General features: G+C 38.1%; 4 long non-coding RNA genes across 6 annotated transcripts; 2 read left to right on the top strand and 2 right to left on the bottom strand.

The window, feature by feature from the left end:
* The first annotated feature begins 37,071 nt into the window (after window positions 1–37,071).
* On the top strand, window positions 37,072–53,415 carry LOC140528460 (uncharacterized). The gene is made up of 3 exons (XR_011975194.1): window positions 37,072–37,228; window positions 43,870–43,963; window positions 52,486–53,415. It is a non-coding gene; the product is annotated as an uncharacterized lncRNA (long non-coding RNA).
* Window positions 53,416–255,402: 201,987 nt separating this feature from the next.
* LOC140521449 (uncharacterized) lies at window positions 255,403–506,865 on the bottom strand. 3 transcript variants are annotated; one of them, XR_011972940.1, is made up of 8 exons: window positions 503,757–506,865; window positions 502,745–502,841; window positions 478,259–478,408; window positions 360,767–360,850; window positions 351,725–351,857; window positions 316,803–316,878; window positions 290,835–290,902; window positions 255,403–255,861 (listed from the first exon to the last, which is right to left on the bottom strand). It is a non-coding gene; the product is annotated as an uncharacterized lncRNA (long non-coding RNA). The 3 variants fall into 3 exon arrangements; XR_011972942.1 differs by lacking the exons at window positions 502,745–502,841; window positions 503,757–506,865 and adding an exon at window positions 484,095–484,599; XR_011972941.1 differs by lacking the exons at window positions 255,403–255,861; window positions 290,835–290,902 and adding an exon at window positions 313,211–313,761.
* Window positions 478,507–496,651, top strand: LOC140521450 (uncharacterized). Its single transcript, XR_011972943.1, has 3 exons — window positions 478,507–478,692; window positions 478,796–478,892; window positions 496,428–496,651. It is a non-coding gene; the product is annotated as an uncharacterized lncRNA (long non-coding RNA).
* Window positions 506,866–519,160: 12,295 nt separating the features above from the next.
* Window positions 519,161–553,645, bottom strand: LOC140528456 (uncharacterized). Its single transcript, XR_011975192.1, has 4 exons — window positions 553,343–553,645; window positions 544,071–544,276; window positions 531,608–531,713; window positions 519,161–520,726 (listed from the first exon to the last, which is right to left on the bottom strand). It is a non-coding gene; the product is annotated as an uncharacterized lncRNA (long non-coding RNA).
* Window positions 553,646–554,150: the final 505 nt, after the last annotated feature.

Genomic DNA, 554,150 nt, shown 5'->3' with positions numbered 1-554,150 from the left:
CACAGCTCTCACGAAATTTGACATCTCCCCTCCAATTTTACCTATAATGAGCTTTCTCATTTCTTCAAATTGCTTCTACTACATTTTTTCTCTTATTTACGTTTTCTTTATTTCTGTGCGGTTCCTAACCATGCTTTTTACAGAAAAAATGCTAAATCTTTGAGTTACCCATTGCCCCATTACATGTAATTTAGGGCTTGGTAGAGTGCCTGGTTATAGTAGCTGCTTAATAAATGTTTATTGATTGATGCGTTATCAATTTTTATGACTTCATTATAAGTCCTTCCTTGATCATTGTAACTGATGGTCTGTAAGAACTGGATTCTTTCCCACTTTTCCTATAGTATTCTGGGATAGTCCTATTCCTTGGAAATGAGGAGACTGTATCATAGTTTAGTTCAAGTTAATTTTTAACCTCCCTTGAGAATTCTGTTGTGTTGTTATTGTTGACTCGTTTTTTGGTTGTGTCTGACTCTTCATGACCCCACTTGGGGTTCTCTTGGCAGAGATATTGAAATGGTTTGCCATTGCCTTCTCCAGCTTATTCTACAGATGAAAAAACTGAGGCAAACAGAGTTCACTGTCTTGGCTAGGGTTACACAGTTAATAAGTAGTCATTGTTCTCGGGAAGATGAGTCTTCCTAACTCTATCCACTGTGCAACCTAGCTGCTTAATCCATTCTTTACAGTACTACTGGAGAAAAAGGTTTTTCTTAAGACACAGGTCTGATCTCATTACTCCCTTGTTCATAATGACAATGAAAAGACTAACTCCCCAGTTGAGGTCTTTAAAGCTTTACACAGACTGGTTCCAACTTTCCTTTCCCTCTATCACATTTGTAACAAATGGTCATCCAGCATCCACTTACAGACCCCTAGTGATGGGGAACCTCCACTCTTTCCCTGGCAAGCATCTCACTCCACTTTTGGATCTAAATCTGCTGCTTTGTTGCTCCCCTTGTATTGCCTCTACTTTTTTTTCTAGACAAGTAGAATAAGTTTAATTTATGTTGCATGAACAAACCTTTCAAATAATTGAACCCATCTATCATATTCCCCTGGCACCTTCTGTTTTCCAGACTTAGTCTTCTCTACTTCCTTCAACTGGTCCTCCTGACTGACATGATCTTGGTGTCCTTTACCATTAGGGTTACCTTCTCTGGAAGCTCTCCAGTTTATCAATATCAGCCCGCAAATGTGCCATGTCCAGGACTGATATAAGCTACTCCAAATGTGGTCTGATCAAGACAGAAGAAAGCTGGGCTCTCACCTAGTCATCTTCCTGTGTAGTTTAAAATCATGCTAGCTTTTTTGCACGTTGCAAGGCACACTATTTGCTCAACTCTGAGCATATAATTCATTAAACCCCCTCAAATCTCTTTCAGATGAAATGCTATCTAGTCCCTCTTCCCTAATATCATACTTAGGAAGGTGATTTTTCTTTTCTTTCTTTTTTAAAAAATAATTTTATTGATGTCTTTTGTTTTTATATTGCCTAACTTTCTCTCATATCTTTTCCCTTCTTCATAGAAAGCCATCCCACATATCCAACCTTCTGGAAATTTATGATCTAATAGAAAAATGAGATGTGCCCATACATAGCTAAAGTATGTTAGTATGGAAATAAGAAAGATAAGCATCATACAAGTTTCCGTAGATATTTAGAAGGGAGACAAGAAATACAGCATAGTAGAAAAAGCACTGTATTTGGAGAGAGAGGATCTGGGTTTGAAACAAGGCTACAAATAACCTAGATGGCTGTTAGTTTCTACATATGTAGTATGAAAGGGTTGAACTAGAAGATGTCTAAGATGACTTTAAGCTCCAACATTCTATGGGATCATTTTTGGCCTGGTGAAGAGGAAAGATTTCCTAAAGGGGGTTGGAACTTGGAGTAGGAATGAGCTTTTGATAAATGGAGATAGAAGAAGGGAAGAAGGTATACTAGGTTGAGGGATTTACATACACAAGTTTGGAGCTTGGTAAGTTCTGGCTATACCCGAGGAATGATTTTGGTTGACCCAACATATTTTTAGGGAAGTAATAAGAAGTAACAGTGTAAATGTAAACTGAGGCCAATCTTAAATGCTTGGGAAGATTAATTTGATAATTATATGCAGCATGGATGGAAAGAGGAGAGACTGGAAGTGGAGGATCCTGTTCAGAGGCTAATAGCCAAAAAGATCACAATAGAAGTGAATACAAGAAGTACGATTCTGTAACTTGGAATGATAATGGTATAATGCTATATTCAAACTTTTCAAGCAGAGCATGTAAAAATGAAATTATATTAAACCAGCTAAAGATCTGAGCTTCATTTCTGAAGAAAAATCATTATTTTCTCTAGGACCTAACCACACTGAGTGGGAGTATTACTATCGTGCTTCTGAGTAATGTATGGCTCCTGATCTTTTTGAGTTAATATATGAGCCTACAGAAAAAATCTTTTATGAGAGAACTCCTTTTGTGTGGAGTTCATTTGTATTGAATATAGCTTGAAATACAAGCTGGGCCTTATAAGTATTTTCATAAATAGGCATCCTTTGTTGTGACATTATTTGTTAGAATGGGATTTGACCTGTACTCCACCATATTGTACATGGTATGTTTTGTTTGTGACTAGCTAGGTAAGAGTGGAGGTGCAGGTTGACTTTGGTAGGGTAGTCAGATCTTCAAAGAGGCCACATATATAAAGACATGTTTGCATCTCAAGGCCTTTTCATAGTTATTCTTGAGTGAGCTTGTCCCTGGAGTGAAGGAAGACTGTGGTTGTTATGTACAGGGTCTAGTATTGTTATGTTGGAAAATTCTTTTTGATGAACAGTCATTTCCCTCCACAGCCGGAGGGTGTTGATAATGAGCAAATTACCTTTTACTCCCTCTGGTGTGGATTTGAAATTGGCTGTTAATAGAGTTGCTAATGTTACCAGGTTAGCATGTGATTGTTCTATTTTGAGCCAATTTAAGTTGTATTTGGGAAGTAGCCAATCAAAAATCTCTCTAAGATTGTGGACCGAACTGTGGCATTTAACATTGGAAAACTTATCTTACCATATATTCAGATATGAGTAGAAAGTGCTGAAATTGTCAATCGTTAACATGAAAATTTTCATAAACTCTCTTCTTTCATACTTAGGTTCAGGATTGGCCCCTTTAGCAAAATACAACTTAATTTCAATGTGTTCTTCTTTTCCTTATAAGAAAGGCTTCTATTGAGACCAAGATTAAGTAAGAATACTATCAACTAATGACTTATTTGGTCTAGAAATGATTTCCTATTGATCATTTAATTACTGATAGTCATGTGGCAAAGTCTTTCTAGAAAATGAAGTATTCAAAAATTGGATGAAAGAAACAAACACTTTAGTTGACTGTATCCTCAATCAGCCTATAGATGTACATACCTTATTGAAAGACTTTTATTCTTTGTAAACCCCTTAAGAGGGAGTGGCCATAGCTTTCTTTTGTGTTATGAATTTTCAACACTGTCCCCTTTTCCCCATAAAACTTGTCATCCCTACAACAATCATTGTGATATGAATTGACCGTAATCAGTTACTGAATAATGTTTCTTGCGTAATTGGGATACTCTTGAGCAAAGTACTGTTAAATTATGATTTTCAAATTTGTGATTTTATCATTATTCCAGGCTTTAAATGTAGAACCTATTAATTACATGAAAAGAAAGAATTAGGGAAAGAGGATGGAAAAGGAAACACAATAGAGGTGCTATACTGGTTTAGAATGATTACGTATGGTTCCAAATTGGGCAAGAAGAAAGACAACGTCATTGCTTCTTGTCACTTAATAAACTTAAGACAAGGAGACTGGTACAATGTAAATTATTGCTGGTGCACAACAATATCTCTTCCCCTAAACGATATCTTTTAGGGATAAAGAAGAGACATCATACATCCACTCTACCCAGCCAAACCTTTCCAATACCAAGAGAATCTACACAGTCATACCATCAAGATGGGACCTTCATATGTGGCCCTAATTCTTTAAGTGGGTTGTAAGACTTCTTTGTTGTCTAATACTATGATGTAGAATTGATATCCCATGATAAGTGATATAATTCCTTTTTTTCAGTCAGTTCTGATTCTGATAAAAATATCAAGATGCAGATTTTGTGCAGATGTTGATTTTAAAAGGTATCATCGGTAGCCTCCCTTTCTGTTTCCATGGTGAATCTTATCAGGCAGGGTCTGTTGCAATGCTTTTATTTTTAAGTTTAGAAAATGTAGTCATATAAAGTTAAGATATTTTATGGACCATAGCTCATTTTATATAAACTCACTGAGGTATTCACCCTGCCTGGGGACTTTCTGTTTAGAAGCATTAAATGATTTCTCATTGGGTCATCAAAAAACCTAGTCTTTGCTCTTGCCTCAGTTCTACTCTGACAGCCAAATAGTTTTTGTGTTTTTTTGCCACTCTTCTTTGTGGCAAGCAGAGCGAATTGTTTTTGAAGTATTAGGAGTGGCTAAAGATGTTAAGAAAATGGAAAATAATTTTCCTATCATACCTATGGGTGCCCATTTGGATTCATATATCTTCCAAACATTACCATGCTGTGCTTGTATTGCCAGCGAGGTTAGGTATGTACAATTATTCATAGTTTCTTTGAGAATATTTTTGAGCCAACTGTTGAGTTTATATAGATCCCATTTATTGAGGGATAGCCCTTATTTACAGTAAAATTTAGCTGGAAGTAACTTTGATCTTTGCTTATGCAAAATTATTTAGCTATATAAGTATCATTTTGCTGGAAAAACAAAAACAAAAACTTACTTTTGCCTACAGTTTATCCAGAATCATTTTGGGTTATTTTTATGATTAGTTGATCCTTTAATGAATCTATTATTTCATTGATATGGGCACTTACTTCCTCCACTGGTGCAAATTGAAACTCATTTATACTTTTTCATCCTATGTGACTCTTGCTCATGTTGTACCAAAAATCCTTACCTAACATGCTGGGAATTTTCCTCTAGATATCTTGACATTAGGTGGCTATCAATGGAACACACATGTTGTCCATCTGTTATATCTCACTGTTGCTATGTGAATAACTTCCCTCATCTTCATGTTGTGTACATTTTTGATGATAACTTTATGAAACTTTTGGTTAGTAACTCTTAGTTGGTAGTTTCCTTCAGCATCTCTCTCTCTCTCTCTCTCTCTCTCTCTCGATCTTTGAGTAACCTGCAACTTTAATTCTTTGAAAACTGGTGTTCCCTGTTGTCTTTCCCATTAGAATGGAAACTTTTTGAGGACAGGGATTGTATTTTTGCTTGTTTTTATTGTTAGTGCTCAGCACAATGCCTAGCATGTACTCAGTGCTTACTAAATGTTTGTTGATTGGCAATAGTCATATAGCATTACTGGAAAAAGATGGGTATTAACATGGCTCTTTATTTTAGAGAGAAGCTTGCAATCACAAAAAATCTCAGGCAATTCCTAATTGCTTTATGCAACTTCATTCTGCACATAGTACATCATTCATCTTCAGGATTTGTCCAAGATATACAGACTGATGATAATAGTCAGCTCTAGGGGTTGTTGATCCAGATGCATCTCACAGACTGAGTAATAGGCATCCTTCATCCCTTTGGTTTTTCCCATAAGGTTAGTTAGATGAACTCTTTTGAGTAATTATGGATCTCATTTTGGCAGGTTATCTAATGTTCCATGGCTTGAAGTGATTAGTACAATGCTATTCATTCCTAGAGCACTTAGAGCAGCACCTCATCATTCCTCTTCCAGTTGGGCTTTGCACTGGATATTATCCATAACCATGTCAAACACCTGTGGTGAGCATATGTCTCCCTATTTTATGCCTCACTTGATATTAGTCATCGGAGGGCTATCAAACAAAATTATATCTGTGGTGGTATGTTTCAAGGAATTTTATATGATTCCATCATATGCATGGGAAACATTCTGAGGTTTAAGGCAGAATTTTGTGCTATCTAACCAAATGTTTTTACGGGCAATATATAAAAACAAACAGTGGAATCCTATAATTTCTGTACTTTTCAGTCAATTGTGTGACAGTGAAGAGGTAGTCTGTTGTAGAATATCATCTGCAAAAAGCCTTCCTGTTCCTTTTCACTTGTATACATCATGGATGCCCTTTATCTATCCTTTGTGTAGACATAGAGTGTTCTTATAAGGATTTTGTAGATTTTTTCAATTTCCTTTTTTGGTGGGAATAACATGACTTTCCGCAAACATTTGGCATCCTCCCCTCTTTCAAATATCTTGAGTAGTGTTGCTGCAGCAACCCAGAGTTGGGTGGCCCCCAGCTTTTGTCTTGGTTTGCTCTTTGGGCTGCTTGGGTCCTTGCTCTCTGTTATGACCATTTCTCTGTTTTCATAGAATGTTGGGAACTGTGCTATTAAAAGTATAAATTTGGTGGCTCCACTGTCCTTGATGAAGGAAACATTTTGTAGATGGTAGATATTTGCCATTTTGTGCCTATTGTTTTCTTTCCAAATTAGTCCTCAAATGCTCTTAGAATGGTTTGACTTAACTGGGTCTGTTGTCATATTTTCCGTAAACCCATTTTCCCCTCCACCGCTTCTTATTATTTTATGAGGCTATCCACTATCCTCCTGCATTAAGATTTTATCAAGGTTTATATTCTAAATCAGTGTTACTTATATATCCCTGCTTGATGAAGCAATCACGTGTTTGTTGGCTGAGTTATTTATTTATTTATTCATCTTACCTCTTCACTTTGGTGACTGAGTTACATCAACTAAATCTTTTATTTTATTTTATTTTTTTTGAGATTGGGTTTCCATATCTTGCCCTCGGAAGGAGTATAGCAGCCACTTGCAGGCGCAATCCCTCTACTTACTGACCAGCACAGGAGGCAGTTTGCTACTACTAAAGCAAAAAAAGCCTACTGTGGACATAGAAAAAGGACAAGGAGAGTAAGAAGAAGGAATCTAAAAACTCTTTCTACAGCTTGTCAGGAAAGGATAAAAGCCACTGAGAAAAAAAATGAGTTAGCAGGACTGGAGCTCCCCAACCCTGCTCCTACTGGCTTTTGGTACCAGACAATGCAGTCACCTGGACTGCTTAGCTTTCAGTAGCTCACAACTCCTGAGCTAAACAATCCACTAGATTTAGGCTTCTTGGTAGTATGTACCATCGAGTCTAGCTTTAAACTTCTTTAAACAGAAACTGTGCCAATATTTGTTCTTTTATCCATTTCCCATTTCGTGGTTTCAGTAACTTATTTAAATAGATCACTTAACAAATGTTTTAATCTCATACCTTATCTTCTTATTTTGTTCTTCTTCTAATTTGATAATGATTTTAATCTTTGTTCTAACATATCAATGGATATACTACATTTGAATGGCTGATTCAGAAATGTTACTAGTTGTTTTCTGGCTGTTAAGAAATAGTCAATTTATTCAGAAATTTTCATATCTAATGTCTCTTCTATTCTTGAAGATAGCATCCATGGTAAATAGATATGAGGCTTCTGTATGGTTTATAGCCCTTTGGCTTTTTTCATTTCTCATGATTATTTTTCTTAGGAAATATGTGGACATGTAAAGGATTTACTCTGTGGATCTAGGAACTTTATATTTGGCTTATATATACTCACTTCAAATTCTCCAATGATTTTTTTTCTCCAGAAGTTTTCCCTGCAGAAAGCCGAGGTAGTTTTTCCCCATTCCAAATTCTCCAGAGGTCAGTTCTCTATTTGAGTAGTTAGGATGAAACCCATTACCCTGGACAGTAGCTGAATACCCTAGAGAATCTCAGTATTAGATGTTCTTAGTAGTAGGTGCTCCAGAAGTGTACGATATTGGGCTTTATTTCACTGGAGAAAAGCTACATTTATTTCTTTAGAGCAGTACTTAATAATTTGCTAGATGCAGAACAATTTACAACCTTGTTTCCGATAGGTTCAAACATACTATTTGATATTTTTATCTAAAGAATCTTTTGTTTGGGTTGCTCACCCAACTCTATTATCAATAGGACATTGTATAATATGGAAAATTCTCCAGAGAGATTGAAGAGGCAGTAGAAAATAGACAAAGCTCGCTGAGCATTGTTTTATCTATTTTCCTAAGCTTAATGTTCAGGAGATTAAAGTACTTCATTAATTTACAGAATCTTTTTTTTCTGAAAAGATGATTCCACTGTATGTATTAGGGAAGGATGTGTAGTCTTCTATATAATCAATTCTCAATTATCCACATGTGGATTATCTGTGGCAAGTTTTTAATCTGAGGCTGACATTCTTAGGGAATGCCAACAAATTTTCACAGTAGCTTAAGCAAAACATAATTAGGAAGACAAATCTCCTCTCCACCCTCCCCCCATTCCCCACCAAACAATGCAATGCTTTCCGAAGTCAAATATAAATGACCTTTCCATCACAAACTATTCTGGATTTTGGGGTGCCACAGCTCCTGTCCATTAGTGCGGGCCATTAATTGATGGTATAATAATGATGATAACAAAATATTACCACCACTTTGCATTTATAATAGTACTTTTCGTCCGAAGAACTAAAGGTGTTTTACATCCACAATCTCATTTGTCTTTATAACATCCCTTTGAGGGAGAGAATGGCAGGCCGAGTAATTATCGAAATCGCTTTTCTTTATTTTATAAAAGACTGGTCAAATATTTTCATTTTGTAATCCCTGGTCTCTCAGATTTTTCAAAAATAATGGCTAGCAGTTCAGTAAGTTCATTAACTAATTCCCTACAGGCCTGAGCAGGCGTATCATCCGGACTTGCTGATTTGCATACACGCAGTGTTTGCAAGTATTCCCTTACCTGGTCTATCTCAACATCTAAATTTAAAGGTCTTCATTACTTCCTAATTATCTGTGCTCTTTTCCTTTATTTTTCTTGTTAAAGACCAATTTTAAAAAGTCATTCAGTATCTCTGCCATTCAGAGTCATCATTAATTTCTCTCCCCTCCTCATTTATTAGTTGGGCTACTTTATTGCCAATGTTTCTTTTTCCCTAGACTATTTTTATTTCCTTTAACCTCTTTGGCCCTGCTAACTCATTTTTTTTCTCAGTGGCTTTTATCCTTTCCTGACAAGCTGTAGAAAGAGTTTTTAGATTCCTTCTTCTTACTCTCCTTGTCCTTTTTCTATGTCCACAGTAGGCTCTTTTTTTTAACCTTTAGATCTTTTCAATGTGCTTTGTCAAGCAGCTTTTTGGTCCTTGCATTTTTTTAAAAAAAAATCCAAGGCATTGTAGGCCATTGAGACTCAACTAGAGGGCTGAAAACTTTGTGCCCTTTCTCACCATGTGGTCCAGGTTTCTTAATTCCATTTGGATTAGATTTCTAAACATTTCTGTACTTGTACATAGGACGTGCAGGTTCCTTAATGTTTTTGAATTCAATGACTGGGTCATATCATCAGGGCAGCAGCATCTGATGGTCAACGGCCTCAAAGGCCATTTAGAGGTGCCAGAGAATTGGCTATTGTTCATGCTTTGGGCAGTGCATTTGACATTTTCGAGTACCATATCAGTACAGAAAAAGAATCCATAATATCATTGGTACCTCAAGCTGTTGGTATTGAGAAATGGTTTCCTAGGCAGAGATCATACCTGTCATGATAGGTAGCATGCTGTTTTGAAAGGTGAGACTGACAACTACCACCTTTGTAAAATTTGCAACAACTCCTTTCTAGCTTAGATTGTTAAAGGCATGAGAAGAAAGATTAGGTTTTAGAGTGGCAACATGATCTTGTTAATTTGCATATTAACAGATATTCTTCCATGTGCGCTTAATTTTTAATGGTTGCCTTATTATTTTCTTCTATGGTCAAGTCTTATTTTTATACAGAGATACATATATATATATACACACACGTGTACACACATATATACATATATATGCAATGCTTTTGACTATTGTGTGTATATTTACACAGATACACATATGTACATACATACACACATATACATATATATACACTACATATGTAGACACACTCTCTCTGTATATAAAGTTTTTTTATGTTATAGTCATTTGCCTTTGCAATATATCTTTGAGAGTTAAATTGACAGGTAGAATAATTATTGGGATTGCTTTTCTTCATCTTGTAAAAAAGTGATCAAATATTTTCATTTTGTAATCTCTGATCTCACAGATTTTTCAAAATGGAGATACCAGTAAACAGAAATATCTAATCCTAGGTAGGTTCTCTTCTAATACCCAGAATCCTTTTTTCCTTCATTGTTCCCCACATTCTCCAGCTCCCTAAATCACACATCCTGGTTGGTATATACTCAGGCAATACAAACTGATTTTAATATTAGCCTGAGGAAAACATAATTAGGAAGATTAATCTGCTACAGAATAATCATATTATGCATCCTCTAAACTAAATATGAAATGCTTTTAGATTATCTGCAGTTTGGGATTATTTGCATCATTGCTTTCCTTCAATAATGTGGACAATTGAGAGTTCACCGAATTTTGATAAAATGGAATGAGCCCAGGAAAGCAACTTGTAATTAAACTGAGTTATCACCAGGTGACACTACTGCGCCACAGAAATGTAGTGGCCTGAGCCCTTATCTACCAGAGAAATCCAGGGCTCTGATGGGAGGAGGTGAATCTTGCAATTTTCTTTGGTGGATGTGGTCTACAGGGTTGCAATCCACTTTAGTTTGTGGAAGAGTAACTCCAGAGCCCATGATTCCCAGTTAAGGATGAGCATTTTCTATTCCTAGTGATGGAGGATAGGAAATGCTCTTAAGAGCACTGAACTGAGTCAAGGGTTAACAGAGCATTTCTGTAACTGCTACAGATATCCGCCCTTGCAGCCTGGAGCATGCTTGTTCACTCTTTGGGTTGCACAGAGCAACAGGAAGTTGGGCTAAATTCCAGCCCAGGAGAAATTCATCTGGTACACTACTAAACTTTATTACATAAAATCCTGTAATACATATATACATTTACATGATGATCACCTTAGCTGGGATTTTGTAAACACCGAGGATATAAGATCCTGTGCTTGGTGCTGTTTAAAACAATGATAACACTGGCCTTTCTATAGTCACATTTGTGCTTTCAGATGCTGAGTCTTTTGCATTGTATCCTTATCCTCTTTAACATGTGTGAGGAACCATTTGCACGCGTAACACCTGCCTGGTAGACATGGCTGTTGAGTGGTATGCTGAAAATTGAATCCTGCAATCTGTCCCCCTTATAATCAGTTGCACATGTGATTTCTATATGTATAATATTCCTTTCTTAGAATAGCTAGGTTAGCCAGCGGGTTAACTTGTAATTCCAAGAAATAATTACTTAGTTATGTATGTGCATATACAGACATCTACATGTGTATCTCTCTGACTCTCTCCCTCCCAGTGATTATTTGGCTACATAGAAAATAGGCCCAAATAACCAAGAATGAATTCATGTCCCTATCGGGACTTCCAAGATTTGGACCATGAGTGCCAGCTTTATTTTTCTTTTAGATTCTTCAGCTTCTTTGTTACACTTCACAGAATCATTAACTGTCCAGAATTGCCCAGAAGAAGTGTTCCCTATTTCACACCCTGCCCCTCCTCCCTCTTCTGTTAACAGGGAGTGTCTAGTACAGTGTCAAACACTTGCGTGGGCAAATAAATATTTCAGGTGAGCTAGAAAACCATAATGTGTCAAGTTGGATTTCTCTATATGGTTCCCATTGGATGCCTGACTAATCTATGCCTAAAAAAATATCTTACGAATTCTAGGAGCCAGAGGGGCCCAGGGTAGTTTTTCCCTCAAGAAAAGGGTCTTCTGTACAGCATTTCTCATGTGAGAACCTAGTGACATTTGTATGCGCACCATGAGTTTTAGCCCTTTGGATCCCTGAAGGGCATGACTGTGGTGCCCTCTTTTGCATGAGCCGTGTTCAGAAAGACAGACCTTCAATCACTTTCTAAGAGCCTATAGCTTACATGAGAGAACAGTTCATTTATCTGTGTTTCAGTATCCCATCAGCCTCACTTGGAAGGGACCAATGGTCAGAACTCTAGTAATCCCCAAAGTGCTTAGTAGCCTAGCCAAGTAGTTCTACAAATTGCCTCCTGTATACCTCTCCCTCACTGCTGAGAAATATGGGATCATCTCTCCAGAGGAGGGACTTCAGGGGCTACTCTAGGACAGTCTCCATATTTTACAGACGAGGAAACTGAGGCCTGAGGAAACTAAGTGGCTCCTCCCTACCTGTCCAGGCTATTGTCACCATTCTGAGACTCATCAGACTCTTATGCGAAAAGCTGAAATGGTAAACATGTAACTCAGAGCTGAACAGAACTGAAACCATGACCTTTAGCTTCTCAGGGTCAGGTAGGACCCTGAATCCTCAGACTCCCTGCCCATTCTGCATGCTGAATTGTATCAGGCATGATACCAACTAGTCTCCTGTGTGAGCCCAAAACCTCCTTCTTTAGCCTCATGTGAAGTTTTTGTTTTGTTGCAACAGCTATGTGAAAATACAATGTTCCCTTGCCTTCTGCAGATAAATCATGATACATTTTTACCTCCTTATCCCTCCCTACTCTCTCTGAAGGTTTTCCCTCTTTCTTTCCTTCCTTCCCTCCATTCCTTCCTTCCTTCTCTCTTTCCCTCCTTCCTTCCTTCCTTCCTTCCTTCCTTCCTTCCTTCCTTCCTTCCTTCCTTCCTTCCTTCCTTCCTTCCTTCCTTCCTTCCTTCCTTCCTTCCTTCTTTCCTTCCTTCCTTCCTTTTCTCTCACTCTTTCTTCTTCATCTTTTTCTTTTCGGTTTTTCATAAGTAAATATTTTAACTGAAAATTTCCAAGCATATGACAGGCCCTAGAATGTGAACTTGACTGTACTGTAATAGAAATCATCAGTTGCCATGGCGACTTGTTCCAAGAGCAGATTGCACAGAGTCACATGAGCAGAGAGGGCTCAGTAATACTAACACATCAGAGAGCGAGCCACTTAACCTCAATCGCTTCCAGCTATTGTGCAGAATGCAATTGAATTTATTCCTAATTTCTGCCAGTGTTAAGGAACAAAATTTCCCTGCAGATTTTAATCTCACTCAGGCAGTCACAGTCGGTGCTCAGGCTCTGTGTTCAGCACCAACATTGGGCCCAAGTCACTGGTCCACTTTATAGCCCTCTTCTGTTCTTTATTGTTTTCAATCTTCATAATAACTTCTCTCTTCCCCCCACACCCTACCCCTACCCCCTTTTGTCCTGGGGTATCCTTCTTTTCCTAGAATGGCTACCCAGAAGCCTAGTTTTCATCATAACAGTGCTAATCACACAACAACAGAGGCCCCCACTTTCAACAGTATCACAGACTGAATTGTCAGGACCTTAGCATAAGCTGAGATACAGCATGAGTTCTGGGCTGGAACCTGGGATGCCTCAATGGACATTTCTGTAACAACAGCACATGACCCAGGTTAGTAATCAACTGATTAGTGAATTCTGAAATCCAAATGTGTCCTCTCCATCTTCTGATCACCCCGGAGCCTGCCAGTCTTCCAGGAGCTGGAGCCCATGATCACTGAACACTCATTGTAGGAGCTTATCAGCTCTTATGATGGCTGATAAATCAGGAACTCTCATACGAACGGTCTCAAGTCAGCAGCTTCATCGATCTCTCCTGCCCCCTTTTAAGTTATTTGTCTTGTTCAGTTCCAAAGATGATATCGGAAATGCCAAATGAGTCTTTGTTTTCTGGGTGCTTATTCTTTCTGGGCTGGGTTGTTTCAGGGAAGCAGGAGGAACTGTTTATGTGGCCTGGCCTTTTGTTTCCAATCCAAGGTCACCTCTCCTCTCCTGTTGAGGTGCTGAGAGCAATCTGCCTGTGTGTGCCCTGGGAGGCAGGATAGAGGGAGGCATAGATGCCTCTCTTGCTGACAAGTCTTTGCACAGATGATACCTATGCAGTGACCTCCCCCTTTCCCTTCCTCTCCCTCCCCACCTTGTGAATAGCAATTGCAAAACACTTAAGGTTTGCTTTAGTATCTAAATGGAGCTAAGGCAGGGTGCAGATCTCAGGGTATCCCAGTTAAGGAAAAGCAAAAGAAATCTTTAATAATAAGCCTTTGTTTACCAGACCTGATATTTCATTAGTATGGAAGCTTCCTCTACCAATCAGAGAGACTGGCGTCTTTTCTGAAATATATAGTCTCATGGAGTTGCTTGGGGGAATGGAGAGATTTAAATGACTTGACCAGGGTCACAAAACGAGTCAGAATTCGGACTTGAGCTCTGGCCTGCTGACTGAAGCCAGCTCTCCATCCACAACAAAAAGCTGCCTCTCAAATACGGAGGGTACTTGGTAGAAATCTTAGGGAATAGATTCCTTTAAGGGGACAAGAATCTGATAAAGCCACACTAATTCCCCAAAGCTAATTTGGTGTAAAACTTCACTCCAAGATACACAGTGGCTTTCAGAATGCAGGAGGTGGTTGTACTCTGCCCTGGGCGGACTACCTCTGGAGTTCAATATTTACTTCTGGGTAAGCAAGGACACTGGGTGTTATATTTTAGGAGGGATACGGACAAACGTAAGGATTGTCAGAGCAACGCAGCCAGGGTCAGTGGGGATTTTTGACCTAGAGAAGACTTATGGGGAGTAAGAAAACCGTTTGAAAATATTTGAAGGGTTGCCATATTGGAAGAGGGATTTGTCTTGTTCATCTGAAACCTAGAGAGTAGGACTAGAAGCATGGGTAGAAACTGTAGAGGTTTAGAGCCCATGTTAAAAAAAAAAACCAACCAGAATATCCTAATGCTTTTTCCTTATTTATATATTGAGGACATTGGGTGGGGTGACCTCTAAAGTCCCTTCCTCAGTCTACATCTAGGAGTGCAAGGACAAAGAGATGGAGTGATCTGCCTTGGGAAGTGGGAGTTCCCCTTCAGAGATCTTCAAGCAGGTGACGACTCATTAGGGACATTGGAGAAGAGACTTCTGGGCAAGGATGGGTTGAAAGGGAAGGCCCTATTAAGACTCAGATATTCTCTGATGTCATTTCACCCATCTCTAATTTTATATAGCTGTATCAGGTCATATAGAAAGGTAAGAGAGTGCAGGAAGGCTGAATGAAATTAGGAAGATGCAAACTGGTGATGCTGGGGTGAAGGGTGGTGGGAGCAGAGATTCATGCAAGGAACTTGGCAGTGATGGACATCCTTTCAAAGACTGTGCTATTGAAAAAAAATCACATAGGAAATGAAAAGCAAGGCAGCAGTGAATTTTCTCTCAGCAATGAGACATTTGAAAGGAGAAATAGAAAAATATACACCAATCTGCTGGGCATGTGGATCCTATTAGCCATTCTGGTTTCTCTGAGACCTTAGGAACTCCCTGCTAATCAGACTCATCGCCACATCTGCCTTTCCAGACAGGAGGAGTATATTAATATAAAGCCTATCACCCAGCCCCTTTCAGAGAAGGCTCATGATTATAAGTTTCACTCTGATTAGGATGAGAAAGGGGTTGCTCTCCAGACTGTCAAATTATATTTCCCTGGCTGGAGGTGAATATGTTTTCTAATCAAAATTGGTTTGATTTATACTAGAGTGTCATTTCCAGGCTTACTAGTCTAAAATACTTGCTGACCTTATTGCTTGAGTCAGCCAGGTAATTAGTGTCCTGGAAAGTATACAGAGAATGACTAATCTCTCTCTGGGAAATGGCTCTTTAGATGGGCAGTGGCATTTTGGAGCTGTTTTTCACCCAGGAGAACACAGCTCGGAGGCCCTGGGATGCAGGAAGAAATAGAAGGAATATAAAACAAAAAAAATTTCACTCTTTGAGGCTTATTGACTGAGAAAAAGAGGATCCTTCAGTTTCACACTAACAATGTCCACCTTAATATATTAGATTATTAAAATAATTCAGCAATAAAATTCTTACTGAATTCCTGAAATCTACCTAGGATCTCAAAGCCTTTAAAATGCTATCATATATAGCATATCACTGGAACATCTAGACAGTATCGTTAGAACAGATATTATTAGTCTCATTTTAATGGATGGGGGAATTGAAATTCAATTGTTCAATGTCAGGCAGCTAAATAGTGACCGATTTGGGACTAGAATATTCCTTAGGTCCCTTGATACCTAGGCCAGTACTTTTCCCACTAGACCAGGTGCCAAACTGCTGCATACTGATTTAGAAAGTCACAAATTCGTATTATCTATGTTGCATTGTATTTTCGATTATTTTGTTAAACACTCCCCAATTACATTTTAATCTGATTCCCTTGGTCATGAATTTGATACCTCTGTGCTAGACAATAAGATAGCATCTTCCCTTATTGTTTTTAGTTTTTTTTACTAGCTCATTATCCATATATCCCAAAGCTCTATCCTGGACCATTTCCTCTTCTTTCTCTCACTCTTGGTGATTTTCCATCAATTTTCAATCATCTCCATGCAGATATTTCCTTTTCCTATCTATTGAGCTCTCTTCTCTCTCTTGAGCTCCAATCCTGAATTCCCAACTGCTTATAAGATATAACCAACTGGATGTCCTACAGACATCTCAGACTGAACATTTCCAAAAAAGAATTCCTCATTTTTTACTTTCAGAATTCATTGGATCTTTTACTTTACGTGTGTGTTCTAAGATTGTGTTTATGTGGGACTGAACAAGTTTTGGAAGACAGTGATCATGAAGATGATCATGAAAGATGACCACTGGATTCCACCAAAATTTCTTTTGATATTTGCTTCTCTAACATAGTGTCTAATTTGGAGTGAGCCTCAATGAATCACTTGGATTTAGATTCACATATGAAACACTCTATGATTGGCCATCAATGAAGCAGGTTCCTTCTTGGCCTTTTGCTAATTCCTTCTCTAGTTCTAGGAAGATCAATAATAAAGGTAGAAAAAAGACATTTTTGGCTAAAGGATACATTGCAATTTGAAACTGATTGCTTCCATGACAGGTGTTTACATTAAGTGTGTTTACACATATTCATTCGTCAGTGTCCTACTCCAATGCCTTATTGTGGTCTACAGATGGTGGTCTACCAACCTTGGGTTGGTAAAAGCTCTGCCAATGCAGTGAAAGCTCTGGAAGGCCTTCTAAGCTGGAAAAATTTCAAGGAGAGGTCCAGTGATGGATAGGAATGATTTTAATCCAAAGACAAACCAGTCAATTGCAGGGAAATTTGTTTTCCCTAAATTTCCCTAAATTTATTAAGCAGTTGATAACATTACTGTCTGGGCTAGTAGAAGGAGTACCCACCCCAACCAAACAACCTATTCTTGAAATGTAAGATGTATTTTTAAAGGTTAGTAGGTGCTTCAGAAGATTTGGCACAATGCATTGGTTATCTTTTCTCCCTCTTCTTCTTTACAGGGTCAGTCAGTTCATAAACATTTATTTAATAACTACTATGTGCCAAGGCCTATACTAGGTACTGGGCATATAAATGCAAAAAAGAAAGACAGTCCCTGTCTTCAAGGAGCTTAATGAGGGGAAGACAACATGTAAAAGAAAGCTGAAACTGGGAAGGTATTTGGAACGAGGGCATGATGGAGAATTCCAAAGGAATGCAGCCCAGTGGGAAATGAAGAGATGGCTAGCTTGGGTACCCTCCTTAAGTGAAGGTTTTAGGAGGAGTTCTCTGCTCTGTCCTCTAATCAAAGAGGCCCCAGTGTGAGAAATGGTCACAAGTTAAACTCAAATTCCATTTCCTTTTCTTTATCTCAGTAGATGTTTTGTTTTGTCTTGTTATTACCAGAGATCATCTGGGGAGCAGAATGGTGCAGCAAGCAGAGCTTAACCAATAAACTAGAATTAGAAAGTCTTCCCTGAATATTAAAATGACAAATAAGCAGTTAATTAGCCATAGCAAGCTTTTATGTAGAATTGTAAGGTTTGCAAAGGACTTTACACATGCTATCTTGCTTATCCCTAAAACAATCCTGTGAGGCAGATGCTGTTATTATCCCTGTTTTATAAATGAGAAAACTGAGTCTGAGAAAGATGAAATGACTTGCCCAGGACTACACAGCTAGGAAGTGACTGAGGTGGAATTTAAACTCAGGTCTTCTTGACTTCAAAGCCAGCACTCTATTCATTAGGCTACCCAGCTAAGCAAAACTCTCTATGGGTTTGGTGCTAGGTATAAATTGACTAGGGGCAGGTAGGCGGCACAACGGATAGAGGGCTTGGCTTGCATCTTTGTGAGTTCAAATTTGGTCTTAGTGGCTTCCTAGTTGTGTGACCTGGGCAAGTCACTTCACCCTGTTTGCCTCAGTTTCCTCATCTGTAAAATGGCATGGAGAAGGAAATGGCAAACCCCTTCAGAATCTTTGCTACCCAAATGGAGTCATGAAGAGTTAGATATGACTGAACAGTAACAGCATAAGCTGATCTTCCTCTCAATGTTGTGATCTCCCACTGCTGACTCTTTGGGCCTCCTGGTGCCTAATAGATATCTTTCTCTTCTTGGGGACCTTGATCCAGATGTTGATCTGCGATACTGATATTGGCTTGTTGCTTGAAGCTCTGCTCTTTCTTGGCATTCCATATCCTATTTAGTGCCCACTCTGTGGTATACAGATGACCCTAGTCTCTCAAATACTATTCCAGCGGTCCTTGACTCCATTAGGGTCTTGCCCTCTAACATTTGTTGGATGAATACCTGTGGAGCCTGCTCTTCCATTCATGGGATAAATACTGTGTAGGTCACACCATTCCTCTGCTAGTTCTCCTGTAAATGTGTCCTATCCTTAATCTAGAAGGACCTCTCCAGTAGGTAAACAGATGGTTTATTAGAATTGGTTCAGACTCATTTGGTACTTGGGTTTTCTCTCTGAGAGGGTGATAGGCTGGTGGACTGATACTGTACTTGGTGCTGGCGACTGAAGTAGCATCAGGGTTTTTGGAGGTGAAAAGGTCTTTGGACTTTTGCTCTCTAACTGCGACTATGGGTATTCCATAAATAGGAAGAGAGAACAATCCCTTGTTCCAATTTGCTTTAATTGTTAGCACATCCCATATCAAAGGAGATAGTACTTGTAAAGCATTTAAGACAGTGCCTGGCACATAATAGGTACTTAATAAATACTTATTCCTTGCCCTTCCCTTATATCCACTTTTTAGTTCCGTGCATGTCATATGTGCACAATATAGACTGAATTTCTAACCTTCCTTAGTGTTGCCTCTGCATATGGGAGTTACAGATAAGCAGTTAATTTCAGAACAAATCTCCATGAACACTGGATTATTTCATGCCTACAAGGACGAGAGGACTATAAGTTTAGGCCTGGAAGGGACTGTAGGGGTCATTGAGTTTAGCCTCTTTGCTTTTCAGGTGAGGAAACTGAGGCATAAAGAGATGAATTTGCCACATAGTTACTAAGTACTTGAGGAGGGAGTGGAACACAGATCAGCCTTATTGCAAATCCACTGTTCTCTCACTATTCCATGCTGCTTGACTCAAAAGTCAGCTGCAAAATAGTAGTCAAAATGGCAGAGTGTGAAGTCCAGTGCTGGTGAGACTGCATTAAACTTCTACATTTGGCTATCCCATGAATATCCTCTTGTAAATTCATTTCTCTTCTGATCCACCTCTGTACACTGGATTGCTTACCTTGCTTTAATCTGTACTGCAATCTAAAAAGTCATTTGATGACAAAAATTTGAAATGGAAGGCATGGTCCATGAAGCTTCTTTAAAGACCGCTTCCTTTTTTCTTAAACTAAAATTTTATGGGTACTTTTTGGTTTTACATAACTTATATTTTCCAATGTGTTCCTTTCTCTACCACTTCCAAGAAAGCTGTGGTTTATAACAACAACAAAAAAGTTAAAACAAAACTAACCAATATATCAAAAGAATTCATGTCTACAGTCCTCATCTCCACAAAGATATTGGGGAAGATGCTTTCCTATATCTCTTCTTTGGGGCCAAACTTGGTCATTACATACCCTTTTATGAATATTTGATCTTCATTTTTTATATTCTAATAGTAAGATTTGTTTCTCCTTTATGGAGTATCTTATGCCTGAGGAACATAAAATATGCTGTTAGAATCATGGCATCTGTATATTCTTTGTTACTATGCAGATACACCTGCTTTATGCCTTCTCTTGGGCTCAGGTGATCTCTGTGAGTATCAATGGGTTAGTAAAGGACCAAATTAGTAACTAGGTTTAATCTTGTCCTAATTTATCTTTATCCTGCTCATTCAACCTGTAGACATCTTTCTGTCAGCTCGTTGTCCCCACCTTCAAGAGGTTTACAAATTGAAATAGGCCATGCATACTAAGTATAACAATATAAGATAGAACATGATATATACAGACAACAAATACTATAGGAAAACCGTGGGTGGGCCGACGTTGAAAGACCACAATGGAGAGATAGGGCTTGAGTTGTGCCTTGAAGGACAGCTATAGTTCTGATGCTTCTCAAAAACCAACGTGTGTATTTTAGTAATTATTCAGAATAAACAGCTTACCCTGGCCAGCATCTTTCTCCATGAAAAGCCCTCCACTTAATTTCATTTCATATTTTTCTTCAAGGATGCTAAGGATTCAGTATTCTTCATTCTCTCAAGTCCAACCACATTGACACTCGTTTGAGTCATTTACTAGCTGTGGGGTCTTTAGCAACGTCAAGGCTTTATTTGGGTAGGGAGCTGGCACTTTGTTACAGAGATCCCATTACTTCTCTGCAGGAGGCTGTCACTCCCACGGAAGTACAGCCACCTCTGGTGCCAATCTTTCTCTTACTCATTCTTCTCTAGACGGCTGGGAGCTTGCAGGCATGCTGTATGTCAACGGTTTCTCCAGCTCATGACAATCTACTTGCTTTGTTTCCAGATCCTGAGCAAATTGCTTAGTTGACAATCAAAGCCCCCTCACATCAAACAGCTGCCATAGACAGGTGTGTTCTGCAGTTACCTGCTGTTTGCTTTCAGCGGTGGGTTACTATGATGACAAACAAAGCAGGGAGCTGGGTGCCAGCTTCCCCTTGGTACTCTTCAGGTTTTCAAACTCATCCTAAGTGTAGATTCCCTCTAGCATTCCTCATCCAATGTTGACCCAAGGAGGGGGATGTAGGTTGGTGCCATCAGCTCCCTGAAAGACCTTTGTTAAAACACTTCCAAAGAGGCCATAAGAGAACAGAGCTAGGGATGCTCTGAAATGAATATGCCTCAAACTCTTAGCCTCCACCTTATTGGAACCTGATTGGGACACCAATTAAGTCTCCATTTTAGGCTATGTCTGTCCTCATCACACACTACCTTTTGTAAACATGGAGATTTGTGGAGGTTTCCAAAGACACTCATAATGGGTCATGCCATGGCAATAGCAGATGTTTCAGGTGAGCAGGCACATAGATGCAAAGAAGTTCTTCTTGTTGGTCTCAGGATAATCTGGCGAGGGTTTCACCTTTCAGAAAAGTGCAGAATTTGAGAACCTCAGCAGCCATCTACTCTAATCCATACAGCATACAGATCCCCACTAAAACATTTAACATTTGGTCATCCTTAGAGAGACCAGATGACCACAAAAGGGGAGAAAGGAGTCCAAACAATGGGAACTCACCACCTCCTGAGGCATCTCATTCCATTTTGGGGCAACTCTATGTATTAGGAAAATTTTCCCCATGTTGAGCCTCAATTGGTCTTTTTTTGCAGCTTCTACAATTGCTCCTAGTTCTGTTCTCTGGGGCCCAAAAGAATAAATCTAATTTCTCCTCCACATATGATAGTTTCTCCATCTATTTAAAGATAACTATCATGTACCATGTTCACTCCAAGCTTTCTCTTTTCCAGGTTAAATATCCCCAGTTCCTTCACCATCTTGGGTGACCTCCTCTGGACATTCTGAAGCTTATCAAGGCCCACTTTAAACTGTAGGATCAAGAACTGAATACTCAAATGAGATCTAATGAAAGCATAGTACAGAAAGACTATCACTCCTTCATTCCTGGAAACCATGTTTCTCTAAGTGCAATCCAAGATTACAGTCAATTTTGTAGGGGGAGTAGAAGGGTACTGATATCATTCTTGCTTACTCATATCACAATTCTAGTCCACTAAAACTCCTAGTTTTTATTCAGAAAAAGTATTTCTTCCTTTCTTTCTTGGATTTGAGAAGTTGATTTTTCTGTACCTAAATGTAAGATTTTTTTACCTCTTAGAGATCAGGCTCCTGAAATTTTTCTATGAGATATGTTGAATACTCCAATCCTACTGGAGGGTAGACAGGGGGGAGAGGTAGACTTTGGGGTTCCTTTAGGAGGAAGACATAGCACTAGTGTTGACAGGTCAGAAAGCTGGACAAGGGAGCAACCTTACATCATCGTGGAGTTCCTATGTTGGGTTGTGATGAACTATGGAGGTTCTTTAACTCTATCACTACAATGGATGAGAAAAAGCTAACAATCCTGGAAAAGAATGTGTACCTTAATTTGTAAGGGGGCACATACACATAGCTCCGAACACACAAACCACAGAACTGCTAGAGGGGACCAACCCAGGGCGAATTCTACACTCAGAGACCACGGAATATTGGAGCGAGGGAGATTTCTGTTCCGGAGAGACCTGCAAACCTCTCGCGGGGGGTCCTTCGCGCCGTGGACTGGGAGCCGGGACTGGGAGCAGAGGGCAGCCCTGCCACAGCCACGACACCGTGAGGAAAAGATCCGAGAGGGCTACAGGGACGGGATCTCCAGCAGTCACGCGGGACCCCCCACCCACAGAGGGACCTGCAAACCTTTCGCAAAAGGTCCGTCGCGCTGCAGACGCGGAGACCAGCCCGGACCTGCGGCGGCCGTGGCTCTGAGAGGCACAGATCTGAGAAAGCTCCAGAGACGGGATCTCCAGCGGCGGCACAAGCCCCTCCACCAACAGGTGACTGACGGGGGTAGGTGAGAGAGTCTCTTTGGCGGGTTGAGAGGGGAGTGGGGTGCCCCTATGGCTCGAGCCCCCCCAGGAGATAGAAGCTGAGAGGCGGCTACAGACAGGGGCTCCCCAAACGGGCGGGAGCATGGATCCATTGTGGAAGGTCTGTGCATAAACCCCCGGAGGGAACTGAGCCAGAGAGGCGGCCCTACCCTTGACCATCTGAACTTAATTCTCACACTGAATAGCAGCCCTGCCCCTGCCAAAAACCCTAAGGCGGGAAGCAGCATTTGAATCTCAGTCCCCAAACGCTGGCTGGGAGGACCAGGAGGCCAGGTGGGTGTGAGGAGAACATTCAGAGGTCAGGTCACTGGTTGGGAAGAATGCCAAGAAAAGGGAAAAGAAATAAAACTATTGAAGGGTACTTTCTTGGAGAACAGACATTCCCTCCCTTCCTTTCTGATGAGGAAGAACAATGCTTACCATCAGGCAAAGACACAGAAATCAAGGATTCTGTGTCCCAGCCCACCCAATGGGCTCGGGCCATGGAAGAGCTCAAGAGGAATTTTGAAAATCAAGTTAGAGAGGTGGAGGAAAGATTGGAAAGGGAAATGAGAGGGATGAGGGAGAAGCATGAAAAGCAGATCAGCTGCCTGCTAAAGGAGAACCAAAAAAATCTTGAAGAAATTGGCACCTTGAGAACTAGCCTAACTCAGCTGGCAAGGGAGGTGCAAGGGGCCAATGAGGAGAAGAATGCTTTCAAAAGCAGAATTAACCAAATGGAAAAGGAGATTCAAAAGCTCACTGAAGAAAATAGATCTTTCAAAACTGGAATGGTACAGATGGACGCTAAGGACTTTATGAGAAAGACAGATATCTCAGAATATACTGCGCAGATTCGAAAAATGGAAGATAATGTGAAATATCTTATTGGAAAAACAACTGACCTGGAAAATAGAATCAGGAGAGACAATGTAAAAATTCTGGGACTACCTGAAAACCATGATCAAAAGAAGAGCCTAGACATCATCTTCCATGAAATTATCAAGGAAAACTGCCCTGAGATTCTAGAACCAGAAGGCAAAATAAATATTCAAGGAATCCACAGAACACCGCATGAAAGAGATCCAAAAAGAGAAACTCCTAGGAGCATTGTGGCCAAACTCCAGAATTCCCAGGTGAAAGAGAAAATATTGCAAGCAGCTAGAAAGAAACAATTCAAGTATTGTGGAAATACAATCAGGATAGCACAAGATCTGGCACCCTCTACATTGAGGGATAGAAGGGAATGGAATAGGATATTCCAGAAGTCAGAGGAACTAGGACTGAAGCCAAGAATCACCTACCCAGCAAAACTGAGTATAATACTTCAGGAGAAAAAATGGTCTTTCAATGAAATAGAGGACTTTCAAATTTTCCTGATGAAAAGACCGGAGCTGGAAAGAAAATTTGACTTTCTAACACAAGAATGAAGAGAACCATGAAAAGGTGAACAGCAAAGAGAAGTCATAAGGGACTTACTAAAGTTGAACTGTTTACATTCCTACATGGAAAGACAATATTTGTAACTCTTGAAACATTTCAGTATCTGGGTACTGGGTGGGAGTACACACACACACATGCACACACGCACACATACATAGAGACAGAGTGCACAGAGTGAATTGAAGAGGATGGGATCATATCTTAAAAAAAAAAAATGAAACCAAGCAGTGAGAGAGAAATATTGGGAGGAGAAAGGGAGAAATTGAATGGGGCAAATTATCTCTCATAAAAGAGGCAAGCAAAAGACTTATTAGTGGTGGGATAAAGAGGGGAGGCAAGAGAAAAACATGAGGTCTACTCTCATCACATTCCACTAAAGGAAAGAATATAATGCACACTCATTTTGATAGGAAAACCTATTTCATAATACAGGAGAGTGGGGGACAGGGGCACAAGCAGGGTGGGGGGGAGGATGGAGGGGAGGGCATGGGGAGGAGAATGCAATACGAGGTCGACACTCATGGGGAGGGAAAGGACCATAAGAAAATAGAAGTAATGGGGGACAGGATAGGGTGGAGGGAAATATAGTCAGTCCTATACAACACAACTAGTATGGAAATCATTTGCAAAACTAAACAGATATGGCCTATATTGAATTGCCTGTCTTCCAAGGGGAAGGGGTGGAGAGGGAGGGAGCTAAAGAAGTTGGAACTCAAAGTGTTAGGACCAAATGTAATGTTCTTACCACTGGGTAACAAGAAATACAGGTTAAGGGGTCAAGAAAGCTATCTGGCCCTACAGGACAAAAGAGAAGACGGAGACAAGGGCAGGGAGGGAGGATAGAGAAGAGAGCAGATAGGTCACAGGGGCAATTAGAAAGCTTGGGTTTGGGGCGGGGAGGGGATAAAAGGGGAGAAAATTTGTAACCCAAAATTGTGTGAAAATAAATGTTAAAAGTTAAAAAAAAAAAAATTTGTAAGGGGCATCCCTCAGTTCTTCTGCAGGATCCTGAACTAAAAAGGGTTTATTAGTGTCCCAGGCACAGAGCATTAGTTTAAGATCAACAAAACCATTCTACCTGCTCTTCAAAATACTTCATTTCCTCTTTGCCTTTGCACTGTATGTCCCTCATCCTTGAAAGGCTTTCCCTTCTCATATCCACCTCTTGGAACCCCTGGTTTCCTTCAAAACTCAAGTGCTATCTTCTACGTGAAGCTTTTCCGAATGCTCCAGGTGCTAGTGTCCTCCCTCCCCAAACAACCTTGGACTTACTTTTGTGTATATTCTATATGTAGCTCTCACTCTGGACTCATTCCCCAACCTCCATTAGCACAAGCAGATTTGGTCACTAGAGGACAGTTGACTACTTCTCCCCTAACAATTCTAGGGACTGGGTTACTTTCAAGTATCATTTATCATGGGACCCCATCCAATGCGCTCCCCATTGATTGCCAGCCAGCCAGACATGGGAAAATGTATGCAAAGTATTTTGCAAACCTTTAAGCATTACATAAATGCTAACTTAGTATTTTTATGGTATAATAACAAGTAATTTGGTGATATAGTGTAATAGAATAGTAAGGAGAGAGGGTACGAAAACATTAGACTAAAAGTCTGGGACACATTCTCCCACAAGTACAGACTGAGTCTAGGGGAAATTGGGCTCAAGCTTAGGGAGCACGTGTGACCTGTGGAAGCTTGGAAGTCCTTTCCTCTCTCTGAGGAGATCGCATGAGGTATCCCTTCGTGGTGGCTCTCTGTTGGACTCCAATGTCTGTGATTATGTAGAATCCTAAAGTTTCCCTTCCTTGGAACATCTAGTTTGCCTTCATCATGCCTCTTAGCTCTCAATGGAGATATCACTATTCTTGAGATACTAATACTGAAGAGAATGAGAAATCTAAATCTTCTGACTTTTTGAAGTTCATTCATAAGGTTTTCCTCTAGTCAAAGTCTGGAGGTAGGGGAGGAGAAAGGGACTCTTTCCCTTACTTCCAGTGGTTTCTTCTCAGAGGCTTGGCTGGAGTTGCTCCACCACTGCACTGCCCTACCATTGGAGTGCTGAATTCTAAACTGGCTTGCCATTTTATCCACCTTTTTCAACCCTGCACCAGGGTATGACTAATTCTCTTCAACCAACCACAAGACATTTCTTACATGGAATCATATGCTTTCATTCATTTCATACTCAGTTTTTAACCTTTGATTGATTCATCAGAGGTACCCGTGAATTGTGTTCATGCCATTTGCTTCTTTGAATGATGGATTCTATAATTCAAAGAGGCATTTTTACCTAATAACACTATCAGGGTGTGGATCATATTCTCAGTTATGTTAATTATTGTTGAAAGTGGGGACACCTCTCTTAATTGTATATACTTATATCAAGGGATAGCAGTTGGACAGCTAGCATCCTCCACTAGTACCTGTGTGAGGTCAGGAGAAAGCAAGGAAAGCCTGCAGCACATTGGGCGGAACCCTGTGACAGACTTTTGGGAGAACACAGACAAGAATCACATGGGATGGGCAGGCATGGATAGCTGTGATCTCCACCCTGGAAGAGAACTTCAGCATTGATAGGATCCTGGAGTCATTTGGGTGTATGGATTTGTATGTGTTGTTTTCCTGTTAAAATGTAAACTCCTTGAGAATGGGAACTTTTCACTTTGGTCTTTGTATCAGCAATTTTCACAGTGCTTGGTGTATTTAATAAGGTGTCTAGTGCTTAATAAACATTAACTGGCTGATTCAGTCCTAGAACCTAGTAATTTCTGCAAAGCAGCTATCACAAGTCTATTTCTAGGTTTTACATAGAACCCAAGTGGGAGGATAATATTACCAGGTATTATTACATACTGTTCCTGGCCCATCCCTGGCTTCAGAAACTGCACTTCAAAGCAAATTGTGCACCAAAGGGGAAATTTAATACAAGATAACATATAACAAAGTTAAAAGTAGTTATTCAATTAATGGCAAATCACAGACATATCACCTGGGATGCATCTTTGCCTAATAAATACCTGTTGCATGGTGGTGTGTGTACCCACTAACAGACATGTACAATTCTTCCTGTTATATCTGGAGGGCTGATCATAGAAGCGCTGAAGAGAATTTGGAGATATTGTCATCCTTTGGCACATGGAACATACCTCATAATGGGTATTGAAACTCCTAAGTGATTTTTTGAGTATTTCTTTTCCTAATTAGTTCTCCTTAATCTTTAGGAACTAATGAGTTCTATTCTTAGTGACATTTGGAGGGGTGGAGTGTTGGTATAGAGGATATCAGTATAATGTTAGCTAGAGGGATTGTTTAGAGAGGAAGTGGTGGGTGGTGCTGTGCTGGCTTTCCATTGTGTATTCTCTATGTCCTAGTCAATGGACTCCTTTTGGACACTTGAAAATCGGTCTATCATCTGAGCATTTTTCTCCATGACATTCCCATGGCAACCACAAGTGTATGTTCAATCATGACAATGGTTGATGAGAATGCAAAGAGAACTCTTTAGTCCACGACTGCCAGGGGCATATTGACACTCATGCATCCTAATTTTGGCCAGCATTCCAGATTACTCTGCATATACAGGACAACACAATGCATGGAAAGGATGGGATCAATGATCCGAACACAAAGTACAGTGTATGAACATTTGTCCACATAGCACACCACTATTGTCTCCACTATGAATACAACCACACGGCTAGGGAGTGAGCTCCTTTTCACATGGTTGTGATGTTGAAACTCCCTTCAAGAAGAGTTTTATTCATAGTAAGTTCTTTTATTCAATGATTAGAGATTTTCAAATTGGGGAGGTAGTCCTTGCAGACATTTAGAATCTAGTCATTTTTGTAAAGAGACTGCCGGAGGAAGAGATAAGCACTAACCAAGGATTTCAAATAAAGCAAAAGTAGTTTCTCATCAGGGAAAGTCCTCCTGTTCACAAGTTTGTGTTTAATCTTTCCTCTCTCGCCTTTCTGCAAGTAATGCAGAGAAAATTCCTTGAAAAATCAGGAAATATATTTCCACAGGACTTGGTCATAACTTTGGAAATCCAGGTGCCATTTAGATATAATTGAAATTGATAACCGTGAATATGAATTGTAGAATATCAGAACTGGACAAATCTCAGAAGCTACCTGGTCTAACCCATATCTGAACAAGGACCTCCCCTTAACCCCCCCCCCCCCACAAACACCCAACAAGTCAATATACTTTACTTGAAGACATCTAGTGACAAGGAAAACACTACTTTCAACGTGTCCCATTCTGTTATCAGATAGCTTTAATTGGTTTCACCCCTTACATTAAGCCTAAATCTTTCTCATGAGACCTTCTAATGGTTGCTCCTTGTTCTGTTCTCTGGGTTTAAGCAGAACAAATCCAACTATCTTCCATAAGACAGAACATCCAAATACCTGAAGCCAGCTATTATGTCCCTTCTAAGTCCTCCTGATGAAATACACCCAGTGCTTTCAATCGGTTCTCACATAGTTTGTTCTTAAGGCTCTTTATCATTCTGATCAACTCCCCTTGAACAATCTAGCTTATTATTTTTCTAAAATATTATTATTTTCTGAAATGTAGTATGTTAAACGGAACCCAATATTGCAGATATATTATAATTAGAGGAGAACACAGCAAAATAATCACTTCCCTAGTTTGGGACATTTGCCTTTTTTTAACACAACTTAAGATTGCATTGGCCTTCGGGGCTGCCATATTATCCTTCTCATTCATATGGAGCTTGAAATCCATTAAAAATCTCAAGTATTTTTCCAGACAAACTGCTATGTAGCCACAATGCTCCAATCTTGTACTCGTGAAGTAGATTTATTTTTGAACCCAAGTTTAAAAATTGACATATAATCATATTAAATTTTATCCATCAGATTTGGTCCAACATTCTAGGCCAACGATTCTTAATAATAGGTGTGTAAACTTGTTTTTTAAAAAGACATTTTGATAACTGTATTTCAATATAATTGGTTCCTTATGTAAAACTGTATAGTTTTTTCCATGCATTAAAAAAAACATTATTCCGAGGAGTACACAGGCTCCACTAGAAAGACTGCTACAGGGGTCCATGTCACAAAAAAGGTTAAGAACCCTGTGTTATAGAATGACAAGATTTTTTGGATCCTGATTCTGATAATTTAACATATTAGTGATTTCTCTCAACTTTGTGTCATTTGCAAATTTGATAATCCTTCATGTACACTTTAAGCCATCATTGACAATAACATTAAACAGCTCAGAACACCAACCACACATGTCTGAGGGCACTCTACCATAGACCTCTTTCTAGGTGATGAGAGTTATTTGGGTCCAGCCATCCAACCAATTCTAAATACATATAATGATATTATTATCTAAGTCTCTATCTCTCCATCTCATCCACAAGAAAAGTATGAGAAATTGTTAGATGTTTTGTTAAAATATAAGTCAACTGTAGATATGGTTATTCTTCTGGCTTACCAGTCTATTAGTCCCATTAAAAAAAAAAAGAAGAAATGCAGCTGGTTTGGGCTGACCTGTTCTTTATGAAGCCATGTTGACTCTTGGATCATTGCTTCTTTTCCTAAAGATTAGTAATCACCCCTTTAATAAAGTACTCTAGAATTCTGTCAGGAGTCAATGTCAAACTCTCTGGCCTTTGGTTTGCAGATTCCATTCTCCACTTTTTTGAAAATGGGACCTTTGCCCAGCACTGTGATACCTTTCCCATTTTTCATGACATTTCAAAGTTCAACAACAATAGTGTAGCAATCCCATTGGCCAGTTCTTTCAGTGGCCTCAGATGAAGTTCATTGGCACCTGGTGTTTGTCCTCATTAAGGGCAGCTTTTTGAGTTTCCTTTATACGGCTCTACTTTATCTTGTTTTCCAACTCCTATTGACATCCAGTTTTTCTGTCCTTTTTGGCCCAATATCATCTTGATAGTGAAATCAGAAACAAAAGATGAGTTAAGCAGCTCATCCTTTTGTCCATTGCCATTTATCACCACCTGATCCATACTGAGAAGCAGGCATATCCCTTTGGAACTCTCTTTTTCTCCAATGTAGGAAAAGAAGCAATGCATCTTTTATGTTATCTTCAGCTTTCTTTACTGGTCTCAGATTATTAGAAACTTCAGCAATCCAGCTACAATTTTCCTAGGACTCTGCCACAGTCTTCTACTATGTGACTTTGCTTCCATCTATTTTAATTGCTATTTTAAATATCTAAATTGTTTGGTGGTGGTGGAGCAGATAGAACACTGGAGGACCTAGAGTCAGAAAGATCTGAGTTCAAATCTGGCCTTAGATACTTACTAGCTGTGTGACCCTGGGAAAGTCAACAAACCCTGTTGACCTCAGTTACTCATCTGTAAAGTGCTGACACATTGGAAAAAGAAATGGCAAACCATTCCAATTTGTCCATAGGGTCATGGAGAATCAAACATGACTAAACGATGAATGAAATTGGTTGGTGAGTTCTCTGTATGTCTATATGTCACAATTATTTTCCTTGGTATCTTCAGTGTTTCATTCTTGAGAGTGTCTCATCCTTCTTGGCCTGACTTTCTAGTAGACTTTTGTACCTATTCTTTTTCTGAATTCTTTGAAATCTGCTCATTCCAATTCTAGCATGCATGTTAGGATACACCTAGTTTTCATTTCCTCTATTTTTCATCTTTTCTGCTGTAATAACCAGCTCTTCCTTGTTGGTGAGAATAAGTTCCAAAATAGAAGTTCCCCTTGTTGGTGCCTTCATGTTTTGTAGGACGAAATATTATTGACAGGTCAGGAAATTATTAATTTCTCTGTCTGTGTATTAGAGAGAGAGCTATCTAAGAGACGTTCATATGTCTGAAATCTCCCATCATTACTTTATGCCTCCATGTCAGACTTGTGATATGTTTTCTTAAACTCACCTATTTCTCCTTTATCTTCAGGTTATGTACCAATCTTCAGAGTATGTACCAATGAATGACACTGTTTCTGTTAGTCTATTCACTGATCTTTATCCAAATGTTCTTCACTAGGAAATCAGCTCCCTGTATTTCCTTATAAGAATACATATTCTTCTTAATATATAATATTATTCTACCTTCTTTACCAACTCCATTTTTTAAAATAAAAAGTATTCCTTTCTGGAGTTATCTCCCAGTCATGACTCCTAACCCATCAAGTTTCAGTGATCCACTACTATCAAGGCCTATTTCACTTCCTGAATTGCGATCTCAAAGTCATCTTTCTAGGTATCCTTACTTTCTGCATTTTGCATGAATATCTGAGGGTAAGAGTTTTATTTCAGTCTCCTTTATTTGGGGTTATGAAATTCTTGGTGTTTCAAATGTCATTTTTCTTGCTACACTGTAATTAGTTACTCTCCATTTTTAGGGTTCTTAATTCAGAGTCTGTGGATAGATTTCAGGGGGTCCATGAACTTGGATGGGAAAACATTTCATCTTTATTCCAACATAATTGGCTTCCTTTGTAACACTATGTATTTTAATTATGCATTCAAAAACATCATTCTGAGAGGTGACTCATAACCTTTGCCAGAATGCCAAGGGGTTCCAGGACACAAAGAAAGTAAAAAATCCTTTATGGTATCTAGCTTGATGGACATATGTAGACAGTTTTCTCTTTCCATTTTTTCTTTTGATTCTGAAGGCTTATTTATTAGATTGCAATACACTAGGTAAATATCTTTGTATTAACTTTTGTTAGGGCATTCATGGCTCCTAATCAAGAATGCATTCCTATATTTTAATCTGTGGTCCAGAAATTCAAATTCCATTTTAGATCCATATTTTCAGCTAGTTCCTCACTTCCTCTACCTGTCTCTCTTTTCTGAAGGTCTTGTGACTGTTCAGTCATTTTCAGGTGTGTCCCACTCTTTGTGCCCCATTTGGGGTTTTCTTGGCAAAGGTATTGGAGTTGTTGGCCATTTCCTTCTTCCATGTCATTTTACAAATGAGGAAACATGTCTGAGGCTGTATTTGAACTCAGGAATATGAGTATCCTTGACTCTAGGCCTGACTTTCTATTCACTATGGAGTCACCCAGGTGCCCCTAGCTGTACAGTGACAAAAACAAAACAAATTGTGCCCCTAATATCTTCAGTTTCTTGCCCAAGACTTTAAAACCCACAGCAATGTTTCCAAGATTCCCTTTTGCAGCATTCTTTATGCTCACAAGAATCATCAGTAGGAGTCATCAGGCTTTCCGGGTTTTGGGAGGTTCTCTTCAGATCCGTGATACATCTCCTGGGAAGACAGAAGGACTCTGTGGCTACTGGGAGGTCAACATATCTGCAAGTCTTTTTTTGTTTGAATGATTTTCTGAGTGATTTTCTCTCTGATGGCATTTATGGATCCACATTACTCTTCCATGGATAACAAAATCGTTTCTTCCTCTTTGGAACCAAATCTCTATTAATTAGCTCCAAATATTCACTGGTCCTTCTTCTTTCCTTTCTGTTCTGTGACAAATTCTTTCATCTTCCAATTCCTTAACACAGATTAATATTCCCCTTTGCTAGCCTAAGGAATGCTTATGAATATTTTCCCCACTCTCCATGCTGAGTTAGTGAATAGGGTGAATAAAAGGGTGGAAGAAAGGGTGAATAAAATGCCCAGTGGGTAGAATTAAAACCCAGTTCTGGGATATAGTAGGTCACAAAACTACCAGATTAGCACTTATAATGGCATCTGTAGAGCTCCTGTACTTCCAGGACACTTAACACGTCATGTAATTTTTCCTGGTATTGGTTTACCCCTCATTATCTCTTTGGCACATTAGGAATTAAGCAGGATATACAATAAACCACCTTTGCACATCTCACTCCTTTGTCTTCCATTTCCTTTCCTCTTTGACCTCTTAAAGCTAGATAATGTAAGTTTGAAAATGTAGAGTATCCATCAACCTCGATCTTTTTTCTTGTGTCATAGGTTATGATAGTAACAATATCTCTAAAAACAGCAAGGGAGTAAGAAAATAAATGTCATGCCTTCCTTTACTTTGATCCAGTTGAAAATGTAAATATATTCTTATAGCCATCTAACTCCTGGCTCACTTGTTCTATTTCAATACTGTGAGTAAGGATTTATATTGGAGAATGAAATGGCAAACCACTCTAGTATCTTTGCCAAGAAAACTCCATGGACAGCATTGGCAGGCTATGGTTTTTGGGTCATGAAGAGTTGGATGCAACTGAATGACTGAACATCATCAACCACAAATAGGAAAGTTTAGAGAAGGAGCAGTAGGGGATTGACCATCCTAGAGGTACTAAGAGGAAAGGAAGAAGGAGGTGCTCCTTCTTATCTGGGTAGATTCATTAGCCACCATCTAATAAGTCTGGGAGGCATAAAGCACAGAAAAGCTCTAGGAGACCCATTCATCCACCATCATGATGTTGACCTATCTGGGGTACGCATGTGTGACTATTTTCAGTCATTCTTTAGCAGAGAACTAAAAACGGATTTGATTGTTCTCTCATCTGAAAATGTAACTTAGGTATAACAATTCAAACCAACAGTGATATCTAAGAAAACAAGGTAGGGTATATTCAACTTCATCAAAAAGGGCAGGATTGAAAGACAATGAACTGTAATTATACTAAAAAGATAGACTATCATGATGGGGGAAGTGAATTTTATAATGGGACAATTATTCCATATATGTTATATGATTCAAATCATAAACATATTAATAAGTATAAAATACATTATGCTTTACATAATGTCCAAGATTATAAAATCCATTAATATAGATTCAAATAATTTCTTCATATTTTCAGTGCTTAGCACTATGCCTGACACAGGGTAGGCACTAAGAAATGCTTATTGATTGCCGGCCTGAAATATTGACAAAATGTGTCAGGAAGGCAAGGACAACTTCGTTTATTTAGATCTTTGATTTATCTGTTTTTGAAGATGGAAATTGGTGCTGGGAAGGAGGTGAGGCGTCTGTTATCACAATCCATTTACAAATTTTTTTTCCTAAGTACCCAGCTTTTTAAAAAAATCTGTATTATTTCCCACTTCCCATGTACCTGGACATGAGATTTACTGAAATTTTGTATTTGAATATGAGACTTGGATGGTTATTTCTAGTGGAAATATGCATTCAGATGTTTGGGGGGAGGTGATTTCACTGTTATTATCGAATTCTTCTCTTGCTGACTATTTGGAAAACTGAATTTGTCCACTCACCCCCAAGAGAAGATCACAGCATCACAGACTGGGAGCTGAATGCACCTTAGAGGTAAACTGTTTCAACCTCTTTATTTTAAACAAACAGAAATTGATGCCCAGAGAGAGTGAGAGACTTATCTAAGGTCACAGAGAATAAGTAGAAGAGATGAATTTTGAACCCAGCTACTCTGACTTCCAAATCCAGTACCCTTCCCTCCGAGCTGCATTCCCTTCCTCATAAATCTCTTTTTGACAGTTCTTTTGGTACAGAGGACATTTTCCTTTATATTTCGAACCTTTCTTTTTTTTGGATTTTAGACAGTACGTATTGCTTTTAATCCTTTCTTCTATTGGGCCCCTAAGCTTACCGTCGTGGGATTCAGTTCAGTCTTTTTTAATTCTTCTTACATTCATTTAACTCACTCCCTTCCCTCCTTCTCCCTCTCCCTCCCTCTCTCTCTCTCTCTCTCTCTCTTTCTCTGTAGTTTCCTTCCTCCTTTACTTTTTTTCCAAAGATCCTGAAACTGAACAAATTCTCTCTCAATGCCAGAGATTCTCCTCTTATTCTATTTTTCTGGATTTTTTTTTTTTGTGTGTAGGGGGAATGGGGAGAGGCAGTTGGAGTTAAATGACTTGCCCAGTGTAATATAGCTAGCAAGTGTCTGGGGCCAGATTTGAACTCAGGTCTTCCTGATTTCAGGGACAGTGGTTTTTCCACTGGGCCACCTAGCCACCTCTATTTTTTCTAGGTCTTCAGAGAATATTCTACTCTTTGGATCTGGTTCACATTTGTGTGAACTATTAGTGTTAAAATTACCCAGTGAACAGTATCACATCATTAGTTATTTATAACATGCCTACTATGGCTGTTAGGTGGTACAGAAGATAGAGTCACAGGCCTGAAGTCAGGAAGACCTGAGTTCAAATTTGGCCATAGACACTTCCTAGCTGTGTGACCCTGGGCAAGTCACCTCACTCTGCCTCAGTTTTCTCATCTACAAAATGAGTTGGAGAAGGAAATGGCAGAGCACTCCAGTAGCTCTGCCAAAAAAACCCCAAATGGGGTCAAGAAGAGTTAGACATGACTGAAAAAATGACTGAACAACAACCAAAAAATATGTATTGCATGGTGATAAACCCAGTTTGTGTTATAAATAACACATGGTCTCTACCATCAAGAGCATTAAGATCTAGCGGGGACAAAAGACATGCACAAGGACTGTCAAAAGGTGGTACACGATGGAGTACAGAATGAATAATATCAGCAGCAAATATTATCATTTTAGAAGAGAGCGATCACTGTGGGCTGGACTAGTCAGAGAAGATTGTCAGACTAGAGAGGAGAGAGACCCATGTGATTTCTCCTTCCTTTGACTTCATGGCACTTAGGTACCTATAGCGCTTATTTGCCAAGTAATTACATATTAGCTTGTGAAATTTCTTGCATGTTGTCTTGTTTAAAATTATTTAACTTTTCATTTATTTCTACTTAATCTTTTTTTACTAAATGATGAGTATCTTAATGGAGTCCATAAAATCTGATAATACAAATTATACTTGTTATATCTCCCTTTGTATCACAGTTTCTTGAACAGAATAGATTAACAGATTATCACAATATTTATATTAAATTTGTATTGATCAAATATTTATATTTGTTCATTTGAGTGGTGATTAACCAAGTCACGTCTGATACTGCCTGGTTTCAACTCCGTGAAACAAGATGCTTCCCTCCACCTCTACTCCCAAATTAAGCTCATCACTTCTAATTGAACTGTTATTGTTTGGTCCCGCTAGACTCTTCATGACCCTGCAGACCATGCTGTCCATTGGGTTTTCTTGGCAAAGATACTGGAGTGATTGGTCATTTTCTTCTCTAGTGGATTAAGGCAAACAGAGGTTAAGTGACTTGTACAGGGGCATACAGTTAGTAAGTGTCTAAGGTCTGATTTGAACTCAGGTCTTCCTGACTCTAGCTCCCTCATTCTAACCCTATATACCACCTGGCTGCTCCCTAATCTCATTAATCAAGCTTCAATTGACACTGCATCCCTCAGCCTCCTTTCCACTCTGATTGGAAGACTGGAAGGCAGGAATGCCAAACTCCTCCCAATGCCTTCCTTTATAGAAGGCAGAAACTAGACTTTTCAGACCCTTTCCATGGCTCCTCCTCTAGCTTCCCTGTCCTCCACTGCTCCCTTCTCTTCTTTTGTTTGTTGTCTCTCACTTTACAGTTCATGTATGTACTATTTTGTAAAATCATGGAATGAATCACTATGGGGTAAAGTATCAATTTTTTTAAGGCAGGAGTTTTATTGTGCCTTCTTGTCGGTGAGTCATCACATGTACAAAATTTGAACTGGAGTTCTTTCTCTGTTTTTTTGTTTTGTTTTGTTTTAAGGTTGGATGAAGCTTTAATGAAAAGGTTTCCTCAGTATTACACAGCTTAGATATAATACGTATAGCACTTATAACTTAAAATGAATAAGCCATTTATTCATACTCAATACATTTTTTTTCAAAAGAAAAAAATGACCAGGAGACAACAACTGGACAAATCTGGATGTAGCAGAGAATTCAAGTAGGAGGAGAATGGAAGATAAATTGGAAAGTCGGTAGGGAAAGAGCATCAATGAAATATTTAAGAACACACAGAAGAGAGAAGAAAGTGCAGAAGGCAACATAGGTCAGTTGGGGAATATTGGTGCTGCAATGTTAAATTTAATATACACTTAAAACTATCAAATTTAATTTGAAATTCATAGTTCCACATACAATCCTCTTTTTTTTTGTTCTTTGTATATTGGAGTGTTCATGTTTATTGATAGTTTAAAAATTTATAATTAAAAAAATCAGCATAGGTTAGGATCAGATTGCGGAAAGCCCTGAAAACCAGCATAAGCAGTTTGTATTATATCCTTTCAACACAGGAGATTCTTGACCATGGGAAGTTAGGAAGCTATAGAGTGAGGGACCTGGAGTCAGGAAGATCTGAGTTCAAATCTGGCCTCAGATATTTACCAGCTGTATGACCCTAGATTAGTCACTTCACCCTGTTTGCCTCAATTTCCTTATATATAAATTGACCTGGAAAAGGAAATGGCAAACTATTCCATTGTGTTTGCCAAGAAAAACCCAAATGGTTTTTGACAAAGACACAAAAGGTGTCTGACAAAGAGTCAGACGTGACTGAAAACAACTGAACAACAAAAATTTTTGCACACAGGAGGCACATGTTAAAAGTGATATCTTAAGAAAATTAATCCACAAAGAATGAAGATTGGATTCTGGGAGATCATTTAGGAGGGTATTGTAATAACAGGACATATAAACATGAAACAATTAAGAGAATAAATTCAGAGGCAATGAACAAAGAGACTAATTTTAGGGTTATAGAAATTACATAAATATAATATTTAATATAAATATCACATGTAATAATGTAAACTGTTTGTATAAAGAAGTCTCAGTAATCTTACATTAAAGGGGAACTATTTAGAAGAGTCCACTGTGGAAGTGTAGTGATTGTATGTGTATATGTATGTGTCTACGACAAAAGGACAGGTAACTGAAAATAAAATTTTGAAAATGGTGCCTATAAAAATGTTAGGAAAACTAGAGTCCAGAATGGGCTGAGAATGCTAGGGACAAGAAAAACACCTTAAAAAAAAATCTAACATGGGTTAGATTTCTCTAACAAGAGGAAGATAAAAGAACGTTGTATTTCACAACTTCCACTTTTTTCCTGTTTTCTCTGCCTTGGATAATGATCTTCAGAATAGGAAATCTCTGACAAAAATTTAAATCTAAGATAAGGGAGATGGTAAGTGAGCACTCTGTTATCCTCAACTCAATTTAATTGAATATACATCTTTTAAGTACCTACTATATACTGGGAGACATACAAAGATGGAGTTCCTACCTTCGTGGAGCTAAGGGTCTAGTAACTGAATCAGTCACAAATAAATATAATACCTAATAATATATATGCGCAGTAGAGATGTGCACAGTGAAGTACCATGTGAGGTCTGAGGGGGAAGTAATGACTTAAAAGGGATGATCAGGGAAGGCTTCATGGAGGAAGTGCTCTGAATTGAGTTTTAACTCAGTGGGTTCAGAATTTAACAGGTAATGTTGAGGGAGAGAAGATACTCTAGAAATAGGAACCAGTACTTGCAAAGGCACTGAGGCAGGAATATATAGGGGCTGTTCAAGGGACAGAAAGTACAATTTGGCTGAAGCATAGATTTCATGGCAATATAAAATATAAAAGTATTCAAATATATGATATACAAATATATAATACATAAATATAGAGGATATATAAATAAATGATACATAAACATTATAAATACATATAAAATAAGTTTGGAAAGATAAAGTGGTCCCAGATTGTACTGAACTTTGAATGCCAGGTAGAGGAATTTGGACTTCTTTCAGCAGGCAAAAAGCAACTAAAGGTTACTGGGCAAGAGTGACATGATTAAATCTATGCATAAGAAAGATTAGCCCACCGGTGGTTTGAAGAGTAGGTTGGATTGGGGCAATATAGAAGTTGGAAGATCTATCAACAAATTATTGTAATTTATTCAGGCAGGTAGTGGATGACAGTGTATGCTAGAATGGCAACAGTGGGAGCAGAGAAGAAAAGAAACATGACAGTAGCTGTGGGAGTAGAATCCATAGGACTGGCTAAAGGATTGAATATGAGAAGTACAAGATAGGGAAAGTCACCATGACATCAGTGTTTCAAGTATGGGAGAACAGGTAAATGGTGGAGCCAGTTATAGGAATGGTAAGACCAAGAGGGAGAACACTTAGAGGGGAAATAAAATAAGCTCGGTTTTAGACCTGTTGAGTTTGAGGTGGCAGGGAATACCTGGGTAGAAATGCCCTCTACATGGTGGAAGACGTAGATCTGGAGCTTAGAAGAGAATTCAAAGTTTGGGTCAGAGACAGCAGGACAGCTACATTTAACATTGTACTCTAAGACTGACCAAGATCTTTGCATCTATTTTCCCACGGGATCCTCCTAATGTTGTGATGTAGGTACTACTGGTATTATTATCTTCATTTTATAGATAAGGAAATGGAAGGTCAAAGGTTTAAATGACTTTTTTATGGTAAATGTTAAGAGATGGAATTTGGGAATTACTTATATAGAGGTATTAAGTGAAATTATGGGACTACATCAGATTGACAAGGAGAAAGAGTTTAGGGGAGACCATGAGAAGTGAGGAAAGAAGACAGAGTAGTTGTAGATGGGGAGATGTGGAGGAGGGTAACCAGGAAAGTATCATTCTCTCTTAAGAAAGTTTTTAGTAGGAAGCCAAGTCAACAGGTCAAGACATCACATCTCATGGTTCTGTAAGGACTTGAAGATAGGATTTTTGAACAACGTTGTCAGTAATCACTGAAAGAGAATGGGAGAAGCACCCCAGAAACAGAGCAGGGCAAATGTCCTAATTTTCAAGAAAGAGAAAGCAGAGTCTTAAAATGACATAAGCCTGACGTTGATTGCTGTCAGAATTATAGATTGCATGATTAAAGGCATGATTTGTGAGCACTTAGAAAAGGGAAGCTGTGATCATTATGAACCAACATGAGATCTTCAAGAACATATCACAAGAGGCTAGCCTAATCTTTTTGGAAAAGGATTATTATTAGAATATTATATGAAGGGGATAACATAAACAGAGTACACCCAAATTTCAACAAGGCATTTGACAAAACCTCTTATAATCTCCTTCTGAACAAGACGTTGATAAGTAGCTTGGACAATATCCTTAGGTGGGTTTAACACTGGTTGAACAAGTCAATCCAAAGAATGACAATTAGCAAATTGGTGTTGACCTGAGTGGATGTGTCTAATGGAGCATTTAGGGCTCTGGTCTTGGCCCTGGACTGTTCAACACTTTTATTAATGGCTTGAATGGAAGCATAGATGGATCCCTTAAGAAATTTGTGATGTCATCAAGCTGGGAGGGATAGCTAGCCTCTTTGACCAGAAAATTGGAATCCAGAAAGACGTCAACAAGTTAGAACACTGTGCTAAGGCTAATAGGATACTTAACAAGGAAAACTATAATGTCCTATATTTTGTTTAAACAATAACTTCAAAAATTAACCATAATTTGTTTAAACAATAATAGTTAAACAATAAATGGGACAAGAGAGATGTGAGAAAGATTTGGGGATTTTAGTGGAATGCAAACTTGGTGTGAATCAGCAGTGTTTTACCGAAAGAACAAAGTGATTTCAGACTACATCAAATGAAGTGTAATGAATCACCTCTGTTTTACTCCGTTCTGGTTAGACCAAAGATGGAGTAGCATAGGCTTCAGTAATGGGTTCCATGTTTTAAGACATTGACAGAGTAGATCATATTCAGGAGGGAGTGCAGGATAGCCATGGAATGTAAAATGAAGCCATATAAGATTCAATGAAAGGGACTGGGGATGCTTACCTGGCAAAAAAGAAGTCCCGGCTGTACAAGAGAGTTGTGTTTAAACATCTGAAAAGCAATGATGTACAAGAGGGATAAGATTTGCTCTATGTAGTCTCAGAGTACAAAATGGGTAGCAGTGAACGGAAGTGGTGGAGGAGCACATTCTTGTTCAACCTGAGGATAGATGCCCTACCAGGTAGAATTGTTACAAGGCAGAATGGACTGCCTTGGAAGGAAATGGATTAATCATCCCTAGGAGGGGATGATGGCAGAGGTGAGATGATCACAACAGGATGTGGTGGAAGAGGTTTCTGTCCTGGCATGGGTTGGATTAGCAACCTTTGAGGTCCCTTCCAAATCTAAGACTTATTTTAAGCGTGTGATGGGGTGGCAGAGCAAAGTGCTAAAAGTGAGGGGGAGGAGAATCACTATAGGCGCTGGCCAGGAAAGGTTTCCTAGTAGAGACAAGTATCTGGAGGAGCTTGGTCAGGAGAACAACTGTTCTATTAGAATTAGTAGAGAAAGGCATTCCAAGAGCAAAGTCAGGAATAATCATACCTGGCATCTAAGGTTTTCAAAGCACTTTACCTATGTTATCTCATGTGATTGTCACAATCCTGGGAGGTAAGTGCTATTATTATTTCTGCTTTATAGATGAGGAAACTGAGGCAGGCCAAGGTAAAGTGACTTGCCCAGGGTCACATTAATAAGTGTCTGAGGCTAGATTTAAACTCAGACCCCTGGTCCAGTGCTCTATCCACTGTGTCATCTAGCTACTTCTAGTGGAAGTCTAAAAGTAGCTTATCTACATGTATGGGGAAAGTAAGTTGAGTAGCCTGGTTGGAAAGGAAGGGTATCGGGGGATAGTGAGAGATGAACCTGGACATATATGGTGGTTGGATTTAATCTCTTAGGATCAGAGCTGGAAGGGACCTTAGAGACGATCTGAAGAAAGTTAAACCCAGAGACGTTCAGCAATTTGCTCAAGATTTTACAGCTAGTAAGTGTCAGAGATGAGATCTGAACCAATATCTTCTTTCTACAAGTTCAGGATCAAATGCGATAATATTTGTAAAACATTTTGCACAGTTTCTAGCATATAGTAGGTGCTTAATAAATGTTTGTAAATCTTGTCATTGCGTTATGATATTAGTCTCATCTAATGGGAGCCACTTTGTATTTTTTTAAGCTTACGTTTAATTTTTATTTTTTCTCAATTACATGAAAATAAACATTTTTAACATTCATTTGAAAATTTCTTTTGATTTCCATATTTGTTCCCTGTCTCCCTTTCTTCTCCCTCCTTGAGAAGTGAAGCAATTTGATATAGATCATACATGTTCAGTCATGCAAAATATTTCCATACTAGCCATGTTGCAAAAGAAAATATAGACCCCCCTAAAAGAAAAATGTAAAAAGATGAAAAATATCATGCTTTGATCTGCATTCTGATTCTAGCAGGTTTTTCTCTGAAGGTAGATAACTTTTTTTTTTATCATATGACTGTTAGAATTGTTTTAAATCATTGTATCATTGAGAATAGCTGTCATTCATAGTGGATTATTACACAATATTCCTGTTACTGTGTACTCTGTTCTCCTGGTTCTGCCCACTGCACTCCAGGTTTTTCTGAAAGCATTCTGCTCATCATTTCTTACAGACAATAGTATTCCAGCACAATCATATACCACAACCTGTTTGGCTATCCCCCAAATGATGGGCATCCCCTCAATTTCCAATTCTTTGCCACCAGAAAAAAGAGCAGCTATAAATATTTTTGTACCATTTTGTCTTCATCATAGGAGTGATGTAATAAAAATAGTGTTATTGGAGGATCAAGCCGGCACAGGCAAGGGGAGGATAGCTGGAAAACTTTTCCCACCCAGGCATGAGATGACAAGGGTTTGTACTAGGATGTTATCACTGGGACCAGAGAGTAAGGTAAAACACATTTCAGGAAACAAGTTGGTGGGAGTTGATGACCAATTAGGGCTTTAAAGAATGTTTTTTTCTTGGGCAGCCTTCAGTTGTTCTGTAGACCATTTTGTATCTGTCGCAGACCTTTCCAAAGGTGGAAAAAAATCAGTCAGGTCTCCATCATCTGTGTAGAACTGACAATTTGGTGGTTATTTTTACTTGGCTTTAGAATTAACTAAATTTCTCCCTCAATCCCCTTACCTTTAAAATCGTCAAATTTATGGTAATTTTGAAATGCATTTAAATCCCTGTATGCCTTCTGATTGGCAGCAAATATAGCTGGATCTAGAACTATTCTTGATGGCAGGTGGAAGCAAGACCTACGAGACCTACAGGCCAGGTCCTCCACAAAGTCCATGGTCCACAAAAGGATGGCGTGTTGAGCTCACTGTGCGTTATCTTTCTGCTCCTGACTAAAACAGACATGTCTCTGACCGAGATCTCATTTGCTTTAGTTATCACTTGAACAAAACTATAAAGCAGCAGTTTTAGGGCACTGGTATGGTATATATCAGAAACAACAAATGAACCTGTAGCTTTATCAGCTGGAAGGGGTGAACAGTCACCTTTCTGTTACCTGACCTCAGGGCAGAGGGACAGTTCCCTGCACCATTTCCCATGTAATTGAACATCAACGAGAGGGAAGTGAGCTGCCAAAGTCTGCAACCACAGAGTAGGAATTCTACAAAACCTTGAGGGGGTTCAGCAGAGTGTGACAAAAGGCCAGATTCAGAACCCTCTAAAGGTTGTGGTCTTTTTTTCTTTATAAATCTTTGCCTCTCCTCCCCCTCCCGTTTCAACCAAATATATATTACCCTTGAAGAGACAGTTTATGGTCTATGTTTAAGCCATTTTTTCCCTTTTTTCCATTGCTTTACTATTCTTGGGTCTTTTCCCTACAGATCCATAAACAAAACCACATGAAAGACCAAAGTGGTGGGGAGGACTCCTGTAGTACCACTAAGTGGAACGCGGGAACCAAGAAAAGATGACCAGGTAATGTCTAGTTGAGGGAAGGAGAGCAAAGGCAGGCTCATTCTGTTTCTATCCATTGCCTGAGTATATGTTTATCTTTTGCCCATATTTGGTCATTTCTTTCTGTCAGATTTTTAAAATCTGTGGTCTGTGAACTTGCTTTTTAAATATTTTGATAATTATCTGTCAGTGTAATTGATTTCCTTTTTAATCTTATATATTTTATTTTATGTATTTAAAATATTTGGAGAAGGGGTCCATAGGCTTCACCAGGCTATCAAGGAGGCACTGACCCCCAAAAGGTGAAGAAGTCTTGTGGGTGAATGAGCCACTGTTCAAAGGAGGAATTAGACTATTTTCTGTTCTCATCAAAAGTAAAGATAAAAATTCACCATAGTTTGGATACATCTCTACTCTTGCTTCTGGAATGTTTAAAAAAGAAGACAATGTTGGTCCATTTTAAAAAAGAGGAAGATGGTTGGCGTTTTAGACTTATAGGTTAGAAAGTTTGACTTTAATTCCTGGCAAAGTCCTAGAACAAATCATTAAAAGGATGAGCTGAGTTAAAAAAAAAAGATTATAAGAAGATTGGAGCAAGGGCCAGTAACTGAAGACGAATTAAAGAGTGTGACAAGGTCCTATAAAAATGTCAGGACAACTAAAGCCCAGAAGGAGCTGAGGGTTCCCATGAGTGCTCCAGACAACAAAAAGGGCTTTTTTCCGCTATGTTGAGGGTAAGAGGAAGATCAAAGAAGGTAGAATCACTTCACTTAGGGGGGTGGTGGACATGATAGCCTCTTCAAGGACTTAAAGAGCTATCATGTGGAAGAGGGATTAGTCCTGGTTTCCTTTGCCTTTGAGGGCAGAACCAAGAGCAATGAGTGAAAGCTGCAGAGGCAGATTTTATCCACCAGGAGGAAGAATTTCCTTATAATTTGAACCATCCAAAAATTAAATATGGTACCTCACAAGGTAGTGAGCTCACCATCACTAGGGGTATTCAAATAGAGGCAAGACACTTAATTGTTGGAGAAGGGCTAGAAGAAGTTTTGCATTTTTTTTTGTTGTTTTTGAGTCATTTCAGTCGTGTCTGACTCGTGACCCCATTTGGGATTTTCTTGGCAAAGATGCTGGAGTGGTTCGCCATTTCCTTCTCCAGGTCATTTTACAGATGAGGAAACTGAGGCAAACAGGGGTTAAGTGACTTGCCCAGGGTCACACAGCTAGGAAGTGTCTTTGACTGGATTTGAACTCAGGTCTTCTTGACTCTAGGCCTGGCATTCTATCCACTGTGTCACCTAGTGGCCCATTGTGGCTTTTCATTCCATCTCTTGCTCTATTTCTAGCCTCACTGTGAGCACTGCTTTCTCCCATGGATCTTGTATTCCAGTGAAACTGAACTATTTGGTAATCTCCATACATGCCATGTACTTTCTTCCCTTTATGCCTCTGTTGACATTGTTCCTGGGTTCTGGAATCACCTTTTCCTTTAACTCCCTTGAAATTCTACCTATTTTTTAAACTTGGCTCAAATCCCCACCTTCTCCACAAAGCCTTCTCTGTCCTTAATGACCTGTATTTCTTTCCCACACTACAGTGTTTGCATCTCTTTACGTGCTTTCTGTTTGCATTTTGTGGTCACTCATGTGTCATGTTCTTCTACAAGACCTTCAGATCTGTGAAGCGTCTTATTTAATTTTTGTATCTTCCTCAGTGCCTGACGCTGTGATCTACAGCCAGCAGGCATTAAATAAATGTTAGATGAGCAGAATTACAGAATCACAGAATATCCTAAAACAGCAGTTCTTAACCTGGAATCCATGAACTTCCTCTAGTTGAGTCTAGCAACTTGGGAGTAGGTGAAGAAAAGGAAGATTGTTGATGAGACTCAGGCTGGGAAATGGCACATTATGGACAACAGGGGGATGAGAGGTCAGGAGGATGAAGGGTGGAAGATTGACTGGTTAACTAAGGGATAAAAATGAAGTTAGAGAAAGGCGACAGACAGGGCCAGTAGGGAGAGGTGGAAGGATTGGAGGATGTGGTAAAGAGGGAATGAAGGTAGAGGGAAAACTCGAAGGGAAGGAGACTCTGATTGGGGAGAGAATTTCAGAATTTAGGATCATGGAAACATTATAGTTGAGTCTAAGGTGTGATTACCACTCCTCTGGGCAGCTGAAGTCAAGGCATAGGTGATGGGGTTTTAGGAAGTTGATTACCTTTGATTCCAGTTTCCAAAAGTATTAATATAAATATTATTTAGTATTAAATATTAAAGAATGGCCCTGATCTTCAGGGAGTTTTCATTCTAATTGGGGAGACAACATGCATAACTATGGATATGCAAGATATAGACAATAGAATTTTGTAGTTTTTCTAACAAGGGAAGTGGGAGAAACCTAGAAAGACCTCCTAGAGAAGGTGGAATTTGAATGGAGTGTCAAAGAGAGCCAAGAGGTGGAGGTGAGAAGGAAGAGCATTCCAGGAAGGGGGACATGGGGTGAAAAGGCACTATGGACCAGGGTGGGCAAAATGTGATCCAGTACTGAGAAAGAATGAAGAGTGATCTAGAGGTAGATTAATGATAGATGATCTATAAAGCCTTCAAACAAGAGAGACTGCTGAGACACAGTGGCAGCAGAGGGGTCTAGAACTATCAAGGGGTATAAGAGAAGGAAGAGCAACCTTTGAAGAGAATGGCAAAAGGTTATTTGTTTTCTGGAAAAATCTAGAAATCCATGAAAATGGCAAGGGAAGAGGGAGAGATCTAAGAGAGAAGGAAGTCAATGATTAAGTGGAGACTCTGGGGGTGTCAGTGTCGGGGAGCATAGTGAGGATGGGTGCTAGGGAGGAAAATGACTGAGCTGGTTAGGGATGGAAGAGTGAGGAGCAGTCGGAGGACAAAGGTTGTTACCTTGACAATTGGCAATTCTGAATCAGAAGAATTAGTGGAATGGGAAGTTGGAATTTACTAACTATAGGACAGGACAATCGTCAGTTGTTGGAGTACCCAGCTGATCAGAGGAAGGGATGAGAATGGTTTTGGGTAATGGAGAATGGGTAGGTTCATATGGTAAAGGAGACCACTTATTCTTAGCATTAGAGTGAGGGGCAGTCATTTTACCATTGTATCCCTGGCCATGACAAACCTCCAGCTTTCACCTCTGTCTTTTCACTGGCTGTCTGCCATACCTAGAATGCTCTTACTTCTCCCACCTTTTGGCTTTCTTCAACAGTATTCACATTCTACCTTCTCTAGGAGGCCTTTTTAGGTTTTCCCCACTCCCCTTGCTAGAAAAATTCCATTTACCCTGTCCATATCTTGTATGTCAATAGTTATCTGCAAGTTATTTCCCCTATGTAAATTCCTTAAAAGATAGGGGACATATTTGTGTCTTTCTTTATATCCTCAGTCATTAGCACAGTTTCTGATTGGTGGTTGTCCTTTGTACTCAGAGGACCAAAATGACATCATTATGTTAGAGTCAAGTTACAATGTGTCCAACTGTGGCTGATCAGACCAATAAAGTTCTGCCACAGGTTGAGCACAAAAAGCCTATGTGAACATTTGGGGTGGATTCTTTAAATTTGTGCATTTTGTGTTTCTTTTGAGCTGTTTCCATTCTGCTTTGCTCAGAGAGCACAGCACCTTTTCTAATGTGGGCACTCCATGCTGGGTCATCCTGTGCCAGTGTCTCCCATAATTCCAAAGTTCTTAAGAGACACCTTGAGAGTATCCTTGTATCCCTTCTTCTGACCCCCATGTGAATGCTTGCCCTGTGTGAGTTCTCCACAAAATAAGCCTTGTAGGCAAGCATATGACTGGCATTTGAATAACATGGCCAGCCCATTGTAGGTGTGCTCCCTATAGTAGAGTTTGAATGCTTAGCAGTTTAGTTTGAGAAAGGACCAGTGTATGGTACCCTATCCTCACAGGTGATCCTCAGAATCTCCCTAAGACAGTTAAAAAGGAAGCGATTCAGTTTCCTAGCATGGCGCTGGAAGACTGTCCATGTTTCACAGACAGACAACAATGAGGTCAGCACAACAGCTCTGTAGACCTTCAGTTTGGTAGTCAGTCTAATATTTCTTTTCTCCCACACTTTCCTTTGGAGTCTCCCAAACACTGAGCTAGCTTTGACAATGTGTACATTAGACTCATTATCAGTGCTACAGTACTTGGCATATAGTAAGTGGTTAAGAAATGCTTGTTGAATGTGGTGAGGGGGTCAACAGCTAGCCTCATCCAAGAATAATCAGTGAGGAATAGGGATTGTGGGAGTTTCCTTAACATTTTATCCCCTCAAAAGTTTGGTTAGAAATGGTTCTTGGATAGCCTTCGACAAAAATCAACAGCGTATTTATGTCTTTTAAAGATTAGATTAATCCTTGCTCTGCCCTTAACAGTGCTGTGGGGTTCTTCTTGCTCAAATATTTGGCACTCTCTCTGCAGGGTTTATGTGTACATGGGTACGCTATTGCTCTTAAAAATTCCCTCTGATCCCTGGCATTTGTTTTGGTACCCTTGCATTGAGAAAGACATGTTTGCATATTCTCAATAAATCCCCAGTGTACCTCTGCATTCCCTCTAAGAATCTCATTGCCTGTACATTACACTTGGCTGCTTTTGCATGTTCAATATGTCGCTGACACACCTGCCCATTAACCGTCATGCCTCATTGATAGTGACATTCTGACGCTTTTATTTAAAAGTAAGATGCCTCTGGTTTTCAGCTAAGGGCTAGCATTCATTCTTGTATTTTCAAGAAGATGCCATTATACTTGATATTCCAATCAACATTTGTAATAATTTCATGCATTTAATCAAACAAATAACAAACACAGGGCATTGCATACAGTAGGCACTTAATGTCTATCGAATTGAATTGAATTGGAGGGGTGTCTACTATCTATTTAGGACTACAGGTTGGTTGACTGACTGGTTGTTGTCCTTGGTTCTTGAAGAGGACCAAAATGACATCACCATGATAAGACAAGTCATGGCCCAGCCCTCAAGAATCTTACAAGTGAGATAGTATTTTTTTATAGCATCATACTATGATCATCATGGTCATGAAAATTATTGTTATCTGATTGGGGGAGATCTATATGACTCAAATGAATGAAACAACAGGCAGTGGCCTGAGACAATATAATTTAATACACAATCATGTGGCACTACCTGTTTGCGTGGAGAGAGCTCAATGGGTATATTCAATTAAATCCAACAAACATTTATTAAGCATCTGCAATATACAGTGCACTCTTCTAGGTTCTGGCAATACAAATATAGTTATGACACATTCCCTATTTGCAAGGACAGGACAATCAGGTGGGAGAAAGACAAAGGGAGAGTACACTAAGCAGAGAGGAGAGGTCCAGACAGAGTGTTCTGAAATGTTTGAGAAGGAAGAGTCCATTTTCAGGTGGGGGAGCCATGGAGAAGACTTCATGGAGCAGGTAGCATGTGGGTTGAGCCTTGGAGAAAAGGACTTCAGTAAGCAGAGCTGGGGGATGGAGTAAAAGTACTCCATGGAGTGTGTACATGAGGATTGGATAATATTCTAGTCTGACTAGAACATGCTCACAATAATCACCTTTATTAGCTTCTCTACCCTTTCTAAGTCACATGCTTCAATGATATATATATATATATATATATGTGTGTGTGTGTGTGTGTGTGTGTGTGTGTGTGCGTGTGTGTGTATACACAAATATATTTATATATTTACATTCACAAATATACAAATACACTCACATACATATATGTGTATATATATATATGCATATATAGTAAGTTTTTTTGGCTCAGACCTGTGTTTCATAAATATGGGCAACTCCCAATGGGGAAACTCCTTCTATCAGTGCTGATCTGTGTTTGCTCTGGAATTTATGAACTGAGAGAATTAACTGGTGGTATTGAGAAGTTAAGTGACTTGCCCAGGGTCATACAGCCAGGATGCATTAGAGGTGGAATTTGAAGTTGAGTGCCAGATCTCTATCCACTGTGTCACAGTGAATTATGTGACATAAGCTTTGTTGCTCCAGTGTGGGAATCCCGAGTCAGCAGAAGTTAGGGAATATGAGCATGGTGTGGTAAGAGAGACAGTATGATGCAGGAGAATGTTCAATGAATTTGCAGCTGGAAGATTTGGGTTTAAATCTCAGTTGCAATTTTCTTAAGTCTTTTCAGTTGTGTCTGACTCTTTGTGATCCCATTTGGGGTTTTCTTGGCAAAGATACTGGAACGGTTTGCCATTTCCTTCTCATTTAGATAGATGAGGAAACAGAAGCAAACAAGGTGAAATGACTTGCCTGGGGTCACACAGCTAGTAAGTGCCTTTGGCTGGATTTGAACTCAGGTCTTCCTGACTCCAGGCTTGGTGCTCTATCCATTGTGCCACCTAGCTTCCTAGTTCTGCTAGATAATCTTAGTCAAATCATTCCATCTTTCTGAGTCTCAGTTCTTTCAGCTATAAAATGATGCTGTTGGATGAAATGATCTCTCAGACCCCTTAGGATTCCTATCTAAGCCTAGTTGGTTGCTTTAGGAAAAATGAGTTAGCTTTCCAGAGGCTATATGGGGGAGGAACATTCTAGGTAGATCATCCAGTTTAACCATGGAGAGGATCTTTGATATGCTTAAGAAGAAGACAGTTACAGGTTTGGAATAAATGGCTCTGCTTTATATAGTTCACTTGTTAGAGTTCTAAGAGTTAAAACAGATTCTCTTCACAGGTCTAGATTTCCTGTTCTATCATTTGTTAAAAAAAGGAGAGCCATATCAAAGCCCCAGACACCAGAATTCCCCAGAACCCAAACTCAGCTCTTTGCTGGGGGACAACTTAGATCTTCAATTAGGTGAAACGCTGGAGGTGAAAGAGGAACCCCGTCTTGCTTTAATTACTCCTGGCATAGTATTTCTTTCCACGCTTTGCTAATTGAAATTAAACAGCTGCCACATTTGGGCCAGGACAAAAGAGATTCTGTTTTTCATCCCTCCCTGATTTAATGAAGACTGACAGGGTGTGAGGAAACCAGCAGTATTTCAACTGCCGTGGCCACAGAGATGCACAATCACCAACTTCAGACCAAGCAAAGAGCCCAGTGGAGCCAATAAGGGCTTTTCCTCCTAGAGTGTGAGGGGTGGTAAGTATGCCAGAATTCACAGACACTGAATCCAGGTGTGACCCAAGGAGACTGTCCCAGAATGCGTATCAGTCCCATGGCCTCAAATGAAGAGACTGGCTTGCATAGCTAAAACTTTCTCATAATCAAACTTAATACTCTGAGTTTCCTACAAACCTCCCATATGCTGGATTAAAGCTGGAGGCAGCCAAAGAAGAAGGAAAAATGCTTGTCTAACTGGTACCTTGTTGGGTGTTTAGGGTCAACTCTTGTTGGCAGAGAATAGGGGTGAAAGGAAATTCCATCTCCCTGTGAAGTGATGGGCAAAAGGTACCTGAAGCAGGGAGATCTTTGGGGGAAACCGAATTTGTAGTTATGAGGTTTTGATTCTGTTTCTGATCTTTTCAGGGACTTTCCATGCCCTTAAAGGCAAAAGAAAACTTCCTAGTGCCTCAGTTTGCCTCCATGCATTGTAGGAACAATGCTTAACCTTTCCAACATGTCAGGGAAGTCATGAAATGAAGAAGATAATAAATCTGGACACTTTGAGGTCTTTGGAGAGAAGGTGCTATGTAAATTAGAGACGATAATTACTAATGTTAACAGCAACAATAAAAATTACAACGTGAGAGATGAGAAAAAGCTGATAGAAAATGGTGCAGATGTAGTCACAACAATACTAAAACACTTATCACCAAAGTGTTCTAGGCTTATACAAAGCATAATTAATTTGGGGTGCCTAGTTAGCTCTTAATTATACATTCTTGAGGTATGGAATTTGACTTAAGCTAATGACATGGGAAATCTGATTCATTCACTGATAATCAGATGGAAAGAAGGCACAGAGACAGATATTTGGATTCTCCTGGAGCTTCTTTTACACACACGTACACGGACATCTGTCCATTTTGTTAGAAGCTGTGCTTTATGAAGGAAGAACAGTGGCCAGAACAGGCCCATACAATAATCCCGAGGTCTTCAAATGGGGAAACTGAGGCCCAGAAAGGAGGAATGACATGTTTAAAGCTGAGTAGGAATTTGGGCCTCCTTCCTGGTGATTTCTGATGGTTCCTCTCTCTACAGGGCCATGGCTAAGGTTTTTACAACTGGGTGGATTGTTGGGGCAAGTGGTTTTCCTGAGGGTAGTCTCTTCTGCAGTGGGGATGTTCATGGAGAGGTTGCTGTCACGTGTTTGGGCGGGTCAGACTAAAGGGGACACCCTTCAACTGGGCAGTAATGTCCTACTGGGCTCACCTCATTGACCTGTGCTTTGTTGACAAAGGTGTCTAGGACTGGTTATGTCTTCACCAGCATTTGGGGTCTCAGAGTAGCTTTTTGGTGCTGCTAATCCTACAGCTTCTACCATGTTACCCATCTCACCTCTCCCCTTCATCTCCTCTCTTTTCCATTTATAGCCTCTTGTGGTACTCCTGTGTTTCAGTCTTTCTCCAGTCTCCTTCCTTCATCAATCGACAAACATTTATTAAGAGCTCCCCATGTGACAGGTATTGTGCTAAACCTCAGGGATACAAAGAAAAAGACAACAATGGTTCCTGCTCCCAAGAAGCTGACATTATAGTGGGAGAGACAAGTTTATATAAAATCTATAACTTGTTGTATAGAGAAGATTTTCTAAGAAGGAGTTGTGCTTTATAGAGATGGAAGTAGCAGCAAAAAAAAAATTCCATTGCAAAGTGGACTTAATCAGGAAGCACCCAATTGCGATGTTTAAAGGTCTTGTCCAACACAGCTCTCAACAAAAATCCATATGACTTAATTGGCAAGTCAGAGAATACTCAAGGAGAAACGGCATGGATAGGTCAGACACTGGCTCTTCTGCTCAAGACAATGCTATTTTAGGGCTGCACTGTTGACTCATCTTCTTAGATCTCCTACTATGGCTGGCTGGGAACCTTCACTCCAACACCTCCTCTTCCTCCTTTTATGTATTGTCTTCAATCAGAAAGCGAACTCCTTGAGGGCAAAGACCATCTTTTCACTTGTACATGTATTCTCAACTCTAGGCACATTGCCTGGCATATGATAGTGTTTAATAAATGCTTGTTGACTTGATTTGGTACAATGCTTTAAGGCAGTGTCTAGAAGACAAATTTCAATATAGTGGCTCTTAGATGATATGGAAAGAAACCAATACCTTCATTGGATTCTTTAAAAGATGGGTATGTCTTATGTTCTGCAGATGGGTCCCAGCAAAGTTATAGGGTAAATTTCCATCAAATGAATCCTGTTTCCATAATTACTTATACTGTAGAATTGGAAACTTTTTTGTCCATTGGAAAATAGGAAGTAGGAAGGAGTAAACATGATAGCCAACTCTGAAGCAATTGGGGGTATAGTAATAGAAGTATAATATATATATATGTATATATAATCTTTTTTCAGAATTCTGAAATATGCCAAAGCACTAATTATGAAATGGAAATCTCCCATCTTCCCCCTACTCTACTTGTTTTCTCCTCTATAATATCTTCCATGACTATAGATGACTTCATATTTATAATCTCTAGAATTCAACTTAATTAGCTATCCTTCTGTATGCTCTTTACAATATTTGCCAGAGCTCAGATGCTATAACACAAATCAGCAATGAGGTTGCTGTCTAATACACCATCCTCAAATCAGAGTTGAAGGAACTCAGAGAGAAAATTCCCAAATTCTAAGCTTCAGGTTGCAGAAAATGAATTTATTTTAAAAGAGTAAACTCCCAAATGGACTATGGAAACCATTTTAAGTATTGTAACTAGATGATCTTTTCATTGCAGTAACATAAGTACAATTGTAAAGATTACATACTATAAAAGCATTTTGTAAACAATGACTTTTATGAATAAATCTACACCAGTGAAATCATTACTCCTCTGCCATCATCTACTGCCTCATCTAATTCAATATCCCTGTTCCCTCATTGTATAAACTCAGAGTTTAATTGTTTTGAGTTGCCTCATATATTAGAGTTACATTCGCCATTTATTCATTTATGAAATATTTGGATCAAAAGATCTACACATAGTTTGGGGTGAGCATTAGAATTCATCAGAAAGGGACAAGAGTTTCTTTTCTCCAAAGTAAAGCTGGAAAGACATTGCTTTGGCTGTAAGACAACAAGATATCAATGTATTCTTCCAACTGCAAAGTCTTGTTCTAACCTATTATTTCTCAGAAGCTAGACTGTTAGCTTTCCTTGTGGAAGTTTTGGCAATGTTGACACTGAGACACAAGGAATCAGTGAAAAATATTTGAAGAGATTCTTTTGGAAGGAAAGTACCTTGTACCTGAGAGCGGAAGATCATCAATGATGTTAAATACAGCAGATAGTTTGAGAAGGTGAGGATCGAGAAGAAATCATTGGATTTGACCATTAAGATCTTGTTAATGATTTTGTAGAGATCAGTTTCAATGGAGGAAGTTGGAGGCCAGACCACAAAGAACTGAGGAGTACGTGAGATGGAAAGTGGAGGCAGCTTTTTCAAAGGTTTTTGTCTGAGAAAAGAATGAGATGTGGGCTGATAGCTTGTGGAGATGATGGGATTTAGTATAGGTTTCTAAAGGATGGTAGAGACTTGAGTAAGGAACTAGTTGAGATAATTTGGAGAGTGAGAGAAGGATGGTGAGAAGGAGTGAGAGAAAGAGAGAGAGAGAGACAGAGAGAGAGAGACAGAGAGAGAGAGAGAGAGAGACAGAGACAGAGAGAGAGAGAAAGAGAGAGAGAGAGAGAGAGAGAGAGAGAGAGAGAGAGAGAGAGAGAGAGAGAGAGAGAGAGAGAATGATTGAGATTGCTTCTACTGGAGGAAACAGGAGAACAGGAGGGGGTGAGTTTGAGCATACAAATAGAGGGGTTGACATTTGCAAGGAGAAGGGTCAGTTCTTTGCTGCAGACTAGGGGAGAAGATGAGAGAGTGGGGCATGGTATCAAGGGATTTTGAGATGAAGAGAAGGGGATAAAATGGAGTTCATATAAAATGGTCTCAACTTTCTCAGTAAAGTAAGAGGCATTGTCTTTAGCTGAGGGGGCGGGGTGTGGACATTTGAGAGGCTTGAGAAGGGAAAAGGATTGGAATTGCTTCTGTAGATAGTGTGATAGAGAAATAGGGACTCACTTAGGGAGGAATAAAAGGACCGCTATGCTGCAATGAGGCCCCAGTTGGAGTTAGATAACATGAATCAATATTGAATGCTCTAGCACAATACATTCAACAAGAACCTACAAGAACCTCTTGGTATAGGAATTATTTCTTTCCCATCCCCTTTTGCATGTTGTTAGCAAACATATTCCGTATCAATGCCCAGAATTTAACTGAAGTACCACTTGAAAAAAGACTTAGTGCACCTGCCCATGATGCTCAGAGCTCACAAGACTCATAAGCACTCAAAGGAGATTTCCTGGGGAATTTGCATCTTTAGTAGAGATGCTGCATTGTGCTGCATTGTTCCTTGGTGGTCAGAAATCTGAAGAGACACATTTGGTACCCAGGACTGTGGATAAATAACAAGTGGCCACAAGATAGCCCAGTAATTTCCCCTTCTACTCCAATTTTCCATCTGCAGCAAGAAGGTTAAATCATCTATACTGCCCTCAGAGTTAATCTCAGTCTATTTTATAGAACCCCAAATTTTCTGGGGATTATAGGTTCCCTTCCTCTCCTACAGCAGCGAAATGGTGGCAGACAGTACAGAAAAAGCTGATCTCAAGTGGGGGAGGGGTAGCAGAGAGCTGGCAGTTTGCTCTGAGACACACCAATAAACCCATGAAGCCTGAAAGGTTAAGCAAAGACAGAGGCATGAACAGTGGAAATTCTCCATTCAACAATAAGCAATTTTTTTCCTTCTCAAAATGAAAAGAAAGGGTTCAAGATGACATTCGGCACTTTAAAATATGCAAAATTAGGAGCTGGTGCAGACCTCATTAACACCCGCCTCCAACATCATTAAGATGTTTCCAAGAAAATTAATTGAGAGACTCATTAAAAATAAATTAAGAAGAATGTGTTGCAGAGCGCCTGCACTCAGCTCATAAATCACAGCTCAGAGCTCCGGCCCGCTGCTCCGGCAATTAACTCCAGCCTATTTGTTTTATCCTGACTGCGAAAATTAGAAAGCAGACGTGGAGATTAGATTAGGGACGTCTGTCAAGCGGAACTTGGAGTGAATATTTTAGGATACAAAATGGAAACCGGCAAAACAAAGAAAACCGAGATTTCATTTTGAGGAGCTGGTCTTTAAGAAGTGACAGACAGCTGAGGGGTGGCTGAGGTAGACAGTAGGGGAGGGAGGGAAAAAGAGAGAAAAAAGGCAGAGGTTTTGATGGGTTGACTGTGAATAGTACTGTACATTTTCAATGTATACACACAGACAGATATGAACCTTGAGATCTATCAACAGAGATGACATTGAAATATAAAATTCACATATCTCTACCAACATGCACATAATATATGTGACTATTTAGACATATAACCATTAGCCTAATCATTCAATTAGAATTATCAGACTCCAGTTATATTTTAAAGCAGAGATGTAGTCATCTTAGTATAATGTGAAATGTATAGATCCAGAGCCCTGTGACTGCTCCTTCATCAAGATTCTCATTCATAAATATGTATCATGACATTACCAAATACCCAACTGATTGAAGTTATCCCTTATTGACCCTTTGGCTTAGAAGGGAGCAAAAACTGATAACATGTCCATAGTTTGGGGTCAGGTGACCACCTTGGACATCTTTTTCTAAGGTTACCAGTTGTCCATGTCTCATGTAGTCTGCTTCTCGGAAAGTCATATCACAATGCTCTTGAATCAATAAGTAAATGAATGAAAATGTACGTATCAAATGCTTACTATGTGCCAGGCATGGTACTATGCAATGAAGATATAACTGCAAAAATAAAAATAGTCCCTCTGTTGAAGAAGCTTAAGTCTAAGAGCAGGAAACAACACACAAAGGAAAATGGTAGCAAGGGAAGGGTGAAATTGATGAGATGGTAAATGAAACCAAGGGTAATGGGTACACTTGGTGTCTGGATCTTTCAAATAAAGGGTGTGTGTGTGTGTGTGTGTGTGTGTGTGTGTGTGTTTGTATGAATTGCAACGCTAATCGCCAGAGGCATTTTGTCACAATGTATTAGGTGGGGACAGCCACATCCAGTAGAAGGTGTCATTTGCTAGCAGCTAAGATGTGGGAACATGAAAAAGGCAGGGATATGGCATGTGACAAACTCTTAAGGCTCTACTCTGCTAGAGTTTCCCTATGGCAAATGAAGAAAGCATGAAGGAGAGAGGAGAGTCAAAAGGTTCAAGGAAATTATCAGCTTGCCAAATTTTCCTGACTCCTTGCCCTCCTTGATGGGCAGCAGTGGTAGAACAGAAATCAACAGTAAGTTGGAAAACATAGTTCTGGCCCCATGGCTAGAGTGTCAAATTTTTGCTGGGCCACCTGATTTCTCTAAGGTTGGACCTTATTTCTTTCTGTTGGCTCGTATGGATTTACACAGGATTTGTTCTACTGCTAATATCCACTAGGCAAAATTGTAAAGCAGATGAACTTTGGTAAATACACATTCCAGTGATTCACCCATCCAAACCCGAAAGAAGGGACAGCCAAAGCAGAAATTGGGACTGGTGAACATTCTGTGGCAGAAGAGTTTGTAAAAAAGAAGAGAATTTTAAAAATATCACTATTGTGACAGGGCAGCTACATGGCAGGCCACACAGGCCTGGGAACCTGGACCTGCCAAAGAGGTGAGCAGTTTGGGCTTGGACAATGCATAGGGAGTTGGACTTGGAGTCAGGAGATCTGGGTACACATAAGCTGTGCAGCTGTGGCCAGGTCACTTAATCTCTTTCAGATTTAGTTTTCTCATCTGTAAAATGGAGACAATAATACCTGTACATCTACCTCGGAAGGTGGTAGTGAGGAAAATACTTAGAAAATCTTCAAGTACTACAACGATATGAATTGTTATTCCACAGAACCTGAGAAATTTAATGACTCATAGGATGTTAGGGTTACAATGGACCTTAGAGAGTAATTAATTTAGCTTCTCGTTTTCTATATGAGGAAACTTGAAATGCAGAAAAGTGAGATGACAGGTCCAGGGTCACACAGCCAGTAGTGGCAAAGCTGGGGCTTGTATTCAGACCTCTAGAGTCCTACTTCAGTTCTACTTCCACTACTCTGAAAGGAAATTAGCAGCTAGGTTGAAAAAGTAGATTTGCATTGTGTGTTTTTAAAAATAATAATGACATTAAAGGCTAGTCTTCCACACAGACAATTACCTATGTGGTGTAGGTTTTGGGGCTTCTTGGAAGACTCTCTTCCCCTTCCCTAGTCCCATTCTGGTACCAAACTAAGCCCCAGGGGTACAAAGATGAAATTGAGAGCCACTGTGTTCAAGGAGTTTACATTCAACAGCACATACATATATAACTATGTAGAAATACAGTTCTTTGCCACCACAAATCAAGCTGCTATAAATATTTTAGGGCATATAGGTTCTTTTTCTTTTTTCCTAATCATCTTTGGAAACAGACCTGGTAGAGGTATTGCTAGGTCAAAGGGCACAGGCAGTTTAATAAGTCTTTGGCCTTACTTCCAGATTGTTCTCCAAAATAGGTGGATCAGTTCACAGGTTCAGGAACAGCAGTGTTGTTTTAAGAACAACTTTGAGCAACTAAGTCATTTTGACTATTATAAATACTGAAATTAACTACAAAGGACCTATGAAGGCAGATGCTATCTGCATCCAGAGAAAGAAATGATAAATGGAAGTATATATAGATATATACTTATATATACATATATAAAATATGATATATTTTATATATACATAAAAATATATACACATATGTATATATGATACATATACATATATGTATATGTGATATACATATATGTATATGTGAATATGTATGTGTATACACACATATATATTTGTATCTAATGGTAACCAACTCTAGCAGGGGAAGGGGAGAAGAGAAGAAAAAAAGGGAAAAAAAGAAAGTTACAGGATAACTTTATTATATATTTAAAATATGTATATTTGTAATATACTTAAATAATTATATATTTAAATATATATAATTATATATATTATGTATTTAAAATAGCAAGGTGTACATAGATTTGCAGTTTTATCTACAATCTTCTTTTAAAATTCTACTGTATTATGGAAATGCTTACTTTATTTTATAGATTAAAAATAAAATTAATAAAAATTTAAAAGAGAAAATAAATACAAAATAATTTTGTTGCAGAAGGGGGTAACAGTAGTAGGGGGGATTAGGAAAAAGATCTGTATAGGAAGTGGTGTTTGAGTTGAGCTTTGAGGAAGCTGGTCTCCTAAGGGTCAAAAGTGAGGAACAAGTCTTTGCAAAGGATCAGAAGCAAGAGATACAATGCCACATGTGAGGAGCAGTGAGGAGGCTCATGTGGCAGGCCTGCAGAGCATATGATAAGCCTGAAAAGGTAAATAAGCAGAGGCAGGTTTTGAAGGGATTTAAATGGCAAATGAGGAATCTGTACTTTGCAGTAGAGGTAAGACAGAGCCTCTAGTTTCTGGATTGGGAAAGTGACATGGTCAGACTTAGGCTTGAGGAAGATCATTTTGGCAGCTGTGTGGAGGATGGAACAGAAAGGGAAGAGATTTGAGGCAGAAAGACCAATTAGGAGGCTCGTTATAACAACTTTTGATAGGCAATGAGGGCTATGTGAGTGGAGAGAAGAGAACGGATAGGAGAGGTTTGGAAGCAGAATTGGCAACTGATTGGATATGAGGGCTAAGAGACGAGCAGGAATCGGGGATGTTCTGAAGGGGTGAATCTCAGTCACTGGAAGGATGGTGGCGTTTTTGACAGAAATAGGGAAATTTGGAAGAGGGATGAGTTTGAGGGAAAAAACAATGAACTCTCAGATGCTTACAGCTCATTGAATAAGAAATGTCCAGAAGAGGGAAGAGCTCGATATAAATTATCAGCTGAATTATCTGTGAGATGATCTAACCTACTTCTTCTTTTTGGGACTGTCTTTCCAAGATGGAATATAAGGATCCTCAGGTGAATACTAAGCTTGATGCTTTGGAATCTAGTTTGCCTTGTCAACTTACTTACTGCTTGCTTAATTATCCCATTGGACAGACTCAGGCTTTTTGTATATAATGTGTGAGAATTTCTTCTGGAGATCTTTGATTTATGGAATTTTTTCCAGTTTCTGACCAGCCTTTGATAGGATGGTTACAGGGGCTGTATTGAACATATTGCAATTCAAAGTGATTTCATATGTTTGATTTCATTTATTCTGTGACCCAAAAGTGGTTCAGTTAGGAACATGCACATAGTCTGTAGCTTTAGATTATCCTATTAGATTAATAAGTAAGCAGAAAAGATGTAACTTCTCTGGTCTTACAAAAGTCTAAAGGGCTATAAAGGTGTTGAGTTCTTGGTAAAAAATTTAAAGGGTTAATTTTCATTCAAATGTTCTTGGACACTGACAAATAATTGCCTCCACCCATTAGAAATTCCAATAATGTCCTTTAATCTCTGTTTCACTAGTAGATGAGAGAGTACCTAAATGTTTCATTCTAGTCCTTGATTCGGATTCAAAATTGTCTCTTCCTGAGACTGTAAGTTCTTTGAGGGAAGCAAACATACTTTATGAAGCCTAATACAATGTTTGGGATGTGACACGCTGTTAGCAAATGATAAGAACCAAAAATAACTCCATCTATGAACTCATGACAATCATGAAAACTATGCAGTTCTTTACAGAAATTTACTTTGTTACATAAGAAACTCAGAGATAATTTCCAACCCTTTTACTTTACCGATGAAGAAAATAATGCCTAGCAAGGTGAACTAAGTTGTCTTTCTTTAAAAAGTCTTGTGGAGAGGTTTAAAAAATTCTTTAGGTTAACAAGATACTCATTAGTTTGTGAAATTTCATCAGTTGTCTGCAGTTACTGATGACAAGACAAGCAGTCAAGTTAAACTGGAGCATCTCACTTAGATACAAATTCTTAAGAAAATGCAACAAAACAGAAATAGTCTGCTAAGTTCTTTTGGGTTCAATGTCTGATTTCATGGACACGGATTATTTTAGGTCTTACACAAGTGAAGCTTTGCAAAGCTACTTTAATAAATATGTAAAAGAAGTAGGCTGTAACATATTACCAATGATAGCCTGCATATAAGAATCAATGAGGGCAGTGGAGAGACTGCTGGGCCTGGAGTCCAGAAGACTTCTCTTCCCGAGTTCAAATCCGACCTTAGATACTTACTAAGGAAGTACACACTTACTAGATATGGACATGCTTACATGTGTCCTTGGGCAAGTCACTCAACCCTGTTTGCCCATCTCAGCTATACAATGAGCTGGAGAAGAAAATAGCAAACTGCTCCAGTATCTTTGCCAAGAAAACCCCAAATGACATCATGAATAGTTGGACAGAACTGAAAAACAACTAAACACAAAAGAAGCAATGAATGAATGTCATCATTGAAGACATGAATGTCAGGAAAAGAAGGTCTACATGAGAGAGTAAGAGATACAACAGATGGACGGCCCAAGATGTGCTGGTATCTGGAAAAGGCCTCCAGCCCACTGCGCAAATCTTCTTTGAGAAAATTAAATGAGGAAATGGACAAAAACCACATAGGTTGAAAGACATGGATGAGTTGTGATCATTATCAGTGGATGCCCATAGAAATGTGATTAAGGATTCATTGAAATATCAGTAAAGTCGGTAAAAGAAGGGATTATCCCTACTATGTCTCATGTAAGCATGCTAATAATTTTCTTTGGTAAAGTTGGGAAAGGTAAAAGGTGAATCTCTTGCATGGCTTTGCATGAAGGGCCAAAAGATGTCCAATTGCATGTGACTCATGAGGTAAGGCTTGAGGTAGGTCAAGGTTTGCTTGACATCGTTAATGTGATTTAACTGGCTGATGATATTTCTTACATGTTGGAGACACCAGAGTCCCTGCCGGAAGTCTTAGAATTCCTAATGCTTCAGGAGAAATAGGTAGAGATAATGTCCTGGGTTAGTCACCATGGCCTTTTCCCCTAAAGACAAGAGAAGCAACTTTAGACTTGGGAGAAACCTCAGGCCCTGGAGTACACTTGCCCAGTAAAGGAGGGAGGTGCAGCTGAAGGGCACACTCGAGGTCTGTGCTGACCCACAAGGGATGGTTCTGGACAGAAGCTGACAGCAGGACTGGCAGCAGAAGATACAACAGGAGAGCAGCTGGAGAGGAGATATGGGAGGTTAGGAAGAAGGCAGGGAGTAACAGGGAACTGCAGGATGGAAGAAGGTCAGTAGATTTTAGGAGTGTTGATCCAGGGTGAAAACTGTATATTGGTAGTATTATAATGTGCTACTGAACACTTTAGCTAAAGGTAAATTGTTCATCATAGATGTCCATAGTAATAAATCCAGTTAATGCTGCATGATGGAAAGAGTGGTCATCCTCATAGTCTGAAGTTGGGAGAGTCAGGCAATCATCAAAGCAGGCAGTAAGGGTTGGAATACTTATTCACTAAGTCAGTAATTGGCAGCTTGGTGACACGGTGAATAGAGGGCTGGACCTGGAGTCAGGAAGACCTGAATTCAAATCCTGCCTCCGATACTTAGTAACTGTGTGACCTTGGACAAGTTACTTAAGCTCTGTTTGCCTCAGTTTCATCAATTGTAAAATGAGGATAATAATAACAATACCTTGCAGAGTTGTTGCGATGATCAAATGAGATAATATTTGTAAAGCACTTAGCACAGTTCCTGGTACATAGTAAGTGCTATAAAAATGCTAGCTATTATTAGCTCTTATTAAGTGTGCCAGTCTGGGCCATCACCAGTTGTCTTGACTTGTCTTGCCACTAGACTTTGGTGAACCTGGAGGAAAGAGTGAGGCTAATGACTTTGAGCAACTCTACCTCACTTAAATCCAAAGTCAAGACATCACCCTTATAATATCTTCATCCTCTTAGAGAATGAAGGATGAGAAACCCCCAGAAAACAGGAAGGGATACAAAGAAAGGCAAAATATTCTGTTTCAAGGAGCTCAAAGTCTAATAGGAGAGACAACATGCCAACAACTATGCACAAACAAGAAATGTACAGAACAAATGGGAGGTAATCAGCAGAGTGAAGGTCCTAGAATTGAGGAGAATTGGGAAAAGGCCTGCTGCAGAAGGTTGGATTTTAGCTGGTACTTAAGTTGGGGAAGCCAGGAGGCAGAGAGGAGGAGGGAGAGAATTCCAGACAGTGTCAATGCCCTGAGTCTGGAGATGGGAGTGTATTGGTCAAGGAGGCCACTGGATTATAGAGTTTGTGGAACAAAGTAAGAAGTCTGGAAAGGTGGGGAGAGGTTGAGTAATAAAGGGCATTGAACACCAAACAGAGGATTTTATGTTTGATCTTGGAAGTAACAGGAAAGTCACTGGATTTTTCTGAATGTGTGTGTGGGTTTGTGTATGACATGGTCAGGTTTGAACTTTAGGAAGATCCTTTTGAAAGATGAGTGGAAGATGGATCAGAGTGGGGAGAGACTTGTGGCAGGAAGGCAAACCAGTAGGCTATTGGTTGATGACCCAGGCATGAGGAGATGAGGGTCTGCATCAGGTTGGTGGCAGTGCCAGAGGAGAGAAGGAATGTCTATGAGAGCTATTACAAAGGGAGAATTGACAGGCCTTGGCCACAGCTTGGATATGGGAGGTAGGAGAGTGAAGAGTCAAGGATGGACCCAAGTTGTGAGTCTGGGAGACCATGAGAATCATGGTGCCTCTGACAGTAAGACGGAAGGTTAATGGGAGAGGAGGGTATTTGGGGAAAGATAAATTGGACACATTGAGTAAGCTAACCAGTTCAAGCTGTCTAAGATGGCAGTTGGAAACATGAGTCTGGAGGTCAGTAGAAATGTTAGGGCTGGATAAGTGGATTAAAATTAAAATAGAGATTATTAAAATAATTTAAATAGAGACATTAAATAGAGATATTTGAATCTGTGGAAGTTGATGAGATCACTAAGTGAAACAGTATAGAGGGAGAAGGAGAAGAGGGCTCATGAGAGAGGCCAACACTGCTGAGTGGTCATGACCTGGATGAGAATCCAGCAAAGGAGATAGAGAAGGAGTGATCAGATAGGTAAGAGGAAAACCAAGAGAGATGGGTGTCCTGAAAACCCAGAGAGAACAGAGTATCAAGGAGAAGAGGGTGATTGATGGTGATATAGGCTGCAGAGAAGTCACTGAGACTGAGGATTGAGCAACCAAGAGAAAAGACCATTGGATGTGACAACTAGGAGAACCTTGGTAACTTTGGAGAGAGCAAGCAGTTAAAAACAACAGTGGATGTTTAATGTTTGTGAAATGCTTTTCTACCATGATTTCCTTAGAACCTCACACTAGCCCGGCAAAGTGAGGTACTACATCTATAACTGTCCCCATTTTGCAGATGAAGGAAACAAAGATAAGTGACTGGCACATGGCTCCATAGCTGCAAAGCCTAGAAGGGAAGGTTCCAAACTAGGTTTCTCTTTCCAGTGCTTTTTCTGCTATAATACACTGCCTCCCAGACAATATATATAGTGTAACAATACAACCACATCTATATGACCATGACTTCCATGGTTCTCTGGGTTATCTGGAGTAGTAGTTCTCAAATCTTTTGGTGTCAGGATCCCTTTACATACTTAAAAATTATTAAGGATCCCAAAGAGTTTTTGTTTATGTCACTTATATCTGATCAGTATCATATTAGAAATTAAAATTGATAAAATCTTAAAATATTTAGCAATTCAATTAAGAATAACAATAATGAACCCCTTGTAGGTTAACATAAATACTATATTTTAATGAAAAATAACTATACTTATTAAAACAAAAAAATTGGTAAGAAGAGTGGCATTGTTTTGCATATTTTTGCAAATCTATTTAAAGTCTAACTTAATTGAAGAGAAGTGAGCTTTCATTCCTTCTTCTGCATTCAATTTGTTTTAATATGATGATTTGGCTGAAATATATAAAGAAAATCCAGTCTCATCCAGATACGCAGTTGGAAAATGGAGAAGTATTTTAATAAACAAATAATGTCTTACTATTGTCGTGAAAATAGTTTTTACCTTTCATACCCCTTGAGAAGGGCCACACCTTAAGAACTGCTGATCTAGACTGTTTTTGGAATGTAGGTTTAGGGCTGAAATAAGGAAACAGCAGAGATTCTGGGTTTGAAACTAACTATACACACAAGGCTAACTGAACACACGTAATATACATTCGGATCATGCTTAGGCCCAATCAAGTCTTGTTAAATGAGGTTGTACTATATTATTTGGAAGATGAAGAGATATGCCAAGTAAAATAATCTCTGCTTCTAAAGGAAAGGAAGGTATGTAGAACAATGAGGACCCATGGCACCTTTAAAGAAGGTTATGAGTCTGTACATTTTTGTGTTCACTAAAAGAAGGTACTATATAATACATTTTCTAACACGAATCCTTACCCAGATATACACATTTGCAAAGGTTTTAGGTGAATTTCACGTGAATTGGGTGGCATTACATAGTTCAACTCTTGCTAACAAAAAGTGAAACATTCCCCTTTTAATCTTATTTGCTTACATTATATTATAAGTCCTTTCCCAGAGATAATGAAAAGATAACCCCTTCAGTGCAAAATTTTAAGTGCATATGATCACAAATTATGAATTAGTAGAATATGGTAGAGTGCTACATTTAAAAGTCTTAAAGATCTGAGTTCAAATTCTGCCTTAGATATTTCTTAGGTGTGTAACCCTGGACAAGTCACTTAACCATTTCAAGACTTAGTTCCCTCATCTGTGAAATGCTGAGAGTAATAGTACTACTTCATGGAGCTTTTGTGAGGATCAAATGAGATAATATATGTGAAGGACTTTGCAGATCTTAGAATGCTATGTAAATGCTAGCTGTTATCATTACAAGACATCTTGCAAAACTAACAAGAAACTACATGGAGTTTGCTTGACAAAGGAAGGCTTGTACAGAGAGCCAATCTGGGATGAATTTGGGAAGCTGTTTCACTTGACCAGGTAATGAAGATATGTGAGGAATATGGGAAGGATCTGCTAGATAAAGGTAAATAATTAAAATTTTATATAATGGAGGACTGGCCAATAAGCTGGTCCTTGTGAGCCTGTACAGAATGTGGAGTATGATTGGTTGAAGAAAGTACCCATATAAGAGAATCTGAGGTGCTTGCTTCTGGGAGTCATGATGATTTATAATGGAAATACCTTGGAGAATCTTTGGAGCATATGTAGACGTTGTGTAACTGCTTCTGGTCTGCTACCCACATGGTGAATGCTAGCCCCTTTGATTGTCTACAGGTGTAGAACTAGTACTAGAGGCATCTTCAAAAGGGTTCAGTTGGCCTCTTCCTTGCTCTGGGTTGGACCTCTGCTCTTGATTTAACTCTGCTGAGGATCTCCATAGAGAGATGGGAGAGGCACTGGGTACTCTCATTCTGAAGCTATGTGGTCTATGAATATACAGCCTTTATTCTTTACCTGCCTCAGTGTCTGTTCTTTCATATTAGGTGAAGGAAGCTGGAGGCTATGACCTTATGAGATTCAAACGTTCAGAAGAGTGAGCCACTTGAGATCTGGGCACTGAGGCCATGTTGGGTTTTCTAGTCAGTTTCACACCAATGCCCTGAATAGTAAGCAGTGACTTTCGGAATATGGGCCAGCAGGAGCTGAGATGAGGACTCATTTAGTAACAATACTGCATTTGGCTCTGAAATTGAAAGGACCAATGCTATGTAGGAAGTATGTTGTCTGAGCACCCTCTCCCCAGAGACCAAGGTGTTATAAGGGAGAGGGTACTCTTGTGGTGAGGGGAGGAATGTTTATATTTCTGTTCTAGCTTTATCTTTGAAGCAAATATCCCTTAGCAAAAGCTAATTCATGTTAACTGATTAAACAGAAGGGGGTGGGTTTAGTCACTGGTGGTGAGTAGGACAGATGCACCCATAAAGGGAATCAAAAGGATGGTAGTAGAGACAGATACCTCAAGACATCAGGGATAGCCTTAAGAGTCCTGAAGGGGCAATGTAACTCGCCTAATTCTGGGACGAGAAGCCCAAAGAAATACTTGCTGCATTTAGAAGGACTCTTGGACACGAGCCTCGTGAACTTAGATTGGAGAAGCTCATTTATGAAGACTTGGAGCTTTCTTCTCTATAATCCCCAACCATGACCAAGAGAAGCAACAGTTTCCAGGTTGGAAATGAAAGCAACAGCATGAAGTATCTCAGAAAGACAGATCAGTTCCATAAGCATTCCACTGAGAACTTTAGAATGAGCGTTTTTGAAAGACTTCAGGCACTTTACAAATTCAAGGACTAGAGAGTTCATAGAACTCGAGAATTTTGGAGTTGGAAGAGACCCAAGGGATCGTCCATTTCAATGCTCTCATTTTACAGAGGAGAAGGGACTTGACTAAGTTAATACAGTTGGCAAATTAAAGAGAAGGTCTCTGCAGACCCTGTCTCCCTCCCAAGGTGAATTAATCCACTTAGCCACCCTCATACCATGCATATGCTCTGTCCCTCCTGCTTCCCCCCATTGCTCTGGGAAATGTAACCAAACCAATACTCCCATTGCTTTTAGAAAAAGAATGAAAACTGACTGTTGTGGCCTTGCCCAGCATTTCTATATCTCCTCAGACAAAATTTCCTTTCCTGACAGCCACTTTCCTATATGCGTTGTCTCCTTCTTATTAGACAATAATCTCCTTGACAGCAGGGACAGTTTCATTTTTGTATTATCTGCTGTGCTTAGTATAGTATATGACACATAGTAGGTGCTTAAGGAGGCAGCTGGGTGGCATAGTGGTTAGAGTACTGGATCTGTACTCAGGAAGACCTGAGTTTAAATCCTGCTTCAAACACTTATTAGTTATGTGGCCACCCTGGGCAAGTCACTAAACCTTTTCCAGCCTCGGTTTTCTCATTTGTAAAATAAGGATAACAATAGTACCTTTTTTTGCAGGGTTATTGGGAGGATCGAATGAGATAACATGTAATGTGCTTTGCAAAAGAGCTGTATAAATTTTTAAAAATGCTTTTTCATATTCATTTATTCCCTCCCTTCCCATTCATTTCATTCAACTTTCAGGATATTTTGAGAAAATTGCAATGGCCATAAATTGAATTCACAGTCGGCAAATATAAGGCCACAGTAAAAAAAAAAAGTCCAACAGTTGAGGCACAGTGATAGAATTGAGACTAAATTCTGGATGACTGGAGAAACTGGGTAAGGTCTTAAGTCAGAACATCCTCTTGGGTAGGCACCGTCAAAATGATTAATTGCTCAGGTACCTTTCAAATACTGATTGACTGATTGTCTGTTCTGTCTCTGGTCGGGGTAAGAGGACACTATATTCATTAGGAAACACTTGTCAGATGGATGAACTTCAAGTCAACCTTTAGAAAAATAATGACTGTCTGAATTGAAAAACTACTTTAGTGACTGCAGAGGCTAGCTCTATGGTTGATCAAGCGGATTACTTAAGGAATCACCTGAAGAGTGACAAATAAAAGAAACGACCAAAGAACCCCATGTCATAGAATCAAAGATTTAGAAGTGCCACTCAGAGGCTAGTGAGTCCAATGAATATGGGATCAAGAATCCTTTCAACAAGGTCTTCATGACATGGGCATCCAACACTTGCCTAGGGAGGAACAACTCATCACCAATGGGAGGGAAAAACTACCTCCTATGTCAAACCCATCTTATTTTTGAATCTTTCTAATGGAATTTTTTCTTTTGATACTATCAAACCTAAATCTGCCCCTCTGCAACTCTAATTTGGCTCAATTCAACATTCTTCTGTATGCCAGGTGAGAGGCAGGTTGGTGTAGTGGAGAGTTGGCCTCTGAGCCAGAAAGACATGGGCTCTATTCCAGCTCCTGAGTTATACTGGTTGTGTGACCCTGGGCAAGTCCCTTAACCTCTTAGTGCTTCAGGAAACTCTCCTGACTTTGGTGTCTAACATGTTAATACTCTTCCAAGCTCTTATAAGCTTCCAAGTCAACTGCAAATTTGACAAGCATGCCATTTATTCAAAACTGATAAAACACTGAAAAGAAAAGGGCCAAGGACATATCCCTGAAGGACTCTAGACCACCCAGCTGACATTGAACCTTTAATGACTTTTTGGGACTTATCATTCAGCTGGTTCCAAATCCAGTTAACGGCATTACTATCTGGCCCATATCTCTCCATTTTCTTCATGAGGTTATCAAAAGATACTTTATCAAGTGTTTTGCTAAAATTGAATTTCCCTGATCTATCAGCCTAGTTACCCTATAAAAACAGTAATGAAGTTAGTCTGGCATGACATGTTCTTGATGAAACCATGCTGGCTTTTACTAATCATTGCTTCCCTTTCTAAGTGCTCAGAAATCATCCCTTTAATGACCTGAACTCATCGTCTCTCCAACCTCCGACAATCTCTTCTTCCTAACTTTTCTATTAATGTCAAGGGTAGCACCAACCTCCCAGTCCCTTCAGGCCCACAGCCTGGTGTCATCCTTGAGTCCTTATTATTTCTCCCCTCCTTCCCCCCCATTCCAATCTGTTGCCAATGTCTGGTTATTCCATTTATGCAATATCTTTCATAATCCCTCTCCCCCCTTTTCTTTAACATTATCACCTTAATTGAGGTTCAGGCCCTTTTTACATTACCCTCAGACTATTGCCATAGCCTGCAGGTTGGTCTCTTTGCCCCAGATCTTCCTCCACTCCAGTCCAGCCTCCATTCAGTTGTGAAAGTCATCCCCCTTTTCAATAAATTCCAATGGCTCCCTATTACCTCCAGGATCAAAAATAAAATCCTCTGGTATTCAACCTTCCTTGTAACCTGCCACCACCTCCATCCCCCATCTTTCCATACTTATTACACCTTACTGAGCCTCACATGCTCCACAATCCAGTGATACTCTTTGTTCTTTGTATGTGACGTTCCATCTCCAAACTCTGAGAATTTTCTCTGGCCCTCCCCTCATGCCTAGATTTTCCTCCCTTCTCATCTTTTGCCTCCTTAATTCCTTCAGTTGTCAGAAAAATCCCATATTCTATAAGGAGCCTTTCCTGATCCCCATTAATGTCAGCTTTTTCCCTCTGCAACTTGTCATATAGAATTCTTGCTTGCACAGAGTTGTTGTCTCCCCCCATGAAATTGAACTCAAGAGCAGGAATGTCTTTAACCTTTCTTTGTATTGCCAACACTCAGCACAGTGCCTGGCACATAATGGTGCTTAATCAATGCTGGACTTGACTTAATAAGGTGTCACAAAAGTCAAGCTCACTGATCTATGATTTTCAGACTCCACCTCCTTTCCTTAAAAACAAAATTGCGAGGCATTTGTCCTTTTGTGGTCTTGTGGCATTTCAGGGCTTCATAATCTTTGAAAGGTCACCAGTAGTGGCCCAGAAATGCCATATGGAACTCTTGTGGTGCCCCAAGATGTAGTTGTTTTGAACCTGGTGACTTGAATCCATTGAAGGTGGCTGGATGCTACTTGTCTGTTCTTCACTTATCTTGGGCATCTACTCTCTTCTAACCATTTCCCTCTCTAGCAACCTTCTTAATCCAAAGATCATTTTCCTTGGAATAGAAATCTGAAGCAAAGTAAAAGTCTACTAGTTCCACCTTCTCTACATTGCCTCTTATCATCATACCATTCATACCAAGCAGACCCAGTAAAACTTAAAAAAGGAACCCAATCCCACACAATGTTTTGGTTGCTCTTAGCATTCATCGTCAGCCTCAGCATTAGTACTCCTTTTATGTGTGTGTGTGTTCGTCCTTCATTGCTGAAGACTGTGCCATCGGAGAAATAATGACGTGACTTGCACTTGACTTTGCTTTGAGTGAGGGAGGGCTGTGCAGGTCACCAATATGAACCACACAATTTGTTTTGGATTCACCTTTGATTATTAGACCTTGATTTCATCTTCTTCATGCATTTCTATTTTTAGTATAATATTTTGCTTTTGGATTGTCTTTAATTTGAATATATCTTTCCTTCCTCCTCAAACTCATGAGTTATTTCATGTAATGAAGAATAAGAAAGAGAAAATAAGTGATTAAGCAAAATCAATCAACAGATCAACCGTGTACATGATATTCTGCACCAATGGTCCCTATACCTCTTCAGAGAAGGGAGGGAGGCACATTTTCTCGGCCTTTCTCTGAGTCTAAGCTTCCTCTTATGATAATTAGAGAGTATTTGATTTGGGGATTTTATTCTTTCCATTTATATTGGGTAGTCATTGTTACCTGTGCCTTTTAAGAATCAGAGTTGTTTGATAAGTTTTTTTTGCATTGTCATTGGTCTCTTTAGGTGGCTTCCTTTCTTCTTCCCTATTAGGATTATTTCTCCTTGTATCTTCAGAATTTCATTTTTGGGGAACTTCCCAAACCCCACTTTTCATGGCCCAGTTTTCTTGTGCAAAGTGTCGTCACCTGGATCCTACTTATTCTTTTGCTAAGCCTTTTGAAATCTACTCTTGGAAAAACTGAGGGGACATGCCAGAACAGGACAGTTTTTCTGCAGTGCCATCACACATTGAGTGCCCTTTACCTTCCTGTCATTTCCATTTCACCAACCAGTTTTTAGTGGTTATAATCAGGTGGAAAACAGCAGCTCCCCTTATCATGTTTTTCTTCCTTCTAGACATAAAATTATCATTTAGGCAAGTCACCAAATTTTCTAGCTACTCTGCTTTTGGCAGGGCAAAAGCTTCAGCATTTATTTTTTTTCCTTGGCTCAATCTGAGTAGAGGCTGGCCATCTCTATGGAATGCTGTAGAAAAGTTTGCTAAATTGTGTGGGAGATTGGATGACATGACTGATAACACTCCTTCCAATTCCATGATTTGAATCAATAAACATCTTTTTAAATAATGTTATAAAGATGTGTATGTATTCAGACCTTTGCAATAACCTAAGAATCAGCATAGCTTTTGAGAGAAAATATAAGAATAGAAACTCAGTGGTCATGATCTCAAATGTCAGAGCTGCCACTAATTTGCTAGATTGCATTGAGGAAGTCACTCAGTCTTCTGTTCAGTGTCTCCATTTTTTCATAGCTAAAATGGAATGCGTCCCAAGTTTGAAATAACAAGAAGGGAATACAAATTAAAATTTACAAGTTGCAAAGCACTTTATATTGGTAAAGAATCCCCAAAATATTAGGGTACAGAAGGATAAAACTATGGTTCCAGTGTATGTCATTGAAATAATAATATCCTTATGTTGAATAACCCACATAAAGATAACCCTCTTATAAAAATGAATTAGACCTGTATCTCAAGTCAAGTCCTTATATAGGAAGCGATAACCCTGAGCTCTCAGCAGAAGAAGGTAGATATGAAGAAATGAATGAAAGAGAAGTTGATTGATTGCCACTTGGTATAAACCCTATATTTGAACCTCCAGGGGAGATAGTTTGAATTAAAATTGTAGCTCAATATCAGTATTGTGTTTAACTCAGAGATTCTTATACTCAAGAGACATCTTCAACAAGTAGGGGGCAGGTGGATGCTTGAAAGGGTGAGAATGATGCATTTGTTGAATAAATTATAATAAAAACAAATGACAACCTGGAAAAGATGGCAAAAAAGGGAAAAAATTCAATGATGGAGAAGCAGCCCAAAGCCAGGCACTCTCACACACTGTTGGTGGAGCTGTGAATTGGTCCAACCAACTCTGAAAAACAGTTTGTTATTAATTATTTTTTATTTATTATTATATATTATTTATTACTTCAGAAATGTCACTAAGTGAATGGATGTATAACCCCATGGAAATCAAAGACTGAAAGGTCCTATACTTACCAAATATAGTGGTAACATTCAGAGAGCACTTTTTGTGGTAGCAACAAGCAAGAAACAAAGTGGGTGTCCATTGATTGAGGAACAGCTAAATAAATTTTGCTATGGGAATGTAATGAAATACTTTTGTACTATAAGAAATGATGACTATTAGGCATTTAGAAATAGCAGAAGACTGAAAATGATTTATTTGTGCAGATCAAGGTAAGCAGAGTCAGAAGAACAATCCACACACATGCAAGAAGAGGTGTGAAAAGAAAATCAAAAGGTAATCAAACTCAAATTAATTGTAATGACCAATGCTGGTCTTGGAGAATAGATTCACTTCAATTTAATGATTCAATAAGAGTTTATTAAGTATCTTCTCTGTGCCAGCCAATGTACTAGATGCTGGAGATTCAAAGATAAAAATGAATGTGTCCTTGTCCTCAAGAAGCTTATTCTATTCATGAGAAGGTTGGTGATGGGTTGGAGTGAGTTGAGTAAATAATATAAGCAAAGGAAATACAAATTAATTTTTTTCTAGGGCAGAGGGAATGCAAATGACTTAGAGAACAGAAACCTTATTTTCTAGTAGAACTTGGCCTGGGAAACTGAGATTCTAAGAAGCAATGGTAAGGCAGGAGAGCATCCCTAACATGGGTACCACCCAAGCAAAAGAAGAGAGCTTAGAGATGGAATGCTGTATGTGGGGAATGTACATTAAGCCTAGAAAGATAGGGCAGAGATTGATTGTGAAATGTAGTAAATACCAAACAGGAATTTTTATTTAATTTAGAGATGATAGCGAGCAATCGAAACTTCTTGAGTAAAGGAATAATGGGGTGAGATGAAGCTTTAGGAGTATCAGTTTGGCATCTGGGTGTAAGCTTAATTGGAGAGAGAAGAGACTGGTGTAGGAAAATTAATTAGGAAGCTATTGTAATAACCTAGATAAAAGATGATGAGAGCCTGAACTATGGTGGTGGCCATGTGAATGAGAAGTAGACAGATGTGAATGAATGAAGAGAGAAGCATTTTAAAAGTACTTACTATGTGTCGACTACTGTGCTAAATGGTGGATGTGAATGGGAAAAGTGAGACAGTTCTTGCTTTTGACGAGCACTCACTCTGGGAAACACAACACAAAATAAGGTTGATTTGATAGGATTTAGAAACTGATTGGATAAGAACTGAAAATAACTCCAGGGTTGCAAACTTGGGTAGCAGGGATGTAGGTGTTTCAAGAAAGGGAGATTAAGAGGGTGGTGGGGTCCTAGACAGAAATAGAGAAGTATGGAAGAAATTTAGGGGCAAAGATGAGTTCTGCTGTACAAAAGTTTGGTTTGAGTTTTTTGTGGAACATCTCAATGGAGATGTCCAGCTGGTTGGTTGGCTGGTTGCCCTTCATGCTTGAAGAGGACCAAAATGACATTTCTATGTTGGAGTCAAGTTATAGTGTGTCCTTACTGTGGCTGATCTGATCAATACAAGCTTGCAAGGCTCTGCCACAGGTCTGCCACATGAACATCTGGAGTGGAGATATCTCTATCTTAGATATCTCTGAATTTGCACATCTTGTGTTTCTTTTGCAATTCTACTTCACTCATAGAGCACAGTGCCTTCTTTGATGTAGGCATACCATAGTGGGCAGTCCTTTGCCAGTGTCTCCCATGTCATGCAATCAATTTCAAAGTTCTTGAGAGAGAGAGAGAGAGAGAGAGAGAGAGAGAGAGAGAGAGAGAGAGAGAGAGAGAGAGAGATGCCTAATAGGCATTTGGTGACATGGAAATGGAGCTCAAGAGAAAAATAAGGGCTAGCTATATTCATTTGGAAGTCATTTTCCTGGACATGATAACCAAATCCATAGGATCTGATATGGTTACTAAGAAAAAGAAAAGAGAAAAGGACTTAGGACTGAGCCCTGGAGGTATGCCCATGAATTTTGGGGCACAATATGGATGATGATCCAGCAAAGGTGACTGAGGAGTGGTCATACCACAGAAGGAGAAATTGGAGAGTGTAATGTCAGATAAACAGAGGGGCTGGTCAACAGTGTCAAACAGAGAGGTCAAGAAGACTGAAGACTGAGCAAAGATCATTGGATATAACAAACAAGAAGTTGTTGGTCACCCTGGAGAGGTGAATGTTGGGGTCAGGAGTCAGACTGCAAGGAGTGGAGAAATGAGTGGGACATGAAGAAATGGAGATAATATGTCTATAGATAGCTTGTTTTCTGCTAGGAGTTTGGATACAAAGGGAAAGAGTGATGATGAGATATACTTTCCTCTTTGCAGAGAGGTGGGGAATTGGGGAAGCAGATCATTGCCTATGTGGTCAGCATCTTGTTTTATTCGTTGGTTGCGCTTAACCTTTTTTCTTTGTTACAAAGGAGGTTCTAATAGAGAGGGTCAATGTAGAGTAAAAATACTGGGTAGCAACACAATTTAAGGAAGAAATAAGGCAAAAAAGGAATGATAGAAACATCTTTGCCTCCATTCCTTCATTTAAAATTTAATAAGTATCATTTGAGCTTTCCCAGGCTACTACAATGGTAAGGAAAATGGGCAGCATCATGGAAATCGTGGAGAGTGTATAGTATAGTGGAAAGAATCAGAGGACCTGACTCTATCATGTACCAGCTGTGTGACTCTGGACAAGTTTCAACCACTCTGAATCTCAGTTTCCCCATAATAATTGTACTATCTACCCCATGAGATGGTTGAGATTCAAATGAGATAATGTAGGCAAAATACTTTGTACCTTTAAAGTTGGTCAGTGAATTAACAAACATTTATTAATTGCTTACTATGTGTCAGGCACCGTACCAAATGCTGGGTATATAAAGAAAGGCAGAATACGGTTCTGCTTTTCTCAAGGACAAAGCACTATTTAAATGTGAGTAATTATTGTGACAATGATGATGATGTATCTGTGAACTATAAATAAAGGTCATTTTCAAAACACGGAACAACTGAACATATTTCTAAAAGAAAAATTTGTGATTTTCTCTGCTCCTAGAAACACAACAGAAACATGACCCTTATGACGCTGCCACTCCTAATTATTTTAATTATAAAAATGAAGGTGTAAGGCAGCTTCTTTTTCACTCCCCCAATCAAGGGCATATTCTCCAGCCTCTTCTCCATAAACCTAGCAAAAAACAGATTGGGAATCAAAGACGCTATAAAATCCCATCTGACTTTATGCTTAAAGGAATCAAAATCCTATATTCCATGATGAGCTTTTTATTTCGGGCTTTCTTGTTCTTTATTTCTCTAGCTTCCATTTCTATATTTCCATGCCCTGTGTGGTTCTCAAGTTAATAAGATTCTGTTTTGGCTCTTTAGCCCCCACTTTAGACCTTATTCAGTTCCCTCTGTTAAAGCTTAGGACTCTTCCTTCTCTGTGTTGTTTCTTCCGTCATCATGAAATTAGGGTTATGCTCCTTTATTCAGTTCAAGTTCATGTCTAGCAGCATTCAGGATTTATTAAGGTATGGTCAGAGGTTTTTTCCTTCCAGAGAAGGCACAGTTGGGAGGCCTGATGAAGGACAGGAATATCAGGCCCCTGAATTGAAGGATTTTAAAAGAAAACTTGCAGGAGATATGAGACCTGGATGGCTTCAACTGAACAAGGGTCACAGCACACAACGGCATTATGGAGGGGTGGTATCTACCAGGTTATGCCTAGTCTACTCTTTTGGATACTAATGCAAGACTACATCTATTACAGTTTAGGAAAAAGATTAGGAGATATAGGTTTAAGACTCAGCTGTGCAATCGAATTACCATGTGCATTCAGGTAAATAATTTTTGTTCTTTATGTATCACCACTATAATGTGGTTGTTCAGTCATTTGAGGGGTGTCTGACTCTTCGTGAACCCCAGTTGGGGTTTTCTTGGCAAAATATTGGAATGATTTGTCATTTCTTCCTCAAGTTCATTTTATAGATGAAGAAACTGAGGCAAGCAGGGTTAAGTGACTTGCCCAAGGTCATATAGCTAATAAAGCATCTAAGGCTGGAAGATGAATCTTTTTGAATCCAGGCCCACAATGCTAATAATACTTGCTTCATTTTTGGCTCATTCTTGTTCCACAAACATTTATTAAACATTTACTGTGTAAAAAGCAGTGGGCTAGGCACTGGATTGGAGGTAATATAAAGTTTAGATAACAGATGGTCTCTATCCTCAGAGAGTTTACAGTCTTAAAAAGGAGATAGGATATAAATAGATAAAAGTATAAAGTTTTCAATCAATTAATCAATTAATAAGCATGCAAAGGAAGTAAGGATACAAAGACAAATGCTTGCTCTCAAAGAGCTTCTTTTCTATTGCAGGAAACAATATGTATGCAAATAAGACTAGATGAGATACACAGAAAATAAATACAAGGCAAATTCCTATTGAAGGGTGGTCCCTAGGAGCTGGTGGAATCAGAAAAAGCTTCTTGTAGAACAGAGGGTCATATTTAAGAATACTTTGAAGAACCAAGCCAATTTTTGTACCAAGTGATGCACCTGGTTCTTCTAGTGTTAACCTGGGGTCATTAACGCTACAACCCTCCCCCCCCCCCCCCCGCCCCATGCCATGTTGGTAACTATATTTTAATACACTTGGTTTCTTTTGTAATCCTATACATTTTAAAAAATGTATTTTAAGACATGATTCTGAGAAGGGGTCTACTGGCTTCATCAGACCTCCAAAGGAATCCATGATACAAAAAGGTTAAGAGCCCTCCTACCCCCGTCCCCAGTGGAAAGGTGGCACTTAAAAAGCAGAATATTGAAAGAAATAGGGATTCTAAGAGGCAGAGAGATAAGGGGGGAGTGCATTCCAGATATAGGGCACAGCTTATGCAAAGGTATGGAGGTAAGAGATGTTATGCTACACATGAGGAACAGTGAGAAGACCAGTTTGTGTTGGTGGTAATATAGAAAGGTAGAAAGAAGAGAAAGGGACTGACATGGTCAGATCTTTACTTTACATGGAAAGTATATTAAAGAGATGAAAACTGAAATGTTATGGAGAAGTTGTTACTGCGGTGAGGGGATCAGGGAAGGCTTCTTGTAGGAAGTGGCATCTAAGTTGTTCTTTAAATGATTAGCAGATATTAAACAGGCACAGTGGGAAAAGGGAGGGCATTCTCAGTATTGGAAGCAGAGTGATAAAAGATAGGAGCAGCAGTGGATAGAGTACTGCACACAGAATCACAAACTACCTGGGTTAAAATCCAGCCTCAGATATTTATTAGCTATGTGATCTTGGGCCAATAACTTAACCATTTTTGCCTCAGTTTCCTCAACTGTAAAATGGGAAAAATAATAGCACCCCACTCCTAGGGATTGTTGAGAGGATTAAATGAGATGATATTTGTAGAGGGTTTAGCACAATTGCCTGACACATAATGGGTGCTACAGAGATACTTGTCTCCTCCTCCTACCAATTGTACTCAGGCAGTGTACAATGAGGAGACTAGCTTGGTCAAAGTGTAGTGTGTAGAGGGGAATAATATGAGATTAGGCTGAAAAATTAAGGTGGCATTTAGAAATCCTTACAGCAAAGGAGTAGAAGGAAGGAAACAAAATATGAATGTCACGACTAGCTTTTTTATATACCGTCTCTTAGATCATTACAAATGTTTTCACCAATTTTCCCGACAGAGGGACTGTTCTGCAACCTAATAGATCTACCCATCAGAAAGATTTTTTCATCAGCCAGTCTGTTGAAAATTTGACTTAATTTCATACTCTTTCTCTTCATTTTTCTCCTTTGTGTCATATTGGGAGTTTAGAGGATTAGCATCCCTTTCTCAGATGTCGCAAACAGTGATGTGCCTTTTAACCACTGCTTAACCAGCTGCACCGTTCTAATTCTTTCCACTTACTTTTATTTATAAGCTAGCAAGAGCCATACCCTTCCTTTCCCCTCCCTCACTTCCTTGACTTTTCCCTAACACTGTTAGTGACTTTGAGGGGAAGAGGGATGGGAAGGAGGGAGCAATGGTATGGGGAGAGCGGATCTGGGGTAGACAAAAGTAAGGTCTAATAACCTACAAACACAATTACTGATTAAGAAGATATTCAGTTTTTCAAATTTCTCTGTTAAGGAAACAGGTGAACAACCATCATGGCTCCTAACTGGTACTTCTCTGAAATGCCCTTTTTCCTTCCAAAGAGTAGTTGTAACTCCTGCAAACACTGATCTGCCCCTGAAAAGCCCATGGAAATGCCTGTGTTGTTTTTATAAAATGGGACAAAGCTTTGAACCTTACACTTTAACTGGCCCGGGCATCTCCCAGCTAGTAACGAGGACGGCATTTCCCTAGTCAAAACATCCTGATTCTATTTATAGGTGTTTGGTTCTCTGAATAATAAACAGAGAAATGGCAGGCCGTTTCTTCTCATATCATTTTACTCTCAACTCTCCTATTATCTAATGAAATACACTGATGATAAAAAATAATTTCAAAGCTAAAATAGCTCTTTGAGAAAGCCGTTAGACACATTGGTGTGGATGCTGACCATCCTAGACATGCAGGATGCTAGATCTGTCTTTGTTTATCCCGGGTTCCAGCATTCTGCCTGGATAATAATACACAGTACAGTCTAGTTCAAGAAAAAGGTTCAGTCTTTTAAATGATTCCAGAAATATCCAGTCTCACTGGTTGGGAAGTGGGGCTGTTATTCATCTAATAAGTCATGTCCCTTAGCAGAAGTAGCTTTAAATAGGGACAGCTGACAATACAGCATCTGCAGAGACAGCTACAATCCACCTCCATTCTTTTTCAAATGTAAGTTTGTATTAGGTTATTTAATGGACCACAATATATTCAGTAGATACAGAATCCATAACCCCAAATGGCTGGTGCTTAATTCCATCCCTCCAGTCTGTTTTAACTAAGACATTTTCTCCTGTGCATATAATCTTCATTATCATAGAAGTTATTTTAAATTTATAATTAACATAGTCTCCTTCTCATTATGTACGCCTTGATCGACTCAGACCCTCCAGACATATCGTGCTAGGCATGGTGGTTGCTATGTGTCCTGCAGTACTCCAAATGGGCAGTAGGTGTCTATCTTAACCTTTCCTTTATTTCTCCCCTTCTTGTCCCTGACATCGTGATATAGTGCAGAATTCCAAAATGGCAGCTTTTTGAAAATTCACCTTGATTATCAGACATTAAAAGTGACTCATCCCGCAGTGACTGTCTGGCAGAAGGGATGGGATCAGACAGCAAGACAATGAGAGACTGGACGCATTAGCTCGCCAGATTACAGAGCCCATCAAAAATACCTTTGTTCTGTCAAAGATCCAATCATTTACTAGTTGTGTTCCTCTGAGGAGAAAGAATGAGGGGAAAAATCCACCAAGCAACCAAACAAACAAAACCCATCGAAAAATTGAAAACCTCCCCAGATCTCTTTATACGAGGAGGAGAGGCACATGTTTTCTTAATAATTCCTGACCAACTACCACCAGAGCTGGGAGAAGAGGCACTGGGGTGTTGTGGGACTGGGAAGCTACAGTACCACATAGGACTTGTTCGTTCTCTCTCTCTCTCTCTCTCTCTCTCTCTCTCTCTCTCTCTCTCTCTCAATTTTTTACACTATATTCTGCTCACTAGAAACTCATTAATAGGGAAATTGGCCAGCTCACCGTGCCCAGGCTTCTCCACAATTGCATTCAGTCCATGCCTAATCTTATTCAGAAAACTATGGATTTCACACTTTGACCATTAACGTTGATTTAAAAAAAAAAAAAAAAAAGCAAAAATTCAAATCACCATCCTACCACATTTCAGGGACTGCCAAGAAATACAGGATGACAGAAAGAGAAAATATTGTAAGAACTACTACTGATAAATACTTTATAAGCAGCTTAGGTAGTCCACATAAAGGCTGAGTGCCATCTTTGCATGACAGAGTATAACCTGAATTCCTGCAATGGGTGTGTATTAGATGGAGAAAAGGACAAAGAGGGGGAGGGGGAAATAGGAAAGGGGAGAGAGAGGGAGAGAGAGGAGAGAGAGAGAGAGAGAGAGAGAGAGAGAGAGAGAGAGAGAGAGAGAGAGAGAGAGAGAGAGAGAGAGAGAGAGGAGGGCATTCATATTAAGCCCAGTGTGGGTGTATAATTGGGTGAGATTTGAGCTGAATCTTTAGCACAAATGCAAGCTTGTCTGATTCTCCAAGGAGACAAAATAGCCAAGTGGGAGGTTTTGGTATTGGGTTTTCTCCACCCTCCCCTTTCTTTTTTCTTCCTTTATCATTTCCATCATTTGCCTATGAACTTGGGGGAAGCAGTTTATCAGTCATGGAAAATGCCCCAAAGGAGGATAATGCCACAGATCAAAGGCAGCCTCTGTATTGTGTACTGATGTGGATTTCTCTGCCAAATATTTTAATATGATTAAAAGACAAATTCCATAAACAATTATTTTCCATCTGCTTAGAAATAACAGGGATGTGTCATCAAGGCTTCATTCCCTTTTCGAGATTAAATCATGCTCTCTCAAATCCCATTCTGTCCAGAGTTAAGGTGGGATGTTATCATTAAGCATAGCTAGCCAAAAATGACCTAGTAACCTTGAAAATACTGAGTAGAACTCTTCTAATAAAACTGGGTGATTCTATTTCTAATAATGACCACCTCTAACTAAATAAATCAGTAACCGTGTTTGAGTTTTCATCAGTTTATAAGAAATATAGTGTTCATACCTTCTTTTCTTTTTTCATATACCCACTGCCAGTTATGAAAAGCATTCTTTTTTTTTTACACCCCCACCTCCTTAACTGCCCCAGGGACAAATAATTTTATGCTTTTTAGTGAGGACAGGAAGTAGATTCAGAAGGACTGCATGGGGTTGAGGGTGGGGAAGTAGCAGGGACAGGTTTGGAGACCCACTGGCTTTTGTTTAGATTCCCAACAATTGCCCTGAGTAGAGAGAAATAGAAATCTGCAGGCTTTAAAATCACTGCTTAAACCTGACCGAGAGATTAAAGGGGAGGGCAAAAGGGGAGGGTCTAAACCAATTTCCACACATAGCAGAGGCAACATAGGGATAGATTCATGAAAGGGAAAACAGCGCACGAGTTTTCATCAGTAGAATTTTAATGAGCCCTAAAGGTTATCCTTCGACTTCGTTAACAAACAGCTCTAGAGATAATTTCCAATTTTCACTGTTTATGGGGTAGTAGCTCCTCAGTTGTAATCAAATTCTGAGACAGTTTAGAGCACATTCTGCCTTGCCCATGTGATGCTGAAATATAAACCATCAGAAATTATTAAACGTGTGTGCTCAAATTCTAATATGGAAAAAATAAACAGGATAAAATTCTGCAAATCAAAGTGATCAAATTAACCACTTATGATGAAATCAGCCACATAACCTGCAAAATACTTAATTTTAAAAGAAACATATTCCAGCTATTCACATGGCAACCATCATCTCAATTTTAAAATGAAGGTTGAGAGAAAGGTAGGCTAATCAACAAAAGAAGAGAAAGCTACAGTATAAACAGCTTGAAGCCTGAGTCCCTGCTTCTATGTGAATGGATTTCAAAAGCTCTTAGAAAGGGAAATGGAGGAACAAGTTGTCAGGATTGTCATCGGATATAAGAATGGCTACGCAGAAAAATGGAAATAGGAAGTTTAGACACACTAGAGAGTTCTTCTCACCCATTGGGGGGTGGTGGAGGCCACCCTAAGTTCTCAAAGGCTATGTCAGAAGAGAGCAAGCTCTGATGGGTTCTTACAAGCTAGAAAGGATTTGAAAATGGCATCTGGCAAGGATGTATTTGTCACAAGAGAGCCAGTCTAGCAAAGTCCAGAGAAGTTTAATGCCAGAAGCTGGGTCACCAGATAGATGATTGTTAAGTTTTTGGTGAAAGGAATTCATGAAATTGTCTATAGAGGTATGGAGGGGCTATGCTCTGTGTTGGTTGAGGAAATACCCTCTGATGTCATCGGTCCTCTTTGCAAATGAAGAACAAACAACACCTCCACTGATCAAACCACAAATCTTCTGAAGTATTTTAGTAAGAAAAAAAAGCAAAGGATGTTTTAGACAAAGTAATATTTCCAATGGTTTGACATGTTTTCCAAGGCAAACTCAACTTTGTCCACAGGATAATGTCAGTTAGTCAGTCAGTGACTGTTTATAAAGTGTTTACTATGTGTCAGATATTGCACTGATCACTGAGGATAAAAAGAAAGGCAAAAACACTTTTCTTGTCCTCAGAAAACTCACATTCTAATGGGGTAGACAATGTGCAAAGAAATATGTAGATATGAGAAGGCAGGTAGGTGGCTCAGGAGACAGAGCACGGTCTGGGTCTGGAAAACCTGAGGCTAAATCATTAAACTTCTGTTTGTCTTAATCCACTGGAGAAGGAAATGGCAAACCACTCCAGGATCTTTGCCAAGAAAGCCCCATGGACAAGATGGTTCATGGGGTCATAAAGAAAGAGTTGGACACAACTGAACGATTCAACAACAACATGAACACGTGAAATATACAGTATAAATGGGAGGTGATCTTAGAGGGATGGCTCAAGTGGGAGGTGAGTGATAAGAAAGGTATCATGCAGAAGGTGAGATCTGAGATGAGTCTGGAAGGAAGTCAAGTAGGTCGAGGTGAGGAAGTAGACCACTCCAGGTATGAGGGAAAGTCAGTGAATATTGATGCAGTCTGGAGATGAAATGTCATATTGGCCATTCAGCAGGCCTGTAGATCTAGATCAGAGTATGTGGAGAGGGATAAAATGTAAGGAAAATAGAAATAAAGGAAGGGGTTAGATCATAAAGGATTTGAAATGCCCAAATGAAGATTTTATATGTGATATTTGAAGTAATAGAAATCTACTGAAGTTTATTGGCAGAAATGCACTTTAGGAAACTCTCATTGGTGGCTGAGAGGGTGGGTTGATGGGGGGGTCAATTATTGCAATTGTCTATATAAGAGGTGATGAGAGTCTGCACTATGGTGTTAAGTGGAGAGAAGAGGATGCACTCATGAGATGTTATGAAGACAGAACTGTTGAGACTTGACAACTAATTGGATATATGGGGTTAATTCAAATGAGGAATTGAAGATGATACCAAGGTTGTAAAACTGGAAGGGAAGGTGGTATCATCAATGGTAATGGGATAATGAGGAAGGGAGGGAAAGATAATGAGTTTTTTTTCAGACATGTTGAATTTGAGATTTTTTTTTTTGAGGGAGAAGGCAAGGCTATTGGGGTTAAGTGAAGTCACTTAACCCAAGGTTACATTGTAGTCAAGTGTCTGAGGATATGAACTCAGGTTCTCTTGACTCAGGGCTCTATTCACTGTGCCACCCAGCTGCCCCTGAATTTGAGATTCTTATGGGCCATCCTCCAAAAGGCAGTTGGTGATGTAGGACTGAGTTTCAGAAGAGGGGGTGAGGCTACATGTGTAGACCTGGGAATCATCTATATACAGATGATAACTGAACTGAGTGAGAAGGCGTAAGAGAAAAGAGATCAGGTGATAGTCTTGAGGAATACCTCCAGTTAGTAGGTATGGTCTAGGTAAAGATCCAGCAAAGGAGATTGAAAAGGAGTGGTCAGACAGACAGGAGGAGAAAACAGAGAACACCATTAACCTAGGAAGGAGACAGTATTGAGGAGAAGAGAATGATCAGTATTGCCAAAGGCTGCAGAAATGCCAAGAAAGAGGAAGATTATGAGGTTATTTGATTTGGCAATTAAGAAATTATTGGTAACTTTGGAGAGGGCAGTTTCATTTAAATGATGTCAGAAGTCAGACTACAGAGGATTTAGAACAGAAGAGGGGGAAGAGAAAGCATTAGAGATGGCGTTTTCAAGGAGTTTAGCAACAAAGAGGAGGGGAGATATAGAATAACAGTGGGAATGGTGGGAAAAAGTGAGGCTGTTGGAGTTTTTTTAAAGGATAGAGGAGATGTGGGCAAGTAGAGCATATTAAAGCCCACAGCTTGCTTATCCTGAAGATATCCTTAATAGATCATGGCACCCGTAATATCAATAATATATATGATGTGATCTGATATATGATATAATATAATATACACCTGACTTCCTATCTCATATCTCAATTGAAATGACTCGCTCACAAGTCCATCAACAATCTCTTAATTGTCAAATGTGATGGTGACTTCTCAGTCCTTATTTTTCTCAAACTATCTGTTGCATGTAATGCAACTTCCCTCTCTTCCTGGATACACTCTCTTTCCATTTTCATGACATTCCTCTTTCCTGATTTTCCTCCTACCTGTCTGACTGCTCCTTCTCCAGCTTCTCTGCTGATTTATCCTCCATATTGATAGATATCACTCCCTCTAACTGTGGTTATTCCCTAAGGTTCTGCTGGGAGCCCTCTTCTCTTATTTTTCTACATTCTCTCCTGTTGACTCCATCAACTCACATGAGTTTAACTATCATCTTTATTTACATGACTCACAAATCTATAGATTCAGCCCCAGTGTCTTTTGAGCTTCAGTCCCACATAATCAACTGCCTGTTGGACATTTCCAAGTGTATGTCCCAGAGACATCTCAAGGTAAACATCTCTGTTCAAAACAGAGCTCACTCTCTTCCCTCAAAACTCTCCCTTCATCAAACCCCACTTTTTATTTTCCCCTGGGACATTTTCCAGTGTCCCAAGTTAGTAACCTCACTGTTACCCTTGACTCCTCACTCCTCATCAACTGTAGAACCTATCAATTGCAGAATCTTTCTCCTTCCATAACGTCTCTGGAGTCTGATTCCTTCTCTCTACTTAGACAGTTGCCATTTTAGTTCAGGCCTTTATCACCTCTCACCTAGACTACTGGTCTCCTAATTGGTCTTTTTTTCTTCAAGTCTTCTCTTTCCAAAGAATCCACATAGCTATCAAAGTGATTTTCCTTAAGAACTGGTTTATTTCATTTTATTTATATCTCCAGGTTTCTTAGTGACTCCTTGTTGATTGATTGACTTTCATTAGATGTTATTCATTAATGACCTTCTCTTTGGCTTACACCTTCCCCTTCTTGATCAAAATGACAAAATTCAAGAGTTTTGGGGATCTCAGACTTCATCTAGTTAAACCAGTACTGGTACAAGAATCTACCATATGCTAGTTAAGTGGTCATGGAACCTTTGAGTGAAGATCTCTGGTGAGGGCATGTAACAGAGGATCAGAGGGGGATCCGGACATTGTAAGGTGAACATGGTACATTAATGTATTGTGTCTACTTTTCACGTAAGAGACTGCAAAGTGAGCCTGGGTGCCAGAGATGGCTTGGACAGTGGAGGTGCATTGGAAATGTCAATGTCTGTGTTTCTGCCATGACCAAGTGACTGCTAGTTATACTTAAAAAGCATACCATCTCTTTCTGGTATCATCTCTTTCTAGAATAAGAGAGTTAATGGCCAATGTTCTTTAAACAGTAGGACATCAATATGAAATCTAAGAAGAGAGAAGAAATATCTGAAATAGCAGAGGGGAATTCTAGTTGGATTGAGATTCTGAGAGTGGGAGAATGCCACATATAAAGGATCATAGAACACTCGGAGCTGAGAAAACAAAACTGAGGCTCTTTCTGAAGATGAGAGAGCTTGATGCTCTGAGAAGGAAGCAGCTGCTTGTCTGCTAAGGAATTAAGATATAGATGTACAGGTGCTCTCAGGTCATCTACTAGGGATGAAGAAACAAGAAGTGGTGGTTTGTGGCTTGCTTGTTGAGGGATACTGAGGCAGCCAAAGTAGAGAGAGTCACCAAATTCCTAGGGTGTATATACATCCAGAACAGGACAGAGAATCTCCCAAGATTTATCAAACTGGATAACTACTACCCACTTGTCTTGATCCACTTGCCACAAATGGTACATTGAGAAGGAATCAAGAAAGTACTACTAGAAACTAGGATGTCTTTAGCAAGGAGTGGGTGAGTACAGGGGCAGAAGTGGTGTTTTCAACACTGTTGTACTACATTCTTTATATTCTTTTATATAGGACTTTAGAAGAGAAACAGAGCTGGAAAATGACTAGCTGATTAAAAACATCACGAAAAAGACCATAATTTGGATTGCTGTACCACAGCTTAAAATATAGGAATCCTAGGAATCACAATCCTGGCCAGAGACAGATTGCCCCTTCTAAGAACTCTTAAGAATATATTTGCCTGTTTTGTCAATGTAACAAAGAGTATTTTAAACAGAAAAGAAGGGAGAGGGAGAAAACCAGTTGTGTACATCTGTCAAGATAGATACAGAGAGTATCTATAATGAAGAAAGAATATCAGTTGAAACACTCAGAAGTTCATGACACAAAATTTAATAACGAAATAAATAATAAAGTAATAGAACCCATAACCTCAAATGTCAACACCAAAATATACAAGGTGTAGGTAACAATCAAGAAGGAACTAGAGATATTAATGCAAGGAGGAAAATGTAACCTTATAGATATCACTCTATATTGGTGAGATATGACTGGAATGTGGCTCTTATTCAAAAGAAACAAGGTAGATTAAAGGGCGGTGGTATTAAGAGGACACACTAGCGAAGAAATCCAGAAATCAAAGAGGAAAAGTATGGAGGTAGCATCTAAGTAAAGATCAAGGGAAGCAGAATCAGAGAAGAAATTGTCACAGGTCATCTGGGCAGAAGGAGGAAGTGGAGGCAGAGTTTGGAAAACATCACAAGCTTGATATAAATGGAATCATGTGGGACTTCAATTATCTGGAAATCTGTTAACACTCCCTGCCAAAACAGAGAAACTAATAAAGTATTGACTTGATTTAAGGCAATCTTTTAAAAGTTGGAAGAGCAAATGGAGAAAGTCTGCTCTGGATAGAAATGACAGGAACCATGGAGGGAAGTGACTAACCTACCTTAGAGTTTGTGATGGAGAAGAAGAACAGGCAGAGTCCCTAGATTTGAGGAGAGCAGTTTCAGAATTAAAAAGAAGGGCTGGCAGAGGTCCAGTTATATAGGGAAAGTCAGCTAAGGAGGGATGGAAAGTTATCAAGAATGACATTCTGATGACAAAAACACATGGCATAATCCTTTCAGAAGTGGCAGAAAGATCTGAGGCTGGTAAGGCAAGCTAAGAACACAAAGGAAGCTTTTCCTATGCTGAGGAAGTAGGAGGAGCAAAGAAGAGATAGATAGGACTACAGTTTGATGATGATTACAGTTTAATGACTAATGACCTCTGAGAAGACAGAGATGGTTGTTTCATATTTGGCATGTTTTCTAAAGGGGCTGAAAAATCTTTGGGCTGGAAAAGGTTGGGAAAATATGGCTAATGGAAGCTCATGCTCAAGACAAGAAGGAAGATAATAAGAGAGTGCCTTGCTCCTTGATGATTTAACGTGGCCTGGAATGGATAAAAGAAATCCTCAGGTGGTGAAAGGACTGTTGGATGCAAATGTCATGTCATTGATTTTTGAAAGATTTGTGGAGAATGGAAATTTTGTGGAGAACTTTTGAAATATTGTAGAGAATGGAAAAGATGTTATTGGTCAGAGAAGGGAAAATGTCCTGAATTTAAAAAAATAATATCAATGCACAACTCACAAATCCATATATCCACCCCCAGTCTCTTTCCTGAGCTTTAGTAAAATCAATTGATTTGAGCTTCAGCCAAATTCCATATAATCAGCTTTTTCTTGGACATTTCAAACTGGATGTCCTAGAGATGGTTATTTTGTCCATCATTACCAAAGAAGACCATGACATCAGGGAGGTGCTTCCATAACATGCAAGTGATTTGGATTTAAGTGAGGGAGGACTGTGCAAAGTCATTAGCCTCACTTTCTCCTCTGAAGCTATCTGCGTCCAGTGGCAAGATATTGATCAGGATGATTGGAGATGGTCCTGGATGAAGTGGAAGACTTTGGCTTTTTTAAGCTAAGGTCTTTAACAGGACTTAGTTTGATTAAGGCTAAGTAAGAAATGAGGCTGAGAATGGCTTTTTTTAACTATAAAAAAAATCAATATGGGAGGGGAAGACCCTCAGAATTTCTGGCCAAGACAGAAACAGTTGCCATTTACATTCATTATAAGCCATCAGAGCCCAAACAATGACCAGGTAGGGCTTGAGCTGGGACCTATTGTTGGCCAATCATTGAGAAACAGAGTGATTTGGATGTAAGGTATGGTTCTTAAGAAAAAAATCTAGCTGATAAACCCCAAGAGATCTTGCTGAAATATCACAAACTCAATATGTTCAATGCAGAACTCAGATACAAACTATCTGAGTACACAGACTATAGACCAGTGAGTTTGACTTTTGATTCTTGGTGACTGAACTAGGAAAGTAAATGGTAATTGCAAAGAGCCTGATCTCATCATTAAAAAGTCATGGTGAACTCTTTTTTGATTTTTTGAACTTACTTCCTTTTTTTGATAGTTTCTAAACTGGTAGGTCCTGGGATTTTTGTTGATAAAATTTACCCAGATTTCATCAAAGCATGAGAAATTTTGTCTTCTTTACTAGTTGATCATTACACAAATCTATTTCTCTTCTAAAGCCCTTGTCTTCAATCATCCATTAACTATAATAAAAACACCACCTGAGTCCCTATGCACCACTATCTTTTCCTAAAGACATCCTAAACTTTAGCAGCACCTTCTAGAATATTTTTTGTGGTTATTATTAGTGCCAAATAAATCAACAAAAATGGAGAAGTCATTAGTTTGACAAGTCTTGGAAGGTCCTCTGTCCCATTCTTGATACATACCTCAGCAAGATAGTAGGTCTTTCTTATTTGGCTATCACACTGAAAAACTGCTATCTCAGTATCCCTCAATAATTGTTGGGCAGCTATGTGGCACAGTGGATAGAGTGTTGGGTCTGCAGTTAGGAAGATTCATCTTTCTAAGTTCCAATTTAGCCTCAGACAATTACTAGCTGTGTGATCCTGGGCCAGTTACTTTACCCTGTTTACCTCAGTTTCCTCATTTAAATGTCAAACTACTACAGTATCTTTTCCAAGAAATCCCAAATGGGGTCATGAAAAGTTGGACGTGACTGAAACAACTGAGCAACAACAATGGCCTCTCAACAGCATGCCAAAAACCACTGCTTGTTTCTTCTTCCTCTTCCCTACTGATTGATCTCCTGCCTCATAGGGCTTGGACCTACATCTTCATGGTAAGATACACTTTCTTGTGAGATAAGTGCCTAAGTTGACAGCATAATGAGATATATTTGGAATTGGGTAAATGGTAAAATTCCAAGACTAGTCATTAATAGCTTGGAATGAGGTCTCCAGTAGAGGGTCCCAGGAATCAGTGCTTGGTCCTGTGATATTTAACATTTTCATCAATGACTTGGGATAAAGACATAAATAGTATTGTCATCAAATTTGGAATAACACAAAGCTGAGAAGAAGAGTTAATACATGAGAAGACATAATAATAATCCAGAAAGATCTTGATAGGCTAGAGAATTGGGGTGAAAAAAAATGAGATTAAATTTAAATAGGGCTAAATACAAAGTCTTAACACAGCTTCAGTTAGTCAATAAGCATCTATCAAGTGCTTACTATGTGTCAGGCATTGTCCTAAGCACTTGGGCTTATGAAGAAAGACCAAAATGTAGCCTTTGCCCTCAAGTAGATTATATTCTAATGAAGCAGACAATTTATCAATAACTATGTATATACAAGATATATTGTGTATGTGTGTATATGTGTATACATCTATGTATATTTAAATATAGAATATATATACACTAGCCAGAGTTGGGGTCTGTATGTATTGGCCAGTGGAGCTGGATTGTAGAGTACATGGAGGGGAATGAAGTGTAAGAATGGAAATAGAAGGAATGGGCCATGTTGTGAAAAGCTTTAAGGATCAAATAGAGGATTTTATATTTGTACCTAGAGACAATAGATGATCACTAGTATTTGTTGTGGAGGAAGGTGATGTGGTCAGACCTATGGTTTACAGGAAAACTGACTGGAGAAGGGACTAGAATATGGAGAGATGAGGTAGAGAAACCAATTAGAAGGCCATTGTGATGACAGGTAGTCAATTCACAAATGCAAGATGGCAGAGGTATGACTAGAGAACAATTGATCTGAATAAGATTTGGAGTTTCAGAGGGCTTTGAACTCAACAGGAATTGAAAGTAGGTTACTACATCCAGTAAGATGAATGATCTTAGGTTGCATTAAGAGGAACATTGTATCCAGGAGTAAAGAGTAGCCGTCTATACTCTATCCTTGGCCAGACTACTCTAGGGCTGTTATGTATAGTTCTGGGTCCCACATTATATAAAGGAGACTTTAAACTAGAGAGTATCCAGAAAGACAACCAGGATGGTGAGGATCCTTTAGTTAACACCCTATGAGAGTCAATTAAAGCAAATGGGAATGATTGGCTTGAAGAACAGAAGTCTTTGTATGGACAAGATATTGTCTTCAAGTATTTGAAGGAAAGTCAGATGGAAGACTTATTAGGCTCATTTGGCCCAGTCCCAGAAAGCAAACCAGCAAGTAGAAGTTAGAGGAAGCAGGAGTTTTAGGCTTGATGTGAGGAAAAACCTCCCAACAAAAAGAGGAAAGTAGAATTTTCCAAAGTAGAATTGGCTGCCTCGGGAGGTAATAGCTTTTCCTCTAGATGACCACTTGTCTGATGCACTGCACTATTTTGGAGCAATGGGTTACACCAGATGACCATTCAGGTCTATTTAGCTGAGTTTCTGTTACTAGGAGCCAAAAGAACTAGGTAAATAGCTTGATAAGTAATATTGGGAAAGCAGCATCATCCTAGATCTCAATTTCCTCATAAATAGAGAATAATACTGACTTTATGTCCCTCAAAGAATTATTGTGAGGATCAAGTGAGATAAAATGAGATTATGGATGTGAGAAAGTACTCTCAACCACTATACACAAGAGACTGCTGTCACTGATGAGACAGGTGGTACCTGTTGTTTTATGGTACTCCTCTATACAGAGGGGCATGCTTCAGGTTTGCCCTAGTGATTTACACTGATATACAAGGAAGGTCAGTGGGAGTACTGATCCTCAGAAGCCCAAGAACACTAATCAATTCACCTTTGCCAAAATTCACCTGACCAAAGTTAGACAAAGGCTACATATGGGCAGAGATCTGCATCTAGGCTCAAACAAGGGGAGAGCAGGTGGGCTTGCCTTAAAAAAACCACACAGTTCTTTTAATGATCTCAAATTTCTCTCTAAAATAAAAAAAGAGACAGGAAGGCTCTTTTTTTACACCAAGATTCTTTTGGTGGTATTGTATGTTCGGGAGTTAAGAAGTCCAGGAAAAACTGAAGTTGAGGATCCTCCAGTGACAAAGGTCATGCATAGAGTGGGTCAGATGGGCCTTACAAACAAAAGGCATAACAACAATCAAAAAAGAAAAATTATGTAGGAAAAGGAGATTTTAAAATGTCATTATTACAAGGAATAATTAAGAAGAGATAGACTGGTCATATAGTAAGAACCGGGGATAACTAAGTGACAGTTGTTGTTTAGTTGTTTTTCAGTCATGTGTGACTCTTTTTGATGCTGTTTGGGGTCTTATTGGCAAAGGTACTGAAGTGGTTTGCCTTTACTTTCTCCAGTTCATTTTATAGATGGGGAACTGAGGCAAACAGGGTGAAGTGACTTGCCCAGGGTCACACTGGCTAGCAAGTGTCTGAGACTGGATTTGAACTCAGGAAGATGGGTCTTTCTGATTTCAGGCTCAGCAGTCTATGCACTATGGTGCCATCTAGCTTCTAGTAACTAATGGACAGCCAGCATTCAGAAGAACATGAGTATGACCTGGAGCACATGGGATGGCAGATTTATGTGAAGACATGGCTGAAAGCTCCTAGATAAGATGGTGGGCATGGATAGGTTGCAATCTACAATATTAATGAGATCACAGAACCTATGGAATGTTGAAGTGCTGCCATCGTTTAGGGGTTCTTAAAGATTTTTTTTGTGCCAAGAACCCCTTTGGCAGTCTGGTCAAGCCTATGGGACCCCTTCTCAGAATAATGTTTTTCAATGCATGAACTAAAATATATAGGATTACAAAGGAGACCAGTAACTGAAACGTAGTTATAAAAACATGAATCCCCAGGTAAGAATCCCTGCTGTAGGCAATTTATTCATCTTGGGCTTACACCATTAAGTGTAGTGACTGGAAAATCTACATTTCAATGTAGCCAGTTACAATATATTTGATTGGTTGCCATCATCTAGAGGTGTCATAGGATGAGGAGTAGAAGAAAAGTCTACTCAAGTTTTATTTCTTGCATAACTATTAAGCTCCTGGAGAAACACAGTTTTAGATAACAATGATCATTTAATAATAAGCATTCTAGTACAAAACTTAAATATCTAAGTTGTATTTATAACCATATGGTAGTGATCCAAAATCTCACATTTCAACTGATGTGGCTTATTAAATAATGATGTCCCACTACATTGGGTCCATTAAGATTTGGGAATGAGTTGTTGGGAAAAGAAAATGGTACATGTGAAAAGACAGGAATGCCCCAGGGAAAAGTTATTGCCCATCAAGTCCTGTAGGCATAAGGAATTATTCAGCATTCTTAGACGTCAGTACTACGTACCCTTAAGTAAGTATTTTGCTCAGTGATTCTTAATAGCTATGAAATTGGCTTTTTGCCCCCTTGCCTGTGAGTGTTCTTTTTTTTTCTTTCTCTTTTGCTCTTCCTGGGGCAGAAGTACATCTCTTTCTACTTCAACTACATTCTAACTTAAATTCAATTCAACAACTATTTATTAAATATGGACTGTGTGTAAGACATCATGCAACAAATGGAAATATGACAGTCCCTGCTCTCAGAGTTATAGTCTAATAGATACAAACACATATAAGTATAATAAACATACGAGAGTTATGACATGCTACATGCATTCAGAAGAGGGCAACAATGCTTTCAGCTGATGGTGATCCAAGACTGGAAATGAGACCTTATATGGCAACACCTGAAGAACTGGTAGGCTTCAAAAGGCAAGGAAGGGAGGTCCTTCTAGTCACAGAACTTAAATGTGTGAGCAAATATGGAGACAGGAAAGCTCAGGATTTGTCCTGAGGGTGGTGAAAAGCTCTTCATGTGGAAAAGGCCTCATGGTTTTGGTTCAAAATAAGGAAAAACTTCCTAAGAATTAAAGTAGTCCAAAGTGGAATGGGAGGATATGGTAGATCTAGGGAGGTCCTCATCACCACAAATCTTCCAGCAGAAGTCTGAGGACTATTTTTTGAGATAAAGTAAGGGGGATTCTAATGTAAGCAGCCTGGAATGGAATGACCTTTGGGGTCTCTTCTAATTCTATGAGTTAGTGATTTTTGGCATGGCCCAATTTGACTGGAGTGTAGAGTACATAAGGGAGAATGAATGAAACAGATTAGAAGACAGATTAAAGCTAGATTTGGGCCTTGGAAGGCAGACTGAGGATTTAGTGCTTTTTCTAGCAGTTGATGAGAAGTCTCTGAAATTACTTGAGAAATGGAATGTCAGTCAAAGTTGTGTACTAAGAAGACTGAACAGAAACAATACGTCAATGGGGAAGATATTGGAAATGGGGCTATTAGTTTTGATTCACATAAGAAGTAACGAGGTGCTAAAGCTTATAATTTTTTGAGGACTTAAATAATAGCAATAACTAATAATAATAGTTAACACTTATATAGTACTTACTATGTGACAGATACTGTGCTAAGTATTCACAATTATTATGTCATTTGATCATCACAACAGCCCTGGTTGGTAGATTCTGTTTTTATCACCTTCATTTTACAGATGAGGCAACTGAGGCAGACAGTGGTTAAGTGACATGCCTAGGATCACACAGTGAGTAAGTGTCTGAGGTTACATTTGACCTGAGGTCTTCCCGATGCCAAATCTAGTGCTCTATCCAGTGTAATCTCATTGCCTTATTAGGTTGGAATTATGAATTTCCCTACTTAATGGCAAATAATTTACTGATATTTATATGATAAAATATGCAACAGAGAGGTGGAGTCAAGATGGCAGAGTAAAGGCAGAGAATCACCTGAGCTCTCCCATAAGCCCCTCCAAATGCCTTTAAATAATGACTAAATAAATTCTAGAGTGGTAGAATCCACAAAAAGATAGGGTAAAATAGTTTTCCAGTCCAAGACAACTTAGAAGGTCATTACGAAAGGTCACTAGGGTGAGAGAGAAGCATAGTCCAATGTAGACTGGATCCCAGCAAACCAGGAGCAGGCCACAGGGAGACTGAATCACTGGCAGCAATGGTGGTTTCCAGAGCCATAGATGCTAAGGGCATCAGACAGAGGGTCAGAAGGAGATTTATAGAGGTCCCTTTGCTGGCACAAGGGGTAGGACTCTGTTGCATTGCCTATACTTGGATCTGGGTTGCAGTTCTGGATCTTAGTCCTTGGGAGAGGAGGAGCACTAACATAGCAGAATTTGCAGCCCCAGGGGAGCAGTGACCTTGGTCACAGTTTCAGGGCTGAATAGACCACTCATAGACCAGAGCACAGTACAGGAGAGTAGTAAATACATGTCCCTCTAGATCATATCACCTTGGGAGAACCAAAAACGTATAAGTCCCTAGAATCACCTCTGAAAACAGCTGCACAAAAAACCTGAAGCTTGGGATGGTATCCCCTCCTTTTGAGAAGCGGAGTCCCACTTTAGCATAGAGTTAAAAGTCAAGAAATAGGTTGGAAAATAAGCAAACAATAGAAAAAAATTCTGACTACAGAAAGTTACTATGGTGACAAGGAAAATCAAAATACATAATCAGAAGACAACAAAGTCAACATTTCTGCATCTAAAGCCTCAAAGAAAAATATAAATTGATCTCAGACCATGGAAGAATTCAAAAAGGATTTAAAAAATCAAATAAGAGAGGCAGAGGAAAAATTGGGAAGAAAAATGAGAGTAATGCAAGAAAATCATGAAAAAAGAGTAAACAGCTTAGTAAAGGAGGAGCAAAAAAATACTGAAGAAAATAACACCTTAAAAATAGAATTGATCAAAGGGTAAAAGAGGCACAAAAATCTAACGAAGAGCAGAATGCCTTGAAAAATAGAATTGGCCAAACAGAAAAATTATACAAAATTATACAAAAATTCACTGAAGAGTAGAACTTCTTAAAAAGCAGAATTGGTCAAAAAGAAGAGGAGGGACAAAAGCTCACTGAATAAAATAATTCCTTAAAAGTTAGAATTAGGCAAGTGGAAGCTAAAGACCTTGTGAGACATCAAGAAACAATTAAACAAAATCAAAAGGATGAAAAATTAGAATAAAATGTAAAATATCTCATTGGAAAAACAATTGACCTAGAAAATAGATTCAGGAGAGATAATTTAAGAATTATTGGACTAACTGAAAGTCATGACAAAAATAAAAAAGCCTAGACAACATCTTTCAAGAAATTATCAAGGTAAACTGCCCTGATATTCTAGAACCAGAGGGTAAAATGGAACTTTAAAAAATTCACCAGTTACCTCCTCAAAGAGATCCCCAAATGAAAACTCCTAAATTCCAGACCTCCCAGATCAAGGAGAAAATACTGCAAGTAGTCAAAAATAAATAATTCAAACATCATGGAGCCAGAGTCAGGATAATACAAGAATAAGCAGCTTCTACTTAATTCTGGAGGGCGAAAGAGCTAGGATTACAGCCAAGAATCGCCTACATAGAAAAACTGAGTATAATCCTTCAGGGGAAAGATTGATATTCAATGAAATAGAGGACTTTCAAGAATTTCTGATGAAAAGACCAGAGCTGAATAGAAAATGTGACTTTCAAATACAAGATGCAAAAGCAGCATTAAAAAGGTAAACAGGAAAGAGAAATCATAAGGGATTTGATAAGGTTAAATTGTTTACATTCTTATATGGGAAAATGATATTTATAACTCCTAAAACTTTCTCATTATTAGGGCAGTTAGAAGGAGTATATATAGACAGAGGGCACAGGTGTGAATTAAATATGATGGTATGATTATCTAAAAGAATAAAATTAAGGGATGAGAAAGAAGAATGCACTGGGAGAAGGAGAAAGGGAGAGTAGAATGGGATAAATTATTTGACATAAAAGAGGCCTGAAAAAGATGTTTACAGTAGAGAGGGAAATGGGGGAAGTGAGGAGGAGAGCACATGAACCTTATTCTCATAAGAATTGGCTCATAGAGGGAATAACATGCACACTCAATGAGGTGTAGAAATCTATCTTACCATACCAAGTAGGAAAGGAAGGGAACATGAGAAGGGGGAGGGAAGCTGATAGAAGGTAAGACAGTTTGAAGGAGGTAAAAGTCAGTAGCAAAATGCTTTGGAGAATTGACAGGGCAAAAGGAGAGAAAGAGAATAGGATAAACAGGGGGCAAATAGGATGGAGGGAAATACATAGTTGGTAATCATTACTTTGAAAAAATTTTTACAGTGAGTTTCTCTGATAAAGACTTCATTTCTTCAACATATAGAAAACTGAGTCAAATTTATAGAACTAAGAGACATTCCTCAACTGATAAATGGTTGAAGGATATGAACAAGCAATTTTCAGACAAAGTAATCAAAGCTATGTATAGTCAGTCATATGATAAAAATCCTCTAAATCACTATTGATGAGAGAAATACAAATGAAAACAATCTTGAGTTACTACCTTACACCTGTTAGATTGGTTAATATGACAGAAAAAGAAAATAACAAATGTTGGAGAGGATGTGGAAAAATTAAAACACTAAAGTACTACTGGTGAAGTTGAATACTGATTCAATCATTCTGGAGAGCTATGCAGAACTATGCCTAATGGGCTATAAAGCTGTGCATACCCTTTGGCTAAGCAATACCAATGCTGTATCCAAAAGAGATACAAAACAAAAAGGGAAAGGACCTATGTATACAAAAATATTTATAGTAACTCTTTTAGTGGTGGCAAAGAATTGGAAATTGAGGGAATGTCCATCAATTGGGGAATGGCTGAACAAGTTGCATGTAATTGTAATAGAATACAATTATGCTTTAAAAAATGATGAACAGGATGCTCTCAGAAAAAACATGTAAAGATTTACAAGAACTGATACAAAGTGAAATGAGTAGAACCAGGAAAACACTGTATACAGTAACAGCCATATTATATGATGATTTACTATGAATTACTATTTTTAGCAATACGATGATCTATGACAATTTTATAGGACTTATGATGAAAGGTGCTATCCTTCTCCAGAGAAAGAACTGGTTAAGGCTGAATGCAAGCCAAAGATTCTTCTTCCCTTTCTTTATTTTTCTTATTTTTTTTACTGTTTTCTTTCATAGAATGATTTACATGGAAATGTGTTTTGCACTACTACACAAGTATAACCTATGTCAAATTGTCAACCTTCTCAATGAAGGGGGGAGGGGAGAGAGGGAGAAAATACAGAACTCAAAATTAGAAAAAAAATGTTTAAATTGTTTTTACCTGTAATTAGGAAAAATAAAACATTAACACAAAATATGCAACAGAAACAAATAATATTAATTTTAAAAGTTAGCATCTATGGCTTTCTCTGCAGCTATCCAAACTTAGAAGCATAATAATCTTTTTAAAAAATAATTTAAATAATCCCCTGAGCAGAAGGACTTCAAATTTGTAACACATGATTTTCTACAATGTGTTAGAACTTCATGGCCAAGTATGTTTCTGGAAATATCCTAAAATGGCAGCAAAAATGTTGATTTTCAAAATAAAACTAGAAAGCAATAGAAACCAGTTGTAGTTCTAGAGGATTATTTGCATCTCTTCTAGCTTTTTTGCAACAAAGATGTTTTATTAAACCAATGGTCACACTATGGTAGGTCAGATTTCTAGTAGCAGAGAATATATTGTACAATTAAAATATGAAGCACCTAGAGTTTCCTTATGCCTGTACAGTCTAAAGACATAAACCTGTACATCACCCACTGAGGCTAAGGATGTCACCAGCAGCTATAACTTTTTTTTCAAGTGGTCTAGTAAGGCACATGGTACAAGGGAAAGGGGAAAGGAAGAAATATTTGTTAAGCTTCTACTATGTGCCAGGCACTAATTACTTTATGAACATTATTTCATTTAATCTACATAGTAGCCCTGAGAGATAGGTAGTATTAGTATCCTCACTTGACATTAAGGAAACTGAGGCAAACAGGGGTTAAATGACTTGCCCAAGGTCACACAATCAGTAAATGTCTGAAGCTGGACTTGAACTCAGGTCTTCCTGTCTCCAGACCCATCAATTTATCCATTTTAAATTCTAGGTACCTCTGGATTTGGAGTTGGAGGACCTGAGTTCAAAATCTGTTACTGATTTACTACATGTGTTACTTTGGGTACGTCAGTTGCTTGGTCTTTCTAGGCCTTGGTTTTCTTGGGTGTAAAATAAGGGGTTATACCAGATAATCTCAGAGGTCTTTACTGGGGAAAAAAAATAAAAAATTAAGGCCTTGAGGGTACATGATGCCACCATTACATCACTCTACCCCACCTTCTCTAAATAATAAACTACATTAACTGGCATTATTTTTGGAAGTAACAAAATTAACAGGTGAAACTGAGGAACATTAGGTCAAAGCATGATTTCTTCCAGCTATCTATCTGTATTCTGACATTTTAATTAGCTATGCATTTGTTGTGGACCAAAACATAAATATTATAAAAATTCTAACTCGTTGTTAATCACTTAAAAGTGTTCTGATCTATAAATCAACTTCTGATTCAATCTAAGTTATAGCTTTTAGCCTGTAGGTAATCCACTGACACTGAGAATTTTTGTAAAAAAAAAGATAGATAATTTGAATAGCATTTGAATTACTTTTGGTCCAATTTGTCCTAATTGTCATGCCCCACAAGACCCTACTCTACTATCTCCTCCATGTGATATATTCCCTTTGAAATGGATGGAAATGTTCCAAATGGTGATGACTCACCAGACTGCAGAAGGAAGACCGGAATTTAGGTTAATTATCTTTTGAGATTCGAGTCTTTTCAACAGGCTACTCAAGGTAGTATCTTGGGAACCAATACGTCCACTGTAAAGAAGGTTAGCATTGCTTCTTGAAATACTGATTAATGGCTAGCAATGGTAAAAACAGAAACAATGATGTGGAGAAAGGGGAAAAAGGGAAGATTTGATTCTCCTCTCTGTGAGGTGTCTTAGACAGCTGGCTACAAATGTTACCTCTTTTAGTATCTGGCTGTACTGGTCTTCTTGGTCACTGCCTCCACCTCAGCCTTGTCCAATTGAATCTTGTTTCTTCCACCTGTGAGCAGGGAAGACAAACAGGGATTTAGAGGCCATCATTTTAGTTTGTTGGTGAAAAATCATCATTAAGACAAAAAGCTAGAGACAAAAACTATGCCCAATGATTGGAAAACAGCTCAACAAACTGTGGGGTATGACTAACAAAGGACAAATGTGAATGGGTTCAACATGGGAAGACTTCTTTGTAGTGTTGCAATCAACCAAAAAACAAAAGGCCTGATAACTGCAACAAAGTACTACAGCAATGCTAATACAATTCTGGTCAAATATAACGGTTAGTATTAGTACTGGACTGTCGAAGGGGAAGGACACCTCTCCCTAGTCTGCTAATAATCGATGATCTCTTTTTAGGGAATGTTCTCTGTAGGGTACTTTTATGGGTATTTGTTGGGAAGTGTCTGTTGTGTCACAACAAATATTTTCATAACTTGGAAAAAAAGAGATAAAATACCATGAACTAGAAGGAACCAAACAAAGTTCAATGAACCAAAGCAGAAGTTCAATGAACACAGAGTTATGAGGACATTCACACGGGTCATCTGCTTTGTTTTGAGAAGACATCATCCCTATAGGATATTAATAGCTAGAAAAACACCCAATCATATTGTTTTCAAAATAATGAGTCTGAGGAGAAGGAAAGGTGTGCTGATAAGATCTTATAAAGGACTGCCTCTGATGGCATAAGGGGTGCGAGATTTGGAGTCAAAAGATGTTAGGTCAATATAGGCTTATAAAAGCATAAGTTTGGAGCTGGAAGAGAATTTGAGTCTAACTCTTCATTTTTACATATGAAGAAATCGAGGTCCAGAGACTCTAGGTTGCCAAAGGTAATACATGTAACAGAGCTGAGAGTCCAACCCAAATATTCTGACTCCAGATTCCGTGGCCTTTCCATTGGCCACACTGTCCTCTCAAGGACTCATTTCTTCTTACGATTGGAATAGATGATCTCTTAGGTTCCTCTAATTCTAAAATCCTGTGGGAGAAAGCTATACAATAAAGAAACACATTGAGAATATATGTGGTGGTGTTTATCGTGCCCACATGTTTATGAGACTGATTTTGCACTTCATGGAAAGGGTTGGGCCATAAATAATAATTCACTTTACAATAGTACCTTAACGTTTATAAAGCATTTTCCTTACAACAACCCTATATGTTTAGGAATGCAATCTCCAGGTGATATTAACTGACTAGCCAAATGTCACACACTGAAGTCAAAGGCTGTAATGAAATGGCCTGAAGTCCTCCTGGTGCCAAGTCTAAGACTCCATATATTACACACATTATCCTCTAATTAGCTCATGGTACCTTGTTTCTATGTTTATTAAATTAATATCAGAAGTTATCCAAGGGGAAAGTTAGCATAAATCTTGGTTCCCTAAATATGGACAAATCAGTCAATACTTAAATTAATTTAGGTACTATTATTTGGAAAGACAAATGTAGAAATTGAAGCTTAAGTACTTTGGCCACATAATGAGAAGATAGGACTCATTGGAAAAGACCCTGATGTTGGGAAAGATTGAAGGCAAAAGGCAAAGGGGATGACAGAGGAGGATATGGATAGATAGTATCATGGAAGCAGCAACCATGAGCTTAGGCAGACTTTGGGAGATAGTGGAGGATAGAAGGGCCTGGCATCATGGTCCAGGGAGTCACGAAGAGTTGGGTGTGACTGAATGAGTAAACAACCACAAAAATAGACAATTTTTTCAAAACAGCTGAACCTGTACTCTTGGCACTTTTGGGGTAAACTCAAACTCAACTATAGAAAACATTAATGAAGGCTCATTAGTATAGATGCACAAGCAAATCTAATTATTTCTCAATCCACTGAGCTACTATTACAAAGTTTGAAAAATAATGCAATCTGTCCTACCGGGGGACATAAGAATGTTCAAACAGTGGCAGATGAAACGATCTGCTTGTAAACTTTTAAAAATGCCAGTGCCTGTGGCATTTAAAGGGCCTCTCAGCTATCAATCTCTTCTGCTTTGACTTTTTCTTATATCATGGCTGCTGGGGTTTTTTTTCTCTCTTTTTATGGCAGCTTTAGAGTTTCATGTGAGTTCACAGAATCAGTTTCTGCTAAGGTTCCACTCAGCTACAGTTGCTGCACAAGGTCTAAAAATCAGTAGGGGAGGCAATTAGTTAGCTAGTTATCATGCCTTTAACTTAGTACATTTTCAACTGTAGCAAAAATGAAGAAAACTGAAAATATTTCTATAGAAATAAATGAGAGACTCTTTTCACTCAAAGCTCAGTGGTAGAGGATTCCAAAGCTGATGTTATTGCCTATTACCTGTTATGTGACTACAAGGATTCCTCTTTATATAGCTCTTAAAAAATCTGCTTATTAGATCTCTATCATAAACTGGGTTGGGTCAGGGAATAGATTGTTGTTATTTTACTGATGAAGAAACTGAGGCCCAGAAAAGTTAAGTGATCTGCCCAAGATCCCAGATCCTTGTGGCAATATTGGAAATCTAGGTTTTCTGACCCCAGGCCTACTGCTCTGTCCATTGATTAGTTCAGTAGGAATCACTGTGTATGAAAAATGTCAGTGGGTACCTGCTGTTTGAGATCTGGACATGAATGGATTGAACTGGACGTGGAATACTTTTGTACATGTTAGGTACTTAAAAAATGCTGCCAATGGTGAACCCAAACATCCAATAGCAACATTTCCACCACATATGTGCATTCATATGCTTATTCATTCTTTTTCATTCCTATTTAGACATATATGAACAGGCAAATGAGTTCATGGTTGAAAGGCTAGAAAGCTTAATAAAGGGAAAGTGATGGACTGGATATAAAAGTTGTGTGCATATATTGGGTCCTGATTCAGTGATGTCTAGGACAAACCAAAAAACTAAAGCAAAGAAAGTAGAAGGTAGATGGTGGTTTGGTGGGAGAGGCTCATTATCTGTTAGTGTGTGTAGAAGAGCAGGCTGTGTTAACGTAGCAAATAAGGGTACAGAGCTCTAGTAACCTGATAAAAACCTTCATATTCCAACAAATTGGTCATTTTAGCCACAACCATGTTCTGATTGGAGTCATTAAAAGATATTTAAATTTATCCACTTTGGCATGTCTGAAGTCCAAATTAGTTTTAACTAAACTTTAATATTCAGTTTTCGACAGTTTTTGTGAGTGCATCAAGACCCTATGTGAAAAATGAACAAGTAGATTACAGGTATTAAAGGCAGTCAATTATCTGACAATTTTAAATTAGAGATACAAAATGGCAGCCAGAATTCTTCCATGTGGAAACTAGAACCTGTGACAACTGGATAAAAATACAAAGTGAAAGAGGGGAGTCTGTGAACTGGTTTAGGGATTTTCCCACATCTCCCTAGAGTCCGCTGTTATGAAACAAAAATCAAGATTATAAAATGCAATTCTTTCCATGCTTTTCTCTTGCTCTGAATTAAAAATCATCTACTGAAGACTCTCTCACTTCAAAACCCAGTCAGGTACTTTCTAATATCAAGGAAAGTGCCTGAAGAATGAATTGCTCCTATCAGAAATAAAGCATTTTACTTCTGCCACAAGCGGTGAGATCTGTGTTTATAAGTCTCTCCAAAGGCAGCTCCATTTCGGCTCCTCTCCTCTCATTTCCTTTTGATGCATAAAACCTGTAGACTGCAGTGCTGTGACTGGATTCAGCTTCGGAGCAGGGTAATTGTAAATATTCATTGGAATTCAAGCTAGCTTTGCCTGGTCTCTCCTAAGGGTTCTGCGGCTATGCAAACAGCAGCGGTGGTGCATTAGTCTCTGGGCCTGGAGGCTGCCTATTTCCTCCCCCCCACCCCAGCCCTGAGGACCCCTTCTTTATTAGAGAGCACATGCAGTGAGACCACCCCTATACCCTCTTCCAAGCTATAGTTCCTCTTGCTTTTCCTGTTCTCTCCAGAATTGCCTATTTTTAGCAGTTCTGTCTGTCTTGTCCTAAACATGCATTAAAATAGAAACCCATTCTTGCTCACAAATTACTGACTATGTTCACTTATAGAATGTGTGTGTGTGTGTGTGTCTGTGTATGATACACACACATATATAGAGATGTGTGTCTGTGTGTAAATATATTATATTGTATTATATATTATAAATATATATAGAAATAAATGTATAAAATATATTATATTGCAAATATATTATACATGTATGTGTATGCACACATATGTGTAAATATATCCACACACATATGTAAGTATATGCCAGATTTATTCAGGTAACTATTTCGTTATCAAATACAGTGAGTACATATATGTACACAGCAGCTCTGACAATCCACCTTTTTCAGTGTTAAAATCTAAAGACATAAAAATGAAAATGCACATTTTGTTCTTGGGATCACCCTTTCCAATTTTTTCATTCAACGTTTGGTGATTTCAGTTAGAATTCTAATTTCAGTTTGGCTTGTTTTAAAATACAAAGTTATTTCGGTAGAAATAGAGTTAGATGGAATGTACTGATCACTGCTCACACCTTGTTGATTACAACTGGCCCATTCTCTCTTTCCCTTACCCCACTGCAATATTGCTTACCATGACTGGAGAATGTCGCACAATCATGCTGATTGGGTCCCTGGCAAATTTACGAGATCTCACTACTGCTGAGGTTAATCCTCATTTGGCTTTATGGTACCCCCTGAAGTAGTTGGTTCAAACCTTAGCTCTTCAAACCTTTCAATTTCCTGTCTTAGCAGAGGAACTTGGCTCCTACATTACTGAGACTATTGAGGCAATCCTTGCTGGGTTCCCCTTTATCCTCTGCTCTACACCTCAAAGCCTCTACATGCTCCACATTCATTCTCCTACTTTGCTCCTGCCTCTGAGGAAAAAGCCTCCCTTCTTTCCAATGCCAACTCCTCTTTACTTCCCTAGACTCTGTGCAGGGCTGTTTCCTCTAGGAGCTTGTCCCTCTTAATTCTTTCAATTTTAATTAACTAATGAATTAATCCTCCAATCTTTCCTTACCTAGTGACTTCTCTTCTGCAGTCAACACATATTCTCAAGTCTTAACCATATCAAGATGTCCTCCCCTTGGCCCAATCCAGCTATCCCCTCAAACTATCACCCTATTTCTCTGCTTCCTTGAACAAACTTAAGGAAACAGTCACTAGTTACCTCCACTTAGTTAACAAACATTTAAGTGCTTACTATTTGCTGGGCAATGTGTTCAGCTCTGGGGACACAGTGAAAGGCAAAAATTCAAAAACAGTCCCTGCTCTCAAGAAGCTTACATATGAAGAGGTGATACCAGATATATACTAAGTAGAAGGAAGTTAACCTTAGGGAGTAGGGTAAGGGGGTCTGGGAAAGGCCTCTTGTAGAAGGTAGCTTTTGAATTGAGTCTTGAAGGAAGCAAAGGATATGAAGAGGGAGGGTATTCTAGGAATGGGGGATACCCAGTGCAAATGAAAGGAATCAGGAGATGAAATGTTATATGAGAGGTATGGCTAGGTTATAGAGTAAGCAATATAATGAGAACAAATTAAAGATAAGAGTAGGAATGATAGGGGGGCAATTTCCTGCCAAAACCAGGAGGGGACAGGGTAAAGGATGAATGTAGACAAATTGACTTTATCAAGGAGAAGAGTCATTTTTTCATCTGACAAAGCAGGGAGGGAGAAGATAGTGGTAGGTAATTGATGAGTGATGTAAGATGAGGAGGAGGAGGAGAGAAGGGAGAAGCCAGATGAGGAGAAGGAGGAGAGAAGGGAGAAGCCAGATTGCAGAGGTTTTAGACAGAGTGAGAAGAGAGGCCATGGAGGTATCTGATATAGACATCACCACCTATTATCTTCTCAACCTTTGTAATCTGGCTTCTGAACCTCTCAGTTGATAAATTACTCCATCAAGGCTTAGTGATTATCTGTTAATGGGTCAACCTGATGTTTTTTTCTTAATTCTAATCCTATTTAGTTTTTCTGAAGCTTTTTGACAGTCACTCCCTCCTCCTGAATAATTTCTTCTTCCTTGGTTTCCTAGGCACTAATCTTTCCTGATTTTTCTTTTTTCAGACTGTTCCTTGGACACCTTTGTTGAATCACCTGCCATGTCTTGTTCAGGAAACATGGGAACTCCCCCAGGTTCCACCATGGGCCCTTTACTCTTTTCTTGTTACATGGTCTTAGTGATCTCTTCAGTTCCTGTGGGTTTACTGATTATCTCAACATAGATGACTTATAAGTCTGAATATCCACTCTTTACTTCTCTCCTGAATTTCAGTCCCTCATTACCAAATATCTTCTGGGTAAGTCCACCTGAGTGCCTTGTGGAATCTTAAAACTCAGCAAGCCCCATTTAGAACTCACCAGCTTGCCTGCAAACCTGCTCCTCCTCCAAACATCTCTATTTCTATTAAAACATCACTCATATCATCCACATTCAAAACTTCAGAGCTATCCCTAGTTCTCTCTTCCTCATCTGCCCCATCCCCTGCCAAAGCTGCCAAGTCTTTTTGATTCTCCCTCTGTAACACCTTTTAGATATGTACTCACTTTTTCCACTTACATGACCAAACTCTAGTCCAGGCCCTTATCACTTTGCGCATGAATTACTGTAATAGCTTTAAAAAATTAATAATTTTTCAATTACCAAGCATTTATATTTTCTTCCTCCCATTTCCACCTCCCCAACTGAAACACAGTCCTTGCAACAGATATTCAGTCAAGCAGAACACACTCCCACATTGCCCATAACCCAAACAGGGTTAAATAACTTGTCTAGGGTCACATGGCTAATAAGCATCTGAGGCTAGATTTGAACTTGGGAAGAAGAGTCTTCCTGACTCCATTGTGCCACCTAGCTGCCCCTAGCAAGGAAGATAGTAGGTGCTTAATAGCTGCTGGTTTCTTTCCTTCTTTCCTCCCCAGAGTGAAGGATAACAGATGGAGATCCCACATGCCACAGAGGCATCCCAAGAATATTAAAAGACCTACAGAAGGAACTTCATTATTCTGGGTAGATCATAAAACCATTGACTTAGAGCTGTAAGGAACTGAGGAGGTAATTGAGTCCACGTGCCTCATTTTACAAAGGATATTAAATGTTTTGCCCAAGTTAGTAAATGACTAAGGTGGAATTCGAAACTTGGTCTTTCTGAATCTTAGTCCAGCACACTTTGCATTGTATCACAGGACCTGCTAAGCCTTCTATAGCAGATTCAAGGAACAGTCTAACAAGGATGGTTCAGGTGTAGCTGGGTTTGATCATCACCAAGGAAGGAGTGCCACCAAGGCCACCTATGTGGCCATCAAATTACTGACATATGAGCTGGTCATCACTGAAGGCAAGGTTGAATTCTCATGTTATTTTCTGAGATCACTACTGAACTGATTGTACGAGCTTGCCCAGCTCAATAGATATCTGCATTGACTAACAGCGCATGAGGAGGGAATTCATAGACATAAAAATCACCAATAGAAATGGGCAGAAACAGTTTCAAATAGAGACATAATTAATACCAAGAAATATTATTACAGAAATCCATTATTAACTGAACTGTTTGGGCTGGGTCAACAGATTTAATGATCAAAATGAGAAGCAGACTCCTAAATTTCTGCTTAAGCAGCAAGCTTGCTAATTGAAAGCCAACATTCCACATCTACAATGGAGAAAAACAAAGCACAACGAAAGTAGATATGGCTATCACACAACGAGTGATGACTGTAACAGAAATCTGATAAAAGGGTATTTGTTGTCATTGAGTCATTTTTCTGTAGTGTCTGATTCTTTAGGACCTCATTAGGGGTTTTCTTGGCAAAGATGTTGGAATAGTTTGCCATTTCCTTCTCCAGCTCATTTTACATTTGAGGAAATTGTTGCAAACAGGATTCAGTGACTTAGCCAGGGCCACATAGCTAGTAAGCGTCTGAGGCTGGATTTGAACTCACAAGGAGGAGTCTTCTTAACTCCAGGCCTGGTACTCTATCCACTGTAACATGTAGGGGCTCCCAAAAGGGTGTTACATCAGCCTTTTGTCATTGATGTCAGATCCTAAATTTGTGTGGCATCAGAAGCCAAGGATGGTTTTTTTAAAAAAGTGCTGAGATCTTATAATAAATGTAACAGAGATATAATAAAAGAATATATTAGGAAGAGTTTAAGGAAAAAGAGTATAAGATATACTGCATGTCTGAAAGATGAAATTAATTTTGTAAAAAACTAAAAGGTTATAATAATGGGTTCTGAGACTCATCAATGACTGGATTGTCCTTAAACATTGAGCTTTTTGGAGCATGATTGATATAAACAAACTGTGACAGGAAAGTTAAGGGAAACCATGAAGTAGTTATTTTTTGCTACCTCATCCTGACCTCAGGACGAAATCCATTCTATTCTTTCTTTCCTAAGAATTTGGTTCCTTCTGTATTCCTAGCTCCTTACAAATGGTGTCTGTCTCCTAAGCACTTCAATGGTATCGGTTTGGATTAAAGGAACAACATGGAGAGGTTCATTCTCCAAAGAGCCGACAAGTAGAGTTCGGCACACAAATTCTTTAAGAAATAATGGAAACCAAAAACAAGTAAATCTGCAAGAAATCTGTCTTCCCATCTCTTCCTCATCTCCCCTCCTTATCTCCTTCCCCCAAGGCCTGTACTACACTATTCACTCCAAACCCTCAGGCATAATAACCACATGTCATACAGATGCGCTCTGTTCCATAGTTGGTATCTAACTGACGCCAACCCATTTAAAGTAATTTTGGCTGTTATGCGGCTGTCAGTAATGTCTTCATTTCCTGAGTTCCCCTCCCTATTGTCTTCAGAGCCCACTGGGAAACAAGGAAATTGGTACCAGCCGACATGAATCTGGTACCCCAGGAAAAATTTTTGTATTCTTGTACTTGCCAAATTAGTTCTCTTGCAAGATTTAGTGTTGTGCCTATAACTCCCATGGGTTATTTTAAAAATGTATCACTTAGACTTCTAATCCTCACTGATGACAAGTATTTGCTGCGCTATGATTCAGTTCCTATTCCAGCAATGCCATTTCAGATGCTATAACTTGCAAAAAGAATGGGGAGTGCCTAAACCAGGATTAAGGGAGTCAACTTAGCAAATGAAAAGGAGGATAATAGGCAGCGTCCAAGAGTATTTTAGTATTTTGCCAAATTACTAGTAATTTAGTTCTTCTTTTGGTCTTGATTATTCTGTGGGATTTTAATTTGTTGGACAACTGACTTTTCTTCTTAATGTGACTGTTCTTTCTCTGTCTCCTTTTCTCCCTTCTGTTCATTAACCATTTGCTTTCCCCAAGACTATTCTGGGCTCTCTGCTCTTTTTCCTTTAAATTCATTGCCTTGATAAGCTCAGCATGTCCCAATAATTCAGCTGGAAGATAGAGGACTCCCAAATCTGCACCTACAATTGCCTAAAAACTTTGCTTTTTTCTCCATACACTCATTCCTTTAGGCAACTCTTCCACCATCATGATTTCAACTATTCAGCCCTCTCCATCTTCTGCTGGGATCATTTCAGACTTCCTAGCTGGATGTTCCTTGTCCTTTAGCATATACAATTGTGTCAATCACATAATTAAGCGCCATTTTCATTCTACTGTTCTCTTGATACATATCTGCGATGTAACACAAATTATTATGGTAGATATATTCCTTCACAGAATCAAAGGATCTCAGAATTATAAGAGATTTTGGTCCAACTCATACATCCTGGGTCATCTCCAGTCATATCCTGATGAATATCTGGTCACTTGACTCAGATGGCTCTAGAAGAGAAAGTGAGGCTAGTGACCCTGCATAGCCCTCCCTCACTCAAATCAAAGTCAACTGCAAGTCATGTCATTATCTTTCTGATGTCATGGTACTCTTCGAGAATGAAGGACAAAACACAACCTGAATATGACTTCTTGCTACTGTATACCCAAGTTTCATCCAGCCTTTGTTTGAAGATGTCTAGTGAAGGACACCCCATTCCCTCCTGAAGTGACCCCTTCTACCTTGCTACAGCCTTGATCTTTAGGCAGTTTATCTTACATATCTGCTTTTCTACAACTTCCTTCTACTGCTGCTAACACTGCTCTTTGTGGTCAAGCATAACAAACCTAATTCCTTTTTTCACAGTCTTCTAACTATCAATCAAACAACAGGAATTTATTTAGCACTTACTGTGTGCCAGGAACTGTGCCTTTTGCACTAATAACACTAAGATAAAAATGAAACTTTCATCCCACCTCTGAAGGAGCAAATATAAAATGCTCTGATGTTCAAAGCTCTTTATAACCCAGTCCTCTCTTACTTTATCTGTCTTCTTACACCTCACTCTCCATCACACCCTCTTCAGTGACACTGGACTCCTGGTTGAGAATGAGATACTCCATCTCTTGGCTCCTGGAATCCTTTCCAGTTGCTCCCCAAGCCTGGAATGCTCTCGCTCCTTTTCTCTAATCCCTTACCTCCCTGGCTTCCTTTTAAGTCCTAGCTAAAATACCACCTTCTATAGGAAACCTTCTCTAATATTTCTTAATTCCAGCACTTTCCTTTTCTTAATTATTTTCTATTTATCCTGTATATAAACTTGCTTTGTACATATTTGTTTGCATGTTGTCTCCTCCATAAGATTGTAAGCTTCTGAGGACAGGGACTGTTTTTTGTCCCTTTTTGTATCTTCAGCACTTAACATAGTACCTGGCACATAGTAATAATAAATGTTTATCAAATACATAGTAATAAATCAAGAATAAAGTCATGGTAGTCTGGGGATATAAACTGGACCAATTTTTCAGATCCCCCAATTGCTATATTTTCTTCCTCAAATTATCTTGCACTTCCTTATATGTATATGTGCCCCCAGGAGAAGGCAAGGTTCCTGAAGGCAAGGACTCCTTGATGTGTATCTTTGTATCCTAGATCATAGCACAGTGCCTTGCCCATGGTAAGCACTTAATAGATAGTTCCTGTTTTGAGTTAATTCTGCTAAGCTAATGTAATTCCCAACATGTTATGCTGTACCAACAAACAGGTGATTCAAAGGGCAATTGAGAGCTCCTGGGGGATAGCTGTTGTGAGCCTCTTAAGGCTTCTGAAACAGGGTGACTTTTTCTAGAATGCCTTCCCCATTTTTTTTAGTCATATTTTTTCCTCTCCCTCTTTCAAAGACTAAAGATGAAATCAAAACTCACTTCCTTTAGGAAACTCTCTGTTTAACCTAATCCTAAGTATTCTTTCATCCAATATCACTGAAGAGGTTATGCATCCAGCAGGGGGCAAATAAATGTGCAATCCTATGTAGATTTGTAGTTATTCAAATTTTATTCTCTCATAGGAGCAGGTTGAGTATATCTAATGATATCATAAGCTACTTCAGATCTGGGACAATGTCTTCATTTATTCATTTGTTGTTGTTGTTTTTGTTTGTTTCTGGTATTCTTCAGAAAAGGGTAGCAGTATATACTGTTAACTCACAATTGTTCTGCTGGGAACAAGATCGCTGACTTGTTGCAAAGAAAGTCATAAAGGCTGCAAACTTTTTCAAACCTATAGACAAAATCAGTTTGTCATATATTCAGTGACTTCTTTCTATGGTTAATATATACTAACACTAATTTTTTTTAAAAAGGGTCTTTAGCTAATGCAATAATTCAAAGAATAAAATCATCCAATCTTTTGATACTTCAGAATATTGGAGAAACTTCCCTAGTTAAGCCGAACAATCTTTGCAGAGCCATCATATTGCAATTCTCTAATAGTTTCCTGATTGGGCTTTCTAGAAACCAAGAGTAAGATATAGTCAGACTATTTATAGATGGGGAGGTGGAGAAGAATCAACACAAAAATTACATTAAACCTCTAGGGTTTATTTCCTGGATAATACACTTATTTTCATGGTGACAACTCCTACTGGTAGAAGTACTGAAAATAAAATATTACTACACTTTGAAAGTCACAGCAATTATGGCAATTTTGGAAGTAGTGAAGGCAAAAAAACCCCAACAGCCCAAACCCCCAACCCACACCAGACTCTAAAAGGGGATCATTTATACGCATAAAAGTAGGAGCATCCATTTAGGGCTAGAAAAGACCACAGAAATCATCTATAGATCTTTCTCTCTACAGAGGAGAATGCTGAGGCCCAGAGGTTAAATGGTGGGTTTGAAGCAACATACATCTCTGACAATACAAGGGGAAATGGTGCAAAACCTTTGAACCTCGACCCAAACTCAAGTCTGGTATCTGACTGTATCAACGAGCAAATCATGAACTTGGTATCCATCTAGTCAAGAAGAAGCTAGCAGCACATTTTCTAGTCAGCCTGGAAGCGTGAGGCTTTGCCTTTGGCCTAGAGCCAGTAAAAGACCCAAGTAAGTAGGGAAAGGGTCTCTAGTGCTCACCACCATTGGAGCATGCTGAAGGTCTGCATTCATCCAGCACACTGTGGTGTTCTGCCTTTGCAGTTCATACTGGGCGTCTACTCTCTCTTCCAGTTTATGCTGGTTTGAAGCTAATTCCTTTCTTAGTTGTATTGTTTAGTCATTACAAAGATTCATAACCTTTAGATAAAGTTTCACAGGACCTGAGATTGATTGTGTTTCTTAATCTAGCGGAAAAAACCAAAATAATCCATTAATTTAACAAGAATTTGTTCATTATCTATTATATGTTTATAATAATAAAATGAGAAACAAATATTCTAAACACTTAAAGCATTTTTTATCTCCTTGGTCTTATGAAAATTCTTATTTTTGGAAACAGTTTAAAAAAAACACCTAAAATCACTCATATCTATAGGGGAAAAAATACAATGTCTTGCACATAGTAAGAACTTAATAAACACTTTTTTCATTCATTCAGTGCTGTTCATATCTATAATAAAGGCCTAAAGATATAGTGAGAACAGTTCCTAATCATGGTAAGTATCAGGTCTTTAATCTCACCTTAAAGCAATGGCAATTAATTTCTTTTTTTTTTCTGGAGGATATGAGTCTTATAGTTGAGTTTCTGAAAAACCTAAATATTCTACAAGATCATACAAGACTGTATTCATGAATTTGCAAATACTGTAATGGACTAATAAACACTTCAGTAGAGAACTTTAGATAACCAAAATGAAGAAATTTGCAAAACAAAGACAAAAGTTGAAGAAATCATTTTAGGGGGGTTATATATTCAGGAAGCTCATTCCATTCTCTTCTTTCCTTCCTTCCCTTAGAGATCCTTTAATAGAGTCTTGTAATCTTTTGCCAAAGTCATAAGAGGCATTTGTAATGTTCCTCAGGAGGAATAGACTTAAGTATTTTGCTGTGTAGAGTTTGACGATGACAATGATGAGGATAGCAAGCATTTTAAATTTACAAAGCACTTTACATATATTATCTCATTTGATTATCATAACAACCCTGTGAGGTAGATGCTACTGTTATTCCCATCTTATGGACGAGGAAATTAAGATTAAAAGAGGTTAGTTGACTTGCCCAAGGTCATAGGATTCGAATGAAGGTCTTCCTGACTCCAAGTCTGGTGCTCCATCCACTGGGCCAGCCTTGTGGAACACCTGGCTGCCACCCACAATAGACTCCCCAGTCTGTCCCAAATCAGATTAAAATGCAATTGGAAAATAAAAATAAAATAGAACACAGACAATGTTACTCATGTAGTTTTCTAAGTCACTTTGTAGAGGCTTAGAGGGCCCTATTTCTATGTGAGTTTGACAGTGATGCCCTTGTCCACCTTGAGTTGATTTTGAACACTCTTAAGTGGAGCTTTGTTTCTCAGTGGATATTGCAATCATTAGGACCCCTGCTTCCTTTTCTGTTGAAATTTAAGGGGACAGGCAGTAGTCATTCACCTGGGTAATTATAACCAATTCTCAATTATTCAGTGTTCATGTAGTTTGTGAATTTCCCAGAATTGGTTTCTTTTTTTTTCTTTCCTTCTCATGTCCTACCTCTCATCCTTTCATTGTTCATTTGATCTTCCATCAAAAGGAATGGAAATACGAAGAGATGAAACCCGTATCTGTTAATTTCACTATCTGTAATGACAGTATTGATAAGAGGAAGGGATAGGAACAAATTGAAAATCTGGATATTATCTGTGAATTTCAATTATTTGTCCTATTTCTCGTTACTATGGAAAATTGAAATTGGACTATATTTCTCTTTTGATTGGGTCATATCAAACCACCATTGTCCCATATTTTTCCCCCTGAAATTGAACAGAGGAAAATAGAATTAGATCTCAAATCTATGATGGCCTATGATTTCTCTTTTGTCAAATTCTGAGATACCTCAGAACTAAGGAATGAATTTATAATTTGGACTCTCAAATCATTCCTAACTTTAACTTAAAACTTAAACTTAAAAACTGAGTGCTCGCCTGGATTGATTGAAGAGCAAACCATCTCTCAGGCTAAATATAAGTCACTCCTCTAGGATAGAAGTAAAATCTCTTCACTGATTTCACATCTCTGTTTGTGTCACTTTGGGTGAGATATTTGGTTGGGTCTTTGCCTGCTTCACAGGTCATTGGAAGTACAAGAAGAGTTCACAGCTGTCACTGTGAACTTTGATTCATGTCTGGTGCAGCACAGGAACTAAGGGAATATAACCCTGATTCTAATGCACTTAGATGACTGGAAGAAAACGCAGTGGTCCTGTAGAAGTCATCTTGGTAATTTTAAGAATTTTAAGAGGACTCTGATCCATGGCAATTCCAAAGAACTCAAGATGGAAAATCCTGTCTACTTTTAGAGAGAATTGATGACCTCTAAGTACAAATTGAAGCAGATTTTTTCCCTGCTTTTTTCTTGTCATTCTCCCCTGCCCCTCATGGCTAATGTGGAAAGACATTTTGTATGGCTTTATATATATAATGGGTGTTGTTTTTCTTACTTTCTTGATGGGTTGAGGAGGGAGGGCGTGGAAGAAGGGTGAAAATTTGGAACTGAGAGAAAAATTTTTAAAAAATGCTTGAATAAATTTATATATTTATTTACATATAACATTATTATAATTCATATATACATTTATAAATAAAATTAAAAAATTATAAATAAATAAAAAATTTAAAAAAGGATTCTAAGAGGAAGAAATTTAGAAGTTATTTCTCTCCTTGACTAGCAAAATAGAAGGAAGTAGTTATAGGCTTCTGTAGCTTAAAATGAGGCCCAAGAGAATCAGTCTTATTACCTGATTCTCTGTGCATCTGTCAGGATATTTCACAAGAGTGAAAAGACTTCAGTTCTTTTATTTGGCCTGTGGGTCATAATTCTAACAGTAATGATAATATCAATGACAGTTAACATTGTAGGGAACTTACTACGTGCCAAGCATCGTGCTAAGCACTTAACAATTGTTATTTCATTTGATCTTTACAACAAGTCTGGGAGATAGTTGTTTATCATCATTGCTATTATCCCCATTTTACAGATGAGGAAACTGAGGCAAAATGGGGTTCAGTGACTTTCCAGGGTTACACAGCTAACACATGTCTCAGGCAAGATTCAAGCTCAGCTATTCCTGACTCTAGACCTGGTGTCCTCTCCTCCCCAGCCTCAGGACCAGTGAGGTATCATTCAGGATTTACGAATTAGAGAAGCTGGCACCACATTTGGATGTCTAGTGGTCCATCGCCACTGCGTTATGACAAGTCAGTTTACCTTGAGATCCTATGGGAATATATACAAAATCACACACATTTATACACACACATATAAGGAGAGAGACCCTGCATAAACCTTGAAATACTTACACACACACTGATATACATATATAGAGTAGACCCTACATAAACCCTGAAATACATAAACATCCACATACAATATAATTCAGAGTTTATGAAGGGTCTCTATATATGTATCTATATGTATATGTATGTATGTATGTATGTATGTATGTATTTCAGGGTTTATGCAGTCTACCCCTCTCTATGTATATAAATTTTGTGTGTGTGTGTGTGTGTGTGTGTGTGTGTGTATGTGTGTATTTCAGGGTTTATGCAATCTACCCCTCTCTCTCTTTGTATATAAAGGTGTGTGTATGTGTGTAGGAAGAAAAACTCCTGGGAAGAAGATCACCAAGCCTGGGGAAGTGAGGGAGAGAAGGATCTATTATTTAAATGACTTTGGTAAGTCATTAAATCCTCTTTTAGGACCAGCCAAACCAGAAAGGTGGGATAAGTGACATTTATTTTTCCATCCAAGGAAGCCATAAATCCCAAGTCTTCTGTGGCCCAGAGGTCTGCTCTCCCAGCTTCTGGGCTGCCCAGTCATTCATCCCCCAAAGCAATGACAATGGAGCTTTTCTCAGCTCCCGTACTGATGATTTATCCAGGTCAGAGAGGGGACACCCGGCTAACCGAGGTTAACAGCTTTCTCAGTTTCATTTCAAAAAGACATTAGCATGGCGGCTGCATTAAATGCTGATATGCCAAATACTGATTCATTCACCTGCAGAGTTCGCTAGAAGGCAGGGACCTATTTGACAGACAGGCCTGAGCTTCCAGCCTTTTCCTAAAGGGCAATCCCATAATTCATTTCCCGGCGCTAAATTACACCTGACACTTCCTTGAAGACTTCAGGTACATTCACCCAACTGCAATAAGCCTAATGTAAGTGAATGTTCGAGAATTACAGGGATATTTTTTCTCTCGATAAAGACATTTGGATCCTATGATTGTATTAGTCATATTAACATAACAGACTTGGAAGCAGAATATAGTGAGACTTTGGAGAATACTCAGCTATCGATGTCTTTGTTTGGTCAAGGTGGAGAGACCAGCCTCTCTAAAAGGAGATCACTCCTCTATTACTTTTCGTTGGGAAGACCTTATCAGACTCCATCCACAAGGGACTTGTAACCAGAGCTTCATGCCACAGCAATTTTCATTCTATGTTAACTGTCTTAGTTGTCCCAACACTTTGTATTTGTCCAGAATTAGAACTTTTGCCCCAAATGCTGAAAATTGCTTGTCTCTAGACTATTTTTTTTAATCCCATTTTCCTTCTCTGCCATGGAAGCTAAAAGACCATAAAAAACTGTGGAAGAGTTCTTGGGAAGTTTCTCTCTACCTCTTTGGATGAACTGGGGGTTAACGGTGATAGAAACATGCTTATTCTCAGCCCTTAATCAAAAGGTGTGACCCTGAAGTAGTTTGGTATAACTTTGGTCTCATAACACTTTGCATACGTCTTATGCACTCACATAAGAATATGTATTATAGTTATTTGTGTACATACCTATCACCCCTACTTGATTGTAACTCCATGAAGCAAGGTCTAGTTCTATTTATCTTTGTATCTCACCTAGCATACTACATAGATATTGCATAACTACTTGAGGGAATGAATGGATGCCTGAATAAATGAACTAACCCTAGCTGCTCAGAAAGTCATCTCCATAGAGGGAAAAGCAGAGGGAAATTGTTAAGAAGATCCATGGGCCAGCATCTCTATTCTGTTAACATAGGGTTTTCCAAAGTAACTACTCCTTCAGAGGGTTTGTGACTAAAGAGAAGAAACTTAGCAACAGCTTTTAGTACCTTAGATTTGAGGAGTACAGATTTCAAAGTTTGGAAAAAGATCGATAAAATCCTCTGGGCTAATTTTATGAAGTTGCCCCAGAAGTGGAGACAGGGTAGCTTTTAAGAGTTAAATTCTAATAATATGAATGATTCCCGGGTGGAATTAATGGAGGTACTCTTTTAATAGACTGATGGATTAATCAGGGAATTGATCAATCAACCATACTCAAGGTCAAATATCAATCTCTTAGAGTTGGAAGGGACCTCAAATCCAACCCATATCTGAATAACTATCCTCTTCTGGATATTGTTGTTCTCAATGATCTCACAGTCCATGAAAACTCCTAGATATATTTCACATGAAATCGCATCCGGACATTCCTCTCTCAATCTTGTACTTGTTAAGTTAATTTTTTGAATCCAGTTTGAAACCTTTATCACTATTAAGTTTCACCTCACTAGATGAAATTTACTATGAGAAATACAACACATCATTCTAATCTGTTGCATGATTCATCCAAAATGTTAGTCAACCACTCTAGGTTTGGATCATGCCATGAACAGATTCCTGGGGAAGTTTTCTAGAGACCTTCTTCCAAGTCCACAGGGACCCATCATTGACTATTTTTGCATCATTCAATGAATCTCAGATCCATCTAACTTCTGAGCTCTAGTGAACATATTTTGTCCTCAAAAATAGTGTGACTGTTAAATATTTGCAAAAGTCTGGCATCTTTCTACTTTTTGCAAATGGGAACAATACTGTTGGTTTCTAGTCCTTTAGTACCTCTCTTCATATAATCTTTGAAAGGTCACTGATGAAAAGTCTTTAATAGGATCCAGTTTTTCTTCTAGATGGCACAGTGGATAGAGAGCTAGGTCTGGAATCAGGAAGACTCATCTTCCTGAATTCAAATCTGGTCTCAGACATTTACTAGCTATGTAACCCTGGACAAGTCACTTAACCCTGTTTGCCACAGTTTCCTCAACTGTAAAATGAACTGGAAAAGGAAATGGCAAACAGCATCTTTGCCAAGAAAACCCCAAATGGGGGAATGAAGAGTTGGACATGATTGAGAAACAACTTAACAAGTTCTTCTAGTGCTGTCTAATGTCATAGTTATGAGACTGGCAAACTGAAGTCATTGAAGGTATGTAAATGTTCACTAACTGCCCCTTTAACTTGGATTTCAACTCATGAACATTTTTATTCTTTCCTTTCTAGTCCAAAAGAAGGATTTGCTCATCCTGGCTTGATTTTACTTTTGACCTACTTTTTTGTTTCATAGGTTAGACACATCTGTGCTATCTCTCTCAGGATCTCTAAGTCACTATACTGACCTCTCTTATCCCATTGCATGGGTACAAAGCTGTTGATTCCTGAGTCTTGAGTTTCCAGGCTCAAATACATGAAACAAATGGTATTTTGGAAATTCTGGAGATTAGAGAAGATCCACCTGCATTCTATATCTTATATGGATATAGAAACAGAGGATTTTAAGTACCTCAAGTTCCATGTAATCTTTATCATTGATCTCAGATCCTTAGAGATACACACTTGGTCCCAGAATTGGCAGTCTATCAACTATCTGGAAGGTCTTTGTACTGAGGACAAACTACCAAAGAAGAACTTAAAAGAGATTTCACTTTTCTGTCTTATAACTCTGTTGGTCTTAGATACTGGTAGGATCATAGATTACAGGATCACTGAGGGATTGAAACTACAGCATGAGAAGACCCCTTCTGTTTATGTTCTAGCATGACATCTTAGTAGATGTACCATCTTGGGTATATCATTTAATATCAAATGGATATTCTTAAATGGTATTATCTTTCTCATTTACATGCTAGCGTTACAATGAGTCTCAAAATATGATATAGATTAAAAAATTACAAAGCACTATATAAATGTAAAATATTATTCATTCAGTAAATATTTATTTGTCCCCTACTTAAGATATTTATCTGTTGTCCTAGTTTCATCTATAATGGTCCTCAAAAATGATCTGTGTTCGTTGATCTCACATTTCTGTAGATTCATTTTTTCCCCACTCTGTTATTTTGTTTTGTGAGTTGATCTTAGAAGAATTAAAATTGAATAGCTCCCCAAAAGAGCAGCAGAAGGGCAAACAGTAGGCATGAGGGTCAAACATTGTATAAATAAGGAATTAGGCTGGAGAAACAGTATTAAGTATAAATTAAAGAAATTCATGACTGAAAACGAAGATGCGTTGGTTGTGCGGTAAAAGCTAAGAATAACTCATAAACAACCTCTATCAAGCACTGGTATTTAGTGCTGTCAACATTAGGCCCTCAGAAAGCTGGGTGGATCAACTCCAGCAAAGTTATGGGAGATGAGATAGAACACTGATGAGAATGGATGAGAATAACACTGGCTAGGCAGACACTAATGGATTGTAATCTTCACCATGGATGGGAATACCAACACTGACAGGATCACAGGTTCACTGTTATTTTGGTATAATGGTGGTAGTTTTTTCCTCCTTATTATTTTGCACATGGGTTTTTACTCTAACATGATGAAGGCCTTGACTGCCATGTTTCTTGATTTAGCATGGAGATTATGAGCTTACTAGTAAATAAAGTTTTGGGGCTCTTTTGGCCTCCTCATTGTGGTCACTATTTTGAAACAGCTCTACTTCCTCAATAAATAGTGACCATATCAGTGGTTTAACTTTGGCCCATTTCCTATTTTTTTTGGAATCAATGGCTTGTTTAAAGAGGTTGGGTTGGACACACTACAGTCACATACAATGTCTTCTTTTCATCTTTATTTTTCCTTCCAGTTTGGTATTTCCTTTCATCTTTGCTCTAACCAGTTGATCTAACTACACACATACATCTGCTTCTAAACTAACTTACATCTGTTAGCAGTCATTTCTTATCTGTTAATATAGAATGAGTTTCATTTTTTGTGCTAACCACTATCCAATAGGTAGCATATCCAATGCCTTTCAGCTCTTTTCTTGAAGAAGGTCATTCTAGTTATGTTGCACAAGTGTCGTGATCTCTTCATTTCCTCTGCCTCATGGATTTCCTCTCTTTCTTCAAGATTCAGCTGAAGCTCCGCTTTCTACACGAAGCCTGTTATGATCCATTCTTGCAAATGTCCTTTCTAACGACCTCATGTTTACATACTTATATATGTTCTTGCATTTATATACTTTATAATATATATATATATATCATACATACTCTATGACTTCTGGTTTCATTTATAGTTAGAATCAGAATTAATGTAGAAGTGTGTGGCAACAACTCTCTAGGCACACATACACATACACACATACACATACACACACATAAATGTATATACACACATATGTAAATGGATATACACTCACATATGGGAGAAACATGTGGTACATACACATATATATGTATATACATACGTACCTATATATGTGTATGTATCTCCCTAATAGAATACACTTTCGAGAGTGAGGATTATTTCTGTTTTTAAAATGTGTATCTTCAGTGCCTAGCACAGATTCTGACACATACTAGGCCCTTAATAAATATTGTTGATTGGCATAAATCTTCGAAGTATTTATTATAAGCTTTTGGCCCTCTTCATATAAATTGTATATTCTAATATATTTTTTTTTGTTTTTTTCTCTCCATGGGATACCTGGGTGGTAAGAAGACTTTTCATTACCAGAGGTCCCCTCCCTCTTTTCCCGCCCTTTCAATCCTCCCAGGCCATGGGTTGTCTAGATTCCATGGGGTTGCCAGTCAGGAGGAGTGACATGACTATTCATGTTGTTGAATAAGATGGGAATGACCAACTCTAATCCTTCTGGTGAGATGGAGGACTATCAGACCTTATCATCTGACTTAATACTGCATCCTAAGGTCCTCTGAGCCTTACTATGTGCCCCACCTCTATGTCATCTATTCCTCAGATCTCTGACACAGCCAGAGATTTCTTTGGTCTGGTCATCTGCCCTGACATAGGAAACCCTTAGAACTTTCCAGGTGCTTCTGTCTGCTCTGCAGATGAACTTTCTTTTCTACATCATCCCCATGAATTAGAGGATGACTTCCTTGAGATCAGAGACTGTCTCACTTTTTCTATTTGTATCCCTACTACACATAGTAAGTGTTTAATAAATTATTTTTTCGTTCTTCCTTCCTCCCATTTTTGCACTGGGACTTTCAACAATTGAGATGCATGTTTCTTCAGTCTAGAAGACTTTGTGGAAGTTTTCATAGAATTTCTTTACTTCATCCTCCATAGTGTATGAGCTGCAAATCTCTCTATGATGACCTTTTTTGCTCAAGCTCATTATAAGCACTGTAGAGCACACTATAGGTGCTTAAACAATGGTTGTTGAACTGAATTAACTTGAAATTGCCAAATGTCCCATAAAATGATGCTCATTTTGCCTTTGTATCCACCATAAAATCAGATCTGTGAACTTTTTTGTCCACCTATGGGAGGGCAATGGGAAAATACTCTTTTTTAAAACTGAATCTTGGGAGTGAAAGCAATGACTCACCTAAGCTCCTGGACAAATTCCTCTGGATACCTCTGAAAGGAGAATCTGACCAAACTTTGGAGGTGCGGAATCCAGTGGGTGACAGACTTTGATGGATTCGGAGCCCAGGTTAGACTGGAAGGTCCACGGGAAGGATCTGTTCCACGGGGGTGAGCCCCCAGCGCACAGCGCAGCGTGGTCAGTGCAGCAGGGTGGAAGGGACCTGAGAAGCCCGAGAGTGGCGGGCGAAACCAGCGGAGCAGGAGACCAGCCAAACCGAGCTGGTGAGAGCCGCTGAGCGCCAGATATCAGTGCAGCAGCCCTTGAAACCTTCAGCCTGAAGACTAAACTTCGGTAAGTCACCTACTTGAACTTCCGGAAGCCAGGATGGCGGAGTGATCAGCAAATGCTCTCTCCTCCACCCTGATGACTGTGAAAGAACCATAAAATATTTCCCCAGAAAAATCCTGGATCAGCGGGAACAGCAGAAGGGGGCAAATAGTCTCATAACACCAGAGGCTAGGAAAATAGCAAAGGGGGATTCTTCCTCCAGCCCTCCAGGGGAAAAGGGAAGACAATAGGGAAGCTGGGATCACCATCCCCTGACCTTGCCTTTGCCTCAGGTCAGCTGAGGAGATCTCCTGTTACCAGACCACCCCTCCCACACACTTAACAAGCTAACCCCAGGGTTGATCTGGGAAACAAAAAACAAAAACCTGCTTTTTGCTTCTTCACACATCAGCTCAACACAAAGTTCCATACCTTCTGACTGAAAGAACCAGAAGCTACAACACTCAGCCAACATCATGAATCGGAAAAAGCGACAAAAAGTGAAAAAACCATAGAATCTTTCTATGGGGATAAGGACCAAAACACAAACACCAAAGAGGTCAGAGCTGAGACTATACTTCCATCTGAAACTTCAGAAGGGACTATGAATTTCTCGCAAGCACAACTAGATTACCTGGAACAGCTGAAGAAGGGAATAGAAGAAAAACTGGCCAATGATTTTAAAATTATAAAAAGAGAATTCACTGATGAGAACATCACTTTAAAAAGGAAAATTGAACAAATGGAAAAGAAAGTTCAAAAATTACCTGGAGAAAATAATTCCCTAAAAGGAAGAGTTAATCAAACTGAAAAGGAAACCCAAAACCTAATTGGGAAAATTGATCAAATGGAAAAGGAAACCCAAAACCTAACTGGGAAAATTGGTCGAATGGAAAAAGAAGTACAAAAATTAAATGGAGAAAATAGCTCCTTAAAGGAAAAAATTGGTCAGATGGAAAAGGAGATGCAAAAGTTAACCGAAGAAAACAATACAATGAAGATTAGAATTGGGCAAGTAGAAACTAATGACTCAATGAGGCAACAAGAATCAGTCAAACAAAATCTAAAGAATGAAAACATAGAAGAAAATGTAAAATATTTAATTGGAAAAACAACTGACCTGGAAAATAGATCCAGGAGAGAAAATTTAAGAATTATTGGCCTGCCAGAAACCCATGATGAAGTAAAGAGTCTGGACAATATCTTCCAGGAAATCATCAAGGAAAACTGCCCAGAAGTACTAGACTCAGAGGGCAAAATAGTCATCAAAAGAATCCACCGTTCCCCTCCCGAAAGGGATCCCAAACTCAAAACCCCAAGAAATATCGTTGCCAAATTCCAGAGCTATCAAGTGAAGGAGAAAATACTACAAGCAGCCAGAAAGAAACAATTCAAATATCAAGGACATACAGTCAGGATCACACAGGACCTTGCAGCTTCTACATTAAAAGATCGAAAGAATTGGAACCCAATATTCCGTAAGGCAAAGGAGTTGGGACTTCAACCAAGGATCAACTACCCAGCAAAGTTCAGCATAACATTTCAGGCAAGGAGAAAGTCATTCAATGAAATAAGGGATTTCCAGAGCTTCCTGACCAAAACACCAGAACTCAATAGACAATTTGATCTTCAAATGCAGGTCTCCAGAGAATCATAAAAAGGTAAACAGAGGGGAAAAAACAAAAACAAAAACTTGCTACTCAATTAGGGCAAACTGTTTACCTCCCTATAAGGGAAGATGATACCTGTTAATCTTGAGAACTGTGCAGCTATTATGATAAAAGGGATATACGTAGAGGGAACGGGTATAAAGTAAATGATGTCATGTCAAAAATATGATTTAAGTATGAGAAGGGATTGTAATAGGAGGTGTGAAAAGGAGGAAGCAGAAAATGGCAAATTACATCACAGGAAGAAGTACAAAACTACAGTAGAGGGAAGGAGGGGAGGGAGATGAGCATTGTTTGAGAGGTACTCTCATCTGATTTGTTTAAAGGAGGGAACAATAATCTTAAGTAGATAATTCTAACTAGCTATATAAGGTAGTAGGAGGGGAAGGGGGAAGAAAGGGGAGGGAGGCTAAAAGGGAGGGAAGAAGCAATAAGAGTAAAGGGGAGTAAAAGGGAGGGGGGGCTAAAAGAAGGAGGGGAAGGCTGCAGGAGGAGGGGGAGAAAAGTGAATACTATTGAGGAGGGGAAGGGAGACGGGAGAGCTAAAAGCACAAAGGTGGGAAAGAGGATGGAGGGAAATACAAAGATTGTAATCATAACTGTGAATGTGAATGGAATGAACTCTCCCATAAAACGGAGACGGATAGCAGAATGGATTAAAAGCCATCATCCAACAATGTGCTGCTTACAAGAAACACATTTGAAACGGGGGGATACACATAGGATAAAGGTCAAAGGATGGAGCAGAATATATTGTGCCTCAGCTCATGTAAGAAAGGCAGGAGTAGCAATCCTAATCTCAGACAAAGCAAAAGCAGAAATAGATCTAATCAAAAGGGATAAGGATGGAAACTACATCCTGCTAAAATGCACCATAGACAATGAAGCAATATCATTACTAAACATGTATGCTCCAAGTGGTATAGCATCCAAATTCTTAGAGGAGAGGTTGGGGGAGTTGAAGGAAGAAATTGACAGAAAAACTATACTAGTGGGGGACCTCAACCTCCCCCTCTCTGAATTCGATAAATCTAACCTCAAAATAAACAAGAAAGAGGTTAAGGAGGTAAATAAAACTCTGGATAAGGTAGATATGATAGATCTTTGGAGAAAATTAAATTGGAATAGAAAGGAATACACCTTTTTCTCAGTGGTACATGGAACATTTACAAAAATTGACAATGTACTAGGACATAAAAATCTCACAATCCAGTGCAGAAAGGTAGAGATAATCAATGCATCCTTCTCAGATCATAATGCATTAAAAATTACATGTAATAAAAGGCCATGGAAAGGTAAACCAAAAATCAATTGGAAACTAAATAATCTAATTCTAAAGAAGGGTTGGGTTAAAGAAGAAATCATAGAAACAATCAACAATTTCATTCAAGAGAATGACAATAGTGAGACAACATACCAAATCTTATGGGATACTGCAAAAGCAGTTATTAGGGGAAGTTTTATATCTTTGAATGCTCACATAAATAAAATAGAGAGAGAGGAGATCAATGACTTGGGCTTGCAGTTGAAAAAGCTAGAAAAAGAACAAATTGAAAATCCCCAAGTAAATACCAAATTAGAAATACTGAAAACCAAAGGAGAGATTAATAAAATTGAAATTAAGAAAACTATTGAATTAATAAATAAAACCAATAGTTGGTTTTATGAAAAAACTAATAAAATTGATAAACCTTTGGTCAATCTGATTTAAAAAAAGAAAGAAGAAAATCAAATTACTAATATTAAAAATGAAAGGGGGTGAACTCACCAATGAGGAGGAAATTAAAACAATAATTAGAAACTATTTTGCCCAACTTAATGCCCACAAATTCGATAATCTAAATGAGATGGATGAATATTTTAAAAAATACCAATTGCCCAGATTAACAGAAGAGGAAGTTGAATACTTAAACAACCCCATCTCAGAAAAAGAAATTGAACAAGCCATCAATGAACTCCCTAGGAAAAAATCTCCAGGGCCAGATGGATTCACAAGTGAATTCTATCAAACATTTAAAGAACAGTTAATTCCAATACTACATAGATTATTTTTGAAAATTGGGGAAGAAGGAGTCCTCTCAAATTCGTTCTATGATACAAGTATGGTTTTGATACCCAAACCAGGAAGAGACAAAACAGAGAAAGAAAATTATAGACCAATTTCCCTAATGAATATAGATGCAAAAATTTTAAATAAGATTTTAGCAAAACGAATACAGCATCTTATCATGAGATTAATACATTATGATCAGGTAGGATTCATACCAGGATTACAGGGCTGGTTCAATATTAGGAAAACTATTAGCATTATCGATCACATCAACAACAAAGCCAACAAAAACCACATGATTATCTCAATAGATGCAGAAAAAGCTTTTGACAAAATACAACACCCATTCCTACTAAAAACACTGGAGAACGTAGGAATAAAGGGAACTTTCCATAAAATAATAAGCAGTATCTATCTAAAACCTACAGCAAGCATTATATGCAATGGGGATAAGCTAGATGCATTCCCAATAAGATCAGGGGTGAAACAAGGTTGTCCATTATCACCACTATTATTCAATATGGTACTAGAAATGTTAGCTGTAGCAAGTAGACAAGATAAAGATATTGAAGGAATAAGAATAGACAAAGAAGAAACTAAGTTATCACTCTTTGCAGATGATATGATGATCTACTTAGAGAATCCTAGAGATTCAAGTAAAAAATTACTTGAAATAATAAACAACTTTGGCAAAGTTGCAGGTTACAATATAAACCCACACAAATCTTCTGCATTCCTATATATTAGCAACAAAGTCCAACAGCAAGAGATAGAAAGAGAAATCCCATTTAAAGCTAGGGTAGACAGTATAAAATACTTAGGAGTTTACCTGCCAAAACAAACCCAGGGATTATATGAACACAATTACAAGACACTTTTTGCACAAATAAAGTCAGATTTAAGTAAGTGGAAAAACATTAGTTGCTCATGGGTAGGCCATGCTAATATAATAAAAATGACAATTCTACCTAAATTAATTTACTTATTTAGTGCCATACCAATTAAACTATCAGACAATTATTTTCTAGAGCTGGATAAAATAATATCAAAATTCATTTGGAAAAACAAAAGGTCCAGAATATCAAAGGGACTAATGAAAAAAATGCTTGGGAAGGTGGCCTAGTGCTACCAGACCTCAAACTGTACTATAAAGCAGCAATTATCAAAACCACTTGGTATTGGCTAAGAAACAGAGAGGTAGACAAGTGGAATAGACTTGGCACTCAAGACGCAGTAGGCAAGGAATATAGCAACCTTCTGTTTGATAAACCCAAGGACCCCAGCTTCTGGGATAAGAACTCACTGTTTAACAAAAATTGCTTGGAAAACTGGATAACAGTGTGGCGGAAATTAGGCATAGACCCATACCTGACACCGTACACAAGAATAAAGTCCAAATGGGTACATGATTTAAGTATAAAGATTGATACCATGAATAAACTGGAGAAGCAAGGAATAGTGTATTTATCAGATCTATGGAGAAGGGAAGAATTTTTTACTAAAGGAGAGATAGAAAGCATTATGAAATGCAAAATGGATAACTTTGATTACATTAAACTGAGAAGTTTTTGCACAACCAAACCCAATGCAACCAAAATCCGGAGGGATGTAGTAAATTGGGAAAGAATTTTTACAGCTAAGCTCGGGGATAAAGGCCTCATTTCTAGAATATATAGAGAACTGACTCAAATGTATAATCATACAAGTCATTCCCCAATTGATAAATGGTCAAAGGATATGAACAGGCAATTTTCAGAGGAAGAGGTTAAGGCTATCTATAATCATATGAAAAAATGCTCTAAATCACTATTGGTTAGAGAGATGCAAATCAAAACAACTCTGAGGTACCACATCACACCTATAAGATTGGCAAACATGACAGAACAAGAAAATGATAAATGCTGGAGAGGATGTGGGAGAGTTGGAACACTAATTCATTGTTGGTGGAGCTGCGAGCGCATCCAACCATTCTGGAGAGCAATTTGGAACTATGCCCAAAGGGCTACAAAAATGTGCATACCCTTTGACCCAGCAATATCGCTACTATGACTGTATCCCCAAGAGATCATAAAAATGGGAAAGGGTCCCACATGTACAAAAATATTTATAGCAGCACTTTTTGTAGTTGCCAAAAACTGGAAGTCAAGGGGATGTCCATCAATTGGGGAATGGCTGAATAAATTATGGTATATGAATGTAATGGAGTACTATTGTGCCATAAGAAATGATGAACAAGAAGACTTCAGAGAGGCCTGGAAGGACTTATATGACCTGATGCTGAGTGAAAGGAGCAGAACCAGGAGAACTTTGTGCACAGCAACGACCACAGTGTGCGAGAGTTTTTTCTGGTAGACTTGGAATTTCGTAATAACGCAAGAACTTCTTAAAAAAAAAATCCCAATGGTGGCTCTCAAGGCAAAATGCCTTCCACACTCAGAGAACGAAATATGGAAGTCATTCGCGAAATGTAGCAGATCATGTTTGTGTATGTGTAAGTTTATGTGTATCACGTTTTGATTTGTTATATGATTTCTTTCATTTATTTTAGTCTGACTACATAGCATGACTATAGTGAAAATACACTCAGTAGGAAAGTATATGTAGAACCTATACAGAATTGTATGCAGTCGTGGGGAGGGAGGGGGGTAGTGGGGGGTAGGTGTGGGGGGGATAAAATCTCAATTGTATGGCAGTGATTGTTAAACATTAAAAAAGATAAAAAAATAAAAAAAAAAACAAAAAAAAACCTGAATCTTCTTTATGACTTCTGGTTTAATTTATAATCATAATCAATATAGAAATGTGTATCAGTAACTCATTGGTCACCATACATACATAGACATATATATGAGAGTGTGTGTATATACACACACATATAAAGGTATATGTGTGTATATCTGTATATACATATACAGATATACACACATATATAATGCATACATACATATATAAATATGCACATACACATATATAAATACGTATATACATGTATAAACACATATAAGACATATTCAAAGATTGTACATTTAGACTACCATCAGCTGAATTCTTTATGATTCTTAGTACCCTCTTTCTCATTCCTCTATTATCCTTGTTATCACTGTGGAATCAAAGGGAGGATGTGCAGCACCAAAGGCCCTTTTGTGTTTCTTGCCTGTTCCACAGGTTGCTTTGGCAGAAAGATCCCTTACTTGGCAGCCAGTCTTACGGCTATTACATTCTTCATTGTGAGGGAGGTTGGCCCTCAGTATAGCAGACTTGTAGTCTATCGTTGGGTCTGGACTGGAAGTCTTTTTGTTTTGTAGAATCCACTAGAGATTATACTTTCTAGGAATAGTATTTGAGAATGCGCCGCAGTGAAGTATCAGAGTGGGACTTAGAAATGGAACAGATTTGCTGCTGTTTTGCGACTTATTTGTTTACACTGATGAAGATAGCAGAAACAGGATACACATTTGACTTCTGCTACCTCTGTACCTGATATGAAGGTGACAATGGATCTTAAAAGAAGTGAGTTCAGGAATAGCTGGACCAGACCAGATCTATCCTGAAGAATCCCCTGTCAGATATGACACTAATTTCAGGACACTCAGTGACTGATATCAAAAATCTCAAAGAGGGGAAGGTTATGAAAAGGAAAAGATCATGGGAGATACTTTTACCAAAAAAGGTAATTGATCTGACTGTTTCTGTTGATGGGATTTGCATTAGTGGAAAGAAGATTGCTGAAATCACAAATCCATTAAAAGCACCTTTGGGCAAGGCCCTGTGCTAAATGGTGCAGGTGATACAAATGTATATATACACACATAAATACATACATGTGCATATACATATAGATACATGATATATACCTTTGTGTGTCTATGTGTGTGTGTTTATGTTTGTGTATATGGTTTTGTGTGTGTGTGTGTGTGTGTGTGTGTGTGTGTGTGTAAACTAGGTGGCACAGTGGATAGAGTACTAAGTCTGGAGTCAGGAAGTCATATCTTTCTGAGTTCAAATCCAGCCCCAGACATTTACTAGCTGTGTGATTCTGGACAAGTTATTTAACTCTATTTGCCTCAGTATCCTCATCTGTAAAATGAGCTGGAGAAGGAAACGGGAAACCATTCTAGTATCTTTGCCAAGAAAATCCCAAATGAGACATTTGTATACAACTGAAAAAAATAACCCCAAGAAATAGATATGTATATATATATATATATGTACATACACATATACATATGCACATATATACACAGTACATATATACATACATATATACCTACACACATACATACATACATGTAAAAACTTCTGCGCATCCCCTTCAACCATTAATTTTGTAATGTGACTTAAAAGAGTGATCACGTTTGTCTGGAATGATTTGTTCCTGCTACATTCCCAGTGCTGCCTACTACTCTTGGCTCCATTGTGTTCTTGATGTTTTGGTTTTTTCACTTTTAATATCTGATTCATTATTCTATTTGGGAGCGAGGTTACATTTAACACCTTCTCCCCTAGTTTTCTTTGAAAAAGGATGACTCAAAATAAACAACTATTTGTTAGTGGTTAAGTTTATGAGTTTGACTCTCTCGTGTTTATTTCAATCTACCAGTATTTACATGTGGAATTCTCCTCAATTCTTTCTCATCTTCTTTGACAATCAATTTCAGTTCTAAAGCGTGATATAGGATTTGAGTTGTCTTACCTGAAGTATTTGCTGAAGCCGGTGGGTTCTCAGAGCCTTGCTTTCACCCTCTGCCTAGGTAAGGCATCTGTTACATTCCACAAACTGAGAAAGATGCCAAACACAGCACTGTCACTCCAATATGACTTTAATAATCTCAGTGAACAATCATTTATACTTATTTGCAAAACCACTTAGTAAATACATTCTTCACATATAAGTACTTAGAACAATTTTATTGTTGCTTGTAGGGATATTTCCTATTCATCTTTTATATAGCACCTTTCCCCTCCCAAACCCACAGTGCTGCATCTGATAGAACTTTGAAGCACATCAATTATTATAAAACAACGAGCATCTAAAATGGGAAATGATTATAAAAGTGCAAATATAGGGAGATGAGGATCTATGAAAGAAATGGGAAAGAAATACATATGAGACAAAACATAATAAGCAAGTCATGTGATAGGCAATAAATATTAAACAAATGTTGATTGAATTGAATTTATTAGCACCTACTATGTGCCAGGCACTGTGCAAAGTATCAGAGATTCAAAAAGAGGTAAAAAAAAATTCCTGCTCTGGATGAGATGATAACATGCAATCAAATTTGCATCACTATATGAAGGAAGCTATATATAAGAAATAAGAAACAAGAGAGGGAAGGTAATAGATTTAAGGTAGTTGGGGAAAGCTTCCTGAGAAAGGTGACATTTTAGCTGGAATGTGAAGAGAGCCAGGGAAGTCAGAAGACAGAAATGAGGAAGGAGAGCCTTCTGGATATGTGGGATAACCAGAGAAAATTCCTGGAGTCAACAGATGGAGCATTTTGTTTGTGGAACAGTGAGGAGGTCAATGTCACTGGATCAAAGAGTACATGGTGTGGAATAAGGTGTAAGAAGACTAAGAAGGTAGGAGGGGGCTAGGTTATAAAGAACTTTGAATATCAAACAGAGGATTTTGTATTTAAGTCTGAAGATGATAAGGAGACACTAGAATTTATTGAGTAGGGGTAGGGTGATACAGTCAGTCTTGAGCATTAGGAAAATCAATTTGGTTACTGAATAGGGGATGGATTGGAGTAGGGAGAGACTTGAGTCTTGTGGACTCTAGATAATAAAAATCAAAGATCTTAGCCAAATGTCTGCTTCATCAAATCATTGAATTTTCCAGTTTTTCAGAACTGAATTCAACTTTGAGAACTCAACTTTGTTGAGAAGTTTAAGGTTAAAAGTTAAGACCTCTCTCTCCAGATTAGTCTTGTGGTTTCCAGTTCTAACCCAAGCTATCTCCTCCCCATCCCATTATGTTTCCCCAATCAATACTCCCTCCTGCCATATTGGTGGGTGGGAGACTCCAGGGTATAAGGCATCTTGACTTTCTTCTATTTTAGGTTGGGTGTGGTTGTGTCCCTGCTGAGAGAAGCTCTCAGGGGCAGATTCTCTTTGAGAGAACTACCTCTAGTGAGACTGAGATACAATTTAAATACAGAAAATGTAGCGTCATCAAGTACACATAAGGGAGTTCGAGGTTATCAAGGTTCCTAGATTGCGGCATGGAAGGTTTAATTTATGCATCTGAATTCAGTGGTACCAATGAGTAAATTCTAGGAGCTGTGACTTTACTGGTGACAGTATTTACTTCACCGATACATACTATGCCCCTTCTCTATTTGAATAGATTATCTTTGAGAACTGCTATGACTGCAGATCTCTTTGCCATGTACTCATGAGTCATGGTGATGAGACTTTTTTCAACTTAACTAAGTTGGTCCTCAGAAAACAGACATGTGACTTATCATCAGTCCTGTCCTTGAAAATCTAGCTAGTTTGATAGGATTTGCAGAGTCCCATGGGTCACAGTCTCAGATGTGAAAAGTATTGCCCAATAGCTGCAAATATAAGGTCAATGCAGTAAGAAATTTCTCATAAGGTTAATTCACCATGCATCCAGGCTCAGGAATATCCATCAGAGAATGTAAAGAACAAAGCATATCTTTTCTTATAAGTCATTTCACTTCCTGTTCTCTTCTTTTTTTGGATTGAAACTACGATGTAATTTGTTTAGAGAACTCCCAGTTCAAAAGCTTCCTCTACCAATGAAGACTTACAACTTCTCTTCACCTTATAAGTTTAGAAAGTTGCCTGAGATACCTAGATGTTAAGTGACTATGGGTCTGCCAGTGATAGCCTATGTTGTTTCTCAGGGAAAGACTTGATCCTAGGTCTTCTTGATTCGTAGATCAGCTCTCCACTACGTCATGTTGGATTTCTCTCTCTACTCTGTTCACGTAACAAATAAATCCATTTGACGTCAAAATATTGAAATTCTTTTCATTGATGGCCTTCACTAAAGTTCCCCTGAGGTTCTCAACCACTAGACCTCAGTAACGTAAACTTTAATAGGTTCTCCTAAGCTAGAAATGGGCGGAATAGGTACCTAGTGATGGGTGACAATGCTGTTGTCCAAGGACCAGATCCAATCTTGCTAAAGTCAAGGGTTCATCATCAAATTCACTTCAGGGTAATTCATTTTTCAGCCATAATCATTATTTCATAGAGAGTAGAATGGGAATTCATTTTAGTGTTCTTTTCCTTCATCAATCAATCAATCAATTAATTAATTTATCTATTTATTTTTAAAGCAAAGGATTGTTTTCAGTTCCAGATTCTCTCCATCCTCACCCTTCCCCATCCATTGAGATGGTAAGAAAAACCAAACCAATTACAAATATGACTGTACATATATTTACATGTACATCTGTGTATGTAATACATGTACATATATTAATGCAAAATAAATTTCTGCACTAGCCATATTAAAAAAAAGTGAGAAAAAGAAAGAAAAAAATGCTTTGATTTGCATTCTGACTCCATCAACTGTCTGTCTGGAGGTGGATAGCATTTATTATCATGGGTCCTTTGGCACAGCAATTTTGAAGACCGTTTACTAAGGTACAAAGGATTTGTGATCTGTATTAGTCAAGGTGGTATTCATAGTGAAATAATTCTAGATCTTTGAAATAAAGGATATGACTCATAATCAAGTAAGACATAGCCCCACATTAACTTATAAATACATATTTGTACAGGAAAATCAGGTACTTTCATTACTATGAATGAAGAGATATATGCATAGTTAAGTCAATATAGTCACAGACAAATACAGATCAAAATGTGCAAATGGGTAGAGTTTGACTGGTTATAATGGCTTCATATGCATTTTTGCACAAAAATCTTACAAAAAAAAAGGTCTCTAATATTTTTATTACCAGAGGATTTTTAACTAATGAAATGAAAAAGTATTTGTTCTGATGACTTGAACAAATGTAAAAAAAATGTAAAAGTTCTATCTTAGAATTAGTATATAATTAAAGCAATTAAAAATTACATAATAATTATTATAATAAAAGGTGAAGTCATGAATCCTAAAAAGTTGTGTATAGGTTTCTTTGCTGAATTTACTATCTTTTAAAATTAAAATAAATGTAAGCCCTTTATGTTTAGCCTTCTACTGGTGTATCTTGTGCGAGCTAATAAGGCCCTAGAGAAGTGAAAGGGTAGACTTGGTGAAATCACAATAACTTCCATGTTAGGAATGGGATGGTGTTCTTCCAGGAGGCTTGAGATTGTTACATTTAATTAGGATGAAAGAAGCATAGGGACAGTCCTTTTCTATGAAGGTTCACGTGAAGTCAAACTTGGCCAAAGCAGAAATTCTGGCTAACTCATTTCTAATTATTTTTCAAATTTTTCCTATTTTATGATACAGATTTCTTCTGCTCATGTCTATCTGCACTCAGAAAGAATGAATGTTTCTGAATTTTCAGTGCTTCCACATGATCCTGACAAACCATATAGATGGTTTTCCTTTCCTTTCCTTTTCTTTTAATTCTGAGAAAAGAATTCCTTTCTCAGACTGAGAGCTTCCAAATAAAATTTTCTAAATTGCTCATGTCGACGTAGCTTAAGGCATGCAGGGTTCTCTCTCTTAATAATATTTTACTTTTCCTCCAAATATGTGTCAAAACAATTTTTTTACATTTTAAAAAAGTTTTGAGTTCCAATTTCTATCCTTGACTCCCTTACTTCCCTCCCCACTCCCTGAGATGGCAAGCAATCCAGTGTAGCTATATATCTATATCTATACACCTAGGTATAGGTATGGATATACACATACGTATTTCAGGGTTCTCTTCACAACAATCATGCAAAGTAGGCAGAACAGTATAATTTTATAGATTTATTGTATTAATTATTTATATGCTATACATTTATATACTCTACGTTTATATATTTACATAGTTTGTTATTATATATTTATTAGATACTTACGTAATATAGAAAGGTAATATATTAGTATAGATTTTATAGATTTATAGATAAAACAGAAAAGTGACTTAACCAGGGTCACTAAGCAAGTTAAGGGTCAGATCAGAATTCTCAGCTCTATGCATCACATTCTATTATGTCTCTTATGGAATAGGTAGATCTGGAGTCCAATGTCTCTTTATCACAGATTACTTGAACCTCAATCCATCTGATATGACATCGAAAGAATAAAAGGCCAAAGACTCTAAAGGAAATGTCATTTAAATGTTCTGTAGGCTTAGGAGAGGGCCACTCTCCTATTGGTTACTGTGGCGGGGCAAGGGAAGGGACATTGGGCAGGACCTAGGAGAGAATCTTTGGCTTGCACAATGATGGGAGAGCAACATCTATGGTCCAATTAGAGAGAAATACTCTTTCGCTATCATCCAAATTTAGTTCCTTTTTTGTATTCAATTTTACTTTATTTTTAGGTCTGAATCCTTTTCCTCCAATTCTTTTCCCTCTACTCCCATTGAAAGAGCAAGAAAAGAAAATCCTCTACAAACGTACAGTCAAGCAAAACAAATTTTTACATTGGCTTTGTTCTGTGTTCTTCCCCCTCCAAAAAAATCTCCACTCACTCACCCAAAGAAACCTGTAAGCCTCAATCTGCACTCTGAGTCCCATATGTGATGGTTTTCCAGCAATTAGTGGCATAGGAAAAATGCTATGCACAACCAATAGATTAAACCCCAGATTCTCAGGTTTAAAAGCACGTGGCAAGCCCAGATTCAGTAAACTTATTAGATAAGTATAGTAATTGGGCATGCAGTTTTGGAGGCAGTAGCTAAAGTGTAGTCCTTGAATCATTTCATAGCAGGAAGGATCCAAAATGACAATCTGTGGATTCATGTGGAGCTATGACAGTGAGTTATTAAAGGTCAAAGTTGGACTGACTCCTGAAATGCTTTACTTGTATACTGTTCCAGGGAAAATGGAAGTTTAATGATAGTTTAAGACCAACTGATATTTATATATTATACACTTTCATGGTGCTGATAGATATTCTTAGGTGGCAAAGAGATTACGTGAATATGTCTCACATGCTAAAGGAAGCTGTGTGATTCAGTGGAATGAGAAACTACTGAAATTTTTAGATGTGAGATCCAGTCTCACCTCTGCCATATCATCATCACTTTGCACCACTTGCCTAAACTCTTGGTGACTCAATTTTCTTACCTATAAAATGGAGATAACCCTACCTACCCTGATGTGTGTCCTAGGTTTGTGAGGAGAAAATGAGGCACTATGTCAAAATGCTTTGAGAAGTGCACAGGATCACATAAGGAATAACTCTCCCTGGGCGAGTGATCTAAGCTTAGCAAAACACTCTTTCTCCGACTACCCTGTGACATAGATATCATCATGCCCATTTTACAGATAAGGAGAGCAAGTGTCTATGAGTTTAATGACATGGGCTAATAAGAGGTTGAGGTAAGAGTCAAATCTGGATCTCATGACTAAATAAAAACTAAGTGAAGTGATCTATCCATGACTATCCATTAATACCATGCAGTCTCTACTGGCATTATAAATATATATTACATAGGTATATATAAATATTATATATAAATATATATTTTTCAATTTGTTAAAGTATATGGGACAACAAGAGATTAAAAAAACAACTGAAACAGAAAATATAAACAGACACACATGACATTATGGGACAAATGAAAGACTATCTGGTTTCAGCTGTTTGTGAGAGTGGAGACTGTTGGCCCAAACCCCCAGATGTATTATTTCATCCACCCCTACTAGAATAAGGTTTGAGATTTGACCTGGCATAGCAATATTACAAGATAGGGATGGTTTACATAACATGCTCTTTAGGCAACTAAACAGTTTCCTAGTTCACATGTTACAAGTTTACATTTAATTAGTGGCAAGCATTAAAATCCAAAACTTAATTCATTTCTACTCAATACACTCATTTCTAAGTGGAATAATGCCATTACTGATGAAAACTGTAAACACCAGGAAAAAAATTTGCCAAGGTCAGGATTTTTCTTCCTAAATAGAAGCTTCTCTTATTAATTATGTTCTTTATAAATAAGCATGTGAAAGATTATAGTTTAATTACTAGACTTTGGCTCCTGTTCCCCAGGCCAACATTAAAAGTTTATTTCAACAGTAAAACATACCTTTCACGTACTGGATGCCGCCATGTAAATGAAACAAAGAAAACTATATTCCAATTCTCAGTGTTACTGCAGAAGCATATAAGTTACCAATCAGAACATTCTTCCATTTTAACTTGGAGTGTTTCTAAACCTCATACATGGAGCTACCTGAGAAGATTTTTACACTAAAGCTATTCTGATTATATCTGCTTGACTTTTAGTCTATATAAATGACTGGAGTCAAGTGGAGTCCAAAAGACTGAACCTTGGCTTCCTATGGCAACAGCCTACTAACCCTGAACCTCTTTTTAAAATAAGAAAGAATCTAGTTGTGGGCTCAACACTTATTACCATTGAATAAGAAAGCAAAGTTTAATGGGAAACTGGAAGTGAGGCAGTTTATGTACATGGGCAGAGGGATGTGCTGCCATCCTCTAACTTGACTTACAGGTATCTTTTCATAGGTATAGAGATATTTGCACAGCAACGACATACATGTCGGCTCACATATTGTATGTGTCACAATGACGAATAATTAGAAATGTGAGGAAGCAAAACCAATTCTCATCATTCCTATTCCCAAAGTCACCAACACAACAGCCTTGACACAATAGCCAGAGGCATAAGAGCTGGGGGCCCACTAAATAATTTTGTAAGTAGGAATTTGAAAGTAAATGAAAAACCAAAGGCTGGAACTAGCAAAGTACTGCTTGACCAAGGCTTTCCCAACACACACAATTGTGTCAGCACAAAAACCAGGGAAGAGTAATTGTAAGTTCTGCAGACAGAGATGGTCTTTGGATATGAAATTCAGTAGTGACTTTGGGTTGACAAAAATATGCAATTTTAGCACAGTAAGTCATTTCAAATACTATTCTTTCCATTGTATTCAGGTTCAACCTCAAACCCTAAAAATAAAAATGGAAAAATTTGAGTCCTTTAAAAGGACACTCAGCCATGGAAAAGGCTTTGGTGGATGATTCTGGTCTTTCTATTTGGCTTCCTATATTCTGCTACCTAACTGATTTCCCAAATTATTTTGTTTCCCCCATGCTTTTGGGTGGGGTAAACTCTGAATCTCTTATGTGGGCTGATACATTCTTCTGTTTGGGAGACACTGAGAAGCCAATAGGTGGGGTCCCACAAAGTACTTCACCAGGTTTCACATCCTTATAAAGAATTTCAACACTCATTACCACAATGTGCCAAAGAGCCTATTTCCTACTGCATCCACATTTCTGCCAAATAGGAAAAATTGGCAAATAAATCAATATTGCCTCGGTCCTCCTTCCCCTGCCCCTACTCTTGCCCCAATCCCGATCCTTCCAGAGTCCGGGTTTCTGAATGTACACTGAGCGGTGGAGATTCCAGGGAGGAAGTGCCCATGGGAGTGGCACTCCCTACCCAGCGGGACTCTGCATTCAGAAAGAATAGATTTTTCTGGCTTCTGCTAGAATCTGAAAGCTATGTGCTTGCTGCACAGAGGGTCGGAAACAGGGGCACAACATGGAAAAGCATGTACAAATATAGGCGAGGACGAAGGGGATGCTGAAAGTAGAAGGGAGGGGGAGAAGAGTAGTGTGAAGCTTACCCCACAAGATAAGTCACTTACTTGTGCCTGTAAGAGACTCCCAGGCTATTTTAATTATAAATATTTATATCCACTGAAGCAAATTCAGAAAGATTTCTATCCCATGGGAGCACGGATCAATAGATCTGAGCAAACCTCATCTCCTAGCTGACCACTTAACACTGTTATCACCGATTAGGGCTGCTCTGCCCTCTGGGAGGGCGTTGTTTTCCCCTCGCCTTCTATAGGGCCATCCCATTCTTGGCCCCTGGAGGAAATCAATAGTAGGAGGTAGGGATCAATACTCAGGACATCTGCTTGGATACAGAAGCTAGACCTTAGAATTAGGCTTGGATCAGAAGGCAGTATGTATATTTCAGACGCCCCTTCTATCTCCAGTCCCCAGGTTTCCCACAGTGCTTGTATCCCACTGGGGGAACCAAGGTTCATATTTCTGATCTTTATAGTTTCTTTGAAATTAGCTTAAAATTGTGGAGTCTTGTAAGCAAAGAAAGGAGGATTTTGTTACTGTTAGCTTCTTCTTTGAAAAAAATGAGAAAAAAACCCCAACTTACCCACTCCTGGAGATGGGACCTGCGCCTATGTACCCACCTGTCTGTGGCGTGGGCTGCCGGCCTCTTGACGTGGGCTGCTGGCCTCCGGGTCGGTCCTGCGTGAGCTGCTGGATCAGGCTGCATCTCTGCTCCAATTCAGCCTGCGTCTCCCTCTGCTTGGTCTGCACTTGATAGCTCCTCTGCTCCTGAGCATCTAGCTATTGACCCGCCCAGGGAAAGGAGGAAAAAAAATGGAAAAAAAATCAATTAATACTAAACAGCTTAACAAAGCCCCGAATAGCACAGGCCTGAAGCTACCTGGGGCATGAGTAGGGGTAGTCGTGGTGGTCACGGTGGTGGAGGAACAGCCTCGGACAACCACAAAAGCCCAATATTCCAGGGATATGAAGCCAATATGGTAGGCGTAATCCCCCCTTCCCCCCACCACGCGCATACATATACACACACACAGACACACAGACACCCAGACACACACACACACACACACACACACACACACACACACACACACACACACTGGCAGCTCTGACATGACCTATTCTGGGGAGCAAAGAAGATTGCTGTAGGTACACAGTTCATTATGAAGGGGTGGAGGGAGATGAATTTAGCTAGACTTGAAGAGGGAAGCAAATGGGGCTGCAATTGGATATAATATTGTTGTGTATGCTTTGGGTAGGGGGGCGAAGAGGAGAAAGGGGATGGTTTGGTTTTGTTCTTAAAAGATAACCCTCTATGCCATCTATGTGTTGCTGTGGAGTCTGACCCAGGGGCATCCATCCCAGCCGAGACCTCTATCTCCTCTGGTGTTCCCTGTTACAGAGACGGGCATACGTACAGGGCTTTTAAGGGTGAAAAGAAAATGGGTACCTTGGGTGCCCGGCCATCCCTCTTCTCATGGAGGAGCAGGGTCTTGCTTTGAAGATTCAGGATTTTTGCATCTCGTCGTTCCAGCTGGAAAGAGTTTACATAGGGAGGGGGCTAGGAAGGATCATGAATGTCAACCAATAAGCAATTAGCATGACAAGACTTAAGTATTGATCCAGTAAGGCTAACTGCACACACCGAGCTGGAGCAGCGCCCCTGTCGCTAACCCTGACCGAAGCCCATAGGACTGTCACCTTGTTATAGCATCCGATGCTGTAAGAGGTTAAAGAGAAGACACAGCTACAGAAGATACTACCTCAGCAGACACAGCCACTGCTACCACCATGCTGCCCATCGGCCATGACCAGGGTGTCTCCTTTCCCTGGGATAGGAAGCCAGAAGGACAAGAGGAAAGAGTCTACAGATTCTGGTTGTCTTACTCCACGCGTTTGTTTTCTGAAATGAGACTAACCTCAGAAAGACTACTAGGAAGCAGCATTAGGAAATTCTATGTATTGATTGGTGAATGGCGAAGGCGAAATCCTGGCCTGACAAGAAGAGCTGGAGGTCCTTTAGTTTCCTAATTCACAGGGTCAGTTACATCAATGTACTTTCAGTATTACCAGCCTTTGGCCAATTCAAAAAGCAAAATTTCTAAAAGTAATTCCTAATGGGTTTTAACTATTTAAATGTCAAGACGTAGGTTTTTTTTTTGTTTTTGTTTTTTGATGATCTGGCCAATCAGATAAGAATGTTGTTTCACTATAAATAATGATTGGTAATCATTAAAGACATATATAGGATAAATCAAAAGTGTAAATTTGTGCCATAAAAAACACAGCATTTAGAAGGTATCAGGCAGACATGCTGGTCTTGCCTTTTTTGCTTCTTCCTTTCATTATTTTACTCCTTGCTCATTGTAAGCCTCTTGTCATTCCATCCCACATATCATTCTTCCTTTGACTTGATAAGGTGCCACCCTTCAAACACTCACACCCATCCTATCTCCTTCCCAAAGTCTTCCTTCCCTAAATGTAAGACAGTGATAATTATTTCTTGACCAATGGCATGCCCTTTACACCCAAACTGCAAATGTAAAATAAATAAGAACAATAATTGCAGAAAACCCTGTTGCATCAGATTTGTAGGACCTCCCAGAGGAGGTCACATTATTAGACTCTAGGTACCATATGGGCAGACATCACATTGTCTGCTTTGTCCCATCCACAACTCCTAGCATGGCACCCAGTTTAAACGGAAGGACTTAAAAAGGTATCTGTTGAATGAACTTGGCAAATAATGGGATATGGAGTGGGAGGGGGAGACTTATTTTAATCTTTCTCCTTTCCATTTCTTTTCTATAATAGCTCTGCTATTCATTAATAAGACACAACTCCTCCTTTCCTTTGGATTCTGGAGGCTCCAAATATTCAACAGCGTCATGACTGTCCTAGAGCCGGGGCACATTTTCCATATTTAAAACGGATGCTCAGCTCATAAGACATTCTCTCTGTTATGGTGGTTTAAATGTCTCATAAAGGAAAATATCATCTCAGCATGATTTCTTTGCTTCCCCGCAACTCTTTAGCCCAATGTTCCCTCTCCAGCTGAGCACAAATTGAGGACACTGGCCTTTTCAGTGGTGGACAAAGAGTCATAATAGGGGGGCCAAGCATCAAAGCAAAGGGGAAAGGAGAGCTCAAAATAAGGAAGGCTCATTATTTTATCAGGAGCTAAGTTTTTTCTTGCTACTGTTTCAAGACTCATTCCTATTTCTCATGCCAATAATGAATGGAATTATCTCGAGAGGTTAACAAGTCAGCATGATCTGGTGCCAAGTTTCGTACGAACTATAGGAGAGACCTCAAAAGGAGAGAAACTGTGAAAATGGTGCTTCGTAGCACCAGGCCGATTACAACTTTGTGGCCCTGGGCTGTGAGCTGTAAGGGAGATAATGGCAGAAAGAGAGACCACAAGCTTGGACGGCCAATTGCACGAAACTCCTTTTGTGTGAGGGGAAGAAAATTCTCAATGAATCTAATTCCCCAATACTCTGAGATGAGAACCTGGGGTGGAGCATATCCACATAAGAAAACCCTCCCTAGGATTTTCTTCTTTATGTGGCTTTCAGTGTATAATGTTTATAACCTTAGGAGTTAGAATAGGCAAACCAGGAACAAACATCTAAACTTATCCTGTAACATCTAGTTCAGGTTATCAGTGGAAGGATGGCATTTTTTTTTAAAGGGCTTGTGCTTTATGAAAAGGCAGAAAACTCAGTTTAAGGAATCTATAGTGGAGAAGGTCTGGTTCAATTTAATTCAACAAATAACGAAGAGCATATACCATATGGCTCTTAGTCCCAGGAAGGGGGAAGAAAGGTAATAAATATTTGTATAGTATCTGCTATGGAGCCAGGGACTGAGTCAAGCACTTTAAAAGTGTGTGTGTGTGTGTGTGTGTGTGTGTGTGTGTGTGTGTGTGTGTGTATATATATGTACATATATGTTCATATATTATCTTATTTGATTCTCACAATAACCCTACTATTATTTTTCTCATTTTACAGTTGAAGAAATGGAGGTAAACAAGTTAAGTGAATTGCTCACAGCCACATAGCTAGTAAGTATTGGAGACTGGATTTGAACTCTGGTCTTCCTGATTCTAGACCTAGCATTCTATCTATTAGGTCACCAGAAAACAGATGTGAAGAAGAATGAATCTGGATCTTCAAGGTCCTTACAATTTTGTAGGATAGGCAAGGCATGTACAGAAATAATAATAATGGCGATGAGCATATGCTTACTGAATAGAAGTGGTACAGACTTTGATAACATATAAGAACAGGAGTCCTTAATCTGAGATCTAGGAATTTGTTCTTTTTTCTTCAGCACCTTATTCTTCAAAATTGGATAAATATGTTTCAATGAAATGGGCTTCTTTTGCAATCTTCTAATATTTTATTTTGTGCATTAAAAAATTTTAGGAGAAGAGGTTTGTAGGATTCACCTGACTGCCACCCATGGGGTCCATGGCACCAAAACAGTTAAGAAAGATTAAGAAAAAAAGGAAAGTTTACCCTTAACTGAGGGGTTCAGGGAAGGTGTGATGTAAAGAGATGGTGCTTGAACTGGGCCTTGAAGGAGAGGTGGGATTCTCATGGATGATGTGATGGGGTAACAGGGTTTGTGTTTCTCTTCTGGAGTTCATTAGTCCTTACTGAAAAATTGTCGCTTTTGATAGTAGAGAAACCGAAGAATTGCTAACCTGCATTATCATGTAGTTTATTTTTGCCCCTGTCCAGTGGTTCTGACATATGTCCCTCTTTCTAATAATGGGTACATTTACGTTTGACTGTGTGATGATGCAAATTATGAATGATCCATGGAAAATAGAATAACTGATTTTCAATAGAACATGCCTAGACTATAAATCCTGAATATGTTCCCCAAATAAGATAAATAGTGGGATGGTTAATGTTATCTTTACTCATTTCAAAGAACATGTTGATCTTCTCTGGTTGTAAAGAATCAAGTCCAGTGGGACATTTCACCCTAATGACAATGGCAAATCATAGCACTTCCATAATACGGCATTTAAGGTCTTCTCTCTCATCACTCACTGAAGTATACTTGAGGGAAGAGTATTTTAGAAACTCTTAGGACCAGGACCATATGTACATTCTAATAGGGTCTTAGAAATACTTTCATAAAAATTTAATTAATCTTAGTTGGGGAAACAGATTTCCAACTGGGGCCAGAGTATTCCCATGGTGTAAATGCCCCTCAATGCAACTGTGGTTACTGACTTTATACCTCCTTCTGTAGGACATCATTTCTCCCCAGAGATGAACCATGGTTTTTGGTATTACTGGACTGGAGTATTATTATTATTAGACTGGAAGAGTATTATTAGACTGGAAGAAAACCAGAAAACTCAATGGTAAGCTAGTGAAAGCCCTGTTGAGTACATTCCTTACTGTATTTCTAGAATGATCTATGTCAGCCCACACATCCCATTTCTTGGTAATATTTATGTAATGTGGTCTTTAGTCACTTAATAGATGACTTTATGAAAGCCAGTGTGACATGGTGGAAAGAATGTTGGACCTGGATTGAGGAGATATCTAGATTTTGAATCTCACCTGTGACATTTACTAGCTGTGTCATAGGCAAATCACTTAAACTCTCTGAGTCTTAGTTTCTCCATCTGTAAAAGGAGGATGATATTATCTATAGTATTCATCTCACAGGGTTTGTTGTGAAGATTAAATGAGATAGAAAGTATGTCAAGTAAAATGTAAGAAGTGTCTACACTTCTATGATCCTTTAGGAACAAGATCAGGAATTCTTCAAACAAATCAGATTTGATGGACTTAGAGAGTGGCTAACCAGTGACTGACCAAAGGATTAGCCACATTCCAGATGGCCTTTGAAAAGCAACCTTGGTAAGTTTGGAAGTTAGTTGAGGATCTCTCTGAGCTGAGTCATCTCTGGCAATTGAGAAGAGAGACAGATATGGAAGAAACTCAGCATTTGAGAAGAAAATCTCTCTTTGTCCTTTTCCCCCATCTTATGCTTCAAACAGAGTACAGCAAGGCAGGGTGGGGATTCGTTTTTATCTCTCACCTATCAGCAATGGCATCTTACAGTGGAACAACCTATCCAGGAGAAGATTCCATGCCCAGCTAGATGACTGTATAAAGACATTTATTATTAGTACACTGCCAAAGCTCATATTCAAAAATATTAAGATCTTAAAAAACCCCCAACACTTCTGATGACTATCTTAATTTTTTTCTGCTAGTGTTGCGAAAGGAGAATTTTCCAAAGGACCATGTATTTTTTTTAGTTGCAGAGTTGTGAATCTTGTTGTCTCATTGAAAACAGGGTAATACAATAGCTACTCTGGGTTTCTTTCCTGATGAAATCAGTCTTCAGATATTAGACCACAGACCCCATAAAAGTTTTCCATCCACTCTCTTCATTTAAATCTTGCCTTCTTATCCCATCCAGGAAAGGGTGAAGTAAAGATGACACGGTAGAGCCTTACTCAGAATAGGCAATTAGCAAATTTGATTTGTCTAAACAATTCAAGGTGTATTTTGGTTCACTTGTACTGCAGGAATACACAATTGCACTTGCTATCACAGGCTGTATATTTACAAATGGTGTTTGCCTTCTTTTGAAAGGAGTTAGTCTATTGGTCAAAACTTCTAGGGCAGGACTTTCAGGTACTAATGATGTCATGTATAATGTCCTGATGGATATGGTTAGAGTTCAGTGGCCAATTACTTTTATTTTTTTGATTCTTTGGAAAAGAATACTCTGCCATGTGACCCACATGGTAAATAGCCTCTAAGAGTAGTCCTGTGATATTTAGAAACTATAGATTAATGTAGTTGTCACCATCAACTTCTACCTGAAATAGCCTCTGCAGCATACTCAACATGGTCAGGCTACTTAATACAGCAAGTGAATCCAGGGCTAGGCTCCGTTATCATGGAAAGAACCACGAGGGGGTTCAGAGAACCAACAATTGCTCCCACGACCATATTCTCCTTCTCTGGAATTCTGAATTTCTTCCTTGCCACTGGCTCCTTTTTCTCTGTCTTCAGATATGCAAAAGTTTCACTGATCTTCAAAAAACCCTTCACTTCCCTTGTTTCCTCTCCCAATTGTCTTTTTTCTGTATCTTTGCCATATTTTCAAATGTGTGATTTTGATCTAATACTTTAATTTTATTACCAAATATTAAATTCAATGAATATTTATTTAGCATCTCTGTGCTTTATATAAAGTGCTGCCCCTGTAATCTGACATATCTTTATTGCCATGTAGAAACTTCTTTTAACTGACCTTGAAAAATCAAACACTTTTACTTGGTCTTCATTCTCTTTGCCTTCGCTGTGACATCTCACACTGTTAAGCACTACCTCATTTTGGAAATTCTCTTTTGACATCTAGGACACTGTATTATTCCAGTTATCTGACCTATTTCTTCCTCCTGTTTCCTAACTGCAGGGGTTTCCTGCATTTGTTTTCATTTCTCTGTACATTCTCTTAGAAAATCCATCCACTCTCAAAACGTCAACTGTCTCCTTTATGCAAATGACTCTCAATTTATATTTTAACCCTGGCTTCATTCTTTACTGCCAACCCCTTGTCTCTCCTTGCCTACTAGATATACCTAATTGTCATCTCAAATTAAATAAGTTCCAAACTGAAACCATCTTTCCACTCAACTGGGCTCCATTTTCTGATTTCTGTTTTTGTCATTCAGTCTCATAATCTTGAACTCATCTTGGTCTCCTTACTCCTTATAGCCAATCAATCCATAAATCCCATTGATTATTTCCTTAAAAGGTTCCTTGCAAAAGCCCCTTTATTCCATTCCAAATGAAATAACTTCATTCTTGGATTATGTCAGTAGCAGTCTACTTGACATCTTTCTGGCTGATATCAATCAGTCTTCTTTTGGTAGTGATTCAACCAATTCCAAATCTACCTTGATTTTACTATTATCAACCTACATCCCTGTATCATGTACATGAGGATACCATTATAGGAGCATAGATTTAGAGCTGGAAGGGATCATGGACATCAGCGAGTTCAATCCCCTCATTTTACAGATGAAGAAAGTGAATCCCAGGGAGCTTATGTAATTTGCCAAAATTACATAAGTAGCAAAATTGCAAAAATGAGATTTGAACTCATGTCCACTTATTCCATATTCAGCATTCTTTCCTGCCTCTAAAATCCCATTTAAAGCTAAATTTATGACTGTATAAATTTTTTGTTTTTCTGAGATCTAGGCATACTAAATCTACAGCAATCTCATTATCCACTAGTCTAGAAATATTATTAAAGGGAAATTAGGTTTGTTTGTCATAACTTCTTGCTAATGAACCCATGTTGGCCCACAGTGCTTCCTTTTTTTTTTAATGCTTCCAAACTATCTGTTTAATGCCCTAATAGGGACACTATCTCAAGAGAGTTGGAAAACCCTTATGTACAAAATTCTTACAGTAGCAGACAATAGCAAGTCATTCTGATCAGAAAGAAAGGCAGGGAGATTTTGAAATAGAGGGAAAGATAAATAGCAAGTTCAGAAATCATGAGCTTAGATTTTTAAAAGGAAAATTCATAAGATGGAGGCAAAGACTAGTCACTAAGGATGGACGTGAAAAGATGGTACAGCTCTGTAAGGACAGAATCAGGAAGGCTAAAACCTAGAATAAACTGAAATAAATCTTAAAGATAACAAAAAAGACTTTTTTTGGAGGGGTTATGCTGAGGGAAAGAGGAGGAGAAATAAGGAAAATACAGAACCACCACTTGGTATTGATCGGAAGGTGATGACACATAACTGAGAGAAGGAAGAACTTCTCAATTCTTGTTTTACTTCTGTTTTCACCATCAAGGAGACTGGAAAGGCTTGGACAAAACTAGTTAACAGGGAACTGAAACCCAAAAGATTTAGAAGATACTAAGACAGCATCTTGTTGTCCCAAATGAGTTTAAATTACTGGGGCTAGATGGATCATATCCCAGGGTATAGAACTTGAGAATGTGTTTGATGAACCACCATCTGTAATTTTTGAGGCTCTGGTGGGAGATGGTCACAGTTATGTTGATCATTGTAGGTCAGGCCAGAAGAGCTGGATGGTCCCTTGTCTGTCCCAGCTTCCTTTTAGACTTATGGATGTCTCCCTGGGCAAGATGACAGGGATGGGGGTGGGGTTACTTAGATTATGCCTTTGTCGACAGTCTTTCCAATAGCTGGTAGGTCAGTTGCAGTCTGTTGGATTGAAAATTTGACTCAGATTAGTTGTGGGAGCAAGAAAAGTACATAAACATCTTGAGGTAAAAAGAAGGGATGGATAGTGAAGAAATAGGAACCAGAGATGACCACTTGATGTAGAAGTGAAAGACTCAGGGTACACAACAAGACATACATATTTTTTGGACATGGCCAATGAAGAAATTTGTTTTGCTTGACTATATATGTTTATAACAGGGGTTTATTTTTCCTTCATTCTCAATAATGGGAGAGGAAGGATGGTTTAGGGGAAAGAAGAAAAGGCAGATTTTTGCCAATTGAAAAAAATATATACTTGAAAAAAGAAGCAAGGGTTAAAAATAAGAGATAATTCCATTGCTCTTAGCAGGGAATTTTAGAAGAATGGTCCTAGGAAGAAACTCGATGTGGAGAAGCTGAAGGGATGTCTTAATTGCCTACCTTTTCCTTTATAGTACATTTTATACATAAATACGCTATTCTACTGCAATCACACACTGGACCTACTTATTTGTGAGGCAGGAGCAGCATAATAGATTTGATTTTGCTTGTAAAGGGTTACCAAGTGGCTTACTTTGACTAATTACTAATTATATTCCTAATGACATTAGAGAGTGTGTTAACTCTCTCAGGCAAATACAATATTATTTGGATGTGAGAAAAAAGAACTTTTTAATGACCTGAATTAACAGTACTTCCAAAATGGGAGATTGCATTTTAACCTATGAAGTCAAGTATAAGCTTGTGGCTCTGTAATGTTTTTTAGTTTCTCCTTCAACTACTAAAATATTTGTGCCTTTAAGCAAACTGATTTGGGAAAGGTAAGACCTAACAAATGATATGAGTCCACGGTTAATTGAAATACTAAAAAAATCTTTACCAACAGACCGTATTTTCATCAGCTTCTATCACATACAGCATTGCTAATTGCATTGTTGATAGACAAAGCAGTACCTATTTCAAAAAATAGAAGCTTCTGCCTGGTACAACCCTCTCCCCTCTCCCTCCCCAAAATAGAAAAGACAATGGAGTTGGTTTGTATGTTTAAGATTAAAAAATATTAGGGCTTGATTTCTTTTAGACCCTGAGTTCACTGACATGCAAATTTGCATGGTTGATCTAAGACTACAAATTGATGAATTTGAGGCATTATTTTGGGATGGAACTTGCAGAATCACTGCCATGTTCAGCAAAATGTGGAATGCTAATATCTCATCTGCGCAGCCGGCAAAGACTATTCAGAGTGCCTTTTTTTTTTTTTTTTTTTGGTTGAAAGGGAGACAACTGAATGAGCAGAGTGTGCCAGGGAATGAATTACAATGTGAGCTTCTGCGTCCATAAAAAATGAGGGAGCTATCAGGTCAGCCTGGTGGGTGATGTGTCATAGAGGCAGGTTAAACCGATTCAGCCCCCTGACATGCTGATTTGAAGCTGACAAAAGGTGCCCAGCCACATTGATGCATGGAGAATCATCTCCTTTGTCTCCCATCACTCTGCACTGGGGAAACCAAAATGTCTTTACTATTTCTTCCTATCTTTGGAAACCCCAATCAGCTTTAGGCCTGTGGTAAGGATTTTGGTATGTTTTCAGGCAAATTCCCCATCCTTATCCCCTTCAGCCTTCGACTAAATGGAATCAATTGTACCGTCTCTGCTTTGCTTTTCAAAAGCAATGACTTCCTTGTCATTTCTAGACATTCAAGCAGAGCGGGGAGAAGAGTTTCCTTGATTATCCACCCCTCCAATGCCCTCCCCCTTCCGAATCCTCTGGCTTCTGCATTGGGAGGAAAGGATTAAATTAAATGAGGTGTCAATAGAGCTGCAATAGTTTCAGGTCAGAGACGTTATGTAAAAAGCTATAAGCTGGTGTGCTCCCATGTATGTAAATGTATATATATATAGATTTTTAACACTGATGTCAACTCGCCTTCCTCTTCCTCCTGTGCTTTTGGGTGATCAAAGATGATTGCTGAGGCAATTACTGCAAAGGAAAAGAAAATCAGCGCCTTTCCTTCATCCCTCTCTCCTGTCGGAGTTTAATTGCTTGCAGTAACTGGAGCAGCCGATTCTCTGCACCCAGGCACACAGACAGACGCACACACAGACCTCTGCGCATGGCTGTATTCTTACACAAAGGCACATAGGAATTGGCATGTGGGAAGGTGTGCAGGCACCGTTCATTTCTCATGCACATGTAAGCACAGAACTGGTGGGGAGACCAAAGAAAGAAAAAAAGAATATACTTTCTCACTAATTCAATAAAGGTAGAAAGTATGATCTTGTTCACTGGGGAAAATGAATAAACAAAAAGGTAACTTAATCCCCTATGGATAATGCAAGTTATCCCTCCCACAGACAATTAACGCACTAGGAAATGGAAAGGGGAAGGTATAGGGATGAATCAAATTTAAATAGCTTTTGTGGGTGGTGAGTTGGAATGCCTGGTCACAGAAGTCCTAGACTTTCTCTTCTCATGAACACTTGACATATTCCAAACTTTTCAATTTTACACAGGCCATTACAAGGACAGAACTAGAATTATACTGTAGCACTATATTGCAGTACATTCTATTCATGTTATTTTATAGTGCAGGTCAAGGATTCTACTAGTAGCACCAAGAATGGCTATTATCATACCCAAATTAACTACAAAGGACTTATGAAGACAATATCTGCATCCAGAGAAAGAACTGATAAATAGAAATATGTATAGAATGATTTTACATATATATGTGTGTCTATCTATCTATCTATCCATAGATAGATACACATGTATTTGGGTCTAATGGTAGCCATCTCTAGGGTGGGGGGAAGGGAAGAAAAAAGAAAAAAAGAGAAAATTATGCAATAACTTTATTATTTATTTAAACAGAATAGCAAGTTGTACATAATAGATATACAGTTTCATGTGGAAGGGTCTTTTTTTCTGTGTTATGGAAATGATTGTTTTATTTCTTAAGTTCAGAACAAAATAAATAAAATTTTAAAACAAGAGTGCCTCCATCAAACACAAAAGAGATGCAAGTTCTGCAGATAATTAGGTCTCCCATGTCTTAGGCCTGACCCATTCAAAATTCACTTGCCAAACAAATGCCATCCACTATGAAAAAAATCTCACTAAGGAAGACCCATGTCTGCCTCCATTTCAGGCTGTAATGGGAATTAGATAATGAATAATCCATTATAATATTAATACAATTATAGTTGATTTTTATTTTAACAAGGCTTTATGTGTCTATCTGTTTGGGTAGTAAGAAAGTGAATGTAAGATTACTATTATCAAAAAAAACATCCACATGATTTTACATTATTATTACTGACAGCCCTCTTCTTCTCCTACCTTCTATGCAGTAAATAGAGAAGAATATTGGTACAGAACACATGCCCATATTTCTGGGAGAGCTAAAGGTAGAAGACATTTCTTTAAGCGGACTCAAAGAGAAAGGAATTCAGCTAGATTTTTTCATGGCAAGAAATTTTCAAATACCATTATATTGTAGATATGTGTGTTCAAACAAATAAGATCACAAAAGAAATCTTTTTAAAAGAAGATTTAGAGATGAGTATTATTAGTGTACTTACAGAGAAGATAGGAATTATTCAAAAGAGAACAAAGGTAGGGAAAGTAGCAGGAATGGACCAAATCAATGCAGAGGAGGTCTATGTGCTGGGGGTGAAATGATTGTGAGGGTGCTATGGGGTCACTTTTCAAGGTGTCTGAAGGAAAGGAGTATGCCAAAGGTATGGGAAAATCTCTGACATTATTACAAAAAAAAAGGCCAGTAATAACTACCAAGCCATAGGCTGTAAAGGATCTATAATGACTGTATCTATAGAAACAGAAAGGGAACACGTGATGAGAGCATTAGATGAAAATGTTCAGTTGCTTTTTAGCTGTGTTTGACTCTCTGTGACCACATTTGGAGTTTTCTTGGCAAAGATACTGTAATGGCTTGCCATTTTATTCTCTAGCTCATTTTACAGAGGAGGAAACTTAGGCATATAGGTAAGTCACTTGTTCAGGGCCACACAGCTAAGCAGTGTCTGAAGCCAGATTTGAATTCAGGAAGATAAGTCTTCCTGACTCTAGACCCAGCGCTCTATGCAATGTGCCAGGTAGGTGCCAATCAGAAGAAAACAGGATTTTGTAAGTACTTTCTAGTTATGTGACCCCAGGTGAGTCACTTAAGCTTATTCTGCCTCAGTTTTCTCATCTGTAAATGGGGATAATAATAGCACCTACCTCAGACACTTGTTGGGATGATGAATTGAGTTATATACGTGTACAACACTCTGTAAATCTTAAATCACTCTATAAAGATTAGCTGTTATTTTATTCCACAATAGAATCACATCTTTCCTTTAATCAGATTTACTAAGAGATGATAAGAACATAAGGTCCGACTTTGCTTATTCATTGTCAGTAAAAATGTTTGATTCAGTAGAGGACATTGTCACATTTAAAGGCTCTTCTCTGACAAGGTATATCCCCTGAACTTGTCCAAATGATACAAGATTCCTTAAAAGACAGTAGAGAGTATACACATGATGTCCGGTGACCCTCTGATCATTAACTGAAAGTGAGACATAAAATAAGGGCAATGAGGTTGCATGGTGGATAGAATAAGGAATTTAATTCACATATTAATTTTCTTTTGAGTCTCACAACAACCCTGAGGGGTAAATGCTGCTATGATTCCCACTGTACAGTTGAGGATACTGAGGCAGATAGTGGTTAAATGACTTATCCGGGGTGACACAGTAAGTTTATGAGGTCACATTTGAGCTCAGGTCTTCCCAGCTTCCATTGCACCAGCAAGTTGCCTCTTGGGATCACCTTTGGAAATTGTGAAGTTCTCTAAATTATCTTAACCTTGACCCTGAAATAAAGGTGATTCTTTTTAATATCAATATTCTATCAATATTATTGCATGATTTTTATAGCCCAGAACACTGGTCTCCAAAATACTGGAAATGAATATGGAAAAGCATATGGTGAATATAAGTAAGCTGCAACACATAAGAAAAAAGTGGAATTATAAAGGAGAGGAGAGAATGTCATCAAGGAAACAGGTGAGCAAAAAAGAAGATGGTTTGGTCATATGGGGAGAGAAAGAGATAAAGATGAATAGATAACCCATGTGTTATAGTGGGATTTTTACAAGAGAAGGCAAAGGAGGTCCTCTGTGCCAAACTAGTGGGAGAGAAGGATGGCCTTATCTGGGGTGGACAGTCCTGGCTGGGTTCAGATCTGCATTACTGGAGGAAATAAATGAATGAGGTCACACATCCAATGGAGAATGAGTGTTGGTCATATAGAATGACATCTCAAACATACTGAAATGAATTATTTTTATCCACCTTGATTTTCAATATACTAACTGTGCAAGCTTGGCACTGTGTTGAGATCTAGAGGCACACTAGTTAAAAAGGACATATTTTCTGATCTCAAGAAGTTTAGCCCTTGCTCCAGCTTGCCAGAAAATAGAGACTCGGTGAATACCTGGGGTGAAATATAAAAATGTCTCATGATCAGTCCTGAAAAATGCATCATGTTTAGGTGGTGGTACGCATCCATTTTCTGGTAGCATCCAACAGTATTTCTTGTCCAAATTTGTTTCTATTTAAGGGCATTGCGTGACTTTTGTGTCCTTTAGAATTAATATGGAAGAAATAAATACCAGCATTGATAATGCTTGATTTATATTACTTGCTGAGTGCCTTTCTGCTTCCCTCCTTGCAGGAAGATGCTAGACATGAGCCCAAACCAAACCTTCAGCAATTTTTCTATAGGGTACCGGGGTGGAGGTCAGGCTTCAAGAGGAGTGAATCCAGTCTGGATTGAATGCTTCGGTCCACAGCAGAGAGTCCCCTCAAGTAAAGAAGAAAGTGAGTGGATACAGTATCTTAATCCCTTGGGCCATTACTATCATAGTGCAATCTAAACAGAGCTCCAGATTGACCCAAAGATAAGAGAAGAAAGTTTAGAAAGTTAGTTCAAAGTCGATGAAGGCAGATGAGCTCCCTTACACATGTGGGGCTCAGTAAAGGGACTCAGACTTTTTAAACTTATCAAGTTACCCCCCAAGCTTGGCTGCATCCATTTTAGGATAGAATCTCATTTGCCAGAGACCAGGGTATAAAAGAAGAAGCTGAAGACCCAGTCTCGGGTTCCCCTAGACAGAACATATGCTATGTCTTCTTTATGCTCACAGTGATATGGCATCTAGGATGAAGAGACAGCACAAGGCATGCTTCTTCTACCCCTCATGGGAAGCTGCTCAGAAATCTTGATGTTCCTCAAAGTCAGAAGGGAAGAAAGAACCAAGGGTGGGGTCATTCCCTTATAAATATATGCTGTCACCAGCTCTTTTTGCTCAGCAGCCAATAGGAGGATGGTGTCATCCCTCCATAGTGCCAAGATTTTCTCACATAATTGGGTAGAGACAGTAAACAGCTTCGTTAATGTCCAGAGAAAGTCCTGGCTACATATTACAGGGCATCTGGTTTGCTCATTAAGTTTCCCAAGTCTAATTACTACCCTAATGTGCAAGTAAAAATATGTTATTGACATGAAACTGGTAGAATTCTGAGTAGTAATAAATGTGAAAGTTAAGAAGCATTGGGACTTAGTAGAAAGAGAGCTGGACTCTTAAAATCCTGGCTCTGGTGCTGGGGCAGTTGGGTGGCTCCATAGTTCATGAAGCGCAGGGCCTGGAGTCAGGAAGACACATCTTCTTGAGTTCAAATATGGCCTCAGTATGAACCCCGGGCAAGGCACTGAAACCCTATTTGCCTCAGTTTCCTGTAAACTTAACCAGGAAAAGAAGTGGCTAAAGCACTCCAGTATCTTTTCCAAGAAAACTCCAAATGGGGTCACAAAGAGTTGGACATGACTGAACATTTGAACAACAATGCTTCCTAGATATGGGACCAAGGGCAAATCATTCCCCCTTTTTTGAGCCTTAGTTTCCTCATGAGGATAATAACAATACTACATCTACTTCATAGGTGTTTGGGAGGAAAGCTCTTTGCACACCTTAAAGTACTCTGTAAATGCGAATTACTATTTGAATGAATGAATAAAATATTTAGTAAGCAATAAGCATTATTGTTCAGTCTGTTTTCAGTCTTGTTGAACTTTGTGAGGTTTTCTTGGCAAAGATACTGGAGTGTTTTGCCATTTCTTTCTCTAGCTCATTTTACAGATGAAGAAACAAAGGCAAACAGAGTTAAATGACTTGCCCAGGGTCACACATCTAGTAAGCTTCCGAAGTCAGATTTTAACTCAGCACGATGAGCCTTCCTGAATCCAGACCATTCTATTCATTGTGCTACCTAGCTGCCCTAATGACATAGTAAAGCACTGTTTATCTAAAACAAATTGATTTCTTATTAAATGAATGAAAATAATTTAAAATAATATTTCAGTGGGTTCATGGTCTCATTTGTATGGATAGTCTTTCTTTGGAGTATTTTATTTTATTTTTATTCAGCAATTTTTATTAATATCTTTTGTTTCTACATCACCTACATTTCCCAATATCTCTTTTTCTTTCACAGAGTCATCTCTTATAATAAATAATAAAAAAGGAGGGGAAAAGAATTCAGCAAAAGGAATCAACATGATGAGAAAGGTCTCATAATTATGCCCATAGTGATTTATGCCCATAGTCTCTTATCCTGCAAAGAAAGTGGGAAAGGTGGTTTCTTATATTTGACCTTTGGGGTTGTTCGGTCATTATCATTCTGCAGGATTCAGTTTCAATTATTTTGTTTCAACCTTTTTATTTACCCTGTTTTTTTAAACCATTTTTTCTGATTCTATTGACTACACTTTGGATTCATTCGTGTTCTTCCCATGGTTCTCTGTGTTAATTGTATTTATTTCTTATAGCCCAGTAATATCCCATTACATTCGCATATGAAGACTTCTTTTTCCATTCTCCAACTGATACACCTTTAAGGTGTTTCCAGATCTTTATTGCTACAAAAAGTGTTGTTTCAAGTATTTGGATGTGTTGTTATGAAGTCATTTTTCAGTCATGTCAGATTCTTTGTGATCCCTTTTGGAGCTTTCTTGGCAAAGATACTGGAGTGGGTTGCTATTTCCTTCTCTAGTTCATTTTACAGATGAGGAAACTGAGCATTAAGTGGCTTGCCCAGGGTCTTCCAGCTAATGTCTGAAGCCACATTTGAACTCAGGTCTTCTGGATTCTAGGCCCAATGCTCTATCCATTGCACCACCTGGCTGCCCATTGGATGTAGGTGGGGTCTTTCATTCTGTCCTGATCTTCATGCTGTGCTCACTGGGCAATGGAATCTCTGCTCATAGAGCTGGGTACTCTTTCCAAATCACCATCAATATTCTCATTCCATGCTGTTCTGTTCCATGTCCTATGAATCCTCCACAGAGAAGCTCTATCCAGGGCACAGGGACCATTCCTTTTGGTCTTTCCTACATCATAGATGCCATCTGTCCATTGGGTACTCTTTCTTGTTCTTGCTACATGATCAGCCCACTTCTACTTCCAGTTATTCACGTACCTGTGATATGTCTCTGCTAGTCATACACTGAAGTTTGTCCCAAACCGCAGCATGTTTTTTTTCCCCCTTGCCCTTTGAGCCATCTTAAATTCAGATCCTAAAGGATGATGGATGTTTCATACTTTGTTATCATATTGTTCCACAATTTGAATATAGATGTTTAAAAGTCTGTGACTGTTGCTGTTATCCCCAGGGAGCCACTGGGGATCACTGAAGGAGATGGCCAATTCCCCAGATCAGATCCAACCCAATCTCTCCCCGCTAATTTCTGGGTTGAGCTCACAGTCCGTGTGTAGTGCCTTCACAAGACAAAGGGCCTAATCAACTAATTCAACGGGTAGCATGGCTGACTGTATGTCACAGTCTGGGCAGTAGATATTTTTTACTAGTTTGATTTTTTATAGTATGACCTACAAGAACTATAAATTTTGTGTGGCTATAGATCTCACTGAAGTGGCCCTCTGGCATGCTGGGGCTTGAAGCATCCATGGTATTGAAAGTTCTTGTTGGAGCTCATAATTTCTTAGAGGCAGAAGAGCATAATGGGGAGAGAGCTGGTTTTAGAATCAGAAAAACCGGGGTTCAAATCTTTGCCTCTGATACCTTCTGATTGTGTGACCTTGAGCAAATTCACTTCTCAGACCGCTTAGCAAACTCTCTATGATCATAGGTTGCAGAAAAAGGACTGACTTTCATTGGTAGAATGAGTCTATTCATCCAGGAGTTCTCTGTACCAGTGAGATCACAGGTCCAGACCCTATATCCCTATTTGCTATTCATCCACCCATCAACAAGTAGCCATAATCTCTACTTCATCTGGACTTTGCACAGGACATCCTGTGCAAATACCTTTGGGGAGCCTGTATCTCCTATAATTAAGCTTCACGTGATACTGATTATCAGAGGAGAAGTGAATCAAATTTATGTCTGTGGTTTTCATCTACCAAGACATTTTGCATGTGACCTATGTGAATTATTATCAGAGGTCTGGCCACCAGGAAATGAACTCTGTTGGCCACAGGAACTCATGAAGAAAACCTCCTGAGGCACAAAGGAGCTATGACTTGCATTAGCACCGGCCTGAGTGCCCACACAAATGAATTCATGGATCCTTGGAGTATTAAAGGATGCAAAATAGCAATTAACTCCATTACCAAATCACTAGAAGGTGTGATGCTGTACCTTGAGTTTGTGCTTAACTTCCGTATGTTTGCCTTGGTCAGAGTAATATCACTGGAGCCACTATATGCTGTTATGAGCACACAAAATATGTTGCTAGTGGACCCAAAGTCTTACACTCTGCAAGCAATTCAGATGTCATTTCCTTAACAGAGTTTTGATCATCTACAGACAGCTAGGTAATGCAGTTGACAGAGTGGATAGGTCTGGAATGAGGAAGACTTGAGTTCATATCCAGCTTTAGGTATTTATGAGCTGAACGATGCTGAGCAAGTCTGTTGGTCTGCTTCAGTTTTCTTAACTGTCCAATGGGGACAAGGACAGCACCTGCCTCCTGGTTGTTGTGAGGATCAAATTATATAAAAATTGTAAAGTCCTTAGCACAGTGACTCGCCGGCATATATTAGCTATATAGTGAATACTTTTTCCCTTCCCCTAACCACTCTTATGAGGGAGACTTCAACAAGATTTGGCTTCAAGAATTGTACTGAAGGAATACCTTGTTTGGAAGTGATATCTAGTCACTTGATTCATTTCCCTGCAACAAAGTTGGAGAAAGTTGCATCTGTCCCTTCTGAGACTGAAAACAGAGAATTGAAATAGCAGAAGAGTCAAACAAACAGGCCAACGGGACTCAACCAAGATAAAGTAAAAACAATCCATTCATTCTCTCTTCCTATTAGGGCAATGTGATAGAACAGCTGGATCTGAAATCAGAGAACCAACATGGGCACAACACCTGGCTCTCCCATGCTACCCATGACCCTCCATGAGTCATTTAATCTCTCTGGGCCTTAGTCTCTTCATCTATAAAATTAAGGCATAGCCTCTAAGATACCTCTCAATTCCCAAGAAGCCAAATGATCCATCCATAATCTACCTATCTACACATCCTGTATGTAACTATCTATCTCTGAACTGTTTTCCTCTTATTAGTTTTCATTTTTAAGAGTTATGTATTATTATTTGTTGGAAGTAACTCCACTTTATTTTCTATCTTCCTTTTTACAGTAGTTTTATAACTGCCTCATTTTTTTTGATATGCTTTGCACAAATAGTAAGTCAACCAAATGAATTTTCTGGGATGACATGATGAAATTGTCAGATTTCTAAGTGGAGTTTGAACTTCAGAGAAATAAAATTCTATATAATTCTACACACACACACACACACACACACATACACACACACACACACACACACACACACACACACACACACACACACACACACACACACACCCTTTTGGTTTTCAGTGTATCCAGCTCTCTTTATCAACTACTTCTAGACTGTAGGTACTATACAGCCCCCCTCTTGTTTCCAGTAAGTCAAGACTCGTACTATGTTCCAGACACTATGCAAAAGGCTGGGGATTCTAGGAAAGGCTGAGTCACAGTATCTTTCTTCGAGAAGCTCACATTATCATGGAAGAGGCAACTTATAAAAAACAGTACATCTAAGAAATGTGTAGTGTAAGTGGGAGGTGATCTCAGAGGGAAGGCTCTAATTTACCTATTCTTGCCTCTGTGCATGGAACTCTTCCCTTCTGGCATGGCCTACTTCCTCTCCACTAATCCATTTTTCATCCCTTTGGGATTCACCTTCTCAGAGAAACTTTCACATACCTATCCAGTCCCCAAGTTGATCCTTCATTTGTACTGTACTCAGTCCTTGCACAAGAAACTATGCGATCAACTACCTCTATTTGGTGGTTGTTTCATATATGTGTGTGTATTATGTACACTATATATATATATATATATATATATACACACACACACACATACACACTACACACACACACATATATGTATAGCTTGACTGCATAACAAAACTCTAAATTTTTAGTTAGTGGGGAATGTGTCTTTGCTGATATGATTTTATCAGTAGAAGTGACACAAAAGATACGGCATGACTACCATCTACTGTGCCCTAAGGACCATAGGACCTTTCCATCTGATGTGATGCAACTGAAATCTTCCATATGTGTTTTCTCCCCCATTAGAAGGGGAGCTCCTTGAGAGGAAGGGATGTCTTATTGATCCATTTGCCTCTCCAGCACTTAGCACAGTGTTTTGTACATTTTGTTGTTGTTCAGACATGTCCAATTCTTCGTGACCCCCTTTGGGGTTTCTTGGTAAAGATACTGGAATAATTTTCTATTCTCTTCTCCTGCTGATTTTACAGATGAGGAAACTGAGGCAAACAGGGTTCAGTGACTTGCCCAGGGTCACATAGCTAGGAAGTCTCTGAGGCCAGATTTGAACTCAGGAAGATGAGCCTTCCTGACTCCAGGCCCGACACTATCAAGTAGCTGGCCAAAAAATAATAATTAGAGAAATAAAAGTAAAGTAGCTCTAAACTTCCAGCTAGCTTCCATCAAATTGACAAAGTTGAGAAAAAAGGAAAATGATAAATGTTGAAGGGACTCTTTATAACAGGTCCTTTAATATACTGTTGGATCTGTGAAATGACTCAGACAAAATGATTTGGAATTATGCATAAAATGTTGCTAAAATATGTATTCCTTTTGATCCAGTGGTACCACTACTAGGTCTAAATCTCAAAGGGTTTGAAGAAATAGTAGCTGCCAATAATATAGCATTTTTACATTTCCAAAGTACTTTACATATAGCAAATTTTGAGGGGAGAGGGTGTAAAAAAGAACTGGAAACTAAAGAGGTGCTCATTAATTGGATAATGGTAAAAACAAACTATAGTATGTGAATATAATAGAATATTATTGTCCCACAAGAAAAGATGAAGGATTCAGTTTCAGAGAAACTTGCAAAGAGTTACATGGACTGGTTCAGAGTGAAATGAGCAGAACCAGTGAAGAAATGTATAACAACGCTGTAACAATGAACAACTTTGAAAAACTTATGAACTCTGATTAGTGCAGTGACCAACCAAGAGTCCAGAAAACCAAACAATGAAGAATTCTACTCATCTCCTAATACAGACATGATGGACTCACCATACATTAATGACACACATATTTTTGGACACAACCAAAAAATTTGCTTGCTTGACTTTGCATAACTGTTGAATGGGTCCTTCCTCCCACAGCTGAGGGGAGAGGGAGAGAAATTACATACTAGTAAATTAAAAAATAAAATTTAATGAAATAATTTTCCATGGCACCTAAGGGCACATGCATAAAAATTTTTCATTAAATACTTGCTAAAGGAAGAATGGGAGGGAGGAAGGGAGGGAGAAAGGAAGGAAAAAAGGAGAGGAGGGAGGAAGGAAAAGAAGGAAGAAAGAAAGGAAAAAAGATGGAAGAGAGGAAGAGAGGGAAGGAAGAAAGAAGGGAATGAGAGATGAAAGAAGGAAGAAAAGAAAGGAAGAAAAAGAACAAAGAGATGTCAAACTTCTTAATAGGTCTTCCCCTCAAACAGAATGGAGAATCTTCAATCAGCGAATCTACCCTACCTTTAAGGATTCTGCCTGGTAATCTAGACTAGCGATCATTTCTATATTTTTTAGTGTTGGATATGAAAACAAGTTAGCAGTCCCTCTAAGTAGTGAACAATGCATTATTAACATATCCTGTGACTTGTCAACTGATTCTTCTCTAAGGTATTAAGAGTAGGCTAATGCCAATACTGTTAACATCCTGAATATTCATGAACCATTCCAATTCAAGAGAATTATACAAAGTTCCAAATTCAAATCTCAATTAGCAAAAATAGTCAGAATTGCTCCTGGATATGACATAAAGTGGCACTTGTGTTCATTTACTTGGACTGACATACCACTGACATCAGCAGACTAGAAAACTAAGGCAGCTCTCACACATGAAACAAATGCTTCAGCAGAAATTAGAGTTTTGCCTTTGGTATCATAGACAAATGAGTGTTCTGAATCAACTGACAGCCAGTAATCCCTTGCAACGATTCTGTTCACTTAAGATTCCATCTGCAGCCATATTCTAAAAACTGATACAGTCTTGCTATTGGAATTTAGAACCTGAAACAGACTTCCAGTTTCCAGGTAGCAGATGTGGCACCTATAGTTTTCATATATAAGAAACCCTTGTCTGTAAACAGATAGGGTCGGAATGCTATTTCCTCTCACAGATCCATCCCTATCATCCTCTTTTCCAGGGGCATTATCAGAAACCATAATTCAAACTCATCAAGTTAAGAAAGGTGAGATTTTTAGGAGGGTAGTGAAGGCTATATGATTTACCTCTTGGTCTAAGAGTGGTCAAATGTCATGTGAGAAGGAAAGGCAACATCTCCATTGACTTCTGGACCCCAAAACACAAAAATGTAGGCATCTATGATCACAGCAAGAAAGGTGATATAGCTGAATTGTAGGGATGAGAAAACAGTAGAAGCATATAGTTTAAAATCCCAAAGAGGGCACCTGCATCTCTCCCATGTTGGGGCTGCCTGCAGCCAGCCCACAGAAGTAGGTCATCCATACTGTTTGGAAATTAGCCCTCATCACAGTGCCTGGGGAGAATCTTAGACTGCTCAGAGGCAGAAGCTTGTCACAGCCAAGCTGTGTTTTTGAGTGTGTTTAAGGATGGTTCCCCTGAGCTGTGAGTGCTCCCTAAGGGGAAAGGGATCTTTTGGGTTGTGTTGTGCTGTCCATGGTCTCAGGCATGGAAAAACCCAAAGGGATTTAGTCATGAGGACTCCATGTCGAAAGGTCAGTGAAAGTGTGTCATAAAGTCAGTGAACATCTCAGAAGATCTGTGTCCTGGACAGTACATCTAAATCATCCCTTCTCCCTAGAGCATGCCTATGTCAGAGGCCAGGGGAACTTGAGAGCACCTAAGTGTTGACATAAAAACATAAATATCTGCCTCTGAAGGTGTCTGCTTCTGTTCTGGTCAATGGTCTTGAGACTGTCTGCTATGGGACATGTTCTTAGGCCAGCATGATGCTCCATGAGGATAGGTGCCAATATTTTATGTTAGCACTTATATGATACCTTATGCTCTATGGATACACCTATTGTGGTTTATCCTACTGCCTGTTTTTATTCTAGAGTAGCTCTGAACTATTTGTGCACAGTCAACCTGTCCAATCACCAAGTCAGTCAGTCAAAAGGCATTGATTAAATACTTGCAACATGGCAGCCAATGTACTAATCGATGGGGATACAAAAAAAAAATGAAAACATGGTCTCTGTCCTTGCTGTTCAGTTGTTTCAGTCAGCTGGGCCATCTCTAGTCATCCTGATCTATATCTGGCCACTGGACCCAGATAGCTCTGGAGGAGAAAGCGAGGCTGATGACTTTGCATGGCCCTCACTCACTCAAATCCAACTCAATGGCAAGTCATGTCATTGTCTTCCTGATGTCACTGTCCTCTTCAAGAATGAAAGACAAACCACATAGTATGCCTGTCTCAGTCATATCTATGATCCCGTTTGAAATTTTCTTAGCAAAGATACTAGAGGGGTCTGCCATTTCCTTGTTCAACTCATTTTATAAATGAGCAACTGAGGCAAACAGGATTAAGTCACTTGCCAAGGGTCACACAACTAGGAAGTGTCTGAAACCAGATTTGAACTCAGGAAGGTGAGTCTATCTTTAAGGAGTTCGTATTCTACTGGGGAGAAAATACATAAATAATTATGTGTGTATGTGTATGTATACATACATATATGTATATATACACACAAATACACATATAAATGAATGTATGTATACATACACACATACAAGAGCACACGGAGGTGGCCTCTTAAAGATTTTGAATTCAGGGAAAGGAAGAGGCAAAGATGGAGAGGAAAGGTAATCCAGGCACGGGGGACAAATGGCTAAGGAATCAGGAGATGGAATATTGTGTATGAAGAACAGAAAATAGGACAAATGTAGCTGGATTGTAAAGTGTGTGCCTCACTACTCTTGCAGTTTAAGTTGAAACCTAATCCTCCCATGGATGCTGTGTATATTTGTAGGAAGGAGTGAAGTAGGTTCTTAGGAGAAGGTTTTATATTAACTGTCATCACCACATTATCTGAGAGTAGTAGTAGGGGCTTTCTGGGGACCCAACTCGCCAATTTGAACAGAAGTTGGGAAATACTCCTCCTCCTCTTTCTTCTCCTTCTCCTTTTCCTCCTCCTCCTCAAGGCTGATGACTTTGGTCAGCTCTGTCTCACTCAAATCCAATTTGTGACCAAGTTATCACGCTTGTGAAGTCATTGGCCCGCTTCAAGAACAAACGACAAACAAACAGTAACAAAGACAACTTATTTATGGATTAATAAAAAGTTCACAATTATGTTCGTTGGGTTTTTTTTATTATTGACTCCAAGTGCTCTCTGCAAATCCCCAAGTCTATGTACCGGCACATTTTATGAGGATAAAAGTCCTACTCCATTCTCATCTATCAACAAACTACGTTGTGTTTCTACAACTGTGCTACTTCAGCATGAAAATTGCCTTGAATGTTAGGATGCTGGCAAATTAGATTTTGGAATTTGTTGGGAATGGCTAAAGACTGGACAAAAAGTCAATAAAAGGATATGATTCTTGAGTCTTCCTCAGGTACCCCGATCCTCAGACTGTGTCAACAATATTGAGGCCATGGAGTTCTAATGGATTTGACATCTTAAAGGAGAGAGTGTTCTTGTTATTTTAAACACAGGGATTAGACTGGGGATGGTCTCAAGGCCATATGTGGTCCTCTAGGTCCTCAAGAGCAGCCCTTTGACTGAATCAAAACTTCACAGGACAAATCCCCTTAATAAAAGGATTTGTGCTGTAAAACTTAGACTCAGTCAAAGGGCCATACCCAAGGACCTAGAAGGCCACATGTGACCCTAAGGCCCCAGGTGCCCCATACCTGGATTAGTCCATCCACTTCTGAGTATCAGCCTAGGAGCTAACACAAGAAGGAGTCTAAATTGCAAGATGATTCTTTGAGTAGTTGTAACTTATCAATTCAATCCAACAAACACTTGTTTAACACTAGATGGACTGAAATTTTAGAATGCCTCCAAGGACCAAGCATATTTTTGCATCAATTGATATGCCAGGTAAGCACCAGTAGGTGTCAGACATCGTACTGGAGATATGAAGAAAGGGAGAGGACCAAGGGGACTGAGAAGTGACTTGCCCAAGAGAACCCAGTTCTACCCCTCAAGAGGCATCAATTCTGTATAGGGTGGGGGATGCAGAAGACAACTCATAACAAGGTAGTAAATATAAAGTAAAAGCTGTTAAAGGTTTTCTTAGGGATTTTAAAAGTCATTTTGACACCCAGACATGAACTATATTATTTTAACTTGTTTCATGAATGTATCTTCTGAACTAGATTATAGGATAGCACCTATCTTACAGAGGTACTTTCCAGCTGGCCATATACTGCCTCTCCCTTCCCCTATACACTTTGAAGTCATTCTGACCACTAGGATCATTTTGAACAATTAAGCTGCCTTGGTGGCTCTCTCACTGAACATCATTATCTATACTTTTTCCTTTACCCTCCGGGAATCATACAAGTACCATATTCTCCCCTCTCCCTCTCCCTCTTCATTCACTACTCAAAGCTTTGCTAATTTCACCAGAAGCAATTTTTTCCAACACTCTTAATTCTTCTGGAAATTTGTTCCCTCAAATAGTCCCTTCTTGTATCTTTGATCCAGCCCTTTTCAATAGCTCCTGTGCCTGTGTTCTGCTCTCCTTTTTCCTAAAAAATTACCTTCTTATCAGCTATTATTTTCTTACTAGCTGTCCTATTCATGGCCTATGTAGGGCAATCCAATCCAGCCAATGGACTGGTCGTTCTTTCCAGAACACACATTGTTCTTAAGCACCTCATCACCTTGGCTTGTGCAGGTCCCTCTGCTTAGACGGTTCTTTCTACCATCTTTATTAAATTCCTATGCAACCCTCAGGGCCTAGTTAAAATATTATCTCAGCCACTATCACATCCCAAGTGATCGTCAACAATCTATAAATAACAAGAACACTTAGTTCATAGCCCTTGTAGGGTACTTACCATACTTGCGTATTTATACCCTATCTACCATGGTAGAATGCAATTTCCTCCAAGTCAAGAAATGTTTCTAATATAGCTTTGTTACCCTCACAGGGCCTTGCTCATCGGATGTGCTCAATAAATACTGGTGGAATGAATGAACTTGTATCAAGGAAAAGGAGAGTTTGTTGTAAAATCAGATAATAAAGAAGCAGTATCATAAATCTCCAAAGTACCCAGATGTCCCCTTTTGAATTGCTATAAGATTTTCCATCTACCTCCTTTTCTTCTTCTAATTAAATCAGTTTTTCTTAAACATCAGCATTCAAGATAAATACAAAATGGTTTTTATTTAATTTCACTGCTTTTCTTTGCTGGTTTAAATAAAAGTGTTGCTTCAATATTTTTCCTATTTTTTTTTTCATTGCAAATGTTTAGTATTTCAATTCTCTTACCGGCTTGTGTGGACTAGCCCGGAAACCTAACCAATAAGTATAACATTGATTCTATGGGAAAACGTGGAAAAAACAACTAATTGACAGGAACTATTTCCTGTATGTTTTTTGTAGCCCTTCCCAGGGTCTTTTTGGTGCAGAGCACATAAGCAATGAATGAAGAAAGATCACTGGGCCAGGAGCGAAAAAATTTGGGTGTTAGAACCATCTCAGCCACTAACTCACTGGGGAACCCTGAGCAAATCAGTTCACTCCTTTAAGTTTTGGGGTGTCCTTATCTGGAAAATGAAGGGGTGGCTCTAGATTGGAGATATCAAACTCAAATAGAAAAGGAGATCACTGCACAGGACATTAGGATCCCCCATGGGACATATACTGACTCAGTTTTGAAATGTAGTATCTATGTTTTAAGCCTTTTTTTTGGTTAAATATTTCCCAATTATATTTTAATCTTCTTTGGGCCGCACAGAGGAGTGTCATTATTTGGCGTCTCTGGTCTGCATGATGAGGAAGGTCCCCTTCAGCTATAACACCCCATGATTCGAGGCACTAATATGCACTTTAACTGAATTGAAAATAAGACTCAAACCCACACCAACATCCATCTCTCTTTAGCTCCTGTAAAACAAGTGAATTTCTAAATGGTTGTTTAATTTTTATTGTATTAGGCAACCTACGCACACTACTTTTTGGTATGTCTGTGCCTTCCTTATTATAAATACGTATTCCCCAATCCCACCTTCTTGGGCCTGCATTAGTTGGATTTTCAGTCGTTTCTGGGCTCTCTATGGAAGAATCTTGTTTTGATGAAGACTGGCTCCCAGATTTTCTGGTGCTTTTGATTCCAAACTGAGGACGTGATACCCGTTTGCAAACTGCCTGTTTCTTCTCGTTCAGCTGGAAGGGCCCCTTGCAGCCCCTCCCCCAGCCTCCTTCTCCACTGTTCTTGCAACCGCTTTTATTCAATTCAACACTTGAGGGAACTGCAGATGAAATGTCTCTGAATCTAAATTGCCAGCAATAGATATAACAACCTACTTTCTAACCTCCCTTTCCTCCACCCACATTTTTCTGGATCTGAGAGTCCTTCAGCATATGGCTGGCTGCTCTCTCCTATTTACAAGCATGGAAACTGTACTGTACATGAAAGTGAAAATAATGGCAGACAATAGAAAAAACCCAACCTCATTAAGTGCATGTTGGGTAAGGTGGAACAGGATGTGCCTGGGCAATAGGATGCTGAGCACACACAAATGTTGGGCTGCGTTCTAGCTGTGACCATAAGGTCATGAGATGAATTTTGAAGCAAACCCAGAACTCAGGAATGCAAATGAGCTTTCTGGGAGGAAATGTGCTTATTTGAATGATGGCATTATGGTTTAAAATGTGTCTGTGAAGAAGATCCTCTTTCTTCTCTAGTTACTATAAAGTTACATTTCAGAGAAATATAGAGAAAAGAACTTAGGTTTGGCATCAGAAAACCTAGGTTCCAAGTCCTAGCTCCGCCATTAATCAGGTGTGTGACCTTGGCCAAGTCATCTTATCTCTTGGAGTTTCAGTTTCCTCACTGGTAAAATGGGGTTATAACATACCCTTGGTGGGGGTACTCTCCAAACTTGCAATCTCAATTGAGGGTTTTCTCCAGAGAGTGCTTGCTGCTTCAGGTTCTAGGGTATTTGGTGGTTCTAGACCTCTACTACTTTGGCTTACAAGCTCCCACTGGTATGCTTTTTACTAGCTACCAGACAATAAATGCAATTATCTCTTAGCAAAGGTATTTATTAATATAGCACAGTGAGCAGAGTAGCTACAAAAATTCTTTTCCTCAGTGAAACCTGGGGCATATGTTCTTTTTTCTTTTTGAGGAGGATATATTTCCCCATATACAATTACTGTAAGAAAACTAGACAGAAAGAGTGAGTACCATGGAAGTATGGAGTATGGTATGTATGGAGTATGGAACACAGAATAAGTATGACCAAGTCAATTCACTCCACTGAAAATGGAGAGACTTTACACGCTTTTTCTTCTTGTAAAGTCCTCCCTTTATATAGCTGATGCTGGGGCACCAGGATGGTTCACTTAGCTAGGCACCTAGTATCTGTTACTCCTTGTGGCTGGTGAAGGCTAACTGTCTCAAGTCCATACCCCTTTTGTTTCCACCAGAGTCTCAAAGGTATTTTTCAACCTTTTTTTAAAAACCCTACTTAAAGTCTCTTTCAGCCTTGAGTAATTGCCTTTTATATATCTGTGTCTGTCTGCAGCGTTTGCAGGCTTTTTACACCCCTGATTTCTGAATGAGGGTGTGTCTTTCTGGACGAATAACTACTCTTATGCCATGGACAATGAGAGATGGTGGTGAGAAGGAAGAGAGAAGCCCCTTTTCCTATTGGCTTTCTTCTGGTATAGGCACAGAGGTCACAGTTCACAACTGCTCCAGGCCATGAATTGTCAGACTGTGTCTTTTAAAGGTTACCTGAGATAGGATCAAGCATTGTTTTTCCCTTCCAACTCAATCAGAGAAGGGTTCATGCTTTATTAAGGTATGACAGGGTGCTGAGGCCTTATTCACACATTAACACTTCGAATCCTATGGCTATACCAACTGAGGGTGGTGGTGGAGAACTACTGCCCTAGGGACCTATTCTCTTCTTTGAAGGCCAAATAGAAAAAGGACACAAAGTATTTTTGAATTAACTGTTGATGATGCCACTATCCTCTCAGTCACCAAAACTCATAACCCAGGGGTCATCCTCAACTCCTTACTCTCTCATACCCATATCCGATTGGTCACCAATTCTTGTTCTTTGCACATCTCTTTTTAAAATTAAAAATTAAAAAAAAATTTTTCCTTGTACATCTCTTGATGTGTCCTGCTCTCTCCTCTGAAAAAGCCAATCCTGTTACAGGCCCTCTAATATTACTAACAACTTATTGGTTGCCAAATCTAATGATCTTTTCTCAATCCTCATTCATTTTCTTTGACCTCTACAGCATTTGATCATTCTCCCCTCATGGATACAAGCTATGTATACTTGGCAGAGGAAAGGTAACCTTTGAGGAAAGATTCAGGTTAAGTTGGGAACTGGGAAAGATCTCCCTGAAGAAGGTAAGATTTGAACTCCATGTCAAATGAAGCCAGGGACTCAAAGAGTCAGAAATCAGGAGGGAGAATGTGCTGGTCATGGGGAGCAGAGATTGCAAAGGAGGAAGCCTTTCCTAATCCCACTGAATTCTAATGCTTCTGGTGATCACTTCCAATTTATCATGCACAAACTTGTTTGAATGTTACTTCCTCTAATAGATGTAAGTTTCTTGAGACCAGGGACTGTCTTTTGCCTTTCTTTGTATCCCCAGGACTTAGCACAGTGAGTGCTGGCACATTGGGCAAGCTTAATAAATGTTGATTGATTGACTGATAAGAGACAGAGTGTCACATGCATGGAACAGAAAGTAGGTCTGAATGACTGGATTGTAGAAGGCATGGAAAAAAGTAGAATGGGAGAAAATTGGAAAGGGAGGAAGGGGCAAAGTTGGGAAGAACTTTAAATGATAAAGGACTTTATATTGGTCCTGGAGGATCTTTCTATTTGACCTTAGATGATCCTGAAGGAAGGTAATGGCTACCCCTAGAGGTGATGGTATGAGAGGATGACATGATCATGCCTGTGCTTTAGGAAAATCATCTTACCATCTGATAGACTGGAATGGGTAGACACCTGAGGTTGTCTGTCTGTCTGTATTCATCCTTCGTTTTTGAAGAGGACCATAACATCAGAGAAATGACAACATGACTTGCACTTGACTTTGATATGAGTGAGGGAGGGCTGTGCAAGGTTGCCAACCTCACTTCTCCTCCTGAGCCATCTGGGTCTAGTGACCAGATATTCATCAGGATGACTGGAGATGGCCCAGGGTGCAATGGGAGACCTTGGTCTTTTTAGGCTGGCCTTTTCAGACCTTTCACTCAGAGATAGGTAACTGAATGGGCCTCTTTAAGAAATAGTCAGGGAATGGTCCTTTTAATGAACAAAAAAAAAATAACTAAATCAACAGAAACAGTTACTAGTGATAATCACTCTAAGTCAGCCATTAAGCGGAGCTTGGGCAGGGACTTATTGTTGTCTAGTCCATGGACTTCAGAGTGCCTGGGGTTTAAAGTTTTGGGAATAAGAAGGAAGGAAGGAAGGAAGGGGAGAAGGAGTAAACCCCAGTAAACCCCAAAGGAACGGGAGAGGGAGATAGAAGGGAGAGGATGAGCAGGGTTACACAGCTAACTGGGTCCCCAGTCAGGAAGCTTGGTCTACTCACAGTCTGTATTCATCCTTTGCTTTCAAAGAGGACCACGCCATCAGAGAAATAATGGCATGACTTGCACTTCACTTTGTTTTGAGTGAGGGAAGGCTGTGCAAGGTCACCAGTCTTACTTTCCCCTCCTGAGCCATCCCAGAGACCTGAGTCAAGAAGAATATGAAGACCACTGGAAAAGTCTAGGTGAGAAGGGATGCAGGCCTGAACTGCAGTGGCATCCGTGTAAGCAGAGAGGATAATTATAACAACGATAATAAAAATGACATTACATTTCCATTTTCCTTTAAGGTTTTCAAGTCTTTTACACATATGGCCTCTTTTGACCATATTTGAATGTACTGGAGAGATATTATAGAGGAAAAAATTATGAGAGTTGGAAATTTTTTCTTTGGCAATTAGTGAGACACAAGATAAGGATGAGGCTGTAAACCTGGGTGATAGAGAGGATAGTGTGCCCTTTACAATAATATGAATATTGGGAAGAGAAGAGGGGGAAAGATGATGAATTCTGTTTGGGGAGTATAGAGTTTCAGTTACCTATAGGGCATCTAATTCCAAATATTCAACAAGCAGTTGGAGCCCAGAGAGAGACGAGGGCTGGATAAATAAATCTGAGAATCATCTGTGTAGGGATGATAATTGAATTCATGGGAGGTGATGAGATCACCAAGTGGGAGAGTATAGAAATAAAAGAGAAGACTCAGGATAGAGCCTGGGGAGATACCCCTAGGAAGTAGAGACACCAATTGTGGATGGATTTTTCAAGGAGTTTGGCTAAGAAGGGAAGAGATATAAGATATAGCTGGTAGGTATGATGGGACTTCGCTGCTGTTCAATTGTTTTTAGTCATATCTGACTCTTTGTGACCCCATTTGGAATTTTCTTAGCAGAGACATCAGAATGCCATATCCTCCAGCTTATTTTACAGATGAGAAAATTGAGGCAAACAAAGTTAAGTGACTTTTCCAGGGTCACACAGTGTCTGAGGAGGGGTTTGAACACTGGTCTTTCTGACTATAGGCCCAGCATGCTATCTGCTATGCCACCTGGCTGCCCAGGCAGGATGGAAACTAACAAAGTTTTTTTTTTTAATGTTCTTTCCACTACCCACACTATCCAACATTCTTGCTGCATTTCCAGTAGATGACTATAAAATGTTGGGAATTGCTACAGTGTGTTGACCATGAATTTGCTCCATTCTAGAAGTATGATAATTAGGTCAGTTTAATTTATCATCTTTCAACAATTTCTTACTCACATATCACCCATCTTATGACTCACCATGAGGGCATCCACAGTGCTGAGAATGTTACAATATGTGAATTTTCTGGGCAAAAAAACAATCTCTACTCATTCAACAAGAAAATATGGTCCCTGTAATATGAGTTTTATCATGTCCTCTCTTCACCAACTTCTGTTCTATAGTGAAAAGCACATTTTGTTCATCCTCACAGTCAGTGGCTGAACGTGACATATTTGAACACATCTTCTAGCTAAAGTATGAGCCAGTTTCTGAGAACTGTAAATTGTTGCCAAAAAGAAACAGAGGGAGGGGAACCTCTACAGATTCAAATGGTCTCTGGATATTGTCACTGAAGAATAATGACCTGTATTCTGTGCTGCACAAGGAATTAATGTTGTGTGACTCTTCTGTCATCAAGCCCTAGCCCCCATTCCCTCCTTCCTTCCCCAGATTTCATTCACAACCTCTACAGGAAGGAGTGGGAAGTGGAAAGCTGGAGAGGGGGGGAGGGGAAGCGATGCTTCGAGTCACATTCTTTGTTTGGGGAAATCTGCAAGCTCCTGCTGTTTCCATTTGAATGGCATTTCATTTTGTCCAGTTCAGTGTTTGCTGATTGTTCATGCTGTCTGGAAAAGCTTTGATTAAACCTCCTAATTTTCAGCTAAGCTTTTTCTTTTCTGCAGGGCAAGCCCTTGACCTGAGAGTATAGAAAAGTGGTCAAAAGGAAAATAACAAGGTAAGGAGAAGGGAGGGGAAAGTATTACAAGACCTGAAGGAATTAAAAGCAGCTAAAATTTGACTATGGCTGGATTCAATCCCTCCCTTGCAGATAGAGTCAATTTGCCAAATTCTTATCCTCCATGATTTTGATATGTCAAAGGCTCAAAACTCTTTAGTTGTGAAACTCATTTTCTACTTATTTTCTTATTCTCAATCAGGCTAATATATACAAGATTCGTCTTGTTTGCTTAACACACACACATCTACGTCTACCCCCCTACCTCCCTAGCTTTACTTCTTTAGATAGAAAAATTGCTGCTCTTTGTTTCTGTGGCATGCCTCTCTGAGATGGTTTAAAATATAGTTTATGTTGACACAGCTCTCCCAGTTGATTAGTTACTATAAGTTGTTCTCCAGGGAAGTCTACAATTCAAAAAGCCAACTCTTTAGGTGAAATGTAGTATATAAAATAATTACTAAACATCTTAATGGTGAAATATCGTTTAAACATCATTTTGCATAATGAATATTACCACTCATTCATTGGCTTCAAACTGAACACATCTCTGGCAACACACCATACATAGGCTGAAGAAAGAGGTTTTGGCAGGGGTAATGAGAAGGAAGAAATGGCTCAGACATACCATGAAAACGAGGCTGAAAAACACATCAGAAAAGAATGAGTTGTCAACGCAATGGAAGATAGCAGATGAGGATAAGTATGCAGCCAGAAATGAGACCTTCAGATGAGAGAAGAGGGCAGATGATGGAAACATGGTTTAGGAAGAAGAGTTAAAAACATGAGTTGGAGCAGAATTAGAGAAAAATGAGAAAATGTAAACAGATAGACATCACAGTAACACAGATGTGAAGGAGAGAAGAAAAATGAGGAGGAAGGTAGAGAGGCCAGTGAGATCAAGTAGAGCACTGTATGAAAAACAAAAAGGTCAATGGACCTAATTTGGAGTTCTGCCTTAAAATTCACAGACAAAACCCCCTACATAAAAATGTCACCAAGACAACTAATGATATCAGCTCCCTGAGTGGACAACATTACTGTAATTTCCAGTGAGCACAGCTGGTTAGACCACAGTGCTAATGATGCCAGCTCACTACACAAAGAAAAAAATCCTGTTCCCCAGACAAAGATTGTTCTCTGAGCCCCGGCCAGCTGTCTCACATATGGGTGCTACTGGATCCAAGGCTGGATTGTGTGGCTGAAATAATGGAAAAGCATCATCACTACTATGTCAAAAACAATTCAGTGTACTCACCCTATTGACTGGGCTGTTATTTTTCATATGAAGGGTAGTACAGTATTGTTAGTTTCCTACTACTCACTATTATTTCCAAAAGGTTGAAGGTCCCGGAGTGAAGAATCTCTAAGTCCATTTTTAGTTAGGAGATGTTCTTGTCTTAATCATGTACCTAGAAAAAGAAAAATATGGGTAATGATTGTGTGATTAAATATATTTCTTAGATGACTTCCTAATCAACCAGTCTACAATCAAACACATTACTTTATGGGGGACAAAACAAAATAAAGCAAAAATCATTTTCTATTTCCTTACTCAGTGTGATTATCTTTGCATTGAATGTGCTGCAAATACTATTTGGGTGTTTCTGGTTGTCCCCATGAATAAAGTATAGAGGTAGAGGGTCCATTGTACTTGTACATCTATCAATTATTTTATGTTAAATAGAAAGTTGTTAATGTTGGACTGGTATGGATATTAAGATGATATTCTAGCTTTGTTTGAGAACAATAATTATCCTAAAGTTCTAGGTTTAGGAAATAAAACCACTGTCTATAAAATGTACAATTCTAGAAGGTCATAGCACCATGGCTGAAAAACATCACAAAATACATGAAGATGGGCCGATGGATACTACAACCAGTTTTTATAACACCAACTTTCAAACTCACAGTCTCAGAACAACACCTTAGAATGCTAGCACTTTTTGAGGTTCCTTTTTGATTATTTTTGAAGATAGTTAATCAAAAATATTTTGCAGAAAAGTCATGGTGGCACTTCCATAACTGAATATAAACAGAAGGTTAGATAAGGGGCATATTTTTTTGAATACATCAGCTACCAATAGATGAAAAATGGGTAAAATGGACAAAAAAAGCATTTATTAAGCACCTCACTATACTAAGTCCTAGGATACAAGTTCAAAAGTGAGATTATTCCTTCCCTCAATGGGAAAGCCAACACATAGAGGGATGTAGTATGCAGAGAAGGGAGTTTTAGTCTGGGAAGTCACAGGAATGGAAGAGTTACAGGGAAGTAGATTGCCAAACGCTTTCAGTGTGATTTGATTTTCCAGAAAAAGAGATGGAAAAGCAAGGAAGGAGACTGGGGGAAAGGGGGGTGATAGAGATGGGGGATTCCAGAACCGATGGTCGGATGCCCAGGGTGGATGATGGGATGGGATTTGAAATGTGGTTAAATTAAGTGGGTTAGGTGAGTTTGCAGTCACTGACTCCCTCACTAATCAGGGCAGCTCAGCCCCCAGGCAGAGGGTTCCAAAGCCGAGTGGATAAACTCAACAAGACAACAAATAAGATAGCTAAGCAAGTAGTTTGTCAAATCATTTTTCAAGGAATTTCAGGACTCAGTCCAAACATACAATTCTTCACTGTGAAAAAATGCTAAGAAACTAAAAAGTTTCAAATACCATGTGGATGAGGGAAATTTATTTGGCAACTATGACCAAAGTGATTAGTGTGAAAGTTCAGTGGAAGCAGTGAGCTCCAATGAATGGCTATTTTATTAGGTCAATTACATGGGAGTGGTTTGGAATGCAATATTATGATAATAGTGTTGAAGTATATTTCTGATGTATTGAATTGATTTCATTTTAAGTTTCAGAACTAATTAGCTATGGAAATAATTTAAGTGGTCCCCTAATTTAAACTTACAAAAAATGACAGAAAATAAAATTTTATTTCTTTTGAAAATTGAAATATTTTGTTCTGAATTTAATGACCATTAAGAAAAAGGGATATATTTATATATGAAGTTGAACAGAAAAGGGAAATCCATTAAGCTTTGAATCTCTATTAAGTACAACTTGCCTAAAAAAAGGCTATTATGTAAAATAAATTTGCCCTGTCACTTTCAAAATTGTCCTGTTTTCTTGTTTCTGTCTAAATTTCATAAATTTTATTAATTTTCATTAACATGGTTCCTATATTTTGGATGGATGCCATGAGAAACTTGCATTTGACCAAGAAGGTCTCTATTGTCTCTGCGACATCTCATAGGGCAAACTAGCCCTTCCCCTTTGACCTTTGTGATTGTCTCCTACCTCTCTAATTCCATCTCTTTTCAAATTTTCTGCTTCTCAACCCCCCATTCATGGGGACTTCTTCAGGTAGAATTCTCCACATTTTGCTTTTTTTCCTTCTGGAATGCTCCTCACTTTCACAGTTTCAGATACAACATCTGTATGCATGATTCTGACCTTTAACCTATCTCTGAAAGACACTTACTATGTGACATGGGTCAAAACATTTAATCTTTTTGAGTCTCAGTTTTCTCATCTGTAAAATGAGGGGATTGAACTAGATGCCTTTGAAGTCTCTTCCAGTCTTATGTCTATCATCATATGATCCACACCTGAACATTTCTCTTAATTCCCAGTCTCAATTTTCAACCAAACATTTATCTTTGGATGCCTCAAATGTAGTATGCATGCATGTATATCTGTCTGTCTGTCTATCTATCTATCTATCTATCTATCTATCTATCTATCTATCTATCTATCTATCTATCTATCATCTATCACCTCAAATCCTGATCTCTGTCTTTACATGGATTAGGTTTGATCTTAGAAGCTTGTCATGAATCACTCTGTGGTTCAGTTCTCCACCCAGGGTTTGTCCTGGAAATGCTAAAATATAGTGCACCTATAGGTCCTGGGTACAAAGGGGTCCAGGTCCCATGCAAGCACTCAAGCAAACAATAAATACTGGGATATAGGGCAACCTTTATTTTACTACCTAGAAAGTAATTTTTAAAAACTCCTTAAGGATTGTAAGGGGACTTACAAGCAATCAAGATGACTCTCCTTTTTTTTTTTTTTTTTTTGGTAAGTCTCTCTTCCTCCTTTTCTCTCTTCCTCTAGGGACCCGTACAGTTCTCCAGACTCAAAGAACTACCTTACGTTTGAGAGTCACCTGGAAAGTGTATTGATGACAACAGAGAGACAATACCTAATCTATTAGTGAGCTCCACTCTCCCCTAGGGATTTTTATAATTCTACAGACTTCTAAGATTGAGGGCTCTCTTGAAGTGGAATTTTGCAGTGATATTACTAAAAATCACAGTCACAGAATTTTCAAGTTGGAAAGAACCTTGGCAGCCAGCTTGTCCAATCTATAACTGAAAGGAATTATGCTATAATATACTCAATAAGTAGTCATTTTACTTAAATTAAACACCTCCAATGGAGGGAATCAACCTCTGCCCAAGGGAGCCTAATTTACTTTTGGGCAGCTTTTTCTTCACAGAAAGCTTCAGTTTTACTCTTTCATCACTTCTGGTTCTTTCCTCTGGGGCAGAAGATTCAGCCTGTCCCCCTCCTCTTCTCAGGTGCCTGCACAGCACATGTAATTCATAGGAGTAGTAGAGTGCAAGGTCCAGGTTTATATTTTCACATCATGGCTCAGTCCCTTGTTGCTTTATCTGCTCCAGGGTCACATAGTGTTTCTACTTCTCTCTAATTTGGGCTCAGGAACTTGAGTGGAACTGCCCTTCTTTCCTGAAGGCTGGGTCCAAGGACTCAGTGATGTCCAGTACAGACTCACTCCTGTCTTTTCTCAAGGAGTCTACATCCACAATACTCAGCATTCTACCATCACCCTTGCTCCTTCCAGCTCTTACTCGATGGGGTTCCTTGTTTCCTGCTTCTCTTAATGGCCACACCTTTGCTCCTCTGCCATTGTTTTTCCATCACAGCTATTTCTGGGCTAATGATTTCCCTAGGGAAGTTCTACAGGAATAAGCAACCTTCCTGTCCCCTGGACATAAGCTCTGCTTCTGACTTTGCCGCGGTCCAACTCTCTTCAGCCTATGACAGATCTGCTCCCCCCTCCCCTTTTAAAAAGCTTTTAGGAAAGAAAAACTTTTCCTAAGAAGATAGGGCAAGAGCAGTAGTTACAAAAACATTCCTTCCAAACTGGGGTCACACTTTCCCTTGGCACATACCAGGTCACTGGGGAGACTGGGATCCAAACTAAAGAACTACAGAAGTAAGGTACACATATAGAGAACAGGTGTGATGAAGGCATGACGAAGGCCTTTACAAAATCCTGAAGTTCCCCTTACTTGTAACTTTCTACTGAACTTTGTGTCCCTATGCCTTTTCAGAGTCAATGGCAAGCCCTTCTTTCTCCAAGGGCAACATTCCTTGAAGTCACTGCTGTCTCCTGGTGCCTGGCTTTACAGATCCATCAGCAGGGGTTTCTTCCTTCATCCATCACTACTATTCCAATGGTCACCGCTGCCCACTCCAACTGCCAGTGGTGCCATTGATGACTTTGATAGATTTGCTGTGTTTAGGTATTTTTCTAATACTTTAAGGAATTCACAGTTTCATTGGTGTAAGTGTTTTTTTCTGCCAGTCAAGTTTGCAAATGTGTCATGAATTTTTTTTTTGGACAGAAATAGCCCTCAACTGGAGGAAAAGCCTCTGGTGATGAATTTGACCTGACCTAGGAAGAAAGATACATCAGCAGGTCACTGGGACTGTATTCAAAGACTCCGTAGGGTAAAGTTAGAGCTTGCTTTTCATTGGCATAGACTTCAAGTCCACGTGATCTTCTGTCTCCTCAATGAAACCAAAAGAAAGACACCTGTAGTCAGTGGTATGTGTGTGTGTGTGTGTGTGTGTGTGTGTGTGTGTGTGTGTGTATGTATTTAGTATAAATAAGAGTAACCATGCAATTATTTGATCTGTGAAATTGGAACTAGTCTTTCAGACTCCTCAACTCATGAGGTTGGCATCCTTAGACAATTTTAGAATCTCACAGTATCTTAGAGTTGAATGGAACCTCAGAGGTCATCTAGTTAAATCCAAACCTGGATATGAATATTCTCTAGACCTTCTCGACAAGCAGGATGAATGAGATAGTTTCTTCTTGAAGACTTAATTGGAGATATCTCTTCTTAAAGAGTTCTCAAAGATATACTTCATCCAATGATGACAGGTTCACTACTTCCTATTCCACTTTTAGAGAGCTCTGTTAGGAAGTTTTTCCTTATATAAAGTATAAGGGTATGTGCGTATGTGCGTGTGTGTGTGTGTGTGTGTGTGTGTGTGTGTGTGTATGTATGTGTGTGTGTGTGTGTGTGTGTGTATGTGTGTGTGACTGAATCTATCAATTAAATCACTTAGCAACATTTATAGTCACTAACAAGATACTAGCCATGATCCTTTTGTAGGTATGTAGAGTTTTCTGGGCAACTAGGTGGTGCCATAGTGCATAAAGCATCAGGCCTAGGGTCCAGAACACTTATCTCCTTGAGTTCAAATCTACCTCAGATATTATGCAGCCGTGTGACCCTGAACAAGTCACTTAACCCTCAGTTACCTCATCTGTAAAATGATCCAGAGAAGGAAATGGCAAACTAGTATCTTTGCCAAGAAAACCCCAAATGGGGTCACGAAGAATCAGACATGATTGAAATGATTGAACAACAACAAACTTCCGTGTACAAACATGTTTGATTCTATCAGAGGCTTTTTAGGAGGTGCTTGATCAATTTAGAAATCTATGGAAGCCCCTATGGAATAATGTTGTAGAAGAATCTTATTTAGATGGGTGGAAGAAACTTGTTCCCACACTGGGGGGTTGTATGAAGTAACAAGTCAATTCAGAACACAAACTAATGGTTTAAGAAAATCCTTCCCAGCCCTCCTCAATTCTAGAAGTGATAAAGAATAACCTGGCTCTGGGGATCTGACCTACCTTTTCTGCTACATAAGAAAAATGTCCCAGTCTACAGCTTTTATTTATTCCCCCTAATGCTCTTAGCCTTGAGAGCTAAGAAAAAGCGACTACTTCCTCTTACACCACATAACCTTGCAGCCATCCTATCCCATCACCATATCTTTTATTGAGGCTTCTTCTGACCCATAGACGTCCTGCTTTCCAAGTCTCTCATCATCTGGCCAACTTCTTCCGTCCATCCTCTACTTTACAAAAGTCCTTGTGTATGCAGAGTACAAAACCACCAAGTAATATGGGGTTAAGACATGGAAGGTTAATTTTACATAAATTGCAGGAAGACTCCAGGACTACAATGGGACTGTGCCAGCTCTGTCTTAGAAGGAAGCTGGGGAGCTTGTTTTAATCCTATGTTGAAATCAATGAACTGAAATACTTCTGGGAGCATAGAAAAAGGTAGAAAAAATAGCCATGGTAACCATGGTGACATATGGGGGAAATGGGGTTATTCTTTCACGGCTCCATTTTTCTTTGACCCGTAAGTTGCTACCTCTCTAGAGCTATTTATTTTCTGTGTCTTTTTTCATTCTTGAACATAAGTTCCATAAGGGTGGCAGAAGATTGTATGTATGCATGCATCTATACATGTGCATACATATATTCATATATTATATATAATGCAATGTTATATACAACATACCGTATAATATGAAATTATAAGAAATTAACCTCTCGTATCCTTCCATTATACATTATATAATGATTTTGACATTATATGACATTATATGTAAGATAGTGTATAATTATAAAAAATAACATCCCATGTCAGAGACCCACATTTGTTTACATAACTATATAACACATACAATATATGCATACATGCATAATTTAAATTTTATACAGTAATGCCTTAGGAAGGTTCTGAGAATCACCCAACAGGATAAGGTACCAAGCACTGAAGTCCTTGCTTGAGCTGAACTGCCAAGCATTCAAACTATGTATACTTTAGAGAGCGCAGCTCCAATGGGCTGGCCACGTTTTTTGAATGCAAAATGTACGCTTGCCAAAAAAACTATTTTATGGAGAACTTGCATGGGGCAGGCGATCCCATGGTGGTCAGAAGAAACGACACGAGGGCACTCTCAAGGTCTCTCAAGAACTTTGGATTTGACTGTGGAACATGGGAGACACTGGCACAGGACCGCTCAGCATGGTGTGCCCACATCAGAAAGGGTGCTGTGCTCTTTGAGCAAAGCAGAATTGAGACAGCACAAAGTAAATGTAGGATGAGCAAATTTGGAGTCTCCACCCCAAATTTTCACATGGACTATCTGTGCCCAACTTGTGGTAGAGCATTCTGAACCACATTTGGACACATTAAAACTTCACTTTATCATGGTGATGTCGTTTTGGGTCTCCTCAAAAACGAAGGATGGCAACCAATCATACAGCAGTAGCACAATGCTCTGCTTACAGAAGGTACTTAACATATGCTTGTTGAATTAATGAATTTGGATCGGCCAAAACTGTGTTTGAACCAGGGATGATGAGAAAATAATTTTATGGCTCAGTTAAAATACTAGCAAATATTTGTTGTCACAAGTAATATTCTAATATAACAAAATGCATATTATCTAAAAAGATTGAAAATAGGAAACAGATACAAGACAGAGTCAGAGAATCCTTGAGAAAACACAGTTTAGGGACCTCCAAGTCTCGCCAGGGTAGGTAGGTGGCAGAGGGGATAGAGTGGGGGCCAGGATTCCGAAAGGCTCATCTTCTTGAGTTCAAATCCGGCCCCAGAAACTAATTAGCTGTGTGACCCTGGGCAAGTCATTGAACCCTGTTTGCCTCTGTTTCCTCATCTGTTAAATGAGTTGGAGAAGGAAATAACAAAGTATGTCAGTATCTCTGCCAAGAAAACCCCAAATGGGGTCACAAAGAGTTGGATATGACTGAACAACAGAAAGTCTCACAAGTTTATAAACCGCTTGAACACATTACAATCAAATTATTTATGCAGGGTTTTTGGAATAAATCATTTCCCTTTGAATGTCACTGAATAACCCATTCTAAATAACTGGGCAAAACAGCGAATATATTTATGTTGTGATGCATGCTGGTCAGGTTGTTGTTTTAACTTCTCCTTTGTTTTGTGATGGGTTGGATTTTCTCCCCCGCTAAATCATTCAGAAAGTGAGATCGAGCCTTGGCCAGACTGAAAAACCTCAGCTTAACTAGTGAAGGCCAGTCCATCAACACTGCCAGAATCACACAAACAAGGGAAAAATGCTGAGAGACCTCTTCTATTTGTCTACCTGGCTATCTGTGTTCAATATGTAGGGGAGGAAATAACATGAACAGATTTAAATGCTCTGTTTTGACAGGTTAATTAGGATTCCAATCACAACCTGCCTACTTCCCCTAATCTAGCAGCATCCAGGAAAGGTGGTCAATTGTCTCTAAAGCAACTGTACAAGAAGATGCCAGAGATGAGGGGGGAGAGAAAAAAATCAAGCAAATGAGAATAGCTTGGTGGAACCATAGCTGGTCCATAACTGAAGCAGCTGCTCCTGTAGCAGTGCATATCAAAACATATCAGCTAACTGATAAAAAATTTCTTTGCATAGAACTTAGAGACTGGTGGCTTAAGTCCTGTCAATCTCCACCTGTCCTACCTTGCAATCAATAGTTCCAACTGAGAACTCTATGGGATGCTCGATTCTTATCCACTTAAATTAGAGCTCACCCTCTGTATGAGATTTCCTAGCATGGGGCTGCCTCTGATATAGGCAGTGGTGTACCAGGCTCTGACTTCTCCAAGGCCTATTATAAATACTTTTCTTATCGCAAAGACATCACCATGGGCAAACGCTGGGATTCTTGATTCATGCTCGGCTCTCAAAGGCTGAGCTGTAATAAAGCATTGGGATGACTGTGGGCCAGGGCCCTTACTGGGAAATCACTTCTGGATATAGACCTTCCTGGGGTCTGTGTTACAAATATCAACTGTTTTCTAGGCACATTCCTACTGACTTCATCAAGAAAACAGTCAGCCCATTGGAGCTGGCTTCACTCGTCACAAGGGGTCAGGGCACTGAACATGTTCAGACTGAAATTCTGTTGATACACCAATATTCTGGAAGTTAAAGATCATTAGTGTTCATTTAATAGGCTGCAATATTAATTGATAGTATAATATTAATAAGTAATTGTGAAAGTACATAGAAGTCTTGTCTCTACAATTAGGCTATAAAGTTTCTTGAGCACAGGGCTTTACATCTCTTACCTTTTCTGTCTCTACCATAACTTCTAATCATGGGCATTTAGACCTTTGTTGATGTCACAAAAGTAGTACAATGGTGACCTTTTGGGGATTTCAATCTGGACTTCCAGTAGGTGCTTCTCCTGGAGTTGATTCTTGGCCTCTGAATTCATCAGTAAAACTTCATTGGGAAGGTCTGTGATCATCTCTGATGCATCCTAAATTTTGCTTTTTTTTCTTCCCCTGAACCTACAAAGCATAGAGAAGAAGCCTAAACATTTACATGGGGAGTAGCAGGTTTATTTGCATATTTTAGCATGAATTAGGCATCTAATTAGAGTGGATTACTTAGGAAAAGCAATAATTTTTATATCACTTTATTTTGTGACAGCAGTGGCTATGTGTGTGCATGTGTGTGTGTGTTCCTATATGTGCATATGTGTGTATGTGTGTTTCTGCTGACACTAGGTTGACTCAGAACATCTGACCTTGACTAGGAGAAACTAGGCTGAACTGGTTTTCTCACCTTCAGTTGGTTTTCTGTCTACTGAGTGCTAGATTTTGTGTTATTCACACACATGGGTTCTACTGCTCTCTTTTGCTGTGTTTCTAATTCTGTGGTTTTTATGAATGGATGATACTCCAAGGAAAAATGTAAGTTATAACTTTTAAAGAGAAGATTTTAGTGACCGTTTGAGCTATTGTAGAACATGTTGTATGGGGAAGTAGAATATTTCAAGAACTATTTGAGTCCTTATAGAGGCTGGGGTGGGGGCAGTCAAACATGAAAAATAACATTGAGAAATTACAAGGTATTTCTTCAGAAAAGCTTATAATTAATGCTCGGAAAACAATAAAAAACATTCTGATGGACTTGATAGTTGGGGAGGTCCTCTACAGTGAAGTAGGATTCTTGAATTTGGAAGAAAAAGTGAGGAGATCAGTTTAAAGAAATGGCTTCTAACTGTCTCCCTGAAACAAAAACAAAAACAAAAACCAAAAACCAAACCTTTTCATGGGCAAGGCAGTACAAAGAGTAGACAATACAGGAAATTGGAAAAAAGTTAATTTTTTCTGACTAAGCTCTTTTTAAACTTAGTAATATAGTAAAATAATTGTTAGAAGAAGTTTAAGTGGGTCTGTAAGATATGAATATCTTCATCAGACTATACAGTCCAAAAAGTGTTTGGGAGATTTAAACATTTCCAGTCTTGGCCTTCTTTGAAGGAATGATGAACTCTGATAAATATATTGACAACATTCAGAAGAAAACTTATTTTAGAATTATAGAAAATTCCAAGTGAAGATGGAATGTTGCAATACACAACCATGCATCAATGTCAAAAGTGATGAAGGGTTAAGAAATTTATCTAAAAGCTGGAGAGGAACATGTAAGAATTAAAAGAGGCTAAAGGCTCACAGAGCCTCACACTTCTGTATCATAAATACTTTTTTTGAGAAGGGAATCAAGAAATGTTGGACATTGTGAGTATGAAAGACTATTCTCTAAAATAAATCTCATATTTTAATAGGAAATGCCCAATCATCAATATAGGAATGATGTCTGAACCAGTCATCTTTGTTCAGTCATGTTACCAATTTGTTAGAGCAAAGATCAAAATCAAAAGCACATTAGAAAAATAAAAATGAAATTATACAAAATGTAACTAGGCAAATCAAATCTGCCTAAATGAAGCTGCTGATGCGAAAAAATATGTGAAACTGGGACAAAAGAATAGATAGTGAAACAGATCACCATTTCTCAATGAAATTAAATTGATATAAATCAATTGTCATAAAAAGAATGTCATAAGTACCTAGAGACATTTGGTCTCTTTGCTGAGAGGAAAGATGTGGTAGCCCAGTGCAACAGTGGTTTAGAATATAAACTATTTTATAAAATTTTACAAGATAATGAAAGATTAAATTATATGTCATAAAACATGAGAGGCAACTAGGTGGTGCAGTGGATAGAGCGCGAGGCCTGAAGTCAGGAAATCTCATCTTCTTGAGTTCAAACACTTCCTAGCTGTGTGACCTTGAGTAAGTCACTTAATTCTGTTTGCCTTAGTTTCTTCCACTATAAAATGAACTGGTGAAGGAAATGGCAAATGACTCCAGCATCTTTGTCAAGAAAATCCCAAATGGCATCACAAAAGGTCAGCTATGACTGAAATGATTAAATAACATCGATGTAAAACACTGATAAGCAGTGAAAGATAAAGGCTGGTGAGAGATCCAACAAAGTTGATTTATCCTAAGGGTATCTAAGGATGAAAATGAAAGAGCCATTCATTTCCTACCAGCTTTGGACTGGACTGCATCATGGTCCTAGGAAATGTTATCATTAAGAAACTCATTAAACATCATCAGTAGCCTCAGTACCCTCTAATTGGAGAGCTAGAGGGCAGGATAAAAACCTCCTCCTGAAGCTTCCATCTAAAGAGAGCTTCCGGGCCATAAATCTCTTCATTTCCCACCAACTGTACTCCTTTGGACTGAACTTCTTGAACTCCATTGTGTCTCCAAATTGGTACCTTTGCTCTCCTCACTTATGGCAACGAATAGAAAGGAAATGTGTGTGTGTGCATGTGCATATATATGTATATGTATACACACATACATATATGTATACACACATACCATATTTTCCTATTTATATTTCCATAATAAACCCCATGTCAATGAAAGAGTAACCACAACTGGTCTCAGATATCAAGTTTTCAATATGCTACATGGGCAAGTATTAACAACAAGAATAACAAGAATTCATATAGCACTTTAAAGTTGACATAGTGTTTTAAAAATATTATTAAGCTTTATCTTCATGAAAACCCTGGGAGGGGTAGGTATTATTATTACTTCCATTTCACAAATGAGGAAAATGACAAATGACTGAAAGATGTAGAGAATGACTCATCCTACTGCACTCTTTTGTTGACTATAAACAAGAATTTGATTTGCTAGAACAAAATGGTGCCTTAAAGGTTCTCCAACAAGATGCCTCCCATGCATATGACACAATCAGACAATATTCCTTGGAAGGTACAGTAACAGAGATAATTCTTCAATGATTGACTGATTTTTTTTTATATCAAGCTAGGCATAAACCAGGAAAATAAATGTTTGACAAAGATGTATGCACTGGATATCATAACAGTTGCAATGACTTCCCTTTAAATGGAAGAATTTCCTATAAAGGTCAAGATTCTCTAGATCAGGAGTCCGTAACCTGAGGCCTCTGAATCTGTTTTTAAAAATAGTTTGATAACAGTAATTCAGTATAACTGGTTTCCTTTGGATTCTTATTTATATTTTAAAATTCATTTAAAATATCGTTCTGAGAAGGCTTCACCAGAATGTCATAGGGGTCCATGACAGAAATAAGGCTAAGAACTGATTTAGAGGCTGTCTACACATGATATTTTGCTTCTTGAAAAATCCTAGAACACTCTAGATTTTCCTAAGTTAGATTCATAATCATACACACACACAGACACACACACAGACACACACACACACACAGAGACACATAGAGAGAGAGAGAGAGAGAATTTGGCTTTTTCAGGCAAGAGAAACCAAGTGTATTAATGTCTTACGTCCATTAGAATATGTCTTAGATAGATACTATGCTTGGGCCGAGAATGTCCATGGGGAGTGCAACCCAACCTCACCTAGCCTACTCAAAGAAGAGTAGGCTGGGTTGCCTTTGGGAATTTGTGCAAGGCTTTTAGGGACCCCAAGCTGCTCACTGAAATACAGATTCATGTTTTTAGCAATGCTCTTTCATGGATGCTTTGTGAGTGCAAAGTGAATGCAGTGTCTTCAAAGAATTCAAGTTGAAGGATGTTTGTATAGGAGAAGTGGGAAAAGGAGAGACAAAGGATGAGAATAGCAAGCTTACTTGTCATGTAGTAAGAGAAGGAGAGGAAAAGCAATGGATTGCCCATCTATGAGTTTTGACCTGTTTTAGAGGAGTATCTGTACTGAAGAGATCATAGGCACATTGAAGGGTGGGTGTTCTTTGGAGATTTTTAAGTCTAACCAAATATGTCAGCTGTTCAATTTGGCTAGCTACTAGGCAATCACTCACTAGTCAAGGTCCAAATCATTAATTTTCAAAATAGTTACTTAAGATACTTGTGAGTCAATCTGGCAAGAACTGATGATGTTGGCTCATTATGAACATTATCTAATTTCTAATGTTAGCCAAAATTGATGTAAATCTGAAAACCAATAAAATGAAACAATTTCCAGAAGAAGTATCTAATATTTTACTTTACAGGTAAATTTTTGTCAAGGGAATGAAACTATTAAGGTTTTATTCCTTTTCTATTTATTCCTTTCTACTGATCTTAAATTTTCATTTTCTCTGCTTTGAAGGGAATACTAAAATCTGATGAGGGAAGACATACATTTCATTATTTGTATTGAAAAATCATTTTCTAGGGTTCCTTATTGAATAAGTTGTTTGTCTATGGCTCACTAATTACTTGAGAGAAAGATCAGAGGTCAAACTTAACGTCACTATCAATTGAAGACTAATCAGAGATTATAATGGAAATCAATGATAAAATGTGATCCAAAAGCATCCTCAAAGATCCTATCCTCCTGTCTTCTTTTCATACAATCTCTATGTTGGTGTTCTCATTGTCTGCTATTTTTTTTATTCCTTTGGTTTTGTTTTATAATTTCTTGAGTTTTCATAAAGTCATTAGCTTTCATCTGCTCCATACTAATTTTTAAGGAATTATTTTCTTCAGCAAGTTTTTGGACCTCCTTTTCCATCTGGCAAATTCTGCTTTTTAAGGCATTAATTAGCTTTTTGGATCTCTTTGTCATTTGGGTTAGTCTGTTTTTTAACGTATTATTTTCTTCAGCATGTTTTGGGTCCCTTTTAGCAAACAGTTGATTCATTTTTCATAATTTCCTTGTATCACTCTCATTTCTCTTCTCAATTTTTCCTCTGCCTCTCTTACTTGATTTTCAAAATCCTTTTTGAGCTCTTCCATGGCCTGATACCAATTCATATTTTTCTTGGAGGCTTTGGATGTAGGAGTTTTGACTTGGTTGTCTTCTTTTGTTTTTATATTCTGGTCTTCCTTGTCACCAAGGTAAGATTCTGAAGTCTGATTCTTTTTCTGTTTTTTGCTCATTTCCCCAGTCATTTACTTGACTTTTGAGCTCTTTGTCAAGGTAGTTCTCTGCTTCCAGTGGGAGTGGGAGGGGTGTACTGTCAGCTGCTGTATCCCCTCACAATCTATGGGCCTAGGGCTCCAGAAACAGTGGCTTCTACTGACCCTGCTGCTGTTGTGACTGGGGCTGGGGCTAGGTCACTCTACTCTCTCACATAGGTGGACAGGTTTTTCCAATTTGTCCTCAGCATTTTGGGGTTGTGAAGTCTGGAAACCACCACAGGTGCCAAAGATTCAGTCCCTCCAAGGCCTGCTCAGGTTTCATCTATGTCAGCACAGCTCACTCTGGACTGCTCTCTGCTTCTAACACAGCATGATAGATGCTTCCCATCCACCTTCTAGGCTTTCTTGGGCTGGAGATTTGCTTCACTCCATCATTCTGTGGGTTCCACAGTTCCAGAATTTGTTCAGAGTCATTTTTTACAGGTATTTGGCTGGTCTTGGGGGGAAGAGCTCTAGAAAGTCTCTGCTTCTACTCTGCCATCTTGGTTCTGCCCCCCAACTTTGGTGTTCTCATCTACTCCTATGGCTTCATGTATTACCCCTTAATAGATGACTCCTATCTCTCTGTCTTCATACTCTACTCTTTCTCTTTGAGGTCCATTCTTGAATCCCAACTGTAAAATAAATTCTTTATTTTTCCTTTAACACATGATTCTCTGTAACTTTTTTCCTGTTGCTAATGACAACTGCCATTATCCTCTTAGTCACTCAGGCCCTACTCTCCTTACTACTACCTTTGCTTATCTCTTAGTTCAATTACTGTAATAGCCTCCTAACTTGTCTTCATATCTATGTCTTCATGTACTCTTCTGCTGTCAAAATGATCTTTCTAATAATCAGTCTGATCATAACATTCCCTTACTCAAAAACCTGGTCAACAGGATAAAATACAAATGCTTTATCTTGATGTTCAAGGACCCTCATGGTCTGATTTTAACCTATTTTTCTATCCATCTTCCATCTGGATAGAAAATTTCTCCCTTTGACTTCTGATCACTTATTTTATTCTACTTTGTGTTATAATTTCAACCCAGGTCTTCCTGTGTCTAAGTCACACTATCTTCTTTCATACACATCTACTTCCATTATTAGAATGTAGACTCTTTAGGATATAGTGATTAAATATTGTTTCACTTTTGTTTCCTTTGCACTTGCCAAGGTGTCTTATAATGAATAGGTGCTTAAATGTTTGTGGAACTGAATTTTTGAATCAAGTGTCCAAGTTTGAATGAATATACAGCATAGGACGTACCTCTTTTATAAAATGATTGAAATTCATAATCTCTATTCAAGATTCAGATTAATTTTTTAATCTTTTGTTTTCTCTAGGCTTTTATTTATTTATTTTTTAGAGAGTTAATCCAGTTTTAAAAGGTCTTTGCTAGTTAGTTTGCCCAGACAGCGTTTCATCTCTGATGACAAATGCTTATAATGTCAAGAATTAAAGCCAGAAGGTAATAGAAACTCCAGTAGAGTATAACTTCTTTGAGGACAGGGACTAATGTCATTTCTCATGCTCCACTGTCTAACAGAGGGCCATGCACATAGCAGAAATGTAATGCGTTTTAGTAAAATGAAACCATGGGGTCATAGATTTAAAAATAGAAGGGACTTTAGAGATAACTGAGTCGAACTCCAACATTTTACAGAAGAGGAAAACAAGTCTAGAGAGGTAGGGTTACTTGCCTAGGGTCATACAGATATTATGTGCCTGTGGTGAGATTTTAACTCAGGTCTTCTTGACTTCGAGGCCATGGTATCCATTGTATCATGCTACCTTGCAATCATTGGAGCAGATGAGAAACGAAAACTACATGCTCCCAAATGCACCTTTATAAATGGTGCTAAATCTTTACTTAACAAGAACGATCTCTCTAAGACATTCAAAGAGCAGCTAGGATTCATTTTATTTGTTCTAACTATAGTATAGGAAAAGACACAGAAGAAGATACACTGGGATAACCCCCTTAGGATATCGGCTCTTAGTTTATTTCTTTTTGCCTGAATGAGCTTATTTATATGCCTTTTTGCAAAAGAAGGAATGTAGAGGTGAGGACAACCCAAAAGGGTGACCACTGAGGTCTTGGTTTGTTATTCAGGCTTGGGGAAATGGAAAATAAGGATGTTATGTTTCTGATAAAAGTATTTCATGTCTTTATATAAAAATACCCTGAAGTTTCTTTCCAAGTGATGTTTTTACGCTTTCACTCCAAAAATTTGATCTATTTCTTCAGCATATTAAACTGTAGTAGATTCTAAACTAGCCTGTTTGAGCAAGAAGGAAAAAAATGGAGGGAGAAGTGGGAAAGAGGATTGAGAATTCACTGTAGAATGTTGAAAGGAAGGGTAGGTGAAGCAAAATGATGAGGACAGCTGCACCCAAACCAAATTAATGGTAAGATTCCTGATGTGAAAAAACAACTTTCCTACATGACTCCTTGATGATAACCCTTTAAAACTCCTGAACCCTTTCTCCAATGGTACAGAAAAGCAGATGGAGTTTTTTAAAAAAAGGCGTAGTTAACTTTTCAAATTTCCTCTGGAGAGTAAAACAGAGAGGAAGAGAGGTACGGCTTAATAGGTATTCTCCCTCTTAAATATCTATGTTTCTGTCATTTTATGACTTGAAGACTAGTGGTATCAAATTAAAATGGCAACAGACACCGTCACTATGCTGTACATAAGGATGCCTGCAGGCTGCATATTGACTTAGAAAACCACATGTTAACATTATCTGTGTTCTATCATATTGCTATTTATTTTAAAAAATATTTCCCATTACATTTTAATCTGATTTGGGCCATACTTGGGATCCAGACATCCCTGTTATAGACTGTTTAAGAGTTGCATTTTTTTTAACTTACAAGTAGCTCTAAATCATGTAAAAATGGCATTCACTCCACTGATGTGAGGCAAATGGCCAGTGCATTTAAGTAAGTCAGATTGCAGTTACCTTGAAACACAGAGTAAGAGGTTAGTTCTTGACCTAGACAATGGGGACCCACTAAAAATGGCAGAAAATGGGAGTGGTTGTGATCTACTCTAATTTTTTTGGGGAGAAAATCATTCTTTTCAAGTCACATTAAAATAACTAACAATTACTAAGATAGAAAAAGCTGTAAATATACAACTGATAATGGTGATATTAACCAAGATGTACTGACTGACTCATTGAACCAGGAGAATTTAGGGCTGGGAAGTTTAGTTTCTTCATGTAGTAGTAAGAATTTGATAGAAACAACAAGCATTTGTACCTGAATTTTAATATAGCACATCACATAAACTAACCAGTTATTAACATTAAGTTTCTAATAATATCTTTCTTTCAAGAAGCTCAAAGAAATTATTGTCAATGAATCCCACTTCTTACCCTCTATATGTAGGAGTAGCAAACTTGCAGAATGTGTCTCTACAAAGGATGGAACAAAAAGAAGCTTTCACTTCTCCATCTGCACAGAAATGCTGCTACTCTAGTGGTAGGTTCTTAAAGAGCCTGACCCATTAGCTTCAGCTGTGAAGCCTTGAAAGGTTGCAACTGTGTAGGGGTGCTAATTTGCCCAACCACACAGTAACTGCAATTGTGCATACCAATTATAGCTTTCTAATTCCATTTTGGAAATAGCACAAGGAATCTCCACTTTGAAGATGTGGGAAAAAAACCCACAATGGCACAAGAAAGAGGTAAAATAAGAAAGGTCAGAGAAGGAGAGTTTTCAATTACTGACACTTGAGTATCCCTACTGCTAGAAGTCTTTTAGATACAAAGGGAGCTACCTCTCTTTAGTGTTATATTGTCATCCAAAATGAACTTTGATGACTTTGGATAGGAAGATTTTGGTTTGATGTGAGAAAAACTTTTTAACATTAGAGCTATCCCCAAACGGAACAGACTTCCCCAAGAGATAGCAGGTACACTATCATGAATGGTCTTTATATTGAGGCTGATTGAGCATGTGCTAGGATGTTGCCTTGAGGATTTCTGTTCAAATATTGGTTGTAGTAGATGACCTCTAAGGTCCTTTTTGACTTGGAAAGTGTAGTTTTATTGAAGGTAAGCCGAGTATGAGAGGCAGATTACTCTAAATGATTTGCACCAATTAGTCTAGCAGAGAATAGCCTTCACATCTTTTGACTTCCTAGCAATTTTAAAAATTTCTATTTACTAAACAGTTAATCAAGAATCCTAAATTAAGAAGGCTATTTCAAGACCTAAATTAACCTATAGGATCATTAATGTGGCTATTCTCTCTGTCAGTATAGGCTAGAAATCATTCATATCTTTTCTTCTTCTGTGCTCTTTGTCAATGTTCTTCCATAGATCCTTCACAGGGAGCCCTCTTCCAATTCAATTCAGTTCAAACATTTGTTCAGTACTTACTCTGGGCAAGGAACTGTGTTAGTGCTAGGGATATAAAGTCATAAATGAAACAATCTCTGCTCTCAAGAAGCCTCCATTCTGCTTGATAGATGCATGTACACAAATAAATGTAGGATAAGAAAAAATTGTGAAAGGAGAGAACATTAGCAATAATGGGGATCAGATAAGGCTTTCTGGAGGAGATGGTATCTGAGTTGGATATGGAGATGAGGATGGGGATCATTCCAAGCTTGTATAAATGCATGGAGATGAAAGATAAACTCTTAAGTTTGAGGCAAGGCTAATAATAGTCCTGTTTGGTTGAAATGTAGAGTACAAGAAAGGGAAGAGTAAACATTTATTATTAATAAATAATTTATTTTTTATATGGCTCCTATCATGGGCCAGTACTGTGCTAAGCACTGGGGATATAAAGAGAGGTAAAGTATAAAAAAAGTTTGGAAAGGTAGCTGGATTTGTGGAAAAATTTAAATATCAGACTAGGGAAATTTGTATCTTATAGGTTAAGAGGAAATTCAGAAAGTAGTCATGTGTAGGTAGATTGGATACAGGAAGACCAGTAAGGAGCCTATTACAGCATTATAGGTGAAAATTGATCAAGGTCTGAATGGTAGTGGTGGCTACTGAAGTGGAGAGAATAGGACAGACATCCTGGAAGTAGAATCCAATCAGTTGCCAAGTTTTGATTCTACTTCACACTATCTCTTGCATCTATTCTCTTTTACTTTTATCACAACTGCTATCCAACTTCAGGCCTTTGTATCTCCTAACCTAGCGTATTACAATAGGTTTTTTGTATGACCTAACTGCCATGGGCTGCCTGGGTCATCTTACCTGTCTCCAGGTCTTTGGTGGCCAGCTGGATAAACATATCGAGAGAAGAGACTTCCAGAGTCAAACAAAGGTTGTAGGCTTTATTCCAGATACAAGCTACATATCAGCATGTGGGGCTAGTTCTTCCCAAGGAGAAAGGAACCACGCTCCCCAGTATGCAGGGCAAGTGCTCCCCGCGGGAGCCCCCTTCTCCTCCCGAGGAGCAAGGAAAAAAGAGAAACCCTCAGGCTTTCCTGTCCACATTTAAGCTCTCCTCCTGCTAGTTCACTCATGGACACCACGCATGCTCTCAGCCCCTTAGTCAATTAACAACAGGTGTGCTCAGACCACGGACCAATCTCAAGGGTGGGATGCTCTCCCCAGCAAGTTTCCACTGAGAAGAGGTGGAAAAACAAGATAGCTCTGTTTCACTCCTCAATTCCCAGCTGTTCCCTGGGGGGCCCTCGTGAGAGCTTGGCAGTTTAGAAGCCCTCACCTTTATCTGACCCGAGGCCTCTCATATGAGAACCGAGCTTACACCCCAACAGTTTCTAAAATGCCTCAAACTTCTCCCCAGTCCATTTTCTACATAGCTGCAAAAATGATGACCCTAAATCATAAGTTTAACCATGCTATTTCCCTGATCAATAAATTCCAGTGGCCCCCTATTTTCATGTCAAATATGAACTCTTCATTTTGACATATTAAAGCTCTTTATAATCTGGTGCCAATCAACCTTTATAGTTTTATTATTATATATTACTTGCTATCATACATGGTATAGTTCAGCCAACCCCCCCCCACCCTTTGCTATTTCTCTAAGTTTTTGTACAAACAGCCCTCCATCTTTGGAATCAGTCAACAAACACTTAAAGTTGCTATTATGGGTCAAGCTAGACACATAAGGCCAAAATTAAGGTAGTTGTTACTCTTGAGGAACTTAAAATCTAGCAAAGGAAGGCTACATACCCATATGTAGGTATGTAGATATAAAAAGAGATAGAAGGTAATTTGGTGGGGAAGGCACTAAGAGCTGGGGAAATCAGGAAAGCTTTCATTTAGAAGGTGACTTCTGAGTTGAGCCTTGAAGGAAGCTGTTGATTATAAGAAGCAGATATGAGGAAGAAGAGTGCTTCAGGCATGGGGAATAGCTGGTACAAAAGCATCGTGATGGGAGATGGTTCTCTATACATGAGGTACAGCTAAAAGGTCAATGTGACTGTACTGTTGTGTGCACAATGTGGGTAATATGTAATACAGCTGGAAAAGCAGAACGGACCCATATTGTGAAGGATTTTAAATACCAAGTAGAGTTTACATTGGGGCAGCCAGGTGGTATAGTAGATAGAGTGCCAAACCTGGAGCAAGGAAGACTCATCTCCATGAGTTCAGATCCAGCCTCAGACAAGTACCAGTTGTGTGACCTTGGGCAAGTCATTTAACCCTATTTGCCTCAATTTCCTCATCTGTAAAATGGGCTGGAGAAGGAAATGGCTCATCATTCCAGTATCTTTGCCAAGAAAACCCCAAATGGTTTCACAAAGGGTTGGACATGACTGAACCTATTGAACAACAAAGAGTTTACATTGATCCTACGGGTAATAGGGAGTAATAGGCATTTACCGAGTAAGAGAAAAATCCCTGGCAGCTGTGAGAAGGATAGATTGAGTTGGGGGAGACTAGAGACAAAGAACAACTGGGAGGCCATTCCTAGCATCCAGACAAGAAGTAATGAGGGTCTGAATGAGGACCTGAACAGTGAGTGGGGAGAAGGGAACAGAAACATAACAGATGCTGTGGAGATAGAAGCAAGATCTGGCAGCTGATTGGATAGGTGGGAGGAGTGAAAGTAAGGAACTGAGTATGATTCCAAGTCTGGGAACCTGGTACCTAGAGGGATGGTAATACCTTGACAGAAATAGGGAAATCAGGAAGAGGTGTAGGTTTAGGGGACAATGGATTCTGGATATGTTGAGTTGGAGATGCTGATGGAATGTGCAAATTGAAATGAACAATGGGTATTCCCACCTCACCGCTGCCTCTTAGAATTCCAAGTTTCCTTCAAAGCTTAGTTCATAGCTTCCATGTGAGGTCTTTCCTCACGCTCCCACCTGATTGAGCTCTCCAGAAATGACTTTGCTTTATTATTATTATTATTGCCTATGTCCTTATGTATCCATGTTGTTTCTCCCTAAAAGTGATAAACTCTTTGAGGGCAGAGGTTGTTTAGTTTTTGTTTGTATATCCCTAGTTCTTAGCAGAGTATCTGGCATACAGCAGATATTTGGTAAATTCTTCTTGACTGAATAATTGATTATAATTGACAAGACTTGGCAAATCATTGGACACAGAGATTGAGGGAAAAAGTCAAGGATGACTGAGGTTAGAAACTTGAATGACTGGGAGGCTGGTGGCATCCTCGAAAGAAATAGAGAAGTTTAGAGAAGAGGCAGAAAGGGAATTACAATAACAACCAACAATAAACATTTACTTAGCTCTTTAAGATTTGCTTTGCAAGTATCTCATTTGGTCTCACAACAACCTTGTATAGAAGGTGCTGTTATCCATTTTACAGATGAAGAAACTGAGGTAGACAGAATTTAAGTGACTTACACAGACTAAGTTCTGAGGTCAGATTTGAGCTCAGGTCTTCCTGACTTTGGGTCTAGCACTCCATCTACTTTGCAATCTTGATACTTTGCATATGCTGAATTTGAAATGTTAATGGGTTGTCCCAGAGAAAGACACCTGGCAGGTAGTTAATGATGTACAAATGGGCCCAATATGCCAGAGGCTTTCCTTGAAGTATATTCTATGGGATTCAGTACAAAGAGAGCACTTGAGCTGCCCATCTGCCATCCCTAGAAGCATGGTTGGCCTACCCCTTGTTCCAATCAAAAAGTTCTTCAATGGCACCCTTTCGCTTGTGGGTCATCACCTGAACTGTATATTGCAGCCTACTTTCTGCCTTATGAATGCATCTTTCCACCTCCCTACAAATCACCTACAACTTTGGTTCTTTGGAGAATGCAATGTCCGAAGAGTCATGACAATGCCTCAACATTAGGGCAATATATATATTAAAAGGAGATAGGTCTTTGTGCCAAGGAGTACCTTGGGATTAAAAGCCATGCACAAAACCTAGGACAATATAATCCCATTTGCTCTCTTTCTCCCATTCTGGGCACATTCTTCAGTCCACCTGCAGTGCCTGTCCCAAGTCTAGGTACCAATGCACTCACTCAATGATTTGATCACCTGACCGCACATCAAAGTTGGGACTAAATGGGCATTTTTCATCCATTTAGTTTTTCTCAATATTGGTTACTAGGCCAATATCTTGGCAAATTATGTATCTCATTGAATAGGTCCTATGATGTCCTGAGGCAATCAGTTTAGTACCATCTACAAAACAGGAGCAATTGAATTGTCTCACCATTGAGTGAGAATCCCTCTTGCATTTAAACGTTAAAGTCTTTTAAACAAAGTACTCTTCACTAATGGCATCACCTGTGGCAAGCATGTATTTGTTTTAAATGCCTCACTTGATAGCAGTAATTACAGCTACTGAATGGGGCTATCTCTGTGGTTACTTTTATCAACAAATGTTGCATGATCTTTATATAAGCAAGAAGGATTATCCTTTATAAGACTACATTTTGCTCTCTCAAATTAAATCTTTTTTTCTTTCATAATCAGCAAACATGTTAAGATCTTGTATTGTTTCATCCTTTCAGTCAATTGTTATGAATGGAAAGATGTGGTCAATTAAAGGAAATTCTTTCTTTAAGTCTGTATTTTCTTCTCATATTTTCATCAAGGATACCCTCATTATTTTGTAAACCATTTTAATAAAGATTTTTAAAAGACATGAAAGAAGGAACATTGATCAGAAGTTACTGGTGTTTTCTTGATTACTTTTTGTATGTCCCCTCCGCCATTTTGCTTTCTTCTCTTACCCATATTAGCTCATAATCTCATAGGATTTCTTTTTAAATAAAATTTTAACAATGTTTATTATCTTTGGTTTTCACAGTCTTTATTTCTGATCGTATCCTTCACTTTCCCCCTACTCAGCAAGCCATCCTTGTAACAAATGTTTTAAAAAAGAAGAGGGGACAAAAAGTAGTTCAACAAAACTAATTAATTAATACATCCACAAGTCTGAAATTAAACACAAGCTGCCATATCCATAGACTGCAATCTTCACAAAAGAGGGAGGGGGTGTACATTTCTTTGATTCTTCTTGAGGGGGGGGGTTGTGTGAATAGGGGGTACCAAGCCTGGTCATAGTTATAATGTTCCATTTTCTTTTTCTTTTCCATTTTACTGTTGTTCAGTCATTTCAGTTACATCTGACTCTTTGTGACCTCATTTGGGGTTTTCTTGGCAAAGATACTTGAGTGGTTTGCCATTTCCTTTTCTCTAGGTCATTTTACAGATGAGAAAACTGAGGCAAACAGGGTAGATAATGTTAATTTGTGATTTTCTAAGTCAATATATTCTATGTGTCAATGTTCAGTGTTCTTCATTCCATCAGTATCTTTGCTTGGTTTGGTTTCCAGGGAACATCATTACCCACCCATTACCCAAGCTGATTACCTAAAATCTTATCATTATGCTGAATGACTTAATTGTGGATTCTCAATACTTTCTTAACACCCCTCTTCCACCCCTAGACTCCTCTGTTCTCTGATTGGAGGCCTGAAGGGTAGAGTACTAAACTCCTCCCAAAACTTTCCTTTATAGAGGCAATGGGATGTGAGATTTCCAACTAACTCTTCACATCACAATAGGAGCTCTTTTTGGTTTAGTCTCCACTAGACATCATGCTTCTGTGCCTTGTACCCCCTTGGTGGCTTCTGATTTCATCATTTAACTGAAATTGCTCTCTCCAAAGGTGCCAATATTTTTTTTATTTACATTTGTTATTTTATAATTAATAAGTATTTATTTTTGCTTCCAACTTCTTAAGTGAACCAACATAGCAACTATATATAGTCACACAAAATAAATCTCCACAGTGTCCAAATCCAAAAAGGTTTATCTCATTCCCCATCTTGCATCTATCACTTTTCTGTTAGGAGGTAAGTAGCATAAATCATGATCAGTCCTCTGGAAACTTGGTTGGTCATTAAATTTACAAGAATTCTGAAATCTTTCAAAATTGTGTGTCTTTACAATGTCATTATTGCATAAATGGTACAGTCACATGAAAAAATACTCTGAATTACTAATATTAGATACTCAAAACAGTTATGAAGTCCCAGCACACACTCATCAGATTAGGAAAAATCAAAAAACAAAAATAACAAATGTTGGAGAAGCTGCAGCAAAATGGGAATTGTAAATTGCTTCTGTCATTCTGGAGAGCAATTTGGAACCACAACCCAATCCCCAAATTGGAATATCTTTTAAACAGTGATCCTTCTGGTAAGCCTATACCTCAAAGAGATCCAAGAAAGAAGAAAAATATTTATATCAGTTCTTTTTTTTAATAGAAAAGAATTGGAAACTAAAGGGTACCCATCAACTGGGAAACAGCTGAAAAAATTATTGCATATGAATGCAATGGAACACATTATGCTGCAAGAAATAACTAAAGGAAAAGGTTCAGAGAAATCTGAGAAGACATGTATGAACTGATGCAGAGTGAAGTGAGCAGAACCAGTGACCTCTTGATAGACAAATCTAATGGTCTTTTCTTAATTTTTATCTGTCCTGATTTCTCTTCAACCTTTGACACTACCAAATGATCATCTCCTCCTGGATATGTTCTTTGGGTTTCCATGATAATTCTCTTTCTTGATTCTCCCTCTACCTGTTGGATCATACCTTCTCAGTCTTCACTGCTCTATCTTCATCCAGGTTGTATTTCCTAACCATGGGTTTCTCCTAATGTTCTGGTCCTGGGTCCCATTCTCTTCTTTTATACTATCTCCCTTGGTGATCTCATCAGGTCCCAGGTTTTGATTACTTTCTCTACATAGAATATTTCGAGATTTATCTCTCTCCTAAACTCCAGTCCCATATTACCAAGTACCTTTTGGATTCAATACTGAATTCAGTATTCCTCAGTCTTCTCAAACTTAAAATGTTCAAAGCAGAATTCACTTTCTTTTGCACCAAATGTTCCCCTTTCCCCAAATTTTCTATTATTATTGAGGGTAACATTATACTTTCAGTCACTCAGGTTCACAGTCACACAGGTTCAACTTTTATGTCATCTTTAAGTCCTTCTACATACCCAATCTGTTGTCAAGTTTTTCTGTTTCCACCTTCTTGACATCTTTCATGTATGTTTCTTTATTGCCACTCATACTGCCACCATCGTAGCATAGATCCTTATCACATCTCATCTGGATTATTTCCCTTTCATTCCTATTTTTCCTTATTTTCCTGAGATTCTAGACATTTTTTTCTCATTTTGCCCAGCTCTAAAATCATGCTTTTGGCACACTGAGTACAGCACCAAATCTGTAAAATAATTGAAGTAAAATTGTTATTTTTATTACATTAGCACAGCTCAACCATAAGCAGTGAAAATGCTTCTAATTTGCTTTGTCAATGTATTTCCTCATAGCATTTTGTAATTATATTTGAAAACTTTACTTTTCATTCTTATGAATCTTGAAATTACCCTTCATGCTACGATTTTTTTTTGGAATTAGAAGGCACTCATGATGAGGAAGCTGGTATTTATATAGCCTTTTAGGGCTCTACATATCTCATGTGTAAGGCAAGTATTATAAGCATTATTCTACACAGTAAGGGTTACCAGAGCCAGGATTTCAACCCAGTCCAATACTTGATTCACCTTCCCATGCTTCCTCTCTCTTAGAGATCATTTAATGAAAATCCTTCATTTTACAAATGAGGAAACTAAGACCCAGAGAGTAAATATTCAAGTAGTGTGACCAAGGTTTCCGAACAAATTTATTTTATAAGACCATGCTTTTATATGGCTTGAGCATTTGGCACTCATAAATAAAGCAGAAATTAGCTAGATATTTCTATTAGTGTACTATCCTACTTATAGCATAAATTCGTGTGATTTCTCTCTCCCTTCTCTTAGAAAAGGGCCAAGTAGTTGATGGGTAATGTTTCTGCCCTTTTTTGAGATTCATACATCATCAGAAAGACAAGTCTGCAGTTACAGAGCTGTTCTTAATACCCTAATGGGGTATGAATCAGGGAAGCATGGGCAGGCTTTCCTTAGAGGGGTGAGAGTGAGTGCTCCCCAGTTTTTCCCCAGAAGCACCTTAATCTTGTATTTCTCGACATTCAGCTCCTGCAGCTGATACATGCTTAAAAGATTTTCACTCACACTGTTTTGCCAACGTGATAGATTTTATTCACCAGCTGGGATTTTCATGGATTCTGTAGATTCCTGCCGCTTTTCATTGGGCTCAGGTCTCTCTCTGCTTCCCTCATATTAGTAATGATTCCAGAATAATGGAAAAGGGCTCAATTCAAGCTTCACAGCAATTTAAATATCACTTTTTATAGTTTTCTTTCTCACATTTCTACAGCATCCTGTCTACTAATATTAACACCACAGCTTGAGGCAGACATAGACCAATTTGCCTTTATGGATTCTTTGACCCCCAAAAGTCCTTGCTCTGTTTCTGAGCCCTCCAAACACAAAGCTGGCTTTAGCCCAATAAGCCTACCTACCTGTCATCTATAAAGGCAACCAGAAAGAACTAGGGCAGCATTCTCCCCATCCCATCTTCCACTCGACAAAGCAAATAAAAGTATGGAAAATATAAATGCATAAAAGGCCTTTACTTTCTCTTGGTAGTCAAACAGAAAACAAAACAAAACACAACATATTTAGGAAAAATGTAGAATGCCAGCTTTCAACCTGTATTAAGGGAAACCTTTCCCTGCTGTTTTTCTGAAGTTGCCAGGGTGACTGAATGAAAATAAAGACTAGAAAAGTAGATGTAAGCTTATTGAAATCACAATGGCTGACATGGGAAATATAATTTGGATTCTTAATGAAGACTTAGTGGACTCACAGTCACTTAGTTTTCTCTTCTCTGTAAATACTCATTCAGTTAAATATCTTCTACACGGGAACGGTAGAAGGTCATAGTTTCTTACCGCCTGCATATTTAACATATTTTCTGTGTATTTCAAGCTCAGATAAGGTATCTGGAAGTATATATGTTCTTTGGAGTAGATAACTTTCCTCTGTTCCCTTGACATCGAATGAATAACTAATTATCCTGTTCTATAAATACATCTATGCAGGGGCTTGCCCCCTCCATTTAATTCCAATGTGATGAAATAATAAATATGTTGAATACAGAAAAGCAGGAAGACTTGCAGACCATTACTGCAGTGAGTAATTTATTTTAGGCCCTGCAGATCAACTCAGAAACTAGTTCTTTGCAGTATGTAGTTGATCGTGTTAGTGGACACCTCTCCCTTCTTTTTCTCACCCTGCTGGAAGCCTATTAATGTCCCATATGCTGTATTATATAACTCTTGAGTGGAGTCTAGAGTGTGCCAGGAGGGCGCTCAAAGGCCGGAATTCACACTGACCTTCCGCTCTTCTGGCCTCTTCATTATTATAATATTTTTATTTGAATGGAAATCAGCTCGTGCCTCTCTCCAAACTTACCCCCTCCCCTTCACACCATTATCAACTCAATTCCATTCTCTCAATTTGAGGAGAAAGGGACCAGGAGAGGGGGCCTAATTCAAAATGGAGCTGCCCCCAGAAGGCACTCTCTCGTCCACGGGTCATTGAGTTGCCACACTCAGCAGTCATTAAAAGGATGTCGATGGCAGTAAAACATGAGGTCGAGCAATTAGTCTCTGGACAAGGTCTGGGGTGGAAGCGGGCAGTCCTATTTGTGAACATGTATGCTAAATGGAAAAACCATGTTCCCAGTGCAATGCAAAGGGGAGGTGGCAGAGCAAAGTGCGGCTGTCGGCCAGCAAAGATTTTTGAAATGTCTAAAAGGAAAAGGGGGATAGGGGGTACATGGTGGCATGCTATAATCTTACGTTTCTTAGTCCTCATGTGAGACTTTAAATGAGCACTCTAGGAACCCCACATTTTGTTTTCCAGGAGTCAAAGAGATTGCAAATGGATTCATCTGAACATTCTAAGCCCTGCAATTTATCTTACTGTGTTTGATGTTAGCAGGAATGCTTATTTATTTATTTAAAATTGCATAGGGATGTAGCACACTATTTAGAAAAAAGAACTATTTGGGGACATGGTAAGAAACAAAAAATGCAAAGAAACCAACCTCCTACTCCCTGTACTTCTACTGGGTAATGAATGAGGATTCTTTTGTTTCTACTTGTTTCAGAAAAAATGAAACAACAGGACTTTAACTTAAGATGCCTTGAATGAGCTCAAATGAGGGGATATGGGAGGTAGAGGGGCAGGAAGAAAAGTCTGGAATCCTGGAAAAGCCACTATTTCAGAAAGGCTTTTAGAATTTTAAATGTTGGGTTATTACAGTGAACCCACTTTCCTGGAACCCACAGATGCAAATCAGGGTAGCCCCAGGGTAAGGAAAGATAGAGCTTGCAACACTTTAGAGATGGAAAAGCTTACTTGTTTTCCCCAAACAATACCCATGTTTTCATTTCCTTATGTAATGGAGTATAACTAAATAACCCATTCCAGGATAGGTGATGCAGTGGATAGAGTGCTTGTCTTGGAGTAAAGAAGCCTCATCTTTGTGAGTTCAAATCTGGCCTCAGACACTTCCTAGCTGTGTGACCCTGAACAAGTCACTTAATGCTGTTTTCCTCAGTTTCCTTATTTGTAAAATGAGCTGGAGAAGGAAATGGAAAACTACTCCAGTGTCTTTGTCAGAAAAACCCCAATTGGTGTCAGAAAGAGTCAGACAGAACTGAAGTGACTGAACAACAACACTCACAAGAGGTTGACATTTTAATGAAATATGCACATGGTTGTAACTCAGGATATTCCTACATGGAAAAAAACAAACAAACATGTTATAAATGGGAGATTAGAGCCTACAGTAGTAACAGTTCTAAAATGTTGTTTCATTTGATGGCAACATTCATGGCCTAGTGGACCTAATGAAAAACTGAGTTCAAATTCCTGACATTTACTAATTGTAGGACATTGGGCATTATGTAACATCTCTAAGGCTTAGGTGGTTGTGAGGATCAAATGAAATCAAATGAAATAATTTGTTAAAGTGTTTTTACATATAGGATCACAAATTAACAACTGGAAGAATCTTTTGAATTTATCTAACCCAATCACTTTATTTTCCTGATGAGGTAACTGAGGCCAACAAAGATTCAATTATCCAAGGTCCTAGCCAATAAGTAGCAGAAAGGGATTAGAATTTAAGTCCTTGGATTAATAATAGCAGTTAATGACAACAACGATCAGCATTTGGACAGCGGTTTGACTTTGCAAAATTTTATATTATCTCATTTTCATGAAGTAGCTCATTCTACAAATGAGGACTGGACTGACTTGCCCATAGTCATATGGCTGGTAAGTGCTTGAGGCAAGGTTTGAACTCAAGTCTTTCTGACTCTAGCCCACCCCTCTATCCACTACGCCACCTAGTACACATTCCAATATCAGTTACTATTTCAGTTATTACTACTGTAATTGGTTAAGCAGACTTTTGTGGATTGGTCTGATAACAGCTACTGTCTCTCACATCATTCTCTTGCACAAACCTCCTCATAGGCATTGGAGAAAAGTTTCTAAAACATAGTTGATAACTCTACTCCAAGAACTTAGAAAATAAGCATAACATGTTTTAGCATCTGGGAAAAGTACTGATGGTGAAGTCTCCCATGACAGTTGCCATAGAAAGATTTGGGGAACTTTTTTTTTTTTTTTTACAATACCTACAATGTTCTAAACAACTTAAAGTAACTTTTCTATTACAGTTATTGGATATAGATATTCAGGCCCAAGAAGGAATCTTAAATCTCTTTCAATGGAAAGCAAACGAAATTTTAATCAACATTTCAGGGTTCTTAGGATAGAACATTTAATATTTAACTAATATAAGGAGGCAGAGCCAAGATGGAGGAAGGATTGGAAGCAATGTAGCTGAGTTTCATTCCACAAACTCCTCCTAACAAGTTTAAATAATGCATCAGACTGAATCTCAATGGGAAAATCCAGAAAAGATCACAATGAGTCCTCTGACCAACCTAGCTCAGCACAGGGAGACAGACAGGGAGGTCTGTGGACATTAGGGATGAGAGTTGGGCCAGGACCACGTTGTAAGAGGAACATTCCTTTGCTTAGGGAGAGTCTATTCACTAGGAAAAGAGGAGACCCCAGACCCATTCTGGGGCACCCCTGATAAGGTCAGGTGCCACCTGGTAACTTTCCCTCCTAGATTACAGTTCCAGGGCTGGGTGAGAAGGGGAGCTACACATGGGGTGGCCTTCCTGGGTACAAAGGCCTTATATGGTATATTGAGAAAAGATGAAGTTGAAAAGTAAGCAGCAGTGGTATGATTCAGATCTCATGTACAAAGTGGAGTATCATTTGCAATGGCACTGAAGAAATAAGCAGAGAATGAATCCCACAATTTTGCAGCTCTGAACCAAAGGAGATTTCTAGCTGGCTGATAGGGGTAGAATCCAGCAGCAATTTACTCTTTCCCAGACTCAAAGCCTGATTAAGAACATGTAAAGCTCAGACTAGGCAGGGCAGAAATCACTTTCCCTTGGGATCAGACCACTGAAAACTTGTAGATCCTCTGCAATTCTTAAGATTCTAGAATGATAGAACATTCAATATCCCAAGAAAGTAGCATCAGGACCAGCCCAAATCTTCCCTCCAACAGCACCATGGAACCCAGCCCTAATATCAGATTCCTAAAAGAATGGGCAGAACCCCATCATAATGAGCTATTATGTGGTAGGGATGCTCAAGACAGACACAGAAGAAAATGACTCTGAAACATGGTACAAGCATTGTGTCAGAGAAAAACACAGATTGGGCATATATTCAACTAGAATTCCTGGATGAGATGAAGCAAAAGTGTAAAAAAGAGTTAAAATGTTTTTATAATTGGAATAAGAACACTTAGGGAAAAATTGGAAAAGAAATAAGACTTATGGAAGAAGGAAATGGAAAGGAAAGTAATAGCTCGGAGCAAGAGGTACAAAAATTTGCCCAAATGACAAATTCTCTGAAAATTAGAATGGACCAAATGGAAGCCAGTGACTTCATGAGATAACAAAAAAAATATTAAAACAAAGTTGAAAGGCTGAAAAAAGAGAAAGAAATGTAAGGAAAGTCATAGCAAAAACAGCTAACGTGGAAAACAGATCAAGAAGAAAAAATTTTAAGAATCATTGGACTATCTGGATGCCATGACCAAAACAAGGGCCTAGGCAATATATCAAGTTACCTTAAAACTGTCCAAATCTCTTAGAATCAGAAAGTAAAGTAGAAACAGAAAGAATCCACTCACTAGTCACCTCCTGAAAGAAATCTCCAAATGAAAACACCCAGGAACATCATAGCTAAAATCCAGAGCTTTCAGGACAAAAGAAAACACTGCAAGCAGCCAGAAAGAAAGAATTCAAGTACTGAGAAGTCATAGTCTGGATCACACATGATTTAGCAGCCACCACTATAAAGGATCAGAAATCTTGGAATGTTATTCCAAAAGGCAAAGGATATGAGCTTACAGCCAAGAAGCTGACCAGCAACACTGAATATGATGCTGCAGGGAGAAAAATAGACCTTTAATAGACTTCCAAGCATTCCTGATGAGGAGAACAGAACTTCAGAGAAATTTTGAAGTTCAAAGACAGGTGTGAAGAGAAAGATAAAGAGGTATATATGAATGAACACTGATAAAGGACTAAACATGGATAAATGGTATGCATTCAAATATGGGGAGATGATATGTGTCTCTTCTGAATTCCATCATCATCAAGGGTCATAGACGAGGCTTGAGATTGATTCTGTTGAGTCTTGATGATCTTAAGAAAAGAATGGCAAAATGGCAAAGAGGAATACATTGAGGGGGAGGAAAAGGAAGAGGAGGAAAGTCACCTCACATAATGAGTATGCAAGGAAGAAGAGGTGGGAGGAGAAGTTAATATTTAAACCTCAGTCTCATCTGAACTGGTCAAAAGAAGAACGAATACACATAAATACCTACACAGAGTTGGGTACAGAAATGCAATTCATTCAACGTTGAAATAGGAGGGAAAGGAGAGAAGGGGAGGGGAATTAGAAGACCAATAGATTAAAGGAGGGATTAGTCCAAGGAAAACAAATTCTAAGGATGTATAAAAATATTTCTAGGTCTTTTTGAGGTGGCAAAGGGGGAATTGAGGGGTAGTCATAAATTAAGTCATAAATTAAGAAATATGAATCAATAGATCAAATAAGTGCCAGGCACTGTGCTAAGTATTGGGGATAAAAATGAAGACATTTCTTACCCTCAAGCAGTTTACAATCTAATGGGGGAGAGAATATATAAATACACACACAGAGCAAGCTACATACAGGGTAAGACGGGAATTAATTAATAGAAGAAAAACACTAGAATTAAGAGGAGTTGAGGAAGACTTGCTATAAAAAATGAGATTTTAGTTAGGGCTTAAAGGAAACTAGGGAGGTCAGTAGGTAGAGTAAGGAGAGCATTCCAGGTATGGGGGATATCTAGAGGAAATGCCCACATCTGAGAGGTGGAGTGTCTTGTTTATGCAACAGCCATGAGGCCAGTGACGCTGGATGGAAAAATATGTGGTATGTTGGAGGGTGAGGTAGAAGACGACTGGAAAGTTGGCAGAGGGTGTGGGGGTGGTATTTTGAATGTCAAATGAGCATTTTGTATTTGATCCTGGATGCAACAGAAAGCTACTGGAGTTTATGAGCAGGGGCTGGGGAGTGGAGTGTGTCTGACCTGCACTTTTAGGAAAATAATTTTCGTGGTTGATTGGAATAGGGATAGACTTGAGGTGGACGGACCCACTCCCTGGCTCTTGCAATAGGTGTGAAGTGATGAGGACCTGCCCCAGAGTAGGAGCAGTATCAGAGGAGAGAAGGGGGATTATTTGAGAGATGTTGCACAGGTGAAATCAACAGATTGTATCTGGAAGGATGAGAGATAGTGAGGAAACCTGGATAACTCCTAGGCTGTGAACCTGAGGGCTTGAGAGATTGATGTTGCCCCCAACAGTAATAAGGAAGATAAGAGATGGGGAAGATCTAGAGGGAAAGATAAGGAGCTTTGTTTTGGACTTATCGAGATTGAGATGTCTACTGCACATCTACTTCAAGATGTCTAAAAGATATTTGGAGATGGAAGATTGGAAGTCAGCAGAGAGTATGGGGCAGGATGAGTAGATTTCAGAGTCGTTTTCATGGACATTGTAACTAAACCCATGTGAGCTGATGATGAGATCACCAAATGAAGTAGTATAAAGGGAGAAGAGAAGAGGGACCAGGACAGGACCCTGAGAGACACCTATGGTTAGAGGGCATGACTTGGAAGAGGATCTAGCAAAGGAGACAGAGGAATGGTCAGACAGGTAGGAATAAAACCAAGACAGTAGGTGCCCTGAAAACCTAGGAGAAGAGAGGTATCAACAGTGTCAAGACTTAAAGAAAGGTCAAAGAGAATGAGAATAAGAAAAGGCCCTTAGATTTGGGAGTTAGGACATCACTGTAACTTTGAAAAGAGCAATTTTGATGGAATGATAAGATTGGAAGCCAGATTATAAAGGGTTAAGAAGAGATTAAGGAGAGAAAGTGGAGGTCCCTATTGTAGAGGGTCTTTTTCAGTGGTTTAGCCACAAAGGTCAGAAGAGATGTAGGATGACAGTTAGTGGGGATGGAAGGATTAAGTGACAGTCTTTTTTTCAGGACGAGACATGGGCATGTTTATAGGCAGAAGAGAATGAAGCAGTAGACAAGGAAAGATTAAACATCCAGAGAAAGAACTGATAACCAGAAGTATGAAAACATATATTTTACATAAAACATAATTTACATAATTTTACAAAAAACATAATTTTACATATATATCCATACATATTTGTATCTAATAATAGACATCTCTGGGGGAGGGGGAAAAAAGACATTTACATAATAACTTCATTATATACTTAAAAGGAATAGCTAGTTGTACACAATAGATTTGCAACTTCATGTACAATCTTTTTTTTAATTATACTATGTTATGGAAATACTTGTTTTATTCCATAAATTAAAAATAAAATAAATACATATATTTAAAAGACAGAGATTTAGGTGGGGATAAGGGAAGGGAGGGGTGTTAGAAGGGAGGGCACATTGGTGGAAGGGGCAATCAGAGTGCAAGGCGTTTTGGGGTGGGGGAAGGGAGAGATGGGGAGAAAACTTGGAACTCAAAATTTTGTGGAAATGAATGTTGAAAGTTAAAATAAATAAATAAAAAAGAGAGATTTAAAGTGACTGAGAGTATGGGGATGATAGAGGAGACATCCACTAGAGGAAATGGGAAGCAAAGGGATCACTTGAACAAGTATTCTTGGTAAGGAGGAAGGCCACTTCATCATCTGAAACTGAGTTGTGAAGGAAGAAATAATGGCGGAAGGCATGAGTTATAAGAGATAAGGAAAAGGGGAGAAAACTTTACAGCAAGTAACCTCATTTTCTTCCTGTAAAATATGAGGCAAATTGAGAAGGTGGAGAAGGGGTGAAAAGGTTTGGAAGAGCCAATATGGGGAGTTGGAGAGTAAGCTGATAAGGGACCAGGTATAGTATTCCTAGAAGCAGTGAGAGCCCAGTGGAGGTTGTATAACACAGATTTATAGCAGACCCAATTCAGAATGGTTGCATGGTTTTTTCCCATCTTTGTTCAGTAGAACAGATAAATAAGTTATGGTATATAAATGTGATGGAATACTATCATGCTGAACTTTTAACAGAGTAATTACCAGCTAGGATTTTGGAGGACTGGGCATTTTATCCACCTTCTGATGAAGAGAAGAAAGACAGAATGCAGAATTAGACAAGTGTTTTTTAGGACATAACCAATGTGGAAATTTGTTTTGACTGACTATATGAGCATACGGGTTCTGTTTTTCTACCATTTTCAATGGGAAAAGAGGCAAGGTTGGGGTAGGAAGGCGAGAAGGTAGATATTGGCTGATTTTTTAAAAACAAAACTTGAAAATTCTGATTAACGGGGGCGGAGCCAAGATGGCGGAGTAGAAACACGCACATACACATAGCTCCGAACCCACAACCCACAGAATGGCTAGAGGGGACCAACTCACGGTGAATTCTGCACCCAGAGGCCACGGAATATTGGAGCGAGGGAGATTTCTGTTCCGGAGAGACCTGCAAACCTCTCACGGGGGGTCCTTCGCGCTGCGGACTGGGTGCCGGGACTGGGAGCAGAGGGCAGCCCTGCAGCGGCCGCGACACCGTGAGGAAAAGATCCAAGCAGGCCACGGGGACGGGATCTCCAGCGGCGGCACAAGCCCCTCCACCCACAGGTGACGGGGGGTCGGTGAGAGAGTCTCTTTGGCGGGTCGAGAGGGGAGTGGGGTGCCCCCATGGCTCGGGCCCCCCCGGGAGATAGAAGCTGAGAAGCGGCTGCAGACAGGGGCTCCCCAAGCGGGCGGGAGCCTGGATCCATTGTGGAAGGTCTGTGCATAAACCCCCTGAGGGAACTGAGCCTGAGAGGCGGCCCTGCCTGGACCTGACCACCTGAAATTAATTCTCACACTGAATAGCAGCCCTGCCCCCGCCAAAAGCCCTAAGGCGGGAAGCAGCATTTGAATCTCAGTCCCCAAATGCTGGCTGGGAGGACCAGGAGGCGAGGTGGCTGTGAGGAGAATATTCAGAGGTCAAGTCACTGGCTGGGGAGAATGCCCAGAAAAGGGAAAGAAATAAAACTATTGAAGGCTACTTTCTTGGAGAACAGACATTTCCTCCCTTCCTTTCTGATGAGGAAGAACAATGCAAAGACACAGAAATCAACGATTCTGTGTCCCAGCCCACCCAATGGGCTCAGGCCATGGAAGAGCTCAAAAAGAATTTTGAAAATCAAGTTAGAGAGGTGGAGGAAAAACTGGGAAGAGAAATGAGAGGGATGAAAGAGAAGCATGAAAAGCAGATCAGCTCCCTGCTAAAGGAGAACCAAAAAAATGTTGAAGAAATTAACACCTTGAAAACTAGCCTAACTCAATTGGCAAAAGAGGTTCAAAAAGCCAATGAGGAGAAGAATGCTTTCAAAAGCAGAATTAGCCAAATGGAAAAGGAGATTCAAAAGCTCACTGAAGAAAATAGTTCTTTCAAAACTAGAATGGCACAGATGGACGCTAAGGACTTTGTGAGAAAGACAGATATCACAGAACATAGCGAAAAGATTGGAAAAATGGAAGATAATGTGAAATATCTTATTGGAAAAACAACTGACCTGGAAAATAGATTCAGGAGAGAAAATGTAAAAATTCTGGGACTACCTGAAAACCATGATCAAAAGAAGAGGCTAGACATCATCTTCCATGAAATAATCAAGGAAAACTGCCCTGAGATTCTAGAACCAGAGGGCAAAATAAATATTCAAGGAATCCACAGAACACCGCTTGAAAGAGATCCAAAAAGAGAAACTCCTAGGAACGTTGTGGCCAAATTCCAGAATTCCCAGGTGAAAGAGAAAATATTGCAAGCAGCTAGAAAGAAACAATTCAAGTATTGTGAAAATACAATCAGGATAACACAAGATCTAGCACCCTCTACATTAAGGGATCGAAGGGAATGGAATAGGATATTCCAGAAGTCAAAGGAACTAGGACTAAAACCAAGAATCACCTACCCAGCAAAACTGAGTATAATACTTCAGGAGAAAAAATGGTCTTTCAATGAAATAGAGGATTTTCAAATTTTCTTGATGAAAAGACCAGAGCTGAAAAGAAAATTTGACTTTCAAACACAAGAATGAAGAGAACCATGAAAAGGTGAACAGCAAAGAGAAGTCATAAGGGACTTACTAAAGTTGAACTGTTTACATTCCTACATGGAAAGACAATATTTGTAACTCTTGAAACATTTCAGTATCTGGGTGCTGGGTGGGAGTACACACACACACATGCACACACAGACACATACATAGAGACAGAGTGCACAGAGTGAATTGAATGAAATCAAGCAGTGAGAGAGAAATATTGGGAGGAGAAAGGGAGAAATTGAATGGGGCAAATTATCTCTCATAAAAGAGGCGAGCAAAAGACTTATTAGTGGAGGGATAAAGAGGGGAGGTGAGAGAAAAACATGAGGTCTACTCTCATCACATTCCACTAAAGGAAAGAATATAATGCACACTCATTTAGATAGGAAAACCTATCTCACAATACAGGAGAGTCGGGGACAAGGGCACAAGCAGGGTGGGGGGGAGGATAGAGGGGAGGGCATGGGGAGGAGAATGCAATCCAAGGTCGACACTCATGGGGAGGGAAAGGATCATAAGAGAATAGAAGTAATGGGGGACAGGACAGGATAGAGGGAAATATAGTTAGTCCTATACAACACAACTAGTATGGAAATCATTTGCAAAACTACACAGATTTGGCCTATATTGAATTGCTTGTCTTCCAAAGGGAAGGGGTGGAGAGGGAGGGAGCTAAAGAAGTTGGAACTCAAAGTGTTAGGATCAACTGTAATGTTCTTACCACTAGGAAATAAGAAATACAGGTTAAGGGGTAAAGAAAGCTATCTGGCCCTACAGGACAAAAGAGAAGATGGAGACAAGGGCAGAGAGGGAGGATAGAAGAGAGAGCAGATTGGTCACAGGGGCAATTAGAATGCTTGGGGTTGGGGGGGGAGGGGATAAAAGGGGAGAAAATTTGTAACCCAAAATTTTGTGAAAATAAATGTTAAAAGTTAAATTAAAAAAAAAAAAAGAAAATTCTGATTAACGTAACGACCAATCACAATTTCTGAGGATTCATGATGAAACATATTGCCTACCTCCTGACAGAGAGGGAATAGACTCAGAGAACCTGGCCAATGAGAAAGTTTGTTTTGCTTAACTATTCATACTTATAACAGGGTTTTCCTCCTTGTTTTCTCAAAGTGGGAAAAGGAAGGGAACAGAGAAGGAGAAAAGGCTGATCTTTGTTTCAAAATAAAAATATTTTAAAAACCTAATACATGAACACCTACTATGTGTATATAGGCTCTGTTCTGGGTACTATGGAGGATACTTTGCTATGATGGTGCCATAATCTGTGAATATCATCAGTAGAGCAGATCACAACCTTCAAGTACTTTCTGATAATATGCTGTTATTAATCCTATCTTTCCATAGAGGATCTAACCAACATATTAGGGGTTTTTAGGCATATTATTTTTCCAGCTGCAGAGAAATTTATGTACAAGAACTTACTGTGTTCACTTTAAAAAATGAAAACAAATAGAAAAAATTATAACATTAAGTTGCTTTTGCAGTTGGAGAACTAGCTTCAAGTTCAAATCTTCCAAGTGGTGTTAAGTTTTAGGACTGGGGAATTAATTCTAGGGGACAACTCACTTTCTGTCTGTTCTAAACAACACAGAGTAGACATAATTATTGCTTTGAAACAGAGCTTATCCTTCTTTTCCCCCACCCCCTTCTGGGAAAAAGGTTCATTACTGTGAAATTATCTGTCTCCAGAAGATAAGTAACCTTAGCATATTGGATAGAGATCCTACCTTTTAGACAGAAAAACCTGTGTTTATGTTCTAGCTTTGACGCATACTAGTTGTATGACCTTGGGCAAGTCACAGCCTCTGAGTGCTCTAGGACAGGAGTTCTTAAACCTGTGGCCTATGAAATTGTTTTAGAAAAATGTTTTGATAACCATATTCCAACATAATTGATTTCCTTTGTGAACCTATCTATTTTATTCATGCATTTAAAAACTATGAAGAGTTCATAGGTTTCTCCGAATAGCCAAAAGGCTACATGACACAAAGAACCTGGTAAGAACCCCTACGTAAGATTATAAGCTTCATAGAAGGTGGTGACAGCCTGAATTGGTAGAAAGAGTTTTATAATTTGAGAGTTCCCTTATACCACTGAAGTCCAAGATCTAGTCCCTACCTCCTCTCCCTCTCTTCAGAAATCACATTCTCTAAGACTTAATGTTCTGTAGGTATGAGGACAGTGTTCTGGTACATTTGTCTGCTACCTCTGCCCTCTGCCTTTCCTGGTTATACATTTCCTTGTTTTATGAAGTAAACTAAGACAGCATGTTATTTGATTAGATGTTAAAGATGTGTTATACATAACAGCTATTTTGGGGTTTTATAGTGGAAAGATCACTGTGGGCTAGGTATTCAGAAAGCCTTCATAAAGAAGGTTCACCTTGAGTTGGGTTCCAGTAGAAACCTTTGATTTTCATAAGTAGAAAGAAAAAGGGAAAGAAAAAAGAAATAGTATGAAGATAATTGTAGAATCAGGAATGTATGTGATATGTGGAGATATGACATGGAGAGTATAGAATATAAAGAGTAGGTCATTATGACTGATAAATAGAAAAGTGATTTCAACATTATCTGGAAACTGTGAAAGAGTAAGAACTTATTCATTTGTCTATTCATCCATTTATCTGTTCATCCATCTATCCATCCATCCTTTCATTGAACAAACATTGATTAAATGCCAACCATTTGTCAGACACTGTGCTAGGTCAGTTAAAAAGATTATAAAAAGGACAGTCTTTCCATTTCTTATCATATTCAATAGCATATGCCCTTGATACTTTATGCATAAGTTACTTCTAAGGTTGGTCAACTCTAAGTTTCAATGGTATTGGCACATCAATCTTGACTTCACTAACATGAGGGTATATTTGCAAGGTGACAAACCCATTTAATGGGTATAAGATGATCATTCTTCTCCTTAAGCTGGACAAAAGAATACATCTAGTCATTTATAACACTCTGATCCAATTTCAGGTCCTTCTCAGCTAAAACTTCAAGTCAGTCTCCTTGAGAAATATCAGTCCTGATTGTGTTCCTCTAGCAAGTACTTCTCTTGCTGCACCTTTTGAAGTAAGTAGCTTTAGGGACATGAAACCAATTTTCAACAGTGATTTGTTACAATATTGAATATCCATCTCAGTACCCTCAGAGATGGCAAAAGAGAGTCTGAATCATCAACACTTTACTTTAGGTCAGCAAACACTCCAGGAACAATTAGACTGTTTACAAAACCTGGGTACTTTGAATAGTGCAAAGTCAATTTTAAAAAACATGTATTGAATACGTGAGCTCTTTCAAATTGTCATCAACTGTTATGACAAGCTATTAAAGAAGCTATTCTAGAGGACTGAAGTAGCAACCAGTTTCAAAACAGTAAATCAAGTCTTGGTCAAGAGCACTGATGAAAAGAGAACAGAATTCTAACCGTGTTTATGAGCGGTCCAAGACAACCACAATACACATCAATCACAGGTGGGCAGCATGCTCTGGTCTATGCCCCTGATTCACAGGGTGACCTTTTGCAACTCACTATCCTGCCTTCTGTCTCAGTTACTCAGCTGAAAACAGAGTAAAAAGAAAAGCAAGCAGGAAACTCAACGAAAACCAGACACTGCATCTATAATGAGATTTCCTGGACAAATAAATTTCCCATCTCTGCAACCTGTTCTCTTGGACCACCCCCATCCAGGACTGCCAAGCACTACACATTCAAGAGGAGGTAAACAAAGTGAAACATTTGAGGCATGGAACCATATTATTTTTTGAGTGTCAGAGAAGTTTATAGGCAAGGACTTACTCTGCTCCCTTAAAGTAGAGAAACCTATGGAGATAATAGTCATGCTATGGTTTGCTTGAGGGACTGGGGATAATGGTCTATGGGACAATTAATTTTTTGTCTTTTTGAGACAATTTACAGATTTACAGCACGTATCATCCCAGCTTTAAAATCAGTTTGTTGTCATTGGAGGTAGTATGTGTGTTTTCCTCTGGGCAGAAAGGTTCACTCTTGTAAAACTGTTTATCCTTTGAAATCATATGATTAAAATTACATAAAACTGTACCTATGTGACTGGTTGGAGCAAATATATGTTTAGAATATGAAAATTCAGAGAAAGCAGTTTCAGTGGAAAATAGTAACCCAAGCTGCTCACAAGAGCAGAGTTTGGAAATGTCACCAATCCAGTCAACCACCGAGGCTTAATGGAATGGCCAATCACCTGCAGAGTCTGAGGAGCTTGGAGAGTGAATGTAGGCAGCTATCAATGACTGCCATAGAAAATGAAGTCACAGTTTTATTCTTAAGGCTGTCAATCTTACTGGTAGCCATAACCACTAGGGTTTTTGTCCATCAGAAGGGGACTGTCATTCTGAGGTTCTGCTCCTTGGAAAAGCTCCATATGACTGAACCTTACTGGATCATTCAGTCTATTAATTGGCTTGAAAACAGCTGACAATATGAAGGCTCTGAAGCAGACTGCTACCCCAGTACCTCAATCGTAACTAATGGGGGTTTAAAAAGGAGATCAGAAAATATCGTGCAGATAAAATATGAAGATAGGAGGAAAGACCATAACCTCAATCTGTAAAATGTAATAGCTTTGTCAAAATAAAAGCCAAAGCTAAACTCTCCTGCTACTGTATACCTCCTAGCTCAGAGCTATTCAAGCAGAGAGGCATTTTCTATTAGCTGCGAACTCTGAATGCAGGAGGGAGAAACTCAGGCATAACATCTTCACAACAGCCCTTCCATGCAAACACTATCCCAGTAATGGGAAATTTTAATGATGTAAAGCAGCAAGGTCACACGACGTGTCCAGGCAGCCCTTGGAAAGACACTGTCTCTGCAGATATTACAGAGAAGAGCTCAGAATTGCTCTTGGTTCATTAGGCTTTGCCTGAGGGGTTTTTTCTTCTTCTACTATTAACTACAAACAAGGTTCAGGTTCTTGTTTCTCCATTTCGTGAGCAAAATGCAAAAAGGTGGATAGTAAGGTTTTCAGAGTTCCATTTGTAAATATGGTAAGACAGACAACTTAGATGTATTTTCACAAGTACTTGAAATATTCTTTCTGAGTCACCTTATATATGAAAATTGCAGAAACCTTACAATGCTGCAGTGTTATTTTTTCCCCAGTAGAACTTTTTATCTACTTGTGTATAGATAAAGGCACTATATGCACATAAGTATCCACAGAGAGGGTAGAAGGAGCCCCTCCCCGGCTCTGTGCACCCACATCACATCATCTTATGGTTTACTTCCTTCTCCCAGCTTTATGACCCCATTGAGATGAGCTCTCACTGTTTTCTCCCTCGTTACATTTTGATATTTCAAAGCATGGCCTGGATCTCACTCCCATCTCCCCACTCCACATTATTAATGAATTGGAAAGCAGACATCATTAGTTTTTGGAGGCCATTTCTTTTAAAATTTACAGACCCCTTCATCTGAATCCCCAGAGACAGTCTGCTGTTCTCATCTTAGAATCTTATTAGCATCATATCTTCTGTATCCTGCCACGCAAACTGCATGGCTATGCATTTCTAGCACTTGACCCTTTTGCGGATGGAATTAATTTCCTCTTTGAAGATGCAGCAGCATGCTGTTGTGCTTGTTAAAGAAAGAAAATCCGAGCAAGGAGATGGCAAAGCAAGATTCTCAGTTTTAAAACAAGCTCTTGCCCAGGCAAGTAAAGATGGAGAGACTCAGCAGCAGAAACTGTATACTGATAACTCTTTATTACTGGAAGCATCCAGAAGGGGCATGCAAATTAGCTGATTAGTTGGGTTCATTGAGTTCTTCATGGAACCTTTGAGTGATCTTATTTCAATGTTTAAAAAACAAGAACAAAAAACCAGCCAACTCCCTCCTCCCCTCCGCCCCCCACATTCTGAGCAGTTATCCGACACAGACTAAGGATGCAGAAAGGTGAACAGAGCAAGGGATTTTGTTTTGGGCTTTGTCAACTCGTCCCCACTTTGAGTTTAATATAGCTCGGGTCATCCCCAGGCCAGAGATACTTTGGAATGACCCAGGGGTGGATTCTTCCCTGATATTCAGGTGTTCTTCAGATGTGGGATGACAAAGCACTCAGCTAAATCCCTGAGGGCTATTATGGTTCTGATGCAATTTTATAGCTTTCCTCTTCTGGATCAATAGATGGGGTTAGGTAAAAGTGGACCTGTCTCAGGGGGAGCAGGAGGTCCTCATCATTGGTAGAATGCTAGAGCTGAACAGGATCTTTACACCAGAATTGGTTAGTCCAACCTTTCCATTTTGTAGAGGAAGAAAATGGCACCTCGATAAGTTAAGTGACAGGGCAATGATGAGGTTACATATAGTGAGTTAATGGCAAAATGAGGACTAAAATTTAGGTCTTCTGACCCTCCTTCCATGGCGCCCATACAAGATTAACTATTGTTTGCCTCATTACATTCTATTTCAGACTGGTTTCTTTTAGTTGCTGGATTCATGTGCAGACTGGACAAAACCTAGTTTTGCAGAAATATTTAACTGCCTATATCTAGAATAATATCCCCAAGATATCTGTGGACAATTAGAATTAAAATCACTTTATCTTCAATAATTGCATATAATATCTCACTATGTTTTACCATTATTAAAATCATAGTTCTGCCTCTATACAAAATATCCCTAATGGAGTACATTTTTCCAAACTTATGATGCTCCATATAGTAGTCTGAATTCTAGTCATAGCCAGACATTGTTGTTTTAAACATGTAAGTTATTTTCTACTTCTTTTGTTTTCATATAACACTTTGAATAGCCATCCATCGATATGGTATATTAAAGGGCAGAAATAACTCAGCACCTTCCAAAGCAACTCCTTGTATCATGAAAGGCTATACAGGTATGAATGAATCCTTTGGGATGCAACAACTGTATATCTAATACAATATGGAAAGACATAAGGATATTATCATTATTATTCTTATAATAGATGAGTTTCTTTTCTCTCTCGTTGCTTTTGCCCTTTACTTACTATTACTGCAACAACCTCTTTTGCAGCTAACCAGATTTCAATTCATCCTACTTAGGACTACCTGGCAAATCTTCCTTTAATACCTCTTTCATATAATTATTCCTCTACAAAAAAGAATAAATAAACAACCCCTCCCCCCAAAAAAACCCCACCAATACTATCTCCCTATTGCCTACTGTGTTGGGTATAAATTTCTCAACCTGGTTTTCAAGGTCTTCCATAAACTGATCCTACCCAATTTGCCTAACAGAAATGGATCTGTCTTGCCTAACTTGAATTAGGTCTGTCCCACAAACACATAATGTTCATTTCCACCTTCATCCTCTTGTTGTTCTCCTCTATTTACTCTGTAGCTGTCCAAGTTCTCCTTTACCTTTCCAGGCTCACTTCAAATTCTATCTCCTTTATGAAGACTTTCTTGCCTGCAATTGTCCTCAGTCAGTCAGTCAACAAGCATTTATTAAACACCTACTATCTGCCAGGTACCGGACTAAGCAGAAGGATTACAAAGAAAGGTACAAGATAGTTCCTGCCCTCAAGGAGCTTACTATCTAGTAAGGGAAACAACATGGATGAAGAGGATAAATTGGAGGGAAGACACTAGCATGAAAGGGGATTAAGAAAATTTTCTTGCAGAAGGTGAGATTTTAGCAAAGATTTGAAAGAAGCTGTAAGATAGAGATGAGGAGAGAGAGAGTTCCAAACATGGTATACAGCTTGTGAAAATGATCCAAGTAGGAGTGTCTTATTGGAGGGGTAGTAAAGAATCCAGTGTAACTGAATTGTAGAGTGACTTGGAGAAGGAGCAGTTTAAGGAGTAAGAATAATGGAAAGAGAGACATGAGTTGGGTCATGGAAGGATTTAAAAGCTAAACAGAGGGTTTTGTATTCAACCCTGTAAGTAATAAGGAAGTCTGGAGAGAAGTTAAGGCTGGACAAATAATACTGAGAATCATCTGCATATAGCTGTAACAATGGCAGCTGGTGAGCTCCAGGGATGAGCTCAATTTCACCAAATGAAATATTATAGAAGGAGATGAGAAGAAAGCATTTGGGGATGCCCACAGTTGTTAATGACCTCAGTGAAGATCCAGCAAAGGGGACAGATGAGAAGTGGTCACATTGGTAGGAGAACCAGAAGAGAGTGATGTTCTGAAAACCTAGAAGGAAGAGAGAATCAAGTAGAAAAACAATGTCAAAGTCTACCAAGAGGTCAAGGAGAATGAGAATTGAGAAAAGGTCATTGAATTTAGCAAATATAGCTATGAATCTACTTATATATCACTTTAAGGTTTAGAGAACACTTTATATATTCTCTCATTTTATCTTAACAACTCTGTGAAGGAAGTGTTATTTTATAATGGCATTTACTTATAATGGAATTTATCCCCCTTCTCCAGATTAGGAAACTGAGGCACAAACGTTAAATGACTTGCTGAGAGTAACACAGCTATTTTTTGAGACAGCATTTGAACTCAGGTCTTCCTGACTCTAGGTCCAGAGCTCCATCCACTACATGACTTTTGAATTATAAGTTTTTTTCTGAACTTCTTCAGCACTCCAGTGCTAGGTACCACATAATTTAACACTTATACAGAGTCTTACGTGTCTTATCTCCCCAACAAGACAGTACCTCCCCACAACACTTAGTACTGAGCACATTGTAAACACTCAGTAATTATTTGATTGGAAACAATTGATACCTTTATGTTCAATAAATCACTGAACAGAATTGTTAAATGTTGCATTGTGTTTTTATTAAAACTACATTGCCGAAAACGTCAGGACCAGAAGCAAATACATATTATATCAGCTAATAAATTTAGGAAGTCATTTCTACACTTTCACTCCCAAGCTAACTCTCCCATTCAATTCAACCTGACAAATCGAGTTTGTTTGATGATCATTCTTGACATTACACTGCATTACTGCAGAGACAGAAACGGCACCATAAGACATGCTATCATCTGTTACGGCATTAGCAAAACATCCAAGAAAGGCATGTTTAAAGGAAGGTGCCACACCCAGCTATTAGACGATCTGCTAAGATGACTCCTCAGATGACCGATATATCCTTTGAGATTTGACTGTGTCTCCATGAGACTAGAGACTTGGCAGCCACAACTGAGCGCCATTTAAGCTTCATTCTGTGGTGGAATCCATCAACGAGCATCTGCATTATTACTATATGCTAGGGCCTAGGCATTATACCAAGCTCCCAGGACCCAAAGACAAAAGTGAAATGCTTCCTGTCCTCAAGGAGATTATAGTCTAATGAGGAATCTCTCTCTCTCTCTCTTTTTCATACACACACACACACACACACACACACACACACACACACAGCTCTCATATATCATAGACAAAATGGAAACAAAGTAGTTTGGGAGCACAGAGTTCACAGGCATTGGGAAAAGTCTTTCTCTTAGCTGCTGATGCCTTCCCCTCTAAGGTTACATTGTATCTACTTTGCAGGTTTCATGAATGTACCTATTTATATACTGTGTATTTATATATGTGATCTATGTAACATCTATAGAGACACACATATGATACACATGCTTAGCACAATGCCTGGTACACAGTAAGTGGTTAATGTTTACTGACTACATGCGCATAGTGTATGTATATATACATATAAACACACATGTATATGCACGTATACACACACACATACATACATACATAAACTCTTTGAGGGTAGGGTTTCTTTTTGCCTTTCTTTGGTTCCCCACCATCTGTCACAAATCGAACGCTTAGTTGATAGATTGATGTAAAAGGTAGTGCTTGAGCTGTGTCTTGAAGGAAACCAGGGCTTCTTAGAGGTGGAGGTGAGAAGGGAGTTAATGGACAGCCTGGTAAAGATGTAGAGACAGGTGATGGGATGCCATGTGGCATAACAGCCAAGAGTCCTGTATGGGTGAACTATACAGTAGGTGAAGGGAGCGATGTCTAGAGAAACTAGAATGGAGGGATGGGGCCAGTATAAAAGAGATTTAAATGCCAAACAGAGGAGTTTATATCTGATTCTAGAGATAGCAGAAAGGCCATTTAAGTTTGCTAAGTGGGGGAGAGGTACCATGATCAGACTTCAGGAAAACTGCTCTGACAGTGATATGGAGGATGGATAGGAGAGGAGAAAGACAAGAAGTGGAGAGATCAAATAGTCCAGGTGAGAGGTGATGAGGATCTAAATTATGGTGGTGGCTGGGAGTGAAGAGGAGGTAACGGTTGCAAGAGATTCTGCAGAGAAAGAAATGGCAAGATTTGGCAACTGACTTGATGTAGAATGAGAGAGAGTTGGGATCCAACAATGGTGACAATGGGGCAAAACAGAAGGACAGCGTTGCTTCCACAGAGTCAGAGAAGTTAAGATGAGGAATGAATGTGAGGGAGAAGATAATTAATTTCGTTTTGGACACATTCAGTTTGAGGGGCCTCTGGGACCATTCAGTTTAAAAGGTTCAGTGGGCAACTGGTGAGGCTGGATGAGTGCTCAGGAGAAAGACTAGGGCTAGAAATAGAGATCTGGGAGTTATTTACATAAATATGGTCATTTCACCCAAATTGAGATAACCAAAGGAAAAAGCATAGAGAGAGAGAAGAGGACCAAGAATAAAACTTTGTGGTACACTCATGGTTATTAGACGTAACATGGATGATGAATCAACTATGAAACTATGAGGAGCCATCAGACAGGTAGGAGGAAAAGAAAGAGAAAGTGAAATCGTGAAAATCCAGGGAGTATTCATGAGTAAAACAGTGTTAAATGCTTCAGAGTTATAAAAAAGAATGAGAAAAAGAGAGAGAGAGAGAGAGGGAGAGAGAGAGAGAGAGAGACAGAGAGAAGGGGCCATTGGATTTGACAATTAAGAGATCACTAGTAACTTAGGTGATAGCATTTTCAGTTGAATAATGAGGTCAGAAGTCTGATTATAGGGGGCTAAAGAAAGGGAAAGAACTAGAGTCACTTTTTCAAGGAGTCTGAGTAAGAAAAGGAGACCTGTAGGATGATATTAAGGATGGGGAAGATTTGGGTAATTTTGTAGGCAGAAAGGACGGAACCAGGAAGCAGGTAGGTGGCTCAGTGAAGTCTGGAATCAGGAAGACCTGAGTTCAAATTTGACCTCAGAAACTTACTAGCTGTGTAACCCTGGGCAAGTCATTTAACCCTATTTGCCTTAATCCACTGGAGAAGGAAATGGCAAACTACTTCAGTATGTGGCTAATACCATGGGGTCACTAAGAGATGGACATGACTAAACAGTGACAAAAGAAGGGATCTGAGTGAGGTGTTAGAATATGGTTTGAAATCATACAAGATTCTCTAAATCTGGTGATTAATAGGTTGGATGATTTCTTCATCTAAAGTCTGGATTTTGGAGACTGAAGTGTCTCTGGATAATGGATGAATATCACTCTCTGATTTTGCTTTTTTCTTTCTCAATTGTTTTAATGATTTTCCCAATAGTATGCTGTAACAGCAAGGACTCTGATATACACAGGAGGGCCTGCTGTACAGAAGGAAAGACAACTTTTGAGGGGATAAATAGTCTACTTTAATCAAGCACATATATCATTCACTTAGTTCAGGGGAAAATGTCAGCACCCTGTACTTCAGAGAAAATACAGAGAAATAAAAATCAACAGACAGGCTTCCAACTGTTTGACCATAAGCAATACATACCAGAGTTAACATCTGAGTTTTCAAAGCCAAGGGGCCTCCTTTCCACTATCTAGAACGTCATCTGGCCAAACAAACACTTTCAATGAGTAGGGGCTTACTAAAGTAAAGTAAAACCTCACCTCAGAGTATTTATACTCTTTTTCAGAACCAGAGGGCATCACAACCCTTGAGAACCAGTGACTCATTAGAAATTAACAAGCTTCCCTTAATGGGCAGGCCCATCAATGGGTGGGAAAGATCTTCAACTCTCATAAGTACCATTACATATGTAAACTAGATCTTTAACTCTCATAAGTACCATTACATATGTAAACTCCTGGAAGGGCAGTCTATTTCACTTTCATATTTGTATACTAGTGCTAAGCACATAGTAGGGCCCTTCATTTTACCTATTGATTCCAGAAGAGAGAAGAATGACATGTCATGTACTATACTTTCTACTTATGCAGTAAGCCCACGTGTAGAGCCATTTTGGCCATGATCCCACATGCCTATCTATAAAACATTTCTGAGTTTGTACCTCTAATGTCTAATATATGTATATTTACTTATATTATCATTAAATTATTTATTTGAACTATTGTACTTACATAACTTACATAAAACAGGAATTTAAAAAGGAATGTGGCAAAGGTGAAGTTATATGTGTAAGATGAACGGGAGTGGAGATACTTGAGATGGAAAGACCAATAGTCCCTGTGATTGGGGAGGGGGGGAACCGTCAGCCTTGAGGGTACATGTGGCCTCCCCACTGCTGGCTAAGTCAAGGCAGAGACTGTGTGAGTACAGAGAAGGGAACAGATATAAGACAAGTAGGTGTCGAATTGACAAGATTTGGCAACTGATTGGATATGAGGAAGTGGAGAAAGAGAAAGTAAAGAGTCAAAGAAGATGCTGAAATTGTGAAAACCTAGGGGACTGAAGAGGAGGTGGTTTCTTTAACAGTAATAAGGAAGCCTGAAATTTGGGTGGGTTGGAGGGGAAAAAAGTGCATAAACCATCCATGCCTGTTCAGTCTCATCCAAAATGAGAAGACAGGAGGTTGAATCTTTATTCATTGGTCTCTGCCATCAAGCATACAAGCTTGCCCTCTAAGGGGTGTATGCTACAGCTCCAAAGTGATCTGGGGGCGGGTGATGGGGATGGAGATTGTCCCAATGACATCAGCAGTAGCTACTTTGGCAGAGTTAGTTTAGACTATAACAGTTCTGTGGGGCTGATGCCAGGCTTAGGTTGGGGAGGTTGGGAGTTTGTCCAGAAGAGGAAGGAAGCAGAGTATTGAGGGATAAGGGTGGATGTGATTATGTTGGAGCAAGTCCATAATTAGATATCATGGAAAAGGTAGAAGGTGACCTGTCTCTTCACTCTCTGATGAGCTGATTAGAGCACCAGGGGCCACAGCTTCACTCTCAAGACCACTAACTTAGAGAATAGATGGCCACCACTATAGGATGACATTCAGTGGAACAGTGCACCACAACACTTAGGTTTTGTTTAGCAAAAGAATTGTGTCCTGCCATTTTCTGATATCCTTTTGGAATCCCAAACAACTTTTTTATTTTTGGGTTAATCTCATTGAGAAAGTAACGGAGTATACTCCTTGGGAATTAATCAGGTTGAGAACAGTAAACCCTCATAGCCAGCTCCAGACTGGCAGGACACTGATGAGGAAGCACAATGAATGATCTACACCGAGGGCCCATGGGCAAGAGGTGGCCATTAGTCTGGGGCTCAGTAATGCACTCTTCAAGTCCATTACTCACCAATCCATCAGGCAACCTGTGAAAGAACTGAGAGATTCCAGCACTTTTAAATCTGTAACTTAACAGCTGCCAGCCTGCATTACATGCCCTAGGTTATAAGGGCACAGCAGAGTGGGAGGAAGACAATTCATTGGATGTCATAGCTAGTATTTCTTCTATTCTTTCTTCTGTGTGTACTTAAGGAATGGGCTTTCTATTATCCACAGATTAATAGCTTAGAGAATGCTTGGGTGTCTCTATTAACATTAACTAGCAAGAGATGCATTGTAAGCGCTTCCTCGGCACAGCTTTCATTAACTAAAAAGAGAAATACCTGTATAAGAAAATAACGCTATTTTTAAAGTTCAAAGTTACGTTAATTTTCTATCAAGACACAAAGCAAAAACAAACATGGAGCTTACAAAATAAAAACAAAGATATAGACAGGTTAATGCCTAACTAAAGCCAAGGCATGAAACATTTTTTCCCTTGGCTTTTGCTTACTGTATGCAACCTACAAAAGTTTCTCTAAGTTTACCAGTTGGCTCTGGTTTCAAGCAAGGGATGGAAGAAGAAGGTGGTGAGAGGAATGAACAATAATTACCTTTCCTCATCCTAGATTTCCAAAGAATTGCAACCATTCAGCAGAGAGATATATTGGAAAGAGCATTAGATTTGGACTCAGGATCTTGGATTCAGCTCTGCCTGTTTCTGTAATACTGTAGAACCATAATCAAGGAACTCCCTCTCCTATACTCTTAATTTTCCAATCTGCAAAATGAAGTAGTGGAACTAGATAAAGAGTTCTTAACCTGGGGTCTGTGGATAGATTTCAGGGTATCTGTGAACTTGGGTGGGAAAAAATGATATTTTTATTTCAATACAATTGATTTCCTTTGTCATCCTCTACATTTTATTTTATGCATTTAAAACCATGATTCATTCAGTGAAGGGGACTAGAGGGTTCAGTAGACTGTCACCAAAAGGGTCTACAGTACCAAAAAGCTTTACATAATCTCTAAGGTCGTTCTCAGATTTAAATCCTAAAAGTAAAGTCACATCAGACTTCGCTTTTTCTCTTTTGCTTGGGTTGAGTATAATGGGGAAGGATGGAATGAGCAGGAGGGGTAGATGGGTGCTTTGTGGAAGGACCCTTTTTACAACCAGTCAGGAGGATGCTTTCTGAAGGATTTGTGAGCTTTTTCTTGAAAGGGTTAATTTTTAAAAAATCTTATATTTTTAATGCCTTTTGTTTTTTGTATAACACTTATTTTTGAACCTAGCCTTCATCCTCTCCCATTCCCCATGGAGTGAGTAGTGGCTTGTCATTTGCAAGGGGTCAGTTCCATGGTAGGACTATATTAATAAGTTAGGAAGATCTAGTTTCAAGTCTGCCTCTGACATATACTGGTTGAGGATTCTGGGCAAATCATTTAACTATTCAGTGATCCAGGAAAATCTCAAAAACTTGAGGTTACTGTTCCATATTAGTGGAGGGAGTTCCCTTATGGGAAGTTGCCTTCACTAATGAAGTCACAGGCCCAATATGAAAGAGATGGAAGAATGAATCCAAGTCTTCAATGGCTCTAATACATTCTGGACCTGGCTGTGGTGTGGCTGAAGATTATTACGACTAAGCATATGTAGACAGAATTTTTTTTTTTCCCCTCTGGATGGTCACTATTGTATTAGCAAGATGGATTCAATGTAGGGAAAATCTACTGTGTTCTCCCCCTTCTGGACCAATCCTTTTTCAGCATCAGACCCATTCAAGGAGTTTAGTGAAACATACAGCAGGTAAGAGGGATAGTGGGGGCACAGGGGGAGATGGGTAAAGTAGCCCTACCTTAAAGCCATTTGTGATGTACATGTAGGCACAGGAGGTGAGACCCACATACTATTTTAATTGAATAGATGGGGAGGAGGTATTTTCTTGATAAAACTTTGGGTGACCATCACACTGTTCACATGAAACCTACGCTGGGAAAAATGATGAATGTAGCAATATGAATATATTGCTAACTCTCCCTCTGGATGGAATCCAATTGTTGCCTTACCCTCTTTATCAGTCTTCTTTCCTCTTATGTCATGACTCCCCAAAGACTATGTCTATATTTGCACTCACACATCCACACAATTCTCTCTGATGACTACTTTGCATCATGTGTGGCATAGGCTGCCAATATCTACCCCAAAGATCAAAAATTGTGTTTTTAGGTATGACCATTCATCATTCAGGCTTACAAGGGCTACGGTTTACTATCCTTAATATGCGATAAGGAGAATATCCATTCCATGTTATTGTTAGTCTACTACATTCCCTGACTTAGTGATTATTTGGTATTTATTGAGCATCTATAAAGTACCAGAAGGTTAAAAAACATAATAGCTCCTTCCGTCTAAGGCTTTGTGATAAAAAAATGATGTAATGGATATGATCTATATTTATATTGAGGGAATCCTGGAGGATAGTACAATAAGGGGCCAGAGGGGATTTTAAAAATGCTTTTCTACAGAAAGTAGCTTCTTCCTAGACACACATCAAACTAAAAATGTTTAGAAATCACATAGTGCTGCCATGTTTACTATTGGTTTAAAAGACATCTGAAATAGTAGAGCAAAATGCAGACTTTTAGAGTTTTCTCAAAGAAGGTGTCTTCCATGGAGGGCATGTAATAGTCTTTAACAGATGCAACTGTAGATTTAAATCTGTTCAAGCATCCTCTGATTTCCAATATCACATAAAGAATCAGGAGACCTTGCCTTGACAAAGAAGTTTTCCAGTGTTCTAGAGGATGGATGCCTTATACAGAGACCAATTGGAGGAATGATTCCTTATAGTTACTCCTGTTTATGAATGGCCCTGGACCAAATGCCTGAAGCCCCAAACACTGCAGACTTTGCTGAATAAGATCTATGATCATTCAAAAAAAAATAAGCCTAACTATCCATATATGAAAAACCAAATGCATAAAGAATGCATCTTGTCCAGAATAGTAGCATGTAGGTGGATGGATAGTTCACTGAGTTAAGGCTGTCAGTACAGGTAAATTGGATGGGCACTGAAGATGCTTAATGAACAGAGCTCAAAATTGGATAGAAGGTAGAGAGTAGGTTAGACTGTCTTCGGGAAATTTTGTAGCACATTAATCTATTCAAAGCTACTGCTTGACACACCAAAGCATTTTTAACACCAATTTTTTATGCCTATCAATTATGGAACATGATAATTTCCAAAGAATTGAAATTTGGGATGAACTGGAGGGCAAGAGAGGAATATGGTGAGTGTGTCTTGTTTTTCAGTTGTGTCTGACTCCTCCTGACCCTAATTGGGGTTTTCTTGGCAAAGATTTTAGAGTAGTTTGCTATTTCCTTCTCTTGCTCATTTTACAGGTGAGAAAACTGAGGCAAAAAGGGGTAAGTGACTTGTCCAGGGTCAAACAGTTAGCAAGTGTTTGAGGTTGGATTTGAACGCAGAAAGATGAGTCTTCCTGATTCACTGCCCAGGACTCCATCCACTGTGAGCTGCCCCAGTATATTTCCTAGAGTGTAACATATTACCAATGATAACTTAGGAACAAAAAGATATTGAGAAAATATGTGATCAGAAAATGATCCTAAGTCCTGTGTGAGTACTCCTGTATAGTGCCAATGTGATACCCACAGCAGCCTCTATGGATATGCATATGTCTTTCCAGGGTAAATTCACAAAATATAAACTCTCTTCCTCAAAGATGAAACCAAGACATTTATTCAAACACCAGAAAGCCCAATCCATCACAGTAACAAAGAAATTTATACCCATTGTCAATGCAGGGAACATGGCCATAGCCAAGTCTTCCCTCAAACAAGCTCCCTTAGGCAAAATCACTCCCTCTCTCACTCATGCTAGCTGCTCTGCCTGCTTCTCTCCCAGCTCTGCCTCACTCTCTCTTCCTGCTCCCTATTCGGCAAGCTCCTCCCACCATGGGCTCCATGTGGCTCAGTTTGTGGGCTGGGCCAAAGCTCAAAGCAGGTCAGGTGGGCCTATTAAAGGGCAGGGAAGATTTTCAAATTCCCTTACCATTACACCCTGAAAGATAAAAAGATCTAGAGAAAGGCCTTCAGCCTATTAGGTACGTCATTTAGAGAGAATTTATGGGATGGAATGGATTACAAAGGATGGCACAGTATCCTTAACAATAATAATATAACAACATTGTAAAATGATTATAAGTTACCATGTAATTGTGTAGAATGGGGGTATAGCATATAATGTATTATTCAAATGTTAATGCTGAAATCTTCTTACACATGTCTCTATTTGAATATCCCAGCTTTCAGTGGAAATGGATCTTTTGTGCAGCTAGGTGTGCAGTGGATAGAGTGCCAGGCCTGGAGTCAGGAAGACTCATTTTCCTGAGTTCAAATTCAACCTCAGATACTTACTAGCTGTGTGACCCTGGGCAAGTCACTTAACCCTGTTTGCCTCAGTTTCCTCACTTGTAAAATAAGCTGGAGAAGGCAATGGCAAACCACTCCACAATCTGTGCCAAGAAAACCCCAAATGTGATCATTAATAGTCGAAACAACTGAACCACAATTACAATTAATTATCAATTCTTTGAGAAAAGGGACTGTATCGCTTTTCTATTTGCATCTCTCAGCACTTAGCACAGTTCTTGGCACATAGCAAGTGCTTAATAAATGCTTTTTAATTCATTCATATCAAGACTCATCCTTCCCTCATTTGGCATTACCCAGAATGATGTCCAATGAAAGTTGATCCTAAGAGTTATGACTATTGAAGAGGCATTTTCTTTTGTAAACAGGACAGGACCCTTTCATTTAAAACCGCAAGGGGCATCTCTGCTGATCTTCAGAGCTGGTGATGGAATGCAAAAGACAGTACTGCCTTCAGTCTTCAAAGGAGCAGAGATGAATAGCCTTAGGTGTAGGCAAGAGGGGACATAATTAGGAGCACATGACCTGACCAAACTAGACAAAGTAGGTGGGGCTTAAGGTCATAGGTTTCCTTTAATTACTGATGGAAAGTAAAGCAGAAGGGTGTGATTTTTAAAACAATAAACATTTATTAAATGTCTACTGTGTATCAGGCAATGATTTTCTCCTTCACTCCTCTGTTTAGGCAGAGGAGCAGTACTCTCCTTCTCATCTTCTCTCTTTTCATTTGATGAACTAAGAAACACCCCTTCGCTTTTCTACTTCTCCAAGGTTGCTAGTGAAGGTATCAGTTAGTAATCACTTTCTAGCCTCTTTTCAGAAATGCTTTTATGTCTTGTAGTTTTAGGTTTACGGCAAAAGATTTTGTTCTCAACCTGTAAAAGTCATTTTAAATAGCTTTATATGTTCATTACTGAGCTAAAAATTGCCATGATAATTCACTTGCTTGCTAGTTCTCATTAAATTGCTTCCCTCTTGAACAAAAGTATCTCTTCATTTAGCAGTGTTCCAAATGTCCTATTGTCTACTGCTTGAAAAAACAAGACAGATGGAAAGGTTACTGGCCTTTAAAGAAAAGTAGGCTGTTTCTCTATTATATTCTATAAGAGAATATAGGCTTATAGTTTATTAAATGTATCTCCTTACTAGTTTAGTAAGTATATTTCACCATAGTTTTAGAACTGATAATTAGCATATAAATGCAGGCAGCAACCTCCCAAGAATCTTTGCGCTCCCACATCAGTGAGATCATGGATCAACTGAGATACTGAAGCTGGATATACACGTATAATTATTTTCAAAAATTTTAACAGGGTATATCAATTTAATTTTGCATATAATCTGTCTGAAAGGTATTTATCAACATAATAAGTCTAATTCACGGGTGGGGAACCTGTGGCCTCGAAGGTCACATGTGGTCCTCTAGGTCCCCAAGTGTGGCTCTTTGACCAAGTCCAAATTTGTTCTGTGAAGTCTGGATTCAGTCAAAGGGCCATACTTGAGGACCTAGAGGGCCATATATGGCCTTGAGGCTGCAGGTTCCCCATCCTTGATTCCTTGCCAGCCTGACTATGAACTTTCTCTCCCATGACCTGGAACCTCTTCATCCTGGAAATCACTCTTACGTTGGGATTCACACATTGGAAGTACCCACTGACCCAACACCTCCCCCTTTGATTGGATGACTCTTCCCGGGCCAGCAATGTGCCATTCCTCTCCAGGCTGCACTCCAGACTTTGTGTACTATGTATTTGGTACCATTGCTCCTTTACCCCTTTCAGTTTCTTTTGATGCATGGCATTCCCATTAGACTATAAGGTCCTGTCTTTCTTTCTGCCTGTATTTGTTTTCCCAGTAATCAACACAAGCCTTAGGACATTAGCAAGTACTTAATAAATGCTTGGCTGACAATTCAATCCAACTAAATTCAACAATTATTTTATTAAATGTCTATGATGTGCAAAGCACTTGTGAAATAGTTGCTGTCCACAAAGAGTTAAGACAATTGAGTGACCTAAGTAAAAATAAGGTAATTCTAGGAGAAAGAGAACACTAACAACTTGGGAACCAGGGAAGGCCTAATAGAAAAAGTATCACTGGGCACAGCTCTATTAGTACTAAAGGGATAACATGGTTCCCATTTTGGACAAATTCAAGAGAAATGAATTACATCTGCACAATTTTGTTGGTCTAGAGCCACCTATGATTTTACATCGGGATCTTTTTTCCCTTTCATACTTTAGTTCTCCTTAATCTCTTTGATTTAGAAACTATAAAACACGGTTCTTGCTGCTCACCTAGATTTAACTTCTTGTTGGAACCCAAACAATCAAAACTTCTGACTCTCAAAAAAGAAATAATGAATCTATTAAAGAAATAATGGATCAATAGAAAGAAATTCCAGAATGACTCAAAGAGAAATAGAAAAATTAAAAGGCAAAAAATCAGAGTTCTCAAAAGAGAACTCAGAAAGGCAAATGAGAAAGGGAGTTAGTTCGAACATGACAGAAAACCTCTCTAAAACAGAAAAGACTGTTAAAAGGGAATAGAATATGTATAATTAAAAAAAATTTAGAGGAAAATTTCTCAAAATAGAGTCAAAGAAAAAAGTAACTAACCTTGAGGATAGCATGCACAGAGATAATTTGGAAATTATAGATTTCCATCAAAAACATGAAAGTCACGAATATCTAACAATATGTTGCTTACAAGAAACACACTTGAAACAGGACATACAGAATTAAAATTAAGGGCTGGAGCAGAAACTAATAGGAGTTATGATTACTGCAAATTTCTCTCCATCCAGTTTCTTCTATTTTTTTCTCCTCTCCTTTGTCATCCTGTCCCTCCTCAAAAGCCTGTTTTGCTTCTTTCTGATCACTGCTTCCCTTGATCCACTCTTCATTTTATCATTTCCTCCCTTTCTCTCATCCCCTTCCCTATTTCCTTGTTGAGTAAGATAGATTTCTACACCCAACTGAGTACATATATGTATATATGAATGTACATATGTGAGTATACACACACACACACACACACACGCATGTACTTCCCTCTTCAAACCAATTTCAATGAGAGTGAGGTTCAAGCATTACCACCCTTTCTCTCTCCCTTGTGAAAACTCTTTCTTACATGCTTCTTTTATGTGAAAATATTTCCCCCTTTCCACCTCTCCCTCCCCCATTCTTCCAGTATGTTCCTCTATTTTTATCCCTTCAATTTTTTTGGAGATCATTCCAATACAATTGACTCATACTCATGCCCTCTATGTAAACTCCTTTTAACTGTCCTAATAATGATAAAGTTCTTAGGAGTTATGATGTATCATCTTCCCATATAGGAATGTAAACAGTTTAACTTTGAGTGCCTTATGATTACGTTTTCATGTTTAACTTTTTATGTTTCTCTTGAGTCCTGTGTTTGAATGTCAAATTTTCTATTCAGCTCTGGTCTTTACATCAGAAATGCTTGAAAGTTCTCTATTTCATTAAATATCTACTTCCCCCTGAAGCACCATACTCAGTTTTGTTGGGCAGATTACTTGGTTGTAATTCTAGCTCCTTTACCTTCCTAAGTAACATATGACTTTGCTTCTTTAATTTGGAAGCCATTAAATCTTGTGTGAGCCTAACTTAAATATCTACAATATTTAAAGTTTTTCTTTTGACTTCTTATAATATTTTCTCCTTGACAAGGAAGTTCTGCAATTTGGTTATAATATTCCTGGGAGTTTTCATTTTGGTATCTCTTTTAGTAGGTGATCAGTGAATTTTTTTCAATTTTTACTTTACCTTCTAGATCTGAGATATTGTGGGCAGTTTTCCTTGTTAATTCCTTGAAATATGATGTCTAGGCTCTTTTTTTAATCCTGGCTTTCAGGTAGTCCAATAATTTGCAAAATGATCTCTCCTTGATCTATTTTCCAGGTCAGCTATTTTTCTGATAAGATATTTCACATTTTCTTTTATTTTTTCCTTCTTTAGAATTTGTCTTATTGATTCTTGATGTCTCATGGAGTCATCCACTTGCTTAATTCTAATTTTTAAGAAACTATTTTCCTCAGTGAGCTTTTGTACGTCTTTGGCCATTTACCTCATTCTGCTTTTTTGGGTTGTTATTTTCTTCAGCATTTTTTTTTTGTGTGACTCTTCTACCAAGCTGTTAATTCTCCTTTCATAATTTTCTTGCATGACTCTCATTACTTTTCCCAATTTTTCCTCTACTACTCTTATTTAAAAAAAAACAAAACTCTTCCAGGAATTCTTCTTGGGATTGAGGCCAATTGGCATTTTTCTCTGAGACTTTTTATAGTAGCTATTCTCATATCATTGTCTTCTTCTGATTTATGTCTTGGTCTTCCCTGTCACATTAGTAGCTTTTTATGGCCAAATTATTATTATTATTATTATTATTGGTTTTTGTTGTTTGCTTGTTTTCATAATCTAATTTTTGACTTTGAACTTTATGTTAAAATTGGGTTCTGCTCACTTTGGGGGTGGGGAGGCATTGTTCTAAGCTTTGGGCTTTTTTGTGGTGCTGTTTTTGGAGCTAGTTCTGGGGAAAATTTTGGTGCTTCCAAGGAGATTATATCCTAGGGGAGTTGAGGTCATGGCTCTCAGACTGTGCTCTGGTGCTTACTCTCTAGTTTCTCTTGTCCCTGAAACTGTAAGTAGGTCTCCTGCTTCCTTGTGACCAATCACCAATGCTCCTCCATGCCCTGGAACTGTGACCCAGCACTGCTATGGGTAATGGGATTGCCAATCCACAGTAGCCACACCCAGTACCAGCAAAGGGTCTTCTGTAATCTTTCTGACCAGTTGTCCAACTCTCTTACTGTCTTTGGGTTAAGAGCTCCTGAAGCTGCTGCTACTACTGTCACTGTTGCAGCTACCTCCAAGGCTGGTACTGGTGCCACATGTGTTGTGCTATGGACAGGCCTTCACCCCAGTATCATAGGCCTCTCCTGCCAACCTCCTACCTTTGCTTAGGCTGGGAAAATATCTCACTCTGACATTTTGTGGGCTTTACTGTGCCAACATTTGAGTTGAGGTATTATTTTAAAGTTATTTGAAGGGGAATATTGAGAGTTCAGCTAGGTTGGTGCCTCTAATCTATCATCTTGGCTAGGTCACTCTTTATCTCAAAAACTTGCAGAAGCTCCTTATTGCTTGTTTTATAATATTTTAATCCCAAGGTCCAGGCACTTATTTTCAAGTGGCTTATTTCATCACTTTATACTTGTCATTTCTTTAATAAACATTCTGTTCCAGAAAAGTTCATCTGCTGCAACTTCCATGAATTGTTTTTATACTTTGAATTTCCCTCCTTCATTGGTATAGATATTACCCAAAAAGCTATTTCAATAGAGGGAGTCCTTCCAGAGGAGTTCACCGAAAGGATCTATTTTTAAAGCAAGGATACCTACTCACTGTTTTTATTTGACATACTAATAGAAATTCTATTGACTGAAATGAGAGAGAAATGATATTAGGAGGTCCAATGCTGGAAATTAGGAGGTCACAATATTATTTGTAAATGACATGATGGTATATTTAGAAAATCCACTAGCCTCAATGAGAAAATCAATAGAAACAATACATGAATTTAGCAAAGTTGTAGGCTACTAACTGTTATAAAGAGAGCTTGCCTGGGAGTCTAGAAGACCTGGGTTGAAGTTTGACTTATGACATGTACTAGCTGTGTGATCATAGGCAAATCACTTAACCTCTTCATTTCCCAGGCACCTCTCCAAACCTATCAGGTTCAGGGAATGCACTAATCTTCACCGGTACAAGGAATTTCATCATCAGGAGTTCTTTATAGCATGAAATCAGAGTTCTGGTGAAAAAAATTCATGAATGCCATGTAAATAAATAAATACACATATACATGCATGTATATTTTTATTTTATGTAATACATATTTTACATTTTTAAAATAAGATCATGCTAATGGTAAATACACACACACACACACACACACACACACACACACACACACACATAGGGTTAGCGTTACTGGTAGTATAATCTTACTTTAAAAGTTCAGACCAGACTACATTTGTCTCATCAAAGACATTTAGTAATGTTCTATCTTCCTCTATATTTATGAATAACCCCTATAACATGTTATTTGTTCTTGGATAACTTGGGAAGAATATTGCAGGTAAACTATTAACTCCAGGTGATCTGTGGGTGTGCATGCATGTATATATGCATGTATGTACACAATGCACATATATGTGGGTATACATGCATATATATTATACATGTGTATAATATAATGGACATCACATCTCTATATCACAGATTTTTCCGTTCCTTTTTATGTTTTCTAGTGGGTGCAGAATAATCTTATTATTTGAATGTCCTTTCCTTTGTATTTGAAAGTTTCCTGATTGCTTGCAGAATTTGTTGCTTCTGAATTGAATTGTTGTATTTAACCACTATGTGTCTTGGAGTGAGCAGCTTTCAGGGTTTTTTTTTCTTTTTCTGGACACCATCTGTGAATTCTTTCAATTAGAATTTCATTTTCTATGTCCAGGAGTTCTGGGCAGTTCCCTTTTATTATTTCTTTCATTAGGATGTAAAGGTTTTTTGTTCTGTCATGTTTTTATAGGAGATTTATGATCCTTAGGTGTCTTGATACTTCTTGCCTTTGAAAGCAGTAGGTTTTGCTTGCATATTGAACACATTTTTAAAAAGTTATTGTTTTTTACTTCTCTTCTAGATTGTCCTTTACTTCAATATATTTACATTCTTTATCTATTGTCCTCTCTTTTGTGTCCTTGAGGCTTGTCCTAGATTCCAGTTTTTCTATTCTGCTCATTATTTTTGCTGTGCAAGCCATAAATTCTGTTCTCCTGATTCCCACTTCTTTTTTGAACCACTCAGTGAAAGTGTGTTGTAATTCTATGTTCTCCTGTTCCAAAGACTCCTCTGTTTCATTAAGTGTTGGATCATTTTCCTTCATTTCACAGTATTTATTCATAGATGCATGAATTCATTTACTAGATCTGGAGGCCATATTTTCTTTTGTTGTTCATGTTTTCCCTGTTGATTTATTTGCCTGTGTTCAAGGTCTTTGATTTTCCTTTGTGAGACTCTGGTAATTTCAGTCTCCCTCTATTGCATATTTTCCCCCTCTCATGTTCTGACTCCCTCTCCTCTGATTGTGGTTTCCTTGGGGGCTAGATGCAAAGCATCTCAGCTTCCTCCCATGCCTGGCAATTCATGGTTCAACAGTCGAAGTCTCTGCCCCAACTAACTTTCAGGTGGTTAGAACTGGTCTCTGCTGAATTCTAAGTTCTTCTCCCCAGGTTTAGTGGATTGCCTCCCCACCCTCCCTCCCCCCTCACCCCACCCCTACACAGTGTCCTGTCCCACTCCCTCTGTTACTTAATTATTTGGCAGTTCAGAATTTTGCAGCACTGGAGCTGTCCTCCCTGGCACTGGCTCTGCTGGTGTTATAAGGTTGTTATTCCAGTTACAGCTCTGGTGTGACTACAGAGTTGCCTGATCTGGCACTGGAACAAGTTTTGCAGCACTGTTACTAAAGGGTTATGGTCTCCAGTAAGTTTTACTCCTTAAGTGCTGTGGTTGCTGGCTGCCTCTTGCAGAAAAGGAAAATTTCTGCAGCCTGTAGCCACCATCTCCCCAGCATTGGAAAAAGGGGGATAATGGGGCCTAGAGTATGAGGGTAGATTTTGTGACTTGGTCTTGAATCTGCTACCATAGCCATGCTTCCAGCAATGGAGGAAGTGGGGGAGGGGTACTGAGTGAGTTCAGAGTCAGTGAACATCAGCTCATGGCATTTTTTTAAACCTTTTTTTGGATTCTAGATGTCCTAGGCTAGACCACAGTGACAGCTAATTTCTGCCAAATTGCATTCCAGTTTTCCCAGAAGCACTTATCAAAAATTAATTTGTAACACTGAATTTATCAAATACTGGGCTGCTGTTTTCAAATGCTTCTATTTCTTGTTTGGTTATTCTGTCTCTTTGATCTACTTTTCTTTCCTTTTAAACTGATACCAAATAGTTTTGCTGTCTACTATTTTACAATATAGTCTGAAGTCTGGCAATTCTAGGCCCCCTTCGTTTGTGCTTTTCTCAGCTTTAGGTTCTTTCTGACAGCATCATTTAACTAAGGGCCACATTTGAAGACCTAGAGGGCCACATGTGGCCACAAGGCCAAAGTTCCCCACCACTGCTCTGTTAATCTTGCTCCCAACTGAACCTGATAATCTATTATTTCTTGAACTGCTTCAATCTCAAGAAGATTCAGTTATCATCTTCTGGAAGACCCTTACATTTATGTTTTATCTTCAAGTCTATAGTGTTGCTTTTTCTTCCAGGCTCTTCTATGTGCCAACCTCTTGACACAGATGAGATTTACCCTCTGCATCTTTAAATCTTTTTATCTTTTTTTCACACTGAAATCTCTTTTCTTTTTGTTAAAAGAATATTTCATCGTCCTAGATAATCTGGAGTGTGGAGTGATCTAAGAACCCATTTTGCTTTTTTCTAGAAGGGAAACCAGGTGGCATTTAGAATATAGTTATAAGAAACTTTAAAAAGGTTACAACATAGGAGATAATACAGTACGAGCTTCAGGCAGGTAGGTAGATTTGACCATACCCCTACAACTCACTGTGGCAAGGGGTGAAGTTGGGTTCTTGAAGGTTGTGACAGAGACTACAGACTGACAGGTCTGAGGTTGGAAAGTATGTTAGTGTGTGCCAGTAATGGGCTGCTTCTCTATTGTCTTAGGAAAAGTCTAGTTAAGTTTGGAAAGGGTGGTCATTAAGTTGACTACAAATAATGAATTTTTCAGCCATAGCAACTCTTGAAGACCATCTGAGTTATAGAGGAGTTGCAATCTGTGCCAGTGGAGGGAATCCTCATGCCAAAGATTACAGAGATTCTTGAAACCAAATAAAAGTGCTGTGAAGGTGGAAAGATCATTCCCAACAGGGGAAATAAGAAAAAGCTTTTTGAAGACTTCAGAGCTAGGTTTTCAAAGATGAATAGGACTGCAGATAGAATGTACTTCAGAGAAGTAATTCTCCTTCCTCTTTCTATCTCTCTCTTCCTCTCTACATTCCTTCCTTCCTCCCTCCCTCCTTTTCTCCCTTCTTCTATCATTCCCTTCCTCCCCCTCCATTCCTTCTTTCCTTCCTTCCTTCCTTCCTTCCTTCCTTCCTTCCTTCCTTCCTTCCTTCCTTCCTTCCTTCCTTCCTCTCTCCCTCCCTCTCTTCCTTTCTCCTTCCCTGCTTCCTTCCTTCCATGTCTAGCACATTTTGTGGACTAGGACAGTTAGGTGGTACAATGCATAGAACACTGGGCCTGGAGTTAGAAGACCTGAGTTCAAATTTGACCTCAGACACTTACTAGCTATGTATGATCCTGGACAAATTTAACCTGAACATTTAATCTCTGTCTCAAGTTTCCCCAATTGTAAAATGGGGATAAAAAATTACCCCTGGCCCCTGCCACCCCAGATTATTGTGAAAAGCAAATCAGATAATATTTGTAAGGCACTTGGGTGGAGAAGGCCTGTTAGGAGGCTGTTATGATGTTCCAGTTGGTGGTGGTAAGGACAAATATTAGAGTGATTGTGTTTAGGAACAGAAAGGAGATGAATTCAATAGAGTTTGCACAGGTAACACTGATAAGACCTGATAATGGACTGAATAGAAAGATGAAGAAGAAGGAAGAGTCCTGTATAACTCCATGGTTTCAATCCTAGGTAACTTAGTTAACCATCACAGAAATATGAAAGTTGGAAGAAAGACCTGGGTGAGGAAGAAAATGGCTGAGTCCTGTTTTGGACATGTGAATTTGTAGTGTGCTAGGGTGTCTATCCTGAAGATTACAGAAAATGAGGGTCTAAAGGTGGGGAGAGTGGCTGGGGCTGAAAATATACATTTGGGGTGGGGGTGGGGTCATCTGTATAGACAGTGGGATTAGATAAGATTGCTAAGAAAGGAAAGAAGAAAAGAAAGTCAGGCACAAAACACAGTTAAAAACCTTAAGGAGGGAGAGTGTTACAGGGTACAGAAAGATGGCCCTCAACATTAGGAAGCTGAGGGTTCCAAGTTCTGTAGCTTATACATACTGGTCCTATGAGCCTAGGAAGGTCATTTAACTTCTTGCTGTCCTGAGGCAACTCTCTAAGACCATTAGTTAGAAGAAGTTCCCCAACAAGAAAGTCACAAATCTGGTCCAAAACAAGAAAAGGGGAGTTAGGAAGAAGCAAAGAACCTAGGAGAGAAAGAACAAAAGAATTATTCTGAGCGCTAGGAAGAGAACCAAGGGAACAAGAGACTATGGAAGTGAAGGAGGAATAAAGTGTTAAGTGTTGTCAAGAGATCAAGGAGGATAAGGACTGTATGCAATAAGCATTTTTTAAGCACCTACTGCATGCCAGGTAAAAAGCGTTTTACCAGGTAAAAAGCCAGGTAAAAAGACAAAGACTGATCTCGAGGAGCTTACATTTTTCAAAGGAAGACAATGCACTTATATATAACATATACTTATATATTATACATATATAATATATATATAGACAGTACACTTACATATCTATGTATATAGATAGACAGAGATAGGTAGATATATACTTTTTAAATTGATACTTCTATATAAACAGTGCACTTATATATGGATACGTAGATAAAAAATAACCATGGCAGAGTGTAGCGCTAACGCAATATTCATAGCACTTATGGTGGCCATGAATATCCCAGTGCAATTCTGAATTGTGAAATACAACAGACTCTCCACATAGAAGACAGAACCAAAACATTTATTCAGACACCAGAAAGCCAAATCCATCATAGTAACCGAAATCTATACACAGTAGCAATGCAAAGGACAATACCATCCCCAAGCCTTCCCCATGCTAGCGTCTTCCCACAAACAAACAAACACTTACAGGTCCAGCTATCTTCTTCCTCTCTCTCCCTCAGTTCTGACTACTCTGATTAATTTCCTCTCAGTTCTGTTCTAGTTCAGCCCCTTCCTGTTCCACCCTTCTTGCTCAACTCCTTCAGCAAACTCCTCCTTCCACAGACTCATGTGACTCAGATTTCCATGTGAGGCAGGCAGGTCACATGGGCCTATTGATGAATGGTAAAGATCTTCCCATTTAAATTACCATTACATAGAAGGAAAGTACTAGGAGCATGATTATGGGAATCTGTGAGCCCTATGAGCCTTATTTAAATTCAGTAGGGATACATATAAAGTCTAGCAATTGGGTACAAAAAAAAAAGAAATTTACATATAAGTTGGTTAGGTCGGAGTTGTTCTGAAAAAATCCAGGAATTTTAGTGGACTGAGAGAGCTCAGTGTGAGTCAACAGTGTGATGTGCCAGTCATAAAAATCTAAAGAAATCTTGAGCTATATTAAGTAGGGCATGGCTACCAGGAATAGTGATGCAATTGCCCCACCATTATCTATTCTCATGAGAGCTCATCTGGGTCATTGTGCTCAATTCTGAGCACCATCATTTAAAGATGCTGATAAGTTGGAGAGGACAAATTAGGTGGCTCACTGTATATAGAACATTGGGCCTGAAGTCAGAAAGATTCATCTTCGTGAGTTCAAATCTGGCCTCAGACACTTGTTAGCTGTGTGATCCTGGGCAAGTCACTTTACCCTGTTTGCCTCAGCATCTTCATCTGTAAAATGAACTGGAGAAGGAAATGGCAAACCTCTCCAATATCTTTGTCAAGAAAACCCCAAATGGGGTCACAAAAAGTTGGACATGACTGAAAAACGACAAGCAACAAGTTGGAGAGCGTTCAGGGGGGGCAATCAGATTGGGAAGGTTATTGAGTCCAAGTCATGTGAAGATCAACTGAAGGAATTAACCTTGTCTGGCCTGGAACATAGAAGATGAAAGAAGTCAGAAAGTCTGTCAGTTAACATTTATTAAGCATGTACCATATGCCTGGAACTGTGCAAAACACTGGGGATACAGAAAGAAGAAAAGACCCTGCTCTCAGGAAACTCAAAGTCTAACAGAAGAGATAACAAGCAAACAAACATGTACAGACAAGCTATATGCAGGATACATAGGAAATAATTAAAAGAGGGAAAGCATTGGAATTAGGAGCAGTTAGGGAAGGCTTACTGTAGAAGGTGGGATTGTAGTTGTGACTTAAAGGAAGTCGGGGAAGTAAGCAGGCAGATGAGGAAGGTGAGCATTCCAGGAATGCCAGAGAAAATGACCAAAGTCAAGAGATGTAGGGTGTTATTCAAGGGATAGCCAGGAGGCCAGTGCCACTGGATTGAAGGATATGTGGTAGGGAGTAAGGTGTATGAAGACTATAAAGGCAGGTTAGGTTATGAAAGGTTTTGGACACCAAAGAGAAGATACTGCATTTGAATCCCAAGGTGAGAGGGATAAAGTTTACTGAATAGTCAGAGTGATGTGGTTGGACCTGTGCTTTAAGGACTCTAAGGACTGAATAGCATATTGATTAGAGTGGGGAGAGATCTGAGACAGGCAGACCCCCAAGCTAGCTATTGCGATAATCAAGGGATGACAATGATGAGGGCCTGCACCAGAGTGGTGGCAGTGACAGAGGAAAGAAGGAGGTGTATTCAAAAGGTGATGCAAAGGTAAAATTGACAAGTCTGGTTAACAGCTTGAATATGGCGGGGTCGGTGAGAGAATGAGGAATTAAGGATGACATTTAGGTTGTGAATCTGAGACACTGGGAGGATGTTTGTACCTTTGACAGCAAAAGTCAAGTTAGAAGGGGAAGGGAGTTTAGGAGGAAAGAGTGACTTCTGCTTTGGAAGTGTTGAGTTTAAGATGTCTTCTAGACATCTAATTAGAGAAGATGTCTGATAAGCAGGTGGAGATTAAAGACTGGTGGTCAGCAGAGTGATTGGGGTGGGATAGGAAAATCTGAGAAACATCAGCATGGAAATGAAAATGGAATCCATAGGAGTTAGTGAGATCCACAAGTGAAGTAGTATAGAAGAGGAAAAGGGCCAGAACAGACCCCTATGGGATATCAATGATTAGAGGGCATGCTCTGGATGAAGATCCAGCACAGGAAACTGAGTAGGAAGTGGTTTGATAGGTAGAAGGAAAACGAGGAGAGAGTGATCAAAAACCTAGAATATCAAGGAAAAGAGAATGATTGACAAAGTCAAAATCTTCAAAGGTTAAGGAGAATGACAATAGAGAAAAGGTCAAGTGATTGTTAACTTTGAAGAAAGAAATTTTGGTGGAATGATGAGGTCAGAAACTGGATTGTTGTGGGTTAAAAAGAGAGTTAAAGGAGAGAAAGTAGAGACACCCATCATGTCTACTTTTTGAAGAATTTAGCTACAAAGGACAAAAGAGATATAATGTGGAGGAAGATGAAGAAATGTATAGCTTCAAAGTTAAGAATTATGCCAGGCATGTTTTTTTTATCAAACTTCTGTGTGTGTCCCCACAGATTGTGAATACAGTGCTTTGAGAATGTGACCAAAGTTTATATGTGGATATATTTATTATTATCATTATGTTCCTTTGGATATCATTATTATTTCTTTCACCTTACTGCCGAGTAAATAGTTACATTTAAGATCTTATATATCATCCCTGTGAATGACTGGTTTTGTGAAAATGGAAGCATATAGACAGGGGCTTAAGAGCTAACGTGATTAACAGGGGCAGTGTACACTCATAACAGGGTTACCCTAGTACCTGGAGAGAACATGTGTAACTATGTGGTAATGGTCTTTCTCTGGGACACTAGACCTGTCACTGTGAAGGCAGAATGGAGTGAGCTAGCTAACACATCTTGTGTGAGAAGTATAAGGCACTACACTGTGGGACTACATAGAGACACTACATATATTTGTAATATTAGGAAGATCTTATCTTTTTTGCTGGGAAAATCAAATTTATAACTCCTTTGCTTGGCATTCAAAGTCCTCCATCATGTTTCCAACCTCCTTTTCCAGATTTATCTCCCACACGTACCCTATACTTCAACCAAAGTGGACTACTTGATATTCTGCATGTATGTTTGGAGTTTTTCTTCCTTTGCTCATGCCAATATTTAGACTGGAACTATCTTCCTTTCAATCACCCTATCCCCCTCCATTTTCCTTTGTTAAAAATGGATAGAATACCAGATTTGGAATTACAATTAACATTTAAATCCCAGACCTGTTGAGTGATTGTGGGAAATTTTTAAAATTTTTACTTTCCCTCAAGTTAAAAATTGTTATTATTGTCCTTAATAATGACATTGTAGTCTTTCCTCTTCTACTAGACCATAAATACCCAGAGAGCACACTTGGGGGGTGGGGGGGAAGTTACAGTAAAAATGGGCAGCTTATACCTTTTGTCCTTAATTAGTTAATTAAATAAGACATTTATTGGATGACCTAAGTTAGAGATAGAAAAGATACCAAAGTCAGGAAAGATCAAAGTCACAGATGGAAAAAAGGAAAAAAAAAGCCCAGAATATACATAGAATCAGCAGATAACATATATTTCTAGTTGAATATGAAATTTTCCAACACTGACATATTCATGAATACATTGCAATAGGGAATTTTCTACTTCTTCCAACGTGTCCAACTAAGTCAATCAATTTGGAAGCTTAGGGAGTAAAAATAACAAAACAGCAAACACACATCTGTCAAAAGTGGGTAGATAGGTAGTATACTTATGCTGTGTTTCCATGTATATACAGTTGTCACATGGGAGGCAGCGGAACCAATGCTTGCTTGGGGCAAGTCCCTTCAGTCATTGGAGGAATAACCATATAAACCATATAAACACAGACCCCAAAGAGTATTTGCAATAAACCATCCCTCCAATAAATCTCCCTTTTATGTTTTTAAGTAGCAGTTAGAAACTACTGGACTTCTGAAGCTGTTCAAAGCATGTTGACTATGAAAAAAGAGCTCTGGTCTAGTGCAAGAACATCACATGACCACTTTCTAACCTCCATATACCACAAGAGAAAAGATGCACACCTTTCCCTACATTTATTTCAAACTAAAAGTGTTCTTTAACAAATCTAGTTTTGATCTAGTACAATGTTGCATTGTACAAATAAATGCTCACTAAGACCAATTTATTTCCACCAATTAGTTAACGCTTCATAATATGAACAATAACATTCAAGGATTGAGGACTGTGACAATGTTCACAACAAGGTTCATGATGGAGTTATTGGAAATTTTATATCAAGAAAATATAAAGGAAGAATTATTTTCTCCAGAATGAAAAACTTCTTAACTGAAACAGCATAGGAATTTTTGGCTGCCCTTATTATTAACATAAAAGCATGATGCCTGAATTTGATTACTAATTTGATTGAATACACTTTTCCAATGTGGAATACATTGGCACTGAATGGAAAAGGAATATGGTTTTCAACAGAAGATAGCAACACCCTGCCAGATGATAACTCGGCAGTCAAAAACCAAAGAATTTTCATTTAATAGGACATTTTAGTGGAAGTATTGCAACATGGAGCCTAGAGACATTTGATAGAGAAGGGAGACAGAAATTTGGCAGTCTTGAAAGGCTGTTTTCTTTCCAATGACCATTAAACAATGTAGTATACGTCAAAAACAATCAGATCTCCTTAAATTCATCAGCATCTTACTAAAAAGCATGTTAATATTCATCAAGGCAAAATCAAGGCCATACATCAAATGTCTTTGGCTCATCATGTTTCAAACTAGAGGCAATATGGTACCGGGATGACTTAGAGCTAAGAAGATATGGGTTCAAATCCTGCCTCTGATACTTACCAGCTATGTGACCCTGGGCAACTTACAACCTCTCTGTGTCTCAGAGAATTCCCTAGGACTCATCTACTCGATAAGAAGGGGATCTTGATGATGGAGTAACAGATCTTTCGGCTACTTACACATCCTCATTTCAGTCAATTTTGCATTTTATATAAATGCTTTAACTTAGTAATAATTACTGTGTCTTAGAGAAAAAAATATGACATGATCTGTCTCAGTCATCACCAAGCATAATACAAAGGTATTAAGATTTCCCCATGTTAATGACAGTAGCCTGGGTTCCATCAACCTTCATCTATAAGCCTCATCCTACATCCTACAACTTCTCTGTGCTTCTCTGATTCAGTTTTACAACATTAACACTATTTGACTTTGGCAGGAGATTATTTAGTGAAGTTGGCTACTATGGGACATTCCTTAGCACTTCATATTTGGTCAAATATGATCAAAATCCTATTTCTGCCCGTGATCCTTTATTAAGAAATAAAATGAGTCAATCTTGTTGTTTTTAATGACTTGGATACTCTTAAGATGTTAAAGACAACAACACAACTTTCAAACTATTCCAGAAAACTGCAGAGGATGGAAATGTTAACACCAATACAAAACTTTACACTGTAAACAAGCCAAAAATCTACCTTTCTCGACTCTAGACTTCTCTTGGGTAAACCTGGGCCCTTTTTAGCTAGTCATGGAACCAATGACTTAGTTACTCTTTAGCGAGCCCTTCTTTACCCCTGAAGTCCTCTTGCGCTGTCATTTTCCTTTGCAGCATCTCACTGAAATAAGAGAATACACGAATCAAGGAAGACTTAGGACCAGGTGGCAGAGTGAAAATTATAAACATATTCTTGGACTGGAAGAAAATAGGCCAGAGATCATTATTAGTTAGCAAAATGTTACATACATAGGATGTTGTAAAAATTTGGAAGCCTCCCAGCTTATCATGTATCATAAATTTACAATGAAAGCCAAAACCAAAACAAATCAAGTCAAAATAAATGACTTCACCCTTTTCATTTTAGGGGGAAAGGATTTTTCCATCAAACTTTCTCTTGTAAAAGAGCTAAACACAAACACACACACATATCTTAGAATGAAAGAAAAAGACAAATGAAACTTAAAACAACCCATCAACTAACTGCATGTGAATACTGCATGCTTATTTTTTTCTCTCTCTGTCATCCATTTGCTTGGTGTAGATAGGGGCCGCTTGTAATAAGGTGGTGTAAAAATAGCCAGGAACAAAGAATAAGGAAGAAAGAGAAGGGAGCTTATGAAATGGAGCAGAGATCATTTTGTGACCTCAGCTAGGCTCTAACACACACATTCTCTGGTTCTGACACATCACTCCCCACCCCTCCAACCTTCTCTCTATATAATCATAATTCTACCTTGTCCATCAAGAACTTTAACCCTCAGGCTAACCCTAAAGCAAGAATTAACCTACTTCTTTCACCCTTAGGCAGTGATGCAAGGGCCAAGAAGTAGAGTATTTTGAGAACACAGTGAGGTGATCTCAGCATTTAACTGCAATATCCTACAATCACTAGAGGGAGATATGAAGAATTATTTATTATATCAAGAAAAGCATCAGGGTGAATTAACACCCCATTTTGCAGGCTTACCAGGTTTGCCTGCTGACTATATTTTTAAAATTCTTTGGAACAGATTTAACATTAGCATGAAATCCTTTGATCCCTTGCAGTGTATATGAAAAAAAAAGGGAGCCAGTAGAGATGGAAAGGGAAAGGGAAAGCTTAGATTGGTGTTGCCTTTTTCTAAGATGAAGCACTACTTCTTGTCATACAAGTGGCATACCATTAATATTCACAATTCAATACATGAAAAACTATTATGCATTTTTTAAAAAAACATAGATAATAGTCCATCAGTTTCTGACTTGAAACTGAAACCTTATCCAAGTTCCTGGTAGGAAGCAGGAACCAAAAGAAAAACACAGATTTCTCTTTACTAGAAAATCAGCTTGTTACAGGGGACAGAAGAGCAGAAAATGTAAGTTTAAATTTCACCTTAAATACTTACTAGCCTTGTCACTTAAGTTCTAGCAGCCTCAGTTTGCTCACTTGTAAAATGGGAATAATAGTATTAGGGTTGGACCTCGGGGTCAGGGAATTGCTTTGAGGATCAAATAACATGGTGAAAGTAAAATGTTCATCTCAACAGATATTGAGCAACTTTGAACCTCCAGGGACATGGGTTTAAATACTCCTGAAAAAATGTACAGGTTTCAACTTGAAACATATCCATGAAAACAACTTGAGTGTTTCGGATGGTTATATACGTCTCTGTTTGGCTCTTCTTCCTTACCTACTTTAATTAATTTGCCAGTTACATTACCTGCCACCTTTAACCCTCATGCACAATCTTAATTGTAATATGATTCAGTTACACAAAGGTCAGAGCCATTAGATTCAAGACTGAGAGCCACAATCCTTAGAACTGACTACATCATGCTTCCTTTAAATGAATTACTGCAATGACCAGTGCTCAGGATCCTAACACTAGGGTGATACACAAGAGCAGCTAATTAGGAGGGATACTGAACTTCAGAGTAAGCAAGAGTGATTGGACTTCTTTGAAATACAACTTCTGAAAGGAGGAAAGGAAGCTGAGATGCATACAGAAGGAAGAGTACAATGCTAAGAAGAAAATTATGAAATAAAACAAACAAACCAAAAGAAAACAACATAAAATAAAAGTAAGGGGAGTGATTAATGGAAATCACAATGTCAGAACCTAACGTAGAAAAAAGGTGATGTGAGAGAATACATCTGTATGGCGTTACAGAATTAGGAGTAGTGGAGAATCATCTTATATTTATTTAAAGATACTGGCTCTTATATTTATGTGCAGTTTGAGAAATTAATTTAGGGAAGAAAAAGTGCTGTCTACCTAAAAATATTTTGTATCAAAAGTTGGTATCAGAAGGTAGGTTGGAAAAATGTACATGTTAGCAAAGCAAAGCAACAACAAAGATGCCAATTGTCTATCAATATCAAATTGTCTATTGGGAAGGGGAATTAGACCAGGTTTATGGTAAAGGTAACTGTCAAAGGAACCTTACTGGAAAAAGAATTCAGAGAATGAGTGCTGCAAATTCGCACCTAATGCAGGGCTGAAGCATTTGTTTCACTCCTGTAACTGCTAAGAAGGAAAGAGAATGTAGGTACCAGAAACTGGAAATGTATAGAGCATATACTCTTTCCTTAGAGAAACTTTTAAGTCTCCAGCTCAAGGTCTATCATATGTGGGTCAGATTAGACAAAGGAGACCTATACATAGAAGAACCCAGTATATCAGTGCTTAATAAATCCAAGGATACAAACAACTAAGGGAGGAACTTCCTACTCAACATGACTACTGGTAAAAATGGAAAAGCAGAAAAGTTTTGGACTAGCAGCCTTTACTTTATACCACAATATACCTCAAATAGAGAAGAAATCTAAGTGTAAAATATCATATAATAAAATAGAGAGCAGGAAGTACCTTTCAAAACAGTTCGTAGGGGATAAATTTATAATAACAACAAAAATTTAGAACCAACTAAAACCAAACAATTTTGACTATATATAAAATTTTAAAACATTTTTCAAGAATAACAAAAAAAGCTATTGAATAGGTTTTTGGTTTATTTTTTGTACCAAAGAGCTCTGATATACAAGTTGTATTGGGAAAAGATACAAGTATAGATGACTAAGGCGACTCCAATAGATAAGTGGTCAAAGGGCAGGAACAGCATGAAAAAGAAGTGTAAACTATCAACAACTGCATGAAAAATGTGTCAAATCACAAATTAATAGGAGAAATGTAAGCACTTATTGATAAATTAAAGATATTTAATTGTGATCCTATGATCCTAGGATTTCTAATTGTAGCTAAGTGTTGCATTTCTTTAAATCTTGCTCCAATTGAGTCTTTGTAAATGTAATGATTGGCTGATGCTGGTCATTATTCATTTAATTTTTTCTATAGAAAATATAATTAATTGAAATTAAGTGATTTAGTCTAGAACCTATGGTAATTCTATTTGTTGTGATTATGAGGTAACATTTTAAGTATCAGAAAAAACTTCATATACAGGACTGAAAATGGACTTCGTAGCAATCATCTGAGAGCCAGCAAGGAGATACTCATTATAATATATCTGGCCAAAAGATAATGGCTTTATTTGTTAATTATTTTTTTGACCCCTCCAGTCTATGAAACTGTCTAATAGTGTAGAGAAATTATAACAGGTATTAGAGGAAGGACTACCATACCAGTGAAATAATTCATCTTTTGAAATACTTAAGCATAAAAACCAAATCCATAATTTAATTATTTTTAAAAACAAAAATGTACAAATCTGATTTTAGGAATAAAACACAATGATTTTCAGGAAAAAGCTAATAGACCAATGGGGTTAAATTTCTATATCACTCTTATCACTAGAAAAAAACTGCCTCTACTCAACTTTCAATTATCCACATGTGTACTTGGTGGGTCATGTTGTATGTGAGTCTTTAAAAATACCCATATGAAAGTAATTTCCAGTCTATTTACACTGAGCTCCATTTCAGCATAGAGCCAAGGTACAATTTGTCTTTTGAGTACTGTATTGCTTGTTGGAAAGGAAATATATCATATTATATGTTAATATTGCTCGTGGATTTTGTATGTGTGTGCTTAATGAAATGTGTATTTAAATCTGCAAGTGGTATCTCAACAAGTGAGCAGCTTGCTTCTAGTTAAAACCTGCAGGATGTTTTAATCTCCTTAACTGAGATTAATCAGAGATTTGTGAAAGATTTAAAGATTTTACACACTTTCCTATGATGTCTGGAAATAACCCAACAGCTGAAGGCAGTCAACATCATGCAGATGAGAAGCTTCCAAAGTCAGTTTTACTTAGTTGGTAACTAGAGCAGGAATTGAATTTGAAAGCATGGTTCCTGTCTTCTCAACCACTGGCTCCTGCTACAGGAGGTAGAATTGATTGGAATTGTATGGGTCTACATATAATAAATATAATACATACAATATAGAAGAGGGAAGGGATGTGGGCACAATGAGAAAAGTAAAATCAGGAGCAGAGAGATTGGAAGACAGGTGGGAAAATCTTTGATTCAACAAATATTTGAATTCTTAATACATGTAAGGCATTGTGCTGAATGTGTGGGAGACAGTGAGCAAGTGTCAGGTACAGTCCCTGACCTCAAATAGCTTATGGTGTAATGAGCGAATCGATGTTTTTAACATGTAAAAGGTGGAAGGAAACCTGTCATGAGCATCAGCCCAGAAGACTGGCCATCAGAATTTCTGAGTTGGAAGAAATCTTTGAAATCATTTCCTCTAATTTCTGTCATTTTTGAGATCAAGAAATTGAATTCCAGGGGAGTGAAAGAGCCAGCCCCAAATCACACAGCTATTAATGGCAGAGCTTAGAGCAGAACCCAAGTTTCTTGACTCCCAGGGTCCAGTGCTCCTTCCACTAAACAATGATATCTTGACCATTCTAACCATTTCTCTCTCACAATAAGCAAGAGTGTTTTGGCTGGAGAGAAAGGTGACTTACTTCATTCAGCCCTTTACCTAAGAGAAAGTGATGGTGATCATGATGACTACTATTATAATTTTTTTTAAATCAAAGCTCTAGTTTTGCTTAAGCAGATCTTGAAATTCCAACCTTTGGAGATCTGCTGCTGTTTCCAAGTGTATTCTATGGAGTTATTTATGACAGGGATTTAAAAAAAAATTATTAATATCTGGTGAAGTTGGTCGAGTGAATTAGAATGAGAAAGAGACTAAGAACAAAAGACCAGAGAAATGTCTTAGCTTGGAAAAATGACCCTTTCACAAGGCTAATATCAGGCAAACTCCCCTGGTTTCTGAAGTTCTGACTGAGTGGGTTTTAATTTGACCCTCTAGTAAGAGTCTTGCCATGGAATAACAATGAAGACTGCCCCCAAGCATTAGTATCGCTCACAGGTACTCCTGGATGCTGTTATGGCTTGGCACATGGGATGAGAGGATGAAGATTACATCTTTTTAGGTGTCTGGTGCTGATTTGATTTTGTTCCAGCAAAATATGTGGGAATAGGTAGGTTTCTGGTCTCTGGATAAGCCTGTTGACCAGAGAATCTATTATTTCTGGATGCTTTCTATTTCAGTACATTTAAAAAATTTTCTCTCAAGAACTTTGGATTTGACTGTGCAACATGGGAGACACTGGCACAGGACCGTTCAGCATGGCATGACCACATCAGAAAGGGTGTTGTGTTCTTTGAGCAAAGCAGAAATTGAGACACCACAAAGTAAATGTAGGATGCGCAGATTTGGGATATCCACCCCAAATATTCACATGGACTATCTGTGCTTAACCTGTGATAGAGAATTGTGAGCTCATATTGATCTGATCAGCCACAGTCAGACATACTGAAATTTCACTGTATCATAGTGATGTCATTTTGGTCTGCTTTGAAGATGGACAACAACCAACCAACATTTTAAAAATCAAAATTATAGACATGGTTGAGTACAAAAATTCTAATAAAAAGCCAGTCACATGATCAGCTTTCTTCCTTACTAGTTACAGAGTCTGGAATGAAATCATTGCTTGGCCACTTATCAGCAAATGATCTCCCTGTATTTCTCCTACTTCTTTTTAATGAGGGAGACAACTTTAGGAAGGATGGTCCATCTGAAAAGGTCAGGTGAAGAGAAGAGATGAGGGAAAGAGGGAGTGAGGGAGAAGGGAAGGGCAAGGGACAGTGGAGGAGGAGAAGGAGGGGGAGGGGACAGAGAACAGGCTCTTTTTTTTTCTTTTTTTTTCTTTGTCTTCTTATTCCCAGAGTCTTTGCACATTTGTTTTGACCTGTGACTTCACTATGCAGGGAATTCCTGGTTAGGAAACACAATGTAAGCTCATTGTGTGAGGGGGGATTGTTTCATTCTTGTTTTTTATTTTTCAAATAGTATTTATTTTTTTCTAATTACACATAAAGATAGTTTTCAACATCTTTTTTTTAAAATAAGATTTTGAGTTTCAAATTTTTTTCTCTCTCTCTCATCCCCCTCCCCAAGATGGCAAGCAATCTGATACAGGTTATACATGTGTAAACACAGTAAACATATTTCCACATTAGCCATGTTATAAAAAAAGAAACGAACCAAAAGAGAAAAGCCACAAAAAAGAGAAAATAGTAAGGTTTGATCTGCATTCAGACTTCATAGTTCTTTCTCTGGATGTGGATAGCATTTTCTATCATGAGTCTTTTGGAATTGTCTCAGACCATCATATTGCTGAGAAGAGCTAAGTTAATCACAGTTGATCATCACACGATGTGACTCTTATTGTGTACAATGCTCTGGTTCTGCTCACTTCACTCAGCATCAGTTCATGTAAGTCTTTCCAGGTCTTCCTGAAATCTACCTGCTCATCATTTCTTTTGGAACAATAGTATTCCATTACATTCATATACCACACCTTATTCAGCCATTTCCCAATTGATGGGCATCCCCTCAATTTCCAGTTCTTTGCCACCACAAAAACAGCTGTTATAAATATTTTTGTACATGTAGGTCCTTTTTCCCATTTTCATGATCTCTTTGGGATATAGACCTAGTAGTGGTATTGCTGGGTCAAAGGCTGTGCAAAATTTTATAGCCCTTTGGGCATAGTTCCAAATTGCTCTCCAGAATGGCTGGATCAGTTCACAGATTGTTTCCTTCTTGAGTCCATATTCCCTTGGGCTAACAATAGTTCTGGCACTTAATTGGTGTTTAATATATATATGTATATACATATACATATATATATTACATATACATACACACACACACACATTTGTTGATTGATTGATTGCCCAGGACACTGAGAAGTTGTCACTTGACCTTGGTCACACAGTCAGTCTGAGATTAAACTTGAACCCAGCTTCTCCTGACTCCAAGGTTGCCCTCTATCCTATCCACTGTGTCAGTTTACCACTTGGCTGGCATGTAGTAAGTGCTAAGTGAATACTTATGGGAGACAGAGTCAAGAGAACAGAATGAGAACTAGCAAATTTTTGCCTTAATTCCTTCACGTTCTTCCCTAAATGACTGCTAAACTGAATTCTGATTAGGATAGCCTGGAAAAATTCAAAATGAGTCTTTTTTTCCATTCCAGGGCAACTTAGGAACACAGACAAGTCTATGAACACTGGAGTGGGGTCTGGCCTGCTGCAATGCAGCAGCAGCAGTAGAAGCAATGCAACAAGTATGGCTGTAGCAGTCACACCTGCATCAAGGACTAGCACAACACCCAAGGGTGGTAAATGCATGAGGACTTTTGCAGAAAGAGATCCCAGGAGATCTATGGGAGGAGGAAAGGGTACCAACTGGCATCTCTGTCACTCATTGCTTAGTTTTGGTCACAGTTACAGGGCAGAGAAGATCAGTTGTGTAGCACAGCAAGAGCCATACCTGTGCAAGAAGGAAGGAACAGTAAAGCTTGAATGTCTGGCAGTTTAGCTCCAGGAAGGACCTCAGTGTCTGGTACCTTATCTTGCCAGGTGATATTCAGAATCTTCCTAAGACAATTCAAATGGAAGTGATTTCATTCTGTGCCATGGCACTCACATACCATTGAGGTTTCACAGGCATACAACAATGAGGGCAGCACAAGGACTCTGTAGACCTTCATTTTGTGAGGCAGCCTAATACCTTTTCTCTCCAACAGTTTCCATTGGAGCCTCCCAAACACTGAGCTAGCTCTGGCAATGCCTGCCAAAACTTCATCATCTCTATGTATATCCCTGAAAAATATTGCCAAAGCAAATGAATTCATCCATAGCATTTAAAATTTCTCCATTTACCCTAAACAGTGGTTCCACATATGGATGGTGCAGTGCTGGCTGGTGGAGAATCTGCTTTCTTAGTGTAGTCAGGTCAAAATTAGCATAAGCAACAGAAAATTGATCTATGCTCTCTTGCACTTCAGCCTCAGAGGGAGGCTGCACTGAATGCACAATCATCTGCAAACAAGAAGTTGCTCATCAACTCTCCCTCTACGTTAGCCTTGGCTTAAAGACTTTTCAAGTTAAATAATTTAGTGTCAGTTCAGTAGCAGACCTCGATACTATTTCTGTTGTCATTGAAGGTGTTTGACAACATCGCTGAAAATATCATGCTAAAAAACATGGGAGCAAGCACATGACCTTGCTTCACTCCACTGATGATCTGGGAAAGCTGGAGAACATCATCCATCAGCCAGAACCTGTATAAGCATGCTGTCAAAAAACTGGGGTATGATACTGATGAAATTCTCCAGGCAACCAAATTTTGCCATGATCATCCACAAGCCCTCATGACTGACAGTATCAAAGGCCTATTTGGACTCCTAAACATTTGGGAGCAAAAATAGAAGGAAAAACATTGGATTTAGAGACAGAGAAGTTGCTATCTGCTATAGGCTGCTATAGGCTGCCTATATTATTTTAGGTAGGATGATACAAGGAGATGTGCTTGGCTCTACACTGATAACATGTATATCAATGCCTTAGATAAAGACATAAGTGGTGTGCTCATCTAAGTTTTAGATGACACAAACCTGGTATGGATGGCTAACACACTGGAGGGCAGCTAGAATCCAAAGGATCTTGGCAGGCTAGAGCACTGCACTGAATCTAGTAAGATGCAATTCAGTAGGAGTAAATACAAAGTCATATAACAGGGTGCAAAAAAATCAGCTTCCTAAATATAAGATGGGGGAGACACAGATGGGCAGCCAATACATGTTGGTCTTCCTGACAATGAGTGATATGCTTGCCTGCCAACACTGGCTTGTTAAGACCTGCTGGTAGACTTGACCACTGATAGGTTATAACTTGCATTTTGTGTGTTTATTTGGAAAGTAATGTAATCACTACAACTTTAACTTTGTTACACAACAGATGAAACATGTATGACCAGTTTTTCCCAATTTTCTTGTGTTCTCTTCTTTTTTTATGTTTCCACGGCCTTCTTATTTTTATTCAACATTGAATACCACCCCCATCATGAATTGTTCTGGCAACCCCCCAAAGGGACAGTATTGCCCACTTTGGGAACATCTGTGGCCTAACCCAAGATGCTATTACTCAATGTTAAGGTTCTGATGGCTTAGAATGAATGTAAATAGCAACTGTTTTCTGTTTTGGCTAGAAACTCCCCTCCTAGATTGATATCTTCGTGATGGTAAATTGAGCCATCTTTTGTCTCAATTCTTACCTAGCCCTTAGTCATTGAATGGATATGGCCTCAGAGAAACTGGGACCTGGGACAGACCTTAATTTAGAAAGGCCAAGGTCAGCCACTGCATCCTAGTCCATCACCAGCCCTTTTGACTCTTGTTTTGCCACTGGACTTTGCTTACTCTGGAAAAGAGAGTGAGGTTGCCTCACTTAAATCCAATCCATGGGCAAGTCAAGACATCACACTTCTGATGCCATTGGTCCTCTTCCAGAATGAAGGATGAACAGCAATAATTTATTAAAATCTTTTATTTTATTCCTGTCCTCTGAAGTGCTAGCAACCTCATCTAATCTAGTGTCAACAAAACTTTGGATAGAATGGGGCTGAAGTATTGAGCCCTTTATGGCATCACTGGATATGACCTCCCAGTTGGCACCAATCTGTTAAAAATAATCTTTTGGGGTGTCAAAATTGTCAAATTGTCCAAAGCTCTTCATTCAATGAGTTGGTTGATTCAATATCATATTGATAAGGGCAGTTTCTTTGCCATATGACTGATTTGTATCATTTTCCATTCATCTATGTCCTTGATGACATCTTTTACTCAACTTCTTGTGTACATCATTATAAGCAATATGACACTTTGTGTATATGTACCGTACCTCTTCTCATCTTCTCATTGACCAGTTGGGTCATCCACTTCACCAGGGGCACTTTTTCATTTTTTTGATTAACGATGTCCTATGAGTGTGAGAGTACTCTCTCCTTCCTTAAGGTGTTGGTTTCTGAGAGCAAAAAGAGGAAGTGAGAAGATCTCCTAGGAGACTCATACTCAGTCTCAGACAACAGCCTAATTAACATTTTCTGGGCATAGTTTTTGTCCATAGTTGCTTCCCCTAGCAACCAAATGGCTAGGCTTTTTGCCCAAGTTCTACTCATAGACAATGGAAAAATACAAACCAACAATTCTCTTTCCCAAGAAATATCACTATTCCAGGAACAGGAAGACAGAACGCATTTCCCTGATAGCAGTCCTCAGTGGTTTGGTCCAAGGGAAAATATACAAATTTGCACAAGTGAATTTGGAAAGGGATCTTCATCAGACACTGACCCAATGTTCTGTTTTAAAAATTACAAAGTTCCTTCTCTGCATTAAGTTGTCCCAGCTAGTTCAGATCAGGGGAGTTCTTGTAGAAAATGATGCTAATAGGAGCATTAAGTGATAAGATAATGCCTCAGTTTTGTCACTTTATAGTTTATCTCCCTTTGTCACTAGCCAGTGCCCACAAAGTCTAGTAGCTTCTAGATGATCAATAATTCATTCTCCTAATTACAATTTCCTAGTGGGTGTGGCTTTTTTTTAATAAAGCTTTGTGATGGGAGTGAAAATCCCAGAGCCAAAGGGCATTTCCCTGTCATCAGTGATGGGAAACTGACATTATGGACAATGGGACTGAATTAATACCCTCATTAAAATATAGATCACATCTAATGCTTCTCTCTTATCTGCGTGACCTGTCATTATCAAAGAATTTAAACTGGCCTGGTAGGAATGACTCTATAGAAAACCATGATGATTGCTATGCAATATCTTTTACTTTCTAGGGATAGCAAATTTGTTTCTGGGTGATCTGCTCTAGAATTTTTTCAGGTAATGATGCAAAATGTTCTAGTTTCCCATGTTATCTTTTCTCCCTCTTTTCAAAAATCTGAATGTACAATTTCCCTTCTGTAATTCCTTCGGAATTTCTCCTATTGTATTGGCTTCTCACAATGATTTTTGGCAAAATCTAACCACTTAAAAATATCTTTGTATATGTCAGCAGACTTGAATACCTTCCAACTTTTTTTTTAATTGCATCCTTCCCTGCTTTGATTGGGCTTTCCATTTTTCTGCCCATGCTGGAATTTGTTCTAGTCAACTATTCACAGGTATTTTCTGAAAATACAAAAGTGAAGAAGATACTGAAAGCTTCTGTGGCTTATTTTCACCAAATTGCCCAGAATTTTTGAGTTGGAAGGAATCTCAACATCCATCTAGTCTAACTCATGCCCCATTAAAGAATTCTTACTCTACTTTAGGATGCTTTTATTGTTAGGGAGTTTTCTTACATCATACCTATCCTTGTCTCTTTGCAGTTTCCACCAAGGTTTCCAATTCTGCTCTCTGGGAACAAACAACAAATTTAATCACTTTACCCCATGATGGCCTTTCAAATACTCGATGATAACTAATCATATTCCTCTGGAGGCTTCTCTTCTCCATGTTAAATATTCCAATTTCCTTCAATAGGTCTTCATATGCATAGATGCTTTATCATTGCAGTTACCCTCATCTGGACACTGTCCAGTGGGAAAATTTTCTTTCCAAAATGTGGTACATAGAACTTAACACAATTCCTCAGATGTCATTCAACTAGGGAGGAATACAGCAAGACTCCTGGAAGCTATACCTCTCTTAAGACAGTCCAAGACTGAATTAGCTCTTTTGGCTGCCATATGAGCTCAGTCTGCTTAAAACCCCAGAACTTTTTCAGATGAACTGTTGTCTAACCACATTTTCCCACATTTGGGGGTGAGCAACTTGTTTCCTGTGCTTCTTTTTATACAAATATAAATGCATAATTATATACAATATAAATGCAATTATTTTCTAATTGCTGCCTCTCGTTTTTGTCTTACCTAATTGAATGTCTAATTTAACTGCAGGAACTATAATCTCTGAGTCCCCATTTTTTATGCAGGATGTCCCAAAAGTCTTAGTGTATTTTGAAGCTTTAATAACTTCAGTAGTATACACTACAAACTTATAAAAACATCATTAGAAATGTTAATTATTTAAATTTCTTTTGTGCTCTTTTAGCTTCGTGATTTTGAATACTGATTTTAATTTTAACAAGATGGAGTGACTTGTCATTATGCATTCTGGGTGCAACAGTTTCTGGATGACACTTTCAGAGTGTGAGAGGAGGACTTCTAGCTTAGCCAATGCAGTCATCTGATCTATATCCATAGGACTTTTTGTGAGATCACATTGAAAGTTTCATACATGCATCAAAGTTTTATTATTATTGTTGTTGTTTGTTATTGTTATGGTGATGATCTTAAGGCTAGAATAACAAATGTCATCCTTTTAAGTCACTAGGCAGCAGCTGATGAAAGTTTTCACAAAGTCTGAAAATCAGAACGATGTATAGCACAAGATGGTGGTGATGTTAAATTTGAATCAGAAACATGTCAAATATTTAAAAACATTTTAAAGAACCTCTCAAATTTTTTTGTTAAGTTTGTAGTACTTATAATTCTGAATAAAAGCTTATTTACTATTATTAAAGCTTAAAATTGCACTTAAGCTTTTGGGACATCCTATATCGATTGGGAAATGACATCTATTGACACTGAACACAAATATTGTGTGTTTCTTTTCATCACATTTTAGTTAAAATAGATTTTTCATAGAAGTGAAAAATGTTCTTCCTGTGCTCATCGGTCACATATGTATACTACACATCCCCTCAACAGGGACTACAGAAATTGCTTTTTAAAACTGACTTACTTTTTTAGAGGAGGAAGAGAGAGAGAAACTTAACAGAAATGTGAAAAGATCCAAATGACCACTTACTACTTTTAGTCTCTATGCTTATCATGGTACCTTGAACAGAGTAAGCACTTAACACATGTTTGTTAAATTGAATTCTGAACATATTCTTAAGACTATTTTAACATTCTTATTCTTTATTCATTTTCAGGATCAAAGGATTCAGAGTCAGACCATACCCTAGAAACTATTTGATCCAACTCCTTCATTTTAAAAATGAAGAAAATAAGGTCCAGAGGGCTTACAGGACTTGCTCAGTTGACAAAATAAATGGGACCTGAACACAAATCCTCTGGCTTTAAACCAAGCATGCCCTGCAACTTACATTTGAATTCTTTTTTAGCCAATTAAATGAAGAGAAAAGAAAGAATAATTTTTAAACATACATTTTCCCTAGCAAGATATTAAAAATCATTGAATAATTCAATTTGTAATAATGCTCACAGACTATCTCTTTTATAAGGCCAGATACTGAAAGTTCATGGCCTAGAGCATGATTTCCAGAATTCTATAAACAAGAAAAATAACCGAAGCTTTGCTCCTTTCCTTAAAATTCTTCCCAAAATAATGGTCCATTTTTAAGCAGTACCCCACCCCCTTCCACCCTAGTGATGCTATATGCCTGCGAATGGTGGAATACCAGTCTCTGAAGAATTTAAATTGTGGGTCACCCAGAGGGCAAGGGAAAAATGCATGCAGGGTAGGAATAGGCTTGTGGCATATTAAAAACAATAGGAGTAACATAAAAGAGATGTATGATCAGAAAAGTAGGTGGTTCAGTCATTTATTGTGTGAGGAGTAACAAATAGATAACCCATCTAACATAGCCATTTAATATAAAGATATTTAGAGAAGAAGAAGCCTTCCTACCCCAACTCCCTGCCTACTAAGTGGACCTCCTGGAAAGGCCATGTGATGGTACATGGACAAAAGTCACATGGGATCAGTTGCAATTATGTTACTGTAGGGAGCACAATGATGAGATTAGAGACCTATTTAAGCACACAGTTATCTTGCAATACAAAGAATCTCTAAGTATGAACAGAATTTTAGATTAACAATGAACTAAATGACTATTCATAGAGAATGAATATTTAAAATGAGCTGTCATATTCTAGTACTATTACCTTACTATCTGGAGGATGTTAGTTGCTCATTTTCAGCCTTTGATATGAGGACACATAGGTCAAGAAGGAAAATAAATTGATATTCATCAAAAAGTCCATACACCATACAAGAGAAAAAAAACCATATACCACAAAATAGCACCCTCCAATTTAAGTTTTTATTGAGGGGACTCTCTACTCACATATCAGTATATTTGAAACAGACACAAGAGTTCATTCATTCAATAATGACCAATTCATGTTGCAAATGGTACAATAAAAGTCGTATATAGTACATGCTTATGGCAAACTTAGCTATTTGACATACAAACTATCACTTGGAGACAATCAACCCTAAATAGACAGCTTTGCCACCTGGGAATTCCACTACTCACAACCCACTTCTGAGTTACAAATCCAGGTTGGAGAGGAGTAGTCTCATAGAAGCAATTGCCAGGAGAGCCCTACCTGTGTACTAAGCAAGGAACAAGTTATAGACATAGATGGTAGGTAAGCATGTGGTTCAGATCCCAGGTCCAAAGCAGTATCTTTTCCAGCCTACAGCCCAAGATGGAACCTTATATTGGAATAACTAGGTCAGAAGTTCCAGTTCAAAGAGACTCTGAATTCAATTACTTTGAACCTGTAGAAACTCCCAGCAGAATAAGAGTGGCTAAGTCCAACAGCAGTTTACTGAAACTCCCAGCTGGGGACAAGCCAACAGAAAAGCTCAAACCAGGGTCAGGGACTTACAGAGCTCAGACCAGGAGGACAGTGAAGACAGCACCTGAGATTACATCACTTTGGAAGTACTGAGTGCTTACAGGACCACAGTCTGAGCCAGGAAAGCCTTAGACAGGTATAAGAGGACGGGTATTCAGATCAGATATTCCCCTGAGAAGTATACAGAACAGGGCATGAACATAAAAGTCTAAAGTGAAGAAGAAGGAGGAAGGATGAGAAAAAAAAAGGAATCCCTCTATAAAGAGCTATTATGACAACAGAGAAGTTTAAAACAGAAATCCAGAATATGAAAATGACACAAAAACATCAACAAGCAAAGACTCAAAGTAGAACAGTATGACCACAAGTCCAAACAGAATTCCCAGAAGAGTTAAAGCAAGAATTTTTTTTAAACAATCTAAAAAATGAATTTAAAAGCCAAATGAGAGTGCTAGAAGACAAATTTGGGAAAGAATAAGAGCTATAAAAGAAATATATGAAAAGAGAAATAGCTTGGAACAGGTCACACAAAACCTCATGAAGAAGATAACTCCCTGAAAATTAGAATTGGTCAAACGCCATAAACCATAAGCCAAAATGACCCCATAAGTTATCAAGATGGTTGTTTAGGGACAGCCACCTTGCTGAACTCTCCTAACTCTCCTTACAATTTTTCTAAACAACTGGAAAATATGGGCAGATCCAAGATGGTGGAGTAGAAAGATGCATATACTCTAGCGCTTCCCCCACAGCCCATAAAATACCCATAAACAATGACTCTCAACAAATTCTAGAGCAGCAGAAGCCACAGAACAACAGAGTGAGAGAGGTTTCCAGCCAAAGGTAACCTGGAAAACCGACAAGAAAGGTCTGTCACATGGGGTGCTGATCAGAGCAGAACCCAACCCTGGTTGTGTGGCACTGGAAGGAACAGGACCTGAACAGGCCTCTGGAACAGAATTCTCAGCAGGGAGGGTCCCAGATTCCTCAACCCACAAGCAACAAAGAAAGCTCCAAAGGTCAGTGTGGGAGGGCTTTCCCAGGTGGGTGAGAGGGGAACAGGGTTCCTCCAGCAATAGTCTCAGGTGGCAGCAGCAGCAGCAGCAGACTGTAGGCAGCTATGGTGGCCAGGAAGCAACCTGGGCCCATTGTCCAGGCAGCTTAGGTTAAAGCCTTTGGCGATAGGGAGCAGCTGATCTAACCCTCATCCCTTAGGGATGACCCTGCCCCCACCCAAAGCCCTGGGGAATTGAGCAGCTGAGTAGAATCTCAGGCTTGAACACAGTACTGGGAAGAGGAGGGGCAATAGGACCCTCCCTTTGACAAAGGATTCAGAAGTCAAGTAACTGGCTGGGAAAATGCCTAAAAAAGGGAAAAAAACTAAGACCATAGAAGATTACTTTCTTGGTGAACAGGTATCTTCTCCCATCCTTTCTGATGAGGAAGAACAAGGCACACTGTCACGGTAAGTCAAGGCTCCTGCCTCCAGTGCCTCCAAAGTGAGCATAAAATGAGTTCAGACAATAGAAGAGCTTGAAAAGCGAGTTGGCAGCTTTCTAAAAGAGAACCAAAAAAATGCTGAGGAAAATAATACCTTTAAAAAGAGGTAATACCCAAATGGAAAAAGAGGTCCAAAAAGCCAATGAGGAGAAGGAGGTTTTAAAAAGCAGAATTAGCCAAATGGAGAAGAAGGTTCAAAAGCTCATGGAACAAAATAGTTCTTTTAAAGAGAGAATTGAGTTCAGGGAAGCTAATGATTATGACATAAACAAAGCAGTTAAAAAACAAAACCAAAAGTTTGAAAAAATAGAAGATAATGTGAAACATCTCATTGGAAAAACAACTACCTTGGAAAATAAGATCCAGGAGAGACAATTTAAAAATTATAGGACTACCTGAAAGCGATGATCAAAAAAAGAGCCTAAACATTATCTTCCATGAAATTGTCAAGCAAAACTGTCCTGATATTCTAGAACCAGAGGGCAAAATAAATTTTGAAAGAATCTACTGATCACCTCCTGAAAGAGACCCAAAAAAAGAGAAACTCCTAGGAATATTGTGGTCAAATTTCAGAGTTCCAAGGTCAAAGAGAAAATACTGCAAGCAACTAGAAAAAAACAATTTGAGTATTGTGGAAATACAATCAGGATAACACAGGATCTGGCAGCTTCAACATTAAGGGATCAAAGGGCTTGGAATAGGATATTCCAGAAGTCAAAGGAACTGGGATTAAAACCAAGAATCACCTACCCAGCAAAATTGAGTATAATACTTCAAGGGAATAAATGGTTGTTCAATGATATAGAGGACTTTCAAGCATTCATGATGAAAAGACCAGAACTGAAGAGAAAATCTGACTTTCAAAGATGAGAATCAAGAGAGGCATGAAAAAGTAAACTGGAAAGAGCAATCATAAAAGACTTTCTAAAGCTGAACTATTTACATTCCTGCATGGAAAGATAATATTTGTAACTCTTGAGACTTTTCTCAGTATTTGGGTAGGTGGAGGGATTGTATACACACACACACACACACACACACACACACACACACACACACACACACACATATAGACAGAGAATGCAGGTTGAATTGAATCAGAAGAGATGATATCCATAAAAAAAAAATAAAAATTTAGGGGTGAGAGAGGAAAATACTGGGAGGAGAAAGGAAATAACTCATAAAAGAGATTAGAAAAATCTTGTTCAATGGAGGAGAAAAGGGAGAAGCGGAGAGGGGAAAAGTGATGCTTACTCTCTTCACATATGGCTTAAGGAGGGAATAACATGCTCACTAAATTTGGTATGAAAATCTATCTTACACTATAGGAAAGCAGGAGAGGAGGTGACAAGTGGGGTGAGGGGAATGATAGAAGGGAGGGCAAATAGGAGAAGGGAGTAACTAGAAATAAACACTTTTGGGAGGGGACATGGTCAAATGAGGGAATAAAAAAATAAGGGGGGAATAGGGTAGGATACAGGGAAATATAGTTAGTATTACACAACATGACTATTGCGGAAGTCTTTTGCAGAACGACACATATTTAGTCTGTATTGAATTGCTTGCCTTCTCAGTGGGGATGGGTAAGAAGGGAGGGAGGGAGAAAAGTTGGAATTCAAAGTATTTGAAACAAATGTTGAGAATTATTATTGCATATCACCAGGAAATAAGAAACACAGGTAATGGGGTATAGAAATTTATCTTGCCCTACAAGAAAAGAGAGAAGATGGGGATAAGGGAAGGGTGGGGTGTGATAGAAGGGAGAGCTCATTGAGGGAAGGGGTAATTAGAATGCAAGGTATTGGGGGTTGAGGGAGGGGAGAGATGGGGAGAAAAATGAGCATGTTACAAAGTGATGCAAAAGCAATTAGTATTAAAACAATTGACTGAATTAGTTACTGAAACTAAATCAGAGACATCTTTAGTTTGGGAAAAAGAATTTTAGTCTAAGTTTCCTAGAGGCAAGTAACCTTAGGTAAAATTTGGCATTGAGGGAAAAGTTAAGGTTTTAATGGTAAATTTGATTTTATGATTGCTATTTAATCAGGAACTAGAACATGTATAGAAAGGCATGTAAGCCACTTAAGACTTGCCTCAAAAGATGTTCCTTAGCCAAAGTGAAATTATAGTCATATCTGAAACCTGGTTACTGGAACTTGCTACTTTAGGATTCTATGGGACTATTAACTGACTGTTCTTTTGAGTCTAACTCCAGGTATGGATAGCAAGAAAGGCGGTCTGAGCCTCAAATTCATGATGTCAGTAAGCCTGTGAGATGCTGGTATGAACTGCAAAAGGTGATCTCATGGGAAGGGTGGGAGAGCGGCTGCTCAGCCTGGGCTGAGGTAGGATTCTCCTGACTCAATTTCCCTACTGACACCTGACAGACTTTAAGTCTGGCTGAATGTAAGCTGACAATCTACTCCTGCCTGGAACTGACATGAAGCTGGGGAGATACTGTTTCCCTGCAATGTCCTTACTCTTAGTGGCCATTTCCTATAGTCAAAAGGTTTGTAAGCTTAATACCAGATCTATTAAATTATAGACTGTTGGTAGGAGAGCATCCATAGACTAAGTCTAAAATTAAGCTATTAAGGTTAGGACTTTAGACCAATAACAATAAGTTAGGGTCCTTTAATTCTTAGTAATAGTTGGAGACAATTAGGTCAAGGGCTTATGAAGTTAGCATACACTAACTCAGTTGGTTAATGTTTAAAAAAATTCTTTTGTGGCCTATATTGCAAATGCTTTAAAAGAAGTATCACCTGACCAAAAATTAGAATTGTTATATGTGATATGAACTGTGTTAAAAATGAAAAACAAAAAAATAAACAACTTGAAAATAATGCTTCAAATCAAATTTTGGAGTGGTAGAGCCAAAAAAAAGTCAGGGTGAGATATTTTTCTGGCCTAAGAAAACTTAAGAAGTGTCAGAAGAAGTCTATGGCATCAAAGCAGAGGTTTGTCTAGAGCCTACACATGCTACAGTAGAAACAGTGGCCACAATAGCACCAGCAGTTTCTGGAACTCTTAGCCCAGAGATTACAGGGGACTCTTTACCAGCATTGGAAACAGCTGGTGCTGACTGGCAACTCTATTGCCCATACACAGTTCTGGGTCACTGTTCCAGAGTAGAGAGGTGGTCAGTCACAAAGGAGCAGGGACTCTGGTTACAGTTCCAAGGCAAAGAGGGGCACTAGTGCTTGTGGCTGCAGGGGACTAGGGGCCCTTCCTGAGTAAAAATTGGAGTACAGACCAGGAAAGTAGTGACGGAATCTCTTCCAGGATCATGCCACCTTGAAAGCAGACCTCCAGAACTAGCTCTGAAAACTGCAGTATGAAAAAGTCTGAAATGTGTCACAGTGCTTCCCCAACCCCAGCTGAACAAAGTCCAACTTTAACATAAAGTTTTCAGTCCAGAAATAGGCAGAAAAAGTGAGCAAACAAGAAAAAAAGAATCTGACCATAAAAAACTACTTAAGGAAGACTAAGTCATAAACTCAGAAAAAGACAAAAAAGTGAAAACATCCACCAAAGCCAGTTTCAAAGAAAAATGCTAACTGGACTCAAGCCCAATAAAATTTCCTGGAAGAGTCAGAGAAAGAGATTAGAGTGATAGAGAAATAATTGGGAAAAGAAATGAAAATGACACAAGAAAATTATGAAAAAAGAAGTAACAGTCTGGTAAAAGAGGCACAAAAAATACTGAAGGAAATTCCAACTTAAAAAACAGAATTAGCCAAATGGCCAAATGGAAAAAGAGGTACAAAAGCTCACTGAAGAAGATAATTCCTTAAAAATTTTAATTGGGCATGTGGAAGCTAATGACTCTATGAGACATCAAAAGGCAATAAAACAAAGTCAAAAGAATTTTAAAATAGAAGAAAATATGAAACATCTCATTAAAGAAACAACTGATTTGCAAAACAAATTGAGGAGGGACAATATAAGAAGGTTGGACTACCTAAAGTTATGATCACAAGAAAAGTGTAGACATAATACTTCAAGACATTATTAAGAAAAATATCACATTAGAAAAACAACTGACAAGAAAAATAGATTAAGGAGAGATAATTTATGAATTATTGAACTACCTGAAAGCCATGATCAAAGAAAGATCCTAGACATAATATTTCAAGAAATTATAAAGGAAATTTCCTCAATATCTTAATATTCAGGGGGTAAAATAGAAATTGAAGGAATCCATCTGTCACCTCCTGAAAGAGATCCCAAAATGAAAACACTTGGGAACATTCTAACCAAATGCCAGAGTTCCCATGTTGAGAAGAAAACATTGCAAGCAGCCAGAAAAAAACAATTCAAATGTCTTGGAGCCATAGTCAAGATCACACAAGATTTAATAGCTTCCTAACTAAAAGAGTGGAGGGCTTGGAATATAATACTTGGGAAGCCAAAGGAGGTAGGATTACAGTCAAGAATCAACTCAACAAAATCAATTGTAATCCTTCAAGGGGAAAATGAATATTTTAATGAAATAGAAGACTTTCCAGCATTCCTGATGAAAAGACCAGAGCTAAATAGAAAATATGACATTCAAATGTAAGACTCAAGAGAAGCATAAAAAGGTAAATATGTAAAAATAATCATAAGGCACTCAGTAAAATTAAACTGTTTATATTCTTCTACAGGAAGATGATATATGTAATTCCTAAGAACTTATCATTATTAGGATAGTCAAAAGATAGAGGCCACAAGTGTGAGTTGATTATATTGGAATGGTCTCCAAAAAAATGAAGTGAGGAGAAAGAGGTATAGAGGTCCTGTTGGCAGTGGTAATTCACAGGGGATTGGAGTGCCACATTTTAGTTCTAGGGCACACACACACACACACACACACACACACACAAGTATGAAAGTCTAACACAGAAATAGGAAGACAAGGGGATAGAACAAGAGAGGGACTCTTGGAAGGGCATTCAGATTAAGAAATGGGAGGGTAAGGGGGAGAGGAGAAGAGAGAGGCTTTTAGAGAGTGGATAGACTAAGAACTCATTCATAAAATGGAAATTGATTACAAGAAGGATTAAAAACCAGAATCTCACAATATGTTGTTTACAAGAAACACATTCAAAAATGAAAAGAAAAATGTTGAAAAATGGAGTAAAAATGAAGGGCTGGGATAGAATTTATTATGCTTTAGTTGATATGAAAAAAGCAAGGATAGTAATTATGAGCTCAGAGAAAGTTTAAGCTAAAGTTAATCAATTAATTAAAATAGATAAAAAGGGAAAGTATATTATGATAAAAAGGTATCATAGATAATGGGCCTATATGCATCAAATACTATAGCAGCCAATTTTTTTTAAAGGAAAGGCTAAATAAATTACAAGTGGAAATAGATGGCAAAGCTATAATTGTAGAGGAAGTCAACTTTGCCCTCTCAGAACTAGATAAATCTAACCAAAAACTAAATAAGAAAGAAGTCAAGGAGATTAAGAGAATCTTAGATAACCTAGGTATGATAGCTCTCTGGAAAAAATTGAGTGGTATATGGTACCTTTACAAAAACTGACCATACATTAAGGTATAAAATCTTTACAGGTAAATGTAGAAAAGAAAAATATTAAATATATCCTTTTCAGGTCATAACACAATAAAAATATATTTAATAAAGGATCACAGAAACACAGATTAAAAATTAAACAGTATCTAAATAACCTAATCTTAAAGAATGAGTGGGTTAAAGAACAAGTATAGAAACATAAATAATTTTATTCAAAAGAATGATAATGAGATAACATACCAAAACCTATGTGATGCCACAAAAGCAGTAACCAGAAGAAAATTTATATCTCTAAATGCTTACATCAGTAAAATAAAGAGCAAGCCAATGAATTGAATATACAATTTAAAAAAACCCAGAAAAAGAACAACTTAAAAATCCCCAATTAAATACCAAATTAGAAATACTAAAAACTAAAGGGGAGATTAATACAATAAATGTAAGAAAACCATGAATTAATCAATATAACTAGGAACCAGTTTTATGAAAAAACTACTAACCACTAGTATTAAAAATGAAAAGAGTGAGTATACCACTAATGAAGATGAAATCAAAGCAATTATTAAGAGTCATTTTGCTCAATTATATGCCAATACATTTAACAATTTAAGTCAAATAGAAGAATACTTACAAAAATACAAACTGCCTAGATTAACAGAAGAGAAAACAGAATTTCTAAATAAGCCTATTTTAGAAAAAGAAAATGAACAGGCTATAAATGAGCTTCCTTAAAAAAAATATCAAGACCAAATGTATTTATAAGTGAATTCTACCAAACATTTAAAGATCAACTAATTCCAATATTAAATAAATTATTTGGAATAAAGGGCAAAGAAGGAGTCCAACTAAACTCTTTTAGTGAAACAAATGTGATTCTGATACCTAAACCAGGAAGAGCAAAAACAGAGAAAGAAAATTACAGACCAGTTTTACTAATGAAAATGAATGCAAAATCTTAAATAAAATATTACCTAGGAGACTACAACAATATATCACAAAAATTATACATTGTGATCAAGTGCAATTTATACTAGGAATGCAAGAATGGTTTAATATAAGGAAAACTATCAACATAATTGATTACATCAATAATAAAAGTAATCAAAATGATGATTACATCAATAGATGCAGAAAAACTTTTGACAAAATACAATACTCATTCCTATTAAAACACTTGCAAGCATAGATATAAAAGTGTTTTTCCTTAAAATAAGAAACATCTGCCTAAAACATCAGCAAACATTATTTGTAGTGAGGATAAGCTAGAAACTTTCTCAATAAAATCAAAAGTGAAACAATGATGCCCATTATCACCAATATTATTCAATATTTTATTAGAAATTCTACCAATAGCAATAAGAGAGAAAAAAGAAATTGAAGGAATCAGAATGATCAATAAGGTAATAAAACTATCTCTTTTGCAGACAATAAGATGACATACTTGGAAAATCCTAGAGATTCAACTAAAAAGCTAGGTGAAACAATAATTTTAGAAAAGTAGCAGGATATAAAATAGATACATATAAATCAGCATTTCTACGTATCACCAACAAAACCCTTAAAAAAGAGATAGAGCTACCCCATTTAAAAAAACCATACACAACATAAAATACCTGGTAGTGATTTCATGATGGCATGCTTACACAGGTTCTGAGTAATGGATGTTATCCTTATGCTTTCTCAGTCACTACCAATGGAGTGAAGCAGGGCTGTGTGTTTGCTGCTACTGTGCCTTTTAGCATGGTTTTCTTTTAGCAATATTGTCAGATACCTTCAGCTACCACACTGATGAAAATTATTTAACCTGAAAAGGCTACAAGCCAAGACTAAAGTCGAGGGAGAGTTGGTGTGTACTATTTGTTTACCCCTGAGGCAGAAGTGCAACTGAGTATGGGTTGATTCTCTGTGGACTATGCTAATTTTGGACTGACAATCAACATCAGGAAAACAGAGGTTCTCCACCCAAAACACATTTGCCTAAAAGACTCTTTTATGGAGAACTCACACAAGGCAAGTGCTCAAAGGAGGTCAGAAGAGGAACTAAAAGGATACTCTCAAGGTCTTTCTGAAAAATTTTGGAATTGAATGTGAGAAATGGGAGGCACTGAAATGGGACCATTCAGCATCAAAAATAATATATTTGTCAAATGGTGGCCTTTTCTAGTACAGGATAGGAATGGAGGGAGGGAGATAGTTCAGAATTTAAAATATAACAAAAAATAAATTATGTTAGGAACAAACAAATAAACAAATGATGAAGGGAGTGGTTTTAGGAAAACTTCACAAGACCTATATGAACTATGCAAAGTGAATTGAGAAGAATCGAGAGGTCATTGTACATAGTAACAGCAAGGTTATAATAATGATACACTGTGAAAGACTTGGCTTCTTCAATTCGATAATCCAAGACAATTTGAAAAGACTCATGATTTTAAAAAAATGCCATCCCTCTCCAGAGAGAGAACTGATGAGTTCTGAGCATAATTTTCTCACTTTAATTTTCTGGCTTTAAAAAAAAAATGGCTAATATGGAAATATGTTTTGTATGATCTCATATGTATGATTCATATCATATTGCTTGCCCTTTCAGTGGATGATGGAGAGGGTGCCAGGGAGGGAAAGAATTTGGAACTTAAAATTTAAAAAAGAAGGAATGTTAAAAATAAATAGATAACAATTGAGGGGAAAACCCAAAAAGAAATATTAAAAAAAAGCAAAAAGACTGAAAAAAATTGAAGAAAATGTGAGACATGCCAGAGCAAAAACAACTGACTTGAAAAACAGATTGAGGAGAGACAAAATCATTTAACTATCTGAAAGCCATGACCAAAAAAAAAAAAAAAAGAGAGAGAAACCAACTTCATATATCAAGAAACAGTAAATGAAAGCTACACATATTTCTTAGAACCAGAGGGTAAAATAGAAATTTAGAAAAATCTGTTGGTCACCCTATGGAAGAAATCCTAAAATTAACATTTCTAGGAATATTATAACCAAAATCCAGAAATCTCAGATCAAAGAAAAAATATTTCAAGCAGCCAGAAAGAAAAACAGGATCACAAAAGATTTAGCAGACACCACTTTAAAGCAGAGATCAGCAAACTATGGAATGAGGGATAATTCTACTCTATTACCTGTTTTATATGAACCATGACCTAAGTAATGTTTTTTATATTTTAAAATACATATATTCTTTTTATTTGGAAGATTTGGTTCATGGGCCACAGTTTGTCAACCCCACCTCTAAAGCAGTGGAAAGCTTAGAATATGATATTCTAGAAGGCAAAAGATTTGACTTTCATCCAAGAACAATTTACATGCAAAATTGAGTGTAATCCTGGAGGAGAAAAATGGTTTTTAATGAAATAAAGGAGTCCTGGAAATTACTGATGAAAAACATTTGGGGGGAGTCCTGTTTCATTATGTAGAAGTTTTTTTCTGACATATAAACAAAGATTTAAGAAGAGCATAAAAAAATAAATATGAGCATGGAATCCTAAGGGAGTAATAAAATATCTACAATCTAGTATGGAGGAACATCACATGTAGCTCTTCAAAATTTAACAAAGAAGAAATGAAGAACCTGAACAGAATTTTAGAAAAGTTAAAGATGATAAATCTCTGGAGAATATTAAATGGAAATAGAAAAGAGTATATCTATTTCTCATCTGCTTACGGCACCTTCACATTGACTATGTATTTAAGGCATAAAAACCTTACAAACAAATGCAGAAAAATTAAACGCATGCTTTCCTAACTCTGATGAAATTAAAATTACATTCAATAAAAGGACTTTGAAGCAAAGATTAAAAAATAATTGGAAGTAAATAACTTAATTTCCCCCAAAGGATGGGTCAAATAACACGTATAGGAACAATTAATACTTTCGTTAAAGATAATGACAGCTGTGAGACAATGTATCAGATTTGGAGGATGCGGTCAAATCAAGCAATTAGAGAAAAAAATATTATCTCAACAATGTTTCATCAATAAAAGTGAAAAAAAAAATCAGGTCAGTGAATTGGGCATGTATGAAAAAAAGCAACAAATCAAAAATGCCCAATTTAATACTCAAAAGTCCTGAAAAATCAAAGGAGAGATTATTAAGATGAAAAGTAAAAAAAGAACGCATTTAATTTAATAAATAAAAATAGGAGCTTTTTTGGGGGTGGGGGACATATAAATGTCGTTAACTCACTTGACTAAAAAAATAGAAATTTACATTGTGAGTATTAAAAATGAAAAAGGTGAATTCTCCACCAATAAAGAAATATAATAAAGTATTAAGAGCTATTTTACCCAATTATATGCCAATAAAACAAATAATCTAAGTGAAATGGATAAATATTTATAAAAATACAAATTGCCCAGATTAAAAGAACAGGAAACAGACTATTTAAACAGCCCTATCTTAGAAAATTTATTTAAACAACCTTATCTTAGCAAAAGAAGCTAGGTGGCTCTGTAGATAGAGCACTGGGTCTGGACTCTAGATGAACTAAGTTCAAATGCAGCCTCAAACACTTAGTACTGTGTGATCTTGAGCAAGTTACTTAAACTCTGACTTAATCTACTGAGAAGCAAATGGCAATCCACTCTAGTATCTTTGCCAAGAAAACCCCAAGGATATATGAATGTAATGGAATACTACTGAGCTATAAGAAATGATGAACAGTAGGACTTTAGAAAAACCTGGAAAGACTTATATGAACTGATGCAAAGTAAAATGAGCAGAACCAGGAGAACATTACACACAGTAACAGCCTTAGTGTGTGAGGACAGTTTCTGATAGACTTAGCCCTTCACAGTAATGCAAGGACTTAAAACATTGCCAAAAGACTCTTGAGGCAAAATGCCATCCACATTCAGAGAAAGAAGTGTGGAATCAGAAACCAGAATGAAGCAGACTGTTTTCTCTTGTGTTATGTTTTGTTTTGTTTTTTTCTCATGGTTTCTCCTATTCATTTTAATTCTTCATGCAAGATGACTAATGTGAAAATGTGCTTAATAAGAATGTATATGTAGAACCCAATCTTAATTGCATGTTGTCTTGGGGTGGGAGGAGGAAGAAAATTCAAAACTAAAACAAATAAATTAATAATAATAAAAAAAGACACTATATAAAAAAAGAAAACCCCGTGAACAGTATTGGCAAGCTATGATCCATGGGGTCACAAAGTGTTGGAGATGACTGAATGACTGAAGAACAACAATCTTAGAAAAAGAAATTGAACAAACTATAAATGAACCCCTCAAGAAAAAAATTTCCAAGACTGATAAATTTACAAGCAAAATCTACCCAATATTTAAAGAAAAATTAATTCTAATATTACGTAAACTGCTTTTAAAAATAGGAAAATAAAGGATCCTATCAAATTCCTTCTATGACACAAATATGGTCTTGATACCTAACTCAGGGAGAGTAGAAAATGAAAACAAAAAAATTAGACTAATATTCCCAAAGAATATTGATGCAAAAACATTAAATAAAATATTAGTGAAGAGACTAGTATAGCATATTACAGAGATTATACATTGTGACCAAGTTGGATATAAGTCAGAAATAGAGGATGTACTCCCCAACACATACTCTTCAATCCAGTGATTCTGTTCTCCTGGCTGTTTCACCAAGAAGATACTCCACCTCTCAGTTCCCAGCATTTTCTCTGGCTATCCCTCATGCCTGAAACACTCTACCTCTTTTGCTCTGACAACTGACTTCCTTGGCTTCACATAAGTCCTAACTAAAATGTCATCATCTACAGGAAGTTTTTCTCAACTCATCTTAATTGACCTTAACTGGAGTGCCCATCCTCTTTTAATTATTTCCTACTAATCCTGTATATAGTTTGTTTGTCTGCATGTTATCTTCCTCATTAGATTGCAAGCTCCCTGAGGACAGGGACTGTCTTTTGCCACTTTTTGCCTCCCTAGCACTTGGTATACTGCCTGGCACATAGTAGATGCTTAATAAATATTTATGGATTTGAATTGAAAACGGAGGGATTGATTAATGCAATTAATTAGGAATATAATATGCAGAAGCAAATGAACACAGTAACCTAGAGTTTGATAAATCCAAAAATCCTAGCTATTGAGGCAAGAACTCACTATTTCACAAAAACTGCTAGGACACTGGAAAGAAGTCTGGCAAAAACTAGGTATCCACCAAAATCTCTGTGCAACACTAATTATATACCAATTTCAAATGAATACATGATTTAGACATAAAGGGTGACATCATAAACAAATGAGAGGAACATGGAAGAAATTACCTATCACACCTATGAATAAGGGAAGAGTTCATAGGTAAACAAGAGATAAAGAGGTTCTCAGAAGGTTAAAAAGGGACAATTTTGATGACATAAAATTGGAAAGGTTTTGTACAAACAAAAACAATGCATCTAAAATTAAGAGAAGCAGGAAGCTGGAAAAATATTTCAGCAAGTTTCTCCAATAAAAATTTCATTTCTAATATATATAGAGAATTAATTCAAATTTATAAGAAAACTATTGCTCAATTTTTAAATGGTCAAAGGACATGATAGGCACTTTTCCCAGGAAGAAATCTAAATTATTAATAACTAAATAAAAATATCATTAGTAAATCAATGCAAATTTAAACAGCTATGCAGTACCGTCTCATACCCATCAGACTGGCAATATTAACAAACATGAGAACTGACAAATGCTGAAGGGGCTGTGGGAAAACAGGTATTTTCATGCACTGTTGGTACAGCTGTAAACTTACCCAGTCAATCTGGAAAAGAATTTCAAATATGCCCCAAAAGCTATTAAACTGTGCATACCTTCTTACTCAGTAATATCACTACTAGATCTCTCCTCCAAAGAGATCAAAGAAAGAGGAAAAGGATCCGTATATCCAAAAATATTTATAGCAGCTCTTTTCATGGTGCCAAAGAATTGGAAACTTAGTGGGTACCTTTCAGTTGAGGAATGGCTGAAAAATGTAATGGAATATAAATGCAATAGATTATTATACTATAAGAAATGATGAAGGGGATAGTTTCAGGAAAACCTGGGAAGATTTCTGTGTATTGATTCAGAGGGAAATGATTAGAATCATGTGAACAATTTATAAAATAGCAACATTAAAAAGACAAACAATTTGAAAGACTTAGGAAATCTGATCAATACAATGAAACCATCCACAGTTCCAGATAGAAAGGTGATGGCCTAAGAGTATAGGTTGAAGCATACACACACACACACACACACACACACACACACACACACACACACACACACACACACACACACACATTATCTCTATATAAATTATATATAATAGAAACATATTTATAACCATATGCTTATATACATATAAATACATATTTTTACATAGGGTTAATGTGAGACTTTGTTTTGCTTGATTATACATATTTTTAATGGGTATTATTTTTCTTGCTTTCTTAATAGCTGGCAGAGGGGGAGACGGGAAATAGGGAATTTGAAACTGAAAATAAAAATGAATTAAAAAAATTTGTGGCACATAATTTGCAATGGGCATCTGATCTGCCAAAGCACCTTAAGGAACCTTGAGTTTTGCCAACTTTCCCGTAGCTGTACCTCCTGAATATGTTGATTTCACCAATTAGAATGTGACCTCCTTGAATATGAGACCATTTCCTTTTTCTGTTTAGATTCCCAGTGCTTAGCACAGTGTTGGCTCATAGAAAACTCTCAATAAGTCTTTTAAGATTAATTCATTTTTTCCTTAGGAAACCCTGTGATTATCCTTTTCTGTTTAGAAGAGAATAACTTTTGCTTTTTCTAGCCTTATTTCTTTGCCCTCTGAAACCAGGCTCAGAGTTCAGGCATCTGAACTCTCCCCCAAACTCCTAATTTTGCACTGAATTATCCTTTAATTACTGGCACTAACTTGTAAGCTTGTTTTCTAATACAGGACTTAATTCTTTTAATGGATAAGTATACCTATTCTGTATGTTAAGCACATTTTTTATTTCCCAAGATACTCCAATATCTTGACAGGGTCTATGTATTGCAGAACTAAGGTTGCTTTGAAGTCTACTTTCTTTCCCTCATGAGGAAGTCTATCAATCACTTTTATATTTCTTTATTGATACTTTTCTGGTAATAGAAATGAATTCTATCCTGGCTGCAAATTACTTCTTCCCTAATTCATCAGATATTTTTGTAAACAACCACAGAGAGATGGAGGGAGGGAGGAAGGGAGGGAGAGGGAGACAGAGAGAAACAGAGAGAGAGAGAGTGGTGGCTTCAAAGTTATTATTCTGCTTATATTTCTTTTAAATTTTTACATTTTAACTTTTTTGCCTTAAAAATAGCATTGCTAAATTTATAAGATATTCTAGGAAAAATTATCATTGTTTTTCCATGATCCTACCACATTTTTACAGACCAAGAGAATAACAAGAGGTGTAGATAGAAGTTCCTCTAAATACATGCTACAATTTTGAAAGTAAAATATTTTTAAAAAATTAATCGGCATAACAATGCTAATTTCACTGTATTATGGGAAACAAAACAGATGACATAGATACACTTGATTTTATGCAATACATGTGGTTTTGAAATGTTACATATTAATCACATATTTTGTAAATTCAATTGTTTTCCTATTGATTTGTGATTTCAAAGCTATTTTAGTTTTAAGATTGATCTTCATGGGTGAAGCCAACATGGTAGAGTAAAGGCAGGGACTTGCCTGAGCTCTTCCCCAAACTCCTCCAAATACCTGTAAAAAGTGACTCTAAACAAATTCTAGAGCACCAGAATAGACAAAAAGACAGAGTGAAACAAATTTCTAGCCCAAGAAGACCTGGAAGGTTGGCAGGAAAGGTCTGTTGCACCAGACTGAGAGAGGAGTGCAGGTCATGCCAGCACAGACCAGGTCCCAATAAACCTGAAACACACCTCAGGGAAATAAATCACTGGCAGCTGTGGCAGTTTCCAGACTTCTTAGTTCACAAATGTCAAAAACAACTTAGAAAGTCAGTAAGAAAGGACTATCAGACTTGGGTAAGAGAGGGGCATTAACCCTGAGTCCTCCAACCCTGGCACCAGCACAGCCCTGGCCCCAGCAAACCATGAGCATGTCTTGGGAGTGATTGAATCAGCTGTAGCAGTGGCAATGGCTGCTTCCAGAATTTTCAGCATATAGATGGTAAGGGGATTGAACAATTGGTCATAAGGAGATTACAGGAATCTCTTTGCTAGCACAGAGGCAGGACTCTATTGTTTAGCCCATATTTCGATCTGGATTGCTGTCCTGAGGTGAAGAGGAGCACTAGAATAGCGGTGGAGAGGGGACACTCCTCACAATTCCAGGGCATAAAAAAGTGCTAGTGGTTGCTCAAAGACCAGAGAACAGGTCAGAAGAGTAAACACTTCTCCTTAGATCATACTACATTGGAAGAAATGAAAACTTACAAGTTCCTAGAAGTATCTCTGAAAACAGATTAACAAAACCACAGAAGCTTGGGATAATTTATTCTCCACACTGCAAGTCGAGCCCTAACTTAACAAAGAGTTAAAAAGTCAAGTAATAGATTGAGAAAAATGATCAAACAATGGAAAAAGCTCAGACTATAGAAACTTATGTTGATAACGAGGAAGATCAAAACATACACTCAGAAGAAGACAACAAAGTCAAAGCTCCTCCATCCAAAGCCTCCAAAAAATATGAATTGGTCTCAGGCCATTAAAGAGCTCAAAAAGGATTCTGAAAATCAAGTAAGGAAGTAGAGGAAAAATTGGGAAGAGAAATGAGAGTGATATAAGAAAATCATGAAAAACAAGTCAATAGCTTGGTAAAGGAGACCCCAAAAATATTGAAGAAAATAACATCTTAAAAATAGACTAGACCAAATGGCAAAAAAGGTCCAAAATGCCAAAGAGGAGAAAAATGCCTTAAAAAGCAGAATTGGCCAAATGGAAAAGGAGGTCTAAAATTTTACTGAAGAAAATAATTCCTTAAAAATTAGAATGGGGGGGGGGAGCTAAGATGGCAGAGTAGAAAGATGCACATATACTAGTTCTTCCCCCACAGCCCATAAAATATCTGTGAAGAAAGACTCTCAACAAATTCCAGAGCAGCAGAAGCCACAAAACAATGGAGTGCAGGAGATTTCCAGCCCAGGGTGACCTGAAAGACTGATGGGAAAGGTCTGTCGCACTGGATGCAGAGTGGAACCCAGCCCAGCCTTGACTGTGTGGCACCACAGGGGGAGGAGGACCCGAGCAGGCAGGAGGGGAGTTGTGGGGGGGGGGGGGGAGAGAATCCCCAGTCACAGTAGCGGCAGTTTGCAGATCCCTCAACCCACAGCCACCAGAGATCAGTGAGAGGGTTTTCTCAGCTGGCCAAGAAGACAGCAGGGTGTTCCCATAGCTCCAGCCTCAAGTGGCTGCAGCAGAGGCCTCATCAGGCTGTAGCAGTTCCCACAGCAGCCCACTTCCATTGATGGATAGTAAAACCCCTGGGGGAACTGAGCAGCTGATCTTTCTCTCTCACTGAATGGTGGCTCTGCCCCCACAGAAAGCCCCTGGGGGAATTGAACAGCTTATCTGAATCTCAGCCCCCAGTGCTGCCTTGGTAGAACTGGAGGCCAGGTGGATGTGGAGAACAAACTCTATTACTCACAGATTGTGGGCACAAACCTTTCTGGTTGCTCCCAGACCAGTGTACATGCATGACTATGCCACCTTGGAGTAACTGAGATCTTACAGATCCCCAGAGTGTACCCTACTCTTGACAAAGGACCCAAAAGTCAAGTAACTGGTTGGGAAAATGCCCAAAAAAGGGGAAAAAAATAAGAGTATAGAAGATTACTTTCTTGGTGAACAGATATCTTCTCCTATCCTGTTGGACGAGGAGGAACAATGCTTACCATCAGAGAAAGACATAAAAGTCAAGGCTTCAGTATTCCAAATATCCGAATTAAATATTCAATGGTCTCAGGCCATGGAAGAGCTCAAAAAGGATTTTGAAAATCAAGTAAGATAGGTGGAGGAATAATTGGGAAGAGAAATGAGAGAGATGCAAGAAAATCGTGAAAAGCAAGTCAACAACTTGCTAAAGGAGACCCAAAAAAATGCTGAAGAAAATAACACCTTGAAAAATTAGGCTAACTCAATTGGCAAAAGAGGTTCAAAAAGTCAGTGAGGATAAGAATGCTTTAAAAAGCAGAATTAGCCAAATGGAAAAGGAGGTTCAAAAGCTCACTGAAGAAAATAGTTCTCTCAAAATTAGAATGGAACAGATGGAGGCTAATGACTTTATGAGAAACCAAGAAATCACAAAACAAAACCAAAAAATGAAAAAATGGAAGATAATGTGAAATATCTCATTGGAAAAACAACTGACTTGGAAAATAGATCCAGGAGAGACAATTTAAAAATTATGGGACTCCCTGAAAGCCATGACCAAAAAAAGAGCCTAGACATTATCTTTTATGAAATTATCAAGGAAAATTTCCCTGATATTCTCAAACCAAGAGGCAAAATAAGTATTGAAACAATCCACTGATCACCTCCTGAAAGAGATACAAAAAGGAAAACTCCTAGGAACATTGTAGCCAAATTTCAGAGTTACCGGGTAAAGGAGAAAATGTTGCAAGCAGCTTGAAAGAAACAATTTGAGTACTGTGGAAATACAATCAGGATAACACAGGATCTAGCAGCTTCTACATTAAGGGATGAAAGGGTGTGGAATATGATATTCCAGAAGTCAAAGGAACTAGGACTAAAGCCAAGAATCACCTATCCAGCAAAACTAAGTATAATACTTCAGGAGAAAAACTGGTCTCTCAAAGAAATAGAGGACTTTCAAGCATTCTTGATGAAAAGACCAGAGCTGAAAAGAAAATTTGACTTTCAAACACAAGAATCAAGAAAAGCATGAAAAGGTAAACAGGAAAGAAAACTCATAAGGGACTTACTAACATTGAACTGTTTATATTCATACATGGAAAAACAATATTTGTAACTCTTGAAACTTTTTCAGTAACTGGGTAGTTGGTGAGATTATACACACACACACAGAAGCACATACACACACACACAGAGAGACAGAGAGAGAGAGACAGAGAGCACAGAGTGAGTTGAATAGGAAGAGGTCATACCAAAAAAATGAAATTAAGGGCTGAGAGAGGAGTATATTGGGAGGAGAAAGGGAGAAATGGAATGGGGCAAATTATCTCTCATAAAAAGAGGTAAGAAAAAGACTTTTCAATGGAGTGAAAAAGGAGGGAGGTGGGAGGGAAAATGTGAAGCTTACTCTCATCACATTTGACTCAAGGAAGGAATAAAATGCACACTCATTTTGGTATAAAAACCTATCTTACAATACAGGAAAGTGGGGAGAAGGGGATAAGCAGGGTGGGGGGTATGATGGAAGGGAGAGAAATGGGAGGAGGGAGCAATTAGAAGTCAACACTCTTGGGGAGGGACAAGGTCAAAAGAGAGAACAGAAGAAATGGGGGTCAGGATATGATGGAGGAAAATATAGTTAGTCTTACACAACATGACTATTATGGAAGTCATTTGCAAAACTACACATATATAGCCTATAGTGAATTGCTTGCCTTCCCAGTGGGGATGGGTGGGGAGGGAGAAAGGAAGAGAAGTTGGAACTCAAAGTTTTAGGAACAACTGTTGAGTATTGTTCTTGCATACAACTGGGAAATAAGAAATACAGTTAATGGAGTATAGAAATTTATCTTGCCCTATAGGATAAAAGAGAAGATGGGGATAAGGGAAGGGAGGGATGTTAGAAGGGAGGGTAGAATGGTGGTAGGGGTAATTAGAATGCTCAGTGTTTTGGAGTGGGGGGAAGGGAGAGATGGGGAGAAAATTTGGAACTCAAAATTTTGTGGAAATGAATGTTGAACACTTAAAATAAATACATAAATTTAAAAAATTAGAATAGAGCAAATTGAAGCTAATGACTCTATGCAAAATCAAGAACTTATAAAACAAAACCAAAAGAATGAAAAAATAGAAGGTAATGTAAAATATCTCATTGGATAAACAACTGACTTGGAAAACAGATCGAGGAGAGAAAATTTTAAAATTATTGGACTACCTGAAAGCCATCATCAAAAAAAGAGCCTAGACATCATCTTCCAAGAAACTATCAAGGAAAAGTGCCCTGGTATTCAAGAACAAGAAAGTAAAATAGAAATGGAAAGAATCCACTGATCACCTGCTGAAAGAGATTCCAAAATAAAAACTCTCAGGAATATTACAGTCAAATTACAGAACTCCCAGGTCAAGGAGAAGATACTGCAAATATCCAGAAAGAAACAATTCACTTATTGTGGAACCACAATCAGAATAATTAGTAGCTTCTACATTAAAGAATCAGAGGGAATGAAATACTATATTGTAGAGGTCACAGGAGCTTGGATTAAAACCAAGAATCACCTATTTGGCTAAACTGAGTATAATCCAAGGAAGGAGGGGAACTGACATTCAACGAGATAGAGGAATTTCATACACACTTGAAAAAAGACTGGAGCTAGGCAGAAAATAAGACTTTCAAATATGAGACTCAAGAGAAGCATGAAATGGTAAACAAGAAAGAGAAATCATAAAGGACTTATTGAAGTTAAATTGTTTACATTCCTATATGGAAACATGATAATTGTAATTCATAAGACCGTTCTCATTATTAGGGTAGTTAGAAAGAGTATATATAGACAGAGGACATAGGTGTGAGTTGAATATGAATAGATGATATCTAAAAATAAAATTAAGAAATGAGAGAGGAATGCATCAAGAGAAAGGGAAAGGGAGAAGTAGAATGGGATAAATTATCTCATATAAAAGAGGCAAGAAAAAGCTTTTACAGTAGAAGAGAAGAAAGGGGAGGTGGGAAAGAGTGAGAGAATCTCATTCTCATCAGAATAGGCTTAAAGAGAGAATAACATACACACTCATTTGGTATAGAAATCTATCTTACTCTACAGGAAAGTAGAGGGAAAGGGGATAAGAGATGGCAGGGAGTGAGTGGTAGAAGGGAGGGCAGATTGGGGAAGGGAGTAATCAGAAGCAATCATTTTTGAGGAGGCACAGAGTGAAAAGGAGAAAACAGAATAAACAGGGAGGGGGTGGGATAGGATGTAGGAAAATATGTGTGTTCGTCCTTCGTTGCCTAAGAAGACCATACCATCAGAGAAATGATGACATGACTTGCACTTGACTTTGTTTTGAGTGAGGGAGGGCTGTGCAGGTCACCACCTTCACTTCTTCTCCAGAGCCATCTGAAGCCAGTGACCAGATATTCATCAGGATGACTAGAGATGACCCAGGATGAGGCAACTGGGCAAAGTGACTTGCCCAAAGTCACACAGCTAATGAGTGTCAAATGTCTGAGGTGAGATTTGAACTCAGGTCCTCCTGACTCCTGTACTGGTGCTCTATCCACTGCACCACCTAGCTGCTCTGTAGAAAAATAGAGTTATTCTTTTACAACATGACTATTATGAAAATGTTTTGCTTGATACACCTGTAAAACCTATGTCAAATTATTTGCCTTCTCAATGGGGGGGGGGGTAATAATATTAATGGAATATGAAGATCTTCCCCATACATTGATAGGTCTATGTGACCACATGTGTACTCTGTTCCCTTGGAATAGGAGCAGTGTTCCCATGTCTAAAGTTCAGTCACAACTATGATACATCCTGAATCACACAGAGCCCATTGTAGGAAGGCTTTCACACCTTTTGGCACTAAACTAATTAGGCACTGAGTCATGAGTGTTGTGATGCCTTCTGACTCTGAGCCTATTAGTTGAAAATTATATGTACTGAGAGGTTGGTATTTTACTTTGGGGGTTCACTTGTGAGAAGGACCTTTTGATTCCTTAGATGGGCCTCTGAGTAGCCGTTTATTAAGACTCCCCCAACTACTAAGAGATTTGTGCTTTCCTGGTTCAGTGGTGTATACAGATGGTTGTATTACTTTGTTCAGAGAGTAGGAACCCTATCTGCTGAATCTCTGTACTAATTTCTCTGCTTGTATTTTCTTCTTATCTGTAATTAAAGCAAGATTATTGACACCTTTAAAAGTTGTCTTTTCTTTAACAAAGCAGATCAAAGAAATTGTGCTAGCAGTTCATTCTGGATGTGTTAGGGTGCTTACTCTTACAGGTGGGGTGGGAGGAAGGGAGAGAATTTGGAACTCAAAATTTTTTTTTATTTTATTATTTTTTAATGTTTAACAATCACTGCCATACAATTGAGATTTTATCCTCCCCACACCTACCCCCCACTACCCCCCTCCCTCCCCACGACTGCATACAATTCTGTATAGGTTCTACATATACTTTCCTATTGAGTATATTTTCACTATAGTCATGCTTTGTAGTCAGACTAAAATAAATGAAAGAAATCATGTAACAAATCAAAACATAATACACAAAAACATACACATACACAAACATGATCTGCTACATTTTGCGAATGACTTCCATATTTCTTTCTCTGAGTGTGGAAGGCATTTAGCCTTAGAGAATCACTATTGGGATTTTTTTTTTAAGAAGTTCTTGCGTTATTACGAAATTCCAAGTCTACCAGAAAAACCTCTCACACACTGTGGTCGTTGCTGTGCACAAAGTTCTCCTGGTTCTGCTCCTTTCACTCAGCATCAGGTCTATAAGATTGGCAAATATGACAGAACAAGAAAATGATAAATGCTGGAGAGGATGTGGGAGAGTTGGAACACTAATTCATTGTTGCTGGAGCTGCAAGCGCATCCAACCATTCTGGAGAGCAATTTGGAACTATGCCCAAAGGGCTACAAAAATGAGCATACCCTTTGACCCAGCAATATCGCTACTAGGACTGTATCCCCAAGAGATCATAAAAATGGGAAAGGGTCCCACATGTACAAAAATATTTATAGCAGCACTCTTTGTAGTTGCCAAAAACTGGAAGTCAAGGGGATGTCCATCAATTGGGGAATGGCTGAATAAATTATGGTATATGAATGTAATGGAGTACTATTGTGCCATAAGAAATGATGAACAAGAAGACTTCAGAGAGGCCTGGAAGGACTTTTAGGAACTCAAAATTTTTAAAATGAATGTTAAAAATTATTTTTACAGGTAACTGGGGAAATAGGATACATAGGCAATGGGGTATAGAAGTTTATCATACACTATAGGAAAATAGAAGGGGAAGGGAATAAGAGAAAGGGGAGGTGTGATAGAAAGGAGAGTGTATTGGGGGAAGGGGCAGTCAGAAGCAACACATTTTTGAGGAGGGACAGGGTAAAAGGAGAGGACAGAATAAACAGGGCAGGGGGAATAGGATGGAGGGAAATACAGTTAGCAATAGTAACTGTGAAAAAAATTTGAAGCAAGTTTCTCTGATAAAGGTCTCATTTCTCTAACATATAGAGAACTCTGTCAAATTTATAAAAATAAGAGCCATTTCTCAATTGATAAATGTTCAAAAGATATAATCAGTTTTCAGATGAAGTAATTAAAGCTATCTATAGCCATATGAAAAAATATTCTAACTCACTATTGATCGTAGAAATGCAAATTAAAACAATTTTGATGCACTACCTCATGCCTATTAAATTGACTAATAGGACAGAAAAAGTAATGACAAATGTTGGAGGGGATGTAGGAAAAATGAGACATTAATGTATTGTTGGAGTTGTGAACCGATTAAACCATTCTGTAGAACAATTTGGACTATAAAAGGGCTATAAAATCAAGCATGTTCTTTGACCTAGCAATACCATTACTAGGTCTATATCCTAAAAGAGATAAAAAATAGAAAAGAAAAGGAACTATATGTACAAAAATATTTTTAGCAATTCTTTAGAAATTGATGGGATGCCCATCAATTGGGAAATGACTGAACAAGTTCCAGTATGTGAGAATAATGAAATACTACTGTACTACAAGAAATGAGGAGCAGGATGGTCTCAGAAAAACCTGGAAAGGCTTGCATGGATTGATGCAACGTGAAATGGGTACAAAGTAACAGCAATACTGTAAGACGATCAGCTATGAATGATTTAGTTATTCTCAGCAATATAATGATCCATGACAAGTCTGAAGAACTTAGGATGAAAAATACTATCCATCCCCAGAGAAACAAATGATGGTGTTTGAACACAGACTGAACCGTGGTTTTCTTTTCTTTTCTTTTTCTTTAATTTTTTTTATCTGTGTTTTCCTTCACAACATGACTACTACGGATAGGTCTGGCACGACTGCACTTACATAACCTATATGGAATTGCTTACCTTATCAATGGGGGTGGGGTGGGTGGGATGGGGAAAGAGGAAGGGAAAGAGTTTGGAACTAAAAGTTTTAAAAACAAATGCAAAAAATTGTTTTTATATGTAACTGGGAAAAATTAAATACTAAATAGATTTTTAAAAAGATTGATCTTCAATTGGCCAGCCTTTGCTTAACACTTTACCTGTTAGTTTAATTAGCATTTTTGTCAAGTAAACAAATCCTTGAGAATCTTAGTAGGCTCTATTTAGAAGAACCCTGGTGAATATTTTTGTAAAGCTACAATTCCTTTTGAAATGTCAATAAGCTCTTAATTTATCAATTTCATAATTTTGAATATTCCTGAATTGGGCTTTCTTAAAACAGGAAACTTTTGTGGCATAAAAATATGTTGTAAATCCAAGATCTAATATTTAGCACCACTATGTCAATGGTAAAGCAACTTCACTTCTCAGGGTCTCAGTTTTCTTGTCTGGAACATAAGGTGGTCAGACACTTTTAAGTTCCCTTTCAGTTTTAACACTGTATGATTCTGTAGGATTCACAAAAATATTCAAGCAACACATATCTTACAGAGTTGCCTTATGATTTCTATTTTTCCTTCACGCATTTTTGAACAGAAAAGTTCTTTTTCTACAAATCTGAGAAAGAGAAGCAGGCTTTGCAGGATATCCTTTGGATCGAGGCGGGGGGGCAGCACAAATGTATATTATATGAATTATCTAATATATTACGTGTATGACATATGTGCAATATATGTATCATATAAATTAATATATGTGAAACATAGGACTACAACTAAAAGTTCTTCTCACTTATGGAGAAGAGGAACATATCCTTTGCAGGAAAAATTATGCAATGATGACGTTCTAATTAAAGATGTTGTTGTTTATTTTTTAATGATTTTTTTCTCTATTTAATACAGCGAAGAATAAAATGCCACGGGTTAATTCCAATAGTCTATCTACTGGAGTTGGAACAATAGTAAAGTGTGTCCTCATCTGGAGAATTGCAAGTGGACATTTGTACTGCATCTTATCACAGTGGATAAGTCAAGAGTTAACACCTCTGTATTGATTACACCAGCTCACTTCTGGGAATGGGAAGCAGTGCTAACTTACCAGGGAAGCATAGGATTCCCAGAAAAAAACAAAACAAAACAAAACAAGACAAGACCCTCTGTAGTCAAATACAGAGACTTATTTGTCTACTCTCTGCTTCTATTGCAGAATCAGGAAAAGCACCATTCATGTACTCAATGGAATCTTTCTGTTTTCTCCTCAACTTAACTTCCTCAATTTATTGCCCTAATAATGCCTGCCATTTGGAATGGTATTAGTACCACTCTCTGATTCCAGATTTCTCTTTCTTGTTTGTGAACACTGATATTGTGATTACCAGGTCTCCCAGTGGTCAATGGTTCTTTAGAATGATGCCACTTTGCACTAATGTACCAAAAGGTGTGCTCTAGTCTTCTCTATATTCACCTCCAAGAAGAGAATCAATTAACATTCTACTGGTCATCTGTTGAGTTTCTCCTCAACTGACTAATGCAGTTCTCATGGTAGAAAAGATATGCTCTAATTCATTAGGAATTTAGGTACGCTTTTACTCGAGTCTAGAGGTGTGGTCACATCTTACCCACACTCTACATGTCTATACATAAGCCTTAATACAGTTTATTCAAACGAGTTGTCCAAAATGATATACCTAAATCAGACAATCGATTCAATGGTCATCCCCATAGCATAAATGAGACAGCTCAAAAAAAAAAAAAGGCTTAAATTGTTTTGTCAGTAACTTCCACTTAAAAGTTTGTACCAATGAAATCAGAAAAATCAAATTCACATTCAAAATTTAAAATATCCTCCACAACCTCGGCACGCAAGAGAAGCCACAAAACAGAAAAATTTCAGAATTTGAAGATTAGCTCTCTAGTGTGTTGGATAGTGATGGGAATTGCCAACTCTAAGCTGAACTCTGAGCTACATCCCAGTATGATATAACCACAATATATATCATGATTCTTTTGAAACCTTAACTAAGTTCATGACTTAGCAGATGATGTATCACTGATAGGCAGAATGCCAAGAGCCAAGGTGGGGAACCTGTGGCCTTGAGGACACATGTAGCCTAGAGCTTTCAACTTGTACGAGCTTCTGTAGCATAACAGAGTCTATAGCACATAGTATATAGTCTTCTATAGGATAACAGAGTCCTTTGAGGGATGCATGATTTCTTTGATACAGGCACTTCTTCAACCAATATGGATCTTAATCCATATACTTCTCCTCTTATGGGATTCTTGCTCTTGTCTTTACATAAATCCTCCAGATACAGAGATAAAGATCTAGCCAATGTATGTACTAGAGGCCTCCCTTTGGTTCTTTTAATATTTCATGGCTACAAGTGGAAAAAGAATTACCAAACACTCAATCCCAGGGTGAAAACAAAATCAGATAAAATGTAAACTCCAATCTTCTCCCTTTATAGACCCAGGCAAATAGAGCTATTTGCTCTAAGTCACTCTTTGGTTATATATTAAAACAAAACAAAACAAAGCAAAAAACAAGTGAGTATGTTGAGAGTACAGATTTTCTTTTTCAAACTAGTTACAAAAGCAGCATGCTACTGTGGAAAGAATAGTAGATCAGATATCACAGAATCAAGAATCCAAGATTTGGAAGGGACTGCTATAGATGTCCAATCTAACCCATTAAACAATGACTATCACCGTAACATAGATAGAGCCCTGGGCCTTGAGTCAGGAAGACCTGAGTTCAAATCTGCCCTCAGCTTCTTCCTAGCTCTGTGCCCTTGGGCCTGTTGGTCCAAGTTTCCTCATCTGTAAAATGAGCTGGAGAAGGAAATGGCAAACTACTCTAGAATCTTAGCCAAGAAAACCCCAAATGGTGTCATAAAGAGTCAGATATAACTGAAAAACTCAAGAAAGTCAGAAGATAAGGGTTTGAGTTTAGGCTCTGCCACTCAATGGCTATATAGTGCCTTAAATAAATCACTTCTCCTCACTGGACCTCAGTTCCCTTATCTGCAAAATTATTAAGTTGTTTTAGACGACCCCTACAATTTCTTCCAGTTGTAGGATTCTATGAAATTCCATGCCCTAGGTAAATGACTTCTGTGAACTTTTAAGCAAAGAGTTAAGGGAGACACCCATGGCAATGGAAAGGTAAGGAAAGAAAAGAAAGATGCTTAAGGAGTGATAACAATTAGGAACTTTAATTTCTCTCTGAAGGCATTTGATGATACTAGGAGGGAAGAAAATTTACGGATGCTTTCCTGGCAATGGGTTCTGGGAATGAGCTAGCTGCCTTCTCTATGTCTCCTAGGTTCACTTTGTAAATTATGGGAAACACTTTTAGACAGACACTGGCACTCATAAATTATACAGATCATTTGCATATTCCAGTCATGAGACATTATGCAAATGTGACATGATTTGCATAATGGATTCCTCTTGTCGCTTCACTTGCTACGTGCTTTTCAAAAACAAAATGAAATAAAATGAAAGCAGCAAAAGGTGAAAGCAGCAAGTTCCCAGCCTTGCCCTATCTCCTCCGCAACTGCACTATCAATTGCTTTCTTTTATAACAGGGGTTTGGGGGTGAAGGAGACAGAAAGCAAAAAACAAAAACAAAAAACAAATAAACACCCAACCAGGAGCTTTCACAAGGCAAATTTTGCTCTTAATTACAAATGAACCAACTTCTTCCTTCTTGAGAGCCTTCACTTCAAGCAACACATTGGCAGGAACTAGAATTTTAAAATGGTATTCCAAGGGGGAAAAAAGAGACATGATTTCAAAAAAATCTCCCTTTGCCACTGTTGTCTGGGGTGTGGCAGCCCTCATCCTTGGAACTACTTCAAGAAACATAATGGCATCGGTTAATTTTTTGTTATTCTTATTAGAAGAGAGATTCTGGGGGTGCTACATGGGATGTGGGAAAGATTTTTTTTTTATTCTAGAAGAATTTCTGAAGAGCTTTCCTTTTCCTTTTTTTAAAGAGAGAAGGAGTATTATGGCAAGGTAGAAAGGAGGGGGGCTATGCTTTGATTACTTATAACGAAATATAATAGTAAGATATTGTAAAGGATGAGATAGTATCACGTCGACTTCTATCAGCTTTACTCCAATAAGCAAGCAACATTTCCTCAGCAGTTGCTAGTTTTGCTGCGGGCTTTTCCCTGGCCCCCCACCCCCCTGCACCAGTGCGGAAGGCAGAGTCGTGCCAAGCGGCTGGCGTCTGTACCCTGTGGGAAAAGTTAACTGTAATTCTTCGGCTTTTAAAATCAATTAACCCGTGTGTTAATTAACGTCAAGTCGACGAGAGGAGGAGGAGGAGGAGGAGGAGGAGGAGGAGGAGGAGGAGGAGGAGGAGGAGGAGGAGGGAGGGAGGAAAGAAAAAAGCTGCAAGGGCGGATGGCAGAAGAGTTGGCACAGTGCCATCCATTCAGTGGCAACGCCACAGTTTCGTGTGATAACAGCAGCGGGTATATGTTACGGGGGCCCTGTATGCGGGCCAGACAGTGCGGTAAAGCTAAGGGAGATTATCCAGACCCCCAGGAGCGAACAGCACTAGCTACCGAAGGCGCAAATGCCAGGATTACCGGCCAGGTTCTTCCACTGCAAGCCCTTCCTCGGGCACAGGGACTTAGCTCTTTGGGGTTTGGGGGACTCCCCCACCAACGAGGCACAAAGCTGACTTTAATGACTTTTTTTCTCTTTAAACTTGATTCTGCCGCAGTGGAGCTAGCACAGCGGATGCTTTCACACCCTGAAAGACAAAGGCCGTCGTCTCCGCCATGACACCACTTCGTTCCAAGCCGAGGCCAGGATCCTGGAGTCTTTAAAAAATAAAGGGAAACGAGGAAAAACGAATAACGGAAAGAGCACCAACCAAAAATAATAATCAACAACAACAAAAACCTTGTGCCCGTTCCCCCATGCCAGGGGCAATCTGGGCATCTGTCGCAGCAGAAGGCACTTGTGGGTTTTTTGGGGGGTTGTCGTTGTTGCTGCAAGCTGTTGGCATCTTTGCTATTCAAGTTGGTTTATAATTAACTCCAAAAAAAAATTACCCCCAGTCCAGTCAACAACAAACAAAGAAGAGAAGCCGACATCGGAAGAGAAATGCCATAGGAAGCCGCCTGAATGCATGCCATAACCGGTACCACTTGCCATTCGGAAAACCTGAGGGAAAGATGCCAATTCTACAGCTCAAAAAAGATGCGGAGAAAGCAGCATAAAGGTCTACAAATAGAAATCTTAAGGAACCAATACAGCTTTCCTAGTTTAGGGCTGTAGTTGTACATAGCCTCTGCTGGGAGAAGAAAGGGCATGTTTGTATGGAGATAAAGCTTGGTATAAATTAATAGATCAGCATCTATCTATGCATGCTCATAGACATATAGGCAGTGGTATGTGTATATATGTGTATACATATATATGTATATATATATATATATACATACACACATTCTCAGATAAGCTGAAAATACTTATTTAGATATTTATATGTCCTTGTGCTATGTGTCTAAGTGAATATGTGTGTCTATATATACACATACACACATATGTGGGGTATATGCATGTGGGAGAAAAAGTGGGAGAGGGAGAAAGAGAGGGAAATGGAGAGGAGGAAGTGTGCATGTGTCTCTATGTGTGCATATATACATCCTACTTTTTGACCCAGGTATACAGAGAAGACAAAATAAAAATCATACTCCAGCAGCAAGCAGGCAGTCAGAGATTTATCTACATTCACTGCTATCACCAGGGAGATGAATGGGGCCGATCTGAAGCCCTTTTACAAGATCCACTATGGGAGTGAAGGAGGAGGAGGGATGCCACAGAGACATGCACAAACTTGAAGATTGGGAAGGTGCTACTTGTGAAACCCTGGTGGCATAACGGAGGGGAAAGAAGGAAGGGAAAAGAGTCTCTCTCCTCTATGTTTTTTTAGGGTGGTTATTTTTTTTTAAATTCTGGCAAAGGGCTTCAGGGGACGACTGGTACTTACGTTGTCTATTTTGCTGTGGATCCTGAAAGGTGTTCTGTTGGCACTGGGCGCTGAGCCAGGGGCGGGCGCTGGAAACAAAAGGGAGAGACAAAAATAAAGTCATACAACAGGAATATTAATTGCTGCTCTTGCGGATTTTACAAAACATACAAACTGTTTTTCCTTTCCTCTTTTTTTTTTTTAATATGGATTGGCGCGTGTCCCTTTCCTATGGAATATACAAGTGGTATGGGATTTACAGCCCGGTTACAGGGCTCAGGATTAACAGCGCTGGCATCTTTTGGGCATATTTTTCCTTTTAATGAATGAGCTTTTGCTGTTAATGAGGAATAATCGTTTGGCTAATGAGCTTTGAAACATTAAGAGAAAAGAGGGTTTTTTCCGTTAATCACCCTGGTGCAACCGCATGGATGGATTACAAAGGACAGCAATAGGAAAGAAGTACAAAAGGGGGGGATACGTCCTCTGGAGTGGGAGAAACACAGAGATGGGTGCTGCTTCTGTTCATCTCTTCTTCCTTCCCTCATGCTCTCTCTCTCTCTGCCAACTGCTATGGGTCTCCATAACTCCGTAATCAGAGTGGATATTTGGAAAGATTATTACAGTCAAAGAGTGAAGCGTCGGCTGTTAATGTCTCCAGTGTTTAATCATCATACAGTAGAATGGTTTTATGCATATTTCATTTGCATATCATTAAGCTGTGTTAGCAAGGGGCATTCAGAGCCAGGAGAAGTACAAAGTTGGGGAGAGACATAGAGATAGAGAGATAGAGAGAAGAAAAGGTCCCTATGATGTCTATCTTCAAAAACCAGGGACTCATTGCATGATCTGTCTTCTATTTTTGCTAAAAATCATTATGACTTGAAAACCTTTGAAGTTGGATTCAACCTTGGATTCTTCTAGTTCCAACAGAGTGGCATATTTTAAAAATGGGAAATCTTCCTGCAACTAGACAATTAAAGGAATATAAACTCCAGTGGGTTGAAACTAGTGTCTTTGGGGAACGCAGTGGCAGAGGCTTCTACAAATAACCCTTGTTTGGGGTTCATATTAATAAAAGATACCACATTAAAAAGAAAATGAAGACAACGAACTTTAACATGTGGATTATAATTTGTCTTTTGGGTGGGGGGCAAAAGAGAATGAAGAAGTCAGCGGTAATTTACACCCCCTTTCGGGAACAGTCACCTCTTTTTGTGTATGTTTGGTTTTTTCCTTTCTTTTTGGAGAAGAGTGTTGTCACTGTTGAGGAGATTAATCAATTATTTGGTAGCTGAGGTCTCTCTCCTCTGGCACTGGGCAGGGAAGGAAGGTGGTGGTTAGAGGGTGTGGGGGGCAGGAATACAGTGAGTTCTTTGTAGATCTTATACATGCACAACATATTAATTGGGAGCTTTATAAACCTCCTTCAATAGTCTATTTCATTCGTGGTAAAACAGCAGCTGGTTAGCCACTGTCCGCCACTCTTCCAATATCACTTTTGCTATTTTTTCCTGTTGCTGTTTGGTGTTTTCTTTTTCCTCAGACTATTAAGAGGGTAGACTGTTGCCCCCTTTTTTCTTGTTTCTCCTTCTTTTGGCCATCTTCCCTCTTCATCTCCCATTTCCAGACTGTAAAACTGATGGCTGGTACAGAGTGTGCAGAGTGTGTAAAGTGAAGGACTTGATTTGGAAATGAGATGCTGTTTTATATTTAAATTCTTCCCACTCCATCCTTATTCTCCAAAGCTTTGTCTCTGCTATGAATATTCAGATGAGGCATGATGTGATTACACTGTACAATTACTACCATCTATGGCGGTGGCAGGGGCTGCTGGGGAGACAGAGCCAGACAGCCTCGAAGCCCATTTGGGGTTTGTTTTCTGTATTTTTTCCCAATCTCCTTGGCGCTGCGGTACATGCAGATGTCGCTGTTGTTCTTTATAAAGCCCTAATGATATGCGAAAGCATAACGACCCCGTTTGGACGCAAAGCATCAACGAAATATTATAGACCTCTTTAAGAAAGAGGGGAGAGAAAATCCTGACTGAAGGAATGTCCACATAAATTATTTTTATTTAAATGAGTTCGAAGGAGGGGGTGAGGGCAAGTCACGAGGAGTCACATGGAAAACATGCATAATATTAATATGCATAAAGGGTTCTCACCAAGAAGAGGCTCCTCAGCACAGCGCTTGGGACAAACAGGTTCATTAGGAAATAGCTCAGAGCGGCTGCCGTTTTTCGCTATTTCAATTTTTCCTTGTTTTAAATGAAGCTTCACACAGATGTCTTCGCAGGGCAGCTCTGAGATGGATCCAATCTGTGAAGTTGGCTGCCCAAATAACATTTCTAAATGGAAACGTGGAACCTAACAAGGGCATGGATATGGAAGGGTGGGGAATATATGGAGAGGCGCTCATTTAGAGCTTCGACACTCTAGCGCGGGAGGGTTTCAGTGAAACCACCTTTGGCCACGAGTGATGAGGCTTGTGTCTCAGCTGTGGGCACCTGACACAGGGAGCTACCAGCTTACAAGATGATCACTGAAACAGGTCCTTCTGAGGCTTGAGGCCGGGGACAGCAACACCACCAGCTGTTTATCGCAACAGCTCCGAAGCCCAAAGCACGGCTACACCTAATTTGGGATGCAGTAGAATGCCTCCTGGTTCAGGTATTTGTGGAAAAGGGAATTCTCGGTGCTATCATAGCACATATTGCCAAGGAGCAGATGAAATCCTCAGAATGCTTAAGCAGGCCTGGTTTTCGTGCCAATTAATCCTCTGATTCACAGAGTGTTTGTTGCCATGGGTTTCTAACGATTTCAAATTGTTGTTGACGTTAACAGAATGAATTAGTGCATGTGTAAGATGAGCAGAGATGGATAAACAATGCTTGTGCTACCTAGATAGACTAAGAAGTAGTACTAACTAACTCACTAACTGGCTATCCCATGAGTACAAGGGATTAGAAGGGAATTCCAAAGTGAGATGCAAATGTAAAGAATGAAGAAGAGATGCCTTCACTTCCTTGTTCAGGTTGACATACCCACTCCCAATTAAATCCATGATTCAGGTTTAAAAAGAGCCATACATTTTCCTTGAATTGAGGATGGTTTTGATCTGAATTACTTCGATACTTGCCCAAATTGTCATCTTCAGAATATAAGCACTGTTCTAAATCCTACAGTCCTCCCAAAACCAAATGATCCTTCCTTTACAAATGCTACTTCCCTCCAAAAATATACATACAAACTTCTAAGACATAGATATATAGATTCGATGATATTCCTGATAATACTTCAAATGTCAACCCTTGATTATTTGAGGGCTGGTCATTAAATCTGAATTATCCAGTCCCTTTACCCTCTATTGCCTGCCTTCATTCTATTCCAGTATGGATTTAGAATGTCCAACAAAGGAGACAAAATTCATATAATTAGCCTTGGCTACATAATAGTAGCACCAATAAAACATTTGGTGGGGAAGGACATTGATAATTATGTTTGAAATGAGTTTTTCAGATTGTCTTTGGTTTTAATTTATCCCTGTGTTTATGGTCATCTTTAACCATGGGTTAACAGAACTGGAATGTAAATTGCTAGTAATGAAAATCAAACTGTAGTTTTTACTGAGGCCCCTGAAATGGTTCATTTAAAAAGTTTACATGATTCTGGAGTGATGACCATGTTGGGGGCCACCTATATTATAAGGAGTGTGAATGAAAGAATGTATATGCAAGAGAGAGGTCTCAATCATTTCTGGCTAGAGTAGAGGTCTGTGGTAATTGGGGATTTATTTAATGTTAATGAGAATCTGGAAACATTTACCATAAAAGTACAATTAGACCCATGGTGTAAAGGCACTTTGTTAAACTTCAAAACTGAAAACCTTGAATGGTGAAGGGGAAAGAGAGTGTTTGCCTCCTATTATATGAACCACATAAGCAGGTTGGGACGAACATTGGGCATTTCCTCATGTTTAGTCACTCTGATGGACCTTTTTGGTGGAATTGGTAGGAACAAAAGGTTGAGTTGAAGTGAAATCAAGGAGCTTGTTTTTCATATTCAAAGGCTTACATAGCAGGAGAAAACATTTCTGTTGAAAGAGGAAAAAACATTTTAATGAGAGATGTTTCTTGTAAGGCTGATTATTACCTTTTGAATTTCAGAAAAACACTTGTAGAAGACGTAAGATTGAAGAAAAGGGCAGTTGGGGAGATACTGTTTTCAGGGAGGATGTGTTCTGGTTGTTGAAGGTATTTTCAATTTGGAAATGAGATAGAATCTCAGTGGAGGAAGAATGGTCTAGTTTTTTCCTAGGGTGGGATATGTGGCCCATGGTGAACATTTTCATGAATGGTGCAGACTTCTGAGATTGGGAAGTGGCAGCCCAGGGCATTGATAGTGATTCATGAGTAGCAGGTATACCCAAGTGGGATAAAGCTTCTTGGATAAACAGAACAATGTTGGTGTTTAAGGGAGGTGCCTGTTCCTTGAAGGAGCCGGAAAAAAAGTGTCTTCAAATTGAAGTGGGAAGACTATTGCAAAGTATATAAAAAGCACATTCAGAGACATAGTTTCTTATGATAAGTATCTAAGGGGTTATTCCAAGGCAAAGATTGTACATCCTTAAAGCAGAGATTGGTTTGCCATAGGGTGCATGTATGTATTGTGGTAATACTCACCACAGGATGATGGTATACCCATCTGGCGGATGGGGCACCACACTGCCTAAAAATTAGGGATATCTGTATCCTTAGTTGTCCTAGGAAAGGAGACAAAGCTTTATGCGATGAGAATCTGCTAACTGAAATTCCAAGAGAGTTCTTGGGGGAGGAAACATGTTTGTGAATAAGTGATAAGTTGTAACAAGAAAGGCTGTGTCACAGAATCACAGAGTTGGAAGATGTCTTAGAAGTCATATAGTCCAAACTTCTACTCAATACTCTCCACTCTTCATGCTACATTTTCTTGAACACTGCCAAGTGATGGGGAGCTCAGTACTTTGATAAAGGAGTTCTATTGTTGGGCAGGTCTAACTGGTGAAAAATTGTTTTCTTACACTGACCTGATCTCTTCCTTTCAGAAACTTTCATTCGTTGGTCCAAATTCTACCTGCTAGAATGACATAGATTATATTCTACTCCAACTTACACATGTAGCCCTTCAAAAATCTTATGACAGCTATCATGTTTCACCTTAGTTTTCTTTTTCAGGCTAAACATTCCTAATTCCTTCTCTCTTAGATTTTGTCCTTCCCCCCCTTGCCCCCTGAATCAAATTGTACATTATCCTATTGTGATGTTAACTGAATACATGTTTGAATATTTACATGCAAACACATACATATGTACTACACATTATACACACACACACACAAGCACACACTTCAGCATTTCAAGAATTTGCTATTTCACTGGGTGTGGTCAATCTTCTTGCCAAAGTAGATGAAACAATCCTAGAACTTTTAAATGCCATCACCATGAGTTAATATGGCCAAAATAACTTGTTACCTGATAGTTTTTCCTCTGGGGATGAGTCTCTAACTTATCAGGTCCTCGAATAACAAGCCTGAGTCTATGCTTAAAACCCTTCCATTTTGGCCCTGCCATAGCTTAAGCTCTGCTCCAATAACTTTTGGGACTCCAGAGTTCTTTCCACAGTACAGCAAGACATTGGAATTAAATAGAGAGGAGTGCAGTGTTTCTAACGATCCTGAACTGTTTCCTGAATTGTTTTCACTAAAAGTATTCTCCTAGGGATTGCTATATGGCAGCCAATTATAAAATACCATGGACTCAGAAGAAGAAACATTGCAGGGGACCCAAAGGGGATCAGGAAGACACAAATGCGGGGTGGGTTTGAACAATGGGTACGTATTACTAAAAAAGACAAGCATCACACATCATGGAAGAGAGTTTGACTAGAAATAGTGGTAGGCTAGCTATGAGCAAGAATAAAGACAGGTTACCTTTGGTACCCATTGGATAAGAAAAGATTTGGAGGTTCTTAACCTGGAGTCTGTGGATAGATTTTGGTAGTCCATGAACTTGGACTACTTCGATGGGAAAAAGTACATCTTTATTTCAATAAATAACTTCCTTCACATTTAAAAAAACACTATTCTGAGGAATGGTCCATAGGCTTTCCCTGACTGCTAAAGGGGTCCATGACACAGAAAAGATTATGAACCTTTGAAGGGAAAGATGTCTAGTACATTGAGTAGATTCCCAGTGGGGAATTTATGGAAAGATAGGAAGAGGGATGGCACAGGATGAGAAGGCAGGGATGGTTAGGATCTCCATGGTTGTCAGGAATGCCTACGTGAGAAGAGGATCATATAAATATTTTTTTTTAAAAAGATAAATTTATTATTTATTTCATCGGAGCATTAAATGTACAAATATATGTACATGCGAATGCCCAGGGTCTTCATGTGCTTTGTATTCCTATATTTGTCCTTCACAGAAGGAGAGGACATAACTGATGTACCATTAGAAGTTCCTAATCATTAAGCTATTTTCCTGGTAGCAGTTATATATTCACACCATCTCATTAGTGCAGTGCTCTTTTTTGCCTTGATGACTGGCATTCATTTATGAGCTAGCTAGTCAGGTTTGGGATGCAGTTTTTGATCATAGAATAAAATGAAACTAAATGATATATGTAGGAATTAAACCCATGACCCTTTCCTACAGTACCCTCCTAATTTGGGGAATATATGTGCATTTACATGTCCATCGTGTATATACATATTTATAAATATTTGTATTTACAAACATTCTATTTCATCTTCACATGAGGTAGAACCTGCCCTCTATCGCTATTGTGGATAGAACATGAGGGAATAGGTTTAAAAACAGTAGCATGAGAAATTTAGGTTTGCTATATGAAAGAATGTTCTAACATAAGAATAGACTATCGAGGGAGATTGGGGAAAACTCTTCTGGGCATCTTTAAAAATAGAAGAGATTTTCTTGTCTGAAATGATTTAGATGTAGTCTTGCCTGAAGGTGAATGAAGGGTAAGGGAGGTATAGAACGTGACCTCTTGAAATCCCTTCCAATTCCAACACACACACACGCACACACACACACACACACACACACTCACACACACTCACACACACTATGTAAATGACTATCAAATTAGGGCCAAGGGATCACTTTCTTGTGAAGAGAAGCAAAATTCAGGTGTTTGACATTTTAGGTCTGGGTTAGGTGGCTCACTCACCAATTTTTCACAATGGAAATAATGAAGGTCCTTGGCAATAGTTTGCTGGAGGAGGAGGACCCATTGAGTCTGGAGAGCATCTTTGGTCCTTGTTCCCCCTTTGATGTTAGGTTGCAGGGAGATTAGGTACAATCAAAGCCAACAATGTGTTAGAGTTTATATGTTGTATGCCAGACTATACGTATGAGTCAGGAAATGGACATAGGTATTGTTTTCAGAAATCATCAGAAGCATCACCTGCTGCTTCCACCTTCTCGTAAGGAATACTGGCACAGTAATGCCATTCTGAGAGAATATGCTTGGATTTCCTTATCATGATGGCTGAGCAAATTTTGTCTTAAAAATAAGTCACCAATTTGTGCATAAGAGTCTTCTGGCAATATCTCCAGATGTTATTGGTGACAACTGAGTATTGGTACTTAGACATCCATGATTTGAAGAAAACCTGATTTGAGGGCATCTAGGTGGTGCAGAGGATAAAGCACTGGCCCTGGAGTCAGGAGGACCTAAGACTCAGACACTTGGCCTCAGACACTTGACTCTTACTAGATGTGTGACCCTGGGCAAGTCACTTAACCCTGTCTACTCTACCAAAAAAAAAAAAAGAGAGAGAAAACGTGGTCTTAAAAAAATACTCTGAAGTCATTTATGACATCAGACAATTAGTGAGATAATTCATATCACAGAAAGGAGTCTTGACTTTATGTAGAATTCACCAGGGAAATAGTGAGCTCTTTTGCACATTTTAAAGAGAATTCAACTTAGTTTATGTTATGTTTTGCAGAACACATCCAATCCACAAAATAAGGTATGGCTGTATAAAGGTTAAAATGCTGTTGCTTCTGACATGGCTATAAATGAGAATTGAACTTTTTAGAAAAAATAGAAACATCTGTAAGCATATATGACCATTTAAAGAAAAATTGGAGAGGGGAAAATATCATGACTATTAAAACTGAGAAAGGTAATTGGCGAATATCTGCATTAAAAGGCATATCACAGGTTATCTAGCCCAATGCCCAGCCAGCCTTTTCTGTATCACAAACATCACCCCAAATGCTCAGGGAGACAAAATACAGACTGAGGAACTGAGGCACATGTATAAAATAAACTCTACTATTCTATTCATTTTTCTGTGATGCTCTATGACTGATCAAATAAGGGATTTGTTCTGTGAAGTTTGGATTCAGTCAAAGGGTCACACTCGAGGACCCAGAGGGCCACATAGGGCCTCAAGGCCTCAGGTTCCCCACCCCAGGAACAGAGTATTCCACACTTGTTGGTACTGTACAGCCGTTAGTCCAAAATAGCCATCAGAAACAAAAGGTTCACAGTATGACCAGGTAACCAGGTCAGATGGAGTTCTGCAGAGAAACCTAACAGAATACATACGCAGGTTGAATTAACTATTAAATTAGAATAAGATCACCTATGAAATAGCCAAAAGAAACTTTGTGTACTAGAAAAACAAAGGTGTGTTTGTGAACTTGGGAACAATTTCAATGAGGCATTGCTCCTTTTGGGTACAAAAATGGACAGCACAATGGAATATTTTGATGGATTTTGTTTAGTTGGTTCAGTTGATTAGAGCATGATTTTTAAGAGTCTAAGGATGAATATTTGACCTTTGTGTGAGGTATTTGGCTTAGAAATAGGAAAATTTCTATTGCATGGCTATAGATTATGTTCCTAACCCTGGACAATAACATGGCCTGATTAGAGAGTGTAGATGGCTTAGTGTAACCCATGCTCCAATCTTCGAAGAAAGGCCCAACTCCAATTTTATCCCCTCCCTTCTTTTTTAAAGCTCATTTCTTGACTTGGACATGGTGGTCACTTTAAGATGAACCAGAAAGTAGAGAGGGTCAAATTTAGGGGATTTCAAAAGCAGGATTTTTACCTTATTGTGTGGAAGGCAGCGTATTGATGAGTTGACAGGAAGTTAAACTTAGTAAGCAAGAGATTAAGAATGATGAGAAAAATGCTAAGGGCATGTTTGAAAGTAGGCATTCAATAAATGATTAATTGGGCTAGATTTAAAAGTTGAAATAAAATGATGAACATCAGAAATTATTTCATGTCACAGAAGATAAATTGAAAAGCAAACTGGGATAGTGGAGAAGAAGGGGAGAACACTAGGGTGTTGGCATCTTTCTTTTTGGCTACCTTGAAACAGTCCTTTAGATGGAGGGTGTCAGAGCAAAGGGGGGGGGGGCATGTTTGCCCATGATATATAAACATTTTGTGGGCAGGTGTGAAGGCTGACCTGATGCAGGGAGTCTGTGCAGAGAAAGGTAATTGCCCTGCCCCACAATTTCAAAGCTGATCTGTAGCCACCTTATCAGCTTGCAGGTTGGGAGGGATGAGGCCAGAGGAAGGGTAAGACCGTATTCCAATAGGCAGGGGCCGCTTTCTGGCCTGTCATTCTCCCAACCTCTTTAAATAAATTGCTTCTTGGAAAAAGGAAATTCAAACATTTATGAAACATATTGCTATTTAGGAAAAAATAAGAATTGGTTTGCAAATAGTAGCACTATTAAAAGAGGTGGGGGGGAGAGGACCGCATCAGTCATTTTATATTACATATAAGCAGTTTATTAAGGAATTAAATATTTATGGATTATAAAGCAAGGCAGGCGATGAGTTGCAAACAGCTTGCTGAGAAGCACATTATAAAACAATGAGTCTGTCAGTGATTGATAAAGAATGGAGAGGAGAAAATGTTTTATAAAATCACTAGGCTAGCCATGAACCTCTGGAGCTGCAGAATAAGACACAGGGGCCAGCACTGGTCTCCACCCCAGTCTGCCCCACCAAACCAATCCAATTCTTGCTTCAGTACTTGGAGAAGTGAGACCACCAATGTGCAAGGAATCTAAGGACCTTAGTGTTGGCAGGGACCTCAGGGAGCCATCCACCCCCACGTCTACCTGAAGCATGAAAAGGACCCTGGGTAGTTAGGCCTGATGCAGGGGAAAGGCTTATATGGATGCTTACATCTGGGAGGATTTTTTCAGATTGGGAGGAGTGTCTGGAAACTCCCCAAATTCCAAGAGTGGGCACTGCCTTGTTGATGTGATTTTTGACTTCCTGCAGTCTTCCTAATGTACCACTGATTACAACACTCGAATATATTTTTGTAAAGCTGCCAGCAGCTTACCTATAAAAGAGGGCTTAAACTATCTCCTTGGGATTCAAGGCCTTCTGCTGTCTTGTAGCTTTCTGTCTTTATCTCATGATGGTGCTCCCCCAACAATGTTCCAAGCACTCTATCCTTTGGCCAATATTCTCATCACTAGTCACTATTCTCACCCATCCCTCTTCTGCTTATACCATCCTTCATGTGTGCTATGGCCTCTCTATCCCTATGTGACTGTCCTGTCTTTCGTGGCCAAGTTCTAGCATCACATCTGGTGTGAATGAAGCCTTTGGGGATCCCAGAAGCTGAAACTGGTCTCTCTTTCTCTCCCCAGATGTCTCAGGGTGACTTTTTCTGGGCCTCACCTCTGCAAAGACCACATCTCCCTTGGTATTGTGGTTATCTGTGTGCATATCTTACTTCTCCCACAGGAGGATAAGTATATCTTACTCCTCCCCATCCTTTCCTGCACTGCCTCCCCCTCCCAAAGCCCACAAGTGACTGGTGTTTCTTGAGGACAGTGGTGTCAGTACCTCATTTTTGTATCCCTGGTACCCAGCACAGTTACTTTTGGACAGTGTTACTGCTGTTCAGTTATTTCAATCATGTCCAACTCTTCGTGATCCATTTGGGGTTTTCTTGGCAAAGATACTGGAATGGTTTGCCATTTCCTTCTCCAGCTCATTTTGCAGATGAGGAAACTGAGGCAAACAGGGTTAAATGACTTGCTGAGGGTCACATAGCTAGTAAATGTCTGAGGCCAGATTTGAACTCAGAAAGATTGACTCCAGGGCTAATTACTCCAGGGGTAGCTGCTCTTACTTTTAGACAGTAGGCTTTTAATAATTATTTGTTAAACTGAACACAAAAATCAATCATAACAAACCTCAAGGCCAACACCCTCATTTTATAGTTGAGGTCAATGAGGTTGAGGAAGAAGACTTTTACAAAGTCAGACACTAGTCAGCAGGGAAATCAGGACTGGAACCTAGGACTCATTTCTCTGTGTCTCTAAACTCATCAGCTCTGTTCTGAGACAAGCTTCTTTTGGGTGACTGATATAAAGAAAACCGCTTTTTATGTTTCAATCCAATTTGGGAAACAGCATTGTAAAGAGGAACAAAGCCTCCGGTGACTGAACTTTGGATGGTCTTTGCCTCAAAGGCAGAGGGTAACCTACTTATCTAAAATCACTTTATAGTTCGAAATACTGTGTAGTGTACTTGTACACACAGTAGGTACTTGATTAGTGGTGGAGGAATTGGATTGATGGCGTTAATCAAAGCCTCCTCATTGTCCCTGGCCCCTCCTTGAGCAAACTGATGACACAGTTATTTTGATGTAGCAACTAGCTGAGAAGATGAATTTATTTTTCATCATTTATTAGGATGACTGGTCAAGGTGCTCATTATTCCTAATACCAGGAAAACCTATATCTCTTTGACTTTGTGAAAGTCATATTTCTCTGCATTCTGTATATATTAATTTAGAATGCCAGTCCCTTTTACACTCTAACTTTAAATAGCTATTCGAGTTATTTCAGAATTGGGTACAAAGTACTACTTGTACAGTGATGAAGAGGGAGGGGAAATGGTTTTCTGTGTTTCATTCCTAGTCAAAAGAAACTCTGGAGGAAAATCTTGCATATAGTAAGCACTGCATAAGTGTTAGCTATCACCATTATTATTAACCTTTATAAAAAGAAAAGCACTAGCCAGAGTCGCTGATAAAATTGAAATTTTAAACATTTCTCGCACAACATTTAGTTGTTATTGCGACTGTTCAGTCATTTCAGTTGTGTCCAAATCTTTGTGACAAAGATACTGGAGTGATCTCTGTCATTTCCTTCTCCAGCTCATTTTACAGATAAGGAAACTGAGACAAGTGGGGTTGTCTGAAGCCAAATTTGAACTTAGGTCTTCCTGACTCCAGGGCTGGCACTCTATCTACCGTGCCACCTAGCTACCCAATATTTACAACCAAATTCTATCCAGACCACACAGAGAAAATCCTAGCTGAGTATCTCAGATGCCTTCTTCATGACGTAGTCTTCTGCAACATTGAATTATTCAGTCAACAAGCATTTATTACATTTATTAAATGTATTTATTATTATTATTAAATGTATTTATAAAATTTATTATTTATTACGGAGAATGCAAATGCATATGTCAGAGAGACCCTACCCTCAAGAAGTTTACACTCTACTGGACAGGACCAGATCAGACACAAAATAAATCCAAAGTGAGTGGTGAGAAGGTTGGGGAGACTAACAAACCAGCAGGTCAAGTAGCTTATCTAAATAAGATAAAGGTTTTTCCAGAAGTTTCATTGGGATGTTTTTCTTTCTTTTTCTTCTGTCTGCCTGTCCCCATGCAAAGTCTTACTTCGGTGTCTCTCTAGGGTTATGCTAGCCATGGCTGTCTCTGCTGGGAAAGCTTTGAGAATGGCTTGGTGATGGATGCCTGTCACCCAAGGACCAGCCTCGCTAGATTCCAAGCGGTCCATCACTAGATTGGCTGAAGGGAAGTGACATTTTTTAGCCATAGTGATTTCCGAGGCATGGAGTTTACCAAGGCATGGAGTCATTTCAGTCTGCATAGATGGCGGACATAACTACATCGACAAAAGCATATATGTAGAAAGTACAGAAAGAATGTATTGTCTTTTGATAGGTTCTCATCAATACAAGGATAATCAAGATTAGTGGACTTTTGCTTAAAAACCTAGATTCTGTCAATGTAAAAAATTAGCTAAAGATGAAACATTTCAAATTCATGCTACAAATGAGAGTAAAATCAGAAGAAATGGTAGTTTCGGGAATGGCATTAAGCGTCCTTTTCATGTGAAAATAAAGCTGATAAGTAAATGGAGACAAGGAGCTTTTTCAAACAGAGAAACTGTTGCTACTTGGAGTTTTCTCTTTCTAGATTCTGTTAAATCTTTTCCACGTTGCTTTATCTGAAATGAAGGCATCAGGGGAAGTTCAATTGACGTCTTTCAGGTTAGGTACCAATAAATTCTTCATGTAGTTCTGTAATGCTTTTCTAATTGATTTTGATTCCCAAGTAAAAGTGCAACAAGAGTCAATATGTTCTTTCCTTATATGTCGATCAATCAGCAAATATGTATTGAGCGCTGTCATCATCACTAACAAACACTGAAGAGAGTGCTTGTCCATGAGTGGGGGAGTGGGGTGGGCAGGGCTCCTCTAGATACTACAGGAGACATAAGAGGAGACTCCATCCAGAAGGTCAGAGAGGAGATAAGTCCATCACCCAGGAAACAACAGCAAACAGTAGAGGGCAGTATCTAAGCCAGTGTTAGATTGTGAAGTCTTGTAATGCTTGGGTGAGGAGTGAGTGGTCACCTGTCAGTGTGCTGTGGAGGTGGCTGCGTCCTGGTACCAGCTTGTTTTGACCCAGAGGCAATTTTTATATGATCAGCGGTAGCCTGTACATTCCAGGAATCAGAAAATGGTACAGAATGAGGGCTTGATTTACTGTTTTGCTGATTGTCTACAAAGTGATGGAGAAAATGCTAATAATGCCAATTAAACTTAGAAGTTTGTCATGCATACATTTCCCCTCCAGAGATCCAGTTGTTGAATAGTTTCCTGCACACTTCTACATGGAGGTAATTCCTGGAGAGGGTAGAAAGTTAGACTGAATGGCTTCTGGGGTTCATTTTCTCCATTCAAAAATGGATGTTTAAACACAAGATGTTAGTAAGGAGATGACAAAGGATAGAAATGAGAGTTATGATGAAAAGTTTCAACAATTGAGTCAATTATCATGGTTTAAACATTAATGGATAAAAATGAATTATCTTTTGTGTTTCTTTAAGGCAGGGATGGGGAACCTGAGACCTTGAAGCCAAAGTGACACTCTAGGTCCTCAAGTGCAGCTCTTTGACTGAATCCAAACTTTACAGAACAAATCTCCTTAATAAAGGGATTTGTTCTTGGACTTAGTCCCACACCCAAGGACCTAGAAAGTCTCATGTGACCTTGAGGCTGCAGGTTTCCCCCCTGCTCAAAGGACTACTTCTTAGGAGCTTGTTGGCATCTCCTCCTTAAAGATACTGACTTCATGTGCTATAGCATCCAAAACGAGGCCTAGGATGCTGGGCATCATTGAAAAGTGTTAGGAAGAATACTGAAAATATTACCTTCCCCTCACACCAAAACAGGGTGCTTTCAAATCCAAAATAGCTTCAAGAGGTAAATTAGGATGGGTAAGAGGAAAAGTTCATCAACAATAAAATAGGGGAAGAACTATGTTGTACGACAGCAAAATCCCGAAACAGAGACAATATTATAACTAATCATAGAATTTGAAAGGTTTCCACAAGTTCATAGAAGCATAGAGCCACAGAATTTGCATTTTACAAATGAGCAAACTGAGGCCTGGAGGAGTTTGGAGACTGGCCCAAGGTCACCAAGGCACCAAGTGACAGAAGTAGGGTTTGAACCTAGGCCTTCTAATGCCAAACACAACACTGACCACTTTGCTTTCCATGGCAAACTTGCCTTTCCTCTAGCATTTCCTTGGGTACAAGGTTTATATTAGCAATCATGATGAAGGGTGATTTGTGGCTGAAGCTGGTTGATTATTTCTTAAGCAGCAAATTGGAAGTCTGATGATTTTTGATTCTTCTGGGTTTTTTAGGATAGAAAACAAATACATCATAAGGAAAAAATCCATTCTTTTGAGACAAAAAGGACAATTCTAGGAATTAGCACGATGACTTTCCAATGCCAGCCTCAGACCCATGCATATGCTAACAATGAGTTTCAATACGTTTTTTCCTTCATTTCCTTCCTTTTGAACCCTTAAGGCAGACTGGTGCATGCTCATTTGTCTTGGGGAAGAGTCAGGCACCAGGACAAAGCTATTGTTTCCAAAGAATGACCACTGAGGTCAGGTTTCTATCTGCAAACTGAAGCAACTAAAAAGCTATCTCCTTCCCATTGGGGTCTAAGAGAGAGATGCCTTTAAGGCAGATAATTCCCAAGTACACATGGCATAAAGGGACAAGCTGTGCTTTATAAAGCTAATCCTTAGGGATATGGATCCTTAGGCAGTGTTTGCAAACAAAGCATGATGGTTTCTGTGGGGTGAAGGGGCATGAGCCAAAAAGGGAGCAGAGGGAAAACAGGCCTGCAATTAACAGTTTGGTGGGTGGTGTTTTTCTTCTAGTTGCCGAATATTCTTTGTAACCATTTATGTTAAAATGTAACAATTTATGAATGTTTTAAGAGATTAACTGAATGAAACTGTGACATAAAGAGATCTTCAATAATTATAACTTAAATACATTGATATATTCACAAAAATAAAATGTAATCCAAGGTATACATGGCAACAAATGTAATATAACGGTCAAATATATAATTATTGTTGCTAATTATAATGAGTATTTTAAAAATGTGAATCTTAACAGCAAAGAGTGTCATAAAACCATAAGAGGATTGAGGCTACAGAGGATTTTAGGTGATAATATTCTATACCCAGGGGTACCAGGGACCAGGAATGTAAACTTGAAGCTACTTAAAAGAACGACAAGAGACGTGGCCACAAGACTTGAACTTGGGCCTAGGTTTCTGCTTCTGAATTTTAAGACACTGGGCAGGACACAGTCTGCCTTGTAAAATGGGTAAGGTTCAGGTCAGCATGAAAGGCCTGAGTGCAGAATTTGTGGCCCGTTGGGAACAGCAGAGAGACAAAGCCAGCCTGGCTAAAAGGTAGTATAACCTCAGACCCAAACACCAAATCTCTGAATTCCACCAATCTATGAACTTCAAGAGATTTTCTTGTGGTTTTAAAAGTGAGAGATAAAAAGAGATTCCCCAGAGATCATGTATTTAGTTAAGATGAAACACTGATAATTTGGCCAGTTCTCCAGTTTCTCAGTAGGAGAGGAAGAGAAAGGGGAGAACCCTCTCTATGATGTGGTCTCTGGGGTGGGTTCTTTATGGCATATTTCATAATATTTGCAACGTCCATATAACTTTCTGTTTTAGACCCTAAAGTGTAGATTCTATGGAGAATTGTTGTTATGATGAAAAGATGTAGTTAGGGGACAGTGAAGTTGAAAATAATAATAAATATTAAAATAATTAATTTAAATAATGATATAACATAATGATGTAATAATCATGATAGGTTACATTTGCATGGGGGCAGCTAGGTGGTACAATGGATGGACTGCCAGACTTGGAGTCTGAAAGATTCATCTTCCTGTGTTCAAATCTGGCCTCAGACACTTACTAGCTGTGTGACCCTGGCCAAGTCACCTAATCCTGTTTTTCTCAGTTTCCTCATCTATAAAATGAGTTGGAATGAGAAAAACATGGCAAATCACTCTAGTATCTTGCTAAGAAGACCCCAGATGGGGTCATGAAGAGTCAGGGACAACCAAAACAGCTCCATAACTCATTTGTATAGTGCTTCAAAGTTTACAAAGCACTTACCTCACAACAACCTTTGCTAAGCAAATGGAGTAAAAGTATATATTATGCCAACTTTACAGATGAGAAATTGGGCTTATGACGACCTGCCCATAGATAGGGCTAAAACCCAGGTGTCCTGAATCCAAATTGCTTTTCTAAATGGCTAATCTAAATGGGGCATGCAAGGCTGCAAAGATTGCAAATAGTTTACTGGATAGACATTACTGTAATGCATCCCTCTTGGTCTCCAGTGTGGCCTCTTTCTCAATTCTCCTACCCCCCTCCCAATCTATTAACTCCGTCAGTCGGATCTAGTTTGTGTTCTCTAGATTTCTTCCAATAAATAATTTTTGTAAAAACAAGGTATAGGTAGATTCTTTTTGGAGTTGAAGATAAAAAGTATACAGAATATTGTCTTTAAATAATAGAGGAAGCCAGGTTGGACAGTGGATATACAGAGCTGGGCCTGGAGTCTGGAAAACCTCAAGTTTAAATTTAGTCTTAGACATTTATTAGCTGTGTGATGGGCAAGTCACTTTACCTGTTTGCCTCAATTTTCTCATCTATATCATGGGGATAATGATGGCACCTACCTCCTGGGACTGTTGGGAAGGTTCAAATCAGATACCATTTGTAAAGTGATCAGCACAGTGTCTGGTTGAAAGAAGGAGCTTAAAAAAATGCTCGCTTACTTCTTTCATTGAATATGCTGGGATACAATATAATTAAAAATGATTGCCTATGTCATTTTTTAATTTTTGTCCTTTGAGATTAGTCTGGTTCTAGTCCTGTGTCAGGAATCCCAGAGAGCCCACTGGAATTTGTCCTGGCTAAAGGCATTCTTTTTCATAGGAACTTGGCTATGGAATCAATGGTAGCTTTAGGCTGGCTTAGAATTTGAGATATTCTCTATGATGGATTTATTTAGTTTACTCTAGGACTATTAGAACTATCTTGGGCACATCTGAGAAGTAATTTTAATCATCAGATTGACCATGGAATGGACCTGGTATAGTCTAAGTTCCTTCAGATTGAGTTGACAAAGGACAAAATCAGAACTTCAACAGGCCAGTATAGACCAGAGAAGGGTTGAGACAAAACTAGGTCATAGTTCCAAAGTAGGAAGGACTTTGTGTACATAATGAACACTGACCAATTTTGCTTTGTTTTTTAACATGGTGATCTATTTTTCTCCTTTTCTAAGTATAGTATATCACTGATCAGTTAAAAACCACTGAACGTTGACAGAGTCAATGTTCCTGTATCGGAGACCTAAAAGATATGATGCCAGACACAGTGTTAGTCACTCATGTTCATCCTCTACCATAGGCAAGCACTCTTCTTTCCTAAAACAAGGATTCTTAAATAATTCTATCTTGTGACTAGGTTTATAATTCTAGAGTTAATTTTGACTCTTTTCTCTGCCGTGCCCTGATACCCAAGTTGCCAGTCCTGGTAACTGACCTCCTTAACTTATCTTATATCGTAAGATCAGTCATCAATTTATAGTCTGAAGGGACTTTAGAGGTCATCTCGAATAGCACCCACCCACTTAGCTGAAAGTTATTTCTGCATCCTCAAATTTCTCATAATGGTTTGCCTAGACTTCTCCTTTGCATTTACTCTCTCTCTCTTACCTTCATTATTTAGGGACATCTTTTCCTCCCTAGTTTAAGTTCTTGAGAACGAAATCTGCATACCACAACTATTTTTGTATCCCCAGCACCTAAGCATGGTGTTTTGTACAAATTAAGTTGTTGAAATGAATTCCCCTCATTTGCCATCTCTCATATTCTCCCTTAATCTTTTCCCCTATAGCCTAAACAATTTCATTTCTACTAAATAATCTTTGCATGAACTCTTCTAGCTTTGTGTCATCTGTTAGTCTAAACTGAGTTTCTTGAATACTAACTAACAATCCTGGTTACTTTTCTCCAGCTATATTCTAGTTTAGGAGCATAGAATCCTGGATTTAGAGCTAGAAAGAACCTTAGAGCCTTTCTATTCCAGTTCCTTCATTTTCCAGATAGAGAAATGGAGGTTTAAAGAAGGTGCCTTGCTGAGAGTCACATGGTGTCAGAATCAGGATCTGAAGCCAGGGCTTCCTGACTCCAATTCCCATGACCTCTTCATGAGGCCATGCTGTCTCACTGATGCCTGTCAATGTGTGTCTCAAAATACAGAACTTGAACTTAAGAAAATATTCCAGATATATTCAGATGCACACAAAGCACAATGATGATCAATCACTCTCTTGGCCAAATGTTTTACTTCTATTAACAGAGCCGGGAACTCTTTTTAGTAATCACATACACCCTCCATGTCTCCTGACTTAGAGCTAACTACAAGCATAGGTTTTTTCTGATGAACTGCTATGCCCCCCCCTTCATTGTGTATTTGAGGAAGGGATTTCTTAAACCTAAAGGAAAGCCATTGTCCCAGTTTACACTTCATTTTGCTCTGTGGTTCCCATCATTTGAGGCTGATGGGATATTTCTGGACTTGGCATTTGTTGTCCAGAATCCTCTACCCTGAAGATGCTCCTCACATTCCATGTCTTTTCTTCCTCGTCAAATATTCCTGGCATTATTTCTGTCATTTATTCTTTGCTCACTTCACTACCCATCCTGAATTATCCTCAACTGTGTTTGGGCTGTAGCTTTCAAACAGAACATAAACTCCTGAATGACATGAATAGTTTTGTTTGAATCTTTGTATGCTTAGCAGCTAGGTGGCATAGTGGAAAGAGTGTTGGCCCTGGGGTTCAGAGGCTCTGAGTTCAAATCCAGCCTCAGCTACTTACTAGCTGTGTGAACCTGGGCAAGTCATTTCACCCTACTTGCCTCAGTTTCCTCATCTGTCAAATTAACTGGAGAAGGGAATGACAAACCACTCCAGTATCTTCACCAAGAAAACCCCAAATAGGGTAATGAAGAATCAGAAACAACTGAACAACGATGCACTTAGCACGTATGGACAGCGCTTTGCTCAGAGGAGGCACTTCATAAAAATTTGTTGAATTGAACCCAAAGTATTGGTTATCACTCCCAGATGTGTCATCTGATAATCTAATCAGCTTGTCAAAATGGCATCATCTGTGTCTGATAAAAATGATGAACAGTACAGTGCTAAGAAGATTACTTCCAGGTTGCAAATTCATTTGACAGAATGAGAATCTAGCCCATCTTGAACACTTTATCATAAAAAGATATGAGCTAGGTCTGGAATTATTCATTATTAGTGAACCTGTGTTAGATTCTAGTGACCACAGTTTCTCTTTCTAAATGCTTACAGTCAGTCTAACAATTCATTCTAGATTTTTGCTTGGAATCAATGTTAACTTAACATCTTCATTCAGTCTTCTAGCAACAAACACCATTCTTCACAATTCTTCCAAAATCACTGATAATTCAGCGATCACACTTTTCACTTCTTTCTTGGATGAAATTCTGGGGGATAATTTTGCAGAAGATCTGAATTAGTAATGTGGAAATCTCTTCACCATAACTGAGGGCAAAAAAAATTTACAAACTGCTGATCTAAACTATTGAAGTATGCGGTCAAGGAAATCAATGCAGTTTCTTTTTTTTATATATGTGGACTTAAAACCCAATCAAAATAGACCATTAGTCTTTAAATAATGTTGAATTTGCTTGGAGATACATTGATAATCTTTTGTTTTATCTTTGGGAGGTAAAAGAGACTTCAATCAAGGTAGTTGCTAACAAGCCTCTTCTATACGTATCCATCTAGATTCCTTCCTTCTATCTCTTTTTTCTTCTTCTCTCATCTTCCTTCTCAGTTCATAACTCACACTTCTATCTGATGTCAGAAATGGAGGTAATCTGGCTCTACCTCAAATTTATTTTTGTTTCTTATGTTGTTATGGTCTATAAATCTCCTTTACCGTGATTATAAAAGTTGTTGTTGTTCAAAACTCTTCGTGACCCCATTTTGGGGTTTTCTTGGCAAAGATACTGGAGTGATTTGTCATTTCCTTCTCCAGCTAAATTTACAGATGAGGAACTGAGGCAAAGAGGGTTAAGTGAGTCATGCAGGGTCACACAGCTAGTAAGTATCTGAGGCCAGATTTGAATTCAGGAAGATGTCTTCCTGACTCCAGGCCTTGTGCTCTATCCACTGTGTCACCTAGTTGCCCAAATGACAAAAGCATATTTGTATCATTATGAGGTCTCCATTATCACCAAACCAAAATGTGTACTCATGATGTAGTGGTAAGAATAGTAAAATAGGAATAAAGGCTTAGTTTCTAGCCCTAGTTAACTAGATGTATGACTTTAGGCAAGTCACCTTAACTTACTTGAACTTAAATAAAAAATGAAGACTTTGGACTAAATGATTTCTAAGGTACCTTTCAACTCTAAAATTTTACAATATCCCTATTTTTTGTCAACAGTTGTAATTCTCATCCTGTAATCACATCTTTCATCACATCTCAAATATTTAGTATAAAAAAAATGCCACTGCTCATGTTTTTATCCAGCGTTTTTAAAGAGGAACCATTTGACCATATTAAATCCTCATTTGTTGTATACTATATAGGCCCAAACTAAACTTCCTCCTAGTAATTGTAACAATTGCAAACAACATACATCAAATCCTTACTGTGTGCAAAGCTGTACAGTGAATACATCTGTTGGACAGGAGGAAAGACTCTCTAATCCAGCATAAATCTCATGAAGTTCAGGGATTTTATGGACAGTGAATTGGTTTACCTCATATGATAATATTTGAGAATTTAAGAATCAATATGTCCCATATTCTGTTCTGATAACTTCAATTGCTACAGAACTTAACACAGTATTCCAGTGTAAAATGCTACCTTTAGTAGGAGAGTATCTCTTAGCAGGAGAGCAGCTAGGTAGTACAGTGGTTAGAGAGCCAGACTCAGGGAGACCTGAGCTCAAATTCACTTACAATTGTATGACCCTGGGCAAGTGGCTTCACCTGGCTTGCCTCAGTTTCCTCACCTGTCAAATGAGCTAGAGAAAGAAAAGGCAAAGTACTGGAGGATCTTTGTCAAGAAAACCCAAAATGAAGTCATGGTGAGTTGAATGCTACTGAAAAATAACTGGCCAACAATAATCACAACAACAATCTTAGTAGTTAGCTAGGTGGTGTAGTGGATAAAGTATTAGACCTGGAGGTAGGAAGATATGAGTTCAAATCCTGCCTTAGATACTTAATAGCTATGTGAACCTGAGCAACTCCTTTAACTAATATTTGCTTCAGTCTCCTTAACTTACCTCCCAGGAGTGTTGTGAGCCTAAAATGAGATCATATTTGTAAAGCACTTTGTAAACCTTAACATACCATGTAAATGAACTATTGTTATTCTCTGCATTTAGCACTGGTTTCAGTTTTGAGACAATGAATCAGCAGCAGCATTAGTCCTTTGCTATATTCATCCAAGCCTTGTGGAAACTGATACATCTTAAGCCTGTCCCATTTATGAGCTACCATGGCCAAGAAAGGTGGGACAGTGTCTAGAATGATAAGCATGTAGCAATCAGATGGACCGAGGAAGGTCTTATATTTACATGGCATGTTGTCAGATATGGAATTTTTTATTGTTTATTTATTAAGGTTTACATCTGTCTTGTTAAGTTTACATCTTTCTTGTTAAGTTTATATCTGTCTTGTTACAGAAGGCGATATGATAGGCTCACATCATGGATAGTTATGTTAAGCTTAACAGACTGGATTTCAAACTGAAAGTTATAAAGGACTCGACTATAGCTGGTTTTCAAGTCAGGGACAGTTTCAGGATTGTGTAATAGAAGACAAAAAAAGGGAGTCATTTCTTTAAAAGATATGGAAAGTAGGTTCTTGGAGTAATATCTAAACTTTCAACTAGCTGGTTATTCCCCTTGGTAGCTCTTAATTAAGACAAAGGAGCACAGAGAACCTGTTAACACAATATTACACAACAGAACACAGCCCCAAGCAAGTTGCAATGCAGATAGGTAACAGACCAGAGCTGTCAACAGCTACAAGAGTTTTACATTTTGGACTTGCCGCCTTCACTTCCCATTTCTTGATATTTACTGGCGAATTTTCCTTAGAGACAGGACATTGACGTCTCTCCAGAATACCTAAAATCTGATGAATTAATCCCAAAAATTAGATTAGGGTCCCAAAATTTAATTTTTCAGATCTCATGAGTAATAAAATTAAAATATATACATATTTTCTGTATTAAAGACAATATACTCATCAGTTTATTAGATCTCCATATAAAAAACAACAACTCTTAAGCTTTTCACAGAATGCTAGAATATGAGAATGAGAACGGACCTTAGCATCCACCCAACCTAACTCCACTAAAACATATACTAATGGAATCCCTATGATAACATCCCTGATCCCTGGTTCTCCAGATTTTGCTCAAAGACCTCCAAGAAGGGAAAGACAGCCTATCCCACTTTTGGAGAACTCTACTCATCAGGAAGCTACTCCCGACTTAAGCCTTACCTGCCTCCTTGTAATTTCCCCTCGTTGTCCCTAGCTCTACCATCTGAGCCAAATAGGACAAATCTAATTCCTTCTCCATGTGGTGGACCTTCAGATCCTTGAAGACAGCTACCTTGTCATCCTTGAGTCTTCTCTTCTGCCAACTAAACATGCTAGGTCCTTCAATCGGTTCCTCTATGAGATGGACTCAATGCCCTTTATCATTTTGGTTTCCCTTTTCTGGGCACATCACTATCCTTGGTAAACCAGAAGCCCGGAACTGAACACAATTGTTTGCCCATTAGTTGCCTTAGATTAGAAACTTCAAGAAAGCATGGTTGGTAAAGTTTGCTTGGCTTAATATCCAAGGCACATAAAAATGAAGACTTTTGATGGCATGACTGTTCATGGCCTTAAGGCATGATCAATGAAATAACCAAACAGCAGTTTATGTCTTTATACACAAAGGTCTCTCCTAAGATCTATAACATTTCTGTCTTTAGTTTATGCCTGTTTTTCTTGCAAGGAAATTATTTGAAATAATTTCCTTTATTTTTGTTTTAAATATTAAGGTGCAATTTGTAAAAATTAAACAAATAGAATAAAACTTGCAATAAAATTATATATATATATATAAACATAAATACATAATGACAATAACTATGTGCATTTGTTGACTGCGGTCAAACTTTGAATAGAAATATAAGTTCTCAGTGTTTGTAAAGCTTTTAAGATCTTCTTAGTAAGCCTGACTTGAAAACACTTAGAAAAAGGCCCTGATTTCTATAGCTAGCATGTGGCAGAAGAAAGAAGGGAAAATCAGGAGAATAGGAAAAAAAAAAGATAGTTACTTGCAGTTGGGAATACGTAAAGAAAAAGAGAAAAGAGGAAGGACTGTGAAGGAAAGAAGCTAATTAAGAAAATGAAGTACCTTTTTTTGAAGTAAGCTAAAACATTGTGAGGAGTCAAGGTGGGCTTCTTTTAGAACGGGGTTGCCAAATTTGGGATTTGAAATTTTAAAAATGTTAAAATATGTTAAAATAAATATTATTATGTTAAAAATAAATGTCCAAATAAATACATAAATAGCTCGTTAAAATCAAAACAAAACAGAAAGAATAAGTCAGTTAAATGCCATTTGGTACAGAAGAAAGGGTCATCCATGCAAGAGGGAGTCCAATGGCCTGGGTTCCAGTTCTAATTCCATTCCTACTTAGATGTGGGGTGACTTGAGTTCTGAAATTCAGGTTCCTCATTTCATTTTTAAAAAGGGAATATACTTTCCTCTTTTCTTCACAGGATTCTTGCAAGAATCAAATGAGACAGAGCAAATGAAATGACTTTATAGATTGTAAAGAATCATTCAAAAAGGAGGTATTTTAATATTATTATTATTTATTGTTGTTGTCGGTATTATTTCATAAGGAAAAAAGGAGAGAGCTTTGCCAGAAGGGGAAAATGTTAGAATTGGTTTTATTTTAGTCTTTTCTTATCAGGAAAAAAAATAGAATCACCTTTTCCATCTAAATGTGAAATATGGATGAAGGGAAGGAGATTGTGTTTTTCTCCTTGGGTAGTGAAAAAAAAGCAGTAAAGCTTTGTCAGTTTGGCCCAAAGAAACATAAGGAAATCACACTAAAAATCTTTCCCTTAAATTGGAGACGAGAGGAAGAAAGGAAGTGGCTCCACTTGTTTGTGTTTAGAAAGGGCAGATGATCAGATAGAGACAACTTTTATATATATACACACATATGTACATGCATATTCATACACACATACATACACACATATATACACACACGTACACATATATACACACACATATATACATACACATGCACACAAACACACATATTTAGGCAGTGAAGAATTGATGTTTCATGAAAGAAGGGGAAATGGCATGTCTTCAGAGGCAGAGGATGATTAGTATTGACCGTGATCCTCTAGTCTTTTGGGAGAACTTATAAAGGGCTGGAAGACTACTTCCCCCCAGCAACTTAAATCCCCTGCCTCCATTGCTAAGACAGGTTCAGATGCCAAGCCCTGAATTTTGCAACCTGCTGAGGAGCGCCCTCTAGTGCTTCCTTGCATTCCTAATGCAGCCCAACAGTGATGTTTTCACGAACAATTTTATTCGCACCAATGCTCAGGCCTTCCCCTGCACCTTATTCCCATTTGGACTGAATTCAAAAGATTTTATAAATGCAGAAAGAAAGTTTATGCTTTTGAAAATCTGCATGATTGGTGATGCTATCCAAATAAATCCATCATGATTATATTAAAATACATAGTTATAAATTTTTTTGGATGGATAGGATCCATTTTTTAATTTTAATTTTTACTTTTTAGTATATTTAACTTTTCCATTTATTCAAAGATAAGTCTTATAAGATGAATGATTTTCAAGTAATTTGGGGTCTTCCTTTCAGTTTTTTAAATAAAACTCTCCCAAAACAACCAGACAATATTTTGTCAAGATAATTAAATAGTCCAAAGATTTGGTTTTCTCTTCTGCTTACTACCCTCTTTTCTCAACCATTACCTGCTCACATTGGAAGAATGCTAAGAAATTTAGAAGTTTAATCATGTTGCAACTCTAACTGTTGCGTTGGGTGACCTTACTGAGTTATCAAGAGCTGGAAAAACATTGCGTTGAAAACAAAGAAACAAACCATAACCAGATTACTTACCTGTGCTGTCTATGCTCGTAAAAATACTGTAAGGCACCTGTTTCTTCTTCTATAAAGCCAAACATATTGTTGAATTCTAGAAAAATAACATGCAAGAGATAGTATTACATCAATAATATAGGACCAGAGGATCAGAGATTGAGAGTTGGGAGGGCTGTCCAAATCACCTCCTTGAATTATTTTTACACATTCACAAAGACCCTAAATTGATTGATGGAAAATCAGTGTTTTTATTGTACTGGTAACAGTATGTCACATAGCATGGAAACTGTGAAAACCAACAATCAATCACTTTATCCTTGGCCTAAATAAGGCTCAGAAATGGTGCCTGTAAGAGAGTATACATTTGAACACAAACAAAAATCGGTAGGAAGATGGGGAGTACAATAACTTGAGAATGGACATGTGTTTCTTGATTACTCACTCACTAGTGAAAATGAGTCTCAAATAGTCATTTGACTCCTGAAATTTTATAGAATAGGTATTCAAGCACAACTTCTGGGCAACCTTTTAGAGATGAGGAAATTGAATGAATGACAGAGCAAAGACTAGGTCCCATAGGCTTTCTATCTATTGTTCAAGTCCATTGTTGAGCTCTGCGGACTCTTCAAAATGAGTGTGAAGGTGAGCAAATGGAAAGGTGCATGAGAATATGCTTTGCCACATTACAATGTGTTCTGATACAGTCCACTATGTTTGTGAGATAAAAATTTAAGGAAACATGGTCATAATGATAATTGTTTCAATAATAACTAGCTTTTACATAATGCTAAACCACTAGATATCCATCCTTGGGATGGCATAAAAAAGAAAATCTCACATTATCAAATTTTGTACTATCTCGGCCTACACAGTAGTGGGACTCCAATGAAAAAAAGGATAGTCTTAAAAGTGGAAAATCTGGGTTCTATCTCTATGGCCAATTTATTAATCGACCTTCACAAAGTTAGTGTCTGGCATATCGTACATAGGTGCTTATTAAATGCTTATTGAGTAACTCTCAGCTTCTCTATCAACCAAGGGCAATAACTCTTCCCCCCAAAACCTCACAGAATTGTTGATAATGGAAGGATTAGTATGATAATGTGTGGAGCTTATATAAATTGTATTGGGTCAGAAGCACATTGGAAAAAAGAACATGATCTTTGGCAATTCAGCAAAGGCTTATTATGTAAAAGCCTTATTTAGAGAGGATAAGGAAAGAGTTAGGAAGATTCAGCCCAAAATGTTTCCTGAAGTTTTTATTTCCTTTCACATCTTTTCAGTATTAGAGTCCTTTCAAAGAAACATTTCCAGTACTTCCTACACATTTCATTATTTCATAGGATCATAGATTGGAAGGAGGCTTAGAGGTCACCAAGTCAGTACCCTCATTTTACAGATAAGGAAACTGAGGTTTAGAGAGATAAGTGGCTTGCCTAGATTCATACAGCCAGGGTCTGATGAAGGATTTGAACTCAGGTCTTCTGAACTGTAAGTCTAGTGTTCTCTCAGCTGTGAAATCCCAGCTAAAATTTATCCTTTCTTCTGCCTTTCTCTTCTCATGTGGTCTTCAGATCCCAGACCCTTCTTTTATCGTTGAGACTGACTTGTAGTTATGCATTTCTCATTTGGAATGTAGCCAATGACTATAACAAATCAGTCATCTCTTTTGCTATATATTGATTTCCTAGGTCTCCTTGAAATTAGCATAAAAACAAATTTTGCCCCAAATTTTTAAATTATGAAACAAAAAACCAAGTTATTTTAATGGATGAACATGGAAATTGGCCTGTCCCAATTATTTTCTGAACCACAACATAAATAAAAGAGCAAGTTTGTTTTTTAGTTTTTATTTTCATATTTGATAGTTATAATAAGAAAAGTAAATATATAATACATTCATAATATATTATATATAATGCATAATATATTATATATAATGCATAATAACATATATAATATATGACATATTGTATAATATATATTTATAACATAGTATACATAATATACATAATATAATAAAAGTAAATATATAAATACGTACCCACACACATATATGCTTAGGGACAGCTAGTTGATGCAATAGATAGAAGGCACGGAGTCAGGAAGACTCATTTTCCTGAGTTCAAATCTGGCCTCAGACACTTATTAGCTGTGTGACCCTGGGCAAGTCACTTAACTCTGTTTGCTTCAATTTCCTCATCTGTAAAATGAGCTGAAGAAGGAAGTAGAAAACCACTCCGGTATCTTTACAAAGAAAACTCCAAGTGGGGTAATGAAGAGTCAGAAATGACTGAAAAACAACATATATAAGCTTACATGTACATATCTAAAAATTATTTATGGTTACTGAGATTTTTTTCACATTCATCATCTCGTTTGTTTTTTACAACTCTGTGACATACTAAGTGTACTTATGGTTATTTCCATTTCACAGATGAGGATTAGGGCATTGGAGTGACTTGTCCAAAGTCATACAGTTAAGAAGTAGAGACAAGTTGGGCTGCAAATCTGACTAAATTCAGCACTCTGTCCAACGTACCAGGTTGGATGCTGGTGCTCATTCACTTTGCTGTACCCTTGGGATGGTTAACTACTCCTTACCACCAGAACAAAGGCAATGCAAACATATGGCATTAGTACCTTAATACATCTAATCTATGCTAGTACAACATAGCTAAAGACAAGCCAAACAATGATCATTTATTGTTCATTATTATTCAGAAAGATTCTGAAAGGCTCAAATAGAAATCGGGAGCTTGCTCTTCTTTTCATTAGTTTTTTTTAAAATAAATGATCTTTAAAAAGTGGTAACATTTCAATTTATTAGAGAAGTTTAGCCTTTAAGTTAGAGAGATTATAAACTGAATTTTTTTATCTATATTCTTTGATTCCTTCTCTCATAAATAGCTTTGTTTTCAGTAGTACTGTTCAGGATCTCTCAGTAGCAACACAGCTAACAAAAGATCTTGGTATATGTAGCACTGTGTTCTAACTGCATGTGGACATTCATATCTGTCTTACTTCTTAGAAGGGCATGTGTGAAGGAGGCAGGTCCTATGTCCTTTGCTCTTCATTTTAAATTGAATACATACTTATACATATACATACACACATACATACATGCATACATGTTGTGTGTATAAAATGATTTGGCTCAAGTGAGTTCAAAGCCTTCCAGAGAGCTGAAAAAGACAGTCAAATTCTTGGCACTGATTTTTGTTTTAGCAATCCTTTTCCTATAAACCATACCTATCTGATTTTCTCAGAGCATTTTAGGTAATGAGGAGAGCAGAAGTTGTTTAAATCTAATGTAAGAAAATGAATAATATTTTCATGAATGGAATGTTTCAAAATAACATTTAAAAAAAGATACTGAGGAAAATTCAATTAAAAAGGAAAGGAAAAGAAGAAACATTATAATTGTCCCCATCATCATCATTATTAGCAGTAAGTGAGCACCCCATCATGCTTGCTACTCTACTTGGCATTATATATATGTATAAATCCGTATGTGCTTCTCTTACCTAAAGTATCACCTAGACTCCTTCATGATATATGCTGTGAGATGACATGGCTTATTAGAAAATAAATACAAAGCCTCAAAATCAAATTTCGACTCCTTTATCATAGGATGCATGTTACTGATCACACCCCTCCAATTCCTGCATGGTACCCATTTCTTTAACACCTCTCTGCCTATGGCGAAACCACATTTCAACACTCCCAACGTCAAGAGTCGGCTAGCTTATATTTTCTTGGCATAAGAGAAGGAAAGCAATTCTGGTTTCTTAAAAGGATGAAAAAGAAATCTAGTAAGACTGAGAATAGCTATTTCCACATTCTATAATAACTGCAGTTCAGTCATTCTAAAGTCAATGTTGTATATTCTTTCATTTGTGTGCTATATAAGAGACTCACTGGGTGAATAGTGTACTTCTGTCATAAAAAATGAGCAAATCTCTGCTCGGATCAGCTAATGTAGGGTTTGATTTTGAAAAAAATCTGCCAGCACAAGCATATGTCTTTTATATGTTCTATGCAATTCTATATATTATTTATATACATACCTACAAATAAAACGCATGCTTCATAGTGCATGCACACACACACACACGCACACACACACACACACACACACACGCATGGGACACCTTCTACCCAGCACTATGGCTTGTACATGCAAACTCTCCCATCACGCACTTGTAAAGAAATACAAATCTGTCTAAATATCATGTAAGTAGTCATACAATACATTCTGCTTTGCCAATTGTTGACACTGCCCCTCATACATTCACATACACACACCTTCATTTCTATAAAGCCAAATTCATCTAATGCTGCCCAGCCTGAGCTGGTATTTCTACATCTCTTCCTCCTTTAAATGTGACTAGCTATTTACACCCTAACCATTCAGCTTCAGAGCTGATTTAGCATTTTTATTGGAATGTGAAAGCTCTTAAAAGAAGAAAAAAAAATCTAATCAGGCAGAAGAGATAGAAAACTTGCTGAATTTTCTCTCCCCCCCTGAACCCCCCTGAATCCTATCAAAAGCACATCTTCCATTCATTGCTTCCCGGTGTCATTATGACAAGCGGCTACAAATCAATACCAGAAGGAAAGGCAGGACCAACCCGCACTCACCAAGTGATAAAGATTCACTCTCAGCCCCGATTTGCTAATAGCCCATAATAGCAGCCATTGGCGCCCCGCATTAAATCATACATTTCACTCTGCGTTTATTATGGGATTTTTAAAACTCCTCACCAAATTGGATTTTCTCGATGGTCTCTAATTTCCACATTTATCATTTAAAATTAAACTCCTCTGTGGAAAGGGGGAGTAGGAAAGGAGGGGGAGGTAGAGAGAAGCCAGGCAGTTCTGTATTTTTCCTTCTTCCTTTTTTTATGAAAACCCATAAATAATACCAGGTATCGTAGCCATCAGCAGTGGTGTTTTATATAAAAAAAATGCTAGAAGTCAGGCTGAAATAGCCTGGGGATTCAACTCACCTGCGTGAGCTAGGCTATGAATGAAGGAAGCAATCTGAAGGGGAAGAACCCCAAAGCAGATTTTAAACAAGGGAAATTTGGGCAAACAAAATATTCAGCAACCTGGCACTAAAGGTAAAATTGCTTAAGGACCAGAAAAATCAATTAGTTACATGTATGCAAATGGCACAGAAAGCTACAGAGGAGAGGAGTAGTCTGCAAGAATGGATCTCTGTCTTCTTAAAAAAAAGATCTAGTTTCAAATCTTAGTGCTAAGAGAAAAGTCAAACTGTTCCTTGATCACGACTATGCAGTGGCTTGGCTTACCTCTACATTTTCTTGGTTTCAAAGTTCTTTTAAAAATCCATGGAGTTCTGGCTAGATGCCTGCCTTCTCTCCACTGCTGCATCATCCTTGGTATCTGTTACAATTCTTCCATACTAGAGCTCCCAGACATAGTTACTAGAAGCCCTGAGAGCTCCAGTCACTGTCAGCTTAAGCCACACAGATTATATGCTTTAAAGAAGACTTGTCCTTATTCTATAGCTTTTGAATTCATAAGTAATAAAAATAAGAAACTTTTCGAATTGCAGCCTAAAATTCCTCAAGGCCAGTTATCCTGGACTCAGTAAGGCCTAGTCATAGTCTGGGTATCACTTGGTGGTATACTCCAATGCACTCCTCTAAATACACCCCCACTTCAGTAACTTATGGAGTTTTGACAGCTAAGTCAGCCAAGGATCGGCTCCATCAGGTTCTAGAGACTTTAAAGGCAATAGGTACAGTAAATGATCCCATGCCAATCAACTGAGCCCTGTCCTGGCTACGTTTAGAGGGTTTCTTTGCAAGAAGGCTGGTCCCCAGGTGATGATGCTCCCCAACTTGAAAAGGTTTGCAATCTGCTTTGGCAGGAGAAGCATATACTAAGGAAATCCTGGATTTTTGAAGTTTAAATGGAAGGATACTGGAGCACAGCCAATCATCTTAGCTTCATGGAAACCTGAATCTGTAGCAAAGGATCAGTGAAATACAGAATGTCATCTTGAGGTTTTTTGGGGAGGGGGTGTTTTAGGACTAAGGCATGTCAATTTAATTTTCCTTACAATACAAGGAAACTATTTTAAAAACCAACTTTGTGAAGAAGAGTTCAGAATCCCAACCATTTTATTACAATTTATTTTATCTTCACAGGCTTTTTTTCCCTCCTTGGTATTTATTTTTTTCTCCTTGACAGAGTTATAAAATTCCCCTTTATCCTTGGGCTTTTTGTTTTCTTTTGGCCTGCCATTAACTGATTTTTTTCCTTTTCTGTCATTTTTTTTCCTATAGGACAACTAATGCTACATAACCGTCTCTGTTTCCTTCCCACCATTCTCCCTATCTAATAGTCTCTCTCTTCCTTCCTCCCTCACATCTTTAAAAAGTCCCTTGTGAGGCCACATGAGCTGCTTTTCATAATTTGCATATTTCCTTCTCAGTGGAATTTAAGACATTGTGCTTTAATTACAATAATTCAGAAACCCCCCACTCCTATGGATTTTAATTCTTCCCACTACACCATGTTTATTAGGTTTCAAACCCCCTTTTCCCCAAAACACACATGCACAAACATCCCTGAGCGCCTTCTTCTTGCATCTCTTTCTCTTGAATTTAATAGCTCAGAGTAATTTTACAGGTTTCTTTTTGCTGTTCTAAATGTTCTAAAACAAAAGAGAATAAATCAATAGTTATTAAACACCTACTATGTATACTCCCTACACCAGGCACCAGGGAGGCAGAGGACACAGAAAAAGCAGAACGTGGCATGCACCCTCAAGAAACACATAGTCTAGTAAGTGAAATAAGCAGAGGCTGGTGATGGAATATTTTTTTGATCAGATTCTCTTCCTTCAGTTCTATGAAGCTGTCGTAAATTAGAAACATATCCAACGTATTCTATTTCATCATATTTTTCACTCAACATCTCCAAAGAAATTCTAGTCTGAAGCTTCTTCATGGCATGAAGATGACCTTGAGTTGTCAAAGACTAAGGAAGGGCAGGAAGGTCCTACCATGCTGGAAGGGCTCAAGGACAGGCTCAGTAAAAGCCTATGTGTTGGTTGTCAAAGGACCAGCCTTGGTTATATCTGGAGAGGCTCACAACTAGATTGGCTAAATGACTAATGAATTGAGGGCAGGATGGGGCACAGCAACCCATCCAAGGCATTAAAGGGCTGGGATAAATATTGGGAAGTGCATATATACTGGTGGCAAAAATCACAGTTGAAGAATTCCCATGTTTCCTGCAAAAGATGCTATGATAATTGATGTTTCCTAAATATTTGGCTTATTTTAATTTTGTGTTCTTCTAAGGCACATCAAAGATTTTCCATTCCATTCCTTTCTAAATTATCTTTGTGAGAGTAATTTGGGAGATACTATCTATAAATGGGTAGTCTGTACCTTTTTCCTAAAGCAGGAAAACTGATTGGAGATGTTGCTTTAATGTGATATTGATAAAGACTTTCTTATATGTTAATTTCTGATTGGGGGATAGGGGCAAAATCCTTACAGCCCAGGTCCAAATGCAAGGAGGCAACTCTTTGCTATAGGTCTATAACATCCTTTGCCCACCTTATCACATGATGAAGCTGTAGAAGACTGCACAAATGTGTGTGTGTGTGTGTCTATGTGTGTGTGTGTGTGTGTGTGTGTGTGTGTGTGTGTGTGTTAGATGGTTTCTCTGAGGAAAAGGGTTAGTGCTTCATTCAATTTCACTGAAAAAGCCATGGGCTAACTACAGAAAAAAACCAAAAACATGAGCTAACTCTATATGAATGACAGCCATACTTTCTTCCCTGAATTTCAAGGTCTGTCATTACTCTGCTACCAGCCACGTTCACTTTTTCCATTTCCTCTTAATTCTTGAACTCTGCTTAGGCACATCAAAACTTGGCTCACCTAATTTTTCTTCTCTCCCTCAGATCTACATTCGTATATTCTCTACCTTGTTCCCCGTTTATGTGACTATAAATACTAAAAAAAATGTATCTACTTCAGGTCTCTTCTCAAAACTCTAGTCTTTTATGAAGTCTCTAAACTTCAGTCCCCTAGACTGAAGTGGATAAAAGCTAGATTTGAAGAACCAAGAAAAATGACTCGTTAAAACTAATCATACTGTCAGGCATTTCCATGGATTTTTCTCCCTGGTCTTATGAAGATGTCCATTGACAAGGCACTGTAATTTTTCTGTTTACGGAACATACTGACACAGTGGGCTAGTCAATAAGTATTTACTAATACAAGCCATAAAATTAACACAGAAGAAACTAGACTCAAAAGGGATCAGGCTAGAAGTAAGAGTTAAAAAAACAATTGAAAAGAAATCATAATATAGTATTTTTTTCAGCTACAGATGTACAATCCTTTAACATGAAAGTAATAGACACAGAAGCTCTAAAAGAATTCAAATATTGTTTTAATCCATATGCAAAAGTACTTACCACTGTGATAATTAGAGTCTAAGTACCACACATTATTTGCTAACCACTTTACTAAATTGAATTGCAACTGTAAGATGTCCATTCAGATTCATTTCTAAATGTATAGAGGGATGGGATAGAGGCAAACAGCACCTGGCGCTGAGGCTCCCCTTCCCCCCTTCTCCATAAGAGCTTTAGGCATGCACTCTTAGTGGACACCACATGATGGTCTCCTTTTCTCTTACTCCTTTAGAATGTGAAGCATCCGGTGGTTTATTGATTCATATAACCATACTCTGCCACTGATGTTTATCACTTGTATCTCTCCTCTTGTATCTTCATACCTCTTGAGGGGTATGAAAGCTGGAAAACTGTGACACAATGGCCCCAAATTGGATGACTCAGTTTAAATACCCAGCAGTAAAAAGTGTCTTGAACAACCACTAGAAACACTTTTGTTTCAAATGCAACTCATCTTTCAAAGCCGGTTTAATCCAGTACAGCTCAACAAGCCAAAAAGAGTTGAGAGGAAGATATTTCCAGAACAGAACATAGTACAGAACAGAAGTCTTCCATGACATGATAATAAACCTCATTATTTGTCCTTTACCCACACTATGTGACTTTATTCAATCCTACGACTATCTACTATTTCTAACATCCCAACTCTCCATTCTAATCTACTCATAATACTCCTTCATAGTTCTTTCTTCCACATCTTTCTCTAGAGCAGTTACATTAATTTTCCCCTTTCTCTACAAAACTCAAGTTTCTTAGTCTCTTTCCAAGTTAGCTATTACTTTAAATTGTTACATTTTGCTTTGTTACATATTGACTTCATTTCATTACTGATTATTGTCTCCAACAAGCTCCTCAATCTCATATCCTTCAACCTGGCCAAAGTCAAACGTATCCATCATTCTACCTCTAACTTTCTACCTTCTAACTTGCACATAACTTGCCCAGAGTCCTTGAGTGCTTCATTAATTTTATCCAGAATTTCTAAGCACCAAGAAATATATCCTCATTAAGACTGAATGAAGGAAACTTGTCACAGGTTGGCTGGGGAATGAGGATTTTTTTGGCCACAGCAAGTCTGAAGGACCATCTTTTAGGTTATGGGAAAGTAATGATCCACCCTCATGGTGGAAGTATCCACATTGATAAAAGTTATGAATTTTGGAAGCACCGAAGCAAAACCAATATATTTGTCATTATTTATATATTAATATTTATGTCATTATTTCTCAGAACACTGCTTTAGGTTGGCCCTGTAATCTCACTCATTTTGTGGAAGAGAAACTGATCAAGAAAACGTTCAAGGGTGGCAATTCAGAAGCTGAATTAGGAACAGGGACCACTAGGTCCAGCTATCTGCTTATACAATTCTATTATTTTTTTCTATGGTTCCTTACAGTTCCTTCCAAGACAATGATAATTCCCAAGGAGTGCCTAATTTTTTAAAAAAATTTCTATGTATAGTCACATCATGTTACCTAATTTTGTTTTAAATAACTTTCACTGTTTGTGGCAATTATACAGAGAGGAAAAAAAAGTATAATGTTTAAGGACTAAGTGTTATTACAAGTGATCTTGCTTTTCAAGGTAAAAACACCTGTGTCACACACGTCTGTCTGGGCTGTGAACTTCAATGAAGAGAGTGCTTCTAGGTGTAAGGCAGGGTAGAGATAAAAGGAATTGCTAGGAGAACCGGCCCTTCAAGGAGGATCTCTGCAAACTTACCTCCCCCTTTTTGAAATAACTCTTTGGAGTACTACAGGTCACACATCCTTTTTTTTTGAGTTTCTAGTTTGCCCTTTGACTCAGGGACACGATCAATTGAAGTAAAGACCTCACTTCTCCTTCCCATAAGCAGATGAAAGGACAAAAATATTAGAATAACATGGCATCTTGAGAAAAGGAGAAGAGTTAGATAGGGAGAGAGAAGAAAAAGTCAGTAAGGGAGGGCAGCACCTCAAATCCAAGGCTTTCAGTGAAATTACTCATACGCCAGTTACACGTGCACAAACTGATTACACACACTTCTATTTTCTATCAAGGCAGACTTTGAGCATTTGTATAGCTCTTCCTTCTTGTAGAGTTTCTCTGTTGGTCTTTGTGTCCTTTGGTTCTGAGAATTTACAGGAAAAATGAGATTGGCAAAACATCACCTGACAATCACCAAAACCCCAATTCTTTGGTATTTCTCTCAAGTCACCAGGGACTTGCTGACCCTTCTCCTGGCTTTGAATCCTCATCCACACATTACCTATTGGGAGAAAATGTTGACTATTCTTTTTTGGTTTTGCTATTTTGTTTTGTTTCTCTCAGAGCGGTACCCAGAGGGAAGATGTCTACTGGGATCCTCTTCTCCCAGCTGAGGGTATACTGCATTTCTTGACCCATCCATTTCTTCCTATAGCCACAAAAAAGAAGCACCAGGCTTAAAAAGAAGTTTTTAGGGCTGAGATCTCACCTGACTTACTCCCAATCAGTTAAACTTTTTGTAAGATAGTAAAGTTAGGGGAGAGAAGGAAAGCTGTGACTCGTAATGAATTCCTCATCTATAAAACGAGAAGTCTGGATTGGATGAGCTCTATAGCTTTGCCCCAACTACCTATGATCCATGAATGCTGGATATTTTTTATTATTGTTATTAATGAATGATATAGGTGGGTGGCTGTCAGCATGTCAGCTGGACATCAGTCACAAAAATAAGAAGATACCCACAAGCCAAATGTCCCCCCAAAAATCAGATATTCTAATAATTAATAACTTTAATAATTCTTGTCCTGTTTTCCATTACCTTTGGTTTGATTTTTATAGTTTTATGTTTGTAAGTGAAAAAACGTATTTGATCACAAACATCTCTACAAAAAAAAATTCTCTTCATTCTTTTACGGGTAGCAAGAGGAAAGTGTAATCAAAATAAGGGAGAAGGGAGTAGTAGACATATGTAGACACATTAACAGTTTTATAGGGTAGGGGAATTTCTCACAGGCCAGTAGTTTTTAGAACTTATTGGAAATAGTAAATACTACCCATGCTAATGTCTTATGTTCTTTACTGACTTTTTAATTAAAAGGTTCTTACTTACTGCAGAAAGAAAGATGTAGAGTAGTCCCTTTTTAGAATGGTCAGTAAGGGGAATTGTAAAGTATAGAGGTTAATGTCTCCTACTTTCAGATATGGTGGTTCAAATTTAGATGATGTCATAATGGAAATAAACTTAGTGGTCTCAACCTATTTCCTAGTAAATGTTTTTCTGTGTTCTAAAGCTATTGTACGGTTAGGTCTCACTATCAGTAGGCATGGTGAGCCAGGACCACGGTACATTAGTGAAGTGGAGGGGAGTGGTATCCAGTCAGTAAAGTGTGGTAGGTTAGGAATGAGATCCAATTTAGGGGAAATCACTCAAATGATCCTCGTCTGAATTATCCCTGGCTTCTCCGAGGCTCACAATTTTCTCTTTGTAAGAGTGAGACTAAAATGTAACAAATTTTCCCCAAAATGTTGAAAAACAAAGTGGTCAGCTGGTGTATAAGCTAAGTAAGTCAAGAAAGAATCGAAGTCAGAATTTGTGCGATTTCAGAGCTGCCCAAGAGAATGAAATGCCCAAGTCATCCTACACAGACTTCAGCTCTCCTCTTGCCCATAAAGGGAAGAGGTTTTTTATTACAATATCTTCCATCTGCTAGTTTTGGAATTATAAGCCAGTTTACTCTTCTTTCTTTTCTCATATTCTCCCCTTATTCTATGCTCCCCTTCCCTTGATTACATAGTTCTGAGTGCTATGAAATTGACGAATTTCACATGTTGCTTTACCACCAAAGTCTCAGAAAAGTAAAGCATAAAATGATTATGCTGTTACAGGTATGTTTCCTTCCTACTTTGTCAGACCCATTACTTTTTTTCCTTTAGAATTTACATTCCAGAAGATTCAGAAAGCCTGAGCTTTCTAAGGAAGGAAATGATTCTTTGTGCTCATGAGATGATAGAAGGAATTTCAGAGGTGCCACCAAAAAGAATACCTTGTTAGTGGCCTCACAAAGAAAGAGACATTCAATATGGCCTCATAAAAATCATTGAGATTTGACTGAATGTCACCCATTTGGAGAACAGAATGATCCCTGAACACATACCCCCTATTAAAGAGAAGAAACAGATTATGTAGACGGGGAGAAAATATGGCATCATGCAGCAAGAAGATATTCATTCACTTGCAAGCAAATTCACAAATTCAAGGAAAATGGGGAGGAAGAAGTACGGAAGCATGGCAGAGACCATCCGGGGAAAAGGTCAGAGGAAGTAACAGAATTGAAAATGGTGTTCAGTCAATTTTCAGTAGTGTCTGACTTTTCATAATCCCATTTGAGGTTTTCTTGGCAGAGATACTGGAGTGGTTGGCCATTTTTTTCTCCAGTTCATTTGACAGATGAGGAGACTGAGGCAAACAGTGTGAAGTGACTTGCCCTGAGTCAAATAGCTAGGAAGTGTCTGAGGCTGGATTTGAACTCACAAAGATGGATCTTCCTCATTCCAGGTCTGGCACTCTATCCACTATACCACCTAGCTGCCTGTTATACGTAGTAGGCCCTTAGAGAGAGTGAAACAATTAGATAACTAGTTCTGGTTGTCCAAAACTGGCACAGAAACAGGACTGAGTTGTGATGAGGGACTTCAGATCTATAGGCATATTCTGAAGATCTCGGTGTTAAATGTGGGGCACCCTGATTAATTATTCACAACTTGTTGAAGATTTCATCTTTCAGAAGCTGGAAGACGGATACTACAATTCTGGTTCTAATTCTGACCAATAAGAAATTAACTGGCTGGACAGGTAAGTGGTAGAGTGGGTAGAACGCTGGGCCTGGAGTCAGGAAGACATCACTAGCTGTATATCTTTCTGCAAGTCACGTAGCTCTGTCTCCCTCAGTTTCCTCATCTGTCAAATGAAGTGGAGAAGGAATGGCAAACCACTCCAGCATCTCTGCCAGGAGAACACCAAATATGGTCAAAAAGAGTCAGACATGAGCCAAACAACTGAAAAACAACAACAAAGAAGGAAAGAGGACAGGAAATGCCATAGGCAGTGATCAGATCACCTCAGAGGGGGCACCATTGATGTCCTACCATTATATGTCAGGAGAGGAACATTCAAAGAGTTCAGAGATGGGGTAGGTAGGAAGGTGAGATTCTATCCCTAAGATGTTAAAATGGATGTTGGCAAAAGGGGGACGGGATGCTCTCAGAGAAAAAGTTCAGGTGATATAGTCACAATTGATAGCAAAGAGGAGACAATAGGTATGTGTATATGTGTGTGTGGCTGGGTGTGGGGGTTAACTGTTTAAATTTAGAGAAACATATAGAAAGATATAGCTGAAAAGAGAGCTCATCAATGAATTCAGATTTTAAAAGGGTTTAACAGGAGATGGATGGGAAAGCAAATAATGGTGTATAAAAAAGACTGGCAAGAAGCTGTAAAAAAGAGTGTCAGGGGGGCTAAAAGCCCAGTATGAGCTGAGGCTTATGGTAAGTGTGAAAGACAACAAAAAGACTTCTTAAAAGTTATGTTTAGCACAAAAGAAATATCAAGGAAGGGAAAGAAATTCTGGTTGGTATAGATGAGAATGTGTTAACACATGACAGAAAGAAGACAAAACTACTCAAACTATTCTGTTTTTTTTTTCCCTTACCAATAAAAATAATCATCAGAATGGGAAGAATTGAATGCAAATAATATATAAAGATTAATAAGAGGCATAAGGAGGTGGTAAGAGAGTATCAGGCTACTCTCAAAAAACTTCAGGTCACATGGCCTGGAATGGCTTCATCCCAGAACAATGAAATAACTTGTGGATGTGGTTGCTGAATGTCTCTTAGTGACCTTTGAGGAGTCAGTCATGGCAAATAGCAGAAGTGTGGTCATAAGGAAACTAGGCAAATGCAATCCATGTTTTCACAGGTAGATGTAACTAAAAATCAATGAGCTGAAAATCACATCCCAGTAAAATTTTAGAGCAGATCGTGAAGTAGGCAATTTGTGATCACTAAGAAAAGAAAGGAGTGATCACTAGGAGTCAGAATCGGTTCATCATTTTTTTTAAAGGCAGCTTCATTTCCAGGCAGGATCACTAAGTGGGACTTTAGCTGAGAAGGGAGCCAGGAAACCCAGGAAATAAAGATGAGGAGGAAGTGCGCTCCAAGCATGAGGGACAGTCAGTGAAAATGTCTGGAATCAGAAGATGGAGTCCCCTGGAGAGTCAGGAAGCCAAAGTCACTGAATCGAAGGGTGCATGTGGAGTAAGGTATAAAAGGAACTAGAGATTTAGGAGGGGGCTAGGTTATGAAGAGCTTTGAATGTCAAACAGAGCATTTTGTATTTGATCCTGGAAGTAACAGGGAGCCATTGTAGTTGACTGAATACAGCAGAGTAGGGTGTGGTGATTTGATCAGATTTGTGCTTTAGAAAGATCAGTTAGACAGTGGAGTAGAGAGTGGATCATAGCGTGGAGACACTTGAGGAAGGGACTAATTGGAAAACTATGGCAATAATCCAGACAAGAGGAGATGAGGACCTGTACTAAGGTGGTGGCTGTGTGAGTAAAGAGAAGGGAATGTATATATGAAATCTTGTGAAGGGAGAAACAAGAAATGACAAGAGACTGGATATATAATACTATGACATCGACATATTTTACACCTGCACATATGTGTATACTCTTTGTGATTCCATTTGGAATTTCTTTGGCAAAGATACTGGAGTGGTTTGCCATTTCCTTCTCTATGATAAATATGTTATATATATGTTATGATAAACATACATACATGTATGTCTATAGACATATATGTATTCTGTATATGTGTATATATGTGCGTATGTATATATAACATTTCTCTCTTTTGATTTCCCTCCTATCTAAATCCTAACTGGAGTTCTAACTGGTCCTTCTCATTATCCTTCACTGCCTCATCATCCATATCATCCATATCATAACTGTGATATTCCTTGAGACACTATCCTAGATCTTCTTTTTCTCCTTCTATTACCCACTCCTTACCTTGGTAACCCCACTGGCACCTGTTAACTATTATTTTTATGTATATGATTCACAAATTTATATATACATCCTAGTTTCTCTCCTGAGTTTTAATCTTGCACCATCAGTTGTCCATTGGGCATTTCAAACTGGATGTTCTAGAGACAACTCAATCTTATCATGTTCAAAACGGAACTCAATATCTTCCCTTTCCTCAAACCTTCTTTGTTCCAAACTTCCCTGTTTCTGTAGAAGGTAGTGACATCCTTCTGGTCTCCCAGATTCATAAACCTTAGTGCTACTTTAAACTTCTCATCCTGCCTATACCATTCTGTGCCAAATCTTGCTGTTTCAACCTTTCCAGCATCTTTCACTCTCTACTCTTACAAATGCTTTCTTGGCTCAGGACCTCATCACCTCTTGCCTGGATTATTATAATGACCCCCTAATTAGTTTCCTTGATTACTGCTGCCAAAATGATTTTCCTTAAACACAGATTTGACCATGTCACTCCCCTATTCGATCAATTCTAGTGACTTCCTGATTTTATGATTAAATATAAATTCCTGTCTTCCATTTAAAACTTTACACTATGATGCCTCAACCCATCTTTCCTCATTAGGCCTTACTCTCTCTATTGCATGTGACAATCCAGTGAAAATGGCCTTCTCTTTATTCCTCACACATTCCTGCTCTTCATTCCTTTACACTGGCCATTCCACACATCTGGTGGGAATGCGTTCTTTCTTTACCTCTATCTCAGAGAGTACCTTGCTTTAAGATGCAGCTGAAGCTCCATCTTCTTCGCAAATCTCTTTCTGATCCTCCCCAGAGAGTCAGTCAGCAAACATTTATTAAGCTCCTACTTTATTCTAGGAACTGTGTTAAGTACTGGGGATTCAAAGAAAGGCAAAAAGACAGTCCCTACCCTTCAGGAGCTTGGAATCTGAGCAAATAAATCAAAGATCAAAGAACTCATGAGGGGGTTGTAAGGTTTAAGAAGACTGGATAGGTAGGAGGGAGAGGGGAGCTAGGTGATGAATGGTCTTAAATGTCAAAACAGAGGATTTTGTATTTGATCCTATAGGTGAAAAGGAGCTATTGGAGTTTATTGAGTAGAGGGATGACAGGGTCAGACCTTCTCTTTAGGAAGATTTTTTTTGTGGCTGAATGGAGCACGACTTGAGGGGGGAGAGACCTGAGGCAGGCAATATTGCAACAGTCCAGGCTGGAGGTGATAAGGGTCCATGCCAGAGAGGTGATAGTATCAGAGGAGAGAAGGAGGCATATTCAAGAGATATAGTAAAGGTGAAATCAACAGGTCTTGGCAAAAATTGGACATGGGAGTGAGAGATAGTAAGATACTAAGGTGCTGAGGATGATACTTAGGTTGTGAGCCTAGGAGACTCGGGGGACTAGGGTGCCCTCTACAGTAATAGGGAAATCTGGAAGGGGGTGGGATTTGAGGGTAAAGATCATGAGATCAGTAATGGACATGCTGAATTTAAGATGTCTACTGGACGTCAATTTCGAAATGTCTAATAGGCAGTTGGAGATGAGAGATTGGAGGTCAGCAGAGAGGTTAGGATAAATAAATATGAGAATCATCAGCATAGAAAGGATAATTAAATCCAAAGAAGCTGATGGGATTACAAAGTGAAATACTTAAAGGAAGAAGAGAAGGTCCAAGAGCCCTATGGTTTACCCATTAATTGGAGGAAGATCCAGCATAGGGGACTGAAAAAGGGTGGTCAGAGAGGAGGAGGACAAAGAGACAGAATGTTCTAAACAACTGAGAGAAAAGGGAGTATCAAGGAGTAGTGATCAACAGTATCACAGATTGCACAGGGGTCAAGGAAAATGAGGGCTGAGATAAGGCCTTTGGATTTGCCAATGAAGAGATCATTGGTAACTTTGCAGAGAGTAGTTTCAATTGAATAAGTTTATTGAATTGAAGTTTAAAGTCAGACTGTGAAGAGTTAAGAAGAAAGTAAGAAATGAGGAAGCGGAGGTACCTAGTGTAGACAGCTTTCTCAAGGTGTTTTGCCACAGAAGGCAGAAGAGATGGGGCAACAGATAGCTGTCATTTCTCAACTGCTAGTAGTCTGTTCTCCTAAACTGCACTGTTTTAACTACATGTAGTTGTCTCCTCAATTAGAATATATGCTCTTTGCAATGAATGATTGTTTCATTCTTGAAATGTGTATCCATGGTTCTTAGCACAGCATCAGCACATAAGAGGTACTTGATAACTACTAAATGTGAGAATGAGAGCAAGTGATGACTCAAAGACAGAATGAGGGTTGCAAACTGGTGTGATTGGGAGGATAGTGGTGCCCTTGCTGGTAATAGGAAATTTGGAGAAGGAGGAGGGTTTGGGGGGAAAGAGAATAAGTTCTTTGTTGGACACATTGTATTTGCTATAACTATAAGTCATCCATTCAAGATATCCAAAAGCACCTGGCAATGCAGGATTAGAGCTTAGGAGCGAGATGAAATTTACGGCTGGATAGATATGAGAATCATCAGCATAGAGATGATAATTAGATCTATGGAAACTGGTGAGGTTACCAAGTTAAATCTAGTTAGATGAAGTCTAGATATAGGATACAGAAATCAATTATGTGGTGATATTTGAACCCCTGGGAGCTGATTAAACTACCAAACAAAATGATATGTGATAAGAAGAGAAGATAGGGCTCTGAAAAACACTCATAGTTACTAAGTTATTTGTCCTTCATTCTCAAAGAGGACCATGATATTAAGGAGGTGATGCCATGGCATGCAAGTGAATTGGATTTCAGTGAGGGAGGGCTGGTCAAAATCACCAGCCTTACTTTCTCCGCTGGAGCCATATGGGTCCAGTGGCAAGATATAGATCAGCATGACTAGAGATGACCAGGGTCTCCCATTGCATCCAGGACCATCTCCAGTCATTCTGTGTGACTGATTATGACACAGATGAACATCCATAAATGGAGACTTAGATTGTAAAGTCAAGAAAATAGGAGAAGAACCAAGAGAGAACAGAATCATGTCAAGCTAGAGAAGAGAGATTATCCAAGAAGAGACGGAAGTCAACAGTGTCAGAGTTTGGAGAGAGGTCAAGCAAGATGAGGACCAAGAAAGAGCCATTCAATATGGCAAGTGAAATTATTGCTAACTTCAGAGAGAGCAGTTTTAGTTAAATGATGATACTAAAAGACAGAATGTGGAAGGCTTAGAAGCAAGTGAGAGGAGAAGAAATGAAGTCATTGCTTGTGGACAACTTTCTCAAGGAGTTTAGCCCAAAAGGGGAGAAGAGGCTCTGGACAATTGCTAGCAACAGTCATATTAAAGAAATTAAGATAAAACAGAATCAGATAAGAATAGTTTCTCCTTTTTCCTAGTAGTCAGTGCTAGTTAATATAATAAGTGCCAAATATTAGGCAGAGTGTATATTTTGGGTAGATGGAATAGATGGAAATTGAAGAACATTACAGAAAGTTATACACTGGTTAATTCTTTTTATTGCATAGTGATATGAATGAAAATATACAGACCTATGCCTTTAAATACCAAAGTCCCAAGCCACTGGTTTTGAGCTGCAGTTATATCAACGAAGAGTCTATGAACATCCGTCCCAGAGACATAAATTCACCCTAGTAAGCTGATTAGCAATGCAGGAGTGTACTGCGCACTAATGTAATTAGAAAAGAGTTTTACTCACAGTAATGCTGAGGCCATGGGGTCAGGAGAGTTTCCATTTCAAAAGACAGAAGGTTACCAAGGAGGGAAAAAGCTTATTTAAGAAGCAACAACTTTTACCTTCCTTTCTGGAAATTTAAGTAAATCCTAGGTTAAACCTTTTCTAGTTGAAGGAGTCTGGAAAAATGAAGCAGTCTGTCAGAGAACATCAGGCGCTCAAGAATTCCTTCCATATATGCCTGCTTTAATATTAATCTGTGTTTGGGGCAATATTATTATTCACTAGGGAGAATACAGTTCTTGATTGGAGGATGACAATTTTTAAATATTTCCTACTCTTTACTATGCAAACAAATAAAGAACTAAAGGAGGAAAATCAGTAAGAAATGCTTTAAAAATATTATTATTGTATCAATTAATCAACAAACATTTAAGTGCTTACTATATGCCAGCACTATCTGTGCAAACAAAAACAGTGAAATAGACCAAAAAACATAGTAATAAAAAAATGTGAAATAGTTTCTGTACAAAAGGAGCTAAAAATCTTATCAAGGGAAACAATATGTATATGCACATAGATGTGTGCATACATATATTATATGTATATGCATATATATATGCCATGAAATAAATGTCTGAAAGGTGATTTTACTGAGAAGGACATGAATACCTTGGGAATCTGTAAAGGCCTCATAAAAAGGTGCCTCTAGAGCTAATAAGTAGTAAAGGTGACTAGGGATTCTTTTTTTAAAATTATGTTTTATTCTTTTAATCAGCAAAAAAAATTTCCCTTCTCTCCCTTCCACTCTAAAACTGGCCCCCACCAACTGAGAGCAAAAGGAAAAAAAATCTCCTATTACAAACATGTATAGTCAAGCAAAATGAATTTCCATATTGGCAATATTTAAAAAAAAAACACACCTGCTTCTACACTCTGAGTCTTTTACGTCTCTACCAGGAAGTGGGTAGCATGTTTAATGGTTAGTCCTCTGGAATAGTGGCTGGTCGTTATGCTGAACAGAGTTCCTAAATTGTTTGATTTGGCCATATTGTTACCACTGTCTAAACTATTCTCTTGGTTCTATTTACTTCACTCTGCATCAGTTCACACAAGTTTTCCTGGGTTTCTCTAAAATTGCTTCCTTCATAATTTTTATAGAACAATAGTATTCTCTCATATTTATATAACATAATCTGTTTAGTCATTCCCCAATTTATGGGCTCCCCATCAGATTCCCATTCTTTGCCATCTCAAATAGAGCTATATTTTTGCACATCCTTAGTTGGAGTTTGCTTGTTTTGGACTCAATTGACTCTCCTTTCAATCCTCCCTTTTCCCCTTTCCTTCCTATTTCCGTGTTGAGTGAAATGCATTTCTGCACTCAGCTGTATATGCGTATGTGTATTTCTTCCCTACTTTGACCCGTTCAGATGAGAACAGAGTTCATTGTCAACTGCTCCCTCCTTCTCCTTCTCCATCTCCTTTTTTGTATAGATGTCTATTTGCACACATGTATTATGTGAGAATTTCCCCTAATGTTCCCTTCCTTTTTCTCCCAGGGTATTCCTCTTCCCCTTTTCCCTTTCTCCTCTTAAGTTAATCAAGACGTAACAGAATCACCCCCAAGCCTTGTCTAATTAGATGCCCCTATGACCCGTGATGATACTAGAATGCAGAGAAGACATATGTATCATTTCCCCATATTAGAATGTGAACAATGTACCCTTGATTAATCCTTTATCATTGTTCATTTGTATTTACCTTTTCATGTTTCTTTTAACTCCTGTGTTTGAACTTCAAAGTTCCTATGTAGCTCTGGACGTTTCATAGAGGACTTGGAAGTCTTCTGTTTCATTAAAGATTTATTTTTCCCTGCAGGATTAGACTCAGTTTTGAGGTAAGTTATTCTTAGCTGTAAACCCATGTCCTCAGTCTTCTAGAATATCATATTCTAAGCTCTTCTGTCTTTCACAATGGTAGCTGCTAAATTGTATGTGATCGTGACTATGGTTTCTCAAAGTCTTTCTTTTTGGATAATTGAAATATTTTTTCTTTGACCTGGAAGCTCTGGATTTTGGCTCTAATGTCCCTGGGAGTTTATATTTTGCAATCTCTTTCAGTAGATGACTGGTAGAATCTCTGTAGTTCTACTTTGCACTTTAGTTCTAAGACATCTGAATAGTTTTCTTTTAAGATTTCTCAAAATATGGTATCTAGGCAGTATTCTTTTTTTTTGGCCATGGCTTTCAGATAGTTTAATAATTCTTAATTTTTTTCTCTTCAATCTGCTTTCCGTGTCAGATGTTTTTGCTATGAAATACATAACATTTTCTTCTATTTTTTCAGCCTTTTGACTTTGTTTCAATATTTCTTATTTTCTCATAGAGTCATTGGCTTCTATTCAGTTCATTGTAGTTTTTCAAGGAACTTGTTGCTTGGGCAAAGTTTTGTGCCAAACTATAAATTCTCTCTTCCAGAGCTTGCATTCCTTTTAAAATTTTTCCCTCAACTACTCTCATTTCATTTATAAAAACTTTTTTAAATTCTTGCCTCATTTCTTCCAGGAATTCTAGTTGAATTCATGTCCATGTTGTTTTTCTCTGAGGCTTTGCTTGTAGAAGTTTTGAAGTAATTCTCTTTTGAATTTGTGTCTTGAGTGCCTCTGTTACCATAATAGCTTTTTTTTAAATGTTGGAATTGGTTTTTTGTTTGTTTGTTTGTTTGCTCATTCATCCAGCCTACTTCCTAACTTCAGACTTAATGTTAAGGCCAAGCTGCGTATACTTATGGAGAGAAGGTCTGGGCCAGTCCCTTTGCTGCTTTCTTGGGGAATGGAGTATAATTCCAGATTGAGAAACCGTAAGCTTTCAATGTCCCCAAAGTGGCCTGATCCAGGGCAAAAGTTTATACTGTACTATCTTGTTGATCATGTTTATAAATATTTTTCTTTCTTTTGAGCTTTTTTCCTAAGTGTTTATCTCAATGTATTCCTTGTAAACCTTTGACACTCCATAAAGTGTTCTGAGGTTTGGCAGTCAGTACCTTATTTGCTAAAAGTCTCATGTTGCCTTTGTTTTCAAAGTGAAACCAAAATCAACAGATAGGTTGCAGTGTGACATAAAGCAAAACTATGATAGAGATGACTTTTAAAAAGAATTTCTACTCCCTGTAAATTTAGACTGTTGTTGTGTTTGTCTTTCGTTGACAAGGAAGACCATGCCATCAGAGAAATGATGACGTGACTTTCACTTGATTTTGTTTTGAGGGAGGGAGGGCTGTGCAAGATCACCAGCCTCACTTCTCCTCCAGAGCCATCTGAATCCATTGACCTGATATTCCTCAGGATGACTGGAGATGACCCAGGTGCCGCCTTTTCCCCCTCTAAACTTTACACAAAAGAACTGCTCTATATCATACATGACACATGGTCATTCAGCCTTTGATTGACAATCTTCAAAGAGGGCTAACCCACTATGGCCTGAGGCAGCACATATAATTTCTGAAGAACTCTAATTGTTAAGACCTTTTTCCTTCTAGTTAGCCTAAATTTGTCTCTTTGAAATTCCATCATCATTCCTAGTTTTCTCTGGGGCCAGTCAAAACAAGTCTGATGCCTTTTCCACATGATTGCCTTTCAAATACCTGAATATCATTCCAACTACCCACACTGTCCATTCTTCAGGCTAAAATTCAGTAGTTTTGTTCGTTGATTTTCAGATATAACAGTGCTAAAGAACAGAATAGCTAGTATGCCTGTTTGATACACTGCAACGGGAAGATTGTCATTGTCTGATATTTCACTGGTGGTAGGTACAAAGAAGTCTGTTTTGTCATGATTAGGAGGAAGAAAATTATCAGTTAGTTTTATTTCAAATACACACTTGGATGGGAAAAAATAACACCATTCTTACATATCTTGGCAATACCTGGGAAAATGTCAGCTACAGCTTTAAATGCCTTTCCTAGTAAATCAAAGGAAGTCTGAGGATCTACTCTACAGATGAACGATAGGTCAATGTCCACATTTCTTGCCTCTTTAGAGAACTACTTCTATTTTCCTACTATGGATAACTTGGGATTATCCAACTAAAGAAGAAATTTCAAAGGATTTATCATTTAACACTTCAATGGAGTTACTAATAGGAATTATACTGAAGTGGGTCTTGCCAGGCTACACTTTCAGATTGGCAAGAGATGCCCAAGACCAGCAACAATTTTTAATATAGTAGGCATCCTGCATTATTCTCAGTTCATGTAGCCTTATATACTAAGAAGAGATGATATAAGTCACAACCCTGGATTTCCTGATGCTATCTTATTAACAGCTTAATTAATCATTAGTAAAATGGGTGGATTATTACAGTCAACATTTATTCAGTACTTACTACTTTGTGAGTAGACTCCTTATTTCTCTCATAAGGGTTTAAATCTTCATATAAATACATATAAAAATATTTCCCTTCTTCCAATCTGCTATTGTTTGTTGTTTAGTCACTTTTTAGTCATGTTCAACTCTTCATGATCCCATTTTGGGATTTTCTTGGCAAAGATATTATTTCCTTCTCTATTTCCTTCTTCAGCTCATTTACAGATGAGGTAACTAAGGCAAACAGAGTTAAGTGACTTGTCTAGGGTCAAACAATTAGTGTCTAAGGCTGGATTTGAACTCAGGTCTTTCCACTGAGTCACCTAGCTACTTCCTCTGCTGGAGTGCTACCCCATGCTAAATTTCCCAATTACGAATGGCCATCTGAGCACCGAGACAGGCCCTTGTTGAGGACTAAGCAAGCAGTGATCTTTGGTAAACTTTGTGGCATGCTCCTTATTGAATCAAAACAGACTCTCTGTGACACCATTTGGGGTTTTCTGGGCAAAGACGTTGGAGTAGTTGACCATTTCCTTCTCCATCTCATTTTACAGATGAGGAAACTGAGGCAAACAGGGTGAAGGGACTTGCCCAGGGTCATACATCTCAGGAAGATGAGTCTTCCTGACTCTAGGCTCAGCACTCTACCACCTACATTACCTAGTTGTCCTTTTTGAATCTGAATAGGTTTGTATTTGGAGAAAATTGTGATTTTTGACTCTATATGATCTGGACACATTGACTATTGAAGATTCTTTCCTGCATGGTGCAAGTGAGTGAACAATATTTATGTCTTTCCTAATGACTGTTCTAGATCAGGGACATAGATAACATGTTCAGAGCACCCATGCTGATTTGTCAAGGATGGGAAATTTTTCAAATGGGGGAGAGCAAAGTGGGAGCCTAGAACATACTCAAAGTGCCTTGACAGTATCTCTCCATGTAGAAAGACCAGTGAACCTGCCAATGGGTGAGCTAGGATGACATGGAATGCAAGTGCTTTCGTGTTGTATCAACATTCCTAGTAGATTTGGCTTGACTAATTAGGTGGTGAAAAAGAGAGTACAGAGGCGTTTAAAAGTCAGCTTTGCCTTAGTCTCCTTCTGGGCACCTTGACCTGTGAGTGCTATGCTGCCCCATTGGGAACTTTAGTGAAACAGGCTTCCCTCACTTTAAGAGTTACCCAGAAACTAATGGAAGGGACATCCAGGTAATCTGCTGACTTATAACTATGTCTTATATTAACGATACTTTGGACAAAGAGAAGGCTATATGCATCTGTGACAGTAGCATCAAGTGATTGTTTCCAGGTTCTTTCTATATCTGCTAGAATCTTCAATTTTTAGGTCAGAAATTTTTGATCTGTCAAGTACCCCCTATTCCAACCCCCTCCAATCTCAGCAGAACCACACTAACTTGCTCTCCTGACTCCTTTGAACTTTGAGTAAAGATGGAAAGCAAAGAGGGGAAAAGGAATTGACCATTGACTGCAAATCTATCAATAATGTAGAAATAATTGATCGGGCATTAAAAATCAAAATACATTATGAACTATGTAAGAACTTTCTTCTATAGAATTTCAAAGTACTTCGTGCAGATAGAGAAGTGAGAACATTGATCATGTTTTCTCCCTGAAAGTAACTATGTGAATAACTATTAGATATCTATGCCTCTTAATGGGACATAATCTAGTGAAAAGGGAATTATGAAGATCTGACTTTGAGTCTTCGTTCTGATATCTCCTAGCTGTGTGGCCCTGGGTAAATGATTCATTGTTTATAAACAACAATTTTCTCATCTGTAAAATGGGGACTGTAAAATTGATAAGACCAGAGTTGTTGTGAATAATATATGTTAGAAACTTAAAAGCACTACATACTGTTTACTATCTGTATTATTATCATGAACTACCAGTATTTCAACAGGAACCACCCCGCCCCCTCCCCACACACACCCATGATGCAGTCAGTAGTTTAATTCATTCTAAAAGTAAAATGTAGCCACTAAGTATAGTTCTCAGCCAAAGAAATGTTCAAATGTTCTTGGTTCAAATGAAGTGTATCTCTCGGCTAAAAGGAATTTAGATAATATTAGTAGATATCAGGTATGATAAAACAGACAGTCATCTTATACTCCTGGGCAGATGGTTTGAGCTTATATCTATGATCCCTTGACTTATTGAAAAGGATTTATTTCTACAAAGTTAGAACCAGAAGTTTCCAGTAAGAAGAAATTAATGAACAAGCCTTGAAGTCACTGACAAATAAACCTAACACCCAAGACCTATCTCAAATACCACCTTTTCCCAGAAGCCTTCCTAGACTACATCAATGCTCATTGCTTAGAGAGCACAATTTTTCATAGCACTTATAATAATACCGAATATTTATATAGCACTTTGTAGTATCTCAGCTGATCCTCACAACAGCCTTGAGAGGTGTATATTATAATTATCCCCATTCTACAGATGAAGAACTAAGATGCAAAAAGATGAAGTGACTTGCCCAGGATCACACAGCTACTAATTTTCTGAGGCAGAAGTTTGCACTTTCTGACCCTAAGTCCAATGTTTTACCCACTATGACGCTTATGTGTCACCTTGTTCACTTTTATTTTCCATCATGGCTCCTTAGCTAATTAGTAAACTGCCTGAGGGCAATGATCACATCTTATAATTTTCTATCTCAGTTCCACTGTTTATCAGTCCTATATTCTTGGACAAGTACATCCCTAAGTCTCAATTTTTTTCATCTGCAAAATGGAAGGAAGAAAAACAACAATAATGGCATTTAAGTAGTGCCTTAAGTTTTTCAAAGGACTTTACATTCTATCCTCTCAACAAACTTGTGAGACATTAGTATTAAAGATATTAATTATAATAATAATTTTAATATTAATAATAATAATAATTTTAATAATAAAGAGTTATTAATATCTTTCATTTTACAGAAGAGGAAACTGAGTCCCAGAGTCATGTAGAGCGCTTGCTCAGAGACACATGACTAATAAGTGTCTGATGGAGGATTCCGATTCAGGTCTTCCTCTTGACTGCATGCTGTGTCGGTTGTACCACCTTGCCACCATACACAACTCTCAAGAGTTTGTAGGGACACATATTATAAACTATAAAGTACTTTATAACTATGAGCTATTATTATCACTAATATTATGATTTCTTGCTTCCTAACAGAACCCAGAACTGGAGGATATAAGGAAGTACATAGAAAACACTTAGTGAATACTTATTGGCTGTGGTTTTCCTCATTCTTTCTTATTTCAATGACCAAGAATCAAGAGTCACCCATTTCCTAGGAATATAACTATATTTTACAGTGGATAGCTAAAGCTACAATACAGGACAACAGGAAGATTACCTATTTAATAACTGCTTCTGAATCGTAACAAATTTTCTTTAGAATTGTACATTTCCTTATGTTGCTGTTCAGTTTTGTTGGATTCTTCATGACCCAATGGAACACAGCACACCAGGCTCTTCTGTACTCCACTATCTCTCAGTCTGTCCAAATGCAAGTTTGTTGCTTCTATGACACTATCTATTCATCCCATCTTCCACTGTCCCCTTTTCCTTTTGCCTTCAATCTTTTCCAATGTCAAAGTTTTTTTTTTTCTAATGAATCCCATCTCCTCATTACGTGGCCAAAGTATTTAAGCTTCAGCTTCAGTCTTTGACCTTCCAGTGAATAATCTGAATTAATGTCTTTAAGTACTGACTGATTTGCCCTCCTTGCTGTCCAACGGACTCTCAAAAATCTTCTCTGGCACCACCATTTGAAAGCACTGATTCTATGGCACACAGCTTACCTTATAATCCAGCTCTCACAACCATACATTGCTACTGGGAAACCTATACAGTCAAATACAGCCCTTGTGGGCAAGGTGATGTCTCTGCTTTTTAGGAGGCTGTCTAGATTTGCCATCGTTTTCCTTTCAAGGAGTGGGTATTTTTTAATTTCGTGGCTGCAGTCACCATCTGCAGTCGCCATCTACAGTGATCTTTAAGCCCAAGAATACAGAATCTGACGTTGCTTTGTTTCTTTCATTTCCTCTATTTGCCAGGAAGTGGCGGGACTAGTTGCCAAGCTAGTAAGAGTCTGGGGCTGGATGTGAACTCTTGAATATCCGTCTTCCTAACTGTAGGCCCAGTACAGTGGGCCACTGTGCCACCTAACCACCCTGGTACATTTCTATTGAACCACTAATATAATTTTATACTAATTAAACTTAGTCTATAAAAGTATAAACTCCTGAGGGGAGCAACTGTGTCATTTTCATCTGTATGTCTTCTACATAGCATAATCCAGAGCCCACGTGAACTTTTAATGGGCACTTTTGAAATTCAATATTTTTTCAAAACGTCCTTTACTATTCAATCCATACACAAAATAAAAGCACATGATGCAAAATGAATAGAAACATTAGTCTATGGAAGCTTTGTACAGTAGCCCTTGTTTCATTGTGCAAAAGTCACTGTAGTTTTAATTCATTTAGTTCTTTTTACTCTTTTAACTCAAATTCTTCAATTCAACAAACATTTGTTGTGTCCACTATGTGCTAGGCAATGTGCAAGTTGCTAAGGAACCAAAGATAAAACAAAACAAAGCCAAACAATACAAAACAAAACCAATCCCTGTTCTCAGGAAATTTACAACATAGAATATGGGGATATGACAGAATTGTAAATAACCGTGAGTCAGAATGAGACAAATACACAAGAGAAATGGAACAAAGCAGGGAGATTTGGGGGACTGCTGGGGAGTGATCCCCAGGTATAGAACTTTACGTATTGTCAACGTTTTTAATATCATAATAGATTTTGCTGGTTTACCCCTTCTTCCTCTTTTTCTTTCTCAAAAGATTCTTCATTATATGGAATGGCTCTCTGGGAGAGGAGGGAGGTAAACAAGGAGAAATTGAGGTAATATAAAATAAGAAAATAATAATTATTTCTAAAAAGAAGAGATTTGGGGAGATGCTAGTAGATACACACTCCAAGGAGGAGAAAGAAAGAAAAGTCCCATAAACATCAATATTTTGTTGCAATATTTTTGTGGTAGCAAAGAAACAAACCTCCTTGAGAAATTTCTTCTCTCCTCCAACTTGGCCACCATTCCAGGGCAGGTCCTCAGCTCTTTACACCTCCATTATTAAATAGTAATAGCCTGCTGGTGGGTCAGCCTGCCTCAAATCCATTTCCTAGTCAGCCACTAAGGTGATTTTCCTAAAATGCAGGCCTGATCATGTCTTCTCCCCTACTCAATAAACTCCAGTGGCTTCCTATTGCCTCCAGGAGCAAATACCAAATGTTCTCTGTCATTCAGAGCCCTCCATAACACCCCCAATTGCCTCTCCAGCCTCTTAACACCTTACTCCAGTTGCTTACTCTTTATACCCTGGTTGTTCCACAAACAGGATACTCCTCTCAGGCTCCAGGCAATTGCTCTGCTTGTCCCTCATGCCTGGCATGCTCTCCCTTTTTCACTCAGACTACTTTACTCTCCAGTTTTTTTAAGTCCCAACTAAAATCTCCCTTCCTCTGGGAAGCCTTCCTCAACCTCCTTAATCCCAGTGCTTTCCTTTGTTAATTTCCTATTCATCCTGTAAGTAACTTTCTTTGGATACTTTTGTTGGTGTGTTGTTCTTCCCCTCTCCCATTAAAATATAAGCTCTTTGAGGGCAGGGACTGATTTTTGCTTCTTCTTGCATCCCCAGTGTTTAACTTAGTGCCTGCTCCTGGTAGGTGCATATAAATGTTTACTGAGTCGAACTGAATTGAAAACAAAGTCCATATAGGTATTCGTTAAATGTGAGGCAGCAAGTACTTATTAAAAGTATACTAAGGACTGGTCACAGTGCTCAGTGTGGGGAAATAAATACAAGCAAGCCAGGAGGAAAATACTTGTCCTCAAGAAGGGTTACATTTTAGTGGGGCAACTCAGCATATAAAAGGGAATTGAAAAGGTGGAAGACTCTTAAAAGAAGATAGATAAAGGCAAAGATTCCCACAACTTTGCAAGGTCCCAAGCACAGCTGAGAAGGGAAAGAAGATTGGTTGGTCTGGGTCCTTCCCCAAAATGGAGGTGAAACAAACTGTTTTACATGGATACAATGGAATATTATCATGTTGTAAGAATGTATAAATAATCAGAGAAGTATAGGAAGATTGATGTGATCTGATGCAGAGTCAAGTAAGCAGATCCAGGAAACAAGATATGCATTCATTTATAAATGCATAAAACATAATACAAATGCAAAGACTAAATAAAATTATCTGAATGTTATACGTAAAATTATGACCAAGGAACTTAGCTCTGGAAAAGACTTAAGAAAATGCACATTTTTCCATCTTTGCAAAAAATGAAGATCTATAGTTGCAGAATTTTGCATACAGAGCTATATTAGTATATATTGGTTGATTTTGATGAATTACTGTTTTGATTCCTTGTTATAAGAGGTAGCTTGCTAGGTAGGGAATGGAAGAGGAATATGCTCAGAAATAAAAGCTATATAAAATATAGCAATACCATTTTTTAAAAAAGAAGGATTATTCCTATCTAGGAGAGCAGGAAAAGTTTCATGGAGGGGATGGTACCGAGCTGATATGAAGTTAGGAAAGGGTTTCAGCAGATAGAGAGGATGAAATACTTTTCCGTTGCAGACAATGCATACATAGAGGAAAGAGGAAGGGACCTTTTTCTAATTTTTCCATTTTGCAGATGATGAAACTAAAGCCTAGAGTCATCATGATCACCTAGGTCATACTGATGAGGTTATGGGGTGAAGGGGGACCCCAAAATACCGACGGTCCGGGTCATGCTCGAATGAATTCAACTCAAGCCTTCTTAAAGCCAAAAAAAACAAAGTTTATTAAAGATTTGCCTAATTGGGTTGCCTCTTAAGGAGCCTAAGCATTTGTAACGCTTGTATTCACAAGTGGGACAGACAGAATCCCAGCTAGACAGAGTCTGAGCTGGAATGAATCTGAGCGCCTTCATGGAGGCAAGATGGAACTTAAATACAGAAAAGAGTATAGGAGGGATCCGGGGGAGGGGGGGGGTGTCTGGTAGTCCAGGGTGATGGGAGGAGGGGTTTAGGAAGGGTCTTGAGAAGTCCAAGGAGGGTCAAAGGCTGGAAACACCTGGAGGCTATCAGGAGATAGCAGACAATGGAGGGTTTTGGGTGGGAAGCAGGTGGGTCAATCGAGAGATAACAGATAATGGTCACAGATTTGAGTATGAAAAGCCAGGTTCTGTGGAGAGATACAAGGAGAGCTCAATATGAGTATGAAAGGTCAGGTTAAGTGAGGAGATTCCAGGGGAGCTCAAGGAAGTTCCCATCAATATGAATGTTTAAAATTTATTTTTTCAATTAATAGAAATCTACCTTCTCTTGCTTCTACTCTCTCATCCCCACAATGCAAAAGAAAGAAAAAAAAACTTGTGACAAATATTCATAGTCATATAATTATAGTCAGCCAGCCTTGCTGATGTAGCTAGCACCCTGATAGAGAGAAGAGGCGGGTAGTTCTAAGTGAACATCACCTCCCCTCAGACCTTGATGGAGACAGTTCAGGACCCTGAGCTCAAGCGCCTTGGGAACAGTAGCTCCCTCCAAATCACTGGACTTGCTTCCAGCCCAGCCATCACATTCATAGAAAACACTGGAGAAAGGGACCATTTTCCTCATCCTCACCAGCAACAATTTGTGACCACCTACTACCAATAGGCAGATAGGCGCAGGAGCTTTGGAATTGGCACTGTCCTCCCAGAACCGTGGTACTGCTTTTTCATTTGTTTATTTGTTTGTTTATTTTTCAGTTCTCAACATTCATTTCCACAAGAATTTGAATTCAAAATTTTCTCCCTATCTCTCCCCACCCCTCCCACCCTGGGACAGCATGCACTCCATCCACCCCTTCCTCCAATTTGTCCTCCCTTCTATTACCCAAACTTCTTCCAGCCCCTTTCTCCTCTATTTTCCTGTAGGGTAAAACTAGATTTCTATACTCCATTGCTTGTATAGCTTAATTTCCACTTTCATGCTAAAACAATTTTTAACATTCATTATTAAAGCTTTGAGTTACATATTCTTTCCCTCTCTCCCCACCTACCTTCCTAGTTATGTTGTAAAAGACTAACCACATTTCCCTCTGTCCTATCCTGCCCTCAATTTATTCCATTCTCTCCCTTGACCTGTCCCCCCACAATAGTGTTTGCTTCTGATTATCCCTTTCCCCAATTTGCTGTCTCTTCTATTATCTTCCCTCACCTATCCTCTTGCCCCTTGCCTTCCTGCCAGGGTAAAATAGATTTCTGTATCCAATTGAGTGTATGTTATTCCTCCTTAAGCCAAATCCTATGAGAGTAAGGCTCAATTATTTCCTTTCATCTCCCTCCCCCTTCCCCTCCATTGCAAAAGCTCTTTCTTCCCTCTTGTATGTGAGATGATTTGCTACATTCTACCTCTCCCTTTCTCTTACTCCTAGTATATTCCATTCAACAGTAAATTTCATATTTTTAGGTATTCTCCTTTCATATTCAGCTCACCCTGTGCCCTCACTATATATACACACACACACACACACACACATATACACACACATATACATATGTATATATACATACACACATACAACTATGTACATATACATACCTACACATATACAATGTATTCATACATACCCATACATAACTACATACATACATACATATATATATTTCTTCCCTGTAACTACCCTAATATTGAAAAAGATCTCATGAGTTACAAATAACATCTTTCCGTGTAGTATTATAAACAATGTAACTTTAATGAGTTCCTTAAGGCTTCTCTTTCCTGTTTAACTTTTCATGTTTCTTTTGATTCTTGTATTTGAAAGTCAAATTTTCTATTCAACTCTGGTCTTTTCAACAAGAATGCTTGGAAGTCCTCTATTTCATTGAAATTCCATTTTCCCCCTGAAGTATTATACTCGGTTTTGCTGGATAGGTGAGTCTTGGTTTTAATTCTAGCTCCTCTGACCTCTGAAATATCATGTTCCAAGCCCTTTGACTTCTTAGTGTAGAAACTGCTAAATCCTGTGTCATCCTGATTACATTTTCACAATAATTGACTTGTGTCTTTCTGGCTGCTTGTAATATTTTCTCCTTGACCTAGGAACTCTGAAATTTGCTACAATATTCCCAGGAGTTTTCCTTTTGGGATCTCTTTCAGGAGGTGATCAGTGAATTCTTTCCATTTCTGTTTTACCCCCTGAGTCTAGATTGTCAGGGCAGTTTTCCTTGATAATTTCTTGGAAGATGATGTCTAGGCTCTTTTTTTAATCATGATTTTCAGATAGACCTATGCTTTTTGAATTATCTCTCCTGGATCTATTCGTGGTCCTGCTTTTACCCAGTCTTCACAGCCATTACCCAGAGAAGTAAGTCTTGTGAAGAAGGAGCCAGACATCCCTAACAACTGCCATATACAGCATTCAGGTTAGTCTCACTGAAGCACCAAAAGTACCTTAAGGGAGAGATAGCATGTGCCAAGTAAGTGAAACCACCACCACTTCCTCGACTACAATCTCTCCTCAGACCATGATGGAGATAGCTTGGCACCTCAGACCCAGAAAGAAGTCTTGGGAAGGGCAAAAATCCCAGCCTAGTACTCTCAGGCACTATCCTGGGAAGAAAGTTGTGGAGACACAACATGGTAATAACTTCTGTGAGTGCTCCTGAAGATCCCAAAGAAAGTTCTTGTGACCAGAGTCCTTGACATTGTCAAATTGTCCAGCATCAGAAACTGATCTCATTTGATCAGTAGAAGTGACTTCCAAGAAGAGGCATTAAAATAAGTTTTGCAGCTGTAGCTAAAGAACACAGAACCTTTCCATCTAATTCACAGCTGAAGCTGTTCATATATGTTGTCTCCATATTACAATGTAAGTCTTTTAGAGCAAGGCTGTCTTTTCCCTATTTGTGTCCCTAGCACTTAGCAGTCTACTTTGCATACAGAAAGTGCATAATAAATGCTTCCTTCACTTATTCATTAAGAGTCAAACAAAACAAATGACCATGGTGGCCATTAAATATATATATGTATATATATATGCATGTATACACAATACATATACACACATGCACATACATATATTCATATACACAAATATTCCACACATACATACATGCACGTATACATATATACATACTCAGTCTTTACCCTGAGTTCATCATTTTCTGTCAGAAGGTGGGTAGCATATTTTGACAAGAGCCTTCTAGAATTATAGTTGGCTATTGTATTGATCAGAGTTCTTAAATCTTTCAATTATTTGCCTTTATAATGTGCTGATATTATATAAATTGTGCTTTGGGTTCTTCTCACTTCATCCTGCATCAGTCTATCCAATACTCCCTAAATTTCTCTGAAACCATCTCCATCATTTCTTATAGCACAATAGTATTCCATTACATCCATCACCTTTTGTCCAACTGATGGGTAATCTCTAGGTTTCTATTTCTTAGATCCCACATAAAAATAGCTATAAATACATGGGTCCTTTCCCTCTTTCTTTGAACTCTTTTGGGAGATAGACATAGTAGTGGTATAGCTGGGACAAAGTTTATGCACAGTTGAATAGCTTTCTGGGCAGCATCCCAATTGCTTTCCAGAACATCTGGACCAGTTCACAGCTCTACCAACCATGGATTAATCTGAATGTTTTCCCACAGTCCTTCTGGCATTTGTCATTTTTCCTTTTTGTTAATTTTGGCAACTTGATGAGTGCGAGATGGAACCTCAGAGTTATTTTAAGTTGCATTTCTCTAATTATTAATGATGTGGAGGATTTTTTTTTCAAAACTACCTATTCATATATTTTGACCATTTATCAACTGAGGAATAGCTCTGATGGTAATACAGATCTGAGTGCAAGTCTTCTAGCTACAATCTCAGAACGCTTTTCTGCTGCGCTATGTGGGTCTTTCATTCAAATGAAGAGTGGAAGGAAAAAGTGTAGATGGTCAACAGTTAAATTTGGTTGAAATGTATTATGTATGAAAGGGTGTAATAGAAATGAAGCTGTAATGGGAAGTTGGAACAAGACCCTAGAAAGTTCTGAATGCTAAGCCAAGTCTTCTAAGTACTTGGCAAGAAATGGAAAACCTTAGGGACACTGGAGGACCCAGGAGCTATCCAAGACTATAAAGCAAAGTTCCCAATCTGTGTCAGTGGAGTTCATTTCCATAGCAGGAGGTCCTTACACCAATGAAACCATGGATTCCCTAAAAAATGTAAAACGGAGAAGGAGAGGACCTAGGTTTGGCTGAGTTTGACTCACCAGGTCCAAAGCAACTTCCTTCCAGAGTCCTAAAAGAACGGGCCATTGTGATTACTTACCTATTGTCAGAGAATGTTATCCAGATTTCATAGTGTAAGAGAGTGGAGTCAGCAAACTCTGAGGCCATTGAGACTGACTTTGAGTGGTGGCAAAATTCGAGAATGCATTATCCCAGGGATGCTGAGTGAAAATCTAAAAAAGGAAACAATGAACAAAAGGAGTCAGAATGGCATCATCCTCAAGGTTAGACTGAACTAAGCTCTCTTCCTCTTTTTTATTTTTTATTCTTGGATAGGTGTATAAGAATGGGAGACCAAAGGAATTTATGTGTGTTTGTGGATATGGAGTATATGTAGTATACAAATAAAGGTAGATATATATATGTATATGTTCATATGCTTTTTACCTAGATTTTAGCAAACCATTTCATAAAGACCCTTGTATCATACATGAGCACAAGACAGAGAGAGTGGGCTAGATAAGAGGATGGTTAAGTTGGATTTGGATTTGGTTGAACGGTAGTACACAAACATTACTAAGTTTAGGCTTGATAAAAACCCAAGAATGAGTTTTCTAGTACTAGACGCTGGGAAAAACAAAGACAAGAATGATAGACATCTTAAAATAAGCATGTCCAAACAAGAATTTACTGTTTTCCCTAGGCAGCTAGAGGCCACCATAGTGCATAGAGTGCTGGGATCTGAGTCAGAAAGACTCATCTTCCTGAGTTCAGTTGTGGCCTCAGACACTAACTAGTTGTGTGACTCTGGGAAGTCACTTAACATCTCTGAGTCTGTTTCCTTCTCTGTAAAATGGGATAATAACAATCACATTACCTACTTCTCTTTGTTTTGTGAAACACAAATGAGATGATATATATAAAGTGCTTTGCAAACTTTAATGTAATGCAAACATATTTAACTATAGTTTTTATGGTTAGATTGAATTAAGTATGATTAATTTTAAAGGGGATAAATGTAAAGTCCTACATTGTATTTTTAAAAAAATCAGCTAGACCAATGCAAGAAGCAGGTTGGGGAGGTACAACTAGACAACAGTTTGTATGAATTAGATCTGGGAGAAATATCTGAATATTTAACACGTATCTAATGAGCTAAAAATTATAAATCACTCAATCACATCAAAAGGCATTTATTAAGTGCCTATGGGCGAGAGATATAAATGCAAAGAAACAATCCATATTCTCAAGAAGCTTACCTTCTAATGGGGAAGGGAACAATCTTTATAAGTATAATCAGAATAAAAATAAAGTTAAATACAAAGCCGCAAAATATAAATTAGTTAGGGAGCAAGGAATTTGGGAGATTAGGAAATGGTAGCTGAGCAGCAGCTTAAAGGAAAAGAGGTATGCTAGTAGATGGAGATAAGGAAGGAATACATTTCAGGCACATGGAATGGCCACTACAAAGGCAGACAGAAGAGAGGTGGAGGGTGTCATGGGAGTAATGAAAAGGTCAGTTTGTCAGAAATACAGACTATGGAAGGGAGAGCAATGGCCAAGGAGGGCATATAGGCTGGGGCCAGAAATGTACATTAAAAAGCTGCACAAGATATATTATGTTTTATCTAGAGGCAATAGGGAACCAAAGGAGTTATCTGAATTTGGGCATGATATGGTCAAATCTCACTTTAAGGAAAATCACTTTGGAAGTGGTGTGTAGGATGGACTGGATTGGGGAAAGACATTAGGTAGGGAGACCATTTAAGAGGCTTTTACAGTAATCTAGGCAAGAGGTGTTGGGCTGAATTGAGGTAGCTGTTGTGTGTGTGAAGGGGTTACACACAAGAAATGCGAAGACAGAAACAGTAAAATTGATCAATTAATTGGGTATATAGAGTGAGAGCAGGAGTGTGCTGGAGCAGGCTTCTAAGAGCTGATCTTTAATTTTCAGTGTGAGCACTTAACACGGTGGAAATGAGCAAACACAACAAATCAAGGCTTGTGTATATTGTTTTGTTGATGTCTAGACTTCAAGTGAAGGATAAAATGGTAATGATGCAGATTCAACTTTAAAATGTGTTGTGTGAACTTTTTTTAAAGACAATTGTTAAGCATTTACCAGCATACCACTGGGAGGTGGAGTGGGGGGGAGAGAGAGAGAGAGAGAGAGAGAGAGAGAGAGAGAGAGAGAGAGAGAGAGAGAGACAGAGAGAGAGAGAGACAGAGAGACAGAGAGAGAGAGAGAGAGACAGAGACAGAGACAGAGACAGAGACATAGAGAAAGAGAGAGAGACAGAGAGACAGAGAGACAGAGACAGAGAGAGAGACAGAGAGAGAGACAGAGAGAGAGAGAGAGAGACAGAGACAAAGACAGAGACAGAGAGAGACAGAGAGACAGAGAGAGACAGAGAGACAGAGACAGAGACAGAGACAGAGAGAAGGGAAGAGAACTCAGAACAGTCTTGGAGTACACCCACAATTCAGGCATGTGATATAGTCATTATAGATGCTTCGACATAGGAAATGGGAAAAGTGCAATTGTACAGAAGACAAAAACCAGGAGAGAGTAGTGTTATAAAACCCAGAGAAAGGAGAACGTCCTGGAGGAGAAAAAGAGTGACTAGCAGTGACAAAAACAAATAAAAACAAATAAGACCTGAAGGTTTTAGTAGACTACAAGCTCAATGAATCAAAAATGAGATATGAGATAACCAAGAATGTTAATGTGACCTGAGGCTGCATTAAAAGAAGCATGTGTCTAGACAGGAGGAGGATGGTGATAGTTTTACTCTACTCTGCCAGTCAGATCACAGATAGAGTTCTGTAGTTCATTCAGAATGCCATATTTTAAATAGGGACATCGATAACCTAGTGTTCAAAGCAGGGCAACCACCATGGTGAAGGGTTTCATACCATATTTGAGTGTATGAAGGAACTGGAGATATTTATCCTGAAAAAAAAAAAGCAGGGACAAATGATAGTGATTGTAGTATGTTCTAATAATATGGAAAAGTAATTATCTATTTATCTTTAACATTCATTTAAAAAAATTTTGAGTTCCCAATATTCATGCTTCATCTGCCGCTCCTTTATTCATTGAGAAGGTGAGCAATATGATGTCAATTACACATAGGACATCATGGGAAACACTGGAAAAGGGCTTAGACTTGTCCTGCTAATCCCCAGAAGACTGCCAAGTTAGGAGCAATGGGAGAAGGTAGCAGAAACTTCAACGTATGCGAGATGTAAGACAATGTATTCCCAAGATTTAGGGCTGACTAAAAGTAGACTGGGCTGTCTTGGGAGATGGTAAGTTTTCCTTCACTGGAGGTTTCTGATAAAGGCTTCATGACTATACCCTGGAAATGGTAAAGAAGAGTTGGGTTGGAATAGATACTTTCTGCAGTCCCTTCTAATTCTGGGATTCTGAGCTTGTATTTTAGCCTAGTCACAACAGGAAGTCATGTAAGGTTGTTGAGAAAGAGAGTGCTGTGATCAGATACGATCAGACCTGTTCATTAAGAAGATTAGAAGCCATACAAAGGATGAATTGGGGAGGTTAAGAGGCTATTAAACTCAGGTGAGGTTCACCTCACCTCTTACCTCTCCAATAAGGACTCTTCAATAAGGACTCTCCATAAGGACTGTACATATGTATGCTGTCTGAGGATCAACCTAGCAAAGTTTAGAGAGGCTCATCACCAGATTGGGTACACTGGTTATGAATTTTTTGCTCACAGCAACTCTGAAAGACTAACTGTTATTTCACTACCATTCTATGGGGAAGACAGTGCAAGAACTGATGGAATTATAGATCTTTTAAGAAACATACTTAAGTAAAAGCAATTACCTTGAAGTGAGGCAATCAAATAGTGCCATATTATTAAGGAGCTCTTTTAAGGCATTCTGAAGACACTCATTCCCAAGCCCTACACTCCTGGAATGGTGAGGAAAGCACAAAGAGTAGTATAACTATGTTCTTTCAAAGCCTTTGGAAATGAAAAGTCCTCCAGCAAAAAACCAAATTCTTACTTGTTCAAAAAAAGTGGTCTAACTTATAAGCCCCTTGAAGGCAAGAAGTACTTATACATTACTGAAAATTCCTTCAGGGCCATGAATCCAATGAATATTAACTGAAGATGATAAAATAAAAACTTAGAAAAAGAAAAGATGAATATCATTCAGATATCACTTACTTGACCTCTTCCAATATATTTCCACTGTTCCATTCTTTCCCTCAAGTTCACAGATCTTTTTAAAGATTATTTGTACAGGTAAAGTATTACCTCAGATGAAGGCGGAACCAGTCATAAAACATATCCCAAAGGGGCAACAATAGAATTGAGTCTCACAAGCCTTTCTGTCCTGTCTTTGATGGGAAAATGTCTTCTGCTTGTGAACGAAGCCTAAGTCATTACTAGATGCCAAACTTCTTGTTGTCTGATTTTCTGACTTCACATTGAAAGTCCTTGGTTTATGATTCTTAAATTGGGGGAAACTGGACAGGTGATTATTACCATCTCAAGCAGTTACTTAGCCCTATTGTTGGTTGACAGCATTTCTAGTATAAATCCTATTTGGAAGATTTAACATATTTTGGCCATTACACATTGCACTAGGCTGAAACTCCACAGCCAAGCTGACAACCTGCATGTCAGTTTACTGACATCAAATTATTGAAATGCATTTAACTACTTGCTATTTCATGAAAAGGAAAGGAAGCAGGAAAAAGAGAAAGAGGGGAAGAAACAAAAGCAATGCCTGATGCCCAAGTAGATGAAGCTATATTCAATCTTTTTTATTTAAAAAATCAGTTTTAAGAATATAGAGACTAAATTTTCAGCTCAGCTTTAACCAAGATATGCTTTTAATAGGTTTGTTTTTTCCCTCAAAGCAGTAATTGCATTATCAATTTTCCAGACAGACACAGGCAAAAGATACCCTGTACTTTCTTAAACATGAGACCTTTGTAAGCAGGGCTTTGGGTGGGATGAGAAAGGTGGAATGCCGTTCTCATTCTGGCTTTGAAGGATGCCAGTTTTCCTGAAATTCCATGTGAGCTAGAGGCTGCTTTGGGATACCTTTCATTTGTCTTTTTGTCCCATACTAAGTTTGCTTCCTTTCCTAAATCTCTCTCATAGGAGTGGCATCAACATTGGTGGAAGAAGGGAGGAGGAGAGAAAGAAAATCATTCAAGTTTCTTTTCTCCTTTCAGTCACGTCTTGACCTTTACCATGTGGCTTGATACAAACTACTAGCAGTTGAGAGCTTATAGACAACTAAAAATGTCCAAGAGATAGAAATTAGTGAAGATAATTGGCTACTTTTATGCCTATGGAATGTAAAAAAAATAATAACAACAAAAGTGTTTTAAGTAACCCTATACAAGGGGGTCAACAAAAATTAGCCTCTTAGCCAATTTCTTAAATACATGGGAATATCATGGATAGTTGTTTTCTTTACCATTTCTAAACCAGTGATTAATATTTAATACTTATTAAAAAGCAAAGTAATTTTAACTAATGAATTAAAAATATTTTTACACAGAATATTTACCATTTGTAAAATCATTTACGTTACAAAGTCTCATTCAAAGAAGTTGAGCATAGAAAAAGAAAGCATAAAGCTAGGATCCAAGAGGCCAGTTACAATCAGAACCCTTGGTTTGCAATAACCTTAGGAAGCATTTCTGCTACTTATACTCTACAGCCCTTAAGGAGAGGATAAACTAGCATTCTTAAAGTGAAAGTCATGGGATTGTTCTGAGAGTCTGGAGAAGACACAAGGTGGACAACACCACCATTTTCATCGAATCATATTGATTCTACCTTCTTGTTTTCCTAGCTACCAACTTTCCTCCAAAGTTCAATCTTGCTGACATATCATTACTTTATTCCCTAACTCAGGGCTTCATTCTTCATCCATTTCTCTATCATTAACTTTCTCTCCTCTCTATACAGAATCAGCCTGTTAGATATCAAATGTATAGATGTGACTTCTAAGCCGAAGAATCCCCTTTGGAGCCCCAAGGACCCACCCAGCAGTTAAAGTCATAGATTGTAATGGTAGCTGCTCACCTACAAAGTGTAAGACTTCATCAGCATATAAGATCAATTTCAGGTGTCCTCATCTTATTATATAACATAGAGAATTTGATGATATTCTTCTAAATAATGAAATTTCATCTGTCTAGGAGTATGTGACCTAGTGTATGGATCCTTTTCTTATCCTTTACTTTTCCACTACTGCTTAACTTATGATTAGTTCTGTTTTCATTTGTATCTCCATTAATCCCAATAAGGGAGGAGAGAGCAGGTAAATATTCAATCAGTCAATGTCTCATCAGGTGACAGAGAATAGGTTAAAACTAGTAGCTAAACTGGACATTCAAAATAATAGATCTCCACGGTCAAAAGCTGTGGAGATCATTCATACATAGCTCCAAAACTACCTGAACCAAAAATAAAGCCCCTCTGAGGGGGTGGAAGCGACACTTATTTGAATAAAGGCCTTGGAAAATTGGGGAATGGAGGTAGTTGGATGTCATCCCATTCTACTGTACCTCCCCAACTCTTCAAGAGTTGGGCTGCTGCAACAGTGATCACATTATCAGAGGAACTCTTCTTAATAAAGTAAAAGAAGGGTATAGCTGTAGCATCTCCTGAGAATGTCCTTGAGGTGGGAACATGAGGGGAAGACTATTTTTCTGCTTCCATAGCTACATTTGCCAATCACCCATTCATTTTCATAAGTGAGTTAAATAGAAGCCTGGAATTATTGGTGGTTGTCATTTACTGGAGTTCAAGGTTTAAATTCTAAAAATAAATGTGCTGTTATCTGCTCAGTGCAACTATTGTTATTTTCATAAAAAAGGGAAGCTGGAGAGGAATGAAAGGACAGGAGGACAGGAATGACCATGGTTGCCCTTTTATTGCAGCACAGTATAGTAGAAGTAGCATATGACTTGAGGTCAGGAAAGACAAGGGTCCAAGGCCCAAGGTAATTTAAAATCTGCTAAAGGATTTTGCAAAGATCTTATATTTACCATACAAAGAACGTTTAGCAGTAGTATGACCATGGGCATGCCACTTAATTTCTCTGACTCTCAGTTCTCATATTTGTAAAGCAGAGATGATAACATGTATATGCAGTACCTACTTCAGTGGGTTTCTATGACAACTCAAGTGAAATAATATATGTAATTCCCTTTGCAAACATAAAAGCACAAAATAAATTTCATTTATTATTTTTATTATCAGAGAGACAAAGCAAAGAAAAATCATTCATGTTTTTAAATTTTTTTAGTCCCAAGTTGACTAACCCCTGATTCCAGTGAAGCTTTGTTCAAACTATGAGATTTCTACATTGGTACAGAAGATCAAGTCATATTCAACTGGTTTTGTTAAGTTTGCAAAATCCTTGAAGGAGAGTAGTGGTTCACATTGCTTTATGAGTGATGTCTTGGCAAGTATGCTAGATGTATTCTTTTAAGAGAATGTTTATTATCTCAATTAGAAACATTAGGAAATCAAGCTTTTCCTTGACTAAGATGGCATTTGAGTTTAAAACTCATTCTAGGATTTCTAGCCTTTTCACTCTCTCTGTTTGATCCTACTTTCTTCCCATGCTTGCCTGTGATAAACAGGCTCCATTTCTTGGTCAGCTTTGATTTAATTTATTTTTGTTTGTTTACTTTGTTATGTTTTATCTTATCCATGATATGTTTTAAGGGACCTTTATTTAACTGAACTGTGTTTCAAGTGTTTTTGTAGAGTGCCATCAGAGAACAGTAAGAGGGGTGGGTGGGGGAAAAATGATCACAAAGAGATGGTACTTAATAAACGTTTAATTGAATTGGATTTAAAGGAATAATAATAATAATAGTAACTGATATTATTATAGTTCTTTAAAATTTGAAAAGTCCTTTAACATACATTATCTTCCCACAGTGACTCTGTGTGGTAGGCACTATAACCATGATATTTCCACTTTAAAGAAGAAAGCCTGGAGAATTTGTATGTCTAGTCCATGATCATACAAGTAGTGAATGGTAATGAAGGCAGGATTCAAACCCCATTCTGGTTTTCTCCAGACTTCAAGTTCAGCCTTCCTCCTCCTTCAGAACTGTTAATTCCAGAGTTTCAGGGAAAGAATTGCCTCAATTATATTACGTGAATGCAGTAGGGAAGTTACGATTCATTGGCAGACTTAACTCCAAATTTCTTGGCATCTGTAGACTAGAGTCAGACCTTTATCATCATCTGAATATAGATTTTCATATTTAGTTTCACGAGGGTTCTTTTTGGGCCAGGTCTATAAGTCTAATATTATAGTTTTTTCTACACTCTCTTTCAGAGGCTATGGCCCTTGGCAGAGATAATGACAGGAAAAATATTTATAAGTCATAGACTTGTCATAAACTCCATCCAGCCAGAGGATTGGTAGTCACTTTCTTACTGCCAGTCCTCTATTTCTTATTAAAAAGACTTTTAAAAATTTCATTGTTAATCATTTCAAATCAACCAATTTCCCAGAACAACTAATTGAGCTCTCTGTGTCCAGTGGACAGCTGAAAGAACCTAACGTTGCTTCCTTTCCCTCCCCCCAACCCTCCTCCTTCCATGTGTATATGTAAAGATGACTATCCTTTCTGCAGCTTTCAGCCTGAAGGCTTCGTTATCCTATTGCCCATAATTCAATTTGCCCCTTCCTCAAAGATCTGGTTCTGGATCCACCTCTCCCCCACCTCAATCCCTGCCAGAATCACCATGCAGACAAGCTCAGCTAATAATTTACGATTAATGTGACCAATTACTAACCCCCACCTCAAGACCCCTGCTATTTGGAATACTATCAGCTGATTGGTTCACCGGGAGAAGGAAATAGCAACAAGGTTGGGAAAGGATGGAGAGAGAGAGGTAAAATAGCAATAAAAAGTAATTACATAAAAATGCTAAAGATATTACATCTGTTATTTTGCTTAGCCCACTGGGCTTGACAATTCCAGGTTTCTGCTATTGTCCATGCTCAGACAGACAAGAAAAAGGGGAAAGGGAAAAGGATCCTTAAATGAGATTATTAAAGTAGTGCATGAGAAATAAGAATCGTTATTACACTGGAAAGGAAGAGAGAGACTCACTGAAATTTCTTTCTGCAGATTTGCCTTTGTGATCTGCAAGGTGCTGTTCTCCTGCTTACACTCTGTTACCCTGGCAACGGACTCCTGTAAAATAAAGATTATTAAAGCGCATATGATTATTTTGCTGCTGAGTGAATGAGACAAGCAGCTTCTGAAATTCCTTATCAGAGAAATTCAATTTTAGGCCAAATTGTGTTTTTGCCTCCTCCTGGTTTCCTCCTTCCCTCCCCCCTCCCCAATAAAACCATCATCTCCACAGTTGTACATGATATTTTGTCACTAACTCTTTCCCATCCTTAGTTTTTCATTTTAGCTTTTATTTTAATTCCATGAAAGCATTTGCTTTTAAATTACTATTTTTTTATATAGCTCCAGTCTGTTTTCCTTATGATGCACATAACCTACATCTGCTTATGGATGGGAATCAGGAGGGGGAAAAAGCAGTATACACTTTGATTTTACCCTAAACTCAAAGGAGAGAGATTGGGTCCTTATATAAACAGTACGTTTCACATATAAAATGGAGTATATGAGGTTAGATCAAAAAGAGTACAAAGAGTTTAGACAAAGTGAACAGTGACATTCTTAAAAACTGAACATAGAGACCAGTGATCATCATTCCTTTTTTCTTGTGAGTTTCAGGCTTTGCATTTTCCACATTGTGACTGCCCTAAGGTGATCTCATAGAAAAAAATGCATGGTTTTATAGTGTATTGGAGAGCCGATAACTTACATCCCATCCAGTGCCTTTAGACCTTGATGACCAGCTGCTGAGAACAATATTAACCTTCTGGGAAAGAATCCCAAAATTTCACTTCTCAAAATGGGGTTGACTTCATCATGCTCTCACACTTAGGTGGTAATGAATTTTAAGGTTATCTAACGGTTGATGAGAAATTAGCAGCAACTCTAAAAGAGTTATACGATGATTTCTTTGGAATTAGCATGCCCTATTTCTGTGTGAAGACCAATAGGTAAAATCTATTCATCATTTTATCAGCACTGAAACACTTAACTACCTACCGGACACTGTCTAGGCGCAGGGAACACAAACCCAAATGTGAGACAGCTGCTGCCTTCCAGGACCTTTGACCTAAATGTTTGCTATCCTTCTACTGACTATGTAAGAGAAAACTCTAATTTCACATGCTTCCAGCCACAATTTGGAGTAGCTTTGGGGTACAGGTAGAAGGAATTATGCAAAAAAAGGTGAAATGTAACCAGAGGAGCCCAGAAGACACCTTTGCTTTATGATGTTTCTAGAAATTTTACATCTGGGCAGATGAACAAGGATAGCTCTTAAAAAGCCTTCATCTTACCATGCACTAAATAAGATCAACTGTCAATGATGAATGATGTTTCCATTGGGGTCATGCATTATACCTTTCTACAACCAGGAAGCAAAACAAAATCTCCTAACATAGGATATATGGGAAAAGACTCTATGGATGATCGTAATAGCCTTATTTTTAAAAGACCATGTGAATGGACATATTTAGATCTAAGCCAAGTTGCAAAACCTTACCTCAATAAGGCAGCATAAGCATTGGTTTAATTTTAGGGGTTACTTGAAGTTAAACTCATACCCTGACTTTTTATATGAAAGCAGACTGCTTTTATCAAAGAGATTGTTTTGCATGTTTTTAAGCTGCCAAGTTTCTATTAAATTCCAAATACAAAACGTGTTTAACATTGCAGACCAAACCTGAGCAAAGGCTGACAGTACCATGGAAAAAAAATACCAATCCAAAAACATAAACAAAGCTTGTGGGTGTTATTCACTCCCAGTACTGCCCAGAAGGTGTCACCACAGCCCCATTGGCTTAAAAGACTTGGGGAAGAATGGGGGAGTAGAAGGCAAAAGGGAGAAAAACAGACACAAAGCCAAAAAAATAAATTACTTCATACAGACAAAGAAAAAGAAGACAAACTGCCTTGGAGTGAAATCCCCAAACACAAGGTTCTGGACGCTCACCCTGTGCTAAAATTACCACATCACAGCAGGTAAGGGTGGGCTCTTACCACCCATCAAGGGCAACAAAAAAGGAGGCAGTGGAGGGAGGTCCTGACTACTTGAGCCAGAGAGTCACTTGATGGGAAGGAGAATCAGGAAATGGAGAGGAAATATCCATATTCTTCCCTAAACTGGTTTACCTCATTGTCATATCCAGTTGTTCCAAAGCTGCAGTAGGCCATAAGAAAGAAAAGCTAAAAGCCTAGCTGGGAAGGGATCCTAGAGGAATCAAAGATGATAAAACGCAAAGTCTTTCATTTGAGAAGCTGCACAAATTAACTCCAAATTACTGCCACCGTTGGACAAGTGGCAGCTTCGAGGCACAAGACTTGTTGCCACACTCCATCTTGCTTTATTGTGGTGTCGCAGCTCACGGACTAGTAGCTAAAAGCTATCCCCTGTATGGCATTACAGCTTTTAATCTCCACTTTTTTTCCCCCTGCAGTTTAATTAAAAGACAATGAACCTTTTAAAGTAGTTGAATGGAAAATATAAAATTGCACTATTCTATCAAAGCCTGAGATCTCCCCACTCTCAGAGTAGAGGGGAGAATTCAAAAGAATATCGCTGGTTTATTTTATTATACTCCAGTCTACTTCTTCAGTTCTCTCATCAGAAGGCTCTCTGTTGCAACAGCCATGTGGAGAGAAAGGCAGGGAGGCAGGCAGCTCAACACTACATTAACTGGCGGATTTAGGTGTGTGTGTGTATACATAATTTTCAAAAGTTAGTCAACTTAGATAAATCCGATCCATGAGAAACTAGGATTGAAAAAAGAAGTTATTTTCTATAATGCTGCGATCCTAATTAATATTTTCCTGTTATGTCTCGCTAAAATAGGCCCAAACACTTAGTAGCCTCTTTTATATTAATATACCTTGTTCAACATATAGTTACCATTAAGACATCCAAGATGTCTTAGAATATACACATTTCAATAAAATTAAATCAAATATATATGTTTGAATGTAGTAAGACACAAGCATGCTTATTCATTCTGCTTTTCTCCAAGTTTGCAGCCAAAACCTATTAATTTTGGCAAAGGGCATCAAGACAAATTCGTGCCTTTTTGAAAAGTTCCATGGGAGTCTTTAAAAATGAACCTCTTGTCTACTCTTTATGGACATGAAAATGCTTCATCCCAAGGACCCCTTTATAGTAAATTGCAGGCTGTTCTGTTTTATCTGCTTTGACAGGATGAAGGGCCAAGTTGGCCCTAGAGGGAATGGATCCAGAGACTGGATATTTCAAACTTGAGGCTTCCAATAAACCATTTCCTACTGCAAGAAGAAAGGGTTGAAGGAGTGACATTTCAGCAGGTGTTTTTTGCTCCATTAAGAATTACTTTGTTCGTCTTTACTTCTTTCATTTCTAAAACCTAAGTACAGCTGGGCTCCTCAAATACTTCATTCCCCGTAAGCACTAAGCTTCATGCAATTTGCCTAAGAGAACACTATCATGCCCACACATTTTTATTAACCTCTTCATTCCAACAACTATTCATCTTAACTATCTACAACTTCTTGTACATTTGAGGTCCTTTCAGCACTCTTGTCCAATCATTCTTTTTTTCATCCTTAAGTTCAATTATCTAAAGCTCTGTAGTTCTTTCCTTTTCTTTCTGTCTTATCATCTGCTTGTAGAATGAAATGATTGGCTAGGTGACGTTTGGACAATGGACACTGAGCAAGGTAAGAGAGTTTTGATTCAAGTCTGTTTATCTATGTATTCCCTATAACTTGAACCTGGAAAGTACAGCCATCCCAAAGACACCACTCAGAACGTGTGAAATTTGTGGCTGACAATCCCCATTCTTTCTCCCCTGTAATTAGGTACGGTCTCTGTCTTCTTGGCCAGCTATCGCACAAGAGCAGACACAAGTCTGACATTTTACTTTGGAAAAGATGGCGTACCATTTTAGGGCTCAAAGTGTCAAATGAAAAATACAAGTAACTAAGCCGACACCAAAAATTCTCTCCAAACCCAAACAATCACAGACCTTGTTCTGAGCAAGTTACTCAATAATGTGAAAAATAATGAGAATGGTTGGGTAAAAAGGAAACATAATGTCTTTCACACAGAGATAAAAACAACTGACAGGAGAAAAGATGAATTTATCAGGAAGAGAAAAGTTCAGGAAATGCTCTGCAAATGCTGGAGATCTATGTCTTGACCTAACACATTCTGAAATGCTGCTCTACAACAAATAATATCTGAAAACTCAGTATGTGTCCATCTTCAGCTTCTTGATGAACTGAACAGGAAGCCATTCTGCTTGCTGCAGCTTGACACATGAGTCTGAGAAATTGGAACTTCTTACTATAAAAGTAAAGTTTCTATCACAAAATTTAAATCAAAGTATCACAAAGGAAATGTAATACTATTAGACTGTAAGTTCTTTGAGGAGAGTAAATCCATCTTATTGTCTCTGTATTTTCCCCAATGGTTAGGATGATGGTATGCAAATAATGGCCACAAATAATAGATATTTGTGGAAATACAATGAACAAAGGCCATACTATTTCAAAAAATTATTTTGACAGGGCATTTGTATCATGACCTTTTGTCAGGTTACTGAATTATCACAACAAATAGAAATCTCAATGTATTGGCTTTACTTCACTAGGCCAATTTAATACTCCACAGAGAAATAAACAATGAAATTGTTCTAATTTAATCCTCCAAGGAGGGTGGCTTATAAGAAGCTTTTCCTGTACCTCTTAACCAGTATGCCAGAGGTGAATTTCCTTCCCTCCATCTTTGGTGCTCATGCAAAATTAAACTTAAAATGTTTCATTTGAATTGCCAAAAAGAGAGCAGGCCAAGGGTACAAATGAAGCAGGTGTCAGACTTTTCCCTGACTCGTATCTTATTCTAAAGGTCTGTTGACTGCATTTAACAAAAAGGATTGCTTCCAACTAAGAGAAAGCAGGTACCATCTGGACTCTTAGCTATGTGAGTCTCTAGATTCCAACCACCAAGTGTTAATGAGGAGTTGAAATCCAAAGACACAGAAAGGATTCTCCTGGGTTAATGGAAAGGCTTATAGAAGTCCAACCACCCACAACTACAATCACCATTTTGGCAACTTGAATTGCTTAACTTTGCTGGTAAGTATAGACATATCCTTGTTAAATGTCAAAGAGAGAGGATCAGATGAATACTATCAGGGTATTTCTATCAACATATAAAAGTAATTAACTCTTGACTTGTTGCAAGAACTAGATGAAACAGGTCATATTTATTTTTCTATAAATATTCATCTTATTTCAAATGAAACAATTTAAGGAACTCAATTTAATTATCAAAACACTGATTAAAAGCCACTACAGGCAAGATGCTACTTTAGACTCTGGAAATACAAAGACTAAAGTGAAATAGTCTCTATCCTCAGGAAGCTTACATTTTACTAGGGAGAAATAATACATACATAGATAAAATATAATACAAGGTAAAGAGTAGTAGAACTGAGGGAAGGATCAGATGAAATACTCTGGGACAATCTAAAGAGGGAGGGAAGGAAAGAGGGGGAGAGAGTAACAAAGAGAGGGAAGAGAGAGAGAAAATAGAGAAGACAGAGAAGAGGAAAGGAAAGAGAAAAAGAAAGAGGAGAGAGAAAGGAAGGAAGAAAGAAAAAAGAAAGAAAGAAAAGAAAGAAGGAAAGAAAGGAGAAAGGAGAGTAGAGAAAAAAAGAGAAAGGAAGGAAGGAAGGAGAAAGAGAAGAGAAAGACAGAGAGAAGAGAGAAATAAAAAGAAAGAGGAGAGAAAGAAAGGACGGAAGGAAGGAAGAAAAAAAGGAAGAGAAAGAAAGAGAGAGAAAGAAAGAAATAAGGAAAAAGCATGAGTACTACCTGAGGTTATCAGGGAAGGCTTCACAGAAAGGCGAGCACTTGAGCTAAGCCTTGAAGTAATATAAGGATTCTAAAAGGCAGAGATAAGGAAAGGGAATGTTCAGGTTATGGAGAAAAGTCATGTCAGCAGAAGATGGAATGCTGTTTGAGAGAACAGCTAGTCATTCAAATTTGGAACGCAGAGTGCCTCGGTGAGAGGAAAAGAGTGCCTGAACTTGGGTGATTCTTAGAATGGGGAAGAGGAGGACATATGTGAGTGATGTTACAGATGTTCAGTCACCCAAACTAAGTAACTTACTCATCTGCAGAATGAAGGAGAGAGAACCACCAAAAACTCTGAGGATATGAACATGAGAGTCTGAGAAGATAATGGTGGCTTTCATATAAGAGAGGAACTTTAGAGGTAGAGCAGGGTCAAGGAAGAAGATGATTTTTGGATATGTTTAATTTGTTATGCTGATGGGAGCATCCAGGTCAAGATATACAGCAGGTGGGAGACATGAGACTAGAGTTCAGAAGACAGATTAGGAAGAGATATATGGACTTGGGAGGAAGCAGCATAGGGATGATAATTGAACTCATAGAAGCAGATTAGATCAATAAGAGACAGGGTACAGGGAGACCAAAGAAATGAGTTCAAGGCTACGAGTAGAGGGGGGTTATCTTTGGCAAGTGGGGCCAATTCTTTGTTTCAAGATAGGAACACAGGAAGAAGGTTTGCAGTGTAGATGAAAGGGGATGATGCTAAATGGGAGATGGAAAAGATTAAATTAATTCTAAGTACACATCATTTATAGCTTTCTATATATAGGTACATATATGTGTGTATAGGCATTCATTTATGATGAAAAGCATTTACCAAGCACCTACTCTGTACCAAATGCTATGCTAAGTGTTATTTATAAAACTTTACAGAGCACTTTACATTTAGTGAGAAGAATGGTATTGTCTCTAGTTTATATACTGAAGACCTGGTTTAGTCCATCTGCCAAAACAGTCTTTCTGGGATGTGGCTACTGTGTATGCTACAGTAACCGACGGGCCTCAAACCCATCAGCGAGTTAAGGGAATGTCCGCTCCAAGCATGTGAAGGCTTCCCCTAGCTGAATGGATGGATGAGAACGGCTTATTTCAAGGGCCATGAAGGCAGCTGAAGCAGGTGCTGTGGAGTGCTTGGACATTGGTCAGACATCAAAGGTGCCAAAGTCATCCATGGCATCCCAGGCCATCATCAGTCATCTTCGTCTTGCTTTTAGTCTTACCACAGGCCTTCAATGACTCTGGAAGAGAGAGTAAGGCTGACAACTTCACCTCACTTAAATCCAATTCACTGGCAAGTAAAGACACCACTCATTGTGATGTCATCAGTCCTCTTCCAAAACAAAAGATGAACAACACACTCATATAATGAAAAAAATGAAGGCTCCGACAAATTAAATGACTCATAGTCATGTATAACTCATGAGCTGCAGATTAATAACTCACCCCTAAGTCTTCTAATGAGAAGTCCAGTGTTCTTTCTGCAGCACCATACTACATTCAAGATTTTGTTCTTATGGCTAGCAAAGTCAGGTGAGTTTATATAATGGACATATTCTATTCAGCTCCTAAAAGTGGAAAGAATATCTCCAGTCCCCTTTTTATTTTTAAAAGAGCTCATCATAATTTCAGCCTGACTCTAAACATAGGACAAGGCTATAAAAGTTAACTCAATTTTTGGTATTGATGGAGATGCATGGATTTTTAGTCTCCAATTCTTTTTTCTAACATACTACTCATATACTACAATACTACTAATTATACTATCAATTTTTTGAAATAGTGGTGATGACTATAGCAATTGTTTTAGTGACTACTGACTGGGTCATTTAAAAATTCTTAGCATGTTGGCAATGTTTTCAGTAATTTCACTGAAATAATTTCATTTAAAATGTTAAACAGAATTGTTGCCAGAGTATAGTAGCACTATACCAGTGGAAGAGAAATAACTCTAGCATGATATAAATCCAGTAATCAACATTCTTTGGTTACAATCATTGGGATTAAAATTGTCCAACCTACAATAAAAGAGACTGAGCCAATGGTATTTTATTAAAGGGTCCATGGTTCCTTCTAATAAAGTGTACTCCAGACCTTCCTCACAATCTGAGATGCCCCCTTCTTCAAGGGTCTTATTGTTGTAAGGCTTGATACCTGAACACTCTAAAGGGCTACACAAAATATAGAATCCCATTGGTTGAGAGACCTTGCTTCGAGGGCCAAAAAATGATGAATCAGCTAGAAATAGTAGATCAATGGGGAAAAGGCAGGTCTCAATTTGGGCAAAGCATGGGGCATCTCCACTGATTAAGTGGTCATAAGATGGTCAGCTGTTCATGTAGAACAAGAGAGTATGGTCTGGAGGTACAAAAATAAGTTGGGGGACTTTCCACATAATTGAGTCACTTCCACCATGATGGGCTTGGTTACCATAACAAGGAAAAGCAAGGGTAGAAGACTTCTAGTTAGCTTCCTATGATTAAGCAAGGGAACTTACAATCTATAGTTCATAGTTCTGGGGCCTAATATACAGAACTTATCACTACCCCTAGGGAATCATAGCAAATTGATTAATACTGATTACAATAGAGTAGGGGTCCAAATGAATTATTTCTCACACAATCTTGCAACCAGTCCCATACCATGATCCACTCAGGATCACTCCTAGGATTGAGGGAACAGGTTGAGACATTAATACTCTGCCAAGCCAGCTTTCCTTTATTCCTTTCCTTTCCCCACAGCCCACAAATGTCACTAGAGCCAAAGGCATATTTAAGTATAGACAGAAAATAGCTTGAATTCATTATTGAACTCATACTTATTGAATTCTGTGTACTCAAACCTATGTTGGGCATTAAATAGTTAAGTGCTGTTTCACTCTCGGCTTCCCATCATGACTTATTGATATGCCTCCTCACCCAATAACTTAAGCCTTTAAAAATTTGATGGTAATTTCAGTTACAGATGTTTAGATGCGCACAAAACTACCTTCCATTCTCTCTTCCTGTGTTAGAGGAATAAATGTCTCTTGACCTATGGACTGCAAGTTCTTGATCCTTCAATTAAATGAGGTTGTGATTATTCCTCCTCTAGCAATTATCTTCAATTTTCCCACCCAACGCCACCATTCCTCCCCACCCCCATGACCTTATTTTGTGGGCTGACAATCTTGGAGTCAATTTAGGCTTCTCTCTTTATATGTCTAATCCATCACCAACACTTGAAATTTTTCCTCCCTGTCATGCTACTTCAGTCTGCCCCTTTCTTTGCACATCTACATCAATCAGTTTAATCAGTCACTTTTAGATCACTACAACAAAGACAGTGATTCTCTTACTTTGTTCACAGTCTAGAATAATTTCCTCAAATACTGTTTCGATTTTACTATTCCCTGAATCTAGAACCTGCAGAGACTTTCTACTGAGCATAGAATTAAATCTACACTCCTCAGCTGGGCATCTTCTGTCTTCCTAAACCCTCCACTTTCACCAAAATAATTTCTTGTTATGTCCTAATATGGACTCTATCAAAAAATGTTTCTTATCTTTCAGATATGACTTATTCTTTTTCAGCTTCATGCCTTTACAGCACCATATTCCTTCCCTTTGGGGGATTTAGTGTCTCTCCACCTGCCATCTTTCAAAATATTACTTCTTTTTAAAAAATCACCTTCTCCAGGAAGGTTTGCTTTTCCAATTAAGTCTGTCTCATTCCAACCACTCTTTAAAACTGCTTATCCTTAAGTATAGTTTATAATCCACTCTATTAATTTGTATCACTTAATAGATAACTTCACTTTTTTCTTGTGTTTTTAATCTTTTCTCTTCAGCTATACTGGGAGACAATTTGAAGTCAGGAACCATATTTTCTATTCTATTCTCTCTTTCTCTCTCCCCCTCCCCTCACCTCCTTGTCTATCCACATGTACCAAATAAAATATAATTTATCAGGAATCACATTACGCTGGGCAGCTAGGTGGTGCAGTGGATAGCATGCCAGGCCTGGAGTCAGGAAGACTCATCTTCTTGAGTTCAAATCTTGCTTGTTATCTGTGTGACCATAGGTAAGGTAAGACACTTAGCCCTATTTACTTCAGTTTCCTCATCTGTAAAATGAACTGGAGAAGAAAATGGCAAACCACTCTGGCATCTCTGCTAAGACAACCCAAAATGGGGTCATGAAGAGTAAGATATGAGTGAAAAACGACTGAACAACAATATTACAAGAATTTATTTCTTGTTTAAAGGAAGATACATATTTAATCTTTGACAGTATTTTATAAAACATAAGCGACAGTTTTTTAAAAAGTTGTTTTTGTTTTGCTTAGAGGCTTTTCAGAATCCTTGTCCTACTGCCCTGCTTGGTTGGCTGACATCTGAACTGTCTGTGAAGTTCAAGACAATTATATTTGAGTATACTATACTCAAAAGCCTACTGACAGAATAGTTTAATGTTGGGATGAAGAACATACTTTTGTCCATATTTTTCAAACTCAGGCATATTGCCTTCCTCAGAACGAACAGCACCTTCAGGACACCATCTGGCAAAAACCTCTCAGTGGATTAGCCCAGAACAGGAAGTGAGTGGATTTTTATATATTGCATAGTTGTGGTTGCAAAGCTGCCGTGAAAATATGTTTTCAATGCGCTGGTGTAAGTGAGACCTCGGAGTTCAGCTACCTCGTCTGATTTGATTCAAAGGACTTGGAATATATTAATTCATATCTCAAACATAAGAGGAAGAAGGGATGCTTTTCTTCTTTGTTTTGACTCTGACCTGGTAGAAAAACCACAACAATCCAGGAAATTGGAGTCCATGGGCTGGAAAATATTTGGCCTTTTTAGAAATTGTTCATTTAAAAACAATAATATGCAGTTTCCTAATGACAGGATATATCCTGGGACCAAGTAGGAGCCAGAGAACATAGTTTTGGAGATGGAGAGGACCTGATACATCATTATTGTATACACCCTAGCCAATGCAAAATCATTGGATTAGTACAGTGTATTTTGCAAACCTTGGTCTGGTCCCAATGACTCAAGCAATGGAACTTCCCGCCTCTCCCCACCCCCAACCCTTCCCTGGGGAAACCATTCCACAGACTAATAGATTTCACTGTCAGGAAACATTTCCTGAATTCAGTCTTAAATTTCCGTTAGTTAATTTCATCCCATTACTTAAATCTATACCCGTTACTCCACCCTAAAGAATGCTTCGTCTTCCATGATGTTTACATCCCTCAAATACTTGTGGACTGTTCTCATAACCCCAACTTAGTCACAGTTGGCCAAGTGATACATATTTGGCTATTTTAATCTTTCCCCACAACTAACCTCATTTATTTCCTAGTCTCAATTCTACCCAATCTACTTGGTTAATTTAGAGTATTTATATACCCCAAACTGAATGTAGGTGTTTGAGGTGTAATTTCCTCAGTATAACATAAAGTAAGTATTTATCTTCAAGCTGCCTGACATGATGCTTCTCCATATTCAGACTAAAAATTTTACTGCCTTATAAGATCATATATAATGTGCTACCAACTATCATCCCAAAGTCTCTTGGTATTATCGTCTTCCAAGTGCCTTATATCCTGCTGATTGAATATCTGTGTTTCTGATTATTTCCCCCCAGATGTATTAGCTACATTTTTTCAGGTTGAATCACGTTTCATTTCCTGCCCATATTTCTAACCACTTTAGGTCCCTTTTATCTGTCCTCACTCATGTTGGCAACACCATGCAATTTATATCATCTGAAAATTTAATTAACATGCTGTTTATCCCTTCTTCTAAATCATTAATGAAGTTTGGCTGACATGAATTGTTTTGTTTTTCAGATGCAGGGCTGCCTATAATTTTTGGTCTTTATCCTCTTAGGAATTGACTATCCCCTCTTAATATTTGCTTCACTTATTTTAGGAAAGCCTGCTGTTGAACTAGCAGCAACAGAGTTGTCAGGAATACTGTTTCCTTCCTCAGAATAATAATATAGGTTGGGTTTTTTTCATATTCCTTAGCCCAAATGTCAATGTTTATTAACTATTATATGTCAGTGATTTCTATGCTTTTAGTAATTGTGATCTAACCACATAGAAGCCTCACTAAAATGCTGTCCTCAAGTTCTGCACACATAAAGCTTCCTTAGATAAGGTAAAAGACAAATGCTGCTCCTGTGCCAAATTCTACCTTTTGACAAACTGTACTACTGAGGCAGAAGTATTTGCTATGACAATACTCTATAACATATATCATCAAGAATCTATTTCAAATATTTTTAAACTGATTAAGTTGTCTCTTCTCCTTTCCATTCATAACTATCAGGCCTTTAGTTCACTGATACTTTTTTGTCTTGCTTATGGCCTCATTTGATGAAGTAAAATGTCTCAAACATTTTAGAGGCATCAGTTTCTATTTCTCACTCATTTGCTACAAAGTTTACTGTCACTTGTTCAATTGATAGTTTTCTTTCTCTTCATGTAAAATCCTTTCTTGTATGTTGTCCTTGGAAATATTAACTTAGAATACTGGTGTGGTAGATTCTAGAAAAATCCACAGATAAGCCAGGAAAGTTCTAGTAATGAACCAAAAGGAAAATGATCATGAAAACCATGGCTAGAAGCTGCTCCATTGAGTCCAAGATTGCACAAGAAGACTGCCAACAATCCTCAGACAAGGCAGGGGAGGCAGAAGGCAGAGCTCAAAAGGAGCTACACCCACTGCAGAAGACAGAGCCAGGCATCCTGGGGATCAGGTGCTTAGCCAGCCCACCCAGAAGCCACAACAGGAGATTGGGCCAGACAAGAATCAAACCCAGACCTTATCAAGAACCAGCCTTAAGGCAGTCCATACCCCAGTCATAGCAAAACAGATCAGGGAAATATCGGGGAAGTAAAACACCTGGGGTCTCATAGGATGCCTGCTAGACACAATCATCAGCACATGAGAGAGGTCTATAAAGGTCACACAAGAGGGGAAAAGGTCAACTCTGGTTTCTAGACTGTCCAAGGAAAAGGATATGTGAAAGAAGTCAAGGCCAAATAAGTCAAGCTAAGAGGAGACTCAGCTGGAACCCAGGAAATTTGTAGAGGGCAGGGTTTAATCTTAGCCACCACACCCAGGATCAAACACAACCTGCTCACACCATTCAAGAGTGTGGGAGGGATCACACTGTGAACCAGGTATAAAATTCCCATTTAGAAACTGAGGCTAAAGAAATAAGTAAACAATAAAATGATGAACACTGAAGAAAGCCTATGCACTGAGAGAAACTCAAGAGGTAAATGCAAAAGAGAGTAGTTCTACAATGAATCCAAGTGGAGTTCCAAAGAAAAGAATGACCTGGCCACTAGAACATAAAGAGTATCTAGAAGAAAAGAAGCCAGAGATATGAAACATGATAGTTTTTTAAATTAAAATTTCATTTCATTTTAATATATTGTTATTTTATACCACCAAAATCTCTCTCGGTATCTTCCCCTCTCTCCATTCTTAGAGAGCCATATTATATAATAAATAATATTATATTTAAAAACAGAAGGAAAAAGTTAGCAAAACAAAGCAAAGCTTTGAAAAAGTCTGAAAATACGTGCAGTGTTCAACACTCACAAACCTTCCACTTCTGTAAAGGAGGAAGTTAGGGGTGTCATCTCATAAGTCTTCTATAGGGTCATGCTTGTACATTGCAATTTTGCAACATTCACTTTTGATTGTTTTGTGGTTGCTCTTCTCATTTATTTTGTTGTAATCATTTTGTACATTTTTTCTTGCCTGAACTTACAAAATAAATGTTGAATGAAATGAGGACTAATGAGGAAAGAATGTAAAGGAAAATTGATACCCTAAAATATAAAGTGGTAAATATACACAATTAGACCAACTGAAAATTTGAATGGTCCAAACAGAAGGTTATTGACTCCATGAGAAAACAAAAAATATTAACACAAAATTAAAAGACTGAAAAAAGGTAAGCTATATACTACCAAACAACTATGACATGGAAAAAAGGCCATGAAGTTGCCTGAAAAATGAAAAAAAAAAAAGCTTGTTAACCAAAATTCAAGAAATCATGAATAAAAAAATGCCCAGAATCAGAGGGCAAAGTGAAAATAGAAAGAATCTGCTAGTCATTTCCTGAAACTCTAAAATGAGAACTCTCAGAAATATACCCAAAATCTAGAGCTTCCATATAAAAGAAAAAAAAAAGCCCTGGATGTATCCTGATTCCCCTAGCAGGGGAGACCTAGAACTCAATTCCTGTGGATTAAGCAACAAAAATGAAGATAGACAGACAGACAGATAGATAGATAGATAGATAGATAGATAGATAGATAGATAGACAGACAGATAAATATATAAAGAACTTTTCTAGTGCCAGAGATGATTAAGAAACAAACCTGAAAGAGGAGAATAACTCAAAAAACACCTACAATCAAAATATGAAAGGAAAAATAACTTGCCCACAAGAACACATAGAATTCTTAGGAAAACTAATGCAAGAGTTTAAAAAACAATATAATGAAATAAGTGAAAGCTACAAAGGAGACACTTGGAAGAAAGACTGACAGCATAAGATAAGAGATATAAAATTGTATTTTAGTAAAAAGAAATTCCCTAAAAATCAGAATGGACCAAATAGAAATTAATGACTCTAGGAAACAAAATGAATTCTTTTAAAAAGGCAAAAGAATTAGAAAATAGAGGAAAATATAAGCTATCATAATAAAAATGACTGAACTGGAAAAGAAATCAAGGAGAGATTACTTTAGAATCATAGGATTATCTGAAATTCATAACCAAGACAAACAAAAAAGAACTTGTATATAATATTTCAAGAAATCATTAAAACAAGCTGTCCAAAATAGAGGGTGCCCTGATAATCTTAGTGAAGTCTTAAGCTAACCTTAAAACAAAAGGATAACATGAAAATTTTGTTGTTCAGTCATTTCAGTCATGCCTGACTCTTTGTGACTCCTTCTGGGGTTTTCTCACAAATGATAATACAGTGGCTTGCCATTTCCTTCTCTAGCTCATTTTACAGATGAGGAACTGAGGCAAATAGGATTAAAAGACTTGCCCAGGGTCACACAGATAGTAAGTGTCTGAAGCCAGATTTGAACTCTTGAAGATGAGTCTCTCTGATTTTAATCGCAGTGCCCTACCCATTGCACCACCTAGTTGCCCCTAACATGAAAATAAAATATCGAAAAGAACAAAAGAAAGCTCTCAGGACATCAGTGCAAAAATCCAGAACTTCCAAGTGAAAGAAAAAATAGTGCAAGCAGTCAGCAAAACAAAGAGACAGATAGATAAACAAATTCACATATCTAGGAACCATGATCAGAATTATACACAATTTAAAGATATAAATACAAAAGAGCAGAAAACATGGAAGGAGATATTCCAATGTGCAAAAGTAATGATCTACAACCAAAAATAACTTACTCAACAAATGTGACTAAAATGCTATAAAGAAAAAATGGACCTTCAATTATATAATAGAGTTTTAGTTATTGCTGATAAAAAAATCAGAACTGAAAAGGAACTTTGAAATATGATTATGGGAATGAAAAGAAAAAGAAAAAAGAAAATACAACTGAACAACCAAATGGGACTTCATAAGGATGAACTGTTTACATTTCAATGGAGGGGAGATATTAAAAGAGTTTTTTTTCCCCTTCAGAATTCTAATATTGCAAGGGGAAGAAGGATGGTCAATTGAGACAAAAGATCTATAAATAATTTTGCTATATTTTGAAGAAAAGAGGGGAAGTATATTGGGAAAAATAGGAGGAAATATAGAGTAACTTTTTAACATACATAACCAGTTTGGACAAGAACCATGTACAAACATGTAAGGAGTTGAGGCGGAGTTGGTGTCACTCGAATTTTACTTTCATCTGAACTGTCAAAGGAACTTAGAACACACAAATATAAGAGTCTGGGGTAGGAATACATTCAACTTAACAGGGATAGAGATAGGAGTAGAAAAATGGGGAAGGGAAACACAAGGTAGGGGAGTAGATTCAGGGAGCAATAGTCATCAGTGATAGAAATCCTAAGAAGAGAGAATAGAAAAGAGGTTAAAAGAGAAAACAGAAAAGATAACAACTTGAAATAAACAGAAAGTAAGGAACAAAGAGAATAAAAAGTACAGAAAATAAGAGGGGAACAAATGAACAATTAACTAGTATAACTGTGAAAGTGAATGTAATGAACTCACCAATATAATGGAAAAGATTAGTAGAATGGATTAAAAAACAAAATCCAACAATTGATTGTTTATAAGATACATACTTGAAACATAAAGGTTCAAAGAAAGTGAAAATAAGGAATTGGAACAAAATCTATTATACCTCGGGTGAACACAAAAAAATCAGGGGTAGCAGGTACTCCAGGCAAAGCAACAGCAAAAATATATTTAATTAAAAGAGATACAGAGGAAATTGTATTTTGTTAAAGGAAACAGACAATGTATTAATTTTTTGTACTTAACATATATGCACCAAATGACATAGCTTCTTAGCACTGACAATACTTAGAAAAACTAAATGGATTTTAAGAAGAAATAGGCACTAAAACTGTAACAGTGGAGGATATTAATTCTCTCCCCACATTGGCCCAAGATAAATGTGAACAAAAATTAATCAAGAAAGTGTTTGAGGACCTGAACAGAAATTTAGAAATAATATATCAGACCTCTCATAGTTATTGAAAGGAAAAAGAAAAGCTTATACACACATATGAATATATATATATATATATAGGGTGTATATGTATATTTATACATGAATATACATACATATATACACATATGTATCATATGTGTGTGTGTAATTGTGCATGGCTCCTTTACAAAAACTGATTTTATCTTAGGATACAAAAACCTTTGAAATGCAGAATAATTATGGACAACATTTACTTATCACAATTCAATACAAACTATATTAAAGAAAGCATTGCTGGAAAAGTATTAAAAAATAAAGACTAGGGGAGAACAGAGCCAAGATGGTGGAATACAGACAGAAGTCTCCCAAATTCCCCACCAAACAACTTTAAAATAATGCCTCAAATCGAATCCTGGAGTGGCAGAGCCAACAAAAGGTTGAGGGGAAAGCAATTTTCTAGTCCAAAGACAACTTAGGGGGTCAGCAGCAGGAAAGGTTTATTATATCCAGGTGGAGGTCATGCCCTGAATGAAGCACAGGTGTTGGAGGTAACTGCAACAGCAAATTTGTGAGTTCTTGGCCCACAGTAAATGGATCAGACAAATACTCAGAATGCAGGGGAATCTTTGCTGGCAATGGGTTCAGAACCCATATGCAGTTCTGGGTCACAGTCAAAGGATAAAGAGGGACACTAGCCATTGCAGCAGCAGGAGATCAGGGGCCCTGGTCAGAGCTCTAGAGTGGAGAAGACTGCTTGTGTTTCCCAGGCAGAAAGTAGCACTAGCACTTGCAACTGTAGGAGACCACAGGATCCTATTAGAGTTCCAAGGCCAAGAGTTCTAAGGCTAGCACTTACAGAGAACAAGGTTCCTTCCTGGGTAAAGACCATAGCACAGGCAATAAGAGCAGGGACTATACCTCTCTTTAGATTAAAGAACCTTGGAAGGACTGAAAATTTAAAGACCTCCGCCCCCAAATTAACTCTTTTACACAACAGCATGAAGAAACCTGCAGCTTGGGACAGGGTTCCTACCACCTAGGAGCAGAGAACACTTTAACATAAAGTTAAAAGCCAAGAAATATACCAGAAAAGTGAGCAAAATAAACAGAAAAAGATTAACCAGAAAAAGCTACTGCAGAAACAGGGAAGATCATTACATAAACTCAGAAGAAGACAACAATGTCAAAACAACTATAAACACAGCCTCAGGAATAAAAATATGAGACACAAGCCCAACAAGACTTCCTGGAAGAGATCAAAAGGGATTTTTAAAATCAAATAAGAGAGGTAGAGGAAAAAAGGAAAAAAAAATGAGAATGATGCAAGAAAATCATGAAAAGAGTCAATAGCTTGGTCTAAAGAGGCACAAAAAATACTGAGGAAAATAGCTGCTTAAAAATAGAATCGGCCAAATGGTAAAGAGGCATTAAGATCCACTGAAGAGAAAAACTCCTTTAAAAAAAGCAGAATTGGCCAAATTTAAAAGGATGTACAAAAATTCACTGAAGAAAAGAACTTTAAAAAGTAGGGTTGGTCAAATGGAAAAAGAGACACAGAAACTTACTAAAGAAAATAATTCCTTAAAAAGTAGAGCTGGGCAAGTGGAAGCTAAAGACTCCACGAGACATCAAGAAACAAAATCAAAAGAATTAAAAAAATAGAAGAAAATGTAAAATATCTCATTAGAAAAACAAATGACATAGAGAATATATTGAGGAGAGAGAATTTAATAATTATTGGACTACTTGAAAGCCATGATAAAAAAAAATCCTAGACATCTTATTTCAAGAAATTAGCAAGGAAAACTTCCCTGATATACTAGATTAAGAGATCTCAAAATGTAAACTCCCAGGAATATTATAGCCAAATTCCAGAACTCCCAGGTAAATGAGAAAATATTACAAATAGCCAGAATGAAATAATTCAAATATCATGGAAGAACCAGTCAGGATAACACAAAATTTAGCAGCTTCCACATTAAAGGGTAGGAATTTGGTATTCTGGAAGGCAAAGGAGCTAGGATTATAACCAAAACCCATCTACCCAGTAAAACTGAGTATAATCCTTCAGGGGAAAAAATGGATATTTAATGAAAAAGAGGACTTTCTAGCATTCCTGATGAAAAGACCAGAGATGAATAGAAAATCTGAATTTCAAATATGAGACTCAAGAGAAACATAAAAGGGTAAATAGGAGAGAGAAATCATAAGGAATTCAAAAAGGTTAAACTTTATATTCCAATATAGAAAGATTATACTTGTAACTCCTAAGAACTTTATCATCACAGGGCAGTTAGAAGTAGTACAAATAGAGGGCATAGGTGTGAGGTGACTTTAATGGGATAATTTTAAAAAATTAAAATTAAGGGGTGAGAAATAGGACACACTGAGAGAAGAGGGAAGGGAGAAAGTGAATGAAGAAAATTTTCTCACATAAAAGAGGTACAAAAGGAAGAACTTTTACAGTGGAGAGGAAGATGGGAGGGAACACTTGAACTTTACCCTTATTGGAATTGGCTCAAAGATGGAATGACATACACACTCACTTGGATACAGAAATTTATTTTACCCTATAGGGGAAGAGAATAATAAAAAGAGGGGGGCTGCTAACAGGTGGATTAAGGGAGACAATGGGCAGAAGCTAAACATACTTTTGATGAGGAGTGTGTGTGTGTGTGTGTGTGTGTGTGTGTGTGTGTGTGAGTGTGTTCATCCTTCATTGCTGAAGAAGACTATGCCATCAGAGAAAAGACATGACTTGCACTTGACTTTGAGTGAGGGAGGGTTGTGCAGGTCACCAGCCTCACTTCTCCTCCAAAGCCATCTGAATCCAGTGACCAGACAGTCATCAGGATGACTGGAGATGACCCAGGATGAGGCAATTAGGGTTAAGTGACTTGCCCAAGGTCACACAGATAATGAGTGTCAAGTGTCTGAGGTGACATTTGAACTCAGGTTCTCCTGACTCTTGCACTGGTGCTCTATTCACTACACCACCTAGCTGCCCTTTTGATGAGGAACAAGAGAGAAAAAGAGAGAGACATAGAGAAAGAGAGTCAGATAGACACAGAGACAGAGGACAAAGGGAAAATATAAGATAGAGGAAAATACACAGCTGGTAATCACAACTGTGAATGTGAATAAAATGAACTCATCCATAAAATGGAAGCAGATAGGAGAATGGATTAAAATCCAGAATCCAGCAATATGTTGTTTACAACAAACACAACTGATACAAAAAGCCACACACAAAATGAAGACAAGGGGCTAAAGCAGAATTTATTACGCTTCAAGTGAGGTTAAAAAAAAGTCAGGCATAGCAGTAATGATCTCAGAAAAAGTAAAAGAAAAATTCAAATTAAAAGAGATAAACAGGGAAACTACATTTTGCTAAAAGGTATCATGGACAATGAAGTAATATCAATAACTAAACATATATGTACCAAATGACATAGCATCCAGTTTCTTCAAGGAGAAGTTAAATGAATTACAGAAGGAAATAGACAACAAAAGTAGTGAGGAATCTCAACTGTTCTTTCTCAGAACTGGATAAATCTAAGCATATAATAAGAAAGAAGTTAAGAAGATGAATGCTGCTGTTCAGTCATTTTGGTCGTGTCTGACATTTGGTGACCCTATTTGGGGATTTCTTGGGACAGATACTGAAGTGGTTTGCCAATTCCTTCTCCAGCTCATTTTATGGATGAGGAGCTGAGGCAAATAGGATTAAATGATTTTCCCAAAGTCACACTGCTACTGTGTCTGAAGTCAGATTTGGACTCATGAACATGAGTCTTCCTGATTCTAAACTCAGTATTCTCTCCACTACATCACCTAACTGCCCAAGGAGATGAATAGAATTTTGAAAGTTAGATATGATAAACATTTGGAGAAAACTGAGTGGGAATAGAAAGGAGTATAACTTCTTCCTAGCAATACATAGCACTCTCACAAAAAAAAGTGACCATGTATTAGGGCATAAAAACCTCACAATCAATTGCAGAAAAATTAAATGTATCCTTTTCATACAATAATGCAATAAAATTATATTCAATAAAGGGCTGTGAGAACATAGATTAAAAATTAATTGGACACTAAATAATCTTAAAGAATGAGTGGATGAAAAAACAAATCATAGAAAAATCAATAATTTCATTAAAGAGAATAGCAATAATGAGATAACATACCAAAATGTATGGGATGTAGCCAAAGAAATGTATAGGGAAAAATTTATGTCTCTAAACAATTCGAGCAATAAAATAGAGAAATAGCAGATCAATGAACTGGGAATGCACTAAAAAAAACTTTAAAAAGAACAAATTAAAAATCTCTAATTAAACATCAAAATGGAAATCCTGAAAATCAGAGGAGAGATTAATAAAATTGAAAATAAAAAACATTGAGCATACAAATAAAACTAGGCACTGGTTTTATGAAAAAAAAACCCAGTAAAATAGATTAATAAGTAATTTGATTAAAAGAAAGGAGGGAAAACAAATTACCAGTATCAAAAACGAAAAGGTGAATTCAACACCAACAAAGATGAAATTAAAGCAATAGCAGGAGCTATTTTGCCCAGTTATGTGCCAAAAAATTTAACAATCTAAGTGAAATGAATGAGTATTTTTAAAAAAAATATATAAATTTCCCAGATTAAGAGAAGAAATAGAAAACTTAAATAATTCTATCTTAAGAAAAGAAATTGAACAAATCATAAATGAGCTCCCTAAGAAAAAATCCCCAGGAACAGATGGATTCACAAGTGAATTCTACCAGACATTTAAAGAACAATTAATTCTGATACTATATAAACTATCTAGAAAAACAGGCATGGAAGGAGTCCTACCAAATTCCTTTTATGACACAAATGTACTACTGATACCTAAACCAGAAAGAGCAAAAGCAGAAAAAGAAAACTATAGACCAATTTCCCTAATGAATACTGACACAAAAATTTAAAAAAAAAAAAAGACTATCAAGGAGATTACAGCCCTATGTCACAAAGAACAAACCTTATGACCAGGTAAAATTTATACCAGGAATGAAGGGCTGGTTCAATATTAGGAAAACCATTAGCATAATTGACCATATTAATAATAAAACCAACAAAAATTAAACCAATTGATGCAGAAAAATCTTTTGGCAAAATACGACATTCTTTCCTATAAAAAATACTAAAAAGCATAGAAATAAATGGAACTTCCCTTAAAATGCTAAGTAGTATCTATCAGCAAGCATTATCTGTAATGAGGATAAGCTAGAAACCTTCCCAGTGAGATCAGAGGTGAAACCAGGATGCCTATTATCACCACTATTATTCAATATTATTCTAGAAATGCTAGCTAGAGTAATGAGAAGAAAAAGAAGTGAGATAGAATAGGCAATGAGAAAACAGAACTTTTACTCTTTTCAGATAACATGATGGTATACTTAGACAATCAATTAAAAATCAGTTGAAATAATTAACAACTTTAGCAAAGTTGCAGGATATTAATAAAGGCCCACATAAATCTTCAACTTTTCTGTATGTTACCAAACAAATCCAGCAGGAAGAGAGATAAAGGGAAATTCTATTTAAAACAATCAGAGACAACATAAAATATTTGGGAGTCTCCCTGTCCAAAACAAACCCAGGAACCATATGATCATAATTACAAAACAGTTTTCACACAAAGTCAGATCTAAACAATTGGAGAAATATTAATTGCTTAGTTGTTGGCCAAAATAATAAAATAAAAATGACAATTCTACCTAAATTAATTTGCTTGTTCAATTCTATACTAATCAGACTACCAAAAATTATTTTGTAGAGCTAGAAAAAAATTTAAAAATTCATCTGGAAGAACAGAAGGTTAAAGGTATCAAGATAATTAATGAAAAAAGTGTGAAGGACCATGGACTAGCAGTACTTGACTCTCAAACTGTATTACGAAGGGGTAATCATCAAAACAATCTGCTTGGTTGTTGTCCAGTCATGTCTGATTCTTCATCATCCAGAGGACCATAACATGCCAGTACGATCCATGAAGTTTTCTTGGCAAAGATACTAGAGTGGTTTGCCATTTTCTTTTCCAGTAGATTAGGCAAAAAGAGATTAAGTGCCTAGGGTCACACACCTAGTAGGTATCTGAGGCTGAATTTGAACTCAGGTCTCCCTAAGTCCAGGTCCAGTGTTCTATCCACCAACTCACCTAAATAATCTGGTACTGGCTAGTAGGGTGATAGTTCAATGGAATAGATTGGGTATACAACACACGGGAGGTAATGATCATAGTAATCTAGTGTTTGATAAATTCAATGATCCCAGTTTGGGGACGAAAACTCATTACTTGACAAAAACTGTAGACAAAACTGGAAAGCAGTTCAGGAGAAACTAGGCATAGAACAACATTCACAACATATACCAAGATAAAGTCAAAAAAGGTACATGATTTAGACACAAAAAATGATAGCACAAGCAAATTAGGTGAGCATGGAAAATTTTACCTGTTAAATCTATGGATAAGGGAAGAATTTATGACCAAACAAGAGTTAAGAGCATTATAGAATGTAAAATGGACAATTTTGATTACATTAAAATTAAATTAAAAATAAAAATTAAAAACCAAAAAAGTCAAAATTAGAAGGAAAGAGGAAACTGGGGAAACATTTTTACAGCAAATTTTTCTGATAAAGGGTCTCAAATAAATACAAAACTGATTCAAATTTATAAGAATACAAGTCAGTCCCCACTTAATAAATGGTCAGAGGATATAAACAGGCAGTTTTCAGAAAGAGAAATCAAAGCAATCTAGAGTCATATTTAAAAATGTTCTAATGTTCTAAATCACTATCAATTAGAGAAATGCAAATTGAAACAATTCTGAGTTAACACCCGATTAGCTACTGTGAAAGAAAAGGAAAGGGACAAATGTGGAAAAACTGGGACACTAATGTACTGTTAGTACATTCTGTAGAAGAATTTGGAATTATGCCCAAAGGGCTATGAGATTATGTATACCTTTTGATTCAGCAATGCCACTACTAGTTGTGTATCCCAAAGAAATAAATAAAAAAGGAAAAAGACTTATTTATGCAAAAACATTTCTAGCAGCTCTTTTTGTGGTGGCAAAGAATTGGAAATTGAAGGAATGGTCATAAATTGAGTAATGGCTGAATAAATTGTGGTATATGATTGTGATGGAATACTGTTGTACTGTAAGAAATGGCAAACAGGATATTTTCAGAAAAACCTGACAAGACTTATATGAACTGATTCTGAGTGAGGTGAGCAGAACCACTGTCCACAATAAACACAACACTGTATAATGATCAACTGTGGATGACTTATTTTCACCACAAGACAATTCACATTAAGACAATTCTGAAGGATAGGATGAAAAATGCTATCTACCTCCAGAGAAGAACTGATGGAGTGTGAAAGCAGATTGAAGTATATTTTTTACACCCTTTATTATTCATGGGTTGTTTTTGGTCATGTTTTCTTTTGCAACATGGCTAATATGGAGATATGTTTTATATGACTATATATGTATAACCTATATCAAATTGCTTGCCTTCTCAATGAGGGGAGCAGGGAAGGAGGGAGAGAATTTGATCTGAAAACTTTTTTTAAATGTTAAAAAAAAATACATGTAATTTAGAAAAAATAAAAAGAGAGGGAAAAATAAACAGTACACTAAATAATTTAATCCTAAAGATTTTGTGGGTGAAAGAACAAATCATAAAAATGATAGATAATTTAAATAAAGATAATGAAGCCGAGTCTTCATATCAAAATTCTTTTTTTTTTTAACTTTTAACATTTATTTTCACAAAATTTTGGGTTACAAATTTTCTCCCCTTTTATCTCCTCCCCCCCCCAAACCCAAGCATTCTAATTGCCCCTGTGACCAATCTGCTCTCTCTTCTATCATCCCTCTCTGCCCTTGTCTCCGTCTTCTCTTTTGTCCTGTAGGGCCAGATAGCTTTCTTGACCCCTTAACCTGTATTTCTTGTTACCCAGTGGTAAGAACATTACATTTGGTCCTAACACTTTGAGTTCCAACTTCTTTAGCTCCCTCCCTCTTCACCCCTTCCCCTTGGAAGACAAGCCATTCAATATAGGCCAAATCTGTTTAGTTTTGCAAATGATTTCCATACTAGTTGTGTTGTATAGGACTAACTATATTTCCCTCCATCCTATCCTGTCCCCCATTACTTCTATTTTCTTATGGTCCTTTCCCTCCCCATGAGTGTCGACCTTGGATTGCATTCTCCTCCCCATGCCCTCCCCTCCATCTTCCCCCCCACCCTGCTTGTGCCCCTGTCCCCCACTCTCCTGTATTATGAGATAGGTTTTCCTATCAAAATGAGTGTGCATTTTATTCTTTCCTTTAGTGGAATGTGATGAGAGTAGACCTCATGTTTTTCTCTTGCCTCCCCTCTTTATCCCACCACTAATAAGTCTTTTGCTTGCCTCTTTTATGAGAGATAATTTGCCCCATATAACTTCTCCCTTTCTCCTCCCAATATTTCTCTCTCACTGCTTGATTTCATTTTTTTTTAAGATATGATCCCATCCTCTTCAATTCACTCTGTGCACTTTGTCTCTATGTATGTGTGCGTGTGTGCATGTGTGTGTGTGTGTACTCCCACCCAGCACCCAGATACTGAAATGTTTCAAGAGTTACAAATATTGTCTTTCCATGTAGGAATGTAAACAGTTCAACTTTAGTAAGTCCCTTATGACTTCTCTTTGCTGTTCACCTTTTCATGGTTCTCTTCATTCTTGTGTTAGAAAGTCAAATTTTCTTTCTAGCTCTGCTCTTTTCATCAGGAAAATTTGAAAATCCTCTATTTCATTGAAAGACCATTTTTTCTCCTGAAGTATTATACTCAATTTTGCTGGGCAGGTGATTCTTGGTTTTAGTCCTAGTTCCTTTGACTTCTGGAATATCCTATTCCATTCCCTTTGATCCCTTAATGGAGAGGGAGCTAGATCTTGTGTTATCCTGATTGTATTTCCACAATACTTGAATTGTTTCTTTCTAGCTGCTTGCAATATTTTCTCTTTCACCTGGGAATTCTGGAATTTGGCCACAATGCTCCTAGGAGTTTCTCTTTTTGGATCTCTTTCATGCGGTGTTCTGTGGATTCCTTGAATATTTATTTTGCCCTCTGGTTCTAGAATCTCAGGGGAGTTTTCCTTGATTATTTCATGGAAGATGATGTCTAGGCTCTTCTTTTGATCATGGTTTTCAGGTAGTCCCAGAATTTTTACATTGTCTCTCCTGATTCTATTTTCCAGGTCAGTTGTTTTTCCAATAAGATATTTCACATTATCTTCCATTTTTCGAATCTGCACGCTATGTTCTGTGATATCTGTCTTTCTCATAAAGTCCTTAGCGTCCATCTGTACCATTCCAGTTTTGAAAGATCTATTTTCTTCAGTGAGCTTTTGAATCTCCTTTTCCATTTGGTTAATTCTGCTTTTGAAAGCATTCTTCTCCTCATTGGCCCCTTGCACCTTCCTTGCCAACTGAGTTAGGCTAGTTCTCAAGGTGCCAATTTCTTCAAGATTTTTTTGGTTCTCCTTTAGCAGGGAGCTGATCTGCTTTTCATGCTTCTCCCTCATCCCTCTCATTTCTCTTCCCAATCTTTCCTCCACCTCTCTAACTTGATTTTCAAAATTCCTCTTGAGCTCTTCCATGGCCCAAGCCCATTGGGTGGGCTGGGACACAGAATCCTCGATTTCTGTGTCTTTGCCTGATGGCAGGCATTGTTCCTCCCCATCAGAAAGGAAGGGAGGAAGTGTCTTTTCTCCTAGAAAGTACCCTTCAATAGTTTTATCTCTTTTCCCTTTTCTGGGCATTCTCCCCAGCCAGTGACCTGACCTCTGAATGTTCTCCTCACACCCTCCTCACCTACTGGTCCTCCCAGCCAGTGTTTGGGAACTGAGATTCAAATGCTGCTTCCCGCCTTAGGATTTTTGGCGGGGGCAGGGCTGCTATTCAGTGTGAGAATTAAGTTCAGGTGGTCAGAGGCAGGGCCGCCTCTCTGGCTCAGTTCCCTCTGGGGGTTTATGCACAGACCTTCCACAATGGATCCAGGCTCCCGCCTGCTTGGGGAGCCCCTGTCTGCAGCCGCCTCTCAGCTTCTATCTCCTGGGGGGGCCCGAGCCATGGGGACACCCCACTCCCCTCTTGACCTGCCAAAGACACTCTCTCACCTACCCCCGTCAGTTACCTGTTGGTGGGGGGGCTTGTGCCGCCGCTGGAGATTCCGTCCCCGTAGCCCGCTCGGATCTTTTCCTCATGGTGTCGTGGCCGCGGCAGGGCTGCCCTCTGCTCCCTGTCCCGGCGCCCAGTCCACGGCGCGAAGGACCCCCCGCAAGAGGTTTGGAGGTCTCTCTGGAACAGAAATCTCCCTCGCTCCAATATTCCGTGGTCTCTGGGTGCAGAATTCGCCCTGGGTTGGTCCCCTCTAGCCGTTCTGTGGTTTGTGGGTTCGGAGCTGTGTGTATGTGCGTCTTTCTACTTCGCCATCTTGGCTCCGCCCCCATATCAAAATTCTTAAGATGAAAGTAATCCTTAGGGGAAATTTTATATTGCTAAACACTTTTGTTAACAAAAAAGGAAGAATAAATCAATGAATTGGGAATATAATTATAAACATTAGAAAACCAAGAAATGAAAGTCAAAGAAGAGATGAACAAAATTGAAAAAAAAACTCAAGGAATTAATAAATAGAACTGAGAGGTTTAAAAAAATAAACCATTAGCTAATGTAAGAGGAAACCAAATTACCAATATCAAATGAAAAAGGAAAATTCACAATAACTTAAGAAGAAATAAAGGATATTATGATATTTGCCCAACTATGTTTCAATAAAACTGACAACTAAAGTTAAATAAACTAATATTTTCAAAGATATAAATACCCAGATCAACAGAATAAGAAATGGGGAATTTTAAAAATCAAATTTCAGAGGAAAACATATATGAACTTTCAAGGGAAAAAACTCTGGGACCATATGGATTCAAAAGTGAATTCTAGCAAACATTCAAAGAACAACTAATTTCAATATTACATAAACTATTTACAAAAAGAGTAAAATAAAGGACTCTACCAAATTCCTTTTGTGACACAAATATTGTTTTGATACATAAAGCAGGAAAAATCAAAACAGAAAAGGAAAACTATAGACCAGTACTCCTGATGAATATAAATACAAAAAAATTAATAAAATATTAGCAAAAGAGCTAAAACAATATATGACAAAGACATTATGACCAGGTTGGATTTACAACATGAATAGCAGGTTGTTTTAATACTAGGAAAACTAGGAACATATAAATTAATCATATTAATAACAAAATCAAAGACAGTTTTTGACAAAATACAATATCTATTTCTTTTAAAAAACAATAACAGTATTAAAAAACATAGGAATAAATGGACCTTTTCTTATAATTATATGTATCTATATAAACATATATGGATATACACATGCATCTCTAAGAGCTAAGATTTACAAGGTATTCGAAAAATCTTGGTGTAGTATAAAGCTTTAATAGTTTCCATTTCTTCATACTGCACTAAGTCATTTGGGATACCCTGAAAGTAACAGAGGTAGACTAGAATCCTTTCCAACAAAATCAGGGGTAAAACACAGTTATCCATTGTCACTCCTTCTATTTAACACAATTCCAGCAGTGCTGATTATGGCAATAAGAAAAGAAAATGAAAGTATGAGAATAAACATAGGCAGGGAAGAAAAGAATATTTATCACTTTTTGCAGACGATATGATATTGTTCTTATAAAACCCTGAAGAGACAACTACAATTAATTGAAACAATAATGTCAGTAAACTTGTGGGATATAAAATAAATCCATACAAATCATCAGCATTCCTGTGTAATACCAATAAAATCCATTAGAAAAAGATAGAGAAATTCCACTTAAAATTACAACAATATGCTTAAAATATTTAGGAGTTTACCTACCAAGATATTACACAAGAACTACAGAAATATAACTCCAAATCACTGTTTACAAAAATAAAGATAGAATTGAATAATTGGAGCAATACTAACTGCTCCATATAATATAATAATATCATATTATATAATATATTATTATAATAATACATAATGTATTATTGTATGTTATATATAATATAATGGTATATTATATATTATGTAATAATATCTAATATAATAAATATAATAAAATTATAATAAAAATTATAATGCTACTTAAATGAATTTACATATTCAATGCCAATGGATCAAACTACCAATGGATTACTTTACAGAACTAGAAAAAATAATGAAATTTGTATGAAGGCAAAACTAGATCTAAAACTATACTACAAAGTCATTCTCAAAATAATTTGCTACTGGTTAAAAAATAGAGACACTGAACAGTATACACAACAGATAGAAGTAAATATATCTAGTATTCTAGAATTCAATAAACACAAATATCCCAACTGTCAATTTAAAAAACTCACTATCTGACAAAATACTGGGAAAATTAGACAGTAGAATGGAAGAAATTAGATTTAGACCAATACCTCATACCTTATACCAAGATGAAGTTCAAATGAATATAAATCTGCTTCTCTGCCTCCACTTAACAAGATGCCCCAGTGCCAGATATCCTCTGCTGTCCCATGTCCATTTCTCCTCCTTTCCTGCCTCCTTTTGTGTGGTATTACTCCCTTTAGGCTATAAGTTTCTTGAGGGCAGGAACTGTCTTTTTATTAATTACTATTTATTTATATTTTTTCCATTATTTATTTATTTATTAACTAATGTCCAGCATTTAGCACAGTTCCCGGCACACAGTAGGCACTTAATAAATATTTATTGGATTGGAAATGAATACATGACCTAGATACAAGAAGTCACACCATAAACAAATTAAAGAAACATGGGAAAAATTACTTATTAGATCTATGGATAGGAAAGAAGACCATTACCAAATAAGAGGTGGAGAAGACCACAAACGATAAAAAGAAAAATTTTGATCACATAAAATCTTTTTTTAAAAATTTGCACAACAAATCTAATAAAGCTAAGATTAAAAGGAAAGCAATTAACTGAAAATAAATCTTTGCAGCATGTTTCTCTAATAAAGTTCTCAATTCTAAGCTATATATACATATGTACAGATATACATACATATGCATGTATACATAGGCACACATATAAAAAAGATTCAAATTTATAAGAATAAGAGCCATTCCCTAATTAATGAGTTGTCTAAGGGTATGAATGGGCAATTCTCAAGAGCAGAAATCCAGGCTACCTCATACCATCTGAAAAAAGTTTTTTTTCCATTTCACTACTAATTAGAGAAATGCAAGTTTAAGTAGTTATAAGACTCTACTTCACATTCATCAGACTGGCAAAGATGACAAAAAAAAAAGAAAATGATAAATGTTGGAGAGGCTATGGAAAAACAGGAACGTTGATGTACTGCTGGTAGACTTGTAAATGGGCAAAACCATTCTGGAAAACAATTTGTAATTACATACAAAACTACTAAATAATGCATGCCCTGTTATCCATTTATACCCCTTTACCCAGCTAACCACTGCTAGGTCTATATCATTGAAAGATTAAAGAAAGAAGAAAAGATCCTATGCATACATACTTGTGTATAGCAGGTCTTTTTGTGGTGATAGAAACTAAAAACTAAGGGAATGTCAAACAATCACAGAGTGGCTAAATAAATTGTGATATATAATATGATACAATATTAATATAATGTAAGAAATGAGGAAAAGATTATTTCAAAGAAATGTGAAAAGACTTGTAATAATGAACTAGTGAAGAGTGAAGTAAGCAGTTACAAAAAATCAATTTACACTATAATATCAATATTACAAAACTGAACAATTTTGAAGACTTATGAACTGATCAATGAAATGAGTAGAAAGAGGAAAACCATTTATAGAACAGCAAAACTGTAAAGACAAACTTTCAAAGCTGCAAGAATTTTGATCAGTATAGTGACCATCCATGATTCCAGGACTGATAATTAAAACACTATCTACATCCTGATAGAGAATGAAATATCTATATCTATATATCCATATTTAACCTATATATATCTATATAGATGTCTATATCTATCTATGCATAGTTATCTATCTATAGCTATGTAATTGTATGTAGCCAATGAGGGAATTCTTTTTGCTTAATGATGCATATGTTACCAGAAATTTATTTTTCTTTTGTCCTTTTTTTTAAAGGGGGGGGAATGTGAGAAAAAATAGATTTCAGTTTATTTTTAAATTTTTCCTGAATATTCAGAGAGTGAGACAGATATCTAATGTTGTGTGCACTTTCATATGAGGTGATTGTATTGTTAGTTTTGCTTAATTGTTTTACTTTGTTAGAAGATCTTATGCTTATGAAGTGAAAACAAAGCATACCAATAAAACTTCTAAAAAAGTGGAAAGAGTTCTAGAAATACAATATTCCCAAAAGTAACCAAAAAAATCCTAAAATCAAGAATAATTTACCCTGCAAAGCTGAGTATAATCCTACAGGGGGAAAAAATTAGACCCTTAATATGCAACAGATGCCTTTCAAGTATTCCAGACTAAAAGACCAGAGCTGAGCAGTTACTTTGAAATGCAAAAGCAGGAGACAAGAGAAACCAGAAAAGTGAATACATTGGAGCATTTGGAAGTGGCTATACAATGATCAAGTTCTCAAAGGGGAAAGAAACCAAGTGTTCCTTTGTATCACTAAGGTATGTCTTCTGGTTTCTTCTCATATAATGGTCTTTAGAGAAGAAAGAAAAGGTGATACAATTAGGGAAGAAAGGAAGAATAAAAGGAAGAAATTTGTTATTTCACAAAATAGGTGGTGGTGGGGTGGGGATTGCAAAAGGATACTGTGAATAGCACAGTACTTGGTACCTAATAGGCACTATATAAATGCTTATGCCCTCTCTTCCTCTTCCCTAATGGGGGAAGGGTGGGGTCTGGTGGATATGAATAGTAGTATATCAGCTTATTTGGTTGCTGCAGGTGTTTCACCTGGCTAGGGAGCCTGCTTTGAGGAGGGACGTGAAGATGAGGAATAGAAGTGGTTTGGAGACACTGGGGAATGTGTAGACATTCAGTAACTGGTTCAAGTCTGCTAGCCCCTTAATTGGGAGGGGACTTTTTGACTAGAAGTACAGCCAGAACTAAAGGTGTCTTCAAAAAGGAAAACTAAATTTCAGATTTGCCCTTTGGCCATGATGATGGTTTGACTCCTTTGCTCACAGAGTCCAGTTAAAGACAGTGCTCTAAGAGAAAAAGCTTTGGGGACTTCTCTTTGAGGCCATGTGGCCTCAAGAAAGGACCCCTAGTCCCAGACCTTTGCATCTGTTCTTTTTCTATTCTAAGTGAAAGGAATAATCTTTGACCTTGCAAATTTCAAAAGGTCGAGAAAGTGAACGATAAAATCCAGGAGTTGAAGTCCAGACTGCATTTTGCAGTTAACCAGGAGAGCACTGGTGCCTTGAGAAACAAAAAATGGCCTTCTGGATCCAGGCCAGTGCAAGTTAAGATAAGGATTCATTTGGCATCCATGCTGAATATCAAAGTAAACTTGGTAGGACGAAGGTGATGTAGAAGACAGCATGTGCCTGGGATATTGGGGAGAATGTGTGTATTTGTTCTTGCTATAACTTTGAAGTAAATATCTCTTTGCAAAATCTAAGTGATTAAACAGACCTGAGGAGCTAGTCACTGGCCTCTAATATTAAGAGGAGTATAGCCTATGGGGATTTAACTGATGACAAAGAAGACACTCCCACAAGTGGCCCAGTGTACCATAGAACCCTGAAAGGATGATGTAATAGCAGCCTCCCTCTGGAAGAGTGGGTTACATGCTATAAGAGAATTGAAGGGAGCATTATTAATAATAACTGTGAATGGGAATGAAAAGAACTCGTGGAAAAAAGGGAAGATGATATCAAAATGAATTAGGAAACAAAATCTCTCAATATTTTGTTTACAATAAATATACTTAAGACAGAAAGATTCACACAGAATAAAAATAAGAAGCTACTGCAAAATCTATTATATTTCAGTAAAACTCAGAAAGGCAGGTGTAGCAAACATGATCTGAGATATGACAACCACAAAAAATAGATACAATTAAAAAATATAAACAGGCAAACTAAAGCTAATGGGTAGCAAAAACAACGCATTAATATCTATTCTTAACATATATATATTATATATATATATATATATATATATATATATATATATACAATAAATGACATAGCATCTAAATACTTGAAGGGAAAATTAATTGTATGGTGGGGAGAAATGGATAGTAAAACTAAAATATCAGGGGATCACAATGTACTCCTTTTAGTACTAGACAAATATAACAAAAAGAAAAGCAGAAAAGATGAAAAATGAATAGAATTTTAGAAAACTTATATACTGTAGTTCTCTAATGACTACTGAAGGGGAACAAAAAAGGAGTGTACATATCTCAGAACTGTACATGCAATTTGACAAAAACTGACCATGTATTGGGGCATAAAAATCTCATAGCCAAATGCAATAAAGGAGAAGTATCAAACAAACCCTTTACTGATTACAATGCAATAAAAGCACACCCAGTGAAAAACCTTTAAAGAAAGTAGATTAACTAATTTAATCCTATTGGTAGGTCAAAGAAAAAAACAGAAGCAACAGTAAATTTCATCAAAGAAAAGAACAATAAAGTTACAATATGAAAAATTTTTGGAATACAGCTAAAACAGGTTGATGGAGGAAAAAATTATATCTCTAAGCACTTCTCTAAAGAAAGAAAAGATCAGTGAATTGAATATGCAGTTAAAAAAATGTAAAAAGTGAATTGATTAAAAAAAAACCCCACCAAGTAGAAATTCTGAATTCTAGGGCAGTTAAGTGGCACAGTGGAGAGAGTTTTGACCTTTGAGTAAGAAGACCTGAGTTCAAATCTGGCCTCAGATTTGTACTAGCTGTATGACCCTGGACAAGTAACTTAACCTTGTTTGCCTCAGTTTCCTGATCTGTAAAATAAGAAATAGCAAACCATTCCAGAATATTTCCCAAGAAAACCCCAAAAGTGGTCACAAAGTGTAAAACACAGCTGAAAACAAATGAACAACAAGAAATTCTGAAACTCAAAGAAGAAATTAACAAAATTAAAGAAAACTTTCCCCTTAATTAATTGATAGATAAAACTGGGAGCTGTTTTTGTTAAACTAATAAACATTTAGCTAGTTGATTTTTTAAAAAGAGAGGAAAAAACTTTCAAAAAGTGTCAAAAATAAAATAAATCACAATTGAAGAGGAAATAAACTATCGCAAGCTATTTTACAGAAATGATCAGAAACTAATTACATGCCAAAAAATGGATGACAAAGAGAATGGATGAATATTTACCAAAAATACTCAGCTTATAGAAAGAGAATGAGAAATTAGAATACAATAAGAAACACATTACTTAACCCAATCTTCAGAAAAGAATTAAATCCTAAAATTTAAGACCATTTAAAAATGGATTCTATCAACTATTCAAAAAAATTAGTTCAAATATTTCACAAATTATTTGCAAAAATAGGGGGGAAAGAGATTGTTCTAAACTCTATGATACAAATATAGCATTGATATTTAAATAATAATAGTAATAATAGCTAGTATGTACATAACACTTACTATGTAGTAGGCATCATGCTTTGTGTTTTGCAGATATTATCTCATCTGAGACTCACAACAACCCTGGGGAGGGAGGTGTTATTGTTATCCCCATTTTATAGAAGCAGAAACTGAGGCAAACAGATTTTAAGTGTTTCACTCACAGTCACACAGCTAATAAGTGTTTGATGCTGGATTTGAACCCAGATCTTCTAGACTCCTGACTCAGCACTCTACCTCCTGCACCAGCTACCTGCCAGTGAGCTCCCTAAAACCAGGGAGAGTCAAAACAGAAAAAGAAAGCTATAGATCAATATCATTTATGAATAGTGACAGAAAATATTAAATACAACACATTCATGGAGGTTAGGGGTAGAAAGGTGAAAAAATATTAATAACTCCAGGTCTCACCCTAAACCTTTATTTAATATTTTAATAATAATTTTGATAATTCCAATCATATTTATTTGACACTCCAAACAAGTAAAACAAAATGCTGCAGCAATAAAAAAGTTGAAGTTTTATGTAATTAGCATCTGGCACACTATGCAGAGTCTTCACATCAGTTAGTAAAGCTGCAACAATTGCTTCAAGGATTTTCTTCTCCTAGGAAAAATGAAAGATACCATGATCTCTGTGGGATAAAATCTTGCAACTGAGTCTGGATGGTAGAGAGACAAAAAGAAGGCATTCCCAAAGAGAGTTCAGAGCCAGTAGTTATTTAGCACACTGAAACTTTTAACAAAAATTAACTGTTTATAATAAATTTATGTATGTATACTTATGGTAGTAAATTATAGAATAGATGAATAATATATAGTATTTATACATTTATAGCTTGCTATTTTTTTAAAGTTTTCTTTATATACACATTTCACCTGTGATTTTCTGTAGCATGCCACAACTCTCCAAAAATTTCTGTTTCATTATGACCAACCCACAAATAACCAAAACCATAAATGTGAAACCCATGAATGTTTAGGGATGACTGTATTGGCAAAGTGACTACAAATTTTTTTAAATGATTAAACATCATGACCAGATTGAACTTTTACCACAGCTGCAGAATTGGTTCAATTATTAAAAAACATAAACATAATAGGCCATATTAATAAGTAATAAAAACCACATGATCCCATCATTAAAAGATGAAAAACTTTTGATAAAATACAACATGTATATCATTAAAAAATAACAACACTAAAAAGTACAGGAACAAATGAATGTCATGATACAGGACACCAATACATCATTAGTGAAGCTGAAAATCAGTTTAATCACTTTATTGAAAATTTTTTAATTATTTATTTTATCTTCATTTCCAAATTCTCTTCCTCCCTCCACTCCTATGCTCTACCTAATGTGAAGTCCAGTCATTTTGGAAAGCAATTTGGATCCATGCTCAAACCATCACTCAATGCTCATAAAATCTGACCTATAGATACCAGAAGCAGGCTATACTTCAAAGAGATTTATGAAAATAGAAAAAGATACTTAAGTACAAAAATATCATGATAGTTTTGTTATAGCAAAGAACTGGAAATCAAGTCAGGAATAACTGAGCAAATTATGGTAGAGAAATATCCTGGAATATCACTGAACCATCAGAAATGATGCAAGTGATTACTTCAGAGGAACCTGGGAAGACTTATCAGAAGTGAAGTGAGCAGAAAAAAATATTAAAAATAACAAAATTGTAAAGAAAAAGCAAGTTTGGAGGACTTCAGAATTCTGATCCATGCCATAACCAACCATAATTCCAGAAGATCTATAATAAAATATGCTATCTATCATTTGACAGAGAGCTGAAGGATTCAAGTTGTATAATGAGACATAGATTTTTGGACACAGAAAATGTTAACATTTGTTTTGATGTACTATGTTTTGTTTTTCTTTTTCTTTTTCCAATTTGAGGGAGAAAAGTAGAATAAAGAGAGATGTTAGTCAAAAAGTTGTGGAGAAAATGAAAAAAAAAACACCATTCAAGCATTTTTAAAAATGTACAGATGAGAACACGAGGAAGACCAGAAGGAAACACAGATAAACAACACAACTTTCAAAGTTATATGTTGAATTTATCATATCCTTAAAAATAAAAGAGAATTCTACATAATAGAAATTCTGTTTCATATAAATTCTTTTTAATTCTATTTTCTATAGGATATGTTCATTTTATTTGGTACATACTGAGTTCAGAATTGAAAAAACTATAGTTGAAAAAATTCATTTTTCTCTATATTCTACTTTTACCATCATCCAATTAATTGCTGTTGGCTCTCTCATTTTTTTGTTATGGTGCTCCTTTAACTTATATATTGTTGGAGAGTCTCTTGTAGAAATACACTTTCTATTTCTTATGTATTGACTTTCCAAATGAATTATCTTTCCTAGCTTACTTATGGCACCCATACGCTATTCTTATATACTTAAGTTCCCAATAAGGATCACACTGACCTGGCTTCCTTTGAGTTTGGGGGTATTTTTTTTCCTGGTGCTTTCATCTAACTCATAGGCAAAGCCTTTCAAAACTCTCTTTTCAAGGATTAGAACAACAGCAGGTGTCCAGGTAAAATAGTTTGATTTTTTTTTCTTTGTAGGTTTTGAACTTTTACTCTTTGTTACCATAATTCTTCCCTATATAGTTTCTCGCCCTACTTCCTTTCAAATGATTGAAGAGATCAAGTGGATGGTATATTGATAATGATGGCATGTTTCATTTCTGGATGAACCAAATCAGATCTGCTCTGATTTTGCCAGTAGCTCAATCGAAGTTTGACTCTCAACGTATGTATGATGACTTCCTTGGAATTTATACAAAAATTGGTATGGTGAAAAACTGAAAAGGGGCACAGAAATATATGTTATCATTCAGTTATTTCCCACCTCTTTCTAGAAATTATATTAGCTTCAACTGCTCAAGTTAAGATTATGGCACTCCTTCCAAAATGCTGAAATCTTAAAGTAGGGATAAAAAATATATTTTTTTTTCCTGTCAATAATTGTCACTGACCCACAAGCCCTTCCAAAAAAAATGTACATAATAATTAAATAAATAAAATTATTTTTAACTCAACAGAAAATATAAAACTTAACCAATAAAAGTACCAGATATTAAGTATATACTTTGTTTCCACAATAAAATACATACTTCACTTGGATGTTACAGACAATTACAGAAAGATGATTGGGGTTATGGAAAGGAAAAATAGAGGGACAGAAACACTGTCAGAGAGAAACAGGAGAAAGAGATCAAATGGGAGGAAAGAAGCAAAAAAAGAGAAATAGAGTGGGACAAGTTATTACAGGATCAGAAATTAGTGTGGTCTATATTGAGCTATAGACATTAGAACAGACTCCTCACTAGTGATTTCAGCATCATGGACAAAGCTTGTAAAATGACTATGGGCAACTATGGGGAATTAGGAAGAATGGGGCAGAGTAGGAACTTCCCTAGGAAACAGGGAAAGAAGTATCCCACCTGGTAGTTTCCTATCTTCACTAGTTATTTTAAACAAAGAGAGAGGAGGTGAATAGAGAACCAACCTGGAAATCCAAAAGATTTTCAAGTTCTCCCTTTGACTCATACTGGTCTTGTGACTCTGGGCAAGTCATTTCCTTATCAGTGCTCTAAGAAACAATCTGGTGCTATAAATTGCACTGAAGTCGCTAACCTGCAGTGATACAAGAATTTCCCTTACTAGGGAGTGTCTTAAAGTAGTGAAATAAGAGATGTCATTCCTAACCTTGCTACTACTTTGTGGGTGCCAGATTCAGTTATTTCCATGCTAGTGAAGGAATGGAACTACTGTCAACACTTTCTAAATTTCAGTGCCCTAAGGCAAAGCCCTGATCATTATGCCCTAGTTATACTGAGGTAGTAGATTAACAACTCTTATAACTGGATTTTAAAATGCCCAATAGTTTTACAACAGTTTAGAAACATATCTTCTACATTGGAGAAGTTTATTTTTTCTACTTTTTCTTTCTAAATACAAAAGTTAATTTTTAAAACAAATATCTATTGTAACTTGAGATTCTGAATGTTTTGCTTATTGTGAAATGATGCATACAATCTTAGAAAAGTATTTTGGAATCTTTGAGATGACTGTCAATTTTCTACATTAACCCTTTGATGTTGAAAACCCATAAGATGATTTCGTGTCTGATGCAGAAATATTAAGGTTGTTTCATCTTACAGTGTCTGATGGTTACATCTGGAACAAACACCTTTAAGACCAGTTCAAATGGTCTGTGTCTAATTGGTTCCTAGTTTATAGCTAATTAGTTCCTAATACATGGTGGAAATTCAAACCACCCCCCCAACAGTGAAAAAATTTGAACTAATTGTCATTAGAAACAAATAGGCTACTGGGTAAAAATTTAAAAAACAGATAAAAGGAACAAGGAAAATCTGAAATAGTTGAACTTAACAATTCAATGTTAAATAAACCTAAATATATTAAGAGAGAGTTCCCTTTTTACTAAGAACTGCTGGGAAAACTGGAATTTAGTATAGCAGAAAATAGGCTTATACTACTATCTTACATCATGCTTCATAAATAAATTAAAAAATGAAAAGAGAATAGATCATATACCTTTCACTGTTATGAGAATGGGATAAATTCTTAAACAAGAGAAAAAAGTGATTACAAAAGATAAATCAATTATTTTATTAAATTCAATGGAAAGTTTTTGCACAAATAAAATTAATACATCTAGAATAAGAGAAGCAATTGATAGAAGTGGGAAAAATCTTTGTATCAAGTATCTCTGCTCATGGTTTGATATTCAAGATATCCAGACAGTTAACAGACATGTAAGATCAACATCCATTCCTCAATAGTTATGTGGCCACATAATGTGAACAAACAGCTCTCAAAAGAGGAATTGCAAAGTATTCACAGCCGCATGAAAGAATGTTCCAAATTATTAATAATGAGAGAAATGCTGATCAAAACAACACTGAGGGTTCACATTACATCTAGCAAATTGGTAAAAATGACAAAAGATGGACATAATTAATTCTGGTGGGATGTGGAAAGATCTTGGGTTTTCAAAGGCTACCCTAGTGAAATGTAAGCAGTGTTAGATTTTAACATAGCGGAAAGGCTTCAAGTGTCCCCATGGTGACAGACTATGCTTTCTGAGGATCAGAAGAGGTAGGTAGACAGACTTATCATTAGAAAGCTGCCACCTTGGTGATGAGTTCTTTGACCATGATAACCCCTGATATTTTTTAAATGGTCCCAGTCATGGGTATCCCTCTTCTCCTTTGGCAGAGAAGGTGGGAAAGTGACACAAAGTGGGAAAGGAGGTGTAAAGAATCGAACAATTTTTAGATTGTCTATAAAGTTTAACTGAACTATTGGTACTCTAGCTTTCAATTCCTTTTTCAATGATGCTGGAATAACAGAATTCTATCTTTATATTTTCACTATAAATGAAACCAAATTTTAAAAGTTACAATAAATGGAAGTGGTTTACAGACAGGTTCTCCTTGGAAAGAAAAATAAGGGAGCTGGTAGAGCATTGTTATTGTACATCCAAAAGAACAAGAAAAATGAAGTGGAACATTTGTTCAGTCAATTAATCAATCCACAAGTATTTATTAAGTACTGACTATGTGCCAGATACTAGGAGTATATGAACAAAGAATGGAACAGTCTTTACTCACAATTAGGGAATGAACTGGCTTTTATAAGTGGTTTCTACATCTTTATCATCACACAATTGACATAAAGTTGTAAAGGATGGAAGATCCCATTGTGCTTAACATTTGTTTATTATCAAAAAAAAGTATATGACTTAGTGGATAAAACTCTTCCATAAAGGCTGTCCTTCATCAAGGTATCTTCCATGGACACTTCAAGATTATTTGATACTCTTTGAAAGTTGTAACAGCAGAGATAACCTTGTTCAACAACACAATCTGGACATTAATATCAGCCATACATACAATAGGATGATGTACACTTGCTAAAGGTATTTGCCACTGAAGAAGGTTTAGAACAGAGTCAAAATAGAAAAGAGATTCCCAATAAGTGTTGAAGTCCTTCCTCAAGATGCTATGTCCATGGATGACATTTGTGTCACCTTCATCAAGCCCTGGAATAAGGCGGAGCTTCCTTAATGAGACCTGTAACCATTGCAAAGAATTTGGGCTGACCATTGACACAGGAAAACCCAAGTAGATTAAGGCTGCCTATTGTTTGGGTCTTAAAATGCAGTTAAACAGACAACCTGTAGTGTTCACTCATCATGTACTACTTATGTAGATAATATTTGTAAAGTACTTAGTACAGTGTCTTGTATAGAGGAGGCACTTAATAAATGCTTTTTTCTTTCCTTCCTGGAAAAGTAGGCTGGTGACAGGTGATAAATATATAAATACATATGTATACACACACACACACACATACACACACATCTTGGTCAGATGCTGCAAAGGGACAATGAGTTAAGCCCAGAATTAAACAGGAAGAGGGTGGGGGAAGGTAGAATACATTCAGAAAACTGCAAAGCTCCTTCTATGACTGAAAAACTTCTCTCCAAATCAAAGTACCATCTTTTTAATACTCCCATTCCACTGATATTGTGTATCATGCAGAGGGTTAGAGAGGCCTATGATAGATATAAATAGGCTGTATTACTTAACAAAGAAACTTAGAAGAACTGGAAATAAAGGTGTCCTCAAAGAAGTCTAAGATGGAAAAATAATGGCTAGTCCTGTGGCAAGAGTGGAAGATAAAGACTGTCCCTGTGCTTGGCTTTTATCTTCACAATAGCAAGACAAAATGGCACAATGGGCAAGACTACCTGTGGAGAACTTACGAGGGGACATGGATGAGAGTTACATACCACAGGTAGGTATGGATGGGTTACTGGAGGAAACATCTCCCCATTGATGGGATCCATTTGAGTATTTGAGAATGAATGGGAAATATTTGGCAGAGCAAATATGTGGTCTAATCCAGTTATAGAGAATGTAAGAAAATACAGGTGAGGGGGAAAGAAGGTTGTCAAGACTATATGGAGGAAGTTCATCCTAAAAAAAAATCATAAGTTTTGGTCCTACATAAAACACACAAAAGTAAAGCCTATACAAACCAATCAATAAGTATTTCTTAACCACCTACTCATGGCAGGCACTGTGCTAAGTGCTAGGGAGATGAACACAAGTTAAAAGAGCAACAATCATTGCCCTCAAGAAGTTTAAAATTCAATGATGGAAGACAATACACCAAAGGAATCAAAATGTGGTTGGGGATAAGGTGGAAGGAGAAGTTCAAAGAAGTTTGAAAGATTTAGAAGAAGAAGAAGAAGGAGATGGAGGAAGAGAGGGAGAAGAAGGAGTAGAAAAAGGAAAAGAAGGATGAAGAAAGGGAGGAGGCAACAGCAATGATGACAGCAATGACAATAAAGTTCCTTTTTATAGCTGCTTAACTTACTATACTTTCATCAACCAATGCTAAAATTTATCTAAATCAAAAGTCAACTGATTTACTTAAAACTAAATTTTAGTGGAACTAATTTGGGGAAAGATTTGTACTTCAGAGGCAACATGAGATTAACAGTGTTAATTATCTGGAAATGGTGATGTACTTTCAGGGATTCCTCAAGAATATACGGTCAATTTCAATCAATTTACCTCCCAAAACTTAACAGTTCTGAAGACAGTATGCCTACAGCAACATGAATCAACTGGGTTGATTTAGAAAATACATTTTATAAAGGCCCAAGGGAGTTTATATACAAAGAAAATATATATAATTCATATACAAAGAAAAGTTAGATTATCAGAAAAATCCTTCCACTTCTGACCTAACATAAAACACTCTTTCACTTGATGTGGAGCATAATACCTTTAGACGTAAGTCACCAAAGTAATATGTAAAGAATAATGAGAGAGAAAAAGGCAACAGATGTTAATGACCTTGCAGAGAAGCAGTGATGTAGTGCCCAGATGAGATTTTCCAGCAGACCACTGAAGATGTCACAAGAGCTTTGGGTATTATTCTTCTTAAGTAAATCTTCAATGAATTTTTTACAAAGTTCTGATTATTAATAACTAAATAACAATGACCATTTAATACTTTTTTGCTGTTTTTTTCTCTGAAATGATTGATTAAAAGTTTAAAAATGAGGAAAATTGGAGAGGCATGAGAAGAGAAGGAAAAGATATCTAGAACCAGGTATTCTAGATACAAATTATGGTTTGGGAATCTGAAGCAGTCCTAGTTGCAAAAAGGTAAAACATTTAAAAGAAGCAGCAGGTTAGCCACTCATGAAAGTCATAACTCATGAAAAAAGGTCATATTGGCCTGGGCTCAATTCCAACATAAGCAAAAACAAAGGATAAAGTGAAGAGAAGGAGTGAAAGATCATAGGGGAAAAGGGAATCAAATGGTAGAGTGGAAGGGGGCAAATAAGAAAATAAGGTTAATTAGCAGGATTAAAGCACAAACTATTATCATCTCAAATAGATTAGATGTCTCTATTTTCAATACTCTCCAAATTTATTAACCAATTTTGATTAGATCTATTGGCTAAATGACCTCAAATTTCCACCAGACAAACCTTACAAGCATTGGACAGCTTCCTAATGAGAATATCCTTGTTTAGTCTCATTTCCAGTGAAAGTTGTAGCTATTCAAGCCCATAGGGGGGATAAAAGAAAAAAGAAGCAACATTAACTGAAATTTTAAAGAGAAGCTGTTGGACCAGAAAAAAAATTACTTGAAAGCACTGTCAGAACTTCCAAAGCAGCTGAAAAATCCAGACTTGTTTTGGTTCTAGTGGAGATGACAGGTAATTGAAGTGAAAGGTACAAGAATAACAAATGATTCTGGGGTATTTTACTTACAGTTTTTGCAGAGTATATCTTTGATTAGAGAAAGGAATTAAATGCAAAACTTTCACAGATTACACTCATGTGTCCTGGAGAGACAATCATCATAGTCACGACCCTCTAAATTGTAAGTTCAACTCAGGGTAACTCTCTAACATACCTAATTCTGATGTTATTTCTCTACATCTATACATTCAATTATCTAAGCTAATGACTATAGGAAAGAACTTAGAAAATCTGAATCCACAGATTATTGAAAAACTTTATGTTAACCATTAGTTTGACCTCCTGCCCTGTTAGCTCTTTAAGATGGCTGTTAACCAAACAATTATACATTTAACTTCTTCAAGGTACTATTTGTTCTTTAGAAATTCAATTTTCCTAAGACATTTGTGTTGACTTTCCTCAGAGTCATCATTCTACTGCCTAATTCTACCAGTATCTCTTCCTCTAGTCTGGAGGGGAACTCAGATGATGAGAACAAGGGTTATGAAGGCAGGCGGAGGACAATTGCCTCTTTGATGTTCATAATTCTAAGCTTTGTAAAATGTACATTGTTATGTAAAAGGGCAACTCGGGGAAAATGTGGATGAATTGGCACAAATCTATCACCATAAATGGAGTCCAAGGATATTGTGCCAAAATACAGGGAAAGTTGTCCTATTACAGAAGTTCCTGAATGTGTTGAAAATGAACCTTGGCTACAACATTACACAATGTTAAGTGAGCTACAAATGCAAAATAGGATAATAGATAAATTGATTCATCAGTTCCTAAATAATAAAAAATTGGCCATAGGTTAAATTTCACTACACATTCTTCTCTTACTATATGTTTTTTTTTTTCCTCTGTGTGGTCTTAAGTCCTACATACCACTCAAGGGTGAAACATTTCAAAACTGAAGCATGAGAAATTCTGGGTTCACAGTATAGTACAAAAAGGGCTCTCCTACCTAGTGGCATGGGCTCTTTACATTATCAGGTTCAAAGTTGGGCATTACTCCAGAAAATGTGATATCTATTTAAAGTCAAGGCAATATATAATATTTTTGACTTGACATGATTTTAAGATCTATGGATACTTTTAACTTTAATGCTTGATTGTGACATCACACCTTATCACTTTATGTTATCAGATGCATCATAATTAACATTTATAGTATGTTATTTATTAAAATAAATTTCAACTCTGCCCTTCATAGAAATATATATCATAATAATACATGTACTATTATTATGTTATATGTAGGTTATGTTATGATAATGTAAGTTATATGCATTATGATATACATAAATTATGTGTATATTTTTACATGTGTAGAATTTATTGTTACATATCTAGGTTATATATGTAGATATATATTAGAAAAGCATATGTGTCATAAATAAATATGCATGTATATACAAATGCACATATACGGATATACATATACACATATGTTGAGGATACAGAAGGAGATTTTTTGGAACTAAAAATAAAATTTTTTAATTTTAAAAAATAATAGTGTATATACTAATACATTTCTATTGCACCTTAAAGTTTACAAAATATTTTCATGAGTAACTTTTCTATAACCAATGTTTGTAAGAGTTAATTGAAAGCAACCACATATACATATAATATTTCCTTCTGAGCTAGACAACAATTGTTTTCTTTATATGTTACCATGGGGTTGAAATCTCAAACTAGTCTTGGCTTTTAAGAAGCCAAATTGGTATTTAAACAAGATTCAGGAATAAAGAATAAAATTGACACATCATGACATCATTGATATCATCCTCATCATATGTACTTACATTTACATAAAGATTTATATTTACAGAGTGCATTAATCTCATTTGATTTTCACAACCATCATGTGTGGCTGCTGGCATCAATTATTGCTATACTTTTTTTTTTTTTTTTACAAATTATTAAATTGACTCAAAGGGAGTTAAGTGATTTGCTCAAGGTCAATCAGACAAGTGATCTGTTTCGAAGACTAGTGTTCTTTTTCCCATACTATACCCTCTTCCCCCAGAATCCTTCCCTTTCAATGTAAAGCAGGATTTACAATCTAGAAACAAATGAAAGCTCACATATAGAAACACAATATTAAAGCTTTAGAGCTAGAAAGAACCTGAGTAGTTATCTGGTCCAACTTCCTTCATTTTATAAGGAAGAAAACTGAAGCACAGGAAGAGTAACTTAATCCCAGTTACACAGATCATGACAAAGTCACTTGGTTTTATAGTGAAAAATTCTTAATAACATGCACCCTATTATTTCCACTGTCAAAAACAATAATGTTGTACTTGGGGTAGAAGAGAAGCTGACCCTGGGTTTTATCTGATTGGTCTTAATTACACAGCATCAATAACTGAACTGGATACATAAAGATAGATGTTGTTGGGGAGAGAGGGAAGAAAAATGTGAGAAGTGAGATGAGACTGACATTAATCATGTGTCTTCTTCCTAATAGCTCTAGTTACATATTTAGGGATGGAAGAAACAAACTTTAGGCTAAAATGAAATTTGCATATTCTTATGGCAACTATGAAGAATGATGGTTGGCATGCTGAAGTTGGAGTCAGGACCACCTGAGTTTAAATCTTGCCTCAGCCCTATGTGTTGCATGACCATAGGCCAGTCACTGAAATTTTCTTAGCCCCAGTTTCCTCATTAATGAAACGTGGATAATGACATCTACCTCATAGGATTGTAGTGAGATACAAATGAGATAATACATGTAAAATGCTTGCAAACCTTAAAGAGCTAGAGAAATGGTCATTATGATGATGGTGATGAATTTTTTTAACCTATTGCTTTCTTTTGTGGATCAAAGAGTTGGATATGTAGATAAGAGATTTAATATAAAAAATAAAATCAGTGATAATTTTTATATAGAACAATTTTTTCCTAATGCCATCACTACCACTGGGTTAAAAAAAATCCCTTTATGAAAACACAACAGTGTTTCAAAAAGTACTTGGTATTCTCTTTATCAGGACAATGGCAATGAGAAGAAATCAGGACACACATTCCCTGTTTTAATTTTTTTTTAAGCCCAATTAAAGTTAACACCTACAACCTTTATTCTCTTGTGTTTTCCAAATATTTTTAGACATTAAACACAAACTGCTGATTGCAAGCGAAGACGAAAGCTCTTGCTGCTACACTTTGCCAATGATAAAAGGTTTGTCCCTGGGGAGCTGTCCAACATTTGGTCACATGATACAATGTATGTTACATGAACCTTTGTCCAATTCTAAGGGCTTCTTTTAATCTGATTGTCCAAATACAGCCTGACATCGTTATCCTAGATCTCATGACCAAATCACACAAGCATAGACAGCAATGTCTGAAACAAGAGTATAAAACAAAATGCTAGAAGAGAAAAGAAAGGACTACTTCTGAACCATTCTAAAATCAGGTGAAATGGCTTATACTAGAAGCATTTGTACACATTTTTAGCTACCTATTCACTCCACTTTCTGCATAGCTGAATTCCAAACCACCAACACGATCCAAAGGAAGGATAGATTAAGTTTCTCAAGTTTGGGTCAACTCTTAAGGCTGACACAGTCTAGTGCCAGGATATCTATGTAGAGAGATGTTCTATTGCTTCATCTGCAACTAAAGGAAGTATATGGGGGAAACATGAAGCATTATACACTTCTTTCACCATGACAAAACAGCAATGTCAGTTCTGCATCACATTCTATACAGACAAAAAGGGAATGAGTAGGATTCTGAACTCATTTTGGATACCTGTGGGAGGGCAAATGTCATCAGATAATGTTATAGCACTTTTTGGTTTGCTTAATTTTAGAGGTCTTTTCTATTTTGCATTATTTTTTCTTTTCCATTTTTTCTTTTTGAAAGATTGGGTCTCCCTATTTTGCTCAGGCTGGAAGGGCAGTAGCCACTCATGGACCTGATCCCAATACTAATTGGTTCAAGAGCACTAACGCACTCCATTTCCATACTGGTCAGTTCACCTATCCTTAGGAAGCCTGAGGATCCAGGACTCACCATAGTTGTGAATGCTAAATCAGCTTAATCCACAGAAGCTCAGAACTTTTAAGTTCAAACCATCCACTGATCACAGCCACCCCAGGGGCAAGAATTATAGGTGTGTAGTATCATGTCTATCCTTTCCCCCCCTGCATTTTGCGTTTAGTCTATTTCTTCAGTATGTTGCAAAGATGATGTCATCAAAGTGCCATTTTATTTACTAACACCTCTTGAGCATCCCACCAAATGTGCCATAAAATTCCTTTTGGTTTCTTCAATGTAATACACAGATTGTTGCAGGCAAGGTAGCAGATACTTCCTGTAGCTATGTAAATATGTTTATGAGAGTAGATCTTACATGCAAATCTGAGCCTATACGTCACTTTCTGAAAGATGAGTTGAGGCACAGTTCAACACAACTCAAGCATTTAGTAAAATACTTCTATGTATTAACCACTGAGCAGGGTCCTTACAGAAGAAAAAAAATTATTTAAACAGGCTTAAAATTTGGGCTATCTAGACCTGGAACTAAATAGCCTATTAGAAAGCTAAATAATTCAAGTTCAAAGGTAAAAATTATACTTGGACTAAAGATGTAAAATAACCTTAAAATAAGGATACCTGATATTCATCAAGCAACTAGATCTCCCCAATTCCTCTTTCTTCACCTACCTTTGAAGTCTCAATTAAGGTAATTGCTCTAATCTTCTGTCTTGAAGAAACAGCAATTTTATTTCTCAGATAGAGTCAAGAAGTATTTATTGAACACCTGCTATGTGCCAGGTACTGTGTTAAGTACTGGGGAGACAAAAAAAAAGCAAAACAATTTCTGCTCTCATTGAGCTCACAGTGTAATGGAAGATGCAAACAACTATGCACACACAAGCTATAGCTAAGATAAAAAAGAAATAATCAAAAGAGGGAGGGTGCTAGCAACAAGGGAGAATGGGAAATCTCACCCTTCTGTGAAATGTGAGTTACAGGTACATTCCAGATGCATTCTCCTCCCATGCAAGAGTGAAGGGACAAAAAGTAGAAACTCTAGTCCTTTCCTCTACCCCTTTGGAAGGACTGAATCTCAGATCTCAACAATCTGGTCTATGGGTAGGGGATGCCACATTTTAGCAATTCAATAGATCTTTTAATGCAAGCTGATAACTGAAGAAGCATCCATGAGTGAGGCCACAGCAGAATCAATTTTTCTTTATCATCTATCAGGGCTATCTAGAGTAAAGTAGATAAGAGGTCCTGAGCTTGTGACATGCAATCAGTACCTGAAGGAAGTGGATGCCAAGGCTCTCCTACTACAACAACCATTCAGCATTTCCTACCTTTTCCACCAAAAACTTCCCTTTTCTAAGAGTCATTCAGGGCAATGACATGAAATGTTTGTCTCATTAGAGACCTATGTGGTGAGGTCATCCCCTATTCCCACAGGAAATAAATAAGGACTTTTTCTCCATGTGATCCAGAGACTCTGGATTACCATTAAATCAGCCAGGGGGTCCTCTTTCTTGCAATTAAATACACATCCACAACAATTACAGAGGGAAAGTTTCACTTTCCCCATGCTATTAGAAAGCAAGAAGTCTACCAGCGATACCTGTTGGTCTCCAAGCCCTTTCCAAAACTACCTCAGCTGATAGAAAGTGCAAGAAATAATAATAAACAATGAATACATTAAAATGAATGGATCAAAGAACCACACTTCCCAAAACCAAGAATGGTAAAAATTCTGATTCACCATCCTCTGTTTGACAAAATTAACCCAGGTCTCCTTACTCAGCCCAATATTTTTCTGTATACATCATCATTGTCCAGATGTTAAGTAGGATTATCAAGGAACATGTCAAAGATTCATTTCAAACCAAAGGAGTTAATTTTGACTCCAGTTGTGTTCCTTCTATCTAAAATTCACACATTCTCCCCTCTAGGGTTATACCCAAAGCAGTAATAAAAAGGTGTGAGATCCACAAGTATGATTTAGCAAGAACCCTAAGCAATATAAATATATATATCAAACATTGTCATTAGAGTTCCTTTAGAGAATTTCCTACATTTTATTAATTTTCAAAAGCTACAGATTTAATAAAACCATATAGATCCACTTATATAGATTTATAGGAAGCAACAGAGCATGCATATTCTGGCTAACTTTAGGTTGGGATAATTGAGGATAAAAAGTAGAAATCGATAATATTTTTGGCACCTCAGTGAATTCTGAACTCAATCATGTATCCTCTGAGTAAGACTTTTGGTTATTGAATTCATAACCCAATGGGATCATCAGTTTTCTGATTTGTGTCACTCAGCAGCAGATTCAAGTGAGAATGAATGCTACAAGATGGTTTTGCTCTACATTAAGAACTCTTCGGCTATATGTCCATTCTTTCATTCCTTGTTTTCTTATCCTTTTACACTATGAATATTTTGGGCATTAATATACACATAGATGTGCATGCGCACAAAATTTATATTTAAGTGACAGAGTCTTTCCTCAGAAGTTATCTAATCTTATACAGTATGGGTAAACAAAAATTTAAAATACACTTTATTATGTTGATTTTCCTTAATTTTTTTTTTTTTGCCAACTCTTAACTAGCAGAGAAGAATGGGACAGAAGTAGCACTAGGGACTAAGAAGAATGAAGGCAGTTCTGATTTTGACACAGGATCTTTCCCATTTCTTAGCTCCATCATTTGATTTTTTTTTTACATTTAATTTTCATTTTATTTTTTCTCCATTACAGGTAAACAAAAATTTTTTAATATTTTTAAAAATTTTTGAGTTCCAAATGAGCTTCATGCATTTGTATAAGCTGTTCCCAATGCCTAGAGCACAATACCTTTGTAAGTATTTTGTACTTTTCCAAATGTATGTATTTTCTCCAATAGAATGTAAACCACTTGAGGGCAGAGATACATATTTGTCTTTGTATCCCCAGCACCCAGCACAATGTAGGTATCTAGTAAATGTTTGCTGATGAATTGATCTCCAACCCCAGAATTTTGGTCTTCCAAAATTCAGCTCAAGTTACCATCCCCTCCACCAACAGCCTTACTCAATTTCCTCTAGTTAGGAGTGTACTGTCCCTACTCAATCATCTGTACAAGTGGTATCCTTCTAACATTAGTCAGTAAATATCTGTTAAGCATCTACTATGTGCCAAGTACCATGCTAAGGATAGGGATACAAAAAGAGGCAAAAACACAGTCCCTGACTTCAAGGAGTTCACAATTTAATGAGGAGATCACAATCTTATGTACCTAACATAAGGAAGAATAAGTATTTATTAAGCACCTACTATGTGTCAAGTAGTATGCTCAACACTTTGTGAATATTATTACATTTGATCTTCCCTACAATCCTAGGAGGGAGGTGCTATTATCATCCCCATTTTGTACAGTTGAGGAAACTGAGGCAAATTACTTGTCCAGGATCACATAGCTAATCTGAGGCCAGATTTGAACTCAGGTCTTCTTAACTCCAGACCCAGAGTTCTGTCTGCCTTGTCATTTAGGTGCCTCTATAATGTGAAGTTCTTTAAAGGCAAAATTTGTTTTGTTCATTGAATTTATATCCCTAGTGCCTCTCATAAGGACTTACACATAGTAGGTGCTTAAAAAATATGTATTGACTTGAATTTGGCTTGAGAGGGGTCAGATAGAAGAGAAAATATAGAACTCAAGCAGTTCATAAGACATTAACATTAATTATCTCTCCATAAAGGAGGCATTTTTATGGGGAAATCACAGTTATTTCAGAAGGCAATTACCAATTTATCTTGGTAACATTAAAGGCAGAATATCCTGGAAGTGTTCACATGCAAACATGGGCCAGAAGCATTATCTTGTGATCTGGAGGTTCACATGACAGGTTGCTGGGCAAAGTGCTGCAAAGACACCTCCTTTTCCGCAGAAGACTCTGGAAGTTTACTTCCCATCCACCAGGTCTGAAAAACAAACAAGCTTCTACTGATCTACTTCTCCCAGTTCTTCCTTGTGGAATGTATGATCTAATCAACTCTCTCATTTTGAAATCTCATTGCAACATTATACAGTTAAATTTAAGATCTAGTATTTTTAAAATCTAATTGAAATGTTATATACATTTTCAAAATGAATAGAAACCAATTTTTCATAAAAATGGGTCCTCCTATTTGGAGTTGGGTGGTGTAGGGGGCAATTCTTCTTAAACTTTTTCCCCTCTTGACCAGTTTCCTCAGCATTTGTTGGTGTTGCATGGCCTGAAGGTGTGCACAGTGCAAAGTGCACATGCTTTGTGTTCAGAACCAAAGCTGCAGTGAAGTTGCATGATGCAATGGGGGCAAGTGATGCCAGAAGCACCTCCAATTCATTACTTAATTTTCAATTAATTTTTGATTGTTGTACATTCAGAAAACTTTTACTGTTGTAAATGTTTCCACAATCCCATATGGGGTTGTGACCCACAGTTTAAGAAGCACTGGTCTAGAGAATCATTTAACTTAAAATTGTCTATCTGCAAAATAGGTCCAAAAATATTTCTTGGACTGAAATAGATGAAAAAGAGTTTAGTATGGATGGTATTTTGAAATTCTAATGGAAGTCCTACTAAGATGCAAAGTTTTTTATTGTATATCTATGGAATTAATGTTTTAGGATCTGCTATATTTAGGATTTGTTATATTTCCTTTCCTGGAGGAGGTCACTCACATCACTTCTCTAGAAAATGAACATTAACTCTTTGGCACAGGAGTATAAAATATTCAAGTTCATTCTATTGGAGGTAATTCACTCAGCTCTGAAATGCCTATTGTGGGGCCATGTAGTCTTGACCAGAGAGAGCAAACTCAACTTAGCCCACAATAGCAAGTCAGTCCCAGACCAACAGAAGAGACCAGGCTCCACATTTCATCCAGTTGTCCACATTGGCCATCTTGTCATCCACCTTGCCATTCATGTATATTTGCCAACCCCTTCCAACTTTCTAGCTCTTTCTCTAGGCTCAGTATCACCAAATCACCACCACCATAGATACCACTGATACTATCTACGTCAATTGGCTACCCTATGGATTGACTCAGAGGCTCCTAGATGGTGACATTCAATTGCTTGCTCACTCACCAGCACTTATGAGAGTGCTGGAACATTGCAAGCACTTAATGAAAGTTTTTTCATTCATTCATTTTGGTGAAGTCTGTATGTTGCTTGGTAAAACCACTTCTTAGAAAAGCAAAGCATGCACAAGTAAAAATACTGACAGTTATAATATACAAGTTTTATGCAAATAAATATCTCTTCTCTGCAAATTCATGCAAATAACCCTGCAAAATATTTTACTAAGTGTTAATGAAGTCTTTTCCTATAATATGTTGGTAGAATTTTCCCTGACTGATGTTGTCCATATGCGTCGATGTGTTCGTCCTTCGTTGCCAAAGAAGACCATACCATCAGAGAAATAATGATACGACTTGCACTTGACTTTGTTTTCAGTGAGGGAGGGCTGTGCAGGTCACCAGCCTCACTTTTCCTCCAGAGCCATCTGAATCCAGTGATCAGATAGTCATCAGGGTGACTGGAGATGACCCAAGATGATGCAATTGGGGTTAAGTGACTTGCCCAAGGTCACACAGCTAGTAAGTGTCAAGCATCTGAGGTGAGATTTGAACTCAGGTTCTCTTGACTCCTGCACTGGTGCTCTATCCACTGCACCACCTAGTTGCCCCTGTTGGCCATATATTCATTCAACTGAACACATGGGAGCTTCCTGATCCTAGCGGTTAAAGGAAAAATTATTATGGCCTCAAAACCAACAACACATTGCGCCTCCATCTTTTCTTGTCCCAGGTTGATGGGTTTAACTCTATAATCCAACCTTGTTTTAAATAACTGACCTAGCTAACCCCATATGTGTCCCAACCTCTGACTTGAAAGTAATATGTATTTCCTGACCAACAAAAAATGTTATGATAACTTACATTTTTAAGGCTTTCTAGTTACAAAGTGGCTTCAGTCACTTTGGTCAACAAACATTTATTAAGCACTTACTATTTGCCAAGTACTATGTTAAGCACTGGGAAACAAAAAAAGGCAAAAAAAAATGGTCCCTGTCCTCAGAGAGCTTAAAGTCTTCTGGGGGAGATAACATACCAACAACTATGTACAAACAAGCTATATACAGGATAAATTGGAGATCAGAAACAGGGGGAAGGCACTTCATAAAAAATAAAAACCAACAAACAAAACCATATACCATTGAGGTGGTGTGGAAATCTAGTTAAAGTTTCAGAAGGTCAGGAAGACCAGGCTCAAATTTCACTCTGATACTCATTGTGTGGACACAGGCAAAACCACTTAATTTTCATGAGCCTGTTTTCTTATTTATAAAATGCTGCTGCAATGCACTCAAATGACATCGTGTGTAATAGTTTGCAAATGTTAACATGCATATACAAATGTTAACATTACTGTAGGTAGTACAGGTGTGTATGGGGTATTTGAGGAGCACTAGCTCTGGTGTGAGGACTTGTTGAGCCCTTATCTACCTTTAGTGTCTACCTGGCACTCAACTCTCACCTGTGGCTCCAAGAAACTGTAGTATGTGCAGTGGTCAAATCCCAGTAAAACTGTCTCAGCAGATGATTAAACCAGGTTAAGGGTAACTGTTGTGCCTCAAACCTATTTAGGAATTGGGGGTGGGGGTTTTCCTACCCAAACATGTGATGACTTCTCCCAGTGGAATGGGTAAATGAGAACCAATGGCCATAAAGGCAGCTGAGGCAGGCACTGTGGAGCTTGGTCAGACTTCAAAGATGCCAAGGTCATCCACTACAACCCCAAATCATTGCCAGTCCTCTTGTCTTTTTTTGCCACTAGACTTCAATAACTGGAAGAAAGAATGAGACTGATGACTTTATACAACTCTGCCTCACTTAAATCCAATTCATGTGCAAGTCAAGACATCACCTGTTATGTCACTGGTCTTCTTCGAAAACAAAGGACAAACAAACAACAGGTAGTATTGGTATTATTTTCTCCATTTTATAGATAAGGAAATTCACTTAGAGATGGCAGAACTGAGGCTGAAATGTGAGACTTCTGTCTCTATGTTCAATATGCTTTCATCTACAACAAGCTGTCTCTCAAACATTTCAAACTTTGAGGGATCTGAGGTGTCATCATTGAGCAAACTCCCTCCAAAGGTATAGATTATAACTCATTATTTCTCTTACTGTGTGACCATATCCATGTCTTCCCATCAATCCCCCCTAAAGAGTCTTTCAAGATCTCAGAATCTTGCATATACCCTAGTGAAGCCAGCTCATGGGGTATACATTGATTACTCTACCTTCTTTCTTTGGGACTGGTCCACTTCTTTTCCCTACATCTTTCTAAAGATATCTATTCTTTATACCACTTCTGCAAATTCTTCCTTGCTAATATGTTGCCGTCTACCAAGTCCCACCATGTACCTACCACTCCCCAGGCCTTGTAGATGATCAATAACTTTCATTCTCCAGACTGTGTCTATGTCATGCCTTCAAATTACATAGCATCAGGGGAAGAATTCTGTTATTTTTTTTAAAGTGTCAAATGCTGACCACAACTAGATTTAAGTGTAATTGAGAAATATATAACAAAATTAATAAAAACACAATAAAACATAGATAACATTTTATTTCAAGACTAAGTCAATATGCAGCCCTGAAGGGATCCTTAGTGGCTTAATGGCTGCTTTCTACTTGACTTTGACACCACTGGTTTAAAAGATAAAGTTTTGTCTCAGGGAGAAGGTTGGAGTTGTTAAAAACATGGCCTTTCTTTCTGAAGGTAATCCAGTCCTCTTTATTCTATTAAATTCTAGGATGAATTTACTGCCAAAATGTAGTATTGGACTGATGGGCTGGCAATAATGGTGGACGGTCCACCCCCATACATTTTGGAGTCTGAACAAATTAGGCATTCTTGGTCCACTTGGTGCTTCCTGAACAGGTAGTTAGATTCAACTCTTTTGAGTGATTCTGAATCTGATTTGAAGAAGCCTGCTAATTTTCCACAGTTGGACACCATTAGTATGATATTGTCTGCAAAGAGGAGGACTCCAAGGTTCTCACCGTCTCTAAGGGAACCTTCTCTGATTTAGACTGTACACTGGGCGTAATCCACAGTACTGGATGACACCTTGGGGGAGCATATAGCTCCATCTTTTAGGTTCTACTTGAGTGCCAAACAGCTTTCTCTGCGATTATACCTTTCCAAGAATCCTCTATGATTTTAATACGTATGGGAGTTACCTCTTTGGAGGAGAGCCTTTTGAGGTGGCATTCTGCTCTACCTAGTATCAAATTAAAAAAAAATCCTTATTTCAAAGTCTTCTTAATAACCAACAAACAGTAAACAAGTACAGTAGAATCTTGTATTCTCTTTGCCTTTCAGTCAATTTTCTGACTGTGAAGATATGGTCTGTTTTAGAATGTATTTTAAGAAAGTATTCTTGTTTCTTTCTCAAACCCTCATCAGGAAAAACCCTAACATGTCTATAACATTTCTCTACAAAGAATCCACAGAGATGGGAGAGTAGGCAGGTTAACAGTTCTTGGTATGATCTAAGTTAACTTGGTGTTTTTTCAGACTACCTTGTTCTGGTAATAATAAGTGCTTGGGAAACCTCCTTTCTTTTACAGCCATCCTTTGTTGTTCAGTCATTTCAGTTGCATCCAACTCTTCAAGACCTATTTGTGGGGTTTTCTTGGCAGAGATACTAGAGCAGCTGATTTTATAGTTCCAGCTGATTTTACAGATGAGGAAACTGAGGCAAAGAGGGTTAAATGACTTGGTCAAGGTCCCACAGCAACTAAGTGTGAGAGGTTGGATTTTAACTCAGGTCTTCGTGACACCAGATCCAGAGCTCTATTCACTATGCTGCCACCTAGCTGCCCCTGAGCCACTCTTTACCACCATCAAAATTGTATCACCTCCAGAACAAACTTCTTATGTGTACTGTCTACTTCAACTTTTCCTCTCTATTTGTTTTCCTTAATGCCATTTCTACTATCTCCTGTATCATATTGGGGACCATGCTATCAAAGTCTAAATGTGGTGGCTCCTCTGTCATTGGCAGAAAAAAAAAATTGTTAAAGAAACCTCTACAGATCTTTTCTATGCTTTATCCATTTGTGGTCACCTCTATCCAGTTTCATCCTTAAAAGTCCTCAGGATGATTTTGCTCTTTCGAGTCTTTTACTAAGCTTTCTGTAAACTTGATTTTCCCTATACTGCTATGGTCTGTCATCATCCTTCATAATATTATATAATAATATCCTAAATTTTCTATTCTATAATTATAAATAAATTCTAAATCTATTCTAGTTGTACAGTGATATTTAAATTCTATATTCTCAAATTAAAAGTCTATTCTAATTGTACAATAATATCCTAAATTCTCTATTCTAAAATTTTAAATAATCTAAATATATTCTAACTATATAAAAATATTCTAAATGCCGTATTCTAAAATGTTAAATAGTCTAAATCTATTCTAATTGTACAGTAATATTCTAAACTTGTATTACCTTGAATGCTATAGCTCCCCTCTTGGCAAGGAGATGGAATGTTTGTTGGGTGAAGCAGTTTAGAAACTTATTTGCCTCCCCTGTTGTAGCAATTGACTTGCATTACTTAAATTTTCTTAGGAGTTAATAACAGTCTATGTCAATGCATTTTTTTCTCCAGTACCATCAGCTTGTTTAACTAGGTCTGGTTGGAGCTACCTTGGTTACACAACATATCTTCCTCTATTTTTTATTCTTTCTTCTAATCTGGTATTGATTTTTATCTTTATTCTACAAGTTGATCATCTGACTGCATAAAGACATCTCATTTAGAAATGACTCCCACATCAGTAACCAGTGATTTCCTGTCTAAAAGAATATAACTGACTTCCTGGCTTGTGTTATTTGGCCCTCTTGTCAGGCCAAACAATTCCCAATGCACTTTCTAAGGAAAGTATTCATGACTTAGAGACATAAGATTTCTGTATAATTCCTCTCAATAGTCTTAAAAAATACTTTAGGCCCACACTTTGATTTCATCTGTCTGTCTGTCTCTCTCTGATTGTCTCTGTCTCTGTCTCTCCCTCTCTCTACTGACTGATTTCATCAGTGTAGGGAACCCTCAGTGTGGAACATTTCACACACCAGAATAGACTGGCCACTGCCAATTTATAATCATAAAGAGCTTCCTGGGGGCACGGGAAGGTTAAGTAATTTGTCTCAAATCACAGGATGTGTCTTGGAGGTAGAAATTGAATTTGGGTCTTCCTGACCCAAAGCTCTACAGTATATCCACTGCACCACAATACCTTTCTGACTCTAAGACTAGAAAGAGAGGAGGACTGAATAAGGCACTTCCCATTTAAACATGGTACTTTCTCAAAAGTTACAATCAGCTATTCAAAGTTCTCCAAAAGAATACAGGTGCCATTCCTCTCCAGTCATCAATTAAGAAAATCAGTAAGTATTTACTGAGCATCTACTATGTGCCAGGTGATGTGTTAGGCACCAGGGATACCAGACAAAAATGAAATCATCGTAGTCTTTAAGAGCTTACATTTATCAGATATATATATATATGCTGTTTCATCTGATAAAATGTATATACACACATACACACACATATACATACACATATATGCAAGTAAATACAAACATACATATATAAAATATATACATACATAAACACACATATATACACACATATATCAATATCTATAGATGTATGAATGTATAGATATTTGCATCTAGTTCTCTCTGTTTCTCTCTCTCTCTCTCCATCTGTCTGTGTCCATCTCTCTCTCTCTCTCCCTGTCTATGTGTGTGTCTCTCTCTCTCCACTGTAGTAAATAAGTTGGTTAGGCAGGTGCATTAATTCTTTCCAGACACCTGAGAACCTTTAGGACATAGCAATTAAAATTCACTATTTGGTATTAGGGCTTCCCCTTTCATGAAGGAGAAATTTAGACATTAGGGAGAAAATAGTTCCTTGTTAGTTATTATTAACCATTAGGTTTTCCTGATTTTTAAATAGGTCTGGATATGTCTTAGGAGATAAACAGCAGAGGAGAGAATATTCAAAAAGGTGCAGAATTTCAGAAGAAAATTAAAATAAGGAAAATTTATGACCTAAAATAAAATTTTACCTTGCTGTTGATAGCTTAATGCTCTTAAATATACACAGGTGAAAGAAGCCCATTTGTTTAAAATGGTTATGCTATAAACACAACTTGAACTCAAAATGAGAACAAAATTTAATTACATATAAACTAAATGGACCTGGGAATATATAATATCTTGGAGAAGCGAAAGAATAAGGGGCTTACTCTATGAAGGCATGTATGTATGCACATTATGTATGAGAGGCCACCGATCGTAGGATCAAGTATCTATTCTGAAATTTCAGTCCTTTGACGGTTAAAATGGTAAGAGAAAAACAACATTGTTTTGCAGTTAGAAACCTGTTTCTAATCAGCTGAGCTACTCCTATGGGGTCAAATAAAAATGATTAGCTTATTAAAAGCATAGCTTTGCTATTTAATAAGCAAAAATGATTGAAAATTCTGTTCCAGATCCTGATAATTTTAGTGTTTCTAGTTAAGCCTGCAAAATTGCATTCATTATTAGTGTCTAGATTCATTAACAATTCAATTTATAGATATTAATGCTTATAATGCATGCTTCGCTTGCCAAAACTTGAAGAGAAATTGTTTCAATTAGCTTTCATGGATCATGAATCCTACCGGCTGGGTATTTTTAGACAAAAGATACAAACACATCCCCAAGCAATGCTAATGCACAGCTGGGACTCGTATGTAAGGTCACTTGAGCTAACAGTTTAAAAGGAAAAACAGTAAATGAGTTTTACCCAGATGAGCCAGACAGGAACAGTCTTCAGCTACCAACCAAATATTGGAGAGGCTCACTAGCACCTTAAGAAAAATGGCAACGGAATTATTTGTTTTTGATATTTATAGGAGGTAAAGTCATTGTGATGGAAACTGGTGATAAGATCAGAAAACATTATTCATCACATAACAGTGTGGGCACATTTGGATTGTGTTCGTTCACTTACATTTTTCCTTCTTTTAGGAGTTCAGGAGAATTTCATAATAGTCTCATGTTTGGCAGGAACATAAATTTTATTGTTTTCACCAGGACTACCCCCTAATGAAAGGTAGCAAGGGGAGTCAAAGATAGATTTTATGTCCCAAATAATCCAGCTGAGCTATCTAGATAATCCAGATTTACTGGATAATTACCAACACTCCATTTGGGGCTCTATAAACCTGACCAGCTGCCCAATTTCAGTGTTGAACAGTGACTCTTGAGTAAAAGTAGCAGTCTTCCATGGGTCATCCCTACCTCTTGCCATCAATCTCTCATGTAAATCTTCCTGTCCCTGAACTTCTTAGCAACTCGTCCAGGTTAAACTTATATATGAATGCTCAGCCTCAAAGTCTCTGATAAGTTTTAACTTGGCATTATAGTATATTTAACTTGACATCCTTAGTGTGAGATCAATTTATATTAAGTATAAAACACCCCAAAGTTCTCATAAAACCACAGACTCTCTGAATTAGAGGAACCAAAGAGATCACCTAATCCGGGTCACATTTGGGAATACTCTCTATAATGTCTTGATAATAAGGAGCCTTTACTTGGAAGACTACCCTGCTGGAGCAGGTCATTCCACTTTTGGTCAACCTTAATTGTTAGGAAGTTTTCCCATCAATCCAATCTTCTATGACTTTCATCGTGGTTTTGCCTTCTGGGGAGCAAGGAGACCAAATTAAATTCATCTTTTACATGGTGACTTTTTAGACACTTTAAAATAACTATTACATCTCTGCTAAAGCTCTTCTTTCCCAGCATAACCATTCCCCATTTCTCCAACGTGCTCCTCATGGCCTTTCATCATCCTGATTAGGGTCCCCTAGATGCTCCCATTTTATAAATGTCCTCAGATGAGTAATTGTGACATGATGGAGATGCGGGCTAGCTAAATTCAGAGAAGCTAATGACTAGAAAGCAGTCCTTCCGAACAGAGACAGATTTCTTCTAGCAAATATCTTCTATTAAGATGTGGATGGTCAGTGTCTTGCTAGAAGGAGGACCTCACACCAAGAAAATCACAAATCCCTGAGGAAGGTATCCCAGAAAGCATGTGGCACAAAGCAGAACATTTCTTTGTGACTTCATGTTTTGAATGTTGATCTTTGGGACATGGTTATGTGAGAAAGGTCAAACCATACGGTATTTTGTCTGTGTGAATTTAGTGTCCTCAAGGATCAAGTGAAAGGATCTTGCAATACTCAGAAGTCAGCAGCATGAAATCAAGATAAGGCTAGACAAAACCAAGAGACGAAGGCAAAACACTTTGCTCATTGGACGGGTAACATTTGAAAATACAGCGGGGCCATAAAAACTATGGAAGTGTGAAACACACCCCAGCTAGAAGTTTTAAATTGGGAGACTAGGTGATGACTTCAAACCTTTTCTTCTAAAATTAAACAGAATGGATTGGCACACAAACTATTCTTGTAAAAGAAAAAGGCAGCCTGGCGTAATGGTGGAAAAGATCCTGGATTAGGGGTCAGGAAACCAAGGATTTTACACCAACTCTACAGTATAACACTGTATTTCTCTGGGACTTGGTCTCCTCCTGTGTAAAATGAGAGGTTCTCCTAGATGACGTAAGGTCCCTTCCAAATCTGAAATCCTGTTGTGTTATTGTTCCAAGAAAAGCTTTATTATTGTTATTAATTATGCTACTTTTTAACTCAACACTAAGGTAAATTCCCAGTCACAGTTAGAAGCGTATTGTAAACCAAGAAAAAGGATAAAGATAAAAAAATAAAACAACAAAAAACCTTAAAAATTATACACACACTTCCAAATCAAAAAGAAATAAGAATTGATCAAATAAAATCTGGAAGTTTATACAGTCATGGTGAGTGATAAGAATGAATTGAAGAAAAATTGGAGGAAGAAAAGATAAAGCTTAGGGGAAAAGAGGGATAATTCCATTTTTTGCTCTATATTTTCTGAGAAATGTCTATGAGATATGTACAGAAAAAGGACCAGACAAAGAAAGAGGGAGATGTGGGAGAGGATGGCTAAACACATAGGAATGGATGATGTAACCTGGTCATTTATTCAGTCAGTATTATTGCAGAAACACATATAATGTGCATTTCCCACACTGCCAAGTTCATGAATAGTAAATTACTGCCTGAAAAACTACAATTTATTTTTTAAAAGCCAAATAAGTCATTTAATAAATGAATCACTCCCCTCCCCCCCCCAAAAAAATAGATCAGAAAAGGAATGACAAGGGCTGTGGTCACCGATGAAATCATTAACACTACCACATTACTATTCAGGACCATAATTCATTCTTTAGTATTAGAGAGCCCAAAGGGGCCAGGTTCGCTTTGCCACACTGAAAACAGAGAGCAGCAGGGATCCCGGTTACGAGAAGCTCGCTTCTCTGGTCTTTCATGAGCCTTCTCCAGCTTCTAAGTGCTGTGATTATGCTTTTGTCTCTCTGTGGCCAAGCTAGCACTTGAGGTACTTCTTGGCCTCCTGCTCCTCCCTTACTTCTATAATGGGTGCAAAGGTCAGAGAACCCCCTCAGGAATGAGAACATTGTCAGCAAGGGTGTGGAAAAGTAGTCACCAGATATCCACGAATGTTAACCAGAGTTACAGGATAAATTTTGTCACTGACAATTTAACCTGCTACTTTTGGGAGTGACGGGGTACAAAATAACACATCCTACTCATTCTCTATGTTACTAGTATCACTCAAAGTACAGGATGAGAGGATCATCTCTAGGGAAGACCTGAGTTCAAATCCTGTCTTAGATAATGTGTGACTCTGGGCAGGTCACTTAACTTCCTTCAACCTCAATTTCCTCATCTGTAAAATGGCAATAATAGCAGTACTGACCTCATGGGGTGGTTGTGAGGATCAAATGAGAACATAAATGCAAAGAATTCTGCAGACCTTAAAGACCTTCTAGAAATTCTCACTATTATTAAGATGCAGCAGTGATGACAACAAGGTGTATGATGGACAACCTAGGTTGGCACACTAGGCAATGATTTCGGAAGAGAATAAGCCTTAGAGATCAATCCTTATACCACAGGGCCAGCTTTCTGTGACAAGGAATGTAGGGGGTGGGGAGGGAAGGACCTCTTTTTGTGGGATGTGTACCAATTCACTTCTGTAGTAACTACTTCCTGAAAGTTAGAAGGGAAACTAGATAAATGTTTACTTACATTCTTCTCTATTCAAAATCATCATTAGTGGGTGAAGGTTATTTAATGTGCAGAAAAACTGACCAACAAACCTTATTGGGGACCAAGTCAGTAACTGTAATGTTACACCAGGGTTTGGTATTCACTAAATGGGACCCGAGGTAATGACAAGTAACTAACATTTATTCTTCCCTCCTTTCCTCAGGTATTCTATCTCCTTCCATCTTGCTCACCTCCTTTCTAGCCTTAAACTTCTTTTCCCTATATATTTTCCTTCCCTTCCCTGTCAGTGGTACCTCATGACAGGCATTGGCATTTCTTAGTTCCACTGGTAGAACATGGGGCTGCTGAGACCATTGGATTATAAGCATCTCAAGAATAGGGATTGTCTTATATTTTTCTCTGTACTCCCAGCACTGAGCATACTGCGTAGCACATAGTAGGTAATTAATAAATGTTTATAGATTAAGAAAGAACTATTCCTTTTAGGAGAGAAGAATATTATTCTTTTTGAAAGTCACTACTAATTCCCAAGTGTTCCAGTGCCCCAGGTCTGAAAATTAATGAATTACCTACAAGAATACTGTTAATAAAAGTGAATATCTTGAAGAAAACCTCAAAATGTATCTCCAAATTTCAGTTTCCCGCATTACAATGGCAGAAATGCGAATTATGTGCTATGTGTCAATTTGTCCATTAGTAGCTCTTTGGCAGAAAATATATTTTGGTTATTGGCATCCACACTCCTAAAAACTTGTTTATACAGATCTGTGTTGAGTCTCTTCCCTCCCACTCCCAACAATTTGCTTATATCTTCTGCATAAAAAGAATATACGTGTGTGTGTGTATGTGTGTGTGTATTATATAGGTATATATGTGTGTATATATATCTTAACAGATAGAATTTTTATTCCTTCATGGAAGAATTAGCATTATTGCCATTAGAAGTAAACCTCACTTTTTCAGGAAGACATATTTATGAAAAGTTAAATATAAAAAAATGTAAATCAAATGACTTTTCCAGTGATTTTTATTAATAAAATTAGAGCTATATTCCCTCAGAGGGAAAAAATGTTGCCAAGAAATAACAAAAACAATCACTCTAAAGAACTCAGTCAACTTTTACAATAAAGAAAAAGTGATAAAGCATTATTAATACTCAAAATAAGTCACAAAGGACAGATATTATGATGGTTTTGAGTAACATTGCCAAAATTACAATTTCTTGGAAGTGGGGAATGTGTCCTTTGTGCTGTCTGATCTCGTCCCAGCTTCCTGATTTATTTGGGCCTTTTCTGGGGCTCAAGGGAAGTAGAAACTAACAAACAAACTGGAATAAGGAGTGAACAAACTAAATAGGACAGAATTCTGGAAGGGTCGAAGAAAATGATGAGTTGGATAAGACCAGGAAAATTGTCTAGTCTAGTCCAGTCATTTTGCATGTGAGAAAACAAAGCCCCCAGGGAGATTATGCCACCTAATCAAGATCACTCAGGTATCAACTAGAGGAACTAGAATTCAAATCCAAGTACTGAATCTAGATCCAGAGTTCTAGGCACCATCTTGCCTCATACTGAGGTCTGGGGAGAACCAAAGTTCGCAGTAGAGGAAATACAGGAGGGTCAGAACAATAATACATGTAGGGTATCTGAGAGAGGGCCCAACAGAGAGATCATGAGAGGGCCTTGGGGGAACCTGTTAAAATCCAAGATGGTACTGAAGCTCTATTGGAGAAATGGAGGCATCACAAGGTGACATTCAAGGACTCCAGAGAAACTGGGCTGAGATTTTAGGATGTCTGTCTGGTAGAAGCAGGGATAACTAGGTCAGGGAAGAGCCTAGATGATGAAGGAGTAAATTTTGATAGCAACAGGAAAGGAGCCACGATTATGAATTAAAACCAGAAGGGATCACAAGACAATTTTTATACATCAAAAATCTCTCCCTGTCCTACACTATCTGGAAACCTAAGACTTTATTTTTAAAAAACCTTGTGTTTAGCAGTTGCCTTAAGAAACATTTGTTTTATATTATATTTCTTAATTCTTATATATAATTGAGGCCTTTTAGGACTACTAGTTACTGTCAGGGCATTTCTTTAGCTTTTTCAGTAGGTTCTCCATGGAAAGGGCCAACTTGTTTTATCAGGTTATTAAAAGGATCACTTCCATAATTCATTATTTCTGTAAGGATGGATTCCACATAGTGAGAGTCTTTTAATTAAGGTATAGCTCCACTTCTAATCCAATGCCTCATTATAACATGGCAAGAACCCAGGGTTTCGAGGCTAATAAGCTAGAGTCGCTCAAGCTCTAGCAAGTTCTAACACAGGGAAAAGGCTTAGGGTGCACATTTGGTGATGGACTATACACCTGTTTTCTAAGGACCAACCTCGCTGAGTTGAAAGGGGTTCATTACCAAGTTGGTCACCTGGTGATAACTTTTTCAATAACAGCAACTGATGAAGGCTATTCACTACATCAAAGAGAAGTTGCGATCACTGGTGAAGTAATACTAATACCAGTGAAATTTCAGGTCTTTAAAATGCTCAAGTGTACCATGATTATATTTGCATTTGTTTTGATTTAAATTAGATTTGCATTTTTAAAAAATAAATATTCAATATTGTGTACACTGCCAAACATAGTTGATGAGTTGATTATGCTGAGCTGGTTTTTTTTTCTTTCTTTCTAGTCTTTGGATGGATTTGGGTAGACTCGGATGACTCTGGAAGAGAGACTGTGCAACTCTGACTCCTTTAAATCCAATTCAAGCACAACTCAAGACATCATCCATATAGTGATGTCATGGGACCTCTGAAAATGAAGGATGCACAATGACAACAATCTTTGTTATAAGGGATAAGGGAAGGAGGACAGGGACCCACTCAGAAATGACAAAGTGACATTGTCCAAAATGCCACATGAAAAAAATAAGTTGAATATTAAAAGAGATATCAATTTATGTTTAAAGTCCTAGAAGAAAATGGGAAAAGGTATTTGCTCTCCTGGTTTATGTGGGGCAGATCTCAAATGTTGCCGAATTAGTATCTTCCTAACTTGGCCTAACTGTTTTTAGCAGTGTTAGCTTTGACATATGTGATTCTGGGGGGATCACCGAGGAGTAGATATGAAGGAGCATGAAGCAAGGTTCATCTCAGAACACATGCCAAATCCATCAGGATACCAACATAAGAAGCAAGTGCAAGGTGATTTCATGCAAAGAATAAGGACAGCCCCAGGGGACACCTTTGGAAAGTAGTTAGAGACACAACAGTCCAAGTAAGGACTCTCACTTTGTGAAGTAGAAAGTAGAATAGATTTTTTTAAGCTTGAAATACTCAAGAGTCTTAATGGTTCCAAATTCATTACTTTACAAACCTAACATTGTAGGAACTAAAGGAAAAAAGGAAAGCAAAAATATCTAGTTGAGGTGCTCTTTTGTTTTAAAAGACTTAGAAAGCTAAATCAAAACCACCTCCTATAAAGTATTTTACCTATTATGAAAACTTGAAAATTGTTTCCTTGTTTGTAGGAGACAAGCCTATGAAATGTGGCACCAGGATAATCTAAGTCATACTCTTTGGGTATAATACCATCTTGGATCTTAGAAATGACCCTAACATCATTAAATGTTGATACACGATGGAAAGTGAAGACCAGAAATATATGGTCAACCAGTACGCAAAGAATGATCTGCAGAAGTTTCCTGAATAACCACATGACAAATGAAGGATTCTACAGGGTCAGGGGTGGCATATGCACTGAAAGCCATTTATCACAGAAAGAGTCACTGGATAGGTCAGATAGCAAGGATGATGGACAATAGATGAACAGCCTTAAAGACAAAATCCCACAGGACCATAAATGGCTGAATATCAAGATGGCCTAAAACTCTTTGGGATAAGCCCCATGGTTCAGTTGTTTGTCCTGAAATGGAAATGGATAGTACAAAATCATGAATTCTGACCTTCAGTGGAGCTTCACTCTCTACAATGAGGGATAAAAGATAAAAATGAATACGTACAAAAAAACTTAGAAAATTAGAATTCTTAGGTAATGAATAAAAGTTTCTTTTTTCTGCCAAGTTTATGCACTGTGAAAATGTCCAAGTTATTCATCCATCAGGGTTCTTGTGACACTTTCTAAATCTCTGCTGGAAATACAATAAAGAAAATTGTCTCTACTATTGTTAAAAAATGGTAATGGGACTATCCTTACAATCAGAAAATTCCAACATTAAACATCTTAGAAAATTTCCTAATTAATTACATTAAGCCTAGATATCTTAAAAGTTAAGTATGAGAGATAATTAATACAACCAAATAAGGCAGCTTGATGATGCAGTGACTAGGTTACAGGATTTGGAGTCAGAAAGTCCTGAGTTGAAATCTTGCTAAGGCACTTATTGACTGTTTGACCCTAGGCCAGTCAGTTAACCTCAATGACCTCATCTGTAAGGTTAGGATAATAATAGTATCATACTCACAGGGTTGTTGTGAAGATCAAATTCGATAACATTCATAAAGCATTTTGCAAACATGAAAGTGCCACATAATTGCTAGGAATTATTAATACTACCCACACATTGGGGAAAAAAAATACCAAGAGAAGAGAGGAAATCACTTAAGCTGGCCCATCTGTATGACTGCATGATTATGTTTCAGAAAAGTATTTGGTCAGTGTAAATTATAATTTTAACATTGCTTTGTAATGTGCTAATTTTATGGAACAAGTACAAATATCAAATACATGTGATTCATTGAGGGTGTTCTGGGACCAGTTAAGTGAAGTGGAAAATAAAACCTTTGTGCCAATGAGTAACTTAGCTTCAGCCTTCCTTCTTCTGGGAATTAAGAAGCCAGAGGTTCTTTAGATGAAGGTGCTTTGGACTATGGAGGAAACATGGTGTGTTTTATCTGGGAGGTTTCTAAACAAAGGTGCAAGATGATTGGGGGTGGGCGGAGGAGAAGTGGACAGCAACTGAAGAAACAATATTAAATAAATTGGTATTATAAGGTGCCCAAAACAGTGACTTTATTAAAGGAAATCATAGGAACTAAATATGTGTATCTTGGCTAAATAACCAAGGTGGGGGAGGGGAATAGTAGCTACTATAGTAGGAGGAGAAGGAGGATATAGACACCAGGAGAGAAAAGATAATAATAAACATAGCTATGTCAGTTAAACATTATTTAGCACCTACTATGTGCCAGGCATTGTGTTAGGTTATGAGGATAGAAAAAGATGCAAAAGTAGTCACTGTTCTCAAAGAACTCACAGGTAAACCAACAAGCTAGATATAGGATAAATAGGAAATAATTAATAGTGAGAATGCCCTAGAATTAAGAGGAATGAGGAAAGGCATTCCATAGAAGGTGGGGTTTTAGTTGGGACTTACAATAAGCCAGAAAAGCCAGATGAGGAGGGAGAATAATCCAGGATGATGGGGCAGACAGAAAAAAATGCCTGGATCTGAGAGATGTGTGTTGCTGGTGTAAATGCCAAAGGGCCAGAGTCTCTGGATTTAAGAGCATATAGCAGCAAGGAAGGGGTAAGAGGACTGGAAAGCTAGGGGGATGAGGCTAAGTTATGAAAGACTTTGAACACTAAAAGAATTTTGATTTTTAATTTAATTTAAAAAAATTTTTAAAATATTTATTTTTAGTTTTTGACATTCATTTCCACAAAATTTTGAGTTCCAAATTTTCTCCCCATCTCTCCCCTCCCCCCACCGCATAACACCTTGCATTCTGATTACTGCTTCCCCCAATCTACTCTCCCTTCTATCACACCCCTCCCTTCCCTTAGCCCCATCTTCTCTCTTTTCTTGTAGGGCAAGATAGATTTCTATACCCCATAACCTGTATTTCTTATTTCCCAGTTGTATGCAAAAACAATCCTCAACATTCATTTCTAATACTTTGAATTTCAACTTCTCTCCCTTCCTCCCTCCCCACACATCACCACTGAGAAAGCAAGGAATTCAATATAGGCTATATATGTGTAGTTTTGCAAAAGACTTCCATAATAGTCATGTTGTGTAAGGCTAATTATGTTTCCTTCCATCCTATCCTGCCCCCCATTTATTCTATTCTCTCTTTTGACCTTGTCCCTCCTCATAAGTGTTTACTTCTAATTACTCCCTCCTCCCAATTGCCCTCCCTTCTATCATCCCCCTCACCCCACTTGTCCCCTTCTCCCCTACTTTTCTGTAGTGTAAGATACATTTTCATACCAAATTGAGTGAGAATGTTATTCCCTTCTTAAGCCAAATGTGAGGAGAGTAAGCTTCACTTTTTCCCTCTCAACTCCTTCCTTTTCTCCTCCATTGAAAAAGTTTTTTCTTGCCTCTTTTATGAGTGATAATTTGCCCCATTCCATTTCTCCCTTTCTCCTCCCAATATATTCCTCTCTCACCCCTTAATTTTATTTTTCTTACACATCATCCTTTCTTATTCAACACAACCTGTGCTGTGTGTGTGTGTGTGTGTGTGTGTGTGTGTGTGTATAATCCCTCCAACTACCCAAATGCTGAGAAAAGTCTCAAGAGCTACAAATATTATCTTTCCATGTAGGAACATAAACAGTTCAACTTTAGAAAGTCCTTTATGATTTTTCTTTCCTGTTTATCTTTTCATGCTTCTCTTGATTCTTGTGTTTGAAAGTCAGATTTTCTATTTAGTTCTTTTCATCATGAATGCTTGAAAGTCTTCTATATCACTGAGTGACTGCTTTTTCCTCTGAAGTGTTATACTCAGTTTTTCTGGGTAGGTGATTCTTGGTTTTAATCCCAGTTCCTTTGACTTCTGAAATATCCTATTCTAAGCCCTTCCAAGCTGCCAGATCCTGTGTTATCCTGATTGTATTTCCACAATACTCAAATCGTTTCTTTCTAGCTGCTTGCAATACTTTCTCCTTGACCTGGGAACTCTGAAATATGGCTGAAATATTCCTAGGAGTTTCTATTTTTGGATCTCTTTCAAGAGGTGATTGGTGGATTCTTTCAATATTTATTTTGCCCCCTGGTTCAGGGCAGTTTTCCTTGATAATTTCATGAAAGATGATGTCTAGTCTCTTTTTTTGGTCATGGCTTTCAGGTAGTACCATAATTTTCAAATTATCTCTCCTGGATCTATTTTCCAAGTCAGTTGTTTTGCAATGAGATATTTCACATTATCTTCCATTTTTTCATTCTTTTGGTTTTGTTTTGTAATTCCTTGGTTTCTCATAAAGTCATTAGCTTCCATCTGTTGCATTCTAATTTTTAAAGAACTATTTTTTGGGGGGAGCTTTTGTGCCTCCTTTTCCCTTTGGTTAATTCTGCTTTTTAAAGCATTATTCTCCTCACTGACTTTTTGGATTTCTTTTGCCAATTGAGTTAGCCTATTTTTCAAGGTGTTATTTTCTTCAGCATTTTTTTGGGTCTCCTTTAGCAAGCTGTTGACTCGCTTCTCATGATTTTCTTGCATTGCTCTAATTTCTCTTCCCAATTTCTCCTCCATCTCCCTTACTTAATTTTCAAAATCATTTTTGAACTCTTCCATAGCCTGAGACCATTGCATATTTATGTTGGAGGCCTCTGATGGTATGCATTGTTCTTCCTCATTTGAAAGGATGGGAAAAAATACCTGTTCACCAAGAAAGTAACCTTCTATAGCTTTATTCTTCCCCTCCTTTTTGTCAGTTATTTGACTTTTGAGTCCTTTGTCAAGAGGAGGGTATACTCTGGGGACCTGTAAGTTCTCATTTCCTCCAAGGTGGCACAATCAAGGGAGAGGAGTTTATTCCTCTCCTGGCCTGCACACTGGTCTGGGAGCAACCTAATACTTTTTTGCCCAGAATCTGCAAGTAGTAGAATTTCCACTCCACAGCTGCCTCCAGCTCTGCCAGTGCTCCTCCTCCTCACCCCAGGACCTGGCTCAGGGCTGAGATTCTGCTCAACTGCTCAGTGTCCCCAGGGGCTTTAGGTGGAAGACTCCACAGATGGATGTTGCTGCTGCTACCGCAACCTGGGGCCAGGGCTAGGGGAGGACTCTGCTCCCTTCAGGCCCAGTTAAAAAAGCCCTCTCACTGACCTCTGAAGTTGTCTTTGGCATTTGTGGGTTGAGGGATCTGAGAACCATAGCTGCTGCTGAGGATTCTGCCCCTGAAGCATATTATAGTACTGTTCCTCCTGTTGCAGCACAGCCAAGGCTAGACTGTGCTCCACTCCATATCCAGTGTGATAGACCTTTCCTGTTGGCCTTCCAGCTTACCTTGGGCTGGAAACCTCTTTCACTCTGTTGTTCTGTGGCTTCTGCTATTCTAGTATTTGTTGAGAGTCATTTTTCACAGGTATTTTATGGGCTATGAGGGAAGAGTTAGAGTATGTGCATTTTCTACTCTGTCACCTTGGCTCCGGCCCTCCTCCCCCCAAACAAAGGATTTTGTTATTTGATCCTGCAGATGATCAAGAGTTACTGAAATTTATTGAATATGCGGGTGAGACCTGTGCTTTAAGAAAATCACCTTGGGGGCTGAATGGAGAATGGAGTGGGGAAAGACTTGAAGAAGGCAGCCTCCTCCCCCCTCCACCTGCCCAAGCAGGCTATTGCAATAGTCCAGGCATAAGGTGATAAGGGCTTGCATCAGGGTGAGGGCAGTGTCAGAGAAGACAAAGGGGTGTATTTGAGAAACATTGCAGGGGTGAAATCTACAGGTTTTGGCAAAATGTGGTGAGTGGAAGATGAAATGACTGCAGAAACCAAGGTTCACTCTTCTCAACATGTCAGTCTATTAAGCAATGCATGCCAATTGCCCAATCAACTGGGACCAGACCCCTTCCCCAGTTTAGGATCTGACCTCAAATAAAGACTGTTATACATTAAAAACAATCAAATAAAACCAATTAATTGGAGGGAAAGAATACAACATTAGATAATTTTATTTCCAGTTGAATGAAAGATAAAGGACTTTCCAAATTGGGAGGGGGAGAGCAAACAGGTACAATTCACTGAATTCTGAAAAAGAGGTGTTCTATTCCCCCATCCAACCCCAGCGTCTGTAAACAACTAAAGGAACATATAAACAATAACTGACTGATAAGTATGAAGCTTATTTTAAGGTAATGCACATGGGTTGTTTGAGATACACAACTATAAGAAAATTCCTTGCAACAATCCTTGGATCTGACTGCTAGAATCAGATGAAAACTCAGAGAAGGGGACAAACCCAGGCCAACAAAAGCCAACGCACTGATCCAGAGCAGTAGATGAGGCTAGAATAGTGTAAAGGTAACAGCACGGTCATATCAGGTAGTCAGTTTAGTGCCCAGTCAGTGCCCAGGCAGTCCAACAGTTCACCACAAACACAAAATAGGGCCAAATATCTCCTGAACAAACCAGAGCACAGGAGATGAGGCTAAGGTGGCACAGGACCCAGACAGTATAGGGAGGACCCCACAGACAAGGAAACAATGTCCAAGTAGCCTCAATGGTGGTAGGCAGATTAAGACGAGCACCCACAGGACAGACCAATATCCACACAACTCAGTGCCTGACACAGTGCTTAAGGCACAATCAGAAAAGAGGTCAGCCTAACCCTGAGGCATCTCAAATCCCAGGCCTGGCAGAGCAGCCACATTCCACCTAGGCAATCTGATCTGAAGCCATAGAAAAGGGAGGGTCAGACAGGACTTGGAAAGTAAGCACCTCACATCTTACAAATGGTCAGCTGCTAGCAAATCTGGGTGAGTCTTGTCTAGCTCCAAACTCGGGAGATCCAAACTCAGATTCAGAACTGTGCAAGAACAAAACAGACAAGGAACCAAGGACAAACCTGAGTCAAACAAACATAAGACTGAGTCCAAACCCCAGTAATGCTTGCAGAATGCAGGGCATAGACTTAGCCACCATCTCCAGGATCAAGCAGACTCTATCCCTAGAGTACAGAGTATAGAAGGAAGCAGTGTTTGACCAAAGTCAAAGCCCCAGACCAGCAACTGGGGCTGCAGATGTGAATAAACAGAATAAAATGCCAAACACAATGAAGAAATACTTGGACAGCCCAGGAGGCAAATCTAGAAGAAGAAAGTTAACTCCACCAAAAAATCATTTGCCTCTAAATGATTTCATTAACATGAGAGTACAGATTAAGTCATTGGGTTTGTGATTAAAAACACAAACACATACACACACACACACACACACACACACACACACACACACATACATAAAACTAGAAAAACAACCAATCAACAAACCTCAAGGAAATACCTAAGCAGAAATCTTGAAAACAAAGACACTAACAAAATTGAAGAAAGTTTAATTAATAATTAAAATTGTTGTTCAGTTGTTTTCAGTTGTGTTCAACTCTCCATTTGGGGTTTTCTTGGCAAAGATACTAGAGTGATTTGCCATTTCCTTCTCCAGCTCATTTTACAGATGAGGAAACCAAGGCAAACAGGGTTAAATGACTGCCCAGAGTCACACAGCTGGTAAGTGTCTAAGGCTAGATTTGAACTCAGGAAGATGAGACTTCCTGACTCCTGGTCTAACACTCTATCCACTGTATCACCTACCTGCCAAATAAATAAAATTAGTTGTTTGATTTTTTTTGAGAGGGAAAGGCACAACAAACAAAATAGATCAATAGGTAGTCATGTTTTTAAAGGGAAAATAATTGTATTAAAAATTAAAAATGAGCATTCACAATATGATGAGGAAATAAAGGAAACTATCAGAAGTACTTTTATCCAATTGTGTGCCAAATGATGATTTCAATGAAATAGATGAATATTTACAGAAATATAAAATACTCATATTAACTGAACAAGAAATAGAGGATTTATTTTAAACCAAAATCCGAAGAGAAATTGAACAAAAAATAAAGAACTCCAAAAGAAAAACCTCCAGAACCATATGGATTTACAAATGTAGTCTATAAAAGATTTGAAGAAAAATTTAATTCCAATATTATATGAACTATTCACAAAAATAGGAAAAGAAGGGATTTTCCAAGTACTTTTTAACTTGAACACAGCATTGATACCTAAATTAGAGCAGAGAAAATTTTAGACTAATTAATGCAAAAATATTAAATAGGATATTAACAAAGATACAACATATAAAAGACTATATACAATGACCAGGCTGTTTATAAGAGGAATGCAAAGTTTGCTCAATAATATTAAAACCATAATTATAATAAATCATATTCATAACAAAAATAATAATGAATGATCAATAGATACTGAAAATATTTTTGACACAATGCAAACCCCATTTTTTTAAAAACAGCAACCAAACCCCCCCCCACACACACACAAAAAGCATAGGAATAAACTGACCTTTCCTTATTCCAGTAAGTAGTATCTCTCTAAAACCAAGACCAACATGATAAGTAGAAAGATCGACAGTTTAAGAAGTGCTGAAGAGGTCAAGGGTGGAAAAAATTTAAGAAGCCCTTGGAGAAGAGGGATTTCTGATAAGGTCAGCAAAGCAAATATGGTCATAATCACCACTATTATTTGACATGGTTCCAGGAATGCTAGCCATACCAATAAGACAAGATGATATGATGGTTCACTCTAAAGAAATGTAGAGTCAACTATAAATTAACTGAAACAATAACTCCAGCAAATTTGCAAGGTAAAACAATAAATCTAAACAAATCATCAGCATTTCTATACATTATAAACAAAATTCAGCAGGAAGGGATAGAAAGATAAATGCTAAAATTTCTAAATTAACTATATAACATTAACTATATAACAACTATATAACATTCTAAAATAACTATATAACACGTAAAATATTTGGCAGTCTATCCACCAAAATATACACAGGAATTCTATGAATACAACTATAAACCACTTTACAAAAATAAAAACATTTAAATAACTAGAGAATATTACTTGCTCATGCATAGACCATGAAGATATAATAAAATGACAACACTACATAAATCAACTTATTTATTCAGTATCATACTGATCAAAAATTACCAATAAATTACTCTGTAGAGCTAGAAAAAATAGCAAATTTCACATGGAGAAACACAAAGCCAAGGATTTAAAAAATGTGATATGATAAATCTCTCTCACACACACTGTAGTGGGAAGGAAGGGGGCCTAGAAGTGCTAGATCTCAAAACATGGTACAAAGCAATAATCATTATAACTGTTTGGTACTGGTTAAAAATAGAGAAGTCAACTAATGAGATAAACTAGGAATACAGTATATAGAAGAAGCAAATGAACATAGTACCATAGTGTTTGATAAACCCAAACAACCCAGTTTCTGGGGGTAAGGAATTAGTGTTCAACAAAATCTATTGGGAAATCTAGTAAAAGTTAGGTACAAGCCAACACCTCACACCACATATCATGATACATTCCAAAAGGACATCTGATCAAGATTTTCAAGGTCATATCATAAGTAATTTAGAATAACAAGGAAGAAAATACATATTGTAACTATGCATAGGAAATGAGCTCATGACCAAGCAAGGGATGAGAGGATCCCAGAAGAAAAAATGGACAATTTAAGTGAGCTACTATAAATATTTTTGTACGTGTGGGACCCTTTGGGAAAAACATCTTTGCAGGAGATTTCTCTGATAATGATTTCACATCCAAGATATGTATGGAACTGATTCAAATATGTAAGAATAAAGGCTATTCTCCAATATATAATTGTCTGGTCAAAAGATATGAAAAAGGAAATTCTTCAAAGGAAGGAATCCAAACTACCAACAAACATATGAAAATGCTCCAAGTTACTAATAATTAGATAAATGTAACTTAAAGCAAGACTGAAATTCTACCTTTCACCCATCAGATTGGCATAGATGGTAAGGTAAATGACAAATATTGGGGAGACTAAAGTGATACAGATACACTGATGCATTGTTGATGAAGCTGTGAATTGATCCAGTTATTCTGGAAAGCAATTTGGAATTATATCCCTAAACATACCATGAATAGACCTATATCCCAAACAGATCAATGAAAGAGGCAAAAGACCAATATGTATGAGAATATTTGTAGCAGTTATCTTTGACATAGCAAAGAGCTGGAAGCTAAGGGATGCCTGAAGAAGGGATATCTGAAGAACAGATGCCTGAACAAATTATGGCATATTTATACAACAGAATCTTATTGTATTTTTGAGAACTGATGAAAGGGATGATTTCAGAGAAACCTGGAAAGACTTAAACTGATGCACAGTGAAGTATGTGGAACTGAGAAAACAGTTTATTTTACAATAGCAACATTGCAAAGACAAGCAACATTGAAAGATTTAACTCGACACAATGAAATGACCAGGCAGGTAGATGAGTCTCTGTGTGCACTATGGTGCCAACTAACTATCCATATAAATGTTAGCTATTATTATTAATAACAATAAATTCAATCTACTCTGATAAAATTTAAAAGACACAAATTCAAAGTCTTACGCATAGGTTGAAAAAGGGGAGGAATTTTAACTAGACAACAATTTGTCTGAGATAGACTTGGAGATTTACTAGATTTCAAGCTCAAAGGCAGTCAAAATTACAACTTAACCACCAGAACAACATAATGTGACTTTAGGCTACATTAACAGATACGTAAGAATGAGGAAGGTGTTGTTCCACTGTACCCTGCCCAGGTCATATTCCTCCACAAGAGGCTCCCCTTTTACGTAGAAGTGCTTAATGATTTATTTCTTTGAATTAAATTAATTTCCTTTAATGTCTTAAAAGTCATAGACTCTTGGAGTTGTGGAAGACATTAGAGACCATCATGTCTAACCTGTAACTGGTCAAGGATCCCCACTACAATTTCCCCAATAAATAATCATCCAGCATTTGTTCAAAGACATCCAAGCAGGGAAAGCCAACCACTTCCTGGGGTGACTCATTTCATTGTTGAATAATTGCAATTGTTGGGTTTTTAAAAATTATAACAATTGAATTGCTTGTTTGCAACTTTAAATCGACATGTCAATAAGCAAATGCCTACTATGTCCCTGGTATTGTGCCAAGTGCTAGGGATTTTTTTTAAAAAGGTAAAAACAAATACACAAAAGCAAAAGTCCACAGTTCCTGCTCATGAGCACATAGTGTAATATGGGACACAACATGCAAACAATTATGAGCAAACAACGACCACCGCAACAATAGCTAGCATTTATATAGCACCTACTATGTCCTAATGTTTGCTAATTATTCTCTCATTTAATCTTCATGCCAGCTGTGGGAGGTAGGTACTATTGCTATTTGTTCTTTTTTCTTTATGGCTGAGGAAATTGAAGCAAATCATTTAATTTCACGGATAATTTCAGAAGAAAGACACTAAGATTAAGGAAGACTGGAAAAAGCTCCTTGCAGAAGATGGCTTTAGCTGAGATTTCAAGGAAGAGTCTAGAGGTAGAGAAGAGGAGGGAGAACATTCCAGGCATAGGAAGGCAACAAGTGAAAATGCCTGGGGCCAGGAGATGATAGTTTTATTTGAGTGGTGTGGCTGCATATCAGATTACTAAGAGAAAAGAGAGTCTAGAGGCAATAAAACAAGTTAAGAAATTATTACAGTAGTCCAAGCAAAAGATAACAGGTACTTAGACTTTGGGGATAACCATAAAAGTGGTAAAGAAGGGACAAATAATGTGAAAGAATTATGGAAGAAGCAGAATCAATAAGACTTGGCAACTGATTAGATTTGCAATATAAAAGAAGAAAAAAAGTCAAAGAAAAGTCCAAGGTTTTCAATCTGGGCAGTGTTATAGAATCTGGAAGTTGGAAAGAAGGTCACATTTATTAGAGAAGATGAATTTATTTTTGAACACAATGACTTTAAACTCTTAGTAAAATAGTCAGGGTGAGGATAGCCAACGGATACCTAGACATATATGGAAAAATTTCAGCAGTGAAATGAGAGCTAGATATATAGATTTGAGAATCATCTGCATAAAAGTGAGATTTGAAGCTACTGAATTTGAATGAGATTGCCAAGGAAAAGAATGCAGAGAAAGAAGGTCCATAACAGAACCTGGGGAGACATGTAGGCAAAGAAAGAAGATGATGAGCTAGCAAAGAAGAGTGAAAAAGAGCAATCAAACAAGTTTAAGGAAAACAAGAAGAACGATATCATAGAAGTAAGAAAACTAAGCTAGCTAAGAGAATGGAAGTGGCTAGAATCACTAGAGAATGGTCAAAACAAGTAAATAGAGAATGCCATTAAATTTGGAGATTTGTGACTAAGGTCACTGTGGACTGAGAAGATAGCCATTTCAGTACACCAGTTCCAAAGAGCCAGATTTTAAAGGATTGAGGCATAAATGATGAAGAAGAGGCAGAGTACAAAACAGGAGCTTAGCAGTGAAAGGGAAAAATTGAATAGGATGACAGTTTGAGGCAAGGGTAAAATCAAGAGAAGGCAGTTTTTGTCTTTTAGGAAAAAGAAAATCTGAGTATGTCTGGAGGCAATGGAGAAAAAGACCATAGAGAAGGAAAGACTGAAGAAGAAAGGATGAAACAGGATTAGGGATAACAGAGACAAAACTCTGAGAAGAAACCAAAGAGGATGTGATCAAGGATAGCAATTGAGTTAGCCTTGGCAAAGTGGAGGAGACTGGAGCACAGAAAGAGAAGATGAATTAGGACACAGATCTGTCACAAAGTGACCCTTAGGAGATGAGGAAGTTCACAATAAATGACTTCAGTAACAGAGTAGATAATTATGGTCATCTGCTGAGAGGAGAACAAAGATAAAATTGATGGAGTGAAAAGAGAGGATATTTGGAACATCAGTGGTACATGGCAAGACTGAGACAGATAACATCAAGCAGTGATTTTTATACAAGTTAAGGGAACGAGGGACATTTATGGACAAGGTAAGCTAAAGAACTGGTTTCCTTGAACAACAACAAAATGAAATAGACACTGTGGTTATGGTAGAACAAATATGACAAAAATATAACCATTAACCATATGAAGATGGAAAGTTTATACTTGATCCATGAGACTTTGCACTTTACAGATGAGGCAAGAGAAACTCCGAGTGCCTCTCCAGGGACACAGCTATTGGGTGGTAGAGTTGGGACAAATCCAGGCATGCTAAGTCCCTGTCCAATACTATTTCCACTATTGACCATTTGCTATGACTATTCTCACTTCTATTCTGTTATCTCTGATTTCAAATAGTTATTAAATATTTATTTTCAAATCCACTTTGCCTATACCACATTTTAACAATCTGCTCAACATTCACCATAAAGACATAGATATCAGTATTTTGCTCTTCATTACCTGGGACAAACAATCACAAAACAGGAAAATCCCTGTCTCCTGTGGGAAGATCAGAAAACATGCATTGCCCTGTTCCTGAACATTCATACAACCTTATGAATATTCCAGGTCTGCATCACACTGGACATGCTGATAGTATCTTATGTGAAAATGAATGGAAAATCTAGGAAAAATGAAAAAACTTAATAAGTTAAAATTTTAGGGAAAAAAAAATGAAGAGCCCACGAACTATTTTTTTGCTAGCACAAATGTTAAGAACCTGTCTCATTTGACTGCTAAGTAACACAAAATAAGAAAATATTTTTTGGTTTAATTCTATTTTTGTCTAACTTGAATGCAAATTTCCTAATCAATCAATAAGTATTTATTAAGCACCTACCATGTGCCAGTCCCTGTGTAAAGCACTGGGCTAGCCCTAAGGTAGAGTTCACTGCCCTCGTTATTTTTGTTTAAACTTTAAAAAAATTAATTAATTTATTTATTTTTAGTGTTCAGCATTCACTTCCATAAGATGTTGAGTTCTCAATTTTCTCCCCCTCCCCAAGATGGTGTGCAATCTGATACAGGTGCTATGCATACATTCGTATTAAACACATTTTCATATTAGTCATGTTGTGAAAAAGAATTTGAGCAAATGGAAAGAACCATGAGAAAGAAAAAATAAACAAAGAAAGAAAGAGAGCAAATAGTATGCTTTGGTGTGCATTCAGACTCCATGGTTCTTTATGAAATACACAATACCATACATAAAACGATGCAAGAAATGCTCTCAAGGTGGTTTTGGACAATACCTAGCTGACTATAAAGTCATACATCCGATTTGGGACTGTTGGGTACTGTACAAATTTGGCACACTATAGAATGAGTACAGAAATCTGATATATATGGACAACAGGAGCAAATTATGATCAAGTTTGTTCCCTGAGGAGGTTTACATGGGATTTTGCAAAAATAAATCTAATATTCCATTACTGATAATCTGAATACCCATCTATGATTTATGTAGTTTTTCAAATACTAAATATCATGATAAATCAATTCTTTTATGAGTTTAATTTTTGTCTTGTAGATTACATTATGGAGCAACTCCAAGGGAGAAGGGATCAGCCATCCCCATCATCTGCCACCAGAGGAGTAGACAAGCCAGCCTATCTGAAACAGAAAGGTCCTCCAAGGGAAAGACAATAGGCACCATGCGCCAGGCACCACTGCCACCTTGATCACTATGTACACCAAGATCGAGAAGCCCTGGGAATAGCTGTGTTCCTCAGACCACTGATGCTACTTTCAGCCCACCTCCCTCAACCATCATCTTGGGGATCCACACTTGAGCATATGAGACCTGGCAACTGCTTCCGCAAGTGTGGAAGGGTCAGCTTCCTTACTAGTCATAGCTCCTGTAGACATGGAATGGAAAGTTATCAACATCAAAGAAAAAAGTTCTACTTAGAAGTTTCTTTATAATATCAAGAGTAAGTCTAACTAAAAATAATGACCATACAACAACATCTCATGAACGGAAAACAAATATGGTTTCTGGAAGACAAGTAATATGAAGTATTGCATATTACAATCTAGAGCCTCCTGGCACTTATGGGTATCTAAGCACATGTGGAAAGTATTTTCAATAAATATTTTAATATTTTATTTAACTAATTAATATTTTAATAACATATTTGAATCACAAGGCTCTCTGGCCCAACCAGAGCTTAACCTGTACAACCCTTCCTGAATAATACCCAGAACAAGTGGAATGACTTTGTTCTTTAGGAGACCAGGCAAAATGAAATACTGCTTCAAAGAATGGAGGGATAAAGGGTTCAATGTGAAAACAAAGAGAGAAGAATTAAAAAGCAGTGACGAATCTTGACTAGGAGGTTGGGAGGTAGAAGACAGTGACACAAGGGGAGAAGAGGAGGGAGAAGAACTCCTGAAGACTCAGAGCTGAAATTATTCCTAGAGAGAAGGAGCTAGAACGATAATGTGAATCTAGAGGTACTGAATGAAGAGTAAAAGGGTAGCTACTGATCAAAAGACAACAAAGAGGTGTTCTCTCCCCTTGGAGCAGGCATTTCGGATGTAACAGAACTTCCCAAGATTTGTCAAAACTGATACCTACTACCCACTTCTGGGGATTCATGTGGGCATACATGATAATACCAGTAGGCATCCAGAACACAATACTAAAGATTATCAAGTTTGGGACAAGAAACTGAAGATCTTTGAGAGACAAATAGTGCTTTTTATCATCAACATTGATCTAAGGTAAGGACTTCAAGAAAGAAAGACAAGAGTTGGAAAGTGAAAGGTTGGCTAAGAGGATGATGTCTGAGAATTGCCATATCATGAAGGAAAGACTGGTTGGTTGAAATGGGGATATTTAGCTTGAACAAGAGGAGGGTCACAACCACTGTCTTCAAGTATCAGGAGGGCTCTAATTGGCCCCAGAATGCAAAACTAAAAGCAATAAAGAAAAGTTATAAATAAGAAAATCCAGGTTTCATGTAAGGAAACTCTTCCCAATCATTAACGCTATCCAAATGGAATAAAGCTGCCTCAGGAAATAATGGGTTCTCCCTCATAAGAAGCCATCAAGTGAAGGATGGCGGACCATCCATTAGGTATGCTATAAGGGGATTTTTATACAGATGTAGATCACACTAGATGATTTCAGAGGGCCCTTCCAATTCTAAGATTTTATAATTCTAGTCATCCAGCTCTCTACTCCCACCCTTGAAGATCTCTAGTAATGTTAAAATATCCCATTCCTTTTTTCTGGACAGTTTTCATTTCCTATGATCAGTATCCATACTATGTAGGACTAAGTTAATGTCTTGAATTATAAGCAGAAGCATCATAAATCATCAGTATTAACTATTCACTACTACACCAAACCACTAATATTAAATATAACCCTTATTACTACAAATATTATATACATATAATGTGTGTATATATACACTTATTTATACATATTATAAAGTTGGGTTATTGGGTGTCATGATGCTATCAGCCTAATGTTAGAAGCTTGTCGATAGCTGAGCAGGTAGACAGAGAACATACTTTAAAAATACTTAAATGTATAATCTAAACTCTATCCAAGACTTTATGTACTTTCTGTAAACGGGAAGCTGGAAACTAAAGGGTATGTGCAAAGAGAAAGTGTCCTCACTTTATTTTGGGCTTGCCAGGCTAAACATTTAAAGGAAGGGTTCTTAATCTTTTTGTGTTATAAACACCTTTGGCAGTAAGGCTGAAACCTATGAACCTCTTCTGAGAGTGTTTATAAATGCATAAAACACAAAGGATTCCAAAGAAAGCTAATTATACTGAAACAAGGTTATCAAAATATTTTTCAAAGCAAATTCACAGACCCCAGGTCAAGAAACCCTGATACAGAGTTTGTATATTTACTCCTAGCCTAAAACTGGTATTAAACTACTACCAGGTCACTAAGCAACCTTGGTTATGTTGTTACCTGAGAAACAACATTTACAGGATTCTTTTTTCATTAAATTATTGTTTTTTATTTACAAAAGTAGATTGGATTAAAACTGCTCACATCACTAATGCATATCAAAAAAGATATAGAGCAAAATTTTAAAAAATGGAAATACTTGGGTACAATTAAGTACATCGTCCTAGGTGGCTCAGTGGATAGAGCACCAGTGCAGGAGTCAGGAGGACCTGAGTTCAAATCTCACCTCAGACACTTGACACTCACTAGCTGTGTGACCTTGAGCAAATCACTTAACCCCAACTGCCTCATCCTGGGTCATCTCCAGTCATCCTGATGAACATCTGGTCACTGGATTCATACAGCTCTGGAGGAGAAGTGAAGCTGGTGACCTGCACAGCCCTCCCTCACTCAAAACAAAGTCAAGTGCAAGTCATGTCATCGTTTCTCTGATGGCGTGGTCTTCTTCGGCAACGAAGAACAAACACACACACAAATATTTTATTATAGCCCTTATCCCCCATTAGCTTGAGTTAAAATGGTGTAATACTTCCAGAAAATTTGGCTTTAAAATAATGCCTTAACTCCCTTAGTTGCCTGCCTATAATTATTGTCCTTTTAAGTTTCTCACTCTTAGCTTCCACCTTGTGTCCCAATAACAATAATTCACATTCCTAAAGCACATTAAGATTTACAAAATGTTTATTCCATAGTAACTATGAAGCAAGTAGCAAAACATTATTATCCCTTTCTTAGAGAGATAAAAAAAACTAAGGCCCTAAGAAGCTGAGTTCCTGGCCACCAAGCTGATAAACGCTAGCACCAAGATTTGAGCTCTTCAGCTCTTTTTGTGGTGGCAAAGAATAGGAAACTGAGGGAATGTCCATCAATAGGAGAATGGCTGAACAAGTTGTGGTATATGAATATAATAGAACACTATTGTGCTATAAAAAATGATCAGCAAGTGGGCCTCAGAAAAACCTGGAAAGACTTATATGAACTGATGCTAAGTGTAATGAGCAGAACCAGGAAAGCACTGTACACTGTGCTTGTGCCACTGTACACTGCCACATTGTGCCATGACTGCCTTTGATAAACTTAGCTCTTCTCAGCATTGCAAAGATCTAAGACAACTCCAAAAGACTCATGATGAAAAATGCTCTCCAGGGGGGGCGGAGCCAAGATGGCGGAGTAGAAAGACGCATGTATGCTACCTCCGAACCCACGGCCCATAAAATACCTGTAAAAAAAAGAACCACCGGTGAATTCTGGAGCAGCAGAAAACCACAGAACAATGGAGCGGAGGAGATTTCTGCTCCAGAGAGCCTGAAAACCTCTCGCAAAAGGTCCCTCGTGCCCCGGACCCAGAGCAGAGCCCAACCCTGCCTCAGGGGCGCAGCATGGAAAGGAGCAGATCTGAGCAGGCTTCAGGAACGGAATCTCCAGCAGCCATGCGGATCCCCCACCCACAGCTGACAAGGGTCGGTGAGAGGGTCTCTTCGGCGGGTCGAGAGGGGTGTGGGGTGCCCCCATAACTCAGGCCCCCTCGGGAGGCAGCAGCAGAGGTGGGAGCAGACTGGGGCTCCCCAAGCAGGCAGGAGCCCAGATCCATTGTTGAAGGTCTCAGCATAAACCCCCTGAGGGAACTGAGCCCGTGAGGGGGCCCTGCCCCAACCTGAGCACCTGAACTTAATCTCACACTGAATAGCAGCCCTGCCCCCGCCCAAAGCCCTGAGGCTGGGAAGCAGCATTTGAATCTCAGACCCCAAGCACTGGTTGGGTGGATCTGGAGGCAAGAAGGGTGTGGAGAGGACAGTCTGAAGTCAAGTCACTGGCTGGGAAAACTCCCAGAAAAGGCAAAAAAAATAAGACCATAGAAGGTTACTTTCTTGGTGAACAGATATCTCCTCCCTTCCTTTCTGATGAGGAAGAGCAAGGCCTACCATCAGGGAAAGACACAGAAGTCAAGGCTTCTGTATCCCAGACATCCAGAATAAATATTCCATGGGCTCAGGCCATGGAAGAGCTCAAAAAGGATTTTGAAAATCAAGTTAGAGAGGTGAAGGAAAAACTGGGAAGAGAAATGAGTGACATGCAAGCAAAGCATGAAAAACAAGTAAACACCCTGCTAAAGGAGACCCAAAAAAATGCTGAAGAAAATAACACCTTGAAAAATAGGCTAACTCATTTGGCAAAAGAGGTTCAAAAAGCAAATGAGGAGAATGCTTTCAAAAGCAGAATTAGCCAAATGGAAAAGGAGATTCAAAAGCTCACAGAAGAAAACAGTTCTTTAAAAATTAGAATGGAACAGATGGAGGCTAATGACTTCATGAGAAACCAAGAAATCACAAAACAAAGCCAAAAGAATGAAAAAATGGAAGATAATGTGAAATATCTCATTGGAAAAACAACTGACTTAGAAAATAGATCCAGGAGAGACAATTTAAAAATTATGGGACTACCTGAAAGCCATGATCAAAAAAAGAGCCTAGACATCATCTTTCATGAAATTATCAAGGAAAACTGCCTTGAGATTCTAGAACCAGAGGGCAAAATAAGTATTCAAGGAATCCACAGATCACCGCCTGAAAGAGATCCCAAAAGAGAAACTCCTAGGAAGATTGTGGCCAAATTCTAGAGTTCCCAGGTCAAGGAGAAAATATTGCAAGCAGCTAGAAAGAAACAATTCAAGTATTGTGGAAATACAATCAGGATAACACAAGATCTAGCAGCTTCTACATTAAGGGATCAAAGGGCGTGGAATGTCATATTCCAGAAATCAAAGGAACTAGGACTAAAACCAAGAATCATCTACCCAGCAAAACTGAGTATAATACTTCAGGGGAAAAACTGGTCTTTCAATGAAATAGAGGACTTTCAAGCATTCTTGATGAAAAGACCAGAGCTGAAAAGAAAATTTGACTTTCAAACACAAGAATGAAGAGAAGCATGAAAAAGTAAATAGCAAAGAGAAGTCATAAAGGACTTTACTAAAGTTGAACTGTTTACATTCCTACATGGAAAGACAATATTTGTAACTCTTGACACTATTCAGTATCTGGGTACTGGGTGGGATTCACACACATGCACATGCACATGCACACACACATAGAGACAGAGTGCACAGAGTGAATTGAAGAGGATGGGACCATATCTTAAAAAAAATGAAATCAAGCAGTGAGAGAGAAATATATTGGGAGGAGAAAGGGAGAAATGGAATGGGGCAAATTATCTCTCATAAAAGAGGCAAGCAAAAGACTTATTAGTGGAGGGATAAAGGGGAGAGGTGAGAGAAAAACATGAAGTTTACTCTCATCACATTCCGCTAAAGGAAGGAATAAAATGCACACTCATTTTGGTATGAAAACCTATCTTACAATACAGGAAAGTGGGGGATAAGGGGATAAGCAGGGTGGGGGGGATGATGGAAGGGAGGGCATGGGGAGGAGGGAGCAATCTGAGGTCAACACTCATGGGGAGGGACAGGATCAAAAGAGACAACAGAAGTAATGGGGGACAGGATAGGATGGAGGGAAATATAATTAGTCCTTACACAACACTACTATTATGGAAGTCATTTGCAAAACTACACAGATTTGGCCTATATTGAATTGCTTACCTTCCAAAGGGAAGGGGTGGGGAGGGAGGGAGGAAGAGAAGTTGAAACTCAAAGTTTTAGGAACAGCTGTCGAGTACTGTTCTTGCCACTAGGAAATAAGAAATACAGGTAAAGGGGTATAGGATGGAGACAAGGGCAGAGAGGGATGATAGAAGAGAGGGCAGATTGGCAGACAGTGACAATTAGAATGCTCGGTGTTTTGGGGTGGGGGGAGGGGATAAAAGGGGAGAAAATTTGGAACCCAAAATTTTGTGAAAATGAATATTAAAAGTTAAATAAATAGATAGATAGATAGGTAGACAGATAAATAAATAAATAAATGAATAAATAAATAAATAAATAAATGAATAAGAAAAAAAAAGAAAAATGCTCTCCATATCCAAAGAAAGAACTTTGGAGTCTGAATGCAGAGGGAAGCAGACTATTTGCTCTCCATTTCTTTTGTTGCTTTGTTTTGTTTCTTCTTTCTCGTGGTTCCTCTCATCAGTTTTAATTCTTCTTTACATCATGACTAGTATGAAAATATGTTTAATATGAACATATAAGTAGAGCCCATGTCAGACAGCATGCCATCTTGGGAAGGGAGGAGGATAGGGAGAGGAGAAAATTTAAAATTCAAAATCTTTAGTTGAAAGCTAAAATAAATGATTTAGTTTTTAAAAAAATATTTGCGCTACTACCTTCAGATACCAAGTCCAATGTCCTTTATAGTACACAATGCTCCTTTACATGATAAAGTTACTAATGAGAACAATAATTGACATTTACAGAATATATATTACAAAGCATTTCTATATACATTATCCTATTTTGATCCTCACAGCAACCCAGTTAGGATAATGCAGGTCCCAACCCCATTTTACAGATGAGGAAACTAGTGTGCAAAGTGCAAGTGACTTGTCCAGTATCACATAATAAGTGGTAGATTCAGGATTTGAACTTAGGTCTACCAACTCTAACTCCATTTTTGTTTCCCCTATACCATAACTGAAAATTAAAAAAAAATCATGGAGCAACTTCATATTATTAGCCCACGTGAAAGCTTTGACTTTTCCTGACCAGGTTCCTTCTTGAGTTCACTATTTTTCCTAAAGTTTCCAACTTTCTTTCTAATTAATAGCTTGAAATTTTCATATGGTACTTAGGTATAATGGAAAAGTTTAAAGATATAGGCTCAAATACTAGCCTCAACAGTTTTTCAATGATATCTGACTCTTCGTGACCCCATTTGGGGTTTTCTTGGCAAAGATACTGGAGTGGTTGGCTATTTCCTTGTCTAGAGTTCTTGAATTCACAGAAGGAGTACAGAGAGGCTAAGTTTCCTAACATTCTATGAATTTTCTTTGCCAAGGAAACCTCAAATGGGGTCACAAAAAGTCAGACAAGACTGAAAAACAACTAAAATGACAACAAGAACTCAGAGCAACAGGTCCAGAATGGGTAGAATGGCATGTTGATGAAACTGACCTTCCCTGAAGAATAAACTCTTCTGGCATTATTGGAAAACAACTATGCACTCAGTGTATATTTTCTTGTCCTCAGCTTGAGATACAAGCCATAACACCACGAAGACTGATAATGAAAAAGATATCTAAGAAGGATAGATTCATATTCTCCAATTTGGGGTCAATAATATATAAGTAAACCAAGAATTCTTTCCACTATCAAGGGTCATAATTTAAACAAATGTGTCATGTTCATTTATTTAAGCCATGCAAAGAAGCAGGAGCTGGATATATTTGACATATATTTCATATGAGCCAAGTGGGGACCTAACAAAACAACTTGAGAACTGAACTGTTTTCTGCCTATAATTCAAAATGGCAGTGGACTGCCTAAGAGTGGTCTGACCCATAAAATGGTGTTTAAAAAAAAAACTTTTATTATGCTTGTTCAACACCCCCACCACATGTATACTCCAATTTTACATAAATAGGACATAACACTGAGGTTACCTCATAGCTGTAGTGTCTATAATTATCACTTTTAGGGGACAGGAAAGAAAAAGGAGTTGGAAAAGAACTTGCCCCGAAGAAACATTTCCGATTGTAAAGTATGAGCCTGACAAGAGCAGGAATCCTGCATTTACCTCCTTAACTAACAGATTCTGGGTTGGAGCCTGAAGGGAAAAAAAAAATCTAAATATGTCAGTGCTGGAAAAACTATTTAGTTTGACAAAGAAAATGAAAATTATCCCTGATGTAGAGGCAAGATCCTTGGTGGTATTTGAATTTAGAGAGAGGAAGCCACTCCCTCATTAAGACATATCCAACTATGGTAATAATGTGGAATACCCAAAGTAGTAACAGATTTATTATTACCACAGTGTGGAAATAAAATATGTTTTTTTGCTCCGTTACTCAATCTGGTTAATTATCCGTGCAAAGCAAAGTTATTCCTGGCAACTCCAGAGCCAACGCTATAACCTTAGCCATGGTGGGGGTGGGGGAAGAAGTCTCTATTGAAGGGAAGGGACGTGTGGGCTGAAAAGTTTTTTCCAATTCTAGAAGAAATATTGCACTTTTTGGATTTAAGGAGATGGCATATGGCAATAAACAAGGCTGAATATTCTGATTTCTGGGCTAATTATGTATTAGGTCATTATTGGAGGTCTTGACTAGCTTCTGTAGCATCAATGGCTCCCAAAAATGCTAGAAAAGAGCTCAGAAAGAGAAGAACAATTCAGAAAAGTCTATTCGGTCTGCAACTCCCAGGAGCATTACTGTATTGGGGGGTTTTACTCAGGCAATGAAGCACAACCAGCAATTTATAGCATGCTTCCAGTGGTATTATAAAGCATGAGATTGAGTGACTTCAGCTACCCGAGGAATGCAGTAATCCCTTAGAAAAGCACTACCTGAGTTCCCTTATTGCTTAAATGACAAGAAGTCAGATCAGTGTATTCACCTAGTATTATCAGCACAGGTAAGACAGCACAGATGCTAATCAGAAAGTTCTAACCATCCGAAGGCTAAAAGCCATTGGGTACATTATTTCCTTAAAACTGTTGGTTGTATATTACTGATGCTGTTATGGAATACAGATCAAATCAGGCAGATTGGAGGAAAAAGAGCCTCGACTACATGGCTCATTTCAAGTACTCACAACAAAAAAGGTAGGAGGAAACAATGAATGAGAGGGAACACAGCCAAAAACCATGGGAAAAGACCCTCTCCCTCAAACACATTTTTCTATCTGTAGTACATTACAGACCACCAAGAGTAGTCTGACTTGGCTACCCAGCAAGAGTCCCCACATCGCCTCTATTATTGTTGGCTTCAGCACTTTAATCCAAGGAGAACACGCATTCTGCTAATGTTTGAATAACCCTTGCCAACAAATTGATCCCATAGCAGCAAAGCTGCAGGAGGTACTTTTAAACATTGAAGGAAAATATAAAGGGCAAGAGACCCTGTAAATATATTTCCTTGTCTAGCCTGGAACTTGGGATACCTCCTTTAATTTTTTTTTTAAGTGGTAAGAGAGATTTCTTCTTCTTTGGCAAAAAGCAGCCCAAACGGGCATTAAAGAACATCTGCAATTTACATAGGAGGGAGCCATGCCAAAGAAATGTAGATTCCATAGCCATCAACCCTAGGGACAACACAAAACAAGCAAATCTCTAAATAAGGTCTGAAAGGCACTAGCTCTCTAAATGGGCAACAGACTTCCACAACTGGGAATGGAGAGTGGGCACTTGAGACTGCTAATTCCTCCCATACTAGCAAGATATTTCTGTATGGGGAAAGCATACCATTTTGAATTAAAGAGCCTGGGTTCAAATCATAACTCTGGTATGTCATAGATAAGCTTGGGCAAGCCACAACTTCCCTGGGCCTTGGTCTCCTCATCTGTAAAAGAAGAGGGTTGAACCAGACGATCTTCAAAGTGTCATCCAAGTACTAAATCTTATCTCCGTTCATCTAGGTGAACCACAAAGATTCACTGAATCCTTAACCAACAAAGCCACCATCATCCTGTCAGTCCCCAAGACTGTTTTTCTCCCCAAGTGATTACAAAAAAAAAGACGTTTCTTTTCAATTTTGCTCAATCCTATACCTGGATGGAAACTCACAAAGAGATTTGCAGGACAGTTAGGAAGGAGTGTGATGGTAACTTTCATCCTGTAAACACAATTGGAAGGAAAGAATCTTGCCTGAAACTATAAATTTAGCAGGTTATTTACTATAAAATAATGAGCAAATATTAATGATTTCAGATCACTAGAGAACTGGATACATTCAGATCTCTGATCTGAGGGTTCAGTTCAATTCACTTCAACAAACACTTATTAACCGAACTGAATTTCAAGGTTAAAGGCTCCATGCCATGATGCCAGGTCCCGTAGCTGGGGGAGTTCTCCCGCCTAATGTATGTGTTTACAGTAATGATAAACTAACTGCCTTTTGCAGAAGCTGTCAACATTCTGCACACACACAGCATCTGGAGGGATTAAGCAGGACACCAGGGAATTAAAAGATACAATTAAGTGAAAATTAAGAAGGAAAGAGAGAGAAAGATGTGTCCTAAATCCCTAGAGAAGCATTTTTAGTAAGATTTCATTCCCTCTGTTTCCTCCTTCCCGTGCCAGCCCGATGTTAAATAAGACTCTGTCTCTTTAATTGTCAAATGATTTTCCATCTCACAAATAATCTTTTTTCATATAGGAGTCTTTTTTAAAGTTTATAAATAAAATACCCCAAATCTGTTCTTTTTCCCACAGATGAGAGCACTAAAACACAAGAATATACAAGAATGAGTTGTGTCAGGATGCTGCTTCCAGCTAAAACAACCCAGAAAAAGAATAGTTTAATTAAAGACAGAGCAAGGAAATTGCACTATGGGCCCTAAGCCGCTGGGTTACAGCACAGACTCACATTCGCTTGGAATTGTCATCTCTGAGGTCAAGATGATACCCCAAGAATAACTCTCTCAAATGGAACAGAGAAACGACAACTGGAGGAGAGGAAAACCGAGGCAGGGATGGCCAAATGTCTAGCTCGGGTAAAGAGTGAAGATTCCTTCTTGGTGTCCTTGGCGCCTTGGACCCTCTTTAGGTTCCTTCCAGGCCTCCTGTTCAATCGCTAACTAATTGGAACAGAAATAGTCTTAGAGCTGATCAATATGGACCCCCAGCCCTGAAAGCTTGGCCCTTGGAAGTATAGAGGGCAAGGCAACATGTTTGCCTTGACGAACTCTGTTCCATGTGAACCTATGGAAGATAATGGATATAGGCTTTTCGTATAATTCAATCAATCCTTTACATTTTGAAGGGTAGCTAGGTGGCACAGTCAATAGAACACCAGACCTGGAGTCAGGAACCTGATTTCAAATCCAGCCTCATACACTTACTAGTCAGTCACTTAACCTCGTTTGCCTCAGTTTCCTCATCTGTAAAATGAACAGAAGAAGGAAATGGCAAACCACTTGAATATCTTTGCCAAGAAAATCCTGAGTGGGGTCATGAGGAGTCAGACACAACTGAAAAAGTCTAAGCAACACCAACAACACTCCATTTTGAAAGAAAGGCACAATATCAATAGACAGCAGAGAGAAGGTTAAAGAAGGACCCTGATGTCATGGTCTTCCTATGAGATTGGGCCTGAGTGGTATAAGTACTTTGTGTTTGTTAGGATTTCATTGATGTAGGTAGCTTGGGTTAGGAGAACTCCCTCTATCAGGACTGAGCAGTGTCTGCTTTGTAACTTATAATCAGAGAGATTTCTCCGGGGATAAGGAGGCTAAGAGGCTGGCCCAGGGTCACACAACCAGTTTGTGTTAGAGTCCAGACTTGAATCAGAGCATTCCTGACTCTGAGCTGTTCCCTATGGACTATGCCCTTCTACTTTTCTTAAGATATGTAATTATGAGGAGGTTTATAGGCTCTTGACCATAAATTTATGAGCGAGACCCTATAAATCCCCAAAATTGTTATTGTTGGAAATGGTCCTTGCTTAGGCCTCAGGAGACTCACTCAATGTGATTTAATAGATTTACCTGTAATTTCTATAATTCTACAAAGTAAAATAGTTACCCCCAAAAGTTACCAATATGCTTTGATAGATGTCACAAGTCATTATCTCCTTTTTTATCTAAGTGGCCTATACGGAATAAATAGGTATGTTTCAGGGAGTCTTTGTGTTACAAAAGAGTTTGAAGCAGAAATTTCTTAGCAGCCAACAAATAACTCCATGTCAATAGCTTTTGAAAACTGGCATCCTGAGCAGGACTTTTTCCAGTTGGGGAGTGGTGAGAGAAGAGATATCATTAAACCCAGGCTGGGGGAGGCAACAGTAAACAATACAATATTTGGTTCAACACAGAAGTGAACTAGAAAAGATCTGGGGGACTCAGGCTGGTCAAAGTCACAGAGGTCCTTGTTGCTTCCTTGACCTCTATTTCCCTTCCTGCCCTTTCCTCAGCCTTGCTCTTTGCATTGTCCTTCCGTCCTTGTTGGGAAGTCCTGGCTTTTTAACAAGTTTAGAAGAGTGAATCTAGCTGCCGGTAGCCTGGAAGCAGCTTGGCTTGCAAAAATTAAGCTGAGGCAATTCTGCATTTAATCATTTCGTTATGGTCTACATGAGAGTAATCAAATGGATAGGCCCCAAAGCTCCCTTTGCTTACATGAGCAGACCAGTTCAAAGAGTACATTTCCATGAAGTTAGCTTGTTAAAGCAGCCTGATCTGGCTCATAGGAAATACAAAGTCTACAGGCAGGGTGTCCCAAAAATCTTAGTACAGTTTAAAGATTTAATAACTTCAGAAAAATGAGAGCTACAAACTTATAAAAAGTCCCATTTCAAAGTTTAATTATTTAAGTTTCTTTTGCACTTATTTAGTCCAGTGAATTTTGAGTAAAATATTTTATATTTTATTTCAATTTTCTGGACAACACTTTCTCAGACTGGTGGATTGGTAAAAGGGACCCTCTTGATTGGTTGTCTCTGTGACCTGATCTATCTCTATCAGACATTTGCCTGTGGGATCACACAAAAACTGTCACGCATATATTCAGATGTCCTTTTTTGGATGATCTTAAGGCTAGGATTACAAATGCAATCCTTTCAGCAGCAGTTGATGCAGAGTTTTGCAAATTTTAATCAGCTAGAGCAACATATAGCACAAGATGGTCAATATGTTGAATTTTAATAAATAATATATCCATATGTCACATTTCTTACCTTCATAATGGATGGAGAAGGGGAATGAAGGAAGGGAGAATTGGAATTCAAATTTGATTAAATGCTAAAAATCCATAAATAAAATTTTTGGAAGAAACAGGAATATTTTAAAATTTTAAATAATTAATTTTAAATTAATTAAACTAATACTAAATAAATAAATGGCAGGTTTGTAAGTGAAATAATTTAAAAATTTTGGATTTTAAATAATGAATTAACTTTTAAAATGTTGCTTTTTATAAGCATGAAGCATTTACAATTCTGAAATTATTAAAGCTTAAACCTGAGCTAAGACTTTTGGGACAAGCTCTGTAGGGTAGTTTCTCACTGAAACAGAATGTTGCCTTCATCTAGACAAAAAAAATAATCTACTTTGACTAGGTGTCTAAAACTACTCTTTTTCCCCACATGAAAACTATGTAAGTACAACTATGATTTTTAGAATGGACAACTGGAATCACTATTCGATCACCAAAGAATACGGTAGCTCTGAAGATTGTCTCAATACATGTACGTTAACCTGTGATTACATTGGCGGTAGACACTCCCTTCACCAATACATATCACAGTCCCTCCATGCCATCTCAATCTCTGTGATTCTTGTTCAGCAACTTCCCATAAATATCTTGTAGAGAGTCAACTCAATATGTTGGATACTTTTCTCTGGTACTAACACACAACCAATTCTAACCACTGTTTGTGTATCACTCTTGGTAAACATAGATTCATAGAATTTAGATCTGCAGGAACCTTGGAAATAATCTAAAACCCCCTCATTTTACACAAATAAAACAAAGCACAGAGACATTAGGGTCACATGGAATTCAAACCCAATTTCAAATCCAGGGTAGGGAAAGAAGAATTGTCTTATGATGTAGAAGAGACCTAAGAATAAATGAATGAATGTGAAGTATATATTAAGCACTTTTGCCCCAGTACTGCGCTAAGCATTAGAAACACAAACATGAAAGCAGGACAGCTCCTGACCTCAAAAAACCTTAAGTGATGATGAGAAAAGCAACACACACAGGAGAGTGGTGGTTAGAGAAGGGTGCCTTGGTTTGGGAAGTCACAAGTCTGAGGAGTATCAGGGCCATCAATTGATACTATATATTGCTATCACTTGGGCATTTCAGTTGTGTTTGACTCTGTAACCCCATTTGAGGTTTTCTTGGCAAAAATACTGGAATGGTTTGCCATTGCCTTCTCCAACTCATTTTACAGATAAGGAAACTGAGGAAAACACAGTTAAGTGATTTGTCCTGGGTTGCACAGTTAGTAAATTTGTAAGGCTGGATTTCAGCTCAGAAAGATGAGTCTTCCTGATTCCAAGTCCAGTGTTCTACCCACTGTGCCACCTAGCTGCCTTTGACACTAGTAACAATGGACAAGTCCCTTAATCGTTTTAAGTCTCAGTCTCAATAAAATGGGGATAATACCATAAGCAGTACTTGTCTTCCAGGATTGTTCTGAGGATCAAATATTGACTGGGATAAAGTGTTTTTCAAACATTAAAACTCCATGTAAATGTCATTTTTAAACATTATGATTATCATGATCATGCTTCAATGCAAATAGACCTCCCTTTTCTGATCACATGTGATCACTGGTAATGTTCAGCAACTTCCTTACCGCCCACAGTCTTCTTTCCATTGTCCTTTGGATTACTCATAATTTTGGTCCTTCTGAGATCACAGTATGTCATGATTTATGGCCATATATTACCACGAAGAGAAAACCGCTATTAAAGAAATGGGCTTTTGCAGCATCGGGCAATTGGGTGCCATTGGAAGGGCTACAATTTCCCAACTGCACTCCAGCCTGATATGCTCTTTCCACTCAGTTCTGGGCCTAGTTCACTAGCTACCTGTAATACCTGCCCAAGATGGTGTACTTTGACAGGCTATCCGTCTCGATATATGTTATAGACTAGATTAGTGGTCTATAAACTTTCTTGATGGAGCGCCTCATCAGTACAAAATTTCTGAGCATACTTCCCAATACATGTATCTTTACTTATTTCTAATTTCTGTACTTGTACTATTATACCAATAATTACTTATGTCACAGAACACACAAAAATAGATACTGAAAAAGGATGCGCTAATAAAATAGATACTATCTGATCCTACAAAAACCAGTGGAATTTACTGAGGGAGAGTGACATAGACCTGCGCTTAGGGGAAATGGTGGGGAGAGGAACAAATATTTATTAAACACCTATGAAGTGCCAGGCACATATTTTAATCTATAAATATTTTATATATTTATATAAACTTATAAATATATATAATAAAATACTTATTTTAAATATTATATATTTATAATATATAAACATATTATATATATTATTTTAATTAATCCGCACAACAACCCTGTAAAGTAGGTTGCCATTATTATTCCTATTTTATAGTTGAAGAAACTGAGGTAAACAGAGGCTAAGAGTGACTTGCCCAAGGTCTCACTGCTAATAAATACCTGAGACATTTGATTTGAAATCAGGTTTTCTTTTCTTCAGGTTCATCACTCTATCTACTGTACCATCCAGCTGCTGCTTAGAACTTTGGCAATTGCATAGAGGACAAAGTGGGGTTAGGGGGAGAGATGAAAAGTTCAAATTAAAAGGTTATTGCAAGAGTCCAGGCAAGAGGTGATGAAAACCTGAAACAGAATGGTGGCTGAGTGAGTAGAGAGAAGTGGATGTATGGATGGGAGAGATGTTTTGGAGGTAGAGATGACAAAACTGGCCAACCAATTTGGAAATGTACAGTAAGAGAGAATGAAGACTCAGAAATAGTTTCAAGGTGGTAAACCTGGCTTACTGGAAAAATGGTGGCACCCTCAAAGGTAGTAAGGAAGTTTAGATGGGGTATGACTTTGATGAAGGAAAGATCATGGAATGAGATCTACAATCCAGAGCACAATATTTGAGTATTAAACGTGGGACTGATTCCTTTCAAAATGCCAAGAATTTCCCCTAGGAAACTTTGTTGTGCAGTTTGTACATTGTGACTTTCTTTTTTTTTTTCTTTAATTAATTTATTTAACTTTTAACATTCATTTTCACAAAATTTTGGGTTCCAAATTTTCTCCCCATTTGTCCCCTCCCCCCACCCCAAAACACCAAGCATTCTAATTGCCCCTATCACCAATCTGCCCTCTCTTCTATCATTCCTCCCTTCCCTTGTCCCTATCTTCTCTTTTGTCCTGTAGGGCCAGATAACTTTCTATATCCCATTGCCTATATTTCTTATTTCCTAGTAGCAAGAACAGTACTCAACAATTTTTCCTAAAACTTTGAGTTCCAACTTCTCTTCATCCCTCCCTCCCCACCCATTCCCTTTGGGAAGGCAAGCAATTCAATATAGGCCATATCTGTGTAGTTTTGCAAATGACTTCCATAATAGTTGTGTTGTGTAAGACTAACTACATTTCCCTCCATCCTATCCTGCCCCCCATTGCTTCTATTTTCTCTTTTCATCCTGTCCCTCCCCAAGTGTTGACTTCAAATTGATCCCTCCTCCCATTGCCCTCCCTTCCATCATCCCCCCCCACCCTGCTTATCCCCTTCTCTCCCACTTTCCTGTATTGTAAGATAGGTTTTCATACCAAAATGAGTGTGCATTTTATTCCTTCCTTTAGTCGAATGTGATGAGTAAGCTTCATGTTGTATCTCTCACCTCCCCCCTTTTCCCCTCCACTTAAAAGTATTTTACTTGCCTCTTTTATGAGATAATTTGCCCCATTCCATTTCTCCCTTTCTTCTCCCAATATATTTCTCTCACCCTTAATTTTGTTTTTTTAAGCTATGATCCCATCCTATTCAATTCACTCTGTGCTCTTTGTCTCTGTGTGTGCGTGTGCATGTGTGTGTGTGTGTGCAATCCCACCAACTACCCAGATGCTGAAAAGTTTCAAGAGTTACAAATATTGTCTTTCCATGTAGGAATGTAAACAGTTCAACTTTAGTAAATCCCTTATGACTTTTCTTTGCTGTTTACCTTTTCATGCTTCTCTTCATTTTTGTATTTGAAAGTCATATTTTCTTTTCAGCTCTGGTCTTTTCATCAAGAATGCTTGAAAGTCCTCTGTTTCATTGAAAGACCAGTTTTTCCCCTGAAGTATTATACTCAGTTTTGCTGGGTAGGTGATTCTTGGTTTTAGTCCTAGTTCCTTTGACTTCTGGAATATCCTATTCCATGCCCTTTGATCCCTTAATGTAGAAGCTGCTAGATGTTGTGTTATCCTGATTGTATTTCCACAATACTTGAATTGTTTCTTTCTAGCTGCTTGCAATATTTTCTCCTTGACCAGGGATCTCTGGAATTTGGCCACAATGTTCCTAGGAGTTTCTCTTTTTGGATCTATTTCAGGCAGTGATCTGTGGATTCCTTGAATACTTATTTTGCCCTCTGGTTCTAGAATCTCAGGGCAGTTTTCCTTGATAATCTCATGAAAGATGATGTCTAGGCTCTTTTTTTGATCATGGCTTTCAGGTAGTCCCATAATTTTAAAATTGTCTCTCCTGGATCTATTTTCCAAGTCAGTTGTTTTTCCAATGAGATATTTCACATTATCTTCCATTTTTTCATTCTTTTGGCTTTGTTTTGTGATTTCTTGGTTTCTCATAAAGTCATTAGCCTCCATCTGTTCCATTCTAATTTTTAAAGAACTGTTTTCTTCAGTGAGCTTTTGAACCTCCTTTTCCATTTGGCTAATTCTGCTTTTGAAAGCATTCTTCTCCTCATTGGCTTTTTGACCCTCTTTTGTCAATTGAGTGAGCCTATTTTTCAAGGTGTTATGTTTTTCAGCATTTTTTTGGGTCTCCTTTAGCAAGGTGTTGACCTACTTTTCGTGCTTTTTTTGCATCTCTCTCATTTCTCTTCCCAGTTTTTCCTCCACCTCTCTAACTTGATTTTCAAAATCCTTTTTGAGCTCTTCCATGGCCTGAGCCCATGGAATATTTATTCTGGATGTCTGGGATACAGAAGCCTTGACTTCTGTGTCTTTCCCTGATGGTAGGCCTTGCTCTTCCTCATCAGAAAGGAAGGGAGGAGATATCTGTTCACCAAGAAAGTAACCTTCTATAGTCTTATTTTTTTTCCCTTTTTTGGGAATTTTCCCAGACAGTGACTTGACTTCAGACTGTCCTCTCCACACCCTCCTTGCCTCCAGATCCACCCAGCCAGTGCTTGGGGTCTGAGATTCAAATGCTGCTTCCCAGCCTTAGGGCTTTGGGTGGGGGCAGGGCTGCTATTCAGTGTGAGATTAAGTTCAGGTGCTCAGGTGGGGGCAGGGCCACTACACGGGGCTCAGTTCCCTCAGGGGGTTTATGCTGAGACCTTCAACAATGGATCTGGGCTCCTGCCGGCTTGGGGAGCCCCTGTCCGCTACTGCCTCTCGAGGGGGCCGAGCCATGGAGATACCCTGCTCCCCTCCCGACGAGCCAAAAAGACTCTCTCACTCACCCCCAGCACCTGTGGGTGGAGGGACCTGTGTGGCTGCTGGAGATTCCGCCCCTGAAGCCTGCTCGGATCTGCTCCTCATGGTGGCACGCGGCCAAGGCAGGGCTGGGCTCAACTCTGGGTCCAGTGCGTGACAGACCTTTGGTGTCTGTTTTCAGGGCTCTCTGGAACAGAAATCTCCTCCACTCTGTTGCTCTGTGGCTTCCGCTGCTCCAGAATTTGTTGGGCATTCTACTTTACAGATATTTTATGGGCTGTGCGTTCGGAGCTAGCATATGTGCATCTTTTTACTCCGCCATCTTGGCTCCTCCCTCCCCATTGTGACTTTCAAATAGGAGCATTTGTCCAACTTCTGCATCAAAAGGAAACATTTATTTTCTTTAGATTCTGTGCACAATGTTTGTAGGGATTTGAGATCCCTAAGGACTCAGTAAGTCATTGGACTTTTTCACCATCCTGAGCCAATGTAATTTTTGCCAACCTAGCAGTGCCCTCCTTGGCACTGAATTCAGCAATTATCAAAGTAGATACTAACTTAGTTTGGAGAATCTTGTCAAGTTAGTAAAAGAATTTCTCTACTTCATCCTCTGCAGTGAGTAATGGTACTTCAGCTAAAGTCATCTTCATGTTGGTTTGTTGGAACATTCTCGTCAGGAGTCTGGGAAGGTCAAATGACCAAATGCCCCTGGGAAACCCTACCTGTAGTTGCCTTTGAGTATTAGGATGAAAGCATTTCTGACCATTCCTTTATTGACCATTCCAAATACCTGTAAGCCATGCTGCCCTTTCTTTAAGATATTCATTCCATCCAAATCCTATCATCTAATCCAAATCTCCGTATCATCCCTGAAGTTCTTCACCCTCCTTTTTCTAGGACTTCTATGCCTGGCTCACCACCTGAAATCTCATCATCATGAAGATTGATCCAACTTGGATACTTATCACCTCTTCTCTCCTCTCTGATTGAAGAGCTAGAAAATAAAGTAATAAACACCTCTCTCAAAGCTTCCCTTTGTAGATGGCTCAGAACTTTCCAGTTAATTTCATTTTCTATCAGCCACTCCACTTGATTTCAAAACTAGAAATTTCATGTCTTTGAACCAGGTACCCTCTGGTCTTCCTTGCTCACTTTTTCAGCTTCCTTTTGTATATAATCTTCCTCAGTTAGAGCAAAAGTTCCTTCAAGGCAGGGACTGTCTTTCTTTTTCTTATTTGTAACCCTATCCCTCAGCATATAGGTGTTAATAAATAAGTAATTGACCACTAACTAGCATTGATGATTATTTCTCAACACTATACATTTGTTCCTTCCACATCATGACTTTCCCCATAGAGGTTTTGATATGTCATGGGTAGGCTTAAGAAATTAAATGGGAATTTGGGGGGAGTTTAACAGATGCCACAGAGCCTATGAACAAATACTTAACCCAAATTTTACAGTAAGATACTGTAAACACCCTGAAAAAGAAGTTCAGACATCTTCTCTGCTATGAAGGGAGGACCAAGTAGTTTTACATATAGATTCTCCAGATCATGGGAGCACCATGCAATTACTTGCATATTGGGCATATTTTCTTTGTCAAAAAGTCACTCTCACAGGGTTACAGACTTAGAGCTAGAAGAGAGGCCATCTAGTACAACTTACATAGCTGTGATGTGACAGAAAGAAAACAGACCTGTAATTTGAGGGATCTGGTTCTAGTCCCAACTCTGTTATTAACTACCTGACGGACCTTAGTTAAGTCACTTAATCTCTTTAGTGACTCAGTTTCCTCATTTGTAAAATGATCAGCGATTTTTAAAAATATTTCAATGAAGGGACTCAAATGTTCATTTCCCCATCACAACATCCCATTTCCTGCCTCCTTGTCTATCATATCATGCCAGAAATACTTTCCTTACCGATCACTACCTTGGAAATGCCCAACTCCCTCTTAAGGTTTAGCTCAAATGCTACTTCTTACATGAAGTGTTTCTCCCCAGTTGTTAAACCTCCACCCTCCCCTAGATTATGTGGTATCTGCTTCTATCTATGTGTTGTTTTTTTCTAGTAGAATGTCAGTATCTTGAAGAAATATCCTGTTTTTGTCTTTGTGCTGCCAATACCCAGAAGAGTGCCTTATATGGCGCAGACTGTTAATGAATGCTTCATGAATAGAATTAAATTATTTTAATACCTATTTCTAGTGATACCAAATAACAAAGGGATGATTTTAAAATATTTTAAAACTTACTTCTATTTTTATATCAACTTCATTCTGAATGTAATAGCATTACAAAGAACTTATTGAGAGAGAAAAATGTAATTGTCATCAGTAAGTTTTTAATCATTTGGAATATTGGTTATAAAAACTTACCTCTTAAGATATTTTATAATAAGTTTTATTTTTCTCTATTTACATAAGGAAATGTCAGGAAGAAATGCTTCAGGTTACACTTTTGTTTTGAAAAATTCAACAAGTTTGTTTCAAAACTTTTTTGTGGTTGGAGGGTTTTTTTTAATGCCTTTATGATATTACCAGAACCATGAAACTATTTTTAAACATTTGGTAGCATAAAACAAGGTGTAATTTAGAATCACTAGGAGTAAACCCAGATTTCAAATACTTATCTTTTGGGGGGTTTTCTTCTATATGTGTGATTCTGAACTCTTAAGATGGTAGATGTTGTTCCACCATCAGAATTATACTTATTTTCACTTTAGCTGTCATTTTTCTTCAAACCATTTAATCCAGTTATGCAAACTGAGCATTGGTACAAAAATACTTACGTTAAAGAAATATCAGTTAGAACAATAAATGGATGTTAATTCTATAGACACTCCATCAAGCCAGATGACCAATATAGGGGACTGTGCTTCAGCCATTTTTGAGTACATTGAGTAATTTGTTCCAGACCAACGAGAAGCCAACTCATGAGTCACCTGGAGTATTCTGACCAACTTATAGTGATTATCTACAATCGCTAAATTCACACATTCACACAACAGTCTGCAGTATGGGCTTGCCCACAAGGACAACATTTTGGAATATTTTACAGAAATTGAGAAGCGCTCAATTAGACGACCTCTGGAGAACCCTTCTGGCTTTAAAATGTTATGATTCTCAAAATGTAAGCATACGAAGCACTGTTACTGACGAAAAAGAAAGTAATGTATAGTAATTTATATTGTCAATTTTTTCCAGTTTACATATTACAAAAGTATTTATTGGAACATTTATAAGTTTGTTCTATTTATTTTTAAGAGCACAGTGAAATCCAAGGCCAGGCTCTGGAGGTCCTTTCAGACAATCGAAAGCAGAATTTTTCCAACCAGGCAGCTGTAGTTCATTAGATCTGCCATGGACCGTGAAAGCACTTGCCAATAGTGTCGAAAGACTATTACTCATTTCAATCTCTCCAAAGAGGACAGATCTCTCTCTCTCTCTCTCTTCCCTCTTTCTCTCTCTTACAAAGCATTAGTGAAAAGCACTGAATTTGGTGCTATGACTAGCCCAGCTCAGCACACATGGATGGAAGCTTAACGGAGAAACTAAAGTCAAGTGGGGATGACAGACTGATGTTCTAACTTTTCACCTTCAGAGACTAGTCTTTCCAACTACATTACAAGGCCAGGAGGGAAGACTCAGGCAATAACAATATGCTGGCAGTGTGCATGATAATTGTACCATCTGATCTGACAGAGCTGCCGGTCTCAACTGAAAAGTCTCTGTTTCTGATCGAGACCTTCTAATCCCATCAGTTCAAAACAGAAAAACTTTAGGGGACAATCAAATCAGCTCTGAATGTCAGTCACTGTCCAACCAATGCAATGCAATTAATCATAACGATCAAGATCACCCTCAGAAATAGATCAGGCCTTGGGTCAAAGATCTCTCTTGAAGGGAACCAGGAAAACGTGAGAAATTTTAAACTCTGAGCAACTACAATTCATAAGGGTTCCACTGATTTTCTCTCTAGAGGTTATATAATTCTTTTGCAATTTGAGCTAAACAAGGGTGGGCTTTTGTTCTAATCTACCACTGGTTGCAAAATCATGGAATTTACAATCCTCTAAAGAACTCAGGCCGTGTCTATACAGTCTAGACATAAAATTGAGCTGAAATGAGGTGAGAGAATGAAATGGGCACCTCACCCTTTGAATATTTTCTGCAAGAGAAATTATGCTTTATGATCAAAGAAAAACTAAATTAATTAATTGATTGGTTAATTAATTTAATTCTTTCAGGGAACGTTTCCCAATGGTCTCCAGTCAGGAAGACCATGATAATAGCTGCCATGAAAAGTGAGGGTTTCATGTTCCCATTTTTACCATGAGGGGCATCCCAACTTCATACTCATAGGGTATTCTTAATATTCGATGATTGACCATTATATACATTAGATATTTTAAATCTCCTACTATGTGTCAAGCAATGTGCTAAGTGCTTTTATCTCACTGGATCCTCACAACAACCCTAGAAAGCAGGGGCTATTATTACCCTCATTTTACAGTTGAGGAAACTGAGGCAAATAGAGCTTTTTCTAAGTGACTTGCCCAATAGTAAGTGTCTAAGGTCAAATTTAAACTCAGGTGTTTATGATTCCAGGCCCAATACTCTATCTAACCGTGTCACCTAATTGTCTTCATCTTTAAGTAAAGAAACATGTCGCCCCATCTGGGTCTTTTTCTCATGTTGTAGATTCTAACAATGAAGAATTTTATCATTCTAATACATTATTGAAGTATTTTAAAATAGCCTTGATAATCATAATGTTTTATTCCAGAAAAGAAGGATGGTCAAACCACAACTTTAATGATCTGGGATAGTTTCCAGAGAATATATAGTAATATTTAGCACAGTAGATATTATGTATTATATTATATTAATATATATTATAGATATTATCTAACACAGAGTAGGCATTCAATAAAAATGTTATAGGAACATCCAAAAATATTTAACAAAAATAAATGCTAACTTATACAGAAGATAGTGGTAGAGGATATTGTCATTTTCCCACTTCATGAAAGTTTTACTTTCACAAACTCTATCCCAGTTTCATATTCACCTGGCATCCTATAGTGAATTTTATTAGCATGGCATTCTATATTTAATTATATTTAGCAAGAAAGCAAGATAGAAATTCATTAAGAAGTTGTATTTGCTTGGGTAAAGCATAAGGATGATACCTGCCCAAAAAGGTAGGTATGAAGATATGCATGGGAAATTAGATGTTTAAAATCAGGTGTGCAAAAGGAAAATTGGACAGTTACTCTATAAAACTTCTATGACTCAGAAACCTCACTTCATCAATACATTCTGCAAATATATCTCCCTTATAGACATTAGTTATGAGTAAACCCCAAAGTTCTCAAAATCTAGTGAACTGATAACAACCAAATTTGGCTGCAGAGATATGAAAAGCTGCCTTCCCCTGCTCCTCTGCAGAGGCACAGGGAGGTCCATGGGTGTGGAACACTGTGAATCACATCAGACTTTTTCAGTGTGTTGACTGGGTTTGCTGAAGCTTTTTCTATTCCCATACGAAAAAATTCTTTATTAAAGGCATTAGCTCTCTGTGAGGGAAGAAGAGGGAATTGATGAATAAAAGGGAGGAATATGCAAGATGCAAAACAAAAACAATTTTCAAATATTTCAATAAAAATTATTGAAATATATTATATCTTTAAATTAGAAACACATTTAAATAATTTTAAACTGCAAAAAAACCTAGCTAATTAGCTGTAACTTAAAATTTTAAGTGTCCCCCAACCCCTGCTAAACAGTTTGCTCTCCTGATCTGCTGATTTTGAGGGAACAGGTCACCAGGGTTTTTACCCTGGAGGGCCCCCCCTTCAAACACTACCACTATGGGATTAACTTGATGGTAATGACAAGTATAACTATATAGTGTTAAAATGGAAAAAAATTACATATGTAAATTTCTATAAAAGCCTATTCAAAATTTTCAGATTTGTGAAGATAAACATACAAGGCTCAGTAAATAGGGATTTTTTATCTAAAGATTTCACCATAGTTGATATGATATTAGCATATCTTTATCTTTGTTCTAGCGAGTAAACACCCCAAGATGGAATTCATTAAGTGAATGTTTTCAAAGGCACAGGAAGTGTTTTGGCTGGCTATTTTAGTTATTAATAATGGAGCATCAACTTAAAGTTTGGTTCCATGAAAGCATCCCCTCCTTCCAAAACGGTCGCATAAATTAGTAGTAAATCTTTAGTAGTTTAAGCATTAAAGAAAAGGTTTATATTATTTCGGTAACTCACTAGCATAGTACTCATCCTAAATAATATGGCAAGTTAAATTTAAAATTCTAAAACAAAATGAACTTAGTTAAGCATATAGATGGTAAAATAAAGAACAAAGAACAAGGTTCAGGTTGGGTTTTTTTCCATCTAGGTTTCCTATTTGAATATGTTTTTGGCAAAAGGGACAACTAGAATCACCAACTGACTAATTTTTATGGCTCAAGTAAAATCATTCCTAATTTTCTTATATTAAGAATGGTTCCAATTAAGTGTTTTGATCCGATGCATACAATATTAGTCCAGCTAGGGTGTGTCACAGTACACAGAGTCAGGAAGACCTGAGTTCAAAATGTGCTTCTCATGCTTATTAGGGGTGTGTTACTGCTGTTGTTTGGTCATTTTCAGTCATGCCCAACTCTCTGTGACTCTATTTTGGGGTTTTCTTGGCAAAGATACTGAGTGATTTGTCATTTCCTTCTCCAGCTCATTTTACAGATGAAGAAACTGAGGCAAACAGGGTGAAGTGGCCTGCCCAGGGTCACACAACTAGTAAGTGTCTGAGGACAGATTTGAACTCAGAAGATGAGTCTCCTTAACTTCAAGCCCAGTGTTCTATCTACTATGCCACCTAGAGACTATTAGTAAGTCACATAGCCTCTATTTGCCTCAGTTTCTTCAATGACATAATTCTTCACCTGCTTTGTTGTGAGGTTTAAATGAGACAAAATGTGTAAAGTGCTTAGCACAGTGCCTGGCACATAGTAGGCACTATGTAAAATGCTTATTCCTTCCTCTTTCCCCTATTATTTCCAACCAAGTAGAAGTTGCATTAAGCAACCACATATATAGTTGACTAGAAAGGCCCAACTCCACTCCAAGAAAGAAATAAATGGCAGATCAAATGATTGTTGACATAATATGAGAATGCATGCACAAAACACACACATACACACACACACACACACACACACACACACACTCAGAAAAAATTGTGAAGGAAACAACTGAATGAAGGGAGAAAAGAAGAAATAAAAATAGTAGGTTCTGTGAAAAGGGGTGAAGGGAAGCACATAGTTCAACAGGTTCCTGAAATCCTGGTAGTGATCGATAAATTGACTTTTGCTTCACCTTTTATGAAGAGGCTGTACTTAGCAAATCACTGTGTAAGCTGCCTCGATAACAGCACTCCTGCTATCAAGTTTACTTGCAAGGATTCCAACAAAGAAATTAATTTCTTAGATGACAAGGAAAGGTTATCTAGAATAGAGAAAACACAAGAGACTCGGCGTTCAACTAATAAAACAGACAACTATCAGTCTAGGCACTGAATTCAGAAAGCTCTACTTTCCATAGGATCTGAATTCCCTATAGGCCAACCACTACAATTTGAGGGGTAAAAAAAAACCTCCCACTTCAAAGGATGCATTCCTGAAAATACTATGATTTTATAACTTCATAATGCATTGAGTAGACCTTCTATCACTATGGGTTGCTGTAAAACTTCTCCAGTGGCCACTTCCCCCATAAAGATCATATCAATAAAGCATTCCACCATAACAATGATCATATCTGAGAACTTAGAAATTGACACTCGTCAAAAGTCACTGGCGGGTTTCTCCTTTCCATCAAATGCCAGGAAACTTTCCTAATTCGTTCATGGTTCAGACCATACTCGCAGCATCAACCTATCATCAGGTAATATATAATGGTCACTCGTCTCCTTTTTAGATACACCATGGGGGCCATCTCCAGTCGTCCTGATCTACATCCAGCCACTGGACCTAGATGGCTCTGGAGGAGTGAGGCTGGTAACCCTATATGGTCTTCCTTCACTTCAATACACTTTCAAGTCATGGCATCATCTTCCTGCTGTCATCTTTGAAAACAAAGGACAAACAACAGCCTGTGAGTGAGGAATGTGAGCTGCTCCACCAAGGACCCAACTGGCAAGTTTCAGTTGGACAACTCAGCTCATTGCTTTCTTCCCCTTCCCTCTCGCTTCCCTCCTCTTCCCTCCCTCCCTCCTATCCCTTTCCTTTCCTTCCCCCTCCTTTCTTTCTCTTCCCTTCCCTTCCTTTCCTAATGGACCTAGATGGCTCCAGAGGATAAAATGAGGCTGGTGACCTTCACAGCCCTCCCTTACTTAAATCCAATTCATTAGTAAGTCATGGCATTTTCTTCCTGATGTCATAGCCCTCTTCGAGAATGAAGGACAAAGAGCAACAACGTATATACCATAAATTCAGGGACAGTCACCCAAATAACCAGTTGGTTCTTCCTGTCTAGGGGCTATGATCATGTTGAAAACAGCAGTTACCAAATCTATTGGCTGCACTAGAGATTCTGATACTTGTAGGGAAGGAGTGCAGGGGTGGATTTTGCTTCTATGAATTCAAATTTTTATCCCATGCATATACCTCATAGTACTGTCCCACCAACACCATCTTGTAAATGCTACTTTTAGGAACATAGAATATGTTACTAAATATGTAACATCGCAAATGTTACTTTTAGTAACATAGAATCCCAAGGTAAAATTGGTTTGAAAAAAAAACAAAAAACTGAAGTATACAAATCAGAGGGATGGGGGCAAATTAAGTTAGTACTTAAATCCCAGAAACATGAATTTCCTTAGACTTCACAGTATTAACTGTTACTATATTGTTTATTGCATTACATAAATTGGGAGAACAACAGTACAAGGGGCAGTAAATTCACTAAAGAACTTGGAAAGACACTCAAGCAAAAAAGCTATAAAACAGGAAGGGGTTATGAATACTAGTGACACAGAGGAGGGTTATGTGGTGACATCAGCCTCCACAGGGAATGCAAAAAGTATGGAAAAGGAGGCTAAGAAGCAGAGATCAACCAAGCCAAAAGCTACCATATTATCATGTGATCATCCTTGAGTAAGAGCTCTCCTCACAAAGAAAATTGATTTTTTTATATAATGCATTATTTTTTCATTTTGGGGAACTCTTTGTATAACTTCAATAAAGATTTTATGCAAAGGTTGAGACTTCTGTGGTTTTTCTTAAAGACTGATGATGCTTTCAAATGATACCAGATTTTGGATTGTGGCTGAAGGCACTAATTGCCATAATAATTGTTCATGTGGTAAAGTCATCACCATCATCTGGTTAATAATAAGAAGGGATATCATTACTATCCCAATACACAAATCGTAAAAGTTATTGAAGAAGTACTGGTTAACATCATAATAAGATTGAATATTTCTTTGGATGGCATCTTCCTAAATTTCAATACCCTTATACAACACCACAGTTATATAGCTAGGAAGTATAAGTAAAGAATGAAAATAAGACCCTCTTGCCTCTCAGCTTTAACCCTAGCATAACGTGTAAGTGACCTAATACAAAAGTAATGAAGTTGCATCCACGCTGAAATCTTTAAAAAAAAAAAAAAAAAAGTTAAACACTCAAGTCAGAATCCTAAGATCTTTTGTATTGAGAAGAGTTTTATGGTTCATCCAACTCTTATTTTACGTGTGGGGAAACTGAGGCCCAGAGAGATTAACTGGATTAACTGACTTGGTCAAGGAACCACAGGTAGTTTACATCAGAACCAGAACTAAAATATAGGTCTCATGATTCACATTTCCATCTTTACCATGTTGCCTCTCTGAAACTATCCATGGAAGTAATAATATAGACTATCCATGGAAGTAAATTCCATTTCGGAATTTCTAATACAGACAACTCATCAAAATGCAATAGCCAGTGAAAATAATAGAAGGTTGGAATCAGAACCAAAGGACTAAAAATACTTGTTTTGTAGCAAAGCTGTCTAAGGCACAATGTAGAACTGAGGCACCATAGGCAATGATGTTCGAACAGCTTCATATCTCTCCAAAGAAATGAAATGTAATTGGGAGTCTTTATAGTTTTGGGTAGACCTGATAAATGTAACTGAATATTAGGTAATAATTAGAAGGCATACACAGCTATTATATGTGTAGATGTACATGTACCTATGCATATATACAGGTATATAAATATACATAAGTTTATATACATATTTATACAATAACATATTTTATGTGTGTATCTATACACATATATTATATATGGGTGTGTATGTATACAAAGGATCCATGTAAGACCATTTTTGGAATTCCAGAAGAAATCTTCCATTCCAGAAGAAATGAGACCTTTAGCATCTCATCAAGATTGTCCAAAATCCCTAACTTAAAGGTGGATAAAAGAAAAATAAACAATGGAAAACCACACCCAACATACTTCCAGGGAATATAGACAAGCCTTGGGCCAATTATCAACTGATTTAAAAAATATCTCCCTCTGTACTTGGTAAAAAATGCATGATCTCTGGGCCCAAAGGGAAATTAAACCACAAAGTTTGAATAAAACAAAAAATAAAATCAATGCTTACCAAAGAAGAAGAAGGGGAAAAAATCTCGTTGCTCTTAAAGAAAATTTAGATTCCAGCTTTCCAGCTATAAAAAAAAAAAATCCTATTTTTAGTTGATACACAAGTTTAAGATACTCCTGTGTCTTTACTCCCCATCTGATAGTCAAATACACCTGTCTGGCCCTGCTCCTTCTGATGGTAAATAGGAGGGTTTGCATTTAAGTTACAATGCGGAGTGCTTCAGAGTAACCTCGTGCCAAAATGGCACATTTCTGAGGGATGCAAAGGTATTCAATAAAAAGCTTTTAAAGGCATATTTTTAAACTTGCAGCAGGAAAGCTTTTCTGTGTCAAGACAGTAATTCTTTTAACAGCATTGATCAAAATGTCATTCTTTTATGAGTGTACAATACCTTTTAATGGCATACAACAAGCCATTAGGGTTATACACCTCCGTATAGCAGACAGCTTACTGGAAAAAAGAGAACACTGGCCAAGATACAGTCACTACTTTTTAATGCTTCTAATAAGGAATATGTTTTTCCCTCACTGTGTTTCATGCTGAAGTCCACAAGTGAAATTTTCTAAAGATAAAGCATGAGGTATCTAGATTCCTACTTGAAAATAACCGTCAAACTGCAGCTTTCTGGATATCCAAAGCCAGCCTTGTAAACCACCTCATACTTAGGACCAATAAACAAAAATCTATGCCTGCATATTAAACAAGGAGAGTTTGGGTACTTTTAGGCCTTGTGAAAGATGAATAAACTGATCCTTTAAAAGTTAATCACCTTTTTTATATTTATTTGTGGGGTTTCAATAAAATATTCTAAGTGAAACTAAAGACCAAGAGGTTATTAAACCTCTCCTATTTCTCCACTATCATCACCTAACATAGATTGTGTCCCCTTCTGTGATGCCACAGGGTGCTAAGCAGTATTCAAAAATCATTCAATCAATCTTCATCCTTTTCTTGCCCTGGATGTGTTTATGCTTTAAAAAAGAAACAATAAAATTGGAATCCATTAGGAGACATTTGTTGATATAATCACATACGTATATAAAAGCTTCTGTTTTCCAAGTGTTTGTCCCCTCATGAGAAAATGGGTTAGAACAGGGGTAGGTACCCTGAAGCCTGCAAGTCCATGTGGCCTTCTAAATCCTTAAGTGTGGTGGCTGCTTAAACATTTAGAAGGCCACATCTGCCTTCAGGCCACAGGGCCCCCACCCCTGAGATAGAAGTAGAGTACAGAAAACAGAGGCAAGGTATGGAAAGGAATGGATTAATTCTGGGTTTTCATTTTAAAAGTCAAAATTCTCTAGGGAAGGGGCAAGGATGAAACAAATAATACTGCATTTTTTTTTAGTTGTAGTTTTCAGAATTATAAAAGCAGTTTCTAGTTAACTGGACTGTAGCTCAGGGCTCAACCTTTCCACAGTTTCAACACCTAGCAAAAGAAGGTCTTCAGAGACTCTAAGCAGTGCTTCTGCTACTGTTGACAGCGCTCCAACAGAAAGGGAACTGTCCGCAGAGCTTAGGTCAGCTGATCTTCAGAACTTTTCACAAAAAATGGGGAGCGTCAAAATCTGGCAGAGCATCTCTCCTTGTTAAGCCCTGTGTCTGCGTGCGTGTGTGTGTGTGTGCGCGTGTGTGTGCGTGTGTGTGGAAGAGGTAGGAGAAAAGGAGGCCTGGAGAATGACCAAGCTCCTGTTTATGGACTTGAGCAAAAGAGAACGTGGAAGAGGACAACCTTCCAGATTTCATTCCCCGAGAAATCTATAAGAGGTCTACAGTTCTCTTATTTATCCCCTAGATATGGTAGTTCCCAATTACTAATGTCCACATGTTATATAGCACCAGATATGGAAAAAAGAAAGAAAAGATTATTAAAATCCAAACGCTGAAGGTAGGGGAAGGGATTGAGGAAGGCCATAGACTGTTATAAAAGCATAACCCTATCAACAGTTACAAAGGATTCACTTACAGCTAAGAAGTGTATTTGGATCCCCCAGATTCGCTCTCCAAGCTTCTGCAGTGGCTACTGCCACTCCAATTTCTAGACATCAATAGCACCCTAAGATGAAAATAGCTTAACCAGAAATAGCAGTGGGAAATGCCTCTAGAACTGAAAATGGTTAGCTATGTTGCATTTTTGCATAAAATTCAGAAAGAAACCAAGAAAACCAACTTAGACAAATCAAATTTGAAAAACCACACCACATTTCTCATGGAATAATCATTTGTTATATAAAATGCTCACTTCATTGAACAGATCACCACAAGACCAATTGCATTTACACCTTTCATTTGCCCTACATCTATAATTAAAGATACAATTAAATAAAATGAAATCTCTCCACAGGGTTAGCAGGTCATCCTCAAATAGCCTGACCCACACACACGTGGCTTGCCTAACAGGCCACCTACTCTTTTCACTGATCAGTCCTGCTCTTGCCTCACCCCTTTAAAAATCCAACAGACGTAGCAAGAACAAGGGGGAGGGAGGGAACAACACATGCTTAAACAATAAAGAATTTAAACCAATTCATTCAAGAAATGCAAATGAAAAGTTGGCACTCCCCCTAAATAGCAGGAAAAGCCAGGCTATTCTGTCGAGAGACATTCCTGATACCTTACAAAGTTAGACATTTCAGACAGTTGAGTGTACAATACTAGACTGATTAGACATAAAAAAATAACAGAGGCTTCTCTTTAAAGTTTGAACATTCAATACATGTTTGGGGAGAGGTAACAACTCAGAACAATTACAAAAAGACGTTGGCTTGATTCAATTCTGATCCCTCTAGAAATCTGAACTGATGTCTCAGGATTGAGCCTGACTATTGATCTGCTGGAATTAAGAAAGGATCGGGTTTCAATGGTTCTATTAAAGGGTCACAGACCACACCCTTCATCTCATACCACTGTCTCTCAAATGCCAGCCATCAGTCAAAAGGAGGACAAAATGAAAAAAAGGGAATGGAACCGTGTAAATTTATCACCACCCCTGGAAAATCAGTCCAAAGAGTATGGGTTACGTTAGAGGTTACTCACAACCACCTTTTCCCACTCATAAAACCAGCCAATTCCTTTATTTGGTAGATGAGCAGGAAACCTAGGGAGGTGAAATGACTTGCTCAGTGGGACATGGGTAGTGCCAGAGTCAGAATCGGAAATCAAGTCCTCTAACTACAGAGGTAGTACAAATTGTTATCTCCTTGTCCATAGAATTTAGAATTTTAGTAGCTAAAGAACAAACATGATTAACTAACTCCACGGGTTACAGTTTAACATTATTACAGAGCTTTCTGTGTGTAACAAATGCATCAATGTTGGCTTAAATTATAGATAAACTCGGCCAAAGTGATCTTCACAGGTTAGGGCTAGAATAGGAGCACATGTAGGGTTTTCTTCTTTTAATTCTTTAGTAGTCAAACATATGTGTTTTAAAATTGACATATCATGAGCATACTTGGGAAATTTTTTAAAATACCACTTATTCTAACATGACTTTGAACTCTAGCAAACAGACTAAGACTAGCAAGTGAAGACCAACTTCCTAGGATTACAGAATCGCAGCATATTTAGAGATGACGTGGTCCAGCTTTCTGATTGCAGAAATGGGAAAACGGAAGCACAGAGAGCTTCTAGTTTGTCCAAAATGGGCTTAGAACCATAGAACATTAGACTCCTAATCTGGTGTTCTTCCGTCTATATCCCACTAGTGCCTACTTAATAGCTAATCAAATCCAAAAATTAGTGTCATAAGACAGTTACATTCTCATACTGTCATATGTATTTTTTTTAAAAAAATTTTAAATCAAAGAATCACCAAGGTAGTATATTCATGAAAAGAAAATCACATCCAGATTCTTGGCTGATAATCTTAATTTTTTTGATTCCTCCCTCTCTTCCTAGGTATTTCTACTCTAACTTGTTCTAGATGCGTTCCTTAAGCTATTTAGTTCAGTGAAAAAAAAATCACTTTAGTTTACTCAAAGGATGGAAGAAGGGGTGTTGAGCCATACAAAGTCACATGACTGGTTTAACTGATCCTACCCCGCCTACTAGTTTCAACTAGTTATTTTGGCAAAAGAGAGTGAATGAGCTGGATCCTCACATCTGGAAAACTCTGCAGTGTTTTCAACAATCCCAAGCTGTAGAAGTTCATTGTTTTACTACTAATAACCTCTCCCACAATACCATATGGCTATATGGAATCATTGTGGAACACCACCATATGGAAAATAAAAAATTCAAGTGATCTGACAAACACTGGAAAGAAGCACCAGGCTTGTCAAGTGGCAGGATATTGCCAACAGAGGCTTAGACAGGAAACATGGCATAAAAGGCATCGTCAAGGGCATGTGGGGCCCATAGAGATATTAGAAAGATGGCGTAAATGCTATACTTCTATTCACACGGTACTAAAAGATCCAGGAAGGTCTTCATAATATTGGGCAATTTATGAACAGTTTATAAAAGGACATGGATAAGAATCACCTGGAAAGAGAAGGCATTTCTAGCACTGGAGTAATTTCTCATTTTATGTCATGGAAAATTTGCAACTGATTGTTTACAAGGTTCTTTCTACTTTCTTACCAAACACCTTGTTTATTACCCAGTAGTCAATCCATTTAGCCTTTTTTTGTCATCTTTACTTAGACAACTTGAAAATTAAAATAAGCTTCGGGAAGTGGATCAGTCTAGGACAGGGGATTTTAATCAGTAGCAGTGAGAGGCATCCATGGCATGGAAGTGTTAGAACCAGGAAAACCTGGGTCCATGACTTGCCTCTGAAATATACTAGCTGTGTAACCCTGAGCAAGTTAAACTCCCAGAGCTATGGGATAATGGTTCTCAAACTTTTTGGTCTCAGGGCCCTTTTATACTTTTGAAAATTATTGAGGACCTCCTAGAGAGCTTTTGTTTATGTGGTTTATGTCTATTGATAATTAACATTAGAAATTAAAATGTCAGTGTTATTATGAAAATATTTTTGACTTTATAGACACTTGAGAGGATATTAGAGACCCAGACCACACTTTGAGAACTACAATTCTAGGAAGTTCTCTAGGACTATAAATTATGAAAAAGATGGTGACCCATTGGAAAGTAGGGTGTTTTCATCCATAAATTCCCTACAACAATGAAATCACAGGTGCTGTCCTCATCTCCAATTTCCAATCAGCAGCATCCCCAAATTCCTAGGATTGTAGAATCACTGATTTAGAGCTGGAAAGGAACTGAGAGGTCATCTAGTTCATTTTATAGATGAGAAAACGAGAGAGGTTATGTCACTTACTCCAAGTCACATCTGCAGCAAATGGCAGATCTTCTAAAAAACAGAGAATAATGAAAAATGCCTTCCAAATTCATGTCCTTTTTAAAGAATTTCCATAAGAGTCTTCTCTTAGATTGCTCCATTTCCTATTTATTGTGTTAAGCCAGATTATACCAGATGCTTGTCTAATAGACTTTTACTCTAAGTAAGGCAGAAGAATCAAGAAAAAGTGAGATTTTAAAAAATCTCAGTGGGGAAGCCTTACTGGTCTTTTTTTTCATTTCCCTTTATTCATTTTCTTCTCTTTCTTAAGGAAAAGTCCTTAGGATTAGATATATTACCCATGAGAGACTCCTTTGAATAAGTATATATTCCATAAAGATTTTTAAAAGGAGATGGTATTCAATTAGTTCATCAAATCAAAAACATAATGAAAAAGGGAACAGATACAAAACTGAGAAAAAAAATAGAGGAAAGGAAAAGCCAAGTAAAATATTTTAAAGATAAGGACAATTTATACAGGAAAAAACAAAATGCTGGCAAACCCAGAATGTGAGGGAGGGTGGTGGGCAGAATTGATCTATCTGTCTGAAAAGTGATTTTCGATGTTGAACTAAGGATGGCAAAGATCAGCTTACAAAAAAGGGGGGAAAACAAAAGGAAATTTGTATACATGAAGTCATAACAACCATCTTTAAAAGAAGTAACAATTTCCTTAGGGAATACTTCTCCAAGTAAAATGCAAAGCATGATGACCTGGAAGCAATTTCACTAATGCACATTTCACAAAGTGGCAATACTTTCAGAAGTCAAATCAATGCCTTCTCTGAGATTTAAGAAAGGACATCAAATACTCTCAGTGGGAATGTGAGGAAGTCATAAGGATATGGGGTCCTCAGGATGTGGACAACCACCCTGTATCGGTATGGTGATTTCTGGTAGACAGCCTGACTCACTCTCAAATTCAACATTCACACAAAAACAAGCACAATTAACAATTATTTTTAGAAGGCGATAATGAGCCCAACATGGCAATTGTTTCATATACTTCATACTAACTTTTAAATTAATTATTGTGCAAAGGTACCTGGAAAGATATTGTATAATCAGTTGCTTGCTATATGAAACTATCCAGATTTTTTCATGCATTGTTATTTAGTAGGGTTTTTTTGTAAAGATACACAGAAAATATTTCAGTTATGATAAGTAGAAGCACTAGATTAGTGAGAATGAAAAATCATGGAAAAAATGGCTAGGGCTAGGTATGCAGCTGTGATGGCCCCCAGCGGGTCTTCCTATTTATAGTCTCTTTCTTCTTTAATCCACACTTCATATCATTGTATAGTCTTTGGAAGTCATCTGATCCAATGACCTTATTTGTCATGCATTCTAAGTCTGTGGACCCCAGCCCCATAGAGTCATGGAGCAATGACAAGAGGGTTTACAAATACTTATGTGCACGAAGCACGGGTTAGTGCACATAAGTAGTTTCAACAAAACGTATGAGGTGATTCAATATAATAAAAAGGCAAATGTATCTCCTATAGACTGAATGGGTAATATTTCACACCTGCAAGTACAATTACTTTTTAAGTGTACAGAGAGGCTATTGTGATAAACGAAATACAAATTCATTTAAAAGCTAACCCAAAAGAAAGAAAAGACCATCAGGTTTAGTCATTTAAAAATGGTTGGTGGAAACACAACTTGAAGAGAACAGATTTATCAAGCACTGGAGTCAAATGTGAGATGGAAAGAGGTAGATAAGTGAGTGGTAGATGAGGAAATAAGAGGCAGTGGATAGAAAAAAACTTTTTCTAGAAGTTTGGCTATAAAAGAGAGGAGAGACATCGATGGGATGGTAGCTTGAGGGGAGAGAAGGGTCAAGTGAAGGTTTTCAGGTATCATTACTTATGCTTGCACAGCATCCCTATATTAATCTATAAGCTCCCATATTATCCAAACTTTGTAGAAACTTCAAGACTTAGCATATGGTTCTATACATAGAGGATGAACTGAATTGCATTCCTGAAGGTTTCTAGGAAGATGAAGAAAAACAAGTGTGATGAAACATAGCCATTTATTTGTTGAGGGCCTTGCAATTGACTTGATCCTGTAGATACTATGTAGCAGATGTAAAGGCAGGTAGATGGTACACCAGATAGAGCGTCAGGCCCGGAGTCAGGAAGACCTAAATTCAAATCTGACCTCAGACACTGACTTGACAAGTCACTTAACGTTGTCTGCTTCAGTTTCCTCATCTGTAAAATGAGCTGGAGAAGAAAATGACAAACCACTCCAGTTTCTCTGCCAATAAAATGTCAAATGGGGTCATGAAGAGCTAGATATGACTAAAAATGACTGAAAAACAGATGCTACAGACTTGGCTTGGGAGAATCAAAGATGAAGTATCAGCTAATAACTCTAATATGTCCACTAGTGATGACATCTACCTGGATTGTTATAGACTACTATGTCAAATGGTCAAATGCAGAAATCACTAGTTCTGTAGACCTAACGCTTGTTTGCACAAATCTTGCATTTGCATGTGCAACTTGAAGAATGGGTGTGACCTAGAGAAATAATCACTTGAAGGCCAATGTTTTCTTGAATCTTATAGAAATCAAACTGAAATGAGGAGAAAGTTTTGCAAAGTATAAGCTGTGATCAAAAATGTGATCTGTAGTAGTAGTAGCAGTAGCAATAGCAGTAGTAGTAGTAGTAACAGTAAAGGAAAACTTCATTTCCTTTTTTAAAAACATATTTTCCAGATTGGAAGAGGGCTTTAAATAGCCTAAAAGAATAATGATTAAGTAGAAATTTCACCACTCAGCACAATTAATACCTCATATCAAAGCAACTTCAAAATGTGTCAAGAACATGGGGGAGCTTAGAATGGACCACTGGGAAAGAAAAACCCAACAACAACTGACTACATGAGATTCTGAGCCAAAGGCCTGATGAATGATCAAAACACAAAATCAAGACTTTGGGTTAGAGGTCCTGATACTGATCTCCCTTGATCCTGATAGATCCTTTATAGCTGAGCACAGTTTGAAAATAAGTGAATCATGGCCAATAACAACAGTAGCATGTATTTTTCATTCTCTTTGCTGTCAATTTCTGTTTGTGTGTGCATATATTTGCTTCAAATTAATCTGGAAAGAACCTTTTTATTACTTACTCTGAGGATTTTTTTCTTGCTCTCCATTCATAAATTCTTGTTATTTTGGATGTTCCTGGTACAACACACGGGGTTCTCCAAAAATCTTCATTTCAGAGGAAGCAGTGAGACTTACAAGATTCATTCTATTTCTACCAACAATCTCAGCTTCTAAGAAAAACAGAGAACAAGAAATAGTAGAGAATACTAGAATTGTAGAGTAGGAAGAGACTTAGAGGTGATCTCTTAGTATAAAATGGCACCAGGCCTGGAAAGGAAGCATTTCTTAAACATATTTACTGTGTGCCAGGGACCGTAATAAGAGCTGGGGATAGAATAAAAGTTCTTGCCCACAAAGAGGGGCATTTAATAGAGGAGACAACATGGAAACAACTAGATATATTTCAGAGTGGATGAAAGTAATCTGAAAAGGGAAAACATTCACAACTGGGGAGGTGGTTTTTGCTTTTTAAAAGTATCTAATTTTTTCTGGAAGAAATCACATTACCAACTGATTCTGCAGGTATACTCTCACCATTTTTTCTCATTTTATTACAGGCAACTGGAAAGTATAGTAGATAGAGTACTGGACCTGGAATCAGGAAGACATGAATTCAAATCTAGCCTCAGACGCTTAGCAGTTGTGTGACTATGGGTAAGTGATGCAACTCTCTTCGCCTCAGTTTCTTTATCTGTAAAATGGCTATAAATAATAGCACCCATATCCCAGGGTTGTTGTGAGGATCAAACAAGATGACAATTGTAAAATATTTAGCAGTGTCCAGCTCAGAGTAAGTGCTTAATAAATTTATAATTAGTCTTCATGCTAATGACAGCTAAAGAATGTATACAAAGCAAATATAGTAATCTTTCCATAATAACAATATCTGTAAATACTTATCCATAATTACACATTATTTCTTGTTTATATATTATTTATTACAGCATTCACTCAGTTGGAGTAAATTTGAAGTGTTCATTTCACTTTATTAGCTTGAAATTGAACTGAATTTCATTTAAAAGGGGGAATGTTTCATGTGATCACAGGAAATCCCTAATGCTGACCAATACAATCTGAGTAAAAATGTGGGGATGACTTAAAGACTTCAGGGACCTGTGATTTTGTTTAGCATGGGTACTCCCCATATTGACAGAGATCACAATCTCCCCATATCTTAGCAGGTAGTCATCAAGAGTTACTGTGGCCAGAAGAATCATCCCCCTAGGGCCAAATAAATGATGATCCTTTCCAACATCAGGTCAGCCTGTCCTTGAACAGCAGCCATAATATACATCACCTGGCCCATAGTCAAAGCCTTTCCAGCTTGATGGGACTTGTCAGAGCTAGTAAGTACTTCATTGATATAGCCTTTGAAAGCCTCCAGGGTCACCTCCATGCCATGAGGAGGGATCAAAGTCTGACTCTGATGGATAGCAAATAACAGAGTGCTCCTAGAAAACACAGTAGACTAACAGCTTCACCTCCCTTTAAGAAAGGACTGTGGGCTCCCTGGGAGCCAGGATTAAGTGGCACTATCATCATCCAAGTAGTCAGCATTCATAAATAACCTTGGAACAAATACCCAAAGACTGGGTTTGGAAGCCTCCAAACTTGAGAAGCAATCGCCCTGGAACCTACTACTAAAAATACCCAATAGTTTTAGCCAATATTTCCCACCTCCCCAAGGTGAGCATGCCAGCAACTAGTAAAATTCTACCCTAATCCAACCTTACAACCATTGACAATGTGGAGTCTTTGTTATTGACCCAACTTGTTCTCCCATCCCCACCCCCACACATAGTATTTTCATCCAATCAGTCAGTCAGTCAACAAACATTTATTAAAAATTTACTGTGTGACAGGCTCGTGTTAAGTGTGCTGGGAATACAATGAAAGCCAAAAAATACAGTCTGTGCCCTCAAGGTACTCACATTCTAATACATGTAGCATGCAAATAACTATGCACATAGAAGATAGATATATGTAAATAGATGATATTATGTAAATGTAATATGTAAATATGTATAGATATATGTAAATATTAGATAACCTCAGAGGGAAGGCACTGGAGGTGAGGACAGAGATGGGAAAAGCCTCCTAAAGAAGGTGGGATTTGAATTGATTTTGTTGGCCAGGGAAGCTAAAAGACCAAGGTGGGTAAGGAGAGCATTACAGCATGGAGGTTACCAGCGCAAAGGCAGAGTCACGAGATGAAGTGTTGTATGTGAAGAACAACAAATAGGCCAGCGTATCAGGATCTTAAAGTGTGAGGAGGAAAGTAAAGTGTAAAGACTAGGAAAGTAGGAAGGGATAGGATTGGGGATTCTGTGTTGCCACAGCACCATAACCTTGCCCTAGTATTTTTGTATATATAGGGTGGGAGTACCAACTACAGTGCTCTCCCTTCCTTCTCTATCACTAGATGTGGGAGAGTGGCCTAATATCTCTTAGGGATGAGCCTGGAAGCCTCCCAGTCCCAGAACCTACTCCATGTGAACCTACTCCTGACCCACCCTGCTCTACTAAACCTGCCTGACTTTTACATGCCCAGGGCCCAGACTTAATCAGATTCTATCTAGGACCAGAATCTCAGACCCAAGACCAAGCAGGAACCTGTGCTTATTCCATATGCAGGATATTATTTGGGTGCACTTCAACCCCAGTTATGTTGGAATGAGGACCATGTTGGAATTGGCAAGTTAACAAGCCCCTGAGGAGTTCTTCAGCAGTTACTCACAGTCCCCTTAATCAATCTCCTTGAGAGCTCAATTTCCTCCCTGGTATTTGAGAGAGTATGGTCTGATGCTTCCCATCATCATCACAGTATCCTGTGGGAACCTTAGTTGGTGACTATCCACACCCTATGACTGACAAACTTCCACATTTTCCCTTCCTAATCCTTGTGATTCCAAGTCTCTGACAGAAAAGCTTCCTTTTCCTATTACCATTCATTCCCATCCACTTCCCTAGTCCCTATCCTTCTCTATTCTCATTTCCTTTATTAAAAATATTTTTTTTCAAATGAAGATCTACTTTCTCTTCTTTCCACAATGCTCTGCCCCTCACTGAGAAAGTGAGAAAAAGAAAATCCTTCAGAACCAACATGTATAGTAAAGTAAAATAAATTCTTACATTGGTCATGTTCAAAAAACTATCTCCATCTCTCTACTCAGAGTACATCTGAGTCCACTGGCTCTCTCTCAGGAGGTATGTAGCATATTTCATTGAGAGTCCTCTGGAATTGTGATTGGTCATTGTACTAATCAGAGTTCCTAAGACTTTCAAAGTTTATTGTCATTACAATATTATTATCACAATTATTATTTAAATTGCCCCCCCTGGTTCTGCTCACTTCACTCTCTATATCAGTTCATACAAGTCTTCTCAGGTTTCTGGGAAACCTTTGCCTTGATCATTTCTTGTAGCACAACAGTATTCCACCACATTCATATACCATAACTCATTCAACCATTCTGTAACTGATGAGTGACCCCTTCATTTCTAATCCTTTCCCACCACAAAGAGCTACTAGAAATAATTTTTGTAGTGGAAATCCTTTTCCCCTTTTCTTTTTTTGGTCTTTTTTTGGGGATAAAGATCTAGTAGAGGTATCACTGAAAAGATATGCACAGTTTAATAGAATCATGGGCATTATTCTAAATTGCTTTCCAGAATGGATGGACCAGTTCACATCTCCATCACAGTTCGTTAATATAATTGTTTTCCCACAACCCTTCCAGTATTTACTCTTTTCCCTTTTTGTCACCTTTACCAATCTGATGGTGCAAGGTTGAATCTTACAGTTGTTTTTGAATTAGAGAAATGCATGATTTAGAGGATTTGTTCATATGGCTATTGATAGCTTGGATTTCTTCCTCTGAAAATTGCCTGCTCATATCCTTTGACCACTCATCAGATGGAAACTGGTTCTTTCCTTCAAATCCTTTTTAGGCTTCTGGAATTCCATTAATTTCCCTTCATTCTAAGCTTTTTACTCTGATATTCTTTCCATCTTCTTGGACCAACGGAAATCTGACTTCCTCCAGAAGACAATGCACCTCTAGACACGCTCTCTCAAACTGAGTTCTTTTTCTCATTGCCTCCTGAAACACTAATTCAAGAGGAAATATATCTGTCTGTATATGGATAGATCAATCGATATGAATATATAGATATAGATTTGGATATATAGATATAGCTGTAGATATCTTCTTACTCTTCACTGCTACTTCCAGACCATCCCATTGCCACCATTACTCATCTCCTCCTTTGAAGTTCATTCCATTGGTCTAACATAATTTAGTTCATATCCTCCTGACACCCATCTACCAACCTCTTTTTTCAAGGAGTTTGGCCATGTCTGAGTCTTCCTCTCCTTTGCCAACCCTTATCTTCTGATCTGGGGACTTCAATATACATGCTGATCTCCCCTCAAACACTCTGGCCTCCCAGTTCACTAATTCATGCCCAACATCTCCATTCTACCTGAGCTACCCAAAGGGTTAGTTATATTTTATATATCTCTCCTTCTGCAAATACTACCACAGAGCCACAGAATCTCAATAGGAAAGAGTTTCTGAGGCCATTAGCTCAGATGGCATCTGATCAAGAATGCTGTCTGTAACAAATCTGCAACAAGCCTGACAGATGGCCATCCAGCCTTTGCTTAAAGACCTCCAGTGAATGAAAACCCATGACTGAAATTATGCACTTTCTCACCTCCATTTCTCTAAATCTCCTTCGAGACTCAGCTAAGATGGCACCCCCTGCTGAAAATCTTTTCTGAATCTCTCTCCCTGGTTGTAAGTGTACTCTCTTCAGAAATCATCTAATATTTAATTAGCTCTATCCCCTTCAGTAAGCTTCATTTTTGTCATATTGTTGGGGCCTAGAAAAATGCCTTGCTTAATAAATGTTTGCTGAATTAAATTGACTTAATCAATATGGTTAGAAGGGCCACTAAAAAGTCATACTAAAAGGAGACTGAGGCACATCTTATAACATATCACTGAGGCTCATCTTGCACAGTGCTCTGCACTATACTAATAAGATTTCGGGATGATAGGAGAAATGACACTATAGTCAGTCAGTCAACTAAGATCTAAATAACCAGTATGCATGTCGGGTACTGTGCTAAACTCTAGGGATACAGAGAAAGGCAAAAGAAAAAGAAAAAAAGTCCCTGCTCTCAAGGAGTTCACAGTCTAAATGGTGGAGGCAAAACGCAAACCACTGTAAACAAGATATATACAGGATAAACTGGGAGGGATGGAACATATACGAGGAATATGTACTGTATAGGGGATTGCTATTGTAATCTGGAACTAAGTATCTTTAGAGAAGAGCAAGTAGCGAAGAATGGGGTTGAAGGTGGGAGAAGGGGGAATTAAACATTTCTAGACTGAGTCTAAGGATGGAGACTGGGAGGTAAAGTTAAAAGGACTTTTTTTCTGGGCTTAGAGGATGGAAAGGAGCGGAGGTGGCGTTGGCTGAATTGTCTCTGAGACAGGAAATTCCCTGCCAGGAGGCAGAGGTGTTCTGGGGGTAGGGCTAGGGGTGGGTGAAGATGAGAGAATTTAAGGCAGGTAGGGGTTATTAACCTTTTCTTTTTCTTTTTTTTTTTTTGCCAGGTTGGCAAAACTTCTAAGAATGTTTAAATGTACAATACACTTAGAATTGCAAAGGAGGTTAATTACACCGAAATAGATTTATCTAAATATTTTTAAAGGTTGAGAAGCCCTGACGTAAGGGATAAGAAGAAATATTTGCAGGCAGTGTCCGAAAGAAGTGAGAGCCCTTAGACCAGAGGGTGGCCGTCCGCCCCCACCCCAGACCCTGACCCCTCCACTCTCTCACCCTCGGCTCCGGCCGGACGCCACTACGGGTCTCGCTCTCTCATCTTCCACGCTTTCCTAGCCCCAGATTCGAATGTGAGCTGGGGACCGCGCTACCTCGGGCTCCTCCCCAACAGAACCGTGAATGGACCAATCGCTGCCTCCCTTTGTGCTCCTCATCCCTTCCCGCTGTAGCCAATTGGAGCCTCGGCTGAGTGGGTGTGGCAGGGTCTGGGAGCGGAGGAGAGAACGGGTTGTTCTGGCAACGGCTTCTCAGTGGGAGTAGTGGGTACCTCTGACTTTTTGTCGCGAGGCGGGACCCTTCGAAGAGATGCCCCAATGGGAGGGCATCAGGGCCCGTCTCCGCGCAGGGGATTGGTTGGTGCGTCCCCATCCTAGCTAACTGATGCTCGGGAAGCAAGGAAAGAGCGTCCGTTGGTTTCCAAGGAGATAGAGACTGAGGCTAATGGCAGGTTCCCTGCGAATACCGGCAGGACTTGACCCTGGGCCACACCTCCTTTCCTACAGTATTTCCCTCTTTCCAGTCCCTGTACTTGTCTGGTCTGAAAGTAAAAGAATGGGGATGGGGTATTACCCCTCCCTCTGCTTCCACTGGGGAAACTGAGGCTCACGGAAGAATGCGTAGTTAAAAGATCTAAGGTCAAAATGTAGAGAGATAGAAAAGCAGCCCAGTGCTTTATAAAGCATGTCTTAAGCCGGAGACATTTCATAATGTGGGCGACTTTCCCCTCCGAGAGAAGTCTAAACTCAACAAATTTTGCATTCTAGAATTTTAAAATCTTAATTTAAAATGTTGAAACGTGGTCATTCAGAAATGGCTGTGAAAGGTTTTATTCCTTTGTTCCAGGGAATAGAAGGGTCATTGAACAAGAATTTACTAAACAGCGGCTGTGTGCCAGGCACTGAGGATACAAAGAAAGGCAAAAACCATGAACTTATGTACCTGCTCTCTAGGAACTTATAGTCTGATGGGAAGGGGTGGATAATAGACACACACCTTGCACATACAAGATATATACCAATGAAGGCTGTAGCAGTGGAGGGGATGACAGGAAGCACCTTCTGCAGGAGGTGAAATTTGAGATAGGTCTTAAAGGAACTCTAGGCAGAGAGAGAAAATTCCACACATGAGGGTCGGCCAGTGAAAAGGTCTGGAATCAGGAGTGCTATACACAAATATAATGGAGTGTTAGGTACCAGGAACATAGAATAGGTAGAGAGAAGGTATAAGAGGATTAGAAAGGCAGAAATGACCCGGATGATGAAGTGCTTTAAAAACCAGATTACTTTATATTTGATCCTGTAGGTTTATAATAGAGAGCCATTGGAATTTATTGAGTAGGGGTGGGACATGGCTGCATCTCCCTTTTGGGAAGATCATTTTGGCAGTTGAATAGAAGATTCACTGGAAGGAAGACAGACATGAGGTCAGAGACCAACCAGAAGGCTAACTGCAGCAGTGAGTTGAGGCCACAATGTGGACTGATAACAGTAGATTCCATTTGTATAAAGCCTTACCATTTTTAACTGATTTACTGACAACATCTCTTCTGCTTCCAATAATAGCCATCACCCCCATTTTACAGATGAGAAAACAGGCCCAGAGAGAGAGGTGAAATAATCTATTCAAGGTCATGTAACTACCTGTTAAGGGCACAGAGCTTGGACTTTAAACCAGATTTTATGACTCAAATCCATTGCTTGGTCTACTCACTGCCCCTGGAACAAAAATGATCTCTGGAGATTGCATGCCATCTCCAAGTACAAAGACATCTCTACTACTTTTGGGAAAAGAAGGCAGGGATAGAACAGGGACAGTCAGGGATGTAAAATATTTCATTGAAATAACTCAGGCCACAGTGTTTCGTGGCCTATTTAGATTAAAGGTACAGTATCTCCAGAGACTAAACCCAAATCATCTCATGATACAAGTTAAGCAGCTAAAGGTGGTTAAAACTGAAAACGGTTGTCAGCTTTAGCTCTTGGAGGTAATTTGTACCTCACTTTATCAAGTTTTTTTTGTCATATTTTTAAAAAGTATTCGGAGTAGAAAGAATTACTAGAGGGAAACTTGCCAGACTTTCTACAGAAAATGAAATTGTTACAGCATTCAAACCAGATTCATTTTCAAGTAGGAATCCTACACAAGGACATTTTCCAATTATCCTTTATTATAAAATGAACTAAAGAATCTGGAGAAAGAAAAAAATGCAACATCCCTAATTAGTTATCAAACACAAGTAATTTCCTCATCCAGATTTAAGGTAGGAAAAACATCCACGAAAGTTTAATTTTAGACATTTTCAGGTTGTAGGTGACTAGCTCCTGTTCCAACTTGAAATCCTCCCCTCTCCCACCCCAGACTAAGGAGCACTTTTCCAACAGCTTGAATGAAACACTCTGGATAACTTCCTCAGCCTGAAGGTTAGAAATTTCATTAAATAAAAAATTAAATACATTAGAATACTTTCATATGAAACATTAATGAGCTGGGTAATATATTTCTTCTGGAGACAGGAACACTTAAGAAAACACAGGCCACCTGTCCTGCCAAGCAGTAGCCCTCTAACTCAGTGGAGATTAAATATAGGCAAATAATGCCAAAGGAACTATGATTTCCAAAAAGATGTACTTGGAGATGCATGCCGCCATTGAAGAGGACTTTGAAAGTAAAGTGCAACTCAGCATATTTCCAAATTAAACCCTCACAAAAAATAAAACAGAATATATCCTAACTCTACTGAATAAACTCAACAGGATTTTTAATCTGACAATATTGTAAGCCAACCCTAACCTAGTTCAGTCTATTGGGGATGGAAGAAGATGAGACACTCGTAGACCATTTAATGCTTAATAAATGAAAGATTATTTACCTATGGTTATGGAAAAGGATACTGAGCAAGAATATGGCGTTGATAGTTGGGTCAAGGCCAACACCAGCTTCTTCACCTATCAGTAGGGGACAGAACAAACAGAGGCCTGAGAATCCATCTGACTTAAACCCTATTGAAATTCTATGACAGTAAGGAGATCATTGTACACAATGACAGCAATATTGTACAGTGATCAACTGTGAATAACTTAGCTATTCTCAGCAATGCAATGATTGAAGACAATTCCAAAGGACTCATGATGGAAAATGCTATCCACCTCCAAAGAAAGAATGCTGGAGTCTGAATGCAGATCAAAGCATACTTAAAAAAAAAAAGTTTTTTCTTGGCTTTTTCCTTTTCTTTGTCTGGGAAACATGGCTAATATAGAAATCTGTTTTACATGACTGCATATGTATAATATGTATCAAAGTGCTTGCCTTCTCAAGGAAAGAGCAGGAGAGAGAATTTGGAACTCAAAAATTATATTAAAAAAAGAATGTTAGGGGTGGAGCCAACATGGCAGAGTAGAAAGATGCATATACTCTAGTGCTTCCACCCCATCCCACAAAATACCTGTAAAAAATGACTCTCAACAAATTGTAGAGCAGCAGAAGCCACAGAAAAACAGAGTGAAAGAGGTTTCCAGCCAAAGGTAACCTAGAAGGCCAACAGGAAAAGTCTATGTCAGGGGACACTGAGCAGAGTGGAGCCCAGCCCTGGCCATGTGCCACTGGGAGAAACAGGACCTGAACAGACCTCCGGGGCAGAGTTCCAAGCAGAGAGGGTCCCAGATACCTCAACCCACCAGTGACAAAGAAAGCTCCGAAGGTCAGTGTGGGAGGGCTTTCCCAGCTGGGCGAAAGGGGAACAGGGTTCCTCCAGCAATAGCCCCAGGCGATGGCAGCAACAGTGGCAGCAGACTGCAGGCAACTATGGTGACCAGGAAACAACCTGGGTCCATTGTCCAGGCAGCTCAGCTTAAAGCCTCTGGCAGTAGGGATCAACTGATCTAAACCTCAGCCCTGAGTGTTGGCCCACCTCCACCCAAAGTCTCGGGGAATCGAGCAGCTGAGTAGAATCTCAGCTTTGAACATGATACAGGGGAGAGGAGAGACAATAGGACCATCCTCTTGACAAAGGATTCAGAAGTCAAGTAACTGGCTGAGAAAATGTCCAAAAAAGGGGAAAAAAAATAAGACCATAGAAGGTTACTTGCTTGGTGAACAGGCGTCTCCTCCCATCCTTTCAGATGAGGAAGAACAAGGCATACTGTCACAAGAAGTCAAGACCCCTGCCTCCAGTGCCTCCAAAGTGAATGTAAAATAGGCTCAGGTAATAGAAGAGCTTGAAAAGTGAATTAGCAGCTTGCTAAAGGAGAACCAAAGAAAATGCTGAGGGAAATAACACCTTTAAGAAGAGGCTAACTCAATTGGAAAAAGAGATCCAAAAAGTCAATGAGGAGAAGGAGGCTTTAAAAAGCAGAATTGGCCAAATAGAGGAGAAAGTTCAAAGGCTCACTGAAGAAGATAGTTCTTTGAAAGAGAGAATTGAGTTCAGGGAAATGAATAACTATGACGTAAACCAAGCAGTTAAAAAACAAAACCAAAAGTTTGAAAAAATAGAAGACAATGTGAAACATCTCATTGGAAAAACAACTGACCTGGAAAAAAGATCCAAGAGACACAATTTAAAAATTATGCAACTACCTGAAAGCCATGATCAAAAAAAGAGCCTAGACATTATCTTCCACAAAATTATCAAGGAAAACTGTCCTGATATCCTAGAACCAGAGGGCAAAATAATATTGAAAGAATCCATCAATCACCTCCTGAAAGAGACCCAAAGAGAGAAACTCCTAGGAATATTGTGGCCAAATTTCAGAGTTCCCAGGTCAAGGAGAAAATACTGCAAGCAGCTAGAAAGAAACAATTCAAGTATTGTGGAAATACAGTCAGGATAACACAGGATCTGGCAGTTTCAACATTAAGGGATTAAAGGGCTTGGAACAGGATATTCCAGAAGTCAAAAGAAGTAGGATTAAAACCAAGAATCCCCTACCCAGCAAAACTGAGTATAATACTTCAAGGAAATAAATGGTCATTCAATGATATAGAGGACTTTCAAGCATTCATGATGAAAAGACCAGAACTGAAGAGAAAATTTGACTTTCAAACACAAGAATCAAGAGAAGCATGAAAAAGTAAACAGGAAAGAGAAATCATAAAAGACTTTCTAAAGCTGAACTGTTTACATTCCTACATGGAAAGAAAATATTTGTAACTCTTGAAACTTTTCTCAGTATTTGGGTAGGTGGAGAGATTGTACATACACACACACATATACATATATATATGTATAAACAGAGGGTGCAGGTTGTGTTGAATTAGAGGAGATGATATCCACAAAAAATAAAATAAAAATTAAGGGGTGAAGGAGGAAAATACTAGGAGGAGAAAGGGAGAAATGGATTGGGGCAAGCTATAACTCATAAAAGAGAAAAGAAAAATCTTGTTCAACGGAGGAGAAAAGGAAGAAGGGGACAGGAGAAAAGTGAAGCTACTCTCTCCACATATGGCTTAAGGAGGGAATAACATGCTCACTCAGGTTGGTATGAAAATCTATCTTACACTAGAGGAAAGTAGGGGAGCAGGCGACAAGTGGGGTGAGGGGAATGATAGAAGGGAGGACAACTGGTCTTCCCAACTTCATGTCTGGCACTGCCCACTGAACTTATGCCAAATGAAGTGAGTAGAACCAGGGGAAATACACACACACACACACACACACACACACACACACACACACACACACACCAGGGCTTCTTAAACTTTTTCCACTTTTACAACCCCTTTTCTACTTTAGGCAACTGTAGTTGGCTTTGCATGGCTTGAGGGCATGCACAGTGCAAAGTGCCCATGCTGTATGTTCATATCCAAGGCCGACGTGAAGTATAAAATGGGAAAATGCTGCCAAAAACACCTCAAATTCATTATGTATTTGATTTTAATTAATTTAATTTTAATTAATTCATTTCAGAAACCTTTTACTGTTTCCAAGTTTGGTCATAACCCACAATTTAAGAAGTGCTGCTACATAATATATACATATAAATATATGTACACATACATGTGTAATATAAAATTGTATATACTATATCATGTGCACATGATACGGTATATACCACATCCACACACAACACACGCATACATATGCATTTAATATATTGATTATAATCATCCAAAGAAAAGCAACTTTGAAAGACTTACAAACTCTGATTAGGAAGCATTCTTTCCATCTCTTAGCAGAGAAGCAATAAACTAGAGACAAGAATGAAGCAGCCATAGGAGACATGATAGAGCTAACTTATGATTTCATTTGCCATTACCACACATATTTGCTTCAAGGAAGGACTTCTACGGGAGTTGAGGGGGTGGTGGTTATGAGGGTGAAGTAAAGGTAGTGATAGTGATGGAAAAAAAGGGAAGCGTATCAATGAAATATTTTAAAAATATAAAAAAATATATAAGGAAGTTCAGAAGGGGGAACAGAAAAGTTGGCAAGTGTTAGTATTACCAGGTTCAATTTTTTTGCAACATCTAATTTTCACTTCATTTTTTTTTTCTCAGTTGCATGTAAATCTTGGAAATAGTGAGACAGAGAGAGAGAGAGAGTATGGTGTTTAAAAAATTTGAGAGAAATAGTTTCTGGGTAATTAACTTTTATTAATAATGCTAGCATTTTATTAATAAAAGGAATGGTCATTTGACCATCTCAGTTCAAAGACAGTCATGGTGGTGGGCTCAAGGCTTATATACCCTTTAAAAAGTGGGTGTTCCAGAGGGTGGCAATCAACTCTGATTGGTTAACAATTAATGATAGGTGGATCTATTCTAATGATGTAGTGGGAGAGTGATATTCATTCTAGGACAAAGAGACCACCTCTACATCTACATACACAATAGGCAGGAATTCACCTTAGATTAAATTCTTTGTGAGGTTGGGTGGGGTCTGACATCAATTGAGAGAAAATTCGTTGAACTTTCAGCAACTAAGCTTTGAAATGAGTACTTCATAAAATGGGGGAACTTGGGATCTCTCCAAATCATTGGTTATTAATAATCATTTCTCTTGGGAGAGAAGAAAGGAGGGGGAGGTTGAGAGAGAGACAGAGAGAGAGAGACAGAGAGAGGAGAAAGAGACAGGGAGACAGAGAGAGGAGAGAGAGAGAGGAACGGAGAGGAGGGGGAGAGAGAGAGAGAGAGAGAGAGAGAGAGAGAGAGGGAGAGAGAAGGGAGCGGGGAGAGAGAGAGAGAGACCCTCAAAACATTTTTTTTAAAGAGAGAACAAAAGAAAATTCAAATGGAAGCATACACAAGCAGGACAGTTTTGAAAATAAAGTACAGCATTGAATATACATACATATATACATAAAAATTTATGTTTACGCTATTTACGAAGCATGTAATATGAAATGGAGATTCACAGTTTCATATATAGTCCTTTTTGTGTTCTACTTTGGGCATACAAATGCTCTTTTTTGGTGTTTAAGTTCAGAATTTTACAAAATTAAATTAAAAACAACCCAGCTTGCTGTCCAATTTGGCAGGAACAGAGAATATGTAAAGAGATGTAATGCTAAGTATGTTTGAAAAAGGTAGGCTCTTGTTAGATTGCGAAGGGCTTTAAATGCGATGCAGAGGAATTAGGTTTTTATCATTCTTGAATATAGGAGTGGCATGTGAGATCAGTGCTTCTCAAGGGACAGTTGGAGTCAGAAACAAGAAAAGGCAGTTGCTAACAATGTACCTTTTTTCCCTGTCTAGTCAGCCAATTAAACAATCAACCAACAAATGTTTATTTAGTACCTATGATGGGACCTGCACAGAGAGGAATAATAATTACAGGAGAACTATATTAAATAACTAAGAAGTTTGTCATCAATGAATTATACTAGAGAAAAAAATGGATCAACTCTTTTATCTTTTGACAACCTTGCAAAAAAGAATGCTTTAGTAGCAGGATCAAAGAGTCACAAAGCACATATATCGAAGGAATGACTGTTGTTTGTTCACTGCATTTGTGTCCAACTCTTTGTGACCCCATTTGGGGTTTTCTTGGAAAACATACTAGAGTGGTTTACCATTTCCTTTTCTAGCTCATTTTGTAGGTGAGGAAACTGAGGCAAACAGGGTTAACTGACTTGGCCAGTATAACACAGCTAATAAGTATCTAAGGCTGCAAGATTAATCCTGAAGATTAATCTTCCTGACCCCAGGCCCAGTGCTCCGTCCATTGTACCACCTAGCTACCCAAAAGGAAGATTATCAAGATAATTGTATTAACCAAGATGACTGTAAGAGATAATTCATTAACAAGACCTAGGTCATTCTGAGACCTTCTGAAGGTCACATTGTATGTAGGATAAATAAAAGAAAAATAAGAAAATGATTGCTTATGACAAGGAAATTAATAAAAATGTCCCTTCTTATAAAATGAAACTCAAATTTCTAAAATAAAATTAATATCCTTCTATGGTAGTTTGTCATAACAAATAGAGGGTCAGCCTTGGAATCAGGAAGACCTGTGTTCAAAGTCTGCCTTTGACATATATTAACCTTAGACATATCACTTATAAATTCCAATAAAATCCTCAGGAGCCTCTTATTCATCTCTTTCTATAGAGAGAGTTTCCTCCCATCCCTGATGAACCCATAGCTTGGGACTAAAATAAAAGTCATTTTGTGGATTTGGCAATCCAAGTAGTTTTATAAACTTTACATATCACAGACCAGTCCTGTAAATCTCAAATACAAAAAGAGGAAGAGTAGTTGCTGGAAGAACACCATAAAGCTCTCTTAAGACTTTTAATCCCCAGGACAAAGGATGACGTCAACTTCAGTGAAATGTGTGTACCATCCCATTGAAAGAAAGTAGGAGGCTTGTGGAGAATTTTGATCAAAACTAATAGCTTCACTATAGAGCCAGTGAAGGGAGATAGAATATTAGCTGTCCAAACAGGAATGTAGGCACAAACACTTAAAAGAAAAAAAAAACAACTTGGCAGTTCACAATGAAGCATATATATCTTCTGCTAAATACTCTTATGGAAAGCATAGGGCTTTTTCCATTTCATAGACAGAAATGTTGAGGAACACAAAAGTAGTTTGCTTATGATCTCAATCCAGACAGCAGCAGTATCTGTGAATGCCAGGCCTTTTCCAGGTATCTTGATGAGATTATTGAATTTCAAAGAACAGACGTTTAAAAAGAATCAGCCCAAGAATCTTGACTTCCAGATAGCATTAAAAAAAAAAAATTGGCAGAACCAAGCCCTAGGACAGGAGCCATCAGAGACAGGGATTCTGAGGTCTAGGTACTAACTCATGTGGTTACTGTATTTAGAGGTTGCAATAGTGACTCAGAGAATTTTTTCCCTACATCAAACTGGTCAAGTATTTATAATACTTAGATTTTTCACTAGCATGTTCATTCAGGAAGATATATTTTAAAATTGTAGCATCAGCCACAGTGGTGTAATAATAATAAATAATGATAAGAAGTCAATATTTATATAGCACTTCAAGTTTCGCAAAGAACTTTATGAATACAGTTATCCCTTCCCCATTGCAACTTTCCCCATCATGGTTTCTATATATCAAGAGTTGGCATAAGAAATTAGATGGACATTTGGGGGGAGTTTTGCAGAAACCACATGCAACGCCTGAAATTCAGCAGATGGTGCAAAAAAAAGTTTTGGAACTCAGAAATGCCAAAATATGTGTATAGTAGCAATCTAGATGGAAAGCATATGTTTATTTTATATACATATGTATATTATATACACAAAATATGTGTACACAATATCAACATATTTTATGTTTTACTACATTTACTATATATTTACTATATACAATTTTATTATATTTGCTCTATATACTATACCATAATTTGCTATGTTACTATAACTAAACATAATTATATATTATATTTGTTTAAATATATTTGCCAATATATTAGAAATATAATTAATATATTTTGATCTAATATACAAAAATATATACAGTTTCTCTTCTCTGATGCAAAGGGAGGGCCAACAATTTTTGTGTGGATTTTCCAGATCACAGGAACTCTGCACACCTAACCCTCCCAATGTGCAAGGGATAACTGTATCTCATTTTATCCATCTCAAGAACCTTGGGAAGTAGGTGCTATTATTGTACATTCTGCACCTACCTATTTTATTTATTTATTATTTTATACCTACATTTTGCAGGTAAACAAACTTAGGTAAGCAGGTGACTTGCCCAGGGTCATCCAGCTAATAAGTGTCTGAAGCCAAATTTGGACCTTGTTGTTGTTGCTCAGTTGTTTCAGTAGTACCCAGTTCTTCATGACTCCATATGGGGTGTCCTGAACAAAGATACTGGAGTAGTTTGCCGTTTCCTTCTCCAGCTCCTTTTGCAGATGAGGAAACTGAGGCAAACAGAGTTAAATGATTTGATCGGGGTCACACAGCTAGTAAGTGTCTGAGGCCAGATTTGAACTTGAGTCTTCCTGACTCCAGGTCCAATGTTCTATCCATTGCACCAACTATCTACCTGAAAAAATATGGCATGTCCCCAAAATCTTAGTGCAGTTTTCAGCCTACAGCCTAAAGACTTTAAGACACTTCTATAGGTCCAAATGTAACTGAAATACATAAAAGAGAACAGAAATTCAAGAACTTGGATGGATGTGTAATCTCATAACTGTGGATATTTCCTCCCTAAATGTATAGCACAACACATCCATTCCTTGCCTTCCTATATGATTCATATCCATGTTTTCCCAAAGATCCTTCTCAGAGGATCCACTCAAAACTCCTCCAGATCAGGGGTTCTTAACCTGGGGTCTGTTGATTTTCAAATATACACATATATAAATACATACATACATATTTATAACTTTTTGTAAGCTGTATTGGAATAAAATTGGTTTCCTTTATAATTCTATATATTTCATGTGATGCATTTAAAAACATTTTTCATAGACAGGATCATAGACTTCCTAAAGCTACCAAAAGGGGAATATAAGATAAAAAAAATTAAGAGCCCCCACTCTAAGGCACAGGTGTATGCTGGTAATCCTTGTCACCAGAAAGGGCTAATCAAGTGAATTGCTTGAGCTCTGGAGTTCTGAGCTGCAGTAGGGCTGAGCTTGTCCTGCATCCACACTAGGTCAAACACCAAAATAATGAACTCTTTGGGAAAAGGGCAGGCCACCAGGGTGCCTAAATATGAGAAAACTGATTCAGGTCAGAAACTGAGCAAGTCAAAGGTCCCATGCCCAAAAGTGAATGGCTGCTGTGCTTCCAGTCTGGGCAAGATAGGGAAACCTAGTCTAAAATTTTTTTTTTAATAAATAAAGAACCTCTGCTCTTGATTTTTTAATACTTTATAAGTAGCATTACATTATGGCTATATGTTATTCTTTATTCCTGCCCCATTTCTAACCCACATCCTTTTCTGCTCATCCACTGCCTCAGTGATAACACTCATACTACTTTTTGTATGTGAGTCACCCCTGGAGACATAATGCAGCTTGATAGCATCCACCAAGTGTGGCTCCTTAGTCCTTTGGGTCACTTGCAACTTATACTCATCAGAGATTGTGATGTTCCAAGATTTACAGCCATCTGGCATCACTGAGAGAGATGGAGATTTGTGTCTGAGGGCAGCTTGGGGATCCTTTAAAAGCATTTCACATTTTCCCAAATGCTATTCATCCCACTTTCTTCCTCCTAATTAATCATGGATCCAACTTATTGTCCATCTGCAATGCCTGTCCCAGATAAATGCATCCATATACCGACTCAATGCCATTCAACACCATATCATAATTTGAAAAATAGTCATTTTTCATCAATTTGGTTTTTTCTATACATGTTATTAGACTGAATTTTTTTGAGTAAGCATAGATCTCTCTGAAGAGAGGTCTTGAAATGTTCTGGGCTGATTCCATCAGTAAAATATCATTTGTAGAAATCCACCTTTTATGTGACCCCAATGCAGGACATTTTCCACAGGAGTGGCAAGTACCTTTGGCATATACGTATCCCCTGTTTTATTCCTCATGGTTAATAATTAGGAAGTCAGTGAACAGAGTTACCATTTCAGTCCCATTTATCAAAGAATCTTGCTTACCAAATTTACAACTGAGACAAAACTATGAATGTTAGTTAAAATGCTGAATAGGAAGGCAAGAGAGGGAGGGAATAAACATTTATTGAGTGCCAGACAGTGCTAGTAAATACTTTAAATTATTGTTTCATTTTATCCTGAAAACAACCCTGTAAGATAGATGCTATTATCCCCATTTTACAGTTGAAGAAACTGAGGTGAGAAGGAGACTACATAAACAGAATGTCGCATACATATTAATCATGATTCCTTTGGTTTTCTTTATCTCTTTTTCTTTGTTAGAGTAAGAATTCAATGGCCAATGTACAAATTTGCTCTCTTTGACTATGCTGATTTATTGCAAGAGAGAAGGTTTGGAACAAAATTGGGAGTGATTTGAGGAGGAGAAGAGGACTGATTGTGATGCCCAAAATGAAGAAGAAAATAGAGAGAAGAAGGAAGACAGGATAAATTTGAAACAAATATGTTGAATTTATTATATATTGTTTAAAGAAATCAAGTTGTATGTAACAGAAAATCATGATTTCATATATAATCTGCTTTTTCTGTTCTTCTTTGTACATTGAAATGCCCATGTTTGTTAGTGTTGACCATGTTTAAGATAACTATGCATACACTCTCATACACACACACACACACACACACACACACACACACACTCACATACACAAGAATGGAGGGTTCAGTCCTAGGGAGAAAGGAGAAGATTGAGTCAGAAATGTCTGTGATGGGAAAATATATTGTGTCATCACCATCATGGAATTTCTTCATGGATACTTGGTCAGGTCCAGCCACTGTTCCTAATTTCATCTCATTAAGTACTATTTCAACTTTTCCATATACCACATCAGGGACTAAGGTTTTAGGGTCCAGATTTGGTGGTTCCTCTATTATACTTTGTCTTTTGATGTATTTGTGATCTAATTGATGTGGATACCAATCATAGAGATCATAATCCATGCATGAGTTTTTATAATGCATGGATATGATCTATGTCTTACTATAAATTTTCTCCCGAGGGTCTAATCAACATGCTGAGGACCTTCCTCTGGATTTCTTGACTTTGAATAGAATACCAAAGGAATGCACTGACTGCCTAATCAGTTTCCTTTCCCTTTTGCTACATGCACACCCCACTCCTTTTTTTGGTTACATATTTCCTTGATAAAAAAATCATTTATACCCTTCCTCCTGGACAATTAATTGTTAGTAATATGTTGCACCCTAATCATGCCCACTATGAACCTCTCCATTACCCTCTGAGTGACCTGTAACTTTAATTTTTAGGAAACTATGATATTTTATGTCTGGCAACCACACAGTGTCGCCGGAAGAATATTGATGCTAAAAAGACAGGACTTAGTTTCAGGGAGAAACTCAGGGGTCATTAAAAGCAGTGCACAATTTCCCAAAGGCAATCTAGCTCACTCTCCTCTTATTCAATTCTAGGTCCTTTCTGTCACTTATTACAAAAATAGATCATCACAGAAACATTGACAAATTTGTTCCATTTTCCATCCTTTTTTTTTTTTTTGGTTCCCCTGCCAGTTTCATCTATGAATACCCTTGGACTTGTTTTCACTCCTACTGGTTTGTGCTGTTTATGAGGCAATATAGATCATAGTTTTCTTCAATCTTCCTTGGTGGAATTATTTATAAACGAGCTTGCATTCTAAACCATCATTGTTGCCCTTAGCTGCCATGTCTCGGTTTGGTGAGGAGGTTGGTTGTGGCTGCTTAAGATGGCTTCCACACTCTTGTTCTTCTCATTGTGGCAACTGCTTTATATTAATTAAAATTTTGTAGGAAATGGTGAAAAATCAAAGACAACATCATCTCCTATTTTTTGGCATTGTCTAGGCTCATTTGAATAGTTTAAGTGGACCATGTCACAATTATTTACAATGTCTTCTTATCTTTAGCCTTTCTTCTCATTTGATGTTGTTTTTGATCTTTGATCTAACTAGTCAAACGTCTCTCTTTTATACAGACAGTTGAATCTGCTGTAATTCTACATCAGTAATCGATTATTTCCTATCTGTTAAAATATAGTCAGTTTCATTTTTACAGTTTTGTTAGATATTCCCTGCGTCTACTCTTTTCAAATTCACATCTGGAAGAAAGCCATACATACAGGCATAAGACTATGACAGGCATTGGCTTTTTTTATTTATGACTGAAACTTTATGTTCCAAAATACTTTTCACCATCATCCTCTGCTCCTGTCTTTGCATTGAATCCCAGGTATTAAAGTAAAATTCGTATGTTTTGAACAATCTTTTCAAGTTCCAACTTTTTCTGCATCTTCATTTTTGGCAGCAATTACTGGTTCATAAATGACAGTTCCTTCACACTGTTAATATTCTTAAGTTCATTGTGAGTACTAGAAGGCAAGCTCATAGGATGAGCTAGAAGAGATCTCAGAGACCATCCAATTCCCTTATTCTTAAATGAATGAATGAAAAAATCAGGTCCTTACTACAGACAAAACACTATGGATGCAAATAGAAAAGCAGGACATTTTGATCATGAAATGTCCTATGAAATGAAATTTCTTGTTCTTTAAATAAGTGATAAAACCAAATTGTCTCTTCAAAAACTATAAGCCTCTATTCCAATTGAAACTTCCTCTGATCTTTTGGTTTTGTTTATTTCAAAAAATATCAACATTATTATGGCTGATTTCTTCTGAGGGTATGTGTATATGTTGACATTAGACAAATATCTCATAGTTAGAGTGTCTACATATAAATATTTATAGAGAGATTAAAAATGTAATTCTTTGTATCCTCTGTTCTCTGTAACACAATTTCACAACTGTCATTGCAGCACAGGAAGGGGGCCACATGGATAGATCTGAGCTCCATTTTAAAATGTTGCTTTGTTTCATGGGTTGCCATGGTCACAACTCAGCCCCAAGTAGCCAGCTTACTGTAATGATCTGCTTTATACGGGAGTTAAGTTGGTCCTTGGACAACAGACTGCATGGGGACCATATCTGAAGGCTTTCATCTGGTTCCTCTCCACTGAGGCATCAGACATTGCAAAATAAATGTTCAATTTCACTTTATGAACACATCTAGTAAAGACCCTCTTCGATAGAATTAGGGATAGCCACTTTAAATTTCTGCTTAGATATCAGATAAAATGGATGATCTCTGAGGTCTTATTCCAGCCCTGAGAATCTATGATTCTATGAAATCTAATCTATATAAAGTGGGATTTTGTAGCTATAAAGGGATTGGACATAGGTATGAGAAAAGGATTATGAAAGCACAATAGACTATATGGCTCATTTGAGATAAATATATAAAAGGGTTCTAGTGAACCTTAAATCTATACTTCATAATTAAGTATTCAATTAGACAGTGTTCCATACTGTTCTCTAATTGCCTCCTGTGTGTTCCTCTGGTCCCATACTGAATAAGGTCTCCTTAAAGGCAGGAATCAAATTGTTTGTTCTTTTGAAAAACTTCCTTATTTTTCAAGACAACTTAATACAATGCTGGGCAGACTGTACATGTTCAATGAACACTTGTTGAGTGATTGATTTTTGGTAATTGATTTGTTTTGTTCATGTTCTGACAGTCTGTATGGAATGGCAGAAAAAACCTCTGCCTGGACTCTATGATTAAAAAACCGCCTCTGATACTTAGGAGAGGTAGGGATTGAGCAAATTACTTAATCCTCTGAGTTTTAGTTTCCTTATCTGCAAAATGGGGATAATAATGCTACCCATAATGCCTACCTCAAAGGGATTTCCTAAGATGGAAATTTATATATACAAATATTAAAGCTCTTGCCCAATTATGATTGGTACCAACAACCATTTTGAATAAGTGATTAACATAGTATCCCCAAAGTACTGGCATTAGTTAGAGGTTCCTCTCCTATATTTTCCCATGGATAAAGACCTGACAGGAGAGATTCATACCTTTGGGACCCACAAAATAGTAGGTTATTGCGACTTGGTTTCCAACCTAAGTCCCTGAAAATGGGCAATTTACTTAGCAAGGTTCTCCAAGTAGAAAACATTACACTTCATCCTATTTGTCATATTGGCTTGGTATTTGTTTTGTATACTGTTTGAGGCGTTCTTTCTCATAGAGGGCTTACCCCTGAATTCCACAATGACAAGATATAGTTGAACTGATTCTCAATGGGATATAGAGGATTCTGTGTTAATTTTCATGTTTTTCTCCTTCTTTGCCATTATAGCCCACTTCAATCTCAATCTCCCATGTTAGATCAACGATTCTAGCCATATTCCCATTCCAATCATAAGAAAATATTCCACCCCATGGTGTTGCTGCTATTGGCAGAACCATGAAAGAATGCCTAAACTGAGAGGGTCAATGAGCTACCAAGGAGTGCTTCAGAAAGCAATTATCTTAGAAAAGACAGCTGCCAGGAAATAACTGATTTTTTTTAACCTGAGACAAGTAAAAAATATGAATGTCACGCTAAGGAGAATTGTTTGTAACTTTGATCTGGGATTGAGGACTCAGTCTGGAACCAGGCCGGATGGCCAGGATTGGCTGACTGGCCTGATGAGGCTCAAGGACTTGACTTATGCTTAGGACAGAGCTAGGCTGACCACTGAGAACCATGTACTAGGCCAACTCTATGGGCTGCCCAGAAAGGACTGGGCTCAGCCCTAGATCCAGACTAGTAGCAAGGGGTCTCTTAGAGAAGATTCAGGGACTCAGGTCCCAAGGTTTCAACCAGGGCTCAGCCAACACTGTACCCAGACCAATAGTGTGGGGTCTTTCAGAGATGCATGAGCAGATTCATCCTCTCAATTGGGCTGGCCCAGCAGCCTTGGGTTCCCCAGAGAAAAATGGGGATTTTTGTCCAAGGCTCAGCAGCATGGTCACTCTGAACCTGCTGAACTGACAGGGGCTTGGGACAGCTACTCACTACCAAAGTGACAATCCATTACTAGTTTGCTTCTAAGTTGCCGCAGTTCAAACTAAGGTCTGGAACTTAGAAAGACCAGGACAGTGGATAAACCATATACTGGACCTGACTCTATAGGACCTGCTGAAGTCTACAGCAACCTGTCCCCAGCCATCCTCATGATCCTTGAAGAATGCAGTACCTAATATCTACAGAACATAGTGGCATGACCCTAGGTAAGACAAGTCAATATCGTATAAGGTCATGTCAGTACCACCAGAAATGGGCAGAGCCAGGTCCTAACACAAAATCTCAATCCACAAAGTAAGAATGGAAGAATGGATGATGAATGAATGAATGAAAAGCTATGAGAATGCCACAAATGCCTAATACACAAAACCAAAATAGTAGAATAACTCATACACACACACACACACACACACACACACACACACACACACACACACACACACACACACACACACACACCCTATAAAAAAAGCCTCAAAGAAAAATCAGGAAAGACTTGAGTTTGAATCTTTTCTCAGACACTAACTGTATTTATTTCTGAGGCAGTCTCTTAACCTCTCTTAGCCTCAGTTTTCTTTTCTGTAAAATGGAGATAGCACCTAATAGCACTTGCTGTGTTATTGTGGGGATCAAGTGAGTTAACATTTGTAAAGCACTTTGTAAACCTTAAAACATTTTATAAATTCTAGCTCTTATGACTATGATTAGTATTAAAATAGATGGACATCTCTCTCCTAAGAGGAGGAACTGCAGAAATAGATCTACAAAACATCCTTTACAGAACTAAGTACAAATTTTAAAATTGGAGAAATATTAATTGTTCATGAGTAGGCTGAGCCAATATAGTAAAATGACGCTACTACCTAAATTAATTTACTTATTTAATACCATACCAATCAATCTACTAAAGGATTTCTTTATAGAGCCAAGAAAAATAGTAATGAAATTTATCAGGATGAGCAAAAATTCAAGAATCCCAAGGAAATTAAAGAGAAAAATGCGTGAAAGAAGGGAAAAAATAATACCACAGTCCAACCTATACTCCAGAGACATATCAAAAAGATTTGGTCCCTGTTAAGAAATAAAGAAGTTGATCAGTGGAACAGATTAGATACACAACATACAGAAGCAAATAAGCCTAGTAGCCTAATGTCTGATAATCTTTAATATCTAAGCTACCAGAATTAGAACTTGCTATTCAACTAAAACTGCTAGGAAAATTAGAAAACAATCTTGTAGCAACTCAGTATAAACCAACATCTTACACCATATTCTAAGATAAGCTCCAACTGGATACAAGCCCAAGACATAAAAGGTGATGTCATTAACAAATTAGAGGAATAAGTATATAACCAAAAAGAATCACTGAAGATAAAATGGATAATTATGATTATGTAAAATTTAAAAGTTTTTGTACAAACAAAATCAATGCAACTAAAATTAGAAGGGAAACGGTTAAGTAGAGAAAAATATTTTTGCAACAAATTTCACTGACAGTGGTCTCATTTCCAGGAAATATGAGGAACCAATTGAAATCTACAAGAATGAAAGCCATTCCAGTTTTTTAAGGAAGAAATTTAAGCCATCAATAGCCAAATTTAAGAAAAATTCTCCAAATCACTGTTAATTAAAGAAATACAAATTAAAACAACTTTGAAATTTCAACTTACATATATCAGACTGGCAAAGCTGAAATAATGGCAAATGTTAGCAGATCTCACACTGATGCACTCGCAGTTGGAGGAGCTGTGAAGTGGTCCAGTCCTTCTAAAAAAAAGGATAATGTTGAATTATGCCCCATAAGTTAATAAACTGTGTATACTCTTTGACCCAGCAAAATCACTATTAGACCTGTACCCCAAATAGATCAAAGAAAGAGAAAAAAGATCTAACGTACAAAAATATTTGGGTGCCCATCAATTGTGAAATGACTAAACAAATTATATAAATGTAATGGGATGCCATTATACCATAAGAAATGATAAAAGGAGTGGTTTCAGCAACATCTTGTATGAATAGATTATGAACACAGTGAAATGAGCAGAAGAGAGAACTACAACTCCATAATCATAATAACTTCATAATCATAATGATTATCATAATAACTCAATAAAATCAAACTTTGAAAACCTTAATAAGATCTCTAGTTAATGCAGTGACCAACCATGATTCCAAAGGACCAATGATGAAGCTTACTAGCCTCTCTTGGCAGAGATACAATGGACTTAAGGTGTAGAATAAAACATATCTTTGATATGTCCAGTACAGCAGTCTATTTTGTTTGACTATGAATATTTATTATATTTTGTTTTTCTTTTTTCTCAGTGATGGAGAGAAGAGGGAGAGAAAAATGATGTTTGTTGAAAAAATAAAATTTAATAAATTAAAATTTTTTTTCTTTTTTTTTTTATTTAACTTTTAACATTCATTTTCACAAAATTTTGGGTTACAAATTTTCTCCCCTTTTATCCCCTCCCCCCCAAACCCAAGCTTTCTAATTGCCTCTATGACCAATCTGCTCTCTCTTCTATCATCCCTCTCTGCCCTTGTCTCCATCTTCTCTTTTTAAATTAAAAAATTTAAACCCCAATTAACTCAGCCATAGCTGGCAATAGTTTGAATTCACATGGTGAATTTGCATCATATAATCATTAATCCCATTTTTAAGGTAAAGAAACTTACCTCAGAGAGATGAAGTGAATTGTTCAACATTATATAGTTGGAATTCAAACCCAGAGTTGCTGACTCCAAGCTTTCCTACATCAGGCTGCCTCCATCTCTGTAATACAGAGTTTCTTCTCTAGTTCCTGTAAGCCAGAGCTTTCACCTGGGTCTCTAAACAATATGTATAAGAAGAAAAGCTAACTAAGGGTTATTATTCATATTCCCTGCATAATTTCTGTTGAAATGTGAAGAGAATTTGGCTAATTATCATATTAAATTTGAAATTTTTTTTCAAAAGAATATTTAAAAACAGAGACCTATGAAAACCCAAGATGACAAGAATCATAATAAAAGCACACCCCAGAAATGAAATCCTTTGTGCAACATCTCCATTTATCACTAAAAAAAAAAATCACAGGACAAAGGCAATAAATAGGTAGGTAAAAATCAAACATCTAAAGAGCAATAGAATTATAAACATTAAGCAAAATTGGGGCAAATCAAGACAAAAAATGATTTTATATAAAATCATTAGTAGGTTGAAATATAGAATAGGTGCCATATTTCTCAAATTTTGATGCGGTGCCTCATGACATTTTCTTTTCAAAATTAATTCAAATTGTCCTAGATATAAGCAGAGACCCATGGATTGAAAACTGGCTGAAGAACCATAAAAGATATTGATAAACCATAAATGGCAATGTATCAAGTTGGGGGATGGGTCTAGGTGCTTCAGGGATCAGTGTTATGTCCTGTCTTATATAGCATCGACATTAATGATGTGGAAGACAGAGTAAAAAGCATGTTAATGAAATTCACGGATGATATTAAATTGGGAGGTGATGCAAATACTATGAAGGGACAGCAACATATTATGAGGGTACCCAGAGTGCTTCAAATAGAGAATGGAAATAGCAAAATGAGATTCAGCCTGAAAAAAAAATGCCAGCTCCCACAGCACTTGGTGGGGGTAGAAGCAATAAAACAAAGTAGATATTCAAAAAGAAAAAGAGAGACCTGGAAATCAGTAGTGGTCAAAGAAACTGATCTGCTGGTGAAAGTGAGTAGCAAAATAGATACGAATTTGTTATGTTATTTTAATGACTTCATGCACAGCTAGATTATGCCAGAGATAAGGAATAGAATAGTATTTTGTTCCTCCGTCTATACACATATCTAGTGAAATGGCATCTGAATACAATCCTTTCAATGCAACTCAGTACCTAACCAAGTGTCCACAAAATAGAAGCAGTAATAAAAATGATTAAGCCTTAGAACACTGCAGACAAGTATATTCATCTTCAGTAAATTATACTGAGCTATTGCTCAAGCCTACTCATTTATAACTGCTGATTCTGCTTTATATCCCTACGACAAGTGACCCTTTCTTCCTTTAAGACATCAAACCCTTCCACGATCTTTCTTATAGCAGTGTTTCAATCAAGCCTTTTTCTCTAATTTTTAGTTCTCTCTCTCTCTCTCTCTCTCTCTCTCTCTCTCTCTCTCTCTCTCTCTCTCTCTCTCTCTCTCTCTCTCTCTCTCTTTCTCTCTCTCTCTCTCCCTCTCTCTCTCTGTCATCGTCTCTGTTTCTGTCTTTCTATATGTGTGTGTATTTCTCTCTGTCTCTGTCTGTCTGTTTGGCTTCCTGCCCTCAAGTTAAAATGAGTTACATTAACTGCTAAAACCAACTTAGGCTTATGTCCTACTCAAATAAACAATCTAAATACTGAAAACCTTGCTGTAAATCTAGATACATATCTCTTACCAGAGCAAAGTGGAAAGAGAAGGGTGAATTCTGAGAGGTCTGTTGCTCTACCCATTTAGCAATGGTGGCTAAAGCAGGAAAACCACAAGTCAGAAAATCTAGCACCATCCTAACATCAACAGTAGTGGCGAGAATTTAGGCAAAATTAATGGATAAATCTCTTTTCTGTGTGACTGTCTTTGTATCTGACTTTGCATGTATAAACAGAAAAGATGATTTTATAATTATATTGTCTCAATAAATACAAAAAACTCCACTTTGCCTAAATGCCTCACTTTCATGGTCTGGTGGAGCTATCTTCTCCTTGGAGCTTCTTGTACCTGCTCATGTGATGAGTAAATGATGTCAACAGTTGAATCTTTTGTCTCTTGAGCCAACCAAATTTTGAGATCTTTGGTGGGGGCTATCTCAACACCTTTTAGGGAAAAGCTAGACTGACTTGCATGGGAGGAGAGGTTAGAATATCATTCCTACCATGGAAGAAAAGAATTATAAGAGGACAATACATTTTCTGGATTTTAAAGGCTAAAACGATCATCGAGTGATGGTAGTAGATGAGCTTCTAGAGGACAATATGGGGCATAAAGTATATTAACACTTTCTTCTGCCCTTGTTAATTTAGGAGCAGGGTGGTAGGGAATGAAAGGATCAGAAAACCATTTAGAACAGAAGGAATCTTAAAGATCATCTGGTATAACCTTCTCATTTCACAAATGAAGAAATGAAGGTCCAGTGATGGAAAGAGATTTCCCCAAAGTCACAGAGGAAGATGACAAATCAGGATTTGAACACAGCTTCTCTGACTTCAAATTCAGCACTTTCTAGTATTCTGCCCTTTTGATCAATCAATCAGCAAGCATTTATTAAGTATTTACTATGTGCCAGGCATCATGATAAGTGCAAGGGATTCAAAGAAAGGTAAAAAAAAATAGTCTTTTCTCAAAGAGCTCATAATCTAATAAGGGGAGACATGATGTAAATAACCATGTACAAACAAGCTATATACAGGATAAATTGGAGATAATTTTAGTGGAAAGGCACTAAGATTGAGGACTATGAAAGACTTTCTGCAAAATTGGGATTTTATCTGTAATTTGAGGGAAACCAGTAGGTACAAGTGAGGAGACAGAGAGTTCCAAGTATGGAAGTATCCAAGTATATGAAAGTGCCTGATTTTGGGAAAGAGAGAAATTTTTTTGAGAAAAATCAAGAAAGTCAGTGTTGATGGATTGTAGGATATATGGGAAAGTATAAGAAGTGTAAAATTAAAGAAGATTGTAAAGGTAGGAAAGATTCAGTTCATGAAAGGCTTTGAAAGGCAAGAAGAGGATTTTGTATTGGATCCTAGAGCTAACAGGATCACTAATTGAATGTGGGGGGTGGCGAGGGAAGTAATATGGTCAGATCCGTGCTTTAGGAAGATCATTTTGACAGCTAGAGTGGGGAGAGACTTGAGGCAAGGGGACACAAGCCCCCAGGCCATTGCAATAGTCCAGATGGAGATGAAGCAGGTCTGCACCATGGTGGTGACAGGATCAGAAGAGAGAAAGGGGTGCATGAGGGATGTTATGAAAGTGGAATGGACAGGACTTGGTAACTAATTGAAATTAGGGTAGGGTAATAATAGAAGTCTGTCTGTGTTCATCTTTTGTTGCTGAAGAAGACCATGCCATCAGAGAAATAATGACATGACTTGCACTTGACTTTGTTTTGAGTGAGGGAGGGCTGTGCAGGTCACCAGTCTCACTTCTCCTCCAGAGCCATCTGAATCCAGTAACCAGATATTCATCAGGATGACTGAAGATGACCCAGGATGTGGCAATTGGGGTTAAGTGACTTGTCCAAGGTCACACAGCTAGTGAGTGTCAAGTTTCTGAGGTGAGATTTGAACTCAGGTCCTCCTGATTCTTGCACTGGTGCTCTATCCACTGCACCACCTAGAAAGTGAGTAATTAAAGATGGCACCTAGTTTTTGAGTCTGGCTGTCTGTTAATATGATGACAATTTTGATAGTGACAAAAAATTTAGGAAAAGGAGACAATTTTGGGGGGAGGAATAAGTTCAGTTTTGAACATGTTGAGTTTAACAAGTCTATAAGATATCCATTTTGAGATGTCTTATAGGTGGTTGGTAATGAAAGACTGGAGGTCTGTAGGTTAGGGCTGGATAAATTGATCTAAGAGTGGTCTGTGCAGAGATGATCATTAAAACCAGGGAAGCTGACAAGATCACAAAGCAATAGTTTAGAGGGAGAAGAGAAGAAGGCCTATGGCAAAGTCATGAGTATAATCATGGTTACTGGGCATGATCCCGAGAATATATATGTGTATATATATCTGTATATATATTCACATATATATATATACACATATTCACATATATACACATATTCACACATATATACACATATATACACATATGTACATATATATACATATATATATATACACATATTCACATATACACATATATGTGCCAGCACTTGAAACTGAGGACAAACAATACAAAACAGAAACAAAATCTCCCAGGCTCATTTCTCTGAGCTGAGGTAAAAGAGGGAGATCCTTCCCCTCTCCTCCATTCATAGTACCCAGGTTGTGGGTGAACTATGATGTTCACCCTCTAGATGCAGCAGCAAAGAGTGACTTATCTCAGTCTATTCAGTTTTAAACCTTTTTGGTTTTGTAGTCAATCAAAGGAAGTTATTCCCCATCCCATGTGGTAGGGGATGCAGAGTGCCTCCATGTTGGGCATGCCCAGAGAGCACAGGGCAAGCCTCCTTACACACAGATAGATTCAGGAAGAGGTGATAGGACATGAATCCTGCCCCAACGTCAGTAAGAATGGATGACCTAGAATGGAGAACTAATAAGATGAGAGGAAGGTACAGTTGCATGTTGGAAATGGGGAGGTAAATGGTTCTGTAAGTCATATTGTTAGCCTTCTTAATGGGTGGGGGAGGGACTGGAGGGAGAGAGAATTTGGAACATAAAATTGTAAAAGATGAATGCTAAAAATAAATGAATGGATAAATAGATATTGCTTTAGACAATGGAGAAACTTGACCCCAAAGCCATAAAGTGAATTCAGAATGCTGGTATTTCACTAGACATTCTTACTCCCAGGTGAAGGCAGCTATGTGTAACTTTGTGTATCTTGACTTTCTGAAGAAGGCATTGTGGTACAACGCAAAGAACATTGAACTTTACAGTTGGTGTACCCTAATGTCCCTTAAAGCTCTGTCTTAGGCCATTTCCCAGGCTTTGGCTTGAAACAATGTAACTCTGCTCTGTCATCAACTCTTGCTCTAAGAACCTTGAACTCTATTCCAGGGGTAGAGGTCCTCTATCTCACTTCTTGGCACCACCATAGGTCGCCTTCCAGCATTCCTCCCCATCCACCCAACCAGATGGAGTAGAATGCTGTAGAGTGGAATGGGGATAGAATGCTGAATTTGTAGACAAAAAAAGACCTGATTTTAATCATGTTTTAATGATTTACTAACTATGTGACCCTGGACAAGTCACTTATCTTCTCCGAATTTGAGTCTATGTCTTGTTCAAGTTGTATCTCATGCCTAGAATATACTTGGTCCTTAGCTTCATTATTTAGAATTCCTAACTCTTTCAAGACTCATGCTACCCCTATGGGGAGTCTTTCTTACACTTCTACTTGTCAGTATAGGGATTTCTCCATCCTCCTCAATTCATCATGAATATGCTTTTCTGTGTCAATGACATATCCCTCCCTCCAGCCCAGTAGAATTTAAACTTCATGTGGACAGAGCCTAGCATTTAATGTGTATATGTGTGTATATGTATATGTGTACATGTACACACTTTTATGTATGTATATATATGTATGTGTGTGTGTGTAAATGCTTATCAAATTGAATTGGATTAACCTATTAGCATTCATAGCATTTAAAGCTCAAAGAAATCTAGACAATTACCTTGGAACTTTGAAAGCTACATGTTGAATGTTTTATTATATATTTTTCAAAAGTGGGTTGTACACAAGAAATTCATAGTTTCATGTATAATTTTTCTGTATATATATATATATATATATATATATATATATATATATATATACACACACACACATATACACACACACATATACATACATACATACACATATACGTATATACATATATATATGTATATATGATGGAGGATTGGAAAATTTGGTGGGTCCATCACATGGTGAGAGTAAGGGACTAAAGGATCCTCTAGGATCCCTGAAATGTCAAGGAAACTCAAAGAAATCCCCCTTCATCATGTGGGGGTGGATCCAAAGTAGAGGAAGAAAGGCAGAATGAGCATAGGAAGAGATAAAGTGGGCATTGTTGCAAGGTTTGAGTTCTGTGCTCAGGTAATCCTGGGTACTCCTTTTCCTAGAAGTATGGGGAATGGGAACTCTGAATAGAGAGCTCACATCCATAGGATGGCATTAGCATAGCCCCTGACAAAGTCAGAAGTGGTAGTGTGGGTGGAGAGAATTATAGTCCAACAGTTTTGCTCTTCCTCCATCTCTCTTTCCCCTACGAGTCCTGACTCCATAGTCAAGAAACAAGTCCAAGGGATTGAGTGGGAATAAGGGATAAAAACAATGAGAAATGGGAAAGAGGGAGAGGGAAGTAAGAAAGAAGAATAATAGGGAGTGAAGAAAAGTTCCTTTCTCATCACCAGTTACTCTTGGTTGACTGCTGGAACATAAGTGAGGAACATATGTAAATTGGGTATATACCAATCAAATTATGAGCAGGTATTTCTTGAGTATCTACTATGTGCCAGGCACTTGGCTAGAATCTAGGGATTAAAAATGAAATTTCATTCTCCCTATCTTCAAAGGGATTATATTCTATCAAGTGAGATAGTCTAATCAAATACAAAATAAATAAAGGAACTTTATGTGTGTGGGATGGGAGGTAGTAGTGGTTGTAGTATCAGGAAAGACCTTGTATAGGAGCTGATTTCTGAGCTGGATTTTGAAAGAAAGCAGACATTCTAAGAGGTAGAGGTGAGGAGAGAATGCATTCTGGGCATGGGGGACAATTTGTCCGAAGGTGGCATGGTGCATGGAATAGTGGATCTGGAATTAGAAAGACACGAGTTCAAATCTGGATGCAGATAGTTACTAGCTGTGTGATTCTGGGCAAGTCACTTAACCATTTTGCCTCAGTTTTTTCATCTGTAAAAAAAAAAGTGAGCTGGAGAAGAAAATGGCAAATTACTCCAGTACCTTTGCCAAGAAAAGCCCAAATGGGGTCACAAAGAGTTGGATATGACTGAAACAACTAAACAATCTTTTAGACAGCTAGGTGGCACAATGGATAGAGTGTCAGGCTTGGAGTCAAGAAGATGAGTCTTCCTGAGTTCAAATCTAATCTCAGACGCTTCCTAGCTGTGTCACCCTGGGCAAGATACTTAACCCTGTTTGCCTCAGTTTCATCATCTATAAGATGAGGTAGAGAAGGAAATGGCAAATTATTCCAGTATCTTTGCCAAGAAAACCGCAGACAGAGTCACAAAGAGTTGGATGTGACTGTAACAACTAACCAGCAACAACATGGTGGTAGGAAGTGAGATGTTTGTGAAGAAATGCAAGAATAGCGATCTAGCTGGATCATGGGAAAGTGAATTATTTACAATGAGCATGGAAAGGTTGGTTGGAACCAGGCTCTGAAGGACTTTAATGTCCAAGCTGCTTTCACTTGATCCTATAGTTACATTGTGTGTTTGTCCTTTGCTGCCAAAGAAGACCATGCCATCAGAGAAATGATGACATGACTTGCACTTGACTTTGTTTTGAGTGAGGGAGGGCTGTGTAGGTCCCCAGCCTCACTTCTCCTCCAGGGCCATCTGAATCCAGTGACCAGATATTCATCAGGATGACTGGAGATGACTCAGGATGAGGCAACTGGGGTTAAGTGACTTACCCAAGGTCACACAGCTAGTGAGTGTCAAATGTCTGAAGTGAGATTTGAACTCAGGTCCTCCTTACTCCTGTACTGGTGCTATAACCACTAGGGTTTATTGAATAGTGGATTGAAATAGTTAGACCTGGGTTTCTGCTTTGGCAGCTGAAAGGGTGGAAAGAGGGGAGACTTAGGGCAGAAAGACCAATAAGGAGGCTGTTCCAGTCTAGTTCAATCCTGTCCAGTCTAGTTTTTGGTAATGAAGACCTTCAAGGTGATGACTAGGTGAATGACGAAAAGGGAATGAATGCAAGAGATATGAAGGCAGAACTGATAAGATTTGGTAACTAATTGGTTATGTGGGGTCAGAAGTGAGAAAGATGACTCTAAAGTTTTTAACCTCGTTGACTAGAAACATAGTGTGCCCTAAACAGATATAGGCAAGTTACAAAAATTTAAGTCTGCCTCTGCATCTAATTTTGTTCATCCAGGAATTGGTTAATCTCTCTAGGTGGCTGTGGAGGTGCCTTCTAACACTCAAATCTGTGATTCTGTGGATCCAGTTGTAAATAATTCTGTGTGAAGAATTGTTCATCTATCTGAAGATCTTCGGATAACTGAGAAACTAAAATCTCTCTATTTTGCATTGCAGTGGATGAAGCAGATGTAGTTAAAGATACTCATTTGCTTATGATTTGTGGTTTAAAATGATGTTAGAAAAGGTCTGCTGTTTTGGAAACCGACCCATGGCAATGACATGCACAAACCATTTCAATGAAATTGATGGATACTAAATGTGAAAATGACATAATGTAGAGAACTACCTTGGACTTTTTGCTGATGGAACTCCACTGATGTTAGGTCTCAGTTGAAATACAGGTCTACCAGCCCTAGCTAAAAAAAAACCAGTCACTTTTCATGTAATTTGGATCTATTGCATGCTTTAGTCACTTGTCTTAAGAAGCACGAATGAGTAACTATATATAGTCTTTCAAGTTGTTAAGAAGAACAATTAACTTTGTAAAAAACAGGATTAAAAGAAGGTTCTTTGCAAAACTGTGTAGCAACACGTGGAAGAGCATAGGGCATCTCTGTTATTGTGAAATGTTTTAGCTTTCTCATGCCAGACTGCTTCTAAAAATTTTAGAGCCAAAAGAAGAAATTGTCATTATTCTTAGTAATAATAAAAATGAAACAAAACCATTGTATAGGAAAAAATTTTCCCCTGAAATATGTTTATTTGGGTGGATTAAAAAAATAACCCAACCCAAATGCTCTAAATAAAACAGCTCAAGGTAGTCATATTTATACTCTGACCCAAAAAGATAATAGCTAGCATTTCTGTAGTTCTTTAAGGTTTGCAAAGTACTTTATATATGTTATCTCATTTCATAAAGTGACTACATTTATGTAAAAGTTAGAGCTAGCAATAATGATTTTAAAATATAATTTTTGGTACTTCCCAATTTTAAGAGATCTGCCTCACAAATGGAATAGAATAAAATAAAAACCTGATTATTAATCAGTTGCTCAGTTAACAAAAGCAATTCTCATTTCCTTTTTAGAATCCAATATATCTCCAGATGTGAATGGATAAGAAATAAATTTGTCATCAACAAATATGAAACATTTGATCTTATCACTTTTGAAAAAGAATGGTTATTCTTATGTTATGTGATTGAGCTTCTGGGCAAGATGACAGCTTGAACAAAGATAGGTAGCCCAGCTCCCATAGACCTACTCTGATAAAAAAACCCTAAAAATAGTACTAGAGTGAATAATAATCAGCAAAGAGAAACTGAAGTAATTGACTCCATCTCCCTCAGAACTTCACCAAACCTCAGTCAGAAGCCCATATGCATTAGGACATGGTGCCTTCACGAAAAGTGAGCATCAATACACATAAACAAATTGGAAGCCTCCAAAAATGACCAGAGGTGGGCCAGAGATACCTCCTTGTATCCCATATGATTGTCTCCAGAGGCAGCAAAAATGGAAGGCTCTTTTGAGAAAGCTAGAGAATAGTCAGAAGTACCCAACATGGACCTTGGAAAGGATTCAGAGTGGCTGTCTGACAGAGACAATGGTCTGATCTGGAATACCTCAGGTCAGAGGCTCTGAGGTCTGTCTATAGCACTCTGTGCTGAGATGCTGTACAGGGGCCTGATAATCCAGCACTCTGAACCTCAAAGATCCTAAAAACCTACCAGTGCATAGACATCCCCCAAAAACTGGAGATCAGCAGAGAAAAATAGCTGGCTCAAGACCTTGCCCAAGAGCACAGAGTCTGGTTCTGGCATAATGTCCCAGTTCGGAACCTAAGGTTAAAATATGAAAAACTAACAACAATAAAAACAAAAGACACCTACTACAATAAAGAATTATTGTTCCAGAGATACACCGAAATCCAATCTAGAATAAGAGAGTGATTATATAACACTATCAAGCAAGGACACAAAAGGAAAAAATGGATTTTCCACAAGGAATATGTGAATATCTAGAAGAAATAAAGAAAAATAAAATAAAAGCTCTGGAGGAAAGAACTGGAAGGACAATACATACCTTAGAATAGAAAGTGGTAAACCTTACCCACATAAGAGATTCCCTGAAAATGAGATTAGACCAAACAAAAATCAATGACTCCATATGATGGTAAGAAATAAAAAAGATTAGGATTCTATCACTTATCAAAAACAGTTGATCTGAAAAAACAGGTCAAGGAGAGAATATCAGACTCCCTTGAAACCATGATTTAAAAAAATAAGTCTATACAAGATATTTCAAGATATTCTAAATGAAAGCTATGTGTATCTATTAGAACCAGAACATAAAGCAAAAATAGAAAGCATCTACTAATTAACGCTTGAAAGAAAAGTTAAATGAATCAGTCCCAAGGATATGATAGCCAAAATCCAGAGCTCCCACAACAAAGACAAAAGACTACAAAGCATCCAGAAAAAAAAGTTTTAAGTACTAAAGGAATCATAGGCAGGAACACTCAAGACTGGGCAGATAGTGCTATAAATGAAAAGATCCTAAAATACAATATTTCAAAAGGCAAAAGTTATAGGCTAATAATCAACAATAGTTTTCAAAGATAAGTGTAATCCTGGAGGAGAAGAAATGGATTTTAATGGAATAGAGGACTTTGCTGCATTTTTTGATGAGAAGACTAAAGAAAAGTAATTACAAAGAAATGAAAATACAGGAATCAAGAGAAACCTAGAAAGGTTTATTTGGGTAATTGGAAGGGGCTGTATGATAATGAACATTCCAATAGGGGGGAGAAGGAACAAGTGTCCCTTCAGAACCTCAGTGTCTTCAAAAGTTATCAAGGGAAAGAAATGATAGAAAAGATGAGTTAGGGATGAATCAGTTCTATTTTGAGAGTTTTTAAAAATGGAAAGAAAAGGGAGGGTAAAAAGAATACACTAGGAGAGAAAAGAGGATGAAGGAAGTGGAACCTATTACTTCTCGTAACTGGAGAAGGGTAAGAAAGACATATAAACACCAAGAAAAGTGGGGGGAGTGCAGGCATCAGAAGAAATTCACTCATATAAATCAGACAAAGTAGATATGAACACAAAGATACATACATCAAACTCAGCAATGGAAATGAGTAGGGATAAGGAGGGAGAGGTTTAAAGGGAGCATAATACTGCCATACAATGACAATAGTCATGAGCAAAACATGAACTTTGAAGGGTAGATCCTAAAGGGGAGATTAAAAGGAAAGAAAAAGAAAAAAAAAGAACTGGAAACTAAAGGGGTGTCTATCAATTCAGGAATGGCCAAACAAAATATGATATATATATAAATGTAATGAAATATTATTATATCACAGAAATACTGGGAAGACTTCTATAATTGATGGAGAGTGCAATGAACAGGAATAGGAGAACAATTTATACAATAATAACATTGTTGTAAAGACCAACAATTCTGAAAAACAATTCTTAAGAACTGATTTAAGCAATGATAAACCAGGTCTTTAGAGTGCTCATGATAAGGCAGGGTAGGGATGAAGGACTGAAGATTTTTCCTTTTTGAAGCCCTCTGGAAATGCTAGGGGTACTAGGTGGAACCATAGGGCTGAGTTACTGGAAACTTGATACCCCTTCTAACTGTGACTTGGATGGATTTTATTTAAAGGAAAAAAAAAGGATTGGAAATTATGTGGACAGAAGTTCCAGATACATGTCACCTATGTCCTAACAGAGAGATGATATATTATCAATGTGCAGAAAGGAAAAAATGCATGGCCACTGTATGGATTAATTTTGCTTGACCATACTTATTTGTTACATGTGGTTTTTTAAAAAAAATTATTTTACTTTGTCCTTAATTTTGGGGGTGGGAAATAAGGGAAAAGGAGTTAGCAATATTGATTTTAAAAAAGAAAATAAAGTCATTAAAACATTCAAAAATGAATTGATGAGAAGAGAGAGAAGTTCAGAAGGTAGTAGCACAGGAGTGTGTATGTGAGGTGCATTATTTTGTTTTGCCCATGTAGTTTATGAGTATTCACAGAGGTCTGTCTAGAAGTGGCTTTCAGAGAGACAAGACTACATATATTTCTAGAGTCTCCTCCTTTCATCTTTTTCTAAGGCACATTTTTATTTCTACTAAAAGAGGAAAAAGTAGGTTGGGACCAAACACTATGAATTCTGCTCTACTCAGAGAAAGGGGGTGCTAGACTAGATTTTATCTATCTGCTCCCCTAAATATTGTTAGTATAGGAGAAGTACTTTTTAGGTTCAAGCTTTATTCCTGATGACGATTCTGTAATGGGAATGGAGTATCCCAAGCTATATATTCCAAGACTTGATTTCCTACAATGAATATATCTAGCAAATAGCAAAGAAACCCATTTATCCAGATCAACAGCAAGTAGAAATCAGATAAAACATAAAGGTGAGAATATAAATCAGACAATACACAAAGGGGAATGAGCTGTGTCATTGGGATTAAGATAACTCAGCTCAACCAACAGAGTCTCATATTATTGAAATTCCCTGAAGTCTCTCAAATAGTTAGCTGACAGGCCAGTCCAGTAAACTCTCCTCCCCCACCCCACTCCCAGGAATTGCTTTCAGGGTGTGGAGGAAATGCCTCAACATCTTCCACCCTAGTTTGGAGGAAGAGCTTGTGAACTTTGGTAGGTCAGAGAATTTGCACTTCTCCATTGGTGTCCTATTAATATGTCCTACAGAGTAGTGCCTGGAAACTGTCTACACTGGAAGGTAAGGACAGCCTGGATGCAAAGAGGGTAGATTCAAGACTCTGCATAAAGCCCATTTGACAAGCTATTCAAGAACTAAAGGGAACATATCAAAAACTCTCCAAAAGGACTTCCAGATACTGTGTTATCTTTCTTTGCCACATCTTTTCTTGAGCCCACCTTCTCCTGAATTCTGTATATTCTGGTAAAAGATTATGTTGCAAAGTTTAGGAAGTGAAGTTTTAAATCATCTTAGTAAAAACTCCTTTCTAAAAATTAAGGCTGGATGACTAATTAAATCACACATAGTCATGACAAGAAGCACACGAGTATGAATGTAGCATAAGAGAAAACAAATCCCTAGGTCCTCAGGGCTCTCCTGAGATCCCTGAAAAGATCCCTTATAGCGGCCAATTTCTGGGGATCTGACTCTTTAGTGAAAGTGGGAGTTGGGAGAGTCACTATAGAACATGCCCCAGTCCTCCTTAATAGGCTGATTCATCACCTTGAAGATGATAATCTACCTGAGAGCCAGTATGGTTTCTGAAACATCTGAGAAAGGGTCAATAAGATATTTGTTGCCCAGCAATTCCAGAATAACTTCCAGGAGCAGAACCAAAGTCAGTATACATGTTCATGAATCTGACCAAGACCTTAGACACTGTTAGTCATGAGAGCTTGTGGAAGATCATGGCAAAATTTGGTTGCCCTGAGAAGTTCATCAATATTGTGTGTCAGTTTCATAACAGCATGTTTGCATTAGTTCTGGATAGTGGACAATGCTTTCATGCTTTTCCAGTCATCAATGAAGTGAAGGAGGACTGTGTGCTTGCTGCCATGCTTTTTAGCAAGATATTTTCAACAATACTATCAGATACCTTTAATGAGAATGAAAATGGCATCAAGGTCAGCTACCACACCATTAGTAAATTATTTAACTTGAAAAAGCTACAAGCCAAGACTAAAGTGAAGGGAGAGTTGGTGCATGACTTTTTATTTGCAAATGATTATGCACTCAATGCAGCCTGTGAGGCTGAAGTACAACAGAGAATGGATCCATTTTCTGCTGTTTGTGCTAATTTTGGCCGACAACACCAAGAAATCAGAGATTCTCTACCAACCAGAAAACCACACTATCTATACATGGAACCATCCGTTATAACAAATAGAAAGATTTTGAATGCAGTGGATAAGTTCACTTACCTTGGCAGTATACTTTCCAGGCATATACACATAGATGATGAGGCTGATGAATGCATTGCCAAAGTTAATTCAGTGTTTAGGAGACTCCAAAGGAAAGTGTGGGAGAGAAGAGGTAAGAGGCTGCCTACCAAACTGAAGGTTTACTAAGCAGTTGTGCTGACCTCATTGTTGTATGCCTATGAAACTTGGACAGTACTATGTGCCATGCCGGGAAATGGAATTGCTTCCATTTGAATGGTCTTAGGAAGATTTCTTAAGATCACCCGGCAAGATGAGGTACCAGACTCTGAGGTCCTTTCTTGAGCTGAACTGCCAAGCATTCACTCTACTGCAGAGAGCACAACTCTAATGGGCTGGTCACATTATTTGAATGCCAAGTATACCCTTGTCTAAAAGAGTATTTTATGGAAAATTCATTCAAGGAAGATGCTAACATGATGGTCAGAAGAAGCAATATGAGGAAACTCTCAAGGTCTCTCCGAAGAACTTTGGAATTGATTGTGAGACATAGGAGACACTAGCACAGGATGACCCAGCATGTCATGTCCGCATCGAAGAAGATAAAGCAGAATTTCAGTAGCTTAAAAGAAATGTGAGATGTGCACATTTAGAGACATCTCCACTCCAAATATTCATATGGACTATTTGTGCCTAACCTGTGCTAGAGTCTCCCAAACTCATATTGGTCTGATCAGTTACACAGCTGGACAAACTATGCCTTGACCCCAGCCTAGTGTTATTATCGTGGTCCACTTTGAGCATGAAGGATAACCAACCATAGAACACGAACTACATGTGTACGTGGAAATGCTATCTGTGTGTCTATTTTTCTTAAGTTCAGAATTTTTAAAAATGTGAAAAAATTCTTGAAGGAAGTAGATTAAAACAAGTATTTGAAACTGAAAGTATGATTACGTTATGTGTGTGAATGAAAGGTTCTTTGATGATAAAAATAAAAGAAAGCGATGGAAATTTTCCTATCATTTGTAATGTTTTTTTTTTTCATGAAGTGGAGTTTTCTGCTTTAATTGTTACAAAAACAAAACACCAATCTTGATTAGTGGTTGAAAAAGAATTGTAAATAGCAATATCGTCAATGTCACCACATTTTGAGAAATGTTGAGTTGAAAAACAATCCTGCCTCTCATATGAATAATGTTATTACAGTTATTATTTTGAAAAGTTATAAATATGAATATTATAAAGGATTCTATCAATAAATAAAATTCTGCATTATGTTGTTGTTATGTTTAAGAATTATTATACAATTTTAAATAAATTCTTAATTTTTGAATAAAGTAAGAGCTACAATTACCTGCATAAGCTGTTTTCTGAAAAGTGAAAGGTGCAACAATATTTTTGTAAAAAAGAGAGATGCAATTTTTTTGCATGGGATGTGGAACTCATGGGCAAAATATCCAAATTCATTAACCTTTTTGCCTCCTATACTATGCCCTTCATCTTCACAATCCAGCCACATGTGAGGATAGTCATATCATCACCCAGAACCATGTTACTTCCATGATCATAAGATCATAGATTTAAAGCTAAAAGTGGCCTTTGAGGAAGTCAAGAAAGCTAGGATTTAAGTCGGGTGCATTATCTGCTGTGCCAGTACTCCCACACTGAACCTGAGCTCTGAAATTTTCCTCTCTGATCATAATCTCCTTCGCTTCCAGATTCTTCTATACCTGATTCCTCCTAAACCTATCTTTCATCCTCACCACAGCTACTAGTCCCTCTACTCCTCCCTGTTCTCCTAGTCTATCACCTTTATCCTAGTCCCAGTTTTCTCCCTTTCAATTCTTGACCATAGTCAATCAATTCAACTTCATACTATCTTCTACTTTCCTCCTTTGTCTGTTGGCACTCATGCCTTGCCAAACCGAATACTGGGTTATCTCCACTATCTACCTTCTTTGCTCCTCATATGTTGTTGAAGGCTACTATTAAAGTCACACAATTGTGTTGACTAATTATTAATCTATATTATCTAATCTCAACTGGGTCCTCACCACTGCACAGCAATCCTTATATTCATCCCTGCTAGAGTTTCACAATTCCCACAGATGTTATTTCAAACTTTCTCTTCTTTCTTTATGCCATGAAGCTACTCTTTCTTTTGCCTCTCAGCAGAAAGCCTTTTGTCTTACTTTACTGAGGAAAGAGATAACATCTGTCATGAGCTCCTTCTTTTCCTGAATTCTATATTTCCAGATTCCACTACATCAAAGGTGTCAAACACTTGACTGTATTCTTTGACAATCCCAAGTGTAGCTTGAACCAAATTAAAAGGTAACTGGGAAATGTTTAACAAAATAAAAATACAACAGAATATAATGTTAATGTGTGGTTTCCTAAGTCAATATGCAGCCTGCAGGGCTCCTTATGTATGGGTTAGTACTTCCCATTTCTATGTTCAGTTTATGCCCTGGCCTACATCATCTTCCATTCTAAGTTCCAATTTCTGAAGAAGTGATGGCTCTTCTTGCCAAATTCAAACCTGACCACATTCCTTTCTATCTACTCTTGGAACTTCCTCATTTTATCCCTCTCAACTTTTCTCTTATTCCCTAGATTTTGTCCTGTTATTTACACACTATTGAGGTCTTGGTAATTTTTAATTTTTTTACATGTATTATTTTCTCTTCTTCTCTCTTATCTCATCCTCCAGTTGAAAAATTAAAAAAACAAAATCCTCCTAACAAATATATACATATATAGTCCAATGAAACAAATTCCCACATTAGTCATATCCAAAAATATGTGTTTCATTCTGTATTTTACACCTTAGGCAGGAGGTGTACCGTGTGCTTCCTCTTTGGTTTTCTGGAATCCTAGCTTGTCATTGTATTCATCTGAGTTCTTCAGTCAACCTTAAAAACAAACAAAAATGGAAAACTCATTTGACCCTTCCATTCCCTCAAGATATCACCCTTTATCTTAGCTCCTTTTTACCACCAAAGCTATAGTCACCCATAATAACCTCTTTTCCTTCACCTCTCACTCATTACTCAACCCCTTTCAATAAGCATGCCAACTCTAACTCTCTATTAAAACTCTGATTCTGTTTACTCCTGAATCCAGTGGCTTTGTCTGTCCTCTTCTATCTTAACCTCTTCTATCTGGTACCTTTTCTGCCTAAATATTCTCTCTTCCCTTGACTTTTATGGTATTATTCTCTCCTGGTTATCTTTCTGCCTCTCTAATGGATTCTAGTCTGATTCCTTTGCTATGTCCATTTCCCTACCCCCAAAACTCTCAGGGTTCTTTGCTGGGGGTCCTCTTCTCTTTTTTTTATATCCTTTCTCTTGGCAAAATTAACATCCCCCCTAGTTTTAATTATCACCTCTAGGCAGATGACTCCCAGATCAATAAAGGAAGACTTAATTTCTTCTGAACTCGCATCATCAGCTGGCTGCTTGACATTTCTGCCTGGATATCTTAAACCCAACAGCGCAAAACAGAAGTCATATCTTCACTCCCTAAACATACCCCTCCTTCAAACTTCCATATACCTATTGAAGACATCGTCATGCTTCCAATCACCCAGTTTTGCCACCTTGGATCCATCCTTGACTTTTCCCTCTTTCTCACTCCCATGTATTGCCAAGTCTTGTTGATTCTATTTCCACATTTCTTTTATCCATCCCTTTCTTCCATTCACCTGACCACCCCATTAGTTCAGGCTTTAACATCTTTCCTGCAATATTGTAATAGTTGCCTACTTAATTTCCTTGCATATAGTCTTTCTATTCACCAGTATATTATTCAGTCAGTTGATTAGTCAACTAACATTTCTTAACCACCAATGACATGCCAGTCACTGTGATGGGGCTACAAGACTTCAAAGAGCTCCTAATCTAATGGGGGAGACAACATGCCAAAGTTCTGTACAAACCAGATACATCAATAACACACTGGAGATAATCAGCAGCGGGAAAGCACTGGTATTAAAGGGGATTGGGAAAGCCTTCTGGAAGAAGGTCAGAATTTAGTTGAGACTTGAAGTAAATTAACCAGGGAAGCCAGGGGGTAGAGATGAAGAGGGAGAATGTTCCAGGCATGGAAGATAACTGCTGAAAAGTCCCTGAGTTGGGATATGGAGTATCATATGCAAGGACGAGCAAGGAGGCCAGTGTCACTGAATCACAGAGTATATGGGAGGTGGTTGTGTTGTTGAATCATTTCAGTTGTACCTGACTCTCTGTGACCCCATTTAGTGTTTTCTTGGAAAGTGTACTGGAGTGATTTCCCATCTCTTCTTCCAGCTCATTTTACAGATGAGGAAACTGAGAAAAAAGGGTTAAGTGACTTGTCCTGGGTCACACAACTAGTCTGAGGCCAGATGTGAACTCAAGTCTTCCTGATTCCATGGTCAGCCTTCTATCCACAGCACCACCTAGCCACCCTAGGTAGGGGGAGGGCCATGTAAAATGTAAGACTGGAAAGATAGGTCATATTGGAGAGAGCTCTATAAGTCAAACAGAGGATATTATATTTTATCCTAGAGGTAATAGGAAGCCATTGATAAGTGTGTGTGTGTGTCTGTGAGTGTGTCTGTGTGGGTGTTTATGTGTGTCTGTGTCTGTGTGTAAGATAGAGGGGGGAGAAGGATGGAGAGAGAGAAAGAGAAAGAGAGAGAGAGAGAGAGAGAGAGAGAGAGAGAGAGAGTCAGACCTATAGGAAGATCTTTGACAGCTGAGTGGAAGATGGACTGGAGAGGGAAGGCACTAGAGACAGGCAAACCCCCAGCAGCCATTGCAATAGTCCAGGCCTGAGGTAATAAAAGTCTGCACCAAGATAGAGACAGTGTCAGAGGAGAGGAGGGAATAGATGAAAGGTGTTACGAAGGTAGAAATGTCAAGGCTTGGCAACAGATTAGAGAGAGAGTGTGCAATACAAATGCTAAATAAACGTTGCTGAAGTGCATGTGTGACCATGTTACTCCCGTGCCCAGTCATTCTTAGTGGTTTTCTGTTGGATCACTGAATAACTGATTTAAAATGGGAAGGGCCTTCCACATCCAGGGAAAGAACCATGGAATTCGATCGCAGAATGAAGCAGATCATTTTCTTTCGTATTATGTTTTGGTTTGTTTTATGATTTCTCCCATTCATTTTAATACTTCTGTGCAACATGACTAAGGCGAAAATGTGTTTAATAGGAATGTATGTGAATGAATGTATAAAATTGCATGCCGTCTCAGGGAGGGAGTGGGGAGGTAGAGGGAAGGAGGAAAAGGAGGGGAAAAATCTAAGACATATGGAAGTGATTGTAGAACACTGAAAACAAATAAAATAATTAATAAAAAAGTGGAACAAAAAAATAGAATGGGAAGGGTCTTGGTAACCATCTGATCCAAACACTTCATTTAAGAGATGAGGAAATTCATACCCACAGAAGTTAAGGACTTTGCCCAAAGTCACACAAATAGAGGAAGGATTTGTACCAAAATCCTCTAACGCTATCTTTAGGGCTCTTTCCACTATATCAGGATAGAGGACTACTTCTTGGATAAAACATAAACTCTAACCTGGCATTTAACACCCTCCATAATCTGACTTCAACCTACCTTTCCAGGTACTTACTTCATATTACTCCCTTTCATGAACTCATGTTTTGCTGCCAGGCTGCCCTGCCAGGCTTCAACTCCACAGAACAAGCTGCCCTTCCCAGGATAAGCTCATCACTTCTAACTCCTCATCATGTTGCTAACTCAAGCCTTGATTGACACCACCTCCCTCAATCTTATCTCTCCTCTGTTTATAGAGTAGGAGGGCAGAGTACCAAACCCTTCCCAATGCCTTCCTTTATAGTTGGCAGAAACTGGACTCCCAACTCCTCCATTTTGCATTTACTGCCTTTCAACTCTATATAAAACAAGATGCCCCCAATCTGGATATCCTTTGCCCCCTCACCCGCTTCCCTGCCTTCTTCTGTGTGCTGTCTCCCCCTCTTGATTGTTTCTTGAGCTCAGAGATTGTCTTTCTTTTTATTAATTGTACCCCCAGTACTTAGGACAGCATCTGCCACATAGTATGTGGTTAAATAATATTTATTGGATTGGATTGGATTGCATTCTAGCCAAACCAGCTTTCTAGCTATCACCTCAAATTCAACATTCCATGGCTACCTCTGTCCATTTGTACAAGCTATCTCTTATATTAGGAGTGCATTCCCTCCTCACCTCTTAGAATCTGTATCTTCCTTCAAGGCTTGTCCGAGATGCTATTTTTCCAGGAAGCCTTCCTAAATTGCCTTCATCTTTGGTTTTTAGTGTTCTCTCTCTCCTCTGATTATCTGGTATTTGCTTATGTATTTTCAACTGTTCCCCATTATTTCCCTCTAGTAGAATTTTAGGTCCTTGAGGGTGCAGAGGATTTCATCTTTGTTTTGGTATATCTACAATGGTGTCCATAACATAATAGGCACTTAGTAATGGTTTGTTGAATTTCATCGAAGACTATCCAACAGGGGAACCAAAAGGAGTGAAATATGAGTTACTGTAGAAATTAAAGTTAGTACACAGCTAATTTCTCCACTGCTCTGATGCCTTATCCTGGCATTATGGTAAGCTTTTGTTTTCAAAGTTTTCATGAGTGGAATGCAAATCCTTTAAGTCTAATGGACTAAGCTGAAAAGACTTAGGAGGGAAGCTCGGGACACCAAATACACATTTGTGGTCCAAGGATCAGCCTCGCTGAGGGCACAGGGGATGGTTGCCAGAAGGCTGGCCACCAGAGAAGTATCATTATTATTATTATCTGTACCATCATCATCATCACCATTCAAAGAATGTCTTCCTTAAAATGATAAGCATCATCTACCTAAAACTATTAGCAAATATTGTGTGTAATGGGCATTTCCAATAAGATCAAGGGTGAAACAAGGATATCCATTATCAAACAATGCAGTAAGTCATTTACTAACTATTAAGTGTCCACTGTGTACCAGGCTTTGTGCTAAGAGAGTTTTACAAAGATTTTCTCACCTAATCTTCACAACAACCTTAGGAGGGAGGTACTTTTATTATTATTTCCATATTAGCATTGGGGAAACTGAGGAAAGATAGAGGTTAGGGGACTTGCCCAGAGTTACACAGCAAAATTCATGTCTGAGATCATGTTTGAACTCGAGTCTTCTTAACTCCAGGTTCAGGACTCTGTGCACCATGAAGCACCTCTAGTTGTCCAAAATGAGGGCAAAGAAAGGCCAAAGACAGTTCCTGCTCTCAAGATGCTCACAATCTAATAAAATTTTCATTAATGAGTGGAAGGTCTGTTGTCTCTAGTGAATGTGGGGTATTTCCACCAGGGAACAGGTGGCTCTTGAAGAGGTATTCAAGAACACAGTGCTAATTAAATTTACTTAGCGTTCCTACATGTAGCCCCCGAGAATTAAACTGTGTGACCCAAGACTGCTTTTCCATCTACACACTTCTCAAAACTCCAGATTTCTCTTGTCCTTCCTTTTCCTGTCCCATCACAGTGGGTGGTAGGATCTTCTCATCTTTGCCTCTCCACCTGGAAATAGTCTCCTTGCATCTAAGCCTAATAGACTTCCTGACTCTTCAAATTCCATCTTAAGACCCATTGCCTTGGCCTATGACTCCTGACCTTCTCGATAATAAACCAGTCAAAATCCTTTCTCTGAACTGCCCAGAATCCCCTGTGCTTAATCATTCTCTCTGAAACTTGGCTATTGTATTCTCTTTCAGCCCTCTCCCATGCCCTACCACAGCTATAGATGCCACCTGTGATGTATTGCAGCCTTCATCATTTATTTATATTTGCATAGATTGGAATCACCCATGATATACCTCTGGCACTTTTAAATAAACCATATTTTAGTAAAATAAGCTGCATTTGCAACCTTCAAAATGAGTTTCTAGTTAATGTAATCTATATTTTACATTTATTTCTAAAGATCTTATAACCAAGGCATTAAAAAAAATCTGTTATTCCAAAGGTTTGTTGTGTATGCATCAAAAGAAGAATACCTTATTTTCGATTACCTGAAAGACTGTTATTGTCTTTAATAACGGTAACTTCACTGATGGTCTAGTGAGCTAAATGGAATTATGTGCCAGGCACCCACTCCAGTTATTAGGTATATAGGTGTTTAAAAAAAAGTGGGGTACTTATTGCATTAATGTGTATTATATTTATATATGTTTTAAAATTGGTTGTGTTATTTTAATATGTGTACATTTTGCATTAATATATGTGTTATATGTACATGTGTGCACATAATGTATATATTAGTATTTGAGTTATAGGTCTATATTTACATATATTTAAAAGTTGAGTGTTTGTTTTTAATAAATTATATATGTATATGTAAATTTTACGTTTATTAATGGGGAGAGAGAGTAAAAGGAAGAGAGAAAGAGAAGAGAGAGGAGAGGAGAGCTAGAGACAGAGAGAGACGACGAAAGAGATAGGGGAAGGGAGACCTTAAATTAGATTTGTAAGTGAAAACAGAGAACTGAGACAATGTATGATTTTTCTACAGCCAGCTGGTCTACTCATTCTCCTAATGATTTCCAAAGGGAATTCTATGGGATTGTAACCCATGTGTCAACTGAAGACAGACAGACTGAGCTCGATCTGGGAGACTTATCGATGACATCCATCATACTCTCTGGCTCATCAGAGGGGCCCCCAGGAAGATTTGACTTTGGCTTTTTTCTAGCCCTCATCTAGGTGGCTTTAGTTTCCGTGCCTGTACCGAAGTAACAAGACATGGAACACAGAATAAGGTAATCACACATGAAAAACACAAAACACACGTGATTCAATAAATATTTCTTAAATGCCTACTATGTGCAAGACATTGAGGTTTCAAAGGTAAAAACTAATGAGTTTACATTTTATTGGGCAATACAACGTGTAAACAGATAAATGCAAGATATTTTGAGGAAAGAGAGAACACTAATGACTGGATAACATCAGGAAAGACTTCACAGAAGAGGTAGTACCTGAGTGACAGTGAGGATGTGGGGCCATATTCCAGAAGTAGGGAAACAACCTATGAAAAGACATGAAGATAAGAGATGGGATGTGGAGGGGGGAAAGACTGGTATGCCAATTTGTCTGGAACAGCATGTGATGGGAAGCAATGTGAAATAAATCTGGAAAGAGAGAAGGAAGTCAGGTTTTGAAAGGATTTAAATTCCATCCTGAAGAGTTTGCATTTTATCACTGGCTTCTTTTGAGCAGGGAACTGAGCCTAGTCAGAACCATGCTTGAGAAAGATTAGAAGCTGCATGAGTCAGAGTTGTTATTGTTTATTCTTCATTCTTGAAGAGATCCATGACATCAGGGAGGTGATGCCATGACTTGCGAGTGAATTCAAATTAAGTGAGGGAGGGTTGTGCAAAGTCACCAGCATCAGTTTCTCCTCTGGAGCATCTGGGTCCAATAGTGAGACAGAGATCAGGATAACTGGAGATGGCCCCCATGCAGTGGGAGAGGAAAAGACTGAAAGTAGGGAGTCCAAATAGAAGAAGAGATTACAGTCCAGGTAATAGGTGATAAAGAGTTCAACATGGCAGTGGACATGTGAATGTAGAAAAGGGGACAGATGTAAGAGATAGTGTGTAGAATCAACTCCTTGCCAGGACTATTGAGGGTCAAGAAAATTTTTCCTACTGCTGAGCCCCACCTTCTCCAGGAAACTGTATGGTTAGTTTCAGATCTAAAGGTCCCATCTGCAGTTGAGGTCTTAAGTGGGGAAAGAAGTGTTCCCAGAAAGTCCAGCAACCTTCTTTTCTCACAAGTGCCATCTTCCTTCAGGGTCTATCCACTCTTCAGGACAGTACCCGAGAAGAGCAACATTCATATTTCTGACTCACTGCTTGATTCTCCCTCCTGCACTTCTTTGCCATGGTCCAGGAGCTCCATTATTACCATCTCTTTGTGTCTTCAGGATTTCTTTCTTGAGAGATTCTCATCATTTCTACCTCAGCAACATGTTCCTCCTGTTATGGTGAATAGAGTTTACCCTAATTGGTTCTGTTGCTTTTAGAAATTCTACCTAGAAGAAAATTAGAGTGATAGATAATTTGGTATAGTGGAAAGAGCACTGACTTTGGCTCCTTTCCAGTTCTAAGTCTATGATTTTGTGACCTTCTAATTTCATGGTCATAATTTGGATGCCCTTGGCATTTACTGCTTTATTCTAGGGCTAGAAAAAGAAGCCGTTTCCAAGTCTGCAGCACCCTTTCCATAAGTGGTTTTTCAGTAGTGTCTTCATGACCCCATTTGGGATTTTCTTGGCAAAGATACTGGAAGGGTTTACCATTTCTTTTTCCAGCTTACTTTACAGATGAGGAAAATGAGGTAGACAGGGTTAAGTGATTTGCCCAAGGTCACATAGCTAGTGAGTGTCTGAGGCTGGATTTGAACTCATGAAGATGAGTCTTTTTGACTCCAGGCCTGGCATTATAGCCAATGTGCCACCAAGTTACCCAAACTCACATGTGTAGCACCATAGAGTGATAGGTATCTTATAGGATTTACTAATAAATTTCATGGATTTTCTCTCATGACTTCTCTCTTTTTCTTTTCTCCCATAGCCAACAATGTCCCTTAGCAAATTCAAAGGGAAATAATTTAAAGATATGAAACTTTTCCCTTTGTTTGACAACTGGGTAGAAAGGTACTTCCTTTGGGGGGGGGGGGGGAGCAGAGAGGAACAGTGCTTTCCACTACTGATAAAAAAGAGTCATAGATATAGGGTTTAACTTTTGTCTCTCCATAATATTTCTGTTATTGGCATTCTCACTTCTGAGCTCTATATTTTACTCCTAATTCAAGAACTAATTTCCAACAGATGGTATCATGACACTTAGAGCTCACTTTCTTTGGCATAGAATCCATCACAGCAGCACATAATTGTGCACTATTTGACCAGAGCTAATGCAGTAACTAGGACTTCTCTATCACCTTTCTAGGCGCTCGTGTGTAAATCAGACCATAATAATTTTATTTTTTTGGAATTTGTCCAGTATCTACCAAAGTTTATTAGAGGATGCTGCTGCAAAGTGTTTGCTTAAAATCCATGGATTCTTGATCTCTCTAACGTGAGTTCTATGAAATCCATAATTATGCCAAGAGGGAAGATGATTTGTTTGACATGAGTTATTTTGATAAAATCAGGATTGCTCATCATTAGCCATATTTTCTTAGATTTCACATGATTCCCAAGCATGCTTATATGTGTATAATATATACATCATGCAAGTGTATACATGTATGTATAAAATTTTATATATGCATATACACAAATACAATTTGCTTGAAATAGGCACCATATTATCGAACTTGCTGTCTCTCTATTCTGTCTTTAGGATGCTGGAGTTATGTCTAGACTTTTATTTTCCTTTTATATATTAGGTATGCTTCCAGATTCCAAGAATAATTCAGGCCATACCAAGATTTTCTTTAGTAGTTCTGTGAAAAGTCTCAAGGATCCTTCCTCCAGATCTATCTTTGGATGCCTGCTTCTCTTTTCCTATCACTTTGTTTACCCTTTAGACTCAGCTTTTGAGGTGATTGTTTTTCATTTCCTGGCTTCTTCAACTAGGTTCTTGAGTTTCTTGTCATCATTATCCTTTTTTATCAAAAGCTGAGTAAAAGGGCTATTTAACATTCCTGCCAAATGCCCCTTTCTCTTCCTTTGCAGTGGTCCTATTTTCCCCCACTAATTTTTCTCTTTCTGAATGTATTTATTGAATCCTTCCTGATTTCCTTTAACTCCCCTAGTGAGAATTATTTTGTCTCCTTTATTTTATGTCTGCATCCCTTGATGATTAACATACTGTATTCATTCAATCTCCCTTCTTCTTCTGTTCCTATACAATTCTTTCTTTTATTCAGTTCTTTCACTGACCCTCCTTTCATCCCCCCTTTTTCATCTTCCTTGTATGTTTAATTTGAGGTGGAATTGTTTGCCTTGGGCTTCTAGTATTGTGTTTTTAAAACTCTGCTATCTTGCTTTTTATCCCCCAGCTGTAACCTATTTTACAGTAGCTATTATTTTCTTCCTTTTTATAAAGTTTGCTTTATTAAAATGTGATGTCCTACAGTGACTGCTTGTAATTGTAACCCTTATTTGTATCATAAATGTGATTAGGTAGGGGTTGCAAACTCCCAAATTTCTTCTCACCTTCAGATCTATTTTCCTTGTGGTATAGTTAACACCAGCCTTGGGAAAACTAAGAGAGGTAACAAATAGATATCTATGCCAGTTTAGAGTCGGGGTGGGGGTGGGGGTGGGGGACTTGGATGGTACTGAAGCTAGGTTACACTAAGACTTCAGCTCAGACCCACTCCTGGTGTTCTGGAGCAACAAGAAACCACATCCATAAATGGTTCCACACTTAAGCTCTGTGTACATTTAGCACCTCCTATAGACTGGCACCTTGATTGGCTGTTGTCCATCCTTTGTTTTCAAAGAGGACCAATGACATCCAGAGGGTGATGTCTTGATGTGCAAGTGAATTAGATTTAAGTGAGGTGGGGCTGTGCAAAGTTATCAGCCTCACTCTCTCCTCCAGAGTGATGGGTGTCCAGTGTCAAGATGTAGGTCAGGATAATTGATGACGACCCCGGATGTAATGGGAGACCTTGGTCTTTTTTAAGCTAAGGGCTTTCCCAGGTCTCATTTTGTCTCAGGGAAAGAATATTCAGTAATTAAAGATTAGGTAATAATTGAGGTAAAAGATGGCTTAGTTTGCCTTCAAAAAAGAATCAGTCTGGGAGAGGAAGACTCTCTGAGTTTCTGACCACCTTTTTGCCCTACACCCAGGCTCTCGGAATAGTCCCTTCTTGGTTCAGAACTCAAGTTTCACCATAAGCACATCTCATTGTTGTTTGTGGTTCAGTAAATTAAGAACCCCAAATCATCTTCTCCTACCTGTAGGATCTGAGAGAGAAATTCTAGAAAATGCTACAGTTTAGCTTTTCCCCACCAGCTAATCCTTCTTAAATCCTTCCATTTTCTCTCCTTCTCAGAAAAGAAAAATTCTTGGGTTTGCTTCAGAGGATGAAAGTCTTTCAACAGTGTTATGTTAAATATACTTGTAATCGTCAAAATTCTAATTTTATACTCAAAGTTCTCCTTCAAAGATACCTAGCAAAATTGTCCCAATTTTTAGATCCTTAAACACATATTTATTCTTCATTTTTGTCTATACATGGCTTTTTTTTTTTTTGCTTAACTAGCAGTGTTTACTTTCACTCCAGGTAAACAGTACTTAATCTTACAGTGACCATAGTGATTTCAGGTTCAAAAATAAAACCATCATTTAGAAGAACGGTTTGTATTTGCACAAAATTTTAAATCCATATCAATGATTAGATTTTTTTTTACTGAATAGTAAGAACAACAGAGTAAAATTATATGATAAGATGAAATAAGAACTAAGATTTATATAATTCTATTTTTGAATAATCCCCTCCTGGAGAAAGGGAAATGGAAGAGATAGCAGAGGGATTAAAATAAGAAGTATTTTTTTTAAATCAAGCCTGAAGAGTAGAAAGAAACCCAGAACAGTAACTTGCCTTACAGTTAATCCAGAGCCTTGTAAATAAAATCATAGACAGTTAATAAATTATAAGAATAAAAGCCCAGAAATAACATTTTCCAGTAGGATTAGTTCATCTGTGGAGTACCTGGTGCTTGTGGGAAGTGTGAAGGGGGCGGAGGGGGGAGGGGAAGAAGAAGGGGTAGAGAAGACACTAAATTACCTTTCAGCTTTTTAAATTATTTCTGTGGATCCTATTACAGTAGAGAAAGGAGAAGAGGCTGCAGAACAAATCATATGAATTCCTGTATCCAGCTGTCCACTGGCCCCTAAAAAAAAAAAGAGAGTGGTGGAGGCAATAAGAGATGCATTCGGGTCCCATTCATCACCATGTCATCTTCAGATGCAGATATTGTTTAGTGCAGCTACACAGTTGGGGTTTGGTGCAAATTAACACATACCCTCTGATTTCAGTTCTTCCCCTTCCCCCAATTCAGAATATCCCTGCCTTTTATCCCTCTCATTTTCTAGAGAAGCATCCTATGATTCAGAGGCTTTCTTTTTTCTTTCAAGGGTCTGTTAAAATGGAAGAGGTGACTTCCTTTTGTCTTTGTCCCTGAGGTTATCCTGGGCTAATAGTATTATTTTTCAAAAGAGGAGAAAAGAATTGGATATCATAGAGAAATTTCAGCCCTGGAAGGGATCTCAGAGATCAGCCAGTTCATCCTCTTAAGCTTACAGAAGAGGAAATGGAGGTCTAGTGATGTTCGGTGACTTATCCAAGGTCACACAGATTAAAAATACATGTCAGATCACTCAAGAAGAAAACTATTCCTTCCATTAACTCTAAGAGGAAATGACCTGAAATGAACTAGAGTTCAAATTTCTGGAATGTTTCCACTCTGATCTGAAGAAATAAAAATATAATTGATTAGAATGTTGACAGAATAATAAGCCTTTGGAATGATAGAGCTGGGTGAAGATTCAAGTTTGACATAAGTGTGTGGTGTTTATTGCAAAATATGACTAAGAAGCATAGGAAAGAAATAGAAAGAGGTGAAAGTATCAGATGTGACAGAGTTAAAGTTGTAAGGGCATTATAGGAATTCCAGAATCCAATAATAAGACTTGCGAAGTAGGAGTGAGAAGGCATTGGTAGAATTATACATGTAAAATCTAGGAGATGCAGTGGATAGAGCATTGAGTCTGGAATCAAGAAGACTTGAGTTCAAATTCAACCTTAGACGCTTACTAGCTGTGTGACCCTCGGCAAGTCACCTAACCTTGTTTGCCTCAGTTTCCTCATCTGTAAAATGAGCTGGAGAAGAAAATGGCAACCAATTCCAGTATCTCTGCCAAGAAAACCTCAAATGAGATCATGAAGAGTTGGACATGTTGGAAATGACCAAATAGCAACAGAAGCTGGAAATACATCTAGGTCTCAGGCACCCAATCTATCTACCAGTCTTATTTTTATAATCACAGTAAAGGTAGTCATCCAATAACTGAACTCTCTTCTCTACGTTTCCATGTAGTGCTCCAAGCAAAATTGACATTTTAAAGAGATGAGGCCTACGTAGAGAAGAAAACAACCCAATAATTTTTGGTTAACTGATGAAAGTCATATTGAGTGGCTGGTCCCGTTTACAAAACTTCACTTTCGATCTCCAAAGCCTACAGAGAAATGTAATTTCTATAGAGCTGCTGAATGGCTTTAAGTGATTTCTTAGTGCTGTATTAGGGACTCTCTCGAAAGCACAGAAGTATAGAATAAATATTGTACGCTTTGCATTAAATACTTTAAACCAGATATATCATGCAAATGAACATATTCCCCAGTCCGTATAAGAGAACCAGGGAGAATTTTAATATTGCAAGTCATTCCTATTCCTCTTCCAAACAAGACTTCCTACACACCCTACTGCCTTTCTCTCCATATTAAAATAACACAGATGACGTTAAAATAGATATTTTATCTTACCTTTAATCACTTCCATGCTACAGTTCCTTTCGATACATTTTTGTTAGGTTTAATGGGAATTTGTGTTCATAGAGACTCTATATGCTTGCCTAGAAGGAGGTGCTTCTGTCACTTTAGTTCATTGACAAAGGAACTAGAGAACTTTGAAGGATGGAGACAGGATGTGCTGATTGGAGATTGTTTGGGTAGGAAGTCAGAAAAAGGGCTCAGTGATATTAATGACTTGTCTAAGGTCACAAAGCTAGTAAATGACAGGAAGCTTGAAGTATATTTGTGATACATGTGTTACACATTTCTTTTTGGTTTGGGGCAGGGATGGGGAACTTGTGGCCTTGAGGCCACATATGGCCCTCTAGGTCCTCAAGTGCAGATCACATGTGGCCTCAAGGCTGCAGGTTCCCTACCCTTGGCTCTGGTCTTAAGATCTCATTAGAGCAAGAAAATTCCCTCCCTGAGGTGGTGGTCAAAAATTAAAACTCTATTGTGGAGGGGAAGGGAGAAGAGAAACTAAAAGCACAAAAGGTAGGAAAGAAGATGGAGGGAAAAACACAGATAGTAATAATAACTGTGAATGTGAATGGAATGAACTCTCCCATAAAGCGGAGACGGATAGCAGAATGAATTAAAAACCATAATCCAACAATATGATGTTTACAAGAAACACATTTGAAACAGGGGGATGCACACAGGGTAAAGGTAAAAGGTTGGAGCAATATTGTGCTTCATCTGATGTAAAAAAAGCAGGGGTAACAATCCTAATCTCAGACAAAGCAAAAGCAGAAATAGATCTAATCAAGAGAGATAAGGAAGGAAACTATATCCTGCTAAAAAGCACCATAGACAACGAAGCGATATCATTACTAAACATACATGCTTCAAGTGGCATAGTATCCAAATTCTTAGAGGAGAGGTTGGGGAGTTGCAGGAAGAAATAGACAACAAAACTTTAGTAGTGGGGGATCTCAACCTCCCCCTCTCTGAACTTGATAAATCTAACCTCAAAATAAACAAAAAAGAAGTTAAAGAGGTGAATAAAACTCTAGATAAGGTAGATATGATAGATCTCTGGAGAAAATTGAATGGGGATAGAAAGGAATATACCTTTTTCTCAGTGGTACATGGCACATATACAAAAATTGACCATGTACTAGGCCATAAAAACCTCACAATCCAGTGTAGAAAGGCAGAGATAGTCAATGCATCCTTCTCAGATCATAGCGCAATAAAAATTATATGTAATAAAAGGCTGTGGAAATATAGACCAAAAATTAATTGGAAACTAAATAATCTAATCCTAAAGAAAGTTAAACAACAAATCATAGAAACAATCAACAACTTCATTCAAGAGACTGACAATGAGACAACCTACCAAATCTTATGGGATACTGCAAAAGCAGTTCTTAGGGAAAGCTTTATATCTTTGAATGCCTACATGAATAAAACAGAGAAAGAGGAGATCAATGAATTGGGCATGCAGCTGAAAAAACTAGAAAAAGAGCAAATTTAAAATCCCCACATAAATATCAAATTAGAAATACTGGAAACCAAAAGAGAGACTAATAAAATTGAAATTAAGAAAACTATTGAACTAATAAATAAAACTAAGAGTTAGTTTTATGAAAAACCCAATAAAATTGATAAACCTTTGGTCAATATGATTAAGAAAAAGAAAGAAGAAAAACAAATCACCAGTATCAAAAAAAAAAATTCCCTCCCTACCCAGATTAACAGTTTATATGTTACTTAAACTCTTAAAGAGCTGCCTTGGCCCCTGAGGAGTCAAATGATTTGCCCATGGTCATACAATTATTATGCATCAAAAACAGGGCTTGATAGTGAAATGCAGGTTTTCCTGAATTCAAGACCAGAACTCTATCCATTACTCTATCCATCTTGCCATATGTGAACTTTTTAAAATTGTGATTATACTGGTATAAAGAATGACCAGTGAGTAACTGCTTCTACCAATAATTTCTTTTAAGCAAAGAAACCCATTTGTTGAAGTTGATAGCAAAACAGAAACCAGAGAAAGTATACGTAGGAGAATATGAACAAGAAATACAGAATGAAGAAATTCTCCCTTTGGGGAGATTTCATAACACAGCTCAAGAGAGAGTCCCAGATCTCACCCAAGGGGAAATTCCCCAAACTCTCTAGTGTAGCAATCTGGGGATAGAGACATAATGGAGATTTTACCAGCTCCTCTCATGTCATCTTCTTCCCACAGTCTTAGTATCTCTTCAGCAACCTGAGGTGGAGCTGGCATCATCCATTTTCTCTCTTGAAGCTGGAAGCCAGTAGTACCCAACCCAACTCTAGAGTCTCAAGAGACTCAAGAGATTAGAGGATGAAGAGACTGAAAAGAGTGAAGCTCTCCTCTTTCTTTCCCTCGCAACTCTGACTTGCCCCTCATACAGGTTAAGGGCATTGATCTCCACCAGTGAAGAGAGAATCACATTCCAATGGACTTTGAAATGTGAGTTACATTCCTCCCTTGGGCTGAAACTCTTTGTGGTCCCTTGTAAAGATCAGCTGGGGGATAATAAAATCTGTAATTTTACAATATAAACACAAGTACTAGGGTTTTAAAACAACAGGTATGATTTTCCTGGTAGATATTTCCTAGATAATCAACCTTTGGTACTGTTGAAACTAAATTAAACAATGAACACTAAGAATACATATAGTAGGTATGACACTATACAGAGTGTCGTCTGGGAGGGCAACATGCCTATGATGACAACGTACAGGATACAGCACATGCACATTCAGAGGCAACTCCTTTTCTGTCCAAATTTGCTACAGAGATCCCTAGTTATAGAGTCAGTCCATAGAGCAGCAACATACTGATAGCCCCCTGGCATGACTGCCAGCCCAGGTGTAGACACACAAGACAATAATGATCCCATTGGTCAGCCCATACTAACTAGTAGCTCAAGCACAGGAGATGAGAGAGCAGTCAGTGACAAGAGAATTAGGTCTATTAGAGCAGTCAATAGACTAAATTATGATGTTCCAAGTAAACTTGGAGATGCAGTCACACATGGACATACGTGACAATACTAGGGATTGCTTATGTGAAATGCACTGTGAACGTAACTGCAGAGGTTAGCTGATGGACATGTGAATTGCTGCACGTTTAAACAGGTTTATTTTTTTTAATTTTGCTGTTAAATGTTAAGCATTTGACTCTGCTTTGTGCTGTGCTCAAGCTATGTCAATGTCTGTTCATTGCTTTGCACATACACTGCTGCTTATAGTTAAGTTGTATTTTATATATTGGCCTATATATCATGTTTGAGTGATTATTTTCTACCAATAATGTTTTAAGAGAGTGACCTGGAACACTGAGAAGTCAGGTTACCTGCCCAGGGTCACATCTGTTCAGTCATTTCAGTCATGTCTGACTCCACGAAAACCCCATTTGGGATTTTCTTGGCAAAGATACTGAAGCAGTTTGTCATTTCCTTCTCCAGCTGATTTTACAGATAAGGAAACTGAGGTAAATAGGATTCTGTGACTTGCCCAGGGTCACACAACTGGGACGTGTCTGAGGCTGGATTTGAACTCAGGTCTTCCTCATTCCAGGCTCAGTGCACTGCACCATGTAGCTGCCCCAGAGTCACATAACTAGTACTTGTAAGATGCATATCTTATGCAGACTTGAGGTCTTGAACCCAGGTCTTCTTAGCTCTAAGGCCCCTTCTCTATCTACTGTTTATTGTATCTATAAAACAACTCATGTGAAATTCTTTTAAAAGTACTATGTCAAATTAATATGTGGTGTATCACAAAATTTTGATAGTTTGATTATTTGTACACAGCACAAAATAGGGCTCATTTTAGGTGCAGGGTTTTAAATGTAGGATGTAAGATCCTTAAATACTTGTGTATTTATACTTCCAATGGTTAGCATAGTACCTGGCACAAAGTAGACATCTAATAAATATTTGTTGGTTGACTAATAGACACTGCCTTTGGCATGTCACTCTGTATATTATTCCAAAAAATATTGAATGCTCCATTGTCCAAAAGTTTTCAAAACAGAATGGAAAAAAAACCCCCATATTCTGTCATAATGCAAATAATTAAGGAAGTTCCACAGATCAAGCAGATCTCTAATTGTGTTAGGCAGTAGATGCAATTTGCAGCATGGCAATGCAGATGACACATTGGACTTGGAACCTCAGGGACCTGATAGCTGTGTGACTTTGGGATCTCTCCAGCCTCAGTTTTCCCGTGTGTAAAATGAAGGAGTTGGACACCCATGGCTTCTAACATCTATTCTGTCTCTATGATATTCTGAATGTTTTGATCTATGAGTTCCTGATCTCTTCTACCTGACTCCTTTTACCACAAATAAAGTTTCTAAAACCAGCAATCCACTTTTAACTCGGGTGGCAATACGATGACTTTGGATTTTCCCTAGTGACCCAAGAAACTTACTTGTTCGTTGAATACCACAAAGAAGTCCTATGCATGCTTTTGCTGCCCAGGTTGCTCTCATCTCGTAGTTTGAGACCCTTTCCCATAAATGAAAGGACACAGAGAGGAAGACAGGAAATAGCAGCTACATCGGTGGTGCGCACAAGCCAAGAATGATTTTTAGGGAGGAAGGGAAATGTCTGCCCTTCACTCTGGCAAAGCTCTGATCAGCCCACCTTGAGCTGGACCCACTAAGTAGCCTCTTCAAAGCAAACCACACAACACCGATGCTGTTTCAGTTAAAGACAAATTAAGAATTTAATACATAGGTTTGCTGTCAGGTCCTAAGGGTCAGAGGTCGATATAGTATATTGCAATAAGGCTATAGGTTACCCATGCCCCAATATTTTATCATAATAAACCAAATGGGGATGAAACACCCAGCAGTAGCCCATAAATCTATTAGCAGCGAACTGTCAATGTCCCATATACCAGGGTAATTTGTTAATTCAAAGCTGGGTCTCTTTTTTTTTTCGCTAGACCTTGTAAACTCCTTTCTGAAACATCAATAAGCCATCTGTTTTGACTTGTTAATCAAACGACTTTATTCAGTCCAAAGCAATTTTTTCCTAATAAAAACAGAGTATTTATCTCCATGGCTATAAAAGAGGATTGTTTTCAACTGTTCACTTATAGTTAAGAAGCACATTTAGTTTGGATTGATTTCCAATGCTTCGGTCATATCTTGTCACTTTCCATTTCTTACACACAGCATCTCAGTTTAGCTACTTAGCAGGAGAAAAACACAGCTAAATTCTGGGTGTGGTGTGGGCTAGGGCACAGATACCATAAAAGGGTAAGAAGTTTAAGAGAGAAGAGAGAGGGAAAAAAATCTAAGAGAAACTTAGATCAATATTTTTAGCACCTTGATCTCCTGTCAGTTTGGAGGTTTTGGTCTCATGCCCAATGGCAGCACCTCCATTGGTGCTGAACCAACACTGCAGAAATTCCAGATGTTTGCCTTTGAGTGAGGGATTCTCTGTTCTAAGTCATAGAGTAGGCAGTGTTTATGTACAGTAGAAACTTTTTATCCTCCATTATGATCCGTTGTGTCAATGTAAAATACAGTCTATCTCACTGAGACAAGATCCTAACATGTGACAACTTGCAAGACTATCACAGAAAAATGACCCCTTTTTCCTTAGCCAACCAAACTAGAGATAAAATGAGTCTTTTGGAGGTATCCGTGGGGATCCCCCTCAATGCTATGTGAATGAGCATCTTGAGGAATCGTCACGCTCCGTGCACCCTCTGTCCATGGAGCCTACTGCCAGCTGGCAAATGGAGCACAGCCTCTGACCTCTGACCTTGAATCAGCTCCTCTTGGACTGTTAGAAAAATGATGTCTGGAAAGAGGTCTGGGCATTTGAGTTATTACTTGATTCTGTCCTCTTAAAAAACAAAGAAGTCCTAGGTATCATTAATGACTCGAGGCCCCCCAATGCAACACAAAGCGTGGTACATTCTGGGAATTCCTGCTTCTCTGGGCACTGTTGTCTTCCCAATGCAGATGCTTGAACAAAGGGGGAAAATGTCTCACAAACAAAAAGCATAATTAAAACATCTCCAATTCCTCCCAGACTCCTTTGGGTTCTCTTGGTTCTGGCAACCTCTGAATTGCGGCAGTTCTGTTTAAGTGGGGCTGCAGACTGGCCATATCACAAAAAGGTCAGGGATCCCCAGGCAGTCCTATTTGACCCACACTTCTATGGATATAAAGCAGAAAAATCTATTTGGAATCCCAACCTGAATTTGTACTGAGTCTAAGAAAGGAAGAAAAAAAGTGAAGGAATGTGTGAAATCCAAGGTGGTAGCAGCAGCAGAGAGCTTCTCATGTTGCAGGCTTCTTCCACCATTTTCCTTCCATTGTTTTGGACATTATAACCATATGATTTTTCACTTGTCTTCTCCATATAAAGTGGGAACTGACTACATTAAAATCAGCTCCCCCTCAGGCATGGAATTTTGCTGAATTAAATATTAATTATTTTTGAGTGAATGCAACAATACTCATAGATAATGACTCCATTTCTTGAACCTCTGGCCCTCACGCCAGCATTATCTCTTCTTACCTAACATACAATGAGATTTGGGAAGCCTTACCAAAGGAATGATATACATGTCATGGACTATGGTAGTGAATTAATGCTACCTAGGTTGAGGTCATTAACATGGGGACAAATGTCCAGGAAATAACTGTGCCTTGTTCTAGGAATTCCTGTTAAAAAAAATCCTTCAGGCGTGAGTAATAGTAATTGGAGATAAGGGAACGACTGTGTATATGTGACAGAGAAAGACAGAGAGGGACAAAGAGACATGGAGCCCTAAGAAACTCAACCTATAAGAGAAAAAAGGTACCAGAGAGTTGAGGAGACAGAAACATTTTAGGTGATTTTCATAAGAAAAAACCTCAATTCCAGTCTCAACTATAGTGATGTCCATCTTCTTACAGGAGGTTCTATTTCTAGACACCAGGACCAAGATTCTCTAGGCCACAAGGGAGCAGTGAAAAACGGAATTATGGGCACAATTTGGAAAAATTTCAGAAGGCAACCTACATCTGTCTTGCACAAGGCAGGTAGGGAGCTGAAGGACTTGAATTGTTTCTCAAAGATGGCCTCAAATTCTCTGGTTGGCCATGTTGGTTGGCCTCTGCTACATTTAGGAGCATTATAGGAGACACTTGCAACCTCAGATACTCTCTGTTGCTGTTACTACCATGTAGACCTCCCTTTTCATTGTCTTTCTTAGACTCCATATTCAGGTTGGGAGCTCAAAGAGCTTTCTCCTCTTTATATCCACAGAAGTTTGGGTCAAACCTGACTGACTGAGGATCTCAGTCCTCTTTGATAGTTTCAGTTACAACAAGTTAACATATAGCCTTAAATCAAGCCCCAGATGAATTAACTTTGCTGGCTCTCTGCCTTTCCCCAATACATTTTCTATTTAGCCCTAACAAATAACATCTTTCTTTTTGACTATAAATTTCTTTTAGGCATTTTGTTCTTAATAAACATATGAGCATTTCTATGTACGATTTTTGAGGTCATAAATAGCATTGTTAAAGAGAGATCAGTTGCTATGTGGAGGGGGAAGGGAAGCTTTCTCCCTCAGAGTAAATCAGTGGCTCAGGAGTCAGTCACCATGAGACTTGCCTCCTTCTTCCCTTAGACCAGTGGCAAAGGTTGTCTGAGAGGAGACATCACGGCTGGCGAAGGGGCTGAAAATTAGTGAGGATGAGTGAGGAAAGGGGAAAGACAGAGACTGAGGAAAGGAAAAATGAAATAACTTTTTTTTTTTTGATAGGCCAAGTAGGAATTCACAAAAAAAAAAAAATGGAATATAACAGAAAGGGGCATTGTTGTAATTCATTCAATTCCTTTGGCAAAACCACCCTAGGAAATTGTGTTCATTTTTGAACACCTTGCTAAAAGGAAATTGGAGGAAACTCATAAGGGCATATTTACAGAGATTAAGGGGCTATGAGCGATTGATTTATGAGGAAAGATTAGTAGAATTCAACATGTATAGCTTGACTAAGCAAAGACTAAATGAGAATTGGCTGTTTATAAACATTTTAAACTTTCTGGAGAAATAGGAGATGTCTAACCTGGTACTAGAGACTGTATAACTAGGAGACCTAAATCAAGGAATGAAACTTTTTTAAAAAGGAAATTTAGGTTGATAATAAGGAAAATCTTGATGGAGAAAGTTGGATAGAATTATAAGACTAAAATAAATGACAAGATTCCCAGCTGGACTTATTTGTCAAACTTCCCCTCAGAAAGTCATTTTCCCTTCAAGGGCAGCTAGGTGGCACAGTGGAAGAGCACGAAGCCTAGAGAGAGGAAGACCTGAGTTCAAATCCTGAGCATGTCACTGAATCCTGTTTGCCTCAGTTTCCTCATCTGTAAAATAAGCTGGAGAAGGACAGGGTTAACTATTTCAGTATTTTTGCCAAGAAAACCCCAAAGAGTCAGACACAACTTTACCTTCTCCTTCATGTGTCTCTTCCCCCATTTGCATGTAAGCTGCTTGAGGGTAAGAACTGCCATATTTGCTTTGTTTGTATCTATAGTGCCTGGTATGTATGACATGAATGTTTGTGTTCATCCTTTGTTGCCATAGAAGACCATGCCATCAGAGAAATAATGACATGACTTGCACTTGACTTTGTTTTAAGTGAGGGAGGGCTGTGCAGGTCACCAGCCTCACTTCTCTTCCAGAGCCACCTGAATTCAGTGACCAGATATCCAAATCAGGATGACTGGAGAGGACCCGGGATGCACTGGGAGACCTTGGGCCCTTTAGGTCACGGTCTTTGCAGGTACTCATTTAGGGTGAGGCCAGGTCCATTCATTGAACAGGACTGTTTAAGAGGTAGCCTGGGCATGGCCCCTTTAATGTTGATCATAGGAGTTCCCCAAGGCCCTGTTCTAAGCCATTGTCTTTTTTCCCTCTATAGTTTATCACCTGATAATCTCATCTGCTCCCATAGGTTCAATTAGCATCCCTATGCAGATGATTCTTATCCTTTTTTTTTTACAGTCCTACTCTCTCCAGAGCTAAAGAGCCACATCATCAACTGCCTTTTGGGCATCTCACCCTAGTAAATACTATCATTATTTCTCTTCTGGACAATTACAAAAGTCTGCTTATTGGTTTCCTTGTCACAAGTATCTCTATAATATAATCCATCCTATAACTCATCTCCCAAAGTGATTTGGCAATGGATTAGATATGTGGAGAGTATGTAAGTAGGATGCCAAGAAAGATACTGAAATCGTAAGCCTCAGTATCTGGGAGGTACAAGTGTTAAGCACTCAACAAATGCTTCCTCTATACATCTCTGGTACCATTGATATTTAAAATTATTTGACAAAAAAAAAGAATCCAGATCTAATTATACTATTAAGTAACAATTGCTGATGAGCCAAGTGGGACTATACCAATTTGCCAATACTCAAAAAGACTGCAGAATTTTGAGCCGGAAGGGATAAGCTAATGCAACACCTGAAGCCCAGAGAGGTTAAGGGCCCCAAGATCATATGAACAAGTGGTAGTACTGGGATTTTAACAAAGGTTCTCTAACTCAGCTGAAGTCCCACCTTCTGCAAGAAGTCTTTTCTAATTCTTAAGCTTAGCACTTTTTCTCTGATACTACCTTCACTCTATCCTGTTTATACCTTATTTATACATGGTTGTTTCCTTGTTATCCCACCAGCACTTGACGCAGTCAACAAATAATTGTTAAGCACCTACTATATGCCAAGCACCATGGAAACACTAAGGACACAAAAAAAGGTAAAACCCAGTCCCTGCCTGTTAGAGTGTGAGTTCTTTGAGAGAAGGGATGATTTTCCGCCTTTCTTTGCATCCCCATCACTTAGCTCAGCATTGGGCATACAGTGGGTGCTTAACAAATATTATTTGAAAATAATGACAACTAGAATTTACATGGTGCTTTAAGGTTTACAAAGTGCTTTACAAATATTTCATTTTATACTCTTAATAATCTTGGGAGGAAGGTGATATTACTAGCTCCATTTTTGAAGGGAGAAAATGGAGGCTAGTAGAGATTAAATGACTTGCCTAAGGTGATACTAGTAAGTATCTAAGGCCACATTTGAACTCATGCCTTCTTGACTCCAAGTCCAACACACAATCCACTGTGCCAACTAGCTGCCTAATTGATCAGTGGTTTCATTGGCCCTCTTTCCACTGTCCTGCAGTTTTCCGCTCCATCATAATGGCTAGAGGCATTGCTCAGCTGAGATCATAGAGGCTGCTGACTCTACTGTTCCCTCCCTGTCCTGTACCTGCCATTGAAGTTTAACCAGGTTTAGCTCTACAGGAGCCTGAACTCTAATCAAGGGAATTCGGTTCCCCATTTTCACATACATGATCACATCTCCTCAGTTACCCCAGCTACTCTAGGGAAAATTCCATTTTTGACTCTAGTCTGGGTTTCCTCCAAGAGGAGAAAAGTTAAAAAAAAAGTACTCAATGTACAAACGTGAATCTGGTACTTGTTAGTTGATCTAGTCCTACTTGAAGAAAGCCATGGTTAGCATAGAAGAATCATAGCACATATTACATAATAATCAGAACAGAATTTTTAGCAACTCAATACTACTAGCACAGTCATCTAGGAGGCCAATATTCAAGCTTCATTAGGATATAATTAGCAAAACTGCTAATTAGTCACGTGACATTTTACCTGTATTGGCATTATCCAGTGAATCAGCCAGCCTTCTTCTTTCCTGAGACCTTCTCTCCAATTCCAACTACTCCTTTGGAGGTCATTTTTATTATTGCTTAATCACTTTCTTCCTTTGCTGTTCAGGTGCTTAGAAAGTTGAAGACCTCAGCTGTTGTCACGGGCTTCTAGTAATCTCTCAACTTTTTGATGCTCACGTGGTCATGCTAAAAGAAGGAAACAGAAAAGTGTTAAAGGCAGCTAAGGACCTAAATAAAAGCTGCATTGGTTGAGTCCAAGTTGAGTCCAAGGCCGTTATGCTAAGGTACAGAAAAGCCACCCTTCTCTCCTCCTCCTTAAAGTCACTTCTTGTCACTCGAGAAGCTGCTGCAAAACAAAAGGTTCTACATTCTGGAGAGCAATTTGGAATTATGCCCAAAGGGCTATTTGTGCACAGCCTTTGATCCAGCAATACCTTTACTAGGTTTGTATCCCAAAGAGATTTAAAAAACAAAAAGAAAAAGGATCTATTTGTATAAAAATATTTTAGCAGTCTTTTTGTAGTAGCAAAGAATTGGAAATTGAGGAGATACCCATCAGTTGGGGAATAACTGAACAAGTTGTGGAATATAATACTACCATGCCATAAGAGATGATGAGCAGGCTGATTTCAGAAATACGTGGAAAAGTTTATATGAACTGATGCAATGTGAAGCGAACAGAACCAGAAGATTATTGTATACAGTAACAGAAATATTGTATGATGATCTTAGGTATTCTCAGCAACACAATTGATGCAAGACAATTCCAAAGGACTCATGATGAAAAAGGCTATTCATTTCCAGAGAAAGCACTAATGGAGTCTGAATGCAGATCGAAGAATACTACTTTTCACTTTCTGTATTTTTTTCCTTTCTCCCCTTTGTGTATACGTCTTCTTTCACTACATGACTAATATGGTAATATGTTTTGCATGATTGAACATGTAAAACCTATATCAAATTGCTTACTGTATCAGGAATGGGAAAGGTGAGGGAGGGAGAAATTTTGGAACTCAAAATTTTTTTTAAATGAATTTTAAAATTGTTTGTACATGTAATTGGGGAAAAAATAAAATACTATTTAAAAAGAAAGATTGGGACAGAACCTGATTCTTCTTTTAAAACTTCTCATGGGTCCTCAGTTCTTCTAGTTCATCAGCCAATCAGAGGACTTTCAGAAGAGGAAGAAAGAGAGGAAAGGAAGGAAGAAGAAGGAATGGAAAGGAGAGGGGGAAAAGAGGAAGAAAGGGAAGTGAGAAAGCAAGAAAGGCAGGCAGGAAGGAAAGGAGACATAAAATGTCTTGACATACTTCAGGGGAAAAGGACCTCTCATTTAATGAACCAGAACTCCCTCACCCCCAGCCACCTCCACTTATTTATCATGTAGTCACCAGGAATGGTAACTGAACATGGCACAAAGAAGGGCACTTCATTTTGATTTTTAATCTGATTCTACTTATTAGATGATATCTTCTTAAAACTTTGCTCTTTCTATTTGTTATTTCATGTGTCCTTGACCCAAAAGATTTGTACGGTATTTAAGAGAAGAAAACATAAAACGATGTAAATCTTATCTGTGTCCTTTTAAAGTGGTAGAGGTACCTGTTAATTTAGTAAAGAAACATTTGCTTTTATATAATATATATGTACACATATACATATATAATTATGCATGTTTGGACAGCAGTTAGATTTTCTTTACAGGTTTAATAATTATATTGGGAAGATATTAATTTTCCTTTTATAAGGGTGGAGTTGAAACTATCCCACCCCATGTTAGTCTGATACCTTGACGATGGGAGAGCACTTTTCAATGAATCATTCAAAGACCTTGGACTGCGTGAAAAGTCTTTGAAAGCCATCTATTTGCTGAAGTGAAATGACTTCAGACAAGGGATCTATTTGAATTGTTCTTTGGGTTTCACTCTACACTCTTAGTCCCCTGTAAAAGTGCTGAGTTAACTGGAATGAAGTGTTGAGAAGAAATAGGAAGATGGGAAGGAGAGGTCTTGGTTTTGACCAGGTCTCTTGTCCCTTATCCCTTTGACCAGAAAAGAACTTTCTAGTTGCAAAAGGTCTGCAGGATATTGGACTTCATGTCTCTCCATTGCTATGTTCCCAGATGAGCTAGTGACAGTGACTACATCACTAGAAATCAAAGAAACTTTGGACTTTAAGCTTGATGGGTATTCGGGCAAAGAGACTACACCGTGCCTCACTCTCTGATAAAGAGACTTCTCGAAACCTGGAGTTGTATTACCCCTTGGTTAAATACATGTTCAGTTCAAGCTTGTACTCACTTTCGCCTGGACTGTATATACTTGGGAGAAAGTATATCATGGACTGTTCTTTTTGTTTGTTTTTTGTGGGTTTTGGGGGGAGACAATTAGAGTTAAGTGACTTGCTCAAGGTCATGCAGGTAGTAAGTGTCTGAGGTTGGATTTGAACTCAGATCCTCCTGATTCTAGGCTCTATCTGGTGCTCTTTCCGCTGTGCCACCTAGCTGCCCCTGTGTCACAGAGTTTTGAGATGTTTCATACTGATTGTTTTTGTACCATCTTAGTAAACAATTCTTTCTAAAAGCTACCAAAGGCTGGTTGACTGAACTGTTTCTTAGCTGCTGCTGCTGCTGCTAGAGTTTATACAGTGCTTTAAAGTGCACTTTGCAAAATATTTTATAAATATCTCATTTAAGCCTCACACAACTCTGGAAGGCAGTTACTATTATTACCCTACACATGAAGAAACTGAGACAATGAAAAGTTAAGGAACTTGCCCAGGGTCAACCAGCTAGTATGTGGGAGACTGGATTTGAACTCAGGTCTTCCTGACTCCAATCCAGTACTGTCTCTGCTGACACCTAGAAGCAACTGAAAATCTTGGGGATTAATTTTAGGAGAGAACCATATCGCTGAATCACTACTGACCCCTAGAGAGTACCCTTATAACCTTGAGGGAGAGATGTAGCTGATGACTCAGTAGAAGTGGAAGTTGGAATAAGGATAGCCCAGAGCTGGGAATGTGTGGGTAACCATTTAACAACCAGGTCTCCAGGAGGGAAAACTGCATACTTGACACACTTTTTCAACTTAATCTGCATTATTAATATTTTCCCCATTGCTTTCTTAAGTCTAGACAATCAACAAAACGATACATCAAGTCTTGATTTGTAGCTTACTAAATTCTAAGGCATAAAAGCTCACACTGCACATTTAAGAATTGGCTCTCTTGAGCTGGTACAAGCTGGCTGCAGTGCACCATCTCAGAGCTTACATAGGCACTTTGAAGAGTTTCCTGGAGGACGGAAATAACTCAATTATGAATATTCATATGTGGTAGTACTTACTTTGTAATCTAAAATTTCAATATTCACTGTGTTTAAGACTATAGGAGACGAACAGATGTCCAAAATGAGTTATTACAATTATGGAGATTCCTCAAATTTCAACAGCACTCACTTAAAAAAAAAGAAATTATTAAAAATATATTCATACAGGCTCAGTTTCCTACTGGTTTAATTACACAGATTGATGATTCCTGAGGACTGATGAGGCATACTACCTAGTTCTTCACAAGAGAGGTGATGACTCAGGGAGCAGAACAAGACATACATTTTCAGGCTTGACCAATGTTGGAAATTATTTTGTTTGATTACACACATCTGTTATTAGATTTGTTTGCTTGTTTGTTTGTTTTTCAATAGGGGAGTGAAGGTGAGAGGGAAAGAGGGAAAGGATGTGGTTAAAAGAAGAAAGGAAGGAAGGATGAAAGAAAGGAAGGAAGAGAGAAAAGTAGAAAAGGAAAGGAAGGATGAAAGAAAGAGAAAAGGAGGATGGAAGGAAAAAAGAAAGAAAGAAGGAAGGAATGAAGGAAGGAAGGAAGAAAGAAAGAAAGAGAAAGAAAGAAAGGAAGAAAGAAAAAAGAAAGAAAGGAAGGAAGGAAGGAAGGAAGGAAGGAAGGAAGGAAGGAAGGAAGAAAGAAAGAAAGAAAGAAAGAAAGAAAGAAAGCAAGAAAGAAAGAAAGAAAGAAAGAAAGAAAGAAAGAAAGAAAGAAAGAAAGAAAGAAAGAAAGAAAGAAAGAAAAAGAAAGAAAGAAGGAAAGAAAGAAAGAAAAAGAAAGAAAGAAGGAAAGAAAGAAAGAAAGAGGAAAGGAAGGAAGGGAGGGAGGGAGAAAGAAAAAGATGGTCATTGAAGCATTTTTGAAAAGATACTTATAGAAGACAGGCCATAAGGAATCACTGACATGCAAGACAGCCTTGAAAGTTACAGGTTGAATTTATGAACATAGTTAAAAGGAAAAGCAAAGAATATACAGGAGATTTGTAGTTTCACAGATATCCTCCCTCTTTCTCTGTTTCCATTTTGTACTAGGGAATGCTCATTTCATTTGGGGTTTAAATTAAGAATTTTTAAAAATTTAAATGTATTCCAAATGAATTCCGTGGGTTATAATTTAGGCCTGACTGGTGCTTTGCCTTGGCCGGTCCTCTGAGAGTCACTGAAGGATCGCTCTGGGAGAGTTTAAGTGCGGAACAAAGAGAAGACTGACGAGGACAAGTGGAAACCTAAGGTTAATAGGCAATAAGCCAAATCCAACTATTGTTAAAGCTACTCCTCAGGTGTTAAATGGTGACCGACAGGGAACAGAATGCCACAAGCCAAACGGTTCTCAACTTACAGATTTCCCAAAGCCACTCTGATTCAGATCAGTGCTGGTTCAGCTGGGTGGGGGTGGGGAGTCCCAGGGGAGGCAGTGTGTTCCCATTAGCTGTAGCTCTTGAGCATGTTGAAAACCAATCATGTCCCAAGGATGCCCCTGAGAGGTTAGGGGGTTTCTAGTTGCTACCACCAGCTGGGTCAAGGCATTTATCAAGGCCAGGGTCTTAGACCAATTCAAGCTGCTGAACCCACCCAAAACCATTCCTATTCCTTAGAATTCACTTCATTTCCTAGGTAATGTTTGGGAGCTGCACTGAATTTCTGGGGCCACTGTCAGTGGGGGAAAAGCTCGACCTGGGAACCCTGGGATGGACCGATAAAAATCTGACTGCAAAAGGTTAAGAAACAGCTCTCAGCACAGTAAGTGCTTGTTGACTGACTGACAAGTGGTTATTTAGTGAGTGAAAGACCATTCTCTACTTAGGCAAAATACCCACTCTTTGGAAACTCAGTCTCTCTATAATTTTCACCTAGATCTGCCTTCTGGGGCCAAGCCAAAACAAAAACAAAAACACAAAACAAAAACTCAAATCCCTCCTTTCCATGATAACCCCCCTTCAGCACTTGAAGTTTCTGTAATCTCACTTAGAAAATCAACTATTTGTCTTGCATAGAAGCAATACCATATGAATTCCTTAAACTAATAATTAGCCTGATTTTCCAGAGTCACAACTTGTATAGAATTGGTATTACATGGTACAAAACTTGCCTAGGAGCTCCGACTGTCCACATCCAGAGGCAAGACTTCTGTTCCGGTGGGAACAGATTTGAACACACTACAGTCAGCCCTTGGCTAATTCTGTGCTAAGTGATATCCATGCTTTCCAATCACCAAAGCGTAAAATTGTGTTGTAGAAAGAAGAAACGTTTGGTATAAAGTTTAGCTTGAACAAGTATTTAGATGGAATGAATCTACTCTGCCTACAGAAATATCTATTTTATTTGGTGTTTGTTAGGTTCTGAAGAAAAATAAAATTTAAAAATAGATCAAATGACTCTCTGGTCAGTCAGCTAGCACTGATGAAGTGCCTACTACATATAAGCACTGTGCTAAGCACTGATCAGCACAGAAGAAACATTTTGTCTGAAGCTTAGATTTTTAAAATCTTATAATTTTGTTTCTACAACACTGTATGTTCCATGAATGCAGGGTTTGTATTCCAATTAAACTTAATATATTAGGTAGTTAGGTGGTACCACAATGGATCTGGAGTCAGGAAGACCCGAGTTCAAATCCATCCTTAGACACTTACAACGTTGGGCAAGTCAATTTACTGTTTGTCTTAGTTTCCCCATCTATAAATTGGGGCAGTAATAGCACCAGGGTTGCTGGATCAAATGAAATATCTGTAAAGTACTCTGAAAATTTTAAAGTGTGATATAAAGCCTAGTTATTATGTATTCTAGCATTGGGTGCCAAGCTCTGAACACAGTAAGCTTTTCAAGAAATTTTTTTTAATGAAAGAAAGGGAAAGAAGGAAGAAAGGTAAGAAGGAAGGAATGAACGAACGAATGAAAGGAAAGAAGGAAGGGAGGAAGAGAGGGAAAGAAGAGAGAACACTTGGCTGAATGAATCAGAAACTCTGAGTTCCTTCTGCTATGTTAGATGCATTCCCAAACCAGATTTTATTATCAAGTATGATTGATAAATATTTCTGATAGATCAGCATTGAATTTAAACCTCAGGAAACTTAAAGACTATGGATATGATAAATAGATCATTTTATTATTATATTGAATAATGTGATAAGAAGCAACTTGGCCATACTCAGAATCAAGTCCTACTATTGGTTGTGTGACCCTGGACAAGTCCCTTGACCTCCCTGTGCCCCCAGACATTTCTCTAAGACTCTTTCTGCATTGATGGAGGGGATTTTCTCACTGGGAATTAACTACACTAAATGAAATCACAGGTCTGGTCCCTAAAGAAATAAATGTGACAGATGATCCATAATAAGAGAAGACTAGGTTGATGGTATCCAGTGACCTAAAGGGTTAATGCATGAATTATTTGACTCCCATATTTGATCTTCCTGGAGATGGATAAATTCTATCTGGTGAAATCAAGGTGGTTAAAGCTCATCAATTGCAGCCTCTTCTGTCAGTCTATTCATCTGTCTGTGCAGCCATATCAAGCATTCCCATCCCCATTCCAGGCCAAAGGCCTCTCAGGCCTGGGACTGACCATCCCTTTATACCAGCTGTTTAAGGTCTCTTCAGGGCATAAATCTCTTCAGTGTCGCTAATCCATTTAACGGCCTTTATAAAGAAGGCATGTGACTGGTCGACTGATTAACAGGCCATTTTCCACTAAGAAAGAAATGTAACCGTCTCAAAATGAAACCCAGCAGAGCTGGGAAAGAGCTGGTTTGGTAACCTCTGCTGATTAGAACTGAATTATTTTGTAAAGATTGTCTACCGTTAGTTTTATGCCTTCACAACAAGTCGCTCAGGAGACTCCACCTCATTTTAAATTAATTGCCTGCTTTGAGATATAACTAAAAGTCACAGGATCGGGATGCAGTGTAGTAAGGGAACAGGCTGTTTTCTTTTTCATAGATTTTCTGTTAGCCCATCTCTTAGGAGTTGGCCACGATTAGCTTATGTAGGACTTTTTACACCCTTACCTGGGGGTCTCTGCTGGCCTTCAGACTACTCTTGGGGCAGCTCAGCATTCTGGGTCTGCTGCCCTTGGCAGAAAGGTTTCTGTTCCTCCAAATTAAAGCGGAGCGGCTAGTCCTAGCCGATTAGATCAGGGGTTCTTAACTTGGGGAGTCTATAAACTTGTTTTTGCATTATTAAAAAAATTTAATTCACCACAATTGGTTTTTCTTATAATTCTATATATTTTATTTTGTACATTTAAGAATATTATTCTGAAAAGTGGTCCATTGGCTTCACCAGACTGCCAAAGGGACCCTCAGCACACATACACACACACACACACACACACACACACACACACACACACACACACACACACACATTACATACACACACGGTTAAGAATCCCTGTGTTAGAGAAACCGATTCTTAAATCTGCTGCAGTGTTTTAGAAAATTTTCTGAAATGGATTCCTGCTAATGTGGTGGTGTTTCCCACCAGACTGGTATTGGTGACTTGAGAGTGGGAGGTAAGGAAACAGATAGGTGACATGATATTAGAGGTAAGCCTTTTTGCACATCAGGCAATATTTTGGTAAAATAGCAATCCTGGTCTCAGTCTTTTTTTAATTTGCAAATTAAAATTCAGTGCTCCTAGGGCCTCAGTCTTCCCATCTCCAAAATGGGATTCTGTGTTCCCTCCCCACCTCTAGCTCAGCAGGGCTCTTGGGATTAGTACCCCAATCATGGGATCTTATGTGGGTACCCTTCCACATCCAATCAAATTTTTTCAATCTGTGTAACTCTTGTCCACAGTTGAAGAGTTGAAGAGATCTAGGAAAGGCCTTTCTAAAAAATCTGAGCTTGATTTACAAACTATTCCACTTTGAACAGATCTTTAGAGCATCTCTAGGCTGTTGCCTTTCTGAGATCCACTTAAAAGGGTAGCACCTTCTCAAATCACCATGACAAAGGATTGCCTTCACAAAGCCAAGTTGACTCCGGAGGAAGAATGTACAACATTTGCTTCTCTCCAAAAGAGAAACTCAAAGCTGGGGGAGGGAAAGGAACATGTGTGTTTTTTGCTTCAGAGGCCAACCTCCTCTATGTCCATTTATCCATTAAGCACGCCTGGGAATTACTTTGGGGCATAAGGCTATGACCCCAGGCCTCTCTCAGGATTCAGATTTTTTTTTCAAGGACTCCACCTTATTGGCTGGCAAAGGGCTTTTCATTCTCCCTCTTTTCTAAAACCAGAAACAATCCACAGGTTCATTCATAGCTAAGGCCCCCATGTTTCCTAAAAGGGAAGTCTCTCTTAGGTGGCGCTCTGACCACAGCTCTCGGAGGCCTGGCTTGTCCAGGGAATGAGGAGCAGCCCTTTTGAATCAAAACACATTGCTAATTTCCATTCCCATCTCCTCTCCCAAGAATTCTCATCTCCTTTGCCAGCAAATCATAACCCCCTCCTCCCCATCCCTGTCCAGCGCACCCTGTGGGGGGGAGGGGGCAGAGAAGACAAAGTCATTTATATAATGTGTCTCCCTGCTGAGCCCCTAATGGCCGAAGCTTTTGTTCTCCATTCAGTGGCTGCCTGTGATGGGCAGGAAGCCGCAGTCTCCCTTTGTTCCATGGCCTTATTCAGCAATTCAGATCCATCATAAGAATCAAATATGCATGTTGCAATCGCCTTGCGTACAACAGCTTCAATTTTCGCCTTTCTTTAATTTGAACTCCACAGGGGAAGAAAGCAGAGCGAAGGGAGAAAGGGAGAAAGGGGGTAGCAAGAGAAAAGCATTGTGTTTTTGCTCAGCAGACTGTGAAAATAGGCAGTAATGAAAAAAATATATATATTTAATCTCATAGACACATCAGATTTTTTTTAATGCCCCAGGAAACACCCTTCAGAGAAAGCCACCAAACCAACTCACCTCTGGCTAGCTGGGGCTTCACCGCTGGACAGGAAATCTTGGGGAGCTAGAGGAGAGAAGAGGGCCAGGGATGGTGAATTCAAGTGCACCCATCCTCTTGAGTACAAGAGCGTTACAAAAGGGTAAGCAGAAAAGAAGCCCTCTTGGGTTGGAGGAGTCAGGCTTTGGGAATGGGAGGTTAATGTCTGCCCTCTGTGAGTACTCCTAATTATGACCCAACTGAAGTGTTTTCTGCTCAGTTGTCACTCATGAGCCCCCTTTGCCAAAGAAATGATTCAGGGTAAGGAAGAGTTCAGGAGGGGAGAGAATACTCCATTTAAAGACATAATTCCTCTCCAAATAAAAATGAGCATCATTGACAGTCAGGGGTGTTTTGTCCACTTACTGATTGTATGCTATATTTTAAATTTTCCCAGAACTTCAAAAGATATGTTTCCTGGGATTCAAACAAATTTGCATCAGCAGCTTTGATATTGATTACCCAGAGAAATACAGAAACCCTTTTCCAACTCCATTATTGGAGGGTACAATGGCTTTACGGAGGGGTTTGTGCCCTAATATAAACAATATGGCCAATATTCATTTGATTTATTAAAAAAAAAAGATCTGAAGAGCTGTACTTCTTTCTGTCTGGTTTCACTTATTAATATGGATTTTGAAGGTTCAAGCCAAAGTTGGAGCAAACCAGCCTGAAGACCCTTTGCCTGAGTTTATAAATGGAGGTCTTCCAGGCTAATTCCAGAGAGAGTTGCTGTAGACAACATTAGACAGATGCTAAACATAATGCAGAAGGGATGTGAACTGAGTG

The sequence above is a fragment of the Notamacropus eugenii genome, chromosome 1 (assembly GCF_028372415.1).
Source record: "Notamacropus eugenii isolate mMacEug1 chromosome 1, mMacEug1.pri_v2, whole genome shotgun sequence".
NCBI lineage: Eukaryota > Metazoa > Chordata > Mammalia > Diprotodontia > Macropodidae > Notamacropus > Notamacropus eugenii.
The sequence above is the reverse complement of the archived record's forward strand: the minus strand, read 5'-3'. Positions and strand labels throughout refer to the sequence as shown.